This window comes from Callospermophilus lateralis, chromosome 19 (genome assembly GCF_048772815.1).
Source record: "Callospermophilus lateralis isolate mCalLat2 chromosome 19, mCalLat2.hap1, whole genome shotgun sequence".
NCBI classification, from domain to species: Eukaryota; Metazoa; Chordata; class Mammalia; order Rodentia; family Sciuridae; genus Callospermophilus; species Callospermophilus lateralis.
Window position 1 is genome coordinate 28,404,395 of NC_135323.1, and position 564,242 is coordinate 28,968,636.

General features: G+C 54.2%; 10 protein-coding genes and 1 long non-coding RNA gene across 24 annotated transcripts; 6 read left to right on the plus strand and 5 right to left on the minus strand.

Moving 5' to 3' along the window:
- Window positions 1–1,942: 1,942 nt before the first annotated feature.
- Window positions 1,943–5,270, plus strand: Upk3b (uroplakin 3B). The gene is made up of 6 exons (XM_076840687.2): window positions 1,943–2,024; window positions 2,189–2,338; window positions 2,657–2,882; window positions 3,794–3,873; window positions 4,529–4,658; window positions 5,111–5,270. The coding sequence occupies exons 1-6, from the start codon at window positions 1,943–1,945 to the stop codon at window positions 5,268–5,270; spliced, it is 828 nt and encodes a 275-aa protein (XP_076696802.2).
- An 11,382-nt stretch (window positions 5,271–16,652) lies between these two features.
- LOC143384878 (uroplakin-3b-like protein 1) lies at window positions 16,653–19,523 on the plus strand. The gene is made up of 5 exons (XM_076840060.2): window positions 16,653–16,749; window positions 17,962–18,114; window positions 18,293–18,515; window positions 19,095–19,171; window positions 19,402–19,523. The coding sequence occupies exons 1-5, from the start codon at window positions 16,653–16,655 to the stop codon at window positions 19,521–19,523; spliced, it is 672 nt and encodes a 223-aa protein (XP_076696175.2).
- Window positions 19,524–36,148: 16,625 nt separating this feature from the next.
- Window positions 36,149–62,201, plus strand: Rasa4b (RAS p21 protein activator 4B). The gene is made up of 21 exons (XM_076839745.2): window positions 36,149–36,286; window positions 40,613–40,669; window positions 42,290–42,403; window positions 42,751–42,812; window positions 43,909–44,038; window positions 46,167–46,248; window positions 47,175–47,306; window positions 47,566–47,657; window positions 49,012–49,129; window positions 49,328–49,478; window positions 49,670–49,734; window positions 49,997–50,109; window positions 50,288–50,480; window positions 50,652–50,789; window positions 51,280–51,424; window positions 51,699–51,868; window positions 55,262–55,399; window positions 56,410–56,545; window positions 57,668–57,788; window positions 61,565–61,629; window positions 61,705–62,201. Exons 1-21 carry the CDS (start codon window positions 36,222–36,224, stop codon window positions 61,824–61,826), a joined length of 2,409 nt encoding a protein of 802 aa, XP_076695860.2. The 5' UTR covers window positions 36,149–36,221; the 3' UTR covers window positions 61,827–62,201.
- A 3,083-nt stretch (window positions 62,202–65,284) lies between these two features.
- On the plus strand, window positions 65,285–69,246 carry Polr2j (RNA polymerase II subunit J). Of its 2 annotated transcripts, none has more exons than XM_076840272.2 (4): window positions 65,285–65,399; window positions 66,831–66,920; window positions 68,156–68,330; window positions 69,016–69,246. In XM_076840272.2, exons 1-4 carry the CDS (start codon window positions 65,347–65,349, stop codon window positions 69,049–69,051), a joined length of 354 nt encoding a protein of 117 aa, XP_076696387.1. In that variant the 5' UTR covers window positions 65,285–65,346; the 3' UTR covers window positions 69,052–69,246. The 2 variants fall into 2 exon arrangements, with proteins under 2 accessions (XP_076696387.1, XP_076696386.1); XM_076840271.2 differs by lacking the exon at window positions 65,285–65,399 and adding an exon at window positions 65,700–65,822.
- Window positions 69,247–69,475: 229 nt separating this feature from the next.
- On the minus strand, window positions 69,476–76,030 carry Lrwd1 (leucine rich repeats and WD repeat domain containing 1). Its single transcript, XM_076840269.2, has 15 exons — window positions 75,802–76,030; window positions 75,073–75,307; window positions 74,874–74,990; window positions 74,398–74,538; window positions 74,069–74,173; window positions 73,356–73,478; window positions 73,167–73,281; window positions 72,693–72,802; window positions 72,350–72,557; window positions 71,783–71,855; window positions 71,555–71,695; window positions 70,359–70,450; window positions 70,037–70,192; window positions 69,846–69,958; window positions 69,476–69,724 (listed from the first exon to the last, which is right to left on the minus strand). Exons 1-15 carry the CDS (start codon window positions 75,879–75,881, stop codon window positions 69,584–69,586), a joined length of 1,950 nt encoding a protein of 649 aa, XP_076696384.2. The 5' UTR covers window positions 75,882–76,030; the 3' UTR covers window positions 69,476–69,583.
- An 80-nt stretch (window positions 76,031–76,110) lies between these two features.
- On the plus strand, window positions 76,111–82,377 carry Alkbh4 (alkB homolog 4, lysine demethylase). The gene is made up of 3 exons (XM_076839839.2): window positions 76,111–76,232; window positions 79,402–79,599; window positions 80,920–82,377. The coding sequence occupies exons 1-3, from the start codon at window positions 76,116–76,118 to the stop codon at window positions 81,499–81,501; spliced, it is 897 nt and encodes a 298-aa protein (XP_076695954.1). The 5' UTR covers window positions 76,111–76,115; the 3' UTR covers window positions 81,502–82,377.
- A 3,104-nt stretch (window positions 82,378–85,481) lies between these two features.
- Window positions 85,482–92,900, minus strand: Orai2 (ORAI calcium release-activated calcium modulator 2). Its single transcript, XM_076839840.2, has 2 exons — window positions 92,676–92,900; window positions 85,482–87,758 (listed from the first exon to the last, which is right to left on the minus strand). The coding sequence occupies exons 1-2, from the start codon at window positions 92,898–92,900 to the stop codon at window positions 87,219–87,221; spliced, it is 765 nt and encodes a 254-aa protein (XP_076695955.1). The 3' UTR covers window positions 85,482–87,218.
- LOC143384743 (uncharacterized) lies at window positions 89,430–94,999 on the plus strand. The gene is made up of 2 exons (XR_013089421.1): window positions 89,430–89,509; window positions 94,746–94,999. It is a non-coding gene; the product is annotated as an uncharacterized LOC143384743 (long non-coding RNA).
- Window positions 92,840–119,976, minus strand: Prkrip1 (PRKR interacting protein 1). Of its 2 annotated transcripts, none has more exons than XM_076839842.1 (6): window positions 119,824–119,976; window positions 119,062–119,140; window positions 117,709–117,809; window positions 115,068–115,153; window positions 112,896–112,963; window positions 92,840–92,913 (listed from the first exon to the last, which is right to left on the minus strand). In XM_076839842.1, exons 1-6 carry the CDS (start codon window positions 119,947–119,949, stop codon window positions 92,897–92,899), a joined length of 477 nt encoding a protein of 158 aa, XP_076695957.1. In that variant the 5' UTR covers window positions 119,950–119,976; the 3' UTR covers window positions 92,840–92,896. The 2 variants fall into 2 exon arrangements, with proteins under 2 accessions (XP_076695957.1, XP_076695956.1); XM_076839841.2 differs by lacking the exon at window positions 92,840–92,913 and adding an exon at window positions 98,802–103,442.
- Window positions 119,977–146,265: 26,289 nt separating this feature from the next.
- Sh2b2 (SH2B adaptor protein 2) lies at window positions 146,266–167,544 on the minus strand. Of its 2 annotated transcripts, none has more exons than XM_076840222.2 (9): window positions 167,301–167,544; window positions 156,537–157,294; window positions 153,018–153,119; window positions 151,338–151,429; window positions 150,046–150,137; window positions 149,763–149,945; window positions 149,096–149,307; window positions 147,300–147,471; window positions 146,266–146,742 (listed from the first exon to the last, which is right to left on the minus strand). In XM_076840222.2, the coding sequence occupies exons 2-9, from the start codon at window positions 157,263–157,265 to the stop codon at window positions 146,414–146,416; spliced, it is 1,911 nt and encodes a 636-aa protein (XP_076696337.1). In that variant the 5' UTR covers window positions 157,266–157,294; window positions 167,301–167,544; the 3' UTR covers window positions 146,266–146,413. The 2 variants fall into 2 exon arrangements, with proteins under 2 accessions (XP_076696337.1, XP_076696338.1); XM_076840223.2 differs by lacking the exon at window positions 167,301–167,544 and adding an exon at window positions 159,159–159,221.
- Window positions 167,545–170,105: 2,561 nt separating this feature from the next.
- On the minus strand, window positions 170,106–485,638 carry Cux1 (cut like homeobox 1). Of its 11 annotated transcripts, none has more exons than XM_077106055.1 (24): window positions 483,883–484,402; window positions 417,378–417,488; window positions 342,224–342,271; window positions 314,697–314,775; window positions 294,916–295,053; window positions 291,140–291,263; window positions 286,333–286,409; window positions 284,578–284,644; window positions 258,284–258,332; window positions 251,824–251,928; window positions 246,141–246,323; window positions 238,868–238,926; window positions 235,501–235,549; window positions 234,488–234,584; window positions 232,875–233,546; window positions 231,679–231,744; window positions 230,318–230,419; window positions 227,270–228,099; window positions 225,422–225,587; window positions 224,823–224,879; window positions 208,219–208,521; window positions 204,625–204,813; window positions 199,540–199,804; window positions 191,902–194,518 (listed from the first exon to the last, which is right to left on the minus strand). In XM_077106055.1, exons 1-24 carry the CDS (start codon window positions 484,210–484,212, stop codon window positions 193,861–193,863), a joined length of 4,824 nt encoding a protein of 1,607 aa, XP_076962170.1. In that variant the 5' UTR covers window positions 484,213–484,402; the 3' UTR covers window positions 191,902–193,860. The 11 variants fall into 11 exon arrangements, with proteins under 11 accessions (XP_076962179.1, XP_076962178.1, XP_076962177.1 ...); XM_077106053.1 differs by having other exon boundaries at window positions 246,141–246,329; XM_077106054.1 differs by having other exon boundaries at window positions 227,270–228,096; window positions 246,141–246,329; window positions 483,883–484,401.
- Window positions 485,639–564,242: the final 78,604 nt, after the last annotated feature.

A 564,242-nucleotide genomic window follows, 5' to 3' on the forward strand; every position in this document is an offset into this window, starting at 1 on the left:
GAAGGTCACAAATTAGAAGGCAGTCTTGGCAATTCAGTTAGACCCTGACTATAAATGGGCTGAGGGGGGCTGGGGATGTAGCTCAGTTGGGAGAGTGCTTGCCTCACATGCACAAGGCCCTGGGTTCAATCCCCAGCACCACAGAAAAAACTGCTGAGAGGCTGGGGATGTGGCTCAGTGGTAGGGCACTTGCCTAGCATGTGTGAGCACCACATGTGAATAAATAAATAAAGGTTCATCAACAACTAAAAAAACATCAAGGGTGGGGGTGGCAGGGGATGTAACTCAATGGTGTTACATTGAGGCGCTGGGGGCACTTGCTGAATCCCCTGGGTTCCATCCCCCAGAACAGCAAAAGGGGAAAAAAAATCTCTGGATGGTCAGCAAGCCTGTGGAAAGGTGCCCGTCCCCCAGTGGCTGCGTGGAAGAGACACTGGTCAAAACCACTTTAAGACAAAGTAGCAGCGGGTGCTCGCCCAGTGCAGGGGGAATGTAAAACAGCTGCTTTAGGGAACAGGCAGTTCCTCAAAAGGGGGACCATGTGACTGGGCAGTTCCACCCCAGGGATCTACCCAGGCTAGGATTACTAGATCATGGCCACACAAAAACATGTTTGCAAATGTTCTTGGCAACAGTATTTGTAATAGCCCCAAAGTAGCACCCAACGACTGATGGATACTTATGTATCTGTGTGCAATGGACATCAGGGATGCTGAGGGGAGCCAGATACAGCCACATGCTGTGTGATCCCATTGCTGTGGAATGCCCATCACAGGCACGTTCATGGAGACAGCAGGCAGATTAGTGGTGGTGACAGCAGCCTGACAGGAAGTGACTGTTGAATGCATAGTGTACGCTTTTGGGGTGATGGCGTTTTGGAATTAGTGGCGATAGCTGCACAACCCTGTGACGATTAAAAAACATCGAACCAAACATGGTGACGCAAGCTTGTCATCCCGGCAACTTTGGAGGCTGAGGCAGGAGGATCACATGTTCAAGGCCAGCCTGAGCAATTTAGTGAGACCCTGTTTCAAAATAAAGAATAAAAAGGACAGGGGATTCAGCTCAGTGGAAGTGCCCCTGGGTTTGGTCTCCAGTACGAAAAGCAAAAACAAAACCACTGAGCTGTGAATTTCAGAGTATGTGAGTTCTATCTAAAAATATATATCTAAGCCGGGCTTGGTGACGCACACCTGTAATCCCTGTGACCTGGGAGGCTGAGATGGGAGGATTGAAAGCCCCTGGCCACCCTCAGCAACTTAGTAAGACCCTGTCTTTAAGAAAAAGGGGGGATGGTATGCTGGGAATGTGGCTCAGTGGTGAAGCACCCCTGGTTCAATCCCCAGTACTAACATAAAAACAAAGTGAATTAAATAAGTGCAGGGCTTGTCCGTCAGCTGTCCAGGGCTCCACGTCCCTTCCCGGAGTCCAAGTCCTCCTTTGGACAAGGGAAAGAGAGCCTCACAGGTATCAGGGCCCAGAGAAGGCAGCAGGGCCAGGGAGGCTGCCTGGGGGCTGGAGCAGGCAGGCTGGGGCTGCACTGCCCTCTGCCCCCCACTCCTTCCCTGGGTGGGGCTGGGAGGTCAGAGGGAAGCTCCTGGCACTCAGGGTGCAGGAATCTCAGACATGCTGCCCTGCGTCCAGGTTTCCTGAGGCTGGCCCTCCTCCCCAGGGCTGGGAGGCTGGGTGGGGCCCCCTTCCTGACATAGGCTCTGGGCCTGCCTGGTGGTCATCTGGGGGCCCAGAGCCCAGCCAGCCCCCTCCCCTTGATGGGCTGGACTGCTGGGGTGGGTGCTGGGCAGGGAAGCATTCCCATTTACAGGTCTTTCCTGCCCTCCTGGCAGCCTGACTAACCAGCTCCTCCAGGCCCAAGGTGCTGGGGGTGGGGTGCAGCCGGAGCAGCCAGACCAGCCCCTGAGCTCCCCTTGCTCCACTGGCCACCATGGGGCCCCCCAGGAGGCAGCCTTGCCCTTGCCTGCTGCTCCTCTTGGTGCTGAGCTGTTTCCAAACCAGCCTGAACCTGGGTGAGTCGGGGTCCTGGGATGGATGCACCTGGCCAGACCCGAGGTGCTGGGGGCACCTGCTGGGGAGATTGAACCCGGGAGCCCATCCGGTAATCTCAGGGCAGTGGGCCTCCAGGACCCTCATGCCCTTCTCCACTGCTCACCCTTGTCCCCCATGGCTACAGAACGGATCCCCTACAAGCCACAGATAACAGCCTGGAACCTGGAAGGGAAGGTCACGGCCACCACCTTCTCCCTGGAGCAGCCACGCTGTGTGTTTGATGGGCACGCCAGCGCCAGGGACACCATCTGGCTGGTGGTGGCCTTCACCAATGGTGTGTGGTGCAGGTCGGGGGCCTGGGGAGAGGGGTGAGGGCCCAGAGAGAACCCTTCACCAGTACCCCCAGTTGTTGGGTGCAGCTGGCAGCGGTGGGAAGGGTGGATGTGGGGAGGGAGGTGAGGTGGGCTTCAGGGGAGGGGCTGTTAGGAGATGGCAGAGTCTGTTTTGTCTGGACTCACAGGGAGGGGGGCGGCGCAGGTGGTCAGGGCTGAAGGTCGTGGCCAGGTGGCTGAGGGTTGGTGGAGGCAGGACTCCTGGTCAGCAGAAAAGACCTGTCCCTCCCTTCTTGCCCCTGTCACCCTCCATCCTCCAGCCTCCAGGGATTTCCGGAACCCGCAGACCCTGGCTGACATTCCCGTCTCCCCACGGATGCTGACCGATGGCCACTTCATGACGTTGCCCCTGTCCCTGAACCAGCTGCCCTGTGAGGATCCAGTGGGTGTCAGTGGAAGCTCCCCCTTGCTGCGGGTGGGCAATGACTTCGGCTGCCACCAGCAACCCTACTGCAACGTCCCCCTCCCTGGCCCTGGCCCTTACAGGTGGGTGGTCCCCCTCCACCCTGCCTGCCTCCCCCGCCACCCCCACCCCCCCCACCCCCCGCAGTCCACTGCCCTGGGATTGGGCTGCGCCCGGGGAGGAGCTTCTGGGGAGCCAGGGTGCAGAGCCGGCCCCTCCCACCCGCCCTGCCCAGTCCCAACTGCAGGGTGGCACGAGCCCCTCCCCTTTCCTGGTCTCCATTTCCCTCCTCTGGAGGGGTGGGCAATAGTGCCGTGCCATTGGGTACCAGGCAGAAAGAGGCCTTTCCAGAGGCCCCGGAAGGGAGGTGGGGACCAAGGCAACTGGGATCTCAGTCAAGGTGGGAGGGGGCTGCTGTGGCCCCTGGTTCTACCCAGGGGGGCAGTTCAGGCAGAAGAGATGGTTCCCATCCCCTTTTACTGAGGCACAGTCAGGTGGCCTGTTGAGGTCGTGATGGAGTGTCTCCATCCTCCCTGCTCCCTCTGCCCGCTTCGGCCACCCTTGCAGGGCCACCGTCCCCAAGCCACCCCCGCTGGGCTTCTAGCCTTACTCGGTGGGTCCCAAGATGGTCTAGAGTTCCTACCCAGCAAAAACACTGAGTCTGCCCACAGAACCTCTGGATTCTGCACTCTGGGCAGGCCCTGACCAAGACTCCCCGCCTTTGGCCTGGGCGCCTTTGTAAGAGGGTGCTGAGACCTTCCTCCCTGCCCAGAGCCACTGCCCAGGTGGATGGGGTCACATGCCCAGAGAGGTGCAGGTCACATGTCCAGAGAGGCCTCGGCAGGTCCTCCTGGCAGGGCCAGACTACCACTGGTACCCGTGCATGAGAAGGGCCCCACCCAGCACAGGAGGGCCGCTGGGGACTCTGCCGAAGGTGGCACCGTGTCCAGGGCAGTGGAGCCCTCTGAGTCTCACCCCTGCTCCCTGTCTGTAGTGTCAAGTTCCTCCTGATGGATGTCGGTGGCACACCCACAGCTGAGACCGAGTGGTCCGATCCCATCACTCTGCACCAAGGTAGTCCTGGGTGCTGGGACTTCCTCTGTCCTCAGGGAGCTCGCTGCCCTCTCTGGGCCACCTGCTCATCTTCTGCAGGGGCACTGGCTCTGCCAGTCCCCAAGCGTTTGCCAACCCTTGGGTGCCCCACCAGCTCCTGTCACAGGCAGAAATCTTCCTCTTCCTGTGGGACCCAGGCCTGGGCCTCCTTTCCTGGGTGTGGGGGAGAAGGGATTGGGCATGAAGACCGGAGTCAGCATCAGGGCTGGCTGGCTGGGGGTGGAATGGAAGGTTCTAGGGGCTTCTCTGAGCAGGGCCCTGAGGGTGAACACAGGCCACCAAGCACGTAAAAAGACCAGAGTGTCTGGGAAGGGAGTTGCCGGGGAGACGGCTGCTAAGGCAGTTGGGGTGGGGATCTTGTCATCGGAAGACCTTGAATTGCTGGGTTCCAAGGAGCAGGTGATATGGTCCTCCGGAGGTCTGCAGCCACTCTGCCTGCCATGTGCAGGGCAGTATGGGGCAGGGGTAGGGACAAGCCCAGCAGGTGAGCCCAGGGTCGGGCTGGAGTGACAGGTGCCTGCTGAGATGAACAGACGGGTGGGCTTGGGAGGCTGTCTGGGTTCATGAGGTGTGATGGTGGATGGGGAGAGAGGGAGGTGACAGAGCCCTGTTGCAGGGAAGGCCCCAAGCTCCATCGACACGTGGCCGGGGCGGCGGAGTGGCTGTATGATTGTAATCGCCTCCATCCTCTCGTCCCTGGCCGGCCTCCTGCTCCTGGCCTTCCTAGCAGCCTCTACAGTGCGCTTGTGAGTGGCAACACCTCATGGGCCCCTCTCTCACCCACAGCCCTTCCTGGCCCTGGCCCTGGCGCCCAGAAGCCTCCTGTCCACACTGTGGTTGGTTCTCGGCTCCTTGCAGGGAGGGTGCGGGAACTGCACCTGTCCTTCTGTCACCTGGGAGGCCATGAGGATCCAGTAGTTCCCCTGAGGACTGCTTTGTGGGCCTGCCTCCCTCTGGCCCTGTCCTTCACTGGGTCCTCTGCCAAGGCCCCTCTCTCCTGAGCCTTATATTTCTCTGTAAGCTCGTGGGTGTCTTAGCAAACTGGTGCCAGCATAGGCAGTCAGGGTGGTTACCTGGAAGAAGCCAGTTCTAGAAAGGGCGGAGAGGGAGAGCCGAGGCTGTGGAGCGAGGGTGTGGGGAGGGGAAGCAGTCCCCCACCCACAAGGGACACAGTGCCTCTTCCTCCTCCCCTGTCCAGCTCCAGCCTGTGGTGGCCCAAGGAGGCCCCTGAGCATCTGCGGATCGGCTCCTTCATGGGGAAGCGCTACGTGACCCACCACATCCCGCCCAGTGAGGCTGCCACACTGCCTGTGGGCTGTGAGCCTGGCCTGGACCCTCTCCCCAGCCTCAGCCCCTAGCCTGCGGCCTGAGTCTGGGCCTTGTGAATAGGGAACAAATGCAGGGAGCGTGTACCCCACCCCTGTGCCCACAGGCCTCCTGGGGCTCCTGGCCTCTCCCCAGCATGCTCCAGCCTGCCAGGACTCCCCTCCAGCAGCCCCGGGCATCTGGAAGTGACTTTAGGAGGGGCCGTGGTCAGGCTGGGCATCTGGCCCCGCCTCTGTCCCTGTCTCTGTTCTGCCTGACCTATGAGCACGGCTGGAGGCACGTGGACCGGCAGCCCCAACCCAGAGCTTGCAGACCTCAGGAGCAAACCTTGGAGAACCTGGCTCTGCCCTGGGTAGAGCCCAAGTCACCCTCTGTCACAGCCTTTAGCTGCAGCTAGGGTACAGCCTTCAGAGGCATCTCTGCTGGCCCTGGATACTGGCTCTTTCCAAGGGTGGGAGTCACCTGCCAGAAGATCAGACAGTGTTGATGACATCACGACTATCCAGCTACAGATTCCGGTCACCATTTCAAATCCCTTTGCACACACAGATGGCCACACACGCATCCATTCATCCCACATCATTCATTGAGTACCTGCTGAATGCCGTGCACAGTGTTAGACTCGGGGACTCAGGAAGAGCAGGTTCCCATCTCGGGGAACTCCCTGTTCTGAACCTCAGACCACCGCGTGTCCAGAGGTGACTTGTTACTGTTGTGGGGTGTCATGCCCTTCGACTTTCACTGGATCCCCACTCACACATCCTTAGATAATCACCCCAGAGGACTCTCCGAGGCCCTCAAGACCCCTTCATCAGAAAGGTTGCAATGCAGACTCCCAAGCTTCTGTCCGCGAGGCGAGTGGTTCCCGCCATCGCCACACGGGGGCGCCGGCGCGCCGTGGCCAGGTAGCCGAGGGCCCGCGCGCATGTGTGCTCCTGTCCCCCGCACCAGCCCTGCGACCCCAAAGCCATCTGTGGTCGCCGGGGCTTCCACTGGCCAAGCCAGAGAGCGTGCGGGGCAGTCCCGCTGCCGCCTGAGCGCCTACTCTGCAGGTTTCAGCCCACACAGCGGCGGCGATTTCCTCCAGGAGAGCTGAGCCTCTGTGACAGGCGCACGCACTCCGTCCATCTGCTGCACCCCACCCTGTGTTCCCTGGGCGCTGCTCCCGGGCCTGTCTGACCGCGGCTCCCAGCACACAGGCCCTTGCCCGCCTCCTTTGGAGGTGAATAAATGTAGTCTGGCTTCTGCATGACTGGAGTGACGCCCGCTGGCAGTGGGACGAAAGCACGTGGCCCCAGCCCCCCCCCCCCCAGGAGGTCCCTGGATTGCTGTCCCTACTGGTGCTCCATCTCTCAGGCCACAGAGAAACCCATGCATGCGTTTCAGGCAGCAGCAGTCCATGCTGGGTGTGTGATTCCACTCAGCTGCTTTCTCCCCAGTCTCACCCTCCCATGGGAAGTCTTAAGAAGCTCCTGAGTCCCTCATCTCTGAGGTCTGTCCCCCATCCTTCCTGCACCCCACCAGCCACAGACCTGCAGGTCTGAATGGAGGCAGTTTCAGTCCAATGCCCTGGTGGCCTGAGAGACATCTGGCCCTGGAGCCAGCCCCACTGGGTGACAACTTTTGAAACCCGGCCTCTGTGGAGCCTCTTGGGAGGGGTTCAAGGTCTCCTAGACCAGCTAGCCCAGGCAGAGTCCACCTCACACTGCACTAGCCCTGGAAGGTAAGATAGGGAAGAAGATGCCCTGCTAGCGTTTGACATGTGAAAAGATAAGTGACCCCTCCCAGACCCAAAGATCAGCTAGGAGCAAGAATAGCCAGACTCTGCCCACCTGGGGTCCTCCTGAGTTGGGGCTGGCCTCTGTGTGGATTCCAGGTGCAGCCCCAGCGATCCCTCCCCGCGAACAGCCTCCCTGACCAAACAGATGTGGCAACAGCATGGGGTGAGGACTGAGGGGTAGCCCAGGGGAGTTCAGGGGGATACTGACCTCAGCTGAGGGTCAAGGGGGCTTCCTTGGGGTCATTTCCAAGCTGAGTCTGGAAGGGCAAATGGAAGTCAGTGGAGCACAGCAGAGAGAGCTACTCAGAAAGACCAGTTGTCACTCTTGCTGTGGCATGGATGACGCCAGGGGGTGGCAAAAGACTGAAGGTCAGAAAGACACAGGCACGAACCCGCAGGTGAAGGGGCTGGAAAGGAAGGGATGGATTCCAGAAATACTCAGGTGGCCCTAGAGTTGAGGGATGAGCGGGAGGAAGGAGGCCCTGCCGGGGTTTCTGTTAAGGAGAAAGGCGTGAACACAAAACCTAGGCTCATAGGCTCTGAGATGTGGGCACGCCACCCCAGCAGACCCTGAGAAGGGGCTTCTGGGAGTGCCATCCTAACAGCCGGGGGTGGGGGGGGACCCACAGGGCATTAGCAAGTCGCTAACATTTTGCAAAGGTAGAAACCTACCTTAGGACAGTTGGAAGCCACTGTGGGAGGCCACTTGACCTGGGTGTTCTGACCCTGGCTGTGCCCACAATCACACCACGGCATCCCAGAATCCTGGACCAATGCCCAGGCACAGCGGGGCCCTGGGGAGCTGGGCCAGGGCCTCCTGCCCCCGAGTCACATGCCAGAGGGGCATCAGTAGGACCTGAGCCCAGGCTGGCCAGCTTGGGACAGCCTTAGGCAAAACACAGAGAGAGGACCATGACATTCAAAGAGACTTTTAGTTAAGTGGCGTTATAAGTGCTTCCCAGGATTGTATTTGAGGAAGTGCTGTGACATCCATTGGCCCCAGACTTACTGGCTCAATGGTTAAAAACAAGTGCATTATGAAAAAGGAAAACATCCAGAGTGGGAGGGGGGTGGTGACTCGCAGATGACTCATCAGGCCCCAGATCAAAGGAACCAGGACAGGGCAGGCAGGGACAGGCCATCTGGACCGCCTCCCTCACCGGCTGCTGCCACCTCACCTCTGCTCGCTCCACCATCAGTTCTCTCATCCCCACAACCCCCGGCCAGTCAGCCACCCTCTCTCTGGCTACACTCCCCACCCCCACACCCATTAGCCTCCCATCGTCCAGGGAGGCCAGACATGTTATATGGCTGACCACGTTGAGTCTTTGCTTCTAACTTCCAGGGACTTCATGCAGCAAGCACAGAGTCTAGATTGGTCATCTCAGGTTTAAGGGCCCCAGGGCCCCATCCCTTGCCTGACGTACAGACCCTTGTTTGGCTTCTAGTGCCACAGGACCTTTGCACATGTTTCCCTCCCTTTGTAGAACACTCTCCACTCCACTCTACATCCTTGAGTCCATTCCTCAGCTCCACTCCGGCACCTCTTATTCAGGAAGGCCCTTCCTCACCCCTCAGGTCTCCTAGATAGCTGAGCATCTTTCCCTCCGAATTAAATTTTGCATTTTGTAAGTAGATATAAAACCGAGACTTTTGGGGGGTGCTTGGGATTGAACCTTGTGCACAGTCAGTACACCCTCTACCATTGATCTACGCCCCAGCCCTTGAACTGTGAGTTATTGTATTATCAACTCCATCTGGGAGGGCAGAGAACACCGGTGCCATGTTTGCCCACCAGGGCCCTCACAGAGCCGCCCCCTAGTGGATGCATAACTGTTTGCTGACCAAAACACCTTTTAGAAAAGGACAAAGCAGTGGGAGGTGGCCGTTGTCCAGCCAAGCCCCAGAGAGAGGCCCGGTGAGAAACCAGACCTGCTCAAAACTTGACCTTGGACTTCCAGCCTCCAGAACACACATTTCTGTGGCATAAGCCGCCCGGTGTGAGGTCTTTGGCTATGAGACTGATACACCCCACATCATGCTGTCCTGAGGCCTGGACATCAGCAGAGGTGCTATGCCCAGGACGGTGTCAGCGATGGAGATCGTGAAGCGATGGAGACTGTGAGTGACAGGTGCCTTCCAAGCAGAGGGAATTGTGTGTGCAAAGGTTTGGGGCCTGGGGTGACGTGCTGCCCAGGCCAAGGGCCTGGCCCTCACCTGCTGCTGGCCCTGACCCAGCCGTCTGCCCTGCCCCCGGTTGGAGAAGGGGGAAAGCACCTGCAGCCCTGCCTGCCTCCCCCGCGCAGCCCCTGCCTCCTCCTCGAGAGTCGTCCTGGCTTCTGGGAACAGGACCCAGGCAGCAAGACGGGGGCAGAGGCTTCTGTCCTTGGGCCTCATTTGCTGTGTGAGCCCCACCAGGCAGCTGGGCTGATCTCCCCTAGCCTCCAAGTCCCCTCCGTAAAACGAGTGTCCACCCCAGATTTCGAGCTCCTTTTAGATTCGCCCCTTGGTCTCAGCCTCCCTGAAACTCCACTCCCTGTGGGTGACGCAGGCCAGAGGAACCCAGGGGAAAGAATGCGTTGCCCTTGGCAACCATTTTTCTCCCTGGCTTCTCCCCCTGAGGGACTGAGAAGAATGTCCCATGAATCATCCTGGCCTCTCCCTTTTCTTCTCCAGCCCCCTCCTTTTGTCCCCCAGTGGAGGTGGCTCAAGCTCTCCAAGGGGGAGGGGGGTCTCCAGGATCCTCTGGGCTCAGGTGTGTTGTCCCAGCCCCCGTGCCTGGAGTCCTGCCTGAGGCTCAGGCCCCAGCCCTTGGGGCCAGGGCAGTGGCAGAGCTCCCAGGGCAGGGAAATGGGGCTGGGGGCAGGGGCAGGGGCTGAGAGTGGAGTCAGATCACTGGGTGCCTCTTTCTCTGGGGTCTTCTGCAGGCAGAGCTGGGGGCTCTGATCAAACCCAGAAAGTCCAGTGTAGGGGAGTGGGGGGGAGGGTCGATGCGGGCAACACTGGCAGTGGTGGGAGCCCAGGGGAGGCCCCTGGCCCAGCCTGGGGACAGGACACATGGGGGATTTGGTGACATAGAACTAGAGACTTTGCTGAGCTTGGAGTGGAAGAAGGTAGGATCCGGAACCACTGTGGGCTCACTGAGTGACGGCCTGCCCGGATGAGGAGGTGCAGAGCTGGGGTTGGGAGAATAAGGAGGAGACAGGCCTGGGGCAAGGCGTGGAGGGCCCCCCCACGCGGTGGCTGACCAGTGCAAGGAACGCCCTGGTAGGGAGGGCAGGCCAGGACGTGGTGTGAGTCAAGCCTGGGGAGCAGTGTTGCCCCTGGATCCCCCACCCAGATGCTCCTGGGGTTAGGGCTGCTGCTGGGGTGGCTGCTAGGTCTTGTGTTCCACCCTCTTTTCCTGATGGCACCGCAGGAGCCAGTGTCCAGCCACTTCAGTGTCAAGGGCCTCAGAACTTCAAGGAAACCTCCAGCCATGTGGACCTTTTTGCAAGCTCAGACTTCTGCAAAACACTGACATTGAAAATGAATTTAGAAAGTCTTTGCTGCCACCATCCTGTCTCACCCTGACCGCTGCAGCAGCCTTCACCCTGGGCACCCCGGTAGCTATTACCCCTGAATTGGATCGGAGCAGACCCCAGGCCCAATGCAATAGGTGATTCTCCTCCAGAGCCTTGGGAGGGAACATGGCCTCACTGGCACCTTGATCTCAGACTTCTGGCCTCTGAACCTGTTTCCAGCCACCCAGCTTGTAGTCATTTGTTACAGCAATTCTAGGAGACTAGCGTAACCCAGCAATGATCCTTCACTGCGGCAAAAGGGACCCTGTGTGTGTGCACGTGTGTGTGCGTGTGTGAGTGTGTGTGTGTGTAGCACTGGGGATGGAGCCCAGAGCCTTGCACATGCCAGGGAAGTGCTTTCCCACTGGGCTACATCCCTGACCCCTGCTAATTCTTATGGGCCATGGCCTTTCTCTGCTCTGACCCTGCAGTACTTCCTTCTCATGGCCAAAGCCACAGTTCTGACAAAACTTGAATGGCCCCATGCCATCTGTACCATCCTTTGACCTTGCTGACGGTACCTCTAACCATTTCTCATGCTCCCTAACTAACCCTAACTATGCTAACCCTCCCTAACTAACCCTAACTATGCTGACCCCAGCACACCCACCACGACCAAGATGCTCCTTCCTCAGGGGCCACTGTGGCTTATTCCAAGAGTGGGTCCCAGCAAGCATATCCACCCATATCCACGTGCATACGGCACTGCCCTTCAGGAGTGGCCTCCCATGCCTTGCCCCTGGCTTGAACAGTGGCTTGCTCTGGCCATGATGTGCTGCTGCAGGGATGCCTAGTCCATAAAGGCCTCCCGACTTCCAGTTTTTCCCTCTTAAATTCTTGTTGCTATGTAGAGAAGCTTGGGCTGGACCCCTGAGTGATAAGAAATCTCATGAAGAGAAAGAGGGAAAGAAAATTAAAAAACAGAGAAAAGGGGAGAGACCCTGCAGCACTGGGCTGTTCACTCATCCCAAACACCACGTCAGTGAAGCCAAGGTCAAAGCCGAATTTAGCTGCATGAGCTGCCCAGACTGATACCATATGGAGCCGAAGAACCACCCAGCTGAGCCCAGTCCAACCCCACAACAGCTGGAGGTGATCAGATGCCACTCTTTGCAGGCTTAGAGTTTGGGGGGCACTTGGGGAACCAGGGCTTTGCAGTTGCTGAGCCTGTCACTGTCGAATACTCTCCCAGGTGTTCCATGGATGTCCCTTTCCTGGTTCATATGCCACCTTGGCGAGGTCCCAAGAACTCCTTGCCTAAGATGGCCCCTGCCTTCCACCATGCTCACCTCCTAGCCCTGGGTTTTTGTCTCCTTGGCAGCTGACACTCCATCTTTGCCTGAATTTGTTCATGTAATGGTGGTCCCTCCCCTTGGGGGTGTCCACTCCATGAGGGTGGGACTTGGGTTCTGTTCCCTGAGGTACCACTGCGCTGGCACGGAGCAGGGCATCTATGACTCTGTGAAAGTCGTGAATGGATAAGGTCCTGGCCTTTCCCAGCCCCCAAGTTCCCCTCAGAGCTCTCTGCTCACAGCCTGGGCCCACAGAGGTCCTGGCACCTGGTAGACCCTCCATAAGTCATGGGAGATTTATCAAGGAAGCCTTCCCCTACTGGAAGGAAGGGCGTTCTGGTTTAGGATCCCAGGTGCCTCAAAGGTCTTTCCCTGCTGACAGGAGCGCCTGGTGGAGTGGGGAGGGACTGATAGCGCTCCTTCCCCTCCCTGACCAAAGCCCAGGCCCTGCATCCCTCTCCCTGCTCATGTGTGGAGACTCTTGACCCTTGGAAGGCACAGTGTACCCTGGGCACCTCCTCCAAGCATGGGTGTGCTGGTTGCCATGGAGATGGGGCCTTGTTTGGTGACCCCAAAGACTGGGCGGGCCTCTGGGAACCTTTAACTATCTTCCCTGGGTGAGGTGTGGGGAGCCACATCCTACCTCATGAGTCAGTCCCAAGGTGCTCGGCAAGGCAGGTCCTAAAAAAGGCTTGGCACGGACACCCTCTTGGCTCCTCCTGGATGCTTAGAACCCACTCCCTTCACACTGGTACTCACTGGACCTGGGGACATCCAGACCCAGGGGGGAACGTTGACACTGGTCTTCTGTCTGCTTGATGCTGTAAAACAAGATGACATCCACCTGGCCAGACACACAGAGCAGGACGTAGGATACACAGACATAGCATAGGTCAAAAGTAATAATCAGGCACAGCTATGTGCCAGATCTTAAGTCCAGAGCTGAGGATAGGGGTGGGCCTGGGGGGACAAACAGGTCTGACCTCTGGCCTCAGTTTAATGGAGAAAAGAGGCTCTCACCAAATAATGCCATAGCCACCGAGTGACTTGCACCTACTTTTTATTTTTTATGCTTTGGTGCTGGAGATTGAACCCAGGGATGCTTCACTACTGAGCCACACTTCCAGCATTTTTTTTTTTTTTTTATTTTTCATTTTGAGACAGAGTCTTACTAAGTTACTGAGGCTGGCCTCAAACTCACAATCCTCCTGCCTTAGCCTCCTGTGTTGCTGGGATTACAGGCATGTGATACCCTGCCTGGCTCCTTTTTGTTTTATACAGTGATTGGATCACTGCCTGTGAGGTAGAAGAAAACAAAAATAGGTAGGAAGGAGACAAAAGGAGATTATAACTTCATTCTAAAAGGCTCGGGCTAAAATTCCTAACACCGTCATTGCCAGCAGCACCCCTAGCCCTAGTGCTCCCAAATTTCTAGGAAATCTACAAATCTTTAACCACAATTTTAAAGTTAACTGGAAACTCGCCCTTATGAAAATTTGCTCCGTGCCCTGTTAGTCCATGAATACATGTATTTTTAGAATAGATCCAGCAAAAGGCAATTCAGAACTTAGAATTCTGGGCACTTTCCCAGTGTCATCTACTGATCAGATAATGGGAAAGACTCAACCCAAGGGACCTGGAAATCGCCAAACCACTGTATGGTCTTTTGGTCACCAGACTCATCCCTACACACCTTCCCTTGCCCACCCTCAACAAATTTCCTGTAAAAGGAGAGCCTGAGGGCTGGGCATGTGGCTCAAGCGGCAGCCCGCTCGCCTGGCATGCGTGCAGCCGGGGTTCGATCCTCAGCACCACATATAAACAAAAATGTTGTGTCTGCCGAAAACAAAAATAAATATTAAAAAAAAAAAAAAAAAGAAGAGCCCGAGACTCCAAAAGCCCTTCTCACCCTGGAGATGGCCCACATGCTCCCTTGAAAGTGTACTTCTCGCTTTCCTAAATAAACCTCTGTGCCTCGATATCTGGAGGGTCTAGAAATTCTTTTCCATCACGGATATCAAGGACCCTGATATCTGGAGATGAAGTCCCCCTCTCCGGGACCTGGACGGACACCCTTCAGGGAGGACACTACTTGTAGAATTAATTCACACCCCAAACTGGTTCGTTGATCCTCCCTCTGTGGGGCTGGACATCAACCCAGGGTCTTGCTGGGGCCAGGGCCACTGGGCCACCCCTCAGACCACGTTGATCAAATCACCAAGGCTAGAGAACCTCAGGCTGCGGGTGCTCTGTGCTCCTCTGTCCCGTGTTCACTTCCTCCTGTCTCCCAAGGTTCTTGGCAAAGGCCAGTCTTAGGGTTCTATTGGGAAGAAGAGGAAGGAGGAAAACTCTGACCCCCGCTGGACCACAGGGGCGGGGGCCAGAGCAGGGAGCCTCGTTAGAATGGCTCCTACTAACCCCAGTTAGAATGGCTAGATCAAAACACTAAATTAACAAATGCTGACAAGGACGCGGAGAAAAGGATCCCTGTGTGCTGTTGGGAATGTACGTTAGTACAGCCAATGGGGAGAAGGGTATGAAGGACCCTCCAAAAGCTAAACAGGGAACTAGCGAACGACCCAGCCATCCCACTCCTGGGTATATATTCAAAAGAAATGAAATCAGCATACCAGAGAGACACCTGCATGCCCGTGTTTCTTGTGGTACTATTAAAAAACATGTGTGTGTGTGTGTGTGTGTGTGTGTGTGTAGAGGGGTGTAACCTCAGTGGTAGAACACTTGCCTAGCATGCACGAAGCCCTGAGTTCCATCCCTAGTACTGCAAGAAAGAAAAAAAGAGAGAGGGAGAAATATCACACAGAGCCTGGTAAAATCTACAATTACTACATGTTAATCAGAAAATTAAAACAAGGGGAAAAAAAAAGGTTCTTCTCATCTTGGGGCCTTGGCTGAGGCTCACCCCAGGTTAGCACCCTTTCAGCCACCGCTGGGCCTCGGCTGCTCTTCCCTGGAATCTAGTCCTGGATTAGGCCCCTGTACTCGGGGGCGGAGTCCATCCCTGATGAGAGACACCATCTTAAAACCTGGAAAGCCTTCAGCATTCTGCTAGTGTGCCTGAGTGAAGGGTTGGTCACAGAAAACCCACTGGGTAATTATCGGATGTTGACTGGAATATGTTACTTTGGAAGCACGTGGTAAGCAACAGTCAACCCCGTTCAAGTGTTTGTGGATCTTGATCTTCCCAACCACCAGAACTCTGAGAAATAAATCTGTGCTGTATTTAAGCCTCTCTGTCTATGATATTTTGCCACAGGAGCCCGAATGGTCTAGGACAGTGTTAGGATGGCCTTAGGCCTGAGCCTAAGCAACTCCATCTTAAAAAACCTGCAGTCTCTCCAGGCACACCCACAGAGCCCTCCAGTATGGCCACAAACAAGTCACTTCCCCTCACCCTGATCAACAGAGGGAAGCCCTGGCAGGCTGTCTTCGCCTGATAAGAGGGAAAGGCGAGAAGATCAGGTGGAGACCACCAGACCAGATGTTTCTGACCCCAGGGTAAATGATGTCACTGAGAAATCCAGTGGTAACTGGTAAGGATTGAAAGGGGGGTCCAAAGCCCCAAAATTTAGAGCAAATGAGCAGGGATTCAGCCATCTGAAACAAGGATGGACTCAAGCTGGAGAGCCTGATGAGGATATGACATCCCATGACTTGTCATGGTTCCTGAGTCTCTGCGTGATCCTCATCACTCTCAAACTCTACCGCCTCGTCTGGACCTTGGTGAGAGCCGCAACTCCTCCGTATGACCCCCTCCTCAACCAGTCGTCCACTCCATGCCAGGAAAAGCCTGCCTTGGTTCCGGACCTGGTCACCGCGGTCTGAGTCAGTGTGCATCTGTTGGACATAATGCCTAAGGCTGAAGACTCCTGAACTCAGCATGCAGAGGGGATGTCTGTCATGAGCCTGTCCTGATGAAGTGTGCTTGCAGTGCTTAGAATTAATCTAGAATTGTTTGCTGTGGATTGATTATGTCGATTGCAGTGCCTAGCATTATTAAGGATTGTCATTTTCTTGATTAAGAACCTATAGAGTGAAATTGTATTGAGTAATTTGAGTGAATAAAGCGTTGAAAGGGGCAAAAGTGCGTGGACACTCTTTATTTCTCCCCTTGACTGCATAGGTCGCAATTTTGGCCCCTTGCCACAGTTAGCCTCCCTCCTGCCCTCATGCGGGCTCTGCCCAGAGAGGGTGTGCGGCTGGGGGGATTTTGAGGGGAGCTGGAATCTGGACTTGGTTTTGTAGAATGGGTGGGGGATTTCTCCTTGGAGAGGAGGTGCTTCCTGGCTGGGGAAGGGCGCATGCGGGCTCAGATGTCTGAGGAGCCCTGGGTGCCTCAGGAAGGAAGCAGCCGTGGGGTGGGGGAGCCTCTAAGTTCCTGGTGGCCAGGGAAGGTCAACCTCTTCCCACCTCACTGAGCTTGAGGTGCCCGCCCAGGTGGGCGCGGCAGGATGGGCCCCGGGGCAGCCCAGGTGGCCTCCTCCTCTGAGGCCTCTCCCAGGCCAGGCCCTCCTGGAAGTGGGGTGGGGGGGTGTCTGGGCTTGCCTCACCCCAGATACCGATCCTTCTCTTCAGACCCCACCCTGGTGGATCCAAATCCACAGAGGCCTGCAGATTCTGCCCCCAAACCTGTCGGACCAGTTCTATGGGAGGAGGGGGCACCCAGGAGGGGCAGCTGAGATGGAAGGAAGCAGCCTCCCCCGGCCCAGCACAGACAGCTGCAGACACTGCGGACAGAACTCGGCAGGGACAGACCTCAGGATGCTGGGCCTGGCCGTCAGGGCCAGAGGGGTACAGTCCTGGTGGCTGGTCCTACTGTTGCTGCAGCTTATTGGTGTCCCGCGGGGGACAGGCCTGGGTGAGTGAAGCCGGGGACTGAGGCAGGGGTGCCCACAGAGCCTCAGGCTTGGGGGAGGTAAGTCTCCTCCCTGGTCTGGGGACTGGAAGGACCACCTAAAGCAGTCACGGACCAGCACCTGCCCCTCTCCCCAGGACTGGGGAGCAACAATGCTTGCTCTCTTCCTTTGGGGTTCCCACGCCCGAATTCTTAAATGGTTCCCCTCCTCCTCCTTCCTTCGCTATGGAAACCCCTGCAAACCCCAGGAGGCCCTAGAGATACAGTCACCCTCATCTCTGCCGCTCTATTACTCTCCCCTAGTTGTGCAAACATTAAGTGCCTATTGTATGCAAAGTCTCCTGGGCCTCTGAGAGAGTATTGAGGGCCTTGAGAAAGAAGGAATCAAGCACCCTCCCAGGCTAGAAGGTTCTGGAAGGTTCTAGTCCAAACCTGTGCAGTTGATGTAGTGGCAGTGAGACATGTTGAACTGGACTGGAGGGGTGGGTGGCTGAGACCCATATGAGAGCCCGCTTGGTCTTTCTGCTTGCGTCAGTATTTGGGGCTGGGGAGCTGAAGGCACTCAGGGAGGAGGGAGGGGGTCCGAGCCCCCCAGCTGCAAGGCCGGACACAGGCCACATTGCCAATCCTGAGTCCCCTCTGGCATTGGAGGCTGTGAGGGGAGCCCAGAGGGGGTGGAGGTCCCAGAGGAGAAGGTGTCTTGGGGTCTCAGTGGGAGGTGACGGAGTTGGAAGAGAACTGGGTGGAGAAGAGAGGAATGTTCTAGACTCAACCAGCTTCAGGCCCCAGAGCCAATGGTCCCCACAGGAGGGTTATCTCTGGGTCTCAGTGCAGGGGATCTTTGTGCGTCAGCTCCTCACCCTCCCAAGCCATCCATTTCTCCCATCAAGCAGACCAACCTGGACCAGGTAGATAGAGATGGAGGGGCTCCTCAGGTTACCTGGAATGTCAGGAGCAGTGTCTAGCCCAGGGCTCGGTCCCCCAGACGTGAGTCTCACCTGAGCAAGGCCCACACCTGGTTGGGGGGATGCTGTGTGCTTTGGTCTGCTCTTCCTGGATGCTGCCAATCCCACGGAGACCCACAGGTGGGAGGAGGACATGGCCTTCCCTCCCAGCTCCCACAGTGCCCACCCTTAGCAGGCTCCCAAGGGAGGCTGGACTCAGGCCACGGTTGCCCTGTTCAGTCTCCTGCATCCCCCCTTGTGCCCTTCCCAGAGCACATCAGCTACGTGCCCCGGCTCTCCAGCGTCACCCTGGCCGGGAAGCTCACGCAGTCCACCTTCACGCTTGAGCAACCACTGGGCTTGTTCGATGACCTCAATATCTCTAACTCGGACCCCATCTGGCTGGTGGTGGCCCACAGCAACGGTGGGTACGATGGCCACCAGGCCTTGGTTTTCCCCTTTGCAATGGGCGGGCCTGGGGGGGAGCAGCAGGAGTGAGGGAAAGCTGGGGACACAGGAGCGGTGGGGGGTGTGGCCCGGGAGGGTCATCCGCAGGCTTGGTCGCACAGGACTGGAGTCCTGACTGGCCATGCCACCCTCAGCCATCCAGAACTTCACTGTCCCACAGAAGACAAAGGACATTCCTGCCCCGGCTAACTTCTCCCAGAAGGGCTACTACCTCACACTGAGGGCCAACCAGAAGCTCTACCGGCGTGGTGGCCAGGCCAGCAAGCAGCTCCCTGTCCTCCGTGTGGGCAATGATACACACTGCTCCTGGACAAAAGTGGGCTGCAATCACCCACTGCAGGGCTCGGGACCCTACAGGTGAGGGGAGCTGCCAGGTCCCGGCTGAGCTGGGGATGCTCCTGCCTGGGCCAAGCCGGGTCCTGACAACTTCCAATGGGACACTGGGTTCCCTGTTGTACCAGTAGGAGTGTGAGGCAGGGAGAAGGGGCTGGGGACGCCTCCGTGAACCCTCCTAACTTTTTGGAGCAATGGGCCCCAATGTAAGCCCCAGTCCCCACTGGTGGTCTGGGACTCAGGGCTGGATCGATCATTTTCTCCCACACATTCTGCATGTCGAGGGCTTATGCTCCTCAGCCCCGTTTCCCTTCATCAACTGCTTGATTCACTCATGTTCAGGGCTGAGAGTCTAATTCACCCCACACAAATTTCTCAAAGGGCACAGGCCCAGAGAAGGTGAAGGCTGCATCCAAGAACACACAGCCAGATGTGAACTCCTTCTCTTGGGCTCTGAGGCTGTGCTACTTAGCCCAGGCCCCATCTTCCCACCCCAGGATGCTCTTCCTGTGCCTGGGAATTGAGGGGAGAAACTGTCGGGCACCAGGGTCTGAGGGTTTCAGAATGCAAGGTCTCCGTCCCCAATACTGGGTTTGCTGTTAGGGTGAAGTTCCTGGTAATGAGCAAGGAGGGACCCGTGGCTGAGACAGAATGGTCCAAGGAGACCCGCCTACAGCAAGGTAGGGGGCAAGATGAGCAGCTTAAATGGTAGGGGCTGGGGGCTCCTAGAGAGAGTGGGGGCCTGGGGCACTAGGCCAGACCCCATCAATCAGAAGCATGTTGCTTTCTGCCGGCTGCAGGTGCTCCTTCTGCCCAGGTGGAGGGTGGTTGGTCCAGAGGCTGTGTGTGCAAGGGCCCCCTTCGCAGGTCAAATGAAGTCCTCTTCCTATGTGACCCATCATCCTCCCAGCCCAGGTATTGCAAGCTGTTACGGGGCCCCAGAGTGCAGGCACAGTGGTCATCATTGCCATCCTGTCGGTCCTGCTGGCCATCCTCCTGGCTGCTGTCCTCATCACGCTCACACAAGCCTAGTGAGTAGATGCGGCTGGGACCACCTCCCAGGGCCCTCTGCTGGGGTGGTTTTCCTTAAAGGCCAGACAGGGCTAACGATAAATTGCGCACGGGATCCCTGAGGTTCCAGAACCCCTGGGTTCTGAGCTAGTGATCCATCCTTCCTGCTAGGAACGCACCTGAGCGGGATGGGGGTGGGTGTGCATTATCCCTTCCCTCCGGCCGCCCTCTTTGGCCGACACCTACCCACTTTCCGAGCTGGCACTGCTTGCCCCCTGGTGGCAGATTTTGGTATTGCGTGCAGACAAGGCGACACCCTGGGAAGGTAGATTGCTTTCAGCACGTGCTGAGAGTTGCTTCAAGAATTCCTTTGGAGCTCAGAGGCTGGGACTTGGCAGAGAGGGAGCGTCTGTAAGGTTTCCCTGAGAAAAGGAGACACCTTTCCTGGTGGTATTTGGTGTGGCAGGGAGGTGGGGAGGCTTCGGGACAGGAGAGTGGCAGGCAGGTGAGATCAGGGGCTGCGTCTCACAGGCCCCCGGGAGCCAGCAGGGGGTTTGATAAGGGGAAAGTTCTAGAGGGATCCTGTTCGATGGCATGGGGCACCAGGCGACAGTGGGGATTGCAAACAGGCGCTTTATTCGCCATCCTCTCTCCCTCTCTCTCCACCCAAGCTGCGAAAGCTGCAGGAACGTTCCCATTTCGATCCCAGAGGAGCCACTGAGCATGGGAAGATATAGCACCCACCACATGGGCGACCCTTCAGCTGTGGGGGGCTCCTGAGCCACTCCAGGGGCACCTCTCAGCCTCCTGCCTGGACAAGGCTGCATAGCCCCGAAGCTTCTGGAGCCCAGAGAGGTGGCTCTAAATGATGGTGGGGTGTGTGTGTATGTCCTAACCCCAAAGCTTGGACCAGTCCCTGGCAGAAATAAATACCCCAACACCTTCCTGCTCAACTACAGCACCCTGCATCCAGGCAGGCTTCCTGTGCCCACACCCCTCAACCCCCGTCCGGCTCTGTTGGGAAGGCTCTGGGGTCGGGGGCAGGACCAGGGCTGAGGCTTAAGGTCCAAGGCCAGCTGTCACCCAGGCCAGAGCAAATCTCTCCTTGAGCCTCCGTATCTGTAATGTGTGGATAGTGACGATGGTCTCCCTGCCCAGCCACACTCCTCCTACCAAAGGTCCCACACAGCAGGTTCAGGTGTGCTGTCCATCACCCCCACGTCCTCCTGGTGGCCCCTCTCCCCAGCTGCCTCTCCTTCTGGATGGAGGATTGAGAGCCACCCTCTTCCCCTTCTTCCAGTCCCCCAGTAGGTCCAACTTCGAAACTTCGTGCCCACCTTGGTCCATACTTCCAGGTGGGGCAGCGCGGGACGGGGTGGGGGCAGGAAGTGTGTGTGAAACTGTGGTTCCCGAGAGCAGCCTGACTCAGCCCAGAGCAGACCCCACCCCAGTCTAACTCAGGGCACCCACAGCTGCTGGCCATCAGCCATGCCTCGTGCCAGGCACTAAGGGGGCCAGAGGTGGCCCAGGTAATTTTTGTCCTCCAGGTGTCCCCTGCTGTCAGGGGAGGACAGTGACACCCAGGTGTCGGAGAGCCATCCTGGAGGCTCCCTTCCTGGGGGAGGTGTGGCTTTGGTGGAGGAACAGGACACCTGTGCCAGGTGGACACTGGCAGGATGCCCAGACAGGAGCCACATGGCGCTGCCGGAGGGCAGGCTGGGGACAGCGTGAACCGAGGGAGGGTGTCCAGGGAAGGAGGGGAAGCTGGGAGGCACCTGGTGCTACGTGCAGGGCCCTTGCCCTCTGAGACAGAAGATTAGGGAAGGAGGGCTGGCTGGGTTCCCAGGTGCCTTCCTCTGGGACCTGCAAATGTCCCTAAGTGGTTTATTAGCTGGAGCAGACACATCCGGCTCCTGCAGCGGAGGAAATGCTCAAGTGACCGTGGGGCAATCAGGCTGGGAGGGACAGTAGGGGAGGGGACCGTCTCCTCTCCATGGCCTCTCCAGGACAGTTATGAGCCCTGACCTTGGGGCTGGGTGACCCTGGACAGGTCACTTTCCTGGGATGGGCCTCAGTTTCCCCTTAGGTGAAAAGCCAAGGTTGAGCAGCCCGACCTGGAGGGCCTGGTAGCTGATAGACCTTTCCCCACGCCCTGTGTGGGCCCGGCCCTGCAGGAAGCAGATGGCATGTGTCCCAAAGGGCAATTGAGAGCATTTGCAAAGGTGTGGGCAGCCTTAGGGGGAGCAGCAGAGGGGTGATCCAGCCTGTCACCAATGGAGTCACACGCACTCTGGAGCTGAAGGGTCATGGGAGGAAGGGAGTGGCGTTTCCAGAGCCAACAAACAGTAGCCATGGGCCGGAGTCCACTGGGCAGGAGCAGAGGCTATAGGTAGAAGGACAAGGCCACTGGAGGAAGCTGGGTAGTAAGTGCCCGGCACTGTCCTGCCTTAGCCAGAAACAAGGTGGTAGGGGTGCGGGGGTGTGGTCAGACTCCTGGGCACAGAGCAGTACAGAGAGGGGCAAGAGCGGATTTAGAGGGCATGGGACCCCTGGGAGACTCTCCTCTGGAACAGAGTCTTCCCACCTTCCTGTCTCCAGCCGGACACAAGGACAGAAAGATAGTCAGGAGGCTCTGCTCCAGTCAGAGGGCTGCTGAGACAGGGCGGGGCATTCAGGGGGGACTCTGCAGGGACTGACCCTTGAGTTCCAGAGGGCAGGGGTCTTGGCCAGCTGGAGAAGCGGTGGCCCATGACCCATTATCCCCTTCCTGGGAACCAGCCCACAGGCCTCAGGAGTGGGAGGTGGGGCCTGAGTCCGCCCTGCTTTTTGTCCTGTCTAGAGTGACTGTCCCAGGATGGGTGCTTGTGCTCCCTCCACCCCGCCCACCCCTGTCCCTGGTGGCCGCCCATGTCCTGGGCCTGCACCTGGTCCGTGGGAGGTGTGGGTCCCCTCCATTAGCCCCCCTCCCTGCCACTCACGCTTACACTGCCTCAGCCTCTTCCATGGGTGCTAATGACCCCCATCCCTCCTTTTATCTGCCTCATATGTCCTTGGTGCCCTGGCCACCCTGGACAGCCCAGAGGCCCCTCATGCTAACATGCCACTCCATAGCCCAGCCTGGAGCTGCCCAGCCCTGGGCCTTCCCGGGTTCCTGGTTCTCCAGGCTTCAGGCTGGATGCTGGCAGACCCAGGTCACCTGTGTCCCTGACCCCACTCTCTGCTTCCTACCCTAGACACAGCCTGTGTACAAGCCTTAAGCCACCTGCTCAGGACCCGCTGCTGAGCCCAGAGGCGGTCTGGGTGGAGAGCAGGCTCAGCATGCGTGGGATATGGGGGTTCTCCAGCCCGAGGGGAGCTGCTGGCCGCAGATGCTGGTTTCTCTGGGCTCTTCTGGGGCTTGGGAGTCGAGGGAGGGGTCCGAGCCTCAGCGCCCAGTCCTACCAACCCACCGGCCATCCTCCCCATGCAGCCTCAGGTCCAGAGCCAAGTCCCAGGGGGCCATGGGGGAATGAACGCCCCAAGAGGGTGATGTCGGGCCCCAGCCTTGGTGTCCAGCCTCACCCACCTGGGCTTCAGCCTCTTTGCCCCAGGTAGGGGTGGATGAGATGAGCAGGACTCTCTGTCTGCCTCTGGCCCTCAGGCCACTGGGTCCCTCCCACTCACTCATGCCCACAGACAGCAGAGGGTCACTAACCCTGTTGGGCACTGGGCCACATGTTCCCAGCCCTCAAGGCCATCCCCCACCCTCCTCGGTGGCAGCTGGTCATGTGCAGAGATACCACAGGACCCTGCTGGCTAGCCCAAGCCACCTGGGACTGCCAGGAAGAGGGACACTAGTCCTGCCTGGAGCATCAGAGGTGTCCAGGCACGTCTGGGAGGCCCCAAGCCTGGGGACCCTGCAGGGCACCTCCTCAGGTCATCAGGGGCCCATGGACACCAGCTCCCACCTACTGACCACACAGTGCAGCTCTACGGGCCTTCTCAGCCCTCCAACTCACAGGGGGACCCACTTGGGAGCATAGGCTTGGGGACAATGATTTTGAGTGGTGAAGTGACGTCCTGTGAACCAAGTGTCTCCTGACATCATCCTGGTAAATGGACAACTGGGAAGCGCAGGGACCCCGTCTCTCTTCCTGCCTCTTTCTGTCTCTGTTTTCCCATCTCTGTGTGTGGGGTTGTGTGTCCCCTGGGGTTATGTTTCTCGCCGTCCCTTGTCCCTATTTTATTTATTTATTTATTTATTTATTTATTTATTTTTGCACTGGGGATTGACCCAGGTGCTCTCCTGCTGAGCTCCACCCCCAGTCATTTTATTTTGAGGCAAGGTCTTGCTAAGTTGCCAGGTTGGCCTCAAACTTGTCATCCCCCTGCCTCAACCTCTGCAGTAGCTGGGATTGCAGGCGTGTGCCACCAAACCCAGCTTCTTGTCCCTCTTTTTAAGCCTGACCAGCCTCGGAAACACCTTTTGCTTCCAGAAGGGGAGCTGCCTGGGCCAGTCCAGGCGTGGGCCTGACCATTTCCCAGCATACGCAAGCTCCAGGCAGATGGCGGCTTTCCCTTCCCCAGGGAAGGGAAAAGCAGGGGAGAGGAGCAAAACACAGTAGAGACAACAGGGACAGAACAGGTGTCAGGAACAGAAACGTCACAATCCATTGCCCCAAACCAGCAGGTACAGAAGTAAAGAGAGGGTCACCCTGGACCCCCCCTTCCCTGCTGGCCCTGCTTCTAAGCAGTCTGCATGCCCACCCCCAGACTCCCTGCTCTCCCAGTATGGGAGCCGGGTGCAGCTCAACCCCCTGCCCCACCACGGACACTTGCACCTCCTATTTGGCCTGGGAGCTGGCCCACACAGAGGGGTCTGGCGGTCCAGGCAGGGTCGCATGGCCTGGGAAGAGTCAGCTGTCCAGGTGTCTGGGGGCAGGGTACTTTCTGGTCCCGCCCCACCACAGTAATCTTGAATGGGACTGTTCCAACCTCGGGGCACAAGGATGCATGGGGTGCTTTTGGGTATGGGTGTGGGTATGTGTGTGTGCACATGCATGCGCACCAGGGATAGAACCCAGGGGTACTTGACCACTGAGCCACATCCCCAGCACTATTTTATGTTATATTTAGAGACAGGGTCTCACTCAGTGGCTTAGTGCCTCAATTTTGCTGAGGCTGGCTTTGACCTCTCGATCCTCCTGCCTCAGCCTCCCCAGCTGCTGGGATTACAGGTGTAATCTGTGCTCCAGGCAGGGGTGTATTTTCAAAGTGGGGTCTCCCAGGAGCCCAGCCACCCTGCTATGGGACCCCTTCTCTGGGAGGAGAGCCCAGGCCTCGGGTGTGAGCCTTTATTCAAGAGCGAGTATCTGAGCCTGCTGGAGACAGGGTGCATGGAACCAAGGTGGCCGGGGCCAGCCAGGGGAGGTCCCAGGGTCAGGACTGGATCCTGAGGGTCGTGGGAGCCCTTGAGGGGTTTTTAGCAGGACATAGGAACCCACTGGCGGGCAGAGGTGACTGGGAGGGGCAGGGCCCTTTGTGGGAGGCAGGGATGTCGGGCTCTCGCACTCGGGCTGTGCGGGGACTCCCTGGGGACCTGACTGGTGGAAAGCCCCCTCCTAGGACAATTTCCTGCCTGGCCTCTGATCCCAGATCTCTGACCCCAGCAGTCCTGGGCAGTCTCCAGTCCCACCTCCAGCTTCCTCCATGGGAGGATGAGGCTGGGCATTTCCATTCTCTTTCTGGAAGGTTCAGAAGGTTAATGAGGGCAAAGCACGGAACTCCACTCAGGGGAGAAACTTCTGGGAAGAGAGCAACCTGCATCTGGGCTGAGGGCCAAAGGCAGAGTGGGGACCGCACCTCTGGTCATGGACTAACCACCGACTGCCCCAGGGTCGCGACTTGGCCCCTCTGGCCAGCCGCAGGCGAATTTCTGTGAATGTCAGGGACACAGAATGGAGGCTTCTCTGCCTCCACAGTGCAGAGGACCCTCCTCTTCCCATGGTGGGCCTACTCCAGCCTTGCCTGGCCTGGAGGCCGTTTCTCAGGGCCTGGGGAAGGTGTGGCCATGTGGCCCTGGCTATCCCCCACCTTGCCTGCTGGACCAACAGGTTCTGAATGCCACCAGGACCTTGAAATGACACCAGGCCTGTGCTAAGGCTCCAAGAAGTTAAAAGTTGCCCCCAAATCTTTCATTGTAATCCCAGTGATTCGGGAGGCTGAGGCAGGAGGCTCTCAAATTGGAGGCCAACTTTGTGAAGCCCTGTGGCTTTTTTTTTTTTTTTTTTTTTAATGTGGTTCAATCCTCAGCACCACATAAAAATAAATAAATAAAATAACGTATTGTGTCTATATACAACTAAAAAAGAGCGAGAAAGAAAAAGAACACTGACTCCCAAAGCAGAACACAATCCAGACAGGTCAGTTCCTATGGTTGTCCCTCCCCAGGCCCTTCACACCTGCCCCCATCACCTCCCCAGGGGGTCCACCAGGATCTTTCTCTACCTCCCTCCAGCATCCCAGATACAGAAATCCCGGATCCTTTGACCTGTGGTTTGCAGAGCAGAGCAGCCCCTCCTGGTCTCTGGTCTGGCTTCTGTCCACCATGTAGGGTGGACATGTGGGGCCAGGGCCTCCTCTTACAGCTGAAGAGCCTACGACCAACGAGGAGAAAGCCCCTTCCCTCAAAGGGAACGGAACTTTCCTCCTGCAGCCCAGGGCTCCTCTCAGGGACTTCTGGACAGGCTGCGGCATCTGTCCTTCTGAATCCCACTCACCCTCCTCAGTCAGGGCCATGGCTACTCAGTACCTGTACCAATGCCCAGAGCACCCACAGCCTGGGAAGGATGACCCGGGAAGCAGGCACCCACAGAAAGGTGGGGTGGGAGAGAACCGCTTTGAGATGACTGTCCCCACGTCAGCAGCTAAGTCCAGGGATATAGGTCCATGGGCCAGCCTCTCTGTTTGAACTGGGGGCCACACTTATTTATTTAGTTAGTTAGTTGCAGATGGTCACAGGCCTGGATCCAGTGTTCTTGTGCCCTGGGACCCAGCAATTCTTGCTCCTAGGTATTTATTCCCCAAGGGAGATGAATGCTTTTATGTCCCAAAAGACTGGCACATTCGTTGCGGCTTTATGCATAACTGCCCCCCAACGGAAACAAAATCAATGTCCAGGCTGGTTGGGTGGCACACGCCTGTAATCTCAGCAGCCCGGGAGGCTGAGGCAGGAGGATCACAAATTCAAAGCCAGCCTCAGCAACTCAGCGAAGCCCTAAGCAATTTACTGAGACCCTGTCTGGGGATGTGGCTCAGTGGTTAAGCAGCCCTGGGCTCAATTTTTGGTACAAATGAGACTACTCCATGGTGACAAGTTGGGGAAGAGGTTATCCCTGGAGGTGAGGGTTTCAGGATGGGGCTGAGGAAGACTGCCGGGGCTCAAATGACCTAGACCTTGACTTGGGCATGTGTGAAACCTCACCTGTGGATTTCAGGGCACACCTGTGGGGCGTTCTAGACAGCCCTGGGTCTGTCGGAGCCTGGGTGGGTGCCGTGACGTGCGGCTAGATCACTCAGGGTCACTCCAGGTGAATTTGGGTTGGCACGAAATAATCACACACACAGACAGAAAGTACATTTTTCTCGACCTTAGGGGTCCGTGGGAAAGAGAGGGTGAGGCACCTGATTTGTATATGGGGAGACGCACAAAGGGAGGTTCCATGGAAAGTTCTTTCCAAATAAGGCAGAGGGTCAGGTTTCAGGGGGTTGAGTCCAGCTTGGTGATGTCTTGTGGTCAGTAGATTGAGTGACATCTTGGCAAGCCACACCCATCTCAGGTGCTGGGTGGGGTCAAAGGCAGAGGGAGTGAGAAGGACTCACAGGGCACAGCCAGATGGAGCAGCAATGCTCACAGCTCACGCACACAGCCCACCGCTGGCCCGCGACAGGTGGCTCTGGCCTGGGAGGGATGGGGACAGTAATAGAAACTTCAGGTAGAGCCGAGATGCTAGTGGGGGATGGCAGGGTCCTGCTGGGGCCAGATAGGGCAGGGGACCAGTGAGCTGGAGGGCTGGGCTCCCCCCAAGGCGCGGGTCCCAGTTGCCCACGCTGTACCAGGAGCTGGAGAAGCAGAGGATGGGGTGCAGGAGGAAGCAGGCCCAGAGGGGCTCTCGGATGTGGAGCAGGCCCGGCCTCTCTGGGCAAGGGCCAGGCTGAGAACCAGGAGCCACCGCCTCTGGCCTCCATCCCCCACCCAAGGCTCCTGGGTCCCGTCAGCCCAGCCAGGCCCTGTCCTGGCTCAGGGAGACCATGGCGCCAGAATCCCTGACAGGTTTACGTGGCAGCTGCAGACGCACTGGCCTGGTCCCAAGTCCCCTTCACACCCACACATCCGTCTCCCAAAGGAGCCAGGAGAGGCCCAGCCAGGGCCCCGTGAAGACCAGTACTGCACAGGGTCCCAGAAGCCAGGTTCTCCTCAGGATCAAGCTGTCTCCCCCTGCCCTGGGCCACCTCGGCCTCATGCCTGGCCCTTTGTCCTCCTCCCGGCCCTGCCCCTCCTCCTGCCCTCTTCCCCGCCTGACACCACCACTTCCAGGAAGCCCGCTGCCTCCAGTCTTCAGGGAGGAGTGTGCCCTTGGTTGTTTGCTCCCAGAGACTGTGACATTGTTCTGGATCCCAGACTCCGGGTGTCCCTGTAACCCCAGAGACTCAGGAGGCTGAGGCAGGAGGATCATGAGTTCAAAGCCAGCCTCAGTAACTTGGCGAGACCCTGTCTCTAAATAAAATATAAAAAGGGCAGGGGCTGGGGCTCAATGGTGGAATGCTTGCCTCGCGCGGGTGTGAGGCACTGGGTTCGAATCTCAGCACCACATACATAAACAAACAAACAAACAAACAAATAAAATAAAATAAAAGGCCATCTAGGGAAAAAAAAAAAAAAAGAGGGCTGGGGATATGGCTCCGTGGTTAAGTGTCCCTGGGTTCAGTCCCCTGATACACCCCCCAAAAAAGAAAAAAAGAAAACAAGACTCTGGTGTCACCTGCCAGCAGGTGACCCCCAGGACTCCGGGACTTCCATTTCTTTCCACACCTCAGTCTCTGATTTCCGGGAAGGGGCAACAGTTTCACCCTCAGGGCTGAGGCTGAGGGGCTGCAGAGCACAAGATCATCTCCTTCCCCCAGGGCTGAGCTCCTCCTGCAGATGCTGGCCCACCTGGGATCCCCACACCCCCAGGGCATCTGGGGGACATCTGTCACCATCCCCATGCTGCCTCCAGCCACCTTGGCCTCTGCTGAAGGCCATTCTCAGTCACCCCAATGATGCACAGAAGGACCCAAGGTGTCGAGACATAGCTATGTAGAGAGGGGCTAGGTTCACGGTTTGCTCACTCATGGAAATGGGCTGGTGGGAGCAGGCCCTGCTCCTGGGAAGACTAACGAGAGCCTCAGGAAGATACTGTTTATAACCACCATTTCTCCACTTTAGTGATTAGGAAAATAAGGTTCAGAGAGGCTGAGGAACTTACCCACAGTCACACAGTAAGCTATCTTAGTCATTGGACCCAGGATTTGAACTCTGGCTCCAGACGCCACACTGTTTCCTATGGGCCTGTTTTTAAAAAGTGTGGTTTAATGCTGTCTGTCTAAACAAGGTGGGTGGAGTGTCGTGATTGATGGGGCAGAGAGAAGCTGGGGACAGTTCCTTCTGACCTATGGAGGATTCTCGGCCTGTCCCTTCAGGCTCTTTGGGGCTGACAAGTCTTGGCACGCTGCTGTCCCTCAGCCCAGAGCCTGCCAGGCCTCCTGGTACCCCTGGGTGGAGTCTGCACTCCTGTGCTGGCACATCCATAGCTGGGTCCTCTGGCCTTTGTGTCGGGGCTGCTCTTGCCACCTCAGTACCTGCTGCCACCCAGCTTCTGTCCCATCCTCCTAAAGTCAGCCACCTCCCAGATGTCCCCTTCTCCCAGAAGGCTTGGCATCCGCAGGCCAGGGGCAGGAGCCGCTGTGAAGGGGAGGGGGAAGGTGGGGGAAGGTCTTTCCCCGGGAGGGAGGCGCTTTCCAGGAGCCCCCCCACACACAGGAAGCCCCCCGGGGCGTGAAAATTCTTGAGCTCTGCGGGACAAAGGCAGTAGCTTCAAAATATTAAAGCCACAAAATTTAAAAAAAAAAAAATGTTTACTTAAATGTCTTCTAAATGTAACACGAGGTCAGTTTCGTCCATTGTTAAATTTAGTATTCCCAAGTGCGTCACTGCACACGAAAACAATTTGTAGGTCACATTTTCTTACTTTGGGAGAATCCCCAAGATTCCCAAGAATGCATGATGTTAGTGGAGGAATCGAGGCCAGCAGCAAACCAAAAGAGTCCCTTGTACCTAAATAACTTGGAAAGGTGAAATATTTACCATCTCTCTCTTTCTCTCTCTCTCTCTCTCTTTTTTTTTTTTTTTTTTTGCAGTCTGGGGATGGAACCCAGGAGATCATTCAAATTAGGCTAGTGTCCTCTCTATGACTGAACTGCATCCCCAGCCCCAAGTTTGCCATTGTAACCATTATTTTTATTTTTATTTTTGACCCCAGGGATTTACCACTGAGCCCCGTCCCCAGCTCTTTTGATGTTTGATTTAGAGACAGGGTCTCACTGAGTTGCTCAGGGCCTCGATAAGTTTGTTGCTGAGGCTGGCCTTGAATTTGCAATCCTCCTGCCTCAGCCTCCTATGCCACTGGGATTACAGGCGTGTGACACCACACCTGGCCTCATGACCCTTAAGTGTGGACTGATACTAACATTCATGTTGCTGTGTGACAGATCTCTAGATCGTTCTCATTTAACCAAATAGAAACCTCTATGGCCCATAAACAGTCCCCTCCCCCACCTCCCCATAACCGCAATTCTACTTTCCATTTCTATAAATTTTACTATTATAGATACCTCTTGAAAGCGAAATCCTGCGTCTTTGCCTTTTTTTTTTTTCCCCTCTGTGTGGCTTGTTTCAGTTCGCACGTTGCCGGCAAGTTCCATCTATGTTGCAGCACATGTGAGAGCTGAGTGGTTCTCCATGGTAGGTACATGCCACTTGCCACATCTGGTTGGTGCATTGATCCACTCTGGCTGGGTTGGTCCTACCTCTTGCCTATTGTGACTAACGCTGCAACGAACACAGAAGTACAAATGTCCTTTGGAGACCCTGTTCCCCAATTCTTTTGGATATTTCCCCAGAAGTGGTATTGCTGGATCTTACAGTCATTCTATTTTTTTCTATTTTTTAATTTTTTTGGTACCAAGGATTGAACCCAGTGGTGCTCAACCATTGAGCCACATCCCCAGCCCTATTTATTTATTTATTTTTTATTATGAGAAAGAATCCTTCTAAGTTGCAGAGGGACTCCTTAAGTTGCTGATGCTAGCCTTGACCTTGAGATCCTCCTGCCTCAGCATCTAGAGTCACTGGGATCACAGATGGGCACCACTAGACCCAGCTCTATTTTCAACTTTTTTGGAGAAAACTAGTAGTGGCTCATTTTTAAATGTTTATTGGGGTGTAGGGTAGAGCTTGGCTGATGCTGTTCCCAAAATAACCCTGACTGACGGGCAAGGTATGTAGCACACACACACTCGGCTTATTTTCTCAAAGCACAGCTTTATCAAAGCACAGCTTTATCTTTTATTCAATTTTATTGAGATTAAATCCTCATCCCTCATCTCAGTCCATTCACCTTCTAATCCGATCCCCAGGTAGTGCCAAAGCATCAGGGGAGACTGGGCTGGGGCCGCTGGTCCTGGGGGCTCCCCCAGAGCTCTTTTAATACTCAAAGACCAGGATTCTTGCAACCCAAATACTTTTTCTTTTTCTTTCTTTCTTTTTTTTTTTTTTTAAGAGAGAGAGAGGAGAGAGAGAGAGAATGAGAGAGAATTTTTTAATGTTTATTTTTTAGTTTTCGGCGGACACAACATCTTTGTTTGTATGTGGTGCTGAGGATTGAACCCGGGCCGCACGCATGCCAGGCGAGCGCGCTACCGCTTGAGCCACTTCCCCAGCCCCCAAATACTTTTCCTTTTATTGTGATTGACCTGCTGTGCATTTCAAAAGCATGCATTGAAACTCCAGATGTGCCTCCTGTCCTGTGACTGGGTACATAGGACTTCTTAATGGGTCAGGATCAACTGCTTTGGCAGTAAATAAAACAAAGATATTATGTCCAACTACAACTAAAAAATAAATATAAAGAAAAGAAAAACCATGTGCACAGGGATATTCCAGACCTTCGCTCCCGGGGGTGACAGGCACGGGAAGCTGGAGGTGAAGAGGCACACATACTAATGATTCAAAATTGCCCCCCACTTCCAAAACCTGAGACCCCCATGTCACGCCTCATCTCCAGACCCTTCCCCAAGAAACATCCCAGTTCTCCCCAGCAGCCCTGGTCCCCCATTTGTTGGTTCCTGGCTGCTTCTCCAATCACATGCACAAGCCTCCCTGTGTCCCTGGAGGATGTTTCCAGAACAGCCCAGCCTTCATCGTTCCTGCGTGCCTCTTCCTGCTGCCGCCCCATTTGGAGCCCTTCTTCCTGTCTAACCAGCTTTCTGTTGCTATAATTGATACCACAGGCTGGGTAATTTATAAAGAAAAGAGGTTTATTTAGCCCTTGGTTCTGCAAGTCCAAGATCCAGGGGCCGCATCTGATGACAACCATCTGAGGAGTCCCAAGGTGGCTCCAGGCTCACAGAACAAAGCGAAGCATCCCTCCTCTGCAGACCCCATTCATTTCTCTCCATCGCCTTCACCCACCCTTTCACCGTCCTCCTTCCATTCACACCCTGAGGGCAGAGACCGAGGTTGCTTTTCTGGGGGCTCTCCAGTGCCCAGTGCACACAGCAGGTAAATTACCAAATGACCCAGTGAGTCAATGCAGGAGGATCCAATGAGGGAAATGAGCCACGGTCATTTGGGGAAAGGAGCCGCGGTCTTCTAGGCAAAGGTCCCCTCTGCAGCCACCACAGAGGTGGGTATAGACGGAATTGTGCAGCTGGCCGAGCTCCTCTCCGGCCTCACCCTCTGACTCACCCCCTCCTCAGAGACTAGTTTCCAGGAACTGGCTGACAGCTTGGCTCCTCCACCCCCACTGAATCTAGTATGGAACCTGTTCTGCCCCAAGAGTCCCCATATTCCCAGGCTGTGTTCCCAGGCCACTGGGCCACGTGGAGAGAAGGGCCTCACAGGTCAGCAGCGGTGGACACAGGGAGGGCCACTACAATGGCAGGTCCAGAGGCAGAGCCCAAGAACTGCCCAGTAGTCCCCAAGCAGCGAGCCTCACACCCTCCTGATGTGGATGCCAGGTATGTCACAGGAGCCTGGGGAGAGATGGGGACAGCACATCGACTGTCCTGAGAATCAAAGGAGAAGACTATGTGGGAGCCTGGAGTCCAGGTGACATCTAGTCACTTGGAATGCCATTTGGGGTGTGATATGGAGAAACGGGAGATCCTGCAGTGACTATTGTCACTAGGCTGTCCCCTTCCTTTCTAGCAGGCTGCTCTCTGTACCTCCCAGCACAGATGCTGGCTGGTCATTGTCACTGGCTTTCTAGTCCCACAGTGACAAGGGGTGCAGTCCCTGGTCCAGTGTCCTGTGAGATGAGGAGCCTGGCATCATGGCCAGTGGTAGAGGTCTCTGCACCAAGGCACGTCTGGGATGTGATTTGGGGCATTGCTCCTGGTCATGTGTGGCCTTTGGGCCTGGTTCTCTGACCCTCCCAAAGATCCTGAGTCACACTAGATAGGCTTCTCATGAACCCTCTTTTTTGTTTAAATTAGAACTTCTATTGTTTGGAACCAGAAACCACAGAGGTATGGCCCCACAAATCTATAGGATTGCAGGTGGCATTATGGAGGGCCTAGGGTCCAGGAGGGAGGATTTGGGATGCTCAAGTCTGCTTTGTGTAGCCCAGGGTACAGTAGGGGTCCCATCCCTGCTCTGGGAGCTAAGTTCTAGAATGCCTGGTGGTAGAGTGGAGGCTGGGCAGGGAACAATGACCTGGTCATTGTGGGTCTAGAAGTCTCGCAGAGCGAGGGGAGCCTGGCTTGGAGCAGAGGAGGCTGAGGCTCTGCAGGGGGAGGCATATTCCAGCTGGACCATTCTGGGGTCACTCTGGAGGCATATGGGCGGGGGGCCAGGCCCTAGCCTCAACCAGAGTAACCTGAAGATGGACAGGGTTGCTTTAGGAAGAGAGGACCAGTTTCCTAGGACCAGCAGTGAATGAGCAAGGGGTCCTGAAGTGGGTAAAAACAACCCAGGGTAGAAGGTCCCTCCAACCTGGGCTTCCCTGGGCCAGCCTTGGGCTGTGCACCGGCAGGCTAGAAGGGATCAGCCTGCATCCCAACACGGAATGTGGCAGAGACCTCTCAGCCCCCAACCCAGCAGTCAGACCTGAAAAACAGACGAAGGTGGGCTGAGGGTGTAGCTCGGTGACAGAGGGCATGCCTAGCATGCATGAGGTCCTGAGTTCCTCCCTGGCACTGCAAAATTATTTTAGAAAAAAAAGAAATAGCCCAAGGTTGGGGTAATGAGCCAGCCAAGAAGCCAGCCAAGGTGGGTGCAGTGGCACATTCCTGTAATCCCTGCAGCTCAGGAGGCTGAGGAAGGAGGATTGCAAGTTCAAAGCCAGTCTCAGCAATTTAGTGAGGTCCTAAGCAACTTAGAGAGACCCTTTCTCAAAACAAAAAATTAAAAGGTCTGGGGATGTGGGTCAGTGGTGAAGCACCCCGGTTCAATCCCAAGTACAAAAAAAAAAAAAAAAAAAAAAAAATTCTGTAAGAACCATGACAAATCATGATCACACAAAAATCACAAGATTAACAGAGTGAAGGGGTGAGGACAAGGGGGATCTGGGGCTCTCCTGCTTGGGAGTGGACCTGTCCATGGGAATAACCATTGCAGCAAGACAATTGGCAATCCTATGGAAGTCCTGTATGCATGCAGCTTCTGGCTGGGAATTTATCATCAGTTGCTCACATGCAACATGTGACCCAGGCCATTGCCTGGTGACAGCAAATGACTGCAACAGACTGCCAGTCCACTTACCGTGGACCCTGATCTGTGGAGATGATGGTAGGTTCATACAACAACAAAGAGAACAGGATCTTTTCATGGGTAGATCTGCACAGCTCTCCAAGATTGAATAAGTGGATCTGTAAGAGTAAACAGTAAGCTACTATTTGTATACAAAAGAAAACAACATAGTCCACAGCTGAATTATAGGCAGAGAATATCTCCAGAAGGATGTGCAAGAAACAGGGATTCCTTGGGGAAGACGATGTGTGGCTGGGAGAGAAGGGACTTTTCACTGCCAATTTTCAATAACTTCTGAATTTGGTAGAGGGTGTGTGTAATGTATAAATAACAAAACAGGAAAACAGAAAACCGCATACACACACACACACACCATCTCCCGCATGTCTTTGACAGGTGTGGCTGCTCCTGTCATCTCTTTGCAAGTGATGAAAAGGAACCAGTCCATAGAAGCTCAGGAAGCCACCCAGGGCCACCCAGCAAGGAAGTGGCAGAGCTGTTTGGGACTCAGATCTGCAGGTCAGGCTTAGGGCAATGCAGAGGAGGGGTCCCAAGGTGGGGTGTCACAGCTATCCAGGGCCAGGCAACAGCCTTCAGACTGGGGAGGGAACTACAAGATGGGCAATTCCAGAAACTCAGCTCTGGCCCTGGGTGTTTGTGAAGGACCGTGTGTCCCAGTGGAAGCACCTGCAGTCATCGTGTATTGGGAAGACCAAGCCTGGCCCTGCCACGGGCCACCTGTGTGACCTCCCAACCTCCCGCAAGTAATCTTCCCTCCGCAACCAGAGCACCTCACTCGGTCCCCACTGCAGAAGGTACAGCAGTAGTAAATGAAATGTCAAAAGAGAAAACCCCCTTCTTCCAAAGCAGATGCTCAAAGACAAAGCAAATGACTGCAACAGATTAAAAAAAAAAAAAAAAAAAAAACTTTTTGTAGTTATAGATGGACAGAATGCCTTTATTTTATTTATTTTTATGTGGTGCTAAGGGTCAAACCCATTGCCTCCCACGTGCTAGGCAAGCGCTCTGCCACCGAGCCCCAGCCCCAGCCCAGCAATACAGATCTTTAGTCTGGGGGGGGGGGGTCTCAAAGACCTCTGGGCAGCCTGGGCTATCACCCAGGCTGTCACCGCCTCCTGAGTTTCACACACACACACACACACACACACACACACACACACACGCATGACATTATTTGCTAAGTTCGTCCGGTCGCTCATTCATTAGATTCACACCTATGCAGGGCTTCTGTAAGTGCCCCTTCCTCGCCCGTTCCCCGGCCCGCGTGTGCCCTAGCACAGTCAGACTACTTCCCACTGCGCACTTCGGCACTTGCCAAACGGACCCAGCGTCCAGGGACTCGGACCTTTCCGGTGCCTCCTGCCCCACAGCGGAGCCCGCCGGGGGTCGACTTCTCCGTTCAGGCCACACCCTCCCTCCCTGACAGCCAATGAGTGTAGCTGCTTGATCCGGCCCTGCCCCACCAGGGAACCCCGGCCACTGATTGGTCCGCCCGGCGCAGTGTCCCCGCACGTGGGGCGGGGGCGGGGTGAATGAAGTGGAAGCGAATCCCCCGCCCCCGCGCTCCCCTCCCGGCTCGTCGCCCGCCGGCTGCCCCGGACCCTGGCGTCTGGCTTCTACCCGCCAGGCCCCCGCGTCACGGACTCGCGATGGCCAAGCGCAGCTCGCTGTCCATCCGCATCGTGGAGGGGAAGAACCTGCCCGCCAAGGACATGTGAGCGCCGCCAGGGGTGGGCGCCCCAACTTTCCGGGAAGGGGAGCTGTCCCCCTTACGCCTGACCTTTCCGGGGTCCACGCGGCCCGCCCACAAGTGGAAGGGTAGTGAGGGCGTGGCGACTGCTGCCCCCGAGGGGGACCGGCAGAGAAAATGGGGACAGTGAGAAGATTTGTTGCGGGCTTCGGATAGGGGTGGCGACAGGGGGAGAATGCCAGTGAGCACTGGGGGAGTGACGAGGGGGCGGAGATCGCTAAGGGGCTTAGCATAGCCCGGGGGGAGCGGCTCCCGAGGAAGGGGCTGTGGTAGGACAGGATCCAGTACGGAGGTGACATGTAGGGAGAACTACTCAGGGTGTGGCTGGTAGAGGTGGGGTGCCCCCTAGAAACAGGGATCTTCCTCCCTAATTCCGGAGCCCGTAGTACCCCGAAGTGTGTACCTGACGGGCGCTGGGGCCAGGGGCTGTCCCGGGTCTCGAGGCCAGGACTGGTGCAAGATGAGCAGGGTGTGGGCGCCCGGTGGTAATCGTTGCTTGAACCCCCTGCTTTGCCTGAGACATGCATTTAATCCCCCCAGCACTCAGGGCTCACCATTCCATTTTATAGATGAGAAAACCGAGATCAGAAGCATGAAATCCTGGCTCCAGGTAGCAGATCAAGGCTTTGCATCTAGGGCTCTTAAGAGCTGCTGACAGGTCCCTGGCCCGATCTGGGGGGCTTTCGGGGGCCCCTTGCATCTTTCTCATTGTGTCCCAGGGCTGAGCTGTGGGACCCCTGGTTCCCCATCTCAGCTCTGCCCGGGGTTTCCTCTGTGCCGCGGAAGGCAGTTCCTTGCTCGGGAAGCCTCCGTTTCCTCTTCTGTCTCAGGACTCTGCGATCCCCCGGAGGAGAGGTGCAAAGCACAGAGCTGGAGGGGCACTGGCTGCTTGGAAGAAGAGGGAGGGAGGGAAGGGGATCCCAGAGGAGGCCCAGGGTCCAAAGTCTGCTGGGCTGGACCTTTCCTGCCCCTAGGGCTCCTCAGCAGACTCCCGGATGCAGAGAAGTGGCGAGCCTGCAGCGGGGAGCGGGGAGCGGGGAGTGAGGGCATCTCTCTGGCACACACAAACAGTGGCCCGGGTAAGCTTCCCAGCACGCTCAGCGCTGGGAGCGGTTCCAGTTCAAGGCCCCCTGGGCCTGAGGAGGCCGAGCTCAGCAGTTGCCATGGCAATGGGGAGGGAGGGGTGTGGGCGATTTGAGGTGGGTTTCTGTGAATGGGAGGAAGCTGTGGGGGGGGGGGGCTAGGAATGAGGTCTGTTGGGGTGGAAGGCCGACCAGCTTTGAGATGGGTCTCTAGAAGGGTGTCAGCCCCCAGGCCCCACCTTCAAGCACCCCCAACCCTGGCACTGATAACTAGGTCATCTTGGCTGCTTCTGGTTGGTGGTGGCTGGAAGGAGCGGTCCCTCCGTCTGTCGCCTCCCTCCCAACCCAGCAGCTGGCCCTAGTGCCAGGCTCTGGGCTCTCAGCAGTCCAGAGTCATGAAGCCCTTGGGCTGTGCCCACCTGGCAGGCCAAATTTGGTGTTCCCTGTCCTCTGCACAGCTAGGGACTCTGGGCAAAGGATGTCCACATCCTGTTGGTTCTGCCTCCAGAATCTTTCCTCACCCTGTTCCCCGTCCCTGTCCCTCACTTCTCCTGTCACCTCTCACCATCTCTTCCCTGCCTTCCCCAAGGTGGCTGGTGTACACAGCTCTAACCTGCCAACTTACACCCAGGTCTGAGCCATCTCATAAACTCCACCCCACGTCTGTGGGCCCCGCCCTTCGAAGCCCTGCCTCTGATGTTGGGGTTTTCTGCTTTCCTGAGTGGCCTTCTGGTCTTTCCTGTTGGTCTTTCAGGTCTCAAACTCCTCCCCAGGGCTTTCCCTGGTGCCCCAGGCAAGGTTCATGGCCCAGCTTCTTGTCCTCCAGCATTTGGGTCAGCTGGAGGAAGCTCTTGGTGTGGCAGCCACCCCTTCAGGGGCTGCCTGTCCCCTCCAACTATGAGGGCAGACACTGTGACTCATTCCTCCTGGCACTGTGGGTGGCCGGAGGGACCTGGTCAGTGGGAGAGGAGAGTCAGGGACCTTCCCATAGGCCTCCATGAACCCCGTGAGCTACATTTCCAGAATTGGCTGATGAGGAAGCTGAGGTTCAGGTCCCACAGCAGAGAAGTGAGCCACTCTGTCCACTGCTGACTGGCCAAGCACCCTCTCCCAACCAAGGTTGCAGGGGTTTGGGGGCCTGAGCTCAAGATGCCAGGCAGCGCATTGGCTACAGGGCTCCCAGGGGCTTGGAGATCCTGGGAGGCCTCAGCGAGCACTTGAGGCAGCAGGGTGGCCTGCAGTGACTCACCAGCCCTGGGCCTATCTCCTGAGCCTCATCCCGGCCAGCCAGGGTTGCATACCTCTGAGGATGGGGAGCTCACCACTTCCCTGGTGGCCATCTTGGCAACAGCCTGAATGAGAGGGACCCCCTCCTTGCACAGCTGCCCCTTCCTCCTGCCACTGCCGTTCCTGAGTTTCTACCCCGCAGGGCCCAGAACACAGCTGCCTCTACCACCAGCAGCTTTCAGAGCCTGTCTGCTTTGAAAAAGCCATGCTCCTCGCTGGCTCCCATCCCTGGTACCTAGGTCAGTGGGCAGGAGCTGGATCCCACAGTGACCAGTGACCCACTGGTTCCCACACCCAGTGGCCCTGGGGACAGGCCCAGGGCTATTTTGGGGTTTGCCCTCTCTTTCCTCTTCCCCAGCCTAGAAACTGCCAAGGCCCTAAATATAGAGGCCCACAAGGAGCCAGACGGGGCTAGTGGACATGGGCTGGGGCAAGGAGAAGTGGGAAAGGGTCCAGCCCAGGGGTCTCACTCAGGTGGAGGACGTGGGCAGGATTCACCAAAAATTCATCAGGCAATGCAGTTGGGCCCAGGTCTTTACACCTGGCCTCAGCCTACTCTTGACACTGTCCCCTCCCACCCCTCTGGTCCAGTTGTTGAGTCAGCACTGTCCTGTGCATGTTCTGCCCCTGCCCCCAAGCCTGTGCCCACTCCAGCCACCCTGCCTGCCAGCCTCAGCATTCTCCCTGCATCCATTCAGAGTGGGAGCTGAGTGGAGCAAGTGGTCCCCTGCCCTGAGGGGCTTTGAGGTCAGCAGGCAGTAGCAGGACAGAGGGGACACTATCCCATGGGACACAACCCAAAGAGGTCCCCTTAGGCTTCAGCCTGAACTGACCTCCGCCTGCTGCTTCTGAGTGTGGCTCTGGGGCCTGCAGCCCAGCCCAGCCCAGGGGCACGCAGGGCCTGGCTGAGGCCTGGAGCTGCCCAGCTCTGGGCTGGCAAGATGCAAGCTGGGGTCACACACCCAGGAGGGGCTTTTGGGTGACGGCGTGGGGGAGGTCACTGTGCTGGGTTGGCAGCTCATGCTTTACAGAAGCCAAATGAGGCTTGGTGGATGTTTCCTAGGTCATGAGGGCCTTTGGAGCTGCTGCCCTGGGGAGTCCTCTGCCGGAAGAACTCCTTTAGAGAACTGGCGAGTGGCAGCGGGATTTTATATAAATGTACTTCCTTTTTGTGGAGGCCAGGCTGAGGGACAGTTCTAGACAGTGGGCACCTTCCTCCTTTTTGCCCAGTAAGCACCCTGGGCTGGCTGGAGGCCCCTCTCAACCCTACAAACTCCCCACCCATCTGAGACTGGGGGACCCAAATAGGGCTGGGGAACCGTTCCCTTATTCCTTCCCTCCTTCATTCAGTCAGTCAGTCAGTGAACCCCTGGGGAGGCCCTGTCTTGTGCCAAGCCCTGTCCTGGGCCCTGTGACACAGAAGTAGTCCCCATCCTCGGGTAGCTCTGGCATGTGGGGGAGGCCGGGAGGCTCACTCCCAGGACTGGGAGGAGACAGTGGAGGTGATGGCAGGACTCCGGGGGAGCCCTTGCTGTCTCTGAGGCTGAGGAGGGGCCTGGGGACAGTCCCAGCAGCAGGGTCAGTAGCAGCAAAGGCTCAGAGGGGAGAGTAAGGGGCAAGACTTTCGTGTTGAGTGCTGGGATGCTGGCATGTGCGGGCTGTTGCCTGGACACTGTGTGGGGCGAGGTGCAGGTGGGTAGGAAGGAGCCTCCCGGGGCCCTGCCTTTCCCCACCAGCTCTCCCAGGCAAGGGTGGGCACATGTTCTGGCCTGAGGAGCCTTTGGTCTCCAATCCAGGTGCCATGCCTCGGCCTTCACTGGCACTGTCTTCCTCATGGGGTCTCCCAGGGTCGCTGGCAGAGGGAGGGGCTGCCCAGGAGGCCTCGCCCACCAGCTCTGCCCCTTGTCTGTCTTTCCTACAGCAACGGCAGCAGCGACCCCTACTGCATCGTCAAGGTGGACAATGAGCCCATCATCAGGTACAGCCCTGCTTGGATCCTGAGGGCCCCTGAGCTCCCTCTCTAGGCCCCTGCTCCACCCAGAGAGGTCCAGCTCTGGAGTCCCCAACCCGCCTGTGTCCTGGCACATCAGCTGAAAGTGGAGAAGAGCCACCTGTGGGCTGGGGGTGTGGCACATGGTAAAGCGCTTGCTCAGGATGCGTGGAGCCCTGGGTTCCATCCCCAGGGCCACAAAGAAAAGAGAGACACAAAAGAAAATGAAAAAGACAAGACTCAAAGGCTCCCCTGTAGCTGGCCTGGCTGATGCCTGACCCTCGTGCTGGTCTCTGCGGCCCCCTGGGCGCCCCACCCAGGGCCTGCACCGCTTGTTGGTCTTTGCAGTCTTCACAGCCCCCGAGAGAGGGATCACGATGCAGAGTCACAATGCTATCACTTAGAGCGCACTTCTCCCCCTGGCCTGGAGCCAAGCCTTTGCTAGCTCTCAGTGCATCACAGTCATTAGGCCCCACCCAGATAAGGCCACTGAGGCTCAGGCTGGGTGACTCTCCCGAGGTCACACCCCTAAGTACCTGCGTGGCACAGCCCGACAAGGTCTCAAGTCTGGAAGACTGGAGCTGAGCCCTTCCCTCTCCCCTGCCCCATCCTCGCTCTGACTTTGGGGCCTTCCTTCCTGTGATTGTCCCCCGGTGAGGCCTGCCTCCCTCTGGGCCCAGAAGGACTGGGTCTCCTCGATGCCCTGCCTGTCTGCTGGGTCTTTGCCGTCCATCCCCTCCTTCACCCAGGCTCCTGCCTCTAAGTTTGTGGCCGGAGCGCCTTCCCTATTCTGCACACTGGAGTGGCCGCTGCTGACCCCAGCCAAGGCCACCAACTCACAGTTCCTCCCCACCTGCAAGTAGTGGCCCAGCCTTTCTCCAGGCCTTGGATGGAAAGCAGGGACAGGGGCGTGGCAGCTCTGATGGTCTCAGCAGAGACAGGAAAACCAAGGCCCCAGAGTCCACAGGGCTTGAGAAGTGGTCAGCCTGGGAGGGGGTGGCCCCAGCCTCCATCCAGGCCTCTCAGTCATATGCCCTGCTGAGTCCCAGGAGCTGAAGGCGCTGATCTTAGAGGTTTGGCCAGAGCTAGGTGAAGCTGGAGGCTAGGTTTTTAGCCCCCACCACACTTTTTTTTTATTTTGGCACTGAGAATTGAACCCAGGGGCACTTTACTGAGTTACTTCCTAGCCCTCATTGGTTTTTGTTTTGAGACAGGGTCTCACTAAGTTACTTAGAGCCTTGCTAAGTTGCTGAGGCTGGCCTTAAACTTGCAATCCTCCTGCCTCAGCCTCCTGAGTCACTGGGATCATAAGCGTGCACCACAGTGCCTGGCCAGGCTTCCTGCTATGTGACCTGAGGCCGTCTGCTCCCAACTGTGGGACTAGTCCCATACATAAATGTCCTGTGTCCCATCCAGGACAGAGAGGAAGGTCAGGGAGTACAGACTGGTGGTGGACAATGGGAGCCGAGAGGGGGACACGTCCAACACAGCCTGTGTTACCTGGGGTGGGAGAATTTGTGAAGAGGGCGGCCCGACTCACACGGCCCTGCCTTGCCCTTGCCCCGAGCTGGAGGTGGCCTGGGAAGTGCTGAGGGTCCTCTCCTGCAGGACAGCCACTGTGTGGAAGACCCTGTGCCCCTTCTGGGGCGAGGAGTATCAAGTGCACTTGCCGCCCACCTTCCACGCCGTGGCCTTCTACGTCCTGGACGAGGACGCACTCAGGTGGGTGTGTCCGGCTCTGCAGCTGGGCTGGCAGGTGGCCACTGTGGGCCTGAGAGGAGGCAGGGCCTGTGCATGTGCGCGTGTGCAGGTGAGCACAGTGAGCAGTGGGTGTGACGGTGGAACGGGCCTGGGCCACGCGGTAGGCACCTCCGTGGGTGTACTTGGTGGTCCATGTGCAGGGGCATCATGTGCCCGGGAGAATTCCCGGGATCCAGGTCAGGTCCAGCTCCACTGGCCCAAGCTCACTACTCCCCACAGGGCCCTGAAATTGTGGGGTGGGGTTCTGGGCCCCCAGGGAGCGGGTATCAGGGCCCTGCCTGGCTTTGACTCCATATCCCCCCCTGTAGCCGGGACGACGTCATCGGCAAGGTCTGCCTCACAAGGGACACCCTGGCCTCCCTCCCGAAGGGTAAGATCCAGAGAGGGAGTCCCGCTGGCTCCTGCCTCCCCGCCCCCCCGCCTCCACTGGTGTGCCCAGCCCTGGCCCCCTGCCCACTGCGAGGTTTCCCTGGGGGCTCCCACACATCCCCAGCTCAGGGAGAGTCATTGCCATCCTTCTCCGGAGCCTGGGCTTCTGGCCGTCCTTTGCACCCCTGGCTCTATGTCCTGGGCCCCAGGTTGGGACTGAACCTCCCCTAGGGCAAAGAGGGGCCGCCAGTGGTGGGACCGGAGCCCGTGCAGGCAGAGGAAGGGACTCCTGATACTCTGCTGCCGAGGTGAACAGAGCCTTCCTCGGTTGAGCCAGCTTCTCCCGTCATGGGGTCCCCAAGCCTGCAGTCTGCCCCAAGCCTGGGGAGGTTGGCCTTCGGCTGATCCAGGCTGGAGAACCCCTTGGATTATTCCGGGATGTAGATCTTGTTTCCAGGTGTCAGCCCTGCCCTAGCCTTGCTGTGTGACCGTAGGCAGGTCTTGCCTTCTCTGGGCTTATCTGAGGATTCAGACTAGGAGGAGTTCCTGGGTGCCTGAGTCCCTGTGACCCCCTTGCCGGCTTCCCCATACACACCTGCTCCTGTCTGTGAGCCTGGGGCCAGCGGGCCTGTGGGGGTGGCCGGCTCTGCTGACTCATGGAGCCTTGTGACCTGCCAGGCCAGAGGCTGACTCTGCCGCAGCCCCAGCAGCCCCTCTAGGGTCCACGTGCCCAGTGATGCTGTTTTTGGAGTCCCTTGTCACTTATCTGCCTGGGCCTCCGATCCCCCCAGCAGCCCTAGAGGAGCTTCTGCCTCCTATTTTAAGGTGGGGAAAATGAGGACCAAGAGGCAGCCCCTGACCAGTCGGGGCCAGGACCCTCCAGTGCTGATGGCAGCAGAGTGAGTCCGCAGGCCCCAGGTCGCCCACCGAGGTTCCCATCCTAGCTGCTGCTGTTCAGTGTGTGGGCCTCAGTTTCTCCAGCTGTCCTGGGACAGCTGTGTCCCTCACAGGTGTCTGAGAGGTTCCCAGGGGACCCTGGAGGCTGAGGTGAGGGTGGAGGGACGGGACAGACCCCTGGCTGAGCCTCAGCCCCTCAGGTTTCACCGGGTGGGCCCACCTGACCGAGGTCGACCCTGACGAGGAGGTGCAGGGCGAGATCCACCTGCGGCTGGAGGTGGTGCCCGGGACCCCAGCCCGTCGGCTGCGCTGCTCTGTGCTGGAGGCCAGGTGAGGTGTGGGGAAGGGGGACAGGGCCTGGGACACTGGGCCCACTGTGGAGGGCGGGCCGCCTCCCCTGCTTCGTGCCTGGTTCCCAAGGCCGCCTCCCGCCAGAGCTTGCTGTCAAGAGGCTCTGGGGCTGCTTTCCTGACTCAAAGATGTCACCTGGGTGACCTCCACCCCGGGGCGTGGCCCTTCAGGGAAGGGATAGTGTTTGACTGGGAGCTCCGGGCACCCTGGAGCAGGGATGGGGGTGCAGGGGACGATGCTCCAGCGCTGAGGCTGGACTGCCCCTGGCTGACCCCAGCATGAACTTGGCCTGGTCAGTGTGCAGGTGCAGGTCCTGGGTCCTGCAGGACAAGTTGCTGAGGATCTCCACATGGGGTGTATGTGCTGGGGTGGGGACGCTCGTCTCCAGGAGGGACAGTGGCTTGGATGGCTGCGGGCCTGAGTCACCTGTGGCAGGGCCACCCCCACCCCCCCACCCCCGCCCCCACGATATTTTTAGCTGCAGGCCCCACTCCTGTCTGGGGCCGGTGTGAGTCACACACGGTCCTTGAGTAGCGGCTTCCCCTCTGGCTCCAAACCCTCTCCTTGGAGTCCCCCTGTCCCTGGGCCAGTGGGCAGCCTAGCTAGCATCCTGAATGAGGGTCCCCCACCCCAGGAAAATGTCTCTCCTGCAGGGAGGGGGGTTGGGTGATAGACACCTCGGGCATCCAGTGGTTGCCCCTGCATTATTTTTGGCCCCGGGGCTGGGGCAGTGGACATGGCTGGACATGGCAGAGCCGCCCCCATGCTCTCCCATTCCCTCCCCGCCCGCCAGCCCCTGCCCACCCACTTCCTCCGTTCCCAGCCTTGCCTGGCACCTGATTGTCTGGGGCACTGGTGCCCACATGTGTGTGCACGCACACGCTGTGAGCCCTGGAATCCCAGGCTGCTGTCCCTGGCTCCGGTCCCCATCCCTGGGGATGGGAATCACAAAGCCCTTCTCCCCGGCCCACCCTCTCTCCAAAAACCGCCTCTCTCAGCCCTCTCCTCTTGGAGATTGTGGGGGACCCAGTGGCTGGCTCCGTGTCGCTGCTTCCTAGCAAGTCCTGGTAGGGGGAGTGGTGGTCCCAGCCCCTTTTAGAGCCAGGGGCGGGGGACCTGTTCCCTGCTGTCCTCAGTGAGTCTCATGGAGTCCCGAGGCAGCAGCGTGAGAAGGCTGGTTTGCTGATCAGGGAAACAGAACATTTTCTCCTTGCTCTGGGCAGAATCTCAAGGCCAAACCTCGGGGTTCTACTAGAGCTGTGTTTTCCGTTTTTGCAGTTCTGGAGATGGAGCTCGGGGCCTCTAGCAGGCTGGGCAAGCGCTGTACCCTGAGCTGCACGCACCCCAGCCCCTTAGGCTTTTTTTTTTTTTTTTTTTTAAATTTAGAGACAGGGTCTTACTGAGTTGCTCAGGGCCTAAAATCAAACTCGTTAAGTTGCTGAGGTTGACTTTGAACTTGAGATCGATCCTTCTGCTTCAGCCTCCCAAGCCTCTGGGATTACAGGTGTGCACCACCGTCCCCAGCTCCTTAGACAGTTTTAAGAGGCTTCAAACTAAAACATACAGCAGATAGAAGAAGGGTGGCCTGTCCTTCCACTAGGGGCGCCAGGGGCACATCTGGGCTTTGTAAAGATCCGTCTACGGAGAGAGGGTGATTGACGGGGCCTGCACCTCGCCCGCCTCAAGCAGGGGGACCGTCGGCAGGCCTCAGTGGGGCAGGTCTCATCCTCTCCATTTTACTAACGAGGAAACAGGTTCAGAGGGGGCCCCTGCCCCGGACTGCCCAGGGAACAGTGGGTGGGGCCTGACCTGGCTTCACTCCCCCCACCCCACCCCAGAGTCAGTGCAGCAGCTGGCCTGTGGCCGCTCAGTCAGAGGGACCCATGGCTTCCACCATGGGGCATTCTTGGCCATGTGGGGAACAGGGGGTGACCGCTGTGGGAAGAGGAGCTCAGAAAGGGAACAGGTGCTGTCCACAGCCGGCTTGCCAGGGACAGGACGAGCCCAAGCCTTTCCAGCCTGGTGTGTTTACCTTGAGGCAATGACAAGCTGGGGCAGCAGACCCAGGTGACAGGTGGGTGATCCACTGTCCCTATCCCACCACCAGGGACCTAGCCCCAAAGGACCGGAACGGTGCATCTGACCCTTTTGTCCGAGTGCACTACAACGGCCGGACACAGGAGACCTCGGTGAGGAGGCTGGTGGGCTGGGGAGGGCCAGGGAGGCCCAGGGACTCTTCCCCCACCAGCCCTGCCCTCGCCACCCGCACTCTCTCCACCGTCTGAGAAGCCAGGTTGGAACTGGAGTTTCCAGATGAGGCTCAGGGACGTGGGGCATCCCCTCTGAGGCGACGGAACAGGTCCCAGCCCTTCTGTTGCCAGCTCCTTTCATGCCTGGCCATGCTGGAGAGGGCGGGGACTCGGCCAGGATAGCACAGTGAGGGTGCTCTTGGAAGTGCCACAGCTTCCCATCCTCCTTTTGTCACCTCCAGGAGATGGTAGGGTGGTGGGCACAGACCTGGGGGAGGGTGATACAGGTTCTCAGTGCCATTTCTGTTTTGCTGTGTGGCCTTGGACAATTCTGTTTGCTACTCTGGGCCTCTATTTCCCCATCTCTGAAATGGGTGGTCTTGGACAGGAAGATTGTTTTTTGTTTTTAATTTTTTTCGTTAATGGATGGATAATGTTGATGGATCTTTTGCTGATTTATATGCGGTGCTAAGAATTGAACCCAGCGCCTCATGCATGCTAGGCAAGCACTCTACCACTGAGCCACAACCCCAGTCCAGAAGGTTGCTTTTTGTTGTTGTTTCTGTATTGGAATTAACCCCAGGGACACCTTATCACTGAGCCATGTTCCCTATATATATATTTATTTATTTATTTTGAGGTAGGGTTTCACTAAGTTGCTGAGGCTGGTCTCAAACTTGTGATCCTCCTGCCTCAGCCTCCTGCGTCACTGGGATTACAGGTGTGCACCTCTGTGCTCAGCTTTGGACAGGAAGTTTTTACCTCTGCTACTGCAGAGCCAGGGACAGTGTCCAGGGCGACTCTGCCCTTGGCTGGGCCTGGGAAGCCCTGTCAAGGGAGCCCCACCCCTGCCCCTTTCTGAACAGGTTGTGAAGAAATCCTGCTACCCTCGATGGAACGAAACATTTGAATTTGAGCTGGAGGAGGGGGCTGCGGAGGCTCTGTGCATTGAGGCCTGGGACTGGGACCTTGTCAGCCGAAATGACTTCCTGGGCAAGGTAACACCCCTCTATTCCCTGCACAAGCATGTGCACACACACCCCAGACTGCACCGGCGTCCATTCCCACCATCCCACCCTCAGGGACCTGCCTCAGTTTCTCCAGAGAAGAGCACCCAGGAAGCCCAGGACCAGCAGCCCCCCCCCCCACCACTGCCGCTGGTGCTCAGGCGCCCTTGGAAGGTGCCCTTCCCCCAAGAGAACAGTACCTGGGAGGGAGGGGCCTGAGTGTCCCAGCCCCTGTCTGTCCTGCCTCCAGGTGGTGGTCAACGTGCAGAGGCTGTATGCTGCCCAGCAAGAGGAGGGCTGGTTCAGGCTGCAGCCTGACCAGTCTAAGAGCCAGCGGGGCGGGTGAGTGCCCTGGGGCGTCTCTGAGATTTGAGGGCTGGCTGCTGGCCACCAGGCAGGAGAAGGGCAGGGGGCTCAGCCAGGGCTTCCTCCAGTCCTTGCCAGCCAGGCAGGCCCTTCTCACCCAGGCAGGACACACGCCTGTCCTGTCCCACCGTCCTGCACCGAGCTCCGGGTTACACAGCTGTCCTGCCTCTGGCAGTTTCTAGAACAAGCCCTCAGACGCTTTTCCTTTAAGGGCTTCTCGGCAGGCCTCAGACCAGGGTGCAAGTCCTAGAGTCAGTCTCTCAGAGCCATAAGCCTTAAGCCCCTCCCCATGCTTCTCCAGGGACAGGGTGCCAGAGAGAAGACCGCAAACTGAATTCCAGATAATGCAGGAATGACCATGGGGTATTCCAAACTTAACTGTCTTGTGTTGCTATTTTGTTAAATCTGGCGTCCCTGCCCAGGGAGTCCTTTGGTCTACTTGCACCCCTTGGCTGGTTCTGCCTTGTCACCCTGCAAAAAGTCCCCCATGCCCCCCTCCATGCATACCCTTAACAGGAAGGAGCAGGTGGCCGGGTGTGTGTCCAGCCCAAAGCATTTCCATAGAAGTGGCCCAGGGTCTCCTCTGACAGCTTCTGCTGTGTGCGGGGTGTGTGCTGGCCAGCGCGGCCTACTGACCTCCCGGGCTGTGTGTGTGGGGAGGCACGGAGGTTAAGCCTCTGTGGGTGCCCTCACCGGGAGGGTCGGAGCAAAGATGCTTAGAGGTCAGATCTCCTGTGCCAACTTGGTTAAGCTGCCTGAGCCTCAGTTTCCCTGGCAGGTTGCCGTGGGGACTGGGGATTTGCTTCTGGGGTAAGGAGTGTGTGTGTGTGTGTGTGTGTGTGTGTGTGTGTGTGAGAGAGAGAGAGAGAGAGAGAGAGAGAGAAGGTGCTGTTTCTGGGAGTTTCTTGTGATCCTGGGGATGGAACGCAGGGTCTTGGGCATGCTGGGCAAGTGCTGTGCCGTTGAGCTGTCTGCCCCCAGCCCCACCCGGGAGTTTACATATTCGAGGTCGGGGAGGCTGATGTGCCCACTTGAGCCAAGCCTGGGGTCTGCAGGAGTCTGAGGCAGCAGGGTGCTAGCCTTGAGGAAGGATGGAGTCCCTGAGAACTGAGGCAGGAGGGGCTTTGGGGAGAGAAGGGCAGATAGAGCCAGGGGCAGGGCAACTGCAGGGCAGGGCAGAGAGACTGTGAGGTTGGCCTGAAGAGGCAAGTCCCCAGGTGGGGCTGGGGGGGGGGCTGCTGAGGGGGGGGCCTGCTGCGGCGGGGAGTGTGTGCTGCTGCCCAGGGCGGCCTGCCTCCCTGGTGGAGAGGTCACAGGCCACCCATTCCAGGGGCAGCCTGGGCTCCTTGCAGCTGGAGGTGCGGCTGCGGGACGAGGTGGTGCTGCCCTCGCGCTGCTACCAGCCCCTGGTGCAGCTGCTGTGCCGGGAGGTGAAGCTGGGCACCCAGGTGAGGGGGCCCCCGGGGGAAGGTGGGCGGGCCCAGGGACAGTGGACCTGTCCTAAACCCATCCTGCAGAGCAGCGGCATGGGGCTGGCCAGTGTCCAGGGCCCAGCCACCCTTGCCATGATGCTCTGAGGTCCTCCAGTGGAGGGTTTGGGCTCCCTGGGGGTCTCCCAGCCCTTCCTCCCCTGCTGCCTGCTGTAGGGCCCAGGACAGTTGATCACCATCATTGAGGAGACAACGAGCACAGACCGTCGCCAGGAAGTGGCCACCAACCTGCTCAAGCTCTTCCTGGGGCAGGGGCTGGCCAAGGACTTTCTGGACCTGCTCTTCCAGCTGGAGCTGGGGCGAACCAGTGAGGCCGGGGAGGAGCTGATACTGGACAGGGGAGAGGGTCCTTCTTAGCAGGCTGATGGGTCCAGTGGAGAGGGCGAGAGTAGAGGTGGCACAGGGTTGGGAGGTGGCCAGGAGCCCCCAGGTCCCCTGTTCTCCTGCTCCCCCCAAGCCTTGTTCCAGCCCTCTGCCCACTGGGACCTCTGCTTGTAGGTGAGGCCAACACGCTGTTCCGAAGCAACTCTCTAGCCTCAAAGTCCATGGAATCTTTTCTGAAGGTGAGGCTACCTGGTATACCATCCTCATCTTGTAGGTGACATGATACAAAGGTTTAGAAAGGCCAGTTTTATCTCTGTGCCCTCAAAAGCATAAGAGTTCCATTCACTCATTTATGGAGAAGCAGTGTGTTGAGTCACCTGGTTGTGCACCTGGCCCCATCCTGGGTGGATACTGTGGGCAAATGGTGCACGGAGTGGCTGGGGAGATAGTGGGCAGCTGGACCAGGGAGTCTTGACCAGTGCGGCTCATGGTGGCCCCCAGGTGGCAGGGATGCGGTATCTGCACGGCGTCCTGGGCCCCATCATTAACAGAGTGTTTGAAGAGAAGAAGTACGTGGAGCTGGACCCCAGCAAAGTGGAAGTTAAGGATGTAGGGTGAGGCTGCTGGGAATCCCTGGGGGCGCAGCGGTGGGGAATCTGCCTTTCTGCAAGTGTGTGTTTACGGCTCTTTCTGCCTGGGCCTACGGGATGTTGCTCTGCCCATCTGTGTGTTCTCTGTCCGTGTGCGGGCGCTGACCGCGGCGGTCTTGTCCACCCACCCCGGCCCTCGCAGGTGCTCGGGGCTGCACCGCCCGCAGACCGAGGCAGAGGTGCTGGAGCAGAGCGCACAGACGCTGCGCGCCCACCTAGGGGCGCTGCTGAGCGCGCTCTGCCGCTCGGTTCGCGCCTGTCCGGTGGTGATCCGAGCCACCTTCCGTCAGCTCTTCCGGCGCGTGCGCGAGCGCTTTCCCAGCGCCCAGTACGAGGTGTGCCCCCTGCTGGCAGGACTGGGGCGGAGCTGACGGGGTGGGGAAGAAACCGGTGCGGAGGCGGAGCGGGGGTGGGGCCGAGGGCGGGGTGGGGGCGGGGCCTAAGGGAGCGGACTGTCGGGAGCCCGGGCAGGGGGAATCCAGCCCCCACTCTCCAAACCTCTCCAGAACGTGCCATTCATCGCAGTCACCAGCTTCCTGTGCCTGCGCTTCTTCTCTCCCGCCATCATGTCGCCCAAGCTCTTTCACCTGCGGGAGCGGCACGCGGACGCCCGCACCAGCCGCACGCTGCTCCTGCTGGCCAAGGTGCGGGCCTGTGGACAGAGGCGGGATGGCTGGTTGGATACAGCATAGGGGCACTGGCCTGGACCACAGTGTGTCCCCCACTGGCCCTGATACATTAATGGAACTGGGCTTTACAAGGCTTTCTCGTGGTCACCCCCACTGAGCCCCATATCACAGATAAGGGAATGACTTGCTTAGGGACAGAGGAAACCCAAGGTCTGTCAGGTGAATCAGGCCTTTCAACCCGGTCTACTTACCCCCAGGCTGCACCTGTCTGTCCACCAAGTGCAGCAGTCTGATATTAAGCCTGAAGGCCAATAGGTTGGGCTCCATGGCCTTAATTATCAGGTTCCAAACCATGATCCATTCACCCCTGATCCCCTGTAGGGCGTGGGTGGGCACAGGGGCAGGGTTTCTGCTGTTTCTGCCTCTACAGCCTGACCTGGGTGGGGAACAGTGGTCAGGTCCCTGCCCCCGCGAAGCCTGATCCTTCCTGCTGTCACCCCCCCAGGCGGTCCAGAACGTGGGCAACATGGACACGCCAGTTTCCAGGGCCAAAGAAGCTTGGATGGAGCCGCTACAGCCCACCGTGCGCCAGGGTGTGGCGCAGCTGAAGGACTTTATCACCAAGCTTGTGGACATAGAGGAGAAGGAGGGTGAGTCCTGCTCTGCGCGTGGCCTCAGCTCACTGTGCCCCGCCAGAGCCTCCTGGCCAGTGGCTCCACCCACGGTTGCCTGTGCCTCGTGGCCCCACCTACCGCTGCCCCCACCGCCTCCAGTTCACGTTTGCTCCGCCCCGGGTCCAAGGCCCCGCCCATGGTGGCTGTATCTCTCATAGCACCGCCTGCCGCTGTTCTGCCCCCTGCCCCGCCCGAGGCCCCGCCCACAGCCTCGTGTTCATGTTTGCTCCGCCCTACTCCCCGGCTGCAGAGCTGGACCTGCAGCGAACCCTGAGCTTGCAGGCACCGCCTGTGAAGGAGGGGACGCTCTTCATCCACAGGACCAAGGGCAAGGGCCCCCTCACGTCCTCCTCCTTCAAGAAACTCCACTTCTCCCTCACCACCGAAGCCCTCAGCTTCGCCAAGACGCCCAGCTCCAAGGTGGGTAAGGAGGGAGGCTGGCGAGGAATTAGAGGATAAGAGGCACCTGTGCCCGTCCCAGACCCACCCCAGGGACCACCTGCCCTGGAGAAGGAAGCCAGGCTAGCTGGGCATCTGGTGTCTGGGCTTCAGGTAGTCAAGGCGGAGGAGGATGGAGGCTTCTGCCCCTAGGCATGAGGCAGCGGCAGTGGCAGCGGCTGCGGGTTCAGCCCTGGCTGCCGGGTCAGGTGCACTGGGTTGGGTTGGGGGGCTCCAGGGGTGTTTCTGGGAAAGCAGAGAGGAACTAAAGTTTCTGAGAGGAGCTGGGGTAGGCATGGAGTTTTGGCATCCAGCCCTGCTTAGCCTGTGTACATAGGAGAAGTGTCACCTCTCTGATTCTTGGTGTCTCAGCCTGTAAATTTGGGATAATCGTGCCTACTTGCCAGGTTGCTGAGATTTAAGGAGACAGTGTTTCCAAGGGTCCTAACCTCATCCCAAGAAGGGCTGAGAGCATGCTTTTCTGATGGACTTATTGACCCCTTGATGGCCCACCTAACCCCAGCAGGGGTGCCATACCCAGCCCTGAGCAGGTGGGTGTGGCCTGGAGCAGGTGAAGGAACTGATCACCTCCTGCTCTCAAGGAATTGACTGAGGGACCCAGCATCTCTCCTACCAAAGACCCCCAGATTACCATAATGATTCTTGACTTCTAGAATTGAAAGATCCTGCCTCCTAGGCATTATTTCGTTCTGGTCCCCATTTCTGTCAATTACCAGCCTTTGACAGTTAGGTGGCTGGATGAGACATTTGAGGCCACAGGTGTCATTTCTGCCCTGCATAGGGCCTCCCCTTGACTGCCTCCTGGGGAAGCCCACCTCTCCCTGAGGGATCAGCAGTAGTGAGGAGCCCTCACAGCCCTCATGGTGACCACTCTGGGAGGTGCTTGCTGTGGTCAGCCCTGTCATCCCACACCTCCCTAGTCTTCCTCTCCAACCTGGCCAGATTGCCACTGTTACTCCCAGTTACGGAAACCTGGGTTCAGAAGCACAAAGGGACTTGTTTGAAGCCACATGATCAGGTGTGGCACACGTCTGCCTCCCTGCACCCTTGTCCTCCCCACGATGCTGTTGACTGCATGGTCACCAGTGGTGCGGATGCTCTGGAGTTCTGGGGACGTGTTTGAAGCAGGAGCAAGCCAGGTTCCACTCGGTGGCTGGGCTCACAAAGACTGCTAGAGGGGAAGACTGGGACAATCAGGAACAGCTCCCTGGAAGAGGGAGGGGTGTAGAATTGCCACATCTCAGTTCTGGGAGGGATCTCGAAGAGTGTCTCATCCAACCCCATGTGGATCACGGGTCACCCCACTGACATACCCAAAAGACTTTGTGTGCCACCAGAGCTGATGACAGGGAGCTCCCCGTGGTAAACGTAGCCTCTCTGTCTTGGCAGCTGTTGGAAAGTTGCTTACCTTGAACTTAAGTCTGCTTTCTTCTCTGGTCTCGGCTCGACCACTCTGCCTTAATGTAGCAGAGAGCGTAAACCAAAGTGTGGTCTCTGGAATCCCAGCACCCCTGAGCTTTCTACCCATTTTCCATACCTTGCATGCTTCATTGCCAAGTTCCCTCTTGGACTGTGGCATTTGGAACTGTGCACATGGTTGTTATCTGAATACTGAAGAGCAGACTGGATAATCCCCTCCCTGATTCTGGCTCTCATACCTCTACTAGTATTGCTTTGGCTCTTTTGTTACGTCTCACAATAGACTCAAATTCAACCTTCTGAGACTCAGATAATTTTTTTTTTTTTTTTCAGGAAAGAAAAACTGAAGAGCGGGGCTTAATATTTTTTTCTTCATAAGCTTGGTCCTGTTTAATTCTGCCCGTGGCTCTAGCTGGCTCAGGTCCTCTCCATTTCTTCCTCAGGTCACACTGATAAACCCAGTGCTCAAGGTTGAGCCAGGCCAGAACCTCAGGGCCTGTTCCTGAGGGTCCCCAGGTGGTGGGGGCATGCTCCATCACAGTGGCCTCTGCAGTAGCCCACATTCTGTTTCTGTGGCAGCAGGTGTCCGTATTTGCCCGGATCTGGCTCCTCTGCACAACCCCCCCCCCCACTCTAATGGCTTCTTTTTTCCCTATTTGTAAGAGAGAACATGCAGTGTTTTCTTTCCGTACCAGGGTTATTTTACTTAACACAGTGTCTTCCTTGTTGCTGCAAATGACAGAATTCATTTTGGGGGCTGAATAATATTCCACTGTAATGGCATCTCGATGTCTGCACACCTGCCCTCTGACCTGCTGTTCTCTGTGGTCCTCGTCTCACGCTGGGCATCTGCCTGTCTTGTCCCTGCTTGCAGCACTCTTCCAACCCTTCTGTTCTGAGCAGGTCTCCTCTGGTCTCCGGCCTCCCGCTGGCCAGTTTCTTCAGCTCTGTGCAGATGCCATCCCTGGGGTGCTCACTGAAGTGCCCATATCCTCAACAAAACCTGATCCTGTCCTCAAGTCTGGGCCAACTTGTGCTCCTTGGCATAAAGCTCCGCCTTTCTGTGGGCGTGTCCTATGGATCCCTGTGCAGGACTGCTACCCACAGCCTCCCCTCAGGGGGGACACCTCAGCTGGGCATTATTGTGGGGCCCAAGTGAATTCTTTTTTTTTTTAACTTTTTTTAGTTGTCGATGGACCTTTATTTTACTTATTCATATGTGGTGCTGAGAATCCAACCCAGTGCCTCATACATGCTAGGCAAGTGCTCTACCACTGAGCCACAACTTCAGCCCCTCCTCAAGTGAATTTTTATGGGAGGGTACTCAGGAGTCAGGGAGAAACCTGGTGCAATGGTGCACGCTTGTAATCCCAGCTGCTCGGGAGGCTGAGGCAGGAGGATTTCAAGTTTGAGGCCAACAAGTTTGAGGTCAGCCTGGGAAGTATAGTAAGATTCTGTCTCAAACAAATAAAAAACAGAGCTGGGGTGAGAGATTGGGAGTGCAGATTTGGCTTTGGCAGGTTGGGGACCCCTCAGGGATGTGGTTGTCTGGATTTGCAGCTTCTCTCTGTTCCATGCATGTGTCTTCAGGGCGGGGCAGGCAAGGACTGAGAGCCAGGGATAGCAGGTGGGCATGGATCAGTGCAGAGGCACAGCCTGTGTGGGACCTCAGAGCCCTGGCAATGCTGGGTCCAGATGCTGTTCCCGAGCTCCACCCTCCAGGGCCTGCTGGGAACCCCAGGGAATGAGGCAGCTCCCCTCCCAGTGGCTTGGTGCTGTGTCCTGCTGAGGTTGCTCTCCTCACTGGGCCCTAGGAGCAATCGTCACTTGGTCCCCCATGCCAACCCCTGGGATTACAGAAGGGAGGCTGATGTCCAGAGGCAGGAAGTGGAGCAGCCCTGCCCGGCCCTGAGCCCCTTCCCCTGCCTGTCCTAGAAGAGTACCCTTATCAAGCTCGCCAACATCCGGGCAGCCGAGAAGGTGGAGGAGAAGAGCTTCAGCAGCTCACACGTCATGCAGGTCATCTACACGGATGAGGCCGGCCGGCCTCAGACTGCCTACCTGCAGTGCAAGGTGCAGCCCCGGGGCGGGTGCAGGGAGAGGGTGTGCACTTGTTCTGGGGTCTGAGTCCCTGGGCACCCATGGCCCATATCTGGCTTGGGCATCCCGGGTGGGGTCTTGGGTGGCCCTATTAAGTCATTATTCACTTAAGAATATTGATGGAACCGAGCTTGGCTGTGCACCCCTGCTGTCACAGCAACTTGGGAGGCTGTGGCAGGATGATCGCAAGTTTAAGGCCAACCTGGGCAAGTTGGGGAGACCCTGACTCAAAGAAAAGGGTTGGGGTGCAGCTCAGTGATGAACACGTGCTGAGCATGTGTGAGGCTTGGGTTTCATCTCTGGCCCCCCTGCAAAAAAAAAAAAAAAAACCTACAAAATTTATTGAGCATCTCCTAGGTTCTGCACAATTCTGGGTGCAGGGATGCTGTGGCAGACGAAGAGGTTCCTGCTTCTACTCCAGGGGGGAGGTGGACCACTAAATGAATATTTTAAACGTCCATGGCGATGGAGCCTGGAAGGGGGACCGAGGGACTCTGAGGGTGGGGGCGGTTGTGCTGTATGCGGGGTCATCAGGGAGGTGGCATTTGAGCAGGGACATTATGTCTGGGCTGAGGACACAGGAACAAGCAGGAGGTCTGAGGTGAGGGGCCCTGGCTTCTTCCTGGGACAGCAGTCCTGGGCCAACGCAGGGGAGGTCACAGACTCATCCCACAGGCCCTGCCCTCTAGGGTTCCCTTTTGGGTCAGGGTCCAGAGCCACAGGGAAAAAGTGGTGACAGAGCCACTGCGCACAGTTGGCAGGTCCCAGAACACCCAGGAGCACAGCTCCAGAGTGCCTGGCGTGACTGTGACCCCTGTGGGGAAGCCTGGCCTTCCGATTGTCCCCAAGCTGCCCGTGGGCAGATGGGAACCGTGGTGTCCAGGTGGCCCAGGAGCTCCAGGGAGGGCGGGCCTCCTGCGGCGGTCACTCTGGGCCTGTGGTCACTCTGGGCCAGCGGTCACTCTGGGCCTGCATCCCTGCAGTGTGTGAACGAGCTGAACCAGTGGCTGTCTGCGCTGCGGAAGGTGAGTGTCAACAACAGTGGCCTGCTGGGCACCTACCACCCTGGCGTCTTCCGTGGGGACAAGTGGAGCTGCTGCCACCAGAAGGACAAGACAGGTGGGCGGGGCCCGGGCCCTGCTCTGTGTCTGTGGAGGGGATCAACCCAAGGAAAGACAGCTCTCCAGGTGCTCCGTGACCAGGTGGCTTGGGACACCTGATGTGTGTGGCTTACGTGGTGAACAGGTCGAGGCTCCGAGGGACCTCAGAGCTCCAGAACTGCCCCAAGCCGGTTAACCTAGCACTTCCCAGATTCCTGGAACAGGGATCCCTGGGACCTGCCCTTGCAGAGAGGCTGCTTGCACAACAGGAAGAGGAGTCCCCTGCTCCTGATGCCAGAGGGCACCCAAGTGGGCACAGCTCTGATACCAGAGCTGCAGGCCGAGGGACTGGGCCCCGGGCGTCTAGAACCCTGGGTGACTGTGGAAGTGGTGCGTGTCCATGGCACACGGCTGCTGAGCACTGAATGTGTTTAGGGAGGCCAGCGAACGGGGTTTTAAATTTTTTAAAAATTTTATTTAATTTTAGTTAACAGTCTCATGGGGCTAGAGGCTCCGCTGGTGGACAGAGTGGTTCAGGAACGTCAGGGGCCTCCCTACCCACTCCTGCCGTACGGTGGCCTCAGCATTTGGAGACCCCAGGCATAGCACAGGAGAGGCCAGCCACCTGGCCACCTGCGCCAGCTGTGCCCTGGGCTTGCGGTTGAGCAGTGGGTGGGCCGTGGCTCACTAGTAGGGCATTAGTGGCCACCCGACTGGCCTGACCTGTGGCTGTGACCATCGTACAACACTGTCATTGGTGAAGTAGTCCACGAAGCAGGGCCCAGTGTCTCACTTTACAGGGAAGAAGCTGGGACTGTGGGCAGGTAGCAGGGTTGGCTCGTTCAAAGCCCCTGGGGCCCCCTCACTGTGATCTTAGTTCCCTCGGCCCCTGGGCAGGTGGCCTAACAGAAACCACAGCTCCCTGGCTTGGATCCTGCATCCCAGCTCCAGCCACTCAGCCCGTGGTTCAGGAGCCCAGGCCCACGGCAGCCAGAGGGGTGGGGACCTGGAGGGCCTGGGTCCTGCACACCAGGCCCTGCCCACGTCCAGCCCCGTCCCTCCCAGGGCCTTGTTTCCCTGTCTGTACCACCGGGCAGTGGCCGGTGGTTCTCTAGTAACTCTGCCCTCCCCCTGCTGCCAGGTCGGGGCTGTGATAAAACCCGGTCACGGGTGACCCTGCAGGAGTGGAATGACCCTCTCGATCACGACCTGGAGGCCCAGCTCCTTTACCGGCACCTGCTGGGTGTGGAGGCCATGCTGCGGTGAGGAGGCCCTGCTGGGGCGGCAGGTCCCTCGGGGAGCTGGGCGTCCTGGGGGTCCCCAGCTGGGGGCAGCAGGTCCCATGGAGAGCTGGGTATCCTGGGGGTTCCTGGCCGGGGGCAGCAGGTCCCTCGGGGAGCTGGGGCTTCCTGGGGGTCCCCTCCTGGGGCAGCAGGTCCCACAGGGAGCTGGCCGTCCTGGGGGTCCCTGGCCGGGGGCAGCAGGTCCCACACACAGCGGTGCATCCTGGGAATGAGCCGAGCCAGGGCCAAGGCTGGAGTCGGGCCGGGCGCTGCTCTGTGGTGGCTGGTCACCTTTCTTCTACTGGGAACCAGCACCTTCCTCTCTTCCCAGCCGTGTCTGAAGAGGGCCTCTCTGAAACAGGAGGCTGGCTTCTCTTGGGCCCTAAGGGTCAGGGCCATGGCTGCTTCCTGCCCTGGGTGGACATCACAGTGGCCCCAGGACACCGGCCAGCTCTGAGCTCCTGGCTGTCTTGCTGATCCATGGCTCTCAGTCCTGGTTAGAAAGATGCTTAATTTTTGTGTATGTGTGTGTGTGTGGTGTGGGGGCCTGGCACGTTCCAGGCAAGTGCCCCACCGAGCCGCGTCCCAGCCCAGACAGGATGAAGTTGAAACCAGGATGTCTGGGCCCCATTGAGGAGCCTCCCAGGGTGGGGCCTGCTGCAGGTGTTTGAGGATGGGGCCGCCTCACCCACAGTCCTCCGCCCTGACCCCCTGGCCATAGTGGGGCTGGGCCTCCCCATCCTTCTCTAGGGTGCAGCCCCTCCCTCAGAACCCCGAGCTCACCCCGTCTGTCTAGAGGCACTCGCTCCCTGAGGGCTGCTGTCCCTAGCAGTCTTGTCTCTGTGGCCACCTGCTCTCTGACAGTGTGGCCCTGGCCCACCCCACCCCCAGTTTCTGTCCCCATTGAACCTGACCCTGTGCCTGCCTCGCCCTGGGCTGCGATTGAGCCCTGAGTAGGGACTGGTGGCTCTACATGGGCATTGCTGGGCAGAGACCTGACCTGCAACCTGGGGCAGTGACCGTGACAGCAGTGTCTTCCTTACTGATTTCGCCCCCACCCCCGGGAAGTGGCTCTCCAGTCACCCACTGGCCCCCGGCTGCAGCCTGGCCCCTGCCCTCCCGCCTCCCCTTGTAAACTGCAGAACCCTCGGCCGTCCCTGGTCAGCGCCCTACCATCCCCGCTTAACCCAGGAGTGGACCTAAGACCAGCCGCCTGTCCACGGTACCAGGCTGCATTAGTTCCTGGGGACTTCATCAACCGGTCACCTCGGACTTTGCGACTGAAAGGAATAGGTTCCTTCTCTGGGTTCTGGACACCAGAAGTACAGCCCTCTCCCTGGGTGTCCTCGGCGCCGGCGCCTCCTGGTGGCTGGAGGGGGAATCCCTGGCCTCTTTCAGCTTCTAAAAGCCACTTGACCCAGGCCTGTGCCTGTTCCTACCCTTCAGCTGCCTCATCTAGCCCCTGCTTCCTGTCCTCTTCTCTGCCCCTCTTGCCTCCCTCCTCTGAGGACCCTTGTGACCACATACAGGCGCCCCCCCCCCCCCGAGCACCCAGGCTCCTCCCCCCACCTCTCCATCCCTCACTGACCACATCTGCAAAGTTCCTTCTGTCCTGTCTGGTCACGTTCCCAGGGTCCAAGGATTAGGACCTGGTTTCATTGGCAGTCCACTGCTTGCTACCCTGGCCACCCCGTGTGTCCCTGCGTCCCCTCCTTACACTCTCTCTCCAGCCTGTCTGGTCAGGCTCTGCCCCCATCTCTGTCCAGACTGCCCTTGTCTAGGTCACAGGTGACCGCCACATAGCCAGATCAGGCCACGCTCTGTCTTCCTCCTCTCCACCGGCAGCTGCCTGGGCCGCCTCGTCCTCCTCGCCACCTGGGCCTGCCTTCTGCCTGTGGCTGTCAGTCACATCCCTGGCCAGTGGTCCCTGAGCTCCGTGTGGATGTCCAGACACCATCCCGCCTTCACCCCACCGGGCTCTTCCTTCCTTCCTCTCCTCCACCCTCTGGATGTGCATGCTGCAGATCTAGGGCCATCCCTTGCCTCACCGGACTCTGCATCCATCCTCTGAACGTCCTCCTGATTTTCACTGAGCCCAGATCTAACCCCTTTTCTCCCTCTGGCCCGAACCTCTCCACTGTCTCCCTGGCAGCCTCCCAGGATCTTCTCTCCAGAGAACCCATGGCACAGGCCTTGGAGACCTGGAACAAAGGATAGCACTGCCTGCTTACAGCCTCTGCTGCCCACACACTTAAACACCAAAGTCATCAGCATGGCCACGGAGTCCCATGTGCCCTGGCCAGCCTCCCTCTCAGCCTCGTCTTCCACCCCCACCCCAGGCCCTTTGCACTTGCTGTGCCCTTTGCCTGAAGGCACTTCTCAGGCGTTCAGTTGCCCATTCCTATACTCTGATGCCACCATGTCAGAGAGGCCTCCCCTGACCCGTTACCCCAAGGGACTTGTCACCCTTGAACCGAGTGATATGTTTCCTACCCCAAGGGACCCGTCACCCTTGAACGGAGTGATGTTTCCTTGGTCCTTATTCCTTGTTTCTTGACGGTCTCTCTCCTCAATCCCAATAGCAAGAGCAGTGCCGGGGACACGGGGCCTCAGAGGCACGGAGGGGGCAGGGTGGTGCGGATGGCACTAGAGCTGGCCTGTGATGTCTGGCAGAAGGCAGAGCAGAGAAGGGGGTTCCAGGAGGGACGACATGGCATAAAGATGACATGCCTATCCCAGAGGAGCAGGACAGCATGCGGGACCAACCCTGCAGGGCCCAGAGGGCCTCCCGGGGAGCAGCCTTCTAGACCCAGCAGAGGGGGACTGGTCCCTCCCAGAATGGACCAGGGAGGCCTGTGAGGTGCTTCTGGCTGCTCGCCCCTCCCCCAGCTCACAGAGAAGGGGACCCGGAACTGTACTGCAGCTGTCACTGTGTCCCTTAGGAACTCAGGGTGGGCAGTCTTACAGTCCAATTGAGACAGTGTGCATCTGTGAACCCCCAGAGCAAGGCAGGACATGCACTCCCTGGATGACTGGGTCAGCTGACAGACCCTTTCACAAAGCAGGCTTGTAAGGTGGACAGCCACTTTGTATATGCAGAATATTTTATTATCACTCATTAGGTGTCAAAACATGTCAATATTAAGAGCAAGGAACTTGGGGAGCAGATTAAGGGCTGGGGTATAGCTCTGATTGAGGTTTACCCTTAACATGTGGAAAGTTCTGGGTTCCACCCAGCACAAAACAAAAAAACACCATATCATGACCAGTTGACACTAGGGGACTTTCAGGCCCCAGATGGCTGTGTCCTCATAGGCAGGCCCTGCAAGGGCAAAGTGACAAGGTTGAGTTTGGTATGTAAAAAGCCTCTGGTGGGGCTTGCCTGTAATCCCAGCAGCTTGGGAGGCTGAGGGAAGGAGGATCGTGAGTTCAAAGCCAGCCTCAGCAACTCAGTGAGGCCCTGTCTCTGATAAAATACAAAAAAGGGCCGGGATGTGGCTCAGTGGTTAAGTGCCCCTGGGCTCAATCCCTAGTATCAAAAAAAAAAAAAAAAAAAAACCCTTTCTGGTTGACCCACATTTGGGGCAGGGGAGGGATTGGCTGGAAGAGGAAAACTGGAAGGTGACCAGGGCCCAAGACCTGCCCCCCCCCCCCAATAGACTGAGCAACCCCACCCCCCACGTGGGGTCCTTGGGCCTTCCCAGCATGTGGGACATGGAACTGACCCGTACCTGCCCTTCACCCTCCACTCCCAGGGAGAAGCACCGGGAGCTGAGTGGGAACACAGAGGCAGATGCTGTGCCTGGGGGCTCTGGTGAAGGTAGGTCTCTCCATCGGGGACTACCCGTGTCTACCCGAGACCGAGTGCTGCCCTCATAGCTGCGTCTGCTTGCAGCCCCCACAGACCCGCTGGGCCAGCTGCTCCAGGTGCTGCAGGACCTCCGGGAGGCCCACAGCGCCAGCCCGCCCGGGCCACCCCCCTCAGAACCCGGCCGCCTCCTGGAGCTGCAGACGTGAGGCCTGCGTGGAGCCCCCACCTGCCAGGCGCTTGGAAATGACGCTGTGCTCTGGGCTCTGTGCCCAGCCTCCCCCACTGGGGGCCAGCCTGGTCCCCCTCGGTGGGTCTCTGGCCCTTCATGGTCGACCTGAAGTCTGGGGGACTTGGGTGGCTCCTGGGAGGGCCTGGCCACCCCCTATGCCCTCTGCAGTCCAGATTCTCCAGGGACCCTCCTGTCCTGCCTAGGACAGACCCAGCCAGGACAGCCCTGGGGGGTCCAGGCCCAGAAGACCAGGCCGCCTCATGCCCCCCCATGCCCCCTCGCTTATGGCCATGACCCCTGCAGCTCCCCTGTCCCGCACTGCCTGGCCCCTGAGCAGGGCCCAGGTGCCCTACAGCCAACAATAAACTGCTGTGACTGCCGGAGCTCGGGGGTCTTGGAGTGGGCATCAGGGGGAGCCGGGGCTGCCTCAGGTCCTCTGTGCATCTCTCTGCCCACTCTTCCCCCCCACCTGGGTAGGAGCCCCTCTACTCCTGAGTCCCCTCCTCCGCCCCCACAGGTCCCAGCCCTTCCCAGTTGCAGTCTCCCTGAAGCCGACTCCCCAGAAGCCCCTGCCTAGAGCGTCCTGAAGACTGCACAGCAGGGCCACCCCTCTTCCTGCACCCAGGCCACGCCGTAGGACCGCAGGGTTGGCCAAGCTGGGGGGTGCCCACGCTGGGGGCTGCCAGGCTGAGCTCCCAGCCGTGTCCTGGTGACTTGTCTCAAGGTGAGGAGAAGGCCCTGAACCACTGTCCAAGGCCTTCAGCCCACACTGGCAGGTGGCCACTTTCACTTTCAGACACCAGATGCCAAAGGTCACCCATTTCTGGCCCCGCAGGGTTTATCTTACGCCTTCCTTCCCAGAGGCCCAGGCCGTTCCTGCTGTCACAAAGTGTGAATGGGGTCCCGTCCCTGTGTCATAGGAGCAGAGGTTCCTCAGGCAGAGTCCCTGGCATTCTGGGAACTTGTGCCTTTGGTTGGTTCCTCCCTCTCAGGCCCCACCAGTCCCCTCTCCCAGAGGTTGCCCACGAGGACCCCCCATTGCCTCTGCGTGGCAATGACAACTGGCCTCTGGATCACAGCAGCATTGGTCCTGGGGTGCTGGAGTGACAAGGGACCGGGACCCTGTCATCATCTTGCCCCATTGCACATGCCCATGCGCCCTTCCTGTGCTGCCCTGTACCAGGACCACAGGCTGCTGCTGCTGTGGGCAGCCCAGGTGCAGGGTGGGAGGAGCCTTCCTGCCTAAGGGCAGAGAAGTCCCTGAGGCCTCTGGGTAGGACTCAGTGGACATCCCCTCCCCCAAGGCTGCCCCACTGTAGAGCCTCTGCCATCCCAGCACTGGCTGCTGGCTGCAGCTGCCAATACACAGGAGCCTTCGAGTGGGCACCGTTCCAACATTTTACCTGCGCCAATTCAGTTACATATTCCACCTGTCAGCCTGTTAGCAGCTCTGTGTTTTTTAAGCCATCAGGCAAAGGCAGTAATTTGCCCAAGATCACAAAATAAGGACACAAGGAGGGAAGAGTTGGGCATCCAGTTAGAAGTTCAAATGAATGTTTAAAACCACATTCAGAAGTCAGGGGTGGTGGCACATGCCTGTGATCCCAGTGACTCCCAAGGTTGAGGCAGGAAGAACACACGTTGGAGGCCAGTCTCAGCAATCTGATGATTGCGCCTCCTGTTTCATAAAAAGGAGGTGGGTAGCCAGGCACAGTGTCACACGCCTGTCATTCCAGTGGCTCAGGAGACTGAGGCAGAATGATCGCGAGTTCAAAGTCAGCCTCAGCAAAAGCAAGGCACTAAGCAACTCAATGAGACCCTGTCTCTAAATAAAATACAAAATAGGGCTGGGGGCTGAGGCTGTAGCTCAGTGGTAAAGTGCTTGCCTCGCATGTGTGAGGCACTGGGTTCAGTCCTCAGCACCACATAAAAATACAAAAACATACTATGTGTTAATCTACAACTAAATAAATATTTTAAAAAATAGGGCTGGGGATGTGGCTCAGTGGCTGAGTGCCCCTGAGTTCAATCCCCAGTAGCCCCCGAAAAAAAGGGGTGAGTCCCCTGGGTTCAATCTCCAGTAACAAAAACAAAATAACAAAAAAAAGCAAATATAGAATGAACATGCATTAAAGATCTGCTGTAGCTACAGAAAACAAGTGCCCAATGAAGCCGTTCATGGAGCATTTTTGAGAAGTTGTGCATTTTTTAAAAAAATATTTTCTTAGTTATACACATTAGTTAGCCCAATATCTTTATTTTGTTTATTTTTAGTGGTGCTGAGGATCAAACCCAGTGCCTCACATGTGTGAGGTAAGTCCTCTGCCACTGAGCCATGACCTTAGCCCAAGATGTGCATTTTTTAAAATATTTATTTTTTAGTTGTAGTTGAACACAATACCTTTATTTATTTATTTTTATGTGGCACTGAGGATTGAACCCAGGGCCTCGCACCTGCTAGGTGAGCGCTCTGCAGCTGAGCCACAACCCCACCGTCCCCATTTTGAGAGATGAAATGCTCAGCATCTTCAGCCAAACTCTACCATGCGACCCAGAGGGTGGGGGTCACCAGTCAGGGAATCCTTGCCCTCACCGGCTTGACTTCATCACCTTTCAGAAGCCCCACCCAATTGGCCTGGAGAGTTAGGGTCCTGTTCATTGCCTCCTGGATTGGATACCACCCAGGCACAGTGACATTTGGTCACTCCAGGGCTCAAGTGGGAAATGGAAATAGTGGTTCCAGCTCCGGATTCCCGTGCGGGCTTCAGGGCTGCTGCCAAGCTGTTAGGGCTCAGTAGCTCACCTGGGACCACTGTTGCTTCAAACAGCGCAGGTAGGGCCTTTATACTAAACGGAGTCTGCAAAAATATTAACCCATTCAACCAGGGGATGACGCACTTACCCCACCAAGCGCCTGGCATTCTTGCATCAGTGTGCACCTGCCTCCTCCCCCAGTCCTTCCCCGACTGTCCCTGCTAACAAGAAGCCAGTGACAATCCTGCCAAGGGTCTTGCAGCATTCTGCACTGGGAGCTTTGGCAGAGGGCTTCTTTATACACATCCTTCTAGCTAGGATACTTCCTTAGGACCAGCACTCCTCACCCCCCCACAGGCAGCCACAACTGCCCCCTTCCCCATTGGCTCCATTCTGTCACCCTCCAGAACACGTTTCCAAAGAGATGAAGGGGTGTGGAGAGACCAGAGGTGCTCATCTCGGATTCCCGCTTAGCCTGGACCAAGATGTCACGGTAGTACTAGAGCAGTTCCCCCAGCTGTCAGAGCACGCGTGAGCAGTCTAGACGGACGCATGCGCAGAGCTCGCGGCCTCCCTCGGGCGTGCGTACGCCTGCGCGAGGTCCTCCGGTCCGACAGGGGGCAGTGAGCCGGACTTACGCGGGGTGGCAGCGCCGGCGTGACCCGGAAGAGGTTACGTTATAAGGCGCTGGCGGCGGCGGCGGTGGTAGCCGCTTCGAGTGTGGGCCCGGCTGCCGCGCCAGGATGAACGCCCCGCCGGCCTTCGAGTCGTTCTTGCTTTTCGAGGGCGAGAAGAAGTAAGCGGAGAGGGCGGGCGGGGCTCGCGGGCAGTGCCCATTGCCTCGGTTCCTGCGGGTCTGGGGCTTCTCCGGCCCGGCGCGGGGGACGGGAGAAGCTTTTGCAGCAGCTCTTGCTTGCCCCGCTTAAGGCAGCCCTGCGAGGCCGTGGCGAGTGCACCCATTTGCAGAGGAGGGAAGTGAGGCTTAGGGAAGTTGAGTCGCTTGCACCGGGCTTGCAGGAATTGGTGGGGTCTACTATAGTCGAACCCCGCGTCTGGCTCCTATGTCCTTTTCCTTAGGGACCTGGCAGCCGACGCGTCTCCCACCCGCCACCTCCACCTTCCGTGGGGCAGCCACAGCGATGGCTCTAAAGCTGCTGTGTGGCATTGCCGGTGTGGAACCTGCAGTGAGTGCCCGTTGCTGGCAGGTTGGAGGCCAGTGGTAAGCCAGCCAGGGCTTGGCTCCTGGAGCCCCCGGTGTGGCCTGATCTGGCTGGAGGACCAGTTTCATTACCTTGCAAGTGGACTTTCTGCTGTTTTTTGTCACAGAATTTTCTCTTAGGCTTACATGAAGTAATTTGTGCAAATCGCTGAGCCCTGGGCTGGGCACATTGAAGACTGAAGCCTTAGCCCTTCTTGTGCTTGTTTTGGTCCCAGGGGTTTAACCAGGGGTGCTCTACCACTGAGCTGCATCCCCAGCCCTTCATTTTTTTGAAACAGTGTCTTGCTATGTTCCCAGGCCGGCCTCGGACTTACAGTCCTCCTTTGTCGCTGGGGCTACATGTGCATGCCAGCGCCCTGAGCCTTCTCTTTCTTAAGAGCCTGGTGTGTGGGGTCCCATGGTCTAGCCCTTGTCGGCCACTTCAGCCTTCCTTTAGGCAGAGACTCGACTGGGGACCATCTTGTCCCCCTAGGAGAGACTGGCAATGTCTGGAAACATTTCTGGTTGTCACAGGGGTTGCTGCTTACATCTAATGGGTAGAAGCCAGGGATGCCCTTAAGGTCACAGTGTACAAAAGAGCTCCCCACGGGAAACAAAGCTGTCGTTTTGTGGCTGCGGAGTGCTGCCTTAGTGAGACAGGGCAGCTGGGTTTGGGGGTTGGGGGTTGGCAGAGCCCCTCCCTAGCATGTGCGGGCCCTGGCAATCAGTGTTTGGCTGATGTGTGTGTGTGTGTGTGTGTGTGTGTGTGTGCGCGCCGCCCTGAGTCACTGTACTGTCGTGAGTCAGGAGGGATTTTTGTTTTTGTTTCTGTACTGCTGGGGATGGAACCCAGGCCTTGCACATGCTAGGCAAGCGCTCTACATGGGGCCCTGGCTCTCAGAGCAGTTTCTCTGGGGTGAAGAGATGGAGAAAGGCTCTCAGAGGAGGCAGGACTTGGCCTGCCTGGAAGGGCAGGGTTTAGACTTGGGGAGCTCCTGCCCCTCAACTGTTGCTTCTGCCTCTTTCTAGGATCACCATTAACAAGGACACTAAAGTGCCCAATGCCTGTTTGTTCACCATCAATAAAGAAGACCACACGCTAGGAAACATCATCAAATCGTAAGTTCCAGGACAGGGACCTTCAGGGGGTGGTTAACGGGGCTTTTGGGGCCAAGCACAAGTCCCCTGAGATTCCTTTGTCTCTCTGAACTACAGGAAGTCCTCATCTCTTGCCCGAATGCCACCATCCTAGTGCTTTGCTCCCAGGGCGAGCTGACCCAGGTCTTCTCACATAAGGCCTGTTTCTGTATCGATTTATCTGATGAGAGCACGGGCAGCCAGCTGCAGGAAAGCAGGGCTACTCATGCTGATGAGCATTGAGAGGTGACCAGGGTTAGCTCCCCCCCACCCCACCCCTACTGGCGACAGTGACCCCAGTGACAGAGGTCACTGAATAGTCCAAGATGTAGAGGCAGAGACTGACTGCCGTGGAACAAGGGGAAGTGAAGAGGTGTTGTGTGGGTCTCCAGTGCCTGCCGTGGGCACCCCACATTGGCTACACCAGTGAAACTCCAGCTAGGTAGGGGGTCAGCCATGTGACTGTCACTTCTGCCCAGGGACTTGTCGTTTCCCTGTAGAGACTGGGTTCTTCACTGTAGTGCTGAGGTAGGTGGCGAGAGGGGACAGGGGAGCTATGCTTTTCCCAGTCTGGCATGTTGGAGGCTGTGGGCAGCAGTGACCCTGGTCCTGGTGCATAAGGTATGGGGATGCCATCTCCTGATGACCCCTTCCCTAAGCCAAGCCAGCGGGGCACCCAGCTTTTCCAGGTCCTGCTGCTCCCTTGCTGCGAGAGCCCACTGTCCCCCTGCACAGAGGCCTCCCTTGTGCTCAGGCTTGGCCAGGAGCGCTCTGGAGCTCTGTGGTGCCAGTGCAGAGCCCTGTAGCCCCGTGGAGCAGGCCAGTGTGCAGGGCCTGCTTCCTGTCACCAGCAGCTGGGAGCCTGAACTCCTTCCCCTGCTGACTGGTTTGCTGTTCCAGGGCCCTTTTAGGACCAGGTCCAGGGTTTGTGTGTCCTGGCACCTGGCTGGATATTCAGTTTAGGGAGGTCTCTCTGCTGGCAGGGCTGGGTCCCTGTCTTAACAGAAATCTCAGGAATCCAGAGCCCAGCCAGAGTCCTTGAATCCTACTGGACGCAGGATGTGTGTTGGGGATCCCATGTGGCATATATCTTGTCTCTTTTACTGGAAGATTTCTGGGAAAAGAAATGGCGTGGCTAGAAAGCTGGTAAATCCCAGGCTAGGGCCCAAAGGCCACTAGGCTCTGCCTGCCTCATGCCATCTGCTCCTGTTTCTCAGACAGCTGCTGAAGGACCCACAGGTGCTGTTTGCTGGCTACAAAGTGCCCCACCCCTTGGAGCACAAGATCATCATCCGTGTGCAGACCACGCCGGACTACAGCCCCCAGGAGGCCTTCACCAACGCCATCACAGACCTCATCAGCGAGCTCTCCCTGCTGGAAGAGCGGTTTCGGGTGAGGTTGCGGGTGCTGGTGGAGCTGTTCCCTGGCCCACACCCAGGGTGCCCCAGGGCTATTTCCTGGGAGGCTTCTGGTGGGAGGCATCGGGGAGCAGGGATTTCCCCCACCTCCCCAGGTGCTCTGACCAGGGCTGTGGAGCTGAGGGGTGCCGTCTCCCTGGGGGTGGGAACTTTCCTTAGTGCCCAGTCTCCTGCGCTCTTGTGGTCCCCATGGGCCCAGGGGACCTGCTGCTCCTGGAAACTGTTCTTGTGTCTCCTCTGCTGCTGGGCAGCTGGTGCGTAAGGCCTGTCTGCCTCCAGGTGCTGCCAAGGGGCAGTTCATCCCAGGTGGGGCCGTCCCACCACAGTCTAGGACAGTTTAGACAGGGAAAGAGCCGCGGCATGTGATTTCCCCCTTATCTCTGCAGGATGTGTGGCTACTGGGCCCAGCAGTGGCAGCATGTGTGCCACAGAGCAGTAGACAGGGTGGGCTGAGGCCTTGTCCTGCTGCTGGCTGTCCAGCTCCCCAGAGGGTTGGGGGTGCTGCCTCTCCCCCTCCTCCTGTGTGCGGTACAGCCTGGGCTGCGCTGGGGAGAAGGGCCATGGCCCGAGTTCCTTGGTGGACCCCGTGCAGGTTGCTAGACCTGTTTCCCGCAGCCTGGCCAGTCCAGCTGAGGGGCTGCTTTCTTCCTTTCCCCCAGGTGGCCATCAAGGACAAGCAAGAGGGAATTGAATAGGAGGGTCAGAAGACACCTGCTCCTCCTGCAAGCCCAGCTCCCGCCTCCACTGTACCCTCCTCTGTAGGCATTGCAGAGGACCGTGTCCAGGCCCACCTGTGGCTCCTGGCAGCTTCCTCATGACCTCTTCCCTGACACTGAGGTGTCCTGTACATAGATTGTTTTAGCTTCCTAATAAAGTATGACATTCGAGGACCCAGATGTAGTAGAGGTGACTTCACAGCAGGTAGTCTGGCAGACAACCTGTTCTGGACACTCGGGCCACTGCTGAGTGGACTGGCCCAGAGGCCCCGGCTTCTGTCTGGGGGCTGCTGGACGGCACTGAGCAGAAGCGGGCTGGGAAAACGTGTGCACATCTATGAACCTGTCTTGGAAGCCCAGCTGCTGGGTCTGTGTCACTGCAAACAGTGCTCGAGGCGCCATGTGGAAATCGAGAATTTAATAAAGACACTATCAAAACGCCCCCCTCCAGCCCAGAGCTAAATAAGTTAAGCCGCATCCCTGGTGAGCTGCGTCAGGGGAGCCTGCCCGGCTAGCATCTCCTCCAGACAGCTATGATGTTGGAGTCCGTCAGAGCCGTGAGGTAGGTCAAGGCACTATTGGCCACCACAGTGTTCACCATGGTCTTGGTCACCGGCTGTCCCAGTGCTAAGGGCTGAGGCCATTTAAGGATCTGGTGGGACCAGAGAGAGGGCTGGGTTCCTGCTTCCAGACATCAGCCCCACACACTGCCAGCCCAGCCTGGAAGAGGCGGGGCCTGGATGGCACCCATGAGGGCACCCTTGGGACAGTACCTGCACAGGGGCCTGCGGGGCCGCCAGCTGTGGAGGCGGCTGCTTTAGGATGTGCCCCACATCGTAGATCCACACGCTGCCCTCCTCATCTCCGCAGAGCACGACCCCCTTCTCTGCCAGGACAGAGGGGCCTCAGGTGAGAGTCGGGGGGGAGGGCTCCAAGAAGCAGGGGTGGGGGCGGGGGGACTCACCAGGGCAGGCGCTGAGTGAGAAGTAGGCCAGCTCCGTGGATGACCACTGCAGCTGGGCCAGGACCACCACAGCCACTGGGGACTGGCTGCCTCGGCCCGCCCATGTCTGGCTCCAGCTCCACAGGCAGATGGTACCCAGGCCACTCCCCTTGGAGGCTGTGGTGAAGGCCGAATGGAGACCTGTGCCCAGGCTGCCCCTTGCCGCTCTCCCGCTCCCCACGTGGGATGCCTCAGAAGCCCTTGGACCTGAGCCCAGCCCAAGGATAAGTGACCCACCCATATGGGTCCCAGAGGCCAGGCTGTCCTGCTCGGGCTCACTCACCCACGACATCCTCATTCACAAACGCCAGCCCATCCACTCTCCGCCCAGGTGCCTGGGAGCCCGCAGAGAAGACGAACTCCACCTCGCACATCCTGCGGGACGGCAGACGATGCCGGTGGCTGGCCCTGGCATGCAGAGCCGCCTGTCTGCCCTGGTCAGCCAGCCACCTGGGCCCTGGCCTGGGGGAGGCTGGGAGATGCAGCCCCAAACTGCACTCTTGGCCACCGAGAGGCTCAGCGTCACTCTGAAGGGGGCCAGCTTCTGGTGCCCCAGGCCACAGGGAGTGGGTGCCCAGAGGCACAAGGGGTAGGATGGGTGGGCTGTGTGGCTGGGCCTCTGGGCCCAGGTGCCAAGCTGGGCAGGTGTCTCGGGCCATATGCCAGGACCTGGGGTGGGGCTGCTCTGACCCCGAGGACAGGGGAGTGGCTCACATGAGTGGGGTCACTTGTGCCTGCCCAGTCCTGCAGAGGCCAGCCAAAAAGCACCTAACTAGGGACAGGCCTGAGCCACAGCAGAGGGGACAAGAAGGCACCAATACACCTGAGCCTATGGGACAGGCAGACGTGGCACGAGGAAGCGAGAGGTGGCCAGTGCTACTCCAGGTGTGCAGGGGGAGCTGGATGGGAGCAGTGGAGCCCACGGCTACCACTAGCACTTAGCTGGACATGCCACACCCTTTGCCTCGGCCTCCACTGGCCCTCTGCGCACGCTGTCCCTCCAGGCAACCTCCTCTCCCCTGCCTGGCCCTTGTAGGCTGCCTGCCGCTCGTCTCCTTGGCAGAGTGCCCTGGCCGACCCCATGAGGACATCCCCTCCCAATTATTCTTCTATTGGAGCTGACACCACCCTTTGTGGGGGCTGTCACTGGCCACCTCTGTGAGGCCTGTCTCCCTGCAAGGCTGGGTCCCAAAGCAGGAACCTGTGCTGTGTACTGTCCCAGGGGCTTTCCAGTTGACACTGATGCGCCACCTCCCTGCCCTGCACTAGCCCTGGGGTTCAAGTCGTTGTCTCCTTTCTATGGACAAGGACGTTACGCTAATAAGAAGGTCACACTGCTGAGCAGCAGGACCTGGGCTCAAATCAGTTGGTCACAGTATGGTGAGGAGCAGCCCCGACGTCTCTAAGGCTGCCAAGGGCAGGGGCACGCTGGCACCAGTCCCAGGGCCTGGCTTTCCAGGCATCCCTGCCAGGCCTCACCTCCTCTTTTGGGGCTGGTCCAGCCGCACGTCCCAGCAGCAGCAGCCCCCCTCGCAGCCAGCCAGCAGGTAGGCATCCGGGCAGGGGGCGACGGGGCAGAGGCGCAGCGGGATGGAGGTGGAGTCCAGTGTGAGCAGCTGGCTGCCAGCAGGTGAGGGGCAGCATGAGTCCGGGGCCCTGTGTGACCTGCTGGCCACTGCTCCCTCCCCAGGCCACCTGCAGGCTCACCTGGCCTGGAACTCATAGTCACTGTTGGGCACCCCAATGTCCCAGAGAATGATCCGTTTGTCATAGGAGGCCGCTGAGGAGGGAATGGGAAGAGGAGAGCAGCCCTGAGGGGCCCTGTGTCCTCCTGTAGGCTGCGTCCCAGGCTGAGACCAGGGTCCCCAGGTCAGCCCTTCAGAGGAGGGAGTGGGACTGTGACCAGGAAATGGGGCTTGGGCCACGGTCCCACAGTCCTGCTGAGCTCGGTGTGCCCAGCACTGCAGCCGTCTCCTGCCACTCCTTCACCACCTCTGCTGGGTTCACCCTGAGGGCCAGCAGTGCCCACCCAGGTCACTGACAGAGCAGGGGCCCAGGTTTCCAGGAAACTCCAAGGCCACAGAGCAGGTTGGACAAAGATCAGATCCAGAGCCCAGTTAACCATGAAGCCATGTCAGCGCCACAGCTGAACTCAAGGCCCAGGGAACCCAGCAGCCACCAACTCCCTACCATCCCAGGGAGGGGACACAGGAGGCCATCAGGGCAGCAGAACTGGGATGTGGGGAAGCCCTGGGTCAGGGGAGAGGGTCTTACTGAACAGGTGGGTCTCATGGATGGGACTGAAGCAGAGGGTGGCGATGGCCTTCTTGTGGGCCCGGATGACCCCGCAGCAGAAACCCGCCCGCACGTGCAGCAGCCGGACCAGGCCCCGCAGGCCTGCGGCCGCCAGCACACTCCAACGCTTCTTGTGGCCTGCCTGCGTGACCACTGTCAGAGCTGTCCAGGCCACTGAGAAGAACTCCTGGAGGAGGCAGGGAAGCGGTCACTGAGCAGTTACAGTGTGAACATGCCGCAGCGCCAGGCCTGGGGGCCTGCGTGAGGACAAGGTCGGGAGAACTGAGAACCCCACACTTGGCCCAGCAGCCTTGGCACTCACCTCACCAGGCGCCTTGTACTTGTGGAGCACGATGCCCGTCTGGCAGTCTATCACGCAAACCGCCTCTCCGCCACACGTGGCCACCGTCTGGGAGGTGGCCCTGGAGTGCCCTGTTTCAAGGGGTCATCTGAGTGAAAACTTTTGCCGTAAGCTCCTCCCTGCAGCTCCCTCTTCCCAGCCTACTGAACATTTTTTTTGTGTGTGTGGCACTAGGGATTAAACCCAGGGGTACTTTACCACTGAGCTGTATCCCCAGCCCTTTTTATTTGAGACAGGGTCTTCTCAATTACGGAGGCTGGCTTTGAACTTGCGATCCTCCTGCCTTAGCCTCCAGAGAGGTTACAGGTGTGCACCACCGTGCCCTGTCTTTCCTGATTGCTCCCTCTATCCAGGGATGGCCCCCCCATGGCCCTGCTGGGAGTGCGCATGGTGTGGCTCTGCTCCGGTGGCCCTCCTCCCTCTCCCGAGACGCACCCTCTTCCCAGGCTGGCTCAAAGGCACAGGCCCACAGCTGGGTCTTCAGGTCCTGAGGGCTGTTGTTCCTGCTGTGACACTGCAGGAAGTGCAGGGGCTCCAGCTGCAGGGCAGGCTGTGGGGACACAAGGCGTCATGGCTACCCGCTCCTGCTCCCCCAACACGTCACCCCTGGACCTGGCTCCTCACCTGGCTGCTGTCGGGGCCTGAGGGGCCGCCCTCCATCTGGGCTGATGGGGAGTTACAAGCCCGCTTGGTGGAAGGAAGGTTGAGTGGGACATCATCTGGCCGTTTCAAGGACACCAGCCTGGCCTGTGGAGGGGGCCTGGTGACCACAGGTGCACCTGCCTGGGGCTTTCTTCCTCCCGACCACAGGCAGACTGCGTGCTCCTGAGGGCACAGGAGGCAAGGGCTGCTCCAGGTCGTGGAGGAGTCCGCTCAGTGTTATGGTTTGGGTGTTCAATTGGTCACCCACCAGCCCGTCACAGTCACTGCTCGTGACGCCACTGGGACGTGGGGCCCAGTGGAAGGCAGTCGGGTCACTGGTGGCATGCCTCTGAAGGGGACATCAGCCCCCTGGTCCCTTCCTCCCTGCCTTCTGACCATCATGACGTGATCAGGGTTCCTCTACCACATGTGCCAGCCATAATGTACTGTGCTGCCACAGACCCCAAGTGACGAGACCAAGTGACTATGGATTGAAAAAACTGTAAGCCAAAATAAACCTTTTCTCTTTGCAAGCTGATTATCTCAGGCACTTTGTCACAGTGACAGAAAGCTCTCTGACAGCTTGGGCACAGGCAGGGCTCCTGTGAGGGCCCTCTTGATTTCCAGTAGCTTTCCCAGGGACTGAGGGACAAGGCAGGTCCTTGGCCCCAGGAGCCCCATGGAGTCACACTCACCCTGGGCTTGTAGGTAGCTGTAGTTTCCTGGGGCCTCTTTGGGATGTCTGCCTCATGCACCTGGGTCCCACCGGAGGCTACCAATTCCTCAGAGATCATCTGAACCTGGGCAGGGCCAGGCCTTCAGGAAGCTGGGCACAGTCCTGAATGCCCCAAGCCCTTCACCAGACACCAGGTCAAAGGGAGCTGGGCCTCTGGGAAAGGGCCTCTGCAGCTGCTGTCCCTGACCCGCCCCGCTCCCCACAGTCACCATCCACTCAAGGACAGACACCTCCAAGGCAGTGAGAGCCAGGGAAACTGACCCCTGGCACCACGGGGTGAGTACATACTCGCCACTGGGTGAACTCGCGGAGAGAGTCCGGGCCATAGCACACGTCCCTGACGGCGGACTTCACAAAGTCAGCCTGGGCTTTCTTGGTCTCCTTTCCAGGGCCCAGTGCAGCCACGAACTTCTCCCAGTGAGCTGTGACCTGGTAGGGAGGAATCAAATCCAAGCCCAGCCCCTCCCACCATATCACAGGAGTCTTTACCGGGAGCCTCTTAAAGGTACTAGCACAAAGCAAGGAAGACTGGCCCAAACCTGCTTGGCCCAGTTGGCCCCGGCCTCCCTCACTGTGCCCCACCTGCACACCTGCTGGGCAGGACCTCCAAAGACAGAAGCAGAGCTGCAGCCAGGCACAGAGTAACAAGCCAGGCGGTCCAGGCGAGGAGCCCCTAAAACCCAGCTCAGTGTCCTCTTCTGTCACTCCCTCAATGCCCCCCACTGCTCCCAAGCACGCCTAGATAAACTTCTCCCTGCCTTTACCCTGTTGGTCAGTTCCCGGTTCAGATTCTCCATCTGAGCGCAAGTGGAGGACGCATCCTTGCCATTGACCTTGCGTAGCTTGGGCAGGAGAAAGGAGACTTTGAGGTTGTCATTGACCTAAGAGATGAAGGAATAGTGGAGTCTGAACACCATGGAATCCCGACACAGGGACATGGGACTGGTGGGAGACCCCACTTACCGTGAGGAAGGGGTTGCCCTCCAGGCTAAGCTCCTCCAGCTGCGGGAACTGGCTTAAGGCAGTGACATCCCCCAGCTGGTTGTTGGCACAGCGGAGGATGCGCAGGTGCGGCAGGCCCAGGTTGGGCGGCAGGGCCTCCAGCAGGTTGTAGGAGAGGTCAAGTTCCTGCAGCTGCTTCAGGCGGCTCAGGAGCTTCGGGTCCAGGTGCTCAGAGAGCAGGTTCAGCCGTGACAGGCTGCGTGGGGGCAGAGGGAAGGCTGCTCAGGGAACAGCAGGCCTCCTACCCCACACCCAAGTGTCCAGGCCGCCGCGTAAAGGGTTTCACCTGATATTTCTTGTGCATGCACGGAAATTTTAAAAAACCTTATAGCTACTTTAGAACCCGGGGCTGCTGTCGTCCTCGGGACGCTTTTCCTGATCCTCTGGGAGCTCCTCTGTGCTTTTCTCTAAACATCTCAGCGGGTGGCGCAACACTCTCCTTCTGCCCTCGGCAGGGGTAGAGCCACTCGGGCCCACCTGGCACACACGCAGGGCAGCAAAGGTCCCGTGCGCCTCTTAGGACGTTTGGCGCGTGATGAGACTCCGCCAGGGCGAGGGGACGATAACGGAGACAGGCAGCGGGAGGGGAGGGGCCCTGGCCTTTCTTCCCGCCCCGGAGCGACCTGGGCGACCCGGGGGGCTGCGGGACCCCCGCGCACGCGGACACAGTCTCCCCCGCCCGGCTCTTACTCCAGGCTCCGGATCTTCCCCAACCGGTCGCTCTTGGGTCGCCCGCGTTGCATGAGCAGTCGCGCCGTGAGGGGGCCCATGGCGAGCGGGCGCGGCCCGCGCTGGCCCCCTCGGTCTCCTGGAGTCCGGCGGAGCCCGGGATGCCCGCCGTCAGGAGCTCCTGTTCGCCGTTGCCGAGCCCAGGAGGTGGCGCCGCGCAAGTCCCGGGACAGCGACCACCGGAAGGAAGCGGAGCCGGGGCCGTGTGCAGGAGCGGACTACAACTCCCAGCGGGCCCCGCGCCGCGCATGCGCGCTGTTCGTCCAGACGGCGCGATGGCGGCTGCAGAGGCCTCCGAGGTCCTGCAGCAGTGCGGCTGCAAGGGCATCCGGACCTGTCTGATCTGCGAGGGGCAGCGCTGCGGTGACCCGCCTTGGCAGCTGTCCCCGCAGGTAAGGGCTGGGAGAGGGGCCACTCAGATGGATTACGTTCTCCATATGGGGAAACTGAGGCCCAGCTCGGCCCTGATGCGGGCCGGGGTCGGAGCCTGCCAGGGGCCCCGGAGGTAGGGGCGCTGGGGGCCCGAGGTAGGGGCGCTGGGGGCCCGAGGATGGGGGCTTGGAGGAGTGGTCTGGCGAGTGGGAGGCGGCTGCGACGTGGGCGGGTCGGCCCGCAGCCCTCCTCAGGGACTTTGGGGGGATCTGTCAGCGCAGCTCGCCTTGGCCCCTCGGGCTCCACAGCACGAGGGAGACACGCGGAAAGGGCGGTGGGTGCTGAATGCCCGGCCAGCGATGCCCGGAGACCTTGCACGGAAACGGGAGAGGAGGCACTAATTCGAGAACTCGGAGCCTGGCAATGCTGCAGGTGGCTGCCAGGCGCTCCGGCCAGGGGACCTGCTTGGGTAGAGGCCTGGGGTCGTGCGTGCGTGTGCTGGGAACGAGGATGGTGCTGGAGTGAGGGAGAGGAGGCTGGGGAGGTCAAAGGGGCCTGAGCACAGAGGCCCCGTGTCCTCTGAAGCAGGTGGACTTGTTTTGAAGACCCTGGAGAGTTCCTGGAGGGTTTTAAAGGAATTATAAGGTGAAATGTGAATTTTGGAAGGATCCCGGAGTGGAGGGGCCAATGTGATGGTAAAAGTGCCCATGGTCCTGTGGAAGACTGTGTGGTGCGCTTCGCAGATTTAATCTAGAATTACCAAATGATCCAGCAATCCCATTCTGGTGTCTACATCCAACAGAAATGAAAGTGAGACTTTGAGACCTTTGTTCATCATCTGTAGCAGTGTTATTCACAATAACAAAAGGTGGAAGCCACCCAAGTATCCATCAAGAGATGAGTGGAAAAGCAAAATGTGGGCGTTTCATACAATGGACATTATTCAGCCTTATAAAGGAAGGAAAGCCTGACACATGCCGAACTGGGGATGACCTTGAGGACTTTATGCTGAGTGAAATAAGCCAGTCTCAAAAGGCCAGATGTGGGCTGGGGTTGTGGCTCAGTGGTAGAGTGCTTGCCTGGCATGTGTGAGGCCCTGGGTTCAGTCCCCAGCATCAAAAGAACAAAACAACAAGAGGGCACATACTGGGTGCCTGTTCTTATATGTGGAACCCCAAGTAGTCAAAGTCATAGAGACACAAAGTGGAATGAAGGTTACCAGGAGCTGGGGAGGGGAGGATGGGGAGTTAGTGTTTTAACGGATACAGTTTTGCAAAAAGGAGGGGTGCTGGAGATGGACAGTGGTGACAGCTGCCCAACAGTGTGAATTATTTAAGTGCAGAAGGTCTGAAGTGTGCAGTGACCCTGGGTGTGCAGAGACGGCCCTGTGGCCCTGTGGAGGTCACAGTGTCCTGACTTGATGGCGGTGGGACAAGGAGAGCAAGATGGCCAGGAAACTCCCTGGTTTCAGTGTGTCCTATGTGAGGGGCCCAGACCGGGGAGAGGGTGGTCCAAGGCTCAGGAGGTGACTAGCTGGAGTTGGAGGCTGGAGGGGGAGCTTTAAGAGGAGAAGAGACCCCAGGAGTAGAAGAACTGAGGCTGCAGAGGCCAGGACTGAGGCCCACCAGGTGACCCTGGCTAGCTCCTCCACATGTCTGTGCCTGTGTCCCACACAGAGGGATGTTTCTGCTGCCTCCTCCTTAGAGCTGGCCAGGGATTCAGTTAGATTGATCCTTCCAAGATCTTGAGTGCCGTGGAGGCTAATAGCAATTTTATTAACTTTTCATTCACAAAGAGGGTCAGGAGAGAACAGTGTATCCAAGGCCAAGGGAACATTTTGAGGTATTGGCCAGGCGACTGATGACCAAGGTCAACACAGTGGAGAGGGGGTGGGGGCTGGAGGAGAATGGCCTTGGGCAGTGAGGCTGCAGGGATGGGGTGGGGGCGGATAGGAGGAGGAAGAGGAGGAGGGGCTGTGTTTAGGAAGATTCCAGGCCAGGGAGACTGAGAACATTTCTAGCCCCAGGGGTGGCGGCAGGGCAGAGGGATTTGAGGGGCCTAGAGCCAGCCAGGGTGGAGGGGTGTCGAGGTGGGTTGCCCCAAGTGAGGATGAGGAGACTGAGATGAATGCCCAGGTTAGAGCAGGGACAGGGCGAGGCTGGATATCCTGGATGAGGCTTGGGACTCCCAGGATGAGGGACTGACTTGGCCCTGGTGAGGCTGGGGGCAAAGGTCAAGTAGTCAATATAGGTGATGAATGATCGGGGTCCAGAGGATGACCACTGGTTATCAAAGAAAGGCCAATGGGAGGCTGAGGGCTAGCCTCCTGCTCCCCTCCTCCCTACCCTAGACTCCAACATGGAGAAGACAGTAATTAAAAGGGGGGTCCTGATCTATAAGAGATGAGGCCACCCCTCCCACAGACACCCAGCTCTGGCCTCTTCTCTTTGGAGACATGTCTGTCCCTTTCTCAAATCAGCTTGCTTTCTACGCTTGCTGTGGTGTTTCTCGGTGTTTATTCTTAAACATAGGGAACAAAGACCCTTGTTGCGACAGGTGGGCATCATGGGGCAGAGAGGCAGGCAGCCAGCCGCTCATTCCCCTTGAGGATGGCCGGCCAGGCTGGCCCTTTTCTGAAGGAGAGTTCCAGGGAGGACCTCTAGGGCCCAGAGGACAGGAGCTCTGCTGGAGAGGGTGTGTCCCCTGGGCTCCCGAACCGCCTTGAGACAGCCAGGGCTCAGCTTCAGGCTCAGCATGTTCCTCGGAGCCCAGGCCTGGCTTAGGTGCTCTCACTTAGGTCCTGTCCTATCACTCTTGCAAGGCTGGGGGGACAGGTGATGCCACCGGTGACACAGTGCCCGCTCCCTGGCTGTGCACCTTGGGCTAGGTCCTGAACTTTGCTGAGCCTCCTCTGTCAAGTGGAGAGTAGAACAGGGCCAGGGAGGGTGGAGCGGGAGACTGAATCTGCACCTTGGTTTCTGGCTCCTTCTTTCCTCTCCGTCCCTTTTTTCTTGGGCCTTCCCCAGGGGCATCTCTAGACTCCGGCTGCCCTCCCAGGTGGCTTCAAGGGAGGGAGACACCTTTGAAACCCTTCCAAGGTGGCCTCTGGGTGGGGTCTTCCAAGGTGCCAGGGTGAGCGTGTACCCCCTGAGGAAGGCCGCAGCAGTGACAGGACCTGTCTCTTTGCAGAAAACACACCATTTCCTTTACTGCTCGGACTCTGGCTGGGCGGTGGGGGCTGAGGACTCTGACTTTGAGGGCTGGGCCTTCCCATTTCCTGGGGTGACCCTGATTGAGGACTTCGTGACCAAGGAGGAAGAAGCCGAGATGGTGCGTCTGATGGATCGTGACCCCTGGAAGCTTTCTCAGTCGGGGCGGAGGAAGCAGGTACGGTGCCCCAAGCCATGCTGAAGGCTGGCCTAGGCCACGGGACAGTCATGCTGCTGGGGACCCATAGCTCACCTCTTCTGCAGCCACGCCTCCACGGACCCCTGGGTAGGGCATGGGCAGCCAGTGCCACCGAGGAGGGTGCGTCCAGCATCTGGGCCTGCTCAATCTCTCCGCAAGGCTTGCCATGCCCCTCTGCACAGTGGGCTCTGGGGTGGGATATCATAGGTGAGTTCTGGACAGCGATCCTTGCCTTTTGGGGCTGCATGGGCTGCCAGGCACCACCCCTCCCATCATATCCCTTATCTTGCACATTCCGCTGGCACTCCTGACTTGCCCTCAGCAGGGCCAGTGTCCCTCCTCCTTTTCCTCCTGCTGGGCTCGCTTGTTTCCTCCATCTCTGGCCCTCAGGGCCTGCATCCACCCTCCCACCTCCCTCCTTACTTCCCCTCATCCAGCCTCTATACATAGCTAGTTCTGATGGTTGCTTCCCTGGACACCCTCAACTTTCTTCCCCTCACTGGTGACATCCAGCCAGCTGGAGGATGTGCCCTGCTTAGGCTGCTCCCTGAACCGTGCCCACCTGTTCTGGCTCCCAGGATGCCCAGCCACTCACTGCTGCTCCTCACCTGCCTTCGCTGTCCCCCCCGCCTCCGTGGAGAGCATTGTCCCTGAGTGGATGCTGGTACCGAGTCCCCTCTCCCGGGCAGAAGCCCTTGCTCCAGCGTCTGCCCTCCCGGGCCCTTTCCACCGGCACTGCAGCCCCTGCCAGCCTGGTCTCTAGCAGGAGTGTGGCAGGTCCCTCTGTCTTCAGTCCCCACCTCCCATTTCCTCAGGTTTCAGGCCTCTAGGCCTCTTCTGCCTGCAGAGGCGGGCTCTCCGCTCACGGACAGGCTCTTTGTCCACCACTTCGGGTCCCAGCAGCCCTTGGTTCCCCCCCCCCACCCCCAGGCTGATTCCTCCTCCCTGACCTTGAGGCTAGGGGCCCCACCCGGTGGCTTTGCTCTTGGCGAGCCTCATGCCCCTGGCCAGGCTGAGGGGGGGCCCTCAGGTCTGAGCCCTGAGTCTCGCCCAGTGTCCTCACCTCTGAATCCGCCTCCTCCTGCTCAGGCCAAGGCCATCGGCCCTGCGGCTTGTGCTGGCTCCTGGCCATCTTGGTGACTCCCGTCAGCCTTGCCTTTAGAATGCGTCCAGCTTCTGAGCCCACGCTGCCCCTGCCACCATCTCCCCACGCCAGCAGGCTGGCCGGCGCCCTGTCCCTGTTTTCAGCGTGCTCTACGTCAGCCCGCCTGGCTTCTGACCCTTCCGTCCTGCCCTCAGGACTATGGCCCCAGAGTCAACTTTCGGAAACAGAAGCTGAAGATGGCTGGCTTCTGCGGCCTCCCGAGCTTCAGCCGCGAGGTGGTGCAGAGGATGGGGCTGTACCCCGGACTGGAGGGCTTCCAGCCCGTCGAGCAATGCAACCTGGACTACTGCCCCGAACGGGGCTCCGCCATCGACCCCCACCTGGACGACGCCTGGCTGTGGGGGGAGCGACTGGTGAGCCTCAACCTCCTGTCCCCCACCGTGGTGTCCATGCACCGGGAGGCACCTGGCAGCCTGCTACTCTGCGCGGCCCCCTCTGCCGAGGCCCTTGGGGACAGTGTGATCGCCCCCAGCAGGTCCGTCCCGTGCCAGGAGGTGGAGGTGGCCATCCCCGTACCTTGCCGGTCCCTGCTGGTGCTTGCTGGGGCCGCACGCCACCAGTGGACACACGCCATCCACCGCAGGCACATCGAGGCTCGCCGCGTCTGCGCCACCTTCAGGGAGCTGTCGGCCGAGTTCGGCCCCGGGGGCGCGCAGCAGGAACTGGGCCGAGAGCTCCTGCAAATGGCACTCTCCTTCCAAGGCAGGCCTGTGTGAGCTGCATCCCAGGATAGGAGCCTGAGCAGGGCCTGGCCAGAGTCCAGCCCCAGCACTGACCACGGCCCGGGACTGAAGTGGGAGCCTGTGTCGGGGCTCCTTTTCTGTGTGTGTGACACTGGGGACTGAAACCAGGGGTGGTTTACCACGGAGCTACCGCCAGGTCCTTTTTAATTTTTTATTTTGAGACACAGTCTTGCTAAGTTGCCAGGGCTGGCCTTGAACTTGGCAGTCTGCCTGCCTCAGCCTCCAAGTAGCTGGGATTATCGCTGTGTACTATTGCACCCAACTCCCTTCACTAGGGTTTTTTTTTTTTTGAACTGGAGATGGAACAGGGGTGCTTAACCACTGAGCCACCACATCCCCAGCCCTCCCTATTTATTTTTTATTTTGAGACAGGGCCTCACCAAGTTGCTGAGGCTGGCTTTGAACTTGGAATCCTCCTGCCTCGGCCTCCCGAGTCACTGGGATTACAGGTGTGCACCTCCATGCCTGGCCCTCATTAGGTTTTGAGAGAAGCCATCTGACCTGATCCCGTTGTCACGGGCAGCATGTGCCTTAGGCCCTGCCCAGCTGCTAGTTGTTTTCTTTGTAGCACTGGGGATGGAACCCAGGGCCTGGCACGTACTAGGCAAGCACTCTACCATTGAGCCACAGCCTTTTTTAATATTGAGATAACCTCTAAGTTACCCAGTTTGGCCTCGAACATGTGATCCTCCTACCTCAGCCTCTAGCATATGGGGAGCTGCTTTTGATGGGACAGAGCCTGAGGTCTCCCCTTGTGCCTGCACTGTGGCCACCGTTTGGGTTGACTTGTCAACAGTTTGGTGTAAAATGGTTTCTTATCTGTTCCTCTGAATGAATTTTCCAGACACCCTGGCATCTAGCCCTTCTGTTGGGGGCATGTCGGACTGGAGAGTCACTGGTGGTAGATCTGAAGTTCAGAAGGTGGCAGCAACTTCTGAGTTGGGCCCAGCTTGGGTCATGCTGACCCCCTGGGGTGGGAGCTTGGGCAGGGACATCTGAGAGCCTGCCCCCTCCCACATCCTCACATTGGGATTTAAAAGGTAGGGGCCCTCAACCCCCGGGATGCCTCGAGGTTGTGCCCTTGGTGGCGGGCACTGTGTGGGTGCCCACCTGCCTAGGGCAGCTGCCCCATTCGCCCATGACTGAGGGGGTGGTAGTGTTCCTACACCCATATGGCAGCCCCCTCCCTCGTCTTGGCTTATGGCTGTGTGATGGGAGCCACCTTAGAGGAACAGGGACGCATCACCTCCCAGGAAAGGGGACTGGCACTGCTCTCCAGGGTCATCCAGAACAGCTGAGTCGGCAGGTGCTATCTGTGAAGCAGTGTCCAGCTGCTGAGCTGCTGCCAAACCAGGGGAACCCTGCAGCGACCGAGGAGGCTTCCCAGTGCCCAGCACCTGGAGTTGGCTCCTGGCCCCCGTGGCTGCCACCCCTGTCCACTCACGGAGCCAGAAGATGGCAGGCATGTGACTGTCCTCCTGTCAGGGCTCTCTGCAGAGCCTTTGCCTGGGATGGGATGTGGCGGTAACGGGGGGGGGGGGGGGGGGGGGGGGGGGGGGGGGCGCAGTGTGTGTTTGGGAAATGTGACACTGAGACCTCACAGGGAGAGGCACAGAAAGGCTCAAAGCTGAGCAGCCAGGAGACCCGCCCACTGGCTGGCCCAGTGCTTGCCACACACTCCACGTGAGACCCTTCCTGCAGTCCTGCATGAGATGCTTGGGAAAGTCCCATTACGTGACAGTCATGTTGATGACCTCCAGAGTTGAGCCTGTCCCTGGAGCTGCTCCCAAGATGGGCTGTTCCTGTCACCCAGCATGCTGGGGCTGGAGAGCCCAGGCTGTGGGGTGCACCACAACCCAGCTCCCAGCACCACTGCCCTGTGCATTTCTGAAGGGCTGGTCCCCAGCAGCTGCCATCGGGGGTACTGAGGTCCCTTGTCTTTGCACTGGGTGGCCGCCTGGGTCTGCTCCCTCCAACACACTCCCTACAGACCAGGCACATGCCATGCAGACTGGGCTGTCCTAAGGCTCTTGTGGACGGCCTCAGGGGAGGTCAGCAGTGCCCTCCCTGGTGGCTCAGCGGGCACCCTCAGCTTGCTGCTGTGCAGAGACCTGAAGGGAGCTTGGTGCAGCTTATGTGGTGAGACCTGCTGGTCCTGCCTGGGGCTGAACTCTAAGCCTCCTGGGGTCTCCCCGCCTTGGTGTGTGTTGAACTAAGCAGCCTCTAGGGTGGCCCACGGCAGCCCGCGTGTGGAGAGCAGCACAGGCCGGAAAGAGGACTTGGCACATCCTAAATGGACATGGCAGGGGTCTCTGCGCTTAGCCTTCCCTTGATGCCAGAACCCTCATCCTTCCAGAGGCCTCCGAGTCAGGACAGCTGGGGATGTAGCTCGGTGGTGGAGAAGGAGCCCAGTATGCATCCCCACACCAGGAAAAAAACAAACACCAAGTTGGGGACAGAAGACTCTCATTGGGTCTGCTGGGTGTTGGGTGGTCCCACTTCGCAGGCCTCTGAGGTCCCCACAGAAGAGGTCCACAGAGCAGGTGGCAGCTTGCCACACGGGTAGGGAAGGGTCCCATCTTTCTGAACATTTTTCCTTGAAGGAAATGGTGGCCTTTACTGTCAATGCTCACTTGTCCGCTGGAAGGCCCACTTGCTGGCTAGGGCTCAGTGCCGAGCCCTGGGGAGCCACCTGGCTCTCTGGTTGGCAGGACGTGGTGCTGCCAGAGTCTCCGCATGCTGGCACAGGTTTCTGTGCCTGCTTCCAGCAGCTTCCAGGCTGAAGGGCTGGAGCATTAATAAGGGACAGGAATCTCCTGGAAGGGGGCCTCTACCCCAGGGGATAACTGTTCCCAAACAGAATTTCTGGGTGCCTTTCTGTCAGTGCCACTAGGCTAAGTGAACCCAGGACCACAGGGACCCAAGGGACCTGAGCTTCAGTAGTGCATCTCCTGGAGGAATTGGGGACCTTTAGCTGACTGTCCAGAGGGTTCCCTTGGCAGCCAACTACCCAGTTCCTTCCACTGTTTCCAGAAAAAGAGCCCCTTGGGGAAGAAAAGAGCAAAGGCCACCGACCTGCAGGGTCCTTTTGGGGTTCTAACTGGCAGAGGCCTCTGTCCCAGCACCCTGCCTATCTATTATAGGGAATTCGATGCCCCTCGGTGGGGCAGCCTGTCAGGACCCTGGCCAAGGGCCAGCAGAAGGCCAGTGGGCTCCAGGACTCCCAGGCCAGGCTGAGGGTTCCTGGCACAGCAGCCAGGAAGGATCAGGGCGTCCCATCAAGACACAGGGAGATTGGAGCAGCTTTACTGGTTTATTCCATCCAATCCAGGGTGACCGTTAAAAATCCATGCACCAGACAGAGTTAGGCCACCTTGCATGATCTGTGCAAGTGTCACACATATGTAACCAGTGGCACCAACGCTGGCTGCGGTGAGCCTCCACCCACCTGGCTCACGCAGTCTGTCCTCAACAGACCTTCGGAGAACATACTAATGACACCAGCCTCTGCCCTTCTACACCAGAAACACCCTGCAACTTTCACAGGCAAGGGGCGTGCGGCCCTCACTGCACAGGGCCTGGCGTGCCTGTGGGCTCTCGGCTCAGCACCAGGAAGGACGCTTAACAAAACCAGGGCAAGCCTGTGCTGGCTCCGGGATGGCCCCACTGCCTGTCACCAGGCCAAGGCTACACTCTGCAAAATCAGGTTACGCCTCCAGAAATTGAAGTTGTCGCCTGATTGTCCCCCCATCCTCCAGCCTGCCACACTGAGGTTTCTGTGCCACTCCCAATGGCAGGTTATACCCATCTTAGGACAAGCTCAGGGCAGCCCTGAGGTTCCCCTCCCGCAGGGTCATTTCTCTTCCCTCAGAGGCTGTTTGCCCCAAATCTGAACAGGCACCGCGAGGACAGCACAGGCACCTGGTGTCTGAGCTGCCAGGTCAGCGCTACCTGTGGACCAGGGTAGCACCTGCCCCACCAGCACTGGGGCAGGTGGCCCAGCCTGAGGAGCTGGGTGGCTTGGGGATAGGGATACCAGATGGCTCTGGAAAGAGGCATCAGGAGCCTCAAAAGGCTCCAGCCAGAGGAAAAGCCCTCTGGCCCTCCCAGGTCAGGGAGCCGCTCATTCAGAAGGGCCAGCCCGTCTCACCCCTGCCAGGACGTGAGCAGCTGTCTTGCAGTGATGCCCACACCCGTGAGCAGAGCAAACACGAGGGCCTCTTCAGCAGGGCTCCAGGGGAGCAGAGATGCCTGTAGGGGTGGAGGCACTCTCTGCCCAGGGGACACTGTGTGCAGGCTCCCTGGGCAGATTCCCAGTGGCCCCTCAGCATCTCCAAACTGTGTCAAGGATTCCATTCTCAATAGCATGTCTCTTTTCCAGAGACCTCACCAGGCCCTCCAGGACCCACAGCCCGGCCCAGAACCCACAGTAAGCTATTAAGGAAGGTAAACAGAACACAAAGCCAGTGGCCGTTTATGTACAGAACAAGAGACGAGGCACCCCTCTCCAGGCTGCTGCTGGAAAGGGGGTAAACATGGTTTCAGAGCAGCTCAGATGCTGTGCGTGCCACGGGAGCTCATGCAGTAGCACTGACGGGCACGCCAGCAGAATGGGCAGGATCTACCAGATACCTTGGTGACGCCAGCCCTACACTGCACAATGTGTAAACAGGGAGGGAATCTGCGTCCCCAAGACCTGGCGGGCCCAGCAGGGGTGCACTGGGGTCCTTGCCGTCCCTGTGGCTGCACAGTGTCCTAACACGGAGGCCACACTGGGTTGCTACAGGCCCAGCAGGGTCAGTGGCCATGCTGACACCCCAGGCTGTCTCCTCTCAGCACTCGGGGCCACAGGAGGCCAGGATGGCTCCGGTGCCCAGCCTGCTGCTAATGCAGCCCAAAGCAGCGGCTCACTCTGGCTCAGGCCTCTTGTGGTAAAGGGATGGAGCCTCTGGACAAGTGGGGGCCTTTTCCCCTTCTGGTGGCCTCAGTGAATTAGTGTGGCCAGGCTCCAGGCTGCTGGCAAAGACCGTCTGAGCCTGGCACGCCTTGGAGCCCCCAGTGAACTCAGCTTCTTAGCAGGGCATCATGCAGACACTACCTGCCCACAGACACTGACCTGCCCTGGGAATGGGGCCTGGGCCTGGGAAATCGCCTGTAGGCCCTGCAGCCTCACCCCAGCAGCACCCACACCTGCGGGGACGACGTGTGCACCAGGCTCCCACTTCCTGCCCCCGCCAGGCCGCCCCACTCCTTCCAGGGCCAGGAGGGAAGCACCAAGCCAAGCTGAGTCCTGTGCCCGTCAGCGGTCCAGCCCTGTCCAACCTCGGGGAGCCATGCACTGGCAGGTGGTCACGAGGTCCGCCTCTGAACCCACGACCCTGGCCCTGCCGGCCACAGGTTCTGCTCTCAGAGACTCTCCGCTCACTGTGCTGCACAGAGCCCATGAGGGGACACGTGGGCTTCCTCTGCCCACAGCTCTTGGCAACCCAGCCTCCCGCATCACTGCAGTGCCATGTTCTGAGGGGCCGGCCCAGGCTTCCGGGTTATTTTGGCATCGAGACAGGAGTAAGACTTTGGTCGGGGCCTGCCTGGCCGCGTCCAGCAGCCTGGCGAGCATCTGCGTTTCTGGAAGCCCTGCCGTGGCCGTTCTGGTACAGCGGATGGTGCCATCCCAGGCGCCTGCGCGGCCCTCACACCACCTGCAGGCTGCGCTCGTGCCCGTCCAGTTGCACCTTGAGCTTGTGAAGCTCCTCAATCTCCCGGTTGTGGCGCTCTGTCTTGTGGCGCACCAGTGAGCGGTAGAAGTGGATGGTGAAGACCACGAAGATGAGGCCCACGGGCACCATGATGATGGTGGACACCAGCGCAGCCTGCCAGCCTGTGTGGCCCCCGGGGCCTGGCGCGGGGCCAGGCTGGCGCCTGGCATCCACAGGAAGGAACTTGATCCAGCAGAGCAACACCACCTCAGCCAGGAAGAGCAGAATGCCCAGCACGGTGGAGAAGCCCCAGGCCAGCTCGATGTAGGGATGCATGCGCTCGTGGGGTGATTCGCTGATGGAGTTGAGGTTGTGGATGTTGCTCACGGCCTCCACGTTGGGCAGGATGCAGGTGCTGATGAGCAGGGCGAACAGGTGCACAGCCACCAGCACAGTGGTGCAGGCGCTGAAGGCGATGAGCAGCGGCCGTGGGTACTGGTACTGCGTCTCCAGCTGCACCTCCACCATGGCCACCTGTCGAGGCACAGTGTGTGGGGGGGTGGGGCCAGGTGGGCAGAGCTGCACCTCGCCATGGCTTCCTGTGGGCCAGAGGGCTGGGCTGGGTGGGCTGAGGGGGCAGTGCCACAGGTACCCACACTCACCTGCCGTGGGACTCAGCCATACAGAGAGCCCCCAGAGCCCAGAGGGCACCCTCCTCACTGTTCACCTATTTCAAACTTTCCTTTTTTTCAGATTATAACTAAAAGAGCTCTCACGAACCTGAAAAGTACAGACGAGTGAAAATGTAGAGGGGTGGAGGTGGCAGGGAAAGGGCCTCACCTCTCAGGGGCACAGAGTAGGCACCTGGGTGCAGAGCCACAGCTGGCTGAGGCCACGCTGCCCTGAGAGCAGGTTGGCAGCATGTGGCTTTGCTACTGACACCAGAGTCAGGCCGAGGAGCGGCTTAGCCGAAAAGCAATGGCTGTTTAAACACATAAAAACTGACCTCTCAAAAAAGTGAATGTGGAGGCAACTTGGAGCTGCCCACCTGGACACCTCCTACAGAGAGCACAGGTGCGCCTCTCAGCTGAGATCAAAAGTGCAGACGGGCTGGGGCTGTGAACTTGCCTCCGGTGCGTGAGGCCCTGGGTTCAATCCTCAGCACCACATAAAAATAAATAAATAAAGATATTGTGCCCATCTACAACTAAAAAAAAAAAAAGGCTGGGGATGTGGCTCAAGCAGTAGCACGCTGGCCTGGCATGCATGGGGCGCTGGGTTTAATCCTCAACACCATATAAAAATAAAAAAATAAAGATATTGTGTCCACCTGAAATAAAAAAAAAACACACAGAGAGCCGGGTGGGTGGCGCACGCCTGTAATCCCAGCGGCTCAGGAGGCTGAAGCAGGAGGATCAGGAGTTCAAAGCCAGCCTCAGCAAAAAAGCGAGGCCCAGTGGTCGAGTACCCCTGGGTTCCATCCCCGGTACTCCCCCCGCGCCAAAAAAAAAAAAAAAAAAGTGCAGGGAAAAGCAGGTGCTCTAGACCGGGGACAGGGTGGGCAGTGAGGACCAGATGGCTGGGTGGGCAGGGTGTTGGTGTCGCGGGTGCAGGGCCCTGTGTGCAGCATCTGCGGGAGCAGCATGGGGGATGAAAGAGTGAGTGGCGGAACTTGGTGCCAGGCTTTGTTATAAGCTGGGGTTACCCTGTGGTGGTGCTGGGGGTGGAACCCAGGGACTCCTGCGTGCTGGGCATGCGCTCCACCACTGGGCCACGCCCCTCCGCCCTAAGTCTTTCCACAGCACCTGTTTTTTTTTTTGGCGGTACTAGGTATGGAACCCCGGTATGGAACCTCGCGCATGCCAGGCGACTGCTCCTCTCCGAGCTACACCTGCCCCTGCAATACTTAATATTTACTTTTTCATGTACTGGGTGTTGCACCAAGGGGCACTCTAGCACTCGGCTACATCCCCAGCTTTTTTTATTTTTTATTTGAGACAGGGTCTTCCTAATTTTTCCAGGCTGGCCTCAAAATTTCAATCCTCCGGCTTTAGCCTCCCAAAGAGCTGGGATTATAGGTGAGCACCACTGTACCCCGCAATTTTTAAAGTATATCTATGTACCATACTTTTATTTATTTTTGCAGTGCTATGGGTCATATGTAGTATACTTTGCTTAAATAAAAAATTGTTTTATTGTTTTTTTGCAGTGCTGGGAATTAAACCCAGGGCCTCACACATGTTGGCAAGCCCTCTACCACTGAGCTATGCTCTCAACCTTAAAACGTATGTATGTATGTATTTTTATTATTTTAACATTTTTAGGTGTGAATGAAACTTTATTCCTATTTGTTTTTATGTGGTGCTGAGAATCGAGCCCAATGCCTCACACGTGCTAGGCAAGTGCTCTACCACTAAGCCTCAGCCCCACCCCTAAAATTTATTTTTAAATGAAAGACAAAGACCACATTGGGAACCAGAAGCCAGGCTTACTCTGTGCCCCGAGGTCCCTGCCGCCATTCCTGGACCTGCCCTCCACACACCAGAGGGGGAGTTTGCAACAGCCCTTCCACACTTCCCCCAGATCAAGTCCACGCCCAGGGGGTCCTCCTTGGCTCCCCACCTCACCCTGGCCCACGGACCACCCAGTGGAGGATTTAGCCCAGGCCCACTAGGGTCTCTAAGGCTCACCAAGAACTTTTCCCCAGGCACCCAAAAGAAAAACTAGTCAAGAAAGGTGGTAGGGGAGGAGGCAGAAAGGGAGAAGGCCGAGGAAGGCCCTCTATCCATTGTTCTCCCCACTATCTGAGCCATCTCTGTTTTAAAAACCTCTGAGAAAAGCTGGGCACACATCTTTAATTCCAGGGACAGGGAGGCTGACGCAGGAGGATCCCAAGTTCGAGGCCAGACTCAAAAATTTAGTGAGACCTCTCTCAAAATAAAAAATAAGTAAGTAAAAAGGGCTGGGGATGTAGCTCAGTGGTAAATCACCCCTGGATTCAATCCTCAGTACCAAAGAAACAAAAACAAACAAGAAACTTAAAAAAAAAAAAAATCTCTAAGGAAGATTTCACAAGTTCCTTTGGCAACTGCTGTGTCAGAGCGAGAACCTTATCCCTCGTCCCTTCATGTTCCCATTAGTGATGACAAATCACTTGATTGGGAAAAGAAGATGGAGTAGTCCTAGTGGACCACAGCTGAACAGCTGTAGCAATTATGGCTGAGGCCTTGATGAAAGACACAGGCTGAGGAACCGCCTTTCTTCAGTGGCCTTGGGCAGGCTCCTGTTACCACAGAGGATATGGCCCAACGAAAGGCTCTCACAAACCACAGGGCCCAGGGTGGGGAACAAAGATGACTAAAAGGCAGAAGACAGGGCTCACACGAAGCAGCTTGGCTCTGCTGCAAGAGCAGGAAAAGTCAGAGGCCCCTGCACTGTGTGTGTGTGTGTGTGTGTGTGTGTGTTTAGTGTCTTTATTTATTTATTTTTATGTGTGCTCAGGACCAACCCAGTACCTCACCAGTGTGAGGCAAGCTCTACCCTGAGTCACAACCCCAGCCCTGCACTGTGTCTCTGCAGAGATTTTGCACGGAGGCTCGGGGTCACAGGCTCTGTGTTAGGGAAGGGGAAACGTGAAGACGTCAGCTGGGGGTGGGCACTGGTGCTCCCTGGGCCCAGGACCAGCCTCGCAGTTCTAACCAGGGAATACCAACAGGGGCTCACCTGTCCCTGTCCTTGGCCCAACTCAGCCCCTCCCTGATGACCTGCACTGGTCCCTCCCTCAGTTGCTTCCCGCCTTCCCAGAACCAGCCAGTTGGGCTGAGTCTGCAGCATGCCGTAGGCTGTGGCAGCTTCCCCAGGGGGAAACTTCTGGAAGAGGAGACACTGTGTCCACTGAGAAGAAATGAATTTGAACCAGCAAGCGTCAGTGCCGCAGCCGGGCAGAGGACAGACAGCGCCCCTGGGAGGTGCAGGTGACTTGAGCTTCCCCCTCCTGCCTCTCAGTGGCTGCTCACCACCCCGGAGGGTTGAAGTCTGAAAACACCTCCTCTTCTCCAGAATTCACTCATAAAACTTCACTTGCAGGGTTTGTTTTCAAATCTCAAAAGGCTGTGAAGTCTTCAAGTGGGTAAGCATTCAACACTGTGCAGTGACGGGCCACCCCGTAACCCCAGTGGCTTGGGAGGCTGAGACAGGAGGATTGCAAGGCCAAGGCCAGCCTCAGCAACTTATCGAGACTCTGTCTCAAAATTAAAAATAAAAAGGGCTGGGGGTGTAGCACAAGTCGAGTGCCCTGGGTTCAATGGCCAGCACCACCAAAAACCCAAACAACAACTTCTCACAAGCATTCCTTTAAATCAAACTTGAGAAAACACTCTTTTTTAACAAGATTAAAACCACAGGAAGAAAATCAGTAAGAGCCAAAGTTGTGCACCACCTGATTACACACTTCTGTAATCATGTTATAAAAATAAAACACAGGACCTTTAAATAAGTCTTTCTCTCAACCACAGACCTAAACACAAATGTGCTGCCTTCCAATGTGCTGCCTCTCAGCTGGGCAACCTCTGCAGCCCCGTGAGATTCCATGAGATCCCGCCCTCCGGCCCTCCAGCCCTCTCTGTCTAGGAGGAGGGCCCAGGGGACTGAGGAGGCTCCCTCTGCCTCCTGTTTTTTGCTTCTTGCTTTTTGTTTTGTTTCCTATTGGGGGTTGAACCCAGGGGTGCTTACCCGCTGAGCCACACCCCAGCCCTTTTACTGAGGCTGGCCTCAAACTGGTGATCCTCCCGCCTCAGCCTCTGATCTGAGCTGCTGGGATCACAGGCGTGTCCCACCACGCCCCCTCGGCTTTTTATTTTAAATTGCCCTGCCAATTTAACATCTGTGGGTTATAGAAAAACCATTGTTACAAAAAGAAATCAATCATTTCCAGCCCAAATGCACCTCAGCACACAGCAGTGAGGGCTGAGCCCTGCCATCCTCACCCTCTAGGACAATCCAGTGGGACAGGGAGTGGAATCAACAGCAGGCGTGGCTTTGCCAAGACTAACTCCTGTCCTGGGATGACTCAGAGGGAAAGTGGCGGGGAAGCAGGCCAGAACTTCTGCACCACCCGAGGAGGCCACACTTAGCCAGCGTCTACCTCCCCAACCCGCCTAACCCCAACCGATCCTGAGTCCTGCTCAAGTCCCGCAGGTGTCCCAGCTCCTGGGTGGCTCCAAGGAAGGGCTGCAGGGTGCCTTTCCCAGAAGCCCACCCCCCACTATCTTCTCATCACGAAGAGGGGCTTTCTGAGGATTCAGGCTTGGGGCTCCCTAGTCCTAGCAACCCTGCGTGGACAGCACAGTGCTCTGGGAGGAGCGGGTTGGACAGACTCCCCTGGTGCACCCTGGCTGTGGGGAGGAGCAGCATAGTGCTCTCCCAGGTGGGCCCTCGCCTCGCTGTACTCACCATGGCGAAGCCCGAGAGGAGGGCCGAGGTCCTGCTGGAGGCCTTCAGCTTGGCCCTGCTCAGGTAGAGCTTCCTCCAGGACAGGGCCTGCACTGAGTGGTGGTTGGAGGTGACCAGTTCCAGGTAGCTGCGGCGGACCCAGTCGCGGTAATCCATGCCCTTGTGGCCGGGCTCAGGGCAGGCCGGGGTGGAGGGGTCCACGGGGACGTTGAGCTCGGCACTCATGGTGGGGGCCAGGCTGCATGTAAGACAGGGACAATATCAGGTGCCCCAGATAGTTCTGGAGCCTTGAAAAGTCACACTTGTGCTGGGAGAGGTGGCACACGCCTATAATCCCAGCCACTAGGGAGGCTGAGGCAGGAGGATCATAAGTTTAAGATCAGCCTGGGCAACTTAGCAAGACCCTACGCAATGTAGCAAGACCTTGAATCAAAATGAAAAATAAAAAGGGCTGGGGTGTAGCTCGGTGGTAGAGCACCCCCGGGACTCCCCAGTACTGCAAAAAACACACACAGGAAAGAAAAGCCAGATTCCCAAGTCTGTTTAACCCTCCCAGGGCCTGCAGAGCTGTATAGGGCCCAAGGTAGAGTGGATGTGGGGTCCTGGTCTCTGAGGCGGTCCCCACACCACAGTGTGAGAGCCAGCTGCAGAAGAGGAGGGTCGGGGGCTCACCACCCACCACCACCTGCACAGCTAAAAGGCACCGCCCTCTCAGCGCTCAGAGAGGCTCCGACTCAGCGTGGCCCGTGGGTGAGCGGAACTTGAAGGCTGCCACTGAATCCCCTCATGTGTGCCACACGCCAGGAAGAGGCTACTGTGCATTCAGAGAGAGCCAAGGGGGTCGTAGGTGAGCTCAGTGGAGGAGCACTGGCTTGGCATGAGGAGGCCTGGGTTCCAGCCCCAGCAACAACGTGGGAGAAGAAAAAAAGTCTAGGCCCTAAAGAAATAGGGCCTGGCTGGGCATGGTGCCTCACGCCTGTAATTCCAGCAGCCTGGGAGGCTGAGGCAGGAGGATTCCAAGTTCAAAGCCAGCCTCAGCAATGGCAGGGCACTAAACAACTCAAGGAGACCCTGTCTCTAAGTAAAATACAAAATAGGGCTAAAATAGGGTTGGGGGTGTGGCTCAGTGGCCAAGTGCCCCTGAGTTCAATCCCCAGTACCAAAAAAAGAAAAGAAAAGAAACAGGAGTCTGACTCTGCTGCGAGATCCTGAGTGTGACGCCTGACCTGCGAACCTCAAGCCCTCATCTTCAGAACTGGGGACCTCGGGCTGCGTTGCAGCTCAGTAGTAGAGCACTTGCCTGCTGTGGGTGAGGCCCTGAATTCAAAACGAAAACTGGGGGTCCTCCCACCTCCAGGACCCTTGAAGACAATGCCCAAGATTCAAAACTGCATTCCATGACCAAGCGCCACCCACAGAACAAGCGCTTCCAAGGAACCACGGGCTGTTTAGATCCTACTAAATTTTAATCAGCATAGTTCACCCCCAAAGCAAATCCTTAGTTTATATAACTCAAAGAAGCCATCCTGGCTGCAACAGGAACCTGTGGCCAAATGAAAAATCAAAGCCCTCAAATGACATGAGCAACTTTTAAGGAGGAATGGAGACTGGAGACCCTTGCAGTCACCCCTCCTAGACACGGGGCTTGAAATGTGGCCCAAACATCAGAAGGACTGATTTGTTGAGATCTGTGAACTTAACCCAAGTCCCTGCTAATCTAAATAGGGGACTGGAGGGTCTCCAGGGGCTCCGGGGGCAGCCTGAGCAGCCTGGGATCTGGCTCTAATTAATCTCTGGGGCTTGCTTCAAGGACACAGGCACTTTGCTTGGCCTCAGTAACTTCTGCAATCAGATCCACTGTGCCTCCTGGAAAGCCCGCTCAGGCATTGAAAGCACATCGGGGTTCCCAGCTCCAAGGAGGGCACCTGGGAGGGGGTGGGCTGGGGGTGTTGACCAAAGTCAGCAGCAAAGAAACCATCCATCCACGTCTATCTCTAGGAGGGTAACAGGAAGATGTCAGAGGTGGGAAAAGGTCTCCCTTGATCTGCTTTTCTCCTCGTTCCCCACCAGGTCACAAAGTCACAGCTCTTTCTTACTAGCCAACCAACAAGACCCCTGCTCTGTTCTCTATCAGCCAAGGGATCAAGTCACGTACAGGAATGCCAACTTGGGCATCTGGGTTACACCTTGTCCTCATCTGCAGCCAGCAGTACTCATCCAAGCACTTCATCACTTGAAGGTCCCTTCCCTTGGAGAGAATTCAAAGAAATGTTGCTCACTGAACAATCTATGGGTTAGCTCCAAATAAATGAAAAGTGTCAGAATGTGGAAGTGCACATTTCCCTTTCCCCACACAGAACGGAACTGGGCCTGTGGTCCACTGGACAGTTCACAGGGAGCTAACCCTTGCCCTCCCATATCCCATAGATTCTTATGTAGTCTGTTCTTAGTTCTTAGGTTTCCAAGATCAAAGAGGCAGAATCTCATCTTTAAGGAACTTACTGCCAGTGGGGGACGAACTCAAAGGAGTGACTCTCAATGAGCCAACTGCTGCAGAGGACAGGAAGGGAGCAGAGAAGGGCTGGCTACCTAGCACTGAGGCAGGGGAAAGCTCCCCACGAGCAACACCAGAGAGCAAGGTTAGGGGACTCAGACCCAAGTACTAAACTGGCCCTGAGAGGGACCCTCCCTCAAAAGATAAAATGCTGCAGCAGGGAGGGTTCTGAAAGGCAGGAAGACCAGCTTTGGACACATGTCTGGGGACAAGGTGGAAAGGCTGGCTGCCTGGCAGGCAGGGAGAAGACACTTGGAGCAGGGGAGCAGCATGGGGCGGGGCCTGCATGGCCAGCAGTGTAACTGTAGGGTTCTCTCTGGTGGTGCTTGGCCCTGGGGGATGGAGAGACTGATGGGTCTGATGGAGGCCCTGCTGGGTCCATCTGTATTGGAACCACATTCATTCAGTGAAATAGTGGGTGGACTGAAAAGACTGGGAGCCTGGTGCCCCCAGGAAGGGACATTGGGGTACAGCAGAGGGAAGCCTAGGGGCCACCAGTGAATGGCAGCTGGGCTCCAGTCAGAGTGGAGATTACAGCCTCAGAGAAGTGAAGGCTGAGGACAGCCTCTGGGGAGAGGCTGGACTCTGCTGCAGATGTCCCTAGAGTGTGTGTGTTTGTGGGGAGTGGGGGCTGGGCAGGAAGGGCTGCCTGCCGGCCTGGAACTGGGTCCCCAAGGTAGGGAAGCTACTTCCTCCAGAGGTACCAGCCAGGATAGAATTCAAATCCACCCTTCACCCTCCCAGCCAGGACCTACGGGCGACAGTCTGTGCCCCAAGGGGTGGCCCAGAGTCTGGTCCCCAGCTCCAGGCTCAGGGAGGATGTAAGGGGGGCCAAGATGGAGCCGACATTTCTGTCAGACGCACAAGCTCCCAAGGATGCTCTCCTGGCTAAACCTTTTGGGATTTCTTGGTTGTTTTTATCAGGAGCGGTCTGAGAAAAGAGGTCTGGAGAAAGAAGCAGCGATTCTCCTAGGCGGGCTGGTCGGAATGGGTCCCAGGAGCCGGGTTCAGAGTTTGTCTGCCTTGACTTCCTCTGAACATCTGGGGCACGGGAAATGTCGCTGTCACACAAGGGTGCAGGGAGGGGACCCTGTAGCTCCCGCAAGCGTCCACCTGCATCTCCTGTCCCTTCCCCTCGCGAAGCCCCGGATTCGGCCGGTACCCACAATTTCCGAATCCTCTGGGCACCGCACCACGCTCGGAATCCCGCGGGACTGGCCACCTGGCCGCCCCCACCCCCACGGCCATCCTCTTTTCGCTCCGTCCCAAGCCTCCCCAGGGCCAGTCCCTTTTCTGTCCAGTGTCCCCGGTCCGATTCGGCCCCCCAGCGGGGCGGGAAGCACCCCGCGCCCCCCGCCCGGAGGCCGGAGGCCGGGGGAGCAGGGGACGCGCCCGCGCCGACACTCACCGGAGCTCCCCTGCCCGTCGCCCCGGCGCCGCTCCGGGCTCGCGGCAGGCAGCGGTGGCGTGGCCCAGTGGCGTGGCCCCGCCGGGCGCGGAGCGCGGCCCCCTCCCTCCTTCCGCCGCGAGCGCGGGGTCCCCCGGCCCCGCCTCCGCCGGCCGCCCCGCCCCCGCCGGCCGCCGCAGCCGCTGCCAAGGCAACGGCGCCCCGCCGTCACGTGACCGGCCCACGGGGAGCTGGGGCACGTGACCCGCCGGGTGGGGGGACGGGAGCTCCGGGGTCTCCTTCCCCGCCGGGACCACCGTGGGGCTGTGCCCCGGGAAGATCGCGAGCTGGGGTCACCTCTCCCGCCTCCGCCGGTGCAGGATGACTGGCCGGTGGCGAGGCGAGCCAGAGGACGGGGCCCCACTCGGGCCACCTACTCACGAGCTGGACTTTCTCTGGCCCTGGATCAAACGGAAAGTACCGCCAGGGCCACTCCCGCCGGCCCGTGGGGGGAGGGGGACTGAGCACTGACGAGGAGGACTGAGCACTGACGAGGAGCGCCTGGGTTCACAGCCTCCGAGGATGCCCAGCATCGCCCTTGCCCCGGGGAGGGTGGGGTGGAGCAAAGGGTGGAAGGGCCTGGCCGCGCCCGAGTTTGCCCAGGGTGGGTGCGGGCACCACGCGGAGCCCGCACCGAGCCAGTCTGGGTCGCCCGGGTCACACCGCCCACTCCCAGGGAGACCTAACCCGGCACAGCAACCCCGGCCCCCCGGGATCTGCGCGGAGAGCTCACGACCGCACCAAAGGGCTGCCGGGCTACCGCCCGCCCCTTCGGGCGCTCTGCAGCGAACCTCTCACCCTTGGATGAGCGTTGCGGTTTTACGACCGAGATATTCAAACAGGAGCGTTCTTTTCAGGAAGTGCACATGAATAATTCACAGAGAGGCAGGATGGGTTCATATCAACCCGCCGGTGCCAGACGGCCCCAAAGGGTCCTTCCTTCGTGCCTGGTAGGCTGCTGTGTGCCCTACATAGGATTTTTCCATCTGTCACAACAGCATTCGACCGTGACACATTTATCCAAAATGAAAGAAAAATTCCACTCCTGTCACCCAGTCCAGGTTTTCCGACAATTGTGAGAGTATAAACGTTGCAAATGCCAGGCTAAATCCCTTTACACTTCAAGTTGCACTTCAGGGTCCAGGAATGTTACCTCTTTTTATCCAGGACACTTAAAAACAGACTAAACCAGTTTCCTCCCGCTGGTTACTGACTCAACAGGGATGTTAGGCCCTAACAATGACATAAGAAAATCCCAGGGTCTGATTACTGTCCCTGCCCCTTAGCTATAGGAAAGAGGGCATTTGAATTTCAGAGAGCAGAGTCCTCATAAAGCTATCCTGCTGCCTTTCAAACCTCAACCTCAAGTTCTTGATAAATGAACTTGAAAAGAGGAAGAAAACATTCTGTAAACTATAGTAGTTGCATCATAGATGAAAATTCCTCTGCAGCGGCAGCATGAGTGCTCAGTCTTACTCGGGAAGCCTGAAGTGCTGTCCTCTAGAGCTTCCAGTGCCAGGTGGTGCCGCCTCCAACCCCAAGCACAATCCAGCATGTCCAGACAGAAGCAGCACCACAGCTCTCAGGGCCCAGGTCTTAACCAAATGAAAGGTGCTCTTCTCTCCCTTAGAAGATGGAGGGAGGACACGTGAAGATACTACTGAAAGCAGATTTAAGTCAAAACTGCTAGTCAGAGGTGTCCTCAGGCACAAGGGGGTGAGTGGGAGGTTCAGGTGAAGGTTCACAAGTGCTGATGGCTAGGATGTTGGCAAGTTTGTGCCGTTTTCCTACATGGCTGGTCAGGACAAGTCCCATCTCTCCTAGGGCCTTAGCTATCCTGCTTGGAAACAGACCAGTTTTGAGTCCATGCACACTCAGTGGCACTAAGGTCCTTGTTTTCCCTTTAGGATGGACTCAACAGTTGGCACAGCGAATGTTTCCAGATCCCTGGTGCCTTGCTTCTGTCCCCTTGACCATTCACTCTTATGGCCTAGCCCTTGCCATCACCCATGGCAGCTCCTCTGAAAATTTCAAACACTCCACTGTTTTAGTCAGTTTTCTATTACTATAATAAAATACCAGAGGCAGGCTACTTTATAAAGATGAGGTTTATTTTGACTCACAGTTCTGAAGGTATGAGGTCCAAATGCAGTGGCCCAGGCTCTGGGGAAGACTCCCTGGACTGCATCAGATCACAGTGGGCATGTGGGTATCTCTGTGTGGGCTTTCTCCCTCTCAAAGTCAGTGGGATTCAATCACAGGGCCCTCAAATCTAATCTCTTTCCCAAAGCCCCACCTTTAAACTCAGTTGGATTGTTTTTAGCTTCTTAATACTATTATCATAAAACTTTCGGGATTAAGCTCCTGAATGAATTGGGAAGACAAACCATTACACTCACTTGGCTCCCACTGGACACAAAGAGGAGAAAGCCCACTCCAAGTGGCTTATTATTCCCTTCATATCCCACCATGGCTCTTCTCTGACCTTGCTGAGACCCATTCCTTTCCCCCACTGCTCAACCCCTCCAGCCATCTCCCATCTCTTTCTCACCCTCTTTAACATCTCCCCTTTTCTACTGGTCCAGGGACCAGGTGCAACCCGAGACTCCAAGCTATCCTCTTAAGCCTGGGAGACATCTCTGCAGTGCACATCCCAGGGACCCTGGACGTCACCATGCCCACAGCTACATTTTGTCATTTTTCCCTCACACACCTGTCCACCTCCTGGGCCACATGTCCCCAGGGGATATTCCTTCATCCCCCATTGGTGACATGGTCAACCTGGTATCATCCTGGCCTCCTCCTCTCCCTGAATTCTCCTGCTGGAACTTGCCTCTGTTCAGGCCACTGGTGGCTCTGAGGGCTGCATAACTGCCAGTTTCCCACCTGTTCCCTTCCAGTTATTCTCTGCAACACAAAATGACAGGCTGCCTCCCGAAGGCAGGTCAGAGGCCTGCACAGCACTCTGCACTGTTGTGCTCAGGTCCTGTTCCTGATCAAAGTGTGGGACTGCTTGAAGGGAAACTCACCGTCACCATATCCAGTGCCTAGCAATGATCCTGGGATCATTTGGGTTGAGCACTTTGCATTCAGTAAACATTTGCTACATTTCCTGGAACAAGAAACAGCTTCTTTGGACTTGTTCCAGGTTAATTTCTAAGATTGCTCTTTATGGAAATACATGCTAATATATGGTAATTGTAGCTCACTTTCATCAAGTATGCCAAAGAGTAAACAGAAATTAACTTCCAAAGGGGAGAAGGGGGAACATGCCTGTTTCCTCGATCACCAGATATGCAGTTTCTCTGCCTTCTGTGTGGCCTTAGGAGCTGGACTGAGTTTCAAAAGGTCAGTAGAACATCACTTCTTTAACTCAATTTCACATTTTTTCCAAAAGATAAGTGTTAAAAACAGAAAAGTGGATTTAAAGCAGTAATGGTAGCTAAGGTGCTCCAAGCCAGCCTTCCTGGATCTCATACTTAAAATGTATATTTTGGGCCTGAAATGTAATGAATCAGATCTCTGGGGGACATCACCCTGGTATCTGGATTTCTAAGCAGGTCCCTCCCAGGTGCTGCATGCATGGGACAATCCCTTTTAACCAACTACTGACTGGTGTCTAAACATTCTTTCTGCCGTATCTGCAGTTTGTTGGGTTTGAAGAACTCCTCTGCTTCCAGTGCCTGGCTTTGCTCAATCATTTAAAGGTCATTTACTGAGCATCTGTGATGTCCCAAGCACTGTGCTGGCACAAGGGATGCAGCAAAAACCAGAATGAGCAAAGGGCCTTGTCCTTTTGGAGCTGAAGGTGTGGCAGGGCAGGAAGTAATGACAGGTGTTGTGCTGGAGAAACAGCGGTGGTGAGAAAGGCCTCTCCAAGTGATGTGGGCTGAGGCCCCGCTAAGAGGACACAGTAGGGCAAGTGCAGGGCACTCAAGGTTGGCCCAGAGCTGGGGAGATGGCCAGGGATAAGGGGGCGGAGGCAGAGTCTGACGGCAAAGCCTGGCAGCTCCTGTTCATCCCCAGTGAGGGAAGCCAGGGGCCCTAACACAGCGGGGTGGGAAGCTCTGGTGAGTTTTTAAAGAGACTCTGGCTACTGTGTGGAGGATGGATTGGGGGTGGGGAATTAGCAGAAGTGGCCAAAAGATGCTGGTGTTTGTGGAGTATGCGGAATGAGAGAGACCAGAGAGTGTGCAAGTCCAGAACCTTCTGATGGATGATGGTGGGGGGTAAGAAAACAAAGATGACCCTGACCCTCAGATGAGGGGCTCAAGTACTGGTATGGATGGTGGCACAGCTCACCACAGTGGGGAAATGGGGAGATAGGCTGAAATTCACATTCTTCTCATACCAGCTAGAGGCTCTCATTGGACATGAAGGGGAGCCCTTGGCAGGCAGTGGGACCCGAGTACGGGGCTCTGAGGGGAGGAAGCTCACACCCTCACAAGGTTCCAGCAAAGACGGTGTCTAAAGCCAGACAAGACCTCCTGGACAGGACACGGGAGCACCCTGGGTCACCCCAGCACTTCAGGGTGAGCTGAGAGGCAAGCAAAGGCAGGAAGCCAGCCAGCAGGGCCCCGCCAAGAATGCCCACACAGGCCACCAAGGGCTGCCTGGTGAGGGCTGTCTCATCAGTGAGACCATGGAGTGGGATGCAGGAAGCGGTGGAAGCAAACAGAGAATGTGGGGCTGGACTGAGGTGGGGAGGACAGATGGAGACCGGGCTGTGTGCTGGCTCAGGGAGGAGATTCAGGAGACAGGTGAGACCATCTGAGCTGTGGCAGATGACGCTGTGGGCTGGGGGCAGTGTCAGGGTGACCCGAATGCCTCCTTTCTTCCTGCTCTGACAGTTAACATGAGGGATGGGGAGCAGTGGAGGTCTGGGGTGGAAAGGGGCCATTTGAGGGCAGTCAGGGCTGGCCGCGGCTGACACCTGTGGTCCTGTATCCACACAGTGTTATGGCAAGGGCGACAACGTGTAGTTCCCTGCTTCAGGAAACTGTCCCTGTCACTCCAGGTTGCTCACACACAATCCCTGCCTACAAACACATGCGACAATGCTATGTATGCCCTATAGGCACCACAAATGCTATGGAGTGAACCCTGAACCCCTGCTCCTCAGGGAAATACGGAGGCAGGCTCCTGTGGACAATCCCAGTGACTTGTGAGGCTGAGGTAGGAGGCCAACTGGTCAATTTAGCAAGACCCTGTCTCAAATAAAAAAAGGGCTGGGGATCTAGCTCCATGGTAAAGCACCCTTCAGTTCAATCAAAACAAGCAAACAACAAAACAAAAACAAAAACAAAAAACCCCCACAAAACCAACTGGCCAGTCCCCAGCACGAGAAATGCAGGCTTCCAAATGCATAGCCAGGGTATGTGTTAATTAGGACTGACTCTTCATTTCCACTTCTTGGGAAAGAGAAACTCCTGGGACAGAAGTTATCAGTGATGTTCCATGGCTCTCAGTGGGGCCAGGGAATTGTGTGTGAACGATAGTAAAACCTTCTGTTTTCCTTTACTCAAACCACCTTTTCCTTACTGCTACCCAAGTCCATAAAAGGCACACACATGCGCAGGAGCTGGAAATGATCCAAAAACGGAGCAGACTCTCAACACAAACTGTCTCTGTTGCCCTAACTGGCCTCAAGGCACCCAGGTCAAAGGAGGGGTTATCTCCAGAAGACACTGAGATCAGAGCTGTCCTTGATCACCTCCCAAGCTCCCTACTCCAGCACAGCACCCTGCACTGCTTGTCCCTGGGCCGGTGTGCACACAGGGGTTGGACTGTATCCACCTGAGGACATAGCAGGAGTGCTGGCCTCCTCTCTGTCTCTGGCTCCTGTGACCTGGAGGAAAGTTCCAACTAGCTGTCTGGATACTTCAGTTCCCCCTTCTGTTTAGATTCCTGGTGACATCAGGTGGAAATGCAGCTTTGGCCCCTAGCGCAGCTTGGCTCAGACCCCGTACCCAGCCTGGATTCTCCTGCTGCTTATCCTCTGGTTTCCACTGTTCCCAACATCCCCCCGCCAGCAGGGCCTGTTCCTGTGGCCCAGCCCCTGGTGAAGTCCCTCCTACACCTCCCCTGGTTCTGGGAGCTGCTGAGCTGTGGCTCTTGTGCAGCTTGCTCTGCATCCTCAGTGGAGGAACAGGGTCAGGGACCAGTGACTGAGCAGGGCTGCAGGCCAGGCAGGGGTAGGGAGCTGACCAGCAAACAGGACTGCTGGCCCTCCAGGCCCCACCTTCAGTGTCACCTCACAGCCTTTCCACGGCTCTGTGATCAACGTTCCATGTATGTGAACAGCGCCTCGAGGTTTTCTGGGTTTTTTTGTTGTTTGTTTTTTACTAAATAAATATTCCCTTAACAGAAACCAGCCCCAAGCTCACTGCCATTTAAATCCCAGAGAACAGCAGCCAGCGGTCAGCGATGAGGCCTTTCCCTAAAGCAGGAGCATGGAAGGAGGATCGAGGCAGTGCCCTCCAGGACACAATCCCTTGTCCCCCAGGCGGAGTCCTACCAACAGGACTGCAAGCAGCTCCCACGTGCTCCCTACGCAGTGAGTCCTGGGCAGCTGAGCCAAACAGGCTCTCTTTCCTTCTGGTCACAATGAGGATTTAGGGCCCCTGTCACAGAATGACCAGGTGCCCAATGGCTGCTATGCAAGCACCTCATCGCCTCATGATGAAGCTGGGTTCGTCTTCCTCCTCCTCTGTTCCAGATGCCTCCTCAGAGCTACTGGACTGTTGCTCCTGGGACTGACTGGGTCCTGTAACCACATGACATTCAGATTACAGACGTGCAGAGCCACCTGGAGAGTCAGGAGTGTTTTAAAAAAGGAGGGGAACAGAGGGGACATCAGGAACTCTTTGATCCTGGACAGCCAGCCATCATACCCACCAATGCCCCATACCAAAGCAAGGGTCATTGCATAAGTGACCTTAGGGGATGGGGCATCCTCACCAAAAAGTCCAGCAGCACACAAGGAAACCCAACACCCCACAAAACAAGCTTTAGTATAGCTCATTACTACCAGTGCCTATCACCCACAGAAGGGGAATGAACCCAAGCGCCTTAAACATTCAACGCTGGACTCACATCCCTGCAGAGGACTCAAGATCTACTGCAGCCAGCAAAGGGATTTTCAAAACTACAGCAGAAGGCTCTGCCCACAACAAACATGCCAGCTCCCGCCTCTTCCCAAACAAGGGCCCAGAGGCTTCTGCGACGCCCCATGAGTAGTTCCTGAGCTTCCAGTGCTTTCCCTGTCATGGCTGCCAGGAGCACAGTGTGGCTGAGCTGGTTGAAAGCACAGTACAGAGACAACTTGTTTCCAGACCCTCCTCCTCCTCCAAGGAGCTGCTGGGGATCAGACCCAGGGCCTTGTGCACATTAGGCAAGTACTCGCCCAGTGAGCTACATCTCCAGCCCTTTTTATATTTAATTTTTTAAAATATTTTTATTTTTTTGTAGTTGAACACAGTAACTTTTTTATTTTATTCGAACCCAGGGTCTTGCACATGCGGGGCGAGTGCTCTACCACTGAGCCATAACCCCAGCCCTTAAATTTAATTTTTTAAAAGATGCATGTTACGGGGCTGGGGTTGTGGTTCAGTGGTAGAGCGCCCGCCTGGCCCATGTGAGGCCCTCGGTTCCATCCTCAGCACCACATACAAATAAATAAACAAACAAATAAATAAATAAAAGGAATTGTGTCCAGCTACAACCAAATATAAATATTTTTAAAAATGTATGTTACAAATAGCCACAGGACTTTTTTAGTTGTTGATAAGAACGTTATTTTTATTTACATGTGGTGCCAAGAATGGAACCCTATGCCTCACACATGCTAGGTAAGTACTCCACCACTGAGCCACCACCCCAGCCCCTTAAATTTAATTTTGAGAAAGGGTCTTGCTAGGTGGCCCAGGTTGGCCTTGAACTTGGGATCCTCTTGCCTCAGCCTCCTGTGTTGCCCCAGACCTCAATTTCTCATACCATTCCTACAGCAAAAGGAGCCAGAACTTCTAGGAAAGTGGCTGACTCTGAGTGAGGCAGGCCACATGCCTGACAGGTGTGCACTACAGGGTCTGCAAGAAAGGATGGGAGAGGGGGAGAGGAGCGGGGAGAGCCCACAGCAATGGGATCTGTAAAGGGACAGAGGCCAAGTGAAAGCACTCCCAACGGCCAAAGCTGGAACCATTTGTGAATGAGATAAATAATGCAGTGCTGGATCATAACCTGAAGTATAAATCAACACCCACGAGTCCACCCTGATGTAAAGGGAGGAGAAAGGACCCCCCACCTTGTGCAGAAACGGCCTGCAGAGGCCCTGCCATCACGGAGGAGGGCACAGCTGGGCCTCCCCCTCAGCGTGGGCTGCACAGGGCGACTTTCCCTGTTACAGAGGCGCCTGACCTCTGCTCTTCCTCCCAACTACACAGTGTTTCCACAGCCATGAGGAGAACACTGGCAAGTCCTGACTGACATTTTACAGTCCTGACCCAAAAGAAGTCTGAGAAACTATCACAGCCAACGGAGCCTAAGGACATGTAGTGATTAGATGTGGTGTGGAGTCTAGGCTGGATTCTGGAACAGGAAGAGGGCTTCAGGTTAAAAATGAAGGAAATCAGAATAGGGCCTTGGCTATGGCTACTACAATCATCACACTGGTTCAGATGCTGACAAGCATACCCCGTTAATGAGTCGTTAAAACAGTGGGGGAAACTTGGCGTGTGAGAACCCCGGGTAATCCTTGGCATTGTCCTACATTATCCAAAGCAATTCTGAAAGAAAGAAAAAGCAGGACCTGAGACAGCGCTTGGCAGCACTGGGTTTGATCCTCAGCACCATATAAAAATAAATGAAGCGACTGTCCATCCGCAACTAAAAAAAAAAAAAAGAGCGCTGGTGGCTAGTGGACAAGCAAGCTGTGTGCTCAGTGGGTCTGTAACCCAGTGTGTGCCAACCCCGTGGAGGTGGGCAAGGTGGATATCAGAGCCCCACAGCACCCCTGAGGGAGGGGTGCACAGAGAGAAAGGCCAAGGATGAGCACTTCTCCAGACACATGGAAGTCATAGAGTGTGAAAAGGATCATGCCCAGTGGCCACATGAAGCAAGGCTGAAGGACAGAGGAGTAGGCTCGGCAGGGCAGAGGCCTGCGGAAGGCAAAGTAGTGGAGAGACAAGAAGGGGCCTGACCGTGACGGGGCTGCTGAGTTTCAAGCTGGCTTACCTTATGGGCAAGTACGGACACCTGGGATCAATACCTGGCCCAATGCCCATCCCCACTGTAGCTCTGCAGGTGCCACCATTATCACTAGGTGACTGCAAAATTCAGGTAACCACTGAACACCTCACAGGGCTGTGAGGACCAAGCCAGTTAACATGTGCAAAGTACTTAGAACCACAAATATGTAACAAATGTTCAATAAACATTCCATACGCAGAACAAGTGACAGTCCAACCTGTTTTATAGGAGACCTCTGAAGCTGTACAGAGGTGGGGGCGGTGCGGAGAATGGAGACAGCACGGCTTCTATGTATAGATGAGTACGTGTGTACGTATGTGCACACTGCATATTTTTTGCAGTATTGGTAATCAAACCTAGGACCTGGGGCCTGCTAGGCAAGCACTCCACCACTGAGCTATAACCCTCTACCTATATTTTAAAAATAATTTTAACAAATCCTCAATGAGAATTTGATTTCCTCTCATATATATGGCTCTTGTCCACAAAGAGGAAGAAGAGTTTCTAAACGCCAGTCCCAGCAAGGACAGGGTAAAAGCACTCACTGCTGCACATAGTTCATGGCCATAAAAACTGGTACTATTCCTTTGGAAAGTAGCTGGCAATAGATTTCAAATGCCACGAGTTCTTTTTATGCTTTGAGCTAGTAATCACTACTGTTGGGAATTTATGTTAATTTATGCCTCCCAAAAGAAGCAAGGAGACAGGCACATGCTCTTGACTTTAAGTGTCTTCTACAGAAAACAAAAATGAATCAATCTAATGTCTAATAAAAAGAGAAGGGTTGCTACAGCACGTCAACTACCGGATATCATCAGTCACTGAAAAAATTATGAAGGAATAGAAATACAGTATTAAATAAAATAAGCAAATGAAAAAATGTTGCAACTACATATAAACATATACTCTGAGAGAGACTAAAGCAGACCGAGGCCAGGTGTGGTGTGCGGGCCAGCAGTCCCAGCAACCTGGGAGGCTGCGGCAGGAGGACTGCTTGAGCTCAGGAGCCGGAGTCCAGCCTGGGCAACACAGAGACCTCTGTCTCAAAAACCAAACCAGGGCTGGGGTTGCAGCTCAGTGGTAGAGCACCTGCCTAGAATGTGGGAGACACTGGGTTCGATCCTTAGCACCATGTAAAAAGAAATAAATAAATTAAAGATATTGTGTCCATCTACAACTTAAAAAATTAAAAAAACAAAAACACCATCCCTCATGAACAGAACAGAGCACCTCCCAAAGAAGAGTAATCCTGCCCCAGATACCCACAGTGCCGAGGCTGAGAAATGCCCCGAGTGTGCCTACTCAATTCCCTTTAAGGCTACCCTGGATTTCCCTGGCAGACAGGCCTTCGTTAGGATAAGGAACGCTGGTATTACAATGGGCCACTTTGGGAGTTCAAGGCTTCAGAATAATCTAAACCGGCTTAATGTCACCCAGTGGTGTCATTTAGACCTGAGTTTCGCACAGCAGGTGTATTCGCTGAATTACTGGATGAGCACAGAAAACAAGTAGGGAGAGCTTCTCTCCAACAATAGAAGAGAATAGAAGCTTCTCTCCAACAATAGAAGAGATGGTCACTGACCATCACTGCTTTTCAGAGGAGCTCCCTCCAAATCCATCGGGAACCCAGTGGCGCCTCAGTACCATCTTGTGGCACCACTGGGGATTACCCCCTGAATTTCTATTCATTTCAACTGGACAAAATACAGAATGAAATCGAAAAGGCGATATAAAGGGCTTACAAACCATTCTGTGATAGTTACTCCTACAACACTCTGCTCAATTGATACAGCACAGGTACAGCCACGATGTACTAAACATCTTGCTTTGTAAAGTGCTATGGTCCCAATTAAGTATAGAAGTGGGGCCATGCTCCCTACCAATGACTTTTGCCTTTGTTTGACTGAAGCCCAGAGCCCACACAGAAATGGGAAGAATTTCAGAAAACAACATTTACTCAGAGTAATATTTTCCAGTCTATTCATCCATAATTTATAAAAGGTTGTTGCAACCTCCAAAATGATTTCATGCCCCAGTGATAAAAAGAGGTTAGCCTGCCTCAGCTTGAGAACAGGTAGCCCACCATGTGACTCCAGGATGGGACATGTGCATAGACCTCTCTTTTTTCAGGGGGTGGGGCACTGGGGATTGAACTCAGAAGTCCTCTACCACTAAGCCACATCCCCAACTTCTTTTTATTTTTTATTTTGAGACAGGGTCTCACTAAGTTGCCCAGGCTAGCCTCAACTTGTGTTGATCCTCTTGTTTCAGCCTCCACAGCACCTAGGATGACAGGCATGTGTCACCATGCCTGGCACAAACATCTCTTTCTGAGAAAGCCCTGAAGTGTAGGGTAGAGGAGACTCATAGCTGTTGTGGGCTCTAGAGGAAGTCTACCCAAAAGCTGTATGGTCTTGAACATTCTTCACAGTCTTGGACCAAATTAAAGAACAGTGACTGAAAATCACACAGCTGCATGCACCTGATGTCTAAAAGCATCAGGAAAGGGGCTATAAGAAACCATGTTCTTTCCTGGAAATGATGCCAAAGGCATAGGCAACAAAACAAGAAATAAGACAAACTGGACTTCATGAACACTCACAAATTTTATGTATCACAAGTCAGTATTAACAGAGTTAAAGGGAAAGCCACCAAATGGGAGATAATATTTGCAAATATATGTATGTGATAAGGATTAATATCCAGAAAATACAGAATTCCTAAAACGCAATAACAACAAGAAGCCCAATTTAAAAATGGGCTATGTAGCTGGGAGTGGTGGTGCATGCCTAGGAGACTGAGACAGGAGGATCGAGAGTTCAAGCCAGCCTCAGCAACTTAGTGAGGTCCCAAACAACTCAGTGATCAAGTGCCCATGAGTTCAATCCCCAGGGGAAAAAAAATGAGCCAATCAGAGGCTCTAGGTGGAATGGAGGGAACACATTCAGTTCCATCTCTCCCTCTGGGTATGGCTATGGCAGCTGGACAGAATACAGACTCTGAAAAATAAGCAAACTGGGGAAAAAGAGCAACACACAAAGTGCCACTGCAAGCTATGAATCTCCTGCTGTTGCTTTTCTCTGTCCGGTATCCCTCAAGCCTGGACTCAGGGTGACCCAGAACCCAAAATTAGAGATGGGCGCAGACAAAGCTCCAAAGAATCCTGCCAGTCTGGCTGAGGTAAGACAGGGACTCCTGGCCTAGGGATGGGCACACCGTTCCCCTTCTCTCAGACCCTAGTTCCCAGGCAATCCTATAGGCCCCGGGTGGCAGCAGTGGAGAAGGGGTGTGTAAGCACTGGAGCTCTGACAGAGGAGAGCATTTCTTTCTAACCAGAGGAGCCAGGTTTTAAGGGAGTCGCCTGTTGCTTTTCCTCTCTGTCTCTCTCCTGATCGTCAAGTCAATTGCTCTAAGAATTGGACTCAAAGAATCAAACCCAAAGTGGCCAGTGGGTGGCACACGCAAGGCATGTCTGGAGAACACAGCAAACTCCAAAAGCTGATCTGTCAGAGGAACCACAACACACAGAGGGCGGGAAAGAACCCGAGTTCTGGACACACGAGGTTGACTGCCTGCTGGACAAATTCAATGAGACACAGAAGCCTCACTGCACACTATTCAAAACATCCAAGACACAGAGAAAAATACTCAGCTTATGAAGAATCAGCAGAGTCTCAACTTGTAGGGAAAAGGCAACTAACAAACGCCAGTTGGAATTATCAGATTCTCTATAACGCATCTGCTTAAAACACAGGAAGAAAGGCCATGGAAACAAAGCCAGCGACCTGCTCTAATGAACAACTGAAGGAAGACCTTCACACGAAACAGACCAGAGGGACACCTGGAGCATCAGGGACCAGGGAAGAAGAGCACACAGTATGCATTGGTTAGTACCTCTTGAGGTCTTTAAAATATGTTTGAAAGTAAAAATAACATCATCTGGGCTGGAGCTGGAGCTCAGCGGTAGAGTGCTTGCCTAGCTTGTGTGAGGCACTGGGTTCAGTTCTCAGCACCACAAGTAAATAAATAAATAAAGGTCCATCAACAACTAATAAAAATATTGAAAAAAGTAACATCATCTGATTACATTTTCAATGTCTGCAGATGTAACTAAGGGTAAAAGAACATAAGTGATGGAAAGCTCTAAGCAGATCTAAGCAGAACATGACAGTAGTATGTGCTTAACATCCCCTAGAGTCATAACAGCTATAAAAAGGGATAGAATTAAAAACACAACAGGGTCGAGTGTGCTGCTGAGACACAGAGCACTTGCCCAGCAAGGCCTGAGTTCCAGCCTTTCCATCCTTAACACACACCCCCACCATGCACACAGAATGACACTTCAAAAGTAATGGCATAGGTGGGTTAAGATTCAAGAAGATGAGAGCACTTCTAGAATGGCACACTAATGACCTCCAAAAATCAGTTCCTCCAGAAAAGCAACAAGAATACTGGCAAAGATTATTATTATTATTATTTTTAAAAAAATATTTAGTATTTTTAATTTTCGGCAGACACAACATCTTTGTTTGTATGTGGTGCTGAGGATCGAACCCGGGCCGCACACATGCCAGGCGAGCGCGCTACCGCTTGAGCCACATCCCCAGCCCTGCAAAGATTAGTTTTTAAAAATCAACCTTTTGCTTGGTGTGTAGTGCACACCTGTAACCCAAGATACTCAGGAGGCTGAGGCAGGAGGATTATGTTTGGGGCTAGCCTGGGAAACTCAGACCCTGTCTCAAAGTAAAAATAAAAGTAAAAAGGGCTGAGGATATGGCCCAGTGGTAGAGTACCCCTGGGTTCAATTCCCAGTATTTATCAATTAATCAACAAATAAACCAACCAGGTTGAGAGGGTCTCAAAGTTCCAACCTGAGCACTGTCCCTATTTGACCTGTCTAGCAGCTCCCAGGAAACTTCTCGCAAGGCTTGTTTTGAGCTGTCCTGACTTGAGAGTTCACTCAGTGTGAAGAGCTTCTTCCTCTGGGTGTTTGTCAGAAGCAATCAGTGGCAGCCACTTACCACTGCAACTCCCTGAGGCAGAGATAACAGCTGAAGCAAAGACCAAAAAAAAAAAGATGACCAAAAAGCTTAAGAGGAGAAGCTGGGACACTTGAGGGCCACACACATGCACAAGGCTGTGCACAGGCCCAAGAAAGACATACAAAGGCCCTAATTTCTCACTCTGCTGTTCTTGGGGCTATGTGCAAGCAGGAAATGAAGGCAAAGATAATCTGCAAAGCCCTGCCAGGGCGCCGAAGCCATGCTCCAACACACACAGCCCTCAGCAAAGGCTGGAAGACATACTGGTTCAAGGCATTTAAAGAAATATTTATTCTCCGGCTGACCACTGAGTTAACCAAGCAGAAACTTCAGTGATCACACACAACAAAGAACACAGGCTTTACAGAATTAGTTCAGAAAGTCACTAAATATGAAACTCAACAATGACAATAAGCAGCAAAAACAGCACATCCCAGAGGGCGGGGCAAATTATCCTGCATGAAGGAGAGCTATTTCCTAACACAGGGTCAAGCTACAACCCACCAACAGAACACTAAGACCAGCTGGTATGCCCACTCCTTCTCCTTGGAGGGCTGAGAAAATACCTGCTGGTTAATTTGAGGAATTGTGGGAGGGCAGAGCAGTCACACAGTTTAAAAACATCATAACGTGTCACACAGTACAACTCATGAGGAAGCCAGCCCTAAAAGGGGTCAATTGTATTTCACCTGTAAAGGAAAGCCCAACTGTACCCCAAGCTAACACCCTCAGTGGTTTATGCAGGAACCCAGTCACAGACACCAATGTAGAAACATGGCAAATTGGAGTCATTTTTGTCCCTTAGTATCCCTGGCCCTTTCTACCTGAGGCCCATCTCTCCTCCACTCTTAGCCTATGGCTCCCAGGCCTTTGTGATGGGTTCAGAAGCAAGCAGGACTGGAGCACGGTGGATGCTGCCCCAGCACCCACCCCACTCCTCCTTATTAAGAGAACGTCTGGGGCGGGGAAGGGGGGAGGGCAAAGTAACCAGCTCCCAGTGATGATCATGAATAGTTTAAAGGATTTATGACAATTCTATTTTCTATTCACCTTACATGAGGGCAGATAGGGATGGCAAAGTGACCTAGTAAATACATAAGGTGACTTCTGCAGGACACTTCTAAGGACTTTTTTTTTTTTTTTTTTTTTGGTAGTACCAGATTGAATGTAGAGTTTCTGTACATGCCACAAAAAGCACTCTACCACTGAGCTACTTCTCCAGGCCCTTCTGGGGGACTTTTTGCTTTCTAGTTAAAAAAAAAAAAAAAAAGACAGACAAGTACCATCTCTATCCTTCTGCTTTGAACATAGGTATAATGGGCAGGAGCCATGCAGCCATCTCACACACTGAGGACAAAGGCCAAGAGAATTGCAAGAGTGTTGAACCCACCAGACTGATATCTACCACCAGATTTCTTACCATGTAAGAGAAACAAACTACTCTTTGTTAAAGCACTGTTAAGCATTCTTAACTGACTGGAAGTATGACTTAATTGGAGACAAAGAAACACAAGATTTCTGCTAGGAACAGTGGGATGGTCCCTCAACCTTTCTTCTTGGACAATAAAGAGGCAGGATGTACCCTGGAGAGCAGTTGCAGGCACTTCACAATCACAAGGCACAAGCTTGTAGGAGGCCAGGAGGTCAGGACCAAGAGGAAACAACAGTAATGCCACTGAGCTCTTGCCCCAGTCCTACCTGAAGGGAGGTCTGCCCTGGACTGAACAAGAGCCAGGGTCTTTCTTTTCTGCTTAAGCCAGTTTGTTTTCAGATACTTATGATTAAATGAATCCTAACATAAATAAGCTGCCACTTCCTCAGTGGCCAGCCAACCAGCCCCACACCCTATGCTTTTCTGCTTCTGGGAAGCTCAGGCCTGGGATCAACACCAAGAGAAAGGCTACAACCAAGGAGAAGTGGACACCACTCACCTTCTTTTTGTTTTTTTTGCTCAAGTTTCATCTTCTTTGCCAACAGTTTCTTCTCTTTTAACTTCTGGCTACAAACAAAAAACACACATGCTGATTCCTTAACTATCTTGCTGTATACTTTACAAAATAAACACTTATTCATAGCTCCTTCATTTTTAAAAATATTGATGAACCTTTATTTTATTCCTTTATTTATATGTGGTGCTGAGAATCAAACTGAGTGCCTCACACGTGCCAGGCAAGTGCTCTTGCACTGAGCCCCAGCCCCAGCCTCCTTTTATAGCTCTTTAAAAACCTTATAGTTGGAAGCTGGGTGCAGTGTCACATGCTTGAAATCACAAAGACTTGGGAGGCTGAGGCAGGAGGATCAGAGTTCAAGGCCAGTCTCAGCAACTTCGTAAGGCCCCAACCAATTCAGCAAGACCCTGTCTCAAAATAAAACATAAAAAGGGCTGGGGATATGGCTCAGTGGTTAAGTGAATTCCAGTCCCAGTACCAAAAAAATTTAAAAATGAGAAAAACAAAGAAGTTAACATTTGGGCACAGTGGCATGACCCTGTAGTCCCAGTAAGACTCCATCTCAAACACAAAACAAAACAAAAACTACAGGGCTGGGGATGTGGCTCAAGTGGTAGCGCGCTCGCCTGGCATGTGTGCGGCCCGGGTTCGATTCTCAGCACCACGTACAAACAAAGATGTTGTGTCCGCCAATAACTAAAAAATAAAAAATATTAAAAAATTCTCTTTCTCTCTCTCTCTCCTCTCTCACTCTCTCTTTAAAAAAACAGAAACAAAAACAAAAACTACAACAGAAATACTTTAATAACAAAATACAGGAAAAACTCAGCTAGGCGCAATGGCACAGGCCAATAATCCCAGTGACCCAGGAAGCTGAGAATCACAAGTTCAAGGCCAATCTCAGCAAGTTACCGAGGCCCTAAGCAACTTAGTGAGACCCTTCTCAAAATAAAAAATAAAAAGGGCCAGGGACGTGGCTCAGTGGTTAAGTGGCCCTGGGTTCAATTCCGGGTACTAACAATTAAATAAAGAAAGAAAAGGAATAGGGGTTAGGCTTGTGGCTCAGTGGTAGAACACTCGCCTAGCATGTGTGAAGCACTGGGTTTGATCCTCAGCACCACATAAAAATAAATAAAATAAAGGTCTTTAAAAAAAAAAGAAAAGGAATAATCTCTTATGGTTCTGCCATTCCAACATTAAACTATTTTCATCATGAGTCAGGATCAAATCCTAAGGAGTCCTGAGGTGACCAAAGCAATCTCAGAAATACTGGAGATAGGAGCTGGGTTTGTGGCTCAGTGGTAGAGCGCTTACCTAGCATGTGTGAGGCACTGGATTTGATTTTCAGCACCATTTATAAATAAAAAAAAAAATAAAGGTCTATTGACAACTAAACAATATTAAAAAAAAAAAAAAAAGAAAAAGAAAGAAAAGAAAAAGGAATACTGGAGATACATTTTCATGTGAAGTTGTATGTACTGTTTTTAAAATCCTGCTCAGCTCCCTACAAGTTGAAGGACTGTTTATTTAGAACCCTGCAAGCACACAGCTTGTACCACCATGCAGTCATTTGAAGAGGTCAGACTTTCATTTAAGGAACAAGCTGAAGGGGAAGTTTGGTTACAGCATTTTCATAAATTCAGTGTTAAAGGGCAGAATTGAAGGAGACAAAGTAATCTGTGCACTCACAAAAGTCCGGATCTCTAATATTTGGGGAATCTGTACTAAGCAGGGGGGTAGGTAGGAAAAGAAGGCAATCCTCTACCTGGAGGCTCTGCCTTAGGGCATTCACACCCACCACTTTGTAGGTCACAGAGAATAAATTTTTCAATTTCTTTGAGGGATCTGGCTATGCTGCCCAGGCTGGCCTTCAAGTACTGGGCTCAAATGATCCTCCTCCATTTCTTTAGTGGCCTGTGAGCCAGAAGCACACACTACACTTTACTGCCTCTGGGCAGCCCAGCCCTGGGAATCAACACCCAGAGAAAGGCTAGAATCAACAGTGGGTGCTACCTGCCCAGCAGCTGGCACTATAGGCGCACACCACCATGGCTGGCCACACAGGTGAACCTTTGAGTACAAGATTTGCCCATTCATCAGCCTGCCACTTTCTGACACCCCCCGCCCCACCCTCAGATAACATGATGTGCTTACCGCTTTTTCCGACGCTTTGCAGTCTGCTCCTCTGCAGCAATTTTATTCTTTTCCAATCTCTTCTGAAACTCTGCATCCAATTTTTGCTACAAAAACCCCACATTATTTAGATATACTCTGGACTGGGCAGACTCATGCACAACAAAATATGAAAGAGAAAACTGGAGAAGGCGTGTGGAGGACTCCTTGAGGACAGCGGCAGTAAGGACTGTCTCTGGGCCAGCCCCTTGCCCACTGACCAGAGTGCAGCACAACAATGGCTAGAAGGAATTTTCAAGTCCTAACCTTAGCAACAGTTACTAAATGACTCATCCTAGCAGTATCACCTGCTAGTGCGCGCACGTGCGCGCACGCGCGTGCACGCACGCACGCGCACACACACACACACACACACACACACACAGTATACACGTCCACTACTGAATTCTTCTTCCCAGTTTTCTTTCCAAGTTTCAATTTGTTCATCTATAAAAGGAGAGAAACTATAAGTCCTTTCTGCCAGCTCTGTTTGGAAGAATAACGAAATCGGTCACAGAAAAGCACGTGTGAACAATACAAAGTGCCGTCTTTCATTTCTTCTGGTCATTGCCTAAAGGTTGAGGAGGCAAAGTAGGAGCCAGCACAGGAGGAAGAGGTGCCTTCGTTGCTGCTGCTATCTGCGCTGAGGGGGTGTGGATCTGCACAGGAGGTCACTGAAACCAAGCAACAGAAGCTGAAAACGGAATATGCCCCTTCAAGAAGGAAATGAGCCTCAAGGAGAGGACAACTGGAAAGAGAAAGAGTGAAATCCAAAAGCCCTTGAATTTACTAGTGAGTGAACTTCACGGAGCGCTGGTGGCTGACACATCTGAGACCAGCTCTGTTGGGGTGCTGTCCTATCTGTCACTGAAAAAGGTTGCATATTCTCCTGCCTCTTTCATGTTTTTAAACTTTAGAGCTTATGTTTTGATGCCGGAAATAAAAACCTTTGCATCTGTATGGATGTCAAGTTTGTGCAACATTTTCCTGTATTTTCTCTGGATCTTTATATAAAAACTTCAGACTAATTTTTAGTGCCTGGGACAACAACCTGTTCTACTTCCTCCCTCCTAGAATAATTTAAAAATAAAAATGCCTCCCATAATTCCTTTTTTTAATATTAATTTTTAGTTTTAGGTGGACTCAATATTTTTATTTTATTTTTTAAATAAAAGAGAATCGAACCCAGGACCTCAGGCATGCTAGGCAAGGGCTCTACAACTTAAGCCACAATCCCAGCCCCCAGAGCATTATTTCTGACAACAGCTAACCTACTGCAGTGAGCTGGGACAGGTGTGACAAGACAGCCAAAACTTCCCACAAGCATTGAGAACATCACCACCAGAACACAGCAGGCCCTAAGGAGTTGTTTGTTGTTGTTTTAATCAACACCCTTTGGTATATGTATGTGCTAGCATTATGAACATTTGTGCATTTAGACAATTTTCATGTCTTTTTAAAAAAGATACAATGTGGGTCCAGTTTGTCTCAATTTTTCAAAGAATGTGGTTCACTACTTCCTTTTCTGCTGTGGCTCCTCTCTGTTCCTAGCAACTGCACACAAAAAAATGTGCTGCCTATCTTTTCTTGACTAAAAGAATGGCTTCCTTACTTTTGAGAAATTACAAATGTCGAGTGGGAACTGGAGATGTAGTAGAGCACTTGTCTCATATGTGCAACTCTCTGGGTTCTTTGTGGGGTGGGGGGGGGGGGAAACACCAAAATGTTTAGTGGTTCTCCCTTGCACTTTTTTTAAAAAATATTTTTTAGTTGTAGGTGGACACAATATCTTTTTTTTATTTTTATGGTGCTGAGGATCGAACCCAGTGGCTCACGCATGCTAGGTGAGCACTCTACCTCTAAGCCACAACCCCAGCCCATCTTGCATTTTTTTTTATAGTGCTAGGAATGGAACCCAGAGCCTTGTGCATGTTGGGCAAGCACTCTACCACTGAGTTACATCTTCAGCTCTAGTTTAAAGTTTCTCCCTCACGTCCCTGAAATTACGACTAAGTTGCCTAGGTTGGCCTGAAACATTTGGGTTCAGGGATCCTTCTGCTCCATATCAACAAGTAGTGGGATTACAGGTATGCACCACCACACCTGGTTTTTAAATTATAATTTCTTAAAAAATTCTCAAGTCTTAAAAAAAAAAGAAAAAAAAATCATTTGACCTCTGTCATGAAGAAACGCCAGTCTTAAAGCTAGAAAACCCAAAATTTCAATGAAGATGACAAATAGAAAGCACATCACCATTCACACAAAACAGCTAACTGCACACAGGCATCAGCTAAGAAAGAACAAGAGAGAATTGACCACTCTGGAAGATCCTGCTTGCCATTCCTTTTCATGTCAGATGGCCTGGAGGGGAGAGGCCACTCTGCAATGCCCTCCTATACAAATGGAAGACTCTGTGCCTCCCTCCTCTCCTAGGGTGGCCATCTTGCTGCACTGAGTTTGACCTAGGAGTGGCCTGGACTCTGCTTTCCATGCTGACTGGGTAAGGCAGACCCTATGCAAAGTACCACCAGCTGCCTGTGTATACTTCTTTGAACTTTTTCCCCTAAAGGCTGTAAAAGTACATAACCCCATACTAGGGGGCTCCAGCTCCTGGCTCACTCACCTTCTCAGCCATGGCATCCATGTAGTCCTGTCGCTGGTACTCTCTGCGGCGCAGATGCCTGTACACGTGGAACTCTCCACTGCCAGCCCCAGCACTTGAACCTAGAGCCAGAATGATTCAGAGTTCCAGATGAAATCCAGTTACCATCACAGGTCACCCTTAACTAAAAGGGACTGAAGTAAAAACTGGAAGTAATGGAAGGTACCATGCCTGCCTTTTTCCACTTATACCCCAGAGCAAATGCAGGGTTTGGCATGTCACAGGCACCATTAAATTGTTGTGTGAATGTTGACTATGAAATCACTAAACATTCCATTCTAATGTATTATCAAGAGGAGGAACGACTGTGATTTAAAGACCAAAATCTAGAAGAGAATGATGACCTCCCCATGTCCTCCATTATTTCACATTTGGCTGCTAGATTTCTAGCAAGTTGGAAAGGTGGCCACGATATTTTAAGTAAAAAGATGGAGATTACAAAAATAGTATGTGCAGGACACCTGTATTCTTATAAAAGCATTTTTTTCTTAAATCAGTGATGTTGGCTATAAAGAGGTTGGAAGGCTTTATCAAAACGCTTCAAGCAGAATTATGGAATTACAGATGATTCTAAGTTCCTTATATTTTTATGTATTAAATGTATATATTACATAATCTATGTATTAAATATGTATAAATTCTTTATATCTCTAAGTATTACTTGTTTCTATTTACAATTAGCATGTTAGTTTATAATCCAACAAAATAATAAAAATATTTCCATTTAGAAAAAAATACAATGGGGGCTGGGGATGTGGCTCAAGCGGTAGCGCGCTTGCCTGGCATGCCTGCGGCCCGGGGTTCAATCCTCAGCACCACATACAAACAAAGATGTTGTGTCCGCTGAGAACTAAAAAAGTAAATATTAAAAAAAAATTTCTCTCTCTCTCTCTCTCTCACTCTTTCTAAAAAAAAAAGAAAAAAAAGAAAAAATACAATGTGCTATTAATAACACAGAAGAGGGCTGGGGCTCAGTGGCAGAGCACTTGCCTAACAAGGGTGAAGCACTGTGTTTGATCCTCACCAACCACATAAAAATAAACAAAATAAAGGCATTCCGCCCATCTACAACTACAAAAAAAAATTTTAATTAAAAAAATAAAGAACACAGAAGAAAGTTGCTAGTGCCAAACCATAAGCAACTGTACCCCATCATTGTAAGAACAAAATTCTGGACCACTGAACATTTTTTTTTTCTTACCAAAGATCTATTTAACAAATACTTCAGGAGATACACGTGTGTGTGTTGTGTGTGTGTGTGTGTGTATGTATCTACCTTTAAATTTATTTATACACACAGATAAAGGACATTACCCATTACATCTCGGACAAATTCTGGGGGAGGTCGAGGTGCCCATTCACTCATTTTTTCCGGGATTGGAACTGCTTTGTCCTGCAATATTTAAACAGGAAAGCATCTGTTAAGAATAAACCTGCTGACAAACTTCCATCTCTTATAACCAAAGACTAGCGCAGAGGGCCGGCTTTGCTACTCAGACCCGGAGCTGATTTTCTGCCTTGCCTGCCGTAGGCAAGGGCTCCACTTCCCAGGGCAGAACTCAGAAACCTGTCACCGTTAATGGCCAGCAACCTCCAACTTGAGCCCTACTCAAGGAGGAGAACCAAGCTTTTCTAGTCAAAGGTCTAGGAAATGGACCCTCTCATCCGATTGTTTTTAGGATCTGGGGAAGCGAGGCCTGGACGGGTGCGCGAGGGACGAAGGCGCGACCTGCACAGGTGTTCTGGCTGCCCCCTCTCTAACCGTGAGTGCTCTTTGGGAGAAACATGCCCTTTTTTGCTAACTCACAGCTTCCAACTTCTCAGTCTAACGCTTCGGTCCTCGGAAAGTCAAACGAAAAGCGTGAAGCCCTCCGCAGCGCCTTCAGGCAGGTTTCTAAACAAGGACAGACGGAAGCTCGCCATCTCTTCCAGGACAGTTCCTAAGGACTGCTCTGGAATTAGGGTGCCGAGACCTCGAGTCTGGCGGCGGGGGATGGGGGCGCGCGGACCCCCAGAGGCGCCGGAGCGGAGAGGGGTGGGTCTCAGACGCGCCGCGGAGCCCGCGCTTCCTCTCACCGGGTTCTTCATGAGTCGCTCCAGCTTAAGCTTCTGTTCCTCCGCCGCATTCTTGGGGATGACGAGCGCCTGCGGTTCTTTCTTGGGCCTCGGCGGTCGCACAGACGAGGCGGCCGGACTCGCCATAGCAACTCTCCCACTTCCCGGGCGAGCGAAGACCGCGGCGCGCCTTTATGACGTCAGAGCCGGAGACGCACGCGCAGTCTCCGTGCGCGGGAGGCGTGGCCGCGGGCCGGGGCGGAGTCGCAGAACGGAAGTGGCCTGCTGAATATTCATGAGCCCGAGGCAGGTCGGGCTTATTTTGATCCAAGCGGCTTGATTTCATTTCCTGTTTCTGAACAAATCCGTGAGGCCGGACGCCCACGTTTCTGGGGGCTAGGTGGCCCCCTCACGCTCCAGTGGTCCGGGCCGACCTCTGCAGTTCCAGCGGGCACCGTGCTGCAGAGGACTCTCAGCTCCTGCTCCCGCCGCGCTCCCCTCGCCTCTGGGCTTTGTCCTGGCAGGTCCGTGGGTCCCTGAACTCCCATTTGCGACAATCTCCATTTATATAAGACGGCGCAAACATGTCACTGAGCTTCCTGAAAACTGGGAGCCGGATGTCCTCTGTCACCTTGGAATTCCTCAGCCGAGGGCATGAGGCTGTTTTACCAGGAAGAGAAGAGCCGCCCCTCCAGTCTGGGGACCGGCCAGTCGTTTACAGCTAGGCCTGAGGTTCTGTTGAACGTAATTAACTCCACAGAACACCCACATCGCACAGGGCCTTCCTGGGACTGTGATGGAGCGAGACCTAGAGCGCTCCGCAGTCATGTCCGAACTCGCGAAAGCAAGAATATTGCTCCTACCAGAAAGAGACCCACATCTTCTTCCCACTCCAGTAATACTAGTAACTGCGGCTTCTTACCTGCGCCAGCCCTGATTCCTTCCTTTCCTTTTACATATTGTGACCAATTTTTATTTTTATTTATTTTTGTTACTGGGACTTGAGTCCAGGGACACATTACCACTGAGTGACATCCCCAGCCCTTATTTATTTATTTATTTATTTTTGAGACAAGGTCTTACTAAATTGTTGAGGCTGGCCTGGAACTTGTGATCTTCCTGCCTCAGCCTCCCTCCCTGTCGTTTGGATTAGAGGCATGTGCCACCGTGCCTGGCTATCATTAATTTTACATGTCAACTTGACTCGCTCATGGAGTCCCTGAATATTTGGTCAAACATGATTCTGGGTGTGTCTGTGTGTTTCCGGATGAGATTAATATTTATTTATTTATTTATTTATTTTTTTTTATTGGTTGTTCAAAACATTACAAAGCTCTTGACATACCATATTTTATACTTTAGATTCAAGTGGGTTATGAACTCCCATTGAGATTAATATTTAAATTGGTAGACTGAGTATATCCTTCTAATATGTGGCCCTTATCCAATCAGTTAAAACCCTGAATGGAACAAGACATTCCTCCTACAAGGGAGACGGAATTCTTGCTTGATGGTTTCTGAACTGGGATCCAGTATTGGCTTTTGTCCACCAGACTTCAGACTGGGGTCTTGGCCTTCCAACTGGGACTAGAACTACATCATCAAACCTGGTGGCTCTCCAGCTTCCTGACTCAGCCTGCGGATGTAGGACTCGTCAGTCTTCATGATCCCATGAGCCAGTGCCTTATAATAAATACATTCTCTTGGTTGTTTCTCTGGCGAATCTAATATAAATATTTATTAAGATATCTGATCATAGAATTGTCCTCACTTCCTGACAGCATCTAAACCAGAAAAAAAGCATACTTTCACAAGTCACCTTATACAAACCCAAATCTTATTTCAAGTCCTGTCAACAGCCTCTGCCTGAGATAAATATGGCCTTCCTTCCTGTAACAAGCCAGAACCCCAGTTTGTTCAATTACAGATATGTTCCTGTTAGTCTTTACAGCTTCTGTTTTCTTGTTTGCCATTCGAGAGCCCCTGTACAGTAGCTGCCGGCTCTTATTTCTTACTGTATCCCAGTGCCATTTCTTACATATCCCAGTGCCATTCCACAGCAAGGCACTCTAAATAAACATTTACTGGATGAACACAGCATCTTAGGGACAGGAACCTCAATACTACTGCTGTCTGCTCAGCCTAGAATAGCTCTCCCACTGGGTTCCCAGGAGGATGGAAGGTGGACAAGGGAAGGATGCTTCATTAGTTCTCTAAAGGCTGTTCCTGGATGCCCCATAGTGGGTGGTTTTCCAAGGGCGAGGGGAACTCAGGGAAGTCCTTGACTGGCCTTGGTCTGTCATTGGAATCCAGAGAGGACTTGGCCTGGGTAGGTTCATACACACAAATTTGTCCTTTATTGTACACTTTAGCAACCTGGTACCTCACTTGTCTCTAAACATTCTACAAAACAAGGACTTTGCCTGGAATGTCTTCTCTTCCCTGAAGAACTCCCACTCAGGGGGTTCTTACCTTGGCTTAAATGTCACTTGCTAATTGGGCACAGTGGTGCTCATCTGTAAGCCCAGTTAGGGAGGCTGAGGCAGAAGAATCACAAGTTTGAGGCCAGCCTGGGCAATTTAGCCAGACCCTGTTTCAAAATAAAAAATAAATAATGCTGTGGATGTGGCTCAGTGGTTAAATCACTGCTGCTTAAAAAAAAAAAAAAAAAAAAAAAAAAAAGCAAACAGACACTCAATAAATAAGTGGTTACTCAGTGTATGACAACATGAGACATTGTTGCAGCACAGAGTTACAGAGCCAGGAACACTGGGCCAGCATCTGACCTGTTTGCAGCTGTTGCTACAGCACCCCCAGCTCAGGGGCAGGCACAGAGATGGGGCATGGTGGACAGTGAGCAGATGGAAGTTCAGTGAATGGATGATGTGAACGAATGCACGAAGGTGGTAGAGAGCAGGTGGTGTGAGAGCTGGGAATGACCTTGATGTCCAAGTCTATCCATGTCACTGATGTTCTTATGGTCCTGATTATACAGACAAGGATGAGAGGGAAGAGGCCCAGGCTCTCACAAAGTCAAATCTGGGTCTCTGGTGGCCTGAGTGATTAAGGGGCTCACATATGGATAGAAAAAGACCCTGGTGGAGAGTGTTCACCTGGCACCCTCCTACAACAGAAAGCAGATTTGAGATTCTGTTCTTTGGAATGAAAGATTCCTCTCTCTCACCTCTGAATGCCCCACAGGTCTCAGACCCAATTGTGCCATCCCACCCACCACCAGGGGGCAGCAAAGCCCCATCCAGACCAACCATGCCTTCAAGTCCAGCCACTGCCTTGGTGACCTGGAACTGGGCACCTGGGAAGCAAGGTCTCCCATCCAGTGAAGACACCGTGCTTTGACACTGGTGCCAAATTTTGGCTTCGCCTACCCTGAGCTTGCAACTTAAGCTCTCCAACGCGGTTTCCTCACGTGCCAGAAGGGCACCAGCAAACCTACCCTGGAGACAGGTTCATACACAAAGTGATGTATGTGTCCAGCACGGCGCCTGACACCCGAGGGTGACTGCCTGCCCCAGTTTGGTCCCAGAACTGAGGGGCTGGGATGTGGGACTTCTAATGTCAAAACCAGGAGTCTCAGGAAAACTGGGACAGTTGGGCACTCAAAAGGACCACCCTGTCTCAGTCCCTGGAGTCATGGATGACACTGAAAGTGATGAAGCAGTAAAACTGTCTACGAATGTTCTAGAGTTTGAGTTTCTCACAGAATTAGCAAGTTCGTGGTCTTTTAACAAATGTCCTGCGGCTGCTCAGGGTTCTGGAAGTCCTAGGTCAGGGGCTGCATCTGTTCAAAAGAAGAAAACAGATCCATGAACAGAGATAAAAACAAAGAGGGAGGCTGGGGCTGCGGCTCCATGGTAGAACACATGCTTAGCACACATGAGGCCCTGGATTCCATCCCCAGCAACCCTGGAAAGCAAAAAGGAGAAAAAAATTGTAAAACAAAACAAAAACAAAGATAGACTACCTCCACTTCAGAAAGGAGCTTGCCACTTTTCTATGAAGGTAAATGTACACTTAGCAACCCAGCAGCCTCACTCCCAGGTGTTTAGAGAGTGAAAACAGATGTTCCCACTGAATAACCTGTATGTGAAAATGTATAGCAGCTTGACTCCTTATTGCCCCCTACTGGCAACAACCCACCTGCCCTCAAAGTGGGATTTATCCTCACAGTGAAATTCTCCTCAGCACTAAAAGGAAGAACCTGTTGATACTTGCAGCAACATGGATGAATCTCAAAAGCATCGGGCTGTCCAGTGTAGTAGTGTATACCCGGAATACAAGCTACTGGGGCTGAGGCAAGAGGATCACAAGTTCGAGGCCAGCTGCAGCAACTTAGTGAGACCCTGTCTCAAAACAAAAGAGTTGGGAATATGATTTGGTGGTAAGGTGCCCTTGAGTTCAATCCCCAGCACACCCCCCCCAAACACACACACACACACACACACACACACACACACATCTGAAAGTCCACAACCTGAGCAATTCTATTGACTGAGCATTCTGGAAAAGCCAAAATAAAACAGATCAGAAGTTGCCAGAGACCAAGGATAGGTAACAGGAGGAGATGAGGGGCATATGGCCCGAGGGAACTTTTTTGGACTTGAAATGTTCTATATCTGGATCATGGAGATGGTAATCTGACCATACACATCTGTCAAACTCATGGCAGCATAATACTTAAAAAGGGTGATTTAGTTCTATTCAAGTCCCATCTCGATAACATTGACATAATAAACAACAGCTGACTTGCTTTTCATGTCTGGGTGTTTGGGGGAAGTGGTGCCAATATTCAGCCCACAGTGCACCCCACATGCAGCTTGAGCTCTATAAATCTGCCCCACTCAGCAGAAGGCCAATGGTAGGGGCAATAAGTTTTCCAAAGCCCAGAGGCCAATGTGCTGGGCTCCACATGCTCAGAGTCCTGGCTGTCCTGGTGTCAGGGTCCTCTCTTAAGCTGGGCCATGCTAAGCAGTCATAGCAGGTGCCTGGGCCAGCAGCTGGCATGGTCTCCACCCACCAGACTTCCCAGTTTGGGTCACTAAAAGGCCTTCCTGTCCCTGAACTTGAACCCTCAGGTCTGCTGCTTGAAGGGCCCAGCAGAAGTGCTGCTGTGTGCATTGGTTTTCTGTTGCTAATGACTGAATAGCACAGACTGGGTGATTTTTCATGAAAAGGTGATGATTTGGGCTCAGGGTTCTGGAAGTCTTAGGTCAAGGGCTGCATCTGGTGATGACCTTCTTGCTTGAAGAGTCCCAAGGAAGTGCAGGGTATCACCAGGTAAGAGACAGGGAGTGGGCCCTGTGTGCCTCCTGTGGTCTCTCTCCTTCTTCTTGTAAAGCCACCAGGATTCACTCATGGGGACTCTACCACAATGACCTCGTCACCTCCCAAAGCTCGCCTCTGAACACCACAGCTGAATTAAGTTTCCACCTATTCAATATCTTGTCACCATGGGGCCAACCACGTTCTAGCCATCCCAGATGCATCCCCATCTGGGCTGGTCCATGACTGCTCTGTGTCCTTGGCCCCTCTCAGCTCTTGACCCTACTGTTCCCACCTGTGACCCACAAACCCTCCTTGGATGACCTTCCATGAATGTGTGGACCACTCACAAATCCTCTGCTGAGCTCCACATACAGGAAGAAGCCATATTTAAAATGCCCCCAAGACAATGGAAATCAGTCAGTAACCTTCAGAGCGCTTTCCATGTGCCAGGGTCTTGGTCTACTGGGCCCTGGGCATTACCTCATTGAATTCTCACAAGAACCTCATGCAATAGTTTCTATTTTTAACTTTTTTTTTTTTTTCCAGGACTGAGGATTGAACCCAGGGCCTCCCACATGCTAGGTAAGTGCTCTACCAGAGAGCTACACCCCTGGTCCCCTACTCACCTAATTTTAATGGTAATTACTTCCTTACTTTTAGTATTTTAATATTTTTACCAAAACATCAACCCTAAAACTCCATTTTCGTTTCTGGAACTCCACATACCTAGAATCAATCAGAATGTATTTTCTATTCTGTGGCTTTTGGTTTACTCTCTTGCTTGTATCTTTTTGTCCAAAAGCTCTTCATTTGAGTGTAGTCAAACATTTCTATTTTCCCCATTGAGGGATTTTTGTGTTCTATTTTTAAAAAACCCATTTCTTACCCCAAGGTTGTAAAGAAACTCTTTAATATTATTTTTAGATGCTTTATTGTCTTGCCTTTCGCATTTAGATCTACGATTCACTTAAAATTTTTTTGGGGGTTTGGTGCGGAAGCCTAATTTCATTCTTTCCATATTGATGACTAAATTTCCCAGAACCACTTATTGAAGAAACTGCTTTTCCTCACTGTGCTGATGCTTCATTTCAAATCTCAGCACAATTTTATTCTGGCCATTGCAGTTGGCAACCAGCTGAGCGCAGGTGTGTGCTAACTCTCAGGTGCACCAAACAGCTCTCTGTTTGTGCCCAGGGGCCCACTTGGTGCAGATCTGGAATCTGCAGGGGAGTTGTTACTTGTGGCAATACCTAACTAATGGGGACAGGGGTTGGTGGCTAATTGTGTTTCTCTTCCTTCTCCGTCTCAATCTTCCTAGTCTCCTACTTTCCATCCCTTTGAGATCACTGCACCCCAAAATTACTCACACTTCTGGAGGGAACTGAGGTACTGGACCTGGGTACTGGAGGAGGCTCAAGAAAGCAGCTCCCCAGGATAGGATCAGGGAATAGAATTATGCACTGGTCAAACTACAAAGAAAGACCCTCTGCTGGGGTGAGTGGAATGGAATAACCCTGGCCTGGGGCAGCACCATGATGACTAGTGCTCTCTCCTGTTAGATGTAGGTAGAAAGTGAAGCTTTGGTTTAGATACCAATTGCCCGCTCTAGAAAGACCTGGGAGCAATGGCAAGTGTTGGTTGCTTTCTGTTACCTATTTTGAGGGCTTGAAAGGAGAAAATGCAGATTCAGGTTAGCCGACCTTCAACTCAAAGCAGGCTACAAGTCAAAACATCTCCAAGGCAACAGTCACTGCCAAGGGGAGGGCCACCACCAGGTAGACCAGATGGCTGGCCTACGAGGCCCTGAGCCTCTGACCTAAGCCATTCCAGTGATTGTGCAATTGGTCCATGAGCCAGGGAGCCACGTGAAGGGCTGATGGCCATATCTGGGCTTCCTTCCACCATGCTGCTGGATTTATTGCAGCTGCTAAATGCCAGAACATGGTGACCCTTGCTAGAGCACTAGCGTCTGAGGAGCCCAGTCAGCCTCTTGGTGGCAAGTGGCCTTTCATCTTAAAGGCAGCATTGATTTGTCTTCCTGGAACTGATACCACATCAGATACGGGGTTGCCTCATCCTACCTCACCTCTCCCAGCACCATCATTCAAGGGTTTGCAGGATGCATCTGGTTTGCTGTCGGGGACCTCCCACATCATCTCAGGCCAAGAATCATGTCACAGGCAAAAGGGAAGGGGGCTACCTGGTGAGAGGAACAGCTATTACAATCCCTGAAAGCCTCTGATCCCCAGCGCATAGCGTCGACTGTTCAGTTCTCAGATGAGATGATGCTGGGAACGCATCCCGAGCGTTTGGATTGATGGGTTCCAGGTTGAGGAATGTGGATGGAACCTACTGCTGATATATGGCGCTGGATTCCCTGTGGTTGGAATTCATAGGTTCGGGGAACAAAGGGGAAGTGGGGGTGGCTCTTCTCACTATGACCCCCGCAACCCTCTGGGTGAAACTGTACTTCTCATTTCTTTAAACTTAGGCTGCTTTGGGTCAGAAATTTGGATTCCTGGTTTGGGAAAACAACCTGGAGGACCAGAGAGGGATCCGGTGAATTGAACCGACTCATTTTGAGATCTTCACTCCTGCGGAACAGCCACCAAAGAAATGGAATAGAGCACGTGACCTTGATTGTCATGGGGACTTAGGTGACTCCAGCTACATGGAGGAGTAGGTCTGGAAGGTGAAAGATTTATTGGGCACCATTGCTTGGTGATTCCACATCCAGTGGTGACTGGAAATGGATAAATACAGCCACTGTGACCTTATGAAGGTAAAGAAATTCAGAGAGTTAACTTTTTAGGGATGGAAGTTGAGGTCACGCCACCATGTCAAAGTCCTGGCCATGGATGAGGGAAATCTAGAATGCAGGGGGCAGCAGGGACAGGTTGGATATAAATTATGCTCTGGGGTCAGTTAAGGCAGTGAGGACTACAGGTTGTCTCATTAACCCTTGTTTATGGAGTCTTTGGTAGGGACTGTGTCCAGGGACAAATACACAGGAATTTCCTACTTTTTTTTTTTTTTTTTGGTTATTGATTTCTAGGCTATTTGAATTGTGATCAGAGAATACGATCTGATTATTTCAACCCTTAGAAATATATTAAGACTACTTTACAGTCCAGTATACATTTTTTGTAAATGTTTCATGCATCCTTCAAAAATGCTTGCAATTAGTAATTAGATATGGTTTCCCATGTTCAGTGATATGCTTTTTGGGGAATCAGAGGGAATAAACCCCTGATTTTTAGCAGTTGCCCACCATGCTATAAGCACCCGTACCATGGTCAATTTCAAGTTACAATGAGATATCAATCATCTCACAAACATCTTCAAAGTTTAACAACTGGTTCTTGTGACAGGATATAAGCCAGTTCCAATATCTCACTGTACTTATGTCTATAAACTTAAGTGGTTCACCCTGCACAAAAATCAAATCAAAGTGGAACACAAACTTAGGAATTAGACCAGAAACTTTGCCAATGCTAAGAAAACACAGGGTCAACACTCCATATTGGTGCAGGTACTGACTTCCTTCATAGACCTCTAAAGCTCAAGAAATAAAACCAAGAATCAATAAGTGAGATGGCATCAAATTAAAGAGCTTCTCATAGCAAGAGAAACAATTAAGAGTGTGAAAAGAGAGCCTACAGAATGGGAGAAAAATCTTTGTCAGTTCTTCCTGTGACAAGGGATTAATAAAACAAATTGAAAAAAAACTTAATACCAAAAGCAAAACAAAATGAAAAAAAAATAAAAACTACCCACAAATAACCCACTCAATAAATGGGCAAAAGAACTAAACATATACTTCTCAAAAGAGGAAACACAAATGACCAAACAATACATGAAAAAAATATTTGATATCTTTAGCAATTAAGAAAATGCAAATCAAAAGTACATGGAGATTTTTATCTCGCTCCAGTCATAATGTCATCTATCAAGAATACAAATAATAATAAACGCCTCTGAGAATGTGGGGGGAAAGTACACTCATACATTGTTGGTGATACTGCAAATTAGTACAACTGCTCTGGATAGCAGTATGGAGATTTCTCAAAAAACTAGGAATGGGCTGGACTGTGGTGGTCCATACCTGTGAGTCCAGCAACCCAGGAGGCTGAGGTAGGAGGATTACAAGTTGGAGGCCATTCTGGGCAACTTAATAAGAACTTGTCTCAAAATAAAAAATAAAAAGGACTGGGATGTGGCTCAGTGGTTAAGTGCCCCTTGGGTTCGGTCCCTGGTACAACAAAACAAAACAACCTAGGAATCTAACCGATCCCAGATATTCCACTCCTTGGTATTTATCCAAAAGAATTAAAAATCAGCATATTTTAGTGATATAGTCACATCGATGTTTATTGAAGCACAATTCACAACAGCCAAATTATGGAACCAGAGGCCCATCCATAGATGAATGAATTGAGAAAATATGGTATGGAGTTTTACTCAGTCACAAAGAATGAAATTATGGCATTTGCTGGTAAGTGGATGGAACCGGAGAACATCATGCTAAGTGAAATAAGCCAGACTTAGAAAATCAAGGGTCAATTGTTTTCTCTCATATGTGGAAGCTAGAGCAAATTAAGGGGAAAAATTCAGGGGGCTTAGATTTTTTTAATATTTATTTATGTTTTTAGGCATAGATGGACACAACACAATACCTTTTTTATTTTTATGGGGTGCTGAGGATCGAACCCGGGCCCCGCCCGTGCTAGGCGAGTACTCTATCGCTGAGCCACAATCCCAACCCCAGGGCTCAGATTATAAGGATATAGCAAAGATCAGTGGAGTAAAAGAAGGATATTGAGAGGGAGGGAGGAGGGATAGAAAAGGAGAGGAAATGTAGAATGAATTTAACAAAATCATGTTATGTGCATGAATAACTATACCACTGGGAATTCCACCTTTATGTATATATAGAAAGCACCAATCAAAAATAAATAAATCAGTGAGCAAAAGGAAGATCAGTAGAGTAGAGGAAGGAGACTAGGTGGAGGGAGGAGGAGTGGGAAAGCAGAGGAATAGGGACTGAAATGGATTAATCAAACTCCATGCATGTATGGTTTTGTCAAAATGAGCCCAACTACTATGTGTAACTATAATGCTCTAATAAAGAAGTTAAGTTGTGCAAATGATTCTTATCCTTACTGTTTTTCTAACTATTCTATAATTTTTTTTAATTGAAAAGTGTGAAAACCTCACTATTTTTGGATATAGCTATTTCTCTTTGCAGATCTGTCCATTTTTGCCTTATTTTAAGAATATTATTAGGTGCATGCAAATTTAGAGTCTGTTGTTTCTGTTGGATTTCCTACATGATATCTTATCTACTAGTGTGCCTGGTTACTTTTTTTTTTTTTTTTTTGTACCGGAGATTGAAGCCAGGATTTTCACTAAGTTACCCAGGCTGGTCTTGAACTTGCAATCTTTCTGCCTCATCCTCCTAAGTAGTGGAATTACAGGTGAGTGTCACTGTCTGACCTGGTTACTTTTTTCTTTATGGCACTGGGATGGAACCCAGTCCCTTGTGCACACTAGGCAAGTGCTCTACTCCTGAGCTACACCTGGAGTCCTGCCTGATTATTTTTAATAGGTATTTATATTAGCTGCCTCCTGAGAGGATTTAAATTTACTTCTTCCAGGATACACATTGCTAGTGCTTGAGAGTTCTAGCAGACTATGATTGTCTTCATTGAATTTCAGAATCTGAGATGATTAGAAGCTGGACTTCAGTCCATGTGAGGGTTGGTCTATTCTGGTATCCTCTGACTCTTAGGATATAGCTTCTCCCCCCCCCCCCATTTCAAAGCACAGAGACTTTAATCAGGACCCCAATCTTGGCAGGTCTTGTATTCAAATAATAGTCCCCTAGTCCAACAGGCCTGTCAGAAATCTTCTGGGTCTTTTAGACATTCATCCACTTTTTCCAAATTGGCAGATGACTCCAGGAAAAATGTGGTCTTCAATGCTGGGCTCACCTCATGGGATTTCTGTCTTTTCCCAGATCTTAGCCTCATAATTCTTTCCTATCTCCTTAACATTCCACAGCCTTCAAACAGATTAAAAAATATTTTGACTAGCCTTTCTAACTTATGCAGTGAGTGGGTTGCTTGGAGTTACTTAATGTGTCATCTCTAGGAATGAAAGTCTTAGTAGACTTTTATTTTATTATCTCCATTTTTCAGATGATGAAACTAGACTCAGAGAAGTTCAGTAACCTGCCCAAGGTCACGTAGCTTTAAGTGATGGGATTGGGATTCTGACAGAGCATCTGACCCCAAAGTCTATGTGCTTAATTACTATGCTGTAATGTTACTAGGCAACCCAGCTCTTTGGCTGAAGGGCACTTGCTCCTCCTTGCAGAGGGCCTCACCTTTCCCTCCTCTGTTGCCCAGGGGCCCCACACAACCCACTCAGGCCTCTTTGGTACCTCTTTTGGCCCCACCAACTTCATGCAGGTGTCTCCCCAGGGACAGGGCAGAGCAGTGCAGAAAACAGAAGTTCAGATGCAATTAAAGCACAGAGAGATGAGGACAGGGTTGGATGTCACCTCCCCTTACTGGGTCCCTGGGTGGCAGTGAGTTTGCATGATCTTTATTTGGAATTGCTCCACCCCTTGCTGACTCATATGGAGCTTGAGTCAATTCACACTGTCTGGATTCGCACCTTTCCATCCCGAGCTGCTGCAGCGTGTGTGTGTGTGTGTGTGTGTGTGTGTGTGTGTGTGTGTAGGCACATGAGGGACCTGAGAGTTCCCCTACTGAATTGCCTTCTGTGGGGACACCTCTGTCTCCCTGGGTGGCCCAGATCGTCTTGAATAGGGAATGTGACTGGCTCCTCCTCAATTGTCCTTGTCCTTGAGACCCTCCCATCCAACTCCACAGGGAAAAGAGGCCACCAGTCAGAAACACTGCCATCTGCTGCTCCCTCTTCTCCTTCCAAATGGTTCACACTTTCACCTGCCTTCCCTCCTGTCTTAGAGCGGGAGAGGGTGCACAGCCAGGAAGACCACAAGCTTTGGAAATCTTGTGTTTGCCACTTGCCAGGGTTAATTGATCCTGGATGAATCATCAGTTCTTTTTTTTTTGGGGGGGGCGGTTGGGTACCAGGGATTGAATTCAGGGTCACTCGACCACTGAGCCCCATCCCCAGCCCTATTTTGTATTTTTTTTAGAGACAGGGGCTCACTGAGTTGCTTAGCACCTCACTGTTGCTGAGGCTGGCTTTGAACTTGCAATCCTCCTGCCTCAGCCTCCCAAGCCGCTGGGATTACAGGTGTGCACCACTGCATCCAGCTAAATCTTCAATTTTTTAGAGCCTAAATTTCTAATCTCTAAAATGTTAATCACACTGGGCTGGGGCATGGTTCGGTGGTAGAGCACTTACCTGGCACACGTGAGGCACTGGGTTTGATTCTCAGCACCACATAAAAATAAATAAATAAAATAAAGATATTGTGTCCAACTACAACTAAAAAATAATAATAAAAAAGAAAAAAAGAAAAGAAAAGAGATTGATTTTGGCTCATGATTCTGGAGGTGTAAGTCCAGAGGCTTGATCTGGTGACAGTCTTCTTGCCGGCAGAGTCCCAAGGTGCCACAGAGCATCACATAGCAAGAAAAGAGGACTTGAATCTTGTCTTTTTCAAAAGTTCTGTGTCTTCTGTAATCTTTAATTCTGCCTGATTTCTGACCTGATTAGATTTTTTTAAGCTTATCTTCTACGTTTCTTGACTCCAACCCAGGCCTAGTCATTTCTTTAGAGAGCCCTCATTCCTTTTAGAGGAGAATGGTACTTAGAGACCATAGTCAGTCACCAGGGATGCTCTTGTTACTTGCTATTAGAGCTAGAAAACAAATCATCTGGAAATCGGAAAACAAACTATGATCACATATAAACATTTCCCACTTAAATGTAGAATCGTAAGGTTTAGCTTGTTTGATTTAATGTCTATATTTCTTTCCCCTCATCTTGGTTCTTTGCAGTTCTTTGGTTCCTAGGATAGATTCTGTGAGGAATGTGCTAATGAGTTCCTATGCTCATTTGTGTCACTGACTTGACAGGCAGGTAGGGCATTTGTTTTGATGTCCCCTCTTATGAACTGCTTTGTGGGGCTTTCTTCCTGTGCCTTGCCAAAGGGAGGGAAAACAGACTCAAACTGTGAGCCTTTGGCGTCCAACAAGGGAGACATTGTATCTCAGTTTACAAAGGAAAAACTCTCTGGTCAAGGTTCACCAGATTTTCACTATGCCCTCCCTCGAGACCCTAATCTAGAGACAAGTTTCCCTCTGTGGGGGTTTGGGGGGATCAAAGTAGTTGATGACGATCCAGAGGAGAGGTTAGCCCCAGCCTGTGCACAGGTTCAGAAACTATTATGTCAACCCAGTAGCAAGAAAATCTCCCCTGGAGCCTGAGTATGGTCACCAAGTATCGCTCTCCTCTAAGAAAAGCCAGGACTCTCTGTAGACATGGCTGATCCCAGATTTGTGTCAAGACATGCAACAGATGAGCCTAGAAAAAAACCTAATCATGCCAGAAACCAAAGACAGACAAAAAACTACAGGTGGTTTTTTTTAAAGGACACAGGAATCCACTTGAAGGGGCTTCTGCTGGCCCAAAATGCAACAACCTGAGCTTCAGAAAGCATTTAATACCAACAGTGATTTAAAGCACATCAAAAGTGTGCAAGACGACTGCAAAACAGAACAAGAGCAAACCCAAATCACTACGCTTCACAGGAGATAACACTCTCTGAAACGTGTGACATCACCTTCTTACCCCAAGGAGGAAACCTAGTAGATTGGATAATAATGAGTTGGAAGATAAAAACTTCTTGTGGGGTGTGGCTCAGTGGCAGAGCGCCTGCCTTGCCTGTGCGAGGCCCTGGGTTCCATCCCCAGCATTGCAAAAACAACAAAAACCCTGCTCTGATGGGCCATCTCTCCCCTGCCACGGGATGAAAGCGGAGGCAAGTGCCACTGTCCTTCTGCTGGCTCCTGAAGGGTCTTTGGGACATTTAATTCGTGAAACACAGTCCTGACTCAGGACCACTATGACTCAACCTCGAACTCACTCGGGGGTGTCCAGGAGGCCGACAGACTGGTAAAGAAATGACTAGCCCTTTTTAGATTCAGGTGGTTTATTATTTATATAGGCGGCAGAAGCAGGAGGTGTTGGCTTCCTGTTCCACAAGACACTGAAACCAAAGGGGCCTGAGGACAATGTATGTGAGCTCTGGGACATCTCGTTGTGGAGGGGTCGATTCCATGGTTGAACTAACAGATGGACCCTAAGGAGGGACAGGGGGGCTCCTGAGAGCCATCAGGAAGAGCTGAGAAACGCCTCACCTCAGCCCGCCTGCAAGAGAGGAGGCAGGTCCTCGTCATGGTCCCGTGCTCCCTGGACACCACCGGGCACGCTGTCACCGCTTAGGTCTGCGGTGGATAAGCTTCGCCTATGGCCCACAGAGCCACGTGCAGCACACCAGGGCACCGTGGGGAGCCATTACACTCACAAGGTGAAGACTTCTCCTGTGCCCGCTCCAAGGCTGGCAGCAGGGGTCCTGGGAGGCAGTCATGGTCGACTCTGCCCTCTATCAGGGCCCACCCTGCCCACTTACCAGCTGCTCTTTTAATGAACAGGGAGCATATAGAAGTAAGAGGGGGGACAGTCCCCACATGAGCAGATGCCTGCCATTCCCTCAGCCTGGCCAAAGTCTAGATGAACCCCTTCCCCTGTATCCTTCAGGGGACCCCACACTGGGTCCTGAGGCACTTCCTGTGATGTGATCCTCAGGAAATCCTCACATCTGCCTCTCCAAGATAAGAGGTCACAGCCACACTGGTGTCTTCAGACGAGATGGAGGACAGTCTGCTCTCCCTCGCAGGAGTGTGTCCGCCACATCGCAGGGACTCACCTCCTTCTCTCTCTCTCTCTCCCTGCTCTTTCACGGGCTTGAAATAGGTGAGCGGATTCGGGAGACACCAAAGGAGTCTGTGACCATCTCCGTTTGTAAATTATGCATTTGATGACGTGGCTCTAAAATTTCACATCTGTGGCAGTTTTGAGTTTCAGTGGAAAATTTTGACATCACGGTCCTCTCATTCCAACATATTTATTCCTTCTGAGTGTCACAGATCCACACTCTTTTATAAACTTAAGTTATCTCATTGACTGTCACTGTATTTATTTTATAAATATTCTCTATTAAATATATTTACAAATCCAATGTATTTATGTGTTATATTTATACATTATATTTTATATATTTGATACTATATAATATGTTCATGTAATATATTTATGCACTATTAATGCATTGTATTCATGTATTATTAACATTATAGAAACATAATATATGTATATGTTGCTAATATATTGTATAAATATAATATATTCACATATTACTAGTATATGAAATATATTTTTATTTGTTAAATCAGTTGTATTCATTCATTTATTTTTACTCAAAAGGGCTTTGTTTTACTCTTCAGTGACAAATCTCCAAGGGATCTTATGTCTTGCCACCACCAAAATGGGTCCTGACTCCAAATACAAAGGTGACACGTGGGGTGGCCTTGTACATTGGGGCTATTTTTTCCTGAAGACCTACCTTAGGCACAGTTGCCTTCCCAGAGTGAAGGACGTGGACGAGGTGCTTCCTCTAAGTAGTCGGTGGGTCATGAACTTCCTGGTGTGGAGAGTCACTGTGTCTGTCCTGATGGCGTCAGTCCTCAGGCATCCAGGGAGGAAAAGAACTTAATTTTTTGTTGTTGTTCTTTTCCTGCCTTTCTTGGGATTAACGGAATGTTCTCCATTATTCTGCTCATCTCTTTTGCTGGATGACTAGATGTCACTGTTTTTTCTGTTATTTTAGGGGCTTCCTTGGATTTACAATGTCATCTTTAGCTCACCACAGCCAGCCTTCGAGAGGTGCGATGCCCTCGCACACGGTAAGAACTCTATACAGTCGACTTCCAAAACTCAGCTCCCAGCCAAAGTCATGCATTTGCTCCACAAATGTCATAACACATTATTACATTATTTTAAATATATATTTTTAGTTATAGATGGACACAATACCCTTATTTATTTATTTTTGTGGTGCTGAGGATCAAACCCAGTGCCTTGCATGTGCTAGACAAGGGCTCTACCATTGAGCCACAACCCCAGCCCCTACAGTTAAAACAGTTTAAACAGTTATTTCTTCCACATTTTATTGTCCTCCTCTCCCCTCATTTGGGGACTCCAATTGCCTGTATATTTGACTGTTTGATGTTGTCCCATAGTTCACTGATACTCCATTCATTTTGTTAAGAAATAGCTCATTGGGCTGGGGATGTGGCTCAAGTGGTAGCGCGCTCGCCTTGCATGCGTGCGGCCCGGGTTCGATCCTCAGCACCACGCACGAACAAAGATGTTGTGTCCGCCAAGTACTAAAAAATAAATATTAAAAAAATTCTCTCTCTCTCTCTCACTCTTTAAAAAAAAAAAAAAAGAAATAGCTCATTGAACACTGGGGATATAGCTCAATAGTAGAAAACTTGCCTGGCACACCCAAGATCCTGGGTTCAACCACCAGCACTTAAAAAAAAAAAAAAAAAAAAAACATGGGCTGGGGATGTGGCTCAAGCGGTAGCGCGCTCGCCTGGCATGCATGCGGCCCGGGTTCGATCCTCAACACCACATACAAAGATGTTGTGTCCGCCGAAAACTAAAAAATAAAATATTAAAATTTCTCTCTCTCTCTCTCTCTCTAAAAAAAAAAAACACTTATGTAATTTCATTTCATTTTTCCTTATTTTTGGTAAAATCTATGTAATGACATAAAACTTGCCATTGTAATCATTTAAAAGAGTATATTAGCCCCTTCTTAGCCACAATTTCATTTTCCATAGTTTAGAAATACCCCAAATCAACTGAAGTCCCAAAAACCTAATGGCTAATTCCAGAATTAAATAATGCATACATTTTAAATTGCCATTCTGAGAAGCATTATAAAATCTCATATCTTCTTGCTCTGTTCTTTTGTTCACAGTATCCATGCTGTATATGCTACCTGCCCCGTAGCAGCTGAAAGAGAGGGGTGGGGGGGACTACATTCTCATCATTTTTATTGCAATGTATTGTTATGATTTCTTAATTTTGTAACTAGTAATTGTTGTTAGTCTCTTGCTGGGCCTGATTTGTATCTTCAACCTTATCATAGGTATGTATGTGTAAAATATGGTATATGTGGTGCTCAGTACAGTAGGAAGTTTCAGACATCCACTGGAGGTCTTGGACTGAATCCCCCACAGATCCCTGGGGAGCAACTGAACAGTACAGGGACATTAGTTTTATTTGTGGCGTTGTGCAACAATCACCACCACTTATTTCAAAAACTTTTTCATCACTCCAAACAGAAATGCCGAAATCATTAGGCAATAACTGCCCATTCCCTCCCTACTCAGTCTCTGGTGACCTCTAATCTACTTTTCTGTCTAAGTATTTACCCAATACAGATATTTCATCTAAGTGGGACCATATAACATCTGTCTTCTTACATCTGGGGATGGAACCCAGGGCTTTGTGCATGTTAGGCAATTGCTCTATTACTGAACCCCACCCCCAGCTTTAATGGCCCTGTCATTTCTTGGTTAACTTTGGTTGATTGATTTTTCCATTATGGGTTGTATTTTCCTCTTTATTCATATGCCTGGTAAATTTTTTTGTGGGGATACCAGGGATTGAACTCAGGGGCACTCCACCACGGAGCCACATCTCCAGCTCTATTTCGTATTTTATTTAGAGACAGGGTTTCATTGAGTTGCTTAGCACCTCACTTTTTTCTTAGGCTGGCTTTGAACTCATGATCCTCCTGTCTCAGCCTCCCAAGCCACTGGGATTACAGGCATGTGCCACTGTGCCCAACTGCCTGGTAATTTTTAATTCTATTCTAGACTTTGTGACTCTTACTTTATGGGATGCTGGATATTTTTATTTATTTATTTAGAGAGAGAATTTAGATGTTTTATTTTTTAGTTTTCGGCGGACACAACATCTTTGTTTGTATGTGGTGCTAAGTATCGAACCCAGGCTGCACGCATGCCAGGCGAGTGCGCTACCGCTTGAGCCACATCCCCAGCCAATGCTGGATATTTTTATATTCTTACAAAAAAATTTTTTTTTAAGTTCTCTTTTGAGATTCAGTTAGGTTCCTGAAACAGTTTGCTCTTTTCTGCTCTTGCTTTTGGACTTTGTTAAGTAGAACTGGAGTGATTTTGTCTAGGGTTAGTTCATCCTTGGATGTTCCCTGAATCATTGGCCCATGTGGAGTATGGCTGGCCTGTGTGGCTCTGGGCATTGTCCCCTCTAGTCCTTTCAGGTGGCTCTTTCCGGGCTCAGGTGCTCTCTTCACATGCACGCGGTCATTAATACTCAGCTGAGGTCCCCACAGAATCCCCGCGCAGCCAGCCCCTCCTTACTGCTCTTGCCTGTGAGGTCGGCCTTTTTGCCTTCCTGGACCTCCGTCCCTTGACTCAGCTCAGAGAGGCTGCTGGGCTCTCTCTGGGCACCTTTCTTCCTGCTGCAGCCTGGAAACTTTCTCCGGGCAGTAAGTTGGGGCACCTGGAGGGCTCACCTCCTTCGTTCCCTGTCTTTGAGCAGTCTCTGTTCTCCACTGCCAGATGTTCAACGTCCTGAGTACCACTGTTTCAGGGCAGAGGATCATTTGGGCCCCTGTGACCCTCTTGTTGGGAGTGAACATCTACAACCTTAACTCTGTTCTTTCATTTCAAACTTTAGAAGGACAAGTGGGATTTTCTAATATGCAACACTGTGCATGAGTGGGGGTGTGTGTGTGTGTGTGTGTGTGTGTGTGTGTGTGGTGTGTGCTGTCTGTGAGTTTTATTTTCAGCCTAAATACTTTGGATAAAGACTTAGAGCATATAGCTCTAAAGGTTTGTCACTTTGAAAGAAAAAATTCTCATTTTCCCCTAAAGGGAACACCAGGATATCAGAAGATATAAATAGAATCTTTGAGATATTAGGTACTGAAATTAGTAAAGTGACTAAAAACAACAATGAGATGATTTTTACTTCCCATTCACTAGGATGGCCAGAACCCCAAATCAAAAAACCGCACAGTGGTACTGTTTGTAATTCCAGTGACTCAGGAGGCTGAGGCAGGGCTATCACAAGTTCAAAGCCAGCCTCAGCAATTCAGCAAGACCCTGTTTCAAAATTTTAAAAAATTAAGAAAGAAGAACCTGTGTTGCCAGGGCTATGGAGAAACGGCGTTACTTGTGGGAATTCAAACGATACAGCCATTTTGGAAAACAGTTGGGCAGTAGTTCCTCAGAAAGTTACATAGAGAAGACCGGGCACACTGGTGCACGCCTGTAACCCCAGCAGCCCGGAGGCTGAGGCAGGAGGATCACGCGTTCAAAGCCAGCCTCAGCAATTTAGCGAGGCTCTAAGCAACTCAGCAAGATCCTGTTTCTAAATAAAATATGAAAAAGGGCTGAGGATGTGGCTCAGTGGTTAAGTACTTCTGGGTTCAATCCTGGTGCCCTCCACCCCCACCTCTAACTGGAAACAAACTCAACGTTCATCAGTGGATGAACGGATAGATCAAATAAATGCGTCCTATCCACACATCAGAGGCTGATTCAGCCATACAGAGGACGCAGTGCCGAGGTGTGCCCTGACAGGGACGAGCCTTGAGGACACTGCTCAGTGAAAGAGCCAGACACAAAAGCCCACGTATTGTATGATTCCATTTATACAAAATGTCCAGAATAAATCCAGGCCAATCCACAGAGAGGGAAAGTAGATGAGTGGTTGCCAGGGGGTGGGTGGGGGAGAGGGATGGGGGAGGGATTGCTAATGAGCACAGGGAGTCTTTTCTTCTCTTTGCAGGGCTGGGGACTGAACCCAGGACCTTGTGCATGCTAAGCAGACACTCTAGCACTAAGCTACAGCCCCAGCCCCAGTACAAGGATCTGCTGGGGATGATGGAATGTTCTAGAGTTGGTAATGGTGAGGCTGCCCAGCCACAGGAATACATTAAGAACCACTGAGTCATACACGTAAGAAGGGGGACTCCGACGTGTGCTGTGTCCTTCTGTCACTGGCTTAAAGTTTTTGTGTGAAGTGGTATCTCATTGTGGTTTCCATTTGCATTTCTTTAAGATCTAATGATGTTGAGCATCTTTTCAGGGGCTCATTGGCCATTTGTATATCTTCTTTGGAGATGTGTCTATTCAAATACTGTACTCATTTTTTAATTTGAGATTCTTTTGTTGCTGAGTCGTGAGAGTTCTTTATATGTTCAGGATCCTGAACAAATAAGTGATACATGATTTGCAAATGTTTTCTCCCATTCTCTTTTCATTTTTTAACAAATAAAAAAATAAATTAATTAAACAATTAAATGCCCTTTATTTTTAAAATTTGGGAAATATTCCATGCCTATAGGAATATACATAATATAAAAATAAGGCATTCACAATAGCTAAGTTGTGGAACCAAACTAGACACTCACCAACAAATGAATGAATAAAGAAATTGTTATACACACCCCCCCCCACACACACACTGGAATATTACTCAACCATAAAGAAGAATGGCTTCATGACATTTGCCAGTAAATGGATGGATATAGAGACTATCCATCCATGATAAGCCAGTCCCAAAAAAACAAGGTTGAATTTTTTGCTGATACTTGGAAGCTAAGCCATAATAAAAAAGAGGAGGAAGGGAAGAAGAGAAGTTCAGTAGATTAGACAAAGGAGAACAAAAGGAATGGAGGGGTACAGGAATAGGAAAGACAATAGAATAAATCTAATATAATTTTCCTGTGTACACATATGAAGATAGCCAAGTGAATCCACCAATGTGCTTACTCATAAGAATTGGGTCCTAATTAAGAATCAGATTATCCTGTGCTTGTATAATTTTATCAAAATGGGTCCCACTGTCATGTTTAGCTAAGAAGAACCAATAAAAAATAAGGCGTAAAATAAAGCAAAATGAACACCATGTACTCACCATCTACTGCAAAAACCATTTCCCCTTCTTCCCAGTCTCCATCCTCCCTCCTACTCTGTCCCTATCCATTCTCACTCCACTATATTAACTATTAAATTTCGTGTTCGCCAACTTCTCTGTTTCACAGTTTTACTATATGTGCATACACACGTAAACAATACAGTGATTAGTTTTGACTTTTTTGAACTATATAAAATGGAATAACATAATGTGTCCTTTTATAAACTTGCTTTTTTGCTCGCTCTATCTATCTATCTATATTTTTTGTGAGCTTTGTTTGTGGCAATGGGCATGGCTGTAGTTCATGTTCATTGCTGTGAAGTATTCATTATATAAATACATCTTGATGTATTCGCCCTTCCTTCTACCAGTGGATATTTGGATTATTTCCAGGTTTTTGCAGTAGAAAGAGCGAACACTCTTCTGGAAGTCTTCTGAGTATGGTGCGAGTTTTTTTTTTTTTTTTTTTAATATGGGGGATTGAACCAAGAGGTGCTCAACTACTAAGCCATGTTCCCAACACTTTTTTTTTTTTTTTTTTTTTTTAACATTTTATTAGGGACTGGGTCTCACCGAGTTGCTGAGGCTGGCTTTGATCTCAAGAGCCTCCTGCCTCAGCCTCCTGAGCTGCTGGGATTACAGGCATGTGCCACTGCACCTGGCACAAGCACCAAATTTTAATCTTAATTAGTTGATAATACCATGACCAACTTAAAACACTCCAAACCAAAGTTTTACTACATGTGTATACACATTTTAAGTTGTGTCCAACTTATAACACATATGTTTTTATGTGGGCATAAACCCTTCACTTTTTTTTTTCTTTTAATGAGCTCTTTTCACTGAGCTCCAAACAAGGCCATCCAAGTCAGTGAGAAATCAGGCCTCCTCTCACCTCTACGACCTGTGTCCTTCTCCAGTTTGTTTGGCAAGATCAAGAGTCTTGATTGTGTCAAGTAGAATCAGGAGGCTGCAGAGGCTGCCACTGATTGTCAGGTGGGAGGCAGCACGGGGCTCTTCTTTTCTTTCTTGTCTTTTTTATGGTACTAGGGATGGGACCCAAAGTCTCCTGAATGCTAGGCGAGCGCTCCAGCACTGAGCACAGCCCCAGCCACAGCCCAGGGCTTTTCTTTTGATGGTGAATGGCTGAGTCCTCATATCATTGACTCTCTGCCATTTGTTTTTTTTTTTTCTTTTCCTTTTTTTTTTTTTTTTTTGGTACTAGGGATTGAACCCAAGGGCAGTTAACCACTGAGCCACACCCCCAGCTCTTTTTATGCTTTATTTAGAGACAGGGTCTCACTGAGTTGCTCAGGGCCTTGCTAAATTACTGAGGCTGGTTCTGAACTCGCCATCTTCTTGCCTCAGCCTCCCGAGCTGCTGGGATGACAGATGTGCGTCATGACACCCGGCTCTCTGCTATTTCTGAACGTTTTATTTAAAATATTTTCAATTTTTACCCATTGCTTAAAGCAGGGTTGTTTATTTGGGGGCCCTGAGATGGTTCCCAGATATAATTCGGGAAGTCCATGAACTTGACTGGGAATACAATTACCTATTTATTTATTTATTTTTGCAGTACTGGGGATGGAAACCCCAGGGCCTCACACATGCCAGGCAAGCACTCCGTCACCTAGCTACACCCCAGCCTACTTCTTTTAATTAACCTCCAACTGAAAATCACATTTTCTTTCATTTAAGGAGAAACCACATCATTAGTAGCTGCACCTGTCACTTTGCCATCAATAAGGAATCAGAGATATTGTCATACCACATCTTGGTTGTTGCAGAAACTCTGAAGTATTGTTCACATTCCTCGTATTTGAAATTACAAGTCATGAGAACCACTTTTGAGTTAGAGCTTTGCTATTTAAAGCGTTAAAAAAGAAACAGGTATATTATCATATCAAACATTTTAAAAATATTTTGAACCTTTTTGTTTTATTTAATAGTTTGACTGAATTTCATTAGAATTGCTTTCCTCTGCTAGTCCATTTATATTTTATTGCATATTAAACATTATTCTGAGCAGGACTGAATCACAAAAGAGACCAGGAACCCCTAGCCCAGAGCATCTTGGGGGAGAGTTGGACACCACAGGAAACTTTCTACCTGCAGGGTTGCAGTTTTGGCCAGATGCACCTTATTATGCCTTAGAAAACATTTTGGGAGATGGCTCAGGAGGCTAACGCAGGAGGATCACCAGTTCAAAGCCAGTCTCAGCAAAAGCCAGGTGCTAAGCAATTCAGTGAGGCCCTGTCTCTCAATAAAATACAAAATAGGGCTGGGGATGTGACTCAGTGGTCAAGTGCCCCTGAGTTCAATCCCTGGTACTAAAAAAAAAAAAAAAAAAAAAAATTTTTTTTTGGGAGAATGACTGAGATTAATTATTCAAAATCTGCCTTCCCTGTCTCGTATCTATCTACCTATCTATCATCTATTTATTTATTGTGGTACTGCGTTCTACCTCTGACTTACATCTCCACCCCTTTTTTCTTTTATTTGGAGATTACTTTGTATTATATAATACAACATAATAATATATTGCCAAGGATCTCACTGAGTTGCTGAGGCTTGCCTCAAACTCACCATTCTCCTGCCTCTGCCTCTGGAGTAGCTGAGATTACAGGTGTGCCCCACTGGGCCTGGATTCCTGGCAATCTCATTGCTAGGCACATCGGAGCCCCTCTGGGTCCTTGGAAATTTACTTCTCTTCCAAAGGGGCTCCGACTTGCCTGTGTTAGCAGTGCCTACCAGAGGCAACTGTTTATTTCTACCACTGCTGGTATGCCAATTCTATTTCTGTAGGCACCTTCACGCCATAAAATGGTCAACTTTCCATGTTGGTGGCAAGGCACAGGTGTGGACCCTTCTTCTCCCCTGGCACAGGTACCTGGGCTCTCACGGGGAATGATCCACTTGGAGAAGGCAGAGCCTCACAGGGCAGCAGGAAGTAGAGCATTTTCGTACTTCCTGGTCTGAGGGGGGTTGAGGGAGAGAAAACCCGCTCCATGTGGCCAGGCCTGGATGTCCTCCCAGGGAGACCCTGCACTCTTGGGTCACCTTCAGTCAGCTCAGTGGGCCCACAAGTCCTCACTTAGACCTGCCTGTGGCTCCAGGGTCCCTCCCAGGAGAGGATAGAAACTGCAGTGCCTAAGTTTCTTGACCTTGGAGTAGGAGACCAAAAGCCAATGGTGGGTGTGATCTTGGGCTGTCCCCTGGCTCCTGCAGGACAGCCCTCCACCAGGAGGAACTCTCTGCCACCCCCCAGCCACTCTGCTGATGACCTTCCTCCTCTGCTGCTGTGGCCCAGCCCCTCATCTCTCACCCAGACTCCCTGCCCCCGGCCTCCCCGGGGGATCTCAGCTCCCATTCCTAACCTGCGCCAGCTGCCTAGCGCCTTCTCCTCCCTAGCCTGGCATTCAGGGCTCATGCCATCCCTGTGCCTGCAGCCCTCCCCTCTCTCACCAAGTGCTTTTACGGTAGCTGGGGCTCCTGTGGTCCCAGGGCATGGTCCGTCCTCTGTCACTGCCCATCACATAGGCAATGGGCCTGCTTGGCGGCCCTCCTGGCTACCCCACAGTTCTGGCACAGAGCGGGCATCCCGAATGCTGGTTGAGGAGCACATGATGCCACTCCAGAGAGGCTGTTGCCATCTGTGCAGTCGACTGCTGTGATTTCCCCAGAGCCCCATTGAGTCTGGGCTTTCTAGAAGCACAAGATTGAGTGACAGAATCGAGGTCTGTCCCCGCGGCACACTGCAGAGAAGAGAGGCCCTTTCTACTTGCTGTCTGGGTGTTTACCCTCCAGGCGCATCCCTCGGGAGGGCCAGGGTCGCCTTGTCATTTCCTAGAGTTGTGCCCTGAATTCACTTAAGGAGCGCCACAGGAACAGAGCCTGGCTGCCATCCTTAGGGCCTCTAATTGTGCAAAGGTTACATGCCTTTGTGCCCAGATTCCCATTTGGTCACTTACTATGGGACTCTGCCATGGCTGGCTGTATCAGGAGGGCCTGCAGGTCAACATTTCACTTCCGAGGCTTCCTCAGAACACTTCCAAAGGGCCACATCCATTGAGAGTGAGGAGGATGCTTCAGATTTGGGGACCGTGTCTAGCCTGCCAGGAGGGAAGGACGTGCAGGAGGCCCTGGCTGACCGAGGCAGAGGCAGCGGGACAGCTTGCACCTCTCTCCTTGCTCTGCTCAGCCTGAGTGTCACCCAGACCTTCTGCTCCTGCTGGGGTGAGATAGGGGCTTGCACTTGGCCTCATATAGGCCCCAAAACCACCAGGGGACTGGACGGAGCCCCCTGTCACCAAGGGCTGTGTGCCAGGGGTCTAAAGATGCTGGAAGCTGAGGTAGCCCAGACCTTGGCCTCCTTGTAGCCACAGTGGCAGCCGAAGGTGCTGTTCTGGTAGCTGAAGCAGCAAAACCTTGGAGCCAGCCCAAGGTGGCTTCTGTCCACTACTATACACATCATGGCCCAGGTCCTTACAAGGCTCTCCTGGGGTTCCAGGTCACCAGTTGGGATTGGGGGAGGGGATGTGAGCTTTGACTCGGCAAGAATAGGAGTTTTCACAGACGGAACACCACCCAAGGCTGGGGACACACAGTTCCAGCCCTGGCTTTCTTGAGGACAGGCACAGGGTGTGGGTGGGGGCGAGTTTGAGTTTGGGTCAGAGTTGGGAAATTCAGCCTCTCTCATTGTCCAATCGCCCAAGGAGCTAACGAGGAGAAACCCTGGCCCCTGATCCTGTCCACACTTTCAGGCCTCTACTGACCTGTGCAAGGGCACCCTACTCTGCCAACCAGGGTTCAGCTCCTCAACCTGGCATTCAAGGCGCCTGTGACTTGGCCCGGCCCCACGGTTCAGGGCGTCTCTTTTCCTCTAGCACTCCCACATTCTTGTCCCCTCCTCTTTCACAGCTCCACTAAAGCCCCTTCCCCAGTCCTGACCCTCTGAGTCTGCTGCTTATCTCAGTAGGCTCCCTAAGGCAGCAGGGCGAGGCTGGCAGAGTCCAGGCTGCGGTGGGCTCCACCTAGCCTGTGTGGCCTTGCGACAGTCCCTGAACGGAGGGAGCCCCTTTCCAGAGGAAAGGAAGGCCCGCGCAGCGGAAAGGACAACAGGAGAGCCGGTTGCAGTCCCTAAAACAGGCTCTTTAATAACATTATGTCTTCACTGAAGAGCTTCGCTTTTCCCACCAGCGCCAGGCTGGGGCCAGTGGGCGTGGCCGGGCCGCGGGGGGCGTGGCGTCCGCGGGGGGCGTGGCGGCGTGCCGCGGTTCTAATAGAAGGAGTACTGGTTCTCCACGGCGCGCGCGCGGCCCGGCGCCGCGTCCGGGGTCTCATCCGGGGCGCTGGCCGCGGCCTCCAGCAGGCGCTCGGCGCTGTTGCTGCGGCTGCGCGCGCTAAGCGGGACCTCCGCGGGGCGCGGGGGCGCGGGAACCGACGCTGCTGAGGACGACGAGGCGGACGAGGACGAGGCACCAGCCGCATCGGAGGGCGAGGCGGGAGGGCAGGTGGCAGAGACCAGGCTGGAGAAGTAGTGCTGGCCGGCTGACTCGGTCCAGCAGGCGGAGGGCGTGGGCACGGTGCTGGGCGATGGCCCAGGGTCTGCAGTGAGAGGTCGCGTGGGGTCAGCGACCAGCCCGAGGCACCCATGCCCCACCCTCCCCGGCCCAGGCCAATCAGGCAGGTGTGCAGAGTTCCTGGCTGGGCCGTGTGGCCCTGGAATGCACGGGGACCCAGGGCCCTGGTTTAGGTGTCCACCTTTGAACACTGGCCCTGTGCAAGTGGCGATGCACGGACACAGGCAGCGTACCCCTCTTGCGTAAGCGGACACCCCTTACGCCACCTAGCTAGTGCTTCCTCCCAAGAGCTGCGCGCTGAGCCCCAGCCCTTGCAGAGCTCCAGAAAACCCGCCTGTGCTGCCCCTGAGCACCCCCTCCACTTGCCAGGGGTCTGGGACCTATTTATTGTGGGGCTGCCTCCCTATCTTGATTTCTGATGCCCCCACTCCCCCACCCCCGTCCCCCTATAGCTCACAATGCTATGGCCTGGCTGGGGGAGGGAGTGCCTTTGACACTCTGGGTCAGGGACTAGCCATGCTGGGTGGCCACCTGCCTGCTTGTTTTCCTAAGCGATCACACGGCCAGGTGGAGGCATCTTACCAGGTGGGGGGCCCTGGGCCCGCACATAGCTGCGCAGGGTGATGTCGGCGGAGCCCCCTGACTCCAGGGGAATGGGGTGGGTGTGGAAATGGCGGAGCATGTCAAGCACGGACTGGAACCACAGGTGCTGTACATGGCACTGGCCGTGGCCATTCAGGGACAGGCGCAGATGCTGTGAACACAGGCAGGTGGTCAGTGGCAGGGTCCTGGGCTGGTCACCTGCTTGTCTAGTGCCTTTAGGGGTTGTTGGAGGACTAAGTCTCAGTGAGACAGACCGCAGTGCTTCTCACACCTGAGCCCCGGCGGGAGGTGGGGCCACTCCTGTGGTGTAAGTGGGGGAGGGGAGCGACAGAGCTGGGTTGGGACTGAAGGGTTGTCACCAGGCTGAGAGCACCCACTCTATGCCTGAGCCCTTGCCCTTCACATCCCATCTCCCTCCCAAATCCCAGGAGGTAGGGATCATTACCTCCATATTAGAGATGTGGAAATAGGAAGGGGGAAGAGACTTGCCCAGTCACAGAGCACAGAGCTGGGAGCACTTCCTCCAAGCCCAGTGGGTCCCACCTCAGCCTCCTCTCTGGGCAGAGGCCCAGGGCAGAACAGGGCCCCAGAGGCAGGTGGAAGCAAGGCAGATGCTTCTCACTCTTCTTTTGAGTAGTGCTCTTCCTTCTGTGTCAGTGGAGGGTCCTGCTCTACCTGCCACTAAGACCTAGAGTGGTCAGTTTCACTCTGGGGGAATGGCAGCCAGCCAGAGGGGAAAGGCAGATTCAAGGTTGCCTCCTGCCCATCCTGTTTCCCCCTCCACGCTGCTTGGTGGGCCAGGCCCCATCCTAACCCCTGGCTTAGGCATGTGCAGGATCCAGGCCCTCCCTGGAGGAGTGCTGGCCACCAAGTGACCTGTGAGCCTCTGGGGACAGTGTTAAGTGCCTGGCTGTCAGAAGACCTGCTAAGGCAGGCTGCCTTCCAAGGAGGTGTCGGGCAAGGGGCTGCCCAGGAGAGAGGCCTGGAGGTCACTGGAGGGCCAGCTGGGGCCAGCAGACAGACGATGACCACCAGCTGCAGACCTGGAGTCCTAGGGCACCCCCTCCTGCAGCAGGGACTGACGGGAAATCACGTCCTAGAAGAAGCCAGGGCTGCAGCTGCTTCCTTATCAGAAACACGAGTCTGGTGGGGGCGGGGGGGGGGCACGGAGGTTCCTGCCCACTCTCTGACTTTTCTTGCCATATTTTTCTTGGCCTCATAGGTCATGATGGCCCATGGTGCCTTCCTGGGTGGCACACCTCTGCTCACTTTAGGCCCTGTCTGGTCACCTTCCTGTTTCTGCCGCAGCAATTCTCACCCTCTGCACACCTCAGATCAGGGTCCCCTGCTCTGCCCCCTCCTGCCCGGCCTAGCACCTCCCCTCCGGTCTGTGCTTTCCTTTCCCTCACTTGTCTGAGCACAGGCCAGGTCCAGGAGGGATTGGTAAAGTGACCAGAGCAGGGAAGAGGCGCTGTTGAGGCGCGACCATGAGGGCCTCAGCTAGCCCCAGTCCTGCATCCAGGTGGCTCTGGGTGGAGGCCCTTAGGAGCCCCGGTGCTGTGTGATCCCCAGTGCACAGATGCCCAAAGGACTTGCTAAATTGGTTCTCAGAAGGGCCTGGCCTTAGGTGCCCTGTCACCAACAGGTGGCTTCCCTAAGGGCAGGAGTGAGCCTGATTTGTGGGGAGTCATGTCACACCTAAGCCTCATGACCAGGACCACCTTGGCACCCGCCTCAGGGTGGTTGCTCTACCCGTGGCTTCCTATGCCACTTGCCTTGGCTTTGCCCTGGAAGTTGAAGGTCAGCACGTACTCCCCGGGCCGCGTCTCACTTTGGCGGATCACGAAGAGGCCGTGGCTCCGGGGTCCACCTGCCAGCACCAGCTGAGCGGCCTTGACCCGTGACAGCGTCCCATGGAACCAGGGGTAGTCGGAGAGCTCCAGCTCTGGCTCAGCCTCGGGATCCTGCTCAGCGGCTCCTTCCTCCCCTGAGGAGCAACAGTGTGAGGGTGATGGAGAGGGCAGGGCAAGCCAGAGAGGAGAGAGGAAGAGGCAGCCGCTTTGGTTTTGGTAAAATGCTGCTTGGTTAATTTTAGAACTGGGCAGGGAGCTGATCCCCCGTCAGGTATCAGTACAAGGTGAACTGAGAGCAGAGGGCAAGGGCTGGGTCCCTCTGCAAGTCGGCAACCAACCTGGGAACAAATCAACTCCCCTGTCCCCCCACAGTTCCAACCCTCTGCACCCCATTCCGTGAGCATCTTCTATGGAAACCAGGCCCAATGGGAAGGGCCAGGTGCCAACAAAACCCAGAACTGCTGTGGACCAGCAGGAAGAAATGGCACTGCTTCGAGGCTCAGCAAGGGCTCCACAGGGTACCCAGAGGTCCCCATGGCCAGGGCAGGGACCAGGAGGGCAGGGACAGGAGAGCCAGCTGCCACGGTACCTGCATTATTGCCATCACTGCCGCTGCCACCGGGGGACTCCAGGGTCTGCAGAAAGGTTTCCAGTGGGACATGGAGCAGGGACTCTCCGACGGCCTCTCGAGCTCGGCTGTGTGGGGCTGTCACCACGGCGCCCACAGCTGCTGCTGTGTCTTGGGGTCCTTGGGGTCGGGGTGGGTCTGCCGCTGGGAGAATAGCAGGTGAGAAGCGCGTTCCTTTATCTGTCACCCCCAGCCGCCAGCCCTCCCACCCTGTCACCTGTGACTCAGCTCTGCCCCCTCCTACCATCTGTCAAGAGCTCACAGCTGCAGGAGGCCACGCGGCTGGCCAGGCAGGCTCCCCGGGCACAGGACAGCTCGGCGTCTTCCTCACTGTCGCTGTGGAGTTGAGAAAGCACAGCTGTGTCCTGCTGGGACCTGGACCCACCCCAGCTGCCCCTGCAGCGGCTGACAGTCACATGACCAGCCTCACCCTCGGCTGGCTCTGTGGCTACCGTATGAGTGACTAGAGGCCACCAAATGGGTACAGTGCCCCTGAGGCTGCATGCCCCCTGCCCCCCTAATAAGGGTTTGGTGGTGGGCGGGGCCTGGGCAGCTTCCTTGCTCCCCAAGGTCTTTGTCTCCCCATTTGTAAAAGTGAGGTATCTGGGGCCCTCCCAGCTCTACAGTTCTGTGAAGAGAGTCTCGCCCTCACAGGGCCAGGAAGGAGTTTGCAGAGCAGATGGCGGGCAGGGTGGCAGGGGAGGGATTACAACCACTTTGGGGATCAGGGCCTGGGAGGCACTCAGGACTTTAATTGTGCTTCCTTAAATGAAGCTGTTAATTAGAAAGCAGCGGCCCCTCCCCCAGGGCGGCTCACCCCATTAGCCAGAAGAGCGCTGCCAAGTGCGTGGCCCTCGGCTGGCCTGCCCCTCCTGCTCCTGGCCTCGGGATCTCTCCTAGATGGTGGAGTCAGCCTCCCTGCTGCTCTCCCTGGACACGGCTGACCAAAGCTGCTCCCTGCTTATGACCCGCCATGGCTCCCTTCTGTCCTGACCTACTAGCTTCCTGGGCTCCCATGAGAACCTCCTGCACCAGCCATCCTGGAGGTCTTAACAGCCCCTACAAGTCCCAGGCTCTTGGAACACATGGACACCTTTTGCCGGGTTGTTCTTTCTGCTTTTCTTTACCCCGTCTGCGGGCTCAGGCCTGCTCTTCGGCTAAGCAGCTGATTGGGCGAGCACCTTTACCACAGGCCTTCCCTGGCTGGGGCTGGGTTAGGGGCTTCTCCCAGCCCCCTGGGCTCATCACGGCCCATCTCTTGGTATTTGGAGGCTCCCCTGAGGTGAAGACAAGACGTGGGCCAACTTCCTTCCAGGTCCCTAGGCCCTGGCCCTCCAGAGCAGGCCCCACAGAGCCTGCAGGCGGTCAGGATGGGGTCAGGGCATGGGGAGCCCGCCAGCACCCACCTGGAGGGGACTAGGATGAGCGAAGCCCATTTCTGGGGCTTAGCTCCTGCCCTGCCCTAGAGGCTGCTCCCTGTGTGGTCAGGACCAAGGGCCCAGCCTGTCCCCGTCCTGGGGCCACTCCAGCACTCACCCAGGGTCCACGCAGCCCTGGATGTCAGCCACCCAGGAGTGTTTCTGCAGGGAGTCGATGGTCTCCAGGATGTACTCGGCTCCGTTCTCCACCTGGGAAAGAGGCGTCAGGGTCTGGGCCAGCGCCAGCATCCCTCCCCTTGGCAGGGGGCTCCGGACCCAGGATGAAGGTGCATGTGACTCATGGGGGTGAGGAGGCAGAAGGACAGTGGGGCCATCACCAGGCACCAGCCCAAACCCAGGCCAGGGCCCCAGGGGTGCAGCCCAGCTCCACAGACCTGATGTCCTCAGGCCCTGGAGCTGCAGCCTCAAGGAGGCCAGGCTGGCTGGGGAAGGACAGTGGCCTGGACCCCCAGCATGCTGAGTTGAGGGGCTCCCCTGCTTTTGTACCTGGAACTTTACCAATATGGCCACACTCCCCAGAAAAGTCACCTCCAGAGGGCCCTTGTGAGAGCTAGGGCTAGTGTGATCTACCCCACAGCTCATCCGATAAGCTTCCACCAGCTCCATGGCTGGGGGCTGATGTCCTGTCCCCATTTTATTAATTTATTTTATTGCAATAGTGGGGCTTGAGCCCAGGGGCATGCTACCACTGAGCCATTTTCCAGCCCTTTTAATTTTTTATTTTGAGACAGGGTCTCACTAAGTTGCCCAGTCTGGCCTCAAACTTGTAATTCTCCTGTCTTAGCCTCTCAAGTTGCTGGAATTGCTGCTGTGTGCCACCATGCCTGGCTTGTCCCCATTTTATAGATGATGATGACTGAGGTTCAGAGAGGCCAAATAACTTGCTTAAGTCACACAGCAATCAATGATAGTGCTGGGACCTTATGCTCTTGGCTTTTGTCTCTGTAAAAATACAGTATTGGGTTGGGAGGGTCCCCAGAGACCCCTCTTTAAACTCTCTCTGAACATACGGGGAAACCGAGTACCACCATGGAGCTGGCAGGCAAGTCCCTCCGCCTCAGGGCTTGTACAGGGGACACCCCACAGATGGGAATGCCAGGTGGGCAAGGGCTGGGTCCTCGGCCCCCAGCCTGGGGTGACTCAGGGTACAGGGTGGGAAGACGTTTGCCCAATGTATTAGTGAGTTCGTGACTAAACACACAGGGGTGGGTGGGTAAATACACAACCCCCCCCCCCCCCGGGGCCTGGAGAAGAGGGTGGGGGCTTCATGTGGCTTCGGGTGGGTGGGACCGGGCATCCCTGGGGACTCTGCCTCATAAACACTCTCTGATCCTTCCAGGAGGCACAGGGACCACAGCCCTGGCAGCCCAGAGCCGTAGTAGACCAGCAGGCCACCCCAGGGAAGGTGGGGCCTGGGAAAAGGATGGGGTGCCTCCCGCCACCCACAGTGCCTTTGTGCCCTCTGTGGGCCCAGGCCGGTTCCCACACTCCAATGCCCTGCGACAGGAACATTTGCATAACTGCTGCAAGCTGGCCACCAGTTCTGTCTGGGGGGTGCATGTGCCCTGGCTCCAGCAAGGAAGGGAGAGGAGGAAGTGAAACTCACCCAGGCCAGGAGGAAATGGGATGGGGTCCAGATGGCCCCTGGTGCCCGGCCACCTACCTACCCAGAGCCCAGCCCCAGGGGCTTCCTCCCCATGTTGCCCTCAGCTGGCCACCCAGGAGGGAGGTGGTCTTGGGCAGCCAGAGGATCTTCGGGGCCAGGGTGGGGTCTCACCTTGAGCACGAACGTGTTGTCCTTCTCAGGCATCTCCAAGGGCATGGTGGTGCGGACCTCAATGATGGCCGACAGAGGGATGCTGACCTTGGGCCTGGAGGCCTAGGAGGCCAGGGGAAAGGTCAGTCAGGGCTGCCCCAGGGCCTTCCGACACCCTCTCTACCTCTCCTAGCTCTCGGGGATCAGAGCAGTCCCCAGCGTGGACCTCGTCCCCAGTTCACAGATGGGAAAGTTGAGGGAGGCAACAAGGGACGTCCCACTGGGGTCATGCAGCAAGTCAGGGACTGGACTGAGATGGACGTCTGAGTCTCTGAGCTGTAGATCTTGAGGGGTGAGCCCCACCTGGGCTGTCCCCTGCCTCACACCTCCTCCAGACCTGTGGTCTTCCCATTTTTGACCTTGACCCACAGTAAGAAATGCACTTGGTGCTGCGGCCCAGCACGCACCTACCCAGGTAAAAGTATCTGAAACCAGCTTCCCACTGGGCGATATTGCCCTGCGTGTGATGGAATGTGGTGTTTTCTATTCTCTTCTAGTTCATTTAAAAAAAAAAAAGAAGAAGAAGAAGAAGAAAAGCTGGCCTCCTGCTTCAGGTGAGGAGCTGGCTCAGCGCTCCTGCCTCAGAACATGGCTCTGGAGCAGAGCAAGGCCCTGTCCCCAGCTGTGGGCAAAAGAGACTAGTGTTCCCAGTGCCGCCGCAGGGGGACCCAGGGCGCTGGCAGGCTCCCTGGGAGGCTCTCTAGGTGCCTGGCTCTGTGTACTCTGCCCTAAAGCTCCTGGCAGTGGCCTTGGATCTGGGACTGGGATTCCCGGCAGGGTTCAGGCTCTAGGACAGGGACTTTCTAGGAGGAAAGGGAAAGACCACACATTCGGTGGGCAGGCAGCAGGGAATTCCTGGCAGGCCTGGCCACCGTCCAGTGGCTGCAGGGCTGGGCTGGGAGCCGTGACCCAGGGGCTTGGCTGGGCAGGGTATCAGGCCATCAGAGTAGCCAGTAGGGCTGGGGGTCCTGGTGGTCATGGGGTGGGTAGGGCATTGGAGGTTCCTGCTGGCTGGAGGCACTGTGGTCCCTCGGGCTGGCACCTGGGGCCAGCTGTACTGGGGCAGCTGGTCCTGCCAGAACTCCTGTGCTCCTTTCCTGCTTGTCTTTGGCTCCCTCAGCTCACGCCCTGTCCCTGTCCCCCTTTGGGCAGCTCCAGTGTCTCTCCCGGGGCCCCAGGAGCTCACTCTATTAAAGTTTGTATCCAGCCTGCAAATGTGGGTTTCCTGGTGGCCCCCCAATGGCAGAGGCCAGCCCCTCTGCTTCTTGGGTCCGTAAGTCTGGCCTGGAGTAGGGCTGAGGGGACCTGGGGTTAGAGACCCTTCCTGCTGGGATGAGAGGGCAGGACGCCAGAGACTTGGGCTGGGACACCAAGGGCTGTGTGCCAGGGGTCTAAAGACCCCAGGCCCTGCGCCGGCAGACCCCACACTCCCGACTGCTCTGAGGTGCAGCCGGTTCCCAGAGGTGAAGGGAGATGCAGACCTGGGGGGTGGCCCAGAAGTGGGATGTCAGCAGGGGTGCTCCGGGTGCTCCTCCACCCTGTGGCCAGACATTTTGGAAAACCCAACCTGAGCCCTTAGCATGTTCTGGGGTTTGGACATGGTTTGCTCCCCAAGGGGACCTGTGCTGGAGCTGGGTCCCCACTCTGCCGCTATCAGGAGGCAGTGGGACCTTTAAGAATTGGGGTCTGGTGGAAGGTGGTGGGTCACTGGGGGCACTGCCCTGGGAAGAGGTTAATGTAGTCTCCAGGGCCCCTGGAACTGTTCCAGGAGGGAGACTGATTGCTCCATAAACTTGGCCTTCCCGGCATGCAGCCATTTCCCTTTTGTCTTCTCTGCCGTGTTGTGACAGGCCAAGAAGATCCTCAGCAGAGACCGGAAACGTGGAGCTTCCTGCTCTTGGACTTTCAGCCTCCAAAATTGGGATGAAGAAATCTCTTTTCTTTATCTAATATCTAGCTTCAGGTATTTTATTATAGCAACAGAAAATGCCCCCTGGTGTGATCCACCCTTCCCCTGGGAGCACTCCCAAATACCAAGATATGTTCCAATGTTTGTGTGAAGATGAGGAAGACATTATGGGGTAGAAACATGCTGGCCTTCCTCAGAGGTTGTGGAAGGGTCCTGTGACCCTTCAGGAACCTGCCTTCTGACAGTGGTAAAGCTGGCAGGTTCTGCAGAGACCAAGGCAGAGGGCACCAGCTGCTGCGTCCCCTCCCCCAGGGCAGCAGACACAGCTATTTACAGACAGACAGCTGTGACTGCCACTCAGGGGTGGAGGGGGTAAAGCCTTGGGCGTCGGCCCTGCCCTCTGGGTGACCTTGGGTGAGCCCCACCTCTCACGGGGCCTTGGTCTCCCTGTCTGCCAAGGGGTGGAGTTGGGCTTAGTGGCTATGATTTCTCTCAGGGACCTAAGGGGACTGACAAAGAGTCCTTGTGAAGCCTGGGCGTTCTGGGACTTGGGGAGAAGCTCTTCAGAGCGTCTCAGGGAAGTCACCTCTCTAGAGCCCTGGGCTCATGAGCACCTGCCCTCGGGGAGCCCACACACCTGCACTTCTAGGAGGGGTATGCTGAGTTCCCAAGAGACTCAGGCAGGCCATGGGGTGGCCGGGAGCCTGCGTGGGCCCCTGAGGGGTGTTGTCAGTTTCTATACCTACTCAACCTGTGTGCCAGGGACCCCCACCCCCACTCCTTTCAATCCCAAACACCAGGGTGATGGGTATGATTAGCCCATCTCTGCCACCCACTGGGGATAGGCCACACCCCTTTTCTGGGTATAATAAGTTTGTGTTTTCTTCTGTGACCTGGGGACCAGGTGCCCACCTGACTGGAGTACTGGCAGGAGGACATCTTGTATGTGCACATGGCCACCAGCCTGAGGGCCGGGCACATGGTGGGATCTCAGGAAGTGAGTACTAAGGGGACAATCATTCCCACTTTACTAACAAGCAGGCTTGCCACTTGGAGAAGGCCCAAGCTACTGTCAGTGCTCTGATGGCCAGTCCCCAAGAGGGCCAGGGGCCAGTGCACTCAGACAGTGAGCAGAGACGCCCAAGAGGTGGTGACGGCCAGTGAGAAGCCTTGCCTTCCTGTGGCTGGAAAAGGGCCACTTGGGCAGAGCAGGGCTGGAGCCTGGCAGCCCAGAAGCAGGCCTCCTGGGGCCCCTCTCTGAGTGGCTCTGTCACTGCCTGTCCCTCATCTAGCAGGCCTCCTCGCTGACCAGTTCCTTCCCTGGTGCCAGGGTAAGGAGGAAAGGACAGGCGGCCAGCCAGGCTCCTTAGCACCCAGGCGCAGTCCCCTTTCCTGGTTCACAGAGGAAGGGTGGGGTTTACCCAGGAGGCAGAGCTGGGCCAGCATCCCGGGTCCTGGCACCACAGGCTCCACCCTATCCATCTGATGAGGCCACTGGGTCCTCAGCCAGCAGCTGCCGGAGCTGCTGCCCTTCTCCTCCTCCATCCTCCAGGGTACAGGGAGAAGCTCACCTTGGGCGGCACGAAGAACTCCAGGCGGAAGCGTTCCCCAGCCACCGCCCTGCGTAGGAGCAGGCGGCACTTCTGCCACTGCGCGGCGCCCCCAGGGCCTGTGGCTGCATCGTCCGCCACCATAAAGCGCAGCGCACCCTCGCGCTGGATGTCCACCAGCTCCACCTTGGCCGCCAGAGTCCGCGATAGCCGCAGGCGCCGTGTCCACTTGTCACGTGGCTCCGCAGGGGGCTCAGCGGCCCGCGGGGTGGCCCCAGCTTCGGGCTCAGGGGAGGCGCGCCGGTGCCACATGTCCCGCACACCGTCCACCACGCACAGGCTCATGTTGCGCAGGGAGAAGCCCTTGCGGACCCTGGCCTTGGCCGCCACGTGCGCCGACACGTCCTCCGAGCTCCGCGAGTGGCCATAGGCCGTAGTCTTGAGCGCTGAGGTCCCCACGGGCTCAGGCTCCATGGCGTTGGCGCGCTCAGGGGTCCCCCGCGACGCTGGCCCTGCCACCAGCATGCGGCGCACCTCCTCGCTGAAGACGTCCAGGAAGTTGGCGGTGAAGTGGCGGGAAAAGGAGGTCCCGGCGTCGGGCGTGTCGTAGGCTGGGTTGTCCCGCAAGAAGCGGCAAAACTTGTGCGCGAAGTCCACGGCGGCCACTTGCGCATGCAGCTCGCAGAACTGCCGCCAGTCCGGGACAGGGACCGGGGTAGCGGCGGAGGCGCCAGGGTCGGCACCGTTCATGGCTCCCGTCCCATTGTGGTACCCTGCAGCTGTGGGGACAAGAGCAGCAGTGACCTTCTGACCTCGGACCTGCGTGCCCATCTGTCACCTCCTTTGGGCAGCCGGGCTCCCCAAGGCTGTGCATGTGAGTGCTGTAGAGTGCTGCCCTCAGCTGCTAGAGCAGCCGGGAAGTGTGAAGAGGAAGGAAACCGAGGACAACGTGGTGTCCCCGGGGAAGGGAGCCCCCACATTCATATCCTTCCAAACAGCAATCTCAGGGAACCCCGGGTCGTTCCTGTGGTCTGCAGAGGAGGCTGGAGTGACAGATGCCTTCAAGTGGGGCCCCTATAAGCCTTCAGTGACCTCACTTTCCTCAGTAACCTCTTCTAAGGTCCCCAAAGCCTGGTGGGCAAGAAGAAGTCACACACAATCCAATTGGCTCTGCCTCTGAAATGGGCAGAGAGCCCAGCCAGCCCTTGGCCACTCCTCCACAGGCCTCCGAGTCCTTCCCAAGCCTGGCATGGTGGCCTCTAATTCCAGTGAGGACTTGGGAGGGCAAGGCAGGAAGACTGCAAGTTTGAGACCAGCCTCAGCGGCTTAGCAAGACCGTGTCTCAAAATAAAAAATAAAAAGGGCTGGGGATGTGGCTCAGCGGTAGAGCTGCCCAGAGTTCAACCCCAAGTTCAGGGGGAGAAAAAGAAAAATCCTTCCCTTGCCTGCAGCACTTCAGAGTGCCTTCACCTGTCCAGCAAGCCTGACCTCAGTCCCTAGTCTGCTTTCCACCAAGACCCCAGTCACCATTTCTAAAACACAGGACACAGTTGGTCCCTTTGCCCTCAAATCCCACCAAGGCTGGGAGCAGAAGTCAGAACCCTACCCGGCTCCCCAGGCCTGGCAGCAGCTACTGCATTTACCTATGTAGACCCGCCTCCTGCTGCTTGTTCCCGGGTGCCTGCCTACTTGCCATCCTGGAGGTGTGCTGGCTGGGTTCCCACCTCAGGGCCTTTGCTTGTGCCTTCAGTGTCCTCTCCCTCACATCCTTTGGGGTTTTTCTAATATCATTCTGTCCCACTGCCTGGCCTAGACACTCTATTGAGAACAATAAATGTTCCATACTCTCCAGCACAGATGCTCCGTGCCCCCTGCCTGTTTGGAGTCTCCATGGCATGCACCATCACCTGACATAGCGGGTGTTTGCTCATCTGGTTGTGTGTCCTCCTCTGCCCTCTTCCTCCAGAAGGCAGGTTCCACAAGGCAGGGATAGTGACAATGCTGCAAGTCTAAGTGTAGCTGTCCCCAGTACTGGGCACATAGCAGGTGCTCAGTCAACAGTGATGGGACAAAGGAACAAATGGATGTGTTCAGCACACCACGTGGTGTCACAGCTGTCACCACACGAGGCCTGAGGACTTATCAGTGAAAAGACAGGTCTAGGATTCTTATCCAGGTCTTCATGAATCTGGGACTCAGGGGTCACCTCCATATATGGAAAGAGCATGGGCCATTTTTCGTGTGTACGGGTATTGAAGGTCCTACCTCCCCTCACAGAGGCCTGCTCACTGTCCCCTCCAGAACTCCCGGCCAAGGCCAGCCTTCTGGAGGAATCCTCAACCTAGGAATCCCAGCGGCTGCCTCCCCAGCTTCCTTCCTACTGCCCAGCAAGGCCATCCTTCCCCATGTCCAGTCGGTCACTTGTGGGGACTTGCCTCCTGGTCCCCCTAAGTGGCCATTTTCCCCGGGGGCCAGGCCCAGGTGCACACTCCCACCCCCCTCCAGGCCAGGGTGAAAATCACTAAGGGAAAATAAGTGAGGAGCTGAGGCTCTGCCCTGGGGCCCTCCCCCCTGAGGGACCAGCCTGGTGTTGGGATGGAGGGACTGTCCTCCTAAGGGGCTGACAGGGGGCCATGCCCTCACCTGCCTTCCCAGGATCCCTGCAGCTCCCAGCATGCTCCTCTCTCCCAGCTCTGGGGAGCACCATCTCAGGCCTCCCGGGGAGCCGGGCCCTGTAATTAAGTGCCAGGTGAGAACAGCAGCCCTATTTCTGGGGACCACCTGCAGGGCCTCTGCCCTGAGGGCACCCTGGGAATTCCCTCTCCTTGGGTCAGCTTCCACCTGCAGTTGCAAGCCACAGGACCCACCGGGGAGGAAGTACTGAGGACAGGTTTCCAAACTGGCAGGGAGACTCCTGCCCAGTACTGGGGCGAGGGAGGCAGGAGGTTAGGAAGATCTGGGCTTCCCATCTGCAGCCTGAGCAATGGCTGCAGTGGGACTTACCAGGGCTTTAGATTTGGGGGTGGGGGTGCTGAATCCATGAAAATGGGGGTCAGTGCTCAGGCCTGACCTTTTCCCTGCCCTGCTGCTCTTCCTCTCATCTCTGGATAACTCCTACTCACTCTTCTAGAACAAGTCCAGGGGCTGCTTCCTCCAAGAAGCCTTCCTGGCCTCCCCTGCCCAGGCTGGCACCGGTGGCTCCTCTAAGCTCCACAGCCCCCTCCTGTGTGTCTCTCCAGCGAGTTCTAGTTGCAGGCTGCTCCCACTGACTCCCGACCTGGCACAAGCACTCCTTCAGGGCCAAGGCAGGCCTGGGTCATACCCCAGATGGCTGACTCTTGCTCCTTCCCCTGGGGACAGAGGCAGCAGCACACCTGCCAGCAGTCAGCATGGCCTCCAGAGAAGGTGGGGCGGCAGATCCTCAGGGGCACTTCCTGGGGGGTGGGCTGCAGCTAAAACCACAAGGCCCTGTCCCAGGGCCCCAAGCCCATCCATATATCCAGCAGGCCAGGGCCACAGTGGCCATGTCCCCTCCCCCTCACTCCCTGTACTACTGAAACCTCTACAGGGGTCAGAATAGGGAACAGGGCAGCTCAGGAAGGCCAGGTGAAGCAAGTGAGCCCTACATGGGGCGGTGGGGCAGGCAGGGGCCATCCGTTCCCTGTCCCTCCCACTCTTCCTGCTGGCTGGGAAAAATCTCCCCAGGGAGAAGGGATGGAGTCAAGGGACAGGGCCCTGGGCAGGCTGTCACATGTGGGTGCAGCTGGCCCTCATGGGGAGGGGTGGAACTTGAAGAGGACCCTGCCAAGGCTCTTGGCAGGTGTGGTCATGTCTGAAGCAGGAACTGGTGGGAAGGCACTGGGTCGGGGCTGCCCTGACCACTCCTCCTCAACACTGCTGGCTGGTCAGGAGCCCATGGGCCCAGCAGCCCTCTGTGTCCCTGGGGGCTAAGCAAGGGTCAAGTAGCCAGAGGCAAAAGTCCTCAAGCATCAGGGTCAGCAAGGAGCACTGCACCTAGTTACAGATGGAGAAACTGGGGCCCAGTTTCTCCTCCATAGGAGACAGAGGGAAGGCTGCAGACCACAGGGAAGAGGATCTGGCTATGGCTAGAGTAAGGGTATGCTGTCCCTAACTGTCTTTGGGGCCAGAGTTGGGGAGAATGCCAAGCAGCTGACCTGGGTTCAAGGCCTAACCCTCCTGCTCCCTGAGAAATGCTGACCACACCCCCAATCTCAGAGGTTGTTTTCCTCAAGTGCAAATGGGGGGCCCCCTTCCCCAGAAGAGCAGCATGAGAAGTGGACCCTGCAATGTTCTGAGCAAGTGCAGGCTTGGGCAGGCCAGGCTGGTTTCCCCTGACCTCTGGGTGGGGCCAGAGTGTTTCCATCCAACTCAGGGGACCAGCCAGTGTAACATTCAAACAATCACTGTGCAGGGAACTGTGGATCCAGATATGGAGAAAGGAGGGTCCAAGGGGGCGGAGAACCCAGAGGCACCAGAGGCAGGATGGACTGTCACCCTTGTTCCTACTGTCTGGGCTGGCCTTGAAGGTCTGTGAATTGAACTCAGCTGGCCTAGGGCTCCCTGGGCCTGTAGCCTCCCAGTTCTGCCAGTGTTCTGCCCAGGTCACTCCTCCAGCTACCAGAATTCTTCCAGCCTCGGACTGTGCAAAATTCTCTCCTCTTCCAGGGCTGGCCCTGCACTGGCTCTCCCTCCCAAGCTCCATCAACCCTACAGCCCTCAGCCCTCTGGTTTCTGTGGTCAGGTCCCCGCCTTCCTCCTATGGTCCCCAGGGAGCCAGAGAAGGCCTGCTGAACCAGTGCTGGGAGATCCGGCTCTCTGGGACAGACCCAGTGTCTCCCAGGGCCTCAGCTTCCCCTCTGGTAAACAGGGAGCAGCGGTGGCAGGGGATCCTGATTCTGACGCAGCGGCCATGGCCCTTGGATACCGAAGACTGGGGTCCAGCTGTCACTGCACTGCGGCCAGGAACGGGCTGTGGGGTTCCCTCCCACCTTCAGTTTCCTCTCTGAGGGCTGGGACTGGAGACAAAGGAAGTCGCCCTGCTCCAGGGATCGGGTGCTGGCCCCAGGGCGCGTGGGCGGCAGACCACCCTCCCCAGTCTATTGCCCCCAGCTTTTCCTAGGCTTGCCTGGGCTGTCTGGCTTCTCCCTGTATTGGTTCCCATCTTGGTGGGATGGGGCTTCGGAGGGGCGGGGTGGAGGAAACCTGATCCAGTCCCTGCTCTCCGCCTTTCCAAGGCCAGTCCTCATCCCAAGGCCAGAACCCGGCCCACAACCCGGCCCCAAGCTGGGCTGGATTTGCAGCCCCACCGCCCGCCGCGCACACTTGGGCGGGGGAGGGGGCGGCCGGCTTTCCGCAGGTAAAAATAGCACCGAAAACTGGAAAAGGGGGGTGGGGTGGGGGGGTAGCCGGTCTCCAGCCCCCGCCGGCGCGCAATTCCGGACCCCAAGGCCGGGTCATTCCTTAAAATATTGATGAGCCAGCGAGGCGCCCCCGCTAATGGGCCAGCGACCAATCGATCCACCGCGCAGTGGGTGGCGGCCTGGGGGCGGGGAGAGGCAGAAGCCCCGCCCACAGACCGCAGGGGCTTGGGTTTCTGGGCGCATCGGCCTCCGCACCACAGGCTACTGTGTCCGGAGAGGAAGGATGGTCCACCACCCGAGGCAAGGATGGCCGCCCGGCACCCTGCAAGGCTGCCCCACACAGGCGCGCTGCCCGGCAGGACGCAGGCAACACGCTCACCCCAAGATTGGCCTTTCCTTCTGCACCCTCACTCCGCTCCATCCGTGGAGGACCCAGTGAGGGGGAAGGCGGTCAGAACTAAGGCTCCTCTGTTTGAGGCTGGCAGCACCACCCTCCAATAACCACTTACTATAGGGAAACTGAGGCCTCCTCCCAACACACCAAGAGGAGGCAAAGCCCCAGTCTGTCTCCCACCATCTTTTGGTCCTAACCATGCCTCATCGAGTCTTTTCTTAGCGCTGGCCTGGCCTGACCACTGGTCAGCACTTGACACTAAGACTGCTCTTCCTCTAATGCCCCCAGGCCTCTGCAGGACTGTTCCTTTCAGGGGCACCCCAGCTCCCTCTCTGGGTACCCCTGACCATGCAAAACTCAGACCAACTCAGACTTCCACTAGCTGTCGGACACTTGGGGGCTGGTTTTTGAGGCCAACCCATCCCTCACCTTCCCAGAAACTGTCTCCATGGGCAAGCTGTGACCAGGGCTTCCTGCCCGAGGGAGGCTACAACTGGAATTCCCCAGCACATCCCACCCAGAATCGGTGCTCACCCTGTGTCCCTGGCAGAGGGCAGAAGTGGGCATGATTTTTCTTCTTAACACCCCTGAACCTGCTGGGACTTCGGGGCAGAGTGGATGCAGGTGTCAGGGACAGGTGTGGATTAAGAGTCCTTGAGACCCTGCCTCTCTATGGGTGAGTGGCAGGGGGCCCTGGGTGGTCTTGGCTTTCCCAAGCAAGAAAATGGGGGCCAGGACAAGGAGCTGGGGCCTGGGGTCTCAAGAGGGAGGCCCGTTGGATTCCATAGTTGAACTTGACAATTGGGATGGAGCTTCCTGATCCATGATCTGCTTGGAGGAGCATGGCTGAGAGGCAGCTTTTAGAACAGACCGGAACACCACTGGGCTTCTCAAGTAACCCATCCTCTGTCACTGTGTGTGTGTGTGTGTGCCCGCCCCAGGGGAGCTCTTCTGCAGAGCACCCTTGCTTTTACTGACAACCCTTGACAAGCCTGCTGGCTCTGGAGCCTGAAGACCTCAGTCTCAAGGAGGGGGACATGGCTGCATTAGACAGTCACTCCCCATCACAGGCACCCCTACGGCTTGGGCATCTCCCTGCCAATATCTGTTCATTTGACATATTGGGACAGTGGAGTGGTTAAAAGCCCTGAGATCTGGAGCCAGTCCTTTCCAGTTTGAATCCCAGCACACACACAAACCCTGGCCCCCACTTCCTAGCTGGATGGTCCCTTGGCCTCCTGGGGCCTCAGTTTCCCTGTTAAGATGGAGAGTCAGAGCAGCCCCAATGTCACAGGACTGTCATGAGGACTGAGTAGGTAATTTGTTTAAAAGTCAAAGCTCTTCTGCTTCAACTTTTTAAATATCTTGTGTCCACCGCTCTGGGCAGAATCTGCTGGGGCTTCTTCCCAGGCCTCTCCCCACAAATACAGGTTCCACAGTGTAGCCAAGGTCAGCTTTTAGGAATCCACTTCTAAGCTAGGCATAGTGGTGCACGCCTGTAATCCCAGTAACTCAGGAGGCTGAGGCAGGAGGATCACAAATTTGAGGCCAGCCTGGGCATCTAAGTGAGACCCTGTCCCCCCGCCCCCCCCCAAAAAAAGTGCTGGGGTTGTGGCTCAGTGGTAGAGCACCTCTAGGTTCAATCCCCAATACCAAAAAGAAAAAGAATCTAAGGGGACCATGCCCATTTAAAATCTGACTACGCACATCTTCCCTATAAGAAGGATTGTCCCTTTGTGCAGATGAAAAAATGGGGTTCTGGCCAGGGAGGCGACAGCCCCTCATTAACTGGGTTTTTCCTGGGCTCTCACTGTGTGCCAAAAACCATGGAAGAGGCCCAGGGTTGCAGAATGGGCAAGAGGGGCATTTGGAGCCAAGTTCCAGGCCTGTCCCTTCCTGGAGCATACACTACACCCAGCAGGGACTGTTCCCGGAGAACCTGAAGGCACAGTGTCAGGACCCAGTCCCTGCACTGGGGGAAAGGAGGGAGAACTCTGAGGCTGAGGGGCAGGAAAATCCACAGCTGGGACTTGATCAGGGTCAGATGAGTAGAAATGGGGGCCAGGACAAGAAGAGGGGCTGGGACCTGGGGTCTCAAAAGGTAGGCCCATCTTCCTTCAGGAGCACCCAGTGCTGGACAGTTCCTCAACAGGCTCTGAAGGTGGAGAGCAGGCTGGGCTGGCTCCAGCTGCACTGGCCCTACTCTCTCCCACTCCATTCTGCCTTCCTCTGGTTGCAGAGCAGAGAGGCCCCTCTCCAGCTTTAGCTTGAACCTTTCAACTTCTCCCTCTCTCCCAGTGTTACGGACACCACGTGAGCCCCAGCCCAGCCCCCCAGATCTGCAGGATGCTCCCCTCAGTGCTGCCACTCAGGCACCAGTCTGCCTTCTGATCTTTTCAGGACCCACATACCTGTGACTCCTAACTGCGACCTCCATGGCTCCCTCGGTCCTGAGCAGCCTAGAACTCTGGGCACTTCAGGTGCTGATTAAGGGTCCCAGGGCCCTTCTCTGAGCTCCTCAGCTCCCAGCCTGGCTGATCTCAGGGAGCCTCAAACTCAGCACATGGCAGTTCTACACCCCCTCTCCCTCCAACCCTGCCTGTCCTCTGCTTGAGTCTCAGCATCCAGCCCGTGTCACCCTGCCTACTCCCATTGCTCTGCCTTGGTAGCTGGCAGTCTGGAGGCCCAGAACGACCGCCCCTTGATCCTGTTTTCCCCCCACCTTGCTCCTCATGACATCACATGGCTGGTGACCTGTTTCCTCCAACAGACTGTGGCCCCCAAGTGCTGTTACATTTGCCCCTGTGTGGCCCTGTTCTGGAGCCCAACCCGGCTTCAACTGGAGGAACCAGATGACATTGAGTTCCCACACGGGATGCTCTGCCTCTTGCTGCCCAAACAGGTGTGGGCTGTGACCTCATGTTAAGTTCACACCTGTATCCCCCGGGAGAGAGCACAGCCAGAAAAATGACCCAACCAAGGGAGGGGGGAGAAACCTCCCCAGGCCCGGGAGTTCTGGCCACCACCGTGGGCCCATATGGGGGGTGGGGATCATCAGGAGGGAAGGCAGGCCCAAGCCCGGATCAGACCCCTGTGGGGACACAGCCAGCAGGTTCCCAGCTCCCAATCCCTGTGCCCTTGGGGCTGTCAGAGAAAAGTGGCAGGAGGCCTGGTCTGTGGGCTGAGGGTCTGTGGGCAAGTTACACCTCCCTTAAATTTGTCCCCACCTCTGTAAGACAGGAATGAGAACAGTGCCAAATCCACAGGGCTGTTGTGACCATCACCCGAGAAACAGCACTGATGCCCTTATCCTGACACAAGTCAGCTCCAGACCAGAAGCTCAGCCCTGGAGGCCCAGGGTCCATCTGGGTAGACACCCCCATCTGACATCCTCAAGGGAACCAACCCGGAAACGTGAGTTCTAGAGTCCTCGGAGGGCCACACTAAGTAGAAAAGAGGGGTTTGGAAACTGTAGGTGGGTTTTTCACAATGAGGGCAGGAAAACCATGTGCACTAGCCCTCAGGTAACTGGACCCGCTGGATCAGGTGGGAGGCAGCAGCAGCAGCAGCTCTTGCCTGTGATCACTCACACCCCAGGATGATGCTTCTGGGACGTCAGGGGTGAGACCTCTAGGGAAAGAGTAGAAGGAGGGGCTGGGGATATAGCTCAGCTGGTAGAGTGCTTGCCTCTCATGTACGAGGTCCTGGGTTCAATTCCCAGCACCACACACACAAGAAAGAGTAGAAGGAAGCCCCAGTGGGAAAGTCTGCTGAGTTCCCCTCAAGCCGGACCCCAGCTAGACTGAGGGACTGCTGCTCATTCAAAGCCCCCAGACTGAAAGTTCTATGTCACTCCCCCAGCCAGTGGCTTCTGGACCGGGCAGGGAGGCTGAGGGGATGCCATGTGTTCCCTCCCACCTAGCAGGAGGGCTTCGGATCACCCCTGCAGTAGCAGAAGCCGTGCCTTGGGTCCCCTGTCCCCCAGAGGTTCAGGTTGCCCAGTGTTGGAGGGAAGCAACTCCTGCCTGTCACCCCTCAGGAAGCAGGAAGAACCATCCTTATTTTGCAGGGTAGATGATGTTGGCTCAAGAGGCAGAGGAAGAGGTCGGGTTCAACCCAGGTAGAAAGCTCTCCTAGCACCGACCGGGTGTGAACACAGATCCGGGCTTATTCATGTTCACAGTCCCTCCCGAGGCTGTCCAGTTTGCCCTGCGTGGCTCCTCAGAGGCCCGGGTTACTGCGGACTCTCTCCCTGAAGACCCTACTTTGGGGGCTGCTGAGGGCGGGGTTGGTCCCCATCCCTTCCTGGCCTGGCAGCTGCTCTGGCGCGACTCTGATTCGCGCTGCCCGCAGGTTCCTCAATGGCCGAGGCCGAAGGGCCTGAATGGAGGGCACGAACCCGCCCCTTCTTAAAGGCGCCGGACTCCGGGGCACCCTCGGCAATCCATCCCACTAACGGGGGCTGTCCGGGAACTCTAGGGTGGGCGGGTCTGGAATGGTGGCCGTGGGAAAGAGGGCCTGAGCCGAATGGAGGGCGTGCCAGCCTGGAACTGTGGCCTAGATGGGATCTCTCCCCACTCCAGCTCGTGGCCCTCGCGCTCCTTCTAGGTTGACCCACCCCTTCCTCCCTCCCGGGAAAGAGACCTGAGCGTCCCCTCCTCACATCCAAGGACCCCGCCTCCCGGGACCAGCTGCGCTCGCTCCACCGCCCAGCCCGGGTCAGAGGAGGGGGCAAGGGCGCAGCTGCTCCGGAGGCGCTTCGATCCCTCTCGCCACTCCCCGCCCGGCCCCGGATGGGGGTCCGGGAGCCGATCCCAGCGGGGGCGCATCCCTCGCTCGCGCGTCCTCCTCCCTCCCACCCGCGCACACAAAGACGACACGCTCGGACCAGGGCGCGTGCGGCCGCGCTTCCCGGGGCAGCGGTGCGCACACACACGCACGCCCTCAGGGACTGCCGAGGGCCCCGGTGAGGGACCAGGGGACCGGGAATTGAGGACCAGCAGGCCTTACCTACAGGCGTGCAGCTGGGGCCGCGCGGGCCGGGGCGCCGGCGGAGCGCTGCCCCGACTGCGGCCGGGTTCCCGGGGCCCGGCGGCTCATGGTCCGCGGCGGGTTTGGTTCCCTCCGGGCGGGAGCCAGTGGCGGCGGAGGCGGCGGCGGCTCCTCCCTCCCTGGTTCACAGCCTCGAAGGCTCGTGCGCTCCTCGCGGTCCCGGCGCGGCCCCCGCGCAGCTCCCCGGGCTGCCGAGCCCCGCGCGCTCCGAGCTCAGCCCCGCGCGGCGCGCGCCCCGCCCGCTCCCCGTCGTGCCCCCCGCCCCCGCGGCGCGCGCCTCCGGGCCCCGCCCCCGCCTCTCGCCCCGCCCCCTCCCGCCTCGCGCCGCGCAGGCCCCGCCCCTGACGCGCCCCCAGCCCTCAGCCTGGCGGCGGCGGCTTCACCGACCCGGGCTAGGTTCCCCTTAGCTGTGGTGGAGCAGAGGTCGCGCGGCCAGTGGCCAGAGGGGTTGGGAACTGGCCAGGATCCGTCCCATTTGGGGCTGGGGTCGCAGGTCGCGTAGTCGGCTTCAGACCGGGCGCCGGCATCCAGCCCGCCCCGAGGCGTCTCCCGGGGCCCGGGGTGCTGGCTCCCGGAACGCGGCTGTGCGTCCCGAAAGGTGCCCTGTGTGGTGGGGGGACGGGCGTGGACACTTTCCGAGCGCCCCTTGGTGACCGGAGCTAGGCAGGGATGGACGCTGTGTCTGGACCCTGACTGCGGGGACAATGGGGAGCCTCGAGGAGGCCCAGATGTCGCAACCGAGGAAGTTTGTGTCTGGTTCTCATAAATCCCGAGGGCGCGCACCACGCCCCCTCTCCAGCCCTCCCAGAGGGGCCACAGGCCGCGGCCCCGGGGCGGGGAGGACATCCCGAACACGGCCCCACCTCCCAATTTCAGACTGGGGGAGACTGGCGCCACTCCAGGAGACGTTGGTCGTCACATGGGCTCACGGGATGCCACAGTCCTGGCTTCCTCACTCCTACCGGGATTCGGAGCTCGGCCTGAGGAGGTTAGCGCAGAGGAGCCGCGCTGAGAACACTGTCCTGCTGGGGGGCCTTGTGGTCTGATCCCGGAGCTCGACCTCCAGCAGTCTGCTCTGGAGGGGTGCAGGACTCCAGCGGACCCGGAAGAGGTCCGAAGGAAGGGGATATCATGTGAGCAGGGGTGTGGAAGAGGTGCTTCCACAGGAGACCTGGGTGTTCCTGGGGTGGGGCAGTGGTTTCTGGGTACCTCCCCTCCTCACCCTCTTAGCTCCCTGCTCCAGCCCCCAGAGGTGTTGAGTCAGCTGCCGGCCCCATCCTCTAGCAGCTCTGTGGCCTGCCATGGTGACATTGCTGATTGGGAATGCCTCCATCTGTTGGCCTCCCCAATCCACAGTGGCCTCTGACCTTTGTAGAGAGCCCTTTCACCCCTCCAGGCTTTTAATGTGCATCTTGTGGATGGAAAGGGTGGGTCCAGGAGGAGCAGTGCCTGGTGAAGGTGGAGGCTGGCTTGGACCTCCCACCTGCTGCCCTCCACAGGGGCACTAAAGCTAGCCAGGTCTCTGTGGAGGCCTGCTACCTGGCCCCTTCCCTGCCACACTGTACCAACTGCCCTCGCAGCAGGACCCGGCTAGCAAACACTTAATGAAGTAGGCAATAGTCCAGCCATCGATGGAGGTGCCCACAGGCTGGACGCTGGCTGGGAACCAGGACACCTATGCATGAGGCCAGAAATTGGGGGGTAGGGTGGCTGCCAGCAGAACGGGATTGATGGAGGCTCTGCCCCTGCACAGTCTGGCCCACTGTGGACTGACCCAGGTACAAGTTGTGCCTTGAGCTTGCTGCTGGTGGATTGTCAGTGGGCAGAGAGGATCAGGGTGGAACAATAGCTCTGACCCTTTGGGAAGAGGCAGTGAGGAGGAGCCAGAAGCCTAGTAACTCTGAGTAACCTACCTACCAGGAGGAACTGGTGGGAGAAACGAAAGTGGCTGGGAGGGGGAGAAGGGGTGATGAGCCAAGGGACAGGAATGAGGGTCAGAGAGGACAGTCCATCTTGTGTCTTGGAGTACAGGAAGCTCTGGGGCCTTGGAGGAAGTTCTGAGGGAAGAGATGGTGAGGGGTCCTGGTAGTAAGAACTCAAAGGAAGACCCCTGCAGGCACAAGCTCTAGCATTCAGGAAGAAGCTCGAGGCAGATGTGGCATAGGGGACTCTGGTCTGGTGGACTGCAGGGCAGGAGCCAGGTTTGGAGCCAGCCTAGTGGGTAAGGCCAGCTACCACAGACCAAAATGAGATAGTGTATGTGAGTGGAGCTGGCATGGGGATGAGGTGGCACAGTCCAGTGGTTCCAGGGAATCCCCATGCAAGACTGGTGTTCAAAGCTCTGATGAATATGAGTTCTGGCACCTGGGGGACCCAAGGGAAAGGAGCCCTGCTCTAGATCCAGCTCTGGTGCGTACAGAAAGGGAAGCAGGGATTCCCCAGGAAGGGATGTTGACCCACCAAAAACATTAGGCCCCAACCACAGCCTGACAGCTGACTGTGAAGAAAGGAACTGGTTTCCCTTTTTGATGGGGTTGCAAGCCTGCCCAAGAGAGCCCAGATGCTGTGGGTTTGGGTTTCAGCAAAACTCTAAATGCACTCAGAATTCTTGGGGACAGGAAGAGCGGGAGAGACTTCCTGTATGCCAGGGCCCTGCCCCATATGGACAGACCAGCCCTGATCCTGGGGTGGTGCTGCAGGCATCAACTGGCCTCCAGAACCCCAGTGTCCCAGAGCTCAGGAGTCACAGAGCATGGGCAGCAGTGTGGCTGCAACTATGGTTTATTCAAACATGCAAGGCTGAGCGGGAAACGCAAACCTAACTAAGGAGATCTGCCAGTGGCCCCCAGAGGTGGCCATGCTACGGTGGCCCACAGTCAGTTCTGCGTGGCTGAGAGGCACTGGGACCCTTCTTGGGTCTGAGGAGCCTGGGGGCCCTGGGATCTTGTTGGAGGCACTTCCTCATCTAGAAACCAGAATATCTTGCTAAAGAAAAAAGCAGAAATCACTTGTGTCTGGGGGCAGGGAGGGGGTAGCAGAAACTGTTCCATACTCTGGGGATGGGGGTGGGGCATGAGTAAACTAGTTCTTGTCTAACCTTGTCTATGTTCTATTGCAAGGGGGGGGGGGGGTAGACCAGTGACAGAGGCAGACCAGGGAGGTCTGACTCAAAGCCCAGTAGCCTACAGGAAGGACCTGACATCTCATTCAGGGTGTGAGGGAGATCCTAGGGGAGCAAAAGGGGATGTCAAAGCCCAGGCCTAAGGAGTCCAAACTGGTTTAACCAATGCCCAAATCAGCTGAGTGTCACAGCTGGGGTCTCTGCCACCAGTGCTAGAGGCCAGGCTGTGTGCGGAGCCCAGGCCAGGCAGGTGGAGCATTTGGTCAGCCTGGCCAGGCATTAGGGGGCTGTCTGGACCTAGGGAACCCTGATGTGGCTCTGACATTCTTTTAAGGAGCTCAAGGGGACCTGGGACCTCTGGAAGCTATTGGACCAAGGACAATGACAGTTTCCACGTTGGTGGGGGGTGTCAAGGGAAGCCTAACTCATTAGAAGCAACTGATCAAGCAGGGATGGGGACGCAGCCACACTGTTGCAGCGGTATCACTGTATTTGTGGTATCACTGCCACAAATCACCAGCTGCCGCCCTGTTGTCCTTCTCGTGGAACTTGTGCAGGTGATCGGCAAACCTGGGAACAGAAACCACTTCTGAGGCTAAACATGCAAAGGAGAGAAGTGTGTGTGTGTGTGTGGGGGGCACATCCCATGTGACAGATGGCCCTGGGGAAGTGGGCATGGTGGAGGGCTGGGAGAGGACAGGATGGAGCTGTGGTGGACAGCCTGAGGAGCAGGCATCATGAGGGAGGGGCTTGGTGTGGTATTGAGGAGGGAGGTGGGAGTTCGGGGACTAGATTTTGGGTTTTGGGAACAGGGGACATTCTCACTTCTTGGCGCAGGTGGCGGCACAGTCCCTCTCCACACTCTCGCTCCAGGCCAGCTTGTAGAGCACCTGACCAGATGGAGACAGTGTGAGCTGCCCACCCACCTCATGGCCACTCCCACAGCCCACCCATGGCCCCTGTGTCTGCACTCTGGGGACAGAAATGTCCTGTGGCCTCAGCCCCAGGGAAGTGGGCTGCAGAGACACTCCTGAGCTTGCTTGTCTTACAGGAGGTCCGATGGGTCCAGACACAGAGGAATGGCCCTGACACGGGGCATACTTCTGACAGGTCCAGGAGGTGCTGGGCCCTGCAGTCAGAGTGGGAGCCCAGGCTAGCTCTGTAGGGGCCATGGGACAGGCTGGCTGGAGGTGAGTCCCTGAGGCTGGAGTCTCCGTACAACAGGCTGGCCCTCTCCTCTCCACTGTGGCAGACACAGAGGCATCCCCAGGCCACTGACTCCAGTGCCCCTCTGACTTGGGGAGATGTGGTTCTGGATGTCCTTTCTCTGGACAGCCCACCCGGCAGTCACTGGGGGGATTTGTTAGACCTGGTCCCTCTTGCCTCAGGCTCCCACCAAGGCCTTTCTTTCCACCAAGCCCCTCAGGTCTGGGTCAGTGGCTGTGGTCAACCAGGCCTCCTCCCCTGAGTGGCCAGGCTGTGCCCTAGTCAGAGAATCCAATCCAAGTCTGGAGTGCTCTTTATCCCCAGGATGGGGACCCAAGGGAGAGGAGTGGCTCAGAACTGAGGGCGTGGCTTTGAGGAGGCCACAGTAACAGGGTCCTGCTGCCCTGAAGGTCAGCAGAGCATGGTGACACCACTGGCCCATTGTCTGGACACTCACCAAGAAGACCAGGCAATGCAGGAAGAGGGTGTAGAAGAAGCCGATGGTGCGGGCCATCTTGTTGGAGAGGACCAGACGACCCTGGGGGGCAAACAGGGAGTGGGAGGGTGGGAAAGGGTTGCCCCTGGCTCTTGCAAAGGGGCGCTGGGGCTGCAAGGGGAGGGAAGGGCTGGGAGCTGGGGACCCTTCTACAATGTATGGAAGGGGGCGGATGGAGGGGGAAGTCCAGCTACAGGATTTCGAAGAATGGCGCCCCCCTGCAGCCCAGTTCCAGAGCCCACAGTGAATGGTGTTATCAGAGGAGCTGCTGGGGAGAGGGAAGGACCCTGTCCCATTTCCCCAGTCACATGGCCCCCCTTGTTAGGACATGGGAGAGGTCTGTTGGCCCCTGGGGTTTCTCCTGATGGGGCTGGAGGGCAGGTGCCATGGTGCCTAGAGATAGATGTTCCTGTCTGTCCCAGGTAGGCACAAGTGTGGGGACTCACCATGCTTAGTGTGGCCTTGTCCCAGGGGCTCAGGCTCAGGTACTTCCTCTGCCGCTCCTGAAGGAGGAGAGACGATGAAGAAAGGACCCAGAGAGGGCTGCAGAGCCCTAGGTGGCTGCTACGGGCCCCCTGGTGACAGTCCCACTCAGTGCGACATTCTGGGCTCCCCCAGCATCTGTGTGACTCCCCCACTCCCAGGGCCCCTAATGCCTGTGTAAAAAGCTCTTCCTGGAGAGGAAGGCTTAGGCAGGTGGGCAGGGGAGGCCATCACCATTGTGGGGAGTGGGACCCCCTTGCTTGTCTGCCTGCCCCATGGGGGCACTTGGTGAACCTGCTCACTGCCACACGCCCACAGAGAGCCACTGAGGCCTTCCTGGGGGTGTCCTGGGCCTCTATGGCACTGAAGCAGTGTGGAGCTGCTGGTCAGGGAGGGCCTGGGCATGCAGAGCCGGGGAGAACAGATGGGCATAGGGAAGGGAGTGGCCTGGCCAGGTGGGCGGGAACTGCTCAGGCCCCCTGCACTGACCCGCTTGCTGAAGGAGGAGAAGGGGTCCAGACGCTCCTCATATTGGGTCGAGTATCGCAGCTCAGTGTCGTCACTGCTGCCACCCTACACACGGGGAGGAGGAGAAGCCCGTCAGGGGTACGGCCCAGCAGGCAGGCAGTGCTCAGGGAAGGCAGGCCAACAGCCACGGCTTCCGCAAGGCTGGGAGAGGGTGCTGGGTGACAGTGAATGTGACCACTGGCTCTGGCCTGGGGTCAGAGTTCTGTCTCCTCCCCAGGCGTCAGGCTCACCTCTGGTTACCTCTAGGGAACCGAGGCCCAGGTGGGACAGGACAGGGCTGGGCCTGGGTACGAGTTACTGAGGCTGGCCTCTAATTTGTGGGCTCAAGCCATTTTCCTGCCACCATCTTCCTAGTAGCTGGGACCACAGGTGTGGGCCAGGATGCCGGCTTGGTAGGTTTGGAGAGGGTTGCTGGGGGTTGGGGGAGGCAGCCACTTGGAGCAGCACTGGTTCGCGGAGTCTGGGCGCCCTCTGGTGGCAGGAGAGCAGCATAGCAGCGCAGCTCCAGCGGGTGGGGGTGGGGGTGGGGGTGGGGGTGGGGGTGGGGCGCCACGGCGTCTGTCTGAGCTCCCTCCCCTTTACTTCCCGCTCCGTCTTCCCTTGGTCACAGAAAGGGTTTCCTTGCAGGCGGGGACCCCTGAGAGGCCTGGGGGCCGAAGGGCACCAGGGACAGCATTCTCAACTGGAATGGAATTTCTGAATTTTTTTAAATATATATATGTATAAAACATTCCAGTTCCCAGCCTGTCCTGAGTGCTCAGTACTCCTAGGGTTAAGTGCCCAGATCCTGGGGTGCACTAGTGGGTCACCACCATTTCACAGAAGGGTTGCCTGGGATGGTGGGCCCCTGGTCCAGGACCCACCTCCCTGCTGGATTTTTGAGTGAACCCATGGGGTCCACTCTGAGCATAGGGAGGTTGGCTGACGAGAGTCGGGGTGCTGGATGGCCTCGGAGGTCCCCCAGGCCCAGGGTTGCCCCACAGGTCATTCCCCCAACCTTCCCATCTCAAGGCCCTGACCAGCCTCTCCCTCCATCTGGCCCCCTGGGGCTGACCGGGAGGGCGCTCACCCGGCCTGGGTAGCTCTGCAGGAACTTGATCTTCTCGAAGAGCTTGATGTTGTCGGCGCGCAGACTGTCCAGCTCGCCCTGCAGGGCTTGGATGGTGTGCTGGGCCAGGCGGCTCTCCTGTGGGGGGCAGTGGGCAGGCGGGAGGGCCAGGGTCAGAGGGCTCCACACTGGCACAAGTACTGCCCTCTACCAAGCCCCTCTCTGTGCCCATGGCCTTCTCCTTGACCTGCTGGACATTGCTCATGGCTGCCCCTCTTGGAAGTTCCCCTTTTCTTCCTGGTCCCAGCCCAGGTCACCGTCTGGGGTCAGGTGTCTTCATAGTTTATTTGGTTGGGGTGTTACCAGCCTTTTAGATGATCATCACAACTCCTATTATTATTAATGCACTGCTGGGGGTCAAACCCAGGTCCTTGCACTTGGTAGGCCAGGGCTCTACCTCTGAGCCGGGTCCCCAGCCTCTGTAAGCCACGGAGGTCTGATCCAATCCCATAAATGTCACCATCTTTATGTGGACAATGCAGTCCACTCACCATGTCCAACCATCTCCATCATTTAATTTCAGGACATTTTTATCACCCTAGCAAGAATCCCTGCACCTGGCCGTCCCCCTGTCCCCCGCCCCTGGCAGTCACTTCCTGGACATTTCACAGAAATGGAATCGGAGCCGTGTGGGTTTAATGTTGGCTGACCTAAAGGCGAGAGGAAATGGGATCTCGTGTTTCAATTTCCTCAAGTGTGTGAACGGGGGTTTCCTTTCCGCTGTTCAAAATTCAAGCAGTACCAAGAGGTACATGGCAGTGTGGCCATGTTCCTTGAAAAATCGAATGTAGAACTGTCACACGCTCTGGCAAGGCCCCTTCTGGGATCACGTCCAAAATAATAGGAGAGCAGGGTCTGGAAGGAATGTCATCTGTACACCCTCGTGAACACTGCTCTTGACAGCCACAGCCCGGGGGCAGCCCAGAGGTCTCGCAGGGGAGTGGACAAATAAAATGTGGCACATGCAGAAAATGGAGCAGTTCTTAAAAGGAGGGACATTGGGACATATGGTACAACATGGATCAACCTTGAGGACATGACAGTAAGTGAACTAAGCCGGTCACAAAGGAAAATACAGTATGAATCCACTTATGTGAAGTGAGAAAGAAAATTGTGGTTCAGTTCCTAGAGACAGAAGCAGGGTGGCAGCTGCCAGGTGCCAGCCGAGGAAGAGTGGGGACCTGAGTGGGTGGAGGTTCAGACTTGCAGGATGCAGAGCTCAGGAGGTGGCCGGGGTGACGGTGGTACAGTGTGAGTGTACTTATTGGTTGGGATGGTAAGTTTATGTTACGTTAGTTTACTTCACCATGACTTTTAAGAAAGGTTTTGGTACCAGGTCTAAAATTGTTATTATTTTGGGGGGTGCAGGGATTAAATCGAGGGGTGCTCTACCACCGAGCCACACTCCCAGTCCTTTTTATTTTTGAGACAGGGTCTTGCTCAGTTGCTGAGGCCGGCCTTGAACTTGCCATCCTCCTGCCTCAGCCTCCTGAGCTGCACCCCCATGCCCGGCACAAGCATAAGCTGGAACCCTCTAAAGGCTTTTGCTCCCCCACTTCCTGTGTCTCCTGGCCTTCCCACCGGGGCTGTCCCCGGGGCCTGAGGGCCAGGAGGTTCCTAGGTTACACCTGCAGCCCTGGTGGCTCCTTCTGCACAGCCTCTTGCTCCAGAGCTGGGTGGCAGAGGGTCCTTAGGTGTGACCATGCCCGTTGCTGATGGCTCTGGTGGGGCCTGCGGTCTATGAGGAGGTTCTGTGACTTCCCGACCCCTCCCACTGGGAGAGCGTCCGTCCTTAGGGGAGAGTCCCAGGACTGGCTCCAGAGCCCCAAGGCCAGGGCAGTGCCACACCCACATGTTTCCCTGCTCTGTCACCCGGCTCTCTGCCCAGCTGCATTCGGTGTCCGTGCCTCCCTGGGGACACCCAGGCCCTGGCTGGGCGTCGTGTCTGGACACCTGCTCCTGCTCCTCCTGCTCCCTCCCAGGCCCTCCAGGGCTCTCTTCCGTCCTCTTTTGGGACCTCGTCCCTGCAGCACCAGCCACTTGTGGACAACACCCTATGGAGGCCCCTCCTCTGGGGCCCACAGCACCTCTCAAGTCCAGATTGGTCACCCATGCAGGGCAGGCCCTCCCTCATGTGCCCTCCAGGAAGGTCCTGGTGTGGGTCAGCGGCCAGCAGGCTCTTTGGGCTCCTTGGTCTCCTGACCCCTTGAGGTCCCTTCACTGTTCATCTCCACGGGGTTCCCAGCCCCCCTCTCTCCCGCCTGGCCTTGCTGCCCACCCCCACCTCAGGTGGGCGTTTCCTCCTGGACCATCGTAATCACGGCCCGGTCACCTTCTGTCCTGCCCTGGCGCCCGTGTGACCCGCCTTGCTGTCCATCACAGCCGCACTCCGTTGGTTAAATCCCTTGGGGCTGTCCTGGCAGCAGCCTGGTGCCTGCCTGGTGCCCGCCTGTCTTGGGCTTCCTTCCTGCAACCTGGAGCAGGTCCTGTGTGTGCCACCTTGAGCCTGATTCTTAGGACTCAGCATGGCGCGGCCTCCTCCAGGAAGCCCTCCCTGACCGCACAGGACAGGCCCCTTCTCACTGCAGTTTAAGGTCTGTGACAGTTTCCTCCTCTGGGCCCAGGTGTTCTCCCACTGTGTCCTCAGGACCCTGGCATGCAGGGGATAGAAGGATGTGACTCACAGCCTCTAGCTCCTGGTTCCGGGTACGGAAGCGCTCCCTCTGGCTGGAGATGATGGAGAGCAGGGAATCCACCTGGCCCTCAGGGAGGGTGCCGCTGGCTGGTGGGGAGGGTCCTGGGAGAGAGTGGAGACGGTGGCTTGGGGTGGCAGGAGACATGGGTGGCCCAGGCCTTGAGGTGGAAGTCGGACCCCAGGTGTGAGCAGGTGTGTGAAGGGGAGGGGCAGCCAGGGAGCCTGAGAGGGCACCGATCTGCACTGCCATGGGGCCAGGGGCTCCTCCGCCCTGTTACTCTGAATGGATGCAGGGCCACTGCCTCTGTCACACCCGTCCCTTGTCAAGCAAAGAGACACTGAGGGAACTGGGGAGGCGTGGACACACCCCCAAATCCTGGTGCGACAGCCTCAGGTTCTGGCCTCAGTCCTGAGGAGGCTGCCTCCCCTCAGCTGCCTTGTGGCACTAAAGCCACGGCAGGACACAGGGTGGGCGCGGGGGCCGACCTGCTGCTTTTGAGGTCACTGCTGCATTGTTGGGGTGGGGGCTCCTCTGTTGAGGACGGGGAGCGTCCTTGGGGGCTCTGGGCTCTCCGCCTGCACCTGCCCCCAGCCCCGCTCCCTGGGCCCCTCCTCACCATAGAACAGGGCGGTGGCCTCCTTGATGGGCTCTGGGATCTTCTCCAGGCCTTGCTCAGCAGCACCCTGAGGTGGGGGAGAGACGCAGGTGGTCCCACATCCGGGCACTGACCGCCCTCTCTCAGGGTGGCCAAGCCAAGTCGGGTGGAGGAACTGCTGGCCTGCATGGGCTGGGCCCTGGGGTGCTCCTGAGGGAGTTCAGCTGCGTGGCTCTCACCTGGCCACTGGGCCCTGACCGGCACCAGAGCCTGGGCAACCCTGGCCCAGCAGCCGGACGCTGTGGGACCTGGGCAGCCACACCTCCTTGGCTGTGAGGGTGATGCCATGCCCCTGGGGGCCTTCTGTGGTCTGGGGCCTCGGATGCTTCAGCCGAGAGAGGGGTGCAGGAGCCTGGCCTTGCCTCTGCCCACGGGGAGGACAGTGGCTAGCCCGGGGGAGCGGGGAGCCCAGAAGATGTGGGTGCGCCCCCTGGGTTTAGGGCGGGGTGGGCTTACCCAGCTGCAGAGTCATGGGGGGCTGACCTGGGAGGCCCAGGGTTCCTAAGGCTGAAAGGACGGGGGCCTGGGGAAGGGCAGAGGGGAGTGGCGCTCACCTCGGCATCCGGGCGCCGGAGGGACTGGATGGTGCTCAGGTCCTGCTCTAAGCGAGCAATCAGCTCTCTCTGCTCAGTGGCCGTGGCCATGGCCTGGGTGACGTGCATCTGCAGCTCTGCACAGCGCCCTGCAGCCAAAGGAAAATGCAACCCTCAGAGGACCTGACGTGACCCCTGGCTTGCCCCTGCGGCTCACGGTCCATTGGCCATTCCCTCCACACCGCCACTGCCCAAGAGGTGCTGGCTGCAACCACTCTGGGCCTGGGTCCCCAGGGGAGGGGAAGGAACCCGGGCCTGGATTTAGGAGAAATGGGGGCACCCCACTTCTGTCCAAGACCTTCCTGGTGACCCTGGACGGCTCCTTCTCCCCTGTGGGTCTCACTTGCCTCTGTCAAGCAGGGCAAGGAGCCCCAGGCTTCCCCAGTGAGCCCCCAGTTTCTTATGTCCTGGGATCATGACCAGAGAGGGCCCAGGTGGGAGGGGCTGAGAAAAACAGGTGAGGTGTGGGGGGGACAGGGGGGGCCCATCTCTGGAGCTGAGCCCAGACCTGGGTGGTGCCCCCTGCAACAGGCTCCAGATGCAGCAGTGGACAGGGTGGCAGAGGTGAGTGTCGGGTGGCCCCCAGAGTTCTCTGACCCACAGCCCTGTCCCTCTCCCCTATCCAGGAGCTAGCCCCTGCTACCAGCCCCGCGCCTGGTGCTGTGAATCAAACCCCAGGATCATCTTTGCTAGGAGGCAAATCCAAACTAGTTCTGTTTGGAGACCTCTGCCCCTGTAGGAGGGTGGGAGATGGTGGGTAAGTTCTCCAAGCCTGGTCTCCAGGATGCCTTCAGTGGTCACTGGCTAGGACAGCAGAGTCCTGGGAGATGATCACATCCCAGGATGAGGTATGGGTCTGCTTCTGGCTGTGTGACTCCAGGCAGCTGGACCACCCTCTCTGGACCTCTTTTATAAAATGGTGATGACAGACCTTCCTTGGTGAGCTGTGGGGCCCTGTCCTTCTGGGTGGCCTGCATGGCCACCAGGGGGCACTGTGGTCTCAGAAATGCTCAGACTCCAGGCAGTGATCTGTGAACAGGCTCCTCACTGGGCAGCCTGCTGACCAGCTGTCCAACCGGCCCTGGGCCAGGGGACAGCCCCACCTCACCCCACTGCTCCACCTCCTGGTGCCCACCACCTGCCACGCCCTTTCCGCACCCTGTGACAGTCTGATCATTCAGAACAGAGGGTCCCACCTGGGGCGGAACCAGCCGTGCCCGGTCTCCCAGTGCTTCCCCACACCACAGTCCCCACTGCTCAGGCCCCAGATGGACTCCTTCCTCAGACAGGCGGGCCCCTTCCCTATTCCTGGCTGGCAGGCGGTGGTGAGGAAGGGGGGCGGCGGACTGAGGGCGGGCTGCGGGGCAGGGGTGGAGCTTTAGCGGACCCCAGTGGGGAGACCCAGAAAGGACAAACTTGCCACGACCTTGGCCTTGGGCCCAGGCCTGGAGATGGGACTGCCGAGCCTGCGCCTCCGCACCATGCATGCTCAGGAGGGCTATGGATGGAAGTCCAGGACATGGAGGGAGAGGACAGCCAGGAAGCTAGTGGGAACTGGCACTGGGTGGTGACCTACAGAAGGCCAGAGAAGCCAAGCAGTGCCCGCCTGTGATCCCAGCCACTCACTCAGGAGGCTGAGGCCAGAGGATCACAACTTCAAGGCAGACCCTATCTCAAAGTAAGCAAACAGGACTAGGGGTACATCTCAGGGGTAGACCTTTTGCCCAGTATGCATGAGGCCCTGGGTTTAATCCTCAGTATTAAAAAAGAAAGAAAAAAAGAAAGAAATCAAGCTAACAGAAGCTTGGGTAGCATTAATAGAGGTGAAGGGCCTGGACTGAGGGAGGGGATGGGGTTCATTTCCTGGCAAGAGAGGCCACAGGAGCAACTGCAAACAGAAGCCTGTCCACAGCGGTGCAGGGACTTATTCTGCCTGGGTGGGGTAGACAGAGTCCCAGACAAGGTGCAGGTGAAGGGCATTCAGGGATGAGGGCACACAGGTCACAGGTGCGGGGCTGACATGGGGAACTGAGGGCAGGTGACCACTGCCCACCAGAGTGAAACCTCTGAGAAACCTCTCCTCTGGGGGTGTGCGTGGGGCAGGGACCTTGCAGAAGTGGCACAAGGGCTGGCTCAAAGGCCAGTGAGATGGCTCCGGGACCTGCTTGTTTTATCGGCCACCAGCCTGTGCCACCCAAGCATGGCTCGGCTTGGTTTCCAGGGTGGGCGCAACCTGCAGCTTCAAGAGCCACCAGAGGAAATGGGGGAGGCTGGGAGAGCCTGGGCCAGCTGCTGGGGGTGGGCTCATGGTCCCTGCCTGTGCATACAGGTGACATTCTGCACGTGTGTGAGGGTCCTGAGAGCAGACCTCCACCCAGGCTGCCAGCTTAGCCTCCTTGGGGATGGTCAGTGTGTCCTGTGTCTAGCTGCTCTGGACAGCCTTCTGCTGTAGCTACAGGTATGACATTGTGGAGCTCTGGGCCCAGGATGAGGGTCAGGGGACACCATCTCTGAGGACATGGATCTGGGGGACACTGGCTGGTGTCTGTGTGCAGCAGAAATGGAGGATGACGGCTTGTGAGGCCCAGAGGAGAGGCTGGGTAGAGGTCAGAGGGCAGGGAGGCCCTGGGGGAGAGGCTGCAGGGAAGCCCCAGGGCAGGGCGGGCACCTGAGACAGCAAGGACAGGCCAGGCGGACCCCAGCAGTGACAGAGCTGTGCCTGGGACCCGTCCCTCCACGCTAGGGGTGAGGAGGCAGGAGGCGGCCTGCGAGGCACCCTGAGGAGGGTCTCAGCTCCAGTCCTTTCTTGGAGGAGCTGTGGACGCTCCCTGCCCCCTCTGCAGGAGGAGGGGACACACAGACCAACAAGTTGGGGGTCAATTCCTGGGTGGCCACAGGGCATCAGAGGAGCGCCTGGGCGGGACTCCTCCAGAGCTGCACTTTGACCCCTGCCCTTTAGGGCTTTTGTGACCCCAGGCCGGCGGGGTTTGGACCTGGGCAACTCCGCTCTGGGACAAGGTGGAAGAAGTGCTGGTGACAGCCTGGATCCTTTGTGTACAGAACTCAGGGGTTCTGGCCTGGCCCCGGCCCCCTGGGATGGGGACGGAGGGGCGGGTGGCTCTGGAACCACGTAGTACCGTGGGACAACTAAGGGACTGTATGGTGGGGACGTGGACCTGGGCGCCCAGGCAAGGAACCCAGAGGGTGCAGCAGCGACAGTGGCAGAGCTTGTGGTGACATCTCAGGGGAGTGCCACAAAAACCTGGGGAAGAGGTGGCAGGAGTCAGGGGACAGAAAGCCACAGAAAGGCGGAGGCGGGGAGGGCTGTGGACCCACTGGAGAGGATCCAGGGCCGTGAGCCCAGGGCAATGGCGGGTGGGGGAGGGGCGAGTGCTGGGGACAGGTGTCCAGCAGTGACGCAGGTTGTGGGGGACCCTGTGGCGGGGGGTGGCTGTGCAAGAGAGCCCGTGGGAGGGCGTGGGGACAGTCTGCAGCTAGCAGGACGAGCGAGTGCCAGAGAGGTGGGGGCTGGCCTCACCTCTGTCCTCTCCCCTTTTGAAGGTGTAGGGGACCTTGTCCTTTTGGGAAAATCTGGAAGATGTCCTGGAAGGTGCATTTCAGAGGGAAGAAGGAGATCAGAGCAATGTCAAGATCTAAGGAGGCAGAGTCCACCATCCAAGGTCAAGGACAAGGACCACTGAAGGGCAGAGACTTCTCACAGCCGGTGGCAGGTGGCGAGGCCTGTGGGCACTGGAGGCAGGGATCCTGTCTTATTCAATCAGCCACCTGCAGGCTCCCTCACGGGCCCCTCCATGCCTCTGCCCTGGTACAACCCCTCGTGATGGTGGCTGTGCCTGTCCCTGCCAGCATGGGTGCTGGCCACATGCCCCTGTGCAATGGTGTCCCCAGGAAATTGCCCCCTCCTGGCGCATGGACTCCGCTTCTCCCTGGCAGTGGCACAGTGTGGTGGGGGTCCCGCTGCAGCTCCCGGCGCACACGCACCTTCTCTCTACCCGCCTCCCCCCCAGCAAAGCACCTTGGAGAAGTCCATGCCCAAGTGTCCACCACACCCAGGACCCACCAAGGCCTCCGCACGTGGCCACGTCCTCATTCTCTAGTCCTCTCGGGGCCTTCCTGCCCGCCACCCCATTTCCTGGGCCTCCCTCCCACTCAGCATCTCTCTGGCACCTCAACCGCACCTGACGGTGACCCCCGACGGCCAGCCGCAGCCCACAGTGACCCCATATTCACACACACTTCCCCAGCTGGGACTCTCACCCCCAGAGTGCTTCAGACGCCCTGGACTGCAGTCTTTCTCGTCACACGGGGAAGAACACCCACATAGACACCCTCAAGCCTGCCGGTGACCACGTATGGCGGTCAGCGTGGGGACGTGGCCCCCCGCCCGCCATGTTTCTGCTTCACCTGCTGTCCCTCATCTACCTGGCAAGAGCCTCTACCTGCTTCAGCCACTCTACCCTGAGGTCCTCTAGCCCCTCACCAGGTCAGTGCTCAGTGACCAGCCCCCAAACAACAGGACCTGGGTGTCTCTTCCTGCCCCAAACCTCCTCTGGGTTTGTGCCCAGCCTGGAGCATGTCCCTGGTCCAGAGCTGGCCTCAGTCACCTTCTGTTGCATACCCCGGTGGAGGGGTTCTAAAAGAGGTGGCCTCGTGGGGGCGGGGTGGGCCTGGTCACATGTGGGGCCAGGTCATTCTTTGCTGTGGGGGACTGTCCCATGCCTTGTAGGAGAGCTAGCAGGGTCTCCTGGCTTCTGCTCTCAAGATGCCAAGGGTGCCTTCCTATTGTGACTGACAAAAACATCTGATATTGCTAAATGTCCCCAGGGACAGAGTTGCCACAGTGGAGAACTGCTGTCCCACCCAGAGACTCCAGTTTCCTCAAGTGCTTCTGGGTTTGGCTGTGGGAGCTGCCCTGACAGACAGCCACACCAGACAGACTGCAAAGACGTGACCTCCTGCCATGGGAGGCAATGAGGAGAGGGTGCTGGGAGGAGGCCCTTGCTGCCCACATGTGTGCCCACTGGCTTGTCACAGGCCTCATCAGTAGCCAGGAAAGACCCGGCAGCTGCTGGTCTCTAGGTGCCTGAGGAGCACCCGACATGGAGCAGGACTGGGTGAAAAAACCCGCTTAGGGTCGGGCACAGTGGCGCACACCTGCAATCCCAGCGGCTCGGGCAGCTGATGCAGGAGGATCCCAAGCTCCAAGCCAGCCTTAGCAACCTCGACAGGCCCTGGGCAGCTCAATGAGTGACCCTGTCTCCAGGTAAAACATCAAAAGGGCTGGGGCTGGGCTCAGAGGTTGAGGGCCCCGGGGTTCAGGCTCCAGTGCCAGAAATGAAACAGAAACCCAGACCACCACCAATCACCAGAACCCCTGCTCAGGTGCCAGACGACACCTACACTGGGACAACCACAGCTAGGTGCTGGGCCCTGTGGCTTCCAGGTGTCCCAGGTCCCCAGAGTCCTGTGTGCTCAGCATTCTCATCACCCTACTTCTATGAGGAAGTAAGATTCACCTTTCAGAGGTGTCCCCAGTGTCCACTGGCCAGGCCACCAGTTGGTAAGAGGCGGTGCCTGGGAGCCTATGCAGTGCCACACGATGCCTCTCTCAACAGTAGGCGGGGCCCTCAAGCCTCAGTCCCTGCAGTGCCCACCACTGTCCCCTCGGGGCAGCTCTGCTAAGGCTTGTTCTCTAGGGACTCTGCCGGAGTGCTGGGGCGGGGAGACTCCCCACCACATTCTCAGCCTGAGCTGCTGGGACACGGTGGGCCTGCTGAGGCCAGGCAGGGCTGTGGGTCCCGCTCCATTAAGGATAGCTGCTCTGTGCTGGGTGGTTCACTGATGGCCGGGGTCCCAGATTGGCCCGGCACGCCTAGGCCCAGGCCTCTTTGCCTCGCGGGAAGCTATGGCGAGCTCCAGCAGGGACAGCAGGTTGCATACCCGCACGACTGGCGTGCTGGGCCAGGAGAGAGCCACTCTCCAGGCTACCCTTCCCGGGTCCCGTTAAACATAGCAGAGGGCTCGAGGGCCGCATAACTGTCACCATGCAGCGCCATCTGCAATGGCCTTCTCAGAGGACCAGGAGGCTTATGATTTTGTTCAAGCACACTGAGCTACAGGGGAGGCAGGGAGGTCAAGGCCTGGAGGCCGAGCAGCTCGCTGGGCACCGGGCGCCTGCTGCAGTCAGGGGAGGGAGTCCTGCTTCCTCATCCGCCTCAGGAACTGGCAGCCTGCAGAGCTAGAGCCTGCACACCTCCAGCCCCACACTCCCAGCCCGCACACCTCATGCCTGCACACCTCCAGCCCCGCACCCCCAGCCCGCACACCTCCAGCCCACACACCTCCAACCCGCACACCTCCAGCCATGGCTGTTGTGCTTAATTACATTTCACTTTAAGAGCACTTAGGGAGGCTTTCTGGGTGAAAAGACCTTGTGCTGCTGTTTGTCTTACACGTTATAGTTTAATTTTGTTAACAGATCTTTAAAAAGTGGGGGTGGACCCAGGCTAGCTGACAGAAGTTTCTGGAGTTAGACCCGAGATTGTCAAATGCCAAGCCCGCAGGGCAGGGCGCGCAGTCCTGTGCTGAGCTCCCTGTGGCAGGGGAATCGGGCTCCCCCCTGCCCTTGGGGCTCCTGCTACAGGAAATCAAAACGACGTTAATTCAGAGGGAGGGGCCATGATTACAGGCCACACAGGGGAGCTTCATGTTCATCATCTTGGATTAACACGCCACCAAGTAACCACTCCCCGACTGTCACACACCGCACAGATGGCAATTCTGTTCCACCCAGTAGATCCCAAAACAAGAGCACCCGAGTCACCTGGGCGTGAGCAGCCTCTCTGCCAACTCTGCCACCCAGCGCCAGCCAGAAAGAGGCCCCCTCAGGAGTCCCACATTCCACAAACCCACAAGCCACTGCGCCCCCTCCGCTCCCCATGTGCCAGCTGACCCCCCCCACTTGGCCTGTCCTTTACACCAGGAGCCAGGGACAAAGTAAGGACCCCTTAGCTCCCCAGAGCAGCGAGGCTGGGCCTCTGGCCAGGTGCAGGCAGCTCGGGAGAGGGACTTGGCCATGGCCTCGGCCACCCAAGCCCGTGCTGTGCTTGGCACCTTGGGCCACCGTTCCTGGTCCCCACAAGCCTGAGACCAGGAAGTGTCTCCATTCGACGGACAGGGCAGCAGGTACCAGTGAGGTAAGTTCTTGGGTCAAAGGTCGCAGACAGTGGGGGTGACATCAAGCAGTGAGACTGGCCCCAGGAAGCTGTCACTACGTGTAGGATGGAGGACCAAGGGCAGCAGGGGCGCGGTGCCCAGATCCCAGTGCGCCAGGCTTCTGCTCACGAATGACTGGAAGCCACGCGACAGTGGCCCCGACAAGGGCAGTTCTCACGGTGCCCTTGGGACCCGCGGGCAGTGTTTGCTGCTTTCCTCAGGCCAGAGCACTTCAAAGAAAGACGACCCACACACCCTGTGTTTGTATAAAAGATATTTACTTCAATTATCACACCTAGGGTGCTAGTGAATAGTAATAATACATGGTGTGAGTTCAGTGATATTGCTTCTCCATATCATAGAGGGACCGTGTACAGTGCTGAGGACGAACATCGTATGGCTAACCAGACAGCGACACCAGGGACACCGGGGACACCGGGCCGACGGGCGCCTCCCCCCACGCCAGCCGCGTCAACTTGACTCTCGATGTGGAAAACAAATAGCAAGAAACATGTCGTCAGAGATGAGTCACAGCAACACAAGGGGCTTCTCAAAGCTATTTGTACAAAAATGACGCCTTTTTTTGTTGTTTTTTTGTTTTTCTCTTCTTTTTGGTCAATTGGGTCTTTGTGAGGATTAAGGAAAATAAATCTGTGATGTGAGCGTTAACAGACGAGCTCTAGACACCTAAGACTTAGTGCGTTACAGAAAATATAAAATACTGCCAAAACGTAGGACGACACGGGGGGGAGGGCTGGGCCGCCACTGTGAGCGTGTGCCAGTGTCAGGACAGGAGTGTGGCCGGCGCTACCCGCTCTCACCGCAAGTAGTTATTGCACAAAGCAAAGAGCGAGGTCTCATCCACGGGAAGGGACGCGGGAGGACCGTCTTCTTTCTATTCCCCTCCCCACTTTTAGTTTACAATGAGCTATTCTCAAACGCTTTAAGAATTTTGAACGAATTCTCACGTCTCCAAAATGCACAGCATTTTCTGAGGGGCTTCGGGAGTGGAACACAGAAAATGATGGAGGGGAGGGAGAAGGAGGGAGAGGAAGAGAGAGGGAGGGAGGGGGAGGGGGAGAGGCAGAAATGCATAGACTAATTAGAGAAAAATGGAAACCCTCTGGGGGGCGGGGTGATCATTTCATTGGGGGGGCCTGTATTTAAAGACAGAAGAACAAAATCAGGACCCCCAACAATCTCAGAGAAGGGGCAAAGTCATGGCACAGAAGGAAACGCTCTGCCGGGTGGGCCGGGACTGGTCACTTGCCCCCCCCCCCGCGGGCAAGCGGCTGGGGGTCTTGTTGGCTGTGCTTCTACCACCGAGCACTGGCCCTCACCAGGTCCTTCCTGCTCGTTACCACACTGGTGGGGAGAGAGACCCACCAGGCCCTCCTGGGTGGGCCCTCCAGCCGCTGCTGGTGCTAAAGAACCCCTCTGCTTGGCGAGATGGTCTGGATCAACCTTGTGAGCAAGGGCAGCGACGGCAACAGAAAACCAACCAAAACACAGCGACCCGGGCGGCCCCGCAAGAAAGCACTCTTGCTGGAGGTGATGGTCCAGGGCCCCTGTGCCCTCTTTGGCCAAGACTCGCCAAACCTTCATGAAGCCAGAAGTCTTAACAGAGGCTCTAGGAGGCTTTGGGGAACTGAACTTGGCTCTCCTAAGCCCCGCCCCAGCAGCTCCTCCCTGAGCGCCGAGCGCCCTGGCTTGTACTTCCTGCACTGCGGCTGTTGTTCGACTCCTGTTTACACAGTCAAGCCCAGTTTTCGAGTGGCTACTCAGGAGGTGGCTGTGATTCTGCTGGAGAAACCCCCTTGGCTCCCCCAGCACCCCCAGGCTCTTGGGTTCTCTGGGGGCGAGGGGGCAGCGGAGGACAGTAACCACTGGAGTGACAGCAAAAAGCATTCGTAAGGACAACAACAACACAAAACAACAACACACTCCTGATAATTACTCCAATGATTAACCTAATAATAAATAGAAGAGGATAGGTAGGAATACTTTTCTTTTTCTCAAGGAAATATCCTTTTATAGCTATCCTCGTGCACGCTGGCAGGTCAGTAGCAGTCAGGCCATCTCAACAAGACAGGGGTAAGTGCTGGGGCACGGCTGTGGGCTCAGACACTCGGGAAGGTTCTCAGCTGCGGATCCCAGGCGCCCCACCTGCCCCGCCTGGGCGGCGCTGCGTGGGGAGACTGCGGCCTGTTTCCCCTCGGTTCCCCAAGACACAGAACTACAGTGAACATCCTCATCCACACCTGGATCCACCTGTCTAAAGCTTACTTTTGAGTTCATTTGGTGTGCAATATGCTTTTAAAAATGAAGAAACATGATTTCTATTGCACAGAGCTTATACATAGTCATCTATTTAAGTGCTTTCTGTTTAAAGCAAACTACCAAACAACAAAAGAAGAAAAAGGGGGAGCAGGAATCACAAAAGAAAAGCAGCCCGGGCCACTTCAACGCAGTCTTGCTGAAGGGTGTCTTGTTTGCCGGCAGAAGTCCCAGCGCTGACTTCCGCACACTGTGCTTCTGGATTTTTCCATAGGGATAGAGCCGTGACATTGGGATTTAAGGCACCTTTCCTTTCTGATCACAGAAAGCTTGATACATAGCATACAGCAAATCTTGTGGTAGAAATTAAAGCCCAAACACTACAGAAACCACAGTAACACAGACTACAGTGTTAACATCACGGATCAACTAAAACCACCTGTGAGAAGTGACTCAAGGCTCTGGAGGCCGAGCAGCAGGGACGGCGGGCGCACTCGCGGCGCCTGGGGTGTCTCCCACTAGCCTTTCCCAGGATTCTTTGCCTACGATGCCGAACTTTTAAAGTTAGCATTTCGGAGGAGACTAGGCGCCTTGGAAATGTCTCGTTAAAGCTAAATGTCACTTCATCCAAAAATGAGAACTTGAGATGCCACTGACAGTGTGGACATGAGATCTTTGGAGGGGAGGTGGCAGAGGCAGGGCGCTGGGTGGCAGGGTGGGTCCCGGAGGTGGGCGGAGGGAGCCGTCTGTCCTACTTTCCTGGTCAGGGCTTCTGTGGCCGGGGCTCATTCTAAGTCCTCTGCTCACTTCTTCGAACACGACCCCGAAGGGCCCAAAAGTGTTCTGCATCTTTCTGGAACTTGACCTGGGGACTTATTTTCCTGGCAGTTTTCATCTATCAGAAAGGTAAAACTGATGGGAATGAAAGTAAGATGGGACCGGGAATGCCAGGCTGTACCTTGCCCTGGTGGTCACAAGGGCTTTCCCTTCACTGCCAGTGCCCTGGTGACACTGAAGTGGTGGCAGCACTTTTTCCTGGTAAGCCACCAGGCACATGGTAGGGACACAACTCCTGGCTCCCACTTCCATCTGAATATTTTGGCCAACAGAGTAGCCAGAGCGGGTGGACCCACATTTGACCAGGTGCCCTGGAGGCCAGTTTTCTTCTGCCCTGAACAGAGACTGGCATAGTCTTTTGAAAAGACAGGGGAAAAAAAAAAAAAAGGACCAGCCCCACAAGCTGGAGAGAGCCAGGCATCCTCCCTGCCCTGGAGATGTCTGTGTTCGCCAACAAGAGCTCACAGTGAAGCCAGGTCGTGGCCCCAGAGCCAGAGCCAGGACACAGACAGCTGCAGAGTCCTGGGGAAGCTGCTCACGTGGCCATCTGGGCAGCCCAGGGCAAGGGGGACGACTGTGACAGACTTCACAGCAGCAGAAAGCAAAGGCAAACCAAAGTTAAGGTCCTCTGAGGCTGGAATCACCCTGTCTGCAGAGGACACCGCACAGGACAGGTGAGAGTGGCGGGGAAACCCACGCACCCTGCAGAGTCCCCCACCCTGATGTCCTCGCAAAAGTAGAGGCTAAAGGCATGGCCGCCAGGCATGATGCTGACCTCGCAGTCTGAGCAGTGATGCCAAGGGGAGGGCACAGGTTAGTGAGGTAGAAGGGGACAAAGGAGGAGTGTGAAGATGAGGGGCATCCAGCCAGGGACAGAGGCAGCCTGGCGGTGGCAGCCAAGCTCCAGCCTTGAGTGTCGCAGCCTCCTCCTGGCCCCAGGTCACTCTGTTGCCCCTGCACAGCGGGCTTGCAGGCCTCAGGAGGACCGCGGGCAGATGTCTGCTCCTACCAGTGCCTGTCACAGTGCAGTTAAGGCAAAGGCTCCAGGTCTCGCTGGTGACCCCTCCACTTCACTGTGTGCTAAGAAGGAACCTGCATGTCCCCTGGGCTCCCCTGCCACTTTCCAGTGAGATTTGGTTTTGTAAAATGAGAGGAACAAGAAACATTGCATAGAATGTCCAGAGTTCACGGTCACCCCAGAGAAGGATGGGACGGAAGAACAGAGGAGGAGGGCCAACTGCACTGGGGAAGGCACCTGCCAGTGATGGAGCTCGCCTGGTGGCCCTGGCCCATCCCTCTGAGGCCATCGCCTCTGCGTGATCTCAGGGCAGCTGGCCATCACCCAGGATCCCCACCAGCCCCTAAGATACAACCTGCCTCCTGCCTGGTCTGCTGCATGACAGGCCCTGGCCCTGGCCGAGATGGCAGATGGGTAGGAGAGCTGCCCACGTGGGTCTGGGGGTGGTGGTGGCAGCGGCGGGCAGGCTGGGGGGGGGGGACTCTCTTGGCTACCATGAGAGGACAGAGGCTCTGGTAAGCCCTGGGTGTGGATCACCAACCATACCTGACTCCCACATCAGACAGGGGGTCTTCTAAATAGGGAGGAAGGAGAAGCCACTGGGAAGGTTGCTGGGCAGGAGGCCTTTGTGCTTTGGAGGGACAGGAGGTGTCCCAGGGAGGCTGAGCGCCCTTCTCTTTTGCCTGATTACTTTAGGAGTGCTGTGGTCTGCCAGCGCAAACTGTGCCTGGGCACTTCCTGGAGGCTTCTCCCAAGCCTGCATCCCAGGGCACGACCACCAGATGCTATGGGTCACCACGTGCCTCAGACAGGTTGGTGAGGACAATCAAGTCCAGCTCTCTTCCTCAGAGAGGCCTGGAGGACAGAAACCAGACTTCCTGACTGATCCACAAGGCTGGAGTGGTAGTGGTGGGGAGCAGTCTGGGACATGCCTGCCACTTTGGATACAGTAAGGGGACTTGGGTGGGAGGCCAGGTCAAGGGGCCAGAAGCCAGCACTACTTTTAGGTCTGGCCTCTGCTCAGCAGGAAACTGGAGCTCTGAAAGCCACCTCCCATTAACAGAAAGGAGCCATTTAAAATGGCAATAATGGAGCTTGTAATTAAGTGTTAGTGTTTTCTATGAAACCGTTTCCCCCAGGGAGAGGTACAAATCAGCTTTTTAAGCTGATAGAGCATAAAGAGGAGGAGGGTCGGCTGCCTGTGTGAGCCACTGTTTGGATCGCCAGCTGCCAGAAGGTCACCGCACGGAGGGGCGCTGTTCAAGGCACTTGAATATTGCTTATCAAGATGAAAGATGAACCTCAGACTCAACGGAGGGGCTGGCCAGGGGGGGGGGCTGAGCCCCACTCCACAGGTGTCTGTGTTATTGAGCGGCAGCTCCTAAAAGTATCACAGACAGAACTAACTTAACACAAAAGACTAGAGGTTGGAATCTCAATTAAAAAAAATAAATAATAGAGAAAAAATACAAACGTGGAACTGCAAGCAAAATCCAACTAACCAGCTGATTGTATCGAGCACCCAGATGTAAGTCTGGCAGAAAAGACGAGGTGGAAGTCAGCGGGAGCCCAGCGCAACCAAGGAAACAAACCCAAATGACTGAATTGCTCGGAAGAGCTCAAGTGGCTGCTGTAGGCCGTCACATCGGGCCACGAGGATGGTCAGATCTAGACTTTGCAATTCCTCGGCCTCAACACCTGGTGAATAACAGTCACGCCTTTAGAACCGAAGCACTGGCCCAGCAGCTCCCACCTACTCCCTGCTTTTCCTTCTAACGAAAAGTGGATATTCAGAGATTCATCACACATGTGACAACGTTCCCTTGAGGTTCTTGTGGAGGGGACACCACAGTACCATCAGCTGCTCTGCTGCTCCTCACTGTCCTCAAGGTCCCTGGTGTGAACGCACTCTTCTCCGCGCACCTGCATTGAGCCGATGTCAATCATTCCCCTTAAGCTCCTCCATTGTGACTTCTCTTCTCACTGAACCAGATTTAAAGTTCATAAATGACGCAACCATCCAAAGACAAACAAAGGGCCTGCCTCCCAGCCTCCTAGAGCCTTCTGAGAACTTCTTATTCATGAAAAGGCATTGTCTTTAGTGTAGTGACTCTTAAATTTGTGAAAACTTGAACTAAGTGCTGCAGCTGCAGGTTAAAAGACTGTAAATGAAATACATAATCTCTAAAACATCATGCAAGAAATGTGGTTTCACATCTTACAAAGTCCTACACGTTAAGTAATAACAAGCACACTGAGGTGTAATAGCGGGAGCATACCTTTAGAATTAGAACTCCCTCCCACCCCCCCAAATCAAAAAAGTAATATTAATTAAACTTAAGAAATAATGAATGCACCATTAAAATGTCATCCAAAGATGTTGACCTAAGACAAAGGTTTCAATGATACACAATACGGTCAAAAAGTTTTCAATCAGTAATATACAGTATGACAACTACATCTTGTAAATTATACCCAATACTGCCGGCAGTCTATCCCTCTAAAGAATATTTGCCCCTTTCATCCCTTCCTAACAATCAGATAATAAAATACAGCACCTATAAATAAGCAAAAAAAAATATATATATATACCGAAATCATCTATTGTTAGTTTAAAGATATGGCAATAAAGGAGTCTAAATTAGCAAACTTGTAGAAGCCATAACTGATAAACAGCTTATTGAAAAAGGTGGCAGTAATGCACTCTATGTGTGCACAGGTACTTAAGAAAATACACAGACGTATAAAATTGCACACACGCACGCACGCACACTCTCATCCACCTCTATTCTCACGCGTATACACATAGACAACAGGAGGAATCCGAGACAAGTTAGACTTTTGATTTGTACTTAGACTGCCCTAAACTGTGCATAAAAGAACCTTCCAAGAGGCGAAATGGATGAAGGGCCAAAGGTCTGGTCTGGAAGTGAAGAGCATCAGCGTTGTGTGCGAGTGTGGGCTTCTCTACAGGGGTGGGAGCGCAGCCCAGACTGCCACATTCTCTTCTGCAGGGAAGGAAGCTTCCCACGAGTTCCATGGGGTCATCAGTGCTTGTGGTGGGAAGAAGGGGAAAGAGTGTGCATGTGCACCAGCCCGGCCCAGGCCCAGGCCCAGGCCCAGGCCCAGGCCCAGGCCCAGGCCGCCCCTTCCGATGGGAGCCAGGGCGGTGGTGGGAGGTGAGGCGCCCAGTGCGGAGTGCTGCACGCGCAGGCCAGCCTGACCCAGGACTGCCTGCCACCACCATGTCGGCCTACTCTTCCCTTTCTCTTCCCTTTCTCTCAATGCTCGTACATGGGCAGACGCACGAACACAGACAGGACTCCATAAATAAACAAAATGAATGGGTACATGCTACAGTTCTAACTTGTCTCCTAAACCTCCCAGATATGAGGTCTGATCAGCGTGCTCTGCGGTTAGAGGTTAAAAAGCAGATTATAAAATACCTAGATTCGGATCTTTTCTTTTTGTCCTGATTTGGCCTAGAATGGAGTGTATTAAACAAACCCTGGTCGGCAAAAGCCCAGGGTCAGTTAAAGCTATGGATCAATGTGCACTACATGTCAGGATTCTATTCACGTACGAGAAAACACTACGGTCAGCTACCACAAAATCAGATATTTTCCTGATGTGACTTTTCTTTTTTGTTAAAAAATATGTGGAGTAAATGTGTTTTATTTTAAGTCAAAGTTTCAAACGAGAAGATTCTTTTCTTGAAAATATTTAGGAATCCAAACTAGTGTGTTTAGAGTCGGTTTGACTGTGCAATCTCTTAGTGGCAACTGAACAGCTACAAAAACTTTCTTTTTTAATTTTTCTGAAAAATCCCCCCCACCCTTTTCCTGGTTTAAGAAGATAATAGTGTATTATCGCTCTGAAGCCATCAGATGGCAGATAAAAAGCCCCCTTTTAATATGTGGGTTTGATTTTTTTTTTTTTTAAGCCCACACCAAAGAGGAGGGCGCAAGGCAAAGCTGTAAGAGTTATTCCAGAACCTGTGGAAATCACTTAGGGCAATAAAAAAAACACTTCAGGGTACAAAAAAGCTCGACTACACATTTCCGTTTTCTTCCTTGAAAACACGACATAGATTGGGCTTAATGCTCCTTTGTTTTCTATATGCACCTTGGCCTATGGCGATTTTGCCCTGTGGCCCGCAGGGCGATAAGTGCGCAGCGCGGTCCTGCGGCGCGCCGCCCTCGCGGACTGGCCCGGCTGGGCAGGCGCTCCGCGGCCTCGGCCCGGGCGAGGCCGGCGGGCGCCCTCAGAACTCCCATTCGATGGGCTCCTCCCGGCTGGCGGCCTTCTCCAGGCGGTGGATTATGCTGTTCAAGTTGGCGGCCTTCTTCTTGCGCAGGGGGTTGTCCCGCGAGTCCCGGGCGCCCGCCGCCTCGGGCAGGCCGAAGAGGCTCTGCAGCGAGCTGGGCCTGCGCGCGGCCGCGGGCGCGCTGGTGCTTGGCAAGGCGCAACTCCGCTCGGCGCCGTCCCGGGCCGCGCCGGGGCCCTCTGCGGGCGCGGCGGCTGAGGTAGCGGCGTCCTCCCCGGCCGCTGGCGCGGCGGCGGGGTTTGGCACGGGCGCCGGGCCGTCGGGGCCGTCGGGCGGCCGAGGCCGTCCCGCGTCGTCGGCGTCGTCCGGGCCCGGGGTCCCCGGCGGCGGCGGCTCCGCCCTCTCCGCCGGCCGCGGCGCCTCCTCCCGCGGCGCCGGGGCCGAGGCCGCCTCGGCCGGCCCTCCCTGAGACTTGGCGGCGGCCGCGGGGCCGCCCGGCTCCTCAGCGTCGGCGGCCTCCACGCCGTCGCAGCTGTCGCCCTCCGAGCTGGGCGCGGCGCGGCCGCTCCGGGCCGACGGCGAGTCGCTGGCGCCCGCCTGGCCCTGGCTCCCGGCCTGGATCTCCTCGATGAAGAGCTCTCTGCGGATCCGAGACCTACGAGACACAAGCGGCGAGAGCCGTGAGGCGGGGGGACTGCGGGGTCAGAGCCGCCCTCCGCGCCCCATGCCCCGGTGCGGTCCTAGGGTTGGGGCTCCGCAGGGGCTTATCCAAAGGCGCCTTTCCTCTCCCAGCTGCACTGCGAAAGGCCGGGTTCCTTTGATTCAGTTCACCTGGCATGGTGCTTGGCCACCGTGATATGTGCTGGCTTAATTAATAAAGGACACTGTATGGTACCCACTGTCCTCACTAGGACCTCATGGGAGAAAACCAGTTATTGGTCAGCGCCCAAAGTGGGGATCTTCCACTTCAAGCTCTAAGCAGCAGAAGGTCAGGGGCTTCTAGTAAGAGATCACCAAATTGTATATTTTTTATTTTTTTCAATTTATTCTTTTTTTAAATTAAAAAATTTAATTGTAAATGGACACAATATCTTTATTTTTATTTATTTATTTTTATGTGGTGCTGAGGATCGCACCAAGGCCTCATGTGCAAAGCAAGTGCTCTACCGCTGAGCCACGATCGCAGAGCCACAACTGCAGCCCCACTTTGTTCTTTTTTATTGGTGCACTAAAATATACATAATAATGAGATTTATTGTGACATTAATACACACATGTAACATAATTTGGTCACTTTCATTCTCCAGTACCTCCCCATTTCTTCCTCCTCTCCTTCTTTCTCCCTGGTATCCTTCTACTCTGTTGGTCTCCAAATTGTGTTTCGGACCAAATCTCCTCTCTGAATGGAGAAGGTGAGGAAATGGACACTTGACCCAACAGAGAGCACCAAATATGTTCCAACTGTTCAAGCAGTTTTTTTTTTCTTTTTTTCTTTTGCTGTACTGGGTATCGAACCCAAGACCTTGTGCCATGCTGGGCAAGCACTCTGCTGCTGAGCTGCAACCCAGCTTACGCAGGTCTTACACCAGCCTTCTCCACCTACAGTAGAAGACATGCTTGGGTACTGTACTGAACCGTTGCTACCTACTGCAGGTGGTGTGTGTGTGTGTGTGTGTCTTCCCTTTAAGAAAGAACTGGCATTGGAAGCCATGGTCTTCCCTGCTTTGGAACCCTTGGTGGTGCCATGAAAGGGCACCAGTTCTTCTTCCCACCACACTCATAGTATGAGCCTCCACAGGCCTTCTCTCCAGGCATTTCTCCAGAGGGCTGAAAAAGCCTCTGAAAATGTGCACCAAGCCAGCGTCTTGCACCAAGCCCCAGGGTTAGGCATGCTTGGGAGGTTTTCTGCGGTGCTTATGACTCAATAAAGGGGATAGTCTGGAAAGCCTGCGGTCAGCCAGGTCCCGCACCTGGGCCTCGTGGAGCCAGGAAGCGGAGAGCTGCGGTTCTGTCCAGGACATCAGAACTCTGGGGGCATCTGTCAACCTGTTCTGCACCTATTTGCTTTGTGCACATGAGTGAGCTCAGAATCTTGTCCTAAGATTCTTGAGATATGGTTCAAAAGGCAGGGTTCTGAGAAGCCCCCAGCAAGTTCTCTGGGGAAACAAGATTCCCCCCCTTCCCTGGGACAACCAGGGGGGCCTGGGAATGGCAGCTGCCATGATCAGTCCTGGTGCTGTGCTGGGAGGGCGTCCCTGCTCTTGACTGGCTTCCAAGCCCCTTGGCAGTGAGAAGGCCTGGCGAGTGAGCAGCCAGTACCACCCTGCCCTGTTAGGAGGTGACAGGCAGCTATGGTTTGGTTCTTGCCAGGCCCCAAACAGAGTGCAGGCATCTTGGAACCAAGTTTGCAATCTGGCTCTGCATTGGACGTGCAACTTGGACAAGACAGTTTGACCTTTAAGCTTTAGTTTTCTTATCTGAAAAATGAGAGAACAATTTCTTCCTTGCTGAGCAGTTATAAAGATGAAATAAGGTATTAGATGTATAATATTGGACACAAAGTAGATCAGCAGGCACAGTAACTCTTCTTACTGCCCAGCTGCCTCTTACACCAGAGAAGGCACACAGTTAAGCGTGAGGTAGCGGGGCCAGGGCTGGCAAGAAGGCAGGCTGATGCCTGGGGCATGGGCCCTGGCTTTTACACTTGCAGCTTGGTTGACTCCTGGGACCCTTCTCTGTAAAAAGGGCCAGAGGCAGTCCTTCAATGCCGGCTGGAAGACGGCATGAGATGAAACAGCTACTAAACGCATGGCCCAGTGTTTGGCAAATGAGATGTGCTCAACAGATAGGAGAGAGACTCATCCTTCTCTGCTTAAGACTTGTTTCCATGTTCATAAGGAATATTTTCTTGGGCTGGGGGACAGATTAGAGGTAGAAAATTTGCCTAGTGTGCATGAGGCCTGGGTTCAATCCCTAGCACGGTAAAATCAAAAACCTAGAATTAGGAATATTATCTTCCATGTAGAAAGATGGGGTTCTAGGAGTGGTTCTATTTTTGTTTTTTCTTTTTTTTCATTTGGAGACAGGGTCTCACTAAGTTGCTGAGGCTGGCCTTGAACTGTGATCCTCCTGCCTCAGCCTCCCCAGTTGCTTGGATTACAGATGTGTGCCACCATGCCTGGCTATTTTTTTAAAACATAATTTATTAATTTGGGTGCTGGGATTGAACACGAAGTCCACGGAGTTAATCCCCAGCCCTGGTTCTAGTTTTGACAAGTCGCACAGGCTGGCAGATGCCATGGCATTTAAGGATCAGCAGTTTCCACTGGGTGAACCTGTTGTTCCAGAGGAGGCCAGTGTCCTTGGTGTGTTCTGCATTCCTGGGGACAGGGTCAGCTTGAGATATTTCTAATTCTCCCAGGATAAGATAAGGGAAAAGCTGTATTTTTTTTTTTTTTTTTTTTTTGGGATGAGGGCATTAACGGACCCCAAGTGAGGGTCCCAGTGGGACAGAGAAAATCAACTTTCCCTGTTTGACCCCTTGGAAGGCAGGTCAAAACCTACCTTAGGATTGTAACACACTCAGGGCATGGGCCAGCTCTTGCAGTGAGCCTGGTGGCTTACCCAGGGCCAGCTGCTCAGTGCTGAGGATCTCTAGGGAGAGTTACCTGAAGCCAGGGAGAGTACTTGGGGAGAACCTTGGCTTTCAAGTTTGCTCGCTGCAGGCGAGGGACTCGGTTCTCTGAACCTTGGGCCTTTATTTTTTGGTGGGATGTGGAACCCTGGGGCCTAGGCATGCTGGAAGGTGCTCTACCACTGAGCTGCGCCCCCGCCGGTCATCTGAAAGGACCTGGTGCTAGCTTCTAATTCACGGGACTTAATTTATCCAGTTCTCCTACTTGAGTCCTCATGTGCAGCCCCGCCCCTCTTGCCCCTCCTCCAGATCTCGGTGGCTGAACCTGTCGTGGCCCTTGGTCTCCACTTGACTTGGCCCAGCCACTTTGTTGTGCATGATGTGAAGGCTCATCGTCACAGTTCAGAAGTCCTGCCACTTTCCCCCCTCCCTGTTTCTGCCAAGGGTAGGTGGTTGAATTTGCTTTTGCTAAGTGCAAAAGAGAGGATGTCCACAATGACTGGCTGGCCACCATGGGATGGGCATTAGTGTGGCTGTCAGAGGCTGGCAAGCCAAGGGACAGCAGCTGGGGAATCTGAGGAGCACGCTGGCCAGGAGGCCAGTGGGGGGCTCTGGGAGAAGCCACCAGCAGGGCAGGGGAACGGCTCGAGATGGTCTGTGGGCTTGAAGCACCTGCGTCCAGATCCTTAGCCCTCTAGAGCTCCAGGGCTTCCACGTGACACTGAGAGTCAGGCTCCTCATAGGACTGTGACAGACCTGCAGAGGCATTGCCCGACCCTGGCAGGGCCAGCAAACCTGGCCCACATTTCCATTTGCTCTCCTCTGTTTCATGGTTGGGGAGCAACAGGACCCTAACTGCTGGCCTCTGTCTGCCTGTTTTGATCTGACGGGTGAATGTGGGTGAATGTGCTGTTTGTGTAGTGTCCCCGAGGAGACAGCCCAGGGCCAGTGCTGCCTGGCTGGAGCAGTCTGCTTGGCCCAAGGGCTCTGGTGGCAGGCTTTCGGGCCCTCTCATGTCTCAGCCTTCCCTAGTAATCAGGGTGTGGTTTGGTTCCTATTTTAAAATTCCCCTCCTTATGCAGAATCCAGGTGGTTTACTGGCCCTTTAGAGACCCAAGCAGAACTTATGGGTGGGGGAGGCCCAGCCAGACTCCTCCCTCGGGTCCCCAGGGGCCTGTGATCCTCTGCTGCTGCCACTTGTTCTGGTGAGCAGTTGTGAGATCCCCACCTGCCCTGACCACACATGTGCCATGTCATGTGGATCACCCAGAAGTGCCTGCTCCAGTTTTATTGAGTCACAGAGAAAATGACATTCCCATGAAAACCAGCAATAGAGAGGGCACTTATAAGGTACTAATCCAGCAATTTCTAGCAGGTTCTGGGACTCCTAGTTGCTAGCAGCAGGAGTGTGGTTGTAGCTCTGGCTCAGGGTCCTTCAGGTCCTTCAGTGGGTTTCCAGGCTCCTGCCTGCAGAGCCCTGGGCCCTCACCTGCTCAGCCTCCTCGAGCTCTCTGCAGAATGAAGACAGCCCCACACCCATGTGCTTGTGAGGACCAAGGGTGGGACGTTGGTGAGAACACTCACTCAGACCTAGTGGTCACTCAGGAAATCCTGGTCAACTCTTGAACTTTCCCTAGGAAGGTTCTCAGCTATTTCGTTACAAAACTAATCAAGCTGATTTTGAAAACAATACTTTAAAGACCCAGAGAAGACACAAAATTACCATGAAAGAAACGCTCACTACCAGGGGACCTAATAATTGCCTATGCTGTCCCTTGCTGAATGATACCATTGAGAGGTAACATTTTCCTGGTCACAGCAGATGTGGACTGTGACTATGTGACACTGATCCAGAGGAGGCCAGTGTCCTTGGTGTGTTCTGCATTCCTGGGGACAGGGTCAGCTTGAGACAGGAATAGACGCTATCTAGAAGCCAAGGAGCTGGCCCTTCAGCCTTGGAGTTAAAACTGCCCATCAGACAACATGGAACCCCCACCCACCCACGCAGAGGGCTTGGGATTCCAGGGTGCAGCAGGCTGTACCTGTAGTTGTGGAACCAGTTGATGACGGTGCTGGTCTTCAGGTTGAGCTGGGTGGCGAGCTCCTCGATGGTTTTTGGTGACGGGTATGGCTTCTGCTGATAGGCTCGCTTCAGAGCCTCCTTCTCTTCGGGAGCCAGCACCACGCGGGGCTTCTTCAGCTGGTGCTGTGGCTGGGGACTGGCACCCTGGCTGTAGTCAATGCCCACTGCGGGGGGTTCACAGGGCTGGCTGTCGCTGACAGAGCTGTGCCTTCGCTTCATGTAGGCTGTGGGGAGAGACACCAGAGTGAGGCCAAGGTCTCCAGCCAGGCAGCCCGGCGCCCTGGCCCCCTGGCCCCCTGTGTAAGGGTGACAGTGTGTCACCAGCCTGCCGGTGCTGTGTGGAGGGCACCTCCACGTGCCTGTACTAGAACCATGCTGATCCCAGACACACTCACAACAGGGGCCCTGCTCTGACGTCACATGGGGTCCCTGGCTGTCCCTGCACAACCTGACAATTCAATGGGGGCTGCAGAGAAGGATCCAGATGGATGTCCAGAGTAGAGTGGGACAGGGAGGCAGCTGCAGGTGTTGTGGAGGGACACGGAGGGACAGCAATGGGCTGGACTGGGGTGGGCCGAAGGGCTCTGCTTTGCTGGGGAGAGATCTTGAAGGACCAGAAAATGCTGGCCGTGAGACAGAGAGGGCTGTCGGACAGCAGAGCAGCATGGACCAGGATGGCGTGAACTGTGCTAACTGTGGGCATGTGCATGCATGCATGAGCGTGCACACAGTGGGCAGTGGTGGGTGGAAGGAGATGTAGAATAAGAAGCTGAGCGTGGGCAGGGCCAGGGCGGGCCCAGGCTGATCTCTGTGCTGATGGCAATGGGTGAAATGAAAGGATTTTAACCAAGTAGCTTAGGAGGACAGTTTGGGTCACAGAGGGCCTTAGGGGACTGACCACAGGAATAGACGCTATCTAGAAGCCAATGACAAGGAGAAGGTGAGGGGTCAGAAAAGAACCTCGGTGGACACCAGCACACAACAGTGCTCCCAGGGAGAGGCCACGAGGGCCACAGAGGCTGGGAGGACAGCCAGGGCACGGTGGCATCCCAGAGGGGCTGAAGGAGGCATCAGATGCTGCAGGAGGAGTGTGTGGCGAGGACCCAGGTGTCCCTTGGATGCAGTTGATTAGGAGGGGGATGGAGACATGAGGTTGTGGCGGGCAGACCCTGGGAAGCTGGGGTGGCCAGCAGGGGTCACGCCCCAAGAAGCTGAGTCATAAGAGGGGAGAGGCGGGATGGCTTCTCGAGGGCAAGTCCAGGGCTGAGCTGGCAGATGCTGTCCCTGCACTGAGGGGAGGTGACAGAGAGAGCAAGCTGGCTTCTGGGAAGGTGAAGATGGTTTGAGTGAGGTGGAGGAGGGAGGGGGCCAGGTGTGGGCTCCAGGTGGGGCTGACGCATCTTCTGTCCTCAGGGGAAGGCAGGAGGAGAGAATGAAGTTGTGAGGGGAAGTCACGGGCACTGGGCCCCAGGGCCAGGCGGGGCTGGGAAGCATAATGAGGGACTTCAGGAAGCTGGAGATGCCACCTGGGAGCAGAAGCAGCCCAGTATGCAGACTCCATGAGACCCAGCAGCCCAGGGAGGAGGGGGAGATGGGAGAGGAGCATGGTGGCTGGAGGGATGGGGGGTGGCTGTGGACTTGGGGCCTGGGGAAAAAGATACAGGCAGAGGGAGCTGGGTACCAGGGCTTAAGATCCGGGAGCAGAGGAGTTTGGGGCATAGCCAAGGGCTGAGGATGTTAAAGGACTTGAGGCCCAGGTGCTGGACAGGTCTGGTGGGCCTTCTGTGTGGGAAGTAGAGTCCCCTGGCTGAGGCAGGACCGGGGACATGGAGGAAGGCCATGATCCTAAGGCCACGGTCTTTAGAACAAGCGGAGAGTAAGTAGGAGGCTGTGGGTGACCGAGACAGGGAGGCGCACAGCCTGTCTGCTGGACTGGCTGAGGCGGCAGGATGAGGCTACAGCAGGGCCTGGGGCTGGGGGGCTTCGCAGGCTACCTGGAGGGGCCGGGGAAGAGGACCCAGGTGGCCAATGAGCGGAGTCGGGGGGAGGCCTAGTGGTGCCTGCTGTGGGGGGTCGTGCCTGCTGAGGGGGGACGTGCCTGGGTGGATGGCAGGCCCGGGCACTGCTGGTGCTGAGGTTCTAGGCCACACCTTTTCCTCTGCCCTGTGTGCTGGTCACTGCCCACCATGCTTCAACTCTGCTCTGCTCTGGAAAGGAACCCCCTGCACCCATCTTCCCGTGGACACTGGACGGGAGCCTGGAGCTCTTCCCCAGCCCTTGTGAGCGACAGAAGATGTGAAGCCCTGACTGGGACAAGAGGCACCTCTAGCCGCAGCAGCAGCCACTTGCTCCCTCCGCAGTGGACCTTGGGAAGAGCGACCCCCATGTGTTCAGTTTATAGGTGAGGAAACGGAAGCATGGCGGGTTTCAAGACTTCACTGGAGGTCACATGGCAGCTAAGGGACAGGGCTGAGGCCTGCTGTCCGGCTGCGGAAGGGGCAGGCCCTGAACAGAGTCCAGCGGGGGCCACAGCAAGATGGCACTCAGGCCTCAGATGAACGTCAGAGGAGAAGCCTGGATCATGGGGCCACCAATGTGAGGGAGATAAGAGAAGGAAGCTGGGGCAGGGGTTTGAGTGAAACAGACACAGGGGAGGAAGGACACATCAGCTCTCACGGGAGAAGAGATGAAGCTCTGAGGGAAAAGCAGCACAGGGTCCCTGTGGTCATGTGGCCTGCATGATCTGCAGCAGAGGCTGACTTTCTGTTTAAAATTTGTGTGGTCATAGAGACTGAGCCCAGCCCTTCAGCATGCGACGCAAGGCTCGACTGGGCACATTATTTTGAAGGAATACAACTCATTTAATGAGCACTTGTTAAGCCAAGTCCCCACCCCGCAGCCCGTATCATGAATCAAACCCAGGACCTCGTGCATGTTAGGTAAGTGTTCTACCACTGAGCTACACCTCTAGCCCTTGAAATTTTTATTTTGAGACAGGGTCTCACTAAGTTGCCCAGGCTGGCCTTAAACTTGGGGGATCTTCCTGCCTCAGCTTCCTGCATAGCTGGAATTACAGGTGTGAACAGCTGCACTCTTTCTAATAGTCACGGCCTGGAGAAGTTAGCATTTTTACCCTCAGTTTGCAAGGGTAGGAGTTTAGGCAGGGGTGGTGCTTAGCTCACTTGACATTTTATTAGTAGGACCATAGAACAATTGAGAAGGTAAATTTCCTCCACAAAAAAATCAATACAGTCTAGTCAAGGGCCAGACAGAAACAAGCTTAGACTGCCCGGTGCCCAGGGCCCTCCCCTTGCACTGGGAGGGCCCAGGAGTTGGCAGTGACCCGTGGCACTAAGGGAGGACTGGGCTCAGGCACCTGCTGTGTGAGTGACAGGCTTCTCAAGAGAGCAGCCCCAGTGAATGACACCACAATGGGACAGCTCGGGGACCTGGCATGTTGGGAGGCCCAGGCCCTGCTGAGACAGTGACTCTTTGGCAACACAAGATGGCGCCGAGAGCCCATGTGGAAGGAGGTGCACAGCCTGGGGAGCCCCTGCAGATCTGTGGGGACTAAGGTCCTTTCCTACCAGCCCAGGATGGGAAACACAGTGGGGAACAGTGGACTCAGGCCCTCCCCTCTCCTGATATACAGAGGGAAACCTGCTGCTTGGGAGGTGGCTGGGAACTCGCCGGGCGAGAGCAGCCCTGGGCTCCGTGGCTGGCAGAGCACTTGGGGGTGTGGGGTTGTGGGGTTCTGGACACTATTACTCTGCTTCTAGTGGGACTTCCCTAACATGGTGTGGTGCCAGGCCGCTGGGGCTGTAGCGCCATCTGGAGCTGCCCAAGAGGCTGTGGCCTTGGTACACACACCTAGGTCTGAGGGGTCCTCTGATGGCTGGAATGCCACAGCCCAGGCACAGCATTAATGAGCAGCAGCAGTGCCCTGGGACCCCAGGAGTGGCAGCCCTTGGCAGGATGGCAGCACAGGGCCAGTGTGGATCAGGTGGCCCTGTGGGTGAATGCTGCCCCTGCTCCTCTCAGGCCACCCTCTCAGCACCCATGCTCATCTCTCCACATGCGGGTACCTAGGCTGCTCGGGGAGTGTGGGTCAGTGAAGCTCCAGCACAGGACCTGGCCAGGGGAAGCACTGGGAACAGACCTGCTAGCAAAAGACCCAAGTACGGAGGGCTCTGGAGAGGGCACTCAGACGCTGCTCCTTGGAGCCCCAGCCCATTCCCTGGTTGGGGGCGAGCAGGGCTGCTGGGATGGACTCTCCTGGGGAATTAGGAGGCTACCAGCCTGGGCTCCCCACCCACCTCTGGCTCAGGTGCCCTGGGTGTGGGGCCAGGCAGAGCCACATGGGTGCTGGTGATGGCCATACCATGTTAAGTCCCTCTGCATTAGCTGAGAGGAGGGTGGTCATCACTGATATCCTTCTGCACCTGAGGGATTTGGACTCATCACCCCGTGGGCTATGGAAGGTGATGGGAGGGAATGGGGGCCCTGGTAGCGCTCAGGGAGATGGCGCAGATGCAACTCTCCACTGCAGGAGACCAGGCTGGGTTACCTTAGTGGAGGCACCAACCTCTCTGAACTCGAGTTTCCTAATCTACCCGTCTCTCCAATAACACAGGGAAGTCGCTAGCATGTGGTACATGTGCAGCAGACACTGGAACACCCACCCACGAGCAAATAAGCTGTCACCTGTGCTTTGCCCACAGTGCTAAGAGAGTTCACATTCAGGCTGCTGGTCAGAGGCAGCCACGGGTCTTCCCAGTCCTCTCAGGTATTCATCGGCTGATGATTACCCCAAACCCTCTGCCCTGCCCTATAGTGCCTTGGTCAGGGACCCATGGCCTCATTAGCTCTATATGGAGGACTTAAGGAAAGGGCCTGCTGGTGTCGTTCAGTGACAAAGGGCTGGCCTGGCATGCGTAAGGTTCTGGGTGCCATCGGGGTACTGCGATAAAACCAACCAACCAACCAAACCAAACAGCTATCCTGAAGGAGGAACCCCCCCTGGGCGGTGGGGGGTGGGGGTTACCTTTCTTCTCCATCCGCTTCATGTCCATCAGCTTCTCCACGTTGTTGGGGTCATTTAGCCACAGCTGCATCCGGACAAAGGGCTCCCGTCCCTTCAGACTGAGCTTGTGCCAGGGCTTAGGACGGGCAAGGAGGTCAGAGACGGAGCCTTGGGTGAGCCCCAGGATGGTCTCCCCAAACAAGCGCTGACCTACAGGGAAAATGGAAGCAAGAGATGATCACCAAGGGCCAGGGATCTGGGAAGACAAGTAGGGTCAAGTTAAAATCAGTCACGGGTTCAGTGGTCCACAGTCTGGCCAGCTGGGGCCTGGCTCAGAGCCGGTCCTTTGCAGAAACATTTCTTTTCTTTTTGTAGTGCTGGGGATGGACCCAGGGCCTCATGCATGCTAGGAAGTGCTTGGTCACTGAGCACACCCCAGCCCCCAAACACTGGCAAAAGACCCCACTGGTAAGGGAGCTGGCACCACGCCTGTGTTCCGTGTTTACCCAACACGTGATGCTTCTCTTAGAAGAGCCTTCAGGCACCGGATGAACTGAGTCTCGATGCCACCTGGGGCATTTCTCAGAGGCAGTTAAGTCCCCAAGCCCAAGTGCAGGGGTGTAGTAGCACAGGGCGACCCTCCTGGGTACCCGCCCAGCAGTGCCTGTGTCTCTTCATGATTAGCAGCGTTTGGGGTCTTGCTGGGAAGAAAGGGCACTTGACCAGGGTCACAGCTGGAGAAAAGTGGGAGCATCCCAGCTCTGCCTCGGCAGGCAGCCGCTCCTGCAGGCCTGGCCCTAGCTGATCTCATCCCTCCTGGTGCCCTTTCTTCTCCCAGGCGGGGGTCACAGAGCCCTGTGGCTGCAGAGAGTGCAGCAGTGCCCAGTCTGCAGGGCTCGCAGGCCTGGAGGAAGGTCAGCTTCTCCCAGGGCCTGCGGCTGTGGGTGGGGAGAGCCGCCGCTTCCCCTGACCTGAACGGGAGGAGCTCAGTGAATGGGACTCATCAGGTGGAAATGGAGACAGGGCCAGAGAGGCCAGCAGCTGGCTCCACCAAGTGTCCAGAACATGGACTTCTTGGGCAGGGAGCCTTGATTCCCCATGGCAGCAGGGAGACCCTTCAGGGCCAAGTCCACCCTCTGGGAAACAGAAACACTATCCTGAGCTCCCAGGTAAGGTGAGGAAGAAGACCGGGTGGGTGGCTCTGCCTGTGAAATGTGGGTCCTCCAGGTGAAGGTGTATCGTGCAAAGAGCTTCTGATTATAGAAAAAATATTTTCATATCAGTCATTTTATTTATTTATTTACTTTGGGGTAGCAGGGATTGTACTCAGGGCACTGACCTCTGAGCCACATCCCAGCCCTATTTTGTATTTTATTTAGAGACAGGACCTCACTGTTGCTGGGGAAGGCTTTGAACCCATGACCCTCCTGTCTCAGCCTCCTGAGCTGCTGGGAGTCATTTTAATTTTTAAAGGTAAATTTACTGGGGCTGAGGGTGTCACTCAGTGGTGAAGGGCTTGGCTGGCATGTTCGATCCCCAACACCACAAAACCAAAACCTAAAAACCAAACAATGGCTTCTGCACACTCTTCATTGAGCCTGTAAATGCCCAAGTCCTTGCCAGGTGTTTTTTTTTTTTTTTTTTTTTTGTAGTTGATTTAAATAAATTTTACTTAATTCTAATGGGGCCCACTAATCTCTCTTCATTCCGTGGAGCTCGCTATTGCTCTGTCGGGAGAGCGGTACGTACAAAAAGCTCGTTTCTATTTTCTGGGCCTCCCTGGGGGAAAACTATCAAGTGATTATTCTTAGAAAATTATCTGCATCACTTTGAGAGCGTAACTGGCTGTGGGTCTCAATCATTTTTCTGTGTGAGACCCTGAAGGAAGCGATAGACCCTTACCCAGAAGCGCCCACATGCACCGATTTGGCATGTTTCAAGGGACTGACTGTGAACAAGCCAAAACCCCAGGTCAAGCTGGGAGGACACTGGGTCTTGACCAAGGGCTAGCTCTACTGCCGAGTTCAGCCCTAGGTGGCCTTTCTGGGGCCCCAACTCCACCAAGAGCCTCACTGGAAGGGAACTGCTGTTCCTGCATCACTGAGACCAGGAAGAGCAACCCAGGGACTGCCTCTGAAGGCCAAGTCCAGGGACTGCTGTGGGCTTTTCTGGAAGTTCCTGCTCACAGAGGAGGCAGCCCCTGGTCTGGGGAGCAGCCCTTCCTCAGATCACTGGTCTGTGCTTTGCACATTTGGAAGCTCTGCAGCCTGCGGGGTGCTGCTCAGGCTGTGTATGATGAGCACCAACTAAGTCTCCCGCAAGGACGCAGAGGTGGATGGCGGGCCTAGTGGGGTGTCAGGGTTTGTCTGCGTCTCTTAACTCTGCTTTTGCCAGTTGGGGTTTTAAAATGAGAATTTTCTTGAGTGGATTCTGTTTACATGCTTCCTCTCCAGGGCGGGCAGGGGTGTCGTACCAGGTCTGCTTCCTTGGACTTGGGATAAAACTGAAGGAGGGGCCAACTCAAGCCTAGGATTCCTGCACATTTTAATAACCCAGGAACACAGGGACTCGGGCCATGTGTTAAAGCCAACAGCTACATTTTCATTTTTATGTATTAAATTAATTACAGACATTCTCAGTGGGTGCCACTTCTCCTTGCTATCTGGACAAATGTATTACACAAAGCTGGGGTGGGGGCTCTGAGCCCAGGATGTAGGCCACCAGGTCAGCCAACTGACCTCAGCTACCCCTGTCCACTCTCATCTCATGTGAGAAAACAGACACACAGGCGCCTTCTGAAGGTCCCAACCAAATCCCAGCCCCCTGTGGTTATCAGTGGGCCCAGCAATGGGGATGCTGGGTCCCTCCTTGTGTTTCCACCTGGAAAATAAGGGGGGCCTAAGGGCCAGGAGGCTGCTTCCAGTCTCTGCCCACTGATGCTGCAAGGGCACTGTGGTGGGACATGGTGAGACACCTGTCTTCTGAGGGCCCTAGCTGTGGCCCAGGGGTGACACAGCACCCTCAGGGAGCTACCTCAGGCAGTGTCCAGGAGGCTGCAGCACATTGGCCGGGGCCTGACACCAAGGCAAGGTGACAGTCTTAGCTCTCCTGGGCCACCTGGAGATGGTTTCATGAGGTGGCAGGACCATAGCAAGACCCAGGACGGTGGCCAGCAGCCAGGGAGCATACCGGTTTCACCGAGGGGTGCAAGCGCTGATCCCACACCAGATACAAAGCTGGGAGCTGGCTGGCGGTGACCCAGGCGCTCAGCCTTCTCTAGGAAGCCACTGATGCTGAGGGGCTGAGTGATCCTACTTAGATCTGGTGCCCACTGAGGATGGTCTGAGTGGGCCACCTCATCGCTCTGGCCACCAGGTCCTGGGGAGGAGAGGGGTTGGGACTAACCTACAGGGCTCTAGTTCCTGCATGAGCCCCTCAGTGTCTAGGGCGTAGGGCGGTTAAGATGGTTCGTGTTATTTACGTATTTCTTTGCACTGCTGGGCATGCATGCAGGGCCCTGTGTGTGCCAAGCGAGTGCCCTACCCGAGCGCCCCCAGCCACTCCCCCCACTAATCATGGCACCTCAGGGAGGAAACAGCTGGAATGGGCACCTACCAAGGTTGTTGTCCGTCAGCACCTCCTTAACCCTCTTGGTTATGCCGTAGGTGTCCAACTCTGGAGACATGGCTACCAGCTCTTGGATGCTGAGGGCCGAGTGACCGGAGAGAGGCAGAGGGGTTGTAGGCTGGGAGTCTGGAGCCGGCGGGTCCGTGGGTTCTGGTGGTTTGCCATCTTTACTGGTCTCGATGGGGGGACAGGGCTGCTGGACCAGCTCTGTCAGACTCTTCACGGACTCGCTGGAACTCATCGGGGACTCGGGGGCAGGGCTGCAGCTGGCGGAGGTCTTTGGAGTGCTTTCTGCAATTAAACACACGAAGAGCCGCAGCTGAGAAGAGCTGTCTTTCACCACGTACATCTCCTTTCCTTCCCAAGGAAACGCTAATTAAACACCCGTGTCGGAGCCACGCAGTGTGAAAGTCGATGGATCTTTGCACGTTGTTGCACAGTTTTTTGACTGAGAGTAACCTCTAATTTTCTGTATTAAAAGAACAAAAATAACACTAACAAGAAAAAAACCCTAGAGGTTTAAATAAAAGGTTTCTGAAGGCTTAATATCAGGGCATTCTGCTAAGAAATATCTGTCATATTAATCATGTGTTATCACTGTCATGATTTCTTCTAATGAAACCCATAATTCTAATAATTCAGAAGGACTGTGGCTACATTATAACTTGTGTAATTATTTTGTATTTTCCAGAATAAAAAGAATGGATAGATTATTTAAGTGAGGGCTGTCTTGATGTGTGGTCACCACAGTAGAAGACCCTTGAACCCAAGGTCTGGCTGCTGGTCCTGTGGTGGCACGGAGGGATTCAGGTCTTGGGAGCTTGGAGTGGTACACTGTGACTGCCTGAGGGGTCACCAACTCTGGCAGAGATGGGGAGATCCAAGGAATGCCCACTCTGTACCAAGCCCCTGGGGATCCCTGTATCACTGGTTTGGGAACACGAACTTCTTTGTCCTTCCGTGCCGTGACCCTCACTGAGCGTGACTGGCCAGGGCAGGCTGTCAGCTTCCACAGGCTCCTCTGCTTACGAGGGCCTCTGCTGTGCTGGGTGCTGCTGGGGTATGGGGGGATGCTGCCCCGGACTTCTCCCTTCACCTGGGACAGGACACAATAGGCTTCAGTGGAGTTCTGGGGGTTGGACAGACTGGCCACTTCCAAAGACAGAGAAGAACTGTTGGGGAAGAAACGTGAGATGACTCAGCACCAGGGTCCTACCCACAAGGCCAGCCTGCCCTGGCCAGCTTGGTGTCTGGCACAATCTCCACCCCACCGAGCCCCAAACATGGTGAGCCCCTCAGTGCCATGCATGAGGGGCTGGGGCAGGTGTGGTCATGTGGCCCCTGAGCCCTGTGGCTTGGCACAGAGGGCTGGGCCTCAAGGTCTTCTTCCTGCTACTCCCTCAGGCCCCAGCAGGCCCCTTTGGAACATTAGCACGAAGGCAGACACTCCCAAACTGTCCCCTGACTAAAGAGGGAATGTCACAGTGGGAAGAATTTGATTTCATTTCCCATATGGGACTGTATTCCAAGTGCCAGGTGCATTCTATGTGGATACCTGGAAACCCTAAGACTTCAGGTAAGACAGCTAAAATTCAACCTGATAAACCTGCTTATTGTCCTGAACGAGTACAAAGTCCCCCATCACAGAAAGGTGTGTCCCCAGCCTGGAGAATCAGGTTAAAAAACAACCAAACTGGTTTGCGAGAAATGTAAAAGAGACAGACGTGACAGGCGGAGATGGTCTGTATCCATCTTTAAGGCAATATGAATCCTACAAATCGGATTGCTTCTTTCTGCTCACCCCCGGGTCACCAGACAACTGGATATAAAACCCAGCAAATGTTGTTTTTGTATCCGAAGCAGCGAAGGAATCATACTGTAAATTTGCCCTGATTCACCCATGCGAGGGACCAATTTGGCAGATCATCCATCTTGGTCCTGTGCACTGTCAGGGACGGCATGAATCCCCACATGATAAACAGATTTCTCCTCAGGTTTGTGTCCTTTAACCCACAGCAAGGTCAAAAGCATGGCCGCCTGGCTCAGAGACCCCGGATGCTGGCGGCTTCCTTGCCTTCCTGCCTGGTTTGCGCGTTTGCACAGGCAGAGCTCACCAAATATCTCCAGGGCCCCCACAGTTCCCTCTTCTAGGAATTCTCAGCCTGGAAGAGAGAACTGGTGGGGCACACTCAGCACACACGGCTGGCGTCCCCTGGAAAGCCCAACCATGGCTGCAGACAAAGGCTGAGCCCACCCCAGGTACTGTGGGTTCGAAGCCTGGAGCACGCATGGGGCCAGCCCTCCAGAGAGCTTCTGGGAAGTACTGTGGTCCTGGTAGCAGGACTAGCAGGACTAGCATGACCAGGCCAAGCCCAGGGTCCTGTCGGGGACCTGGGCAGGGAGAGGGCAGTGGCCTATGTGGCTCTGGACAGCACAGAGGAAACATGGCTTCCTTCTCCCTCCCACCCCCACCCCAGTAAGGCCCACTCGGAAGGCAAGAGGCTCTGCTCCAGGCTCTGCAGCAATTACACAAGACAAGGGGAGGCGTCTGAAGCTGGGCATGAAGTTCTGGGCAGGGAAGGGCTACTGTCATGGCGGCTCTACTGACAGCAATGATGCTGGACCTTCCTGGCCACCCTGGAGGGGCCCCTGGTCTCCTCACCTGACAGCTATGGACAGGGCTGTCACGAGGAACGGCCTGCCATGAGACTGCCACTAAGTAAATGTGGCATGAATCTGACATTTAAAAAAAAGAGTGGCTATTAAACTGTATTGAGACGTACTTGTTTATATAAAGGCCCACATTTAACATAAGTCTCTTGCGACTTACTGCTATTTTGTCCACAGTTCCTGACACGTGACTGAGACGCTGGCCATGGACTCCAAAGGCCACACCCCACAGGGGCATCTAGATGATGTTCTAGAAAAAGCTAAGGCAGACCAGTGGCCTCTAAGGCAACCACAAAGGAGGCGAGGGGTATCTGGGGGACAATGGAATTGTCAACCGTGACTGTTGAATTCATACGACACTCACAAAAAGATACCATATTTTTAAAACCCCACAAAACCCTTCACAGGACAGCTCTCTGCATGAAGAGTACATTTTCCTGCATGAGTCATACTTTGATAAAAACCTACTTAGGGAATGGAGGCTGGCCGTCCCCTGCTCTGTCCTCCTGTCTGATTGATCAGGCCCCAAGTACGGGACAGGGGTGGCCCTGCCTGGTTGGGAACAGGATGCACCTAAATGACAATGAACATCTCCCTGGGAGGGGGCCCTCAGAGGGACACTTCTGGTGACTCTCATACAGAAGCAAGCATCAGCAGGTAGGCAGAGGGAGAGGGTGGTGAGGAAGGAGGGAGAAAGTTCTAGATGGATGGAGCAGGATGCAGAAAGCCTGGGGGGTGCCCGGCGGGTCTGAAGCACGAATGTAACTTAGCGCAGCAAGAGGCCCAGGGCTGTGCTGTGCAGGATCTGGGAACTCCTCTGTGGAGTGTCTGTGTTTGGGTCCTATGATGGGGATGGGTCTATCTAGAATGGGGCTACTTGCACCCCAGCAGCTGTTCTCTCCCAAAGTCGCTTACTGGGCATAGAGTGTTTATTGAGGCTTCATCCAAAATAGCCTGGGGCTGGAACTAGCACTCACCACCAGGAGTTGAGGGATCTGAGCCTTCACACAGCGGCCTACGAGCTCCCGACAGCAGGGGGGACATAAGACCTGGAGCCACCTGGGTTAAATTTGACATGAAGAGGAGCCCTGAAGGCCGGTGTGGCTTAGCAGCAGCATAGGTCGACCAGGGGCAGAAAGCATGAGCTTGCTGTGTGGCCATTGCTCCCTGGTTCCTGAGTGCTGAGAATGCCAGTCTGGTAGGCTGACTTCCAGGAGGGCAAAGTCAGGCAGGGGCTGCAGTGCCATCTCCCATGTTGTGTTTCTTTTAAACATAATGGTTTAGTTATGACTGAAAACTGAGGTTAAAGCTGGGTGCTGGGAGGGTGCATCCTCACTGCGTTATCTTGCACTTTGTTTGAAACATGATAGACTTAAATATTAAACAGCAGGAAAGCAAGTTCTATTCCCTAGTAGAGAATAAGAACTCTCAAGAACAGCAAGATAGGTGGGAGGTGCTGGGGAGGCCTGCAACATCCAGGTAAGAGCTGGTGAGGCCTGGAAGACTGCCTAGGTGGCACCATGCACAAGCTCAGCCAAGTCACAAAAAGCCAATCCACAATGGCATCAGGGAAGGGGACCAAACCACACTTCCTACCACATATGCAGGGAGAGCGTGCCAAGGGTGCTGTGCCCCATTCTGCCCTCATCTCCTATTAGCCTGGGTGGAACATGCCCCACAGCCTAGGCACTGCCATCTGGTCTATGCCTGGATACAGCAAAGGTGGGGACCAGAAGACCAGTATTCCTAAGCCTTTGTGTTCCTAACCATTTTGTTGTTTGCCAATCACCAGGACAGCCTGCCTGCCTTCTCCCTCCCTCCCTCCCTCCATCCATCCATCCATCTGCCCGCTCCACCCATCCATCCTTCCATCCATCCACCCACTCACCCAATCTGTCCATTCATCCATTCATTTAACCATCCATCCATCCATCCATCCACCTGTCTTTCCAACCAACCATCCATCCATCCACCTACTCACCCACCTGCCCATTTGTCTCTATTCGTCTGTCCGTCCTTCCGTCCGTCCATCCATCCGTCCATCCATCCACTCACCTACCCACCCACCTATCTATCCGTCCATCTGTTCATCCATCCATATACCCACCTACCCATCTGTCTGTCCATCTGTTCATCCATCCACACACCCACCTACCCACCTGTCTGTCCGTCCGTTCATCCATCCATCTGACCAACTATCCATCCATCCATCCATTCACCTGTCTATCCAACAATCCATGCATCTACCTGCTCACCTACCCACTCACCTGCCCATCCATTCGTCTGTTCACCCATCCATCCATCTATCCAACACTCACCTAAACGTCCACCTGCCTATCCATCTGTCCGTCCATCCATCTATCTATCCAACTGTCTGTCCATCCATCCATTCATGCATCCAACCACTCACCCACCTACTCACCTATCCATTATCCATCTATTCACTTGTCTACCCATCCATTCATCCGTCCATCCATTCACGCATCCACCTACTCACCCACCCACCCCAGCCTCCTGTCTATCCATCTGTCTGTCCATCTATCCATCCATCCATCTATCCACCCATCCAACCACTCACCTACTCGTCACACATTTTTAAAGCACCCACTCTGTGCCGTGCACTGTTAGCATCAAAGACAAGAGAAATGAAAGAAAAATGTTGCTTTCAAGGAGCTTGCTGTGTGCAGGTCTGGCACACAAAGGGGAATTTGCACATCTTAAAAGCCCAGCGATGCAGATGCAGCTGATCCACCCAACTCTGACAGTAACAGGAAGTGCTACATTTGAAAGTGATCTGTGTGGGTTAAATTTTCCTGCACAGTGTTGAATCTTGCTTAGGAGGAGCTTGGTTGGGTAGTTCAAAGAGCAGAGACGGTGACTCAAGGCCCTGTGAGGTACACAAGACATTCAAGAACTGTAAAAGGATTATGAAAAATATTATATTCCAAAACCAGCAGGCAAACAACAGCTGCCTTGAGCTTGCAATAGAAGCCAATTTGAAAATGCACACCCGCCACAATTTTCCAAGACAAATCTCTCTGCAGTTTATCCGATCCACTGTTGAAATTTCCATACCCAGCCCTCTATCGCCGTAATAATAACCCAAATTCCATTTAGTGTTCATTTGAGCAGTCAGGATAAAGTCATTTCTTATTATCTCCCCACTGTGTAAAAAACAGCTTGAAGGTAGGAAGTCAGCAAGCATTTTCACCAAAAAGTAATTATTGTAAGTGACATTTTTACTGCTGGCATGCCATAAGGCGAACTGCACATTCAGAAGGACAAGTTGCTGAAACAAAATGACAGGGTACTCCGTGACATTCCGACAAGAACCCAAACATTATTTAACTGGCGGCTGGTCTGATGCACCACTTTTCATTATGTCCAGAGTGTGGGTTCTGAGCCCATGCCAAGCCAGGAGATTCCAAGCGACTGTAAGGACAGACAAGTCAGCCAAGGGAGGAGAGGAGGTGGTGATGGCTTGGCACATGGGAATGTGTGTGAGGGAGGGACCAAAGGGAAGGGGAGCCTAGAGCCCGAGGAGGCCAAGAGCCTTGGGCTGTGGGCAGCAGGTTCTGGGGAGCCCAGTGCAGGCAGCTCCAGTCCAGCAGGCACCCTGGCAGCCCCAGAGGGCGCTGAGGGCTTTCCCAGCCCACAACTTTGACAGCTCCAGAAACCATAGAGGGTGGCCAGCACCCTGGAGCACTTCCCAGCCATAGTTCCAATGGGCAGGCGGCCTGGAGGCACCTCAGAGAGCCCCCACCTGGGAGCTGACAGCCGGGCAGTCCCTTCAGACAGACTGAGCCTTGGCACCAAATGTGAGCAGTAACCTCACGTGACCTTTGGTTCCCACAGGGGCAAGGCCTATAGCACACGGTGACATGAGCTCCTCTTTCACCCAGGGCTCTGGAACTAAGCACAGCAGGTCAGTGCCGCTGGGCTGAGGGTGCTGAGCCCCGCCTCTGCACTAGTGGCAGTCTCCTCACCCCCAGGCATCCCCCCACCTCCCTACAGTCAAGAGTCTCTGTTAAGACACAGCCAATGTAAAAACGTGGACTTTTCTGCTTTTGGGTGTGAGTGGTATTTTGACTGATTTGCAGGAGCCCAAACACAGCTCCTTTGACAGACATCACAGAGGCCTTCCAAAGCCTGTCACGCCCACCCCTCTTTCTGGGCCACTGGGCATTTGTCCATCAAAAAAGAAACAAAAGAAAGAAACGTGCAACTGTACTGAGGCACAGAGAGAAGCACTGCAGTGACCGACCACAGAACGGCCTTCCATCCACACTGTGGGGCTCCCTGTCCAGTGCCAACAGGGCAGGGGCCTTGCAGCTGTAGGACTCCCCCTACAGCCTCAGCAGCCTTTCTCTGCTTGGAAGGTCCGTGCAACATGCAGCAGCCTCAGTAATCAGAGCAGGTGTCTTCCTGTCCTCCAAGGCCAGCCCTGGCTGCCTTAAGTCATTGGAAGTCTCAGCAAACCACCAAGCCATATTTCCCCCTTCCCCCAAGGGGAGCAAGCCGAAAAGGCTGGGGGCGTGACCTCGGGGTGCATCTTCTATGAAACCGGAAGACCATGCTCTTCCACTTACACATGTCCCTCCGATGGGGCTAAAGTCGCGGGACACTGCAGCGCGGGCCTGAGTGTGCGCATGCGCACAGTACGACGCACTCAGCCTGCAGAGGCACCCTCCTGGCGTGGAGCTGAGACGCACTTGTTTCATAAAAGCAAGGTGGTTTAACCTCCCCGGACATGATTTCCCCTCCGAGCCACTTGACGAAGGGACTCCGATCGTGCCCTTCTGAGTGTGAACGTGGTAGCGCTGTACGCGCAGGACCTGGGGCAAAGGATGAAGAATGAAGAAGAATGAAGGCAGGAAGGCCACTCTGGAAGGGCAGGTCTAGCCTCAACTGGAGCAGCCAGAGGTTGTCCTGGGCTTGAGATGACCCAAGGCCGGGCTGGGGCGCCTGGTTCGGGCCACACAGGGAGGGGTGTTGCTCGCCCTGGGGCAGCTCTGGAGAGACAGAGCCCAGGTCAGAGCTGACAGCAGGGTCTGGAGCCAGGACAGGGGTCAGCTCTCCAAATATCCTTACTGGCTGCCTAGTTACATTAGGAAGTACCAGGATGGCTGCTGTCCCCCTCACTGCTCAGTAGTCAGCCCAATGTTTACAGGCCCTGGGCTCCTGCAGTCAGCAGCTCTCCCCCTGCATTGGGAAGTCCACTGGGGTCCTGGGCTGACCTGAGGAGCATGAGGGGCCTGGCAGGGGCCTGGCGGAGGAGCTCACTGGGGGCATCGGTGAGCAAGTGGCACTGGAGGGGTCGGGGATGTCAGCTGCTGTCCCTCAGGGCTCATTTTTCCTGCGTGTCTTCTGTAAGTTCTTAAGGAAACATGCACATCAAAGCAGAGTTTGGGAATATTAAAAATTAAAAAGCCTGCTGAAATTACAATTCAAGTTTGGAAAGAAAATCACAGGCTGGCATGATTGCTGATGTGACAGTGGGTGGCACAGCTGGCTGTGCTTCAGGGGCACAGGCTAGCCTTGTTTTGGTCTTTCTAGCGATCCATACCAACCTAGAAATAATGCTTTCAAATTACCTTCAATAACCTTATTACCAAGCCAGCTGTGTGTGTATGAACACTTATCAATGCGTCCCTATGCATTAAGAGAAAATGTATGTCACACAAACAGTCTAAATATATATTACTGAGATGGGAAAAAACAAACCCTCCAGTGAAATTGCTTTGCTGTAATCAAAGATTAATCACTGTGTGAGCAAGCGTCTCTCTCTCTCTCCCCTCTTCTCTCCAGGGTTCATTTCTGGCTTTAGGCGAACCTGCCCAAGTCACCAAGTCACAGTCTGGCATGCAGTCACACTGCCATTCTGACGGTGGAATTGATTCCCCCGGGGTTTCTGACAGCCAGAGGAGCTAAGTGGTGGTCTTAAATATTATTTCCTTCCTGAGCCTTCTAGGCCTGTAGCTTAGAGACTCTCCTTCCCCCCAGCACGTGGTGGGCAGTGGGCTTCAAAGTGTCCATCTGTGCAGGCTGTGTCTGCCCCAGAGCATCCTGTCCCCTTGCAACGGTGCTGCTAGTCAGCCAATGTGTGGGTAATGAGGTTTGGGCTGCAAAGGAATGTCCCTTAGAGAGTCCGTGGCCAGCCGCCGCCAGTGGCACATACTATGTGGCTGCTGCTTCCTGTCTTTTGTGCAGTGCACAGGTGAGTGAACTGGTCTGGCCCTACAAGGAACCAGGTGACATCTTCGTTATATGTGACAGTATTAGAAAAGCTATTAAGGTACATTATTTTACACATCCCCTAATCTCTCCATACTGCTTTACTTAATTTGTGGTGAAATTGTTGGGAAAGGGGACTTAATGTAGGACAGTCGGTAGAAGTAATTCATCATCTCCCCGCTTCAGTGCCCCTGTTATCAGCGAGCTCATTTTCTGCATTCATCATGCAATCAGCCTATTATTTGCATATTAATCAGGCAGTGGACCATGAAAGAACTGCGTCCTGGCCAAGTGCTGCAGTATCTCAGGAGAAACACTCAGTAATTATCATACATCAGTGTTATGATGTGGTAATTGATTATAACATCTTTCTGCTGCCCCTGGGGAGTCCCTTAGCTAACCCAGCTCCAGGCACTCTGGGCAGATTTTTCTTTTCCTGCAAAAATTCAAGTCACCGTTGCTGTGTCCTCTGACTGCTGCTTCTGGGGATCGATTTTCTTTTCCGATTTTGCGAGGTATTTTCAACCGTGTGAAATAGCACTGACTTTAACTCAGGAGAGAGAAAGTCTAGCTGTGAGAATGGGGGTCCCTCTGGACCTCTGAGTCCTCACCCTCAGCCTTTGGGCTTCAGAGCTGCAGCCATGGCTGCCACACGAGTTTCCTTATCAAATAAAGTGCTGCAACTTGGGTCTCTCCTAATTGCAAAGTTGGTACAAAGGCAGTTTGCCTGCTTTATTTAGGTGCCAAGTGACAGACTAATTTTGGCCCTTATGTAAAGGACAAACCCAACATCTGCCAATTCAGACTTGGGCTATATTTAGGAACTCCGTTCCAAAGTGCAGAACAAACATAAAATCAAGATGAAGTGGGAGATGGACACTGCCTGGCTGCATCTTGACCTACTGGGACTGTGCCATGGGGACTTCCCTCTTCACTTGTGGGGACCACAGCATGGTCCACGGACCAATCAGATGAGGCTAGGCTCCACAAACGGGGATGGCTCTGGTGCTGGAGGGAGAGTGTGATGGCTGAAGGCCTGGGCTGTGCCTAGCGATCCACTGTGTCTGCTCTCATTGAATTTAGACAAGAAGGGGTTCCACAGAAGCCCGGCCCCTCCCTCACAGGCCAGATACCATCTAAGTCCCCCATTTCCAAGACTAATATATGGGGGTCTGGTGTGCCACTGCCTTGCTGTGGGTCCCTTCCCTCCCTCCACCTGGCTCCCTGGCGGCAGCACATGGCGACCATCCGGGGGGACACACCTCTTGACACATCTGCTTTCCTTGTTTGTCATGGACCTGCTTTTAACTTTGTCCAGTTATGATCTAAACACAGTTTGTTCCTTGTTTTGAAGCCTGGCTTTATATCTCTCTGAGTATGGCTCAAAAGGCCAATCCTTGACCTTCTTGGGCAGCCAGGCCATCAGGGTCCCAGGGCTCACCCCTGCAGACCTGTGTGGCAGCAAGGCCACTGACCTTGGGACCACACAGCCTCCCTCTGGGCCTGGCTTTTTGGTCTGTAAGGTGGGGCTTTCCCACTTGCTGATTAAAGATTCAGGACGTCAGTACAGCATGCAGCACGTAAGAGATGTCCTGCACCCTCACTTCCACCCCCTTTCTTAAGTTACCTGACGAGTTTTAAAAGCATTTTGGCTCTTCATCCTTCCCTAGAACAGAACCACTGAAAACCGAAGTCCTCATTTCTCCTATGACCTACTTCTGCCTCTGGTACTGAACGCCCAGTGTAGCGTAAATTTTCTTTCCCAAAGAAAGCCTGCGGGGAGGGAGAGATGTGTCCAGAGGCCGGGCCTGGGCCCACTGGGCTTCTGTAAACACTGACCTGGGTAGTGCTGGTACTGGGGTCCAGACAGGAGGCTGGGCCACCACTCACCCTCGCCAAGCTGCCCAGTCTAGAGTGGTTTGCCCCACCTGGCCTTAGTGATGACCCAAAGTCTTACTCTTGAAGCTCAAGATTTTGGGTCCATTTAAGGAACGGTGGATGAATAGGCAATTTCCAGAGATGGAATGGCAATTCTTGGAGACCAAGAATCCAGACAGCTGCACACAGGTCACCTATCAGTCAAGTAGACCATGGCGCCACTACTTAGTGACAACCACACCTGATGAGCTCTATTGGAGGGGCCAGCAGAGACTGGATTTCCTACTGTGTGGACTTATTCTAATCTAGGGCTACTATGGCACCACCAAGCGACCCACAGCAGTCGAGTTTGCAGAGGTGCAGCAGAACAGCCTTCATTGGCTTGCTATTTCTTTGATGATGCCGGGGATGGAACCCAGGGCCTCACACAAGTGAGGCAAGGGCTCTACCAGCAAGGTGCACTTCCAGGCCCCAAAGCCAACATTTAGACGGCACTTCCTCTGTATAGTCCTCATGGCTCTGAAAGCTCTCATACACGAACCTATTCAAACCTTCCCAGTCCAGGAGGCAGGGACTCGAATCTCCCACTTTATAGAAGAAGAAACCAGGGCATGGGGAGGCTAAGCCACTTGCCCAAGGCCACATGATCACTAAGTGGCAGAGGACCAGCCCTAGGCGCCAGCTCTGAGCCTGCTGCGCGTCTGCTACTCTCATGGGGACATCAGGAGGGTCCATACTTAAGAACCAACCTAAGGAGGGAGGAAGGGAGCAAAAGGGGAGGGAACAGAATCCAACATAATTTGAGGGAATTGTGCCATCATATTATGACCATGTGCAAATATGTGATAACGAACCCCACCATCATGCATGAATATGATGCACCATTTAAGAGGGGAAAGAGAGTCAACCCAGTCATCTCTCAGGAGCTATGCTGTGTGGGAGGCCCTGGACTCTACCCCCGGCATGCAATGCCAAACGAAACACGGAAACCTTCAGCGGTAATATGTTGGATAAGACGTGCAGCCAGATGAGGATCCCCTGTAGCTGTGAACAGAGGAGGGAAGTCCCCATGACGTGATGCTGCATGAGAAGAGCAAGGCACAGCACGGAGCCCTGCATGCTCCATCTAGGTGCGACAAACAGCCAACGTGTGACTGTCCAGCAGGACGTGAGACAAAGGGACAGGGAAGGCTCTGGGGAGGGCAACAGGGGGCTGAGGGTGGAAGCTGACTGATTTCTTCAAAAGGACGAAAGCCTTTAAAGCTGCTTCCACCCGAGCCTCGTGACTCCGCTTCTTCCCGACGCCCGCTGGCCGTGGTACCCTCATCCCAGCTTCTGTACCCTGGAGCCCCCAGGCACCTTCTCTCCGGGGTCTGGCCTGTCCTGTCCTCGGGGCTCCCGCAGCACTGCTCCTGTGCCCAGGAACAGCCACCAGGAACGCAGCTTGTGCCCGTATCCAGGAACCTGTCCCTGCTGGCCTTGGCCTGAAGTCCTTTAATGTGCCATCCTTGATAGGAAACACATCCCAGTGTGGGCTGCCACCAAGAAGGAAAGAAAGAGGGGCCACTTCACTCCTGTCAGCAGGTGGTGCCCCAGTGATACCCTAGGCCCTGTGATCAGGGGCCATCTGTTTGGGGGAGGGGTGCTTCCCAGGCCACACGCAGTTTTCCAGGCTTCCCTAGTTGATCTGAGGAGCGGTCTAGGCTCGTGTGACTGGCCACAGGCGATGTGCTCTCCTCCCACCAGGCGCAGCACTCGGCAGCTCTCCCGTGGGTTCATTCCCGTCAAAGGGAAAAGGAAGACAGATCCAGGCTGAGGTGCCCAAGGGAGAGGTCTGCCAGCTCCAACCAGAGCCATGAAATCTTCTGGGGCTGCCACCAGCCCCTCTGTTCCCATGGACACGCCACCCGAATGACCTTCAGTCACGAAGCCTGGGATGAACAGCCTAGACCAACAGAGCCCTAATGCAGAGTTCCTGTACCCAGACCCTGGACACAGCCTTGTACCAGCTGGTGGGCACTAATCAAGGCACCTAGGCCTGTCTCTGTGGGTCCCCCAAAGCCCCATGGAGGTCACACAGGGAGGGGAGCACCTCGGGCCACCCATGGCAGAGTTGGCCTGCAGCAGCTGTCTTCCAGGAGACAGCTGCTGATGGACAATGGTGGCGGGTGTGACATTCTCCACGGCAGACAAGACTTGGCGCCCGCAGCTCTGCCACTGCACTGGGAAGAAACCCAGGGGTTGGGATTTGTGCAGCGGCAAGGACACATGGGAGGCTGATTGTCCCTAACTGGGACTCTCGTCTTTCCCCTTTTCCTCCCTCTTTACACCTGGCTTTCTTCTCCTCCCTTCTGGGGGCAAAGAGATCCATCACCCGCTTTAAGGAATGAAGAGGAATAAAGACCAGGCAACCAGCAGATCCAGGGGCCTCTCCACGCCGGTCTGTCGCTGTACCCCTCCCTGCCTGCCACTGCGGACTTGCTTCCCTTTAAAAGAAATTCCCAACAGACACAGTGGCCACACTCTGAGAAAAACTAGCGTCCTCTTCTCCACCTCCCAAGGCCGCCTCCTCTGCCCCAGCGCTGCGACTGGAATGGAAGACACACAGAAGGAGCCGTGTCCAAGTGACACCTGCAACCACGTCTATAAGTCATAGCTTCCAGAGTAGACCCAAGACCTCCTGTAGGAACTACCTGGGCCCTACCCCAGCTCTGGGGACACTGAGAGATTATACAACACGTAGGAAATTAAGATTTCCAGGAACCACATGAACTGGCAGCCGACCTGAAGATTTGTCCTTTGGCCCCCTCCCCTCCTCTGAAGGCCTGCGTGGAGCCTGCTGCCCACCTGACGCTTCAGTGAGGCCTCAGCAGCCTCCAGGGAATAGCACTAATCGTCACTAATGATGCCAGCCATTGAAAATGGCACTGAATTCCCTTAAGGACTTCACACCCCATGTTCAGATTACCAGGGACCCATCCTGAAATGATCAGGGCCTCCGAGAGGAAAACGAAGACCTGGTTTCTCTTGCCTTATCCTAACCCTAGTCAGTGAGGATGACACAAGAGTCACTAAGGAACAGGGACGCTGAGGCAGTGGACCTGGGCAGAAAGCGAGGAGGACGTTCCCAAGGCAGAGGTGTGCCCTGGGGGAGTGAGGCCACCCCCAGCATGCCTCATCACCATGGCAACAGCAAGGCCCACCTCTGCCCTGAAGGTGCGACTGGCCACAGGTGGGAGGCAGGTCCTCCAAGTTTCTCATCCAGGAGTGCGCTTACCACTGTCCAGGGACAAACCAGGCCAGGCTGGGACCACCCTCCTGCAGCCCCCTGGGTCCACCATGCTGCTCAACTCCAGGCAGACAGGACGGAGCTGCCACTGGGGACACAGCATCTTTCTGAGCTGAGAGGCCCCTGGGGTAGTTCCGGGGTAGCCACGGTGAGGGGCGATTGGAATCCCACGGAGGCTCCCTCCTCTGCCTTCGGGGCAATCGTGTCGACGGGTGCGAAGGAAGAGCCTAGAGTCCTTCAGCCCAGGGATTCATCCAGGGATTCATCAACTGCTCGGAAACAGGCGGTCCCAGGTTTGAATCTAAGTTCCGTATACTGTGAGCAGAGGTAATTTAATTTCCAGAAACTCTCTTGAAAAGACAAAATGGATGAAGACATTTCAGACAAGGGAGACCAGCACCTCCCAGCTCCGATCCCGACACAGCGGGCCTGCGTCTTCATCCTGACAAGCCCCTCCTTGGCTCCCTGGCCAAGATAGGCTTCTGTGGTTACCCCATGATGTAAAAGCTTCATCTCCGGCAGTGGGAGAAGTCTTTCCCGTTTTTCTCCGTGGTGGCTGTTAACTGCTATTTTTCCTGGTGGCCTCCCTGGGAATGCTGGGGCCTGTGGTCTCTCTCCTCTTGTCCGGTGGCACTGGGAGGGGCCGGGCCCTTGTGTAAGAGCCAGGGGTGATTTTGCCACATGGTTCTCTGCAGGTTCCTGCCTCCCTCCCTTCTCCAATCTGCAGATGCCCCAAGAGTGTTAAATGACTTTATTCTATAAAGTAACTCGGTATTTTATAAATGTCACTTGCATTCCTCGGGAGCGCAGTGTGAGGAACATAGCTGTCCTGCGAAGGTCCCCACGAGGCAGCGTTCTGCTGCAGCAGGGCAAGCTCTTCGTAGGACGTGTTCAGACAGGAAGAAGGTTCTGCATGGATCCTAAGAGACCCGGGTCATGGAGACCTCATGTTTTATTTAGGAAAACGAGGTTTTGATCTAGAAAGTGATGTCCCCACCTGCCACATCCAGCCCTGCTCTGACAGGGCAGCAAAGGCTCTCGGGAGTTGAAGGGGAAGCCAACTTCCCATGGAAGTGGGAGGCAAGGCTGATTTTCCCATAAACGTCCACAAAGCCGAGGCGCGTCACTGCCTCTCCAATCCCGAATGCAAGATGGCAGGGCAGGGGTCCTCAGCAGTGGCTAACAAACTGGCCGACGTAAAGCGTTCACACCTGATCCTTCTGCAGGAGGACGTCGTGGGTGGGGCGTGGCCTCTGTCCCTCACTGTGGACAAGCCAGATCAGGACATCTACAATCCACATGAAGCTCCAGTGGGAACCCGATGCTGCCGCCCGGCTCTGGCTGCATCTGTGCGTGGGCAGGGATTGCACGGCAGCCACTGTGGAGGCGACCAGCTGTTCCCCTCGCTGCACATGTGTCCCCTCGTAAACCTCCCGGCAAGCTGGCGGCTTCGCACTCCTCACTTAGCTTTGTTTGTGTTTTCAATGAATCAATGGGATATGGAGACTAATCAGCATATTTAGAAAAATAAAGAAAGAAAAAAGAACTGCTCCCGATGCCGGCTGTTCCCTGAAGCTGGGTGAGAAGAACTCAGCTATGCCGTGGGCCTGGCGCAGGAGAGCTGCTGGGGGACCAGAGGGAGCCTGGAGCAGAGGTCAGGCAGGGCAGTGGCGGACACGAGTCCTCAGGGTGGAGGCTCTCCTGAGCCAAGAGGAGGCCTGTGCTCCTCAGCCTGCTCCTCCCCTGCCACCTCCCTGCTCTTCCCCTGCCCTCCCTCCTTGCAGGCCCCTCCGCTGCTCCACCAAGTCGCAGCATGAGCTGTTCCCAGGGCCTTCTCTTCCCAGTCGTCCCACTCCTTGTGCCCTGGTGTCTCTCACAGGCTGCCCAGAGGCCTCCTGAGAACGAGATGGGATGTCCCCTGCCTCAGCCCTGCTGGAACATGATGCCTGTACCCTGTCTCCTCCTATTAGACGGGAAGCACTGCGCGTGGAATCTGTCCCTGACTCTGTCCCCATCCCCAGTCATGGGGCTCCGGGTCTGGACGGCTGATGGACTATGGTGAAACGCAGGGAGTGGCGGATGGCTCGGCGACCCCCCACCCAGCCGATCCCCTCCTAGAGTTCCTTTCTCTCTTTTTACCATCCATAACAACTTGGCTTATAATAGTCAAAATCCAGAAATAACCAAAATGCCCTATAAGCGACAGCAACAGGAACTGGCACAACCGCACGGCAGTACTCAGGACCGACAGGGAACTCTCATTGCTGCCTGCAGCGGGCTGAGGGATCTCGACGCCTTCTAGTGGGAAAGTGGATCCCAGGGGTCATTTCCTGTATGATTCCCCTGATGGGATTCTCTCTAGAAGACAGCACCGGGGAGACAGAGGACAGAAGGTGGTGGCCAGGGGAGTGTACTTCCGACTCACGGGGCAGGCCATGGACCTGCCGGGCCCAGATGGGAAGAGGGAGACCAGGGGAAGCAGGGGAACATTTTGCAGGGACCGAGAGAAGCGGGCTGTTACCTGAGCTCACGCAGCCCTGCTGGAGCGGGTCCTGTAGCGACGTCCCCGAGTGGAGGGCTGGAGAAGAAGGGAAAGGGGCGTTAGGGGAGGGCGACCGGCAGAGCCTCCTAGCTGAGTGGGCTGAGGCAGGGGAGCAGTGGAGGCCCGGCCTGGAGGATGCTGGCTTCCCGCAGCTCATGCCCGGGCCCGGCTGGGACAGGACAGAGTCGTTCAGGTCTGGAGAATGCTGCCCACCAGAGCCAGGTCCTGGGCTGGGAGCAGGAGGAGTCGGCGCCTGGGGCACTTGCTGCTGTGCCCGTGGCTGCTTTTCTTTCCGATCCCTGATTTAGCCACTTGACTTTACCTGTATTTATGCATCAACAGCACTTTCTTAATTGGCAACTCATTTTCTGCTACTTATAAAATTAGCCAGGCACCATCTTTTCGCTCCTAAAAACCCGCTCAGTCCTGTGGCAACGGGTTTGGAGGAGGAGTGTGTTCTCCATCTCGGGGGCAGCCAACAGCTGACAGGGAGCTGGTCCCTTCCTGGCCCTCACAAGGGGGCTGGCCGCCTCCCCTGCAGACCCTGCCTTCCAGTCTGCTCCAGCAAGCCGCCTCACCTGGCCCTTGCTGCTGGCCCTGCACGGGCAGCACACCCTGGCCCAGCTCGCCATTCAGCCACAGCTGCATCCGGATGAAGGGTTCCCGGCCCTTCTGGGTCAGCTTGCTCCAAGGCTTCGGCCGGGACAGCATGTCACTCACACTGCCCTGGGACAGGCCCAGCACCTGTAGTGGAACCAGAAAGACATGGTGGTGGGTGCTCGGGCAGTAGTGTGATACACACACGGTGGGGTGGTGGGGTGAGGACAAGTAGGCAGCGTGTCTGGGGCTGGCTTTTGAGCACAGTGCCGTGGCCTGGTGGACGGTGACGCCAGGGGAACAAGCTCTGTAAGATCCCTGGGGGGCTAATGAGCTGGCATGGGGTGGGGCTCTGGACAGGTCATCTCCAGTCAGCTCCCAGGAACAGGTGGTTGGGATGGGAGGCTTGTCCCCCAACACAGGAGGAAGCACTGGAAAGCATCAGGCTCTCTGTCTGGGGGCCACAGGAAAAGCAGGGTACTGGGCAGAGGGCCTGAGAGGCAGGAGTGGGGGTGCCAGAGGGACAGGGAAGACAGGATGCTTTGTTAATGCCGAGCCAGGATGGCACTTAGAAAGGGCCTGTCTCCCTCGTCACACCCTGCTCACAGGTCGGGGCAGAGGTGAGTCGGTGGGGCCGGGGAGCCGGTGTGGGAGGGACACTCGTGGCAGACGACGGATGAGCCAGCACACACCGAGTCTTCTGTTCCCATATGGCCATACATATGCATGGGCACCACACCCCCCCAGGACACAGATGCAGCCCAGGGATATTCAGGGGCTGCATCCCATCATTCTTTCAAAAAGTTCTCAAGTTCCAGAATAAACTGCACTCATGGGCCAAACAAGCCCCACACCATTAAGTCTCTGCTAAATTTAAGGCTTGAGCACAAATGTCTATTTAAATGTTCTTGAACGATATTTTTACAACACTGAACTAGAAATCTCAAGGGACTTTGGATTCCCATCCCCATTTCTATGTGTCCCCATCACCTTTGCAAAATCAGGGTGAAGAGTTCACTCTCAGCTGTTGTAGGGACAGACAGTGTGATACCCTGCAACCCCTGGGCTGAAGGCAAGGTGGGGTGGGCGGGGTGGCCAGCTATGGCCAGCACTCCATCACTACCTGATCTAAGCTACTGCTACAGATGGTGGTAAATCCCCACCATCCAGAATCTGTCACCAGGGTGGTGCCAAGAACAGAAAGGTCTAGAAGCCCACTCACAGATGATCCCATTTCCACAAACCAGGGAGGAACAATGTGGAAATAAGGGCAGGCCCGGGCAGTTTGCTGGTGTCCCCACAGGGGTGTATTCTTGGGCAAGTTGTCCCTGGCAGGACGGTACTCAAGTGCCTTTCAAGCTGCAGCAGAAAGGAGACCTACGTTTCATGCAGGTTTCTCTATTAAGTCTGCGGAGGCTCTCTGCAGGCTGTTGGCCCTCTGTGTGATCTGCCCAGATCAGACCTTGTTTAGGTCAAAATGGCATGCAGAGGTGCCACCTGGCTCCACCCGGCAGTGGACTGGATCTAGATTGTCTCCTGCCAGCTTGGGGAGGTGCTACCTTCCGCGAGCCTTAGCTCCGTACTTCCACCCACCCCCGGAGTAGTGAGAGGCCCAGAGGAGGGTACAGTGAGGCCGAGCCCAGACCCGGTCACGACAGGGCTTGGCACGTGGAACCCAGGCGGGGAACAGCTGCTAGCTGGCTTCTGTGGTTGGAGTGGGAAGCACATGGTGAGTGGTCAGTTAAGATGGTGGTGGCCATCCTCTAGGGTGGGCACTAGTCCTGAGCCACAAGAAGGAATGGGAACCTGGCCCCAGTGGAATTCCTTACCTTCTCCCCGAAGATCCTTTGGCAGATGCCATTCTTGGCCAGCTTCTCCTTGACCTGCCGGGTGAGCTCGATGGTGTCTACCTCCTGGTACATGTAGACCTCGTACTGCTCAGGGGTCAGCGGAGGGACTGAGGGCTTTGCGGGCTTTGCCATGGGCACGATCGGGGAGGAAGGCAGGGGGCTGTTCTGGGGTGTTTCGCTGCGGCTGGCTCCGGCGACACTCAGCTCTGAGCTCTGGGAGTACGGGGACTCGGCACTTGGCCACTCTTTCCAGCACTCTGATGATGACGAAGGTCCTGGGAGCTGGCTGCGCTCGGTCCTGGGCTGGCCGCTGACCCTTTCTCTCCCGCCCCCAGCTTCTTCGGCCTTCGGCTCCTCGGAGGAAGGGGGATTTCTCCTCTCAGGCTGCACCGGGCTCCACCAGTGGTCCTTCCACCCGCTGCTGCGGCCCAGCTCGCTCTTAACGTGCCTCAGGACCCCTTGTGCAGCGTCAGCTGCTCCCTGAGGGTCCAGCCCGGGCACATCCTGGGCCTCCTTTTTGAGGGCCGGGGCACTGGGCAGGGCCGGGGCACTGGCCTCGGGGGCGGTGGGTGTCTTCTTCAGGGAGATGGTGAGAGGAGAGTAACCGGGCACGGTGGGCATGGGCGCGGCCGACAGGAGCTTGGGGGTCAGGAGGGCGAGGTCAGGCTGGGACAGCGGCGCTGGTTTTAAGGCAGGGTCTAGGGCGGCCTGCTGGGCCTCCATTTCCCGGCGGGCTTGCTGCAGGATGGAGCGGATGGCATCGTCAGAGTTCCCGCTGCTGGATGCGGAAGACGGCTGGGCTGGCTCTGCTGGGCGAGGCAAGCACAGGGGTGAAGTTGTGGTGGCCCGCCCCGGCTCTGCTGTCACTCCTCCTGACCCCCACCCAGCGCCCACACAGTGGGACCACACGGCCACGTTCCCCACACCCTTGGGTTAGTGTGACGTCTGTGCATCTCATTCAAGACCGGCACTCTGGCTCCACCGCCTGCTGGCCTCTGCCACACACAGCTGGAGTTCCTACCACAGTGTGACCAAGGGGGAGGCCTGAGACACTTGGGGACATGCCTTTCTGGGCTCCTTCTCCCGGGGAATCTTAAACTCGATATAAACTCTCTGGAGCTGTCCCACGGGTCTTGGGGTCTGTCCAACTCCAGACGCACGGCTGTTGCGACTGTAGCCAGGACCAGGGTCTCCCAGAGGTCAGTGGCCACAGCCATGAACATCACCAAGGGGCAGTGGGCGGGGGTGGCAGTGCATTTCAGGGGAAGTTGCTGGCCCAGAAACCTGGAGAAGTCCTAAGGCATCGGTGGGCCTCAACGTGTGTGTGGAATGGTCGATGGGCTCCCTAAAATGTGTGTGCCTGGGCTGCTCCTGGTGTCTGGTGGGAGCAGGTGTGGGGCCGGCCCAGTGTCTGCAGACCACTGGCTCCCGGGGACTGTGGGTGGCAGTGCTGGCTGAGAGCCATTGGACAGGGTGCTCTTCAGGAGGTCCCTGGCTCTGTCCCATGTTCCCTGAATCGTGCACCTTCACGTCTAGGAGAAGAATCCTAATAGCTTTTGAAGGGGCTAATCCTTTCTGCTTTAAAGGAGGCCTAAGAATGTCAAAGTAACTGTAACGATATCTTTTTTTGGTCCTGAGCATTACACCCCGGGACTTGCGCATGCTGGGCACACACCCTGTCACTGAACTACAACAGTGCCTCCTTTAAAAATTTTTCAGACAGGGTCTTGTGATGTTGCCCAGGCTGACCTCAAACTTGTGATCCTCCTGCCTCAGCCTTCCAAATAGCTGGGATTACAGGTGGGCACTACTGCGCCTGGCCAGCGACAACTCCTGACCTGTGAGACGGCCCTTCTCCAGCTCAGGAGGGCCATATGGCACCACAGATGAAGGGACTGTGGGGTGGGGAGGAATGGGTGATGAAGGGTGCCCACTGTGCCCCGGGCCTTCTTTCCTCTTGGCCCTGTGATGTTGCCCTGCTGAAGACCCTGGCCCTCTAGCTACTGTAGTGACACAGGCTCCCGGCTCCACTCTGGCCAGAGCAAGGTCTATGCTGGACTGAAAGTTTCATCTACTGCCAGGATGGTGTCCTCTCTTTCTGGGGCCTTTAGCAGAAGGCAGATGGCATTGGAGTTGAGAAACCAGAGTTTCCATCAAATTGTCCTCTGATGAACTTGGGCAAACCATTTTAACTGAGGCTGAGCTTAATCAGGAACAATGGGATGACAACATTTGTCCTCGAGGTTCTGAGGACTCTGCTTGAGCAGAAGGCAGGGGACATGCCCAGCCCGGGCCTTAGGAGGGAGCACTGAGCTGAATGAGCTGTGGAGAGGAAGGCTGAGTGAGCTGGCCAGGAGCCAGCAGGGGAGCCCATGCTCAGCTGTCATAGCTCAGCCGGGCGGGACCCTGAGGCGGGTTGTGGGGGCGGTGCTCTGCAGAGCGGGGTTCTTAGGTCAGAACAGGTGGCATGGGAAGGGGACTCCCTCCTCTCCTGTGCTGCAGCATGGAGCTCCTCCCTGACACTCAAGGCTCAGCCAGAGAAAAGCTGGAGCAGGCTTGGTCCATCAGAGGACACGCTCCACGGGCTCCTAGTCTGGAGGCAGGTGGCAGAGTGGACCCCACCCCAGGGGCGGTGGCTCCTAACTGTCAGTCACTCAAGGTCTGCAGCTGGGAGGGCTTCTTGTTGTCCACTCTGCTTCAGTTGCACTGGCTCCAGCGTGACGGAGGGCCCAGTGACCAAGGCCCACCCTGCACTGCGGAGAGGGAGTCTGACACAGCCTGCCTGCCGGTTTAAGTTGAGCAGATTCTAGGCCAGAGGGACTTCTTGAGTCATTCTTGAGAATGACATTAAAAGAAGTGGGGTAATCTGGCGCCTGATGGATCGCTGACCGGCTCCTCTCTGGACACACCAAATGCGTGAAGACATGCCAGCTACTGTTTAGAGAGTGAATTACTGCTGACCATGACGCTCAAGACGGGTCTTTTAATTAAGCTGGGAAGACGGGGGCTGAGGAAGCGGGACCATACCAGTTTTCTGTACTTGAAGCTCCCTCTTGGCTTGTTCCAGGATGGACTTGATTGCTTCATCGGAACCAGTGTCAGAGGCTCGGATGCGGGTGGTGATGTTACCTGTGGGGAGAAGCCACAGCAATGACATCAGATCCAGACTCTGTGTGCAAGATCAGAGCTGCAAGAAGACATCATTCTGATAACGGGCCCGAGCTGAGGCTGGTGACGTGAGGAGGCAGGCGTGGCCTCCCGCAGCCTGCACTGGCAGGAGCGCGACCTCACAGCTGTACCCAGCCGCTGGGCAGGAGGCTTCCTGCAGAACCTGCCTCCTGGGCTCCTACATCACCTGAGCTGGATGTCGCCCGGGGGGTGGGGGAGCTGGGGGTGGTACCAGGGGAGAACAGACCATTTAAAGCACTACAAAAAAAGACGATATATTCTAAGGCAATATTTTCATGAGTCATTTAAAAGCATCTCCAACAACTGCTTTGGCTTGGGACTATATTTGGTCTCTGTATTATTTTTCCCAAACAGGGAAGGAGGGAAAAGGATGGAGGCTGAGCCTCCATCAATCATTCAGATGCACCAGGTGAAGAGCCACAAGGCTGAACTTGAACTTTTTTCGGATCTATGACCACACACTGTCTTTTTTGGAAATTTACAGACAAGGAGAGAAGGCTGCAGGTTCCTAAAGGACAAGACCATGTTGTCGTTGTCACAGACACAGGGTGGTGCTCACAGAGCAGCCACACACGCAGATGCCCTGGGCGGCTGAGGCCCGGGGCTGGCCCCAGGTCCCCTGGAAGCTGCCCAGGCATTTTACTTGTTCACCACCTGACTCTACATGAAGCGCCACATTATACCATTGAAAAGCAAGAACATCACAGGATGAAGCCCCATTAACTATTCGACTCCCAGGAGCCAGGAGGGGGGTTGGCTTGCCCAGGCCCACAGGACAACCAACTGCATTCGGAACCTGTCCACCACATGGGACCTTTGACATATTTGAGTTAAAAGTTGTGGGAAGCAGCAGTACTGGCTTGATGTGATCACCTGATTTTTCTCAGAGCAGTAACTGTTACTCTTCCTCCTGCTTCTGAGAAAACAGGCACAGTGGAATTGGAATCAAGGGGGGCTGGTGCTTGGGGACTAACCTTGGGGACACCCCTTCTCACGTGGTCTGGCTCAGTAGAGCGCAGGCAGCTCAGGAGAAGGGGGCTGGGCATCTGAACCCGTGCTTTGTTTTATACTTACTAGCTGTTTTTCCATCAGGTTCCAGGCCAGAATGACACTGCACAGTTTTAACCCAAATGCACAGCTAAGGACATGCTGCTTCCTAGGTTACTGACTGCAAAGAGAAACACCTGCCTGCGACATACCTTCAGACCCATTTCTTCGTTTCGGTACTTCCTGAAATAGTCTGTTCAGGCTCTGGCCTGGATTCTCTGTTGAAAAACAAGTGCGGTAAGAACAAAACAATCAGGGGAATGGTGGCGTCGACGACATGGCTGCGTGACATGAAATCTGAGCCGCCTGTTGCTAAAGAGAGGGCTCTGGGCTTCCTGTGCAACTTGGGAGCTATGAGAAACTTCTAACAGGCCCTTCCCTGGCTGACTGGCCCGTAGAGGCTACTGCTCACCTGCAAGAGGAGGCTGACAGACCTAAGTAGTGGCAAGATATTGCCACCCAGAGGGCCTAAGGGAGGGAGAGCTGCCTCCAAGCACATCACCCGCCAGCCCAGGACCGAGCCTTGCAGCCACCGTCCAGAGACACTTGGTTAACATCACTAGGGTGCTTGGCATTCGTGGGGCACATGAATGTTGCTTGGACTATCTCCCTTCTGGTTGAGTCTACATGTCAGGGTGTTTCAAATGAGGCTGATAAAGTCCTCACCTTGTATCACTGTTGAATTGGCACAGGGACTTCCTGTCCCTAAAGAGGGAAAGAACTCCTCTTATTAGAATGAGACTGGCTTTTTAATCTTTGTATGAAGGGCAGGGTAGGAAAGGTGTTTGAGTAAAACTGCTGAGCTGCTAAGTATGTTGCTCATGGTAGGCGTGTTTTGGTCATGGTGCTAGAAAAATGACTAACGGGACGTAAAGTGACCACAGGACAGATCCTCCCTGATGGGCACGGAGAGGAGAGAGGCAGCTTCCATAGGCTGGACTCACAGCCAGTGCTGCAAGGACAGGACCTGGTTGCTGCTGCTGCTATGGGGCTGTTTGTTATGGGGCTCGACGGCCCCAGGGGCTGCTCCCAGTGGAAGCCCAGCGCCCAAGGCCAACTGGACCAGGCCATTAAGCTGCCGGATGTTGTAACATAATTCCCTCCAGGTCAGTGCGTAGCAGCGGAACACTGAATTCACTAAGAAGGTGCTGAGCGGTTTCCAAGGCCAGCTCTCCCCAGTCTAATGGCTTAGCTCATGCCGGTCCTCCCTTGAGCTCTGGAAATGGTACCTCTGCAAAGAGTTTTACCTGATGTGATGCACAGATGTTTGTCACACACACAGACACACGCACACACACAGCCTCGTGACGGGCTCGCTCGCAGGCGCCAACCCCAGGGCGGCTCTCACCTCTTTGTCTGCCTTGGATGCTGCGAAGAGCCAAGATGTTCTGCTCGTCTGAGAGGAACTGCTTCATCTTGTGGAACGGCTCCTTGCCGCGGACGGTCAGCTTATTCCATGGCTTCGGCCGGGCCAGGATCTCACTCACGGACCCTTGAGACAGTCCCAAGACATAATGTCCGAAAATGCGCTGTCCGATATTGTGCTTGATCAGCTGCTCTTTGACCTGTCGGGCGATTTCTGCAGTGTCTATCTCCTCGCCCTCGGAGACGCTCCCAGCACTTTCTGACTGGCTGGGGGATGGGGCCATGCCATTTACGTCTGGGCTTTGTTGTAATGGACTTTGGGAAGATATGGAGTTTGTGCTGTATGGACCTGTTGAAAAAATCATGCTTGTGCTTCCTGCTTCCTGCATGGCCTTGGAGTAGAAGGACTGCATGAGCTGCCGCTGGAGGAGAGAGTTTAGTGCAAATTTTCCTGTAGAAGCCAGGGGCAGGCTGGGGCTTGCCAGGGATGAGCTGAAAAAGTCTTGACTTAACCCCGCTGGTGAGAACTGGTGTGTACCATTAGTATTGGAAGCCTGCTCCCCCGTGTTGCGGGACAACTGAGGAGGAGGGGAGGCCGGCAAGGGTCCAGGGCGCCGACTCTCAGGCTGGTCTTTCCCTTTTCTCCTGGCTGACCCTACAAGGAAGGGCAAACAGAATGCATTATGGGGGATTCAAAAGGGAAAAAAAACCAAGACCAGAATGCAAAGTTTGCCCCACAAAAGGGAAAAAAAAGTGCAGATTTTACAAGGGCCAATGAGGTGTGTTGGTTTGTTTTCGATTGAATTTGTAATCAGCCAAACACGGCCCCCCAACACAAGCCACATGCATTCATGTTTGCGCCTTTCTTGTACGTTGCAGCCTGGAGAATCCCCTCGACAACAGTTCAAACTGCTAGAGTGACAAGGAGCCGGTAACACACAGGGAAGTCGACAGGTCGCACTCACGCTACCCCGAGGGCCCTGCCTGAGGAGCAGCAAACACTGACACTCGGGGACAGTGGGGTCGCGCCCACCGCGCTCTGAGGCGAATGCACCACACTGAGTCCACTCGATCGAAGGCACGCACATGTAAGAACGCAATAGCATCGGAGCCCAGAACCTTTACACGGTTTACCAGCTGCCAAACCAGAAGCACAGTCAGTGACGCCACCACTTTGGGACCAGCAAAGAAAGGCTAAGGATGGGGGACACGTCCCCAAGGAAAACCTGACAAAGGAAGAAAAGCGCCACTGAGCCTAGGAGGGCGGGTGGCCCTTTGAGCAGCCCCTGGAGACCCCCGAGAGAGGTCGCGCTCGATTCTGCCCTGGCCGGATCGCAGCACCACAAGGAAAAGACCGGAAAGCAGCGTCCTCGGTCGCCCTCCAGGATCTCGCAACCCTACCCCAGCTGCCCTCCGCAGCTCGCCGTGCGCGCGCATCGTGTCGCAGGGTGGGGATGCCCAACACTGGGGCTCAGGCGGGGCTCTCCTCAGCCGGCTGCGCCCCCACCATGCACCAGCCCCGACTCACGGTCACCCTCGGCTTCCTCGACCCCTGGAAGCGAACCAAGCACCGCACGTGAGGCCCCGCGCACCTACCGCTCAGGTCGCTGTTGGAGACGCGCAGCGCCGTGTTCTCTGACTGCAGGGAGCGGCTCTTCTCCAGCAGCAGCACCTCCAAGGGCTTGGCTGCGTCCTGGACAGGGCAGAGCAGGGCTCACCATGGGGCCAGTCTCCCGTGGCCCCGGACCCGCCCCCTGCTCCCCACGGACCCCCGCCTCTCAAGGTGTTCAAAGGGCGCTGAACACCTTCACGCCCCCTTGAAGAAAGAGTGAATTTCTGGTGAGGCAGTTTTTCTTCCTAGGCTCATCTCGCTTCTAGACAATTAGTCATTCTCTATTCTGACCCAAACTCCAGCAGTCTAAGTCAGGGCCTCAATCAGCAGCAGGACTGGGGCACAACCGCTGTCAAAAAGCAATCGTAAACTTTCTCGCGTCAACTATGATGACGTGTGCTGTCTTCTGGGAATTAGGAGCAAGATTCCACTTATGTTATAATTTAAAAAAATGAATTTTTAGGGTCTCCCTGTGTTGCTTAGGCTGAACCTCAATGCCTTGGCTCAGACCCTCCTTCCTCAGCCTCCTGAGCAGCTGGATTAAGGCATGAGCAGAGGTACCCAGCTTCACAATGTGAATTGTAGGCGGCTACAATGACAGGCTGCTGCTGTTACCCAGCCCCCACACCTTCTGGGACTGCACCTGAGCCCACCTACTGGAGGTTGATCTTCAGCTCGACCTGAAGTGGTTTTACTTGTGGATTTACGGGTGCTGGGAAGGGATCTCAGGCCTCAGGTTGCTCAGTGCTCCACTACTGAACCGCAGGGCCGCCCAGGGGGCTTCTTGTCCCTGTCCTCAGGGCCCACCCAGGTGAGACCACACCTCACTGGCACCAGTCAGCTGTCTGCAAAGTGCTAACTTGCTCCTTTTAATTAAGGATTATCTGCTTTCAGTGGCCTGAAGTTTCTTGAAGAACGACTCCTGGGGGTAAGTGAGAGGCCTCACATGGGGGGCAGTGCAGTGTCATGGGCCCTGAGCAGGAATGGAGAGGCGTACCTGCGTCCCAGCTCCCTCAGCCGGCGCGAACTCCATGGACTTCAGGATACTGAAAGAGCAAGACAAGACATTGTTTTCTACTTGGACCTTTGATCCGCCACGCTGGAGAGCATCAGCACCACCATCTCCTGCTCTCCAGGAATAAGGAACTGACAGCTTGAACAGTGTCCCTGGCAGGAATTTAATCTGATAATGTCTCTAGAGTAACTAGTATTCAACTAGCAGTTGGCTAGCTAAACTTTTTTGCCCAGCATGTAAATCATTCCATATGGAGTCACACCAGGTCTGTGCCGAGCAGGATTTTAAAGTTTAATACAGACATCATGTTGCTACTGCGAGTGGAATGTATTTGTAAAGCTTAAAGAGAAAGAAAGTTCTCCCAAGGAAGCCAGAGAGGGGAACTCACTACCCACTGGCTACTGCCCATGTCCTTGCTAGGCAGACATCACGTTGCTGCTGCGAGTGGAATGTATTTGTAAAGCTTAAAGAGAAAGAAAGTTCTCCCAAGGAAGCCAGAGAGGGGAACTCACTACCCACTGGCTACTGCCCATGTCCTTGCTATGTAGCCACTGGAGACCCGGGGAAACAGACCAAGATGGCTCAAAGGCCAGGTGAGCACCTCCTCTGCAGCCCCAGGTCTGGGAAGGAGCCCAGAGGTAAAGGTGTGGTGATGGGAGACTTGCCACTCCCCTGTCCTGGGCAGCTCTGACCCTACGGTCACTTGGGCTCCTGACTCTGCACAAGCTGGGGCTGAGTGAGGTCTGGCCCTCAGAACTGTTTCTCCCATTCCTTTCTTTTTGCCAGGACCAGGAAGGAAAGGTGAAGCGAGTCTGTGGGGCCCACGGGAACTGCCAAGTGCTCGGCCGGGGTGGGCCGTCTACTGGGGAGGTCACTACTTGCAGGGTTACAGCGAGTCCACAGGCCCCTCCAGCATCCTGCAGCCATGAGCCCAGCTTCTGCCCATCTGAAGCCCCACGAGACTGTCATCCAGACACCAGAACGTGGGAGGATGCTGCCATCAGGGCACAGGGCCGGGAGCCTGGAGGCCACCCTTGGCCATGGCCATGGGTCAGTTAAGAGTCAGCCCCTAGTTCATCTGTACCTCTGCAGGGATCCTCGCCATGTAACTAACAAACACAGGGATGAGGAACAGCTGGTAACTTTATCCTGAGTTACTGAAAATAATAAAAGAATTCTGGACCCCTCGGGTCACACAGCACAGGTCACGAGTGGCCAGGACACACTCCTCTGTCCTCAGAGGGCTTGTCACAGTCACACATCTGCCCCTTGTTTGACATCTTCTAGGATCGTGTGATGAAAGGCTAAGCCAGTCCGTAAGTTCATACAGGCTGAGCATCCCAAGTCGGAAAACCAGAACCCTTTGAGTGCCCCAAGTGACAAATTCCATGCTGTGGAACTTAATTTCATGCACAAAATTATTAAAAATATTGCATAGAATTACCTTTTGGGCTACATAAAGAAGGTGCATATGAAACAAATGAATTTCACATTTAGACTTGGGTCTCCTGCCCAAGGTATTTCAGTATGTATATACAAATATTTCAGAATTCAAAATCCAGAATACTTCTGGTTTCAAGCATTCGAATAAAGGATACCCAACCTGTACTGAAAACACAAACATCTCTACATTTATATTCAACAAATATTTCTCAATCACCTGTTGTGTGCCTGGCACTGTGGAAAGTCAGAATTTTCTGAGTCCTGACCTACACCCCAGGAAATGTGCAGGTAAGAAACAGGGTGGACTTGGCAGGAGAAGGGCCTTGGAGGAGCAGGAGGTTTTACAGGCCACTCCAGTGGGTGGACCCGGGAGAGAAGGCACAGCCTGTGGAGGCAGTGGGAGGTGGGGCTGGGACAGGGAGGGGAAGGGGACTTGGGCCTGTGTCCGAGGGCACCTGGTTTATCAGGAAGAGGGAGGTCAAGAGCACATTTCAGCAGAAAAGTTCCCCAAGAGGAGCTTTCAGATCCGGATACGGTGGTGGGGGCCATGGTCAGATGCAACAGAGGGCTGCTAAGAATGGACAGGCAGACCAGGAGCCTCGGTACCAGAGGAGGGGCAGAGGACCAAGTCCCAGGGTGAGAGGACAGGGACTGGCCAAGGCTGTCACAACACACTGGCTCAAAGCTAGAAGGGCCAATTTATTTTCTTCTTCTTCTTAAAAAAAAAAAAAAAAAAAAAAAAAGTCAACCATGTCAAATGTGTCCCTGAGCTAAAATGGGGGGGGGGGGCAGTGAGTACTGCTGGGGCTAGAACCACAGAGGGTCAAAAGGTCCATCCAGAGGTGCCAGTAGAGGTTTTCTGCAGCCTGAAAAGGGTCACCTGTGCTGGTACAGGAGCCCAGGGGAACAGCAGAGTCCTGGAGGACGGTGTGACCAAGAGAAGGTCAAAGAGGCCTGAGGGAATGGAACGGATAGAAAACAGGGGACATAGGGGGATAGCCACTTAAAGGAGAAACTGAAAATGTCTGCAAGGCAGAGTGGCTGACAGAACCAAGAAGCAGGCAGGAGGGGGGAAGGAGGGGACCGAGGCCCAGGTGGAAGGGTCACTTGGAGAGATGGGAGGTGGAGCCCAAGGAGAGGAGGAGAGATTCTGGCACGTGATGGCATAGTCCATGAGGCAGAGGATTAGGGCACCTGTGCAGAGGCCCATCAGGGAGCAGCTGGGGCAGAGCAGAGGAGGCCAAGGAGCCCCGGAGCAGCCGAGGTTGGCCACACACCACGGTGAGACCCACGCATCTCTGCAGGCCGCTGGGAACACCGTGGCAACTTCCCTGCAGCGCTGCATGAGAGAGAATGGTGGAAACCAAGGGAAAGGCCAAGGGAACTGTGGGCACCAAGGGTTGTAGGCTGGGGTAGGCCAGGACCTGGGAGCTCCAGGGTCCGGGAAGGAGCTGGCCCGAGCAGGGAACTGAGCTTGAGGGTGGGTATCAGCACTGGGGGATGACCAGATCCCAGCTGAGGCCTCACAGAGGGGGATGGGGTCTAGGAGAAGGAGGCCCTGGTGGCAGGAGGTCACATGTACTTTCTAGTGGAAAATGTCCCCCTCCTCACCTGCCTGCTCAGGGGATTTACACCTGTGAGACAAACTCCAGGGCGATCATTTCTATGAAGGTGGTATTTCCCTGAATGTGAGCCCACTGAATACTTTACGTGCACCAAGCCTTACAAAAAGGCCACAGAATTCCTGGAGTGGCCCCAGTGCAAACATCCACAGTGCTAGGCCCAGGACACTGCAGAGGCAGAGCCCTGGTCTGTGTGCGGGCAGCTGCCTGACGCTGCATGACCTGTTAGCAAAGGGTCCCAGCGAGCCCCATGTGCGAAGGCCCACGGGCATTTCCATACTCACTTCAGTTCTTTCTTCACCTCCTCATAGTCGGATTGGCCTTTGAGTTTTTCTTCCAGTTGCTGAAAACAGAGAGGAATTTGATTAGTGGTCCCGTCTGCAAGTAGGTAGACGATGTCAACGAGCACACTCCTGTGGAACACACCCCTGAGTGGGGAGGCGACCCCGCACACGTGGAGGCCGACAGCCTGGGTGCCATCGTTCTGACATAAAACTGAAGGTGAAAGGGAAAAGCTCTCCTGAGGTGGAAAACAGAACGAGGAGACTTTTATTCTGGACCAAATACCAGGAAATAGCAAACCGAGGCACAGATGTGAGCCCAGCATTCAGAGAGCAGCGTGTTTTCAGCAAGTGTGCTCTGCTGGCTGGTGTGCACAGCGGCTGGGGACACCTTGGCTGGGACCCCTGCTAACAAGAGAGACAAGCTCTTTGCTGCTGAGCGTTGACATCACGCAGGCACTAGGAATAGAGCATTTGTGCTTCTGGAGCCCCGGATGTTGGGATTTGGGGAGTGGATGCTTGTTTTCTGGGTGGTCAGGGGTTTCCCTGAGAGGAGATCTGAGCCCTGCAGGGAGGCCTGCCAGGGACCCCACAGTCCCAGTGGTCCTGCGGGGGGGTGGAAACGACAGCACATTGTCAAGGCGTAGTGGTGCCCACAGCCCTGCCAGGCTTTCTTGCTGGGAAGAGCTGTTGGCATAGGGTGGATCAGTTGAGGGCGCTTCCATTTATGAAGTGCTTTTGGCCTCCCCCAAAGGGAGCCTGCCAGGGCAGCTCAGCAAATGCTGCAGAACCCAGGGCAGGACCCTGCCAGTCCATGCATTTCCAAGTCCATGCATTTCCGGGGCATGAACTTCACTTCCTGAGGTGCCAGTGCCTTCCTGTCTGCAGAGTTTCTAGGTGTTCTTTTAGGCTGTCCTTAATTCAGACCATTCTGGAATTTGGGACGCCCTTCTGGAATACACAGTGAGCGGCTGTCCTGAGGATGCAGGCGCTCTGCAGCCATGCCCAGTGCGCCGTCTCCTGCTGCCTCACCAACAATCTCTTGCGCATTTGTTTTCTGTTGCATAAGATTGCTCTCCTAGTTCCTTTTAAGATTTCTCGCCAACTTTATGTATTATGATGGTTTTCTCAGTCACAATCCAATGGGGGGTAGTAGGCACTCATTTTCCCACAAAAGACTCTCAGAAGGTGCTCCCAAAGAAGTGATTATTCCATTCTCTTGCCTGTAGTCAAGTGGCAGGAGGCACTGACGTGACAGCCCTCCCTCGCAGAGATCATCCAGTGTGGCTGAGAAGCAAAACACGTGGCAGAGCGTGGAGCTCACCAAGGCCAGATGTGGACACTGGCCACTGGTCAGAGCCACAGAGTGGAAGGGACAGGGAGGAAGGGAGGCGAAGGGGCACTGACTCTGCAGCCCCCACCCATCATGCATAAGCTGGGTGTCTCTGGGCAACTTAACAAGCCTCTCACAAAAATATAGGAACAACACAAGGACCTCAGAGGCCTCCCCAGGCTGAGAACAGGGCAAGTGTGGAGCTCTGGTCCTCATGCTGGGGCTGTTACTGCCGGCACACAGATCACAGGAGGTGTGGCCGCAAGTCTCCTCTAAAGACCTGTGACTGGTTCTGATCAAAAGGTTAGGACTGGAATGTGCACATTTTAGACAGTTCTGTCAAGAGCTGAAGAGTATCCACTGACATCTCTGCTGCCTGCCTGGGGCAGCTGATGAAGAAGGCCCCAGCACCTCTCTTGCCACCCTCTGATGGCATTTCTTATCTTGGGCAAACAAGCCTGGGAGGATGCCTGGCCTACAGAGCACCTACAACCTGACCACCTGGCAGTCTCCTTAGAGAAGACCTTGCTTGGGCACCAAAACTCAAGACCACCCTGGAGGAGCGGGTGGGCCGCAGACTTGGGGTTATGGCAGACCAGGCAGGAGGAGCACATGGTCCCGCAGCAGCTCTAGCCACTAAGCGCAGACAGGCAATGGAGGCAGCCCACGGCCAAGGTCACCAAAGGAGAACCTGGGGACTGCGGTATCTTCCCAGAAGAAAGCACAAACAGCCCTTCTTTAAACTAGTGGGCTTCGCTGTTTCGAGAGCAGTGGTATCGGGTAGAACTGCTTGTTTTGAACTTGGCTCTCTTCCTAGGTGAGCGACTTGTAGTAGGATACCTTCTTGTGATGTGACGCGGGGCAGTGGCAGTGAGCCGCAGCTCCCAGTTAGTGCTGCCATCTCGAGGGGCAACGCCCACAGCCCCCAGTGTACCGCAGCGATGAGCTGTGATGTCTGCCGGGGTACCAGGAGAACTGGGCGTGGCCGTGGACACAGGGGGCTCAGGAGCCAGACTCTGGGCTGCATGTGAGCTTGGGTGACTCAACCTGGGGAGAGGCAGAACTGACAGGGGCTTCTGAAGGACAGTGATGAGGACTCAAAGGACCTGCGGCTCCCCACGACCCCGTCCACACTGTGGCTGAGTCCATCCACGATTCCAGGAACACAGAGGAGCTCAACAGCCCCCTCAGCTGCTAGGACTGTCTATCCTAAAATCCCAGCTAAGACGAAGGTCATAAGCAACTTGATTTAAAGTGCCAAGTACTTGGGCATGCAGCAAGTGAGGCATGCAATTCTAAAAGACTTGTATCTCACTCAAGTCAGAAAACATGATCCTGGGTGCTTTGAGACTACTGGCAAAGACCTGTGGTATATCAGACCCCTGTAAGAAGGGCACAGAGGCCACATCCCTGGGGCCACTGTGGGTGGGATGGTGTCTGCAACACAGGAGCAGAGCTCGGCTCTCTGTAGGCCTTGCCTGTACCCCTGCTTTGGGGACACTGCCTCTCTGTACCTCCTTTCCAGCTGAAGGGAGGCCCTCTCCTTAGGAAAACCCACCCCCATGATTGCTGGGGAGAGGCAGCAGTTACATACAACAGGGTTCTGTCTACGCTGGCCCCAGGTGAGAAGCCCAGGGTCAGCCTGGTGCCTGGATAGTGAGTCCTTGTCTTTCTGGAACCTTCTGAACACCACAGCAGATGCTGTGCGTGCAGTGGAGGGTGCTCAGAACACAAGAGGAGGGGAGAGCCACCCTGCCACAGCCAGATGGTGGGGATAGTGAGGGTGACATTGGAGGGCTTGCTCTGACCCTTGGAGGCTCAGGTTAGAGTGGACAGAGAAGCAGGGCCAAGGAAGTGTGGAGGAAGGGCCTCTGCAGAGCAGACAGGTCACCTCTGTCTTTCAGTGGCCATGATCCAGGTCTGACCTGGGCCCTGGGCAGACAGGACCCAACTGCTTGCAGAGCAGGAGGGACCTGGCTCAACATCAGGCCACCTCAATAGTGCTCATCACAGTTGGGGAAGTGGCTACTAAGCTGAGCGTGTGTGGGCTGCAAGGGTCACTTCACTTGGGGAGCAGGGCCGGGGTGCTGAAGCCCACCACAGACTTCCGCCCCTGATGGGCTCCCCCAGGCACTGCAGAGATGCTCACAGGATTTTACAGGAATCTGCTGATGTATTGTTCTAGCTGGCCAGAGGCCACCTTGGTTCTGAGATGGCACTCTGGGATTGCCTCCGGGGTGGTCCCCTGGGGCCTCGCCTCCTGCAGGCAGGCAGCCCCTGCCTCTGCATCAGGGCTCCACACAACTCCCTCCTCACTCCTTCCTTCCTCAGACCTGCTCTGTGCCTTCAAGACCCAGCAAGGACAGTGCCAGTGGAGTCATGTGCTCTGGATGCCATCTCAGCGACCCTCAGTGATGTTTGATGTCAGAACTAGCATGTGCCACTCTGAGGGTGAGGCTTCTCTTCTCAGTCACCCGCTGGCTGATGGTGGCTAAAGGGTGCAGTGTCAGACTAAGTCCCCCTCCACAGCCACAGGATGGACACTGGGCCTGGCCTCCCTGAGCAATGACCATCTTCCTGCCCGTTTGCAGGACTAGTGTCCAAAGGGGCTTGGTCATAGACCTTTTTAAAAAGAGGGGTCTGTATCCACAGATAGAACCTCGAAGAGGGAAGCCTGGGCGGAGAACAGCTGGAGCATCAGGCGTCAGGCCCACACCACTGGGTGACGAGGCCATGTGCCCCAAGGGGCAGCCTCCACAGGCAGGTGCAGTGAGTCCAGGAAGGGCCACCATCTGTCTTCTACCCCAGTGCCTGAGGGACACAGCAGACTCCCACAGTGGCTCCATAGGACCCATCAGAGCCTGAGGAGGTGGGGGTGTGTGGGTGGGAGCATGTGCAGTTGGGAAAGACCCCCAGGTGATGCCAACACACCTGCCCACCGGCACAGTGGGAAGAAGTGACCTTTAGAGCATCTTTAGAGAATGCGACTTCTCCTAGCGGGGAAGTGGCACTCTTTAGCTAGCCTTCCTCATAAATACCAACTTTAAATTGCAGCTATTGGTGGCATTATTTTCTCTGCCGCATCGAGCCTAATGCAGGTGACTGTCTAATTATACTGCCTCTGTATGAGAATGTTCCGACAGAAAACCACCAAACAGAGAGTTATCAAAAATAGCAGCCTTATCACAGCGGTGGGGTTATTTCATTAATTACCAACACAGAATCATCCTCTCCAAAAGGCGCTGTGCTTGAGCACTTGTCAGATTGGGCAAGAAGAAACACCTCCCACTTCAGAGCCTGCTGCCATGTCTACTTAAGGGTCAGAGGCTGCACCAGGAGATGTGGAGATGCGCTCGGAACAATGCTGGGTCATGCAGAGCCCCGGCGGGGATGGTGGTCAACGAGCAACCTCCAGAACCACCGCTCACCTGTTCAGGTGGAAGGAAGGAATCTTGGTGGGAAAAAGATGGGCAGGTTCAGCGTGCGAGAGCACTCGACTACGGGTGGTCCCGCAGGCTGTGTGGGTGGAAAGTACCCAGTAATCCTGCCCACGGAGCCCTTGCCTGTGGAAGGCTCCCTCTCCCCAGGTGACTGCCACAAGCACGTGGGCATTCATCTCAAAGATCCAGGACCCTCAGCCAGACGCTCACGGCAAGGCCACCTGCCACTCTAGAGAGCCCAGAGTTGCGTCAGAAGGCGCAGCACCCTTTGACAAATAGCACCCCAGTTGTAAGCCCCCACTGTATGTCCTGGAGCCCCAACACTGGCAAATAGCCAAAGGAGGAGAGAACGGAGAGGACAGAGGGCCGTGGGAGAGGGAGAAGCAGCCAGGAAACACTGGTTAGGAGAGTCCCGGCTCGCTCTTGCTGGTTGCCGGTCACCGCCTCTGCGGGGTCAGAGCTCCTCAGGACAAGAGCATAGGGTTGCCAAGGTGACATTTTCCTAATAATTGTCTCTCTGCCTAGCTCAGGCTGCAGATTCTAAGTTACACACATTAGAAAGCATCCAGAGTCCCGAGAAGCCAGCCCATTCAATTACCCTCACCCCTTGGGGTGAGGGGGGTAGGTGTCCTCCTCTGAGAAAGGGGGAGGCCCGGTGTCGGGTTTGTTCTCTGAGAAATCTTTACTCCTGGTGACAAGGGGTTAAGATAATTAAAATCAGAGCAGTCTCGTTATTAGAGGATATGTTTTGATTATCAGATCAGACGAAGAGGAGGGAGCGATGGTTTTTGGAAGAAGTATTGCCGAATTGTTTCATTAACTGCACAGTATTAAAGAATTCCCCCAAGATACGGATAAAGAACATTCATTTGTGAAACTGCGTTTCATTTTTTGTGAAGGCGAACATTAAAACCTTAACTGATTTAGAAGAAATTGCTCCATAATGAAAAATGGAAGGTCTAGAGTCTCCGTGTCAGACGCCGTGTGCGGGAGGTGTCTGAGTGGTGCCTTGGAACCGTAACGAAGGGGAAGAAGGCAAATTATCTAATAACAATGCCACCAGGAGGGTCAGAAATGGCCTTAACATGAGAAAATTAGATTTAAATCTAGAAATAAAAAAGCGAGTCCTAGTCCTCATCGGGCAAGCTGGTGAGAGGAAGGAGCACTGGAGAAATAATGGCCACATTAATGAAGGATGGGACTAGCTTCCGACGGTCTCCCCAGGTCCGCAGGGCCTCCTCAGAGGGAGCTGAGCACCTGGCAGTTTCTCAGAAAGTGGATGAAATCTTCCCCAAAGAGGCAAAGAAGAACCAGCAAGGGGGAGCTGCAGGTGGCCCTGGTCAGCGATAGACTTGTGCAAATTTGGTTCTGGGTCAAACCTGGTCATGTGTCAAGAAGCAATCTCCATTAAAAAAAAAAAAAAAAAAAAAAAAGGGCCTAATTCCATTCTATAATCACTTTATGTAAGGAAAACTCTTCTTCACCTCCTTCACTTCTTTTGTAAAATTTTGAGACAAGGTCTCACCACGTAGCCTTGGCTGACCCCTCACGCTCCCGGGCTCCTGCGCTCCTCCTGCCCCAGCCCTGGGTGGCTGGGACTTAGGGGTGCACTACTACCCCGGCTTTATGGAAGTTTTACAACTGACTTTAATCCAACTCATTTAGTAGACAGTGAACAGAAACCAGTCAGTCAGTCATGCACTCAGTGAGGGAAAATCCAAGGCAGGCAGAACAGACTGGAGGGGTCCCCGCAGCAGAGCACAAGACTTCCAGCCTGCAGCTGGGCCCCAGCTCTTGTCATTCCTGCCTACCTGATTGCCAAGGAAGATGCCACTCACCCTGGCTATGATCCCTAGCAATCTAGGGCCCCAGAGCTGTCTGCAGCGCACACCTGACTTCGCAGACTGTGGATACTTTGAAGTAGCATTACTATTATTTAAAGCATAAAAACGGTTCTGGGTTCTGCACTTGGGATAGAGATTTAAGAGAAGGCCCTGGGAGCTAGCTTCTGCTAGGTTGCCCAGTGAGTTCACCTGGGAGGAAAGAGACAACCTACAGCTCTCTGAGCTGAGCCACTGGGCTGACCACAGGCCTAAGTGGCAAAGGAGTGTCCCCCAGATCAGGGTCAGACAGGGCCTCTGTGGACCACTGTGCTTCCATTTTTGATCCAAGCACAGGAAGAACCAGAGCTTTAGTGGGCGGGGTCCTCTCATCAGGAGAAGCCTGCAGGCCAGCAGAGCTGGACCATGGCACGTCTACACAGATGGCCTCTGACTGTGACAACGCTGTGAGCTCCAAGAGGGCACACATTAGCAGGTGGCGTTTCTACCAAGTACCAGGACAGTGGCTCCACATATTAGGAGTGACCCACTGAGAGGGACACGTGGTCCACGCAGAGCCTGCAGTGGGGTTTAGGGCGCCATGCTTGCTGTCGGTGCCAGGCAGGTGAGGGTGCACCGTTGGGCCCCTGGGCCCTCTGCCCCAGCCCCCGCAGGCCCTGTACCTTGAGCGTGCTGTTCTTGGCGCTCAGCTGCTGCTCCAGCTGGGAGATCTGGCTGGCCGAGTTCTCCCGCAGCTTGGTGAGGCTGCCCTGGAGTCTCTGCACGTCCTCCACCAGCTGGGCGATCTCCCTCTCCTTGGCGGCCAACTCAACTTCTAGGCTGGAGCGAGTCAGCACCTCTATGGCCTGCTCCTGCGGAGAAGAAGAGAAATGACAAAACTGCGCTGGCCTTGGGCAGGAGCTGGGGGTACCTGTGTGGGCAGTGGAGGTAGTGACCACACAGACCTCGGGTGTGCACAGTGAGCTCAGGGTAAGACACTGCTTCCTGCCTTGGCTTGCAAGTGACCTCCTGACCTTCCCCTGCCACCACCCCATCTACATCCCTGGATTCCTTCATTGGACATTTTCTAAGCACACACCAAGTACCAGGTGTGCGGCAATAAACCACAGGACCAAAGTCCTGGGTGGTGACATGAGCAAGGGCAGCCAGCGCTGGGAGAAGCCAGAGGCTTTACCAAATGGTCAGGGAAAGTCTACTGAGCTGGGGACTGGGAGCCAGGATCTAGGGAGGTCTTAGGGGCAGAGTGCTCCTGCCCGGGGAGCGGGAAGCAGGGCGGCTTGGATGGGGGCCAGGATGTTGCTCCAGAACTTGCGTCTTCTACCTCACACTGCGATTTACTCTCCTTTGGATTCATTATTGAGTATCCACAAGCTGAGATCTCGGTTTGACAAATTTGACCCTTAGCGTTCACATTCCCCAAGAGTTAAAAGAAGGGAGCACACTTGGGGTTCCTTTGCTTAGAAACAATTGAGTTGTTTTCTTTCTTTCTTCCTTTTTTTTTTTTTCCCAAAGAAACTTATTCTTTCCTTTCTCTCCAAAATGGTCAGCATGGTAAAATACCCAGAAGAGAAGGTATTCTAAATAAAGTCATGTGTGATTCTGCTTCCCGACGACTTGAGCAGGACTTGTTAAGTTTTAAAAGTAACCTCAGCTTCTGAATAATCTTGGGCTTTTCACAGGCAGATGCGCTTCTGGGCATGGCCAACAGGGACAGGGGATAGGGCTCCAGGCACCTTGAGAGCAGCTCAGGGTACAGCATGGAATGCCACCACCCTGGTCCTTCCCCACTCCTGAAGCTCATGGCTTCGAGCCTGGATTTTGCCTGTGCTGGGTGGAGAAGGGAGGTGAAGGTGGCAGCTGTGGCCCTGGATGCCAGGAACAGCTGTGCTACGCACGACATGCGTATCCCAGGGTTTCCATGTCTGGGACCGGCCAGTCTCCAAGGAAGTACCTCTTCATACCTCCCTGGGCAGTTCAGACCTCCAGCGTGCAGTGCCCAGGAGTGGCTCCTCTGTCTCTTTGCCTTGCTGGATGCTGTCCATCATGTAGCTTACCACCCTGACCTCTGGCAGAGGGTCACATGGTCCCAGGGTCCCGAGCATCTCTAGCCTGTCCCAACCATTCCATGTGGCCCATGTCCATGGGCCGCTGCCAAGTCACCAATGAGCCGAGCACAGCAAGTCCAGTTCAGAAGTGGGGAGTCAGTGTTGGAAACTGAGGAGCCAACTGACATTTTGGTGACGTTTTTACTGTCTTTTATCAAACTATCAGTGTGTAACAGAATGGAATTTAAAAAACAAAAGTGTCCTTTATCCCAGGGCTTGGAAAGCACCATCTGGGTGCCACTGGGCAGTCCTGCCCCTGAGGGGCTCTGGAGCAGGGAGGAACATGGTGGCAGGGACACAGGCCCGACAGCAGGTGAAGACAGAACCACTCCATTTATGATCCTCCCACTGGGGAGTGCCTACCACCAATGCTGCCTCCTCTGTAGTCTATGGAACCAGCCGGAAGGGGTCTAGGCTTCACAACAGGCAAGTTCAAGTTGTTGAATCAGAGACAGTGGTTCAAGTAACTGTCTAAAACTCAGCAGTTCCTGGTGCTGGCCCTGGGCCCAGCCAGGGACCTGGGACTAGGCAGTCCTGAGGGCCATCTGCTGAATTTCTGGGGGCCCACCTGGCCTGGCCACAGGGCTGGGCACATCAGTTGATTCTCGGAACTCAAGTCACAAATTCCCTTGAAAAAGCAAAAAAGCCCAGCTGCTCCCTCTAGGCTGGAGGCTCTGAGATGGCCAACCTCAGGGCAGTAAGACCTGGAGATGTGGCAGAGAAGAGCACCCCACTCTGTGGCCCAGCCCACGGCTCCCGACTCCCAGCTGTGGGGGTGCTCCTGATGGTCCCATTGTGAGGACAGAGGGAGGAGGAACAAAGAAACAGAGAGGGGTCCAGGGGTGACCAGGGGCTGCAGTCAGGGAGAGTGTGGGCCTGGTGATGAGGCCGAGGCTGGGGAGGACACTGGCATAGCTCTGGACGGAAATCCAGGCGGCAGAGTGAACAAAGAGGTCAGGGGCCCAGTGGCAGGCGGTTATGCCACCCAGCTCACAACCCAAGACATAACCCTCTGTGATCAAGGAGGGCCAGGGCCACCAGCGCCTTCACCTCTGAGGCTCCACCCGGCTGCAAGGAAATCAGGAAATGCAAGTGTCAGGCTCACCTGGAGCCGGGAACTCAGCGCCCGGGACCAGGCCCAGGCTCCCCTTGTGATCCCGATGGGACTCAGGGTGAGACCCTGGCTCAGGCAGGGGGCAGGAAATCCCTGGGTTCTTGGCTTCCAGGATCCCCAGGGCATGCTACTTGCCCCATGGGGCTCTGGTGGCTCAGGTCCCGGGAGGACACGCAAGGGTGCTTAGCTTGGTCTGAGGGCACTGGCCCCGGAAGGGCTTCAGTGACGAGCACGCTCAGAGGGGAAAGTGAACACTGGAACAGGTCCCTGGTGTGGGTGTCCTTGGTGTGTCCCTTTGAACCTATCCCCGTCCCTGGGTCCTAAGCAAGTGCTGAGACCGGAATGCTGGGCCTAACCCAGTGGGCGGTCACCTCGTGTCCAGCAGCCACTTTCGTGGTGATGAGTGAGATGCCTGGGTAGGTTCTGGGTGAGGAGAGCTGGATGGGGAGGAGACGGTGGCCCGGCTCTGAGAGGGAAGTGCTGTCTGGAGCTGGGCTGCCCTTTCAGTCTTGTCCCCTCACGGGGAGGGGAGGCAGCAGGAGTTGGCTTGGCTTCTCCTCATGCCACCTGGTCCTGCCTCCACCTCGAGAGCCGGCTGGAGTAGGTGTGGGATGGAGGTGGCCCTCTTAACAGGACAGCTTGCTTAGTCTCCAAAAAAGGGGGCTGTGTGCGGTGTCCAGAGCACTGCACCCTCACCCTCGTTTGTCTGCAAATCCTCCACTAAGGCCTCTGTGGACCTGCCTTGCTTGCAGCCCATGATGGGATGGGAGGGGGGTCAGGAGAGTGGCCTCGAGCAGGAAGGACTGGGTCCACACTCCAGCTTATTCTTTTTGCCTTTTTTTTAGCAGTGCTGGGGATGGAACCTAGGCCCTCATGCATGCTAGGCAAGCGCTCTGCCACTTAGCTATGTCCCCAACCTTTTTAAAATTATTTTGAGATGGGACCTTGCCCAGTTGCTGAGGTTGGCTTCAAACTCATGATCCTCCTGCTTCAGCCTCCCACGTAGCTGGGATTACAGGCGTGTGCCACTGTGCCAGACCAGCTTGGTTGTTTCCTAGTGTGTGATGTTAGAAAAGGTAAGCTCCTCTGAACCCCAGTTTCTTTACCTGTAAAATGACAATACACAACTTCCCTCTCCTGACTGTGATGTCACAAGGCAGAAATGAAACATGGAGGCAAGGCTCTGCTCACTGAGTGATTGCGCACCTTCTAGGACCGTGGTTCTGCTGAGACGCCCTTCATGTCGATTTTGGCCTCCGCTAGATCTGTAGACTCTACTGTTCAGCGGCTGAGTTCTGCCGGCCAAGCCCAATAGACCATTTTCCGCTGGCCTGGTTTCTGTGTTGGCTGGAGCCGCAGCTTGCAGCCTACAGAGAATGTGGAGCCAGGGACCCGCTCCTGGAAGGCTGAGTCAGTGCCAGGTAAACACTGCGCGAGCCAGTGATGAAGTGTGTACGCGCCCCGGACCCGCGACGCACTCTACCTGCGAGAACATTCATTTCCTTTTGAAATGTTTTGGTCGCTGCAGTCTAGGACAGTGCCAGAATTCTTTTCAATCAAAACATTTAGCTCAGGAGCCGTGAGACATGTTAGGATGGATGGCTTCCTCCACAGCCCCGAGGATGGCCACAGAGACTGAGGGAGCTGCCAGCCCCAGCACCTCCTCCCGCCTCAGCCCTGATGGTATACCCAGTGCATCTGAGCTTGGGTGAGGGACAGAACAGCCTCTTGGACATCTAAGTTCAAGGTATCAAGACCATGAATTACGAAGGTGCGTTGGTGCCTTGAACGGGAACTTTTCTCTGTGTCCTAAAATGCTCCAGTCTCACGCTGCATCTGATGTCAATGTAAAGAAAGAAAACTAAAATCAATTCTTATTCTTTTTTTTTTGTCTTTGCAGTGCTGGGGATTGAGTCCAGGGCCTCGTGTGTACTGGGCGCATTCCACCTGAAAACCCCAGCCACAAGCCATTCTTAAAAGAAGGAGTCCTGGCACCGGCCGTTTGCTCTAGGTCCAGTCCTGGTGATCACTAAAAAGCTCCAGTCTCAGGTGTCTGAGGAGCCAACCGAGTCCTGGCTCAGCCACTGACCGTGCTCTGGGGCCAGCTGTTGACACTCACTGGGCTTCGTCTCCTCCTCTGGGTAAGGAAACAGCAACACCCAGATTCACAGGTTGGTGAAGTACTGGCTGTCACGAGGGACTTTCCACAGCAGAGAGTTTTCCCGAGACTGTGCTCTCTGTGGAGGACCCGGTCCTGTTCCTCCTTGCTACCCCAGTGCCCCTCACGCCGGGCAGAAGCAAAGGCTCCACGAGTCTTTGTTAAATCGAAGGACACTTATGACTGCCAGGGACTCACTGTGGTCATCAGAGCGAAGGGACCTTAGTTGGGATCACTTAATCCAGTGGTAGAGTTCAGTGTCGTAGCCTTGGCACCAGCCAAGGAAGGGTGCCCGCTGAGGTTCACTGAGGTCTGTGAGCATGGCAGACATAACTTCCTGATCTCGGGAGACCACTCTTCATGGGCGGACAAACAGACTCAGGGAAGCTAAGCCGGTGTCCCCAGCTGATGGACACAGAGCAGGGAGGTGACTCCGGGCTCCAACGCTTGGGGCTCAGCCACCACACTGCACCAAGCTGAAGGAGTCTGGGAACCTGATGCTCTAAATCTCCTTGACCATGCTGGGGAAGCTGTGGCTATTTGTTACCTTTAGAAAAGTCGGGCAAAAGGATGAGACTCATGCCTTGCTCCCCCTGGCTACATGAGGCTGGCAAACTCAGGGTGGACGGCTATTTGACGACCTCCTTGGGCTTCTGGACCACTGTGGACTCTCCCCAAGGAAGGAGGACAGACTCTCGACCGCCCTGTGGAATTCTGGGGAGGCTCCCCTATGCACTCCGCAGCCCCCAGCAATGACCCAGGCTGGGCTGGGGAGGAGCCCTCAGCACTGGGGAGGCATCAGGCTGGGCCAGGACCAGGTTCTCCCCTCAAGTTGTTAAAAGTGTTCCCACCAAATGAGCAGCACTGGCTCAATGTTATCCCAAAAGAGGCATCAAAACCCCCAGGAAGAAAGGCCCCAAGGCAAGGGCGCAGATGCCCGGGCGGAGCCCTGCAGGCGAGCTACCCACCACATCCGGCGCCTTCTGGATCTGGGAGGCCAGCTGGAGAGAGTGGTTGGCCGAGGAGAGCTGCTCCCGTAAGGTCTCCGCCTCTCGCTGAGCCACCTCTGCCCTCTGAAGGAAATGAAAAGGGGCGAAGAGAGAAAGTACACCCGGTTTAACAACTGACAATTATTACAAGAACATTCATCAATTCATGCCTGACTGACTATAATTGATTTTCCTAAACACTCAACCTAATAAATGCTCGGAAAAAAACATAGAATGTGATGGATTTTTATTTTAAACAGTACAAGGAAGAAATAATTGAGCGATTATGACAGTAATTTAACGCTAGGAGCAAGGAATCCCCTGCTGATACTAATGCTCCGGCCCACTGAATTTCCCAGACTGAATAAATACCAGTGGAAATAGAGTCTTCTGATTCAATTTCTTTCTATTCTCATAGACCGAGAAGATTTTATTGCAGGATTCCTCCTGGGAGTAATTCTCACGGGTAAACAGTGAATTAAAGACACTTTGGCCATTCTCGCCTTAAAACCAGGCGGTGCGGTGGCTCTTTACCCCAGCAGGCCTGGCCATCCCCAAGCCGGGTAGAAAGGCCACTTCTTTTATGAGGGCCGGACTTTCTTCAAGCATTTTTAACCCTTCACCAGGCATCGTTTTTGAAAATCAATGCTGGGTTTTCAGCCGGCCAGGACAGCCTGGGAATAGTGGAGGGTGGGTAGCCAGAGCCAGCACAGGTGGTAGCAGGAGAAACGTGTGGACCTCCATCATCTGCTATGACCCAGGACAAGGAAACCACCTCTGCTGCAAAGCCACCTTCCCATTGCATGGAGAGGACAGCTATATCACGAGAGGGCTCTGGAGATGGGCCCCTCTAAGCCTCCACCGTCTGTGCGATGGGAACACGTGCCTTCTCCGAGGCCTGGTGAGGTCCTGCCATGGACACTCAGCACGCGGGGCATGTGCGGAGGCAGCCTCTCAGGCGGCTTGCCCCGGCTTCACAGTTAGGTTCAAGACAAAGCCCCAAGGAGGGAGACAGCAGATGACGACATGGGGCACATGGACTGCACTTCCTCAGTCTTCTTTTTTTTTAGTTGCAGATGGACCTAGACCTTTATTTTATTTATTTATTTTAATGTGGTGCTGAGAATTGAACCCAGTCTCACATGTGCTAGGCACATGCTCTGCCACTGAGCCATAACCCCAGCCCTTCTTCAAACATTTTGCAAGTGAAGTGACATTCTACCAACAGAAGAGATCCAGGAGGAAAGCCCAGGCAAGCAGGGCTATTTTGTGGCTTTTCTTATCTTGAGCTGTGACAGTATGTATCTATTATTTGCAAAGCAAGAACACAGAGAAGCAAGCAGCTCTCCTGCCCTGGTCCTCACAGGCCCGTCTACCTAGATGAGGAAGGATTTGGCAGTCTCAGTGACTGAGCAGTGGAAGCCTTACACCTAACACTTCCCATACAGACAAACGAGGACTCCCTGAGCGCAGACGCGGAGGGCAGGCGGCCGCCTGCCCTACTGTATAGCAAACTCTTGGAAACCTCCTGAACCTAGTTCATGAGGTGCCTAGCCACGTGTCGGTGCCCAACATGTCCTTCCAGAGTCTCTGCACCAAACACAACCCGGGCCCGGCCACTGGGAAAGGTGGCCACGTGCCTGGTGTGGTGAGGACAGTTGAGGGCCATCTCGGTCCTCGGCGTCAGGGCTGTGGAGGATTTCCTCTTTAATGTCAAACATTTCCCTCAGTTTATTTTCAAGTTTCTCTGATCACTGTGACACACGCCTCGAAGTGTCGTCTTCCCTTGCCAGTCAGCTAAGCCCTCAGGCACAGCATCCCGCGACTCTCCAGGATGGAGGTGTGCTTTGACACCCCGAGTCCCTCTTCCTACGCCTGCAGGAGGCTGTTCTGCACCCAGCCAGGTGGAGCCACTGGCCTGATTGTGGCGCTGGTTTTCGGGTGGGGCTGGAAGGCCTGGGGGCGGGTTCAGGAGGCATCCCCAGGAGAGAGGGATGGCCTCTGTGAAGGCCACGGCTCACAGAGCAAGAGACCTGACCAGCCGCTGACCACCCTCCAGACTGTCCTACGTCCAGTCCCCAGGTTCATGTATGATGGCTCCGGCCTGTTTCTTCCTGTCACGGCCGCTCTGGCTTGACCTGGTTACTTCAGTGTGGCTTTCTGGTTACTCCTTCATTTGGCATTTGGTTGATGTGGCTCATGTGGCTACACAGGCACAAGCCAGAAGAATCACAAGCATCGCAGGTGGAGGAGGGAGCGGGGGACAGGGAGAGAAGGCTGATGTGCAGCCGGGACAACCCAGTGTCTGCGGTGATGGCTGCATTAGCCCGCATGGGCAGCTGAGGCACAAAGTGGTCCCCCTCCAGGGTGATGCCACCCGTTCAAGGTCTTCCTGAAGAAGTCACATGGGTGATTTCCAATCTGACCCCAGATTTGCTGAACCAGGTGGGTGGGAAATGCTGGTGTCTGCCCCAGAGCCAGGCACTCGCCCATAGGAACGTGAAACTGGCCCCAGAACGCAGGACCTGTGAGTTCCTTGTGCTCTGCGCCGCTCTGCCCGGCTCCTTCTCCTCACTGAGGCTCCACTGAGGTTTCCAGCCCCAACCTCAGCCTGAAGGGTCTTCCCTGAGAGCAGTCTTGAGCCATGAAAACCAGACAGGTCAACAGGACAGGGACAGTTTGCTTAGATGGCTTCCTCCTCCCACTGCCCAGGCTGCCCACGAATTGAACCAAGGCTGCTGCAAGGAGGGGCATGGCAGCCATGATCCAGTGCAGGGCAGACCAGCGGTTACACCTCTGCTCCTCTTTACCAGAAGCCTCGGATTTCTACACCTTTATGGTCACACTTAACATGGGAATATTAGTGCAAGGGCCTCGACGTCGGGCCAACAGGGGTCAAGGAGACCCTCCCAACGGACAGCTGCTGCCTGGATTTCCATGATGGAAACCAGCACCTCTGCAAGCAAACAGAGTTTCAGGTCTCAGAGAACGTCTTGCTATAAACCTGGCGTGAAATAATGTTCTGTGCCAATGAACTAGTAAATCGCTCCTCCTGGGGGTGCCAGCAGGGAGGTGGCTGGCGCGTGGCTCTGTGCAGCTCTGCTCTGGGCCAGCCCTCATGTGTGAGGACTGCCTCCCCTTGGGCCCTGAGGCTTTCTGTGCCCTGTCACCATAGCTACTTAGGGCGCTCCTGGCTTCCAGTCTTCCCACTCCCATCCACTCTGCATGGCCATAGAGCCTCCAGAGCACATACCCGTATCCTAACTCTAGCTGCTCCTCGCAGGAGGAAGCCCCCCCCCCCCCCGCCTACCTGCCCAGAGCCCACTGTCCAGTCCTCACCTTCTGGGCCCCTGCCCTTCTAAACTGCCAGGGGTGCCGTCCTCCTCATGTCTGCCAGCCCGGGAGCTCTCCTCGAAGGTTAAGGTCCAGGTCAGCTTCCACTTGCTTTCCCCAGGGGTCACCCCATCAACATTCCAGGGCTTGCAACCTGGCTACTTACTTGGGTACCTTCTTATGAGTGGGCTTACCTATATTCTCTTAGAATCCTAAACTCTAACAGAGACCCATCAGGTCAGTCACCCTGTTCCTCCCTCTTGTGCCCTCTGTGCTTGAACCCCCATCTCCCACTGGTGGTGAGGACTGACCTGTGCCTCCCTGCACAGCTCTGAGGACAGGAGCATATGCCCGTTAATGCGCCACCCTGCAGAGCTCTGCCAGGAGGTGCGTCTTCTTACCACCAGCCTCTACGCTTGGCCATAGTCCTCTGGGTATTATGGAAAAATCCTGCCCCTGTGCCCTGGCTGGCTGTGAGAGCTGCAGGGTCAGACCACAGGGCCCATCCAATAGCCCCTTGCTCATATTTTAGCACCCCAGGTTCCCGAAGGTATTCCTTGAGTTCTTTTCAGTTGTAGGTGGACACAATACCTTTATTTTACTTATTTTTATGAGGTGCTAAGAATCAGACCCAGGGCCTCACACGTGCTAAGCAAGCGCTCTGCCACTGAGCTCCAGCCCCAGCCTTGTGAGCCTTCTTTCCATGATTTCCAAAGACCAGGAATGTCCCTGAGCCTCTAGTTTCTGTGGTGTTAGGGTCCCCCCTGGCTGTGGAGTGGAGCCAGACTGTGGAGCCGCTTTCTTTACTGTGGCTTCTAGTCCAAAATGGGCTTTCCCGGGCATGGACTAATGGCCCCTGAGCTGACCACCCTCTGTGTTCTAGAAACTCTGTAGCAATGGGGGAGCCTTGAGGCTATTAACTCAGGCTGGGCCGTCAGTGCCAGAGTTGTACCTCACCGGGCAGTCCCCTTCGGGGTTCCCTGCCAGGCCTGTCCCCTCCCCCGCACCGCACTCCCCCTCCTCTGAAGAGTCTCACAAGGCGAGTAGAGTTCCAGCTGCCATGGCCCTCTGTCCTCTCAGAGCGTTTAAAGCTTTTGGCTGTGTAGGGTACAGCGTGGGTCCACCATTGCTACACCGGTGCGTATAGTTCAGTAGTGTCAGCTACAGTCACCTTGGTGTGTAGCCAATTCCAGAACCTTCTCATCCTGCAAGACAGCACCTCCGCCTACCCAACATCCCATGTCCCCACTCCTGTCCCTGGCCTATGTACTGTACTGGGTGACTCCATGACTTTGTCTCCTCTAGACACCCTGTCCATGGGGTCACATAGTAGATGTTGTTTTGTGGATGGCTTATTTTCTTAAAAAAATGTCCTCAAGGTTCATCTTTTCTTTTCTTTCTCTTTTTCTTTTTTAAGATTAAGACATTCATGAGGCTAAGAAACCTGTTGGAGCCACACAACCAGGAAGTCCAAGTTAGAGCTGCACCAAGTGTCACTGTGGAGTGGCACCTGTCTCTACGGTCCTGCCTGATGCACCTGAAGACACTCTGAGAAGGGCACCAATCGCCAAATGGCTCTGTTATCTGAGGACTGCCTCTACCCCGCCTGAGGTCAGTTCCGACAGAGCACCTGACGCTCGCAGACTCAGGCTGTCGGCAGAGAGACCGGGGCTTACCCAAAGGTGCCAGTCCAAGGGGGCCATGCCCATGGCAGGCCTCGGGGGAGCCTGGGAGGAAATCTGAGAAGTACAAACACAACCAGGTGACAAAGATGATGCACTCCTTTCAGCAGCTACTTCTAACTCGGGCTCTGCTGCATGCGGCCATGCGGACTGAGCCAGGGAGGGGCTGGCACAGCAGGGCAGACATTGGCAATGGCACAGTCTACAAGGGGCTTGTGGCAGGTGCTCTATGACCTGTTTCTGGGTGTTTCCAGGTGGCCAAGAGAACAGCCTCCAAAGTTAGACTTCGGGGGTCCGGGTCCTGGCTCTGCACCTGACCAGCCACTAACCTGCTTCTCCACATGTTCGATGGGAATCCTGACAGCACTGACCTCAGTGGACGGTCGTGTGGCTGCGTGGACTGGGCCTAGGCAGAGGCCAGGGCTCCAGAGCTCTGACTAGAACCAGGCCACTCACCCCACACGACTCCACACCCACCCACCTGCCCCATCAGCCCCAGATCCAGGGTGGGTGTAAGGCCCAACATCACACCCGTGAAGTCCTGAAGGGCCGGTCCCGCTGGAGCTGACTTTGCCGCTCCAACCTGTGGGGGAGGGGACGTGTAGGGGAGGGACGTTGAGGCCCTTCCCCAGTGCTGGCCCTGGCCTGAGCGAGCAGTGCCCACAAAGACGGGAGCCTGGGGGCCTCTGCAGGGGGGCAGAGTTCAGGGAGCCTGGAAAGTGCTCTGCTCCAGGGGGTGAGGCGAGCACTCCCTGGACGACCCGGGGCCACACAGCTGAAAAACTGAGTGGGGAGAAGCCGCAGCTCGTGAGGCCCACCACCGCGTGGCTGCTTCTCCCACAGTGAGGAGCACACGTGGGGGACTCCTGCCCCTCCAAGCGGCGGCAGCACCGTCTGCTGAAGCGAGGTGCTCTGTGACCTGCAGAAGGCAGGGGTGGGGTGGCTGGACTGTCCGGGCAGCTGATGTTTGGAACCACCGGACCCTGGGCACATGTTCTGTGCTGGGCATTTCCCAAAAAGCATGTCTGACCACTGGGCACCAGGCAAGAGGGGCTGCACCCAGCTGCCCCTCCAAATCAAGAGACTGCACCCCCTGGAAGGTGGCTGTGAAGACGGCTCTACCATGTGACTCTACCACGTAACATGTGCCGCAGGGACAGAGGGTCTTGAAAAAGAAAAAGTAGCCCCTCTGGAGTGGACATCCCCGTGGGATGACCAAGATGCTCCGGTCATAGCAAACCTTTGCCAGGGAAACGAGGCTGCAAGTCGCATGTGTTTTCCAATGTCACACAACATCACCATGAGACCGATGCGACACTGTTAGGTCAAAACACCAGAACAACCAGCCTCCGGATGAGCGCGAGGCGGCAAGGTCAGCAGGACGGGCGCCATGCAGTTCTGCCCAAGGCTTGCGGACAGCCTACCTGGTTTGCTCTTTCCAGGTCGGTCATGATCATTTCGATCTCGTCGGCCCTAGGAAGGTGAGAGGAGAGAGTGGGTTAGCTGGCGACAAGGCAGGCCCAGGAGTGACACAGGACAGGCTTTCCGGCTCTGCGCTAGGCAGGACACCACATTCACTGGGCAAGGTGGGGTCCCGGCACGGGGGAGGGGTCCCAGCAGCCATAGGGAGGAGGTGGGCTCCTGCTGGGGGTGGCCCACCTGTGGCTTCGTTCTTCTGATGACCTGGTGTCTGAGGAGCAGGGGGAGCAGGGACCCCCCTGTCCTGGAGGGGCTCCTAACCTTCTGGGAGATCAGAGCCAGAAAAGGTAAAATACACTGTGTCCTGCTAAGCAGAGCTCTGGACAGAGCGCTCCGGGGAGACAGGGGGACGATTTCTCCTAGGAGAGGAAGTCTGGGAGGCCTCAGGGGTGAAGGGGCCAGAGGAGGCGTTGGGAAGGGCCAGGTTAGGAAAAGGCCTTTGGCAAAGAAGGCTTTGCCAGGACGGAAGGGACCGGAGCAGGCAGTCGGATGGTGGGAGGAGGGCCAGGGTGGAGAGGCCGTGGGGGCGCTGTGGGGGCAGGGACACGGCCAGCTTGCCCCTAGCAGCGCAGTCTCCAGAGTCTTGCTTTTGTGTTTGAAAGTCCTTCCTTGGGCAGCGTGAGGCCAGCACGCGGTCCTGACACACACCACCGTGAGCGGGGAGAGCAGTCCCACAGGGAGGGCTGCCAATGCCCAAGGCCTGCGGCGGCTGGAAGAGGACACAGGGCAACCCACCACCCCCTTGAGACAGGTCCTGCTGACCGCCTGATGTCTGGGGTCACAGCCACACAGGATGAGTGGCTGTGACCCCAGAGAGGTGCCAGCATGTCCTCGGGGACATGAGGGTCTTGACGGCTACCAGCCCTGGCTAGGGCTCTGGGCCCTGTTCTGTGTCCCCGTGTACCTGAGCGCCCTCTGTTGTTGCCCACTTCTGCTGTGCCACAGCTTTCCTACACCCAGGCTCCCGCCCTCCACCCAGCCTTGCCCAGGGCTCATTCCTGTGGCCCTGTGTCCCCACAACTTCCACCTTGAGCAGGAGCCGACTCTGCTCAGGCCCCGCTACTCCCAGCCCTCCCCAGTCCTTCCGGGTTCTGTCTGAGGTTGTGGCACACGCCCTCTCCCTCACTGGAGCCTCCAAACATGGTGAACTCTCTGAAGGCCAGGCTGAGTGTCTCCTTGGTACCTGGTCCCCGAACTTGGCCCTGTATCTGGAATGGGCCAGAGGCCTGCATGTGCCATCTGCCAGGCCCAGGCAGGTCTACTCCCTGGGACAGCCCAGGGCACCCAGGCAGGCCTGAGACCCACCTCCAGGTTAGGAGGAGGCTTATGCTGCACAGGGGACCCGCCCTCTCCTCACACTGAGCAGGCGCACGTCTTCAGGTCCCTGGACTGCCCAGTGGTCCAGGCCGGGGTTTCTCCAGCCCACCTCTGCAAGCGGGGATCTGAGGCAATCTTATCAACTCCCAGTGGCCTGGCGGGTGACGGACACCTTGGGATCAGGTTCAGTGCATTGTATCTGAAATAGTAGCTGCTTTCAGACTGGCCCGAGTAAAGTCTGGAACAGCCGTGGAATGGCCTAGTTAAATGGAGCTATTTTTAGGACGGTTTCATGGGGAAGGCAGTGTCTCTGTGAGATAAAAACCCAACTGGGCCCCTGCTGTGAGGTGCTGGGCGAGAGCAGACGGGGGCAGTGGGCTAATACACGGAACAGTCTATGGGGCCATCCCATGCCCAAACTCCACGCCCTGGGGAAAAGCTGCTGTGCAGAGACGTTCTAATAACCACGGAGGATTAAAACCATCATTAATGAGCCAAGGGTCCTAAACATGAGAAGAGGAAGATTAGAGTCCAGGCGGAAAGCCACCTCCTGTCCCCACTGCCTGAGGATGAAGGACACAGAGCTGCACCCCAGCGGGCACAAAAGGAAACAAAGCTATGACTCCTCAGGTGAATTGCAAGTTTCACACACAGTTCTGAACTTTAATCAAGCAGTTCTTCATCGCAGTGAAGGAAGCCCAGGCCACATGGCGGATGCCCCAGACATCCTGGACGCCCCCCATCCGCTCACTGGTTCACGGGTTCCTTGAGTATCTGACACCTCACGCCTTATGGCGCCAGGAGGCAGGCAGAGACCCAGATGCGGTTCACGTATTTCGCCAGTGCCGCAGACTTAGGAGAACCGACGCCACGCGTGGCTGCCGAGCACCCCAAGACAGACCTGCAGGGAGAAGGCAGAGCCGCCTCTCCCTCCCTCAGGGGCACCTGCAGAGCCGGCTGCAGAACCTGGGAGGCGAGCGGTGCCCGCCTGGCCTGGGTGAGCAGAGGCCCGAGTGCATGTCCAGGCAGGGACTTCTGTGAATTGCTCCCGTTGGTCCTTTGTGGGCTGTTCCCGAGTCGCAGCTAACCTCCCTGGGTCGACAATGCTTCCTTTGCTCTGTTTGAGACTCATCGTTCGGAAGTGAGCTGCTTCTGTCCTTGGCGTCACTCAAACTTTGTCTTCTATTTTGCTCTTTTCCTGCAGCCTTCTGGGGGCTTCCTGAATAGGGCCTGAGTGCTTGTGGGCTGTGCCGCCACTCAGGGCTGTGCCCCCCTTCCTGCTTTGCTCCTCTGGGTCCTCTCCAAACCTGTTGTTTCCACCTGGTTCATTTTCCCACAGAGCCTACCTTTTGCTTTACCTGTTTTTTTGAGTCCATTTCTCAGCCTGATTTGTTCTTGTGGCCCATCTGTCCCCTCAGGTCACACGCACCAAGGGGTGTGGGGTCTTCCAGAGGACAGCCATTTTACCTCTGGGCTCTGATACCCTGGGGAGAGCTGGTGAGCCCTTGGGGCAGTGGGTAGGTCAGGGAGGTCAGAGAAGCAAGCCCTGTTGTGAGTGCCAAGATGAACGGAAGAGAAAGACACACAGCAGGGGTCCGGCAGGTTTTGCTGAAGAAGGAAGGGAGAGCCTCTGGCCCCCAACTGCTCACTGATGAGTCCCCTCAGCTGCCCCTCCACCAGGAAACTGTCCAGCCAGAGCTGGGCCTCCCCTTCCCTGCCAGGGGCAGCAGTGCCAGGAGGAGGCCTCCTGGGTGTAATCCCCATCCTGGACATCTGGAGCAAAGGGTTGGCTCCCCACCCCTTGTCTGGGAGAGCACCAGGAAGAGGGGTTCCGAGAGGCTGGCCTCACAGAGGCATCAGGGCTGGGTGGGGTGCTGAGGGCTGGGAGTGGTGCCCCCATAGTCTTGGGTCAGGGGGCCCAGGTGGGCTTGGGAGCTCCCTGCAGATGTGGAGACTCTGGCCTTGGCTGTTCATTAGGATTTTCTAGGAAACTATGCCTCATATTTCTGAAATATTTCAAGTCAATAAAAAGTTAGTCACATTTAAACAGGAAGGTGCCTTTTCAGCTGTCTGCAGCAATCCCTGGAAATGAATTTCAAGTTTTCCATCTACAGGTCAGTTTAACTTGGGTTCCTAAGCAACTGCCGAACTGACCAAAATACTGGCCACGCTAACGACCTCTGCCCTAGCCTTTCATGGGGACAGCAGCTCCTGTCCTTCCCCAGCTTTCAGAGGACGATGACCACCCTGAGCTTTGCCTCGTGGGGCAGGTCATTCAAACCAGGTACGGTGCTGACAGCTGGGCCCAGGGGGCTGCAGCTCCTGACCCCGAAAGGAGACAGTGTGGAGAGCGGGGATCCCGCAGGAGAGGCCGAGTTCAGGTCATCTGCAGGATCCCTACTCATTTTTTAGAAGGGCATTTTTTTTTTTAAAGGTCAAAGAGAACACAGCTCGCTCCAGCCAGGTGGGAGCTGAAGTGTAACGGGCTGCGGGAGGCGTGTGGTGCGGCCCCGGCACCTGCGAGGCTGGACCAAGAACAGTCTCTGTCTTTAGAACACACTTGCACACCAAGCAGCCACCTGCGCCTCCCAACATCCACCCTGCCAGACCCACACCCTGAATCAGCAGGACGAGCGCACCCCCAGGTGAGTATCAGCAGGACGAGGGCACCCTCAGGTGAGTATCAGCCACCAGGAGGGGTCCTCAGGCGGGGATGACACACCGTGGCCTCCCCCGCCCAGCCTCCAGATGCACTTCTTTTCATTCTGCAGGCTCCACGGCCGCCCACCATCTGGAGCCTGACATTAGTCTAAAATCATTTATTTTCCAAAGTCCGCAAGAACCGCACATATTGTTTGCTCAGCAGAACGATTTATTATAAAAATCTAGTTCCCTCACCTTTTTACGAGCTGACAAAACAGCTTCCCCTGATCTATTAACCTGGGCTGCATTATGCTCTGCTCCGACTCCAGCGGCAGATAATTTCAGTTTGGCCTGGAATATATAGTTCATTCATCCGCTCCCTGCACATCATTCCAGGGTATTCTCTGGGCGAACACACAATTTTATGAGGAACTTGAAAGGACGTGGTCAAGGTTGATGGAAAGGAAATTATACCCACGCTAGACACAGTGTATTTCCTTTCACATGCGCCTCCTGAGTGCTGGCGTCTGGCACCAGGGCAAGGCTGTGTGTACTTCAGTACCCAAACAATCACAGTACCACCAGGAACTGCTACAACAGAGAACACCCTGCCCTCCGTATCTGCACATTCCACATCCGCGGGTTCCACCAATCGTGGATCAAAATATTCTGAAAAACTTGTATCTATTCTGAACACGTACAGACTCTCCCCTAGACGCCATCCCCCAGTGACACAGCACAACTATTTACACAGCGACTGCACAGGGCCGGGTACTGAAAGTCACCTAGAGACAAAGCGCTATCCCAGTGTAGATTCTGGTACACCTGGGGTCCCAGAATCCATCTTCTTGGGTATAAAGTGACAGAATGACACCTGTGTGTCTATGGGGCAGCCGAGGGAAGGAACAGGATGGTCTTCAAAGAGCAGTCAAGTCAAAAGCCAAAGAGGCTTGGTATCAGATTGTGCAGTTCTTTGGCGTCAAACAGAGAAATATCTAAAGATGGAATCTCCCTGCTTTAGAGAAGATCCCCCCCTAATATGTCCAGGACACACACTCTCCTCGGCACACCTCTGTACCAGGGGTGAGTCTGTGGCTAAGGTGGGTCCTTCTCCTGACAACCTGTGGGCCAGGCTGGTGCAGCCAAGGGGGGCTTAGCCGGGTGGGTTTGCTGGACCCAGCTCAGGTGGGGGGGGCAAGGGATGGGCCAGGGGGTTCCTTGGTGGTGGGGCTGGAATCCCCTCCATGGGGAGATTCCCTGGCCACGTGGGAGCAGCTGGGAAGGGTAGGGACAAGCTGATGGCAAGCTGATGGGGGCACAGAAGCTGGATGTCACTGGAAGGAAGGGCTGGCCCAGAATATATCTATCCCTCCCTGATGGGGTGGGGCAACAACTTGGGAGGCCAGTCGTGCCTGCTGAGCACCTTCTGGGTGCCACAGGAGGGGACAGATGGCCCAGGGGGCCACCTGCTTTCTGGCTAATGCAGGAAGGGACACCCTCAGCAGATGTGCACTGCCCTCCTACTCCTGTCACCTTGCTGGAGGGCATGGGGTGGCAGGTACAGAGACACTGTGATTCAGTACAGCGTCGCTCCAGGAAGAGGGACAGGGCTCTGCAGACACAAGCAGGGACTGTCTCGCAGAGGACAGGACATTCTGGTCCCTGAGGATGAAGACGAGTTTGCTGGGCAGAGAGCAGTGGGGCCGAGGGAAGTGCTGTCACTAGAGAGGAGAACTGACCACACGGCGGGGCCTGCTGGGCTCCATGCCAGCTCTGCCGTCGCTCCACGGGTTTTCACGTACCCAGGTCCTCACCTGCACCCAGGTCAGCGCCTCTCACTTCTCGTGAAAGATGGCACTGTCTCAATTCCAGGACCACCACAGACACGAGGGGGATGGTGCCCGGCCAGCGCCCAGCGCACCCTCCATGGCTGGCTCTGGGTTCTGTATGTTTTCATTTTGCTAAAGGAACATCCAGCCTTTCCTATTTTATTATGACTTTTTAATAAAAGATGGTATTGATTTCATTAAGTACCTCTTCAGCATTTATGGAGCTAATGAAGTGGATTTTCTCCTGACCTGTAAAACAGTGAACTGCACCTGCCCTCTGCCCCCACCTGGTTGTGGTGTCCTGTGCGCTTAATGAGCTCCTGAGTTCTATTTGCTAATATTTTATTTAGTTTTTTTTTCATAAATATTTATATATGAGATTGGCCTTTGGTCTCTTTTGTCTTGTCTTGGGTGAAGCCACAAAAAACATCTGAAAGCGTCTCTTTCTCTGCAGACAGGAGGAGGAAGCCATCAGGGCTCGGATGCATCTGCCTAGGCACACAGTGCCTGTGCCCACCTGCTGGTCCCCGTGCAGGGCTGCAGGCCTGGTTCCCTGGCGGCACCACCCCCCCCGCCCCCCGCCCCGCCACCTTTGCTCCAGGAGGCAGGTCCCCACCACGTTTTCCTGGGGGTTCCCTGAGAAGCGTCTCCTCAGGGCGACATTTTCAGTCCCAGCCCCCAGGCACAGCCTGGCACGGTGCGACTGGGGCTGTGAGCTCCTTTTCGTTTCTTCCTCTGAGAGAGACCCATCTTCCAGGCCAGGTCCCTTCAACCCTGGGGTCAAGACACTGCAGGGAGAAGACAGTGAGCGGAAGACTCCAGAACCACCTCCCACGAGCACCTGAGTTGCTCTCCCAAGGTTATTTTCCACTTTTCAAACAACATCTTGTCTTCCAAACAAAGGCGCCTGAGTGTGGGGTGCGTCCTCATCAGGGCCATTGTGCCGCAGGTTCTTTGTTTCTTGGAGGCAGTTTTTTTAAAAAAAATCTTTTAGTAACATCCATTTCATGTAAATTTCTTCTGTGGCTCAATCAACTGTCAGCCTCTCAGATTCCTTCACTCTATTCTGTTCCTTGAAACTGCCATTCCTGTCCTCACCTTCCAGCTCTGTGGCCTGGGCTGCCGAAATCTCCATAGGTGGCCTGTCCTCTCACCAAGGGACCTCAGCTTTAGTGGACTTCTGGAAGGCCTCCCACAGCCCACTTCCCACCGTCCACTCGGATGGCCTTCAATGTACTTCTTCCTGTCTGGAAGTGTCTGCTCAGGATCGGCTACTGCCTCACTCACTGCTGTCATCCCAGAGACTACAGGAAGTGCTTTCCAAATACCAGGTGATGGAATATGCAAATTAAAATGCAATTTATCAACTATATATGCAGAGTGCTCCGTGCCACCTAAAGCCCAGGCTCTCCAGGTGAGCACCAGCTCACTGGTGAGTGCCTTGAAGGGCGGAAGGCAACAGGACTATCTGCCAAGCTGCAAACCTGACTTAAGGTCTACGGCCATCTCTGCACAGGGGAGCAGGGCACTCGGCAGTCTTTGAAAGACAAGGTGAAGACAGCTGTGGCTCCAGAGTCCATTGGACTGCAGGTCCCCATGGGGGCTGGCCTGGGAGATGGGAGAGGAGAGGCTTTTCTGATGGCTCTGGCTTGTAGGATTGGCCGGGTCCTCCACTGACCATCCCAGGTTGAACGGGCTCTGGCAGCTGTGGAGGGGAAGGTGACCTTGCCTGGCATCCTCTAAACCCCTGCCTGGCTGCAGGTGTCATTTCAGAGCGACCACATGGTTTCCCGAAAAGGGCCTGGGTGGGAGATGGCTGCAGAGCTCGATGCGAGGGGCAGCCTTCTGGAAATGGTGGTTTTCATTTTTGTTGGCAAGGAAACTGTGTTGAGGGATAGTTAAGCGGTGGGAATATCACCTCTGTCTGCTCAGACATGAACCACAATTTGTTCTTTTCAGGGCCATTATGTCAAACTTAAACGATATCACAGCAACAATTAAAAACAAGTTTAGTCAGGCCTCATCTTTTCAAACCCAAATGGGAAGGAAACCGCCCTTCATGCCCCCACCTTTAGGGGACCCGCTGATTCAGTGGTTTAAATGAACTCTGCTGCTAGCTGCGTCTGAGTCTAGCCGGGGGCCGAGGGAGCCCCAAGGCCCACATGGCATAACTGCCCATCAGTGCCACAAAGGACCCCTCAGATAGGCTGGCTGCTGCCCAGGGAATGACCCTCAGTGTGGTCAGGAGCCATCTGTGACGGTCACTCAGGCTTCAGTTGTCCATAGGCAGGGGCACAGGACAGCTGTGGCCCTGAGAACTGGTTCACAACATGCATAGCTCCTGCTGGTCACGCTCCCAAGGCCATCGGGGGCCTCTGGGGATAAGTATTGGATCCATCTTTGGACACTTCTTGCCACTGCCCGGAGCTCTAAGGGAGGCAGCACACAGGAAAGAAAGGAATATCTTCTTTCCTTCATTCAAGTGCCATGGAGTCACAGGATGATGGGGTCACGAAAAGCAAAATCAGAAAACCTGGTCTGAATGGTAGAGAGCCTGAGGCTGACGGGGAAACACTGAATTCTCCCTTCAGTTCTCTGGCCTGGGGCAGGTCTCTGAGCGGATGGGACCTACAGGAGAGGCCTTTGAGCACCAAGCACACAAATACAAGAGTCCTAGCTGCTGTGGGGTACGGGAGTCTCCTGCCTCTGGTTACAGCTGGCTTCCAGTGCCAGAGGCCACGAGGAGAGAATCACAGCCACCCAGGAAGTGACGCCTGGCCCCAAAGTTCCATCCTGAATCTGATCAAGCCTCTACGTTCAGCCACAAATTTACAGGACAGAAGACAGAGGAGCACCCTGAGTACACCTGGGGATGCGATTAGCAAGACCCAGATAGGGGGAGCCAATCTGGTGCGAACGACCTCATTTCACTCAGACCTGAGGCACAGAACAAGGGAGGGTGGGAGGTTGGGGACACGTCTACAAAATGAACAGGACTCTAGGGCATTGGTATTCCAACCAATTCCAAGATGTGGCTCTTACCTGAATTCTGATTCAAACAACTTCAGAAACAAAACAATTCCATGATGTTTAGGGCAACTAGAAACTTCAAGGTTGACCCGATGTATCTAGTAATACCAACAGGTTTTTAGTACTGTGGCTACAGTGACAAGAGGCGTCTTTGTGGGCGTGTACTTGTTAAACTGCTTAGAAATGACCTGGAAAGAGCTTCACAAGTCAACAGGAGCCAGGCAGGTGAGACGGACTGGCAGGTGGTGGGCTGTGTAGTGGGTACCCGGGGGCCAATGGCACAAGTGTGCCCGCTCTAGTAAGCTGGAAATTAACATACAAAAAATAAACAAAGGCCCTCCAGGACAGGTTCTACCGAGTTTGGTATCCCTCCATTGCTGCTTGTTGACTATAAAGTCTGTCCTGGTGTTGACTGCTGGCAGAAATGAAGTAGTGAGACACGAAGACATTTGGGCACCAGATGGAAGCATCTAGAAGGATGTCGCTGCACTGCCCTGGGAAAGAACACGGACAGGAGGCATGGTCCAGTGTGGGAAGCCCAGCTCTGCCCAGCCCACCCTGATGCTCATATTCTGGGCCTCTCCCTCACTAGTCTCAGGGGGGAAACGTACACGGCAAGCACACCTCTGAGGGAAGGTGATTTAAAAACCATATATAACTATTTTTCTTTGACACAGAAAAATGACTGTTAGCTGAGAACAGAGAATGGGAAGAAAATGAACCCTGAAGAAACACCAGGTCCCAGGCCACAGGGCCCAATGGTTCACTTCCCGCCCCTGGTGGTCTGCGCCTACCTCCACGGAGCCCTGGGTGATGGGCCCGTCCACACTGCAGGACTCATGGCACACAGCAGCACCAGCAGGACAAGAGGCCAGGCTGCTACCACCTTAGCTCAGACTGCAAAGAAGTGCCCTGCAAGGGCTGATTTCCTGTCACACGTCACATCATCATTATTTTGTTAACAGCCTCCTTCACATATTTAGTGCTGGACTCCTGTTTTGCCAACTTTGCCAGCAGCTGGGGGGGGTGCCTGTGGGGTTTGGCTCCCCTGTCCGGTCTCCGTACCCCGGGGGAACATGCCTCTGGCCAAGAGGCACCAGCCAAGCTTCTGTTGCCCGAGAAAACCCACAGGACTGCAGTCCTGGTCCTCCTTCCCCCCTCCCCTGCCTTCTGAGGACTGGGGCAGGACGGTGACAAACGGCCCACGGGGAGCAGCTGGCCTATGGCAAACCTTGCTTTTCCTCCAAAGTGAGGGTCTCTAATTACCTCCTCTCTCCCCTAAGCACTCCTTGGTGGGAGCTGCCAAGCAGGGGGCTGGTGGCAGGAAAAGACCGCCACCTGCATGTTCCTTGTCACTCTCAGCTTCCAGGCTCGTCCTCAAGTCCCAGCCAGGCTGACTGCCTCGGCACATTGGCTGGTCCCCTCCAGCCTTCCCACTACACCTGTGGCCTCAGAGTCACTGAGTGTCCTCCCCTGCCCTGCACTTCAGGCAGTGCGGTCCCCTTCACCTCACAGGGCTGGCCGCGCGGTGGGGCAGGCGACCACGGAGGCAGCGTTGTGTCTGAGGACAGCAGCCTTCCTCCCCGCCCGCGGCAGCCTAAGTGCCTTTTTTAGGGTAACTTGAAGATGAATAATTCAGCGGCTCCTATGCCACTTGCGAAGTGTTAGACAAACAACTCAGACGGGCCAGACTTGCTGGCCCCACAAAGACCGTCCCTTCCCTTCATTCTGACCTCATCGCTTTGGCCACACGTTTCTGAGAACGCCCTCCATCCTGTGCACTCACTAAGACACCGCAGAGGAAGCACACGATGCTCAGATGCAGGAGGAAATGGAAAGGTTAATTGCAAGCAAGTCTCCCTGTGGCCAAGACAGCGCGCTGGGGACCCCGCAATGCCCGCCGCTCAAAACCCCGGGAAGGAAACGTCTCGGCCGTGTCGGGCTATGGAGTAATTGAGATTTTTATTCACATTCAAGCCTTAAGAGTTGTCTTCCCACTGAGGTCCGCCGTTCACCCCCTACTCCACTCTAAGCCTACGGATTCCACGCCTTGTCTTAAAGCCACTTCAAACACTTCATAGTAGGTACGATAAGAATTCTAAGTAAAGAGGACAAAAATCAAATGACCTTCCTGGTTTCCCTCTAGAATTTGTTTTGGAAGGACTTGCACTGGACAGGCCACACCCCTGTCCCATGTTCATGGCTAGATGAACACGGGTAAGAGCCTCTCCCCACCAGGAAGACACAAATGTCAAGTAACTGGCTTGAAGCCCCGGCTCGGTGTTGTCACTCTGGACAGGAAATGGATTTGATCAGTTTTCAAATGACAGGGCTCCCCAGGGTTCCCCTGCAGAAGGACCCCAGATACCAGTTGATAAATTTCTGAGTTTAGTAAAAATGAAAAAGGCAGCTAGATCCTTTAAACAGGCGATGAGAAGAGTGTTCCTGTCTATGTAGGTCACCTCCTGGATCTATCTGGCACAACTCAAGTTTGTGAAAAATATTTACCATATGCTCGGGATGAAGGATTCTTATCACCACTCGATAATCCTGCCAACCCCACATGCTTTCTGAAGGCAGCAGAAACTCTCTGGAAAATCCAAGTATCTTTAAAGATACTTGGCAGGAATCTGTAGATTCAGAGTGTTGTAGAAGAGCCTGGGCCTCACCAAGGAAGGAGGGTCCAGGTAACGGAGGGTCATTTGTTGCTTTGATGGACGTGGGGTGTGGCAAGAAAATTGGCACAGAGAATTCAAGAGGGTTTCAGGAGGGCTGGGTACTTTTCCACCTGAAGATGGTGTTCAGTAATAAAGGGGAGACGCACTGCAGGTCTGAGGAGAAGACTCCAGATAATGAATTCAGTGCATCTTTGTGAATAGGCCAGAAAGTTTAAGACAGGGACACTGTAAATCTGAAAGCGAGAATCAACAATTAGAGAAAATGTAAGTTAAGAGAAGAGTTGTATCACCCCTAAAAATAAAATATGTATTTGAAGAAAATGCAAACTCTAACAACAGGTAGCAGGAAAGTCCTTTGAGCGAGAAGGCACAGACTTGACTAGATTTTTAAAAAGGACTAATGACATTCAGATTCCAAGCCACGCTCCCCAGCATCCATGCAGTCAGGAGAGGTGGGTGATGCTGCGGGTCAGCAACAGGCACACTGCCTGAGCCCCTGCTAAGTGACAAGGTGAGGAAGTCCACAAAACACGGAAAACAAAAATGGAATACAATGCAGTATACACAGGTGTAATTCTGTTGTTAACACGTGGGACAGAAAGACCACGTCTTGGTCAAATTTAGGGCGTGGGGTTGTTGCTGGAGCTCGTGGTGAATGGCAGAAAGGACAGGGATTTGAAACCAAGAGCCTCCATTTACTGTTGTCCTAAAAGGGTCTGAAGTCACCACCTGCAGTGATGTGATCACACGCTCACAGAACCCAAAGACCCCCGGCAGCACCTGGGCAGAGGTGGTCGGGGCCACAAGCAGGGCCCATGTTTTTTGGCAAAGACAAGAAAATAATCAACTTTCACACACCAGTCATTATTAATATCTGGAAAATGAAATCAACGATCTCTCTCATCTACAACAGGGATATAAATATTAAACATGTGGGAATTAAAATAACATGGCATAAATTCCACCTATAGAAAATCGAATTATAAAATGCTACTGGCAAAGAAAGCTAATGATGACATTTCTTATTTGCGGTTGCATTAAATATAAATAAGGGTAAATTTATCTCTGAAGTTAATTTATAAAACTTGGTAAAATGACAAGATGTGTATGGAAATATTAGGTGGGCTTTTAAAAAAAACCAGCAAAACAACAGTAAACTAGTTGTATATGACATGAAAATAGAAAACAGATATCTTACCAAAATCGTGTGGAATTTATTAGAATGGAAAATTAGACCACTAGAATGAAACTGCAGACAGAAATCAGACGTGTAATTATTTATGTCTGATTGTCGGATGTGAAGTGCTGGTGGAAGAAATCACAGGACCACTGGGCGAACTGAGGGTACCTTGAAGAATAAACAGACAGTGAACTGCCCCTCATGCTATCAGACATAAAAAACCCCAAGAAAGTAGATTAGAAAGGAAGGACCATTTCCTATTATTGAGACTATATTAGAAATGATGATTAAACTGATGAGTCCTATCTTATTCATAGATAAAGTGGTCCCTTGGTATCCACAAGGCATTTGTTCTAAGAAACCTGCAGAGGCTCAAGTCCCTTTTAAAAATTAGGCAGTGTTTGTATAAAACCCAGGTACCTCTTCCTGTCGACTTTAAAGCATCTCGGGATGACCTACAATTCCTGATACAATGCAGAGACTCTATAAATAATTGCCCCACTGTGTTGTTTAGGGAATAATGATAAGAATAAAGTCTTGCATCTTTGGTACAGATACAATTCTTTCTTTCTGAATATTTTCGATCCGTGGTTGGTTGAATCTGTGGACAGAACTTGAGGACATAAGGGTTGGCTGCACATGATTCTCCTGGATAACTAAAGTCACCGAAACTCAAGCAAAAAGAAAAGCAAGCGATGGGAAAAGGTGATAAGTGGCTCCAACTCAGAGCACAAGCAGAACTGCTGGGCAGCTCCAAGGCTCCAGGGAGACACACGGCCATGAGCAGAGGGAAACGCCAAGCCTGGTGCCTGCGAACCCTCGGAGCTGGGCACACGAGGCCGCACTTAGCACAACAGGGAAGACCCTGTGGTGTGCACGTGTCCTTGTCCTCTGCATCTGGCCCTGAAGTTCCCGAGGTCTGAAGGAAGCTGTGCTTGCTAGAACCCAGTGCTTTCTGGAAAACGCAGACAAGGGCAGCCTCAGGTCATGCAGTGTGGGGTGGGGCAGGAGGGGACCCCAGTCTCTCTGTTGCTGTGGAAGGGTTCCTTCCTCCCCTGGGGGACAAAATGGCATCTCTGTTCCCCTAAGAAATTTCTCATTCTGAAAAAGGTATTTTCAGGAGTTATTTTTCTAAAATTTGTTACAAAACCCCAGAAATCACCAAGATGCCTGTAAACCGAGCATGGTGACCTCAGCTTTAATTCTTCAAGAGAAGAAAATAAAGTTTCATCATGAAGACTGCGGGCTAGTGGATGAGAGATGTAAAATGGGGTGAAATGATGTCAAGTCATGCCTGAAGGACCATGAGTGGCCTCTCCTCTGCAAGCTACTTTATGCTGGGCACAACAAACTGACACCTGTGTGCCCAGATGTGCCCTCCGAAATATGCATAAACCTGTGTGTTCTAAACCATCTATGCAGTGACCAAACTCATAGCTCAGACTCCCTTTATTGCTGTCAGACGGCTGGGCCATAGGCAGACCTCAGTTCTAGGAGCCCACGCATAGCTCTGGGAACTGACAGCTTCCATGCAGATCCAGACCAGGTGTCTGAGGCATGGCTGACCCAAGCCCTGGCATAGCAGCCTGGTGCAGGAGACCCATTAACCCTGAGGAGTTCATGCCACAGGGAGATAGATGCTGCTGCAGACAGCACTCTGTGGCCAGGGGAGGCAGCGCGGCTGCCCAAGGCTCTCTCCGAGGCAAGTACAATTGGAGGCGAAATCTGGTCTCTGCACAGCACACACTCTCTGTGCTGCATCTTAAAGTGTATTTAACTAACAATTTCCACACAGACTTTGGTTGAAAGATGCACACATTGGAGAAGACGTTCAAGGGGATATTTTAAGCTTGGTGACTTGGCACTTCAGAGAAGAGGAACTACAATGTGAACCAGTGGCTCTGCGGGCACCAGTGTCCTGTGGGAGGCACTGACCCCCAGGGCCCTCCATACGAGGTCCATCTAATACAAGGTCAGCAAAGGAAGTCAGTTTGCTGAGATTTCTCCATGAGCACCAGGTTAAGAGGCCGGTTCCCGTTACAGAGGGTCAAGCAGGCACAAGAGGGTGCAGCGGGGAGGTGGCAGGCTGTGCCTGTGGGGGAAGGGACCCGGCTGGGAGCTGGGGGATGGCCTGGAATCCGAGTGTGGGGCACTGGCTTCAGTGCACCGCAGGGCCACGCAGGTGGAGCTGCACACCAGGCTGGGACTTTTCTTCGGAGGCAGAAGAACAAGGCACAGAAAGTTCTTTTGCAGGGCAGATTTAAATGGGATCAGGTCTACATTTCAGAAAAAAAATAGTTTTAGCTTATCCTTGGAGGAGGACAGATGCATCCAGGGAGAACCTGGCAGCAGAGAGACGTGAGATACTGATGACCGTAAGGCCAAGAGTTGAAAACGAGCCAGGATCGTGGCTGTGAGGGGAGACAGAGACGTGAGGAGTGCAGGACAGACACCTTGTGGAGGGAGAATGGACCTGAAGATACAGAGCTTTCTTGGCTGGAATATTGAACTATTTCTTATTGATTTCTAAGGGTTCTTTATATATGTAGTAGCCCTCTCTGCCACAGGCATTGCAAATATTTTTGCCCATCCATCTTTCTTTCCCTCCCTCTCCAAAGAGCTTTGATTTCCCTTTGTGATTTCTACATTTGGCATCATGCTTAAAAAGACCTCCTCCGTCCCTATGATATAAATACCCACCTAAAAATTTCTCCTAAGTGATTTTATGGTATTTTTAATCGAAATATTTAAAACATCTAGGCTTTAATTTGCATAGGGTTCAGCTCTGCTCTATTATTTTCTACACAGTTAGCCGTTTATTCTCCTGTGTGTTGAAGACTTCGTTCTTCTCTAACTTTATTTAAACTCAAGTGATTTTTATATACAACTTTTTCTTCTTAATTTTGAAACCTTCAAAAAATACAGAAAGCTTCCTGAAGAAAATAACAATCAACCATATGCCCACGAACAGAATTATCCACTTAACACAACTGGTCTCTTTCCCATTGTCAACTGCAAGTTCTGGACTTCTAATTACACTTGGGCTTTCCATGGAAACTGGAAAGCACCCAGGAATCTATATATTCTGTAAGTCTTACAAATTGTAAAGCTTTTTTTAAGGGTGGAAAGATCACTGAAATGCATCAAAGTAAAAATAGTCACACTTAAAAAGAAATAAGAGGAAAGGTAAAAATACATTCTAGCCAATAAGATTTCAAGAGTATGTTCTACTTCTGTGCTCCAGGCTATTTTGAGAACATTGCAAACAGCACGTAATTTTGAATTTTTCTCCCAACTCCTGAGGGTTACCTTTTGGGAAATGAGAGGGCACAGGCGCGGAGGCTTGGGGGTTAATTCTTCCTAATGTCGAATGCCCCTGATCCATGCTCTGCTCATCAGAGCATTAAATCTTAGGCTCAGGAGAGCACTGCCATAAAGCTCTGCATTAAAAATTCATACCGCAGGCTGCCTTGAGCGCGCTCTGGCTGGAAGGAGGGCGGCGGGGAGATATAAGACACCCCACTGTCTTTCTGGCAATTGGAGACATTCCTCAACAAACAGCACCTCAGGAAGAGAGCGCCAGGCAAACAAGCTGGGAAGGAAATCAATGGCTTCAATTACCAGTCTCGCCCTCGCTTCCGAAAGGAAGCTCCATTCTTCAGGCTGGTTCCACAAAGTTCTTAAAACTGCGCCACAGGTACTAGGACGAGGCCAGACATCCTTGTGGGCGCGTGGATGTTCGGCACCCCTCCACCTGTCCACCAGCCCTGAGAGCCCGGGGTTCCAGCCAGGTGGGCCCAGAGCTCTCCTAGGATGCGAGGGGACACATTTGTCCTCATGTTTGTATGTTACCCGAGTCCCACAGGAAGGTGACAGGGTCAGGGCAGCACACCCCAATCCCTGCTGTGATGAGCCAACCAGAGACCCTGTGACCAACAACCATCCACAAGACCAACGAGTCCTCGGAGTGAGAGAGACCTGGGGTGGGGACACAACAGGGGCCCTGTGGATCTCAGCAGGTAGCAACGCAGCCACTACTGACTGAGGACGTGCTCACAGACCCTCCGTGTGACACCAGCTCTCCTAAGTGGAGACTAAGGCCTGGGTGAGGAGCCCGAGTAGCCTGCCCAAGGTCACTCAACTCATGCAGCCAGGAATCAGGGCCGTGTGAGCCCAGGACTGGGGCTCTTCCCAGCGAGGTTCACTGTCCCCCTGGGCCCTGGGAAGGCCTCCCTGCAGGCCATTTCATAAACGGAGGCTGTAGCTGGGGCTCTGGGAAGCACCTGGGAGATGACGCACTGGAGGCTGGGAGAGGGCTGGCCCTTTGATCTTGCTAGCCACCAGTTCCATCTTCTCATTTCTCTAACAGGGACAGTGCTGCTGCCCAGGGAGGAAAGTATTAGGCCGCCCCGGGGACAATGCTGAGACCAGAACCAGGGTCTCCCAAGGCCAGGCCAGGCACCACCAATGTCCACTGACTTTCCCCAGCAGTGGTCTGGTCACGTGCCCTTGCAGAGTTCTAGGCCTCCACGCCCACTCATCTGAGGACGGCCCAGAGAAGTCCCCTTGAGATGTCACAGCCACTGACCCAATAAAGACATAAAAAGAGTGAGGACAAAGCTTCCTGGTGTCATCCCACAGACTCCCGCACAACAGGGAATGCAGGGCACGAGCCGGGGGCACCCCTACCTTGCAGAGGCCAGGCAGGTGCATGATGCTTTTGAAGACCATCTAAAGACATGCAGGAAAGAGGTGCCACATGTCAAGCAAAGAGACCGACATCAAAACTGCCTGCCTGTGATGCCATCGGTAAAAGAAAATTAAAGACAAAGTCAAACACAGAGGAAGCTGGAAGGAGACATGCCAACGTGTAACAGTGGTCCCTCTGCCGTGGGGTCACAGGGACCCTGCTGTCTTCTTTGAAAAATCTTTTTGAGGTTTTTAAATTCTGTATGAGAGACACGACTGGATTTTGTAAATAAAAATAATGGATGTTATGTAACAGGCACTGACCTCACTGGCTGGGGCACCAACACGCCACGGGGAGGACGTTCCTCACTTCTGCCAGCCTTCCCTCGTCCCTTCATGGGACCTGGACAGTATGAGGCAGGTCACTTTCTCCTTTGCTACTTCTGAAGCAAAGATGTACTGAGTCACAATGACCGGTGAGGCCAGGGCCCTGCAGTGACAGCCAGGGATTCCCCTCCTTCGGTCAGAACCACTGGCCTCGGGGAACCGGACTGGGGCAGAAGGTGGTGAGAATGCTCCGGGGCTCTGGCCTCCTTCTTGGACATCGAGAGCTCACCTCTCCAGAGTGTAGGTGTCCTTGCAGGGCAGGCTGCGGGTGAGCACTGGACCTGCTCGGCTGTGCTGGGCCCTGAGCTGTGCGCTGTCACCATAAAGGTTTGTGCTGACCCGCTCATTGTGCAGGCATCTCTGCTGGCGATGATCAGCAGCCGGGGAGGGACACGAGGAAGGCCACTTGCTGGCCGCTTCCATGTGCATCGCAGGCTGCTCCAGCCCCAGCCTCTGAGCCACAGGAAGGCAGGACCCTCACCGCCCAGCTATGGGTCACCCAAGGCCACCTTCACTAACAAGGTGACATCGCCCCTCCACAGTCTTTATGCTCCTTTCAAGTCCCCCAAGATTTACCTTGATGATAAATCAGAAAAACTTTAAGGATCTCTAAAAAAGGTAAAGTATTGTAAAAGCAAGGTAGGTAGGTAGGTCCCAGCTACCAGGTAGGCTGAGGCAGGAGGATGGCTTGAGCTAGGAATTTGGAACCTGGGCCACATAGTGAGACACTGTCTCAAGTAAAGAAAAGAAAAAAAAAAAAAAGAAAGCCAAACTCAGGTGACCATCTGTGAGTGGTGGCTTCCTCTACTGTACTCTCCCAAAGGACGCTGGGCGAGAAGACCACTTTATTATACTCACGAACTGTGTGAGCTGTGTTTATGAATATGTCATAGCTGTGGCCTGTCCCTGCTCAGGGGTCCTAGGGCCTGACCCATGCCTGCCAATTCTCCCTGAGGCTTCCTGATGTCCAGACCCCTCGGGAGTCCAGAGGAGGTGAAGGGGTCCTTGGCACTCAGAAGACTTTCTGTCTGAATTTGGACCTGTGAAGCCACTTCCTTCCTGGCCTGGAGAGGTGACCAGAGCAGGGCTGAGCTGTCAGAGGTGGTTGCTCACCAGGCACGGATTGTAGGTGTGAAGCAAAATACTTGTACAGGGACGGAAAATCCCAGGAATTCCACCAAATGCAAACTCTTGGAGATAAAATGGGGAAAAAAGGCATCACATTTTCCCCTCCTAGTCTGATTTCGTGGCTCTCAGGGACAGTGGGTTCTTTATTCAAGTCCGTATCCTTGAGATCGTAAAAGTAACTGCTTCTCTATTTTTAGGGAAATTAATCTGACCAGGATAATTACAGCAACTCATACTGGAAATTGATGACTCATCAAAAAGACAGGAAATAGAAAACATTATGTTCTTAAAGGTACAGGAGGGACTGCATTTCAGGACACTTAAGTTGGTCCTTTCAAATTCAATGGGGGCAAGCGCTGCCATTTGTCTCCTGTGATTCTCAGGCTTAGTCAGCTGGGCTCCACCTAGCCCTCATTTCCAGAGCCTTTCCCATAAAGAAACCATAAAGAAAATAAAGAAAAGACCCATCTGCATGAGAGCTCTTCGGGTGGGGAAGGGGCAGAACCCTTTGGACCAGCCATTGCCTACTCAACCCTCCCACAGGTGAGGCAGCCTCAGGACACTCTTGGTGTCTTTCTGCAGTGCTGGGATGGGACCAGGGCCTCTGTGTGCTAGGCACGCCTCTCCACTGAGCCACACTCGGCCCCAGAGGGGCTGTGAAGACCACCATGGTCATGCACAAAGAGCACCGGACATTGTGCCCAAGCGAGGCAGCAAAGGCCTGGGTTCCTGAGGGGCTCCTCACCACACTGCACAGCAGGAGCTCACTGGACGGCACCAGCAGCTGACACTGACACCCAAGGACCTGCTGCACCAGCCACCTGGGTGTCCTTGCGCAGGCGCACGGGCTGCCCTCCTCGAGTCTTCCTGGGCCCCTTTCCTCATCTTAAATCCTGTCTTCTGGAGGTCCCTATCCCTGTGTTGCAGGGTCTGGCTCCCCTGAACAATTTCGATAAAGCCCTCTGCTGGGCTGGCTGTGGGATGGTCTTGTCTTGCCCAGGGCTGGCTGCCTTTTGTGATAAACCTGAGCCACAAACGACACAAAGCAACACTCCAAAGTTGGCCCATGTGCGGCTCCTCCCATGGATGTCTCTCTTATAACGCGCTATAAACTAGCAATATACAAGGCTGTTCTTTGAAAAAAGCATAGAAGCGAGGAACACAACCAAGTAACTTTAACAAGTATGAAGCTTTGCTGGCAGGAAAGGTCTGGGAGGTGCAAATTCTCCTAAGACTAGCACTAGCTCTAAAAAATGTAGCATTTTGGTGCAATTCAATATTTCCTTTCATCAGGGCTCAGAGCCGCCCCCCCCCCCCAACGTTTGGAGGAATGTAAGAGGCTGACTGTGTGTGCTCTGCTGAAGCTCCCTGACACCCAGGTCTGGGGGCAGAGGAAACAGGAGGCCATGGACTGCAGTGAAGTGGGAAGTCCTGCTTGTGTGTGGCCAGGAGGCTCCTGGCATGGGCAGAAGCGACCTGAACCCAAGGGCAAGGGACAGCTGTGTGGCACAGGACCAGGGAGGAGGGCAGCGCGCGGCCCAGGCCTCTCCCAGGGCACCCATTTGTAAAGGCCCAAATCCACACCCCTAGGCGCTGTGACTCTCCAGGCTAAAGTCTGCTGGGGTGTTATTTCCATCTGCTAAGAGACACGGGGAGAACTGGACAGGGTGACCATCTGAGGAGGTGCATTTTCATAGGAAAAAAGCAAGCAGAAATAATTCATTTATTTAACCCAGAAATGGCTCTAATCTGAAGCGCTGCAATCCGCTTACACAACAACTGTTTTGGCAAGCCCCTCCACGTTCCAACAAATATTAAACTGTGCCTGCCATTTGTCTAAGGAATCTTGCATTAATAAACATGAAGAAGAGCACTTTACCTCCCACTCTCAATGACAGGACAAAACAAAGACCAGCTGTGTTCATCAATGGGGCCTTGTTCTGCGCATAAAGGCTAATTACATTTTGCTTCAAGCCTACACATGGAAAACTTTACTGCTGCTGTCCCCGTCACAGTCAGCCTGCGCTGTCCCAGCTGACGCATGGCGATGACTGCCCTGCACCAAGGGGGGTCTCAGGATGGGGTGGTGTCTTCCACCTGCAACTTCATGCCAAGATGGCAGAGGTGAGAGGGGACAGTGACCCTGTGGAGGAAAGGCAATGTGTATCCTTCGATTTCCTGGTCCACCCCCTACAAGGCCACTGCCTCTAGAGCCGCACTGGGCCCTGGAGCAGCCACCACGGACCTCCCCTGGCTTTCGCTGTGCCCGTGCTGTGCATGCGCACCTTGCTGCTCCCTGTGGCCACTCGGTGACTGCACCTTTGCCAGGCCCCAGTGCAGGTGGGAGAAGCCAGGCGCGGAGGCAGGGCAGCCTGTCTGCAGAGCCCAGCTTTGTCCTGCCTCCTGATTCCCGCCTGCGATCTGCTAAAACAGAGTCCCTCCCTCACCTCCCACTCCCCACCCAGAGGAGCACTGTTTTAAGACCATGTGTACAAAGATGTGTACTGCAGGGACTTCCGTTTCATATACACGAATAAAAGCACGCTGAGCTAACAGCATATGTAGGTTGGACCCCAAGCAGGGCGACACGATGAACCTTTCCCAGGACACCAGGGACAGGAAGGCAGAGGTGTGCCTTGTGTGGGACCCCGAATACTGAGACAGTTGCTTCCAAAGGTAAGAGAGCAGCGCCGGCTCCTCCACCTCAGGCCCTCCTCTGAACTTTCTGTGGCTAACTACTTTGGGAACCATTCACGGTGGGCGTCTGGCCCAGTGCTGCCTTTTGTTGGCATCTGACCTGGGAAATGCCCAGCTGAGCCTATGCCTAAGCCCAGCCCCACGTCCCTGCAGACCCACCAGCTGGTCCTTGGGAAACTCAGATAGGCCTGGCCCCCCCACAGAGGTCCTCATCTTCAGCCTCAAGTCCCAGCCAGTCCCGGCTGCTCAGGAGGCTGAGGCAAGAGGATGTGTGAGCCCAGGAAACCCAGGCCAGCCTGGGCAACACGGGACCCCAGACGAAGACGAAGAGAAAGAGAAAACCAAAGTCAAGGCTGAGCCCTCCGGGAAGGGGTGCAGGGTAGTTCCCTCGGCCCCCTGGTGTCAGAGATCTCCTCCTCCCTCAGCCCCCTCTCTAGGTGTGGCCTGGGGTGGGGTAGGAAGGAGGTTTCTGTGCTTCACTAGTCAGAGGTACTGCTCCTCCCTAGGTCCCCGCCTTCTGATCTGCTCAAGGCCAGGCCTGGGCACTGCCTGCCAGCACTGTCCGCCAGACTCTGCACCACCCTCACTGCCCCACCTGGGGAACAGGCTCGACTCTGCCTGTCCCCACATGAGTGCTCTGCCTCCGTCCTGCACGGACCCTGCCGGATGCCTAGCCAGTCCTGTCCCTTCAATCCCAGATGTGGCCATGCTGGACTGCAGTGGTGTCTTCCCACGGAACCACAAAAGCTCAGGATCTGCCCCCGGCAGAGGGTGCAGCCCAAAGGAGGCAGCTGTCTGCTGAAGTCAGGATGGACCCACCGCCTGGGAGCCTCACCCACCTCTGCCCACGTTGCTCGCTGCAGCTGTGCTTGCTCACGCCAGACCCGCTCCCACTGGGCTAGACGGAGTCTCTCACTGTGAGCTCCAGCAGGGCCATGGCCACCTCACCATGTCCTGGAGGTATCCTCAGAACAGAATCACCAACCTCCACGCTCTTGTGCTTGTGGTGCTGGGGACGTGGGCCAGGCAATCGCCTGCCATGGAGCCACAGTCCCAGCCCTGATCCTCGGGATTTTTGGCTTCATTTCCCATAGTTTAGTGAAACTCAGTGAGTAATATGCTAATTTGTATTTGGGTTTTTTGGGGAAGAATCTTTGGGCCTCACCATGCATCAGTGTGATGGAAGGGGCTAGAACTGTTTGTTGCTGGGTCCACACCAGCTCCCACGGCTTCCTGGCTGATGCCAGGGTTCTACAGTGGTCCAGGGGGTGGGAGAACCAGCCTCTGAGAGCCCCTGGGTGACTTGCTCCATCAGGTAGGTGACTTTCCCAACATTCAACACTCTTACTGTCAACATGGCAGAGGCGGTTGCTGCAGAGTGGCCCTGGGGCCAGTTCCTCTATGAACAGTAACTGCCAACCCTCCCGGCCTCTCCCTGCGCCCTCTCAGCTGGGAGCTGGCTCTTCATTCCCTTGCTAGCTAGTGCTCTGGCTGAGAAAAGACATGTCAGCCTGGTCAGTAGCAAGACCCGAGAGGGTGGGAACAGGAGACAGCCTGCCCTTGCTCCCTGGCTCTGCCCCTGCTCACTCCCTCAGTGGCCACATTCCCTTCTCCTAGAGACGAAAACCTGAATGGAGGAAACTGAAGCCCTTCTCTGTTCTGGCTCCTCCTCCAGGAACTCCATTCTCAGTTGCTTCTTTGACCTTGACTCCTAAAACAAACCCGCTAAATAAAAGCAAATTTTCCATGTGGCTTTTAGCCCAAGAAGAAAACAAGACACTGTGGCTCCAAACAACGGAGCAACCAGCTGTTGTGTGGCAAGTGGTGTGTGTGGCGGTCACTCCTGAGCACTTCATGCTACCAGGCAGTTTCTTTCCCCAAGTGGGTGGACATCACGGCTAACCAAACTTTGCCAGTGACAGTAAGAGCTGTGGTTCCTGAGGGGGAGGACTCCTAGACTGTGGGTTCTAGAGACACGGGCTTCTGGAGAGTGAGCTCTTGTGATCCTTGGAGCAGCAGCTTTTAAATGAGGTCCCGATGTGTGGACAGAAGCACCTTTCCCATCGTGACCCAAGAACTAGGTTTCTATTTTTTAGATCTAGATACCTAATTTTGAAGTGTCACCAAAAGATACTTTACATGAACCATGTGCCAGGACGCTTTCTATTCTGTTGGTTTGTTTTCTATTCTGTTCTATTACCTGACTTGCTGGTCCTCACTCACTGAACTGATTCATATTAGAACACAGCAGGCAGCTTAAAAATCACTCGAGTGGCCTGGTGAGGGTGACACACAAATTTTTTTTTTTAAAGTAAAATATTTGGAATGAACGAATCATACCTGCCCACACATTTATGTGGTATAACACCATGTTTCATAAAAGATGAGGAATCATTTAATCTATCAAAATATCCTCTCTGTAACCTCACTTATTTATTTACTTTCTCTTTTTGGTGCTGGGGACTGAACCCAGAGGGTGCTTTACCACCAAGCCACGTCCCAAACCCTTTATATTTCCTGAGACAGGGTCTCACTAAGTTGCTTTGGGCCTCACTGAGTTGTTGAGGCTGGCCCTGAATTTTGCTGGGACCTTAACTATCGTTTTCTATGAGGAAACATAGAAATTTCCTGTAAGTGATCTTAAAGCACAGTAAGCACCTTGATGGACGACCACCCCCGCTGCACGATGTTGCACAACTCGGCTGAAACCTTGAACCCGGGGCCAGCGCTTCTCACTCCCTGTCACTGGCAGCCCATCCAGCTCCGCCAAGCTCAGCTCTCCCAGATCTCACTCTCAGGGAGGTCGTGTGGCCTTGTCCCCGTGCCACCTGCTTCACCCAGCACCTCCTCCAGGCTCCACTGTGCTGTCCTGGGCCACAGGACTGCCCTCGCCCAGGGCTGGCGGGTAATCCACTGTGTGTTCCCGGCTTGCTTCAGCCATTTATGGATGCAGTGACGTCCATTTCTTGGCCTTGTGCCTGATGCTGCGATGGACATGTCCCCAGAGTTGGGGTCTCTGGATCAGATGGCAGTTCTGTCCTGTTTTGAGGGACCCTTGGCACTGCAGTGCTCCACTGCCAACATGAGAGGCGCCCTGCTCCCCGCATCCTCACCACCACCAAGACACGTTTTTTTAAAAAGTGCATAATGAAGTACACTCTGGCTGCTCACAGATCCTCCGAGATGTCCCGATAAGAGCAACGAGAACCTGTGGTGCCATCAGACCACAGCCACGCAACAGGCGACGGGAGAAGAGGGAGAGAAGCACGATGTCTTGCGCACACCATCCACCTCAGACCGTTTAGAGAGAAACCTCGGAGACGACCGAGATCCCAGACAAATGCTGAACGCCTCAGATGGAAAGAATATAAGTTCTACAAATCAGACTTACTGAAGAAAACGACCTACTTAGAAACCTGAAATCCAAGCAGGAGTAACAGGAGAGAAGGGTGACAGGCTGGTGGAAAGGTGACAGGGACCCGAGGCACAGGACGGGCCGCGTCCTGTGCGGGCAGTGCTGTGGTTCCTGAGGGGGAGGACTCCTAGACTGTGGGTTCTAGAGGAGAGGGCTCATGGCACAGAGGTCCCTCCAGCCCCCGAAGCCGTGTCCCAGGCTGTGGCTACCCCCAGGACAGCAGAAGTACCACCAAGGCCGAGGGGCTGTGCTGTGAAATGCTGACCACTGCCCCCTCAGTCCCCGCTCATCCCACTTACACAAAGCCCTGTCCCCATACCACGAGGGCAAACAACCTGGTGGCTCCCGTGGTTCAGATCAGCCAAGACGTCTGCCAGGGCGCAGGCTGACGTTTGGTCTTCACGTGGCAGTTTCAACCCACCAGGGCTGCGGAGCTGGGCTTTCTGAACAATCCAGAGCTAAGGGTCAAGACCCATTCCCCACAGTGTTCCAAGGACAGTGGACGCAACAGAAACCTCCAAGCCCCAGGGCAAGTGTATTGGGCTGAGCGACACCAAGCACCTGCAAGCACACCCGAGGAGGAGAGCCCCCACCAGGCTGCTGGAGATCTGTGGGACCATAGCAGTGGGCTGCCGCTGGGCACAGGGGTTCTGCGGGAGCCTTCCAGATCAGGGAAGACTGGCGCTACACCTAGACTTAGCAGAGGTGGCCACGGCAAAGAGAGTCTCTGTTGCTGTCATCCCAGGATTTACAGCAATCTTATTTCCGGCATCCCAGTGACCAGCATAGGGGGATCTGGGACAGGGTACATGCAAGTGTTCCCTCTGATGTTCCCCCACAAGAGCCAGGTAGGCTGTGAGCCTCGCGTGACTGCTCACCAATGTGTTCCCACATATGTGCACCTGCAGGGCTCTGTCGGGTATGACAAGAGCATGGGGAGTGGCGATTCCTCCTACAGGGCTTGGGGGAGGGCTTGGCCCAGGTCAGGGGACTCCCTCTGCCTGGCCAAGCTCCTGAGGAAACACCCACCTTTCCAAGCTGAGTCCTCCCCAAACCTTCTTAGAAAAAGGTGAAGCGCTGAGCAGCCTCCTCCACAAGGAAGAGAAGTAGCTGCAGTGGCGGCGGCCAGGGAGCACATGAGCCTGGGGTCACACGGGAATGGCGCCGTGTCTCTGCCCGGGACGCAGGTCACGCTCCCAACCCGCAAAGCCAACCTCTTGGGACGGGGTGCGACGCGGGGACTTACTTTGCAGTAGTTTCTTCATCGTATTTGGTTTTCAGGTCAAATAATTCTGTTCGAGTTTTTTCCAGGGCTGAAAAGACAAGGGCAGAAAACATGAGGTAAGATACTAACTGCTTAAGTCAAATGAAATCAAAGAACATACATAAGTAAAACGTCCCCATTTCAAAACAGACAAGAGGACAAAGGCAGGAAAAATGGGACAGAACATCGCCACAGCTCCACCTGGCCCAGTCTAAGCGCCTCCTAGGAAACTGATAGTTACTATGTAGATTTCCTGTTTTAAAATGTCTTTGTTTCAAAAATATTTCCATATGTAACTGCATACAGCCATGCCCCACGGTGACCTTTCAGCTGTATGAAAACGTACTATATACCATCATGCCCAGTAGGTGACCCGTGATCACAGTGTGTGGCTGGTTGTGTGTTTAGTATGTTCTACTTTTATCCTTATTCTCCTTGTTTAAGGAAGTCAGCTGTAAGGACAGTACATAGGTGAACTGGCTGCGGCCTGCAACTGTCAAGGGACGGACCTGTGCTGGGAGGTCTGTGTGAGGACATTCCCGTCCTCACATCTCAACAAAATCACCTGATGGCACCTTTCTCAGGACACCTCTCCACTGCTGCGTAGCCACTGCTATATACATACACAGGGACATGCTTCCCTGCCTCCCATTCTATGGGAGGATCGGAACGTTTTCTGAGATCACCCCTTGCCTTGGCCGAGTGACATGGAAAGCTCTCATGTCAGGACACTGGCGACCACAGTAAAACCCAGCTCCACCTTCAGGCGCCCGAGAGGCATAGCTACTGGAGGAGAGCTCAGCGCTGAACCTTCCACCACCCGACCCTGCTGGCCTCCCAACAGGCAGCTCCCATGCCTACTTGAGTGTGACCTTTCTCCTAAGCCCTCACTAACACTGGGTTTTACCAATTAAGAAAAAAGCTGCCCACAGTCAGACAGGCAGACCACCTTCCAGGGGTTTCACTGACGGTCTCTCCCTGATGTCCACACAGTTAGCAGTTTGTCTCATGTGTGTGAACCATTTACATGGTTTCTGTGAAATGTGTGTTCCTATCCCTGCTCATTATTCAGCTGGACTGTTTCTCTGGTGCAGGGGAGGGGACGCAGCCTGGCACACACAAGGCCAGTGCTCCACTGCTGACGTGGTCCCCAGGCCTGCTTGATGTTGTCCGTGACTGTTAAATTGCTTGTGATTATTTTCTCCCTGTCATTTGTGTTTTAACCTGGATTACGATGGCTTCCACTGCTCCTTCCCACATGTAAATTGAAGATACATTGCTGCTTCCCTTTCAAAAAAGACACGAAAAGGGAAGAAAGAAAGAAGTTTAAAGAAACTGCCAACTTTAGCATAACCTTTTTTGGTATCTGTTAAATTTTAAAGGTTCTGCTATTACTGTTCTCCTTAACTTAGGGTAGAAATAAGTTTTTTTTCCCCCTATTATTGTTCTAAATGAAATGTCAGTCCTTGACAGTTTGGTGATTTAGATGTGTTTGTTGGAAAAAAGAGCAGGAAGAAAGGATGGTGGTGGAAGGGATGGAAACGGCAGATCCTCCCACTCCACGCTGACAGCTCAACGTGTGACTAATGGAGTCAGGGGAAGGCAGCCCGGGCTAGAGGTGCCATGCACGGGCTCCGAGGCCCTGCAGGCTCCACAGGGGCGACAGGTAGGGGCCGGGAGGCGTCTAGTCTCTTCAGCCTGCCCTGCACCCACTGACCGGGGAGGAGGGGAGCAAACCTGTTTGCAGAGTCTGAAGTTTGTGTTCCGCTTCCTCCAGCTTCGAGGTGGTCGACATCTGAGTCTCTTGCAGCTGTCTGAAAAGCAAGAGAGCGGAGCCAGATTGGTCACCTTGCTCACCAACTGGACGCTTGGTGTGTCCTGGAGCTGCCCCCATCAGCTTGCTCCTTTGGAGGCACAGCTGGAGGCAGGCGCCCCGTCAGCTGTCTCTCTCAATGCCCTGGGTGCTGTGGGGCCCCCTCGCCACCCTCCCAGCCCCCACTTTGCAATTGCACATTACGTAACGTGAAGGGCGCACCGGGGACTTGACGTGCGGTAATTGGTGTGGAAGGTCGTCCTAAATGCAACTTGTTCTTGAGATGCCAGATATTAAAAAGGAAGAAATGCCATCATCATGCACTCATTGTTTCCCGAAGTTAGCCCAGGAAGAGTGATACATTTACATTCTGCTGACACAAAGAAGGAATTTGTTGGGATAAAGGATGTACTAAAGAGATGTGACAGCTGTCCCATCTCGGTTATAATGGAATGCAAATGCGACTGTGGTGCCAAATGGGAAGATTGTGAATGTCTCAAGCTGCATCCCACATAGTGATGTTTCCCATGATCTCCACACGGATTCCCTGGTCAGCGCCGGCATTCCTTCCTCCTAATCTGCCCAAAGCTCTAAAAATAAGCTTATTATTTTTACATCATATGAATATAACATATGTTCTCAACATAATAAACCTGGGAATACAGAAAAGGAGAAATGATACAGCTAAAAAAAAAAAAATCACTCAAATTTCCGTCACTTGAAGGAAAGCATTGCTAGTATCTCCATGAATTTCAATTATAAATCTAAGATAGGCTCAGAGTTTTTTAAAACATCAAATTTTACATGAGTGTGGAAATGTCCTCTCTTCTTTGGCTCCATTTATACTCCTTGGATAGTTTGTATTTTTCTAAAATATTTCTCCATGTATAGAAATTCAGTGTAATAAGTAACACACTATAGAGTATAATATAAGCCAACATGCAAGAGAGTATAAGAAAATATCAACTAATATCTTATATACTACAATGAAATATAAACGAATATGTAACATAATACAATGAACTCCCAGAACAGAAACTCATGTGACAGAGTACAGCAGAACGAAAACTAACCCCTAAGCCACCACAGGTGACAGAGCCCAGGAAACGTGCTACAGTGCAATCATGCCAATGACATGTGACATGCTACATGAACTATGGACTTCCTACTCCTCCGTCCTTTCTGGGGCTGGGGGAACTGAGCCCGGGGTGCTCCACCCTGAGCCACATCCCTAGCCTTTTCAAGTTTTTGAGACAGGGTCTCACTAGGTTGCTGTGACCCTCCTGCCTCAGACCTCAGTTCTAGTACACAAGGGACCACAAGACCATCCTGTGCAGCTTACTGCTCCGCTTGCTCCCATGTTCTGGAAACCTCTGCTCTGCATCCATGGCCATTCTTCACTCCCCTATGGAAACTCGGACCCTTCAGAGTTTCTTTCTGTTAAGACGTTTCCTTGAGGATCTTTAAGTAGATACTGTTGCATAATTTCAAGAGTGAATTTGCTGGATAAAATTCTGACAGACGATTTATAATGGTCAAATACTGCAATTTGGTTTTTTGTTTTGATAGATATTGAAAGACTTTCCCACAAAACAAAACAGAAACAAAAATACCTCATCAGTTTAAACTCCTACCAACAATATGTGAGAGGGTTTCATGTGCCCAGGTGGCACTGGGTAAAATCAAGCTTAACATTTTACTGCTGAGTAGTGTTGAACATTTTTCACTGTATGAAGTGCCTGCTTATTTTCTCTGCCCGCTTTTGTTAGGGTTGATTTTTTTCTTATTAATTTGTAAGAACTCTTTACTTATATAGAAAATTAGCCCTTGTCGTATTCGATGCACATATTTGTTCCCAGTTTTTTGATGTCTAAAACTTAATTGTCATTTGTTTTTTAAAAATGTATTTTAAATTTTAGTCACATTTCTATAACTTTTCTTGTATTCTGAGAAATATTTCTGAATTTCAAAATTATTCAAAACAGAACATGCATCCAAGTTTTCTTCCAGGATGTATGTGATTTCATTATTGATATTTAAATCCTGGGTTCAATTTGATATTTTTGGCATAAAGAATGAGGAAATAGGGGCTGGGGATGTGGCTCAAGCGGTAGCGCGCTCGCCTGGCATGCGTGCGGCCCGGGTTCGATCCTCAGCACCACATACAAAGATGTTGTGTCCGCCAAATACTAAAAAAATAAATATTAAAATTCTCTCTCTCCCTTCTTTCTCACTCTCTCTCACTCTTTAAAAAAAAAAAAAAAAAAAAAAAAGAATGAGGAAATAAACATCTAGTCTGATGGCCTAACAGTCAGTCATTCTCATCTTTCAATATAATGAATCCTTTTACCCAACTTGAGAAGCCAGCTCAGTGGTGCTGAGGTTGGGGTGAGCCAGTTCCTGGCTTGGGTGGGCACGGCTGGCCGTGGGCAGACATGCGGTAGGGCTGCGGGAGCTGTGCACACCCTGAGAGTCTCCCACTTGATGCCACGTTGGGCACTTCTCTTAAGTTATTCCCAACTCTATGAACCATGATTTTTATGGCCATCAAACATTCCAGGTAGCCCTGGCCTGCCTTTGGCTCCTCTGTTCCCATAGGCAGGCATGTTGTCAACGACATGGGGGAAATCTCTCTGGGCACCAATTGTGTTCTTGAGGGGAATTTACCTTGGAGCAGAGCCACACCAACTGTCAAGAGCCCTGTTGTTACTTTTTTTTTTTGAGGGGCTACATGTTGCCTTCAAGGCTGTGTGGCCCCCAAGGATTGGCCTAGGTCTGTCCTCGAGGACTGCGAGAGGCTGTGTCTGTGCAGACAGGGAGGCCAGGCCACGGTGGAGAGTGGGCGCCTCTGGAGTCTCTGTCTTGCCTCCAACCCTGGTTAGCAGGGTCGACACTTCAAGCATGGCCAACCTGTGATTCGTTTCTCTCTGCAAAATGAGATTGCTGGGGCTGGGGCTCAGTGGTGGAGCGCCTGCCTAGCCTGTGTGAGGCCCTGGGTTCGATCCTCAGCACCACATAAAGATAAATAAATACAATAAAGGTGTTGTATCCATGTACAACTAAAAAAAAAAAGAAAAGAAAAAAGAACACAAGGTGGCGTGTGGCACAGTCCCATCTTGGTCACTCTGTGAAAACATGTACTGCAAATAGCTGGCAAAGTTGTGAGGCAGAGTGGGCATGGGACTAGTGGACACTGACATTTTTCTTCTTTTTGAAGTGACCTCAGTTTAACAGTCCTTTGTGGCGGCTCCTGTGAGATAGAGAGTTTGTCCCCCCTTTCCTTTCCTTTTCTGGATGCCAGTGGTGGTCCACCACTGGGCCACATCCCAGCCCTTTTTATTTTGTATTTTACTTTGAGACAGGGTCTTGCTAAGTTGCCAAGGTCAGGGTTGAACTGGCAATCCTTCTGCCTCAGCCTCCAGAGTTGCTGGGATCACAGGTGTGTGTCACGTCCTTGTGCCGAGTGGCACTGGGTACTGAACCTGGAGCACTATGCACTCTGAGCATATGCTTTATTGAGCTACATACCCAGCCCAGACATCTACGATCTTATGGAGCCTGTCCTGTAGGGTGTGTGCGGTGGTGCACAAAACCAGCAGGAAACACCCCACCCAACAGGACCACCTGCCATCAGGGACCCAGCCTGACTCCAACTTGCAACTGTAAGCTTAGAACCTCCATTTAATGGATATATATATTTCTTTATGCTGGGGCTAAAATTCAATAACTTAACCAAAAAATTCTTAAAAACATGACTTACACAGGGGGAACTACCAGCTTAACAGTGCTTACAGCTTTAAAAACACTCTACCTTTCATTAAGTCATCACAACAAGAAACCTGGGCACGAAAAGCCACTGGAAATCTAGAACTCACACGGCTAGAGGATATGGCCACATATTTTACCAGCAGAGACTGAGGAGCTCTTTTCAGAAATGCCTGGGCCCACGACTGGTTCAGACTTTGGAGCTTTGGGGATTTGGGGATATGTGCAGAGACTTTACTGGATGCACATTCCTAATTCAAAACTCTGAGCTGGATCAAACCCCAGGACCTTACACAGGGTAAACATGTGTCCTGCCACTGCGCTACACCCTGGCCCCCCAGTCCCCGCACTTCTTCAGTTCTTAAAGAGTTCTGAATTTTGGAACATTTCAGATTTTTGGATCAGGAAAGCTCTGTCCATGTTAAGTCCTTGATTTACGAAGCACCGAGGTCATGAAACAGGCCAAACAGGACGCCCACAACCACAAGTCCAAGGCAGTGTGTGGTGTGCGTGTGTGTGCGTGCGTGTGTGTGTGACAGAGAGAGAGAGAGAGAGAGGGAGAGAGAGAGAGAGAGAGAGAGAGGGAGAGACATGGGGGGGGAGGGTGTGAAGTGCCCACCTCTTTGAGGAGGGCAGGAGGAGTTCACGTGCGCCCAGGGCCTTCCCCACGGAGGACAGTCATGGCGAGGACCTAGCTCAGGTACGGCTACCAGGTGCCACCTTGTCAGCTACACATGCCTCATGCTCATTCTCTGGCCCCATCTCCTGGTGCCACCCACCACTAGGGGTAGCACTCAAGGTCACCCACAAAGTCAGGACCCGACTGCTTTCTTTTTTTAAGCAAAATTTTGAGCCATTGGGATCCTGTTTATCCCCTGGGCTGATGTCACAGGTGCATTTTTTAAACTGTCTCATGTCACAGTCAAGGGTAAAGGTGGCTGCCGTGCGAGTCGGGTCCACGCTCACCTCTCCTTCTCAGCAAAATCATTCTGCAGCTTGTGTTCCTTCTCGAGCGCGATCGCCTCGGCCTGGCTCTTCAGCGTCTGCTCGTATTCTCGGATTTTCTCTTTAAGTGCTTTTATCGTAACCTCTGCAGATAGAAAGGAAAAGAGAGAAACTCCAACAAGAGAAGCGGGCTCCGCGGTGAGAACCAGCAGGACGGGCGCGCTCCAGACTTCAGCTCGTCCCCCGACACAAAATCAATGCCCAGAGTCCCTTCGGAGACCTTTCACTCCCTAACGTGGGCTGAACTCGCAGTGTTCGGGATGAGCAGGATCAATGGATTTTGCTGGGAAGGAGTGCTCTGGTTTCTCTAGCGCATTTTAAGAAAAGAGGGGAAATCAATGGTAAAATATGATATCGCCCTATTGACGAGTCTTAAATTAGTCCTCCACGGAGGGAAGATTAATAAAGTTTTAGTGTGGGTTTAAGGACTTTCTTACAAAGAAAGCAGTTCATCATGGTGGCTCTGTGGAAAGGAGGTCAGTCAGCAGGGAGCTCCAGGCGGCCAGGGGTACCGTGTGGTCTCCTCAGCTGGGGGACCTGCCCTGGGGTTGGGTGCTGGGGCACCTGCCACCCAAGTGGATGTGGATGCGTGTGCAGAGCAGATGATGCAGGGCCTGGGTAAGACACTCAGGCTGCTGTGGTGGCCTGGAAGTACCCTGGAGCACAGCAGGAGAGCCAGGGCCTTGGGCAGCCACATGGGGGCCTGAAGGAGCCAGAACTCCAGGGCAGATGGTCCCTTAGGTGGCAGGGCCACCTGGGGAAGCTGAGCCCAACACAGCTCTTGATAGTCCCTTTAACTACCCAAACAGGAAACCAAAGCAAGTGTGACAAGTAGAGTAGGGTCCTAACTCAGACCTACGGGTGTCCTTCTACAGGTGTCCCTCCCCACCTCGATTTGCCAGCACTGTGGTTGCAGTCCCAAGGGAGTAGGGCTCTTGGGGACCGTTGCCTGCTTTTCCAGATCCATCTCCGCAGGGCGGAGTGTGTGCGCCCAGCACTCTGCAGGGTCGGGTGCTCAGCCTGGGTGCTGCACACGTGTTTCCAGCCCAGCGCTACAGGCACAAGGGCCATGTGTCCACATGGTCACACAGACCGTGGGCTTGAAAGGACACAGTAGGCATTTTCAGAGTGGACCTCTCTGGTGTCCGCTCTGGAAGCGACCCGTTCTCGCCTGACCTTGGCCTGGCAGTGTGGCTCGAGAATGATGTGTCACAGTATTGTCCTCTCACAGCTATTCTTCCAGGCCCCAGACGACCCACCAAGGGGGTGCCCTGTTTCTGCCCTCAAATGTCTGATGGGGCCATTGGTTTTCCTTTCTTCCTCTAAGGAAGGCCTGCGGGGTCTACATGATGAGAAGGGCCAATTTCCTCTCTTCACAGAGAGCCCTCAGCTTTAGTCACAAGGGGGTGGCTTTCCACAGCTGGCTGACGTGGTCCCACCTGCACCCACAGGCATCCATGGGAATGCGTGGGCTGAGCACCCAGGAGGCAGCACTGGTGTGGGGGCTGGTGCCTGCTGCCGCCAGCCCTGGTGACACAACTATTCTCCTTCTGAGGAGTCTGCGGTCTCACGGAGCTGCTGGGGCTGCTCACCCACCAGCAGAGCCCAGGTCAGGGGCATCTCATCCTGTGGCCTCTGGCCCTCCACTGCTTCCTGGCATTCCCTGGTGTCTCCCCAGGCTCCCTAGCAGTGGGTAGAGGATGCTGGCAGAAGGACCCTCTTTGGCTGTGCCCATGCCCCAAATCTTGTGACAGACAAGGGCCTACCACTGAGCCACATCCCAGCCCTTTTTACTTTATTTTGAGACAGGGCCTCACTAAGTTGTCCAGGATGGCCTTGGACTCGTGACCCTCCTGCATCAGGGACGGCAGACCTGTGCCATGCACCCGGGTCTGCTCTAATTTGATCAGCATACTAAAGCTCTGACAGGGAGCAAGTCAGGTGCACCCCCGCCCTTCCAGATTATGATCAGTCAGGCTGGGAAGAGAAGAAGGAAGTGACCCCCCCCCCGCCCTCCTCCAGATTAGGGACATCCCTTATCAATAACGAAGAAGGGGGAACTTCTGGCAAAGCAAGTTCTAGAAGAAGCTGATGCTGGCTGAGGATCCAGCTGCCCTCAGGTACTCCTCCAACACCCTAAGTGGGGAGGACGAGAGCTGCCCCTGAGAAGGCAGGGCCACTTCCCAGGGCCACAGGGTTAGGCAGTGACAACCAAGAGACCCGACCAGGTCTCTGCCTCTGAAGCGTCCATTCTTGGGGCTTGGATGTTGTATTTCATTTTATGAAGCCCTCAAAGGGGCTGCGGGGAGAGAGCATTCCATGCTCTCGGGGCTGGTGGCAGGCTATCCTGTGACACCTGGCAGTGGGTGACCACCACACAGGGCAAGGGGCAGGGCAAGCCATGGGGCCTGGGTGCCTATGGCACCACCCATCAGCACACAAGAGAGGCTCCACGAGAATCCAGAGTGGTCTGTTGGAATTAGACGCCAGAGGCCACTGAGGGAACAAGTAAAAAGGCTGCCCCTGCTTGGGACATTGCCTCCTGGCAGACCAGAAGGACCAGGTTATCCTGCATGTTGGGACCAGGGTAATTCTGACAAGAAATGTCTCCTACTCAGGGAAGGGAGCACCTTCTCTCAGAAGGATCCAGCTTAATAAGTCCATGCTTGCTTTCAAGCAGGACAGAATTGTCCCTTTGTGTCCCCAAGGCCCACCTGAGCCAGACTGGGGTGGGGTCTGAGCTGGCCTGGTTCCCCCAACCACCCCAGCTGTTCCTTGGCCCCAGCAAGGAGGCCCTGGTGGCCCGAGGGCCTGAGCACACCAAGGCCCGTGGGACATGCAGAGACCCGGATGGTAGCCGCTGCCCTCACGACCCAGGCCTGTCTGTCCATGTGCTCCCCCCACACCTCCCAGTCTCTCCTGAGACCTCCAGTGCAGCTCCCCAGGGCTGTCCCTGGCGCTCACCACTTAGCCCTCCGTCAGCCCTAACCCTATTAAGCAGGAGGCCGAGAAGGGCCGCTGGGGGCTGCCTCTCCTACCCGACTCCTCACCCCGTCCCCAGGCAGAAACAGGCTGAGCTGTGACTTGGAGCTGGTGGAAAACTTGCAAGTGCTGCCAGAGGGGACACGGAAGTCAGGAGGCTCCGGGACTCTGTACACATCTGGGTTTTAGGCACAGGGAAGATTTCTTTGTTCCTCCTTGACAGGAAAAGCCAGGCCACCTCTGCCCCCTCTGCCGTGCTGACGCTGGGCAACCACACCAAGGAGCTGTTTTCTTTCATTAGATTCGTAATGAATAGGTGAGGCCCACAAGGAAGGCCGTGCGTAAGCGGCAGCCTGCGCGGATGCGTCTCGTCTGGAGCCGTAATGGATCGGCGGCAATTACTAAATGACTTGCTGTGTGTGACCCTTTGATCATGAGCTGGCTCTCTGACAGGTGGCGCCCGGAGGCAACATATCAGTCTTTTAAAAGGCAGATTCTATCACATGATGTACAAGAGGAATTTTCAAAGAATTCTGATCAGCCCAGGCTGAGGGCAATAAAATCATACATAGTTATTGGGCAGAGAGAAGTTTAGCTTCTAAATAGCTAAGCAGCATCATTATCCCTCTTTAACGATTCTGCTCTTGCCCCACCCTGGCCTCCTGACGTGGATAACAATCACAGGCGTCTTAACAGCACGGGAGGCAACAGAGAAAACAGAAGGAGGCCAAGCAATGAACCCGTCTCCCACCAACCTTGGTTTTTCACTTCGGCGAATTCCTTGTTGTATTCTTCGAGAGTCTCCCTAAGTTTCTGGTTCTCTGTTTCGATGTCGTGCAGGCGTTGCACTTTGAGCTGCAGCTGTTGCCCGAGGTCCAGAGCTGGCACGGGATCTGCACAGGACGAGAGCACACATGAGCCTGGTCTCTCAGCAGAGACTTGGAGCAGGCCTCCAGGGCGCCCAGCAGGACCCCACTGCAGGATCCCCTGGGGACATTTCTCTTCCAGCCTGAGATAGGGTGGGGGGCTTCTCAGTGCTTGACACAAGGGAAGAACCACCCCAGGACAGTCAACGTATGAAGACAGGTGGGCAAAGCTGTGGGATTCACTGGTGTCTGCCAACCCTCTGGCCTGGTGTGACCCTGGAATAACTTCACTCTGATCTGACAGGAAGGGAAATGCGGGCAGTGAAGGAAGGAGTTCCAGGAAAACCCACCACACATGGCTGAACCCAGAGTACTGTCGTGGAGATGGAAGTCACACCTAGTACTCCAAGAGTGGCACGTGGATTGCAGAACAATGTAATGGACACTTTCTCATCTAAGCCTCCCCACATTGGGAAAGAGACGAAGGACATAAGCAAAATCTAAAGGTCTAGGATGCAGAGGGATGGGCCCAGAGTTGCCTGGCTAGCTGATGGGCACAGGGCACAGGCCAGGTGACTGAGAGACGAGAGAAACCCCAGGCTGTGTGGGAGGCCACCCTATTTCAGCACAGGATCCCTCTTCCTGGCTGTCCTGCTTTGTTAATGAAGGATGCCAGGAAGAGCCAGGGGGAGCAGCTGCTGATCCCAAGACCGAGATCTTACAGAAGCACCGAAGGTGACCCAGTACCACCCTGTTATAGGCTAATGTCCAGAAGCCGGGAGGCTACCAAGCTCATGACAGAGCAGAACAGCATCCAGGCCAGGCCTGCAAGGTCTTGTGGCCAACTGAACATGCTATCCGCTATGAATTCCCTTAACACTGGACTTTAATCCAAAATTGGAGATTGCAGACGTGCAATTTACAGGGCTGACTCTTGCCCTTCGGCTTTACCACTGATACGGCCCGAGACGGACAGACGTGAGATGTGGTTCTGTCAGTTTGAGAATCATGGTTCCTTCTGCAGCCTACAGAGCAATTATTATCCACCTGTTGGGCACCAGAGAGGCACTTCCTTTAGGATTCTCAGGCTCCGTGAGAGCAGAATACCCAAATCCACAGGGCCTGGAAAGACTATTGAACTTATTTCTGGCTTGGGCGCCAGTGTCACTTGTGAGCTGGCTGCGGAGATTTAGTCTCCCGTGGAGGAATGCTAAACACGGGGCTCGGCGGATCAACAAGGGTGTATATTCAAGGCCTCGCTTAATTTTCAAATGCCAGAGTCATTAATTTTTTAGACCACCCTTGGTTCCTGGAAACCAGGGCTGGGTGTCCTGCCACAGTGAGCACATCCAGCAGGGCCAGCAGCTTTCGGCGGTGCCGCTGTCCCTATGGAGCTTACAGGAGCAGGCCTGGCCAGCAGAGCCGCGTGCGGGCTCCCCCCGTGCTGCCCGTCACGCACAGCCCTACCCGCTCGCTGGGCACTCCTCCTGCGCATGCGCAAGTCTACGGCTTTCTCATTTATGACTTTTCATGATTATTTTAATCAGCATTAAAATATTTATGTTAAATTAGAACTCAAAAGCTATTTCGGGGACAAGGTTCTACTAGGCAGGAGTAGTAATAACAAGACAAATGGCATTCTCGGAACCTGCCAGGTGGGATGTTTTTCTTTGTTTTTTAAAATTTCAGCTCCTCTCTGGTCAACCTTGCGCCCCTCCCCTACTTCCACAGCCCTGAGCTGGGCAAATGACCGGAAGGACTGGGCCTCTTCCACCTGGACCTAGGGTGTGCACTGGTCCCCAGTCAGGGAAGGACAGCAGAGCCAGCCTGGGAAGGTGGCTCAGGCCCCTCAGGCAGCTTTCCCCCACGACAGCTAGGACCAATGGTATTTAAAAAAATTAAGCCCCCACACTGCAGGCCCTTCCCCAAGGTTCCTGTCAACATTTCCCGCCGGTTCTTTTCAAGTAGACAGGACCCACTGTGTTGGCTCCAAAAGGAAAATATAGCTTCTGTGCAATTTAGCCAGGAATTGGGGACATATGAAAATAAGTCATGTGTTATCAAGTGAATGGCAACTAGACCTTGAGACAAATTTTCAGAGTGTTGTACTGTAAATGAAATTTCTGGCAATCTCCTAATTACTCACTGTGGCATCTACATTTGACTTAACCTATTAGAGGTCAATGCCTGAGTAGCAATGCCAGTCACAGAACAGGGAACAAACTGAATGTTCAAACACCTCCATGTGTTCAGCTCCAAACTTCACTGCAGTTGAAGATTAAATGCTGACAGCATTTGAATACTGTTTTGGGATATGTAAAAGGCGTTGCTAAAGTAGCTCTTAGGCTTAATTTTTATTACTTGTATTAAAGAACAGCTAATTCACCACGTGACAATATAATGACTCTAGCATGTTTGGGCTGGAGACCAAAACAATGAATTTCAGCCAAACCCCAACCTGCATGTTAATCTGGGGAAATCATAGCTTTTTGTCTCGTTAGTGATTTCCAATGCCATTTAACCCATTCAAAAGTATTGTTAGGTCTTCTACTGCATGTCACAAGCCTCCGATCTCAGTAGCATGGTTAGGAATCATCTGGAGCAGGTAAGAACACATCCATTGTAAAGAGGACTGTGCAGACCCCCGAGGCCCTATCCCCCAGCCTCCTCCAACTCCACAAAGTTTGCTACCAGCTCCATCTGCCTGATGTGACTAACTTGCAAAGTGTTTTACAGTCACCTGAAGATCAATTCCTGAAATGCTCTGTGGCCCACTGTGTAGCACAGGTCTCAACATAATCATAACCACCACCGATGTCGTCACCTGTACTCATTCAGCACCTTTGCTAAGGACACATACCATGATTTCATTGATTCTGCCATCTTGGGCAGAAGCTGGGGGAGGGCCCTGCAATGTCAGGTGCTGGCATCTCCCCCAGGGATAGGGGAGGAACGAAGCCAGCCAGGCAAACAGGTACGCAAAGCTCTAATTAGGAATTCTGCTTCCCGAGCCAGCAGCCAGCTCAATCACACTGCCTCTCCAAGTACTAATTTAACAAGCATTTCTGAAGCGACTCTGCTCTGGGCAAGGCCTGAGTTAGGCTCTGGGACAGACACTTGGCCAAGTCAGCAGGAACCAGCCCACAGCAGGTAGATCAGGTGTAGAAATAACGAAGGCAAGGCAAGAGCACCCCACTGAAGGCAGGGGAACCCAGCAGCAGTCCCAATAAGGTTCCTTCTAGGAAGAGGTGACACCTGGGCACCCCTTGCCCTCGTAGGCACACAGAACTTGGGCCCACGGGGGCTGCGGGCTCAGATGCAGCAGGCAGGGGAGCAGGGAGTGTGAAGTGTCAGGCTTAATGACTGATGGCTGATGTGCATTCTATGATGTCAGCACCGTCCTGGCCACCAAGGGGACATGGTGGTGAGCAGCTCTGTCCTGGGGGCTGGGGATGCATCTCAGTGGTAGAGCATGTACCTAGCTCATGTGAGATTCTGGGAGGGGAAGCTTGACATTCTGGTGAAGTGAGAGAGACAGGAAGCAAAACCAACAAGACAAAAGACCTCCATGTACTACCAGGTGTGCAGGAAGGAAGTGGAGAACTGGGAGGGGCGGGGTTCTTGACTGCGGGCTGGAAGGCTCCAGGCTCCAAGGAGATGTGCCGGGAAGGAGAGCTGGTGCTGAGGAGGAGCTTTTTGAAGAAGATTCACACTAAGCAGAGACAGTGGCCAGTGCAAAGGCCCTGTGGTTAGTGTGAGTGTGGTACATTCAAGGCACAGAGGGAGCCAGGGTGGCTGCTGTGGAGGGAGTGATACAGGAAAAGTGGTCAGAGGGAGGAGGCCTGTAGACGAGGATATAAAGAAAAATATGATCACAATGAGAAGAGAACTAGAAGATGTGAAGCAGTGCCAGAATGAACCCTGGGGCCGAAAACGCAAGGTCGGAGGAGGCAGAGGACCCAGCAGGGAAGTCATGGCAGGAGTGGGTGACTCTCAGGGTGAGGCGCCAGGTGGCATGACAAGACAGCGCGGGACTCTAGACCAAGAAGGGCTGGTTGGCTTTCCACTGGCAAAGTAGTTAGGAGTTTTAAGTTTAAAGATGAGTGCCATAATTTTCTTTAACAAAAGCCACGTGTTCCAAATTAGCTACCCTGTTCTCAGATGGCAAATGGCTGTCACATCAGTGACATGCTGCCTGACAATGATGAAAAACCAACACGACGTCTCCAAAGTAAAAACGATGCTTTAATCCTCAATGGGAAAACGTCGCTTCTTGGAGGAAACTCAAGCTATAGTGACGACAGATCAAGAGCAGATTTTGGAAACGCCCCATCATCGTGTCCCCATATATGAAAAGGCGACGTCATCCTCTATTAACTGTCCCATGCCCCATGCTGCACCTGGGAGAGGGCAGCACAGTGGTTCAGTGTGGGCTGGACGTCCCGGGTGCGCCCCGACAAGCCACTCACTTCAGGGTGGCCTAATAACTGCCGAGATGGTGAGACTGTGGTGGGGACTCACAGGGACAGCTGGCCAGCACGGGAAGCACTCAGCACTCAGTAAGTGCTACCTGTTGTCTTCCAACTCAAACCTGACTAGACATTTGCCAAAGAGGCTTCAAACCATTTGTCACTAATATAAAACCGCAGCAGCTTAGCAATAAAAAGTGACTATTGGGAAAATGAAAATGTAAGAGTTTCAACAAGTAACTTTTCCTAACTATACACAAGTTTTGAAAATATGAATCAAGTTGTAACCAAAGCCAATAATGAACTTCTTTGGGTCGGATCTACTTGTCTTTGGGAGTTATCTTTTCAGGACTTTATAACAAAATCCACAAAACTTGGAGACTCCATTTCTAGTCACAACCGATTCCTGGCCCTGGACTTGCCCTCTGGCCACCAACAACCAGAAAGCCGGACAAAACCCAGGAAAGAACGCGTGACCGGCAGAGCCGGACTGTGGCCTGAGTGAAGTGACCGAGAGCCTCAGCCACCAGCTGTCGGCCAGGAAGTGCTTTCTGAACAGCTGCTACCCGAGGGGACCAGGACAACCCAGCAGCTCTCCCTGGACAAGAGGCAGAGCAGGTTAGAAGGCTGCAACATGGGAATGTGCGGGGCATAGCACCAAGAGGGAGGGACGCGTCCACAGGAGGTGATCCCGAGCTACAACTGAGGCGCACACACCTGGGGGGATCCTAGGCTGAGCAAAGAACCACGAGGAAAGTCTAAGCTGAAAACTTCCAGAACTTGAGGCCTGGGAGACTGCAGAGTTCAACAGAGCCAGGGGGAGGGACTTTCGATGGCACAGGGTGCTCAGTAAGGACACCAGAGGGCCCCCTAGAATGGGGGCCTCCGAACCTCAAAGGGTGGCCCAGAATCACCACAGACGGCCAAAACCAAGCCTCAGGACCATCAAGCTGACCTGCACTACCCAAACCTAAGCACTGTCACTAAGAGACAATGAAATCCAGACAGTCAACATAGCAGTGCCTAGCATCCCACTGAAAATGACCAGACGTGCAGAACAACAGGCAGTAACGGGGAAACAGGCTAGTGGAACAGAACCCGAGGCGACCAGACAGAGGGGAACAGACAAACGCTTGCCCAAAGAAGTTCCAAATCATTTAAATAACAAATTAAAATAAGATAAGCAATAGCTCTGAACAGTTAGAAGGAAAAATTGAATATCAGAGAAAATGAAAATTTATTGGTTGAGTTTCAACAAATACCTTTTCCTAATTCATATACAAGTTGCAAAAATACAAATCCAATCACCCTAAAGTAACCACTAAAATTAAATCCAGAGTGATAGCTTATAACCTAATTGGGGAGACAAAATTTGAAAAGCACTCAATCTAGACTTTGGAGACAAAGACTAGCACAGTTGTTATAAGCATGCTAAGGATGGAAATAAAAATATGAATTTGTATTTAAGTGGAATTTAAATAAAAATCATTTAAAAATTTAAATAAAATTAAGTTTAAATAAAAATCTTATTTAAATGGAATTCTAAACTTGAAATACAAAAATCTTAATAAAAAATTGATTAAATTGACTAATAATAGATTAGGAATGTAGGTGGGGAAAAAAACCAGTGAATTCAGACAGTTATACAAGCTGTTTGAATAGAAATACAAAAAGGTTAAATACCAATAAGCACACGGAGTTGCTGAAAACAAGAATAAAAACCTACAATCTTGTCAAGCAGAGAAAACATGATTAATTATGTTCAGGAAAAAGAAAAAAAAAATAGCTGGAGATCTATTTTATACCCAACAAACGTGTCCATTCAGATGAGGGCAAGGTAGAGATCGCTCTTTCCCAGCTGAACAGAAGCGGACGAATCCCCTGGTAGGGCACCTGCAGCACCTGGCTCACGTTAAAGGTCGTTAAAGGACTCCACGGACTGAAAGGGAAGGAGGCCAGGTGGGGCCTGGGTCTCTACAGAGGCTCGGACAACACAGGAAAGAGCAAATACAGAGGTAAAGATAAAGCACTATTTTCTCGCTTGAATTTCCTTAAAAGATAGTTGACTAAAGTAAAAGTATTAAAGCACTGCAGGGTTGTGAGATATGTAAAAGTTAAATGAGTCACAACAGGTAAGGACAGAGATGGAGCAAATGAAGGTCTGCTGCAAAATTCATCTAATTCAGGATGGGTCGGTAAGGCAGGGTGCGACTGTTTACAAGAGATGTGACGGAAATGTCAAGACACGGGTTAATACTAAAGGGTCAGAGACAGATGCAACACGAAACACACATCAAAAGAAAGCTGGCATGCCTGAGATAAAATCCGACCCAGAAACTTCAGGACAAGGAACACTAGGTGATATGAAGATCGCCACATCAACCCAGAAGAATCAAGTCAGCGAGCAGACATGATGACCCTAAAGGTCAAAACAAGGCTTCAAAATCCATGAATCTAAGGCAGACAGAACTGACAGGGGAAAAAGAAAAGCCCACAATAGTGGTCAAAGACTTCAGAACTTCTTTCCCATCAATAAATAACACAGTTGGATACAAAATCATCATGGATACAAAAGACTCAAAGAAAACCATCCAGCGACTCTGCCTGACAACGCCACAGAACATGCTTCCTTCAAGCGCACACAGAGTACCAATACAGAACAATTACGAAACAAGTTTTGATAAATTTCAAAGAGCAAAACTCCTATAAAGCATATTCTCTGATCACAATGGAATAAAGAATGCCCCCAAGTCTCCATTTTAACATAAAAATAGAAAAGCTGGGCATAGCAGCAATTGCCTGTAATCTTGGCAACATGGGAGGCTGAGGCAGGAGGATCTCCAAATCAAGGACAGGCGTAGCAAGTTAGCAAGACACTGTTGCAAATAAAATTAAAAAGGCTGGGGATGTGGCTTAGTGGTAGACCTCTGCCTAACATGTGTGTGGCCCTGGGTTCCTCCCGGAGCTGTGGGTGGGGGTAGGGAAGAACAAATTAAATCCAAAGTAAGCAGAAATGAGCAGATGTGAACAGAACACAGTAGGACTGAAAATAAGGGAAAGAGAAATCAGAGCACACAGTAGCAGGATTTGACTTCTTTTTTTAAATTGGTGCATTGTAACCATACATAACAATAGGATTCACTACGCCATATTCCTGTGTGCACATCACAATTTGAATCTGTGCCGTGACTGAACCCAGAAACATTCTAACTCTGAGCCACATGGCCAGGCAGTTTTCAAAAAAAAGAAAAATTTAAAGACAGGGTCTTGGTATATTGGCCCTGGCTGTCCTCAAACTTGTGATCCTCCTGTCTCAGCCTCCTGAATAGCTGAGATTACAAGCATGTGCCACCGCGGCTGGCAAGAGCTTCGAGCCAGGCCAAGGAAGGGAAAAAATAAGGAGGTGTCACAGATCCCAAGACCAGGAAATGAAAGAAGGGACATCACCACACATTCCATAGATAAAGATGACAAAATTTGATAATATGATGCCAATACATTTGCTAATTCAGAGAAAACTTTTAAAAAATTTCCTACTTACCAAAACTGATTCAAGAAGAAATAAAAACAGTCTATGTGTCAATAGTCTTATATATGATAGTGACAGTCCTATAAATGTTAATGAAGGTAAATTTGAAATTAAAAATATTGCAACAAAATCCAAGGCCTACATAGCTTAAAAGCTGAACTAGAGAAGTTTCCAAAGAGACAGCAGCCGTCCCACACAATCTTTCCAGCAACTGGACGAGGGGAGCACGTCCCAACGCATTTTACGAGTCCAGTACTTCCTGGTCAATAAAGGCAATAAAAGGGGAAAAAAACCTGTAAAACTACAGTTTTACATTGCTCATGGATTTAAAGGCAAAAATCCTTAGTAAAGTATTAGCAAACGAATTCCAGCAAAATTTACAAAGCCTAATATCATCATAACCAGGTCACCATTGAAGAAAATAAAGGGGAAAAATTACATGATCTCACAGACATGGGAAAAATATGACAAGATTCAATATGACACCCATTCATGAGAAAAGACACTCAGCAAGGGAGGAATGGAGGGGAGTTCCCTCGACCTACAGAGGGCGTCCAGAAGGAAATCTACAGCTCAGTGGATGCTTCCCTGCGAGGCCTCAGCCCCCCTCTCCTCACCGGGAGCGTATGGCCCCCCCTGCTGCACTCAGGTGGCCAGCACAAAAGAGCAAGAAAAGAGAATAACGCACGGCCCCAGAGACTGGGAGTCCCCCCAGGAAGACAGACACCAAAGCCCAGAACACTGTTGGCCAGCAGGACCTGAGGCAGACAAGACTCTCCACCCAATAACCATAGGAGGCACGTGCTCTTCAAGGGCAGATGGAATATTCTAGAAAGAACGTCTTAGGGAAAAATATAAAAATCCCATAAACGTCTAGAACTAATAAGGAGTATAAAATGGTGAGAGATACAAAATTAAGCAAAAATTTATTACATGTCCATATAAAGCAACAAACAATTGAAAAATAAATATAAAGAAAATGGCATTTACTATCTATTGATCAAGACCATGCCCTACCAAGGGACAGGGTGCACACTGTGCACCAGGTGTTAATTCACCTGTAACAGTGTGTTAAACGGTGAATCAACGCAGAGAGAAATGGATGGCGACCTAAACACATGCACCACATTTGGGTGGGAAAAATTCATGGTTCTCAATTTTCCTCCAGCTGAGCTACAAATATGGTAGATTCCTGATCAAAATCAAGGAAGGTGTGTCTGCAAACACTGACAGGCCAGATCAAAAACTCGAAACTCAGGGAGCCAGAACAAAATTGAAAAAGACAATCAAAGATGAAGGACTTACATTATCAGATTGAGTGCTGAGTGGAAAGCCACTGCCATCAGCACAGTGTGACGCTGCAGAAGGACAGACGCACAGACCAGTGACACAAGGCAGGGTCCACACCTGACCTCACACTACACACGGAGTTAACTCAGAAAACACCAGAGCCCTGAAGGTGAAGACAACTACACAATGATCTAAAACACACAGGAAGGAGGGAAAATAACCGTGACCTCGGGCAACCTATCCTCCAAACGTAAAGAAAACAAGAAACAACAACAAAAACAATGTATTAAAAAAAACTTCAAATAACTGAGAGAGAATATATGCAATAAATATATGTAACAGCAGATTTCTATGTAGACTATATATTAAAAATTTATAACTGAATAAGACAATAACCCTTTAAAAATGGGCAAAGAGGGCTGGGTTGTGGCTCAGTGGTAATGTGCTCGCCTGGTATGTGTGAGGCACTGGGCTTGATCCTCAGCACCACACAAAAATAAAATAAAGGTATTGTGTGTCCACCTACAACTAAAAAATAAATATTTTTAAAAAATGGGCAAAACTGAAAACGTTCTAAATGAAGATCTATGAATGACCAAAAGCATACGAAAAACCACTAAGCATCATTAGTTGATGGGAAATATGAATTAAAACCATAATATAATACTCTCACCAACATAAGCTAATACATCAGGAAGGAGAAGACATGCCGCAGCTGGACTCGCCTGTTCCTTGTGGAGGGACACCAAGTCACAACCACTCTGGGTAACAGTGTGGCGTCTCTTCCCTTCCCCTTTCTCCTGGTGGTACTGGGATTGAACCAGGTGCTCTACCACTGAACCCACCCCCAGCGCTTTCTAAAATTCTATTTTGAGGCAGGGTCTTGCTAAGTCACTGAGGCCAGCTTTGAATTTGTGATCCTCCTGCCTTGGCCTCCCCAGTAGCTGAGATTAGGAGTGGCTGGCGCCCAGCACAGCGCAGCATCTCTCACAAGCTCAGGGGCAGTTACCCTGTGTGGGAGCAGTCCTGAGGTATTGGCCTGGAAGCAATGAAGGATGTCCACGTGACAGCGCAGACTGGCTAGCTGTGCTGATCTGTAATAACCATAAACCTGGAACAAGATGCGTGGATGAGCCACCGCCGCACCTGCGGATAGAGACCAGTTGGCGGCAGCAGGGGGAAAGGCCAAGGCCACCGTGCCAGGCGAGGCCCGCGTCGAGCCCAGGCTGCAGCGCACCCGTCGGGCTCCACTCACCCTGGTGCAGCAGGACCAGCAGCAGGACACCCGCCAGCTGCAGGAGGGACCCTAGGTTGGGTGCTGTGGCCAGCCCGTGTGGCGTTCAGCAGGCCAGGGGTGCTGTTCTCGTGCTTTCAGCCTGTGGTGGGGCGGGGGGTCCCCCCATCGTGAGTGGGGAGCATCAGTGTACAGGTTCCATTTAGATGAGGCTGCAGGAAGGACAAAGCCACCCACACTCACAGAACAAGACCATGGCTGCTAGGGCTCGGAGTTATAAGGGCACTTGAAAGACGACAGAGTGTCCTTTGCCTTGATTGTCAGAGCCCCATGGTGTCATACTACACACTATGGGAAATGGGCGTGTCGTGTCACATGTGAACTCTCTCATCAAGTTGACCTGCACTTTTCAGGGCTGGGCTGTAGCTCATGGAGCGAACCTTCTCAGCACGCCCAAGGCCTGGGCTTGACCCCAGCACCACTGAATGAACCAAAATACACACACGCGAGGTAATTTTCACAGAGCTAGAAAGCCTTTTGCATTGCTCATAAGATAATTCTAATTCCCTTTCCCTGTCACACAGCCTTTTACTCTAGGCTGGTCTGCACCGTGTCTGACACCGCTGTAGCTACAAGCCTGGGGCTGTGAAACCAGCACTTCTACTCCTGCAGCACATGAGCAAAAGCAATTTGGAGATCAGACTGGTCTGGCTGCCCGGCCAATGGACAGGAGGCAGAGGGCAGTTGGGCCAGGCAGACGAGGGACAAGGGCAGTGGCGGCTGAAGTGATGGGAAGGGTGTGCTTGGGGACACTCCTGGAAGCTGTGTCACTGGGACTTACCTACAAGCTGCCTGTCAGGTGAGTGGAGAAAAAAGAACCCAGGCTACAGCCTGCAGGTATGGCCAAAGCCACTGCCCAAATGAGGCGCTGCTGCCCATCCCAGGCAGGCCTGGCCCTGGCCGGGCAGGCGGGGGCTGTGGGAGGAGAGGGGCTGTGAGGGGCTTGGCCTCGTGTGGCGAGGACTGAAAAGCCCTTCCCGGCTGCACAGAGAGCCCGGGGGCGTCAGGGCTGCCCCTGCCGTCAGCCCCGGTGAACGTGGCCCTCTGGGCCATCGGGTGATGACATCACAGTGCGGCAGACGCTCCTTCTCGCCAGGGCACTCTAGGCTAATGTAATCATACGATTACATAATTAACCCAGCTGTCTCATTAAGAAAATCAACTGGAATTCAGGGCATAATTAGTCATACAGCAATTAGCATGCTGATGAGGGCTGATGAAAGCTGTCTCGATACCGTGGCCAGGACCACCGGCCACGGCCCGGGGGACGCAGCTCCGCATCTCGGCACGGGCACCCAGGAAGGAGTCCCGGGCCCCACGCAGGGCACTCCTGTGCTCTGCCCTGGTGAGGCCAGGGTTGGCAGGAGGGGGCAGCGGGAGGACCCTGGGGAGGACCCTGGAAAGGGCAGCATGCGGAGCTGTGGCAGGAACAGGACTCACCCTGCCGCTTCCACTCCGTCACCCATGCCTGCGGCCAACTGGTGGCCCCGGGTGAGCGTGCTGACCCCAAGAGGGTGGCCAGGCTCCTCCATCCGGTTTCCATTCCCCCCAGGTGCTAGGGCAAAGCATGACTGTCCTTGTCCCCTGAGGCTGCTGCAGGCCCAGGCCAGGACCCCCAGGTAAGGCAGGTGGCAGCCCAATGTCTACTACAACCCCAAGCCTTGCTCCCCGCCCACAGCCCACGTCCTCCTCCTGTCCAGTTGTACAGGCGTCTGCAAGGATTCTCTCTCTCTCTCTCTTTTTAAAACAGATACAACATTTTTTATACCTCCATTTATTTGTTTTTATGTGGTGCTGAGAATCGAACCCAGGGCCTCGCACATTTGAGGCAAACGCTCCACCGCTGAGCCATAGCCCGGGCCTGTGGCAGATTCTTAATGAAGTGAGTGGAGACACCTTGTGAAGGCAAAGTGGACATTTCCTGCGGGGATCCTGCCCATCTCAGGCCCCTGGCATCAGAGCACTCCTGAAGGGGCTGTGGGCACCCACCCTGGTTTGCCAACACTAGGGGACCTGGAATACATGGACTGGAGTGCCCTCTGGAATCAGGATGGGAGAGTCCTATTTCTTCAGCCTTTTGAGAAGGTCTCCAGGGCACCCTGATTGTAATCTGGGTACGGAATCCCAGGGGTGCTCCTACCTCAGCCGCAGGATTTCATCACCCTTCCCAGTAGCTGTGCTATGGGACCTGGGCAAGGGCAGACAGGAAAGAAAGAAGAATGAAAGGGATGGGTTTCTAATTTTAACCTGTAAAGTGTCCTCGCTGAGAGTAACACCCTCAAAGGACCATCTTGCTATTTTGTTCTTGTAGAAAAGCATCAAAAAGCAGTTCTCAGCAGGGACACCATTCCATGCTACCTCTGGATCCTCAAATGCTGGGCCAGGAGGGATCCTCCCAGGGAGAAGAGCCTTTCTCAATGCACCCAGGAACATGGACCTCGGAGCAGGTTCTGAGAACACTGTGGCCTACAAATGGAATCCTCTTAGCCAGTTCTCTTTTAATAAAAAAGGGTTTCCCAGGCTGGAGGTGTGACTCAGTGGCAGAGCACTCGCCCAGCACACACAAGGCCCAGAGTTCCATCCCCAGCACCACCAAAAAGGTGGGGCGGGGGGAGTAAAAAATCTGAGGACTTCTGAAAACCTGAGACTGTCCATCTCCATCTCCTAAGCACAGGCCAGAATCCTCTGGATAATCAAGGAAGACCAGTCAGTGGTGACACCCTGGGTTCAAGCAGTGTCTCATGAGTTGATGAATATTTTGTGTCACTGGTAAAGTGCTTCCTAATTCTTGAATCTTAGAATAAACCCTTGCAGGCGCTGCCTTTGCGTGCAAAGGGTTTGTGTCTGGAGGAACGAAGTGATGTTTTCGAGGGGCCACAGGGAGGCCAGGAGGCACACACGCTGCAGATTCTCCCAGCAAGCTTCGCAACCCGGCGCAGCAGGTGCAATCTGCAGCACCAACATGCAGTGGCGGCTCCGCCAACTTTGTGTCTTTCTCTCCTGCCTAGGAACTCTAAAAAATACACCACTGAGATGTTTCTGAGACAGAAATGTCACTCATGTCTTATACAAATTTATAAGTATCCTACAAAAAATCAGCTGGCCACAAGCTAATCTATAATACATAACAAGAGTTATTCAGAAACTTGGAATGCAAGTTGATTATTTTCTAATTGTGCTGCTCCCTCCCAACTCTAGGAATAAATACAGACCCATGGTAAAAAATATCTGAAGACATCAGGAGCCAGGGCAAGTTGCCTGTGTGGGGCTAATGGCCAGTGAGTGGAGTGTGCCTGCCACCATGATCCTGCTTAGAACCCAGTAAAATTCCATCCACGCCAGAACCTTTAAAAGGAGGTCATTCCAGAATATTTTCAGCTATCCGAGAGGGTCACGCTTTAAGAGTAGAGACATTTGTTTCTTGTATCATGCCAGTAAGGCTATTTTTACCTAAAAATTCAACTGCGGAATATTGTCTCAAAGGCACAGAATACTATGCTCCCACCTGCATGTGGCACTCCAGGGAGACCCGAGCCAAGTCTCATCTGCAGCTGTATCTTGTTGGGTGTGCGGTCCAGGGGCTGGTGCTTGGTGAGAGTTAAGTGTGACTTCAGGCCTTTCCTTGCATGCAGGGGATCATGTGGTCTGACACGGAGGGTGCTGGCCTCCTGATCAGGGAGCCAGCTGCAGGGGATGCCCCACATAGGGGCACCGCCTCACCCTGGGAGCCTACTGGTCATGATGTTGTCAGACAGCTATGAGGCTCTTCCACAATAGCAAGTTCACAAACATAAATCTCAATTAGGGCATATTAAAATAAAAAAGTAAGCGTATGCAAGCTCTCAGTAACCTGCACACGCTGATGGCAGGCATGATATATGGGCTGCTAGCGAAGAGATAGACAGACGAGCCTTCTAAAGTCGGGAAGTAAAATCAGAACCCTCCTTGTGAATCTAAACATGACACTGCCCTCTCACAGTGGGGCTGTGGCACTGACAGCAAAGGCCAAGTTCAAGTGAGCGATGAGAAGAGAATTGGCAACAGGAGATGTGTTCTCCACATTTTTTGCTGGTCTTCATTTTAATTTTGTAAACCAGGTAGAACCTGGCCAACAAGTACAGTTTTTTTTGACGAGGTAACAGCACTGCCTTAGCTGTGTCCTGAGACAGCTATCCTGACCGATTTCCCTAACTTCCGGTCCGGGCAGTCAGTACATCCCTCTACCTACGTACAGCCCCACATATATCAAAGATCTGTCCCCTTCTCTCCAATTTTACCTCCACCACTGAAACCAAGCACCCCGCCCTCCCTCTGCTGGTCTCCCATGTCACTTTTCGCTCCTTTCTAATCTCTTATCCAAACTGGTGTGGGATGATCCAGTCAAGGCACAGCTCGGATCAAACCATGTCCTGCTTTAAACCTGGCACTGGCATCTGGTGGGAGGTGTCCAGTGCCTTCGATGACCTATCCCCTGCAGCCAGGCGATCCTCCACCTGCTCAGACTATCTGCACAGCAGGGGATCAAGAGTGTCCCCCATCCTGCTGTGGCAAGTGTGATGCTGCAGCCTGTGTTCTCCCCATATGCCAGGTCCTCCTGTGCCGGCTCCGCACGCTGTAGCTCTCTCTGGGCCCTGTTTGGTGCCCACTCCACAGTGGCTGCTCCTGGCTCCACCCTCCTTATTCAGCCCTCTCTCCTGGGTTGCCTTTGCCAGCTATGCCTTCTCACACCTAAATTTCAGTAATTGTGTAATTACATTGTTTTTTCCAGTACTGGGAATTGAACCCAGAGGCACTTTATCACTGAGCCACATCCCTTATCCTCTTTATTTGTCCAGACAGGGTCTGACTAAGTTGCCCAGGCTGGCCTCAAACTAGTGATCCCCTGCTTCAGCCTCTCAGGTAACTGAACTTCAGGTGTGTGCCACCGTGCGGAGGTGTAATTACTTACTGATGCTCACACTCCTGCCAGACTCTAAGGTCCCTGAGGGCAGGAGCCTAGCTGGCTGCTGCTGTATCTCTTCGGCGCAGCCCCAGTGACACCAGGGAGACGAGGGTCATGGCACTTTGGAAGAAGAATGTGGTGTGGCTAAAGGAGGATATTTCCAAAAAATGTCTGTCAAAATATTCTCAAAATTGATTAAGAAATGAGGAGTGATCTGGTGGCAAATGACAAAGACCAGAAATACCAATCTCAACCATCTTGACTGTCAGGACAAGGACTGTCCAACGCTAATATGTATCTAAACGTTACCCGGAACACGAAGGAGGTCACAGAAACCCTGGATGGGGAAGGCACAGAGAGAGGAGCCAAGTCACGCGTCACGTCAGCTCAGCTTTCTCCCTGTGACCAGCCAAGCAGGCCATGGAAGGGGAGTGGCAGGAGGGCAGTGGGCAGGCGGAGGGAGATCCCATGCTCAGGCTTAGGAGGTGGGACGCTAGTAGGATGGCTGTTCACTGAATGCTGATGCTGGACACTGAGCACTGGCCACAGAACCAAAGGCCTCGGAGGGCACGTGCTGGCTGGACGAGCCCGAGTGCCAAGGGCCATGTAAACATCCACGTGGGCACGTCATCCTTACAGAGCGACTCCAAGCTGCACAGGGCTCAGAGCTATCAGCTGCTACAGCAATGGAGGGTGCATCTGGCTCCCTCACAACTGGTATTGCCTAGTGCTCCTCAGGGCTAGGCGGGCCCTCAGGGGACTGCCCACCTCCAGAACTCGGCTCGGTGTAGACAGGTGAAGCCGCGCCAAGCGATTCCAGAGCGTGGTGGAAGGAATGCTGTGGCCACTAACTTATGCATTCGCTTGACAAATACTGGACAGATAAGAGGGACATGATGAGGGACAGGACCATGCTGCCTCAGCACTGTCGGGTGGTCATGGGGGGGTGCATTCTGAGAAATGTGTCCTTAGAGTCTGGACACAAGACAGAGCATGAACACAAACGAAGACAGCCAGGACGTCACCCGCCGATTGATTCTTACAGGGCCACCGTTAGGTATGTGGCCCATCGCTGACCAAAATGTCACTTATGCAGCCTGTGAATGTAGTTGCAATAGTGGTGAATACAGGGTCTTGGGCTCAGAGTGTGTGTGTGTGTGTGTGTGTGTGAGAGAGAGAGAGAGAGAGAGAGAGAGAGAGAGAAACACACACACACACACACACACACACACGTATTGGGGTGGATTAGGCTAGACCTGGGGGGTCAGGGCACACTGTGTCAGGGAGCACAGTCATGTGGAGATGTAAGGCGGGACAGGTGGGTGATGGGAGAAGGGCAGAGCGACTCAAGTCCTGGCCTGACTGCAGAGTGCAGGGAGGAGCTGGGATGGGAGCAGAAACGGGAACGAGACACATTCTTAGTGGAATGGCCAAGACTTGGTGACCGAATGCCCTGGCATGAACAGCTGAGGGCAGGAGGTGCTGCTCAATAGAAAAGGATGCTGGAAGGGGACGGCTTCCGTGGGCCACGCGGGGTAGGTGCAGGTGCCTGCTATTGTGCCAGTTTAGCTCAGGAGGCAGCTGAACCTACAGGCCGACGCTCAGGAGTGAGAGCTAGATCAGAGGTAAAGCTGCAGTCACTAGGGTGACCCTGTGAACCTGATGCTGAGGACTCTGGCAGGAGGGAGGCTTTCAGCCTGCTGACAGGTTCGCTGTTCACCTTGTCGCACCTGCTGTGCCCCAGATGCTGGGCAAGAGCAATAAAGCAAAGCCCTAGCCTCCAGGAAGAGTCCCTCTAGTGGGGTCAGCAGAGGAGAAACAAGAAACAACAAATAAGATTTGGGAAAGGAGGCAAGTGGCGGCTGACTGGTCAGGTCTCTGCCAATCCCTGGCTGCATGGGTCTGGAGCTCCGCCCCTTCCTGGGGCAGCTGCCCACTCTGCCTGGGTTGCTGGAGCCCAGCCACGTGGCACATAGCTGAAATACCTGTCAGCTTCCTCCAGTTTCCTGAGATAACGTGAGTTGCTGCCTCTTGTAACCTGGAGAGCTTAACACACCCACAGCGCTTCTGGGTTCCATGGGGCCGACAGTCAAAGCACAAGATGGTCAGACACCTTGACCCCGCCTAGCCATGTGGCCGTCAGTAAATGCAAGGCTATTGACCAGGCCCTTCCTGTAAGCCTCAGCCACAAATGACTTCATCTGAGCAAAAAGCCGACTTCAGAACAGGTAGAGCGCTCTGGGCACCCTTCCTGCTCTTTAAGTGCTTTGTCAGATGGGTCAGACCACAGCATCTGTGGGAAGTACCTAGGAGGTGGAGGCAGAAATGACCTACGTGGAATGCAGATATATTTTGATTGACTTTATTATTATAGGAAAACTTCAATCTTATTTAGTCCTACCATCTAAAATTTAAAATGTGAACTTTAATTCTCCAGCCCCAAATGATAATTAGGAAGATCACTGATGTAGGAAAAATGCTTATGGTATGATATTAAATGAAAAGAGCAGAATGTACATCTAGAGCCACACTGTGATCAAAATTCTATGAAGTTCGTATACAGAAACGAGCAGGGCCTGATTGGGCAAAGCACATGGGGTAAGGAAAACTGTCTCTTTGTATTCTATGGGGAATTAAGGCACAAAGTAACTGCAGACAAAGAAATCTAACATGCTCCATTAGGAAAGTTTATGAGGGAAACTCAGTACAAAGGAGAATAGGTTTTTTAGAAAACAACAGTTTTTGGCAAAGGCGAATTGAGTCAGCCTCCTTGCACTAAGTCCCCAAGATGACAGATACCGAGTTCTTGGCAGGAACACAAACTTGAGAGACCCTGCTGTGAGGACAGGAGCTGGTGAGAATGGGATGGAACAGAACCCACGCATGTGGGCAGGAGGAGCCAACAGAACACTCAAAGAAGCAAGTCTGAAAACAGAAAGTCGAACTGATCAAAGTCCAGGCTGCAGTTTTCAGGTAAATTCTTGAGTCAGTGTGGAAATGACATTCTCGGATGTCACCTTACACCCAAGAAAACAAAAGTGGTGCCCACTCATCTGCTGACACCCGAGGAACAGAGCACCCTGGGTACTGAAGAGCCCATCTACAGTGAAGGGGGCACCTTGTAAGCTCTGGTCAGTCTTCAGGAAACCCCTAGTCAGATACAAACTTTGGCAGAAAATCCTAAGGCCAGAATTTACAACTAAGAGTGCAATGAGTTCCTCAGATGACAAAAGGTGAGAACAGAGAAAAGCATTCCTGGCTGTCCCCCTAACCTGCTCCACTCTACAGACAAGAAAACAAGAGATCCAAGCAGGAAAAGGAGTACCATCAAGACCTAACAAGAACATGGTGGGAGACTTGGTCTCCTCTCTCCCTGTCCAAAATGCTTTCACCTGTCCCTTGTTTGTTGTGGCTTCTATTAACCTAATAAGCTCAAGGGAAGACAGCAGACATCATGGTGGACATAAAGTGGGACATGTACAGGTGCCAATGGCATTCAGAGAGTTACTGGTAAGAGCAAACATGCAGCTTCCACCAAGGGGAAGGTGGCGGTAACTGGTTTCCTTGTCACACATATGTGGTTCCTAATTTCCTGATTAAAGTGTCTCCAGGAGTGAGGTGGGACCCACATGATCATGTCCACCACCCCTTAAGTAGGTCTAAGGCACCTGGGAGCCGAGAAATCACAAACAGAACCGCAGGCTCAAGGCACTCTGAAATCTGCCTCACTTTTCTAAAATAAGGACTTGGGAGCCTTCACCTCTCAGAATAACTAACAAGTATTATTTATATTTTAACCTTTAGCTCCTTTAAAAGAGTTATAGCTAAGGGGACTGTCAGCTTTGACCCTCCAATGGAGACTGGCCAGGGGTCACTGATCCTGGATAACCCAGGAGGGAGGGGCCACTCCTCAGGTCCCTCAGGCAGCACCAGCACACACAGGGAGGTGGCATGTCTGCTGTCCGCTAGGTGCAGCCTTCTGCACCCAGAATTCGCAGCTGCATCCAGTGGTCACGCGCAGGGATTCATGTGTGTGGAAAATCCGGCTCCTAGGACTCCCTGGTTTTCCTGAGGAACTGGCGCTGCCCGAGACCTGCAATTCCCCAGATTCCATGTCCTGCCAGTGGGCTGCAGGGCCAGGCTTACCTGGAACGTCGATCAGTCTCTTGTAGACATTCAAGAAGGCCGCCTCAGCCTCTTTGCTTCTTTTACTCAGTGCATCAATCTGAAAGGGAAGGAAGGAAAAGACAAAGAGCTCAAAATTTGTCAAGAGGAAATTTAAAAGTCATTCTGTACCTTGTGAGTCCCCACGGCAGATGGAAGTGAGATTCTCCCTGCAGACGCTTTTCCACCAGCCTCAGCCTCTTCGAGAAGTACCCGCAGCCTCCTGGGAGGAGGCAGTCCCAGGGGCCAGGACCTGAGGGTAATGGGCAGGGCTGAGGCTCTGGGTGGGGCTTCCCACTCGGGCTCTCAGGTCTCTGTCCTCCGTGTCCAAGCACAGACACAGCTGTGACTGGGGCAGGGCAACAACGGCCCAGGAGCTCAGGGGCTGGAGAGGGAAACAGGCAGGCCAACAAGCTAACCTCTGCCAGGGTAGAGCCGTGGGGACACAGAGAAGGGGACACTAAGGGAAGTCGGGGACTTCTGACCAGAGTCCTCAGGAACAAGTCACCAGGGCGGACAGGGGGAACCATGCGTCAAAGGGCAAGAACACAAACAGGGCACTTCTCAAACTGGGGATTCAGAGATCCCCCTTGAGAATTTTATGACAGCCAAGGACATCCTCCTAGTGCACGTGCGCATGTGGAGTTATGCATTCTCTTAGGACCCTCTCGTGTCCGACTGTGTTCCAACCACAGGACCAGTTAAGAACCCACAGACAGGGCTGTGATGTGCCATGGAACATGGGGGATCAGTCTGTATTTGATGGGGGAACACTGACACAGCTTAGGCCATGGGCGAGGTTCTGACGGTGGCCAGGGCCAATCTGTCCCTGGAACAGACCCAGATGCACTCATTTTCCCCAGTGCAGGCTTCTATTGGTCAAAGAAAGTGAGGTAGGAAACCCCAAAGTGCATGGGACAGACACCCAGAGTCCCCAACCCCTGGGTCACCTCGTTTAGTGCTTAGCTCATGTACAATCACTGGAACAGCAGATCATTTTTTATACCTGAAGCATGCAAGACTTTACATGCACAAAGTTCACAATGACTCGGGAAAAGGACACCAAATCACATCCTCCTCCTGTCCCCCTGTAGAACTACGCTCTCTGCCTCAGATGTTAAAGAGGCAGGGCCTGTGGCTTAATTACAGAGCCTTTCACCTGAACCAACCCACAGTCTGTTAGGGGTGGCGAGGCCACCTGATTAAGGAGGGTGAGCAGCTGAGGGGCAGGAGGTGCCTGCACCCGGGGTCTGGGGAAATCTCACAGCAGAGGCAGCAGCAGAAGCCCTGCCAGCGCCCCCCATGCCCTGCCCCGAACGCCAATCCAGATCAGGTGCTTAGAACTCAGACCCCTGTTTTTCTCCCATGAAACAAGATTGTGATTCAGGTGTCTGGTGAGGTGGGGTTCATGTAAGGACTTTTAATACAAGACAGGTCTCCCTGTATTTTGAACAAAAATCTGTCCCCTTTGACTAATAGCATTCACACTTATGGTATAATTGGAAAAATATTTAAAAATTTGAGAAGGAAATTATACTTATTTCTTTCACTGGTATGTTTTCAATGTTTTTCCTAATAAAAATCAAGTTGCATGAAACTCAAGCACCTAGGAAGACTCTAGAGAGAATGGGGATCAGTGGTCGGCTAGGCTTGGGGGCAGGACGAGGGGGGCAGTTGGAAGATGTGGGCTAAGGGGCGTGGGTTCTTTTGGGGTGGTGAACGTGCCCTATGATGGCCCACAGTGATGGTCACCATGTGTGAATCCACAGAAAGTCAACGAGCTAGACTAAGCGGTGAATTCTATCTCCATAAAGCTGTTTGAAACATGTGTGCACTTGAACTCAAACCATACGCAAACTTCTGCGCAGCGTTTTCTTTCACTGACGCATCACACATCTTCCTCAGAGCTACTACACACAGCGCGAGTCTCTAACACCATTGCAACTGCCCAGCCCCACACGCCAGGTCTGCTGGAGAAGTGGACCTGGAGCCGCCTCTTGGGCACCTGCACTGCCCCCACCTGCCTGGCTGCTCTCACAGTGCCACACCGAACCCCCTTCACTCAGTCAGGCCAGGCCCAGTGGGCCCCTTGCTTCCCAGGGACCCCACAGTGGATCCACAGGTGACCATCCCCTCAGTAGGCAAAGGATGGGATGTGGAGACCTCCTGAACTTCCATCTGGTTGTTCGTGGGCATGTGGGTGGCACACTGGGGACGATGATGGGCTGAACTGTAAACACATCTCCCAAGATGCTGGAGCCTTAGCCCCCGTAGCCGTGAAGGCAACCTTATTTAGAGACAGACTTCACAGGTGACCAAGCTGAGGTCATTATCATAGGCCTCATCCAGTGTGGCATTATAAAAAGTGGAAACGTGGACACAGGGAGAATGTCACGGGACAAGGAGGCAAGATGGTGATGGCCAAGGACTGCCAAGGACAGCTGGCAACCACCAGAGGCTGGGAGAGGGCCCAGGCTGTCCTCAGGACCCACAGAGGGAACCAGCCTGCCTGCACCCCTGACCTTGCCCTTCAGTCTCCCTCACTGGGACCCTGAGCCTTCCCTTCCCTTTTTCCACGATGGCAAGCAAGTTCAAAGCCATTCCCGCAAGGAAAAGGGCAGGCCAAATGGGCTTCATTAACCAGTGGACTAAGCAGTGCCTTAAGAGATGCTGACGGTTCATTCCACGTGCAGCTGAGTTTCTGCCTGGTGAGACCCTCCCACCCCTCCTGAGCCGCAGAACTGTCTGGAAGCATCTGTCCACTCGGGGAATGCTGACACTCCCTCTGAGGCTTCATACTCCTGGTTCTTCCCAGGGCCACTGCCCTGGGCCACAGAGAGGCCCAAGTCTGGGCTCGGGTCTGCCTCCCTCCCAGTTCAGCTTTCCTGTGGGGATTTTCACAGACCCGTTGCTGTGGCCCATCATTTCCCATGTCAGCCTCCTGCTTGCTTGGCATCTCTGTGCACAGAGGACTCACCTGTGCTTTGAGACCCAGTGCGAGCTCCACTTCCCCCTGCTAACACTGCCAGCGTCCCTCTGGCTGGCGGTGACCCCAGTGTGGGGGGAGGGTGTGCCCAGACACTGGAGCCTAGCTGGCTGTGCATTCCAGCTGCCAGCGCCGGGCTGTCAAAGAAGCTAACACAGGGGGAGTGCCTGGTGCCATCCACAGGATGAGCCATGGGACACTGGCTTTGCCCCATGGGAGAGCGTTTCTTCCTCCAGGTGTCCATGCAGTTCCAACCCAGGGAGTGGGGACTCTTGCCTGTGACCCTTATCATTCAGAGAGGGAGGCGAAAAAGAGATGGTGGCACTCATCTTCCTGCCCTGCAGTCACTGCCTGCCTGCCTGCACAGTGCTCAGGGCCAGGGCTGCGATCCTGGGAGGCGGGAGTCACCCAGGGCAACTGGATACTCAAGGGGAGAGGGGTGACCAGAGAGACCAGGGCTAAGGTATGAAGGCGTGATCCGCAGAGTCAGGACCCCAAGTCGACACGCAGCTTCCTCATGTGCATGCCCGAGGGAGGGTTCTTAAGCTACTGTGCCCACCCCCATAGCCATCTGGGACAGGTGGCGAGGACAGAGGTGCCACTGCTATGCAGAACTCGGGCAGATCCAGGCCACTCAGACGCTGGCCTTGGCAGAACCTGTCCTGCTTCAAGAGGGCCCCGCCTGCTCAGCACTCCAGCCACACCCGGTCACTCCCTGTTCCCTGAATACCCGAGTAATTTCCACTCAGCCTGGAAGGCGCCTCCTTGGAATGTCCCCTGATCTGCAGGGTCAGTGCAGATCTATCTCCCAGCGACCATCCCATCCCCTGAGTGCCAGGACCACAGAGAAGGCTCCTCCCCCAGGAGATCCCAAATTCCTTGAAAGCCCAAACCAGACTGCATTCCCAATGACCTACCCTCCCAGGAGCTGCGCACAGTAGGGGTCTGACACATTTCTATCCTGTGAATGAAAATCCACTTCCACGGGCCAGAAGTGAACAAATGGGTTTAAATCTTCATGGAAATGCTCCAGATGTAAAGAGCCCTCTGTCCTGAGCACTTGCTTACTATGTGGTAGCCTGATGGCCTGTAGGAAGCATCTTTCCTATGCACCGCCACCCCCCTCCGCCCCACAGTGAGTCGAAGGGCCTCAGGCCAGCAAGTGCCCAGCAGCTTGTACTGCACAATTCTTGGACAGTGTTGAGTGTGGCTTTTTGTGTAATTTAAATACAAGTGTCTACATGGAGGTATTTTGTTCACCTCTCATACAATCCATGTTTGCTGACGGTCCTCTAAACTACCCGGAGTCCAGGTTGGCAAAGCTCTGAGCTTTAAAGGGATAGGACAGTGCCTGAGTGTCTTGGTGGCAGCAGAGCTGAGCTGTGGGGTTTCAGGAGTCACGCAGAATAGGTGTCGCTGCTCCCTGTCACGGCCTGCCTGCCCTCTGAGGGGCTTTACACATCTCTGTCCACATGGGAGCTTCTGTGCCCCTCTGAGGTCAGGCGTGGTCACGTGAGATGCTCTGGAGGAGGGCAAGAATGCCTACACCAGACCTGAGCTCGGATTCAAGAGCCACTCCCTGGTTCCGCCTTGGTGCTCATCTCCATTGCTGTGAGACCAGGAGTGGCTTCTTCCACTGGGACTTGTGACAGTAGACAACGCAGGTCCCAGGCAGAATCACATCACCTTGCAGCCAATGTGACCAGAGACAGTCTTTAATTGCCACTGGCTTTGGAGATGTGGGGTTGTTTGTTACTGCAGCAGATTCCAGTGAAGGCTGCACTGCAGGTCCCCATCTGCCACGGGCCATCTCTAGAGACGGCGGTAAGAAGTGAAAACAAGGGACAGAAACCAATGAGGCCCAGGACTTTGGCTTATTGTTTACTCTGCAGCTTGCCTGCTTACTCCTGTCAGGGCAGGGAGCGGGAAGGTAGTATCCTAAGGCAGAAAGGCACGGGCTTGGGACGCAGGGCACTGGCTTTTGCTCCAACAGCACCTGGAATTCTGGGCCAGCCACAGCCTCTGCCTCTTTGAATCTTATCTTCCACATCTAGGAAAAGGGGACTGGCGAGGACACTGGTCCTGGAGGAGGCTGGGGTGGGGCAGACGGGACGACAGTGCAGAGCAAGCCTGGGCTGGCTGGAGACTGTGGTGGACTCCTGGTATCCTGGGAAGGAGAGCTATGCGCAGCCACCTAAGCTGTCCACGTGAGAGAGATACCACGAGGAACATTCACAGGCTTGGAGCACCAGCCTCTGTGAAGAGCCACTGCCCGAGGTGGCCTCCGCTGGCACTGGCAACGTTTGATGCACACAGGCCCTCTCTGCCTCCAGCTTCCCGTCAGGCCCTCCTCGGGTCTGCTTATGCCTTAAAATGACACCCTACGAAGCCCCTGCCCCACACTGCAATGGAGACTGATGTCAGGACTGTGCAGAGTGTCCCCTGCTTCTCCTCCAGTGCTTCAGCCTCCAGTGAAGCCCCTGCCCCCGTGACTTCCAGGTGGACACTGCAGACCAGCACAGACCAGCACCCATAGCCAGCCCTCACTGTTGCCTCTCCTTGCCACCAAACATGATGCGTCCTCCACAACGGCCCTGGATCCCCTTTCCAGACTCCAGGAAGAGCCACGTGGCCACCCTGCCTTAATGGTGTCTCCTCACCAAGGCCTGGGCTGGGGCTCGCGCCCTGCATGACTCGGCCTTGCCAGACTCCCTCGGCTGGGTGTGCAGGCTAGCCTCTCCCACGCCTTCCACCTCCCCGTGGATTCCTTTACCAGGAACACAGCACCCTGCCCTGGCCACCAGAGAAATCCACCCTCCCTTGGAGAGCTGGTCTGGGGGGCGCTTCTTTCTTGAGTCCCGACTCCACCAGGCACAGCTGCTCTCTTGGTCCTTCTGCCCTGAGCATCTGTAACCTCTACCCATTTCCTACCCTGTGCCTCCCTCACCCCCCGCCCCCTGGTCTGCTGCAGCCAGGGCAGCAGTGCCTTCTCTGTCCCCTGCCCCGTGAGGGCCCCCAGGGCAGCTCAGGAGCCTGCCTGCTGGGCAGAGGCTGTTCAGGCCAAGGGCTCCTCAAACCTGATCTCCTGACACCCATGGCTTGGGGATCACAGTGGGGAGTTCCCTGTGATTAAAGGCTCAGAGGAAGCTTTTCCTGCCCCCAGCCAGTCTACCAGAGGGAAGCCCCAAGGGACACGAGGGACACGGCCAGGCTGTCTGTAGCTTGGGGAGAGCAAGCCGTGCGTGGCAGAGCAGGACGGCCTTGGCGAGGCCGAGGGGTGGCAGAGGGAGAAGAGGGCGAACTCCAGGGTGGAGGGGGTCAAACAGCTGGGTGGCGTGGCCTCCAACATAGAGAATGCTGGGTGGCGTCACGGCTGACGGGGAGGAAACTACTCTAGACCTTTTAGTGGGCAGAGGAAGGAATGTTGACAAAATGCCTGAAACTGAGCCTGGTGCTGGGCGGAGGCTGCGGACGTGCTATGCACTGGGGCATAGTGGTGACCCCAGAACCTCGCCTGGGGGTCCTAGTCAGCAGCAGCAGCACCCCCAGCTCACATTGAAGGAGGCGCTGGTTTGCACGCTGCTCCACAAGCTTCAAGGGACTGTGGGGAGCTCCCCGTGCCCTTGACAGCTGCCCAGACCAACTAGCCATGAGGCACACACAGAGGCCACACACCAGGGCCCGGGCTCCCCCAGAACACAGGACACAGCAAGGCTGGTCTGTCTGTGGGCGGGTGCCTTGCAGGCTCCGTGCCGTGGGTGCAAGGCACGCTCTTTGGGGCCTCCCCGGGCACAGGGCCAACCTGAGCCATGGAGCCAAGCTGCTCGTCTGCACAGTGGGGCGTCCTGGCTGTTTAAGATCAAGGTCACCATGGCACCTGATAGACAGGGAAGGAGCAGCCACGCACGGGGCTCCATTTCTCAGACGCAGGAGCCAACCATGTCATGCAGCCATCTCTAAGGACATGATGACCCCCCGCCACTGGGCACTGAGCAGCCTGGGCCACACTGGTTGGAAGAGCACGTGCTCTGAAGCAAAGAAACTGGGTGTCTGTGCTGGCTCTGGCACACCCCAGGGGGATGAGCCAGAGGCAGGGACCTGAAGCTGGCTCTGCCCTGGTCCCTCCATCTATGGGGTCAAGGGACTGACCCTCCTGCCCAAGTTGCCCTGACAACGAACCAGGATACCCTCCCGCGGTGACCACCGGGCAGCCCAGCCCACCCTCAGCACTCTCCTTCCACCATCAGCAGGCCTCCCCTCCACTGGCCAAGCAGGCAGAGGGCCAAGGGGCTTCGAGCTGGGGCCTGGACGCTAACAGCTGAGGGCGGCAAGAGTGCTAAGAAACCCCGCTGGCCTGGTCCCTGGGAGTTAGGAGCCGGTGACTTAGAAACAAGCAGACTATTACAAGACCTTCCGGATCCATGTCTCTGCAGGACCTCAGGCCACAGAGGTCAGCAGGAGCAGCAGCTCATGACACTGACTTCTCCCAGTCTCTGTCTGGCTGCAGGGCTTCTTCAAGGGCAGGGCCCGGTCCTCAGAGCCAAAGACAGTACCAGACATCAGCTGAGAGTGTCCAGTTCTGCCCAGACGGGTGCTGACAGGCCATGGCCGCACCTGTCTGGACACGGGTCCCTGGCAGGAGACAGGCATAGCCAGAACCGGGTGCTCCCTCTGGAGTCCGCTCACGTTGCCTGACGAGGGCTCAGCCTGCTACTGGCATGAGCTCCATGGGGAGATGAGGGGCCTGGAAGTGGGAGCCTCCACTGCATGCTGGCCACCCATGGGGCGAGGTGGAGAGGAGGAAAGCTGGAGACCAGTGTGAGAGCCCGCTGCCACCCTGCTCGGTTTCTCAGCGTCATGTTCCTTCCTGGTCTTCAACAACTGGCACCGTGCTGGGGGGGCGGGGGCGGTCCCACCTGTGCGACCTCAGCGCAGAACACGTAGCAGCGACTTCCTCTGGCTCAGTGTGGGGGCAAGCTCTGGAGGGCCAGGGTCTTGGAGACAAGGCCTGGAGACCCAGGAGATGAGGCACTGTCACAGGGAGAGGCTGGAGTCTTCTCGGTCACGGCCCGTGCCTGCCAGGCCTCCTGAGATGACAGCAGAGGCCCAGGAGAGGACGTACCTTGGAGACCCAGGGAACCCGGGGATGGGGGTGTGAGGCTGCAGGGAAGAGGGTGGCCCAAGAGGGGCAAAGAAACAGGAACCTCAACAAACACCTCCAGCCCACGCAGCTCAAGGCCCTTCACCACAGCAGGCATTCTGGCTGTCAACACGCATTTGACGCACTGTCATGGGGAAGGATTAGCTGTCCCCTTTCTCCCCTGAGGTAAAAGCTACAGGAGGGCAGATCACAGCTCACACAGCAGGGAACCCGCAGCTCCTCAAGGCTCTGCAGAGGTGGAGTCAGGCTGCCTGAGTCACTCCAGCCCATTCCTTCCTTCACCCCACATCAATCCAGGAGTGGCTACAGCAGTGCAAGGACCCTGCCTGTCCCTTCCTAGGGAGCCACAGCTCCTACTCCTACTGCCAAGGGAATAGGATGACGCAGTGGCCTTTCCCCCTCCCCACACCTTCTACCTGCAGCTAAATCACAGCAGGGGTGTGCTGAAGCCCCCAGAGGACAGACGCCTGAAATTTTAAAGCACAATTTTTATAACTAGATAAACGTGTGCAGAGTAAAAAAATTTCAAGTTATGGAAACATCTATAGCGTTCAGTAAGGTTGCAAGATCAAGGTACAGACACCTATCTTTCTATCCACCAATAATAAACAATCTCACAGTGAAATTGAGAAAAACAATCCCAGGTATAAGAGCATTGACCAAGGAAAAAATACTTAGGCATAAATTCAGCAAAACAAATGTTAAGCTTGCAACTGAAAACCACAAAACACCACTGAAAGAAGTACATTAAGTGGACATCTTTCCCCCATTAAGGACTCAATGATCGCGATGGCGATGGTCACCAGGCTGCCATGCAGACTGAGTGCGAAGCCTATCAAGACCCCAGCAGGTTGCATGGTGGAAACCAACAGAATGATCCTAGGATTCACATGGAAAGACAAGGGGTCCCAGACAGACGAAAACAACCCGGAAAAGAAAAGCAAAGCTGGAGGACTCCCACTTATTACAATCTATGTTAACCCAGACTATGGAGCTGTCGTAACGATCAACATAGAGACCAACGGAAGAGAAATGAGAACCAAGAAGACCTCACACCATGATCAACTGAGTCTGGACAAGAGTGGCAGGACCGTTTAATGGGGAAGAACAGCCTTCCAATAAGCAGGGCTGGGACAACTGGGTATCTACAAGCCAAAGAGCCAAGCCGATCCCCACCTCTTTACCCACCTGAGTTAATTAAAAAAAAAAAAAAAAAAAAAATCAACCCCAAATGAACCCAAGGCCCAAATGTAAAAACTGACACTATAAAATGCAAAGAAAACACGGGTATAAATTTTGACCTTGGTTTCGGCGATGATTTCTTAGATAGGACACCAAATGTATAAAGAACAAGAGAAAGAAAAATCGGACTTTGTAAAATTAAAAAAAAAGAAAAAAACTTCTGTGCTCCAAAGGACACTATCAAGAAAAGTTAAAGGACAACCCACAGAATGGGAGAAAGGTTTTGCAAATTGCATATGTGGTAGGAGATTTGTATCCAGGATATATAAAAGTCTCCCAGGACTCAACTCTAAAGATAATGAACTGGATTTAAAAATGGGTGAAGACCTGAGGAGTCAGCTCCCTACAGAACATGCCAAATGGCCAGCAAGCACGTGAAGGGGAGTGACATCAAGAGTTGTCAGGGAAGTGCAAATCAAACCACAGTGAGCCACGGTGTCATCCCACGGGGACAGCTGAGATAAGACAGATGGGACCTGTTGGAAAGGTTGGCTGGTGGTGTGGCCAAGCTGGGAGACATCTGGCAGCTCATCAAAATGTAACCACAGTTCCCACATCACCTGGCACCTGGTGACTCCACCCCTAGGCACACATGCAAGAAAGCACGAACAGAGACCCACATAGAAACTTGCATGTGCAGGCTCCCAGCAGCATATTCACCAGGGCCAAACAGGGGAAGACCAAATGGCTATCACTGATGGACAGATGAATAGAACACGGCCCACCCACACAGGGACGAAAAAGGACGGAAGTAGGGAGCCTTGCTGCCACACAGATGCTGCTCAAAGCCACTCCAAGTCAAAGAAGCCAGCGAGAAGGGCTCTTCCATTGTGTGACTTCATCTGCAGGAAGCGAGTGGAGGCCCAGCTCTGCAGCACAAGCAGGGCGGTGGCTGCCTGGGGTTGGGAGGTCACAGGGCCTGCCTGCTAAGGGCAAGAGGGTTCTTCTGAGCTAAGGAACTTGTGGGAGTGGACAGAGTGATGGTGTTCAACTCCATGGATACACTCACCATCACTGAATTGTACAAAGAGAAGAAAACCCCAATCAAAGAACACAGTGAACCGAGGGGCTCCTTCCCGTCCGCGCCTGGACGAGAGGTGCAGATTCCCCGGGCATCCTCCCGGAAACCTTTTGGAAGTGACGGCATCCACGCACACTGCCCTCCTCTTATTCCCAACACAGTGGGACAGGCACTCGGGACGCTGTTCGGCTGTACCTCTTTTGCATTCTGAAGGTGAGCTTGAAAGAAGGGGAGGGGGAGTTTCTCCTGTGCTGGGGGTGCTGCTGAGACATGCGAAAATGGAACGTTCTGTCCAGAGAAGAATTGGGATCTCAAGGTCCTTGCAGCAGAGGAGGGGATGCTGGGAAGTCCTGGGCACCCTGAGGATATCCATCGGGGGTGACGAGAAGGGGTCACTCTTTTTGTGACTGCAGTTCACAGGAGGCACTAGCCTGGGAAAGCGATGGAGCGGGCCAAGTTGGGAGGGCAGGTGGCAATCCCAGAGAGGTCAGGCAACAGAGGCACAGGGTCTGAGGGGGCATGGGCTCCCCACAGAGCTCTGGCCACAGTGGCTGAGGGCTGGTTACCTCCCTTGAGAGAGGGAGCAGAGGTGATGGTGGGTGGTGACACAGGCTGACTATTCCCTATCTGCCACACATGGTACCAGACACACTTCAGTTTTTCAAATCGGGGAATATTTGCATAGATTGTACTTGTTGAGCACCTCTGATCCAAAAAATGGAAATCGGAAATGCCCCCAAATCTAAAACTTCCTAAGAGTCATGTTGGTGGCTGAAAATGTTTGGATTTCAGGGCATTTCAAGTCTTAGGCTTCTGAATTAGGGACGAGCAAGCCTTGGCAGTGCTTGTGGGAGGGGGAAGTTCAGGTTTGGGAGGTGCCCTGAGGGGGTCCCATGAGGCCTGCTGGGAAGAGAGGCGCCAGCCCCAGGAACTCCAGGGACGCAGGAAAGGCAGTAGGAGCCCAAGTCACGGACCTGAGCGGTCGAAGGGATCTGGAGGACTGTGCGCCCAGCATGCTCTCCTGCCTGGATCTTTAGGTGTCTCCCTGCAATGCTGCCACAAGGGACTTTCCCTTACCCAGATGGCAGGGTGAGGGGTTTGAAAAGTTCTAGTCAAGGTCAAGCTGATCAATGATGATGTCGGGATTCAAATTCAGGTCTGTCTGACTCCCATTGGTGACCTGTCCATCTGGTCTTCTCCACCTCTTCCCACAGGGCCCTAGGAGGCCAGGAGTGTGGCGAGGACAGCAGTCTACATAGGGTGTCTACTCCCCATCAAGGATGCTAGGGAGGCCCCAGCCAGACCGGAGAACCCCCAGCTCCCCCCATCAAATGCCTCAGTTGGGGAGAATGCTCGGAGGCAGTGACACGTGTTTTCTGATTTTCGAGGAACTTGTGCTCAGACACTGGTCCCGGAAAGCAGCTGGCCACAGTCTATGGGTCAGATTTACCTCAAGTCCCCAGATAGCAGTGGTCTCGGCCTAGCAGGGACTCTTGCCCCAACAGCCCCAGGAAGAGAATCTCCCTGTCCTGCCCTGCCGACGCACTGACCTCTTTCTCTCTTCTTGGTTCATGGGAGCAATCCTGAGGCGCTTCTTTGAACTTACAGAATAAGCATGGGCTCTGGCCTTCCAGCTGCAGCTCCCAGGCTGACTGAGCAAGGCACCTGACCTCCCAGCCTGTCTGCGCCTCTCTGTAAAAGCGATCACACAGCCCCAGAGGGCCGGGCTGCTGGCAGAGGGAGAGGGACGACCCGAGTAGGGCACTGGCACATGCGGAGCTGGGCGGGCCCTCTGCTCACTGCCCGAGCGCCAGGCCAGAGCCACGGGCTCCAGGGGACTCACAGCCAGGCTGGTCTCCACATCCCACTGGTCATGGCCCATCTCCTGCCCCAGGCCTGTCTCTCCGGGCCAGAGAACAGGACAAGGAGTAATGGACAGCTACAGCCCAGGAGGGCACAGGGGCTGCTGGTGCATCTGGCTGGAAACAACACTTCGGAGCATCGTCTCCAGAGGCACGGAGGCCACACTCAGAACCCGCAGTTTAAGGTCCAGTGAACAGGGGTCCTGCCACTCCCGTGGGGACGAGTGGATGAGAACCAACAGGTCCGCGTGCTCGGGTTCACTCTGCTTCCCTCCCGCCAAGTTCCCCGCTCAGTCCACTTTCCATCTTTCAGGGCTGCTGTGGGCTTGTCTGGGCAGGGGCTGGACAAGCCTGTGACTCCCAGAGTCCCTATGGGAGGGAGGGCTCCTTCACTGGCTGGGGAGGTGAGCATGTTGTGACAGGGGTGGCCTCTGACCGGGCATAGGGAAGCTCAGGGGAGCACAGACGTCAGGGCTAGGCCAGGCCGTGAGGTGGGGAGCACAGTGTGCCTGGCGGGCCACTGCCCACACTTGCAGATGCCCATGATGCCCTGTGGCTCTCCTGCTCTCGTGCTGGGCACCCTGGCTGGGGTGCTGTGCAGTTGTACAGGGCTCTGCCAGCCACGGTTAGCAAGGGAGTGGGACAGAATCGGGCACACTGGTGGCTGTGAGGGATGTGGGTGCTCCAAGTTCCAACAGTGGAACTGCTGGGGCCTTGGTGGTGACCAAACGCCCTCCTCGGGCTCCTCCTCACTTAAGGAGTTACTGCACCGCATCGAGGGGACATCAGTACCAACGAATCCCCACCCAGTCTCAGTGTTTCCCTAGTAATTCACATTCCAAGATGCTCAAGCAAACGCCACGACTGGGCATTACAAGGTGGGCCACTTTAGTTGGGGGCAAATCTTGAGAGTCAGAATTCTAGTCTTCAGCCCAGTCTCCTCCATGGTCCCTCAATGTCCGCCTCGTGGGGACAGAGGCCTGAGGTCAGCTGAGTTGGCAAAGGTCAAGGCCAGGACAAGTTAGGCCTCGAACCTCAGAGCTCTAGGTTCAGTGCTCGGAGCTTCTTGCCCGAGTGTGGGCTTGGGAATGGAAGCAGGCAGAACCCCACCCACCTGTGCTCTGTGCAGCCCGCCCACCACAGCACCCTCCACCTGTCACCCACCCGACCACCCGTCACCCTCCCCTTTCCACAAACCCCCATCTACCACTGGGCAATCGTCACCCACCCCACCCTCCACCCACGCCCTCCTCTGTCAGGTCTCCCTCCGTCACCTACTACGCGTCAAGCACTGTGTGCGGGGGATGCAGATCGTGCCAAGCCTGAGGATGGCAGCGCTATGTTCCTTTGCCCTCCACACATGCCCACCCAACTTGGGACCCTGGGGCACACAGGTGTGTGGCAGATGGGCACTGATGAGAGGACAAAGGGCGGACCCGGTGCTGGAGGAGCTCAGGGTCTAGAAGAGGAGCCTGGCACCAGCGAGGCCACCCGGCCTGGCAGAGCTTCAGCACCCTCACCCCACCAGCAACACGGTCACTTCAGTGGTGACAAAGAAACAGTTTCTTGAGCTGCTGAGGAAGGGAAGTGGAAAGGGCAAGTCCTGGGGCAGCCTAAGGTGCCAGGTGTGCCCCGGCTCCCTGTTCTGGGCTCAGTCCCTGTCTCTCGAGGCCCCCATCTCCTTACTGTGACTACCTGGGCTCGCAGCTGCAGGGTCAGAGTGACGTGCCCAACATATCAGCTCCCTCTGTCATCCCAGGGATTTCTGGGTGTCCTTGTGTCCATGCCAACCAGTTCAGGTCAATTCTAGACACTCCCCAGGTACCGACCCTGTGCTGGGCACTGGGAGATACCGGCCACCCTCCCCCAGGAGCAGATCAGCCTTGAGCTGCCACTGAATCACAGTCATCGGGAGCCACCCAGGCAGCTGGCCCCCCGTGGGGCAGGTCCCAGGGTCGCCAGGCCAAACGACAGCTGCGAAGACCACCCCACCCAGGTTCCTGTTGTGAACATCCAAGAAATCTACTGCCGGCCACGAGAGGATGTTAAAAATAATTACCACTGAAAATATTAGATTTGCTCTGGATTGTTCATTACATGCGATGGTTTAATAGGGCTTTTATTGAATAGCTGCAGAGCGCTGGGCCGAGATCAATTTGCTATACACGCGGAATCCTGATGTCTGCTGTTGACTCCCCAACACAGAGCAATTTGTAACAGCGTCGGCTCGCTGTTGTTTCCAAAGCTCCTGCTACATCACAAGCATTTATTTCTGACCACAAAATTACATTTATTCAACAGAAAGCAGCTCCGGGTCTTTAAGAGGTTAACTGTGGAGTGCTTGGCTGTTCTCCAGCCTCGCGAGGAGCGCGCGGGCACAGTGGCCCCCGGCTCGCAGGCGGCAGCGCTGAGCGGTTGGCCGTGATTAATAGACTGCTGAGCGCGCGCCTTTCCACACGCGCTGCTCCTGCCCGGCTCCATAGATCACGGGCTCGGCCTCAACATATCTGACTGAAATTGAATTTGGCTTCTCTCTCAACCGTTCATTTCCTATGTTATGCAAGGTTATATCCTTTTCTGCATGAGCAGAACCAAACCAGCTGCAGCTTTGGAGGAGAAAACGTGCTTTCAATTACCAGGCTGGCCTGCTCCTGCGCCCGTCCTGCTGCCACTGACGGAGCCATCCCATAGCGACCTGCACAAGATGCTGCGCTCCTGAGGCCCAGGGACGCTGCACCCAGGTAATTAAACACACCCTCCCTATCGCCACCGTGACCACAGTGGCCACTGCCACTACACAGAAAACCACAGAACTCAGGGTGGCTGTGCTGGCTGAGACGCCAGTGCCCACTGAGGGCTCAGGACGGCAGCCTCCCGACATCCTGAAGCCAGAGCCAGGCAGCATGTCCTTGAGGTGCCCAGGGTACTTGGTACTGGCTGCCAGGGACACAGGGCCCTGAAATTTGCAGATGTCTGTGACATCCGTGGGCAGAGAACCAGCATTCAAAAGTACCTAGTGATGGAGAAAAGGTCTGCCCTGGCCCAGCCTCAGCAAGGCAAAGAGGAGACGCGGAGGCTAGGACAGGAAGTCTCCTGGCAGGTAAGGACCTCGAGGGAAAGCCGGAACTCGGCAACAGGAAGATAATCTGATTTGAAAATGGGCAGAGACCTGAGCACACATCTCCAGACAGAAGGCACGGGAAAGGCCAACAGGTCCATGAACAAAAATGGTCCAACATCGCTGATCCTCAAGGAGAGGCAAATCCAAAGGGTGAGCTCTCAGCTCAGGCCTGTGAGGACGGCTATGGTCAAAGGGTAACAAGAGCTGGGATCTGGTGACACTGGTGCTGGGGTGTAAACTGGCCCAGCCACCTGGGAAAACGGTATGGAAGGGTCACCTGATGCCGCAATCCACTACTGGGGACATCTCCAAAGCACCAGAAGCCACGATCCTGAAGCAGGTGCTACACCTCTGTGCTCCCTGCAGCACCTGGCCCACAGCCAAGGCACAGAGCCATCTAAATGTCCCAGCCCAGATGAACAGCACATCTGTAAAAGGAATACGACTCAGCATTAAAAAGTAAACTCTGTCATCACAACAGCATAAATGAACTCAGAGGTCCCTAAGCTCGGTGGAACCAGCCAGCCATGGGGACTGCGGCAGGCTGTCACTGTGTGAGGAATCGGGAACAGCCAAACTCACAGAAGCAGAGTGTGGCTGTGGGCGCAAGGGGCCGGGTCGGATGGGGAGCGAGTCGCTGGTCAAGGGCATAAAGTGTGAGTTCCAAAAGACCAGGGAGTTTTGGGGACCAAGTAGAGTGGTGACTGCAGGTGGTAAGACCCTACTGGGTGGATGAATTCAGCCGAGAGGGAGGCCAGATGTGCTCACGCGCACACACAGGGCCACCTCAAGAGGGATGGGCCTGCCAGTCAGCCCAATAGCAGGACTCCTTCCCAATGTCATGCTGTAAACAGCAAACACACAACTTGCATTTTGCCCGTACCTCAATGTAGCTGGGGTGGGGTGGGAGGTGACAGCAGTGACCCCTACGGGTGAGGCAGATGGAAGACTCCAGCACAGAGGAAAGGACAGAGGCGGGGACCAGAAGGGGCTCGGGAGACACAAGGCGAGCAGCTACCTGGTGCAGAACCCGGGGTTCGAGGGCTGGAAACACCCCTTAAAGCCAAGCCGTGGGGCACCTCCTGTGCCAATCTCAGCATCTGAGTGGGCACCATGTCGCTGAACCTACCTCGCAGGAGGGGCCTTTGGGAGACCTAGCCTGTTGGCCCTGGCAGCAGCCATGCGTGAGAACCAGAGGCAGATGGTCGGTTTGGTGTCCTACCCCAGGCCTGCTGTAATTTGGGGGTGCTGGGTGCTCCATTTTTGGAACCTGGAAGGTGATCCTCACGCAGCTCGTGTGGTGCTGGTCAGAGGCCCACTTTTAGGAACCTTGGATCTGGCCCATCCTTTTTCAGTGTCCATCTGACTTAATGCAGTACTTCCTAACTAAGAGCATGCCCGAGACAGAAACGTGCACACACGTGTGTGAACGTATGTACACACACGGGTGTTACTCTCTAGATTTCAGAAACTTGAGGCTTAGTTTAGGGCAAGTTAAATGCTACCACAAGAGTCATCTGTTAGGTTCAAAATCAAAAGACAGCCACGAGGCCCTGCAGAGCCCAGCAGGGAAGAGACTGCTGTGGCCAGGGCTCTGCAGCACCTTACAGGTGCTGGCACTTGGTTGGGCCTTGAGGAAGAATGGGTGAGAAGTAAGGTGCATGCCTGGCTGGTGGTCCTTGGGTCCTTGTTGGCACCCTCTTGGTGACAGGTCCCAGGCCCTTCAGTGCAGCTCTTCTGATACTTGAGCAGATCCAAGCTGCTGGGAATGAGCTCCTCTGCTCTGCAGGTGACAGCCAGCCTGCGCTGTCCACCACATCACCCTGGATGTCAGAGCTCAGGGGCTCTGGGCAGACACTCGCTGGGCCGCTCACTCACAGCTGTGCAAAGCAGGCAAGAGGCGGCCTCAGGAGGTGTGCAAGGTCACGGAGATAGTGAACAGCTGCGCCTGGACTGGGTCCCAGGTCGTCTGACTCCCTGTGAAGTGCTCTTTGGAATAAGCCACCCAGATGCCCTGGCTTTATTTAGAAACGGCCTTTAGATCTGAACATTGAACGTGGCACAGCTCGACAAACTTGGGCTGGGGACACACTGGAAACTCTTAGTCACTTTTAACTCGTTCATTGAGCATCTGCACAACTTTCTTCATTTCATCTATTACTTGATGAACATCTGTCAAGCAGCCTTGCTGACGTGTAGGCCTCTGCTCGCCATGCCACGGACCTCTCTGGGTCAGACCCCGTCAACACCGTGGCGCGGGGCTGGCCTGCTCTCTGTTCCAGCCTTGCCTGCTCCCCGTGAGCACTGGTCCCAGCTCTGAGCATAGCTCCTCACTGGCCTTCCCTCGGGGTCCCCCAGAGGCCTTCCTGTCGGCATCTGAAGCTGCCCTCTCCTTGCTGTGCAGGGTGGCCTGCTCGTGTCCCCACAGGACCTGTCACCAGCCGACGGCTTTTGTGAATGCCCATTCCCTTGGTCAGAACAGCAGGGACCTTGACCATATGCACTGCTACGTTCTTAGCTACTATTTGGCCCAGAGCTGAAAGCACGGCTCACAAAAGGCTTCACTGAGGGAGGAAGTGACCCACCAGCAGCAAACCAGCTCGGAGACCACGGCCGGTGCAGCAGTGAGGCCCAGGAGTGCTGAGTGCGAGGGCAGCACAGTCTTCAGTGCACAGGGAATTCCCACACTGCTCCTCAGTCCCTCCTGGGCAGTGCTGGCAGGTGATTCTGTCGTGATCCCACAGCAACCTGCCATCAACCCAGCCTCAGCTCCTCCCACAGCACACATCTGGGTTGCAGAGAAGCAAGGGACACAGTGTGGACATTTAAATACTCACAGGACAAAGTGCTGAGCTCCAGAATTTACGAGGGGACCAGTCTGACGGGCAGGGCGCCTAGAGCAGCCTGCAGAGCTCTTTTCCCAAGATGCACATCAAAGACGGGGCTGTGTGAGGTCAGTCACGGCGAGGCTTCACCTCCCTGCCCAAGTGGCCCCAGGGTGGGCCAGCGTCCAGGAACACGGGCTGGGGTTCCAGGGCCAGGCTGTCATCACTATCTGGTGACTTCGGGTAACGTTCCCTCTCTTGGGCTTGGTTGTGAAATGTGGTCAATGCGTCCATCCACCCATCCCAGCGCTGAGCTGCGCAGCGGGCACACCCAGGAGGCTGAGGGAGGGGACATACTCATGCAGAGACATGGAGGAAGGATCAGGAGCAAGGACAGGAGGACTTCACTGAGGCACACAGTTGGAGAAGGACCCAGACCCAAAGGATGTGCAGCACGGGCTTGGGCTGGGGGACACATGCCCAAAGCTGGTTGGAGACCTGGCGCAGGGGCGGTGCAGGGAGAGTGCTGGGAGGGGGCGGCGGGCAGCGGTTAGTGGTTAGGCCAGGGCAGGTGTAGGCCTGGGTCTTGGCTGTGTCTGCCTTTGGGCCACTGGAGAGCCCCTGCCAGGGGGTAAGCAAGAAGTGACCTAACCCTGGGTTCTGTATGAAGACTGGGGAGTGGGGGTGCTATAGCCAAGAACCCAGTTAGGAACCCACTGCAAGGGTCTGGGGATGACGAGGCTCAGACCAGCCTGCAAGTGGCAGGGATGGAGAGGACTGGAGGCCCCCAGAAGCACTGTGGGGGCAGGACAGCGGGGAAACTGCACCTATGGGAGCTAGAGGTGCCAAGTCTTCCAGACTTGGTAACTAGGTGACCGGAAGTCAGTTCCCAAGGAGAAGAGGGATGGGGAGGCAGGGACCCAGCAGGGGTGGGGGATGTGGCTGTGGGTAAAGCACTTTCCCCTGGAATGTGCAAGAGGTGACATCAACGGACAGTCTCATATGACTTGGCACTCAGAAGAGAAGGCCAGTGGGTGACAGGCATCTGCGTGTCACGTGGATGCACACATAAGCTCATAGAACAGAGATGCCATCTCCTCCAGGTCTGACTGCGGAGGAGGAATTGTCCACAGAACCCAGGACCACAGCCAGAGAGGCAGAGGGAAAGGCAGGGCGTGGCTATGGGAGGGCGGCTGGGTGCTGAGGAAGAGGCCCAACCCCGCATGTCCTCAAGGACGTCAGGCAGGAGGGACAGGTGGTTTTTGGGTGTGGGCACTCTTTGGAGAAGCCCAAGCTGGTGGGCAAAGGCAGCTTCCCGTCTCTCCCAAGGGGCTTGTGGGAATGTTAAGGAGAACACTCCTGGCACTGGCCAAGGCCAAACACACAGGAGAAGATACGCAAAACGGACACACCTGGGGACAGGTAGAGCAGCGAGGAGTGGGTCGTCTGTGCCTCAGCTGCACCTGGCAGGTAGCTCAAACTTAAGTGTCTGCTGGGTTTGCAACATGCTACCCAGCAAGGCACCTCGGATCATTGCCCACAGCACAGGGAAGGTTCCTCCCACCGCCCCTCCCTTCTCTCCTGAAGACCTTCATGTGGCAGGTGTCCTGCCCTGTACCCAAGAATCTGACATTTAGGCCCTGCCCAGGGCCGTGGACTTAATCAGCAGACACCACGTCCTCGGCCCTCCTCACTCCTGCGTGGAAACAGGTCCCCTCCTTCCTGCAGGCTCCATTTATGGGGAAAACTTTTATGAAATAAACTGTAGGCTTCCCTCTCGTCCACCTGCCCTTGACCATGGGCGCCTCGGCCGTGAACCTAACAGGGGCAGGAAACGTGGGACTCTCTCCCCTGAAAGGCCCACAGTGGCACTTCTTTGGTGTCACCTGAACATCACCAGCATGCTTCCCAGCTCCTGCCTGAGCGCAGGTACACCCGCACACCTGGGCCTGGGAGACGGGTGCTCATTGTGAGTGCCGGCAGAGCGGAAGGGACAGACGTTTGGTTTCAGATGTGCAGGAAAGAACCTTGAAGATTGCCTTGCAAGAACAGTGACAAAGCACAGACAGCAAGGTGAGCACTCCTGGGTGCCTGCGGAGACCCGGCTGCTCTGGTTGGCTGGTGGCTGTGCTGCGGGAGGACCTCGGCCAGGGCAGCCTGGAATTCCCCTCGCTTTCTCGGCTGCGCAGCATTTTGCCACCACGTGGTGACACCGGGTCTTTATTCCCGAAGGCTCCCGGGGCACTTGAATTAATTAAACCCGTGCGTTTTTCTCTGGTGAGTCTTCTGTCACAGAGGTCATGACAAAATGCCACAGTGTTCTTTCTGCCATCTATGGCATCGCAGTTTTGGCCACTTATTCTTTTTGACACTCGTGAGTTGTTCTCTGGGACGCACAGGGTGGAGTTTCTCAGGAGGGATCCTAGGGAGTGGGATGACTGTGTCAAGGTACATGGGCTCTTCCGGGTACCCCGTGACAGGTGGCTCACTCTCCTACCTTCCTCAGTTCTGGGCAACCTGAGGGAGTGACCTAACTCATGTTTCCTTGATCATTTCTGAGCTTGTGCCTTTTCACATGTTCACTAACCACTCTGATTTTTTTTTTCTGAGAGTGATGTTCACGACTGTGGTATTTCTTTTTTTTTTTTTTTTTTTTTTTTTGGTGGTGGTGGGGGTATCGGGTGTTGAACTCAGCCACCGAGCCACGTCCCCAGCCCTGTTTCATATTTGATTAGAGACAGGGTCTGAGTTGCTTAGCACCTCGCTTTTGCTGAGGCTGGTTTGAACTCGCAATCCTCCTGTCTCTGCCCCGGAGCTGCTGGGATTACGGGTATGGGCCACCGAGCTCAGCATGTGCATCTTCTGATTGTGTTTGTCTTTTCTTGATACAGAGCTTTAAGGTTCTGTGAGTTTTCAGCTTTTGGAACTGCTGGTGAGACCTGGCTGGGACTCCCCCACACAGGACTGGGCACCGCACGGCCCTGGGAGATGCCATCTGTACCTCTGTCACCACAAACACGAGGGGGAGTCTTGAGTGCTTCCCTCAGATGACGTGTGATGTCCTGGGAAAGGGGACCTCTCTCTAGGTCACACATGAATCCAGTGGTGACCTGGGTGTGTCTTTGCCCGTTCTTTAGGGCATCTTCCCATGACAAGAAGCTCTTACTTTAAAACTCCAATGTGGAGGATGGCAACCATCTCTTTCTTTATGAAATCCTTTCCAGGTAAGAAAGCCTCCCAACCCAGGGTCCCATGCTGTGCATTCTCTTGGAGCAGGAGTAACGTGCTGCCTTGCCTTAATTTGTGACTGCATGCGATGTGAGGGGTCCAATTCATGAACTCCACAGAGAGGGACCGCTGTCAGGGATGGACGGTGCATGAAAGAGTCCCCTTTCCTCAGTGCTCGGGGAAGCCACCTCTGCAGTGTGTCTGTAAAGAGCAGCTGGTCTGCTGCTGTGTTTTTATTATGTTCCATTGGTCTGCATCTCTGTACTCTAGTAATCTGTTAGGGCAACCCTCCATTTCTTTTTTATTCAATATTATATTTATTATTACTGACTATTTGCTCTTGAATATAAAGAAATTCTAGAATCAGCTTTTTACTTTAATTAAGAAAATCCTGTGGGTTTATTATTTTTCTTCTCTCTTTGGTGTGGTACTGGGGATTGAACCCAGGAGTGCTTCACCACTGAGCTACACTGCCCTCTCCCCCTGCCCTTTATATTTTTTGAGACAGGGCCTTTCTAAGTTGCTGAGGCTGGTCTCAAACTTGCCATCTTCCTGCCTCAGCATCCAGAGTAAGTGGGACTACAAACACCTGACTCCTGTTGGGATTTTGATCAAAACAGCAATAACTATTATTATCAAATGAGACTAATCAGTCTTTTTCATAACAGTGAGAATTTCTATCTATGAATACCTAATTCTTCCCATTTAAATCTTCACTGTCTATCAACATAAAGGTTTTGTTTTTCTCCTGAAAGAGCTCTGACATACATTTATTTCTAGTCACCTTTCTGCGATGCTTGCTCTCTCCAGGGGTATCCTTTTTAAAAACCACTTGTGATTTGCTGCTGCTGTGGAGTATGTGATCACTTCCACACATTGATGTGCATCTAGAAACTTGTTTAAAAATTGAGCCTCACTTGAAAATGGGCACTTTTATTTCTTGTGTTGTAATACTTAAACTTTTATTTCTTCTTGTTTTTCCACACTAGCTAAGACTTTTCATTAAATGGAAGTAGCAACCACAGGCGTTCTTGTCTTGATCCTGGTGGCAAAGAAAATGTTTTCAACACCACGGGGTCTGGTGACTGATAGATGTGTTTCACCAATACCTTTTACCAGGTTAAAGAAGTTTTCCTCTATTCCTGGTTTGCTGGTGATTTTTATCAGGAATGGATTTTATCAAGTTCTTTTCCTGTAACTATTGAAATGACAATTTTTCTCTTTTAACCTATTAATGACATTAATTGACACGGCTACATTTTTTGAATGTTGAACCAAATAGCATCCTGTGATGGACGGAGCTTGGTGGACTCAATGGCCTTTCTAAGGCCCCACGTGTGCACTCATAAATAAGGCTGAATTTTATTTTTCTTGCACTGTTCTCATCTGGTTTTGGCACTGAAGTCACATAAGCTTATAAGATACTTCCTAAAGGAGCAGGCAAAGGATCAGAACTGTGTGCTCCCTGAAGACCATGAGAACTCTCCCAGGGAGCCATCTGACTGTGGGATGCTTCTGGAGGAGCTGTGAGGCCATCCAGCTCCCACTGCCTCTCCAGTCATTGAAATAAAGCTGCTTCTAGCATTCTCTTGTCACCTCTCCCACCCTGCCCAGCTGCGACTTTGTCCCTACTTTTACATGGAAGGCAGGTCCCAGTGGTACGGTGGGGTGGGGTGGAGGCTGCCAGAGTGCCCGGATGTGCACGTTCTCTTGGGCCCTTTCTATTTCATGCATTTCAGTTCTTATATCTATTACTATTAATATCTATGTATTTACTTAATATTGTTCATTATAATTAATGGGATTTAATTATTATTGATATGTAATCCTTATTATTAATATCATTAGTTTTAATTAATGATATTGTCATTTCCTTGTTCCTGTTGGAATTACTCTGCGGCACTTTTCTCAACTTGCTGTGGGGGGAGGACTTCCCAGTCTCTCACTCCCTCTGACGTAAGCACTTGGGTTACTGCCCAGGAGGGTTTTCATCTCTCAGGACAGCTGGCCCAAGCACCCAGGTCCCCTGCTAGGGCTGCCACAGCCAGCTCCCCACCCCAACTGTCCAAACCAGGACCCTCCCCAGGGAGAGGAGAAGGGGGACAGTTCAAAAGACCCCGCATTTTCTTAGAGGGTATATTTACCGGAGGGCTGGTTTAAGCTGTCCTTAGGCTTGGACATGCTTTCAACTGGATTCAACATGTAGGTTAAAACCTGCCCCCCATCAGTAGGCTGGGATCAAAAAGCAGAAAATTAGGTATGGCAATCAATCAATCAATCTAATTTCAGTGTGAGTTAGCTTTGATGACTTTGCTATAATAATTATATATAATTGTTATGATTAGAAAATCTCAAACTTTTCAATCAAGGACAACAGCTATTTACAGGATTCTTGCGAGGCATTCCCGGGCACACGGCACCTTTCACCTCATCAACAGCGCCACCATCCATGTGGCAGAGGGAGCCCACCATGGCTGGGGGTGAGAAGAAGGGATGCGGGTCCCAGGTGAGGCAGAGCAGGGGAGCAGGGAGGAGTCTAGCAGGTAAGTGGCTGCCGCAGCCACCAGGGCAGGTCATCCCCACACGTGGACGGCCCCCTCGAAACTCAGTGCCATGGACCCTGGAGTCAAGGTGCCTGGCTGTCTGCAAACCTCCTCTGTGGCTCCTGCTGGCTCTGTGTTCTCTTTCAGGGGGCCTCGGGGAGGAGGCAACCTATACAAATTCTGGAGCAGGGCCAGGGCATGCTCAGGGCAGAGCGCGGGCTCAGCAGCCCAGGCCCTGGCTCCATCTCTGCTTGACAGAATCAAAACCAAACAGCAACAAAGCAAATTCTGGGCAAAGAACATTTTCTACACTAGTCTGTAGTTTTTGCACGAGCTGAAGTGCCCTGGGACGAGCTCAAAGAAAAAGGCGGGAACCAAAGCCACGTTTGGCAGAAACCAAGGAAGGCGTTGAGAGGGAGCCTCCAATGAGAGGCTCGATGAGAGGCTCGCTGGGCCCCACAGGCTGCCCCAGCCTCCGGCAGAGGGAGACCACCTGTACCACTCCCAGGGCCTCCTGCAGAGTCCCCTGCATGAACCCACAGTGAACCTACCTTCCTCAGCAAGAGCAACACTCCTGCGCCTGAAGTAACTATGAGAAAGTCACTAAGTAACTAGACATTTCTATTAGCTCACCTAACATCCACAGAGCACACAGGAGGAAGAGGAGATGGGGAGGTGAGGACAGGGCGCAGAGCCACAGGTACTGGGATGAGCAGGTGTACAGAGCTGGCTGCAAGGGTGAGGTGGGGCGTGGTGGGGTGGTAGGGACTGGTAGTCGGACCGTGTCACAGATTTCTGCTGAATGTGATTTTAGTTGCTCTTGCTGCAAATAAAGGAATAGCTCTGAGCCATGGTGGGTATGTTAATTTGCTTCATCACAGTGACCACTTTAAGATCTGTACGTATCCCGTGACATCATGTTGTATGCCTTAAATATACACAATAACACTTATTTTAAAACACATAGTAATTACCAGAGGTTTGATAAATATTAACGGTGCTAAAAAATTTCCTTTTTAAAGTGCCTTTTAAAAGTGGGCGAGTGGCAAGCCATCCGCTCTCAGGCATTGCCTTCCTCCTGTGGGGCCTGGAGGGTGCTGAGGAGCGAACCCAGGGCCTCACACATGCAGGCAGGTGCTCTGCCCGGCCCAAGGCATTTCCAATCTGACAGGACCAAAGCCAAGCCCCTAGCCCACGGAGAATGCAGGGCAATCTGTACAAAAACTGGCCTTGATTCTCCCCACTTAAAAAAATCAATTTAATAGATAAAAAAGGTGATGGGGGGCGGAGAATAGACGTGTGCGTGCTGCCAAACCCAAATGCAGCTGCCAAACCCAAATGCAGCTGCCAAACCCGACTGCGCCCAAGGGGGAAGGGGCAGGGAAATTCCAAGAGCAGTTTGAGAAAGTACGGAAATGAGATTCTGGACAAGGGCTGGATAACCTGGAGTCACTGCTCTGTCCCCAGGTGTGGGTGGTGATCACTGTGGCAATGCTGGGCAATCTTCCTGCTTCCTTAGTTTAGGGGACACACACAGGTTTGAGGGTACAGTGTCATGGTTGGAAGCAAAAATAACCAAAATGGTCTTGGCATCATGGTGAAAGCACAAACAGCCGGACAGGGTCAGACTTCATGGATCAGCTGAGCCTTTTTTCAGCAGTGAGGCCCAGCATCACTTTCTGGATAGATAATGGCACCTGGTCACAGGAGGAATCTGTGCTTATATAGGCTTCACTGCAAAGTGGCTTAACCATTCAAGACTAACAGAACATATCAGGGCCCTCAGGAGACAGGCTGTGAGAATCTAAAATTTGTTTTTACTGGGCAAATGTGTTTTTCTGGGCAAGGACGGAGGATCTAGAGTTCGGCACTTATCCCCACACCCCCAGGGTCTATTGTATATCTCTGGGAAAGGACATATTGGGAGAGGATCAATGCTTGCTTTTCCAGGGATTGTCCTGTCACTGGGTGATGACTGCTTCACTCCCAGGGACTGTCCTGTCACTGGGAAAAGATCGATGTTATCAGTGTGCTGCTTTCTTCCTCCCTCCCTCTTCCCAGGCCACTCTGTTTTGGGGCTATCATTTCCAACCCTCAACGCTACCCACGACTTATTCCCACATGTTTAGAGAAGGCTGGGTGGAGAGCAGACGTGGCAGATGCCAACAGGTGGGCAGCTGGGTGGAGGTGCACAGGTGTCAGTTGCACTGAGTCTTCTATCCTTAAGCGGCTTCAAAAATTTTCAAAACAAAAGAAAAACAAGCAGACACAGAATCCTGCTGGGCTCTTTGCAGGCAGAGAAACCCTAAGCCAGGGGCCTCCCAAAAGCTTCGGAACAGAGAGCAGATAAGATCAAGTGCAGGAACACGTCAGGTAAGTGTCACTCATCAGGTGAGGATCTGAAGACAGACACCAAGGACAAGACTATCCAAGGCCATCAGAGGCCTGGGATCCGGGCAGCCTGCTGGGCCTCAACTAGCCAAGGATATGGGCACTCCACGAGGATGGGTACATAAAAAAGAGGGGCACTGATCCACCTGGGGAACTCTTCACTGGCACTGCGGCCGTTCTTCTCCATGGACCTGGGGCATCCTGGCATCTCCCCTTTGACCTCCTGCCTGCTCAACACACCTCCTCCCCTCCCCTCTGCTGTCACCTGCCTACTGAGGGTTTGCCAAACAGGAGCCTAGCTACTAATGCTGGAGCTCTGGGCCAGGATTCCAGCCTTCCCAAGCGGTGTCAGCGAAAGGCACCAGTGTCCAGGCTGACCCACAGGGGAACCAGGGACCGCAGGATGACAGCACTCCTCGGCCCCCCAACACGGCCCTCCCTTCGGGCCCTCCCCTCCTGGGCCTGTAGGTCACCACGTGCATCTTCCTGGAACCTGTTGTCGGCCTGTGCCAAGCGCCACCCTCCTCCACCCTCGGTGCTCTCCGTGGGCGCCGTTCCTGCTCTCAGGCAGCAGACATCACAGGATGTCTCGGGTGACACGCTGCAGTTGTCTGCCAGACAGCTCAGCCATTCTTTGGAAGGAACCACTAGAACACACTCCCTCACACTGGCAGGCTTCCTCCTGTGATTCCTGCCTGGCCTCTGGGGTTCAGATCCAGTGAAATTCCTCCCCTTCAACCCTCAGAAAACACCAGAATGTTCTGTCTGTTCCCATCTATTCCCTGCAGGAGGCCTGGGGCAGCAGCAGCCCAGACTAGCTCATAGCACAGGGCGACCCCTTGAGGTGTCCGTGGGCTCCTAAGGCCATGGAAGTGCAACCCTGCAGGGCATCTGTCCCCTGAACCCACCACACCTTTCCACATCAACATGCAGCTTCCCTTTCCAGAAGGACTCGTACTGAGGACCTGGAGGGGAAAATCCCATTACGAGTGCAAAGTCTGCACCATGAGGGGTCAGTGCAGCTGACGAGGCTCTGCCTGTGCAGATGTCCTGTCAATGGCATCGACTCAGTGAGACTGAGATGGCAGGCACAGGGTGGCTGGGGCATGGACTGAAGGCGAAGGCTTACCTCCCCCTGGAAGCTCTTCAGCAGCGGTGCTACCTGCTTGCGCAAATCCTGGGGCAGCAGCAGTGGGGCAGCAGCAGCGTGGGGAAGGAAAGAGAAGGGAACACTGGTTAGCGCTTCAAGACAGAGTTCCAGAGTTCTGAGCTGATGCCCGCTACATAAAGCCTTCCCGCCCCTCTCCCAACCTGCGTGCCCACTTGGGAACTGACGCTCCCTTACGTGAGAGCACAGCGGGTCTCACTTCCACTAAGTCCCGGTTAGAACGTGCCATGGGCTGCAGTCCCCATGTCGGTCTAAGTGGGGTCACTGAAGCTGCTTCTCTCGGGAAGGCCTGGGCCGCTGTCGTGTTTCAGCAGCTATCTTGTGCTCTGCTAACGGGAGGGCCAGCCTGTTCTGAAGCCCTGCCTGGCAGTCACTGGGAACTCCACCCTGAGCCAACAGTCCTGTGCCCATGCTGTAGGAGGGGACAGCCTGTCCACATACCCCTACGATCTTGAGGATTTACTTTTAGGCGTGTAAACACCTGTCTGAGGAAGACCCACACGCCAGATCGGATTCACTATGTCTGGGACAAGAACATCCACAACTTTTTTCAGTTCCAGGCTGACCCAGATGTATGTGCCCATCTGAAACCGGCCAGGGCTAGTAAGGACAGACACCAGTCCGACCAAGGCACAGGAAGAAGATAAAGTATTCTTTTAGAAAAATAAACTTAACGCTATGAGAAAATACAGGAGGAAAGAAAAAGTCAAATTATGGTGGTGAGGAAGTACTTCATTCACAGGGATAGCGGGCGAGCTGGGGAGAGGGGCAGGACTTTTGCAGCTGATAGCAGAGGGCCAGGGCTGGGCTCTCAGGGCGCCTGCGCCTGCGCCTGGGCTCTGTGGACCCGGGGTGACGGCAGGCAGGAGCGGGGGCTGGGGTAGAGTTTCAAGGGGTTCAGAACAGGGAGGGGGATGGCAGATCTGGGCAGCGCTGATTCCAACTTCTGGCTCAGCCACTCTCTAACTGTGGAACAGGGAAGTCACTTTGTGAGCCTCAGCCACCACCTCTAAGTGCCTAAGGGCGGCCTCGTCTTCCTGAAGGAGGCAGCGGCAGGTGGGGCTGGGGCAGGCTGCTTGGCTCCTGGCACTCCGCCCTTTCCAACTGGAGCCCAGTGAGCCTGGCACCTGGACCGTCAGCCTCACACGGAGATGGATGAGGGGAGCCCTGCCACCCTGGGGCGGTGGGGAGCCCAGTCCTCTCCCACTCTGGGATGCTGTAGTTCTAGAACTCGCCGGAGGTGTGCCAGCTTTGGTAACTGCCTGTTCAACAGCATTTTGGGTTCCATTAACCAAGCTCCTAAATCAAAGGGCCCTCCATGCTTAGCTCTTGCAGATGGACTCCCCCAGACATAAAACTACCCATCATCTCCTCAGGGCCGCCCATGGCCTACCCAGGGAGCCTGGTTAGGAAATCTCGCTCCAGGAGGTGCCGTCCAACGCGGGGGCCGATGGCCACGTGTGGCTATTTATGTCTAACTGTAACTTAATTAAAGCTAAATAAGGTTGGAGAATTCAGCTCCTCAGCCACTCTGGCCACGTGAGGCCGGCAGACCCAGAACGTCCCCAGCACTGCAGGGCCCACGAGCGAGGCGGCTCCGTGAGCTTCTGTGAAGGAGCCACCCCACGTGACTCGGCCCCTCACTGCACAGACAATTCATCCCCCCTCTCAGGGACACGCTTTTCTGAAAGATGCACTCCTAAACATGTTCCCTATTCCTAGAGAAGACCACGTTTCAACTCCTCCACTGGATGGTTTTCTGGATTCCTTTTTTTTTTTTTTTTTAATATTTACTTATTTTTATGTGGTGCTGAGGATCGACCCCTCAGCACTCTGCCAACTGAGCCACAACCCCAGTGGTTTTCTGGATTTCTAAACCAAGTTCAATGACAAAAAATAATCACACTCTTTCTCAGTTTCTTCTGAACTCAGGCTGTCCTAATCGTGGCAGGCACAATGATGGGTCCCTAGAGATGCCCACATCTCGATCCCTGGAGCACATGGGAACGCTGGATCTCATGGTGATGGGGACTTTGGAGATGTGAACAAATTAGGGACCATAAGTAGGGAGAAGACCAGATTATCCAGGTGGCCGGTGTCCTGGCAGTGTCCGTATAAGAGGAAGGCAGGAGTGCTGGGGTGAGGGAAGGGGACTTGAGGACAGACGCAGGGTCGGAATGCTATCGGGGTACAGGCCAGGGACTGAGGGAGCTGGGGAGCTGAAGGAGACCAGGACAGACCCATCGCTGGGGCTGCTGAAGGGAACATACTCGGGCCACATCTTTGCGATGGCCTGGTAATCCCGTTGGGATTCGTGGGCTCTGGCGTTGTCAGATAACAGATCCCTGTTGTTCTGGCCTCTAAGACCAGGTGAGCGGCTGCAGCAGTGGTGGGAAGGAAAAGCAGGCGGGTTCTTACCCTCGGCACTCCTCAGAAGGCAGAGGGCAAAACGTAACACTGCGAGGGGATGAGGGACAAGGGCCACCAGGGTCAATGCCACATTCCAAACACCATGAATCAGCCACAGTGCTTTGCAGGAGGCCTGGTCTCCCTGCGCAGTGATGCAGGAGGGTAAGTGCAGGTGGGAGGTGTGTATGCCTTGCTGGTGGTGACCTGGTGCCCTGCCGGGAGTGTAGACCCTGGTGGAGCAAGGGAGGGCGCAGGTAGACTCCCCTGGAGAGAGGGGGTTCTCCCCCTCCCCAGGCAAGGACAACAGGAGGATGGCCACGTGGCACGACTGTGGTCACAGACTGCAAACCCAGGACAATGGATGGAGTTAGCGTCCGTTTCCGCAGAGGCTGAATGTGCATGAAGGTGGCCTGGTCAGGGGCGTGGCTGCCTTGGCCAGTGTGGGCTAAGAGAGATGCCACTCACCCCGCCCGGGACTCACAGTCCATGGCATCCAGGGCACCAGAATCGCCTCTAACACACTACACGAGCGACCCTCCTCTCACACAGGGAGGCACAGACACATGCGCATCTTATTTTTAACAACGAAAGACATGAAAAAATCAAGGAAAATAAGCCAATGAGAGGCTTGCCTTCCAACTGTCAGATGCCAAGGAGCTGGACTGGAAGCTGGCTGCTCGCCCCTAGGGGACTATGTTCATGGGGTGGCCCTCGGGCCCTGCCCTGCAATATCTGACAGCCAGTAGCCCTTGCTGACCCCTTGGGCTCTGAGCAGTCCCCTGGAGACAGCCAGGGTGGCCCAGCGCAGGCTACATGTCCCGGCATTCCTCCCTCTGAGCTCCAGACAGGGACTTGGTGACAGGAGTGCAGCCTCTGCTTTCCGGCTGGGGCTGCTGCGGGTGGCGTGGGTTCTGCCTGCCCCTCTTCCTGCAGCTTCCAACGCAGAGCTGGGTGGCATTTTGCTGAGGACACCCAGGCATGGGTGAGTTGAAGACTCTAGAAAGTTGGAAGTGAGTCCCCCCATACCAGACCCCATGTCTGCTTCCCCAGAGGACTAACGGGCCCTTTCCTGCAGTGTGGCCCGGGCCTGGAACACAGGTGCTCTGCAGTCTGGGAACTGGCAGTGGGTCGGGTCGGCAGAAGACCAAATCTGGACCTGCTGCCCTGGGTGTTAGCTTGACCTTGGGCTACACCTCAGGCCAGTGCTGGTCTCCTCCAAGCTACTAAGGACCTGGCACACCAGAGGGACTCAGCCCTGAGTGGAGCGGACATGAGAGCAAATGAAAGAACAAGTGGAGAACAGACGACCCTCCAGGGGGTGCCGAGACCCAGCAAGCGGGAGGTCGCAGCCTACAGAAGAGCCCTCGGGCCTGGGTTCCCGCCTAGGGTGGCTCAGTCCATGCAGGCCAAGCCAGCCACACACAGCTTCCTGTTCTCTAGCGCCACCCTGACGACGCAGCTGGAATACGTGAAGTTGGCTTTGGCTTCATTTCTACCAGCGTGTCCCAAATGCGATCCTTTCACAAGAAATTGATGTAAAAATTAACAAGGTATTTTTACGTATATTTCCATTTTATTTTGTTCACTGACTTTCATTTATGCTTTGAGGTTCTGCTGTCTGCTGTGCACTGCATGCTCAGCTCACCGTCTCAGTTTGGACTGGCCAAGGTCAAGTGCCTGTAGCCTCACGGCTGGCAACCACTACCCTGGGCTGCTTGGGCTAAGAGACATCCAGTTGGGGCTCTCCTGGGAGCGGGTGGTGGCAGGGGCAGGGGGAAAGCAGGGAGAGCGCGGGGCCAAGTGAGGAGGGAACTCAAGAGGAAAAAGGCAGTCACTGTGCCAATGCTGCCCCGAGATGAGGACTAGGAAGGGACTGCTCACGGGATGTCGCAGCTTGAGCTGAGCCGGGGACAGAACCAGCTCAGCAAGTGCAGGAACATCCTGAGAAACCCGGAGTCCAGGGGAAGGAGGCAAGAGAGACGCACAAGGTCTGAAGTGCCAACTCAGTGTCTGCCACGAGCTGAGCACTGGAGCCAAGGGCTCCTCACAGTGACCCCACCAACATGAGGTACATGTCTGCTGTCCAGACAAGACCCTGAGGCTCAGAAAGGGAGGGCAATTTGTTCAAGATTACAGAGCTGGAAGGGTTATAGAGTTTGAACCCAGATCTCCCTCTAAAGTCCACACCACAGTGAGGTTTTTTAAAGGATGTAATCACGGTGGCCCCATATGGGCACAGGTACAGCATACAGAGGCCACCCAGATAGCAGGCCACATGGTGGTGGGATGGGGCGCAGGGTATGTACAGGCCCATCTCTCCAAGGCTTATCAAGGCCCAAATTCAGAGAGAAAGAGTGAAGCCGGATGGGGCCTTGGAAGGAGAAGGGCAGGGGAGCCGAGACGCGGGTCACAGCAGGTGCCCCCCAGCCCTGCCCACCTGGCACAGGGCTGCCTCCTGAGAACACCAGCTCAGGAGGTGAGAAAATGATTTCAACGTCTATGGTAGAATCCCAGCTGGGCCGAAGAGCCTCACTCGCCCCGTGTCCTTACATAAAGCAAACTCCTCTTTAGCAACATGCTGTTCTTTAAAAAAAAAAACATTTATTTGAGCATTTGCAAGTCTTGCGGCGACCCCCTGAAACAAGCTTTGGTATTAAAGCTGGACGTGTTTGTACACGCATGCGCACATGCATGTTTAGAGTCAGTTGAGAGGAAAAAACCGCTATATGTTCACACATCACACGCAAACTGACACCGCCGCGCTCCAAGTCACCAGCTAAAAACCACTCGTTCTAATTTTATTTTTGGCAGCTTGAGACATTCTTTATCCAACTCTGCTGCCTGCAAAGATTCTCCAGCTCTGCACCTAACTGAGGAAGAGACCCGAGGATGCTCGATTCTAGCCCGCGGGCTCCCTAGTCAGCCAGGCCATGGCTCCCTCTGTTCCCCTCTCAGAGTGCAGCGCCCGGGCCATCTGAGCGCTGCGGACACTGCGGTTCTGGGCCACCCACACGCCCTCTGCTACCATCGCAGCTGAAGCTAGTGGGCTCCGGCCAGTCACAACCACACTAGATGGGGCGGGAAGGAGCTAGCGGCACACACAGCTCCAGCGAGGACCTGCAGCTGCACACGTAGTTCAGCCACAGGCTGCCCCTGACCCTGGCTTCTTTCCAACCAGTTCCACCCACAGAGCGAGAGGCAGCGAGCACCTCCACGTGGCGCAGAGCAATGTCCTGGACAGCGCTGCGATCAGGTGTCTGCTGGCAACAGCCACAGCTGCTCGTTTCAACCCTCCCTCGAGTGCACAGCAAAGAATGAGCCAGGTCTGTAGAGACGCGGCCACGCGAGAGGGATTGCATTGTTCTCAAAACCGCTGATTCACATCACAGGTTTTAGACCAGAAAACTGAACAGGAAAGTGCCATTAAGGCCTTTTCCAGATGACAGAGGAGCTGGTGAGATGAGTTCTCATTTAAAAGCAAGAAAGACAAAGCGGCCAGGCGCCCTGAGGCCGCACCTGGAAAGCAGGAGCCCTGCAAACCGGGCTGCCCAGGCCTTCACAGTGCAGACCTCGGCCTTCTGCCATTCGGGGGGTCGGGGTGGTCTCTGCAAGGCTCTGTTCCTCTGGGCCCTACTCTCCTGCTTCCCAATGGCACGCAAGACCAGGGCAGGGCGGTGGCCTGCGCACCAGCCATGTGCCGGACTCAGGGCTGGCGGCTCCCTGAGCTGCTGTGCTGGGCCCAGCTCAGTCCCTGGGAGGATGGCTCGGGGTCTACTAGGAAGGACAAGAAATTGCTGGGCCAGCATAGATACTGTGCGCAAGGGAAAGGTGGGTCACAGACGCACCTTCAGGCTCACAGAGCAACCTCCACAAATATTTGATAGTCTGAGATTTTCTGGATATTCTACTAAGTTGCACAACCTCTTTTTTGGGGGGAAGAGGTACCAGGGATTGAACCCAGGGGCACTCGACCACCAAGCCACATCCCCAGCCTTGTTTTCTAGACTCAGGGTCTCATGAGTTGCTTGCGCCTTGCTTTTGCTGAGGCTGGCTTTGAACTCGCGATCCTCCTGCCCCTGAGCCGCTGGGATGATAGGTGTGCGCCCCCGCACCGGGCCACAAAGTCCTTTTCACTCCACAGCGACTAAGGCACTTCTCTACAGGACAGTTCTACTATATCCAAAACCTGCTGCGGTCTTAGTGTGCTGTCCTCGCTGGTGGCAGCCCTGCAGTGGGGTCCTGCCTTCTCTGGTGACAATGTGGACTTTCCAAGTACTCCGGGCAGGGTGGGAGTGGTGGGGTAGCTGAACTGAGTCACCCAATTCTGCGCCTGTTGGAGGGTTGCCTGTGGCCCTGCAGCAGGATCAGGAGCAGCCTGGCCTCCCTCACCTGCCCACAACCACCTCCTGTTCCAGACCCACCTCTTTCCCTGGCCTCAGGTCACATTTTCTTCCTGTGTTGGGGAGGTGAAGCATTTGTTACAGCTGCCTGGTGACGAGGCACACCCCTCCCCCGCCAGGGCTGGAGAATGTCATCCCCACGTGAGTTCCCTGGCCCCTGGTTTTCCCATTAGGCCTCACAGCAACCAAAGTCCAACTGGAAAATGTGTTAAGGGTATGTCAAAGACGACCATCCACGGCTCATTTCAGCAAATGAACACGGCAAGTGTAACCTGTGCCATTGCTCCATGCTATGCTCAGAAAACACACTGCTTGCTTAATTCAGATGTCACTTATTTTCATACTCTGATTTTGAAAATGGTGAAACATAACAGTGCAAGAATTATAGCTGATAAAACACAGTGCACCACAAAATGAATTCAAATTAAAATAATAGGTCCTAGGTTTTACTTTTTAAATCTATAGTAGTCCACATTTTAAGTATTTTTTCAAAAGTCTCCTTTGCTTCTAAAACACATACTAACGTATTTTGCGAATTATGATTTTTGCTTCAAACTGATTTGTGGGAGAGGATGGGGTGGACAGGGTGAGATGAGGGTGGTGATGGCCATTACATGACGGTGAGACCTGGGGGCTGGGACCATTCACCTGACCTGCGTGCATCTGAAACAGCAGACACTTCCCCACACTTTCCCTGCGGGGTGCACAAGGCCTTCAGCTGGGCACTCACAGCATCACAGAGCAGGCCAAGAGCCAGGGGAGCACAACCAGGGCACCTCTCAGATCACAACCGACAATTCGTCAACCTGCCACTTTGGCAGGTTCACCTGGAAATGCCAGGTCCCTCTGGTCTCGTCTCTTGCCACAGTGTCCTGGCTGACCTGCCCATCCTGGGATGGGCTTGTCTAACTGGGGCTTGTCATGGGGTGGGAGTCTCCCTGGCACAGGGAGATGCTGCTATTTTGAGGAAGCTGTCCTGTACCACAGTCACTAGCAAAGTTCGTGAATAATCACTAGGGCCTGGGGGAGGCAGAGTAGGTGCAAGGTGACCCCTGCTCCTGTCCCTCTCATATGCTATATGATATGTGGCTCCCTCAGTGGGGTGGGTACAACAGCTCCCCGTATCCATGGCTCTACACAGGAGAACAGCTGGCCTGAAAATGGGGAAGTGGGGAGTGGCTGTGGTTCAGGCTTCTGGGGGAATGCCTTCCAATCCAAGGGCACTTGGGCTGGACCAGGCTCCCGGTGAGGGCCAGCACATAGCTGGCTGCTGTTCTAAGCTCCTGCAAGCATCTCTAAAGCCATCAACCCAACTCCCGCCCGGGAAGCAGTCACCTAGAAAGCCCCTACCCTGGAGAAAGAGGGCTCTGGGAAAGCAGGGGATAGGGTTCTGAAACAGCCGCTGGCAGTGTCCACCACCTACACAGCCTATATTGAGGAAAGAATGCTGAAGACCTTTAAAGTGCAATGCGCAGACAGCCAGGTTCTAGATCACTTGGATGCGAGCAAGCGGCAATCTGAATGGAATAATCTCTGAAATCCAGACATTTTTATGTAGCATTTTTAAAGGGAAAAATATGCTAAGAAGTTTAATTTCAGAAGTTGAGCTCACCATTTATAAGAAACTAGAGTGGATGCAACATCACACAGTAGAGCAGCTTAACAATCCAGGGTCTTTCTAGAAAGTGACTTCTTCCCACCAAAACATTTCCCTTAACAAATAAGGTGAGGCCCCCTGTTCTAGACCTGAGAGCCAGACCCTAAAGCGTGTGCCAGGGGGCCTCTGGCCACTGAGGCTTCGCTCCGAGGTATGCAGCCCCCTGATGTGTGCCGAGGACAGCTGTGCTCACGGTCATCAAGATGACCTACACTAGGAGCAGCGTCCTAGGCCAGGCTCACTGCCTGCAGGATGTGTCTGCTTTCTTAAGAAGCCACATCTTCTGATAGGAACTTCTGGGAATGTGTGTCCTAGGTATGAAGGTCTGGACAGTGCCGAGGGGAGGACAGTCCCTCTTTGTGTTTGCGTCCCTGGATTTCACTTGTGGCAGCTGCGATTCTCCTTGTCGAGCATGCCAGAGCCCGGGTGTGGGGCCAGGTGTGGGGTTTCCAAACTAGACAACACGCTGTGTGTTTCCCGATGGTAGCTGAGCGGAGAGTGAAGTTTCCCTTTGTTCCAGGATCCTGGGACCTTCACTTCCCATCTCATCACTGAAGATGAACCACACAGTATTGACGGGCACCCTGCCTTCCAATGCTGTCACAGACAAGCACGTGCTCCTTCCAGCCTCGGCGGTAGAAAGGGTAATTTTAAATGGCATTTAAACTGGAGTGTTAAATAAAAAATATCTTTCCATACAACAGCAGACAGTATGTCCTGGCAATTTCTCAAAGATTTTAGTTCACAGATTTGAGAAAATTCCATTAGCTTTAATTATTTATCAGCAGTCAATTTAGATTACTGTTCTTGACCTATTTTCACGGCGTATGGGCCACCCAGCAATGGAATAAATGAATAGTCTTTTGCTGCAATGGTTGATTTTCTGAAATAATAGAAATCTAGTTTAAAGAAGGAATGAAACCCCAAACATGTAATTACCACAACACAGACCCTGCCATCCTGCTTTGTAGCTGGATAAAATGCACATCTTTGTGAGTTTTTTGGTTATTAAATAAGATTATCTTGAAAGGGATAAACTGGCTCATGCTATAATTTCTTCCCATTTAAATTTCTTTGCTCCATTTAAAACATGTTCTGTGTCCCGGTGGAAAGTCCCCTTATGCTGACGGATGAGCCTTCAGCACTATCCTAAAAAAGCTGTGTGCCGGAGGACGGGCTAGGGCGCCTGGTGGTGAGCGGTGAGGGCCAGCAAGGGGCACTGGGGGCAGCGGTGCCCAAGTTCCTGAATAAGAATGAACCTGCAAGACTTGCCAGCTGACGCACAGTGGCCCAGGTGCCGCATTGTGGACTCCAGATGTAGGCAGAGGATGGAAAGATGGGGTGCAGAGGATGGTAGAATGGGGGTGCAGAGGCCAGGGGGGTGCAGAAGCAGGGGGGTGCAGAGGCAGGGGGGAGAGCAGACTGGAGATGTGCGTAGGCCGGGCAGGAAGGAGGAACTGGAGGCGTGTGGCAGCAGCTGAGCACTGTGGCAGACCCTAAATGTCACAAGGCCATGATCCTCAGGGAAGGGTTGGGGAACTCCTGGCTCCACAGACCCTGCCAAGGGTCCAGGAGGTCAAAGCTATTTGTCATCTGCTGTCCCCATGTTTTCCCACAAATGAAGAGCTTTCTAGAAGGTCTGCGACCTGTGAAGACACCCTCCTACTGACACTGCACAAAGCTGCGTTCACACCTTTCACGTGGCCAGTGCCGACAGACAGAGGCACACTCAAGCCGAGCTCCCAGTTTTAAGAGACCAGAGAATTGCTAGAGAAAGGCTTCACAAGGATTCTCGTCTGGGAGCCAAAGCTGGTGACGGCCAGCATGTCAAGCTGCGTGTCCACTCTGGGGACAGTCCTCCTGTGGGCCTGGACTGGTGTGTCCGTGCTGGCTCTCACCATGTGTGCTTTGTTGCCCCTGCCTATCTCCTATGGCCACCTGTCCCGGGGCAGCAGCCTCCTGCAGGACACTGGATGGTCAGAGGGTCGATCCTCTCATTTCAAACTATTCTTCTGGGCTGCTTTCTGAACTGCACACATGCAAAACTCTAGTTTTTATTTGAGAACTTTGAAACGCTGCTCTGAGTTGTCAAAGACCAGAACCCACATTACACGGGTCTTTCATTCATTCAGAGCCCACATGAGCATTTAACAGGTGCACTGAGTAAGAGGGCAGGGCACCGTCCTCGAGGGGCTGGTGGCCTGGTGAGGGTGGTCAAGGGCCTCCATCTCGGCAGCCTGTTTGCTGTGGTGCTGAAAACCTGTGGCCGAGGGAACCCACAGGTCGCTCCTCCCAGGCTGGCTGTGAAGCTGACCCTCATGGACAGTGCTGCACAGGGGCCCTGTGTGCCAGGCTGGGGGCATTTCCTGGGGCACATTATACCCAGGACTCTCTGACACCAACAGGAAGGGTCACCCTGCTTCCCTCAGACAAGGCCACTGCTTCACTTACTCCAGACCCTGACCCTGCTGACATGCAGATGAATGGCCATTTACAACTGGAATGTGGAGCGAACCCTCGCTTAAGGCTTTCACCATCCAGACTGTTAGAACCACCACAGACGAAGACGTCGGAGACGGAGGCATGATCCATGCCCAGGAGCCCAGTGCATGCAGGATGGAAAAAAGGAGGAGCACCGTGGATCCCAAGTAGGGAGACATCCTGAGGGAGTTTTCAGTAAGGCGACCCAAGGCGGCCTGATAGGGAGCTGGTAAGAGTACCTCTCCACCAAGAGCGAATGCTGAACATGCACATGGCTTCCATCCTTCACCAGACACTGGCTGGGGGAGGACTGGGGTCTCCTGACACCACCACAGGGGCCTTCAATTGTGAGCAAGACCACCTGGTTCCCAGGCCACCCACGTGGCTTCCATCCACAGGGGCCTCGTGAGTTGAGTCGCCACTGTACAGGGAACAGACCACTACGCTGAACCACCCAGCAAAGCTCACACGCGGGCTGTGTTTCAGAGGCAGGTCCAGGAAGGCTTCGTGGGCAGGGGGCACCCGGGTCAGGTGGGGTGGGGTGGGGAATGACGGGGAGCCACACACCACAAAGTACATTGTCAGTGGAACCCTAAAGGTGCAAACACGAACAAACACACACGCAGGGGAACGTCCCCAGTCCACAGTACTTTGAATTCTAAAGCTTTTTGAGCATGGACACAGTTGGGATCTCAGAATTTGGACTAGACATGCTCAACGGTTAATGTTTACACCAATACCCCCAAATCTGAAAAATTGAGAAACTGTAACTGTTTACAGTCTGCTGCGAACACTGTGCTGGGGAATCTGAACCTGCACGGGCACCTGTAAGACCTGGAAGGGCACTAGCGTTGAGCGGCCAGCGGACCCATGGGTATGGGACACAGCTCCCGCTTCATTCCTCTGCAGGTCAAGTACGTCCTTTTAAACATAAAAACGTTCTTTTGAAAACTGAATATGGCTCACAGAATGACTGGATTATGTACGCGATGGTCACTCAACGTCAGTAGCACTAGGCAAGCTACACCCCTGGGCACGTGGTCAGGCCTGTGCAACCCACAGACAGCAAACACCAGGGCTGTCACTGCCCAGCGAGACCACAGTCACGTCCCCAGGGCAGGATACCTCCTGGTCCATCTCAGACTCACACCTGCTGCATTTAAATAAAACACTAAGACTGGCCACATAGCCATGCTACAGAATGGTGTGCACAACATCCTAATGGTTCTGAGATATCTACTGTCTCAACATAGAAAGATGAGAAGGCTCTAAGGCCACTGCCTAACACCCATGTCCAGAGGGTAGGGGATTCAGCACCTTCTTCTCCATGCTACATGCTTCATGTGATATGCAGATTTCAGTAATGAGCATTCATGCTTTTCATCCAGAGGACCAGGTCTCAGGCCTCAAGGAATCTTGGAGACTTAAAACATCATCTCAAACTGACACCTAAGGGGCAGGAGGGCCCCCAGCCAGTCCCAGCGTGAGCAGGGTCTCTTCAGCTCCTCGTCGGGAGACATCTGTATTCAGCAGGCAAACCATGAGCAAGAGCAAGCAGACCAGGCCCAGGCCACGGAGCAGCTCTGCCACACGCCCTCTCAGTGCTGCCTCAGGGTCCTCGGCTCCCCACTCCAGGGCCTCTGCAAGCTCATCCGCCAACTGTGTGCAGCTAGCTCACCTAAAGTTCCACAGCCTGCAAAAGGCCAGGAAACAGGCGGGACCCAAGGGTACCCCATGGCCACTGGGCTTCCTTGAGTCCTGCCTGTTTCCACAAGTTGGGGTGAGAGCCTTTGCGGCATGTGCTGGCAGCGCGTAGATTTTCCCAGCATATATTATTGATCTCTCCTCTGCGCAGCCACTGTAAACAGTGTGTGCTGATGATCAGGCTAGGATAAAGGGAAGCCTCTGCAGGCTGTGGGCTTCCTGGTGGAAATCCCGCAGACCTGGGCCAATTTGCTCACCCACCTATGCGAGTATTTCTGACCCACCACGAATCACAGCTGGTTGAATCCACAGATGCGGAACTTGCGGATGTGGAGGACGGCTGTAAGGGCCTCACGAAGCACTACAGAAAAATATAATACCCAACAGAGAGAGCTCTGCCTTTCAACTCCCCTCTGGAGGATCCCACCACGGCCACCCCAAACCCAGGCTCTCACTGTCCTCTGGGACCAGCCTCTTCCTGCAGTCAGCTGCCCTTCTGGTGTGTCCCTCCCCCTTGGCACACATTTGCCAGGGACCCAGGCAGCAGAGCCAGACACAGCTTGGAAGCTGCTGCACTTGAAGGAAGCACACAGCTGGGTGCTCATCTGTCACCCTGTCCCTGAAAACACAGCCACGAATTACATCTGATCTCAATGGCAGACAGGACGTGAAGAGTCTGTCTAGGAGCAGATCAACCAGCAGAGCACAGACCACTCTGCTTCTGGCAAGGGAGGGACAGTGACGATCACACTACACACATGAACCCGGGCCTAGGGAAAATCGCTAAGGTTTAGAGAGTTCCGTGTGCATTGCTAAATACACAGCTTTATAATACTGTGGCATGAAAAAGAAATAATAACAATAAAGGGGTCACAAAGACAAGGTGTAGAGACAGGAAAGCGGCAGAGTCCTCCTGCAGTCGTTCTCAGGGCTGATACCAGGAGTCACTCCACACGGCCCTGGGACTTTCTTTTGAATATACACGATGGCTTCTTTGTAGCAAAACAGCTTAGGAGAGAAATGGGTGAAGACACCCGCTCTTGGCTGGAGCTGCTGGCCAACCAGATGAATCACAGAGAAGTCCATAAACGTCGAGAGCAGCTGCCCGGACTTTTCTTTTATTACCATATATGGCAAATATAGATCTATTTATCTCCAACCATCTCAACTTCAGCTTTAGCAATTTTCATACCTTATTGTCTTTCCTAAAAGTTTATCTTGATCTACGACACAGACTGTGTGCCCAAGGATAGCACTAAACCTGTAACCCAAGGCTGGGCGTTCGGGGGAGGACCGCAGAATGTCCACAGAGCTGCAAATCCGAGGCAGGCCCTTGTCTCCAGCTGTCCACATTCCAGCCACATCCAGCTGAGCAGCACAGGGCAGAGGACTCCCCGAGAAGGCCACCTGAACAGGCCTCTCCTGGGTGCTGTGTGCTTCTTATCACATGCTCAGGCACTGGCAGAAAAACAACGACTGGCACTGATGGTCTTTGAAATATTCTTTTTTTAAAAAAAATTCTTTATTTGTTTATTTTTATGTGGTGCTGAGGATTGAGCCCAGTGCCTCGTGCATGCTAGGCAAGTGCTCTGCCCCTGAGCCCCAATCCCAGCCCCTGATATAGTCTTTAAAGAGATAAATAGCAAATATATTTTCAGGCTTCTAAAAGCTAACTGCTGGGAAAGTCCAGGGTGGCTGTTTTAGAAGTTCTCAGGGAACTTTTATCCATTCATTCAATAAATTAATACTGAGGGTCAACGCTGTAAAGGTAAGCAGCCTCAGCCCTGTCCCCAACCTGCACCGAAGACAAATGCACGGGTCTGCACACACTGGAGGTGGTCAGGGCCGTCCCCTCCCAGGCCTAGGCTGTACCTCATGGGAGCCCACCAGAGGGGACGCTGGGAAAGCGCAGTTGTCAGCCTATCCGCAGCTGCTCTCCTGCGCCCCCACGTGGCACAATCTTCAGCTAGAACATCTGCCACCATGGGCCCACAGAAGCCACAGGAAGAAAACTGGCTGTGCAGAAAAGACATGGTCCAATCTCCCAGCCGTCCACCCGGTGGTGTCATGCTGAGCACTGAGCACCCACCTGACCTGAGACTCCATCAGGCCTCCCTGGCACCACAGAGCAAGGAACTGCCAGCACTGCTGATGTGTTTGATGGCTGCGAGAAAGTCTATCCTAAACCAAATGACACCAAGTCAACAATCCATGTTAAAAAAAAACTTGGTGAAATTATTTTAGAACACCCTTTAGAAAGTCCTTCCTATAGCCCCAGTTCATCTGGGGACCTGCCTGTGTGCCCAAAAAATAAGAACCCCTCGGCTCCCCGACAAGGGAGGTGAACCTTAGTGTCCTGCCTGCTGCAGGGGGAGGCACTTCCTGGTGGTCTTGGGAAAGGGGCTTTAGGGTAGGGGGTGACAGGATGGGAACGCGCCCTTCTCCAAAGGTCCCCTGCTTGACTAGGATTGGTTACAGTGTCTTACGGTTCCTTCTCTGGGACACGAGGTTCTCAACATCCAGTTGCACCAGTCTGGCAGGTATGCTGGGGGTGGACAGCTCAGACAGGCCACACAAGGGTACACTCAGAGAGGGCTCTTCCAAACACAGAGGCCTTCTGGGGGCCCACAGGAATAAAGTTTCATACATTAAAATGGAGCCTACGTTTTGGGCTGAGCTATGCCTGTCACATCAGCAAGCCACCAATGGGTGCTGGGACAACCCTCCTCCTCAGAGCTCCCCCAGGAGCACACAGGCCCATGTGTGAGCTACACGTCAACAGGCATAAGGACACAAGCCGACCCCACCACAGGCTGAGCCTACCACATGCCAACAGGCACACAGCCGCGAAGAAGCCTCTCCCTCCTCCCTCCTCCTACAGGTGGACATGCGTGCCAAGTCAGTTACAGATGTGTGCAACACTGAATGTGGCCTGACACGAAACACTACATGACACAGGCTTGATCTAAAAGACACTCTGCACCCCTCAGTCACCCTGCGATATCCTGTTCTTGAGAAAACATACATGAAGCTCACGTTTACAAAAATTCAAATGGACCGGATTTTGAAACCCTGGCTCTGCTACTCAGTAGCTGCATGAAGTTTGCTTGATCAATTTTCACCTTCCTGAGCCTCAGTTTCCCTCCTGTGAAGACTGTCGCTCCTGGCCTTGTAAGGCTTTCTCTGATTTGAATCCTGTTCAGCGCATTGCGGGCATCGAGAGATTCCTTCTGAATGAATGCAAACCCAGAAGGTGCTCCAAGTAGCTGCTGCGTGACCACCATGGTGACAACACCCCCTTCTCACATCTGCCTTCTTAAGAGTTCCTTAACCCCCACAGCCTACGACCTCTCGGGCCTGCACAGCATTACGAAAGCCATTTTGGCAGTTAGACTGCCTGCAGTTCCTCTGGACTGGGACAGGGCTGTTAGTCCTTCCCAGGCACCCTGGCCCTGGCCAGGTGTTCTCCAGATGCTGCTGGGCAGCCAGCGCAGGCTGCACTAACTCTGTTCTCTCCAGCTCGGCCCCACTCCATGCCTTCAAGCTGCCAATCACAGCACAGAGGGCTTTTCCCAGACAGAATTTCCAGAGGTGACCTCCACGTGCTAGCTTATGGCCAAGAGAGATGTATTCACGTGCCACCGGTTTCCTCCAGCATCCACCCCGCTCAGACACCTGCCTTCTTCCCCAGTAAGTTCAGGCTGACCTCATCCGGGTGCCCCGGGCTGGAGAAGCTTCCTAGAAGAGTCTGCAGAGGCAGCACGGGCAGCTTGCCTCCTTTCTGCTCTCTGAGGAGTCTCCCGCTCAGGCTGCAGCAGCGACCTGCCGTTCCCCAACACACACTGTCTTCCTATGTTGTTACATGTACCACAGAGAGACGAAGCTAAGTGAGGCACGCTGTCCACTACGGCGCCCTGAAACCATGCCTGCTGATCTTTTAAATGACAAGAACATTATGCAACACAAAAGGAATTTTAGTAATTCTAAAGCTTCTACCCAACTGAGAAAATTTAAATTTATAGAAACACACACTGGAGATAAAGAAGTCCCAGATGGTCGGCTGTCACAACCACAACCCCTGGTGTAAAAGCAGAAAGTCCCCTGGGAAGGGGCGGAGAAAGGGGTGCAGGGCAGGAGTCAGGATTCCAGACCTGGCCTGGGTCCTGCTTCACTGCATCCCTGCACTTGCAGGAGGCTCCGCAGCTCCCTGGCCTGCCTGGGGCCATTTCTCAGCCTTCTCAGGCTGAGCCATTCACTGTCCCGAGGAGCCTTTCTCTAGCATGCCCAGCCAGGTGACAGGTGAGGGCTGGCTACTCCCTGCAAGAATCTGAGAGCACCTCTTCTGTGGCCCGCAAGATACACTCCTCCCACAGCCCTGCGGGAGTGTGACTTATTGTCACTGCGTACTTGGGCATCTGGGGCTCTGGGAGGTTGTGCCTTTTGCCTGAGGCCATTTGGTCATGATGCAAACTCAGGGCCTGCTGGCGCCAATGCCGCCACGCCACGCTGTCTTCTAAGCTCTCTCCCACCTGGAAGCCCATGTGGCAGGGCAGGACAAGCCTCTGAATGCTTCAATTCCGGCTAATCGCTAGGACCTGCCAGAGCACGTGTGTCACAAGTTCCCTGGGCCTCGGTTCTCCCCAGCTGCCTGGCCCCCTGGATTTGCTCGTGGTTAGATTGGACTGCATGAGGGGCGAGAAGGCAGGAGCCCTCTGGAGGCTCTAATCCCCTGCCCCCGCCTCCCAGGAGAAACACGAGTCCTGAGGCAGGGCTGAACCTCCGTCTCCCCTCTCAGAGATGTTTTGCTTGTTTTATGCAAATTGATGATGGCTAAACATTAAGTCCCTATGCATGCCTTGCCCTTCCCAGGGTAAACAATGTCTCTGAGCATGGATGTCCACAGCACAGCAGGACACGGTGGGAATGTCCTTCCAGTGAGGTGTAGCCTGTGAACAGTAACTGGACCACTGGAACCAAAGGCACCACACAAAGCAGACCCACGCCCGAGTGGGTCACCTCCTGCCGCAGGTCTTTTTCCTTCATTTCCAGGTGGGCGGGATGAGGGTGCTGACGCCCATCCCCCCTTACTTCCTCCCTGAGTCTAGACCCCCAGCCTGATCTTCCCTTGCTCACCTTCTAGGACCTCAAACCAACCAAGTCCCTGGCTACCCACCTGCACGCCTGCCCACCCACCTGCACACCTGCCCAGTCTCTGTGGCTTTTCTCTTTGACACCCTAGGTTCTGGCAAAAGCACAGGATCCTAGGCCCTGCTCGGGGCCTCTGGAGCTGCCCGTCATTCAGCAGAGGCCAACAGCCGCTGGGCCTCCAGAAGCAGGTTCCAGAGAGGACGTGCTCCCTCCAGAAGGCTGAGCAAAGGCCGCATCTCCCCGTCTGGGCTGTCAGCTTTCTCCCTGAGAGTTCCTGGCCTCTCAGACAGGGACCCGCAAGAAGTGGTGGCCGGTGGACAAACTGGCCGTGAAAGAGGGCTGTAGTCCAGACCCTGGGCCTCCCTTGAACTCCTGCTCTAGGCACAGAAGGCCACAGAGCAAGGTTAGTGTTCCAGAGCAGCCTGGGGCCGCCATGGCTTCCTTCTCTAAGCCTGATCAATGCACAGCTCTGAGCTAGACAAAGAGCCAAGAACTGGGAAGCGGGGACAGGAGGGCACTGCAATGTTCTCACATCTGCTTTGTCCAGAAGGAACATGCAAACTGGATAGAGGATGGGGGGCCTGGGGCCTTGGGGCCAGCCAGCATGGGCCACATACACGTATGAGCAGAGCAGTTGGGCTTGGTAGGGGAGAGCGGTGACACTGTCTGTTCAAAAGGATTGATGGAGATTTTTCAAATGCATTTTGGGAGTGTCCCAGAATTCCTTGCTGAGTCTCCTGGAAATGAAGCTGTCCGTGACAGACGCCACTCCACTGATTCCTAGATACCTCTGGCTAGAAGCTTCCAGTGGAGGAATAAAAGAGGGGGCCAGAACCTGCTGAGTCCTGCCCATGGGTAGCTGCAGCTGACCCACCTGGGGGTCAGCAAGCTCTGGCTAGCTAGCCAAACCCAACCAGCTGCTGGGATTTTTATGGCCTATGAGCTAAGAATGTTTTTTTATACTTGTAAGTGGTTACATTTAAAATGGTTATGTAAGTCCTGCATAATATCCTGATTTTCCCTCTTGCCTGGTCAGGCCTAATTTAGTGTCAGGCTCTTTAAGAGAAAGTATGTGGACCCCTGAACTTGTCCCCCATTTCCTCCCCTTTCTAACTCCCTGACACTCACGTGTGAGAGGTTTTACCGCAGAAAGAATCCACATCTGAGGACAAGGCCCTGTGGAAGACCCTGGACTTGACCCTGTACGGCCCAGGCAGGCATGACCCCCAACCTGCTTCTCCCTGGTGTGATTCTGACCAGCAGATTGCTGTCAACAGCACGTGAGATGCAGGACACAGAAGTGTTTGTGAAAACTCACAACACTTTCAGAATAAAACTTTACTGCTATTTGTGGCAGCTTATGAGCTGATTTATCACCACAGTCTCTGCCCCTTCCTTGTAAACATCAGGCAGCCTCTCCTGGTCCACACGACACAGTTGGTGGGGTGGGGTGGGGTGGGGATTTGCTTGACTGCCAAAGACATGGTCTGAGCCGTCTACTCAGCGCTCCCGTGACCAGTTCCACCATGGGGTCGGGGTCACCTCCATGTTCTAGGTCAGCTCCTGCCAGGCCCACGGAGCCCATCTGTGCTGGAGGAGGGTACTACCCCAGCCGGCCCTGAAGACACTCCAGGCCACACTGCCACGGGAAGAGCCTTCTGACAGCACCCAGATGTGTACCAAGGGAGCAGGCTGCGCTTGCTTTTTAGGAAACCCAGAGTAAATGAACAACTTTTAACACAAAGTGAGCCAAGGGCCCGGAGCAAGGAGGAACGGGTGACGCTGGTGCCACAGTCCTCAGACAGGGCTGTGGGCTGAGCCCACTGAAGTCAGCCTGTCACCTCACAGCCTCTGAGTCCATCTCGCCCGCTCGGCCTACAGGGCAGGCAAACAGGGCCACTCTGAGGACAGGAGGACCCCGACTGAGGAAGCCCAGGGTCTCCTGATGAAGGGGCAGGGCTGGCACCAGAACAGGTGCCTGACGCTGGCACCAGAACAGGTGCCTGACGCTGGGAGGGCCCGGGTCTGCCCCTGCCCCACAGCCCTCCCTCAGCAGCTTGCTGCACCTGTCAGCTTGTCAGTGAGGGGAGCCACGCTGAGGCCTGCCAGGCTGCCCACAGGCAGCTTCCTGCAGTTCCCTGAACTGCGATGCTACTTACAGCAGGAACAAAAGGGACCTCAGCCTCCCTCCCCGTCACTGGGACCTAGGTGGGCCTGGAGCAGCTGGGGATGCGTGACAGCTTGGGGTCTGGGGCTTCTGTACCAGAAACAGGCCGTGTGGGCTGGGCTGAGCCAGGAAAGAAAGCCCCCAGCAGGATCAAGGCCCCTCTCTGTAGAGGGGACAGCAACTAGGTCCCCCTTCCAAGAAGTGAAAGGCTTCTAGAGGGGCAGGGCCAGCCACCCCCTCAGACACCCGCCTGTGGTGGGGGATGGGATGGCCTGGCGCTGCCCGGGGCCTGCGGAGAGCTCCCTCCAGGCTGCAATGCTTAGACAAAAGGGGGAGCCCCCACCATCACCACAAGAGACCCATGTAGGACTCCAAGCCTGGCCGCAGGCTGCATGAGCAGGGAAGCTGGGCTCACAGAGGTCGATGACCACAGCAATGCCCTGGGGTGACACTGCCCACTGCAGGGGCAGTGGGGAATCACTTCCTGGGCTCTACTTTGTGACAGTTAAGAGCCAGGGAGACCTGAAGCCCCGCCTCTCCAGACAGCCCGGGACAGCACTGTGTCGGGGGACGGGGCGGAAAAGCCCCAACGGCCACTGTGTGGAGGGAAGAACCAAGTGCCATGCCTCACCCTGCCCAGGCCTCCAGGTCACAGGCACCACTGCTAAAGCTTGGCCCTGTCTCAGAAGGGCTCTCCAAACGCCTGCTGGGTGAACTGCTGTAAACCTACCACACTTCTGGTGACATAACTGAGGAATGAACAGAGATGTCCCCAACTCTGGGTCCTTTAGCTAAAGTGGCTGATGGGCACAGAAGCAATTCTGAGCAGGGCATAGGCTCGGTGCTTCTGACAAACCTGTCACAAATCTTGCCTGAGCAGGAAGGGTTTCTGCTCAGTACACACGCACTGGGCGTCTTGCATGTGGCCAGGAGATGGCCTGGCCTCCTATGGGGGGCATTCTGCAAGGAGGATGAGTGCGCAGCAACGTGAGCAATTTCATATCTGGAGAGCGACGCACCTTTATATCCAGACGGGAGCACGTGCAGGGTGCACGGAGGAGGGCGGCTTCACCCTCTCCTGTGCCTTGCCCTGCTGGGGGCCCACCAGGCCCCACCACTGCCGGTTCTGCCGTGCACCCCTCTGCTCCAGCACAAAGGCCACCGTCGTTCCGTTCACACGGCAGAGCCCTCTGAGGTCCACGGGGCAGGGCTGTGCCTTCCCAGGCTACACCCCAGTTCAGCACAGGCGACGAGAACATACATGACACGAATGTTTGCAAAATGGACTTGAAGGTGGAGAAGAATCATTTCTATTCCCCACCTATGCCCCCCAGTGACAGCTAAATAAACAAGCGGCTCTCGGTTAAAAGACAAGGAACACAAACATTAAACACAATTGTGTTCAAGAGAGAGAGTGCGGCTAGCCAGCCAGCTGGGGTGAGCAGGAGCTACTGCAAAGACCCCCGCTGAACGACATGGCAGGCCCCCGCTATCTGGACCTGCAGGACAGGAGGGTGGGCTTGGTCATTTGTAGAAGACCATGAGCTAATATCTGGCAAATCCCCCAAGTGAAGGGATGCAGGACACTGGGCAAAAGCAAATCATGTTTAAAAATATCTTCCCCTAAATACAAACACTCACTAGCCTGCCAGCATTACAAGGACGGGAACATACCCAACCAGAGTTTGCCAAAGAAGCCACAGACCTGTGAAGGAGAAAATCAAGTGCATGCAGAGAGATGTGCGGTGTTGGCGTAGCCCCCTGTGCCCCGTCTCATGCTTCTGAAAGCTCCCAATACAGGACTGGGGCACTGACTGTACAAGAAGGTTCTCAAATTTCAGTGGATATAAAAGATGCTTTGCTCTCCAGATAGGAAACTGTTTAAAAGTGTTTAGGATGAAAGCGCTGTCTTCCACCCAGGACAGATCAGAAAGCAGCCTGGGTCAAAGGCACGGGACTGGGAAGACATTTGGAAGTGCTTTGGTTGACAAGTTGCCCAGGAGAGACGCTGTTGACAGGGCGCGGTTTCTATTTTAGTGCTAACGTCGGGGAACAGGCTTAAGATGCATGTGTCTCAATTCAGGGCAGCTGCTTCCCAAACAGCTCAAAATAGGGACACTCTCAAACACACGTGCCCTCACACACGCACACGTGTGCGCCTCCAACCGTTGAGACCAGCAGGTCCTGGTTTGGGACAAAGGATTTCATCTTCTTACCAAGCCGGAAAACCCCAGAAGCTACATGCTCTCTAGCTAGACCCAAGTCACATGCCGTGATCCTGGGCCAGGCAGTCCGGCCATCCTTCACAGGGCAGCATGGGCTACCTGGGGAAAGTGCACTTTCAAGAGTGACTGGGCTACAGAGTCTCTGTTGCAGACAAGCCTGTCATACACCGTCTGGGGGTCTTCGCAGGCAATTTGTCACCAATCTCAGCACAGCAGAAACCAACCGCACTCCAGCACTCTGATTGTGGGGTGCTCTCAAGGAGCAGTGGCATCCTGCTTTCCAGATGTGGCCGACTCAAATCAAAGAGAAGCCGACCCACGAGTCAGTGTATTTGCCAGAGAACTGCGATTTCAAAGTCACGTTCTGGCGCGCACTGTCGATGAAGTTCAAAGGTCCAGGCTTCAGTGAGGCTAGCAGGAAAGACAGAGGTCCTGCCAGGGGAAGCACAGCCAGGGAATGACGGTCTCTAGGAGCTGCCCCTTCCCGTGTCCCCAGAGAGCCTGCCTTGTGCTGGCGCAGGACCAGCAGATGCTCCGGGATGCCGGGCAAGGCCAGATCCGGTGGCCCCAGGTCTTTCCTGGCAGGCAGGAGGCACCCTACAGTGGAGTGGCCCAGGGCCCCAGAGGAAGTGCACTTCAAAGCTCAACCATAAACCTGGAAGGTCAGGGCCTTTCTCTCTGGTGCCCTTAACAGGACGCTCTCCTCGGCTTAAGAAAGGGAGGAAGGGAGCTGCAGGCCCAGGCTGAGCTGGAGGGAGCGGCTTCCTGCCCTGCACCAAGGCGTGCTGGGAAGCAGCACAGGAGGCTCAGGCCGCTTTCCTGGTTCCAAAAAGTCCATGTCTTCCCCTGCACCAAGTTCCCTTCAGGAGGCCTAAAGGGGGGAAGGCCAAGCCCCCTTCCCCTTCCAGAAGCCCATCAGCATGAGAGGGGAACGCAAAACCATCTCTCCCCAAGCAGGTGGCCTGGGGAGACGAAAATGGCAGACACCCTTCAGGCAGTCCTGGTCCTGGCCAGCCTTGGCCTGTCCTGCACCAGGAGACTCCCAGCCTCTAGGTGCCACCCCTCTGTCAGGATGGTGCAGGAACAACAGGCTGCTGGACTCAGTCCCAGGCATGGCTCTGTAGGCTGCAATGGGCAGAGAGGTCTTCACTGAGCATATTTTGGCTGGGTACCCAGCTCCGTGCTAGGCCTCAGGTTGGGGCCAGCGGGACACAGACCCCAGATGGACTCCTGCTCCAGGCGTTTGAGACAGTGACTGAGCTAAGTGAATACCACCCAGGGGCTCGTGGAGTCAGGGAGGGACAGTGGGCTCAAGCTGATGAAGCCTGACAGAGCAGCCTCCTGCCGGCCCCTTGCATAGTCCCTGTCTGGGCAGAGGACAGTGGCACGGCAGGTGTCTACTGTCACATCACCCTCACTCCTCACAGGCTTAGCCCCGGGGTTCCCCTGTGGGTGGCAAGCTGTGTCCACAGGAAGGGCAGCGGGCAGACCACCGAGTGTGGTAGGGGAGGCCTGCGAAGTGCTTAGGTCAACACAACGGGCCCTGCAGGACTCCCTGCAGACCACCAGGCTGCCAGGTCCCTGCGAGCAGCACGCTGCCTTCGCCAGGGGTCATGTAGCCTGGCCTGTGGGACTTAGGCCAGTCCAGCCAGTACTCCCAATGGCAGCGAGTGCTCTGGACAGGTCTGACCTTTGACAGTCACCATCCCATGATGTGTAGGGCATGGAGGGGTGGCACTTGTTTTTTATTTTTAACCAAAATTATTTCCCAAAGTAAACTGTTCACTGAAGTTGTGACAATGTTTATCAGAGATGACTCTCACATCAGAGACACTGACTCAGGTCATTTAACTGAATGGAGTAGAGCAGAACGCAGCAACCTGGGCAAAGTGGCTGGAGCTGAGGCAGGTTGAGCCCCCGGGCCCCAACAGGCCCAATAACCATCCAGCCAGGCTCCAAAGCCACCACAATGTGCTGTCAAATGCCCTCCCCATATGACACCAAGGCTTTAGTGACATTCCTGAAAAGAGGCTCTGAGGGAAGCAACAGAGGCCCAGGCCAACCCGTACCTGGGGAAAGAAGCCCAACTCCCTTGCTGCCCAGAGAGACCACTGTCCACATGACACCAGCAGAGATGGGGTGAACAAGGCAGGGGAAGGAGAAGAGAAGAAGAGATGGCCAATGACACAGAGCCCTCTGAGGCTGGCATGTGTTAAGGAGGGGGCTGGGGGAAGTGGGTGTAGAGCCCCTTCTCAGGCCCTGACCCAGAAAGCTCAGTGGACAAACAGGCGTCCCCAGGAGGTAGGAGCCTGGCAAGCAGAGAGGACGGGCGGCTTTGGGCGGCACCACAGCTGATTGCAGCCAAGGCAGAGCTGGGTCAGGGTCAGGGTCAGGGCTCAGGAGGAGGCCCTTCTTCTAAAGGCAAAAGCTGAAACCAGAGAAGTTAAACCTGCTTCCCAGGCCACCCGGCCCGTCACCCCAGAGCCGGCCCCGGCTCCCAGATCTGAAGACCAGGCGTGGTCACGTCCTTAGTGTGCTCTACTGCCAACAACACAGGTGGCAGGTGCCCCTTAGGGCTGGAGAGGGATGACCACACAGCACTGCACAAGACCTGCTCGCAGCCTCCCCAGACTTGAAATCACCTCTGAGTGGCACATACCACCTAAGAGCCTACACACCACTGCTCCAGGGGACTTAGGGGGTACTCAGCATGAACGACATTCAAGTTTCGCTTTCTGGGATGTTCAGAAATGTTTTTCCCTAAATATTTTGATCCACAGTGGATCGTGGATGCAGAACCTGTGGATATAGAACCCATAGGTCAGAAGACCAAGTGTATCCTATTTTCTAGTAACCAAAAACCAAAAGTCCTCCATTTAAAACACAAATAAAAACAACAACAACAGTTAAAAAAAAAAAAAATCAAAGCCCTGGCAGCTCCAACTCCCACCTCATGCCCCGCTGATTTTCTGGTGCATCGTCTTCCAGAAACCACTACATCGGCCAGACTCGGCTCACTCGCGCCCAGTGCATCTCTGTGACCGCGCAGAGGCAGGGTCTGAGTGAGAGTCCTCCTCGGGGCAACCTGGCCAAGCAGAAACAGCTGTTTCCTTCACCCCGCAAACACACAGAGCCCCCTTGCTGGGCCCTAAGCACCCAGATGGGTGCAGCCTGGCCCTGGGGATCCAGCAGCTCCAGCAGGTGCTGCTGTGAGGTGACGGGGGACCCAACCTGCCCAGGTCATACACCAGGGTGGGTGAGGGCAGTGATTTTCACAAATTTTCAGTACTTCTGTTGTAAGACTGTTTCCAAATGACACCTCACGTGATGCGCAGCACTACGGAGCAGGCAGGCGCAGGGTCACTGGGGCTGAAGGCGATAGGGGTGGGTTGAGGCCCACACCCCTTCTGCTTCCCAGGAGTCCAAGGAAACTATCAAGAAAGCTGTGGCTGCAGGCACTGGCCCTAGGCCTCCTGCCACCCAGCCCTCCCTGACACGGACACACAGACCAACTTCAAGAACTGACCTTCCACTTGGCCCATGTAACAACAGGGATTAGCTGGATAATTATTTTAAAAATAAGCAGAAGTAACTGAAATTGTGTGTTTGTGTGTGTGTGTGTGTATGTGTAATGGCCCAGGTAGCTGTGAATCCTAGCGAAACAACAAGGAAACAGAAATTGGGCCTTGGATTCTACAGACACACACCTGCTCCGCCCTGGCCTCTCCAGGGTGCAGCGGGGAGTGACCCACACGGCCCCGCTTCAAATGCTGCTTCCTCCAGAGGGCTACTTGTGCCCAAGTACCTGCCTGGTACCAGTGTAGGACCCTGTTGGGAGGAGCCCTGGAGGCCACATCTGGGTGTGATGCCTCATTCCAAATGCTGGAAAGCCACAAAGGGTGCTAGAGCTTGGATATGAGATGTCCCCCAAAAGTAATGAAGTAATGAAGGAATGCACCGAGGTGAAATGATTAGATAATGAAAGCTGACACCTAATTGGTGGATTAATCCACTGGATGGATTAATAATCTGAATGGATTACTGTAGGCAGGTGGGGCGTGGCTGGAGGAAGTAGGTCACTGGGGGTGTGCCCTTGGGAATTATATTTTGTCCCTGGCTCCCCCGCCCTGCTTCCCAGCTGCCATGAGCTGATAGCTTTGCCTGGCCTGCCCTTCCGCCTCACCTCAGGCCTAGAGTAGCAGATTAGCTTGACTGTGGACTGGATCTCTGAGCCCCAAATTAGCTTTTCCTCCCTACGTTGTTCCTGTGTGGTGACAGGGGTGAGAAGCTGAGTGATGCTGAAGCTCTTCTGCAGTGTTCAGAGGCACCTGGTGTGGACAGCACATGGAAAGCTTGGAGCTCCTCCTGGCAGCGTGGCACATGGGTTCAGTCTGGGTTCAGCCTCCCACCCCAGCCCCCAATTGGGCAGGAAGAGCTCTGAGCAATTAGCTGGGAACAGAAGCAGACAGGGGGCTGATGTCCAGGGGCAGCTTCCTAGGCCAACACTGCTGCCTTCTCGACCTCGGCCTCTCCCGTTAGCGGTTCACACTTACTGGGTGAAATACAGCGGGCGTCTGTTTTTAGTCTGTGTGAAGAATAACATGGAGCCAGACCAGTTCCAATAACTGCCTACTTACTGTCACACTGGCACTCCCGTGCCCCTTGTGGAGTCATCTGATCAATGGGGCCCTTAGGAGTGTCCCTGGTGCCAGGACACTGACGTGACCCAGAAAGGCACTGCTTCTGGGGAGGACGATAGACGTGGAACAGGCCAGGCCACGAAGCCGGCGGCTTTCCAAGAGGTCTCCACTGTCACCTGGGGAAGCCAGGATGAAACCCCAGCAGTCCACTGGCTAAGAAACTTTGAAACACGCCTCTACTCTGCCATAGACTTCAAAAGAAGCAGTGCCCTGGATACCCCACACCTCCCTCTGGAGGGTAAGGAATCCATCAGGAACGGCTGCCAGCCACAGCGGCTCGGGAGCTCGGGGCCCCGCTGAGCAGTGCCCCACACAGCCCTGCGCACCTCAGCACTTCCAAGTAAGGACAGAGGCGCCCCTCTCGGCCACCGCACGGCCTCCAGCAGCCTTGCGCACACGCACCCGTCCCTCACTTGTGTGCCACTGTGTGCTGGGCCCTGTCTCAGGATACAGGTGGACGCCTGATCACACCTGCCCAACCTCCCACGGGGAGGGAGTGTCACAGTGGCGGGCGGGGGGGGGGGGGGGGGGACGGGACACGGGTAGAGCAGGACCCCAGGGGTTTGCCCTGGCATTCCACAGAGGTGGGTGGGGCAGGCCACAGTGACAGCCATATCATAGGCCCCCGGGAGGGAGCTGGCTATCCTGGAGGCCACAGAGAGACACCAAAGCAGAGTCCCGACAGGGTCTCCGCAGGGCCAGAGACGGACTGCTCGTCCAGCAGCCTTACAGCTAACAGGAGTGGCTCCCATCTCGGCTCTGCTGGGATCCAGAGTCAGCCCGTGTGGCCCTTCCTGTCAGCATCCTCCTAACCCAGCAGCCACTGGTTACCAGAGTCAAGCTGAAGGCAGCTCCTGCAATGCGGCCCAAGGTTGCGGCCACCCAGCCTTGACCAGCTCCAGCGGAGGCTCCGGACTGGGCAGGGCTCCTGACCCTCACCCTCTGGAGGGGCTGGGGTGGGACTAAAAGGCACAGCCAGCCCCCAGGGGGCAGGAGAAGCTTTCACGTGGATTTCTAGGTGTCTGGACAATCAGCCTGGTCACAACGGGAAGACAGAAAAGCATGAGGTTCAACACCCTCGGAAGAGACAGAATTGCTCATCTCAAACAACAAAATGTTCCAAAAATATTAGGACCTAACTGCTTCACATGGCCCCACTGCACCTCCGTGCGCCAGCCAGGCCACCACCACCACCTGGGCACTCAACAGCCTCCTGCAGGCTTCCAGGCTGGTCCCACGATGCTGCTGTGGTCCCCAGCTTAGCCTACACCAGCTCAGAGATGCTTCGAAAGGGCCCTGCTGCAGAAAGCCCTGCTCCTTTAAAAGGTTCTGCAGAGCAGATCTTGCAGCCCTAGGGCCTGGGTTTAAAGGGCCCCGTGGGAATCACTCAAAACAAGGAGGCCTTTGTGCGCTAGGAGTCACACCACATCAATCTGCAGCACGATTTGATTCGGTGGACCTCCAGAGCGCTACCTGCATCAGGGGCTGGCCACTGGCTGGTCACAGCGCCCGGCAGGTGCTGTTGCAGGAACCACCTCACTCAACCCTCATAACAGGGCAGCGGGTTCAGCTCCTCCATAGACGAGGAGGCCAGGAAACTGCTGTAGGCTTGCAGTTACCGGGCCCAGAGCCCCAGCTCCTCAGCTCTCTGCTGCAGGACACCAGCAACACACAGGAGCTTCCCACCTGTGAGGAGGATGCAAAGCCTGCAGTGTCACATGGTATCAAGCACACAGAGTAAGGCCACAGGCTGCTCACACCTGCCACCTTGACCTTGAACACACACTCCTTTGGGCTAGGCTCACCAGGTACTGGCTGAAGCAGAAGCACAGCCTCCTGGCCCCACTCTTGACCTTAACTCTAACCACAAGAGGACCCCTGGGGTCTGGCTGCATCCCGCCCCCTCCACAGGAAGCCCCTTCCCAGAGAGGCTGTGACTCCCCCTGGTCTGGCAGCAGCAGGTCAGCTCAGAACTGAAGGTGAACGTATCTGAGAGCCAAGACTATAGACTGTATACACACAGCAATTTGTTACTGTGAAAAACCATCTGTTTCTCGGTATTACAATCCTCAGAGGGCAAATTATAGCTAGCGTTCAACATAAAACATCAATTTAAACCATCAACTATTCATAATTTCAATTCTTTATTGGAAACCAAGGACATAAATGTCAGGGAATAAAGCAATATTTCTTTTATTAACTGTTCCATTCATCTGGCTATTAAATAAAACCAGGGCCCCAATAAATGGCAGGAGTCTTTGCCTGACAGCCACACCAAATAGCTCTATAATTCTCAGACGCTTTAAAACAACGAAAACGGCATTATTTGAAAAGTTAGAAACTTTAATATATAATAAAATTAAGATTAATGTGCTCTTAATACCTTGTGAGCCTGCCTGCCGTGTCCTCATATTCAAATGGGTTTCTTTTTGCACATTTTGTTTTTAACAGTGCTCCCTCTGTGCGGGAACACAGTGGCTTTATGAGCAGGCTTGTGGCCGCCAGCCACCTCCACCATTTTTCACCGACATCTAGCTTTCCCAGGCTCAAGCCTCCTCCCCACTACTTGCCTGGGCCTGTGTCACCAGGGATGCTATTTCGGAAGTGCAACTGCGGGGGCACGTGGCCTTCGAGGCTAGGCCCGTGGGGCGCTTGGAGCTCAGGGGGGCAAAAGCAGCTGGTGAGGTGGGGCAGGTTGTCGCGGCAAGCAGTGGACCGGGGACTCCCCCCTTTTTCTTTTTTTCCAGACAACAATATGATCAACTGAAAATGAAACCCACAAAGTGTGGCGAAGAGTGTCTGCGGTGCCCTGAGCACCAACCAGGCCCGCGGCTGGGATTTTTACAGCGTCTTCTCCCAGCAATCCTGCAGGGCGGGCTCCTTTTACAGGCTTGGAAAGGTGAGCCGCCACTCGTCCACACAGGTGAGGTGCATCCCACATATCACTCAGCAAGGCAGCGGAAAACAGCGAGACAGGAGCCCGTGTCCAACGCCCCCGCCTAATGGCCGTGACAGGCGCTTAAGCAATCTCACTGCAGCCACTGGGCGGGAACACCGCGCGCAGGACTCGCCCGCCCCACCTGGGGAGGCTGCGCCTGCGCAGAGTGCTGGGCACGCATGCGCTGCTGCAGTCTGGATCCTGAACATCCCCCAAAGGCCTGGGGGTTGACACCCAGGTCCCCAGCTTGGCACTGCTGGGAATGGGGGACTTTGAAGGGGTGGAGCCCAGTGGAAATCTTCAGGTCACTGCAGACATGCCCTCCAAGGGGACGGCGGGGCCTGGCCTGGCCCCTCGCCCCCCTCTCACTTCCTGTCCATGAGGTGGGGGGTTCTGCTGTGCCTTGTGCTCACCGCACGGGACATGCTGCCTCAGCGCAGGTCCCAAGTAGCGACGCCACCTGATCATGGACTGGAACCTCTAAACCAGGAGCCAAAATAAACCAGCTGATGAACCCGGGTATTTTCTATAGTGATGAAAAGCTGACTAACACATTTGCTTTTTTCCCTTTAGTTTTGAAAGTTTAATTTCTAGGAGAAAGGTTGTTACCCTGAGAATAATTATTTAAAGGACAGCAAACACAGCAGCATTAAAACACGGGTTTCTATATTCAAAACACCTCCTGCCATTCCACACCCTCAGCAGAGCTGTTTTCTTTCGGCCACCCGTCCTTGACCTCCTGCCAACAACAGGCACATCTCAACATCCTGAGCAGTACTTGTGACTTCAGTCATCAGTGGCTGCGTGAGGCTCCTTCCCGTAGAGGAAGGCTGAAGGAACGCACTGACGGACAAGCGCTTTATTTAGGGGCATCACACTGCCACCCACAGAGTCCAGGGCCTCACCTCCATGGGTACTGTGCCACCCTGGGCAGGGGACTAGGGCTGACTTTGCCTGGTAGATGAGGAAGCTCAAGAGGCCATGGGGCCTTCTAGGGTTGCTGACCTCCAGCTCCCAGCCTCTCCCACTGGCCAACAGCCCCTTGGTGAGAAAAGAGGCAGCCGGGCACAGCTGGCCTCTCCCACTTACTATGGACGCTGTGGACTTCGCAGCTACATAGGAAAAGCGCGCCAAGGGTCAGAGACTTTTGTATTAGTGTATGATTGGTCAGAGTTGAGTCTTACCTTTTAGCCTCAAATGCAGGTAGACAGGAACTCCATCAATCAGCAGTCACAAAAACACCCGCCAAGGTGCACACATGCCCCCCAGGGCCTGCTTTCCCTTCTGCCTTTGCCACTTTCTTATTTAATGCTGACTTCTGGTGAATACAGGAAACAATAGCTACTGTTCCCTCCTACTTCTGTGACCAAGCAAAGCTTGTTTCATTGGAGTCTAAACTTGGAACCTTTGAAGCCTCTGATACCCAATTTCAATACCACCCAGACCCTTCAGGTGTAATTATAGTAAACACCCAGGAAGCATGACGGGGGCCCTCCTAGGAGTGGCATCGGCACTAATCAGCAACTGCATGTGGCATGGCCTCTCTCCATGCTCAGAACTGATCTTCATTACTTGTTCATAAATACTTGGCTCCTGCTATGTGCCAGTCACTATTATATCTCACCCAAGATGCGCCTGGTTTTTGTACTTATGCAAACTGTATCCTAATGGGGAAGCACAGGTGCGGGGGTGGAGGGGGCAGCAGCCAGGTAAAGACGGTGAGTGTGTTCTGGGAACACAGCACTCAGGGCTTGTGGAAGAAAAAAGGGGGGGGCCCTCCATGCCACGTACCTACATGTTCAGCTACTCTGCTAGGGAAAGGGGTTTAGACAACCCCCTAGAGCAAGCCCAATGACCAACACACTAATTTTCCACTTATTTTCCAACCTCCAAAGTCATAGCAGATACTCTGCTAACTAAATAAGCCAGGTCTCTAAAGTAAAGTTTCTAGGACCCCGAAGGTCCGGGGTAGAAGGGCGGAAGGCAGGTGTGGCATCTTGGGAAACAACCTGCAGGCAAGGGAACTGAGGATTCCAGGAAGATGCATGGGGCCAGCAGCCACCTCCTGGGACCTCACAGAGCTGGGGGAGCACAGGGAGCCGGGGACTGTCTGTGCAAGGTGCTCATGCAGCCAGGGGCCGTGGTGTGGGGTCTGCACAGAACCTGCGCAATCCGCCCGCATGCCCTGAACCATCCCTAGGTGACTTACGACACCTAATGCAAAGCCAGCACTGCATGAAGAGCCGTCACACCGCGTTGCTTAAGGAATGATGACAAGGGAAAAGCCCTGCCGTGCTCAGTGCAGACGGTATGCTTTTAAAATACCTTTAATTTGGGGACCTGCAGGCGCCCGGGCCTGCTCTTGTATTTTCCTACCAAGAGCCAGGCAGAAAACTGGTCGGGTTTGTTGACGTAAAGGTTCTATTCCCAAGACCCGAAGAGGCATCATTGTGCCCTTGGGCCACACGCGCCAGGTGGGGGCCCTGCTGCCCTCTGCTCCCTGGCCCTGGCCTCATGAGAGCCCTTCCACGCAACAGCTCCTACATCCCAGCACTGACCACGGCCTGCCAGCCACAGAGCACAGAGCAGTTTCCCAACAGACCAACGAAGGGAGGAAGGAAGGGGGGAAAGCTGGCCCAGGGAGGGGGTTCTGCCCAAGCCGCAGGCTGATGAGGGGTGGCCGGGGGTCCATCCCATCGAATCTTCCTTTGGGTTGCTTTTTGAGTATCTGTGAGGAAGACCCAAGGAGGGATCCCCTCTATTCAAAGTTTGATTTATAATATTATGCTGATAATTAATTATATGGTTTATCCAACTGTGACAGCAATTTAAAATCTATTAACATCAATTTTCCATGATACTTCATTAACTTGGGCTTTTGCCAAAAATTCGAACTTTTAAGTAGTGCCAAATTCAAATGTGGCACCTCCGTGTGAGAGAGAGAGAGGCGACCTGCTGTAGGTGAAGTCCCAGGGGCCTCCCTGCTGACCTCAGGGAACCTGCTGGTCCAGCCTCATGGGCTGGGCACATCAGGCTCCTTTTAGTTCCTTCCTGATTAGCAGAACCTCCCGAGAGCTTACTCTGTCAGCTCATCCAGGAGTCTGTGCCTCACCCAGGTGGCTCTGTGGCACAGGGAGAGCAGGAGGTAACGCCAGGCAGCCCCTTGGTGGCTCGGGACACTTCATTATCCCCCTCACACAGTGGCCGGCCGGCCAGTACACAGAGACTTACTGAGCTCCTGCCAGAGCCCAGGCTCTGAGCCAGGGGCAGAAGGGACGCTGTGAGATGAGCGTAAAAGACCCTGCTCTCGTGGGCCTGGCGACCAGGAAGGACGGCAAGCGGGCAGTAAGCCGGACCTCGTGCATAGGCGCAGGCCGGGTCACAGGAAGCCCGAGGAGACAGCAGGCCAGGCGAGCCCAGGGAATGGTGGGCAGGTGGGGCAGCTGGGGCTCGAGTGAGGGCAGCACCGGGACACCTGAGCAGCAAGGCTGGATGGGAGGGCTTCAGGAGGCCCGGGAGGATGGCTGTGGGACCCAGGCTGCACCAGCTAATACCCAGCAGGTGGGCAAGGAGATGGCGACTAAGAGGGAGCCCAGGTGCAGCTGGCCACGAGGACACAGGCCACAGCGGCAGCACTGCAGCTGGGAGGAGAGGTCTCAGGGGTACCAGGAACGGGGGGTTCACATCCAAGCTGCAGCCCAAGTGGCTTGTGGGTGCTGGCATCGTTTCCCGGGTGAAAGAGGCAGGGGGAAGAGTGCTAGCGTCACTCCCCTCTTTTCCCCCAGTACAGGGTGGGGTCCAGTGGCATTGTACTAACTCCTTATTTTTTATTTAGAGACAGGGTCTCACTAAGTTGCTTAGGGGTTTGCTGAGTGGCTGAGGCCTTGAACTTGCCGTCCTCCTGCCTCAGCCTCCCATGCGGCTCTCAGCAGTATTTCTCTTTTTAAAACTGTGTCAAGCCTGAGGTGTCTTCAGGAACAAATGCTAGGCAGAGGAGGCAGCTGAACATTTGGGTTCACATCAGAACAGAAGTCAACCTCCTCTGGATGGCATTTAAAGCTGAGAGTGGCCGGGGTCCTCTGGGAACCAAGTAGAGACACTGAAGAGCAGGACCCCAAGGCTCACGGGCACTGCGACAGCAGAGGCTGGCAGGGGCAGGGAGGGGCGGGGCATCCACGGTCAGGAGGAGGGGGACTGGCCAGCTGCAGGGAGCGAAGCAAGTTGCTTCCTCAGGACTTTGCCCGTCTGCCCAGTGCGTGGTCACACTGAAAGGCAAGATTTCAACTTGAAACTCTTAGTTCTTGGCTCCTGAAGGAGAAATTTTTTGTCTTTATTTTTAAATAATGGTATTTCTTCAAAGGACAGCTTTAGCTCAAACCAAACCATTTTTACAGACTAAAGAGAGAGCAGGAGGACAGACCCTTCTGGAATGCCTGGGGTTGGGAAGATGGAGATGCTTTGGGAAGGGCACGAAGTGGATCCTTGGAGGCCGTATTGTCGGGAGCAGGGGGAGAGAAGGAGAAATGAGAAGCTGAAAGGGGAAGGGACCCAAATTCTCTTGTTATCAACTAAACAAAATGAGTAAAATCCAGGTAACGCCCTGCTGGCCGCAGCTCCTGCTGCTCTCCTTGAACCGGTGAGCAGGACAGCAGCACAAAGGGCACGGGGCCTCTGCGCCTCCAGGCCACAGAGGCCAGGAGACCAGCCATGCAGCTCAGAGTTTCAACACGAACGGCTGTGTCCCCATCTCTAACGCCAAAGTGCCACCACCTCACACCAGTCACAGGATCCTTAGTGGCTGCTCAAAAAAGCAGGGGAAGGAGAGGACGGCCCAGCAGGCACCCTCCATGATAGCTTGCTGGAGAGCCCTGGGCCGCCGCGTCCAGGAGCTTGGCTTTTAGGGGAAATTCTCTTCAAACTCCTGCTCCCTGTCTGGGCTGGGGATGTGGCTCAAGCGGTAGCGCACTCGCCTGGAATGCGTGCGGCCCAGGTTCGATCCTCAGCACCACATACAAACAAAGATGTTGTGTCCGCCGAAAACTAAAAAATAAATATTAAAAAAAAAATTCTCTCTCTCTCTAAAAATAAAAATAAAAAATAAATAAAAGATTGCTTATGCATATTTTTGGTTCACATTCCCCCATCTCTCCAAAACAGATTTTTAATTCTCTTTTATTCAGGGTATTTAAAAGAATTTTGCACTGGAAAAATGAGCTCTCTGCTTGCGGGAAGAAAACAGATCCCTGCGCCTCACGCCACACACACAAACTGCTGTCAGATTCAAAAGCCAAGTGAAAACCAGAGATCCATGATCAACATTAGAGGGCTTAGAAAGGTGAGTTTCTGTTTATAAGGCAAATGGAAGGTTTGGGGGAAAGTCTGCGATACGTAATAGAGTATGCCACGCGCCATGCTCTCCAAAAACAAGTAAGAACCCACGAGACAGGCAGCCCACCACAAACAGGCCAGGATGTCACATGCAACTCACACAGGGGACCTGGGGCTGTGGTGCTCCCAGGTGACCAGCCTCCCCAACCAGTGAAGAATGTGAATTAAACCAGTCATTCGCATGACTGGCAACACAGAGTCCTGTGGTGGTGCCTTTGTGAGCAGTGGTGACTGGGGCAGCCTCCTGCAGAACTCACACTGTCCCAACCAATGCCTCTCCAGCTCCCTGGGGACCCTGCGAGGCATCCCTCCCGCCCTTTCAATCCGCAGCCACACACCCCAAGGCCAAGGCACCACATCAGGAAGCGGAGAGAATAAAGGTAGCGCAGGCCTGGGGCCGCTGCTGCCCGCCGCCGCTGTCCTCCTATGGCACAAAAGGCACCCAAGTGCGCGATGCCCTGTCCGAGGAAGCCCACCGGCAGCTTGCTGGCATCGCTGGGCTCCTGCGGCCAGTCTCAGGCCCTGGCTTCCTGGCGGCTTCTAGCTGCTCGCCATTCCACACACGTCAAGTTTCATAAGAAGTTCAGGAAACATGGGGCCCATTTCCTAGTGATCCGTGAGGCAGGGAGAGGAGGCACCCCTGGGTGTGGTGTGCACCCGCGTGTGCGGCCTGGGGCTCTGGGCTCCCGCTTCCAGCTGCTGACAGGCATGGGGGGCAAGTGGAGCAGCGGCAAGGTGCTCACTCCTCTCCATCAAGGTCTCCAGCTCAGCTGGCGGGGTGACCTGGGTGTCACTGACGTGGCTCTGTGCACCCAGAACCCTGCGCCCTTCCACGCATGCACCAAACCAGGACTGAAGTGTGCAGCGTAAGAAGAGAAGCTCTTCTCCCCTGGCCCCCGGTTCTCCTCTGGGCAGGCTGCGCCTGCACGCGTGGAGGGACGTTGGGGGGAGCCTCTCATGGGAGGCAGGTGCCTCCTGGGGGCTGTGCTGTGATGGATGTGGGTGGAGGAGTCCAGTGGGTCACGGGCCATGGATGAGGGTCAATGTCACCCAGGAGGCCATGGTCCTAGAGCTGAGAGCTGGCAGGCAAGCTCAGGCCACAGGGAGACCCCAACCCTGAGAGAACCAGACGTCCTTCCATGCACATACAAGGCTCCCCCACTTGGACAGGGACTCACTGGAGGGACGTGGCTCTCCTCTCTTGAGATACAGTAGAAGGTGCAGGCGCTGGTCCCAGCTGCCTGGAAAGCAATCCTCCAAACCGGGGGCGGGTGGGGGACGCTTTAGGACCAGAGGAGGAAGGCCGGCGGGGCAGCACCAGCGCTCTCGCCTTCGAGGGGAGAGTCACTTGCTGTGCAGGGCAGTGGTGTCAGGCATGGGCTGCATCCCTGAGTCCAGGGAAAGCCCCGAATCCCCTGTGGCCATCCACAGCTGACTGACCCAAGGGAGGCCTGGGACCTGCAGGGGCCAGAGCCCTTCCTGAGGCCCTGGGAGCAGCAGCACAGGGTGAGGAACGCGCAGCCCTCCCCCTCCCCCCCTCCCCCCCAGTGGCTAAGCCGAGCCCAGGGAAGCCAGGAGATAGCCACACTCTGCCACAGGAACCGCAGCAGCAGCCCTGGACAGCCAGAAGCTGGAGGGCAGTCAGAGAGCAGACGCCACAGAGGACTCTTCAAGGCCACCTGGGGCCTGGGCTCCATGAGATGTCGCCTCCCTCCTGCAGGTCACCTCAACCCAGCCAGCCAGGAACACTCTTAGAGACCTTCGTGTCCCAGAACATGGGAACCATGCAGATTTAAGAGGGAGACAGAACAGAGGCCCCCTGGTTCTAAAGGCCAGGCTTCATGTGCCTCCTTTGCCTTCTACCACGTGCTGCCCACACCCACGTCTCCCCTTTCAGATGCAATGCCACCTCTGCTGGCCCCCCAGACACCAGGCTCTGGCATGCGGCTGCTGGAAATGCCTGCCCAGCAGCACGACTTACAGAGTCACCTTTGAGCATCTTGGGGAGAAATCTCCACCAGTAGCAGAGGAGCTGCTTCTCCCCTCCAGTGCCCTGTCTTTAGCTCATGGACGGCTGAGTCTGTGGCTCCTCTGCAAAAAAGGGCAAGCATGCCCTTTTTGCACAGGTTGCTGGGAAGCTCAGAATCCAGACTGTGTGTCACACTGTGGACGGCTGCCCACTTTTCCGCCTCCTATGTTTCTCTGCCTCATTTCCTCCTCCTTCCACCAGCACCAGCCTCGTGCCTTTCTTGTCACCTGTGCTGTGTCTTAGCAAGCCACTGTAAATTTTTTCTGGAAGTTGGAAGAACACAGCTAGCTCAAAGGCAGCAATAGCACAGTGGCAAGAGAATGGTGTGGTGGCACCAGTGCCAGCGGCCAGGGGCCACTGAACTTTGTCCACTGAGATGCAGAGGGGGGGCCTTCCCTGGGTGGCTGTGGCCATGCTCAGCTGGGTGCCTTGCACAGAGTAGGTGCTCGGGCTGCCACTCAGTTCCCGTTCCCATCACTGCAGACGAAACCGACAGAAACCCCCACCCCAGTCCCCGGGCAGCCCCCGCACCTCCACCCCAAGGAGCTTGTCTGGCCAGGGTGCCAAGGTCCAGGGTGCTCCACAGGCCTGCGGAGTTCAAGTCCACTGCCGACACCCCAGGCTGGGTCCAGGCAACCCACAGGACGCCCGGCAGTGAGCTCTGGCTCCCCAGCACCGCACGGAAGCACCACAAGTCCAGCTCGACAACTTCTCTGGGCTGGTCTGCTGCCAGCTGCCCACCCCAGGCTGCCCACCCCGTCACTCAGCCAGATCCTGGGCCACGTTCAGCAGCTGTCACTCAACGCTGGCAGAAAGAGCGGAGCCTCGTTTGAATTTTAACCAGCACAGCAATTAGAAAGGCCAATCTGCCGCACACAGCATCCCACAACACATTTGAAACCCAAATACAAATATTTCTGACTGTGCCCTGGGTGGGAATATCCATTTTAAGTTTTGACATGTAAACTACAAGCTCTGCCTCATGTCTTTCCATCTTGGGCTTCAAAAATATAACCTCTTTTGTACCACAACCAACTCCAGCAAGAGACAGGAGGGCTTCAGAGGGAAGAGGGAGGAGGCCCCCAGACACCATGGGACCCAGGGTCAGAGGCAGAGTCACTTAATCATTACCGAGGGCCAAAGGCCTCATTTCTCAAGGTAAATGCTAATTTCTGTGGGTACATATTTAAGCAGGTTCCAGAAGCACACACTGCACACATTTTCAACTAAAGATAGAAACTATGCTTAAAAAGCTAATTTGGTATTTTTAGAAGTTTGGGTTTCTTTGATCTGGCCAAAAGAGGCTTGAAATTCAGTTTCAAACTATTTTAGGCCATGCTACACAACACTGAAGTGACTGTACAGCTGAAGTTCCTTTCAGCCACTGAAAGCGTGTGATTCTATAAACCCGCACCCTGGGAAAGCTGGGAATGCAGAGCTGAACTTTGGACTTCTCTTTATTAGGAGGATTCTAGTCCTTGAAAAAGGAGGTGAACTTCAAAAAGTGTGACTTGCTCACTCGTGTTTGCAACAGGCTCAGACCCTTCACTCGGGGTTTCTCTTTTAAAGGCCCAGGAAGGTCTCGGTGTCCGTGTGCTCAGCTCTCAAGTCGTGGGTCAGCCACGGGCAGCAAGACTCCAGTCAGCAGGGCCAGTCGTAATGGGCCTTAGCCCCTGGATGCATGAGGAAGCCTGCTGGGAGCGGAGCGCCCAGCCCAAGGCCACAGGGCTGCCAGCTGCAGGGCCAGCCGACCCTCCAAATCTGCTTCCCCCAGCACATTGGCCCTCCCCAAGTGCTCCTCTGCCTCCCATTCAGGCAGCAGGACATCCTGGGAAAGGCCAAAGAATTCTAGAATGCTCCTGGGACTCTTCACACATTCAAACAAGACTCTCAAGTACTTTAGAAGCAACAGAAAGTCTGAATGGGTTGACCAGGAAGCCCACCTGAGCCTCAGCCTTGGTCACTTTTATTCTCATTTTTTCTTGTGATAGAGTCTAAGTTGCAGAGGCCAGCCTCAAGCTTGCAATCCTCCTGCCTCAGCCTCTGCACCCAGTTGGCCGTGGCCTCTTAATGCCCACATTTGATTATGCACTTGATATAGGAAGACCCTGTCACTTCTTTTTTTTTTTTTTTTCTGTTAAAGACAGATCAAATGACAATGGACAAAGCCCTTGAGGCATTTCCATTACTCCAAATCGCTGACCACCTGCAGATGAGGAAACGGGCTGGTAGGAGGAGACCTGTGCAGGGCATGTCCTGACGCTCCTGGGGTCCTCGCAGGCCTCTGTGTGTGCAGCGGGGCACTGCCCTTATGCAGTGCAGGTCACTGCAAGGATGTGGTTCAGTTAGGCGACTTGGCTCCTAGGAGGTGCGCTGTGGTTTTCACCATTGATGGATACTCGCCCAGGCCAAGCACAGTGAGTTTACTTCTTTAAAACAGTCGCAGACCCTAATTTGCATTAGAATTTGTATCCAGTGAACATCACACAAACAGAAAGCTTTTAAACACTTCTAAAACCTGCAGTTCTGAATCTTTCCCAGTGGGGACGAATCCAAATCGTCAGCCACTGTGGGTCTAGCACGGTGCTGCAGAAGCTGTTAGGGCTTGATTAGTCATCGAAACAGACACTTAGCTAAGTCACAAACACGTAAAATAGGAAGAGTCCAAATAATTCTCTCCCGAAGGCAGCTCGGACTGCAGGGTGGGGTGGAAGTGCTGGGAGGGGGCCATCGACTCCAGCTTGATAGGGACACCTGGCACCAGCCAGCTTGGGGTGAGGTCCCTCCACTTGGCCCACGCAGCCTCAGCTCCAATATCATCCTGGCAGGTACGTGTGGCCGGGGTCACTGCTCCACAGGTGGGGTGCCCTTCAGGGCCTTGGCCCTGTATCTTGCTGTCCTTCCCTCCATCTGCCCATACACAAGTCTACACCCGAAAGTTCCAGCCACAGGAAGGACCAGCAACCCCAGACCTTCTGAGTCTCCCACAGCCAGAAAGTTCTTGTGTGCAACACAAAATGAAATTTTAGAAACACACCAGGGCAAGCGAATAATGCCATCAGTCCACACTGCCCATCACCGTGTCCAGGAGTGACTCATCAGCCTATGGCACCTGCCCCCACTCCACTACTGCGGTGGACCTCAGCTGTCCATCACGCTGGCTAGCTTTTCGGTGTGAAGCTCTAAAGGCAAGCACCCTTAAAGAAAAGCAACCCCACACCATGGTCACTTCTACAGATAATGACAATAATTCCAATACCGTCAAATACCCAGAAACCCAGCGCTCACGCCCGTTGTCTCAGAGACATGTTCCCCGGGGGCTGTCCGTGCCTGCCACACGTGTCCCCCTCTGCAGTCTCCTCAGACCTATACTTCTCGTCCCTAAATGTTGGCAACTCATTCCATTTTTCTGGCCCGGTGTGGTAGCAGGAGGCCTGTGGGACATGGCCAGGGCAGGCCACAGCCTCCGATGGCCCCGGACTTCCGTGCTGCCACACCAAACTGGGACACTGAAGAGCCACTTCCTGGCAGCTTTTCCAGCTGGTGTCCCTGCAGGGCCTGAGACCTGGTCTGGGAAGGTGAACTGGCGCCACTACCAGCCCAGTGGGGCACCTCTGGGAGGAGTACAGCCTCCCCGTGGGGTCCACCCTCAGGAGGGATACAAGGCACCTCGCACAGGACCCGGCGGCCTCGGTGGGGGCTGCCCTGTCTGGTGAGAGCACCTGGGCGGGAGTATGGACACTTCCCCGTCCCACTGGGCAAGTCGGGCCCAGGGAACCAGACAGGACAGGCCACAAATGAAACAGGCTGAGGCTGTCGCCAGAGGACTAGGGCAGAGGCCTTCAGCAGCCAGCGCTGGACAGGCAGGGGAAGCAGGGAGGGGTACCCCCAGGAGCAGGCCCAGCCCTGCAGAACCAGGCCGCCATGGTCACACGATCACACATGCCCTTCTTTCTCAAGTATGCCTCAGGGGGAATGGGAAGCACAGGGGCTGGGGCAGACCCCCCAGGCCCAGGACCTCCCTCTAGTGGGAAAGGCCCATGTCAAAGATGTCTTCCCGAGGGTGCCATCCATCTGTGCCCACAGCTCCTGGTGTCCAGCAGAGGTGACCGCAGCTGTCTACAGAAACAAAGTGGTCTGCATGGGCCCCCAGCCCTGGAGGAATGGTGGGTCAAGTTAGCCAGACCTGCAGGTCACCAGCCAAGTGACATCAGGCAAGTCCTGGCCGTCTCCACACAGCGAAGACCCACAGGGACTTTTTGGAATACATGTGACCAGGCCACCACCATGCATGAGAGAGACATATACACAAGGACCCAACCCCGAGGCCCTTGAGACTCAGAGCCTGTCTGGTCGGGGCGTGCGGAGGCAGGCCGGCAGAGCTCAGACCCTCCCAGACACGCAAGGACACAGAGGTCGCAGTGCTGGCTCTCAGGCACAGCTGCCACAAACCCGGGTGTGGGCTGCCCTCCCCTTTCCAGCCTCCTCTCATGCCAGCTTCTTCCACGGAGCCAGCCTCTGCCTGACAGCAGGAGCCACCTGGGCAGAGGCTCTGGCACAGGGGAGAGGGTGGGGCTCACCCGACCGCTTGATCATCCCATGAAAACCTGCCCTCCTGCCCGCGGCTCGCCCCCCATGAGTAACGCGAGGTCTCAACACGCACAGCTTCACGTGTCCCTGTCCCAGAGCTCCAACAGCATGGGACACCCACCTACCCCTGAGGATCTTCAGAGTTCCCCACCAAAATGACACCAGCGGGTGGCATGAGGGAACAGAGCAGGACAGCCCCACATCATGGCAGGTGAACTTACCACAGCCAAGGGGATCGTGCTCGGCCACCACCTAGGAATGGGTGGCTGAGAAGTCTCATGAGCTTAGATGCCAGCCATGGTGAACCGGGCAGCACCTCAGGGAAGGACAGAATCAAGTGGGCCACACGGGGCTCCAGGAGTAAGTGCCGGCTCCAGGCTGCAGAGGGGTGCGGGGTGGGGGGATCCTGCCTCCATCCCTGCTCCTCACCTCCCAGTCACTCAGTCCCTTGGACCCTCCTCCACGCTCGTCCCTGGCTCACCATGTGCCTGCTGTCCTGAGCAGAGGCCAGCACAGAGGCAGTCAAGGGACAATGGGCAGAAGGAGGCTCCCTGAGTCTGCAGGGGCCAGGTCCACTCCTGAGACCAGCAGACTCCGAGATTTGGTGGAACCAGATAAGAAGCCTGTTGCACAAGCCTATCTGTGCCACCAGTGGGTTCAAAGGAGGGGGACACCGTCCCCTGCTCTGGTCCAAAGGACACCATCTTCTGGGTGAGGCCTGCGAGGGGTGAGACTCCCACGCGGAGTGCTCTGAGGTGCTAGGGTTTGTTTGCCGCACTCTGAATCTGCAACCTCTGTGGCTTAAATCAGGACTCCCAAAGGGTGACAGAGGACCTGTGGGAATAGTGGGGGCAGTTCTTTTTTTTTTTTTTATTGTAGTTGGACACAATGCCTATCTATCTATCTATCTATCTATCTATCTATCTATCTATCTATTTATTTATTTGCTGTGTGGAGGACCGAACTCTGGGCCTTGCCCTTGCTAGGCGGGCGCTCTACCCTGTGAGAGCAGTTCTTTACAGCTAAAAGGCAGAGACACAAAGGGTAGGTGGCTCGCTGAGGTCACACAGTAAGTGAGATCAGAACCCATCCTTGGAGGTCTGGCTCCCTCACGGGGCATGGGAACCCTGGCTGTGCGCTGCCTCCCGAGCATCTGGGAAACTGTGCTGGATGCAGGTACCACTAGGGACTCAGGGCAGCTGGCCAGGGTGAATAGATGACTAGGTCCTTTCCTGGGGATACCTCTGCATCCTACACCCTTTGGAATACCCTCTGCAAAAAGGATGGTTCCGGCTAACTGGCTGGGATTTCAAACAAGCCTGGGGCCCTGGTGACAAAACCAGGGTGCAAATGCCCGCAGCCATTTCTTGAGCTTTATTTTCTTTATAATTGCCGACAAGACCAAGCCCCATGGCCGGGCGTGAGGGGCCCTGTTCAGAGGCCTGCCCTGTCAACAGGGAATCCGGGACCAGCAGCCTTGCCATGTCATTATTCCATTTTCAGATGGGGCAGTGGCCAGCTGGTGGCTGAATCAGGACCAGGACTCTGGTGTGACCCTCTCTCCTCTGACCTGTGGTTTCTGCCTTCTTCCAGGAGCCTCCCTCCTGGGCAGCCTCTGCCTTCCACCTGCTGAGCACCACCCGTGGCCACTTCATGAGCAGAAAGGTGAAGACCCCAGGTGCAGGGAGGAGCTGCTGGGCCAGGACCGGGCTGGGAGCCGTGTGCCCCCTGCTCAAGTCCCCCGTGTGGACCTGGCCGTGGATGTTCACTGAAGAAATGCACGGGAGCAAACCTGGGGTGCTGGGTGGGCAGCTCACCACCGGGACCCCTCCCCACCCATCAGCAGCAAAGCGTCAGTGAGGAGGAGGACAGGCGTCCAAGTGCACGTCCTGGTGCTAGGCTCAGCAGAAGGGATGGAGATTACCAGTAGAATTTTCTGGAGGTGAGAGAAAGGGACAGTTTTAGAGAAAGATGGCAGGTTGCACCAGAGAGGGACCGGCAGGGACAGCCAGAGGATGCAGGGGCACCAATGAGAGCAGGGGCAGGAGACTTAGGGGAGGAAAAGGCAGCAATGAAAGCAGGAAAGAGGTACAAGCTGGTGCCACAGCAAGAAGAAAGCCCCCCAGACAGACCAGGACCTGGTACCACGGAACCACAGGTGGCCGGCCGGCCACTCCTCACCACCAAGGGAGGAGTCGAGGAAGGCGGGGACCAGGAACACCCTCTTCTCCCAGGAAGGACTGCTCTCACAGCCCCACATCCTTGCGCACACCGCTAGTGACACAGGAGCACATCCGTTCACACTCACCACAGAGCCAAATCCATGGCACGTGTGGGCAAAATCAAAGATAAATAGCAATTCCCCACCTCCAGTCTCCAGGGCTGCTGAAAACACCCGAGAAATGTTAAATTAATACACAATAGCTTTTGTGGAAATCAAGATCAAGTTTCATTATCAAAAATTTTAAATAGGAGATCCATAAGGGCAGAACAATCTGAGACTCTGCACGGGGACATTTTGGTTTCGTTCACAGTTTCTGTGCAGTTGGAGTCACGTTACAGCTGCCAGATGGAAAACGGTGTTGGAGGCGAGGGGAGTCACAGGGAAATATTAGAACGATTAAGTCAATGTGTGTGTCTTTTCAGTTCTTCAGTTTCTAATTCTCACCTGTACTTGGAAGGGGGTATGTCCTGCTGTTATTGTTAATTCATTATTTTTTTTCTGATGACTGAAGTTACTTCAACAGCAGAGTATATCTCAAGCAAGGATGAGCATAAACAGAAAAATTACTAAGTCCTACCTTCTAAGGTACCCACTTAAGATCCTGGCATGGTTCCTTCCAGAGTTCTCCTACATTTTTCTTTTGTAATTGTAATAATACTCTATATTTCCTAAGTTGCTTTTTCTACTTAAATCTGCCGCATGCACTACAAACTCTCACCGCAAACAATTTTTAATGGTTGTGTAACCCTTCAAAGCATGGCCGCTGCCGACTGCTTTTGAAAATGCACTGCTTTGATTGTTCTAATACCAATCAATACTGTGACTAAGGAACAATCGGATAATAACGTACCCTGCAAACCTGCATGTGGGGCTGCAGAGTGCCATGCCTCCCAGAGGCTGTGGCAGGTTACACCCTAACTCAAGTGCGGTGACAACAATGAGAACTAATATTTACAGCTGGCTTGGGGTTTACAAAGCACTTTCACGTGCATCCAGCTCTTGTGACCTCACACCCCAGGATGGCAGATCTTCAGGTGTCTGCAGACAGGAAACTGAGGACTGGAGCGCAAACACTTTTTCCATGGTCGTGCTTTCAGAGTGACAAGGGACATACGGATAGGCCCTGTCTCCAAGTCCACAGCACCCAAATCTGCTCCCAGATCAACACCACTCTCCTGAGGGTCAGCCTGTCCCTTGGGCAGCTCTGCCTGGAGGTCTCACTAGTGTCTCAAATTCTCCAAATGCCAAGCTAATCCCTGGTGACTTTCATCACGGGCGCATCCTCCATCTCCTGCTCCCTCATCCCTGGACCACTGCATCCAGACACCCGGAGGTCACACCTTGCTGCACCCAGAGGCCCAGTCAAGCCTGCCATCTAGCCTGGGCATGGTCATTGTCAAGAGGGACTTTTAGTGGACATCTATGGTGGGGTTCTTTTTTTGTCTTTTTTTGGAGCTGGGGGTCGAACCCAGGGCTTTGCGAATGCAAGGCAGAAGCTTTGCCACTGAGCTACATCCCAGCCCTTTTTTAAAAAAATCTTATTTTTTTTGGTGGGGTTCTGACATCTATGGGAAAGGGCGAAGAGGGAGCCTCCAGACTCTACCACCCGAGTGGCAGCAGCCAGCCTGACCATAGGACTTACAGCAGGGACAAATGCACAGGAAACCCAGCCTCTGCACCGCATTCCCTGCACATGACCAGGCTCAGGGAAGGTCACCGCTGGAGACATGCATTAAGGGCTCTTTGCAGGTTCACCCAAAGCTACCGCTTCTCCATCGCTCCTTGGTAAGAATCTCACAGTCAGTCATCTGAAAATCTTTCAATTCTCCTTTACATGGAAGTCCCATGAGTGAAACCGGGAACAGAGCTCAGTGAGCACGGTGAAGCTGGCTGGAAGCTGAGCAGATTTCCGAGAAATTTCAGAATGACAAAACTGAAAAGAACAGGGGGAAACGTGGTCATGACTTCAGTCGGGGTGGAAGCAGCGTGTGACGGGCCATCCTGGACAACAGCACAGCCACAAGCCTTCTCCCGACTGCGTTTCAAGGGACCTTGCTATCATGAGGCAACTGTGCCAAGTTACGGCGTCTCAGTGGCATTAAAGACTTATTAAAACAGCAAACCCATTCTTTTAAAAATAACAATGGTATTCTGAAGAGCCTTGCAAAACTCACTGAGTTATTGCCCTATAAAGAGGCAAGCACAGGACTTGTTTAAAAGGGTCCACAGGCTGCACCATGTTCAAACAGGACATGTCCGTGGAGGAATCCTCAGGAGAACACATCCCTATTAATTAGGCAATGACAACAGCAGCCTCCCAGACCAGGAGCGCGCAGGAGAGAAGAGAACGTGCTGGGGAGAAGGGGCACAGCAGAGAAGAGGCAGCGCTCCAGCCTGGGCATCGAGGCCTCCAAAGAAGGAGGGTGAGGTGCCACTTGGGCTTCCCGCCTCTCCGGAGCACTGGCAAAGCCCGAAGGGCTCCAAGTCAGCACCAAAGTCCCCCATCCCCACTCCCTGGAGGCCTCTCTCTGATCAGCTACATAATGGCCAGAAAAACAAACCATTTGAGAATAAAATGCTCCCAGAATGGCATGATCAGCAATGCCACACCACCAGAGACGGTGCGTCAAGGACAGACAGACAGACCCGCAAATCAGAAGGTTGGCATGAGTGTCCTTCCAAGTGCTGCCCGGGGACAGACAGACAGACAGACAGACACAGACACACAGACACACACACCCCTCAGGGGAGGCAAGTGCTCGAGAAATCAGCTTTCCTTAGATAAAGGGGGGCCATCTCGTGCCATGATAACGGACAGACACAACCTCGGTGCCACCCACAGCCCTTCTTGGCCATGCTGCCCGCTGAACCAAGTGCTCCAGATTCTTGTCTCCTGAACAGAACAGACTTCTAAGACCCTGGAGCTACTGACCCTGTGTCAGCACACGCGCGGCTCCTGGTGACACGCATCCTCCGCCCCTCAGCCCCCTTTGGTTCTGCCCTTGCCGGTGCCCATCGCCTCCAGTGCCCTGCTCTTCACCAGCCTGTCCCTGCCCTCCAGCTGGAACCCTGCAGCAATGCTGTCTTCACCCTCCAACACACCTCGTGCCTCCCAGGATCCGCGAGAGGACATGGGACAGCGCGGCGGCCACTGCGCTCAAGTGTCCCAGGTTAGGGCTACATCACTCTGTTCCATCCCTTTGCCTCCTGCCACTCCATGGGAGGTTTCAATGGTGCATCCACCTCAGGGAAGTGACCCTGGAGCAGTTGGACTCTCTGGGTGCGGGCTCCGAGGCTCCTGCGATGGGCCCGGTCCCCACAAGAGAACATGGGGAGCACCGAATCATTAAGGGGCTCTTTAAAAAGTCTTTTCTATTTTGTAAAGTTGGTGGGACATTTTCTTGGTTACTGTTTTCAGATTAACAAGTGACATTCTCACCAGAGAAGACTTGGAAAATACAGAAAAGCACGACAAAGAAATTTTTTAAAAATCAGTCTCACACCATCCAGAAATAAGCCCCGCTAAGGCTGTGAGTGCGTCCCCTACGGGCTCCTCCCCAGGCCGCGTGCTCACAGCCCTGTGCGCAGGTGACATGCTGCATGTGCGGGTGTGTGCGCCGTCTTTATATCTCATTTTTCTTTTCTAAAACTAGGGTGATACTTTACTTTAGGTTATATTATAATTTTCCACAGTCTTAATAAGTAGTCTTAGAAAAGAATATGGGTTACATCATAATTTCGGTGAATGGGTTTAACATAATCTAACCACTCCCCACTTTAGACACCAGGCTGCTCCCAGCCTTAAAGCATGACAAATAACACGGTCGTGAATGTTCTTATTCATAAAGCTCGGGACGCATGTCTCACTTCTGTTCCTTAGGGTGGCTTCTCAGAAGTGGGGCTGCTGGGCTGAGGGAACCAGGGGTCTGCACTGGCCCTCCTATCTCGCCCCCCACCCCAGAAGCTGAGAGAAACATATCCCATAGTTCCACTGATTTTTTTTTTTTTTTAAACAAACTGACCCGCTTTACCCACTCACAAACTAAATATCCTTTCGTGACTCAGCTCACAATCCTGCGTATCTGGTGTCGGATGCTAATAAGCTATGGTGGTAAATATAACTGGCCTATCTCTGCAAAGCCTGATCCTGACACAGAAATGGAAATGACCTCAGTGGCACCGTGGAGGCCACAGGCTGACCGAGGCAGTGACTTTGCTGTTTCTGTGGGGCTCTGCCTCTGTCCTAACACAGGGGAGACACTTCTATCCTCCACGGCGGCTGTCTTTCCTTTTTCCATTTTCTTTTTTTGGAACTAAAGACTGAGCCCAGGGGTGCTTTGCCACTGAGCTGCAGCCCTGGCCTTTTTAAAATTTTATTTTGAGACAGGGTCTTGCTGAGTTGCCAAAGCTGGCCTTGACTTGCGACCCTCCTGCCTCCGCCCCCCAAGTCACTGGGATCACGGACCTCTCTGCTCTTTGACCTTAGACACAGTTTAAAAAGGCAGGATTCCTATAGCTCTGTCCATCTCCCCAAGTGAGACAGACCCCCCCAGGCCCAAGACTTCCCCTGAGTGGGAAAGGTCCATGTCAAAGATCTCCTCCCAAGGGTGCCATCCACAAGCCAGAGAGGCCTGGGGACAGGGCCAGTGGTTAGGACGCAGTCTCAGACCTCTCAACTGGCCCAGGAAGGCCCCAAGCCAGGACAGGAGCCCGCTGAGGGTTCCCTAGACCATGCCGAGCTGTGGAGGTAGGGGTGCAGGGTTGCATGTGCCTGCTGCTGAGCTACCAGCCCAATCTGTGGCGCTCCGTCTCTGTCACTCACCAGCTGAGAGGCCAGTTTCCTCCAGTCTATGAAACAGGCTTAATATCACAACTCCCGCAAGGTTATGGTAAAGACTGAAGGGGGAATAACTAAGGTGCTCAGCACAGTGGAAACGGGCAGCAGGTGTCCACTACTGCTGCCTCTGAGAAGCGGAGGGGGGCCCCCACCCTGGGGGTCAGGTCCCTACTTCACAGCAGGGAGATGGCCCTTGGCCTTCCTTGAGCCTGCATTTCAACAGCTTTCAACTGGAAGGACACCCTTGACCACGTGATCCAGTCCTCAGCACCAGGGCAAGCAGAGAGGTGCACAGCTCATCACAGGGCAGTGAGTGCGGGGGACCCAGGTGTGCATCACCTGCAAGCAGCTGTGTAGCCAGAAGCAAGTGATTCTTCTGGGAAGCACACAACAGCTTCCTCTCTCCACAACAGGGACAGAAAGAAACCTACGTGGTGAGGCCATCGAAGTCAGTAATGACATCAGGGCACCTAAAGACGCGAGACATGGTGCCTGGCACCCAGAGAAGACAGCAATAATAACATAACTGCCACGGCCAGCATTCCCTGGCCCCTGGCTGTGCACTACAATCACAGAGACCTTGGTTTCATTGGTGAGTTTTCCACAACCAAACCATAAAACATTTAGGACATGCTGGACATGGAGGGAATAAGCTGTGTCCACCATTATGGTGACAGGAGAACCGATGCCCCTCTCTGGGTCTCCCCAGAGGAGGCCCTTAAAAGCCATGGCTGGGCATCCACTGCAACCTCGTGTCGTGAGGCAAAGCAGGCGCCTGGATGTGTCCATCACCCATGTAAGCCTAGGCCTGGAGGCCAGCTGACCGGGCCTTATCTACACTGGTACGTGATGCAGACCTAGAACATGTTATTCTCTCACGTTTAATAAGCCAGCTTAAGATATCATTACTCACCACCCAGGGAATTCATTTTGAAACTCTGAGGTAGTGAGGCCCCTCCTGGCACTTCTCACTAAAGGAGAAGTGGACACACTCTATTCCTGCAGAGGAGCCTCCGCTCCGCCGGTATCTTCCAAAAGAGGGAGTGCAGATCCACACGCCCACTTGTTCACATAAACAAGAGAGGTGCACACAAACACACGGGAGGCTTGCTTCTAATAAAGATCTGCAAGAAGCCACCAATCACAAACACCAGAAATGTATTTAAAGGCGTCTCGCTGCACCAAGTGGAGTGTCAGCTGCCTTTATTTATTACTTATTTGAAAGGGAGGGAGAAGGGGGAGAAGAAAATTTCCTGTTCTTCTCTAACAAAATGAGTCACAATTTCCAAACATCAATCAATCAGTGAGTCAGAGTGGGGGGGAAGAGGAAATGACTGGCGGCCTCCCACCATGAGTGCTTCCCAGAACCACAGAAAACCAGGAACCCCCGGGTGCTGACTCGACTTCCCCAGTCTGCCTCAGGCACGTCACCAAACCAGCGTCTGTGGCCTGCGCCAGTTCCTCTGCTCATTCCCCTCGCTGTTCTGCCTGCCTCTGGGTGCCAGAGTACAGAGGCAGGTAAATGCCCTGCCTGAGGAGCCCCTGTCCAAACAGGAAGGCCACCAGTCGCAGCAGGACACACGAGAGGTGCCCTGCTCAGACAGGCACAGTGCAGACAAGGGAGGGCACACGTGAGCAGCAAGGCGGTGGCGGCAGGAGCAAGGCGTCATTCCACGAGCACACTGTGCAGACACGTAGGGAAGGGGATGGCACATTCCAGAACCCCAAGGCAGTCCAGTCTCAGTACAGAGCTACCGATGCAGGGGGACACTGGTCAGAGACCAGGTAGCACAGGGCTGTCCCTCTGGTGCTAGCCTTCGTCCTCGCTGGTACCCCAGCACATACCTGGGTTCTATACAGGGATTCTGGCACCTGGCTGCTGAGGCTGGTGAAAAGCATAGGCTGCCAGCCCCACCCTGGGGGGGAGGTTTGGCTCAGTGGGTCTGGAATGGACCCAAAAATGTGCTTTTCCAAAGAATTCCTGGGGGCTAAGACCTGCTACCAATCCAGGTCCATGATTCTAGGGAGGTCAGTGACCCACAGCCATGAGCCAAATCTGACCTGTGGCCTTTTAAATTTTAAATTTATTTTTTGGTACTGGGAATTGAGCCAAGGATATTTTACTACTAAGTTACATCCCCAGACCTTTTTATTTTTTGAGACAGAGTCTTACTAAATTTGCAATCCTCCTGTCTCAGCCTCCCAAATCACTGGGATTGCAGCCAGCTCCTCTCCCAACACCCCCATAAAGGTTACCAGAACACAGCCCCCCATCATCTCTGTACTGTCTATACAGAGTCTACGAGCTGCAAAGGAGACCGTGTGGGTGGTAAAGCTTGTGGCATTTGACAAATGTGACCCTTTACAATAAAGATTTGTGAACCCCTGTGGTCGAATGTGGAGAGGTGATAAGACGCCGGTGGTCCCGTGACTTTCGGAAGGCGCTGGTTCATCAATATTTGGCAGGTTTCTTCTCTGTGGACTTTTCAGAGCCTTCAAAAGCTAGTGTTATTATTCTGGGCCTGGGGGTGCCAGGGACAAGGCAGGGGATACCACATTCATCTATGAGATGCCACAGAAGTAAGCAATCAGAGTGTGGCTCAGGGACAGCTCTGGGGACAGAGGCCAAAAGGGAATGAGACTGGAGGCGGTGAGACAGCTAGATGGAGACTGCACCAAGGCAGGGGTCAGCCAGTTTTTTCCTGGAAAGGGCCAGATAGTAAATTCTGGCGGCTCTGCAGGTCACACAGCATCTGCTGCAACCACTCAGCTCTGTGCTAGAGCACACAGCAACGGCAGAAAACAGGGAAGCCAAGGAGCAAGGCCGCATCCCAATAAAACTTTATTAGCAGAGCCTCAGTGTGGAATGAAACAGTCCTGGAGATGGACAGTGGTGACAGTCCTACAACACTGGCCATGCCCTTAATGCCACTTAAATGTGACTGATATGCAAACTTTAGAAATGCATTCTAGATATACTCTAACAATAAAAAACAAACTTTGGTAATGCACCAGCAAAAAAAAAAAAAAAAAAAAATGTGAAAGAAAAAAAACCCTTGGGCACTGAAACTTGAATTTCATATAATTTTTAGATATCATAAAATAGCATTCTGTTGCTTACTTTAAAACATAAATGTCACTCTTAGTTCTCTCATATAAACACAGCCAAGCAATGGCTATAGATTATAGTTCTTTGATTTTTGTTGTTCTTTGTATCAGGGATGGAACCCAAGGGCACTTAACCACTGAGCCCCATCCCCAACCCTTTTTAATATTTTATTTAGAGACAGGGTCTCGCTGAGTTGCTTAGAGCCTTGCTAAGTTGCTAAGGGTGGCTCTGAACTCACGATCCTCCTGCCTCAGCCTCCTGAGCTGCAGGGATCACAGACCTGTGCCACGGCACCCACCTGGACTACAGTTCACTGACACCTGCTCTAGGGTGGCAGGAATAGCGGGGGGTGGGGGGGCGCACGACAAGAGGGCTGGTCAGAACCTGGGCTGCTGTTCTCGTCCAGCTCAGTATATTCGAGAGAACACAGGACCACAGGCCGGAGTGTGGGGTGCAGAGGTACGGGAGGTGGGTGGAAGGAAAGGTCTGGGGCCCCAGAGAGAACCCCAGCGGAACTGTCACATCTGCTGGGTTGTGGTCAGCCCACCGGCTGCTCACACTCAGGACATGCCAGAACCCCCCCACACAAACCAGGCCTAAGCTCTGCAAGGCCAGCCACCTAGTGAGTCGGGCTTCTGCCTCAGGGACACCCAGGAAAGGCCTGCGTGTTTTCCCAAGGCAGACCACTGCCCAGAAGGAAGAGCCAGCCCCTGGCCTATGCCAAACACACTGTTATTAGGAACCCGATCAGAGAGTAGGAGATCATTGACGTGTAATGGCCAACACTCCCAGATCCTCTGGGGGAAGAGGGCACTACAGACTTTTCCATTTTCAATCTGCTGTGGACTGAGATTTTTATAAAATATGGGGAAAAAAATGCTGCTTGGAAGTCTCCTGAAGGTCAGGTCACCAGGAAGGTTTCTGAACACTCCTCTGAGTTTCTGTGCTTATCTCACTGAACCCAGTCTACTGCCCAAGGATGACACTGTGACACTCTGTGAGTGGTGCAGTGGCCTGCATTGGGCCTCCTGAAGTTTCTCTGCTAAAAAGGGAACAAAACATACAAGCTCACCAGGCCAGCGAGCCCACATCCAGGGACTCGGACAGGGCGCAAACGGGGGTCAGCAGTCATCACAGACCCATGACCCAGTTTGGGGCCACTGATCAGAAGCCCTGGAGGGGTGGGGACTGGCTATTTACAGTGCCCTAGGGCTGGAGGCCCAGCCAACCACCCCAAGGCCTGGTCCGAGGGAACAGAGAGATAGCAGCAGGGACATTCTCCATTCTTGGGATGAAACCAAATGACATGAGCACTCAGAGGCTGCACGGCAGGCAGCCCTCCAAGACCACCCTATTTTAAAGGCTCACCTTGCTGTGAGACCCCAGGCAGAGGTCTCCTGTGGAAAGCGGCCTCCTACTGTGTGCCTGGCCCCAGCAACAAGCTCCCACGCCATCAGAACAGATCCGAGCTTCCAGTTAAGAGATGTGATTGCAAATCATTTTAGAAAATGCTCAACAACTAATTGTCATTATAATACCAAGTTTACATAGCCCGAATAATGGACAAATATCACCACGTAATAGAATAGCACAAAAATGGTAATTTCACTATGGAAAGTTGGAACTTGCCATTTCAAATTAGCAGAAGCTGTGAAGTGGGCCTTACTGACGATGTGAATATAGTAATTGGGGCTGATTTCTTGGCGCCTGGCCGAATCTGGCTGCCTGGCGTCCTGCGAGTTAATTATAGCTCTGTTCAGAGAGCGGGAACAGGGAACACTCCACAGTGACGCAGAGATAAAACCCGGCTCAGGTCTCTGCAGAGGCGAATGGGAGGGCGCTGGCAAGAGGTAGGGTTCAACAAAACCGATTCCCGGGGCTCCTTGGGCAACAGCCAGAGGAAACACAGGCCTTGCCACCAGGCACCACTAGGCCATAGGCCAGGCCTTCTGCAGGCGTCCCCACTAGCCTTCCACGTCACGGTGGGGTGGCCGGGACATCATGTGTGTCTGTGTCCAAAGAGAGCTCGCTGACCGCCTATCAGTTCCCTTTAAAAAAAGGTCCACAATTCAAAAAATATGATTCGATCCAAATTAGCTCTCTCTGCAGATTCAGACAATTATTTCACTGAGGGCTTTTTGAGACTAAATCTTTCTTTTCGTTATTTCGAATGATGTGAGGGGGCCCTTGAAGACCTGGGGCTGCACTCCTGCCTCTGCTGGCTGAGGCATCCCCCGGTTCGTGCCCCACCGTCCTTTCTCCTGAACCTCTGAAAACGTACACAGAGTCGCTTGGGACTAGACGGGGACACGGCAGAGCTCGGGTCATGGGGGGCAGAGTATTTTGGAGTCCAGCTGGTCAAGTTTTAAATCGGGCATCAGGACATTTTAGGCACAGGCAGCCGCCTGCCACGCTGTCTACGTTGAGCCCTGCTGCAGCATGGCTTTCTGGGGCACCCCGCACTCTGCGTCCTCCTTTCACCACCAAGCGATCCCAGACCCAGGGGGGCTACGTGATCCCACTGAGCAGCGGACCAAGCCTGTCCCTATTATGCTATCCCGTGACGTCACCAAAGACCTCCCAGACAGCTCAGGACAGGTGGGAGCCGCAGCCGCACCCTGGGCTCCTGGCCTCCCCACACACCCAGGACCCTGCCCTCCCTGCTACCCCCAGGCCTCTTTCTGGCTGGAGCCATGGGAGGGGAATGTCCTCTCTGTGGGGCCAGGGCCCCTCCCTGACCTCCGGTGAGTCAGAGGCCTGCTCTCCAGCCCAGGTTGCTCCCACCTGAGGTGGCTCAGCCCTGCTGACTGAGGAAACACCCACTCCTCTCCAGAGTCACAGACTGTCATGTCGGCAGGACCTGTCCGAGGCTCCAGCTGCCTCACAGCCTCATCAGGACGGTTCAGTTCCAACAAGCAGTGGCCTGAACGTGCACCGATGGGGACTGGTGAACACAGCATAAGGACCCAGCCACACCTGAATGCCTGGTGGCCACCAGTAACACAAACTGGGTGGACACGGACTGCGGGAAGATGTCCCCAACACGCAAGCTTACCAAAGAACACGGCCCTGTCACACGACAGGGGCCTCACAATATTACTGAGTAGGATGGAGTCCACGTGTGTACTTAAGCACAGGGGCATCTTGCAAAACGCCAACAGTGGCTATCTTCAGATGGCAGGATTTTGGGGGACATCTTCATAAATTGGATTTCCTAACGAGGAGAAACACCTCCCGGCTTTTGAAAAAGCACAGGGTGCTCTATACAGACAGATTTCACACACTTTGCAGGACACCACGCGATTATCACCTAAGTGCAGCAGAGATGCACCAACAGAGGGCTGCCATTGGGCTGTCTGTGAACGCGAGGCAGCCACGATCATATTTTCATACATTATTAATTCACTTATTTCACAATATTTATTGAAAGCCCGCATGTCAGGTATTTTACTGTGTATGTGACAGCAATGAAAATTACATTCCGAAACTCCAAAAGCAAAAGGTTTGGCTAACAAACCTAATGTACATTGGTTCTTAACCAAAACCTCATACCCTGAAGGGACACTGCCCACCCGACTTCTGACGAACAACAAGTCCTTTAACCTTAAGTGCTCTGAGCCTGGTCCCCACTCTGCACCCTGCATAGGTCACATGATGCTGAGAGCCCATTTGGAACAGCACATGTGGCTGGCCTGAAAGAGGCCCCAAGATGGGCTAGGGCCAGCTATGTGGGCACAGGAGTGGATGCCTGGGGGCTCAGAATGGGACGGGCCGCTCGGGGTTCTTACATGCAGCCGTGAGCCCTGACCAGAACAGGGAAGAGTGATCCTGCACCAGGGGCCTGTGTGTGAGCACAAGCCACACCAGGCAGATGCAGCTTTGGTCATTCACGTGGCCATTCAGGTTGAATGGTGGGCAGAGAAGTCATGATCTGCTTGCAGCCAATGGAGGCAAGCCCTGAACCCAGCCCGAGTCGCCCTGAAGCCCACACGGCTCCCTCCAAACCAGACATCAAGAAGGGCTGGAGGGCACAGCTAGAAGCAGGGGGTGCCCTCGCAACATGAAAAGCCACGCTCTACTCTGGGCAGCCAGGGGGCAGCCACACTGGCCCTGCTCTTTGAGGGCTGGGGTTGTCACCGGCTGCTGAGGGCCCAAGGAGAAACACCAGTGTGGAGAGGAAGCCTGGGTGAGTGGGTCCCACGGGAGACACACTGCTCACCTCCTGCTTGAGGCCAGCGGCCGGCAGGCTGGGCGATGGAGGTCTCCCTTTTGCAGCCTCTAGCTGGAGTGCAAAAGGCACTGCCTGAAATGAACACTCTCTGAAATAACACGGAATGCAGGTGAGATCGGGAGACACGCCTGCAGAAACTGGACCTCTTGGAATAGGAGTTCCAAAAAGACTTTTGTTCCATCTCACTTATTCTATGAAAGCAAATCTATGACCCAACGTGTCTGCATTACAGACAGGCGGCCTCCCTGCTGGGAATTTTCCTGTCCTGGCCGTGACACTCCACCCTGTTAGCTTTGGGAGTAGTCTTCTTTCTCCCTGAGTCATACTTTTCTGGAAGCCCTCCAGCCCTCGAGCTAAACCTGCAATACCCTAAAAAGGTAGGTGAGTGGTGCTTCTAGGATTTAAGTGTCTTTCTCCACCTACTGGCACAGAAGTTGGGTATGTTTCTACCCAAACTAACGCAAAAGCAGACCTGGGAGGCAATGTGTGCCGGCATGTTTAGTAACTCTGCAGTTACACCCCAATTTAAAAACGGGGAGCCAGAGAGGAGAGAAAACTCTTTCCCTTGTCCACAGTTTAACAAGTTGTACTTAGCATTTTCTGCTCTTTTAAGGTTTGCAACTGACTCCTGAACTAAGCAATGCAAAATGCTCCTTAGACCCCCTATATATGTTCAGAGATTTAAGCGGGGTAATTAAAAATGCAGAATTCCTCAAAGAATGCCTCTGTCAACTGGTTAATATAATAAAGGCTTCATTACTGTGCTGTGATTATAGCATGAAATGAAGCAGACCAAGTTCAAGTTCAGGAATGCCAAGACATTAAAACTACCAGACAAGAGAGGAGACAAAAATCTGCTCTCACAATCAGGTTATCAAACTGGAACTGCCGAACTGAATCTAGCAGCTTGAGGAAACGGATTTTAAGGAACTGAGTCCATTGACATATTTAGTTTTTCAAAGAATTTGCTCGTAGCGCAAAATGAAGATACGGGATGTCTCTTTAAGATTCTGCAGGAACAGGGAGGGCAGTCATACACTCGACAGAGACCCTCTCCACCTGAGCAGGAAGCCCCAAGGAGTGTCCCCAGCACAGATGAAGGCACCCTGTGCAAATTCTGGGGCACGTGCAGGCTGGCACTTTCTGTCACACCAACCTCCGACAGCTAAGAGTAAGGAAAAGGGAGACGTGCAGGGTTCTGGGTCCCCCCCCCCCCCGACTCGGCAAGCCAGGGAGTTGGCCAGCTCCTGCGGCCTGTCAGGGGCTGAGGCTCCACCAGGGCTCAGGTTGATAGGAACAAGCTGCCGGGCTGGCTGCTCCCATGGAAACAGGGTCAGGCTGGCAACAACAAGCATGGCTTTAAAAGAGCCACCTGCCTCCAGGAAGCCCGGCACGCGGCCTTTCCCTTCTGACGTTTTCAAGTTTACAGAATTAAAATGAAACATACCTGCTGCTGACCACGGCGGGGAGAAGACCCTCCCCATAGGTCCTGGCCCTGCTAACGAACTGCTGTGTGACTCCCAGCAAGTGACTGCTCCCCAAGATGGGACAGGGTAGCCTACCGACTGCTAAGGTATCTGGGACAGCATTGCCACTCTGGGGCTTCCCTGGGCCAGGCAGGATCTGGGGGCATCAGGGAGCGTCTACGTGGTGGCATTAACCAACCAAGCCACATGTTCTGCCTGAGCAGTGATATGCCATCGAGCCTAAGAGGACTGAGGTACTGTTGCCACCTTCCGGGCTGGTAGGCTATCGAGAGAGCACGGTCACCAGGGGCACTAAAGGACAGAGGAGCCAGTGATGATATAAGGAGATATGAGAGGAGCGTCCACTGCAGTTCTAAGAGCCCACAGGCAGGACACCTGGCTCCACGGCAGAGCTCTCCTCCAGGACCCGCAGCCCGGCCTTCCAAGCCTGCCCCTGCCCCCCCAGAACTGGGCCTGGGTCTTCTCCCCTCCTGACACCAACCAGAAACCCATTAGCTTCACAAACGCTGCTGCCACCTGCTGCAGGAGGCTGCTCACGCTCAGGGTGAGCGCGCAGCCCCCGCGGGCACCAAAGGCTTGGCCTCCACAAACCCAGCAGCGCCTCAGGCAGGGTCAGGGTAAGGCTGTGCACAGCTGTGAACTGGGGGTGGCAGGGCCTGAGATAGGTGCATCCTGGCTGGCCCTAAAAACCTCTCCCCTTGCCCACACACGGGAGCCTTGGGCACCAGCGACCACCACGCCAGCTGAGGGACAGCCACGTGCAGTGGCCTAGCTGGTTTCAAAGGCAGGGAAGGGAGGAAGGGAGGGAGGGAGGGAGGAAAGGAGGGAGGGAGAGAGGGAGAGAGGGAGACAGGGAGGGAGGGAGGAAGGCGGCCCACAGAGGGACCCTCAATGGTCCTTTGCAGACACCAAAGGTCTGCGGAACCCTGTGCTGCGCCAGGTTCTCTGCACCACGTTTCTTTTCTTTAGGGTCAGGGGTCAAACCCAGAGGCTCCACAACTAGGCCACACCCTCAGCCTCTTTATCTTTCATTTTGAGACAGGGTCTTGCTGAGTTGCTGGGGTTGGCCTAGAACCTGCGATCTTCCTGCTGCAGCCTCCGGAGTAGCTGGGATTACCGGCGTGCGCCAGCATACAGCCCATATTATCATTTCAGAAATAATGCCCCACATACTCAATGAATAAAGAGGTAGGATTAATACAGCCTTTTCCTTTTCCTCCAGTGCTGGGGTCTAACACATGTGAGGCAAGCACGCTACCACCGCGCACATCCCCAGCCCTTGTATGTAACCCACAGCACCAGGAAACCAAAACTTTGAGTTGCGGGTTGTATTGACACTATACTGCAGTGGTCTGGATGCGACGCTGTGGCATCTCCGTGGGGTGCCTGCACTGGAGTCTTGTGTAACATTCTGGCAAATGCAAAACTACAGGTACCAAAAAGAGTCAAGGCTCCCACAGGCTGGACTGGGGCTGGGGACAAAGCACAGCAAAGAATGTGGAGGAGGACCGCCTACTCTGAACTGAGGCAGAGGCCACGACACACAGGGGCCGTGGGAATTCATGCAGTCTAAAGGGAGTGGATCTTACCGGGTGTAAACCTGGCTTTAAAAAAATCTCTCCCCGAATGAAGAACTCGTTTTACACCTCCATCTCCATACCGGTTCCAGAAAGGACATCAGTGCAGCCAAGACATGATCCAAACACAACTGTCCCAACCAACTCTCCGTATTGTCATCACTGGAGGAGCTATGGGGATGGTCCCCTCTAGTCCCACTCCTGCTTCGCTTTCCTATGAGGCGGCACGGGAGGCTCACGTGGGCAGAGATGAGCGACCACACTCTTTCCAACTGAAGACTGTCTCCTGTCACCTGCAGAGACCTGCAGAGACCTTCAGAGCCGCTGAACTCACACCTACCAGGATGAGTTGAGAAGCCTGGCTGGCTGGGGGGAGAGGCAGGCGGGCCAGCCTGGTGGGGGCCTACTCTGCGCTGCCCAGCCCTGACCTCAGGCCAGCCCAGCCTCTACCTCCTGCTGTGAAAGCTGGGGGGGAGGGGCGACAGCCCCAAGGCTGTTTCGAACACACGTGCAGGATGTGGCACAATGCCTTCGCACCGTGAATGCTGCATCCATGAGTATCACTGTAGTCACAGGCTCTGCTTGTAAAACTGCTTCAATTCACACGAAGAACACTCACCGCACCACTTCACACCGGACACACGCGGCCCTGCTGCTACCACACTCCACTGGGGGCAGGGTTTCGCAGCCGTTTCTGCCCCTTCTCCATGCTCTGGAGGCAGCTGGGCCACCTCCGTCCACAACACGCCCATGGGCCGTAAGGTGGCAGGTGTGGAGTAGGAGGGCTGCCGGGCCCCCCAGGAACCCCCATGGCCAGGGCTCAGACCTCAACAACCCTTCACCCCAAATAACCCTACAGTCGCCCAGCACTATCTGCCTGGGGTGGCCTCTGGCAAGTCACGGGCCCAGGTTCCTCTGGTATGGAAGAGGAGACTGGACTGGTAACCCGGAGGGCGCCTTAGGGTCTGCACGCCGACCTCCTCATTCCACTCGGTTTCCTGGGCCCAGGGATGGGTCCCCGCTAACCTCCAGGGATGACAGCACCAATATGGTTCATGGAGGCTTCTCTCTGATGCTCCCCTGCCCTGGCCACGACAGCTGGAGGACAGTGCCACCCACATCTCAGGGGCCGTGTGGCACACACTCCTGAAGATGCCCCATGGGGGACAGCAATGACAACTCTCGCACTGTGCCTGCAGGAGAAGGCATCCCATCTGCCTGGGGCCCAAGGGGCAGGGCGGTTCAGGACACCGAGGGGCCACCACTGAGCCTGCTACCCCAAACTGGCCCCCGAGCAAGAACTGGAGGTGCTGGTTCTACATGCAGCTGACCAGGCCCTTCCTGGTACTGGTCTCAGGTGGGCCTGGGCCAGCACTTCACACGCAGCCCACCCAGGGACTTTATAATTCATGAGGCCAGGGGACTGGTGCCGGGGTGGCGCCACAGACAAGAAGTCAAGGTTCCTCTTTCTCTTCCTTCATGTTGTGTTACTGGGGACTTAGCTCAGGGTGCTCAATCATTCTTTTTGTTTTTTTTTTAAATTTGAGACAAGGTCTTGCTAAGATTCCAAGGCTGGGCCAGAGCTTGCGATCCTCCTGCCTCAGCCTCCCAAGTCCTGGGATTGCAGGTGTGCATCCCCACACCTGGCCTGAAAGTACCTTCCTAACCAGTGCAACTCTGAGGACCATGAATCTGGACTTCGCAGCCTCTGAGTAGCGGGTCCAGGCCGGGGTAAGCAGGTGGAATGACAGGAAGCCCTCCAGGGGCAAAGCAGACAAACCCCAGAGGGAGGAGGCCCCAGCCTGTACAACCTCAAGGGAACGGGCCTTCCACAGGCAGGCCAGCCTTGAGGGGCTCTCCTCTGCCTAGTTACCCCACACGGGGTCCCCGCCCGCTCACCAGGAAACATGGCTTTTCCTCCTGCTCCTCCAAGAAAACTCAGAGCACCCCTGGAAGCCCACGTCCTGGTATCTGCTCACTCTGGTGGCCAGCCAGAACTCAATCCCATTTCTTCCCAAACTCTGGAACTTTGATCTTGTCCCAGAATTCCTCCCCTGCTTCTCTGTAGATTCTGCCTTTCACCCCATCTAGGAACAAACTCAGGGCTTCCCCAGCAGCCAGGGGAACCTGCCCCCACCAAGGGGTGCTTCTCTGGCTATGGCTCTTCCAAGGTCACTCGCCCTACCCCCAGTTCCATTGCTGAGCCAGCCTTCCCACCACGGCCCTGGCTTTCTCATTCAAGAGTGTCCCTGCTGTCCCAGTGCCTCCTATTTCCCTGTACTGCGCATGAGCAGCGATGGTTCCAGGTACAGAACAGCCATGCCACCACAACAGGCACCGACACTCGCTGAGCCTCAGCAAGGCCGGGGCCATCAGCCTCGGGGTCACTGCCATCGTCCCTGGGAAGGGTGCACACCTGGTGGCGGCCCTGGGTTCCTGCATGCCTCCACTGGGCACTGCCCTCCTGATTTTTTTCACTGACTACTTGATAATGAAAGCCAATCACCACACCAGTCCCTGGCGGGCTGGGAGGGCCCAGAGGCAGGCTGGCACCAGCAGATGTGCCAACGTACTGCTCAGGGTGGTGGAAGGCTGACGGAGCACCGCAGGCTCCAGCCATCCGCAGCTCTGTTCAGGTATCTTCTGTGGCTGCACTCGGTCAACAGTGACACCCCCAAACCCCGGGCTCCCCCTGCTCCTCACAGGGAGGTGCTGTTCGCGCCTCTGCTTCTGGAGAACACCGCTCACCCGCTGTACTTTGGCCAGAATGACTTGAAGCGAACCCGAGGGTTTGCTTTGGAAAGGAGCTCAGAGGAGGGCTGGACGGCGGCCTTGGACGATAAACACCCCCCACCCCCACCCCCGCCTCTGGCACGGCACCCTTTCTGGGACAACCTAAGTTTCATTACCCTGGGGCCAGTGGGCTGAACGAGGAAGAGAGGGACAAGGTCCACAGGGCAGGCGAAGGGAACTTCACAGAGCGTCACAGAGTGCTCCTCGTCCTCTGCAGGCTGCACAAACCCTCACACACAGAGGGCTCAGGCTGGGAGCTCAGGTTCGTGAAGTCCTCGCACCCGAGAAGCCTCTAGAAACGTGAAACAGAAGAGGCTCGTTTCAAATCCTAACAGTTTTGGTGTTAAGCGTGATGGTTAGCAGGGCTCTGATCAAACACCTCTGATCAGGCAATAGTCAAGAAAATAAGGCACTCATCAAAACTCTGACATGTGCAAGGCCCTGGGTTACATCCCTGGCACTGGATTGAAATAAAAAGTCAAATAAGCTACCTTTAAAATAAGAATTAAAGAAACCGGCTGTAACTTTCAATGCTTAACCTGGGGGGAGTCTGAGAGGGTTTTCAAAGTTGCCTCGCACAGCTGGACCCGAGCAGCTGGACACCCTCTGACACAAGCCTGGAGGCCACAGCCTCCCTGCCAGCCGGGGGTGGCTGCTCCAGCCAGAGCAGCTCCTCTGGCCACAGGCCATGAGGGCTGAGATAGACTTGACATTGAGAGCCTTACTAGCCAGCTGTTAGGGTGGGGCGGAGGAGAGGGGAAGGGCCAAATAAAGCAAGCTTCCTCTGTCAGCAGTACATGGCCTCCTGGCCTTCAGCCACCCTGAAGTCACTTTTTCAAACTGCTACAGTAGAAGACAGAAGTGACTTTTTAAAAGTCATTTCAAAGTAATAATGCTCTATAAAGTTTTTCTAACTTAGGGTTGGAAGACATGGTGGTTATTTTCAAATGTCTGGTTAAAAATTAGAAAGTCTCAGAGGGAAGCCACAAATATGTGAAGGACCCTCAGCATTTCTATTTCGGTTCAAGAACCGAAGAGCAGAGAGAATGAATGAACATCTTCAGCTTTACTTTGTAGGTACAACAGTCGGTGGCAGGTCAGAAATTTGAAAGTTGCTAAAACAAATTCTTATTTTTCTATGCAATGTGAAACCTACTGATGATAGTACAGAAATTAGTACAACCTTTTAACATCAGAATTATTTTCTTCTGCTAGTTTCGATGCTTTAAAGGAAGGACAAACCATAAAGTACATTAAGAAATCCAGGACACAGCTGGGGCTGGGCTCAGTGGCAGAGCGCTTGCCTAGCACGCCCGAGGTACTGGATTTGATCCTCAGCACCACATTAAAAAAAAAAAAAAAAAAAGAAAGAAAAAAAGAAAAAGAAATCCATAACAACTCATAACATGAGACTACAGACTTAATATTGTTTGCCTAAAAAAAGTGAACAGCTAGCCCCAAATTCCTTTTTAAAAATCCAATACATTATTAAAAAAAAAAAACTAAACTAAAATGTCCACGTAAGCATAAATACTAACAAAGGCTCTGTATTTTTTAAAGCTCCTCAGAATCCCTGGAATAATGCCTGCCAACTAAAACACCTACTATGAATTTAGTAATGGGCTATGTGCACATAAATTACAAGGCCAGACATTTTAAAAGGAAAAAAAGGTGATTTATTGACACACTGGAGACACGGCGGGAGAGAAGCACTATTTCAATTTTCCATATATTCCTCGGCGCTGCAGATGTGCTAATGCAAAAAGAATCCCAGAGTGAAGATGGCTGAGCTCTGGTTCCATGGATCCGCTCCTCGGCTCCTCGGAGGAAGGGCCTCCACGCCCACTGCCGATGCCCACTGCCCACACTGGCAATCAAGACAATGGGTACGGTACGCAGCCGGCATTTATCTGGTTTCAAGTACCATGCACCCCGGTCAAGCAAAGTGTGTCTCAAAATCTTATTTCAATAAAAATTAAAATCTAAACACCACGTTCCCTTATCTCACTGCGGTGGGCCCTGACCCACGTCCCACGCTGCTCCTGCCCGCCGCTGGCCCTGTGCATGGCTGGTGTGCACACCCACTGACCTCACTTCCTGTTAGAAGCAACATTTTTCCTGCATTGTGGCAACCATTTAAAATACAGGTGAAAAACTTTTCATTTTTTTTTTTTTTATGTGTAAACTAAATAAATACATCCTTGTTCTTGGTTTTAAATTCAAGGAGCCAGAAGCCAAGGCCATTCTCTGAGTAGGCCGTGGGGACTGGACGCAGCACCCCCCAGGAAAGGGACCTCAGCTTCTCCTCCCTCCCAGCTGTTGTCTCCCAGGGCGGGAGCAGCGGAGGCTGGGGGAGCAGTGGAGGCTGGGGCTCCAAACAGGCTGGGAGCCCACCCATCAAGCACAAGCTTCAGGACCACAGGTGCGAGAGCAGCCTCTGGGTGGCACTGAGCATCCCGGGGGACCCAGCTCGTCACACATGCGCAAGCGCAAACGGAGGGGTGAGGGGGGTTCCTGGCACTTTTGATTATGTGAACACACCTGACCCCGGGGAAACAGGCTGAGACCAGCCCCATATTTCAGACAAACCAAATAGCCAACAGACAGTAATGGCCTGACGCTACTGATGGCCCCGGCCAGAGGCGAAGTAGCGCTTAATCTTCTGAAGGAAACTGTCAATGCAGGGAGCCCGGAGCCGACCTTTCTGCCGGTCTTAATCACAGCCACCTATGATAACAGAGTGGGGTTTATTTTTATGCCTGGCTCCAGACTAAAATGATCAATCCTTCAATTTTGACTACTTTGTACCCACAGGATGAACTGGAGTGAGCAAGGCCCACGTGGTTTTCATGGCTCCCTCGGGTCCCACGTGGAGCCAAATTCGCCAAAGAACAATATCTAAAATAACTCCATCAAAACCCTGAACACTTCATCAAGGCTAAATCTACAAATTCAATGAAATGCCAATAAAAATCCATTTCAAAATTCCTCTTAAGAAATAAGACTTTTCAGCTGGGCGAGGTGGCGCACGCATGCAATCCCAGCAGCTTGAGAACCTGATGCAGGAGGATCACAAGTTCAAGGCCAACATGGGCAACTTAGTGAGGCTCTGTCCCAAAATAAAAGGTGGGGGGACAGGGGATGTGGCTCAGTGAATAAGTGCCCCTGGGTTCAATCCCAGGTACCCCACTACCACCAAAAAACCAAGTAAGAATTTCTAAAACGGAACTCAATAAACAATTCTGAAAGTCTCACGGGAGATAAGGAGCCACACAGGGTCTAGCTAACACAGAAGAGCAAGGAGCAGGGGACTTCCCATCAAAGACTACCACTGACGTGGGGACAGCAGGGGATATCAGCAGAGCAGTGCGCAACTGCCACAGGCCTGGGCAGCCGGAAGCAGAGTGTTGTGGCTGCCAGAGCACAGAGGGGAGCTGGGGTGATTCCCTGAGGAATGCTGGGCGGGGTGGAAGAGGGCTCTGGGAAGGACCGGAGACTCAGTGGAAAGGATGACACCAGGCACCCAACGCCATCCAGAGTGCAGCCCAGCGCCAGCCCCGCGTGGAAAACAAAACCAAAGTGCCACACCAGTGAAAGGGAGCAGAGGAGGCTGTCCTGGGACATCAGCACAGCGGGTGGCATCATCTGCATTCCAAATGACAACTGGCACCATGAGCATGAAGACAAGACAAGCCCGGCCTGGGAGGAGCCGTCTGCAAGGCAGAACCTTACAGTGTTCAGATCTGGCAAGGTGGGCTCCCTGCCAGTCAGTGAGAAGCCAACAAGTGTCCACCAGGAGAGCAGGGAGGGACAGAGCAGGGGAGGTGTGGAGGGACACTGCACAGAGGCCAGCTGTGCGGAAAGGTGCGCCCCTGCAGAGAGATGAGGAAGTCAGCCACCCAGCAGCAGGAGCAGATAGGGTGGGGCAGGGGACGGATTCAGGTGACCCCTGGGGATGTGCACACCCTGTGACCAGCGTCAGCTGGGAGATCCTAACGCCACTCCAATAAGTATGGAGAGGTGCACAACAACCTAGATCCCAACAGCCGTCCCAATAGCACAGGGGTTTGGGCACAGTGGACACAGTGCCACCGGCCGCACCAGTAACCCAAGGCACAGGCCCCTGTGACTCGTCCCTGGACGATAACCCTGGGTAAAAGGTGAAGTCTAAGTGGGTATGTGTGTATACAGAAGGTACCATTCATGTGACACCATCTCGTGAAGAGTGACCTCCTGTGTATCCACTACTAGGAATGAGCGGACCCCGCTGTGAGCACGCGAAGCCTGCAAAGTGAGACGTGGCTCTCAGGATGGCACCCATCTGAGGAGGAAGGGGCAGGAGGGCTTGAGTGGGGGAGTGACCTTGTGTGTTGACTTGGGGGACGGGGACAGACATCAGAAGCAAACAGGCCAAAAGTCTCCTGAGTCTTCACAAAGGGTATGGAACACCTACTGCTTTTCCACTCTGATCTGCAGGCTGGAAACGCCTTGGAGCAGAGCTGAAGCCCGAGTGGAGATTCCATGAACGTGAGCACCTCTGCACACACCAGGTCTCTCAAAGATCATGTTCCAAGGAGAGAATCCGGCAGGGATACCTTCACCCTGCGAACTGCTAATGCACCTGAGGGACATGCCAACCTCAACTGTGCGGAGATGGAGGGCTTATGCGCTGCACCATGTGGGCCTGCCCACACTTCGGGAGGTCTGTCACTCCTTGACATCAGCACTCGGGTCTGGCCTTGAAGCCCACTGTGAGCAGGACTCTCCTTTCACAGGAGCTGGCTTGGGAGCGAGTACAGCCAGCCAGCACCCACCCAGCTGCGCGGACCGCCAAGCTCCCCTGGAAACTCTGCCGTGGAGCATCGTCACTCCCATTTTCTGGATGAGGAAACAGAGACTCAGAGGTGGTGTGGCCCAGCAACGTCTCCACCAAAATCCACCCCACGTGGATCTGTGTACAGGCCTCTCCTCTAGGGCTATTAAACTCTCGGGTCATCTGTGCTGCTCAAAATATCCCTTGAAAAACCACAGGATGCACGCAGAAAGCGGCCCATGGCTCAGGAAGGACAGGCCAAGCCGGCCCTGAGGGCAGCTGGATGGAGGCTGCAGAGCCGGCACATAGGGCTCACGGGAGGAGAGCACCCGTGGGTCTCCAGTACCCCACAGCCCAGGTCAAGACCTATATGCAGATCTGACTGTTGCTGGTGATACACAGCAGAGGCCAGGGTCACCTGCTTATTGGTTACCTGAGAGGCTCCCCCTCACTCAGCATCCAGGACTTGAGCTTTCCAAGGTCCACTTTCAAGGGCGTCACTGGGCTCAGATTGAAGAGAGACGGAATGCAATGTCTCCAAATAATGACATGCCAAGAGCCAACCAAGGTGACTGGGCCTTCAGAAATTCTGGGGCCCCCACTGTTAAACAAGAGGCCCAGATTCATTAATGATGGTTTTAAAATCTCCACGGAAGGCTTTGTACATGTGTGTGTATGTTTGTGTTCATGTATGAGCGTGCATGGGTATGTGCGTGCATGAGCGAGTGCACGTGTCTGCACCCCCAGCACGCATGTGGATGTTGGAGGGCAGGAAGAATATGGAGGAGTGGGTTCCATTCTTAGGTGCCCAATACCTTTGTGGAGCCTGAAGTCCCTTCGCTGCCCCCCTGACGACCACCCACTGCCCTCTGTCCTGTTTCAGCTCTCAGCCACCTGCAGTCAGCAGGCGGGACACAGGTTTCCGTAGCCACCGCCATCTGCCCCACTAGGGTAAGAGCTCTAAGGGGTGGAACCTCTCCGCCCCCACTGTGTCGCAGCACCTCACCTTGCCCCTGCCATCAGGAAGGGCTTCACACTACTTTCAGAAGAAAGGGAGAGAAGAAGGAAGAAAAGCATTTATTAAGCACTTACTACATATTCCATGCACATGAATTCAATTCACCCTTCTACCACCTGGGCTACTGAGGTCAAGCATCCTTAATCTGAAAATCTAAAATCCCAAATGCCCCAAATACTCCCGAAATGCTAAAAAACTTTCAGATTTTAGAGCATTTTCGATTAAAGATGCTCAATTGGTGAAGTTTAGAGAAACATTCCCAAATTAAATTTAAAAATAAAAACTCCAAAATCTGAAACTGTTCTGGTCTCAGGTGAGGACACTGGACTTGTGTCAATGCTTTCTGCTCACAGGAGGTCCCAGTCTCAGAACTGTCAGTGACCTCGCTCAGGACCCTGATCTTACAGGACCCTGATGCAGACAGAACTCTCCCTGTAGGTGAAGACCTGAGGCTGAGCTTCTGCCCAGTGCTGCTGAGGTCACAGTGCTAGGGAGCAGCACAGGACCCGACTGAGGCTGGAGGTGCACAAGCCAGCCAACCCCCTGCCTCGGCCTCTACAACCCCTCCTAAACCTGGCGCAGGGTCTTTCTGGAGTGTGGGGGAATAATGCAGCTGCCAGTGCCCCCTGACCGGGCCACCCTCAGGGCCTAGTTCATACCTTATTGCACCATGCTCAGGACAGCTTCTCCCCCAGGGACTCAGAGGAACCGAGGACATCACCACTGAGGCTGACAAACTGGCTTAATGAGTTTAATTGGTAACAGTTAAAAGTTCACTTTTAATTTTTAAACCTTTCCTGGTTAAAGTCTTATTATAACATAACGGTGGGTGATTCTGGAATGATTAAACACCCGGGTCAATTATTTGGGCTTCATGATTTTGCCCAATACTGGAGTGGCCTCCTGTCAACTAAGTTGGCACCACAAAAATAAAAACTCACGAGGCGCTTTCACATGTGGAGCTATCACAAAGGAGAAGAGAGAAAATCAACTAAAAAGCTGTTCCAGGGCTCTCACACCCCGAGAGAGGAATTTTTAAAAACAGCTTTACTAAAGTACAACTTAGACGCCATTAAATTCTCCCTCTCAGAGTGCACGACTCAGTGCTCTGGAGCACGCTCACAATTTGTGCAACTATTACACAGCACATCTTTATCACCCACATAAGAAACCACACACCCACTACCAGGCAGCTTCGGGATCCTCCCTGCACGCCCTGGCGGCCACTGATGTCTTCCTGTCTCCACGGACACGACCATCCAGCACTTAACACAGTATTTTCAAGGTTCACCCACAGTGTGGCACGTGGCAGTTCCCTTCATGCGGACGAAGCCCATTCCGCTCGCTGGCTCACCTGCTCATGGACAGCAGGATGGCTTCTACTTTTTGGCCACTCTGTTCACGCTGCTATGGACACCCGTGTGCACACTTCTGTAAGTGTTTTCAGTTCTGTGGGGAACACGACTGGCAGTGGACTTGCTGGGCCACGGAGGAACTAGCTTTTTGAGGAAATGTCAATAAAAGACACTTCTTGAGTTCTTTTTTAAATTCTGCACAAAGAAATTAAGTAAAACCAGATAAAATTTTTATTTATCTTCTGCCGGCTTGAGAAATGAATCTTGCAAAGTGACGTATATAATGTTTTTTTTTTAATTCTATTTTGGAAAGAAAAGATGGCAACATGAGTGCCAATAATATGCCAGGACCCTGGTGCTCCAGCCACTAGGTGACCGTGGAGCTGAAAGTACAGGCCACAGCTCCGGCCCACTGCCCAGGCCGCCAAAGGTGGGAGGGGATGGCAATCAGGCTGGGGCTGTGAACCCAGCGCAGGGGCTACAGCCAGGCCCTAAGTTCCAGTGTGTGACCACCCCACGTCCCTGGCCATCCAGCCTGGGGCCCCCTCATTGCCCACTGCCCTTCTGAGACCCGAGTCTGTCGGGACGTGACTGGACTCCCTCCCACCTAAAAGCCACGGCAGCGGTGCAGGGCAGGGTCTTCAAGTCAGCAACTCAACGTGCCCCAGGAGATACAGGAAAATGACGCTGGCTGGTCACCAGATGGTGGGAAGCAGTTCGGGACTCTAACAAGGACCAAAACATGAATGGCAAACTCCAGTCACACGGGCTGCATGGTCTGGCAGCTTGCTAAAGACAAGAAAAGCGCTGGGAGCCCGGCGGACCGCGTACACACGCACACGCACGCAGCGGGGAGCCACCACCCAAGAGCACTGGGGCCACAGGGGGCCTCGACAGACTCCTCAGCCATCACCCTTGTCCCAGTGCCCGCCTCGCCCAGGACTCCTGCAGGCCAGGACGCCCGGGCTCTAGCCAGCTGCCAGCAGCTGCACGACTGTCCACTGGAGTGGCTTTGTATTGCAGGGCGCCCCTTCCAGAAAGTCACTCCTGCGGTGCCTACAGAAGGCCACGGCTACGTGTTGCTGTCCTGCACTCCCACACCTTCCTCCACACTGTGCCAGCACAGGGACCACAACGCAGCCCAAGTCCACAGCATCTCCCAGTCCTCGTCCCCCTCACCTTTGTACAAAGCTGGCACAGGGGGACACTGTGGCCCTTGCTTTCCACCTGACTTCAGGAGCACTTCCTCCTGGTCCATAAAGAGCAGAGGCCCAGGCCCCAAGCCCACTTCACAGAGGTGCAAGGCTTCACCCGAGTCCACCTGCAGACATAGCCCAAGCAGGGAGGAAACAGAGGGTTGTGGGCCTGAGGCGAAGGGCCAGCCAGGACTTGGGTGTCAGGAAACAAGCCAACACATGAGTGCAGGGACGCCCCGTCACACCAGCACCAGAGTCGGGGACAGGAGCCCGGCCAGGCCACTGCCCTGGGCCAGACAACAAGGGAAGAAGATGGGCTGGCCTGGGTCTGACAACCAGGGACCTGGGTCCCCAATGATCAGGACCAGAGCCGAGCTCTGCTGCTGGCGACAGGAGCATGATGTCACACGCTCCTGACAGGACAGATGTAGATGGCACAGACACAAAGCAACCAGCATGATGAACCAGGTGTCCTGAGGGTCCATGCGCCAGCCAGCAGGCAACGTGGAGGCAAGGGAACGGGAACGGCATGCGAGGAGCAGCCCGGAGGCCGCGTGGCCACGATGCGGGGCGAGATGGGAGCGGAGCAAGCCAGACACCCAGAAATGGGCAGGGCAGAGTGGACGCTGACCTGACACCGGTGTCCAGGACACAGGTGAGGAACACCGCGGCACCAGGAGTCGGCTCTCCTCCCGCTCCCTCCCACAGAGGCTGGCCTCCCCGAAAAGCCAAGGAGCAGGGGGAGGCTGGGCCGTGGCCCAGCGATGAGCATGTGCCTCCCGCAAGGCCCAGGTCCACCCAGCACCATGACAAGAAAAGCAAAACAACTCCACAGAGCAAAGAGCACACCTGGGTCTCCCCAGAAGCAATCAGACACTGAGACCACCTTCCTGCAGTCACACGTCACAGTCCTAGGTGGCAGGAGGCTGTTAGTCGCTGCGTTCCTGGAAGGACACCACCCTGGGCAACTTGGTCCTCACTGGACTAGTCCCTCTCCGCCACATTACTCCTTGTGGCAGGTCTCCACTGTCGTGCCAGTCAGATAGTGTGTTCCCCAAAGCCCCTGAGACTCTGCCCCAAGAGCCTCCAATGCATCTGTGTGCTGAGATGCTTGTCTCATCAGGAAGCCACCAAGAGCATGGGCTCCACAGCCGGCTATGTGGACAGGCCCAACTGGGCACAAAGCAGCTGTGGGAGCAAATGCAGAAGTGAACTGAAGGAGCTGGATGTGGTGAGCCTCGCTACTGGAGAGGCTGAGGCAGGAGGATCACAAATCCAAGGCCAGTCTCAACTACTTGTCAAGACCCTGTCTCAAAATAAAAAGGGCTGGGATGTGGCTTGGTGGTGGAGCGCCCCTGGCTTCAATCCCCAGGACCATGAAACCACAAGCAGCAAACAACAAAGTAACAGAATGGAAAAGCAGGAAGAGGCGATTCCTAGGTAGAAGAATGGGACTCTAGAGCCACCCCTCGCGACCCCTGAAGAGAAGCAGCAGGTTTTTCTGGTGCCACAGCCTCATCTATTCCCTGGAACCACACCTGGGAAACCCAGGGCCCGCCACACCTCTGACACGACCACAGAGAGGCTGAGGAGACGCCGGGCAGCGAGGCCCACACCCACCCACTTCCATCCCCCCAGCCGCCTGCCCTGGGCAGGAACAAAGCTGCTTCCCGCAGCAGAGGCGCCTGCACCGCGGCCAGCCTACAGAGCCCCGTCACACCACGGTTGTCTCTGCCCTGCACCCATCTCCTGTGCCACAGCACCCAGCCCCAGCCAGGGCATAGCTGTTTCTGCCAGAGTCAGGCCTTGGTGCCCCTCATCATTCCCTGAGCTCTGGGGCCTGGGCTCCTTCCCCCCTTAGCATCTACTCTCTGGGTGCAAGGCGGAGGAGGGTGGTGGAGACCCAGATGTTCCTCCTGGCCTGGCAGTGGACACAGGCAGCAGGCACCTAGGGGACCGCCTTCTCAAGCAGGGGCTCAGGTGCTGCACGCTCATCGATGTTAACGGTCAAGACCAGGGCTCACGGCTGGGGCATGGCTCAGAGTGGGGCACTTGCCTGGCAGGCTCAAGGCCCCAGGTTCAAGTCTAGGAGCTACAAAACAAACGAACAGAAAGCCCCCAAACAGAAGTGTTCCGGGGCTGATCTCATCAGAAGATGCGGCCGAGCCACCCAGCACTGAGCTCGCCCATGCCCGCCCTGCTGCCTGGTGAGAAAGACAAGGAACTCAAGACAGGGACAGTGTCTTCCCCCAGGCTGAGCCCAGGGCTCGTGGAAGGTGTTCCATAAGTACCTGTGAAGTGACCGACTGTCCTACAGAGCGGCGCTGGGAAGACCGTGAGCTGACTACCCAGCTTCGTTTGGGGTCTTTCTATGACGTTCCCCGAGCTGGCCCCATGGGCCAGAAATCTTTGTGCCTAATGCATCACGCAGTGGGCGTTTCAATGCCAACCACGAACACTCTGCAGGCCAGGAACCAGGCCTGCACAGAGCCCTCCACACACACCACACCGCAGCCCCGCGAGTCGGCCTGGCGGGAGAGCCCGCTGGTTTGGTATGAAAACAATGAAAGCTGGAGAGGTGAAGTGATTTCCCAAAGCCATGCAGCCAGCAAGTCGCCCGCGACAACGAACATAAACAGCCACATGCCACGGAAATCCTGCTGCTGTGCTCCAAGAGTGATCATCAGTCCAGCCAGGGATGGATGTTCATTCAGAAAATTTAAACACATTTTTTATTCTTTTTGATTCAAAGAAAATGTGTAAAACTTTATCTAGAGTAACTGCAGTGTCCTTCAAGTTAACTGCGATATTTGGATTAAAAAGATGCAAGTGAGAACACCAAGTGGTGAAACTTAAAACAATCCACTCTAAACCAAAGCTCTCAGGCTCCAGCCATCCCAGCGCCCTGCTGTTCCTGCAGCACCACCCTATCCAGCCTTCTCCTCCTGGCCCCGAGCCTCTCCAGTCACCCTGAAGGGCCTCCTAGGCCGACACCCACTCCCTGGTGAGAGCTTGGGCAGCCCCTGATGTCAGATGCTCAGAACTTCAGGGGACATGGGTGGAAATGCTCCACTCTCACAGAACAGAGGGAGGGGGCATGCACATGGAGACTCAGCACTGTGGCCTGCACCAGTAGGCCCCACTGGCCAGGAGTTGGGACCTTGAGCACCATGGTGGTGTCCTCCAGACAGGGGCTGCTTTCCCTGATGACAAACCAAATATTTTAGCCACCGCCACGTGAAGTTCTAAGCACCCTACATTTCACATGTTCGGTGTCCAGGCATGTTGACTCCACAGTGAACGGTGACCTGCTTGTCTGGTAGCACAGCAGAGGCAGTGCCCAGTGCTGAGAAGAAGCCATGGGTCCCTGGGACCCAGACCCCAAACAGAATGATAATGCAATGTCCCTTCTGGGACCCGGGCTGGCACACCCTGAGGTTCTGCATGTGCCGTCAGACCCCAGCGTGCCATCTGAGCCCACGACCCCTCTGTGCCTCTGTGACCCTGGCGGCCCCTGTCACTGCAGGAGGCCTGGCTAGAGGAGGGAGGGCCAGAGGGCTAGGTGTCTCCACGGGACAGCCACACTGAGCGCAGCTTGGCGGGGGGTGGGCAGCAGGTGGCAGACCTGAGACTTCAGCAGGTCGCTGAGCCCCGCTGCTCCTCCTGTGCCACCACGCTTCCACCCAAAATATTGATTCTAAAATAGAGGTTAATTATTCAATTTCCAGAATGCCCCGTGAGGACAGCCCTGGAGAACGAGTTCTGCTGAGACATTTAAAATGGGTCCCCTTGTAAAGCCTCTGCTCCCATGTCACTTCCCAGGAGTGGTAGATTAGAAAGGTGCCCTCCCCCAAAGTGGCTTTTCTTCCAGGCCTGTTCCTCTGTCCTCCCTGGAAAGCCAAGAGCCACAGGGAGACTGCTGAGGTCTGTGGCAGTTGCAGCCTACTCGCCCCAGAGAGCCAGGCGGGCTACCCTGCAGGTGCCCCAAGGGCCACCCGGCTGTCCATCTGTCTGGAGGACTCTGGCTTCTTTGTATTTCTTACTAAGCCTGAATCGGGCACAAAGGGACCTGAGAGACAGACGAAGAGTGCACTGCCCGCCACTCTGGGCACTGTCCTCCCAGTGAAACTCAAAAGAGACAGGAGCGTGTGAAGAGCAATTCCCAGAGCCCTTTACAGCACACTTCAGCAAGGCATTTCAAAGGCCGTAGCAGGTGAAATGCCAGCTCTAAAAGAAACATCGGGCGATGGGCCTCACACACGCAGCCTCAGACTCTCCGCTGCAGACCCACGGCCGCCCCACATGTTCTTAAGGACTCTGGTGGCCTCTACCCACCGTGGGGCACAGGCCAGAACAGGCCACACGTCTGCACCTGCACTTGCATGGTGCCCACCCAGCTTGCTCCACACCTGCACCTAGAGTCAGCCAGTGCCATGATGTTCCTGGACAAGCTACCCACTGCCGCGTCCCCAGAGCCCACGCAGGGCACGCATGACGTTCTGCTGGGGCTATGGACAATGCAAAAGAGGCAGGCGGCTGGCCACACATTGTCTGATGAACCACAAAACGCCCAAGACGCGTGTCCCAGGAGTGTGCGAGAGCCACAGCCCCTCCGGGAGGTCTCCAGGGAACCCCTCACCTCTGGAGTGTTCTTCTTGAACTCGCGGCTCTGCTCGATGAGCCGCTTCCTGGACTGTTCGCTTTCATCCTGACGGTTCGCCAACACTGTCGCGGTGGCATCGAGTTCTCTCTGTGGAGGGACACAAGAAGGAAAACAAGGATTGTGATCATACTTTCTACCAGAAGGGTTCACATGTCCACCTGACCAGGACACTCAACAGAGACCCCTGGAGCTCTGAGACACCCACTCGTGGGCAGAGGAGGGACTGGGGCAGTAAGCACCATCCCCCTGCCCCACAGACCCTGGCTGGAGAAACCCAAGCTTGCTCAGCCTGCCACGCTCGCCACGCTGTTCCCCACGCACACTGCCCAGTGGCCATGCCTAGAACAGCACGCACAGAAACAGCGTCTCCACCACAACCAAAGTCGGCAATGCCTCCCTTCAAAGCAGCTCAGGATGCTCTGAGCAGGCTTCTCGGGCCACTCTCCTGAGTCCCAGTCCCCTGATGAGCACAGCGCTTCCCACCAGGGCTTCTGTCTTGCTGTCCTTCCGCGGTGCGGGCCTGGGATCTTACAGTCACATCTGATTTGCTTTCATTCAACAAATATATACAGGGAGCTTAACTCTGGGTCAGGCACCACACTCAGGACCCTTAACCTGTTATTAGTTTTCAAGAGGGACCTTTAAAAGGCAAATTCTAATATAATTATTTCCAAAATCTTGTAAACTTCCCAGAAGCAAGGCCCCTGAGAGGGGCAGTGACTCTCAAGCAATCTTACTTGCCCTGGACAGACTTGGGGACCACTGCAGGGGGTCTCCAGAAAAAGACCTGCCCGAATGGAGGGTGCTGGGCTCTGCTCTACTCCACAACCTGACGCTGGTGTCAGGAACTTGTGCCCTGGCCTCAGGGATTCTGGGGGGAGCTGCCAGGAGTGATATAAAGCAGGCTGCGGCACATGGGCCCAGAAGTGGGGCTCCAGGCACGTGGCAGGAGCACAAGCCACGTGGCTGTCACCAGTCAAAGGCCCACCGTCTCATGAGTTGGTTCAGTTACTGAAGCTGCAATGGCAGCTCATTCTACGTTGGATTCAGATGGTTGCTCCAAGTGGCCTCTCGAGGCAAGGACCGGCACGCCCTGCAGTCTAGCAGAGCCAGGATCTTGCTGAAGGCTCAGAAAGGCCACAAGAACCCACCACTGACCCCACAGGATGCCACAGTTAAGGGTTTCTCTCCGCCCACCTCCTCAGGTTTCCGTGAGTTTCCTTTTTGGTGAGAATAACCCAGTGGGCCCCAAAGCCCTCCTGGTACCACTATGGGGTGGCCCACAACCAGACAAGATGACAGAGAGCGGGACAACCACCCAGCAGGCTGTCAGCTCAGGAATCGTGGACAGTGGTGGGGGGGGGGCACAGGGGCTGGGAGGGGAGGTGCCGCCATGTCACACTCCCCCTTTAGCATTTCTGGCATTAAAGCAAAACTTGGGCAAACAAGTCCAAGAGAATATCGTGGGCTAGCGTTCGAGAACAGATGTCAAAGCTATTGCAGAAAAGAGGGAAACACTGAGCATTTTGATAGACCACATTTGAAACGCATCCCAGTCGAGGGAAGGCAGGGAAAAAGAGCAACCGCCACGCATGTGGGAGAGCGGGCTGGGACGAGAAGAGGAGCCACAGATACGCAGGAGGCGCTCGGAAATATAAACAATCTGGCGAGGAGGAGGACGCAGACGTCTATATTTAAGCAGCAGAAGAAGAAGTTATAAAAGGAGGCTTCGAAGAGGGGATGAAAGCCAATATTGAAATATGACAAAAACGAAGGGTTGATGTTTGTTCCAGGCACACACACAGAGGACCAAGAGAACGACACAGAGCCCCGGCGCCTGCGCCACCAGGAAGTCCACCCTGGTCAGCCACCCAGTCAGGGCATCTGCTGGCTTCTTCAAGACACTGAGGTGCCGGACTTGGGGGGCACAGGGGGACTTGTGGGGTCCCAGCCTTCCTTCCTAGTGGGGAGTGTGGGTAAATGACTGAGGAGTCCCCATAGTCAGGGGTCTGCAGGCCCCTCTGTCCCTGGGCTCCCCGTGTGGCCTCTGGCTCGGGGTTCCTCCCTGGGCAGGCTGGCTGGTCGGGAAGCCTGAGTTGAACAGGTGACAGCGGGCAGACCCACCTTGACCCCGGCATCGCAGAGCCAATGCACTGGAGGCCACCTGCTGCGGCAGTGGGGCCTCTGCAGGGGCCCCCACGCGCCCTCCCCATGCCTGCAGACACGTGCAGGCCGACAAAAGGGGTCTCCAAATTCAACAGCACACTGCGACCTGCCACCACAGAAACAGATCAGCAAAGGACAGGAGGGAGCCTCAACCGCCTGGAGGGAGCTGGCGGGATTTAAGGCTCACAATCTGACCAAGGCCCCTGGCAGGGGGCGGGGGGCGGACCACCGAGTCCTTCTGAAGGAAGCCAAGGTGCTGGTTCCCAGGCTGTGGGCACAATGCAGAGGGAGGAGGCACCTATTAAACACAAACTGGACATGTCCCCCTGCCCACCAAGCCTGCCTAGACTCCAAGTGCCCAACACGACAACACTTAACAAGGGAGCCTCGTGTGTTGAGGGAGGTGGGTGGGGGCCCAAAACAGACCCCTTAGCCCAGGAGTCACAGTCACGGTAAACGGGAGCAGAGTGCCCACATTGGAACGGCCTCAAGTCACACAGAGCCGCAACACCGGGACAGCCACAACGCCCCCCATCAGCAAATCTGGCCTGGCCACTCAGACTGCAGGACAATGGTCTGAAAAATACGTGCTGTGTAGGAAGGGACGGTCAACAGGACATACTTAAGTCAAAAGAGCAAAGTGTCCAAATGTCAGCACTACTTAAAAGGTCAGGAGTGCCGATGCGTCCACCAGGACAGGCTCCAAGGGAGGAGTCCAGAGAAACGCAGAAGGAAACTTGCACTCCCGGCTCTCAGGAGGGACGACCAGTCACCTGCCCTGCAGTGTGTGCCTTCTGACTGCTTTGCCATGTGGCATATTATCTAACAGGGAAGAAGGACAAAATACATTAACTTTTAAACCCTGTCGCCCCAGGCGCTCAGGAGGCTGAGGTGGGGGATCGTGTGAGCCCCATAGCTAGAAACCAGTCTAGGCAATAGGGGCTCAAGATTCTGTCCTTAAAAAAAAAAAAAAAAAAACTATCAGTGTGAACACACACACTCACACACACTGACAGAAATACACATAATGGCTTGGGCACAGTCTCATGGTACACAGCCACAGAGAGTGGCAGCCTGGGAGGGATGATCTCTTGATTTTGGTGATTCAAAATGGGAGGTGTGGGCTGGGGGTGCAATTTGGTGGTGAGCGTGTTCCCAGCTGGAGGAGACTCTGGGCTCAACCCCTGGCATTGCAAAAACAAACAAACCAAAAACCCTGAGGCGGGCACATCTTTTATCACAACAGCTATTCCTCATTCCATGTGCTGCCCCGGGGCCAGTCAGGGGTAGGGGAGACAGTTACAGAAAGCACTCTTACAGGACAGGGCAGGAGGGCCCTGGGGCCCAGGACCTTAGTCCCCAGTAATGACAAGCTGGCAGGGTTGCCAGCAGCCCATGAACTAGGAACCAAGCATTTCCAAAGGGACCACGTGTGGCCAGGATGGGCACCTGATGCAGGTGTTTTGCAGTTCAGAGCAGTCACTGGACGGCTGAGGTAGGATGGTGACAAGATCCAGGGCGAGACTGTGGCTTTTGGAACCATGTGGCCCCAAGCAGCTGTGTGACCAGGCCACTGGTCAGGAGTTGCGGGTGTCAAGCCCAAGGCGGACTCTCTAGAGTGGCTCTCTTCACCCCTCAAGGTGTCCCCGCCAACCAGAGCTGGTGGCCCTGCTCATCCCCAGAAGAGCTTCAGAGGCCAAGGCCCAGGCTCAGCACCATCCCCTGGGGAACAGATGGGCCCAAGCTCATCTGGAAGCCAAGGGCCACATGCACAGAGGCCCTGGTTCTGTGCAGGTGTGTGGGCCCCGCCCAGGAGCCGTGCTGGCCACAGTTCTATGTGCCTTGCTGAGACAACTATCAGAAGCTTTCCCTCCAAGGACATACAGCTCCTACATCCTAAATCTCTGCAGGACTCCAGTCTCTCAGCCAAATCACGTTAGAACAAGACCAAAGAAAACTACCTGTAACTAAGCTATTTAAAAGAAATTTCAGAAAATGTTTTAAACACATTTTTCATGATGTTACTGGTCAGTCTGGAATTGCTCACCTTCAAGGTACATAAGTCCCACAGGTCCTGTCGTCTCTCCCCTCCTTCTGCTGAGCCTCTTCCTCAGGCCCCAGGCCAGGACAGCCTCCCATGGGGGACCTTCCCAGGCCGGCAGAGGGGCCTCCTCCCAGCCCCCGGGGGCCACACACCAGCCACACAAGCAAGGTGTCCTCTACCTTGAATCCAGAGTTAGCTCAACAGCTGTTCTTTTGGGGACTGTCAAACTCATCCACCAGCATAGAACAGAGAGAAACTGCAAATGACTCTATTAGTGAAAACTAAGACGGCTCATGCACACAAGGAAAGTCCCAGGGTGTCTGATGGGCAGGCTTCAGGGCATCTTTGTTTTGTGCCCATTAACAGCCTTTTGGATGAACAGAAGGAGCTCTGGCTAGAAAGGGGTGAGAGCCTCCAGCCTCTTCCCAAGACCTCTCCCAGCTCCCACTCAGAGTTCTGGGGCTGGGGGTGTGGCTCAATGGTGGAGTACGTGCCCACCATGACCCCTGGTCATCAAAACCTGTGAAGCCCTTCATATAATAGGTGCCAGAAAACCCCGAATGTAGACCCAGGCTCCACCCCATGGCTGCCTGTGGCTGTGGCCAGATGACCTGCCTTCCCAAGTTGTGGCGTGGTGAATGCTGTGTCCAGGCTAATTTTCATTACCACCAGAGTCTCACACCTGGCCTCAGCCCTGAACTCATCCTGCCACCAGCATCCTCGAGCAGGGTGGGAGCTCCAAGGGGCTCCAGTGAATCAGACAACACTGCCTACAGGGGCCCGGGGCATAGCAGTGACAAGGCAGAAAGGCCAGGCCAGGGGGACAAAACCCAGAGGAAGAGGGTAGAGAAGACAGACAATCCTTCTAGCAAGAAAGCTCTCCAGGTTTCTATGAAGGGTGCCCATCTTTGCTCAGTCCCCACGATCCCCTTCCTCACCATGGCCAGGGCTTGCTGGGCTCTATGCAACTGAGCAAGGGCTCAGAGGAACCAGGAGCCTCATCCCAGTCCCCAGGAAGACACAGGGGACACAGCAAAGCACCCCACAGCAGTGGAGGCCAGCAGGAGGGTTAAAGAGATGCTGAGAGGTGGGAAGGCAGTGGGGGGTCAGTTGTGCTCAATTAAAACTGTAAAAACCACCTCCCTAAACATGTCCATCACCACGACCAAGCCGCCCAAGCTGCCCACGGCAAACAGGCAGATGCAGGTACAAAGGAGGCTCCGTGGTCTTGCAGTCCGCCCTAGGGCAGGGCTGGAGGGTGGCACGTGGGGTGGGGTCCTTCCCCTCCCCGCTTCTGCACCTGGTCATTCTGAGCACGTGAACACAACGCCTACTCCCCAAAATGAGCATTTCTCTTTTAAAAGCCTTACCCAACAGAGAGGCCTGACACACAGCAGCTCCAGGAGAGGGCACGGGCCACACCAAGCTCCAGCAGTGCTCACCAGGGCTGCAGGAAGCCATGGTGGCAGCCCAGAGACCTCGGGTCCGACCACCCCAGCCCATGCCTGCCCTGGCACACCGATTCCCCCAAGCTCCTAGGCATCACTAAATAAAAGAAGAAGCTGTAACATAGTCCAGGAAAGGGGCAGAAAGGTCCAGAGGAGCAGTGACCACCTCTGCTTGGGGGGAAACCAGAAAGAGATTGGTGGAGACATAGCGTCCAAGCAGGTCCTGAGGAAGACCTGGGGCAGGCCGGTACCCCTGGGCAGAACAACGTGGAAGGAGACGGGACACATTCAGGGACTGGAGCAGCGTCCAGGAGGGCAGAGATTCCGCTGTGCTGGGCTATCGGACAAATGCAGCCTCGCACAGGGGCCATGGATGCAAGATGGTCTAGAACAATCCAGGAGGCGTGAGGGCGAGGAGAAAGGGGCAGGCGGGGACCACGGCTTCCTCACAGGCCTCGAAGTGGGGCAGAGGGCTGAGGAAGGTTAGGGGGCAAAGGGCACCTACTCTAGCTAGCCTTGGAGGATGCTGGCACCATCATGGCTCCAACACAGGAAGGGACACAGGACACGCGCATTTGGAAAGCCAACTCCAGCAAGGCATGGAACACTGCCCAGCTGCGGAGCTCCAGGTCCCCACGACCCCAAGGGGAAGCCTGGTGGGGAGAATGGCGGGCAGCCACCACCCTTCCCAGGGCAGGGCACGAGCCCTGAGCACAGCAGGCTAGGGAGCTGCCTGGGCCGGTCCCTCTGCCATCTCCAACTCAGGGAACAAGAAGCCGGCAAAAATGGGCATGTCAAGAGCAAGCGCTGGCCTGGGGGTAACTTGCAGTGACCAGTGACAGACTGACAAGAAGCACTGTGGCCTTGACCCTGCTGAGGATCTCTACCCAGGGCCTCTTTCCCCCACCAGGGGTCAGGGCCAGGCACACAGATCAGAACCCTGGCCCGACCTCAGGGGGCAGTGGCTTGTTCTCCCTGGGGCACATGTGGGAGGAGGGATGGAGGAGGGATGGGACTTCCGCTCCAAGGACAGTCTGAATACTGCCCAGCACCATCGGGCGAGCGCCTGTGATGACACTGCATCTGCAGAAGGTGCAATGCCACCTGCCCTCCTAAGAACTAGCAGGAGGTACACGGGACTCCAGTGGGTATTGTGTGGCCATGGCTCCTGTGCCCTCAGCCCCAGAGACACCTGCAAGGGAGCTGTGCTCCCAAGTTGGGCAGAGTGGGCACACTTGGAAAATGCTTCTAAGGACAAACCCCTAAAACCTCTTCCCCCAGAACAGAGGCAGGAAGAGACCCGAGGGGTTCCTAGTGACAACAGTGCTAGGGAACATGTGGCTTTCACTCTACTGAGAACTATGGAGAGGGGTTCTGAGCCCCTGATCCAGGGACTCGGCCTTGGGTGGGTCTCTGGGACCTGGGCGAGCTCCTTAACATAAAATGAAGACACGCTGATGCTCAGTGTGATTCCAGGCTGGCACAGCAGGTCCTTGTCCTGTTGCTACTCCACCTGGACCCACTCCAGAAGGCCACTTTCCTGAGCAACTTCTATCCTTGAAAGGTTCTGCAGCCAGTGTGAACTCAATGCCTCCTGACCCCGGAGATGACCTGCCGTGGACGCCCAACCTGGAGATTCACCCACTAAGCTGGGGCACCTGTTAGCACCGTGAGGTGGGGGGAGAATGGGGCAGGGAAAGACAGGGACAAGGTTTCTCAGCACGTGCACGTGTGCGTATGCACACACATGTATGCACAATTATGATTTTGGACCATGTGAATATATTACCTATTCAGAAATAAAACCAAATAAAACTAAATAGATTGGCCTAACAAAAGCCATGGGGTATGAAGTTTTCATACAAGCTTTTCCGACAATTTCTTGGGATTGGGAAATTTTGAGAGAACCAAAATTTTGTTTTTTGTTTTTCACCCCGTCAAAAACCCACCATGCAAAGACAAGAATGCCAGATGTACCCAACAAGCCTGCGCTACATATAACACTCGCTAGACTCTCATTTAAACAGGGAGACGTGAGAGACGGTGTCTCGGGGATGCATAATGAACTCTAAGACGATCAGACGGCTTGGAGCAGGCGCCGCAGCACTGGGGTGGGGAGTGAAGGACACCTTCCAGCCCTGCCCTGGCAGGCTCTCCTTTACAGTCAACTAGACCATATGAAATTCCTGATAGGGGACCATATTTGAGCTACAAAAACACCCATTTCAAAAGCAGTGTTCTTTACTGCTGCCTCTTGGCTGTATCTCAAAACCACACAGAAGCTGCCAGTCGACCTGGATGGCAGGAGTTCACCCTGCTCCAATCTTGACCTCTCCAAAGAGCCCTCAAGACCCTTCCCCCTCACTCTCCGTTGTGCCATCTGGGGCTGGCTCTTGATGACCTGCCGGAGTTCTCTATGCTTTCTGCCTAGGCTCATCCTGTTCCTGTGCCTCCCCTACAGGGCCTGGGGAACAGGGAGGGGCTGCTGAGGTCCAGCCCGTTGTCGACACTGCCCCTCCACGGGCCTCGGACGAGCTGGGGAGGAGCAACCAGAGATCTGCTGCTCTGGTGCCGCAAGGAGGCACCTGAGGCCCCACCCGCTATGGGCTGCTTGGCTTCAGGGTTTCGTCACTGTTCCACACTCAGGAGTACTGATGTGGGGCACACTTCTTGCATGCCACTTTAGTGTACATCAGAAGTCCAATGGGAACTTGTTACAATTAACAAATGTCCATGAAGGCAGATTTGGGGGGGGGGGGGGCTTTGGGTCAAGGAGGCCTTTCTCCTGCCCTGCTGCGCTGGCTATAGGGGACAGAGCTGGGTGTCCAAGGATGGATGCGCCCAGACCCTGCAGCTGCGGCCACAGCAGAGGCAGGCCGACTCAAGAGATCTCCAGTGGCTGACCCAACAGCCAGTCACTGGGTGAGGAATCGAGGGGCTGAACAGGAGCTTCATCATCCAAAACGAGAGTCCCTCATCCCACAGGGATACGGCAATGTGTACTAAATAAGAAACCTGGCCTCTAAGTTACAGGAGTCCAGCATCAAGAGTCAGTGGTCACGTGTGGCCAGTGGCTAATGCAGAGATTGTCCCATGAGCACAGAAGGTTCTCAGGGAGAGGGGAGAGTGCTGGACTCAGGTGATCCTCCAGCCCAGAGGGTAGCCAACGGTGCCACACAGGCGCTGCACTGCTGTCCCATTTTGCAGACAGGAAACTGAGGATTAGCAGGGCCACTGGCTTCACCCTGATCACACTGGGAGGTGGCAGGGCTGAGGTCAGAATCCAGGTCTGGGTGACTCCAAAGCCAGGCTCCCTGCAGGAAATACTGCCGCCGCCTCTTCCCCAGCTCCAGCCCAATGCACCTTCCTTTCTCCAGGAAATAGGGGGCCAGGTCATCAGCGAAAAAAGAGGCAGGGACAGGGAAGCCATTGTGTTTTAATCTCAAAATAATTATGTCATTGCCAAAAGGGATAACCCTGATCTCATCTACACTGGTAAAAATGTTTTCCTCCTAAAGTATTTGTTTCAGAAATAAGCCTTTAATTTGAACACTTTAGGAGCCAGAATTTCTGTCTGTTGAAAATATTTATCTCCATTGTTTGGCAGGAATCAATTTGTCAGGGCACCAGCCACTCTGGCAAAGGCTCCTTCCACTTCTCTGGGAAAACGCTGGCGGCAAAGCCACCCTGCAGCTCACTCTCGCTGTTTGGGATCCCCAGCCACAACAGCTGCCAGCACAGGCCCAGGCTGCTTACCAAAGCCACCAGTCAGTGCAGCTGCACCGTGGGGTCCTCAGGAACACAGGGGGCGTGGAGGGCAACTGGCCACTCCCGCCTCCAGAATGAGCACAGACTTAACTACTCTGCAAGCGGCAGAGCCTTGAACTCAGCAGATTTTTCTTGAAGTCCTGTTTCTTGGGGCGCTAAGCCCGCCCCTCCAGGGCATCAGCAAAGTCCAGGAAGCAGCCAGGGTGTCTCCGGCTCGGTAAGCCCAGCTCCATCCTGGATTTGGTTCCTTCCCCTGGGGGAATCTGGGCAAGCTGCGCAGACGCCTAGGCCTCAGTTTTCTCATCTGCAAAATACACCACCTACCTTACTCCCAAGGTCCTGGAAAACTACATGGTGAAGAAGAGGAGGAACTCCTATCAGGTGAAGGCACTGCTGGGAACGGAAATGCCCGTCCCAACCCACACTCGGCCCTTCCTCCTGCACTGAGGGTGCCAGTGCCTGAGACAGATCCTGGAAGCTGACAGTGTCACAGCTGGAGGTGAGGTGCTAACAGCCCCATTCTGAAACTGTCACAGCCGTGGCTTGCACGGAGCCCTAACTGTGGCCGCACTCCCTTCTCACATTTTAATTAGCAAATAAAAACTCCAAAAAGCTCTCAAAATGATTTTGCCTGAAATTTATAAGTAAAGGTTAAAAGATGCCAAGTGGCTCTTGGGGAAAACCAAACTAGCTACAGACGTCTCTCAACAGGCAGAGCAGGCTCATCTGAAGAGCTCGGCCCAGCCGAGAAAAACCACCTCTCACCAGCTCCAATTGATTCTTGCAGTTAATTTTGAGATTTTTCAGGGCATGTTCAGCGAGCAAGGCTTACAACATCCTAACCACTGGCTGAGACCAGGTGGCCCAGCAGCATAGGGCCACGAGCCATGAGTCATTCCTGTACTCTCTGCTGGCACTGCTGGCTTCTGTAGGGCACCTGGGGGCTAGATACCACCAGGTTCCACCACCCAACAGCTGGGGTGTCAAGAACAGAATGCGGCTTAAACAGGGCCACGGACCAGAGATCCTCAGGGCACCATGTCTAGCTATGCTGGACATAAGGGACCCCAGGAGGCAAACGCTACTCAAGGGACTGCTCTGGAAGTGCTACTGCCCATCTGCCCACTCTGGTCTCCAGAACAGTGATCTATCCTGTCCAGAGCTTTCTAAAAGGTAGACAGAGGGGCTCTTTAGCTCTGTCAAGCTGATAATGAGTTTGGCTAACTAGCTCGGGAGCAGGACACATATCAACAAGCCACTACCCCCTCAGGCCCCGCACAAGCCAGTGCAGGTCCCAGCCATGGGCCCCTTCACCTGGTGTCACTTCTAGGCTCCCAGGAGACGACTCCTCGAGGCAGGGAACTGTGCCAACTGGGAGATGCTCCCAAGCTCCTGTGACTGCTCCAAATTCAATGTTTGACACCTGTTTTTCCCTAGCCCTTGCCGTAAGTTCTTAACCACACTGACATCCAGGAGGGTTTTCTCTATCCAGCTCAACAAAAGGACACCGCTGCCTTGGCCCAGAAGCGACCTCTCTCCATACCTTTTGTTACTGCTGCTGGGCAAAAGGGGGAGGATCCTCATCTAGCCCAGGAGAGGAAAGGCAGCTCCTAGGAGAGTGGGATTTAGAGACAGGACCCCCCACACACACCTCAGTACCACCTCAGGATGACCGCCCAGAGCTGGCCACCGGACACTTGCAGCATTAGCAAGCTGTGCGGGCCCAGAGGCCCAAGCCACCCCTCTAAATGTGCCGTTTGATCAACTAGAAGCCACAGGCAGCTCACGTCCAGGGACCCTGCACCTACAGTGAGAGCTGCAGGCCTGTGGCAATGCCAACAGGGGAACACACAGTGGGTCCAAAATGACGGCCAAGACCTCAGCTGTCACCACCACCATCACTCACATTCAGGACACCCTTTGGGATCACACGCCGAGAGAGCACCTCTATCGAGATTTTCAGCAAAAGCTGAAACAAATCATGTCCTGGATTGCTGCCCTGTTCCCTGTGAGCTGAGACAGGCCCCAGGCTTCCTTCCCCGTGGCTGCAGATCGAGGTCTCAGTCTACGCAGGGACCATGTGCCCCGAGGAGGTTCAGACGGGCAGGAGGCCCAGACGGAGTGCCCATCTGAACCTCAGACTCGCAGAAGGAGATGCCAATGGGGAAGCAGTGGGATGGAGGTGGAGACCCGCCCACTGCAAAGGGGACCCCTGAGCCCAGAGCCTGCCCCAGGGTACCCCACAGCCCACCCCCCAAGGGCCCAACTGGCTGGCTGTCGACTGACCTAACTTGTCCCTGAGCACCTATAGGGCTCACTCTGGGAGTCAGAGGAACAGGGGAAACGGCACCCACTGTCCCAGGCCCAGACCTCCGGCACAGTGGTGGCTGGGCAACTTCGAGGGAGAAGGCCACAGAAGGTGCCCTGACCCTCTCAAGCGGAGAGAGACACCGTCCTCTGGAGGCCAGGGAAGACCTCGTAGAAGTAGCAGGCAGCAGATGTCAGATGTGGGAAGGAAGAGGAAGACGATTCCAGAAGGCACAGAATGGGCAGAGGTAATAAAAATAGTTACAGTGACAGCTTATTGACTCATCCTTTATATCCCCATGGCTTGTGATCCCCGTGACAATCCGACAAGATGCAACTATGCCCACTCCACCAACAAGGGTTCTGGTGTTCACAGGTACAGCGAGATGGCCAACGTCATGCAGTGCCACCTAAAGGGCACCTGCACTGCTCCTTCCACTAAGCCAGCCCCTCTCGGAAGCACTTCCTGGCCTGGGGTTGAGGCCTTGGGGCACTGGGGAGGGCTGGAGGGTCCTGGGGACTCTGGATTGCGGAGCTATTCTTTCCTGGGAAGCAATGGAGTCCGACTCAGTCCCCCTCTTCTCTCCACTACCCCCAGCAGGAGTAGCTGCTGGGGTTGAAAAGCCGGTCAGCTTTTAAACAAGGCAAGGTGCTGGAGTATCCGGCACCACGGTTACTCTGTGGCTGTTGGGTCGCAGTCACTGAGACAGGCAGGAAGGTGGCCAGGCACACCTCACCGGAGCTGGCAGCATGGACCTGCGGCCCCAGCGGGGACTGTGCAGCTGGCCGTTGCTACTGTGCTTTGCAAAGATGGTTCTAGCAGCAGAGGGAAGAGTGGATTAGAGGGAGGACAAGCTGAGAGGGGTCACTGCCACTCACAAAGGCCACAGGACGGAGGACAAGGTCATGAAGGGAACGGGAAGTCCAGCTTTCACTCCCGATCAGCAGGCAGTCACCAAGTAACAGTTGCAATGACATCAAGACTCATGAAAGAACTGAGAACTATCTCTGAAGAATCCTAAACCAGCTTCAGGGAATAAAATAAATGCAGGAAGCAGCCCTGAGACAAGAAAATAGACCACACTAAAGTGGAAGGGCGAGCCTCCCTGGTCCCCAGGGCTGCCCTCGCTCAAGCTCATCCCCTGCCTTAAATGCTCCCAGAGATCCAGAGCCAGTCAGCAGCTGACCTGTCAAATCTGACTTCTGGAATAAAAATGGAAAGGCCGAGTGGCAGCCGTAACATGGAATTTCCTTGTTTTTATTAGTTTAAGGCTCTTAAAGAGTAACTTTTACATTGGGGAAAACTTCTCAAATATGTACTACTTGAAACTGAGATCCGGTTACCTCTCACATGTTTTCAATCACTCCGCTTGCCAATTTCACTAGTTATCAAAAGGCATTTGTGGTTTAAAGCAAGGGACCAGCTCCCCCTCCAAGTGCATCTGCCCTTCCCACAGTGACCTCATCCCCTGGATCCCTGACCCCTCGAGGCTGCCAGGAAGGCCTGATGGGTGGACTGGGCTGTGCTACCGATCCTCGCAGAAACGCTGGATGGAGGTGGGAGGGCAGCATATTTTATTCCAAGCAGTGACATGGGGGTAAGCACTTGGAGGTTTTGTTTTGTTTCTTTTAAATAAAAAGTAGCAGTAGGGCTGAGCTACAGCTCAGGGGCGGAGCTCGCCTCCATGCTCTGTGGATGGATCCACAGCACCGCAAAAACAAACAAGCAAACAAACAAAAAAAAAAACCCACTATGGACAAAATCTGACTCTATCACTTATATCTAGTCCAGGAACACAAGTTCCTCTTGAAACACACACAATCCCAGTACCTCTACTCTGGAGGTAAATCTGGTCATTCAACTTTGAATGCCTACAGACAACCCTGTGGAGATCTGGGGATGGCACGCTCAGTCCCAGGGTCTACTTAACGTGGATGCTGGGCACGGAAGGAGGAAAGCAGTACCAGGACCCCTGGGGTGCAGCATCCACCAGCAACAGCAGGCCAGCCCGCCTTCCTGACCGTTGGAAACCAGCCTGAGCAGTGCAGCAGCTCCAAGCTCATCACCGAGAGCCCTCTTCTCTCCGCCTGCACCTGTCACACCCAGGAGTGGCCAAGCCTTCAAGGGTGTCCAGCCACATGATAGCTAATACCAAGTGACGTAAAACTTTGTGCCATTGCCCAGAGGACCAGGACAGGCAGAGGTGGTTTGGAGCCTTATTAAAGCAACATGAAATACTTCCAGCTTCACACATCTCCTAAGCAGTTTGATAAAATTCAGAGGAGGTACTAACAGGACAGGGTGCTGGCTCAAAGGACGCTCCCTGGGGACGGTCATGGTGTCTGCCCCTATTGCTACAGGAGCACCTCAGGGGCTGCTGGGGAGCAGGTGTTCAGAGCTGGGTGTGCACCTTATTCTTCACTGGACCTATGTCCCTTCTGCTGGCTTTAGGCAAAGGGGACAATGCTGACTGCTCCCAGGACGGGCAGAACATCTGTAAGTGGCTGGGCACGAGTTTGCACTTTCCCTGCAAACACAAAGAGGCACACAGGTCCTCTCTAAACAAAAACTTTGTCCTGAGTTAGGGAAAGACAGGCTCTAAATTTCCAGCAGAACATTTATTTTTAATCAAGTTAATTTTTTTCATTTAAAACCTGTTAATTCCATGACTGAGAATTCATCAAGTTTCAGACTGGAATTAATTTTAGCAACTGCTTTATACCAAAAATATTAGTAGATGTGGCTGTGTAACGGGCCTTACTTCACACACTGTCACAGTGCGTCCTTCCAACAGCACAGATAGGTTGACAGAGCCATGCGGGAGCTCAGGGTCCTCCCCAGGGGCAGGGGCAGGGCCAGAGCTGTCAGACCAATGGCAGCAACCTGCTCCTGTTCCCTTCAAACAGGGCTGGCTGCAGCCCTCCTCTGCAGACCCTCTCCCTTGTCCCCCCAAACGCCAGCTAACGGCACCCCCATGCGCGGTCACTGTCCCCTACACTGGCATGTCTTCACCCACACCTGCTCTCTGCTCCTGGAGCCAATGGTGAGGACACTGAGACCTGGGCTTGGCTTCCCTGGTCATATGGCATCACCACACCTGTGCCCCCTCTGCCCTGCAGGCTGGGACCTCAGCATCTGTGGTGGGTCCTGGAGGTCAGGGCTGCACCAGCAGGTCACTGCAGGCAGCCACTTGAGTTTCACCTGGGGGCTCAGAGTTGCAGGAGCCCTGGGTGTCTCTCTCCCTGGAGCCCCTGAAGCATGCTGGGAGCCCTCCCGGGATGGCCGCTGGGCAAAGCTCAATGATGGCTCACCCCAGGACGAAAGCCCTCCACCACCCAGGTGGGACAACCCTCCACAGTGACGTCTAAGCCTCACCCAGGAGACTTCATTCCCATACTGTGCAATCCAGGCAGCCAACCAAAGTCCCTCCTTCCTGACGCTCTAGTCCTGAAGAGCCAGTAGCCTGGCCAGGCCTGCCAATCGACCTGGAGGCCTCATTGACTAGTTCCACCTTTCCAAGGATAGACAAACCTCCAGGAAAAAGTACTTTCCAGGTATTTCTGAGATGTCCAGCACCTAAGAACTCTGGGAATCTGCCCAGCACTCAGGGCGTGAGGCTCAGCAAGGCACGGCCCAGGACCCAACGGCCAGCCATTCCCTGGGTATGGATGGCATCCAAGGCCAGCCCAGGGAGGCCAGCCAGCCCTAGGGCAGTAGAAACAACAGCTCAACAGTCAAACCAGGCTCATACCTCCAGGGCTGTCAGGTCCAGAAACATCTTTCAGGAGTCCCCAAATGCCTAAATTCGTTCTCCTCTTGGTGGGGCAGCAACCCTGCCCTAGGAGTTACTCCATGAGAGGTGTATTTAAGACTGGCACTAAAGCATGCCATTATGGACCCGAGGGGCTGCAAAAGTCTAAATACTGCTTTGCATTTGATGGTGTATTGCCAAAGCTCTTCCTGTCTTTAAACCCTGGCCACAATTCACATCATTCCACAGATCTGAATGTGATTCGGTCAAACCTTGCACTCCCTTCTGAGGAATCTTAACAGTGCTGGGCCCGTGAGCCAGTTTAAATGTTTGTTTAAAACCAACGCAGTCCCACTCAGACAATCCCTACCTGAAAGCCTCCGCGGAGCCAGGCACTGGTCCTGGCGCAACCTTCCAGGTGCACGAGGCAGGGACGCGGGTCCTTCGGTGGTGCGGGTCCTTCGGTGGCACGGGCCCTGGAGCAGAGCCTGCCACTTATTTACAATGTCTCCAAAGCCTTTCTGATTCCAACTTGAATATATATTTCACACAGTACCAAAACTTTTAAATATCCACAAGAAGATTTCACTTTTATAGGCAATAAACATTAAATCTAAAGGACTGGAACATAAAAAGTGCTTTAATACCATATAAATCACCTTTCCCGAGACAGACTAAATCTCCGAAGGTTTTAAGGACTGCGATATAAATTTTTATGGCAAATTATCTACATAGAAATTATCTGCATGAGATGCACTTTCACTTCCCCTCCTCATTTGCATATTGCTGACAATCTTTTCAATCACAGCAGCCAATCCAATTTGGGAACCCAAATGCAGAGAACACGGGAGCTGAGCCGCAGGGAGACTGCTGCCTTCTCTTCTGCTCTGCCCACCGCTGACCAACCAGCTCTGCCCGGCTTCCCACCTGTGTCTGTGGCAAACTCTTCACCCAATGGGGCAGGCTGGCTGCTCGGAGGACGACAAGGATAGTCACGTGGTGGGAGGGGTGGTGACAGGCCAAGCCCCAAACACGCACGTTGCCAAGCAAGCTCTTCTGGGCAGATGGTCAGCCAACCTGATTCGACAGCCCTGGACCTGATGTTTCCAGAACTTTCCATCAGCAAGACAACTATTTCACACGTGGTTTTCTAGATTAAAATTTGAAGAAGGAATACCAAGGAAAGTAGAACTCAGGGTTGTTTTTTCAGAAAGCACAATGTGATGTTCCATCCACAAACATTTTATGATATTAGTGAGCTGTAAAATTTACAACCTGTCTCCAAAATACAAGGAGACTGAGCGGTTCTGTTCCCTCTTGGAGGTATTTTTTACTGACAGAACAAGGAGAACCAGCAAACATGCCTCCTTTCAGGTCTGCAATTAATCTCAGCCAGATGTCTGAGAAGGAAAAAGAGAAAGGGTTTCTGGAAATGTTCTCCCTACTGGTTCTGTTCATATAATAAATATTAAAGTTAATTTTTTGTGTCTTTCATCTAGGATAGTTTTAGGCCCTTTAATGGTCTAAAAATTTAAAAACAGCTCTCCCTCATTTTCTTGCAGGGCCTAATTAAACAAAAATAGATTTAGCATCACAAAATTCTGCACAGAAATGAAAAGACATATTTTGGCAAAGGGGCACCGATTTTAACTGACTCTAGCTTGGATACATAAGCATTAACAACAGACCGATGGGAAGGAAAAGCACATTTTAACAACATTTTTCAATTAAACAGCCCCATTCTTTTGAAATAAAAATCCACACGAAGTCTGAGACTGTGTGGAGCAGCATTTCCTCCGGTTCATTGCAAAATGATCTTGTTGAAGTGGCAATTCCTGTCCTGGACGTCTAAACGAGAGTAATTAGAGGCCCACAGCAAGTTCTGAAAAACAGAACAACCCGAAGATGCTGGGACGTGGTGCCAGAAACACTCTGCTTTGCAAATGAAGGAGGTATAACATTTTCTCTACAGATTAAAAGACACTTGATGCCAACTAACAGCAGCTTGTGTAATCTTATTTAAAATGTGCTAAAGCATTACACCACTTCACCAAACGGGAGGAAAAGGAGCGGTACCAAACCTAGAATTAAAAGAGCCGGACCAGCAGACGGCTTCTACATGCGGCTCTGCTAACAAGCCCGAGCGCCTGGGCTGCCCAGGGCCAGGAGGGGCAGGGGCGGGAAGGGGCACAGACTCTCCACCTGAACTCCAAGGGGTGCTCCAGGATCTGGCCACCCAACAAGCAGTGAGAGGGCTTGCGCTGCTGTGGCAGGCTAGGGAGACAAATCTAAAACAGGCCACCTTGGCTGTCTGAGGCTTCCCATCTAATTTGCCACAATTGGACAGCAGCTCAGATGAACAGAATGACTGGCGGTGACAATGGGCCCCACAATGATGCTGCCTGCCATTCACCAATGCCATGCATGGAGAGAAGGATGAAGGCCGCAGCTCCACCCCACACAACCCCAACCCCGCACCAACTGGCTTCTCAAAGCAACCATTTCAGCCAGGTGCAGTGGTGATGCACACCTGCAATCCCAGCTACTCGGAGGCTGAGTCAGGAGGATCTCGAGTTCAAGGCCATCCTCAGCAATGATGAAGACCCTGCCTCAAAATGAAAAGGGTTGGGGCATAGCAGTGGTTAGTGCACCTGGGTTCAATCCCCAGTATGGCGGGGTTGGGAGGGGCAAGAGTACCTATTTCTTTGAATTTAGGGTAGGAAATAAAAATAACCATTGTCTACAAGTTTACATTTGAACTCTACAACCCCAGATTTGGAATTCAAATGCCACCATCTCCATGAAAGCTTCCCTGTTCTGCCTGCTGGGCTGCAGTCTCTGGGGCACCTCTCACATCTGAGGTGGCTTTGGATCACCCAGGCAGGCGGCTCTGAGAGACAGGGGCCGGCTGTGTGTGTGCGCTGTTGGGGACTGAACCCAGGGCACTCCACCACTAAGCCATATCCCCAGTCAACTTGGATTTTTTATTTTGAGACAGGACCTCTCTAATTGCTAAAACTGACCTTGAACTTGCAATCCTCCTGCCTCGGCCTCCCTAGTCTCTAGGATTGCAGCATTAGCCGTGGCGGTCGGTTAGAAGCTGCTGTATCTTTGGATTCCCCACCACAGCTGGCACAGTTAGAAAGACGTTCCTACTCCCCGAGTGAGTTGGATCCAATCCCAGGCCCCCAAAAGCCCACTTTCTTCAAGTGGCATGCCAACTGAAATGAAAAGGCAGCAGTTTTGATGTCTACATCTAATAATTAAATGTCTTTGAGCACAGAATTATAGAATCCATAAAAATCTAAAAGAAACCACCACAGTAAAGTATTCAAACTTAGTACAAAATCATATTTTTTTTAAATCTGCAAAATGATCTAACACTAAATAAGAATCAAGACATCTTACTTAAGTGACAAAAGTAAAGTTAAAAATAAGAAGCCAGCAACAGCTAAACGATGTCGAACCACACTTCAGAAATAAAAAGACCTCCTGTTCCCATGCAAAGGGAGCAGCCAAGCCAGCACCAGCGCGCCTTGGAAGGGCTCAAGGTCAACCTGCCCAACTCCAAAGCAAATGAAGACAAAGTGGAAGAAGAAGCATGACTCGGAATCAGGCAGCTCGGGCCAGTGGCGAGTGAAGACACGTGAATCAGAAACAAGCTGCTATTTTACCTCCTTTATAAAATGAAGCCCCATTTTGTCCCATGCTAACCCCCAAAGCAGCAGGGACACCTGCCAGGCTTGTTCCCCAGCACTGTGGGTGGCAGTGAGAACCTGCACCTCGCCAGGTCCATGCCAAGAGAACAGCAGCACAAACCCTGGCATCCCTCCAAGGGGGCGCCCTGAGGGTCACGGGACCAACAGCAGCCCCGAGAATATCCACCCACCTCCAGGAGAGCCAGAGAAACACGGCACTTGCCAAGTGTCCTCCCTTGGAGCACGGGGTCGGGCCAGGCCACAGGGGCTGGAATTCCTGACTGCCACCTGCTCGTGGAGGCTGGTCACAGGGCCACCCTGACCCTGGGTTTCCTCCCTGCAGGTGATAATGACGACAGCATCCGCCCCCTGAGCTCAGGAGGAGCCACGAGTCAGCGCCAATGACACGCTCCCAACTGTCCCTGGCACTGAGGAAACGCTCCAGGGGCGCACGCCGGGGTTAGGGACCCTATAAGCCAACAGCCCCACTAGGAGAAGCCGGGAAACAACTTCGCAGAGCAGCTCATGGGCACAAAGAAGAAATCACTAAGGCTGCGCCTGTGGCGAGACTGGGAGCTGAGCCGGGGCGCCTAGGCATAAGCCAGGCCTCCAGAACAAGGGGACCCGCGGCCTGCAGTGTCCTGGGTCTGCTCCTCCATCGCAGGCTGCCTCTCTCCTCCTCCCTCCCTGTCTGACCCTGGGGAGAGACCTGCGTCTCCAAGGCCAAAGGCTCCTGGCCTGTGGGATGGCACCACGGACAAGCCACCCTCACCTGGGCATGAACACGGTAGAGAGGACACGGGCACTGTCCTCATCGCCCCTCCTGGCTGGAAACCCCTCCGGCCCCGAGTTACCAAAGCTCCTCAGTGAGCCAAAGATTCCCCTAGCTCCAGCCAGAGGAAACTGGCCTAGTGTGCAGGCACACGGAAGGCGGTGTGACAAGAATTCCGTGCAACACAGACCTCCCTACACACAAATCCCAGGAACAGGCGCTGCCTGGGACACACAGGGAGAAGGGCAGAGGTGCCCGTCACCCAGCTGGGAAGGGTGAGGGCACCCAGGGGCAGGCCCACCAGCACCCGGCACCACCAAAACCAGGCAGAACTGGAGCCCAGGATTCCAGGAGGCCAGGGAAGCGGCTTCGAATCACTGAGGAGCTCATTAAAGCAATCTCCTGTTTACCCAACATCTGTGGTGTCACTGTGTAAATATCCATTAAGGTGCCAAATCAAGTATTAAGCACTGTCTATGCTGAGGTCGATGTTCTATAATGCACAGGACTTTGCAGAAAGGGAAAAAAGAAAAGGACATTAAAGAGAATTATCCGTAATCCATGAAATTGACAATCACGTGCGTTTACCCCAGAGCAGCACCTACTGCCTATTAGCTCTTCTACTCTGGGGAGAGGCTGGCTTTCTCAGGCCCAGAGTGGGGGAAGACACCGAGTTTAATACTCACCTACCCTGCAAGGGGTTTAAACAGTACCAGGTCTTTGGGATGGGGTCCCCACAGGGTACAAGCCCTACCTGTCCCACCTAAAAATCAATACAGCAGTCCCCACTTACCCACTGTTTCACTTTCCATAATTTTGATTACTCATGGTCAACCAAAGCCTTAAAATACTCAATAGAGAAATCCAGAAATAAGTCATAAAAGTCTTAAATTGCACACCATTCCAGGAGCACAATGAAACCTCACACCATCCTACTCTGTCATCCCAGGACAGGAACCATCTCTTGGTCCACTGTATCCACGCTGTATATGCTACCTACCCATTAGTTACTTAGTAGCCATCTCTGTTAACAGATCAATGGTCATGGTATCCCAGTGCTTCTATTTTATTATTATCTATTGTTAATCACTTACTTTGTCTAATTTATAAATTAAACTTTACCATAAGTACACATGTACATTAAAAAACAGAATCTACCAGGTTCTGCACTATCCTTGGTTTCAATGCATCTATTGGGGGTCTTGGAAAGAAAACCCCACAGATAATGGGGATCTAACACACACTGCAGCAATTAGTGGAGAGAAAAGCACATATGTAATAATAAGAAAGAGCAAGAGTTCTAGAAACAGGTATTTCTGGGACTCTGAATAACTACAGAGATTGCAAAACTCATGGCCAGGGACTTGGCCCTGCCCTCACGTGTCTTACTAGTCCCTGGCCCGCTATGGGGGCTCCACCGCATTAGCTATACAAGCGTGACATAAAGGCTGTTTCGCGACCAAGAGCCTGCTCTTGCTGTTCCTCCCACGATCTTAAGCAAGCTGACGAGTCGCATCTTATGCTGGTTTCACCCCAATATCATTTCAATAGCTACTGGCAGGATCCTGATGGCAAGGGCGACCACACTCCACATCCAGACTGTGTGACAGACGCGCCCTACGATAGAAATAGCTTGATTTAAAAAAAAAATAAAAATAACCGTCATGGTAATGAGCACTACTCCTACACATGAAAACACTGGGGAGACGTGAGGACCGAATGAACACTGCTCTCCCCAGGCCAGAATGGCAAGGTGGGGCCAGCCACGTCAGGCCTCAAACTGGTCCCAGAGCTGGACACTGCAGACCTCTCTAGTGACTCGAGCTTCACACATCTCACAGAGGACTGCTCCTGAGGACACACAGAGCGGTGGGAAAGGTTAATCCCAGGACACCTGAGGCGGACCAAGGTGACAAGGTCACTGGCCAGTGGGAGAGTCCAGCCCCCTGGGGACCCTGGAGGTCAACAAGAAGGGGAGATTCTAGCCCCAACCCACAGAGGGGCCCGGCTCAAAGCAGGAAAGCTTGCCAGTCCTCCCGGGACACACACCCTAACAGCATCAGTCCGGGCACCTCACTGCTGGCACCACACAGGCCCTGGGCATCAAGGTCAAGAGGACGAGAGAAGCCACAAAACCCAGAGCGCCTCGTGGGGCGCAGGACGAGCACTCTGCTGTGGGTGTCTTCATGAATGAGTGCCGTTAGGATGCTGCTTGTTTGTTTCTACAGCTGAGTACCGAAGATCACTATAAACTCTCATCTTAATTCAGGAAAGCAGGTCTCTGAAGGAGACACTGTGGCCCCTGGGGCTAAACCAAGCTCCCTGGGCACAGCGGCACCCTGGCAGCAGGGAACACAAGGTGACTGGTCTCCGCCACCAGTTCCCAAGCTGGATTGCTCAGAGGCGTGGGCCTGTTCACTGCCAGCCTTATCTCTTTCTGCTAGAAGATAAGTTGCTTTAAAAAAAAAGAAAGAAAAATCCTCCTTGGGGCGACTCACTGTCCTAGGCAACCTGACCCTAAGCACTGTGCCAAGCATCAATCTGGTGACACCTCATTGGAATCTTGCAGCGGCCACATGTGCTCACTGCCCCCTCTCAGGTCAGGGAGCCAGATCAGAGATGCTGAGCACGGTGCCCCCGGCCCCCAGCCAACAGGCGCCAGGGTGGTAACCACAGCCCAGTTCTGCCGGCTTCAGGGCCTACCATTCCCTTTCCAGCCACCTGCCCCTCTGGAGGGCAGGGAGGGACAGGGCTGTCATGGGAGACAGTGGTCTGGGCTTGGAGGACTCCTCTACCCCTGCCAGGTGAAGGCAGGCACCACATTCACCTCCCTCCTGGTGGTGGGCAGGTCACCCTCCCCCACCAGAACCGAGTACCAACACAGAGATGTAGACCGATGGGAATGTCATTAAAGCCGAGGTGCACTGCCTGGGGCATCAAGGTACGGAGGCCCCTGGCCTTGGAAATGAATTTTGACATTAGATTCAGGACTATGAATCTGTTCTAATGACACAAAACAGTTCAGCTGCTCTGTGAAAGTGCAGGGATCAAACAGCACTGCTATCCGCTCTGTCCCAAAGTCGCCACCATGAAGCCTGGGGAGACCTAAGTACAAAGAGTGGCTGGTCCCCTTCTCTCTGCAGGGGAAACACCCAGCCACAGGATGCTGTGGCCAACAGGTTCCATCAAATCCTTCAAAAGGCAGGAGAAACTCTTGACAAATCTGCGGCGTCAGGAAATCAATTCCCAGATGCCATGTAATTCGCTGACAAGCCCACGGGGACATCTGTACTGAAGGGGAACGGATTTTTTGCCTTAAAAAGGACCAAGATAAGAGCAAGAAGCATATTTATATTTTGTCTGCAGACCTGGGCTCCTGGGCCGGGCCGGGCGGGCAGAAGTGGGGAAGCGAGCGCGCAGCCAGCCGGGCCTGGCAGCCGGGAGCGGTGGGAAGGTGGCTGCGCCGCGCTGGACGAGCTCCAGCAAAAACTGGTCTGTACATGGGAACACGGTGTCAGACTGCGAGGGAATCGGCTTGTCTGACTTGTGGTTTTCTTGACAACATTCATCTTCTCTTGGCCTGATACAGGGCAATTAGTGCCTGTCAGCTGAATCATGTGTTATTAAGATCATTCAGGCATTTTTTAATTACGGTGAGCGAGACAGACAGTAATGAGATCCCAGCAACTTAACTTTCCACTTCCTTTTGAGATGAATCTTAGCTGCCTTTTCTTCCTCCTTCTTCTTCTCTTCTACTAATGTTTCCAAAGAGCTGCTTGCTGCTGCAGGCAGGCACTTCAACTCAGCCCCTGGGTCCCCAGCTCCACCACCGGCCAGGGGGTGGGAGGTGGGGTTCCCTCTAAACCAATCAAAGACACCTTTCTGCAGGATCTGCTCACTCTAGGTGGGCACGGGGCGGGCACCCTCTGCTTTAAAAACGGCTCCAAGGAGAGAGTCCTACTCCAGCCTCCCAGAAAGGCCGTGGCCTACGCTCAGCACACAAGCCCGTTCTTCCAAAACCTGCTCTTCTCCCCACTAACTCTTCCTGTCACGTGCCACCAAGACCAGAAAGCACAAAAGTGATTTAATCTGCTTTTATAGTCTGTATTTCACTCTATTTGCTTTTGAATTAACAATTCTCAAAAAGGGTAAAGAACAGCACAATTTCTGTCTTTTTAATGCTCCCCTGCGTCAGTATTTCACTGAGAGGAGAATCTTCCTTCCTGGGAGATTTCGGATTCTCATGGCCCCAGTCCCTCCTCCTTGCCTTGTCAGGAGCCCTGGCACGCCACCTGTCTCCCCACAACGCCAATACACAGGGTCTGAGGAAAGCAACCAGGGCCCATCCTGCTGGGGACACACTCCCCCAGGTGGCTGCGTGCTGCCATCTTCCCAAGACTATGGAGGCTGGACACTGGCAATGGCCGGTCAGATGGAGATTCCAAAGGCAAGTTCCCTTATGCCTATGACCCTCTCCTAGTCTTTGGGGGAAAGTGACTTTAAAATGCCCTTTCTCGAAGACTGTTCAAGAGGGAATCACAGCAATGCATCCAGAGTGTGGCTTTGGTCATTTCAAAAGCCAGCCCCTGCCCGTGAATTTCACGCCACTCCACACTGGGATCCAAACATGCTCCCACCCCCAGCAGTCACCCTTCGCTTCCACAGACCACCCACCACTGAGTTATGGGGCAGGAGACAGATCAAAGCGTGCCCCACGGTCCCCCACGCACCCCAACGCGGAAGCAGGCTGTCCTTTGCTCGACACCACCAGCTGGATGGCTCCGCAGAGCCGCCTGCCACTTCTGGCAGGAACTGGAGCTACAGGTGAATCCCTCCTACACCTGGAACTCCACCAAGGACCCCGCGGCAGCACACAGAACACCCAGCACCCCACTCTACCTCCCAGGGAGGCTGGGCCAGAGCGCAAGATGAAGCAGACAGGCCCTGCACATGCCAGGTGAGCCTACCAAGAGGGCTGTGCTACCCAGAAGACCCCTGTTGCCTGGGCCCCAGAATCAGGCCTCTGAGGGGCCAGCCAGTCCAAGAACACTGGAGATCAGCCTCCCCCACAGAAAGGGGCTCACAGCCCCCAGGATGAGAGTGGGAGGTCAGCGGCTGGGGGCAGTTATTTATAAAAACAAAGCAAAAGGTCACATCACCTTACCAAGCTAAAGCAGAAGAGAGGGGAAGGCTCTGCAGTTCTGCACCCTGGGCACAGCCCCAGGGACTCTGGGGGCAGGCAGCCTTAGGGGACACTACTCCCAAGACCAGCTTGAAAAGGCCTTGAAGTGAGCAGCTCCAGACCCTCCGCCTGCAGCCTGCATCACCAGGAAGAACAGAGGGGCCGGCTGGGCACAGGGCAGCACAGCCCAACAGAGCCCTTGACAAGACGGCTCCCCCTATGCAGGGAGTGGTGAGCCCCGGCTTCATCCCAGCTCTCCAGCCACTCAGACCTGACCGTCTCTGAGGGTCTAGACAGACAGAGATGACTCTCCCACCGGCTGCCTCCACGTGGTCAGTCCTGGTTCCCACTCTTCGCTCTGGGCCCAGGACTTCACAGACCATGTGGCTGAAGTCGCACCCCCTGCCTGTGTGAGGTCTCCATTTCTCCCCTCACATAGTCACTTGCCTGTATGATCCACTAAATGTGGTTACTGCAGATAAATAAGGAGGAGAGGTAGGGAGGGTGGCCACAGATGGCCCACAGGGAGGGCCACGTCCCACTGCAGGCTCCACGCCTTCCCACACTGGCCTCCCTGCGGGTCTACCAGACAGGCGTCCTGGAACCTTAGCCTGCGGCACGGGGCAACTATCTCGCACAGCTAGAGGGTGCTGAGAGGACCCCGGCCACAGGCACGAGGCTCTCTCCAGCGGTGCGAGGGGTGGCCGGCAGTGTGATCACATCCACGCAGGCACACGACCTGGGCCCTGCAGACACACCAGCTCAGCGTCCACTGACGTACACACTAAGTTCTTCAAGGTGGCACTGACTGCAGAAGCAAGTTCAGGAAGCAACCCAACATCTACACACACACACACACACACACACACACACCCCAGGGCAGGCGGGGCAGGGGGGTGACTTTATACTTTCGTGTACTGATGTGGAAGATCTAAGAAACAATTTTTTAAAAATACAAAAACATGGTGCAGAGGAACTTAGATGGCATGCTGTGTGCAGACAAGAGGGACAGCACTCAAACTTGCTTTTGTGTCGTCAAAACAGCTCTGGAAGGGTCACCAGGACACTGCGATGGTGGGTGAGGACAGGGACAGAGGGAGCCTTCTCTCTAGGTCTTGTCCTGAACTATGAGATCATGCTCCCTGCTCAAAGTGAGCATCACGAAGGTGCAGCACCCACGTTTCTGGAAAGTGATACAGAGACAGGCACCCAGGTCTTCACATGGCGCTGCACTGACTTCCACGCAGCTCCTAGAAACAGCCGACATCAGAGCAGTCGTGGACAAGATGCCAGGTGTCCTAGGATGCTCACCTCGAGGGGCAGACAGGGCTGAGAAGCAGCAGCAAGAGTGGAAGCAAATCGGAAGCACGTGGCCCACAGACACGTGTTCGTGTGCACCTGCCTTTTTTTTTCTCTATTATTGGAAAATATTTTTAAGGGCCCAGCAAACTCCAGGCTGGGGGGCAAAACTGCTAGAAGAGGTGGCCGCTGCTCCACTCCAGGCCGAGGTTACAGTGGGCAGGACAGATGTCTGCAAGGTCCTGAACCAGAGGTCCAGGCTCATTTTATTTCCTTTGCTGCACTTTTTTGTAGCTTAATTTTTACTAGCACTTCTTACTTTTTACAATCAGAGAGAAAGTCATTTCTATTTTGGGAAAGAAAAAAAAATAGAATACGAAGTAAATAGCTGTCTTTCCTCTATCAGGAACACGCAAAGCCCGGACAGAAGAGAAGGACAGACTGTGTGACCAGAGAGCAGTGCCCCTGGAGTGCAGGCCTGGACGGGCAGCCGCCCCACCGACCAGGTGCCCCCATCAAGGCAGACATGTCGGACACCAGACCCAAAAGAGCAAAGTGAACACCGAGGCGAAGGGGGTGGGGGAGCAGGACGGCTCGACCCTCCCCTCCCTCCTGTGTTTGGCACAAACAGTTCTTGGCTTATTATAGGGCAGTGTGACAAAAATACATCCTAACAGCAATTAAACACCACGTCTAACAGCCAAGTGTTTCTGGTTAATAAAGAGCTCTGCTTATGATAAGAGAAGTCATTGTCTAACTCAAAGCAGCTGAAACCTGAGCCTGGCCCCACTGCTGGGAGGGACAGAGATGTTTTTCAAATACCACCGAACACGGCCGCCAAAGGCATGAAGACTTGACTCTAACCAAAGGGGTCTGGGTTTGGGCCCTTGCTCCCTGACCCTGGACACGGTGACCTTGCCAGTCTCACTGTCCTCTCCTAAAGCAGCCTTGCATAAGTGCACAAAGCCCCGTGTGTGACAACTGGCCCTGACCTGCTGCCTTCCCTCTCAACTCTTCCCCACCATCAGCCCGGCACACCGTGGGCCCAGGGCAGCAGGACGAAGTCTATCAATAAACGACGTCACGAACGGGGGCATTTGTCCTTGAGGCTCCGGGGCCAGCAGCCCTGCCAGAAAGTGTGAATTCAAGGGCTTCTGAAACTGGGTTCAACACCGTCCAACTGTGTCACTTAGGTGCAACTGTTTCCAACGGTATCAGCCACATGATATCACCACAACCGACTCTACCATCTTGCTTCAAAGCCTCTGTTCTGCCAGCTGCAGCCACAGACCCAGCCCTCAAGTCTCCCGGCACCAGGCTGGAGCCATGCCTGGAAGAGGCAGGGGCCTCAGAGTGCCCGCCCTGCCCTGACCGCTGGGCTAGTGACATCTCCCTGAAAACCCAGGACACCACCCCAGAGCTGTTCCAAGAACTCCCAGATCCCCACCCTCGGAGTTCCCACCAGGACCCCGCACCCAGGGAACCCGCCATAAATATTTCCTTCCTCCTTGCCCGCGCCTGGCCCCTCATCTGCCTGGGGGTCTGAGAGGAGTCCCAGGGCCCCGGAGCCAGGCATTACTGTCTTTTAAGTAAAATGGAGCTAAGCCTCTGGGCCTTCCTGTCCCACAAGGATGCTGTGGGGATTAAGTGAAAGGGCAGATAAAGCTCTCACTTCCTCGGAGAGACGCCCAGCAAGCACAGCCCCAGTCTGCCACTGCAGCCTCCAGGAGCACCCCCAGCACTGGCACGAGAGGAATGCACCCTGCCTCCCACCCTGACCGCAACAATCGGAATTCAATTAAGCCAGCAGCCTCACCAGGGCACCTCTTCCTGCAGGGAGGCTCCAGCCCAGGAGGAGCCCACTTCTTTCAAGGCACCCAAGAGTCTGCAGACCCCGAGGGAGGGCAGGGGAGCCTGCAGGGCCTCTTCACTGCAGCCCCATCCTGGGTCTCCCAGGGAAGCTCATTCTTGCTGTGGGGAACCAGACCAGGCCAGCTTCCCCTCAGAAGGTGCCACCCTAAGAAGACACAGAAGCTGTCTTCTTAAAACACCACGGATCCTGAACTGCTTCACCCACCTTTCGATATTTAAAACAAGATAATGCAGATGTTCTTCCAGAAAGACAATAGAGCCACTGTGACTTTAGCATTTTACAAGGGAGCCGAAAAAAGAGGTACACGCGTCCTTCGTGAAACACTGAAGCTAGAAGAGCAGAGCAGGCCTGCACCTCTCCTCACACACGCGGGCACACATGCACACACGGGCACACACTCGCCCAGTGCTTGCTTGATGCTCCACTGCTTCCTGATGACGGTGTCAGCCACAGCGAACCATCAACCCCACCGTCCACACCCGCTGATCATCCGCACCCAGCTTGATCGTCTGCCCCCACCCACCTTGATCGAGGTTGACTTTTTGCATGTTGCTACTTTTAAAGGGATGAAACCTGACAGTCAAGTGCCCTCGGCCCCTCCCTGTCCTTTTTTCCCCTCCTCTCTACAAAATCAGCATTTACTCCCTCCTAAAAAAACAGCTTCCTGAATTCACTGATCTTTATGGTTCCGTTAGGAACACATGAAGCTGACTGAATGACGGACAGGGGCATGCTGAACACGCCCTCCAGCTGCCCTCTGCTGCTGTGTCGCTGAGGCTCGCAGATGGTGGTGTGCCCCAGAGCCCCTCCTCCTGCAAGAGCTCCACCAGGTGACACCCGCCCTCCCCAAGGGCACCCATGTGCCCCCAGCTGTGTACTTCCGCAACATGAGGCCACGAATGTTTCTGTGCATGTGCCCAAGAGCACCCCCAAGACGCACCCCCATCTAGAGGGAGAGCGCTCCTTACCCAAGTGCCTCCAACAACCCGTGCTCGGTGGCCCTTGCGGCTACTTCCTGCCAAGGCACAGAGCTGTGGCTGTCCGGCCCTCTCCAATCCTGCCACTCTGGAGAGCCTCTAAAAAGGCTTTTGCTCAAAGCAATGGAGGGAGAGAGACTATCCCCTCAGTCCTGCCCCTGGGTTCAAACTCAATACAGACCTGTATCCCCTGCAGAGCCAGCCAGTCAGGACACCAGGGCTGCGGCCACGAGATGCCCTGAGCCTGGAGGAGGACACGCAGGCCCTCTGCCACTGGGCTCCCCATCCTCCCAGTCAACAGGCCAGAGGCTGGTGATACCGGGAAACGCAGTCTGTGCTGGACTCTTGCAGGCCTCTGTCCTCACCGCTGCCACCCAAACACCTCGGCGTGACTATTCACTCGGTGCTTAGCCAGGTACCATGAGCTATCTAAAGACAATCCTGCCCCATTTTACACGAGAGACGTGAGCATCTTGGATTTGGGTGCCCACGAGGATCCTGCAATCAGTCCCCAACAGATACCCAGGATGACTGAAATGCATTAAAAAGAAGTGCACGGAGCCGGGTAGGGGGCACCCCTGTAACCCCAGCGACTCGGGAGACAGAGGTAGGAGGATTGCCAGCTCAAGGACAGCCCAGGCAGCTTAGCAAGATCCTGCCTCAAATTTTTTAAAAAAGGGCCAGGGGTGCGGGGGAGGGTGGCTCAGTGGCAGAGCACTTGCCCAGCCTGCATGAGACCCGGGTTCAACCGCCACCATGAAGGAGAAAAAAAAAAAAAGAGGGGTGCAGAGAGCAAGCTGAACAATGCCGTGCTGCAGGTTGTGAAGACAAAACAGGGGTGTCCCTCCTGCCTCTGCCCCACCCCGTAGCCCTGACTACCCAGCCCCACCAGGCACAGCAGCAAGTTCAGCTTCAGGAAACACTTATGAAGCTGACAGGCACAGGGCCCGGCGCAGGGCTTTTACGTTCGTATTGATTCATTCTTCATAAACACCTATCCTAAAATCATCCCTCAACAACAGGAACAAGCAGAAATCAGGCAGGTGCGGGGGAGGCCTGCATATCGCGAGGCCTGGGCTCCATCCCCAGCACCATAAAGAAAACACACTCAAGCAGGACTTACACTGTTCCCACAGCTTCAGCTGAAACCTTAAAAGGGGGAAAATGAAGACTCTCCCAGAGTGTGGGGAACCCGTGCAGCCAGCCCTGCCACTCCAGGCTGGATCCCGCCTGCAGTCAGCACAGAGAGGGCCGCTGCACCCCCCTAGGGTCATGTTCCTTGAGGCCTGCTCAGGACTCCCCCAACTCCCCCACCAACCCCCCCACCAGACAAAAGTTCTGCGGAAGGCGGGAAAGAAACAGTGATGCCCACTGGTCCCACTAGGAGGACGGGCTCTGGGCTGGGAGCTGAGAGGATGCTGCAACCCCATCCCTAAAACTAGCCAGTAGAGCTCAGCGCTTGCCCTGAGCTGCTCAGCCCCAGGACCCACCCACGAGGAGCCAAGGGACAGGCCATGGGAGCAAAGTACTACCAAGTTCTCAAGACAGTGCAGGAGACAAGGTCCCAGTCAGCAGCAGACCCAGGACAGGCAGCAGGGAACCATGTGAGGGAGCAGGAAGGGGCCAGGGTCCCGCTTCCCAAGCAGTGGTGTGCATGGGCCTGGGGGAACGCGGGGTGGACAGACCAGCTGCTGCCCATGAAGCAGCGCCTAAAGTGGGAAGGAGGCCCTGGGGTGAGCATGGGGTCTCAGCTGGAGTGTATGGGTTTGACAGAGGAGGGTGAGGCTCATGCTCCAGGAAAAGCAAAGCCCCCCTGCCCGGCCACAGTGCTGCTCCCACCCCGTTGGACCAGCTCTCAGGCACGGCTCACCACCTTCTCCACAGGAGGACACCAGGCTCCCTGTGCCAGAATCCAAGGTGTCCAGCGTGTGCACACTGACCACGGCCGCCTGACCTTGGGCCACGCTGCATTCCTTCCCAACCCTGACCATTGCCTTCCTCCAGGCACCCTAACTGCAGGGCCCTTTCCTTTCCATCCTCCTCCCCGGGGTGCTCATTCATGTTGACCAGCACTGCCCGCAGCAAGAAGACCTGAGGTCGGCTCTGTCTTGGTGCCCAACTTCACTTCACGCTTTCGGTCTATGCATTGATTTAGCAGCTGCCACACACCGGGCCCTGACCACAACCTCACTCTCCCCTGCCGCACTCTCATGCAGCACAAGCTCACCCTGACCTCCTGCCAACCCGGCCACACACCAGGGTCCAGGGTGAAGCCACCCTCGCTCCTCACCTTCTCCACAGTCCAGGCTGCAGGCCCTGCCCTCAGGGCCCAGGAGAGGTGTCACCTCCGGGCACGACACCCACAGCACCCTGCCTGCGCCTGAGCCTTTCTTCACCCCTGCTCCCCTACAGACCTAGCCACGGCATCCTCAAAAGTGCCAAGTGCACAGGCCCTGTCCCCTGTCAGGGTTCCCAGCCCACGAGTGGCCTGTCCTTCAACCCTACTTTGGAGGCCGCCTGCTCCTTGGGACCCTTCTCAACCACTCTGCACAGTGACCTCCCCCTGCCAACCTGGAGCACATGAGAGTCTGCTCCAAGCTCTGTGCTCTACCCTCACCTGGACCAACTCTTAGGCCAAGAACTTTCCTACAAGTGTCCATCATGACCTTCAGGGTTCCCCAGGGGTGGGAGCAGGTGTACAGCAAACACATGGCCCCAGGGTGCATCTGCAGTGCAGAGAGGGACCCAAGGATGTCCCACACAGACAGTTCCTGGCCCTGGGAGAGCCACAGGCCCAGAGATGAGAGTGAGATTGGAGACAAGGGCAAATGCAAGACTCGGCCCTGAGAACCCAGCAGAATGTAGCAGCTAACAGCCCTGCCCCGAGACACCCCCCCGAGACAGGACCAGGGGCCCAAAGTAGGGGCAGGCAGAGGACAAAAGCCACCTCCACCTCCGACTGGGACAGCCCTGCAAAGGGACTAGGAAGGGTCACGCAAGATTGGATTTAATGCTAATAAAGGAAACTTGGGCCTTCGAATGACCTTTCCTGCAGGACTGGCCTTTAGTCTTCTAGACCTGGAGGTGACAGTGGGATCTGAACCAGTGTGTTGACAGAGTTGCTGGCCTGAGAAAAGAAAACACTGAAGCCTGAGCCTCAGGAAAGGCCCCGCAAGCCGGGAGAGGACACAGGGGTGCTGCTCAGAGCCCACCTGCATCCTGCACGTCTGTCCTCACCCCGCACCTTCCTTTCTCCCCAAGACAGCTCATGATGACCACAAGCAGCGCACAGGGGACCCAGCACATAGTGTGACTGACTGTAGCCAAGCAGCTGCGGGCACGGGAGGGCAGGACCCTGTGGCTTGGGCCGTGTGTCTCACCACTCGGTGGTCAGGGCCACTGAGGGTGCGTGTGGAGAGCACCTCTGCAGCCCCAGCCGCTGCTGCCCCATGTGTCCAGGAAGGTACCTGGAGGAAGAAACGACTGACACTTTTCCTCTTTGTAAATGAAGCATTCAGGAGTCAACTGCAGCTCCGAGCAGAGCAGGTGATCGTTGTCATGGAAATCCAAGTCACCCATCAAGGCAGAAACCTTGGTGGAACTTTCTGGACCTCCTGATTCATATTACATGGCCATCTACCCAAAGCCTCCAGCGCCTCCCAGGTCAGCTCTAAAGTCCATCAAATGCCTCAGGGCAAAACAGAATCCCCTCCTCCGACTCCTCCTCCTTCAGACTGCCCTCAGGGTTTTGAAATTCCTGATTTCTTTTGTTACCAACAATTTAGCAAGCTGTTCATTCCACCAACCACGAATGACCAGCCAACAGGAGCCCTGCTCGTGAACAGGCTCCAGTTCAGTCTGAGTCCTTGAAATAAATGCTGGAGTCTCCAATAAAGGGCTGGGCAAGACTCCTGCCTGGAGACTGCAAAACAAGCAGGCCAAATATCTCCTCCCTGGTAGCGGTCAAGGTCGCCTGCCTAGTAGGACTGCTCCAAAAGCAAGCACTGCCTGCCCTTGAGTCTCCTAGAACGCAAGTCCCATGAGGGCAGGTGCGTCATCATCGTCAGCGCTTAGCCCCAGGACCATGGCTATGCTTGGCTCTTGCTAAAAAACAGAAAAGATCAGCTTAATGAATGCCTAAGGGCCCTCCCATCCAGGCCACCACAGGACGCATCTCTGTCAGGGACACGCACACACTTCAGCATTTGAGAACATCCTGTGTTTAGAGGCCACATGCACATGTATGCACGATGCGGGCTGCCACACAGGCACCCGCTGCCTGTCTGCCCACGGCCAAGGGCTCTTCTGTCATCTGAAGATAATATATGAAGTTACACAAAATCACCAATAAACATGAGAAACACAGTAACGCCACAGTGAAATTCTTAAAGGAACAGCCAGGCCATTTTGGCCAAAAGAATAAAGAATTAACTTAGCTAATCTGCATGAACATCAGTGCCTCCACTGCAGCCAGAAATATGTTCTCAAAAGGTCATGTGCATAAACATCCACTGTAAAGAATAAAAACAGTTGTTCTGGGTTCCTTGGCAAATAAGAATAACCACTCTATAACAAGAGCAACTGCCGGTGGGCATCTGCAGCCAAACAGAAGGGGCTTTGTGCACCTGGCGTCCCCACCAATGGACCACAGGGGCCTCGAGCTGGTGTGGGGGAAGATCAGGCACCCAGCACAGGAGCGGGCCCTGCCACCTCCTCTTGCCTCTCACAGGCCCTGGGCAAAGCCTCATTCCCTCTTGGTTTTGCTTTCTTCTTAATAAACTCCAATTCTGGCAGTTCCCCCACAAAATTCAAAAACTTACAAACACTGTAAGTACGGTGTAAAAAACAGTATTTCCCCATTTTTAAAAAAGAAATAACTAGGTGGTTCACTAAATATAAACCCCCCATCTTGAAGCAACTCTAGTTGAAACATGAAGTTTTAGCAAGTACTAAAACTGACCATCGTCTACCAGGGAAATGCAAATCCAAACTGCCATGAGTAGGAGACCGCTTCCCACCATCCAGGTATCTACTGTCCACTGCGGGCAGGGTAAGGAATGCTGGTGAGTGTGTGGAGAAACCGGAATCCCTGTGCACCACTGGTGGAGAGCTTGAAAAGCTAAAAATAGAATTACCATGTGACCCTGCAATTCGTCTTCTGGGTATACAGTATATTCCAACGAATTGAAAGCCGGGTTCCAAAGATGCCTGCTCACCTGTGCTCACAGCGGCCCTGTTCACAGCAGCTAAGGGGGGAAGCAACCGGGTGTGCACTGAAGGCAGGAGCAGAACATGAGCACACAGGTAATGCAAGTTTGTTCCACTTTAAAGGAAAAGGACATTCTTTCTTCAAGATGGAGCCCGGCTATGTTGCCCAGACTGCCCTCCAACTGCTGGGCCCAGGCAGTCCTCCTGCCTTGGCCTCCCAAGTGGCCAGACTGCAGGTGCATACCCATCCCTGGCTAGGAAGGGCACTCTGACACATCAGGAATGCATCTTTGAGGACACTATGTTAAGTGAAATAAGTCACTTATAAAAAGACAGACACTGTGTGATTCCACCTATCTAAGCGCCTAGAATAATCAAATTCACAGGCAGAAAGAATGATGGTGGGGGGAGGGGGGGTGTTAACCAGTGAAGAGCTTGTTTTGCAAGATGAAAGCATTATGTGGCTGACAGTAGTCAGGGTCCACAACAGGACCACACTTGATACCACCAAACTGTGAACCAAGAGGTCAGTACAAGAGCAAATTTCATGTGCACTTTACCACAATAAAAAAATCAGAAAAAGACAAAACCAAAACCAAACGCCATCACACATCATCATACTCCTGAGCTACTGGGCGGAATGCGAGCCATTGCCTAGGAAGGGATGTGGCCAACAAAGACCTCTGATGACCTTAGGAGAGATGGGCAGGGTGTCTAAATGGGACCTACGAACCAGTCACAGGAGGAGGACCTCACTGGGATTGACTCAAAACGATTTTTTTAGTTATAACAATTACAGGAAAATGGAAATTTAAATAGCAAGTGGATAGCTGTTACTAACAAATTTTGGGGGAAAGATGATAATGATATTGTGGCTATATATTTTAAGGCCTTCTCTTTTGTAGAGGCATACTGAAGTGGGCACGGAAGAAATCAGATATGATGTCTGGGATTTATTTAAAAATTAAGTGGGGGTGAGGATGAGAGTCCAGATAAAACGAGGCTGACCAGACACCAAAGTTCCAGAGAGCACAAAGGAGCCATTATGTTCTGTGGGGGGATGGGGAAGATATCTGAAATTGTTCATAATGAAAAATAAAAATAAAATTACTGTTGTAGAAAAACTGTATCTAGAGCTAAAATTTTCCAGATAAACTTAACAAGAGGATTCTGCGCTCTAAACTTCAGGTGTGACATTTCCAAACACAGGATGAGGACACCGACACACCTGCCCCTACTGCAACCCTGAGGACCAACCAGGGCAGCTGGGGTTGCACGTCACCAGGGTTAGGTCTGCCCCTCAAGACAAATCAGGTCACTGTAACTACCAGAGCAGAGAGAGCCCCACCCTTTCACAGTTGAGTGGAGAGGAAGGGGAAGTTCTGAGGCCTGGCTTCTCCCAGCACCCCTGGCCTGCCTTGGGCCCAGGCGAATCGCATCACACAGGCCAGCTGCTCTTGGTCAAGCTGAAGGGCAGTTGGCGGCCGGAAGGACAGGAGGAGGAGCCTCGACAGCCTGGTGTCGTGTGCAAAATGAACCAAGCCTTCTAGGGTGTCATTTACCACTTCAACCTACCAGAAAGAAAGCCGCCTGAGGACAAGGGCTAGCTTGTCCTCCCTCCACATGGCCAGAACCCAGAACCACGGTGGCACTGGGCCAGGCACTCGATGAACACCTCAAGAGTTACTGAGGAGGGCTGGGGTGGTGGCCGAGTGGAGCGCTTGCCTACCATGTGTGAGGCACTGGGTTCGATTCTCAGCACCGCATATGAACAATTCAAATAAAGATTCATCAACAGCTAAAAAAAAAATACTTCAAAAATTAAAAGAAGAGTTACTGACAATATGAATAGATACCATAAATGCAGTCAGAGAAAAAAATCCCAAGGAAATGAATCACAGTGTTAATGGTGATTATCATTCTGGTAGTGGGATTATGGGTGGCTGCCACAGGCTCCCAGCCAGCGCAGGCATGTGAAAAATCTCACGCATGCTTCAAGGCCCAGCAGGGCCATCACACAGATGAGGACTGTCCAGACTTGTTCTGCACCCTGCCCATCCCTACTCCATGGCCCCCAGCCCCGCTGAGTCGAAGCCTGGGCGCTGCCCTTCCCCACAGGATGGGGCCCTGGGTGCGTGGCTGGCACCAGAACTGGTGCATGCTGGGCAGTTTGTTCAATTCAAATGGCTGTAGCACTCAGCTCCAAAAGACGGGGTAAAACGGGCAGCAAAGCCGACACCTGTCACTGACTCTTAACAGCTAGCTGCTAAATGCGGAAACACGCTTTCCCCTTAGTAGATTCTGTTCTTCAGAGAATCAGCCATTACACAGCATTAAAGATGATCAGTGTGAGCCACACAGACTGCAGGCATGTGACTTCACCCGCTGGGACAAATGGACCAAGGTGGACTCGGCCAAAGAACACCCACCTCCCTCTCCAGCGGCCAGCAGGGATGGGTGCCCCCCACCTCCTCACTGCTGACCGGGCTCAGCCAGACACCCCGGCTCAGGAGAGCCCCTCAACTCCTAGGCTCCCGGGGAAGACACAGGCGTGGCAGGGCAGAGGCAGGGCAGAGGCGGCACTGGCCAGACTCGCCCTCAGGGCTTCAGAGACTCCTATGTTCAGGGTGTGACAATTGCATCGTGGGTGTTTAAAAGAGAAATATACCTTTTCGAGACACATATTCGAAGATTTATGGACAGAATAATGTGATGTCCTTTTTACAACCCCAGAAGCAGGTGGGGAAGAACAGCAAGGCTGGCCACAAGCTCCTCGCTCATCAGCACGGGGACGAGGCATGGTGGCCCATCCATCACCCTCGTCCTGTGTAGGTTTGAAATTTTCCATAAAGGAAACCTTTCTTGAATAACTTGCAAAACACAAACAGTAGCGACACTGTCACTGTCCTCGTAAAGGAGAGTCCTTGTTCACAGTCTAGGCCTTCCAAAAAACAGAGGAGGAAGGGGAGGGAGGCGGGCAGGGAGAGGATGGAAGGGGGAAGGATAGCCCACTGCCATCTTAACACTGCCCACAGCACCTTAGGAGGGAGAGCGAGGGAGCGAGCTGCTGCGAGGGTACAAAGGAGCGAACTCAACAAGTTATCAAGTCTGCACAGAAAACAGGCCGTGTCAGTATTAGATCATTAAATCAGCATCCTGGCAAAAAACTGAATTTCCAAACGTCCTGATGACAGCCAGATCAAACCCGCCAATACTTGACAGTAATAAATACAGTTATTTGGGAAGAAAAATAGGGAGTGACCTTACAGTTCCACTCAAATATGCCAAATAAGGAGAGCTTGAAGCAGTAGGAAATGGAAAAGAACAGCTAATATTTGGCAAGCTTCCTTTATGATCAACAAATTAAAATGTTAAGGAAGCAATTTGTTGAGAAAAGATATTTTTAAAAGGAGCTGAATCACTCACGCAGGTTCAGCCTCGGGTACGGTCAACTGGTAATTTTAAATCATTTTTTAAAAGTTAATGTTTTCAGCCTCCAGAAATGGCATTTAAGACATCACTGAGTTAATCATGAAGCCGCCTCCCTCCCGCGCAGGTGGGGGCGCCTGCTGTCTCCTGTCCCCAGCTCCCAGGGGGGCTGTGGCAGGCGCTTTCATGACAAGGGTGCAAACAAAACCATAGCCTCCAGTCCAGCTCCAGCAGGGGCCACTGGCTGCTGGTGCTTTCCAATCACAGCCACCTGACCTCCCCCTGAGGAGCCCCCCACACACACACACTGACTTCTGCCCCACGGAGTCCGAGTGCTGGCCTTCAGCATGCATAAACGGGAAGCCGTTCTCAGGGCCAGAGTGCACTCTTGCCGGCCCACAACCCGCTACTCACTAAGAACCTGCTGTCACCTGTGCTGAGAACAAAGTCCCCATCTGCAGGGCTCATGTGTTCAGTAGAGGGCAGGGGAGGAAGGAGCAGGTTGTGTAAACAGTGGGTCACCTGACAGTAAGTCATCTAAGAACAAATCAGGGAAGCAGAGAGAGGGAGCAGGAGGAGGTGCTACCTCATCCAGGTGGCCAGGGGCCATTTGAGTGGAGACCTGAAGGAAGACCAACCAAGACAAACCACGGTCCGGCTCTGGCAATGGAGTCCTCCCAAAGCCAGGCCCGCGAAGCCTGTGGCTAGGTTGGGTCCACCTGCTTGATTACTGGTGGCTGGCTTTGCTATAACCTCGATGAATCTCGACACCACATTTATTTTTCATCAGGTTCCCTGGTGATGGGCCCTGCTCCTCAGGACAACTGAAATACAGTTGTTCAGTTGCAAAACACTCTTTGTTTCAATATTAAAACTTCACCAAGGGGGCTGGGGTTGTGGCTCAGCAGTAGAGCACTTGTCTAGCAGTGCAAGGCACTAGGTTCGATCGAAGCACCATAAATAGATAGATACATAGATAGGTAGCACGATAGATAAAGGCATTATGTCCACCTACAATTAAAAAAATATTTTAAAAAAAATATATATAGGGGCTGGGGTTATGGCTCAGTGGTAGAGCACTGCAAGGCCCTGGGTTCCATCCTCAGGACGACATATAAATAAATAAATTAAATAAAGGTATTCTGTCCAACTACAAAAAAATAAATATAATATATATATATACATATATGTGTGTGTGTGTGTGTGTATATAAAAAAAAATAAATGTGCTCAGTGGTAGAGGGCCTGCCTGCCGCGTGAGGCCCAGTGCTCCATCCCCAGCACCACACACACACACAAACACGCACGCACGCACGCGGGCGTGCGCGCACACACATACACAGGCCCTGAGTCAAGTGCCTCGTTCCATGTGTTCTCAGCTTTACGCTGGCATGTCACACTGGGACCCTGGACATGGGATGCAACTCAAGATTGCACCACAGTACTGATGGCCCTCAGTGGCCATACAGGACCTGGGCAGCTCTAAGACAGTGTTTAGCTCCTGCAAGAAGGGCCAGCATAAAGTGACCACCTGCCTGTGGAGGAAAAGGGTCCGCAGGGGTTGTCTTTTCCAAAGCTGGGAAGAGAAAACAGGTAGCAGCCCAGAGTGTGGCTCCACGGGGCCCCGCCCCCACTACAAGTCAGCCATGGCCAAAGGCAGCTCCTTGCTGCGCCCAGCCAGAATGGAGGGGTCGCTCCCCTGTTGGGACCAGGAAAGTTACTATTGCCACCTGCAGAGTCAGACTCAGGACCCCCATGGACCCATAGACACAGATGTCCCCTTAGCGTGTCTCATGGGGCCTAGGTGGATTCATATCTTGGGAACTTGCGCTCATCTGTCTAGCTGACAGTGCTGCCCCTGTGTCCAGTGGGCAGCTGAATGCAGAACCCCCAACCAGGCACACTGGGAGCGAGGGGCCATACTCAACCCATCCACAGACGTCCAGCAACACAGGCGAACCCCACCTTGCTGACAGACCAGGCGCCCCCTGGCCCGTGCCTTTGGGATGATGAAGCTGATCTCCACAAACCACCAGGAAGAACCGAGGGGGACTTGCAAAACACTCTCTCGCAATTATGTGACCCACTTGTGGGGCCAAGTCATTTGGAGCTCTTGACCTAGTGGGGCTGATGACCTCGACCCTGCCCAATAAGCTCTGCACCCTGTGCCCCTATATTTATGAAAAGACAGTGCCCAAGTCTCAAGAGCCTGGCTTGCCGGCCCTCGGCTGGCTAGATCCATCCTCTCACTCACCTGACTCAGATCTCGAGCTCTTTATTTAATTTAAAACAACTGATTTCAGAGTAAGCCATCCTCACATTTCATGATTGGTCCCATCATCCCAAAAGCTACACGAGAGCGGTGACAGCCCTTTCTGTGTTGACAACATCTTCTCTGCGTTGACAGTGGATGAGAACTGTGCATGCTGACCCCTGGGGAAAGAGTGTTTCCTTTTATTTCTACAAATATTCCACAAATGTGGTATTTGTCAAATGCAATGTCTGTGACATGCACGGCCCTGTGGGAGGTGCTGGGTTCCAGAGTCAAGCAGAGGCCCTGCCCAGAGAAGTGGGCCACCCGGAGAGGAGGACAGCCAGGACCCAGATGGCGTGACTTGAGGAGTAAGGGCAGGGACACAGGCAAGCCCACCATGACTGGGAGCTCAAAGTGGGCTGAGTTCACCTGCTGGGGGACCCAAAGGGCTTCATTCCCACAGAAGTAGGCCTGGGGATGGCGGGAGGGTGCCTCAGGGAGCAGGAAGGTGGGGGCCCACCCAGCTGGGCAGCAGAGGTGCACATGGGAGAGCCAGGAGCTGGCAACAAGCAGCAGAGCAGGCAGACGTGAGGCCGAGGAGGACACAGCCACGAAGGGACCAGGAGTCACTGGCTCAGAAGGCAGTTCTGTCTAAGGAACTTGAATGACAAGGGACACCTGCCACCCCTGGGGAGCTGGCGGGAAGTCTACACATGGCCAGCCACAGTGGTATGGCAGCACAGTGGCCACCAGGCAGCCGTGGCCATCGGAACTGGCCTAGTGTGGCAGCTCTCAAACACACTAACCCTGGAGGAAGCAGCCCTCCAGGCTGCAGGAAGCAGATTGCACTGCTGTCCATCCCGGCGGGCGCCACCCCCATGGTCTCCCAGCTACAGGGAGAGGAATTAGTCCACTCGTCATCATCCCACAAAGGCCACCTCACTACCCACACCCTCCAGACTGCGCGGCCCAGGCCAGGAGCAAGACACCGCCTCAGAGGCGACTCAGCACACCACAGTGGGGAGCCCCCTCCAGTGCCATGCGGGCCCTGCACACGCCGGCAGACCTGGGCCACCTACAACACACAGGGGACGGGAGGACAGTCCAGGCTGAATGCTGCGACCTCAGTAACGAAACACCCACAAACCCGGGAGGACTCTGCCCAGGGCTGCCTGTGCACCAGTGAGAGCCACTGTCCTCACCTGACCAGGCTCTAGGCCCCAGCACTACGGAGACACACACTTAAGGCAGGGTCCTCATCTCAGGAATCCCTGGCAGGTCACACCACCAGGCCTGTGTGGAACTCAGTGACCCATGGCGGACAGGAGGGCCCGAGGGTCTGGAAGCCCTGCCGCAGGAAGGCAGAGGGTCTGGCTGGGAGCAGGGCGGGAGCCTGAGGCCCGAGATCCACCCAGCACACCGAGAAGAGCGCTCCCCGACAGCAGGCCCCACTCTGGCAGGAAGCCAGAGGGCACGTGGTGGGCAAGGATTACAAGCAGAGGGAAGGGGACGAGCAGCAGGGAGAGGCACAGGCAACAGCAGCGGGGCACACGGGAGCAGGGTCCGTGTTCCGTCCTCGGGCACACATGCACACTCGTGAGCAGAGACAGTGGGGGGCAGGTGGGGCTCGCCAACACGGCAGGCCTGGGTCTTGTCCCCAACACTAGCAGGGGAGGCCACTGCAGAGAGGGGAGGTGGCAAGAACACGAGGGGCGTGACATCCTGGTCCAGCAGGCAAGGACGCAGCGTCGACAGCTCGTGCTCGCAGCGCAGTGCGCAGTGTGCCTCCTGCAGGACGCGGGGCTCAGGGCTCAGGAGGGAGCCAGCCCCACTGCACCAAGGAGGCAGGATCTGCAACCAGGCCTTGGCCACCAAAGCCCATGCTACTGCCACCACCAAAGGGGCCTTGGGAAGGTGGATGAAGACCATCCGCCACCACATGATCCTCAAGGTCAGTCTCATCAGATGGCTGCCAGGAGCCCCCAAAGACTCACTTTGAAAGACAAAACCAATGTATTTCCAATAAAACTGGAGCCACTGTAACAGCCTTGTGGTGACTTCCGGGTTTTATGGGAGGTAGACACGCTCGATTTATCTTTGCTCCCTCCAAAAAGGACAGTGCGAGCTCACGGACAGAGCAGCAAGGGCAGCCAGGCAGAAAGCCGGGGTCTCAGCCAGAAGCTGTGGAAAGTGCCGGCAGCCCTGCTGCAGAGGCCACCCGCTCTGCCCAGAGACGGCCGAGCAGAACCACCGGACAGACCCTGACTCTGGAAGGGTGGCAGGTGGGTGAAACGCCAGGGCAGGCAGAAGACAAGGAGTCTCCAGGCCACACAGAGCCCAGCTCCCACAGATGAGTGGTAACCGACAGGCCCCAGCACCCACACGGCAGGAGAACCCGGGCTCCAGGCTTCAGAAAACACGAACAACAGAAGACTGCCACAGGCCCTGTCGCTTGGGAGACCTCCCCAACGAGACACCAGGGTGACCACTTAGAGTGAGGTCACAGAACCACCTCAGTCCAACACACACGGGGCTCCCACACCAGCACGAGGTGTCTCGTCCTGGAGTGGGAATAGACGACGAAATGTCACCAGGCTCATGAGGAAGCCTGTGCCTGGGCCAGATCAAGGGGAGCTGAGCACCATGGAAAAGGGCCAGACCCTTCCCACGCCAGGAGACACCATCAGAAGTCGCGGCCGCTCACAGGGAATCGGAGACAGCCTGGGTGGAAAGCGGCTCCCCGGGTGGCACGTGGGAAGGGCATCCGCAGAGCTCACGACCAAGCGACTGAAGGGATGTGGGCATCTATGGCAGAACTGCAGTGCTCCAGGCCCATGGCATGACAAACAGAAAACTAGGAACCGTGGTCGCCTGTCCTGGACAGGGGAGCGTGAGGGTGGACAGCAGTGCTGGTTCTGGGGACAGGGTGGGGTTTGTGGGTTCACTGTCACCACCCGCTGCACCCAAGGTGGGGTGTGCGGCACTCTTGAATAATGTGTTCTGCAGAGATTTTACAAAGAAAAAATAAATAGGGAAAAAAATGAACGCAGGGAACAGGAGAAAACTGAGAACAAGTGGGAGCGGCAGAGCCAGCGAGGGGAGAGGTGCTGCCTCCACCGCAGGGCCCCCAGACGGGCCCCCAGACGGGCCCTGGGGAGAGAGAGACACAGGTGCTAGGGCTGCAGGCGCAGGAGCGCTGGAAGGCAGAAGGAGCAGGAGCAGCTTCACTAGGATGGCGCCCACCCTCACGCATTTCTACATTTTAAGAGATTCACTCACGCTGCTGAGGTGGTCAGGGGTACGTTATGTAAAAATACACAGAAAAAGCCAGACATGGTGGTGCGGGCTTGTGATCCCAGCATCCAGGGAGGCTGAGGCAGGAGGATCCCAAGATCAAGGCCAGCCTCATCAACTTAGCAAGCTCCTGTCTCAAAATAAAAAAGGGGGCTGAGATTGTGGCTCAGCAGTAGAGCGCTTGCCTGGCATGGGCGGCACCTGCGTTCAATCCTCAGCACCACATAAAAAATTAAAAAAAAAAAAAAAAAAAAAATCAAGGCATTGTGTTGTGTCCATCTACACCTAAAAAATATAATAAACATTTTTTAAAATAAATAAATAAATAAGGGCTGGGGATGTAGCTCAATGGTTCGACACCCCTAAGTTGAATCCCCAGAAAAAGACAGTATGTAAAAAAAGTACTGTTAATATTATTTTTAAACACTGGAGGTCTGAAAAATCTACTGGGCAACAAGAAACTGAGGAGAAGGGGGGGCCTGAGCCCTAAATCCTCATTCGTGTCCCCCACCACAGAGAGAAGTGAACCCCTGGCCCTGAACAGCCAAGGAAGTGGCACAGACCAACTGCTCTGGGCAGTTCCTAAGGACAGAGAAACGGCCCAGGGCTGGCTCTTTTTTAACAATCTTATAACATTTTGATAAAAAAATGAAAAGATGTTTTAAAAGAAAGAAGGCATGTGAGAACAATGGCTACCTTTAGATAATTTTTATTTTAAAATGAAATACATTCTGAGCTGGGGCCGTAGCTCAGAGGCAGAGTGCATGCCTAGCCTGTGGGAGGCACAGGGTTCGATCCTCAGCACCGCATGAAAAACTAAACGAAGGCACGCTGTCCATCTACAACTATAAAAAAATTTTTTTAAATGAAACACATTCACAAAAGATAGAATGCAGAACATTTCTTCCCTCCCCCTCCCCCTCTTTTCCCCTTGAACAATAAGGACTAATGGAAAACCATTAATTCTGCCTCGTTTTCGCTGTCTCGCTCATCAGGACCTACTTCCTACCGGATGAACCTGGACCTGGTGAAGTTTCAGGTGGAGAAGGCTGCCTGGGGCAGCGGGACTAAAAACACAGCCAGGAGGCCCAGCATACCTGGCCAGCTGTGCCCTCTCCCTCCTATAGTCCCAGACGCACCTGGGCGCACCTGCGCTGCAGGGAGCCACCACACTCTTACTGGAAAGTGAGTTCTGTTTTCCTTGAAATCAAAGATTTTTCACCAATGAACTTTCTCACTTTGCTTCTGAAATCCTCTCTGACCTTCCTTCTTCTATACAAGGATTTTTACCATTTCCTCCAAATTCATGTTTGTCTTAAAGTCAGTTCAACATGTTTTTATAAATTTTCTGTTTGCAATTCAGGCGAAAGGGCTATTCCACATAAAATCATATGACACAGGAGGGGCAAACTAATATTAGCCACTCTGTCCCTTCTCCAGACCCCAATTCAACCCCTTGAGAAGCACAGGCTGAGGACAGAACAGCCCAGACCTGCTACCAAACAAGAAACACCTACTTGGAAATCCTCTTCAGGATCTGGGCAAGGAAACAAAACTCAATGCCCAACATAAGAGTCACAGGTCCCATGGGCTGTCCAGCAACCCTGAGAGCATAAGCCCCGCCTCATCAGAGAAGGGCCTGGTGGGCATGCAGGTGGGCTGAACATTCTTGGTCTTGTACCTACTGTTTATGGGCGAGGCGCCTAGAAACTGCCCTTATCTTCATAGTTATGCACACCCCATAAACTCGGCCTCCCTCTGCACAGAAGAGGTAAACTCTGAGCTAAATACAGCCCCAGAGGTGCCTGAGAGGAGGAGAAATACACACGATTGCTGTTCCCAAAGATTGCTATTCCCAGTCAACGTTATGAGTCAAGGTCCTTCGTCTCAAGAATGCTTTCACCGTCTGGATCTGAGAGGACTTCCACTTTGAAAGTCCTCTTTTGTGTAGGAAGTGTGTCTCCCAATATTAAAAGCCATCAGATGCCAATGTTACGTGACTCACTGTTTCATCTGCCCACTGACCACTGGCGGAGGACGCCACTCACACCCAGGAAGCTTGGACATTAAAAACTCATTCTAAGCCGGGCGTGGTGGTGCACACCTATAATCCCAACAGCTTGGGAGGCTGAGGCAGGAGGATTGTAAGCTCAAGGCCAGCCTCAGCAACTAACTGAGGCCCTAAGCAAATTAGCAAGAGCGGGGAAAAAAAAAAATTAAAAGGGCTGGGGATGTGGCTCAGTGGTGCAGTGGTGTAGTGCCCCCAGCCAGGTCCAATCCCCAGTACCAAACCCCATTCTACAAATGGAGTTGGCTCACACGAAGGCAGATTTTGTAAATCATATAAGGGAAAAAAATAAATACCTGGGGAAAAGCACAAAAGAAATAACAATACTGAGCAGCAGCACATCAGTGGGCACCCGGTGACCCAGCATTGACGTGGGCTGACATCTCCGACCGGGTTGTGGCCGCTGCTGTCTTTTATCATGAGGCAGTCTCTGCTGGGGAGCCACCAAGGCCACAGTACTTGACTTTTTCATTTTGAGACTAAAACGAAACAAAACCCTGAGGACGGTCTATCAGACACAGCCCTGAGCTGAGTCTCGCTGATTCCTCCATGAAGCATGAATCACTCTGAGGGGTGATTTGGGCACATCACCCCTCAGAGCAGGTGGTGATGTGCCCAAAGACACACAGCTAACAAATGGGGGAGAGGGAAGATCCAAACACCAGCAACCCTACCAGGTGGGGGGAGGGGGTCCTGAGGGGACCCGGGCATGCCCACAGGCAGGCCACCTGGAAGGCCAGCCTTTCAGGCCCTGGGAACCACCATCTCTGGGTAACAGTGTCTCAAAGACCCACACAATAATGGGAGCAGAGGGTCCCCACAGTTAGTTACCCAACAGTCACCTGTGATCTTGGCCTCGACACTGCTACCGTCTGCACCAGAACTCACAAGCTGCAGAGCCCAGCACCCCGCCCGCCCTCCTCAACCCGTGCTGGAGAAACCCCCTCCACCAGACGAGCCTGGCCCACCCCTCTGCAGTGCTTCTAGCCCCTCCTGCTGCCAAGCTGGTGACTGGTCCTAATGGCTGCTGCCCCTGGGCCTGCTTCCAGTCTGCTGTTTAATGTGCCAGCAGATAATCGATACTATGAGAACTGTGTGTAAAAAGGAGCTGGATTAAAGCAAGCTGGGCAGAGGGCAGGGAACCTCCCTGTAGGGCACAGGCTGGGTACAGGGCCCTCCCCAACGTTGGGGTTTGGGAAGCTCAGCCTGGAAGAACAGGGAGGAGTCCTCCACTGGAGTAGGAGGTCAACAGAGTCAACCAGGCCTTTCAAAACACCTAGACCAGGGCTTATCAAACTTCAGCGTGACTATGAGTCACCTGCCCATCTCATAAAAATGTGGATTCTCACTCAGTAAGTCTGGGGCAGGCTCTGAGAGTCTGCATTCCTAATAAGTTCCCAGTGATGCCTATGTTGCTGGTTAATGGATCCTTTTGAGTAGCAGGGTCTAGATCAGAGCAGTGTGTCCAGGAGAACTGCCACACATGCCCCACAAGACATCTTAAATGTTCTGGCAGCCAGTCCTGGGCCCATCCAACCAGCTCCCGTACTCACCACACTTGACCCCCACACCACAGAGGAGAACCATCAGACCTCAGCCAGGAAGTCAAGCAGAATTGTGGCTGGACCCAGTATTTTGGGTGAATACAAACAGCACAGTGAACCCCTAATTACACATCTCCCAGTCCCACAGATTAGCATCCCACTGTGTTCAGGAACAAAGCTAAAGTTAAAACAGAGCACAGAGCCAAGAGGGCCAACACCTGTGCAGCGAGAGTCCTAAAAAGAAGGGAGCGGAAGAAAAGGGAGAAAATATTTGGAGAGATAAAAGTAAGAGAATTCTCTAGGGAAAAATAAGACATCAGAATGAAAGGATCCACAGAGCACCAGTAAGATGGGTAAGGGAGGAAAATCCACAGTTGGATACATCAACATGACATTTAAGTACAAAAGGACACAAAGGAAAATGAAGCCACCTACCAGAACCAAGCAAGAGTCCCACTGTCAACTGGGTCTCAACTACACCCCTCTCAGCAAAAGGAAAATAAGGATAACTTCAGGGTTTCTTGCCTGGTGTTTTATACCCAGCTGAACTGTCTTTGAAATGTGCAAGTGGAACAAGTATATTGTCAGACTTTGAAGTCTCAGGCAACTTTTATCAGAGAAAAATTTCTTTAAGTGTAGTATTATTACAAATACTCTAGCAAGGAAGAGAAAAATCATACTAAAGGTTCAAAATTACACATAGGAAGAGTGAGAAATACCTTGGGAAAGTCTGACATTGTTTTAGTAAGCCCAAAGAGAAAACACTAAGATCAAATATACAGACAATACATTTTAAAAATTCTAATTTTTAATAATACATTTTAAACTTTCTAACCCAGTGGTTCTGGTGAGCTGCCGTGCAGTCACCTCCTGCAGAAGAAGCAAACACAGATCACTGGGTCCATCCCCACCAGTGGTGGGGGGGTTCGGATTTAATACCAGGAAAAGCTGATTCTGCTTACCATGGAACACCTCTCTCAAAGGTGCCACCGTCAGAAATCTATGTTACCCCAAGGAGGTAGGGATGGGGGTACTCAATACTTAAGTTGGTAGAAGGAGAGATGTTTTAAGCTTTAGAAACACTGTAGCCCCTACACCAGGTAACTGAAATAAATGACTTAGAAATCAACACTATTCTAAGGCGCACAGCAGGGGATGCAGGCTGGGGGGTGGCTCAGTGGTGGAGTATGGAAGGCTGAATCCCAAGGGGAGCAGAGAACAAAAGAAACCAATTTACAGGGAAAACCAAACACATGAATGAGCGTGAATAACATCCAGAGTAATCCAGATTCTGAATTCCAAAAGAATAAAGTTCACTCAACAATTTTAAATTCAGCAAAGGAAAACTCAATTCAAAAAAGCATTACAAGAAAAGATTAAAAAATGGTAGGGGCGGGGGTTGTGGCTCAGTGGTAGAGCACTTGCCTAGCACGTGGGAGGCACTGGGTTCAAGCCTCAGCACCACATAAAAATAAATAAATAAAATAAAGGTATTGGGTCCATATACAACTAAAAATATATTTTTAAATGGTCAAAACAAAATAAAATGGTGAAAGTCCTAATATAAATCACAATTACCATAAATGTGCAGCAGTTAAAATTCACTCATCAGACACTCAGGCTAGGTTTAAAAAACAAGCTCTTACCTCCTCTGTCTGCAACAGACACACTCATAGCAAAAGGACATGGAGAGATTGGAAACAGAGCAAGAGAAAAATGTCGTATTAGACAAACAGAAACCAAAAGCAAAAGGAAAAAAAACAGGATCGTTTTAGCATCAAAACCCAGAGAATTTAAGGTGAAAACACCCTGTGGATTAAAGAAGGGGTCCATATTACACAAGAAAAACAAACGATAAATCAGGAAGATGAAAGATTATGGTCATACATGCAAGCTTAGCTTAATATAATGTATCAACTGCCAACAGTGCAGGGAAAAAAATATCAGAGGCATGGAAGAACTAAGGAACAGGAATATACTGTGTCTGCTAAATGAACTATACGTATCCTAAGAACGTATTACATAAGTATACTACAGATATAAGCATTCTCCACACAATCTAAAAACGAATCCTACTTGAGCACATGGAAATAGGTTCATAAAAATCTACCATGTACAATGCACCAAAAGGGTTTCACATATTCCGAAGAACCAAGGTCACAAGGACTATGTTCTCTGACCATATGTAACAAAATCAGGTCAATAACCTAAGAGAAGCCATTAAAGAAACATGTCAAGAAGCCAAAAAAATATGTACTATTAAACAATCTTAGGTCAAAGGGAAAATTACAGAATGAAAATAAAATTACAAATCGAAGAAAAATGAAAGCATTACACAAAATTTATGGAACACAGCTCAAGTAATACTTAGAGGAAACTTTAGGGCTTTGAATACATTTATCAGAAAACAAGAAAGAATTCAAACTGAAAAGGCTGAGCATTCAAAAAAAAAGAGGTAATATCCTGTAATCCCATTACACCTGTAATCCCAGGGGCTAGGGAGGCTGGAGCAAGAGGACCGTGAGTTCAAAGCCAGCCTCAGCAACTTAGCAAGGCCCTAAGCAACTGAGTGAGAGCCTGTTTCTAAATAAAATATAAAAAAGGGCTGGGGATATGGCTCAGTGATAAAGCCCATGGGTTCAATCCCAGCACAAAAACAAAAAGAAGTGTTAGGGAAAGAGAATAAATTGAGACAAGTGAGATAAAGGTTAAGAAATCAGCCACATTTTTTTTTTAAAAAAAGAACTAGATAAAACTGTTTTTTAATGACTAGTACTATGAACAAAACCGCATACACAAACCAAAAGAAAAAGAAAAATTGACACAAATTCTGAAACAGAATATGGGGAGAAATAGAGCTACAACAGATTTACCAAAATAAACATTATAAAAATGTTATGAACCACACAATCAATTTTAAAACCTAGATGAAACTGATACAATTCTAGAGAATTACAAAATATCAAAATTGGTATAATAGAGAACTTGAACAGAACAAAGCAAAGCAAAATGTCAACGCAACCCTAGGGTTTCACAAATGAACAGGATCAGATTTAAGAAGAAGTGATTCCTTGCAGAAGAGAGCAGGGCGGCCCATTCCATGAGAGCAGCAGAACCCAATTCCAACTGGACAGAAAGGAAGACAGAGTTCAGTTCCACTTAATAACACATCTGAAAACCGTAAATCAAATCCAACCATACCTTAAACACATGCGAGGAGGAGCTGTTTACCCCAGAAAGCAACAGACGCCTCAACCCAGATCATCACTGCCTTCACTACACGCGTGGACTAGGGTAAAAATCACAGGGGTGTGAGCAGATTGCACAAAAATTATTTACTAAAGGTCAAAATTCTATTTACGATGAAAACTCTCCAAAAACTGGGGGAAAGGTGAGAAGGTAGTTCCTTCACTGGGTTGAAACTTTTACCAAAAATGACACATTCCTTTTAAGAGCAGGGAAGAGAAGGGTGACGGGTATCACCATGGCCCCGCGACCCAGCACAAGACCCTGGCCCACAAGCCTGCCTTTCTAGGCTATGGTCTCCAGAGAAGAGGCAGCAGAACCAAGTCAGCCAATAAAAATGTCAGCAGCCATTTGCCAGTGTCAAAAATCAATAACACAAAAACAATCGTTTTCTTTTTATCACAATAATTGATTAAAAATTAAGAAACAGTAAGACCCTGTCCACAACACTACAAGAACTGTGAAGAACCAGGAGTTAATCTAATAAAGAATGTACACAACCTTAATGGAGAAAGAAGCCCTAAAAAATAGAAAAATATCTTTGTTCACAGATGGAACAACTTAGTTATTAATTTTCCCCAAATTAAACTGTATATTTATTGTAATGTAGGAATTCCTGCAGAACTCAGACAGCCCAGCAGAAATGTGTGCGAAAGAATAAGGAACAGTGCTGGACTGGACACTGAGAGAAAGAAGAGCAAAGAGGAAATTCACCACTCAGAAACCCCGACAGGGTAAAGTCAAAACAAACCAGGGTGGGAGAGCAGGAGGAGGACCCCAGGAGTACACTGTGCTGGTTCGGGGGAGCCCCTCCCTAGGGCTGTGTGCTGGAAGCCTGGTTCCCCAGTGTGGCGGGGGGCGGGGGGACCTCTAAGAGGAACCTAGCAGGAGCTCCTTAGGTTTGCTGGGGTCCCTGCCCCAGGAGAGGGCTAAGTACTTCTCTGGGACCCTAATTAACTCCATGAGAGAAAGCACAGGCTCCGCTCCCCGCCCTCTTCGTATCTCACCACGTGATCTCTCCCTCTCACAGGATCCCACCTTGATATCATCCACAACAGGTGACATAGCCAAAGAGGGCCCTTGCCAGAACCAGCTGTTTGGATTCTACGTTATCAAAACTGTGAGTAAGTAAACCTCTTCTGATAAATTACCTGGTCTCACATATTTTATTTTATTAACAGAAAATGGACTAACACATATACCCACATACATGAGGACTTGGAGTAGAGGCAGCCTTCCAGATCAGGCAGAAGACAGGGAGAAATCAACGCCAACACAGATTAAAGATTTAAACGCGAAAGACAAATCTATGTGGCTATGAAATACGAATCCTTTGCACTCAAGTGGGAAAATATTTTTCAAACAAAACGGAAATAACCCAAAAGCATGAGGGTAAAAAAATCTGTAGATCTGACTTCATCAAAATTAAGTTTCCCTATTTACTGAAGGGCCGGGAGGTGGAAAGCCAGTGGCACAGCGTGCAGAGGCTGGAGGACACCTCCAAATCCACAAAGGCAACAGTGCTTTAAGAAGAAGCAGGAAGGTGGAGGGCCAGGCAGCCTACAAATGGGAAATCTGAAAAGCTTCCAAGTATAAGCCTTCCCAGGGTTGAGCGGGAAGAGAGCCTAGACCCTGAAGTGCCACTTTAAAACCATCAGGCTGGGGAAGCCTCTACCCAGCGCTGGGGAAAACTGAGAGAGCTCAGGCGCTGCAAGCGTGGAGCCACCACGGGGCAGCAAACTGGTGGCCTTGGTGAAACAAGCACCCTAGCCCTGGTCCGCTCCCGGCTGGCGGTCCAGACGCAAAAGCCGAGTGTAAGGAGGTCCACCCCAGCTCTGCAAGGAACTGGGGGTCAGCACCACCACGGGGCCAAGCCCAAAGAAATGGACATGTAAACTAGTGCCACCACTGAAATGGGCCCCTCCCCAAATTCCCCTTCGGAAGCCCCAGTTTCCAGGGCGAGGGCACTTGGAAGTGGAGCCTTTGGAAGGGGACCAGGGTCATAGGAGGTTGTGACAGTGGGGTTCCCACAATGGGACCAGTGTCCTTATGAGAAGACACACCAGAGAGCTGGCATGCGCTCTCTGCCAGCATATAAGGACACAGGGAAAGGGGGTCCACCTGCAAGACAGGAAAAAGGCCCTCGCCAGGAACCAAACTGGCCAGCACCTCAACTTTGGACTTCTAGCCACCAGGCAGTGGCATTGTGGTATGGTCCCCAGATGGACTAACACAGGTGGATTCTTGAGATGGAGTCCAATGCAGCCATCATGAGTAGCAAAGGAAATCCACAGGGATCTCAGACAGATGTGAAAAAATAAGTTGCAGCTGGGTGTGGGGGTGCACACCTGTGATCCCAAAGGTTGGTAGGCTGAGGCAGGAGGATCACAAGTTCAAGGCCAGGTTCAGTAACTCAGCAAGGCTCTCAGCAATTCAGCAAGACCCTTTCTCAAAATTTAAAAATCAATAAATAAAAAGGGCTGAGGCTCTGACTCAGTGGTTAAGACATCTGGGTTCAATCCCTGGTGCAAAAAAATAGATAAAATAAAATGAACAAAAAAGAAAAATATTTATATCACAAAAACCATACCTAAGAATCAAAACTACCAGGCTGGCATTGTGGCTCAGTGGTAGAGCACTTTGCCTAGCAGATGTGAGGCACTGGGTTCGATGCTCAGCACCACATAAAAACAAATAAAGGTACTAAGTCCATCTACAACCAAAAGAACTAAAAACAACAAAAAAAAAAATCAAAACCTATCCAAACAGGCCGCAAACACATCACAGGGAGGCACCCCCATTAAACTATTAGAATGGGGGGTACTGGTACTGGGGATGGAACATACGGAAGAAAAAATTTAAAACTTAATCACAGTGTGCTGTGAACTGAGGTGCAGTCACCACAGCTCAAGCAGGGTGAGCCGCCTGTGTAGGCACACAACACGCACACGACAGGCACACGCCGCACACCTAGGCAGGAGTCCAGGGCCTGGTTTTCCTGCCCGTGTGGAGAAATGGCCACGGCAGACCCTCCCACGTACCACCTCGGCATCTCTCCATAATAAAACAACTAAACCTTCAAAATCAGAGCAAACTGAGTGGATCACAGCCCCTTTTCTACTTTGTCCACAAAGGAGGTGAGACAACGCGTCCGCTGGAACTGGCAGCCGTGGAGACACACAGACACCACGAGCGGATCTGGTGTTCTGCTGTGACTTATGGAACCTGCCAATTTCATTCACAATTGACACCAGCTTCTAATTATACTAAACTGAAATATTAACCATTCTAATTGCTTAATGTTTTATTGGCTGGAGCGAAAGCACTGAGGGACATCTGGCTTGGCAAGTGGAATCTGCTTGCCATTGGAAAAGCGCTGAGGGAACGCGCCTCCTCCTCACAGCGACATCAGCGCACCAGGCACACTCGCGCGGTCACCCCACACCAAAGACAGTAGGCGCAGCATTCCAGGGTCAGCTTCCTTTTTTTAAATGGGTTCCCACTTTGTTGCCAAGGCCGACCTTGACCTCCTGGGCATAAGCGGCCCTCCTAGGACATGGCCTATGCTGCACTACAGGTTCAGGGGCCTTTCCAGCCTCAGTGGCAGAGGGCCCACAAGGAGGCTCCCAGCCTCTCTAGTGCTGCGCCTGTGACTGCCACTTAGGCTCAGGGCCCCTGTGGTGCTGAGGCCATGGTGGCAGGCTAGGACGGCCTCTCCTCACACAGGCCCACCCATGCATGGGCGTGGGACAGTGCCACCTCCTGAGCCAGCCTGGCAGGGGAAGGCTCATCCAGGGCTGCCTAAGACAAACCTGGAGGCGCAGCCCCTCTGGGGGAGGGTCCCTGGGCAGTGAGCAAGAAGGGAGGGCAGCGTCTGCCCGCATCCCAGCCTGCTCCGCAGAGGTTTCCACAAGGTCCCCCTGCAGGGCAATGGCTCCAGGAAGAGGGCGGAGGACATACGACACAGAGGGGCTGAAGGGCCGCACCTGAACAACAGCGTCCAGAGGAACAGGCTCAGAGCGTGAAGCTCAGAGTCACCAGAGATGCCTCAGGGACTGCACCCTCAAGTACACGCCACAGAAGAAAGAAGTCACAACGCCACCCAAGAACCGTCCCAGCAGCTGAGAATCGGAAACCACCACCCATCAGTAAAAACCAATCAATGAAAAGATAAAGCAAGATGGGCATGTCCATTCCTCAGGACATCGCCCCACCACAAAGAGAAGGGAGCTGACAGGTGAGTCAAACTCAGGAACCCCGTGGACGGGCCAGGAGATGCCTGCCCTGCAGGAGAATCCCCAGAATAGGCAGATCCAGGGACAAAGCTGATTGACAGCCGGGTGAGTGGTGGGAGGGGAGGTGAAGAGGGACCAGAACAGACTGGGGCCTATTCTGAACAGGGAGTGGAGATGGCCGTGGAGCAGTGTGAACTGAGTGAACACTGGTAACTGTAAACTCCAAAAAGATGAATTTTATGTTATGCAAATCTCAACTTAAAAAAGGAACAGATCAGAGGGACGATGACAGAGGAACCACTGTCCTTACCAGGTCAACAAGCACCACATTCAAAACAGAAAATTTTCCCCCAGGGTTCTCTGTAACACCTCCCCCAACAGGTAGCTTTTGAAAGTAGTTGTGCACTGGAATGTGTCCAATGCCACTCTCCCTTCCCAAACAGAATTGTGAGACACTCAGGCATACAGATGGACCTACGCCACTCAGGCCCCCGGGTGGGGGCTTGGACAGGCTCCTTCCCAGTGGGGCCTTGGCACCCGGGGCAGGCACACACCAGCATGGCCATCGGCACTGAGAACACCTGTCCAGCATGCGGCGTGGAAGAACCGGCTTTCTGAGAAGATGCCCGAGTCTCAGATCACCAACAGGCATCTCACAGAACACTGGGCACTGAATGTCACTCCAGGCTCTGCTGTGTGGCACCCACTCCACAATCCCTCCCTGGAAGAAGGGCTACCAGCATGTGCCATCTGGGGAACAGGAAAGCAGGAGGCTGGACAGGGACAGGCACCTGGCCACTCCACCCTCCACAAGCACAGCACAGCCCACTGCACTTGGGGACAGCTCTGCACCTCCCAGCAGAGGGGCACACAAAGGGCCCAGCGTAGGGGACAGTCCATTGTGGGGAACATTTCTTAGCAAAATAAAACAGCCACTATAGGCAAAGAGGGCTTTCTGGGAAGTCTGCAAACTCAGAGCTCCGCTGGGGTCCGATGGCTCCATCAGTGGGTCTGAGACCTGCACTGTGGCCTGGAATGGTGACTGCACAGGGACAGTGAAGACCTGACTTCCCTCTCCCCTACCCCAAGGGACGCCCAGCACTGCCTCCCTTCCCCCCAGGGGCCTTTCCCATCTTGAACTCTCACGTCCCCTGGCTCCCACCGTCCCTCACTCCCCAGAACAGGACACCTCAACTGCCCCCCCACCCAACCTACTTCCCACCAGGAATCCTGTCAACCCCATCCTGAGACAGCCCTTCCCTTCCAGGGAGTTGTCCCAGGAGGTGGGGACCAGAAGGCACCTGACTGGCCACAGACACCAGGCTGCTACCCTCCCCACCGCTGACCCAAGTGGCCACTTAGATGTCCAACAGCAAATGGCTGTCTTAATACCCAGCAGGCATGGACCCCCCACCAGTACGTACCTGACTTGCCACCAGGTATCACTATGATTAGTCATTATAATTGAAGCCCGATGCAATTAATTACATAATTTTGAAGTGTTAAAGTTTAATTCCATTAGAATTACATCATGAAACCGGGGAATTACAAAGGATTACGACCAAAAGCAAACAGGGATGAATAAAGGAACCCAGGCTGACTCCCCCGTGCAGAGCTCGTGCCCACCGTCCACCTGTTTTAAGTAAGTCTTTGGGGTCCAGCTGGGTGTGTGTCTGGACCAGCCACCTCTGGCAGCACCCACACCCTGCACCCAGGTGCTGGGAACACTGACTGGCTGAATGCTGTCAACAGGACACTGAAGGTCACTCCTGTGGATGGTCCCTGTCTATTCCATGGCTGCTGTTCCCAGCCTCAGCTCCTCCGGCCCCAGTGGAGGCCTGTTCAAGCTCTAGTCTCCTAGCCCCTTCTCTGACATGGCCTCCCTCTCCCTCCCAGAGCCCTCCCTGTAAATGCCAGAGGAAACCAAAAAATCATAAACTCTAGAGTCACCTAAAATCTCTTTTCCCACGATAATTCTGAGAAAAATAAGCTGATACCTACATTGGGACCAGGCTGCTTTTCTCAGGACAGATTCTCTCATAAGCTGGTCTGTCACTGAATGCATACCCCACACCACCTCTCCGGGGAGTGAGGACACAGCCACGCAGGGTGCTGTCCTGCCAAGGTCGGGGGCCGCAGGACTCTGAGTCCAATATTAGAGCAAGGGCTATTCAACTCAACTCCCAGGGCCCGGAGAGCAGGGCTCTGGTCTCGGCCATCACGGGGTTAAATGCAAATATCAGCACTGAAAGTCCTGGATAGAAGACCAGTCCAGTGAGTGCAGGCCTCTCCAGGGCCCTGGGGTCATGCCATCAGGCCTCTCTCCTGCTTGACAGTTCCCTTTTCAAAATTCTTTCAACAGATTTGCTTTATAAGGAGATGGGGCACCCAAGAACAGCAGGCCAGCTGGGTAGGGGCTCCTTTCAGCCCAGCACATCACAGCACCCCAACATCAGATGGAGCTCACTGGCAGGAGCCCTCACTGGCTGGGGAATGTGGCAGCAGCGACTGTCCTCAGAGGATCTCTGACTTTGGGGCTGGGGCCGAGATGACTCTTGGGCCAAGGGAGGAAGCCAGGCTCCACCACAAGGTGCTCTCCCCTGGTCCACCCACCCGCTCTACCTCCAACTGTTGGAGTCCAGACACATGCTGAGCCCATCTGAGTCCCCTGGAGCCTCCCCACAAGGACCCCACAGCTTCAGCCCAGTCCACCTCTCCTCCACAGCAGGGATGGCATAATGCTGCCTGCGGCTGAAGGATATGGAAATGACAGCCCCCAAAACAGAGTGGCCTGGGAAGAGGGAGGGAGGAAGGAGGCAGAACATTGATAACATTGATCCTTTCCCAATACATCCTTTCCCAGTGACAATCCCTGGGAAGGAAGCAGACATCATCCAGTGACAGGACAATCCCTGGAAAAGGGCAAGCATTGATCCTTTCCCAATATGTCCTTTCCCAGTGACAGTACAATGGACCCTCCATTCTTACCCTGTAAAAATTCTGCCAGGAAAAAACAAATTTCAAACTTGTCTCCTGTCTCCCATCTGCTAGGTGCCCAGACTGATAAGTTCTGTTGAAGTCGGCAATGGTTAAGTTACTTCCCAGTGTGACCTGTACAAGCACAGATTCCTACTGTAAGGGGGGGGCATTTTCTAACCAGAAAGTGACGCCTGACACTGCTGCTGAGTAAAGGCTTTGCTGAGTTCGTGAGGTCTGCACCCACATCGGTCATTCTGTCCTTACAGAGGCTACCCCAGAGCGAAGCAAGGGCCCAAACCAGTGCCCGCCCACCTCTACTGCCAGGAAGCAGGAGCTCATGGTGAATGAGAAAATTGAAATAGAAATGAAAAGCTCAGGTCCTGTCACCAACAGGCACAAACTGCAGACCCAGGCTGTGAGCAGCAGGACCTCCCTCCTGCCCTTTACCCAACATCACAGCACCCGAGCTCGGGAGCTGGCACATGAGGACAGGGTGAGGTCCCGAGTTAAGACTAAATCTCCCCCCCAACTCCACCTCAGCAATGCAGAGTTCTCAGGCACCGACCAAAACTCCCACTGAATCCTCCACAGGCTCCAGCTCCAGTTGCCGTCCTCAGAGCCTCAGGGCCAACCTCTCCATCAAACTTAACCTTCTCTTGGCCCAAGGGCTGTACCCCAGGAATTCCTTCCCCAAAATCTCACAAATCCCAAAAGGAGCACAGCCTCTTCTCCCTCCATCAGGTCCCTATAGAGGCAGGTCCCTTTCCCCAGGGACATCCTGGTGCCCTGGGCCCCTACAGCAGCCCTCACTTCCTCAAGTCCATGCAAATACTCCTGCAGCCAGACAATGACATCACCCCACGAAAATACTGGGGGTACTTTCTTGGACTAAATGAAGAAGCAGGAGAGCATGCAGGCTCTGAAGGCCACTGCTCTGACACTGGGCTGGCCCCCTGCCAGGCCACAGCAGAGCTTCTGGGGGACAGGCAGACGTGAGCCAAGCCGTTCCTTTCCTCCAACACCTCCAACTTGATGTCCAAACCTGAGCTCTGAGCACTTCCTGCTGCTGGCTGCCTCTGACATGTGCTGGGCTCTGGTGACTATAGTAAGCACTTTCCCAGGTCCTATGGGGATCTTTCCTTCCATTTAGGCCACAGCGGACTCAAAGAATAAGTCTCCATCAAAGAACTGTTCTGCCCAACTCTATTTTCAAAAGTACGAATTTTTGTTTTACTTATGTGTCACAAATATAATTATGCATGTTTTAACCAACATAAACAAAGAAAAAATCTAATAAACAGGAATTTTTAGAAAATGAAACACATATATTATCGATAGTCTCTCAAACAGCCATCTTAATATAAGTGACCCACCTTCCACAACATTAAGAAGAATCAAGTTTGGGCTGGGGGGTGCAGCTCGGTAGTAGAGAGCTTGTCTAGAGCATGCTGGGCCCCAGTTCAATGCACAGCACCATTAAAAAAAAAAAATCAAGTTTACGCTCTGAAGCTCACTAGTTGAGACAGTCTCACATCAGAACACAAAGGACCCATCCCTTGACAGAGGCCTTGCTCTCCTTCGGAGTTACTAAGCATGGAGGGCCCTGGAGCAAGACAACAGGTGCATATCGATAGAGGGTGGAGGGCAGGCACCTGCATGGTCAAGCCAGCAGGTGCTGCAGTGGTGACAAGTGGACAATCTGAGGCACAAAGGAAGAACCTGGAGCTCTCAGGAGCCTCCAGAGACCCCAGCCACCCTACAACTCTTCTGCTAGAAAACCTTCCCCCACACTGAACCAGGTGCGCAGAACTGGGCTCCAGCTCTGTCTCTCTAGCGGGGCTCTTCCCTGCCCAGTCCCCACCACCTCATTTCCATGCCCTTCCTGCAGCCCCCCAGGGCCTCTGCACACAGCTCCATTAAAGCCTCACCCTGGCCATCCTACCCACTTGTGCCCACAGAAGGCTGTCCACTCCTGCAGGCAGGAAGCAGAGAGCGAAGGAAGGAGGAATGCACGGAATCAGGCTGGATGCTCAGGTGCACAGAGCGGGGAAGGAGGCTTCCCAAAGTGAGGGAGATTCTGAGGTCATTCTTGTTGGAAGGAAGGTCTAGGTCAGGTGGAGGCGCCTATCAGGAACTGCCTGCATGCCTGTGAACATGGGCTCCACTAGGTACCAACATGAGCACTGTGGCATTTAAGGAGAAGCATGACAGGAGGCAATCAATGGCTTGGGAAGACTCATCTGGCAACCACATCCATACATCCATAATGAATTGTGACCTGCTTCAAATGGACAAATCTGAAACAAGACTACGTACTCAGGTCCTGTGCGTTAGAAAAGACCTAGATCACACATGCAATAAGCAGCCCCCAGAACTAACTGCACACATGCAAAAAAGATTTCATTAAAGTATCAGCATGCTATAAGACGACAGCATAATTACACACCAACGCAGAGCCATGTAAAACAATCACAAACCACTTCTAATTCCTCTGGCAGTGACCTTCAACCATAACTGGCAATGCTTTTCCTTTCCCACTCCCACGTCAAAAGCTGACAAACTGGTACCAGGGCTGAGGAACGGGTGGAGAAGAGAGATGACCCAGCTTTCCCCCTAGGACAGCCAGCTACCAGGTGACAGTTTTATGACTGCATGGCACAGCTCACCAAAGCATCTGGCCACCTCAGCCCACCTGCGCCCTCAAGGTCTGTGGCCTACAGCCACCTGCTAGGGGCGCCCTGCAGCACCTAGGCCTCCGCCTGGCTCTGCACCCACACAGGCCCACAGAGCAGAACATGACTCCCAGTGTGAACTTGTCTCTCACTTGACCCAACAATGCCAGGCTATGCATTATGGCAAAAGCCAGGAATCGAGGTACCTCTGAAATGAGCAAGGCCACTACAGAAACGACGTTTCTACACTGTGTCAACAAGCACTCCCGCGCTTCCAACCTGGCTTCAGAGCTGTGCGCCTGGACATCTCTGCTGTGGGAACAGCGAGGTGAAATCCGACTTGCAGCTCTACTCACAATTTTACTGCAGTTTCTGGGTACTGGGGACCTTTGAAAGGTCTGTGTTCCATGGACCACTAGGGCAGAGAAGAATGACCTAACATCAGACAGCACGGGTTCAAGTTCCAGATCAACTACCATGGCGAAAAACAAAATGAAAATCACGTTTTCTGCCACACCTTTTGGGGTGATGAAAAAATGGTGACAGAAGCAACAGAATGTTCTTCTTTCCAACGGGAGAACCAAAGTCTTTTCCAACCCTCATTTAAGAAATTAGAAGTACAATTCCCTCCAGCAAGAATTTTATTTTTAATTTTCATTTACATTGCATCTTTCTTCCAAGAATCTCAAAATAATGGAGCACCACAAATACTTATTCTAAAAAGAAGGAGGGAAAAAAAATAAAACAGTTGTCACACACAGGAGAGGACAGGCTTGGCAGAGCAGGATGAGCAAGAAATGACAGGTAGAGGTGACAGCAAGAGCTCGGGGCTCCCATTGCGCAGGCCGAGGGCGGCTCCTTAGCGGCCCTGCCTCAACCCACAGCCCCGGGCCTGCTGATGTTTGCAGCTGCAGGCTCCTGAAGACTGCATTTACCTTCCAAGTCATTTACTAACTTTTATCAAATCCTCCTCATTTAAATAATTATTTCTCCCCTAAAAATAGGAGGGAAGTCTTAATAAACCAAAGGACTCACAAGTCCAAAAGAACCACTGAACAAAGGTGCCTCAGAAGAGATCATATCCTTTTTGGTCTTAAAAAGGTAAAACTATGGGGCTGGGGTTGTGACTCAGTGGTAGAGCGCTCGCCTAGCGCGCACTAGGCCCTAGGTTCGACCTTCAGCACCACATAGAAAAAATAAATTTAAACAAATCATAAAGGTATTGTGTCCAACTACACCTAAAAAATAAGTATTAAAAAAAAAAAGGTAAAACTATGTTACAAAACTAAACAATCACAATCTACTAGGGGGAAAGACCTAGTGTAAGAAAGACGATCTTGCTTGTAGGGGGAAAATGGAAAGAAGCTCTGAGCAGAGTTTGGTTTGTTTCATTTTTTCATGTGCCGGATGGACAGGATCTGAGCGTCTCACATTTAGCAAAAAACTGTCAACACCCAAATAAACTTTTAATGACAGTAAGAATGGCATTCTACTACTCACAATTTCACAATATTCGCTTAAGAAAGAGCTAATGTGTCCAAGTGTTTTTCCCTCAACCAAACTGGGAACACCTGACAACCACAGGTAACTTGTTAAAAAATGTTAACCACATTTACTTATTGAACACGTTCAGCCAGAGAGAGAAACATGTCTGTGACGCAGGCACAAAGCAACGCCAGGAACAAGCTGGCATCTCAGAGTTTCAATGCTGGTAGTCCCCCCACCCCTGCCCCCCAGATTAATTGTACAAATTGCAAATGGTCAAAAGCATCCAGGATTTCAAGTGTCAGCTGATGGAAGCAGCCTCATGCGAGACCCAGGGGGTCCAGTGGCTCCCAAGGATTCTCCCGCTCACAGAAGAGTGCCCGCCGCCTTGGCATGCCCTGCTCGGCTTCACACACACTGTTCTGGAAGGAAGCAAGACCATCAGTTCCACTGGATGTGAATCTCCCACCTACAATGCTAGTAAATCTCTGCAGGCAGACCCCATCCGATTTCCTCACGGTCTCCTGTCTGACTGTGCAGGAGGACCCCGTGGGTGGGATCCCTACCAATTCCACTTGGGGGATCTGGCAACCCCATGGTCCAGGACTCTTACTAAACACAAGAATTCTACCAAGGCCCGCGCAGACTACTGCTGTAAGGAAAAGCCTTCAGACTAAAATGAAGAAATTGACAGCCTTTAATTTGTGCATTAACATCATCCTATAGGAATTAATTACAGCCAGAAGGAGAATTATTTTTTATCAGAGAGTTGTTTGCTCTCTAAAGCAAAGGCTCTTGGTGGGGTTTGCAACAATTCAGACATCTTTCAAAGACAGTGTGCGACCTCATTACATGTTTAAACTGTGCCACACTGTGTGAATAGGCACAAGCACTTTTTAAAAATCTTTAAGCCACAACCCAGGTGCGTCCAAGCGGCTTCTGGAGTGGTGTCAATGAGAACATCAGCACAGGGTCTCCCTCCATTCCCAGTGAAACCCCCTCCCTTGCAAGGACACACCTCTGCTCCACCAACCTTCCCAGAGAGGGGCTGGGAACAGAAGTGATGCCAGCTGGCAAGTGCAGCAGAACCAGTGGCCAGAGGCAGACCTCGACTCCTCCTCTGAAAGCCAGCACCTACACCTAGACCAAACTCACTTTGGAAACATAGAGCAAAGCAGGGCCATCACCAGTGTTCAGGAGCGCACGTAGACAATTCCCAGGGTCCCATTATTAGGGCTCCACACCAAGTTCACATTTTTTGGTTGCAACCGAAATTTAAATCTCTAAATATAGAACTTTTAGGGGAAATAAGTTCTAAATGCTAAATCATATTTAGGGAACAATAAAATGTACCTACACACTCGGGTCAATAAATGTTTATTAAATCAGAGGTTGCAAAGAACTCAGAACTTCTTTGCTATAAAAGTTACATAACAGCAGATAATAAGTCGCTTCTCTCCCGAGGCCAGCAGCACTCCTTTTTCTCTCCACCATCACACACACACAATTCTCTCAGTGCCCAGGTATCCACAGGCATCGGGTCCCTAAAACGCCCAGCATGACTGGAACGTCCAGGTACACTGTAGTGGAGAAAGAGAGAGGCCGTGAGGCCACTCTTCAAACAGCACTAGTGAGATGAATAGCCACAAGTAAAAAGTGTCCCTGTGCTGGGTTACAGGAAGGCTCAAATACAGGATTCCAAGAATTCCACCTGTTTCCAATTAGATACCAGAATTGCTGGAGTGTTTAAACTACATTCACTTGCTACTTATACAAAACAATTCTTCCGGGTTTTTTGAACATTTTAAATACGTTAAAATAAGATTAAGGATCTGGTTTAAACAATCAGAGGCAAGGAAATTTCAGCTGAAACCAAAACTATCTCTCAACTGCGATAATGCAGAGCTTCAGACAAAACAAAAGGGCTAGGCAGACACGTTTCTGTCTGTGAAATTACCAATAAAAATCAGACTTTGGGTGGGGAGAGCACTTATATTTTTAAAGTTGCATGTTAAATAATTCTAAGTAGGCTTTAAATAATTCCTGCAGTGACTTATGATCCTGTACAGTAGAATCACTTTCATAGTAACTTTACATGTCATTTGTGTCACAGCCCAGCAGACACACCTGTCTTAAACATGCAAGATTTACATGAGCCACCAAGGGGACACTTGGCAGAAAGTGAGTCCAGCTCTGTAGAGTTCTTCACAAGATGAATTTCTCCTAAAAAATTGACAAGTTTTTTCCTAACAAATGGGTCCTTGCTTCATGTCACTGTAGTGCTGAAACAAACGTTCCCCCATTGAGACCCAGACTGCAGCGGAGCCCGAGGAGAGTAGGGCTGCTTAGCGGGATCCTGGAGCCCCAACCCCAGGGCCTGCCGGCTCCCACACTGGGCCCTGGTGGGGTTTCTTAACTGAACAGCCACAGAGAAAAGGCATTTTAAATAGCCATTAAAGGTCCCAGGCTCAAAGGGGTCACCAGACAGCATTCTTGGAGTTAGCTCAGTGGATTAGGAGAGAATCATTCCTGAGAGGACCAGGCTGTTGGTCCCCTTTCCAGCTCTCCTGTGCTGACTCCTGACAGAACACACATGAAGTTGGGAACTGGGGCAAAGCGTCTCTGCACCGCCTATCAAGAGCTGCCGGGTGAACTACTCCTGCACTAGCCTGCACCTTCGGGAAAAAATAATAATGGTTTCACCCAAGAGAAGCCTTGAATCAGCTGATAAGGACCCCACATGCCCGATCTCTAAGACACCTACAGTAAAAAAAATACAAGAAAACAAAAACAGGGGCAGTGGCAGTGAAGTTTGTTTATCCACTATTCCATCAAAGGCACTGAATGAGATATTTTAATTAAAATAATAGACCTCTTCTGCGGTACTGTCTGGGACAGCTGGCAACACGCGCTTCTGTAAAAGGAGAAACAACCAGAAAATGAACTTGCAGTAAAACTGAAATAGTCCTCTGATTGTGAAAAAGAAGACAAGTTTTAGGGTTCACTTTTGCAGAGGATCCTTAAAGGGGAATGCAAGCCATGACCAAGCAGAGAGAATACCCCCAAGAGAAGCCAGCCACTGGCAGGCCCCACCCCAAAAGTTCAAGCTCCATTAACGCATAACAGAGTTACATGAGCTGGTTTTAGAAAGTGCACTTTTTTCAAACGTGTGTTTAAAAGATAAATTTATACAATGGTATTTTTCTTATTAAAAAAAAAAAGTCTGGTTTTTACAAGTCTGGGATAGAATGAAAACTTGTCCAACGAGTCTTAGCAACGACGGAGCTCTGAAACATCCATACTGCAAGCCTCTGGGACTAAAAAGGAAGCAAAATAGAGAACAGTCTTCAGAAACTCTTCCTGGGCTTTCACCACAAGACCAAAGGTGGCTTCAGGACCCAGGAAGCCCCAAGCTCCACAGGACCCTGGAGAGGCACGGAACCGTCTGAATTCACTCCAATCCGCTGCAGTCTCTAACATGGATCTGCCTGGCCGAGACCAAGTCTCTCTACCTTCAGATGGTGAAGTCACAACCCTCGCTGGGCTCTGCAGGCAAGCAGATCTCAGTACCAGGGGTCTGCAAAGCCGAGAGAGTTCAAACTAATGACTTCTCTCTCAAATCGCAGTCTCACTGGCCCATTCACCATCTTCGAGAATTAAAAGACCTCCCTGGGCCCACAGAAAGGACCAGTCTGGCCAGGGAACTTTGGCATTCCATGTTCAACTGACATTTTCAAATGTGCGATGCAGCAGCCCTATAGGAAACCATCTAAGGCCAAATCCCTACCACCAAGAGGCAAGGGATGCTCAGTACAAGAATAATGTTCGGAGAAAGGATCTATTTGGTGGTTGCTGTTCTTCAAGATCAACATAAAGTTCATTTGAGTAAACTACCAGAAATCTTTGAATCAAATCCTGAAGCCACACTGTTAAATGTCGCTGTGATCCCCTGAACAAGCACCTAATCTATTGGGGTGGAGGGGAACTATTTATACCAAGTTCATAAAATCTAATAACTCTCTAGAAACCAAATCCATTTCCCAGGCAGTTCTGCCAGGATGCTTAAAAAAGAAACTTCATTGATATTAAGCTAGGATGTCACATTTAAGAAGACAAGAGGGAGAAAAAATTAAGGTTTGTCCCTTAAAACTCCACAACGGGTTTTACAGTAAGCACAGGAATTAAATTATGGTAAAAGGGAGCTATTTTTACTAAAACAGGGTAGACCAATTTATCAAAAATGCCATTCGGCTGTGTTCATTACATTCAGGAATCTAATTTACACAATAGACACTTTAGAGTAATCTATTTTGGTCAATAAATACTCAAACTCCTTTAAGTTTTAATCTTATCGGAAATACATATTTCACATAGTCTTCTTCCTAGTTAAGAGAGAAATTTGAGGAAATTTCATAACGACTATGAGTCTGCTTTATCGTTCTTCCGTCGGCGAGGGCAGAAAACAAGCACATACAATTAAAGTTGTCAGGCTCCACTCACATCCGCTTTAATCCAATCTGCCTGGATTCTTACAAGCCTCAGTGTGGAGTTCATTTTCTCCTAAAGGTGCTGTCGGTCACTATCCCCCAGCCCACCGGGTTAGTAAAGTTGGACCAAGTTCACCTTCACGCACACCTCAGAGCTGGGAGCAGCAGCGGTCCCCAGGGACGCCGCAGGAACCCCCTCCCCACCTCCCAGCACCAGACTGCCCTGGGCCCTTCCCAGCCGCAGAGCCGTCCCCACTCCCGCGCCCCTGCGCTCGCGGAGCTTGGGGCCTCTCACCTTCAACTTGTCTCCGGCTACGCACAACATCCACCTGGCAGAGTCCGGGGGCTGTCTCGGCGTCGCGGGCGCCGAGCTGGCCCTTGCGGGGCGCAGCCCTCCGGCGCTCAGCTCCTCCGTGTCGGGGGTGGCAGGCAGGAACGCAGCCCCGGAGCACGGCGGCAGCTCGGGTGCCGGATGGGGAGCCCTGGCAGCAGCCCCTCGCAGCGCCTGGGGGTCGGCGCGGGGACCGTGGTCCCGCACGCCACAGTCCAGCGGGGTCCCCGGGGCTCTGCTTTCGAAAACCTGGCCCGCAAAGCGGCCCCGGGGCGGACCTGCCGCGCGCTCCATAGCGCCGGCGGACCCCGCAGGGAGGACAGGCTCCCCAAGCAGAGGGCCAGAGAGGAGCCGGCGGCGGGTCACTGTGGGCCGCGGGAGTCCCCGGGCGCGCGGCAAGGGCCGCCCGGAGCGGCGGCGGAGAGGAAGCGTCCCCAGCCCGGGAGCCGGCGCGCCGCGCAGGGCCTGCGCTCAGGGAAAGTTGCAGCCCGCCTCCCTCTGCCGCGCCCGCGCCCGCGCCCGCGCCCACCCGGAGGTCCGGGGCGCCGCGACCCACCAGCACCGCGCGCCGGGCGCCCCCGCCGCCCCGCGCCAAGTTTCCCCGAAGCGCCCCCGCGGGGGACCCCGGGTGCGAAGCGGCAGGTCCGCGTCACTCGCGCCGGCACACAAAAGAGCGGGGCGGCTGCGGGGCTCGCGGGTGGCCCCGGGGCGCTCCCCGGACGTAAACAAACCAGGGGTCCGCGCCCGCAGCCCCGCCGGGAGCAGGAGCGGCGGCGCGCCGCGGCCCGCTGACAGCCGGGGGCGGCGGCCGGGGCCGGGCCGGCCGGGGCAGGGAGCGCGGGCGCCCGCCCGGCCACCCGCCCGCCTGGCCGGAGCCGGGCCGCGCCGCCGCCGCCGCCGGTGGCCGCTCTGACCCTCCCCCGAGCCGGCGGCACCACAGCGCCACCAGCCCCAGCTCCGCCGCGCCGGCGGCAGTGGCGGCGGCGGCTCCTCCTGGAGAGGCAGGCGCTTCACCCCCCACAGCAACTCCCCACAAACTTTCCCCGGGAATACGGCGGGCCGGGGGCGCGGGCGCGCGGGCGGCCGCCGCCGCCGGGCCGCAGCCCCCTCCGGCCGACCGGCCGCCGCCGCCCGCCGCCCGCGCCCCCTCGCGCGCGCGCCCCGCGGGCCGCCCGGCCGCCCCCTCCCCGGTCCCGCGGCGGCGGCGCTGGCGGCTGCGGCGGCGGCGCAGGGCCGGGGGGGCGCCCGGGGTGGGGGCAGACACCGGGGGCAGCGGTGGCGGCGGCGGCTCCCGGCGCCATCTTGGGCTGATCGATGAATTGAACAAAGAGGATCAATTTCCGATCAAGCGAGTTATCAATGGGGGCCGGGGAGCGAGAGGGACTTGTCCCCGACTCGGCCCCGCTCTCCCCGGCACCCCCTCCTCCCCGCCGCCGCGGCCCCCCGGCGGCCCGGCAGCCCGGGGCCCCGGGGGAGGCCGTGACCGCCCGCAGCCCCCACCCCCGGGCGCGAGGCCGAGCGCGGAGAAGCCTGACCTGCAGCTGCTGTAAATCAAAGCGCTTCCAATATTGAAACATCGATCCCACATTGGCCGCCATCTTGAGACATATTGAGACGGAGTGAGAGGCTGATAGAGAGGGGGCTGGAGTTCAGGAGCCGCCAGGAGGCAGCAGGCGGGCGGCGCCAAAACCCGGCCTGGAGCGGGCCGCCGCCGCCGCCACGGCGGACGCGGACTCCTCCTCACGGCGGCGCCGCCGCAGCCATGGCGAGCCCGAGCCGGAGCCGGACTCGGAGCCCGGGGGCGCGGCAGCCGCCGGCCGCCTGACGCACGCGGCCCTGCCTCCTCGTCCCGCGGCGGGCGCCCAGCCCGCGACCCCCGCCCCTCCCGCGCCCCCAGCCCCAGCCGCGGCGGCCGCGCGCCCGGCCCCGAGGGGGCGCTGCGGGGCGCGAGAGGGGCACCGGGCCCCGCGGGAGGCCCGGGGCCCCGCTCACCTGGGGCGCAGGCTGGACCCCCGGGGGTCTTGGGCGGACTAGCGCAGCCCCTCCAGGCTGCCCGCGTGGGGCCGTGCGCAGCGCGAGGCGGACGCCGGCGCTGTGTTCGCCCCTCTGCTCGCACGCTGAACCGCCGCGACCACCTGCCCAGGTCCGGACCCCGCGCGGCCCAGGCCCACGCAGCCGCGCGTGTGCGCGACGCGCTGACCGTTGACCGTGGCGCTCCGGCCCCTCTACGTCCGAGCGGGGACTCGGACACCGCGGCGACCAGGAACTGCGTTTCACATTTGGGAGAGTGGAGTTGGGGGGAAACAGCTCTGACCCTTAGGTCGCTGCACAAGTTCATCCCCCACCACGCCGGGGCCGCACGGTTCCCGCTGTCGCACCAGTATGCACTGCGAAACGGCGGTGGCTCGGGGGTCCCCGCGGTCCCCCTTCGCCCAGGTCGCTCCAGGTTAGGCCATAACAGGAAAAAGTCTTGGAGCACAGGGCAGTACCCCCACACACACAGCGGACACTGCTTCTCCAGAAGGACCCCAGAAACTCCCCGTGGTTCAGACACCTCGGTTTCTACTGCTTAGGGTGCCCAAGGTTAGGAAATGTTCATTCCAAACAGAAAAAGTGGCCCCATGCATAGAAATGCTAAAATGCGAACTACAAAACAAATTCTCAGTTGATTTCCTTCTTCGCAGAAACCTGGCCCAAGCACCCATTTTTCGATCATCATCTTTGATTGATCACACAGCGCGAGTTTGAGTTTCCAGTAGGGAAACTACTTCTACTCTCCCGCACTTCATTTAACGTGTGATTAGTTACAACAAATCCCCAAATTCCTTAATCTTGAAAATTATATGTAAATAAAAATCTGTATGGGATACAAAATAAAACATGTAAGTGGAAAATAATTGCTTTTCAACTGAGTTCGAGGGTTTAGCGCTTATCAGAAAAGTGGACTCAGCGTTTTCGAAGGGAGTGAGAATGAAAGTCCCCCGAATTTAGAGAGCACATGTGTCCCCAGGTCTTGCGTTGGGGCCAGAGGCCTTTTCATCGAGGGCAGGCTCCCGAGGTCTGGAAGGGGGTTCGCTCTGCTTCCCCAGCGCAGCTTGGACTCGCTGGAGAGGCAGGAAGCAGGTGGGTGGGAGCGAGCGGGCGTCGGAAGGCGCGTCGCGACCTCCGGCCCAGAGGTTGTGACGCGTCGTCGGGCAGGCACTGCGGACGTCGGGTGGCCGCGGGCTGCCTCCGTGTGGGGCTCCCGAGCTGGCGCGCGCCGTCGGCCGGCGGCCGCGCTGCAGCTCCGACCGCGACGCCCGGTAGAGGGCAGCTGCGCCCCGACACTCGGGTCCTCGGGTCCGGGCGCACGTGCCCACCCGCGCGCACGAGCCTCTGTGTCTGGCCACGCCCTGTCCCGGAGCTAGGTTCCTGGCGGGAAGGGGCATTGCCACCATAAGCCATTCCCATACTGAACAGTGCCACTTGCAACTATTCTCCTCTTTTCCCAAACTTGGGGACAATCTGCCCTCCCCTTGTGTGTGTGCGGTGGCAGACAGGGAGACCCAGGAATTGCCCTTAAAGTGGCTAGACAAATAAAATGTGCAGGGGCTTTAAAAAAAAAAAAAAATTCCTCCCGTGGGGAAGGATCGGGGAAATGGTTTGGATTTGGTACAGATGTTCTCAATCTAATTATCGTGTCTATCCCCTGAGTTTGAACCAAAAAAAAAAAAAAAAAGTGAAATATATATGACCTGTGTAATAATCCAAAAGTACATCTGGTTGGAATTCAGGGTTCTGAATCCACGGTAATATTTTAGAAATAAAGTTGATGAGTATTAAATACTCTTGTTACATTCCTGGTTATATTTATATTATTTACATGTTAACCTGACTTAGTAGAGAAACACTACATTGGTGACCCAGAGGTTAAGCTCTGTTTAAATAAATTTTAAACTTCTACCAGAGTTTGGGGTTACACAAGCCTTATTGCTCTCTCCAGGGGGGGAAAGAAGTTAAGGATGACTTTGCTCATAACACAAAATGTTACCAATTTGAAAGGAAAATCATTCAAGATAAACCACTTACCTAAAATTATTTTGGTTGAGTGAGCTAATCCTAAAAGACCTTTAAAAATTGTGGGGGTGGAGGGCTGGTATTGTGGCTCCGAGGTAGAGTGCTTGCCTAGCACGTGTGAGGCACTGGGTTTAATTCTCAGCACCACATATAAATAAATGAATAAAATAAAGGTCCATCAACATCTAAAATTTTTTTTTAACTTTTTAAAGTACATTTTATTTTTTGAGCAAGTATAGACATAGTGTAAGAGTAAATTAAATCTATTTGTAAAGACTATCCCCCCCCACACACACACACACACTACTGTAAAAGCTCAGGAGGACCTACTGGGATCCTAAGAGAAGGATCTTAGTAGGATCCTTCCTAAGAGAAGGATCTACAAAGCTGTGTATTGTGTAAACTATTAAGAAAAGAGGAAGGTTTTAGGACCTAGGTATCCTCTGTCACCCACAAAGATAACAACACAATAATGGCTGTGACCTCCCAGAACACAGTGTGAGAAAGAGATAGATCAGCAAGAGAACTGGCCCAGAACCAAAAAGCACCTTGACATGTAATTGATATTACTTAGCACTAAGCACAAGAAAAACAATCCAGAGGCATTTGGTCACTTTTTAATGTCTGGCTCTCCCTTTAGGGGAAGAAAGCTCACAGTTCCCAAGTACATGACTAATTCCCCAGCCCGAGCTTTCAAGATTAAGCCCCCAGTAATCAGATGGGAGGATTCACCCAAATGACGTTCGTTCCTGACACCTTCAAATGAAATATAGCTTAGCATCAAATAAGGTAACTAAATGACTAATGCATGGGCTCAGACCTCCTAAATTTCTTTTGAGACCCATTTTATTTTGCCTTAAAAAGAAAACTGAGTGACCATGTTGAAGAGATGATACTACTAATATAACGTGCAGAAAACTGTTCTGGTTCACTGTTCCCTAACCTCATTGCATTTGGTGGGTTCTCCTCCTTCCTGATATCTACATACAGTTTATTAAATCCATTTAGGTGAAAATGAGCAAATTCTCCAAAATGACCACAAGGGTTGATTATCACTAAACTCATCCAGCTTCAGTAGCCCCAAGAAATAAAGATACATTGAGTTGTTTTTTTTTTTTTTTTTTTCCCAAAGACTCAAACTTAGTAATTGTTCGGATATTCTTGACCTAATTACTTGAAGGAATTAACCACCAAGAAATTATTCCAAACTGAAGAATGTCTTACACTGTAGGGTAATATTAAAAAAAAAAAAAAAGCCATACTCTTTATCCCTCACACACACAAAAGAAGTCTTTATGTTCTGATATCTTATTTATTATGACCCATAAAAGTTACACTTTCCCTAGAAACCTTATCCCCAGGAAAAGTTGGGGGAAAATCTAGAGTTTTTACCAAACTCCCCAAAAAAGTGAAAATAATTCAGGAAATCATCTATCCTATGTGATATGCTTCAAAGGAAATATCAAGCAATCCATCCTAAAACCTTCATTCATAGTCTGAATAGTTTTTGCATCCAAATGAGACTTGGTTTCAAATAGTTTTCAACAAGAAATAGTGCAGATAACCAGCAACAATACATAGTGCCAAAAGCGACCTCATAAAATTTATTCACAAATAATCATAAATCATAATGACATAACTATTCAGGACAGAAAGGAATCATAGGTAGTCCTAATAAATTGTATGGAGAATCTCAGTTTTACAAAACAGAAGTTCAAAACCATATGGAGATACTCATCTGAGAGCTGGGTTTGTAACTCAGTGGTAGAGCGCTTGCCTAGCATGTGTGAGGCACTGGGTTCTATCCTCAGCACCACATAAAGATAAATAAATAAAATAAAGGTATGGTACCCATCTACAACTAAAAAATTTTTAAAAATAAAAATAAAGATACTCCCTCGAGGTTCCTGAGTTTGTAAATGTTTTCCATTCCGGAATATCTAAAGCCGGATAGAAGTTTCGAGACACTTTAAATGTGAGAAGGCCTTTTCCTTAAATCAAAAGATTATGCCCAACAGAGGGAAATTGCTCTCCTTTTTGTCTTTGGCGACTACTTTCAGAATGGTTTGGCATCAACTACTGGAATAAATAAAAGGAAGATTCCAGATTCTTTTATTTTTTTGGAGCCCAAGAAAACCAAACTACTTTTAATTGTTTTGTTTTTTAAATAATACTTTATGTTAATTATTTCTAAGTACACTATTCACCATGCTATGTAAATACCCACCAAATAAAAGTACCCATTTGGCTACATGTAATTACACGCATAGTACATAATTCATCTCTATCCGCCAAATGTACGTGTAGTTATATAATTGTACCAAGAACCTGCCAAACTTGTAAGCGGCGACTGTAATGATTTCTAAATAGCAGACTCTCATATTCACCACCTTCTCCGCCTGTCTCTGGTGGGAGCCTTTCTCAGTCTCCAAGAACCTTTATGAAATCTTCAAAGACTTCTTTCCTACCCCCCCTCCCATTTTAACCCTATCTTTCCCTTCTAGACAGTATACATCGAAGACACCCTCTCTGGGTGTCTTTCTGCACTTCTAATGATTACATTCTGTTCTCCGCTGGCCTTCAAAAAAACCCTACATCTTCATCTTTCAGATGGAGGTGGTTTCCACTTGGAATATCCATCCTGTGGCTTTGGGACCTCTAAGTTCTTAGAGGGGACCTCTTTCTCGTTACCATGCGAGCTTCCAAACCCCCATCTCGCCAGCCACTAATTCCCTGGCTCCAATCTCTTTTTATCAAACTTCTATACGTTTTCTTGGTATTGACAGTTTATTAGGAAAAATTCCATCTCCGTTTCCTCTTTTTACCCCCTTTTCATGAGATGGCCACAAATATGTCATATTTGATATTTCCTGTCTGCTTTTGAAATGAAGGCCATCCTCTATGACTCCCGCTGATGTCATCGCTAAATCACTAGAAATTAATAGTGTGCCTAGTAGCTTGAAAGGGCTTGAAATACGTAAAACACTGTATAAATATTATTATTATCTTGCTTAATGTAAAGTTCAAGCTCTGGGCTAAGACCTTATATTAACTCCTTTTCTTTCCTCCTGGGAGACCAGGGCCTTGTGCTTTCTATTTATACGGAGCTTTCGTTATTAATATTACTCTGACAATATCAGTTTGCCATTCAATATTTTGAACGTACAATGATGTCCCTGGTGCCGGGACATATACAGCGCAGACCCGAGGTGGTTTTTTTTTTAGTTGTATCAGCAGTACAAAGGACAGCATTGTTCCATTTCTTCCACAAGGTTCTGGATGACACATCTCTGAATTTATACAGTTGGAGTTGAATGAAGATTTGTTTTCATGAAATGTAATTAGATTTTCTTTTGTCATAAGCACTGTCAGATTGTATATTATTTTTTTTTTCCTGGGTAAGTGCGGATGGTAAGATTTTCAAAAGCTTGTTCCAGTGGAAAATAGGAAAGCTGATATTTCTCACAGTGAATAGAAAACTTTTTTTCGTTCCCTCAAGCTCTGTTCACATTAAATATTTGATCTAGTGTTAGGTTTTTTTTTTCGAGAGTCTGTATTATAATGTCTTTAGAGGTTTAAGTAGCTATCTTGAACCTGGGCAGAATCTCAGAGGATGTCAACATTTGGGTTTTCTGGGGGAGAGATGTGGATGGTAAAAGAAGGAAGCCAGGAAAGTGGGGGCCTCTAATTTAGCAACCAGATTTTTTCTTATGAAAACAGGCACATGCACACACACATGCCCTGAAAAAAGCATAAATGATCTGAAAAGCATCAATGTTAAAAAATAAAATAAAATGCAAATCTTCCCATCGTAAATATATTCCTGGTCCCCAAAACAGACTAACTAAAGAGCAACTGAATTGAATGACCTAAGTGGGTCACAATATGGGAACCATTAAATAAATGACGATATATTTGGTGGGCATTAAACATGCTTGGTACAACATGCAGTGACTTGGGGAAATGTTTACTGTATGGTAAGAAGGAAGCAGGATCATTGCATGAGTCCAACTACAAAGACCTTTCTATACACTTTCTATATGTATCTAGAATGCCGAAAGAAAACAGGCTAACGTTGCCTGCAGTGGGTATCTATCTGAAGGCCATGAATTCAGAATGAAGCTTATCCTATTTTCTATATTTTATGTATTTATTTTTTGGGGGTGCTCAACCACTAAGCCACATTCCCAGCCTTTTAAAAATATTTTATTTAGAGACAGGGTCTCCATGAGTTCTTTGGGCCTCCGGAAGTTGCTGCGCCTGGATTTGAACTCACGATCCTCCCGCCTCAGCCTCCCAAGCCGCTGGGATTACAGGCCTGGGCCACTGTGCCCGGCTACTGTGTATATTTTCTAAATAAGGACATCCTAGTTTTCTACGGCAGGAAAATAGCAAATATTCTTTAAAATAAGGATACAATAGAGCTTGACATGTCATTTCTTTAAACAGTAATTTAACGCTGATGGAGAGCATGACCAGGCGATTATGGGCAGACAATTGAAAACAGAGAGGGAAAATCATGTCGTAATTTTGCCACTGAGTCACTGTTTGACTTTGCCTCAGGTTTGCTGCCTGTAAAATGGGAATAATTAATACTTTCTTGTAAAATGCTCTTGAGCTGTCCAACGAAAGACCCAATAAAGGTGCAAAGTGTTGTTCTATTAGCACTAATTGAAGCGAGTATAAAATACAAAGGCATTTGAGAGAAATCGAAGTCATTACGGTGGAAGGCAGGAAGGCACAGCAGACACGAGCCAAATGCCAAGCCGTGGCTGTGCAGGGTCCTCGTGTTCTCTGAAAAGGTTTCTTTTTGGGGAGTGGGAGGATCACAGATAAGAATGTCACCGATGTTGCTGGAGAGTCCAACATCCAATTACCAAATGTCCTTTGTCAAGAAACCCAGAAACAGCACACAAGCTCTCAGCCCTCAGAAGCTTCTAATTTAGTGGGAGGTGGGAACAGGGCAAAAGCGCGGGGGAATCAAAAGCATAATTCTATGATTATAATTCTAAGAGCAAGGCGGTCGCAATCCGGGAGAGGAACTGGTGCAAGGCTGGTGTGGCGCAGCATCTGAGCTGATCCCAGCAGTGGACCAGGACTGACCGTCGGTTTGGATGAGCAAAAGGTTTCAGAAATGCTGAGCTCCTGGACAGGGCAGGGTTGGAAAGCAGGACAGGGAAAGGCAGAGGATATCAGAAATCAGAAGAGTGCACACAGCATGGCACAGCCTGGACCTCTCCAGAGAGGGGACACTGAGCTGCCTGTAGGCTGGGCGCCCAGTGACTGCAGCCCAGGCTGCCATCTTAAAGCCCAGCTGCGTGGGAAGATGCCGGTGGCCTCTCTGAAAAGGCCAGGTGAGCCTGTCATTTGGGATAATGTACCCGGTGCCGCAAGCCACACACGATTCCTGAGACTGAGCCTGAGACATTCCCGTGGAGGATCTGTTCCCGGGCATCTACATAGCTGAGCTCAGGAGAGACCGCTAACTACTAACACAGTTTGCACACTACCACCAGGTCCAAATCCAGCGATGCGCTATTTGACCTTAAGCATATCTAACTGCCCCCAGCCTCTGGGGAGCAGGTGTGCCCAGCTCCTGGGGAGCAGCGAGGTCCAGATGAGAAGATCCACCCCAAATGCTCAGAGCCTCCCGCATACAGTAAGCACCAGCAAGAGCCAATGATTACTATTTAACCTCACGTCACTGTGTCACCCTCGAATTTCACTGTTTCTTGCCCCCGCCACACACACACACTGCTGGTATTTTAGCACCACTCTAATAGACAGGTAGACTGAGGTCCACAGCAAAAGGGGGGAAAAAAGAGAGAGAGACAGAGAGAGAGAGAGAGATTGGGTTTCTCAGTTGGACTTCCCGGGACCTACTCAATACTCTGATCTCTGCTGGTCTCACCCAAGGCATCAAACCTTCTCAAGCAACTGTTGTGTTATTTCATTTTATTTTATTTCATTTATTTATTTTTGTGGTATTGGACCCGGTGTGTTCTACCACTGAGCTATGTCCCTGCCCTTTTCACTTTTATTTTCAATTTTGACATAGGGTCTTCATAAGTTGCCAAGGCTGGCCTTGAACTTGTGATCCTCCTGCCTCAGGCTCCCAGATGGCTATGATTATAGGGATGCACCACTGAGGTTATTGATTTATTTTTTTCAATCACTCTTCATCTAGGGCCCACTGTGAGCCAGTCTGCAGCCTGAGCAAGGTTCAGTTCTACGCCCTTCTCTGTGGAGGGCTTAACACTATGGAGAAAACTCCCAGGGCAGAGAGGACCCCCGTACACACATCTCCTCTCTGCAGCATGTCCTTGCTGGCTATTAAGTGCCCTCAGCTGTAACCCTTCAGCTTTCTTTGTTTTGGGCAACATAACCACTTATTGACAGGATGCACGGTGTCTTGGCTTGGTCTGACCTTGGCAAGGGCTAGTCTAATATATAGCATCCAGGACCTTGTTTAACTGAGATCTTTTATATCTGAAATTGGGGCTGAGAACACGACCCCATACAGAGAAATGAAGTTTCCTGCTTCCTCACATGTGATGTGAAACAAACTCCACCCAGATTCACCACTGCTCCCGCACGCTGCCTCGGGCTGCTAGCAGGTGGTGGTGTGGCATGTGTGTGCATTTGTGCTGGGGCCGGGAGGAAGGTGGGGTGGTAGGGAGGCCCACAAGGCAGCTTGCTCCTTGGAGGGAGCCTAAAATCTAGCTCTAGATGTGAGAAGCATGTTCAAGGTTATTTGATGAACACAAGAAAATGATATCTGATGGGAGGCAAAGGCCTCCAAAAGCCCGGCTCCTTGAAAGTATGTGGCTATGACTAGACAGGACATTCAGGGGCTGAGACATCCAGCCCCATTCCGAGTTGGCCATACGTTTCTCTTTTCCCCTTGGGGGACTTCTGAGGTCAGGCCTCCCCCAAATAAAATGTTTATGGGAACTCTTGGCAGGAGATTGAGGGGAGAGCCTCGTGGGACATCATTATTACCTACTGACCTCCTGAGGTTGGAAAGGTCAGATGGGAAGTCAAGAGTCATCTGAGCCTATAAAATCAGCGAGGCACCATCAGGCTTCCACAAACTTGTCTCTAGTGCTCCCAGAAGGTTTGCTAGGCAGGGATTAGTTATGCCCCTTTTACGTAGGAGAAAACTGAGGCTCAGGAGGTAAAGGCATTCCTCAAAGGGACTCAGTCACTGCTCAGCCAAAGACTGGGCTCTCTGTGCCACCCGGACCTTTTGGATCTGGGCCTCCCCCTGGTCAGAACCTACCTGGGAGCCGCCCTCTCCCCTTCAGGCAATCCTGGGTATTGTCCGCAAGTCTCCCTGGCTTACCTGGCAGCAGCCTGCTTGCCAACAGTCCTTGGCAGGGGAGCGTTTGTCTCCGGACATCTCTCTGTGGCAGTAGAGGCTCCAGACACCCTGGTCCAGGGCATCTATAATAAAGATTGATAACTTGACCTTGGCCTTGAATGAGACATCGATTGCAAACGAGAGACAATGGGGAGAGTCAAAAGTCCCCGTTAAGCACAGCAAGACTGGCGGTTTTCCTAGTCATCATCGGGAATCTACTTGCTAATTGCCGAGGATTCTTCACTTTAGGGGAGTCGGTTCAATGGACCGTCTGGGGAAGTGTCTGATTGACAGTCCCGCTCTGGCTTCCACCGTGGGAAGGGAGGGGTCACGGATACGGAATCCAAGGCGGGCAGTTTTGGTAAAGCAATTGCAACTAATTTCAAGTCAGTATCTTCCCCCCTCTCTCTCATTCCTAAATTTAATACTGACTTGTGAGTGGGAGTTGGGATTAGTTTACACAAGCTCCGTTTATCCGATAGCATTTTATTACCAACCGAGTCAGACCAGGCGGGCGGAGGGGTTGGTCTTGTTTTCTTTTTGAACTGCTTTGCCCTTTGCAGTCGAACTGGTTATCTTCTGTCCCCACCTTTGAATGCTGTTTTCCTTCAAATGCGGGCTCTCTCCGTGGCGTGGGAGGGGGGGACAGAAAAGAAGGAGGAGGAGGAAGAGGAGGAGGAGGGGAAGGAGGAAAAATAATGACCCTCTGGTCGCCCTGCATGTAATCCGTAGCTGCATCTATTTAAGACCCATCCTCTTCAAACAAACCCTGCCCCAGTTTCTCCCAGGCCACCTCTTCCTCTGGTGTCCCCAGCCTTGCACATTTGACACCAGCTCAAGAACCTGGTAGCTTCTCGCCTTTCCACTCCCAGCGGAATTTGTTATTCAGCACTTCAAAGTAGGGACTGTGAGCGCCTCTTGTTTAAAACAATGGACCAATCCCTGTCCCTGCTGCTTCTCTTCAAACTGCCTCCCTCTGCTCCCCCAGAGCAATCTCACCCATCCTGCTGCTCAGAGGAGACAGCCCCCCACCCAGAAGAAGGTCACCAGGTGTGGACATCAGACAGAGAGACCTGGGTGCAGTCGCTGGACTCTGCAGGCAACTTTTTAGCTGGGCAACTTTAAGCTGGTTACTGAACCTCTCTGAGTCACTGGGTCCTCCCCTGGAATAACTGAACCATAACTAACCCATCCCGTAGGGGCTGTAGTGAAAATGAGGTCAAATGCTGAGGGTTAAGAGCCCAGATCCTGGAGCTGGGCTGCTTGGATTTAAAACCCAGCTCCAGCATGTTTCTTTCTCTGGGCCCTGGGCTGTTTGTACTTGTGCTTTCTGATCTGCCACATGGGATAATTCTAGAACCTACCTGGTGGCATCTTTGTTCAGATTAAATGAATAAATATAAGATGCTGAAAGCCTTAGGCCCCAAAGGCCATCGCTCAGGGCCAGTTTATTTCCCTTCTTCCTTATTCTTCACTTCAGAAGGGATCTTGATCCCCTTTCTCCTTCAGTAGCTCTGTTCACTCTCTCTCTTTTTATGACACGTTGGTCACTGGTCCAGATCCGTGTCCTATCATAGTCATATAATAGTATTATTATGAACATTATTCATATATTATCATTCATATCATGTTATTATTATTGATATTACTTTTAGACAGTAAGACTCGCTGAGTTGCCCAGGCTGGCCTCAAACCTTCGATCCTCCTGCCTCGACCTCCTCGAGCGACTGGGGTCACAGTCACACACCACCACGCCCGGCTCCTACGCAGCCTGGTGAAAGCTTAATATTTGTTCTTGCTTTCTTTCCCCTGGACGACCATTTTCTGCTTTCATAATGATCAACAGGCCCAGGGAACAGATCCATAACATAGTGACTTCAGGGTGGGGACACCATTCTGGATGACACTGTCACAGTGTCACAGGATGTAAGTGACGTGACACATTTGTCCAAACTCATGGAACTGTACAACAGCAAGATGCAGTCGCCCCGCAGACTCTGGGCGTCAGTAGCCATGGACATCGTCCGGATTCGTCATGGTAATATCCGTGCACGGGGAGACTCTGTGCAGGGGGCGGGGGGATGGGGATCCTCTGCGCATCTCAGTGTTTCTGTAAATCTAAAACTACTTTTAGGGGCTGGGGATGTGGCTCAAGTGGTAGCGTGCTCGCCTGGCATTCGTGCGGCCCGGGTTCGATCCTCAGCACCACATACAAAGAAAGATGTTGTGTCTGCCGAGAACTAAAAAATAAATATTAAAAAAATTCTCTCTGTCTCTCTCTCTCACCTCTCTCTTAAAAAAAAACAAACAAACAAACTACTTTTAAAAAATAAAGCTGGGGGCTGGGGATGTGGCTTAAGTGGTAGCGCAATCACCTGGCATACGCGGGGTGCTGGGTTCGATCCTCAGCACCACAGAAAAATAAAATAAAGATGTTGTGTCCACCGAAAACTAAAAAAATAAATAAATATTTTTTAAAAATTCTCTCTCTCTTTAAAAAAAAACAAATAAAGAATAAAAATAAATAAAATAAAAAATAAAGTTGGGGCTGCGGTTATGGCTTCAGGGCAGAGCTCTTGCCTCCGGGGTAAAGCAGGGACCCTTGCACGTGCCCACCTCTCTCAACCAAATAATGACCAGCAACTAGGAACAAGGACCAGCAGCCAGGAACAGGCCAAACACAACCTTCTGGCTAAAGCCAACAACCAACGGCCACCTATCCGTAGGCGGTGGGCTGATGACGCCCAGCCGGCCAGCTTCCTCAGGTCAGACGTAACTTTTGGTCTGGCCAGGGATCTGTGGATCAAGGGGGCAAATAGTGCTGGGGGCAGATGGGCATTCCCTGGACACTATTCCCTCTCTATGGGTTTGTGACTGTCATACCTCAGTGTTAAACACACCCAACCTGGGGGACCTGGGCTGGGCTGTAACACGGCGACAGACTGGCCTTTCCCAGACCCTGGGCTTCTGCCCCTGAGTCACCACCCCATCATCCTCACCTGCTAGAAATGATGCTCAAGTGATTCACCAAAGAACCTCCCTGAGCCCAAAGGCCCGAAGCCCAATAAAACAGCCTTCCCACCCGCCCGAAATCCCACTGAGCAACCCGGGTTTTGCTGTTTGGTGTCCCAAGGCCAAGGTTGCACTAGCCCTGGAGTACAGGGGAGGCAGAAACTTCAGAAAACTACTTTAAACAGGGACAGAAACTTCCCCGGCTCACCCTGTTCAGCTGTCTAGTCTCAAACTCTCCCTCTGAGCAGCTGAACTTCCCTGGAGTGTCACTGAATAATGAAACCATCAATTTAGCCAGGCACTGTGGCCCACACCTGTAATCCCAGCAGCTCGGGAGGCTGAGGCAGGAGGATCGTGAGGTCAAAGCCAGCCTCAGCAACAGTGAGGCCCCAAGCAGCTCAGCGAGACCCTGATTCTAAATAAAATAGAAAAAGGGCTGGGGATGCGGCTCAGCAGTTAAGCACTCCTGGGTTCAATCCCTGGTACCAAAACAGAAAAATAAAAACAAAAAACTTCCAATTTCGATAGTCTCCTAAGGTGAGGCACAGATAAGACAGGCCCTGTTGCTGATAATGAGAATCAAGGTTGCCAACAATCCAACCAGAGTCAGATCATCGTGGGATCTGGTGCAAATGGCAATGCTGGGAATTCTTCCTGATGGTTATTGCAAGTTGCCTTAGTGTCATGATTTAGCAGGAAAAAACCTCAAATGGGTAAAGTCAGACATGTGGCTTCAGACAGGCCCAGCGGCTTCCCGTCGAGGGGAGTTTGTGAATCCTTTCTTTTCCCATCTGTCAAACGGGGCAGTGATACTTGCCCCACAGATTTGTAAAGAGTCCTTAAGAAAAAACACGTGTCCAGTCTGCAGAGTACCTAGCACGTGGAAGGACTGGATTCCTTCCGTCCATTGTGGTGGGAAATCTTTGCACGTTTCTTCGCGCCTGAGCCGGAGACGACATCGCATGTGAAACAAAAACAGAAAATGACAATTCACAGTGTTCAACACGAGTTAGCAGCAGGTATTTGAGGGACAGAAGAAAATCCATTAGAAATGAGAGAGGGTCTTCATAATGAGGGACTGTTGGGTGGGGGGAGGAATTGAGAATCCAGACGAGCATCTTTTACACAGTTACTAATCTGGTTGGACAGGACTTTTAAAAATGACACGGCACCACTGCAATATGAGTGATATTTTATGCAACTTAAATGCACGTTTAGGAACTTAATTTGAAGCACTGCCTACTCTACTATTTTACCCCCATAATTGCGCAGGTTTGGAAATACGTTTCCCTCTCTGTGTTGCGTTATCTGCCGACATCCCGAGCCTCTTGCTTTATTTATGGGAACGTTATTTCTTCTGTTTTTAAGGAAATGGAGACGAGAGCTGTAAATGACAAATTCTAAACTAGCGTCAAAAGTTTCTGACTAATCGCTAATGAAATATCCATAATAGATGAGGGAGACGGCCCGGGCGGCGGCTGCTCGTAACTTCATTTCATAAACATCGCAGGTTTGCTTGACAGCTTCTGAAATTTTCTTTGTCATTTCAAAAATCAATACAAAATACAGCTAAACACCAGACGTAGCTGCTCCGCCTGAGATAAAATAAAAGATTGAAGGGCCCCGGTATCACCGGCTGTCGAGTGCAGAAGATCATATTGCTTAATGCAATCATTGGGTTTTTTTTCCCTTTTCCATCCCAACATTCCTCAGCCTCCATGATCTCTCCCCGAGACCCAGATGCACGCGCATTATGCCTGACAATTCATGGCACAAAGGGATGGGACAGCTGGCTGTTATTGGTTTGGTTGATCGATATAGACAGGATGGTAATGAGCTCCTGCTGTCGCTGCCCCCTCCCTCTGCCTCCTTCCACACCCTCCTGCTCCCATTCTGAGAGCCCAGGGCCACCTAAGCAGCACGGAGTCCTTACTCAACTGGTAGAGTGCTTGCCTCGCATGCATAAGACCCTGGGTTCAAATCCTGACACCACCTAAAACATTAAAAAGAACACTGGTTCACTAGCCCTCCTGTTTCTTCCATGCCAAGACTTTTCCTTCAACTTTTTCAACCTTTTTTGGTGACAGTCAACCCCATTAGCCCTCAGGTGGGCACCTCTGTCTATTTTCTGCAAAGCCCCTTTCTGTACCCGGGCCACAGTTCATGATCACTGTCGTTGGCAAGTGACACCCACCCTCAGACCCGCTCTCTCCCCTTCAGCACTCCTTGTGCCCCAAGGAGATCACAGTGCCTGTTGGGGTCCCTGTGCCCTGGCTTCCTGTTGGATTCGGCTCATAGGCATCCTTGCTGGAGATGGGAGCAGGGAAGGAGGAGAGCCTGGGACTCGGCTTCCGGGCTCCTTCCCTGCTCTGCCTCTGGAGTCTCCGTGGCTGTGTCCTCCCACAGCTGTGGCTCTGCAGAGTTCGGACCTGAACTGTCTTCCACAGCCCACCTGTTAAAGACCTGTTCCCCCAGTGGAGGTCATCGGGAGGTCATGGAGCCTTTAAGAGGCGGAGCCTAGCGGGAGGTCTTCAGGTCGTTGGGAAGCATGACTGGAAGGGGTTAGCAGGGCCCCAGCCCCTGCCTCTTACTCATTTTGGGGGTAGTGAGCGGTTGTGCTGTATCTCCACAGGCCTGAGAAGGACAGTGCCAACCAGCACAGTCAGCAACCTGGACAACTGTGAGCCCAGGTAAACCTTCTCTCTTCATCAGCTGATGGATCTCAGGTATGTGTTACAGCGACCAGGCTGTCCCCTTCTGTGGCTCCCCCTGTCACCAGACCCCAGAAGCACTGTCCTCTCCCTCATTGCCCCAGGCCTGGGAACACTAACGGCTTCCTGCTGTGGGCTAGTCTAGGGCCTCAATGCCCCTCAAGGGCTCCCTGAAGTCTGCCTGCACCTTACACCTGTTCTCTACATAACTCCTGGGCACTGTTTCCAGGTGATTCAGTGTCCTGCGGGTCCCTGTCCAATACTGCAGGAGTTAAAGTGAGTGGAAGTGAATCAAGGAAGCATGTGGCCCCTTAGCAAGGGGACCCAGCCAGCCGGTGGCAGGTCCTTTCCCTGTTGAAGGTGGGCCTCGGGCCACCCAGGGAACGTCTCTGCTTTGGCTTCTCTCTCCTTCCTGGCCAGCCCCTAAGCAAGGCAGGAGGGACCAGGTCTATCTTGTTCTTCCCCAGCATCTTCTCTTTGTCCTGAACGATGCGGGTCCTATTCAGCAGCATCTCTTGCCCATCAGCCAGGGCAGCATCCTGAGGACGAGGTGACAGGCCACTAAGGCAATCATCTCCAAGGGCATCGACCTGTGGCCGGCGGCAGGGAGCGGGGAAGGACAGTTGAAGATGGTATAGTCTCCCGCAAGTGGCTCCCGGGTTACCCTGGGATGGCTCGCAAGGGGAGATGGCGGTTTGTGGCCTGCGTGACAACTGGGAAAGATTCTCTTGCCAAGTGAGACCGTAGCTGAGGACGACAGAGGCCCAGGGATGAAGAGCGTGGCTCCCCCACTGTTGGGTATCGTGACAGGAGGAGAACCCAGGGCCAGCCGGGTGATCTTCGACTTTGCCCTTGAGTGACGACACTTCGCCTTGAAGTGTCAATCTGAGAAGGAGGCAGGTGGCCGGTCCGGGGAAGGAACACGGCCAAGCCGAACTTTTACAGCCCCCCCTTGGAGAGAAATGAAAAGGCAGCAGCTCCGAGCTCCAGTGGGGTTTATGCACCTTAAATATGGAACATTGAGATGGCCTGAGCAGGGTCATCAAGGTCAGGGACAGGGGGTGGAGCCGGCGTGGGCAGCAGGGCCAAGCTGCTCCACCATCATCCAGCTGGGTGACCTTGGGCAGGTCACTTACTCCCAGGGTGTCAATTTCCTCATCTCTAAAGTGGCCACGGTTCCGTGGCCCCTTGGCACCAGCACGCTTAACCTTTGTAACTTCCAGGCCTGAGACCCACCTCCAGGCGGGATCTGTGCTGACTTGCAGTGTTGCTAGATACATTTGCAGGTAAAATTGGGCAATTTTGCCTAAAATGTTGCAACTGATTGGGCTCCACTCATCAGCTTGCTCACTTAGAGGGGTTGGACCTCCGCCAGGGCACATTGGGTGGCTTCATGATTTGGAGGAGGGACTCACTTAAACCTCGGGGAACAGGAGTTAGGAAATACAGTGAGGGAACTGGCACATAGTAGGTGCTCAGTTCTTGGGAGCTAGGTCTTATCATTGTGGTTCCATTTTGATGTCATCAATCCTGAGGCCACCTTAAGTCCTTCGGCTAGACTCAGGACACCAGTCTCCGGGACTGGCCCTTGGGAAAAGCAGCCTCCCTCCCCCCACACCAGGCACAAAGGGTGTAAAGGGCGCTCCTCTTCACCCTGGGCTGGGCTGGGAAAAACGGAGACCAGGGAGGGGTACGGGAATCAGATCCACTTGGTCTCATTCCTGCCTTGGGTGGCCTCTGGGTCAGGACGGTGGTGACGTGGTGGAAATGGACCTCAAGGCCCTTGGGTGTGCACCAGAAAGAGACAAAGATTGGGGACAATGACCCACACCGTCCCCTGGGGTTCCTCCATCTCGACTCTGTACTCTCCAGTTGCACTGGACATAGGGACCCTGCACAGGGTCGGCGGATGAGCATCCTGGTAGCCAGCCCTCTCCTGGCTGGCCTCTAGCTAATCTCCCAGAGGCTCTGCATTTTCCAGAGTTCAGCTCCCAGCTTCCTCCTGCAATCTCTGCCCTGCCTTGCCCTGTCCTCGGTCAGGGCTCTAGCTCAGCCCCACACTCCTCCCTGCTCCCCAAACACATCATACGCTCCCTTAGGGATCCGCGGTTCTTGAATGGCCAGCGTCCACTCTGATTGCTCAGGGCCCGTCTCTTCTGATTGGTTGGTTGTCAGAGAGTTTTCTGATACCGCAGCCTGAACATACCTGGCCTTGCATTGGTCCCTGACCTCTTTCTTGATTTGAGGGGACAGAACCAGGGCCTGGTAATAAGCAAGGGCTCTATTACTGAGCTGCACTCCAGCTCCACTGACTCCTTTCCTTGGTCAGAGTTTAACGCCCTGTTCTGGTTTGGATGTGATTTTTCTCCCAAGGGTTCATTGTTAGAACCTCTGTCCACCCTATAGCAGTGTCAGAGATGGTAGGTCCTTTAAGAGGCAGGGCCTGGGGGGACAGTTTGGTCAGTGGAAGGAATGAATGCAGACTTGGTTCTCATGAGAGCGAGTTGATATAAAAGAATAAGACTGGCCCTTCCCTGCTTTCTGGTTCCCTGTCTTGCCACACAATCTCTCTCACATGTGCTTCCTCCACCGTGTCATCCACCATGACATGATGCAGCCAGGGAGGCCCTCACCAGAGCCAAGGTGATGCTACCACCATGCCCTTGAATCTCCAGAACTGTGAGGTAAATAAATCTCTTTTCTTTATAAAGTTCTCAATCTCAGGCATTTCATTACAGTATCGGAAGACAGACTGATACACAAATCGCGCAAGGGTTAGGCATGTCTTCTGTCTCCTTTTGAGAGGTTACTCTGACTCTCCAGACCAAGGCCAACTTCTGACTCTCAACACATGTCACAAGGATTCCATCTTAGAATCCAATCTGATAGTCTCAACGTCCTTCCTTCATTTACCAGTTTCTTCCAGTGAACTCAATTCTTCCAGATTGAAGTGATGCAGTCCCATCTCCAGTGGGCCTGGCCCAGAGCAGGTGTTTAATAAATGTCTGATGGATATGGGGAGGAAGCAAAGACTCACATTTCTCAGCAGAGTCAAATCTCAAGATCCAAGCAAATTCTTCTGTGCTGTTCCTGGACTGGGTCTCTCTTTCTTGGTTTTTAAGGATAGGAGAGTCAAACCAGCCACCTCCCATTGTGATAGTGGGTGACCAGCCCCCGTCCTGCTTTCCCACAATTTCCTGAAGGCGTCCCAAACATCTGGCGCAAGAATGAAAAGGGCCGGGTGAGGCTTGGAGCCAGTATGAGGCCATCAGTGAGCTGTGAACCTGATAAAATGCTAGCAGTCCCCAAGCCAAGCTGGACCCGGGCGTGAGATCATCGAATGCCTGAGATACTTGAATCAACTTGTTCACAGCTTTCCCAGGTCATGTTTTTCATAATTCATGATTCACATGAGATTTTTAACAACAAAAACATTCAGATTAAATTTTTATATGAGGTGTTTTCACTCCTTTTACCAGCGTTATCAACCATTTTGATCACAAAAAAAACTCTGCACTCCTCCCTAATTATTTAAGGATTTTTTTTTTTTACTTGTTTTTCTACTTGACTTGATTCAGAGATAGGAACTCTGGGTATTGGAAGGTGGCATTAAACTGTAGCTTATCAGGTGAATCAGCCAATTTGATGATCCAATTTGCTTTCTTTGGTGCAACAGAACATCATGTCTTATTTTTTTTTTTTTTTTAAGTTGCTGCAATCTCTACCATCAGTTCCCTTGCTTTTCTGCTGGAAGAATATTCAAAGGAAAAATCTCTCTCCTTTTATTTTGCATTCAAGGTTCTCAGTGGCTTCTGCGTGTAACCAGTAAGGGACGTGTGTCATAACTCTGCGGAGAATCCCATCTCTTTGAATAAAGGGAGACTTCTCCAGTTCCCCCACAAGTACCCAGACGGTACGCTGTTTTCGTGATTCTCGCCATTTAAAAACTCCCCGTGGATCTTTATTTCTCTAATCACTACTGCTTCAAGGGTGACCCTTGGGCCCCAAGGCCTTCAAACAATAGAAGGCGAGCAGAGGACAAAGATGTGACAGCAAAGAGGGACGGGTTTTATGTTGTGGGGATTTTTTATCCCAATGTTTAAAATTTTTTGTAAAGAAGAAAAAAAAAAAAAAAACAACTCAGATTGGGTTCCTCCTGCTTGTGCCCTAAGTGTCCCCAAACGCAGCTATTTTCAATAATATCTCTGGCGGGGCTGGAGATATGGCTGAGTTGGTAGAGTGCTTGCCTCGCGTGTTCAAAACCCTGGGTTCACTCCCCGACATCACCAAATAATAATAATAATAATAAAATAGTAATAATAATATCCCTGGGGCTAGTGGTGTGGCTCAGTGGTGGAGCATTTGGGTAGCCTGCCCGCGGCTCTGGGTTCTACCCCAAAAGAAAGAAAGAGAGAGGGTGTGGGGAGAGAGAGAAAAAAAGAAAGAGAAAGAGAAATAAAGAAAGAAAAAGAAAAGAAAGAAAGAGGGAGGGAGGAGGGAGAGAGGGAAGGTAAAGAGAATAGTCTACTTACGAATGGTCTTTTCAAACAGCTTGGCCCCTGGGCATGGTGTTGCACACCTGTAGTCCCAGAGACTTGGGAGGCTGAGGATAGAGGATCACAAGTTCAAAGCCAGCCTCTGCAACTCAGCCAGACTCTAAGCAACTTAGCGAGATCTCAAAATACAAAATAAAAAAGGCTGAGGATGTGGCTGGGTGGCTAAGTGCCACCCAAGTTCAATCCCCAGGACCAAAACAAAAAACAAAACAACCAAAAATACCCAGGGCCTAGGGCCCAGTTCCGCTCCTCAGAGATGAGGCTTCTCTCTCTAACCAGGTGAAGAGTGGATCCAGCCAGCCTTTTAGAGGACTGGCATGGTGACAGATGGGGACATTGCCCATTATCCGCCCCCCACCCCCGCCCTGCCCCAGGACTGATACTCTTGTTCCTTTTCCAGGAATGCCTTCTGCAGGGACAGCCACCTTCCTCAAGGTCACACCCTTACCTACCCCATGGCTGGTTGACCTGGGGAGAGCCCAGCCCCTCCTCTAGGGGAAGCCAACTCTGATGGACACCCCAGTTCCAGAGAGGCTGCGGGGCTGGCCCAGGCCTCCTCTGTGGCTGCCTCTCGGCTCCCCACCTCCCCTCCGCCTCCCTCACTTCCTCAAAGTATTGATCCTGCCGTATCGATCCAGGCCTGATTAACGGCCTGCACTTGACCCTCTGTCTCAGAGTCTGCTTCCTGGAGAACCTGACCCGATGCCCGCAGGGAGGTGGACGGGGCTGACTGGAAGGGCTTCCCGGGGGGCCAGGGCTGCCGGTCCAGGGCAAAGATGTTTTGTTTATTGTTATTTTTTAGAGACAGGGTCTCACTGAGTTCCTTGGGGCCTCCCTAAGCTTTGAATGCACCATCGTCCTGCCTCAGTGTATATATACCAGTGTCCCCCTAGCCCCCGGGATTATAGGTGTGCGTCACTGTGCCTGGGTTGGGTTCAAATTTCTCCAGGAAAACTTATTTTGTTTCCTCTGGGCTTTTAGCAGGAGTGGAGTTGTGGGGTCACAGGGAGCTTCAATGATGTGCCTTTTGAGGACCCACAGGCTGTTTTCCAAAGTGGCTGCTCCCTATGATGTCACCACCTACCATATGACTCTCCTCCCTCGGAAATGGGCTTTCCTGTGGGTTTCTCTGGGGTGCGCATCCTTCACCCCCTCCCCTCCTTCCCGTGAGCTGTGGTCATACCGTAAGCCCCTCTGCACTCTCAGCTCCCCTGGGACCTCTCTGACCACCCCCTCCAAGGAGGTCTTTCTCCTCGGATTCCTGAGTGCTTCGTTTTTGTGGTGCAACACAGTCCTTGTGCTTGGCCACCTTCTGGGTCCCCAGCACCTGTTCTGGTGGCTGGCAAGAGCAGGAGAGCCTGGGAAGTACGTTTGCCTGACCTGTGATGGAGCTGGCGTTGGGGGTGGGCAGGGTCAGCCAGGCTTGCGCAGAGACTGCCTCAGGTAACAGAGGACCCCTGGCCAGGCACTGGGTCTTGGTCACAAACTGGGGCCAGTGGGCACAATGACATCCCCATAACTTGCTCTCTTTTGTTCACCTTGGCCGTGGACAGGCCTTCATCGGAGTTCTCTGAAGCCTACTAATACACCAGCCCCGGCTGGGTAGAAGCTTCTGTCTGGGGCCAAGATTTCCAGAGCTGTGTGGCTCCAAGATTTCCTGGGTGGCTTTAGAGAGGAGGGTCACAGGCAGCTGGGCTCCCTGTGTTCATCACAAAACAGAAAACCACTGCCCTGGGCAGTGAGGCCTCCTGCCACCTATTTGTGCCCTCCCTTGCCCAAGCCAACCAGGACGCCAAGTGAAACAGACTCCATGGCCACCTAAGCATGGGGTCACGGGAGTGTAGGGACCTGGGGCTGGGAGAGATGTCCCTGTCAGCTCGTCCTGCTAAGTGTGGTCTGGGGGCCAGCAGCATGGGCATGGGCGTGGCCTTAGAGCTGGCTAGAGATGTACCATCCGGACCTGCTGAGCCCAAATCTGCACGTAGCAAGGTCCCAGGTGGCTTCTGTGCCCACGGAAGCATCAGGAGACCTTCCCTGCAGCACCCCAAGCAGCTGGACCGCAGGCCTCTGCCCTCAACCCTCCGAGGGAGCCTCTCCTGGACACTTCCAGAAAATTCATCCTTCTAAGGAGCTGGAATTGGATTCACATAGCGTCCACTCATGAATCTGGCTCCACACCTGGGCTCCCTTTACAACGAAGGGATCTCAGAGCCTCAAAGCCCCCCCTGACACCATATGACACCCCTCAAGCAGAGGCGGCTGGTCTTCAGTCGGTTTAGAGGTAACCTAGAAAGCCTGTTTCTTCATAGCAACATGGTGTCCATATGGTGTCTGGGGGCTGCCGGGAGGGAGATCGCCGGGAGGAGAGGATGTGGAAAGGTCACCCCCGACCACAGGCTGGTGGCTTACCAACGTGGCTGGCATCCCTCATGGGTGAGTTTTGGCCCCCTGCGGAGAATGTGGAAGAAAAACTGTAAATACAGTCAGCCTCTCCATCCAGGGATGCGGGAAAGCAGAACCCAGGTGCATAACTAGTCTGCGCACTAGTGCATCATCATATGCCCACTTTGTAGTTCAGTGAAGAGCAATGCAGAGAGACCAGCGTGCCGCTCGGAGGTGAATGGAGCTCCAATGAGAACCCGGAGCGTGGCTCGGGCCAGTAGGAATAAGAGCAAAGCCACTTGTCATCCGCGAGCCAAGAACTGGTTCTGAAAGTGAGCAGCTCCCATCCATGCCAAGCTGCACACGGGATGGAAATAGAGACGGAGCGGGAGCATGTACCACACTTTGCCCACAAGAAATGCAACACATTTTCATAGTTGAAATTTACATAGTTCTTTATTCATGAAATTATGAACAGCTGCTATTTTGCTGCATTGCCGGGGAGAGTTGAAAAGGCAGCAGGGAAGAGAGCAGACACGTTAGGCAAACTCCATCTGCCCCTCGTGTCTAACACTTTCCTCCCCGCAGATAGGAGGCGATGGGGTGGCCAGATGTCATCGCCCGCTCGGAGCACCCCGAAATCCACGTGACCGTCAGCCAGGCTGCACGGATGACCACCTCTCTTGTCCTCTGAATATTATAAATATGCTCCTGCCTGTCCATCCCCCCGCCCCCCGTCCCGCTGTCCCGAGACTGAGGCTCTTTCCCACTGGAATGCGGATGGTGGTGGATTCACAGAGGAACTTTGGGAATGTCACTCCAGTCTAGACCCAACTGCGCGTGCCCTGGCTGACTCCTGACTCGTGGAGGGGGCTTGATAGTGTGCAAGACTTGTGAGTGGCCGTCGTGGCACAGGGGCCTTGCAGGGATGCTGTGGGGGGGTGTGGGGGTGGGTGGGGGTGTGGGGGTGTGCGTGGGGGGGTGTGATCGGGTCTCATGGAGCAGGAGGCTTTAAGGTCTCTCTGGCCTCTGCAGTACCACTTCCTACCTGGGTACGTCAGCTAGCACCCATGGGTCAAGACACAGCAGCAGAACCCACTCCCTGGCTTTATTATACAGGAGTCAGGATTTCTTAACTGGGTTCCTGCACCCCACACGCTACCTCTGCCTCACTCTGTTCTCTTGGCAAACTAACAATGGTCACCTGCTTCCCCAAAGGTCATCTAAGTTCCCCTTGGGAGTCAGGAGGCGCCTCTTTCTACCTTCGCAGGGGCGCTGAAGGCCACAGACGCAGCACTCTCCGTCCCCACCCCATGATCGTCTTCCCTTTCCGTGTGCACTTCTCTCTGAACTTTTATTCCCAGGTCATGAACGTGATTTCCCAAGGCAGCTCTAGGTAGAACATTCTGGAAAACCACCCAGACCCACCTTTTCCAGCGGGAAGAAGCTGGGACAAATCTACTTGAGAAGGTCGCTGGACTACCCAGGGACCCTGGCAGGTGTGAGAAGGTCCAGGGTCATGGGTGCGCAGGGTGACAGGAGGGCCGCAGCCACCTGCCCCTCTGCACCTGGAGGCTGAAATTAGAGCAGGGAGGGGTCCGTTCTGCAGGAATGTCGCAAGGTGGATCAATCACCCCGATTTCACTGCCAACACAAGCACGGCTGTCATCTCTGGATGTCAGAATTTCAGGACGGTGACAAAGGGATATCACCTTATCTTCCTGCAGTTTGCGTGCGCTCCACGCCCCTGCTCTGGTTGGGAAACGCTGTCTACCTTTTCCCCAGTCAGAGATCTCCCAGGGCTGGGGGGAAAAAATCCAGGATGCTACTGCAGGGGGCGGTTGGCCATCTGTGACTTTATCTTTGGGATTTGACTGTTATCAAAGCAAGAAAGGAAAGTGAGGTGTGATTTTGTTTCCATGTCAGGTTCTGACAGTTGTATGGGATGCAGACAATTAGGTGGTTAGGAGGGGCCACTTTCTGATAGCAGTTAGCAGGCACCCACGCCACACCCACCAGGCAAGAAGGGGGTGGGCCTCTGGGTCAGGGCTTTTAGCATGATTTAGACAAGATTTCACGATGGGGGTCTTCTGGGGAGAGAGGGACCCATGGGCCAGGGGTCCACGTGCACCCCTGGTCCCTTTGCAATTCTGAGCCCTGCCTCTGTCACTACTAGTCACGCACGGCTGTAGGCCAGAGGTATCAATGCTCCAACTTTCAGTTTCTTCCCGTGGAAGAAGGTGACAGTCAGGACCACCCCCCTCCTACTGCGGTGGCTCATCTCGACGTGACCATGGATCTGAAGACACTTTGCAGACTGTGTGTCTGGGTGCAGCGGAAGCCCCCTCATGAGGAGAAGGCTGTGGGTTAATTGCTTCCTTTCCCCATGAGGCTAGGATTCCATGTCTTTCTTCGATCAGCACCGTGGGGGTCTGGCCGGCCGTCTGCAGTTTATCCCCCACCATCAATTAACAAACGGGATCCGGGGACAGAGCCAGGCATCAGAGTGGACCTGGGGAGCTGCCATTGGGCAGAATCAATGGAAGCTCCCGGTTCCAGACCGGTTTGATTACCCCTCGCTGCCTGCCTCGGCTGCGATCCTGTTGCCTGAGAGAGAAACAGACTTTGGAGCCCTGGACGAGAGAAAGCAAAGGCCCAAAGACCACTACACTGAAGGGACCTCCTTTCTTGGTGGAGGACAGGGACGGAGGACCAGCCCAGGCCTGAACCTGAAGGGGTTGAGGCTTCCTCCCTCCCTCCTCCCCCCTCCCCTCCCTCCTTCCTCTCTTTCTTTCCTTGCTGCTGGATATTAAACCCAGGGCAAATGCTTGACCGCCAAGCTACACCCAGGGGTCAAGTGCTTCCACTGTAGATGTTCATGTCATTTGATGAGTGAATCTGTCCCTTCTCCCTCACCCCACAGACTTTACATTATCTTTTGGAACAGTCTCTCCTTAGGGCTGTCCAAAGCCCACCTGGCCTCTTCTCAAAGACACATCATTATCAAAGTAAATCAAGACACACTTTAAAAATATATATTTATTTATGTTTAATTGTAGGTGGACACAATACCTTTGTTTTATTTACTTATTTTTATGTGGTCCTGAGGATTGAACCCAGGGCCTCTCGCGCTCGCTAGGTGAGTGCTTTGCTGCTGAGCCCCAGCCCCAGTCCCAGATACACTTTTTTATTGTCTCATCTGAACTGTCACTCACCCCGGGCCAGTGGCTGTTGACAAGGCTGGTTTATTTTCCCAAAGCCACCTGGAGTGACTAGCACACTCCTCCATGCCCTGTGCTGAGCCAGGGCATCCGACTGGAGCCCACTGGCAGGCCAGGTGGGTCCCCCGCTGCCGAGCTTAGGCTGCAGCTGGAGTTGGAGATGCTCAGGGACTGACAGACCAGCAGAGGCTCTGTGACATTCTTACCTGGATCTGATGCCACACCTGGAAATAGGGCCCAGCTGGAGGAGTTGGCCTCAGTGAGCTGGACCCCATGTGCCTTAGAGCTATGCGTAATGCCTTAAGTGTTCCAAACTGGCCTTCCACCTGGACAGCCACCGGGGACACTGGGTTCCAGAAGGTGATGAGAGCCCGTCAATCATGGGCTGTCGAGGCTCAATGAATGACTTCACTCTCCTGCTGGGACCTGAGAGGAGGAAAGAACTTATCCTTGTCCTGTCCCCAGCTCCTGAGACCAACCTGCTCCTGTGAGGTAGGATGAGACAAGGAGGAGGAGGAGGAGGAGGAGGAGGAGGACGAGGAGGACGAGGGAGCTGCAGGGGCTTCTGGGTGAGCCACACAGCTACCTGTGCACCTGGGTCCTTTCCCTGGGGTTCGCCTCCCAGCCTCGCCGGTCCCTGTCCTCAGCCTTGGGCTCATTCTGCTCTGATCCAACGCTTCCATTCAAACCCTGGTGGCACAGATGCCGGTACAGCAGTCCAACCCCGAAAAGACGCAGAGAGTGAAATTTCTGCCATATGTTAATACACATGTTCGAGTTTCCATAAATGCTCCAAGTGGTTTTATGGTACTCGGAACGGTGGTGTTTATACCGTTTTGAGGGGCTTTGAATTCAAATGTGCAAATGATTTTTTACAAGATGTGATTCAAGGACGAGCCACAGTTGGGGTTGCCTGCCAACCAGATGGAAGAGGCTCTCGGCGGCTCTGCGCCTCCACTTGTGACTCTGAGCAAACCCCTCCGGCTCCTGCGTCCACTCCCTCTTCCTGCCCCTGGCGCTGAGTGCCCAGGGCCGAGCCTGGTGGGGCATGGCAGTCAGGGTGCGCATCGCCCAAGAGACCACCATGCAGGCCCCGTGTGGGGAGGGGAGGTCCCTGGGGAGGAGTCCAGGGCTGGTCAGCAGGCAGAGGAAGGAAGAAAGGCCAGGGGAGAAGTGGGGAAGCCAGGGACTGTGGTCCTTGGAGCAGGTTTGTAGGAGGGAAGCAGGAGGTGGGCTGGGTCCTGGACCCCTCGCCTCGCACTCTCCCAGCGTGCCTGGGTGGGAGGCGCCCCTCCTGCTCACGGTCCTTCTCCCATCTGCCCACCTGGAAAACCCCCTCTGAGGCCTCCAACCCCAGCTCTGTCCTCTCTGACCAGGGCCTCCCTGCTCCTGGGGTCCCGCTCCTGAGTCCCAGCCAGGAGTTCTGGAATCCCCTGGGCCCCAGGTCAGGCTCCTGAGCCCTGCACTTCCCAAGGACCCGACCCAAGGACGGGCTTGTCCTTCTGGTCCTCTGTGCCAGGCCCCAGCAGATCAGCAGGAAACCCACAGAAGGGCAAAGGGGTGGAGGGGCTGGCTGCCTGCGGTGCCTGGGGGGAGCTGGGGACTCAGGCTGCAGGAGCTTGTCCCCTGTCCTCCTCCCCAGCCCAGCTTGCTCACTCAGGCAGAGGGCGTCCCCAAGGAGAAGCTGAGCTCAGTGTGACTCTCAGTGACTCTCACCTGCCTGCTGTCACCCAAGGGGCTGGGGGTTGGGTGGCCCATCTTGGCCAGGCCTGGCCCTCTGGGCCATTAGGCAGGATGATGAGGATAGGGGTGGGGTGCTGGATCACTGCTGTTCCCCAAGAATTGTCCCTATGGAGTGAAGACACCCATGTCTGTGAGGGTGTCCTTTAAAGTCTAAGGGGGACTTCTGGGCCCCCCAAGTGTCCTCAGCTCTGCAAGGTAGACTGTGGCTGAAGCCTCCCCTCCTCCGCCCTGGGTGGCTCCCAGAGTCAGGGCACCCCCAAGACTCTGCCCTCACTTGTCCAGATTGGTCCCTGCCAGCACCTTGGGATTTGTGCACATCATGGGGTGAGCAGATTCATTCTGGGGGAGCCCCGGGGGTGTGTCTGCAGGAGGGTGGGAGGGGGCGTCTGTTGTCTTAGGCAAAGCGTCTGTGATATTTGGAAACCCGCAACCTCCCCGCTCGCCATGAGCTTTTTTCCCAAGGGACCGAGGGTCGAGGGAACGTAATCTGGGCGCTTCAATCTCCTTCAGGGGGATTCGCATATATGGTGCCTGTAATTATAGGTCGATAATGATATAATTTATAGGATGCATATCATCGTTTGTGAGTGACTGGACAAGTTGGCAGGCGAGAAGGGTACAGCCATGTCAGGAGCTTGTAAAAAGGTAATTATGTTTCTTTCTGATCTAGCTTTCGCCTACCCAGTCAGATTGGGGTATTGGGAAATGAGTGAACGGGGATCAGAGCCAGGATTGTTGGAGGTTCCATGAAGGAGGGGAGGCCTGCCCAGTGAGGCTCAGCAGCCTCCTTTTTGCGGGGGGGAGCATTCTGCAAGCAGAATCTAAGTGGGGTGAGTGGGGAAGGGACCCCATAGGCTTCATATAAAGAAGGCACCCCCCCAAAACAGAGCTTGGCCTGCTGGTGCTGGCTTGGACTGGCCTGTGGATGGAGCCAGAGTGGCCCCTGATCCCTGAAGCCCCCCAGAACCGCCGCTCTCGGGAGGAGGCCAGAAGCCAGTGTTTCTCATCGTCTCGATGCCCCTGGGGGAATTTGGGGGCTGGAGACGCTTGTCATGTCTCCCAAGCTTGATGGAATCTCCTGGAGCGGGGCTCCGCTTGGAAGCTGGGTTGGAGTTGTGAGCGATGGTTGGGGGAGATTGGGTTTATCTGCCTCCCATCGCCCATTCTCAGTAATAAGCCAAGCTGCAGAAAGCCCTTGGCCCGCGCCGTAATGGTGTAATGTAATTACAGTAAATGATACTTTGTAGTTGTGCAGAGCCTTTCATCTGCGGAGCCCCGAGTCCTTTATAAACATTAATTAATTCTCATAACTCCGCGATGAGGTAGGTAAGTATCATCATCCCCATTTTACGGATCAGAACGCCAAGACACAAAGAGGGGCAGCCGTCAGCCCCCAGTCCCCAGGAAAGTGACCGCTCCAGCCAGCGTCCACCGCTGCTGTTGTCCAGGCTTGCCCATTGGGACCCTGCTGCACAGGGAGGGCTGCAAGTGCCCGGGTGTCACTCGCAGGACCCAGGGATTTGTGTGTAGCCCCCCCACTCCCCCTCTGTGCGCCCACTCCTGAGCCTGGTGCTCCAGGGAGGTCTCCGAAGCCCGGGGGACCTGCAGGGGCTCTCGGCAGCTCCTCAGAGAAGAGATTCTTGGGTAGTGAATGAGCTCATTGTGAACTAGAGGAGTGAAACTGGGCCCGGCCTCTTCTTACCGTTGTCCCTCTGTAATAGGGGACCTGGGTCCTTTTGATACTCACCACGTCCTTCCTGATCAAACTCACACTTGGTCCCAAACCCTGTCATTCCTTAATGCCACCAATCTCAGTCAAAACAACACACTAAACTAAACCCACATTTAATTTTTGAACACCTATTGGGACACCTATCTGGATTGCCCCGTCAGAGGGCCTTGAGAAGCTGAAAGACGTTGGGCATCAATTAAAAAAAAATCTAGTCTGGGTTCTGTTCCTTCCTTGATAGCTGTATGATCTCAGACAAGCCATTTTCCCTCTCTGGGCCCCAATTTTTTCACCTGTGTGACATCCTATATCTCACGTTCTACTAGATCACCAGGCGGCCTCCCCGGGTTGTCTCCCTTTCTCCTGTACCCACCCCTTCAGTCTATCCATAAATCTTCACGGGCCATATGTCACTTCATTAACAAACTTTTAATCATTTCATCCCTTGAAACTGTCACAAAGGCTTTGCACTATCTGTCTCAACTCCCTTGTCTGACCCAGGACTCCCAGCGTGAACCCTGGGTTCCTCAAGACCCGACTTTCCCTCTAAATAGGCTATGAACCCTCCTCACTGTGCAGCTTTGGCCACACCACCATCTCCCTTCGGTTCTCTCTTCCCTGGCAGTTTTCTGTGAGAGGCCAACTGCACACTGAGCATTGCGCTGGATACTGTGTTAACTTCCTGTCATTCTTCAGACTTCAAATGATCCCTTTCACGTTCTAGGAAACGGTCACAAACTTCGGCTGCATTATAAGAGGTCTAGTGTCCATAAGAGGGAAGTCGACGGTTTTGTTCTTCGGAATATTTCGTTGTTCCCGGAGAGTAGGAAGTTGACTGAGCCCTGAAAGGTGCTCAGTGTCTAGGAGACCAGAGATCATTCCACTGGGAGGACTCAACAGGGTGGGAGACCTTCCATCTGGTAAAGAGAGATTGTTTTCTGAAGCCACAAAGGAGCCACAAACACACTGTCCAGGAAGGAGGATTTGGGCTCAATTAAAAAAAAAAAAAATTCTTTCCCATCAAGGCCTGAGAAACGCAGCGGTGATGTCTGTAAGTCTGAGGCCGAGGACAGGCTGCGTTGGGCAGTGTGAAGGTCCTCTCTGAACATCGGGACCCAGGGCTTGGGTGGATCATGGAACCCCACATGGGTGCAGGCCAGCATGGGCGAGAGGGGCTGCGGGGGCAGGGCGTGCCCCTGCTTGGGCTGCCCAGTGACCCACCTGCCTCCTTCTGCCCTTGACCTTGGGAATCGCCTACAGAAACCAAAGGCAGCCGTGGCAGTGTGACATGCCCTCCCTGCCTCCCGCCAGTGCTGCAGGTCCAGCTCCTGGTGGGTGTTCTAAAGGAAGGGACAGAAGACAGAGCGTTGCCCGACTCGTTGGACGGCATTCCAGGAGAACAGACTCCAGGAGCGGAGCCCTGGCTGGGATTACGGGCCCTCCCCGAGCGCCAACGACTGGCTAGGCACTTTCAGGTGATTCACTGTTGATCTTTCCTCCTCAACGCTGGACACCCAGGGCTGGCACAGATGTGGGCTCCAGGCAGAACTCCCAATTAGAAGTTGGAGTCTCTGCTCTGCTCCTTTGCTAGCTGTGTGGCCTCAGGGAAGTTCCTTAACCTTTCTGAGCCTGGGATTCTGCGGATAATTGTGTCTACCTTGGTGGGTGGCTGGCGGTGAGAGAGTGCAGGAAGGGAAATAGAATTGCAAACTGAGGTCTCAGCCACCTTAGAAGTTGGGAGAGACTGTTCTAAGATGAACCACGAGAAGGAGCTGGAAAAAATGGTGGGGGCTGGTGGTCAGGGGTTCATGGGGAAAGGAAAGACCAGCTCTCCAAGGGCAAGGGGAAGAGGAGGCCCATCTCTCCCCTGCAACTCCTGGGAACTCAAAAGAGTGAGAGGCAGAAACTGCGAACCGCAGAGGAGACAGGCCGAGGAAGACAGTTGTGACCCCAGGTGGCAGCGGAGGGGGCACCCCCTCACACACTCAGATTCTGGGAGCCTGGGTGGACTCATTCATTTGACAAATATTTAAGTGAGCGCTCCCTCCCCCCACCCCCCGCCATATTTTTCTTAGCAGTGCTGGGGATGGAACCCAGGGCCTCGCACGTGCTGGGTAAGCACTCAGCCACCAAGCTACACCCAGCCCTCAGCGAGCGGCTCTGAGATGTCAATCATTGTTCCGGGCACTGAAGATGCGACAGTAAATGAGTGAAGCCAAGTTGCAGCTGCCCTGGTTCCCCGCTCAGGCCAGGGAAGGCAGAGTCAACGAAATAACCCCCAGCCCACAGTGTCAGGAAGAAGAGGGCGAGGGGGCTGTTTTGTAAAGATGGCTCAAGAAGGTCAGCTCTCAGAAGCTGGTCAGAAAGCAGAGATTTGCATGAGCTGAGAAAATAAGGCCTCAAGACATGGAGAGGGAAGGCCTTCCCGACAGAGGGAACAGCCGGTGCAGGGGCTCTGGGGTGGGTACTTGGGGCAAAGTTATGCCCAGGTTGGGACACACAGCGGGAGCACAGATTGGAGCCCCCCAAAAGGGAAAGTGTGTGTACCAGTTTGCTTCCACAGCTGCCTGCTGTGTGACAAAGGCAAATTTTTTCCCCTCTCTGGTCCACCTCTCTCTCTCTCTCTCTCTCTCTCTCTCTGCACAATGAAGAATTGGCTTGAGCTTGGGTGTGTGTGTGGGGGGGTGGCGTTCACCTGTACACACTTGAAACCTGGAGGCCAGCAATGTGCCTGTGGTGTAGGGTTAGTAGAGAGGCAGGATCAGCCCCCGCTCATGCTGGAAATGGACTTGGTGGCCACAGTCCCTGTAGGTGGTGGCCCCTCCTCTCCCGGGTCCCAGTGACTCAGGGACAGCCCTTGAGTGGTCACTGGTGGCTAATGCAAAGCTTTCCCGGGCCCCCCTGACCTGTGCACCTTGCTGGCTCAGCTTCATACCTGGAAGGCTCCGGGCTGCGTGGGCGTCGCGGGAGCTACTCTGGTATTCCTGGAAACCGGGCCAGCGGGAGACAGGCACGGGCCAGCCAGGACTCATCCAGGCAGGCCCCCAGCCACCAGCCCCCTCCTCCACGACACACTTCCTGTGGCTAATGAAGACCACTAAGCCCACCCCCTCAGCAGGCCAACTGCTGAGGCCTTTTGGGGCAGGGACAAGGTCACCTGACCTATAAAATGGAGAAAAGGCCTGACTGGACTCGTATGGGAAAAGAACTGTGGAGAACCCTTGTCGAGTCTCACGGTGCTATGGCCAGGCTGGGTTTCCCTGGGAAAATGACCAGGATCCAGATGGGGCCCTGGATGCCTTATTCTGCCCTCTCCGTGATCTTTGGTCTTCCCAGGTGTGTGCATCTCATTCCCGGGAGCCATTTCTGGTCATTGGAATCCTTGTCACTCAAATTTCAAGATGCATGGGAACCCCCAGGAAATTCCCCTCCCCCTCCCCCGTACTAGGGAATGAGCCCAGGGGTCCTCTACCAATGAGCTACGTCCAGGCCCTTTTCATCTTTTATTTTTGACACGGGATCTCACTAAGTTGCCCAGGCTGGCCTCCAACTTGCAATCCTCCTGCCCCAGCCTCCTGAGTGGCTGGGATAACAGGACTGCATCTCTGTGTCCAGCCCCCTGGGGATCAGATGCATATGCACCCACTATTTCAGAAGGTCTGCGAGGGGACCTGCATTTCTAACAAGCTCCTGGTATTAAAGAAAATAGTAGCACCTTCAATAAAGGGGCACTGATGCAGCAAGTACCGGGGCTGCTGCAATGGTGTCTGCTGGCGGGAGAGACTGGGTTTAACTTCAAGCACAGAGTCGGGTCCGGGGTGTCTAGCCAAAGAGCAGGGCTAGGGTCATCGGATCTGAAATGACTCAGAGGAGTTATCATGGGTGAGGGGGCTTCTGGCCCAGTGGCTGGTGGGATTCCCAGGGAGGCAGGCGGGGGGATCAGGCCTCACCTGGGGAATGGTGGAGGGCGAGGAACCTGACCAGACTTGGAAGGTGAAGGCCGTCATGGATGGTGGACCTGGGTTAAATTGATCCAGGAGGCTGAGGGCAGTGGTGCACACCTTAATCCCAGCGGCTCAGGAGGCTGAAGCAGGAGGATCAGGAGTTCAAAGTTAGTTTCAGCAACTTAGCAAGGCCTTGTCTCTAAATAAAATATAAAAGAAGATTTGGCTCAGTGGTTAAGTGCCCCTGGATTCAATCCCCAGTATCAAGAGAGAGAAAGAAAAAAAGAGAGAGAGAGAGAAAGGGAGGGAGGGAGGGAGGGAGAGAAGGGGGGATCCATCCAGGAGGTTTCTTGTTAAAATTGAATGAGGCAGAGAGGACTACAGAAGTCCAAAAATCAGAAACTAGCTGAAAAGAGTGCAGGGGAGGCCAGAGATGGTGTGGCAAAGGGTCACCAGGCGTGGTCACCAGGTCACTGCAGGTGCTGGGACAGCACTGGGAGCAGAAGACCACGAGCGCTTACAGTTCACTGTGTTTGACGCCAAGTCCAGCATCCTCCCCCGCACACCTCGGCCTGCCCCGGCCCACACTCCCCACCGCCTGCTCAGTGCTGCTCCCAAGGACCTTGAAAAACGACTCCGTGGAGAAGTAATTTCATGCAATCAATGTACCCATTTTAACTGCATTTTGACTATTGAATATATTGTCCCTGCTCATGTTCCAGAACATTCTTTGAGAACATTCTATGCCTCCAGTGCCGTTGTGCCAACTCCTTCTTCTTCTTCTTCTTATTATTATCATTATTACTATTATTATTATTAGACACTGGGGATTGAACCACTCAACCACTCAGTGTTCAACCACTGAGCCACATCCCCCACCCTTTTTATTTTTTATTTGGGGACAGGGTCTCACTAAGATGCTTAGGGCCTTGCTAGGTTGCTGAGGCTGGCCTTGAACTTTCAATCCTCCTGCCTCAGCCTCCGGAGCTGCTGGGATGACAGGTGGGCACCCCTGCGCCCTGCACCTGTCCCTTCTTGCTGTTGAGTCCCCGGGGGACTTTCTCAAGGACTTTGCTCCCACCTTCCTCAGCCCCTCCCCCACCCGCCTCCTTGGCAGCGGGTCCGTCCCCTGGCGCACCAGCCTGAGGCTCCCACCCTCGACCCCACAACTGTCCTGCAGGAGCAAGCTGGGCTGGACTTGCCCGCCCACCCCGGGAGGCAGGAGTGGGGTCTTGTCTCTCGTTACCCCCCTCACGGTCCAGAGGCACTTGTGGAAGGAATGGGGTGCGCGCTGGGCACCCTGCCTTCCTGCTGATTGTGCATTGTTCAGAGGAGAGGTGATTATTTTGAGTGTGATGATCCAGTTGTTTCCATAGATACCTGATCATAATGACTAATTAAACAAAAAAGGTTTTCTATTTTATTATCTCTTTGATAAAAAAAAAAAAAAGTCCAACCTTGTATTCAGTTCAGATGTTCTTCCTTTTTGGAGATGTTCATTGTCTTTTGTGGCTCCAAGATTTCAGACAGAGAAATGGGGTTTCTTTTTCATCATGTGGTTTTCAATGTTTATGTCAGGGGTGACAATAGGCGAACTTCTCCTACTCCCACCATTTCTGAAAGTTTACTTATCCAGCCATCAATGGCTCTGTGGGCCTTAGAGAAGGTGGAGAGGACAGTCTAGTTGGAAAGGAGAGGGGCAAATAGACTCAGGGCTCCGTGTGACCCTGCCGGGAGGGAGGTGAAGTAAGCCCAGGACAGAGAAGGAATGCAGAGGAGCCCGCAGACCCCCACAGCTGGACTTTGGTTTTGTTTTGAAGGACGAATAGGAGCTCACAAGTGAGAAGAGTGGAGGGGCCGGGCGTGGTGGTCCATGCCCGTCATCCCAGTGACTCAGGAGGCTGAGGCAGGAGGATTGAAAGTTTGAGGCCAGCCTGGCAACTTAGTGAGACCCTGTCTCAAAATAAAAATAAAAAGGGCTGGGGATGTGGTTCAAGGACAGGGTGCTTGCCTAGTCCTGGGGTTGATGCCCAGTATTAAGGAAAAGAAGAAGGAGGAGGAGGAGGAAGAGTGGACACCATGAGAATAGAGAAGCATTAACAGCAGACACACTAAGAGCAAATACATGTTAGCCACCTACTGTGCGCTAGGCACGCTTCCAAGAGCTTTACGTACGATAAACTTTTTAGCTTTTGCTATGGTCCCACAAGGGACGTATTTTTTATCCTTCTTCCTTTTACAATTGAAGCAACCGAGGCCCCATGGATAGGCTACTGGCTCCAACTCATGTGACCTGACACTTGTAACCGGCATTGCCGGGATGTGGACCTGAGCGGCCTGGCTGCAGAGCTGAGATCCCCGAGCCCCTGCATCATGCAGAGCCATGCGCCAACACGCCGCGATGAAAGGGCAGGGCAGTGGGCAGGCAGGGCACTGAGGGGTTATTTGAAGGCAGGGAAAGAGAATCTTTCAGAATCCAGAGCCATCTCTCGCGGACGGGAGCCTGGACACTTGCCCATAGAGGAGCCGGTTAAGGATGTGGACGGAGCAGAGATGAGATGGCTTTGCTCCTCTGGGCATTGCCCGGGCACAGGATGGCATGGAGCTTGGAGAGGCAGAGATTGGAGGCAGAGGGGGGATCTGAAGCTGTCCTCGGAGGAGAGGATGAGCCAGTGGGGGTGGTCTCCTGGGGCGGGGCAGGGGCCAGCTGTGAGGACAGTGAGTGGATAAATAAGCGGGTGAGGGTCCCAAGTGCCCAGCCTCGGCAGAATTCATGTGTTGTGTTTGGCTTTCTGCCCCTGGTAGACTGGCTTGTGTGGTCAGGCTGGCCTGCGGGGGGACATTCCTCCTGCTGAGGCCATGGGACAGAGCCCCAGGTCACAAGTAGAGAGGCAGCTCCTTTCCAGGCAGCCCCCCAGGGGGATGCCCAGGGAATGCCACCGGCCTTTTCAAAACCAAAGGTTCCCCAGCCTTCCCTAAAGGACAGGTGATCTGGCCATTGCCCGGATCCCATGCCCAGAGAGTCTGCTGCCACGTATCTGAGTGGGGACCCAGGCAATGGTTTGTCCCTGTCACAGGCAGAAGAAGCCATCCTTTGAGGGCTGGGGGAGAAGAGTCCTCTGGGACGTGAAGGGTAGATCAGCTAATAGCAGCAACCTCCCGCGGCCAGCAGAGGAGGCTGCCCAGAGCTCTCCGAAGGTAGACAGGGCCCCAGAAAACCCGACCTCCATTTCTATCTGGGGGAGATTTGAAGATCGGAATCAGGTTGAGCAGAGAGACCAGGAACTTGTCGTGACACTGAATTTTCAATCCCTTTTCACTTGGGGGCCGGCATGGGGGGACCGCTGGGAGTTCTGGGTGGCCATGGGTCACCTCCTCTCCCTGTCCACTTGTGCAGTGAAAAATTCTCTCATTCTTTCTCCCCCCCCCCCACAGCCAAGAAAGAAATGGTCCACAGTCCCCTGCAGTTACCTCACTGTGACTTTGTGACACAGTCAGAAATCTGTATGTGCTACATTGCTGGTGGGACTACAAATGGGTGCAACCACTCTGGAAAGCACTGTGGAGATTCCTCAGAAAACATGGGATGGAACCACCAATTGACCCAGTTATCCCTCTCCTCAGTTTATACCCAAAGGACTTAGAATCAACATACTATAGTGACACAGCCACATCAATCTTTATGGCAGCTCCATTCACAAGAGCCAAGCTGTGGAAGCCACCAAGGTTGCCCTTCAACAGATGAACAGATAAGGAAAAGGTGGTACATATACACAGTGGAATATCACTCAGCCACAAAAAAGAATGAAATTATGGCCTTTGCAGGTAAATGGATGAAACTGGAGACTTATCATGCTAAGTGAAATAAGTCAATCTCCCCCAGACAAAGGCTGAATGTTCTCTCTGATATGTGGAAGCTAGTATACAATAAGGCGGGAGAGGGAAGAATAGAAATTCAGCGGAATAGACAAAGGGGATGAAGGGAAGGGAGGGGGCCGGGAGTAGGAAAGACAGTGGGATGAGCCGGCCCTCACTTTCCTATTTCATATATGAAGACACAACAGGGTAACTCCACATGACGTACAACCCCAAGAACGGGAAGCTAGACTCCGTGTACGTATGATATGTCAAAATGCACTCTACAGCCACATATAACTAAAAAGGACAAAAAAAAAAAAAAAAAAGTTTAAAGGAAAAAACAAGAAATCTGTAGGTGCTGTGTGTCCCTGGTTCTGGCAGAGAGCTCTCAGGGCCCTTGGAATTTCCCAGGGGACAGGAGCATCTTATGTTTTTCGTAACAGACTCCTTCTCACCATATCTGAGTTGACACTGATGAGGTGACTTGCTGGTCCCCTAGGCAGCTTCAGGATGGCCAGAGGGACCAGCCACATCATGAAAGGTGGGAAATTACAGCTCCATCCCTGACTCCTGGGGAGAGGAAAGGGGCTGTAGGGGGAATTAATGACCAATGTCGGATAGTTGAACCAACCTCGCCTACACAGGACTCTCCACAAAACCCCCGGATGACTGGGTGCAGAGAGCTTCGGGTTGGGGAGCACTTCCAGGTGCTAGGAGAGGCGGCTCATCTGTCTGGAGCTGGTGTGGAAGCTGCTCTCACCCCTCCTCGCGCCCCCCTCCCCCCGTGCCTCTTCCTCTGGCTGTTTTACAACCTCCTTTATAATAAACCAGTAAAGTAGAAAGCAAAGTGTTCCCTGGAGTCCCAGGAGCCATTCTAGCAAGTTACTGAATGCAAGAAGCGGGTCGTGGGAGCCTCCAACTTTGTTGCCAACTTGGATAGAAATGTGGGTGCCCTGGGCACCTGTGATTGGCATCTAAAGCGGGGGAACCTGGGCTGGGGCAGAACTCAGTGGTGGAGGGCTTACCTAAGATGCATGAGGTTCCATCCCCAGCCTGAAAGAAGGAAGGAAGGAAGGAAGGGAGGGAGGGAAGCAAGAAAAGCAAGCTATGATGTGGGGCTCTCCTCCCAGACAGAGTCCTCAGCCTGCGGCTTCTGCTTAACCCCTGGTCATTGTCAGAATCTAATTGACTGGTGGGGCACCCAGTTGGTATCTGGAAAATCAGAGAACTGGTTGGTGCAGGGGAGAAAGCCTCAGACTTCATCGGTGTCAGAAGCGTGGCAAGGATGAAGCTTAGAACCATGACCCGCATCTTGCCGTCTGAGTTAGGAGCTTCCCGGGGACACAGTGAAATGGACCATTTATCTGTATGCCCCGGGCCCCGGCACGGACCAAAGCTCAAGGAGAATAAATGGAGCACTTCAGGATCTGCTCCAACCCCCAAAGACACAGAAAAGACAAAACAGTGTTGACTGTTAAAAATGTCCCTGAGAAAAGTCAAGAGAACATGAGCCAGGTGTGGTGGCACATGCCTGGAGTCCAGCAACTCGGGAGGCTGAGACAGGAGGATTCCTTGAGCTCAGGAGGGTGAGATCAGCCTGGGCAAAGTAGCCAGATCTGTCTCAAATAAATAATTAAATAAATTAAAAATAAATAAATAAATAAATAAAATACACGACACAAAATTCACGTTTCTCTTGATGCCATAGTAAGAAATGAGAGCTAACGCCACATGTGCAGTAGCAGAATCCGTCAGTGTGGTGTCCTCAGTTGACAAATACTCTGCCCACTCATCCAACTAAGTCCTCCTGCTCACGGTGACAAGTGTGTACCTTTCTGTTGCCAGAAGATGAATGTCTTAACTCACCTTCAATTATTGGATGTATTGGTCACGGTCAGCTACGGTTTTTTCCTCGGTAAGTGTGATTATTAGGAAAAGATGTGAAAATCAAAGTCTACAAGCTTGGTTCAGGCTATCTAAAAATCATGCATACAGTGGGCACAATGTGTGCGTATTTTAAGTACAGAAGAGTCAAGCTTAGGGGACACTGAGCACGTTTCTTATCTTCTAATGATAGAGTCCAAATAGAGGGCTCTCAAGTATCAAGTATTCCTTATCACAAACAATGAGGAGATGATATGGTTTTGAGCCAGAATATCACACATAGTTTGAAATTTGTGATAGATAAACTAAAATTTAATTAATTATTAAAGGTACTGGAGATCTAGCCCAGAGCCTCACACATGCTAGGCAAGCACACTGAGCTACATCCCCAGTCCAAAAAGTTATGATGTTTTTATTTTTGTACTGGGAATTGAATCCAGGGGCACTTACATCCCCAGCCCTTTTTATATTTTATTAGAGACAGGGTCTCACTGAATTGCTTAGGGCCTGGCTAAGTTGCTGAGGCTGGCTTTGAACTTGTGATCCTCCTACCTCAGCCTCCAGAGGCACTGGGATTACAGGTGTGCCCACCCACACCAGCTCTAAAATTTGTATTAATGTCTGAGTAGCTTAAGGGACATCTGAAAATGTTGAGTTCTCTCTGTTAGATTTGTAGGGGTTGGAAAAAGCGTGAAAAGTAATGCTCTTGTTCTTATTGGAGCCACTGTTTTGCAGAGAAGAATCATCAATGCAGCACAAGGAGTTTCTGTTTTAGGAAAAAAAAAATCTCTGCAAAAATTCTGAAAGCACAAAAGAGGTAAAATACATCCGAAATCTTTGCAACTGGGGAGGGGGAATATTGATTTCCTAGTGAAACTGTCACTATCAAATTATTATCTGCTCACTCAAAACAGCTTGAGGAAATGAGAACATACCTGAAATTCAAAGTTAAACATATTTTATTTCTTGGAAAACAGTGTTTATCCTGAGGAAGTCATGACAAGTATATTTCTTCTGCGAATAAAGGCAATTTGGAGGGTGTTACCGGTAGACATAAAGGAGAACTGATTCTGACTTATGAATCTATTGATGCCTATAGAGGTTAGCAAATTCAGAAATGAAATTACCGGAAAAATAAAACCTGAAATGTTGTCGGGCCTTGGAGATGAAATCAATGTTGCCTAATTCAATAACGGGGGACAAGGCCAAAGCCAGGCATTTGAAAGTAGTTTAGGTATGAAAAGTCTCAATTGCTATCTCAATTATGGGAGTCCCTTAGATTTTGCTGGTATTGCAAACAAATGACAAAGATCACCTAATGCGTGGTCATAAATAGTTCACGGCAGCAAATCAAAGTGAGATTCAACTCCGGGGGGACCAGATCTGTAAATGAAGTCTTGGCAAATGGGTGGAAGATTTTGTAGGGGGTGAGGAGAGAGATCCGAAGCCGTCCAGGAGGACGGACTCATCGGTGGTACTTTGTGATGCTGAGTCTTTTGCATAAAAATGAAAAATCTGTGCAATGCTTTAGTGGTGTTCAATGCTTTGTTCTGAGCTACTCATTCATCTGGGAAGAGATTGGCGGATTCCCAAAACACACGTAACTGGAGTGGCGAAGAAACACGCAGGACGCCCGGGCAGTTGCTCGGATCCCATTGGGCTGTACATCATCGGGTTCTTTTCCTGCTATGACTGAGCATCTTCCAGTCACTGTTGAAACTTGGGAAGCAGCATTAAGAGATCACCCGTCACGCAGGTGGCCCATGAATCGCGCATTCCTTTACACGTGCTAAATGTTATAGGAAGCTTTTTCTTTTTATTTTTTTTCCTCCAATGTGCTTCAAAGTGAAACCATAGACAGATCTTCGTTGCTTTCAAAAGTACAAGCAGATTTTCACTGTTCATCATCTCGGAGAAATGATGACTGTTTCAAAACCATTTGATAGAAAGCAAAGGAAGCGTGCCAGAAACTAATCGTGGGGGTTCAAAGTAAAAATGACAAGAAGAAGACGAAAAAAAAAAACTTCCCTTCAGAGAAGAAAAATTCTGGCATGAGTCAGGGTGTGTGAGTGTGTGTGTGTGTGTGTGTGTGTGTGAGTGTGTGTGTTGGGAAGATGGTGGAAATTCAGACGGTGAAATTTCCTCTATTTTTTCAGATCAGCAATCAACAGTATCCAACCTATAAATATTAATAAATTTACATGCTCACATTTCTGAGGATGATTTTAGCAAAAAAAAAAAAAAAAAGTACAGTAGCCACCCCCGCCCCAGCCCCTTATTCATGAGGGATACATTCTGAGGTTGTCCATAGATACACGAATCCTATACACATAGTTTTTTCTTATGCATCTGTCCCTGTGATAAAGTTTAATTTATAAATTGGGCACAGTGAAACAAATAAAAAAAAGTGAATGAAAAAAAATAAATAAATTGGGCACAGTGAGAGATTAGCAATGACTAATAATCCTATAGAATCATATGGACATACTCTTTAATAAAAGTTAAAATTTAGGAGTCATTTACTTCTGGAATTTTCCATGTAATATATTCAGACCATGACTGACACGGGTAACTGAAACCAGGGAAGGTGATCATGCAGATGGCTAGAAATCACTGGTTAGGTCCGGGGGTTTAACTCAGGGGTAGAGTGCTTGCCTCACACCATAAAAACTTATAAAAGAAAAAAAAAAAAAAAGATCAGCAAAAAAGAAAAAGTCAGTGTTTAAAGGAAGCGAACCAGGAGAACATGAAGCCATGGCCAGGTGCGCAGGATGGACCGCAGACCATGCAGGAGAGACGTAGGTCTTGATGGCCGTCGGAGCTGCCGAGAGCGCAGGCTCTGCTCTGACCGTGAGTCCTGACTGGTGGCTCTCATCATCTCCCAGCCGGCGTCTGCCTCCGGCTCTGCACAGGGCCTTGGTGTGGCTGAACCCTGTGGCAGGTGAAGAGCTTCATTTCCCAGAGGCGTTAGGGTGCTGTCTGGGAGGTGGGTCGCTTCAGGAATTCTGTCTCACCTCGAGAGGTGACCCCCCGGGTGGACCCCGATTCCATACCTTCAGATTTCAACTCCCAGGCCCCGAGGCTGGCTGGCCCATTGCAGTTGAAGGAGGTGTGATCATGGGTAGGACGTGACAAAAAGCAACCCGCTCTTTTGTGAAAGTGTTCCTGGGTTATTTAAAAATAAGCTTTTGGGGAGACGGTTAACTGGAAACTCATTACTGACCTGTCTTTTAGGTCTTCTGGTGGACAGGGTGGTCACCCTGGTTGTAAATGGATGTTTGGCTTCCCCAGGCCAAACACATCAAATTCTGATGAATGAATAAATGGGCGAGTAAATAAATGAACAGGAGAATGGATGAACTGGGGGTGAATGAATGAACAGGGAATGAATGGATGGGTGAATGGTAATTGCCAAGAGGCTGCAAGCAGGCAGGATGGGTCAACTGGAGATCAAAGTGCCCCAAATCTTTGCCAGCCTCTTTTGCAAAGGTTTAACCTTTGGGGTCTGCCTCCGTGGAGCATGCTCTGTCCCACAGCACACCTGAAACAGGGCCAGCAGACATGAGGACCTGTAGTGAAGCTTAGAAGGTAAACATGGAGCCTGGGCTCCCTGCCCCTGCTGGCTTCTCAAGGTGACATGGAATCTGTAAAGCCCAAGCCCACCTGCCTCTCAGGAATATAGTTGTCAGAATGAGCCAATAAAAGTACAGGATGTCTAGTTAAGTTTGAATTTTGAATAAGCAACTTTTATTTTTTTAGTGTTTCATGCAATATTTGGGGCACACTTTTACTAAAACAAAACAAAAGTTCATCTGTATTTATTTATTTATTTATTTAGGTACCAGGGATTGAACTCAGGGGCACTCCACCACTGAGCCACATCCCCAGCCCTATTTTGTATTTTATTTAGAGACAGGGTCTCACTGAGTTGCTAAGCACCTTGCCATTGCTGAGGCTGGCTTTGAACTTGCGATCCTCCTGCCTTAGCCTCCTGAGCCGCTGGGAATAATCCTATAAAGGTGTGAGCCACTGAGCCGGACTCATCTGATTTTTATCTGGCAACTCTATATAAAAGGTCAAAATAAGCCCCAGGAAGAAGAATGAGTTGTCAGGTGGACCCAGGTGGGCAGTTTTGATGACACAGTGTCATATTTGTGCTGTATATTGAGGCCCGTGAGTTGTCCTTTAGTCCGTCATTTCACCTGAGATTCCTGGTGGCCCTCCAGAAGGGGACAGTCATGGGGCACAGAAGGATGTTCCAATCAAAGACGGATAGGACAACACTCCCTCAAACACTGAAGCTAAATGTCCCTGTCACCTAGCAATGCCCTAGTTACGGTGACACGGGAGTGAGATGTATTGTGTGTTTGCGGGGATGCGGGTGTCAACGAACCTACCGCAGGTCGCTTCCATGAAAGCATAGCATGTATGATTATGTGCCGTGCATAATGCTCGGTAATGATAATAAATGATTGTCACTGGTTTAGGTGTTCACTAGACTCTTTATTGTTGTTTGAGAGTGTTCTACTTATACATGCGTTTATAACAGTGGGCCATTGGCGAGCACCTCGCGTGTGACTATGCCCTTCCATGTCACACAACAACGATGAAATGACCTCAGGACACAGCTCTCAAAACATGTCCCTGGGTGTTACTTTATTCCCATTTCAGAATTGAAGACACTGCGGCTCGGAGGCGGGGAGGGTGCCTGCTGGACAAGGGGCGGAGTCAGGACTCAGCCTGGGAGTCTGGCCTCCACTTCTTCCCCAGGTAGAGTCTCTCTTGGAGACCTCAGCAGACCCCCCAAACCATAGCTCCAGAGCTTAGGGTCCCTGATCTCCCTCAGGGGGTCACCCAGAGGTTGATTTGCCTGGAATTATCCCTGCTTCAGATAGAAAGAAGCCACAGAACTCCAGGGACTAATTAGGTCGTCCAGAGAGGAAGGCGGGAAGGTGGGTCTCACCCCGGCTCCGCCCCAGCCCCTCCAGACCAGCCTGCAGCCAGGGGGCAGAGCGCCAGGGCTGTTGTCTCAGGGCGAAGGCCAGTCTCTATCCTCTAGGTAACTACTAAAAATGTTTTTTCCTGACATAAATGTCAAAATATGTAGGACAGGGTATGTCCTGTTGTGTACGATTTACTTTAAGATGATTAAAAATATCAGATGGGTCTATGTCTGGATAGGTGACCAGGAATGGGGTGAGGAACCTCTTGGTGGGAGGATCTGGGTAGAGGTGCTGGGCCGTCACAGCGTTATCTCAACTCAGCCTGATGTTTGGAACTTTTCATAATAAAATATTAGAAAAGAATTTCCCCTCATTAAAAAAACATATGCACTCATAGAAGCAAGGGACCATATACACCAGAGAGCTTGCAGATCTCCCCTAACTCATCCCACAGCAGTGTTTTGTTGTATCAGCCTTGATTTGCATTAATTTGTTAATTACAAATCTAACAACATTCCACATATATATATATATATATATATATATATATATTTTTTTTTTTCTTTTCTCTTTCTTTCTGCTTTTGTCACATACCAACCCCAGTTACCAGGAGCTGTGATAAGTCCCTTACCTCATTCGACCCCCATGCCATCCTGACAGCATATCCCCCGTGTTGATGACAGAAATCCACAAATATTATATCGTGGCTGCGTGACGCTCATCACATGGAATTATTCAGCTATTATTGGAAATGTAGGTTGTTTCCTGTTCTCACTTTTATAAACAAAGACCCTGGGACACCCTGGGCCACAAGTTCTGTCTCATCTCTCTCCCTCATTCCTTGGGACAGCTTCCCAACTAGAGTATTTCTCTTGTTCTCTTGCCCATTTAACGATTGCCACCTGGCCTGCAGGAACAGGGGTGGGGGGTACTGTGGGTTGAACCCAGGGGTGCTTAACCACTGAGCCACATCCCCCTAGCCCTTTTAAAAATATTTTTATTTAGGGTCTCCCTAAATTGCTTAGGGCCTTGTTAAATTGCTGAGTCTGGCCTTGAACCTGGGATCCTCCTGCCTCAGCCTCCTGAGCCTCTGGGATGACAGGCGTGTGCTACTGTGCCCAGCCTGCAGGTATTTTAAGGTCATTCCTGGGTTACCTCTTGGGGCCTCAGAGAAGCTTCCTTGGTCCACCTGGGAGTCCCTTCCTGACTCCCCCCACCACTCACTATGTCCCTCTCTGCTTTTCCAGCAGGAAGGGACAGGGACTGCACCCAGGTGGCGCACAGCAGGGGACTATGGCGTCAGCCATTCTCTGTCCACTGGAGAGGGGGCTTGTTGTGAGTGGTGGGGGGAGTCAGATAAGGGCAGAGATTAGGGAGAATGATTTTTAATTTTTCCCTCCCTCCCTTCTTTCTTCCCTCCCTCCCTCCCTCTCTCTCCTTCTCTCGTTCTCTCTCTGGGGATGGAACCCAGGGCCTCTTCGTGCTAGGCAAGCACTCTATCACTCAGTGACACCCTCAACCCCCACATGTATTTTTGTCCTTGAACGGTACCATCCAAATTCCACTTCTGGTCACCGAGCTCTCCACTTGTCAGTATTTAGGAGAAATTTCTGATTGGTTTCTTCATCTCTGTTTTAAACTGGAGTTTCCAATCGGACGGCAGCCTTGGTCTCAGGTGCTAATGGGCCCTGCCTGTATTGACGCCCAGGATCCCGGCCACGCCACACCTGCTTGCTCTGCCTTTCCAGAGCAGGGGTGAATCCCCGGAGAGCCAGCACCTGGGCTGGAACCCCAACTCTGCCAGGCACCCTGGGATGCCTTGGGCGCACCAGTTCTGCTCTGAGCCATTTCCCATGAGCCAGGCAAAGGCGTGGGTTGGCGTGGCAGAGAGAGGAAGCCCACTGAGGCCCGTGGCCAGGGCCCATCACGCAGTAGATTCTTCACGTGGAGAGAGGGATTGGCCACCCCGGCCCCCAGCCTCCAGGGGTAGGTCGCCTGGACTCGCAGACTTGGCCCTGCTCCATCTCCCCGGAGCCTGGTGGAATGTTTTCTCTTCCCTCCTCCTTCTCCTCCTCTTCCTGTGACTGTCTGTGGGACTCCTCCAGCGTCCTGGGCTCCCCCCGGGGCAGCTCGAGCCCTCTCCCCGCCCAGCCCTTGCCCCCCGCCCACCAGGCTGTTTCCAATTTGGACGCCCGCATCTTGCCCCTCAGATCACAGCCGCCTCTTTGATGGAACTAATGATGATCTAGGGCCCTGGAGCCCCGGACCTCCCCAGACTGAGATAAATCCTGCCTCTGCACAGACAAGGGGCCTCTGGCCCGGCTTCAGATCCCCTCCTCCAGGCCGGCTGGCGGGAGGTGCCTGTGGGAGCCCCCTCCTGGCAGGCGGCAAGGGCCAACCCTGGGTCCAGGGAGACAAGAAGCGGTTTCTCCAAGGCCCTGAAGAGGGTCCCACATCCTGGTGGGGGAGGGTGGCGGGCTTGTGAAAGGGCCATTTATGAGGATGCCTTATCCCCTTAAGACAGGGCACAAGCTGGAGCAGGAAGCAACTCCCACAGGCCAGCTGATCATCAGCCTCAGTACCATGATAGTCCCAGGCTTCTCCTTGCAAGGCTGGGGACCCAGGAAGAAGGAGACCCGAGAGGCTCACAGCAAGGGAGGCAGCTTGGTGAACTGTCAGAAGGCCGGGGGCTGTGGGAGCTGGGCAGTCCTTCCGAGAGAGTCAAAATTTCAAAAAAACAACGACAAAACTATTAAACCCTAAGCCATAAAACTTGTCCATGTGCCAAAATTAAAAACAGCTCCTTTCTAGATGGGAATATTTTGGATCGTTTCATCAATGAAGCATCTTTCCTTCTCTCTATTCTGATGGTGCCATGTGCCCTGCTTGGGTAAGTTGCCCAGTACTAAGTGGGAACTCTGGAGGGTAAAGGGGAGTGGGTGTGCGCACCATCCACAGGGCCTGAGGGAGTGCAGGGACTGCTGGAGCTGGCCACGTGGCCTTCCAGGTACCTAGAAGTGGCCGGCCGTGGAGGTGTGCCAGCGCAGGTGATAACTATCTATTGGAAAATGCAGTTGTCCCTGGATATGGGTGGCCCCCAGAGCAGGGACTGCACCTCCAGAAGGTGTTCAAAGCAGATATTAGTTAAGGCCCATCCAGGGACAGAAGGAAGAGGGCCCAGGAAACCACATGCAGAGATCTGGTAAAGCCCAAGGAGCTACCACCAAGTAGCAAGTGGACCCTGCTCAGCCCCTCTAGGAAAACTTCTCTGTCCCCCGGGGCTGCAGCAACATGCCTCCTTCCTGTTCCTCGCCACCCCCCACCCCCACCATTTACCTGGACTGACATGTTATGTCCCTGCGCCAGGTGGGGGTGATGCTTCCAGAGGCTGGGGAGAGCTATGGGAGGGGTAGACTAAGGAGGCCACTCTCTGGAGAGGGCAAGCCCCAAGCCAGTGTCCCTTCCTCCCAGCTTGCCTGCCCTGCCCCCAGGTTTCCTTAAATCTTTCTCTTTCTTCTTCATCCCTCCCCCCACACCGCCCAAATTCCACCTCCCATTTATTTAAAATCTTAATTAATTCAGGCATAACCAAGGAACATTCTGGGATGTCTGGGGTGTGATTGAGCTGGGTCTGGGCTCTTCTCAAATCTTCTGAGTATCCAGCAACAGCCAGTGGGGAGAGAGGAGCTCATCCAGGCTGGTCTCTGGCTGCTTTTCCTTTCAGGAGGGACTCCAAATAGGATTTAGTGAGTGACAGGGGACTTGCCACTCAGCCACCTGCTTGGGTGGCTTCGGAGAACCTAGAGGCCTGAACAGGGGCTCTAACCATCCCCACTCGTGTGACCCAATTTTCTGAACCCTGTTGCTTCTTAGAAGAAGTGCTGAGAGACTCCAGCTAGCTGGCCATGTCCCTTCCAAGAGACCAGGGGAAGGGGCCCAGCTCCTGAGCCTCGCTGGGAGCCAAGCCCTCCTTCTGAGTCTAGCCCCTTCACTTGGAGCGTTTCTCTCCTGGGTTCCCTGTCCTGGAACCACCCCCCACCCCCTCAGGTTTCCAGGTAAGAGCTGGTGGCTCCAGTCTCCTGTGCACCGGGAGCCCTGGAGGGCAGAGGCTGTTCTGGATTATTTTTGAAGCCAGCTCTTTGCTCAGGGCCTGGGAATACAGTAGGTGCCTAATAAATGCTTGCACCGACCAGCTCTGTGCCCAGTGTCTTCTCTCAGTTCGGACAGGCATGACCCTGGAGTGGGTTTTGGGGGAGGTGTCCTGACCCTGGGAGGGGGTATGCCGGGGCTTCTTGGGGGGCCCCCCCGGGGCTCATCCAGAGGCGCTCCACCTTGGCTTCGCAGGAGGCACCTCCGCAGCGGCTCCTCGCCCTGGAGTCCGGCCGCGCGCCCGGAGGAGGAGGCGTCTACCGTCTGCGCCCGTCACCTGAGCTGCACCGGGCGGGGAGGATAACAATTATTGGGAGAGGTTAAAAAAAAAAAAATCATTATCAAATAACTACAGCTTGAAAAAGTTGGCGGGCCGGACGGAAAACGCGGGCTGGATCGCGCCGGAACGCGCTGCCGCTCTGGCCGCCCGCCGCGGTAGCCCCACCGCGCAGGAAGCACATCTGCAACGCATTTGTGCGAGCTTCACCTTGGAGACCGCGCCGCTGGATGGAGGCGCTGAGTTCGCGCGAAAGGAAAAGCGCTTTAAGAGGCTTTTCTTGGGGGACCCTGCCCGGCGCGGGCGGCCGCGGCCCGGGCGGCGGGGAAGGGCGCCCCCTGGCTGGCGCGCGCGGAGCCGGGACGCCCGAGTGTTTCCCAGTTTGCACAACCGAGTGGCTGGACTTGAAGGTTCCTTCCAGGAGGGATGTTCTGAGTTCCCTCTTGGCTCTTGTGATTCTAGACCTGGTCCTGATGGGGAAGAAAAGGACCAGCCAGCCCGTGCGTGGAGATGAGACGGGAGTCCTCCAGGTGTCCGGCAGGTCGCCAGACCCCTGTCCTTGCATTTCCAGCTTCCTCTGATCTTAACTCTGCGCAGTGCAAATACCTGCGACACGCTCCGAAAACACTTGTTGCAGAAGTGAAGGGAAAAGGAAGGACGTCTCCTGGCCATTCCCTAAAGCCTTTGTATCCCCCTCTTACCCACCGTCCTGGGCATATGTGTCCCTGTGTGTCTTTGCTGTGCTGGTTTATAGGCTGTCTCTCTTTTTCCCGGTAGCACCCCATGGCAGTGCTGCCCAGCCTGGGTGCACCAGGGTCAGCTCGCCAGGGGCTCCCACTTTCAAAGCCCTGGGTCTGGTGGATTCTAGTGGGGCCACTGGATCCTATTCCTGAGTGTTTGGGTGGTAGCCCACTAAAGTCAGGGATCCATGAGACCCACTCTCTGAGCCCCAGCGGGCTGTAGGAATCCTGCTTCTGGGTGACAAGGGCAGAGAACTCTATCCTCCTCTCTGCTCAGAGTTTGGACTTGGCTCCATTGCTACTTGCTGGGGAATAATTTCCCTCACCGGAATCCAAGAAAAGCCGTCCCCACACCTGTTACTTACAGACATTGTCCCTGTTGGGAGGATTTGGACAGAGGTTCCGAATTGGTCCAATCTGGGTCAGGCTTGAACCTGGACCCTAGACAGGCTAGAGGGAAGGACAGGGGAGCTGGCTGGCCTACACATAATTGATGATCAAGAGTCCGGACTCTAGTGGGTGGTCAGGAAGTGAGTGTCCCTCAGGTGGACGGGCATCTGGGGGCAGGAAGAGAAGGGAGGAGGGAGGAGCAGCCTGGCAGCACCAAGTAGAGTTTGAGATGGGGCTCTGGTCTCTGCAAGGAGTGGGGATGCCTGGTGCAGACAAGGCCCCAGGTTACCAGGGTTCTGGGCAGATTGGCAAAGGCTCTAGGTGCCAGGAGGATACAGGGTACTTCTTAGAAGTAGCTACAGGGTCAGCCAGAGCTCATACCTAAGGGCATCAAAGGGTCTTTCCCAAGGAGCACGGGGAGGGGTCAGTTTCTGCTGCATTAGTGGGGAGCAACCCAGAGCTCCTCGTTCAGGACCCAAGCAAGCCCCTTAGCCCTGCTGACCCAGCTGTCTCTGGGCTATCTGGGGGTTATTTATAGGTCCCTGCCTGTTGCGGGGAGCCCCGTGCAAGCTGATTCACTTTCATCTGCCTAAATGGTCCCCATTTGGAAGCTCAAGCCGGGCAGCGGCAGGACAGCTGGATGTGACTTTGGACATTGACTGCTCAGGGCCTGCTTGTCCCGTCTAGTTTGGACGCTGGTGGCTGTGTGAACGCACAGAGTCCACCTGGTCTTGCTTTTCTTCTTCATTTGCCCAAGAGGCTGGCTCTGGCACCAACTGTCACCAAATGGTAAATAGCCCAACACAAAAGCCCCTAGGAGAGATAAGAGACACCCCTGTGGGGGGAAGGAAGAAAAAACCCAACAGGAAGCCGAGCGGGTAAACCGTTAGTCGCGGTGCTGGCAGGGTTGCGTCTCTCTCTTCTGGGCATCAGAGACTGTTTCGGCTTCCTGGGGCCAGCCCAGGTCACAGAGAGGAGATCTCTGTAGGCCATGTGGTGACGGGCCCAGGAGACCAGTGACCAAGTCTGGTCTCTGTGAGAGAGATTTCTGTCTGTGATCTTCTGGCTCCTGGCTAGCAGTCTCGCTATGGGGCCACTCTGAAGAGCTCACAAGGGAGGACAGAGTGACCAGGAACAGAAACCCTGAGGTCAGACAGGCCCGTCTTGGCTTCTTGGGAAACCACTTGACCTTTTGAATCTACTTTCTAAACCATGAAATGGGGGATAATCTGTCCTAGGGTTATCGAGAGGATTGGCTGAGATATGCAGATGAGAGCGTGTTCAGTACCTGTCGCAGCGAGGGCCCTATGAATGGCACTTGTTATTGTTTTCAGCCATGCTGAGCAAGGCATTAGGCTAGAGATGGGCTGGTTGGTGCATTTTGCAGACCTGGAGCTAGAGTGGTCTCCCAGGAAGCCACCCCACCTCCAGCAGCCTGAGTGTCATCATATCACAGGGGACTGATCAAGGCTCAGAGGGAAGAGAGAGGGAGAGACACTTACGTCCTCATACCTTGAGAAATGTGACTTGAGCACCTTTTAATTCAACCCACTAAGCACTGGTTGGGCACCCCGTGTGTGCGGGATCGGGGATTGACTAGCTGGCACAGCAACCAGGATACCATCTGAGTCCTGTTCACTACCCTGTGGTTGGGGGGACAGGAACTGGAACTGGTGGCTCTGGTCCAGGCTGAGATGAGGGAATGGGAAGTAGAAGAGAGGAGGGACCCAGAGCGAGGCTTAGGGAGGTGGCTGAGAGAGGCCTCGGGGCACAGGAAGGGCCTGGGTGCTCACAGAGACATAACCAGGGGACAGGGGAGAAGGGGGACGGGGGAAGGTCCCCCAGGGCTTGGACTTCATCCCAACTCCATATCTTAGAGGCAAGGGAGCAGCCAACCACAGCCAGTGACATTCCCCTCTGCCCAGCATGACCTGGCAGCCAGCAGTTGAGGAAGGGGCTTCTCCCTGGGGTCTGCCCTGGGCCGCCTCTGTCCCCTTCCTTCCCACCAGTGCCTCTTCTGTCCCTGGAGTCTGCAAGAATGTGCTCCACTAGTGTAGGTCTGAGGCACCTGGGGAAGGTTCCAGGTTTTTCTAGACCTGGGAGAGGGGTGTGGGAGGAAGGGCCAGGCCATCCAGGTCTCTCCAGCCAGAGAGGCTGGCCTCGCAGTTCCTCTGAAGAGCTGTGTCCCTGGACAGCAGGCCCACACCTGGGCTCTAGCAAAGGGGCCTGCTCACCTGTCTGTCCCTCCCTTCAGTCTACTGGTCATTCACAGGTCCCCTGCTCCCAGGTCTCCTCCCCAAGGGCCAGACCCAGGTACCCTGCTTCTCATATCCTGCCCCCTGCTTGTGCATGACCTAAGTCCCCATGTCCCAAAGTCACCTGGGACGCTTTCTCATCTCAGGAAACATCACCACATCTCCCCAGGCCAGAGATGGGGGGAAATGCCATTTATTTATTTATTTATTTATTTATTTATTTATTTTGGGTGCTGGGAATTGAACCCAGGAACCCAGGGGCACTTAACCACTGAGCCATATCCCCAGCCCTTTTAAAATATGTTTTATTTAGAGACAGGGTCTCGCTGAGTTGCTTAGAACCTTGCTACATTCATTGCTGAGGCTGGCTTTGAACTTGAAATCCTCCCACCTCGGCCTCCGGAGCTGCTGGGATTACAGGTGTGCGCCCTGTGCCTGGTGGGAAAGTGTCTTTGACAACCCCCCCATTCCGCTTCCTTGCACCTTCTCTGTGGCTACCACCGCGTCTCAGTTACCACTGTCACGGCCGGATACACAGGGTCCCATGTTCTGACTCCACCTTTCACCCTCTGCCCACCCAGCTGCCAGAGCTACTGAAACAAATGTCCACCAGATCACATTTCTTCCTGCTTAGAAATTTTTAATGGCTTCCCGTTGGACTTAAGATAAAATGATTCTCCAAGCCACAGCCCACAAAGGCTATAGATGTTGGTGTTTCTTAATGTTCTGTCTCACTAGCCTTCAAGAGGGTGGGGACAGTGTCCAGTTCATAATGAATGCACAGGTACATCTAAACAACACAGGCCAATGAAGAAACCCTCTTCCTCTCCCAAGTTCAGAACTTGATTGACAGAGGGTTGCACAGGAACTGGGTCCACTGAGATGGGAAGTAGCCCTCGCTGTGGGCAGCTGATTGGAATGGAGCATGCCCAGAAGGGACCAAGACAGGCATGGTCACTTCCTTCTCCCAAATCCACCAATCAGATGAATCTGTCCAGTTCCCTGGGGAGGGGAAGGGGACATGGAAGCAGGAGGTAGAGCCTTCAAGGGTGAGGAAGAAATGTCTCCCCACTATAGACAGAGAGTCCAGTTCTCCATAAGCAGTAGCCATTATGATTCTGTTTCCAGTGTCCCTGAGTTTCCACCTGGTGGTTGACATTATTGCTGAAGTCCTTCTGTCACGCAGGGCTCTGCGATTCTCAACCGGACAAGAGGCTCCTTGCCTCTCTCTGCACCAATTTGTGCTGAGTCAGGTGCTAGAAGATGCCATTTCGATCTTAATGAAATTGCTTAAAACCTTTGAAATCCACTTTCCCTTTTCTCCCTTTCATCTCAGCAGGAAGTAAGTCCCAGTTGAGTTTCTTTTCAGGGTGGGGACAGCGCAGGCCTGACGGCTGCGGAAGGGGCTAGGTTGGGGCGGCCGCAGTCTCCACTTAGCAGGGGAGGAAGCTCTCAAGGTCTCAGTTTCTCAGCCAGAAAATGGGGCGACGGCATGGATACTCTCGTCCTCCTTTTCAGAGCTGATAGAAGAAGCAAATAAAATAATACCCACGTGTAGCGGACAATCCTAGTTACTCTCTGCCGGCACCGTTTTCTCGATGCTTCTGGCCACAGTGATTGGTCCCATGGGCGTGGTCTCAGGACACAGCCTGGGTCCATCACAACTCTCCCCTGGGAATTTACAACCTGGAGCAGGGAGGGCAAAACCCCTTTTCTGTGCTGGTTACGGAGCTCTGAAGAGGTGATTCTGCAGCTTCCAATCCTCATGTCCCCTGCCTCATGGAGAGGGGGTCTGCAGTGGTGGCTACCAAGACCGGCCCACAGAGAGAGGCAGGCAGGGCCCCCGCCCCCATGTCCCTGAAGGCCAGCATCTTCCTGCCTGACCTATATTTGGGCCACGTGAGTCACTGTATTCTCCAGTTTTGCCTAATCTCCTGTCACTTGCATCTGAAGAGTCCCAACAGCTGCCCCCTTGGGAAGTCGTGCCAGTATAGAAACGCCGCCCGCCCGTGAGGACAGGGGCTTTGCTTTGCCCCCTGCTGTCCTTTCAGAGTCCCTACAGTGCTGAGCACATGTGAGGTGCTTCTAAACACTTGTCCAATGAACGTCCTCCGTTGTTGCTGTGGCTCTGTCAGAGCCAGATCCCAAGTGAGGCCACCGTCCGGGTTTCAGGATTAAGATTCTGTTTCCAGTGTCCGTCTGCAGCTTGGGCCTGGCCAGCGGTTCCGCCTGCAGAAACCACGCTTGGACCCACGCCTTGGATTCGGGGTGGGCCAGCATGGTGGGATTCTCACGTGCGCCAGAGAAATCAGGTTGTGAGGGGCAGGCTCCAAGCGCCAGGGCTCAGAGAGGATGTCGGTTCAAAGTCAGTTTCTGGATGAAGTGAACTTCTGCCCTGGGACTGGATTAGTCCCTGCCTGGTGGACTAAAGAGGGCCCTGCAGGGAGAGGGATAGGGCTTGGTCAACTGGTCTCAGGAGGGAACCTCATGGGATGCCCATCTTTCTCCTCAGAGGATCCTCAAGCTGGACTGTTCTTCCAGAAGGACTGATGGCCAGTCAAGACTGGGTCCCTAGCCCTGGCTGTGAAGCCGGCCTTCCTGAGACCATTGTTGATTCTCTCTTCCTAAGAGAGCTCAGAAAGCTGGGGCTACCGGGGAGGGGCCAGTGGCCGGGGCAGTACTGTCCTGGCCCTCACTCCCGGGGCTCCGCTCAGTTCTGGTTTGGTCATTCTCGCCCTGGCCGCCTTTGATTTATTAGCTGTGGGACTGTCAGATGGTGAAACGAGGCTCCGGAGTGGCCAGGAGGTTGTAGGAATTCATTTCACACTTGACTATTTTTTCTCACACCTACTAATGTCCTCCACGTTGGGCCTAAAGTTCCCGGCCTCTCCCTTCCTACAAAAAACGCTCGGGGATGCTCTTACAAAAGTGGGGCGAGTGTGGGTGGGAACCCTTCCAGCAGTAGGGAGCCTATGAGGGGCTTAGGGTGGGGAGAGGGGAGAGGGGAGGTCAGACCTGGGGTCTCTGGGCTGGAAGGCAGAGAGTGTGGCTTCTTTCCACCCTCATGACTGTCCCCTGAGACGGCTCCACCACCTGTAAAATAGACACGGTCAGCCACCCCCTCGGGGTTGTGGGGAGGACAGAATGAATCATGGTGTGGGTGCTAATGCCCGGGACAGTGGCGTGTCCCTAACAAGGCCTGGATGTGAGCGGCCGAATCTGTCTTTAATCCCCCTGCGGAAACTGGACCAGAAAGTGGTTTTCCGGGCCAAGGTCTCTCTGCCCACTTGGCCAGCGCTCCCTTTCCCTTGAGTTTCTGTTGAAATTTTACAGCTTGTGAGGATTTCCACCGCCCGACTCCTCACGAAGCCGGACCTTGCTGGGTCCTTTCCTGACACCAGGCCTGACGCTCTCTCCTCTCTCTCCTGTCAGTCACTCCTCTCTGTTGCTGGGGACAAAGGCGGGAGGACTCCAGGGGGTCTCCAGGGTGTTCAGAGACCCCCTGGAGTCTGCCCAGTAGCTTCCACGGGTCATGGCCTGCGTCCAGTTCACACATCCCCCAAATACAGAGACCTTGATCACCCTGAGAGAGAGGAGGCAGGTGACGGCTGGGACGAGGAGGACACTCGGCAGGAGGAACAACCTGGGGAGACTGTCAGGGGCCCTCCCTGTTTTGGTCTTGCCCTCTATGACCAGCAAGTCCCTTGGTCCCCAGCAGTCCAGCCCAGCCTCGTTGGGCTGTGAGGGAGGGCCCCAGGGGCCTGCTGACTTCCAGAAATGTCACCGAAGGGTATGTGAGTGCCATCGCCCTTCCATGCCCCGGTTTAGAAAGCCTGAGATGTGACCCTGCTGGCCCTGTGACCAAGTGGTGGAGCCTCCACCCCCATCCCTGGCAGGAAGTGACTGCCCTCACTATGTGTGTGACATGAAAGCCATGCTAGTGTTTGCCTCATCCTAGATGGGTGACCTGCGAGGTGACGGTGGGGTCACGTCTTCCCTCTCCCTGTACCCGATCGTCAGACACGTGAAGGACAGACATCATGCCTCAGAGCAGTCACGTGGCTGGGGCTGCTCAGGTGGCAGCTGCTTGTCCTCTGTGCAGGTGGCTAGGGGCGCACCCGAACAGCTGGTTGGTAACAAGAATATAGTCGCTCAAGCCGGCCACCCTTCCCTCGCGCTGGCCATGCTGAGCGATGTCAGCCATGAACCAGGCTCGGCCTCTCGCTGGGTCCTGGGGGTGGAGCAGTGGGCAGCAGGCAGCTCACGGTCAATGTGGGATCCGTTTCTGATTGATGAGGCCCTCCACCAGGGCAGATGGAAATGAACTTGGAGCGGTCAAGGGTCAAGCAGTCCAAGCGTCTGTCCATCAGGGACAAAGCCCTTCTGCTTGGAACCCTCCACGGGCTTCTTCCCACAGTGCTTAGAGGATCAGGGCAGGGACCAGGCCCTGCGGGGCTTTGTAGACGGGGGCAGAGAGTTTGGCTTCAATTATAATCACAGAGGGAATCTCCCTCTCGGACGGTTATCGCGGAGAAGGGCCAGGACCTGATTTATATTTGGGGAAGATGCAGAATCCAAGAAGCAGAGAGCAGGGAGGGGCTCTACCGAGACTCGGGGACAGCGTTCTGACATTGTGTCCACAAGGGCTTTTGGGATGCCCTCCATGGGCCAGGCCCTGGGCTGGCTGCAGGGGATGTCAGTATAGGAGACGCAGTTAGGCCCCTGCCCTCGGGCACCGCTGCGCCTGAAGAAGGGGATGGACATTCACTGATGCACCGACCGGAGCCGGCAGAGAGACCCAGAGTCCTGGGTCACAAGAGTTCAGTGGGGGCGACCGTTCCTTCAAGAACGGGTTTCAGGAAATGAATGAGCTAATGAATGCGTTGCTAGGAAAGTAGGAGGAGAAGGTTCCAGAAGCTCAGAGGTGAGTGAGCAGGGTCAGGGGACCTTCAAGGACCTGAAATGAGACCAGTAGGTCATCAGTGGGGGAAACCATGTGGCCATGAGCTGCTGAGGCCTTCAGTGGGGTCAGGCCCCTGGGGTCACACCCAGCCAGGTCCTTATGTCCAGAAGGCACTCCCGGGCTTCAGGGGGCCCTGATTGAAACTGTTTTAAAGAACAACGTAAACGGAAAAAAGCTCGGGCCTGGCGAAACCCTGGGGAGCCCCAGATGGGAAAGTGGGGGCTCAGACTCCCGGGCTCCCAGCCGCATAGCCACAAGGGCCGTGGGAAGGGACGGCCCAGGGCGGCCAGAGGGAAGTCCCACGGTTCTTCCTGCAGGACCCACCAGCTCAGCCCCAGTGGGCACCAGGGCGCGGCCCGGCTGTGGCACGAAGGCGCCAAGAGCTCTGAGCTGTCTCTTCCACACACAGTGACCGCAGCCTTTGGTCTTGATAAGTAGATGACGTTGACTCATGGCTTTGGACTTCGAGTCACAGAACCACAGTCTGGCTCGGGGTGTTTCGCCGGGGAGTGGAGAGATAGCTGCTTGAAAGGCAGTGGGGAGGCCCCCCAGCCTGGATCACCGGAGATGCTGGCAAGTCGGTGCCCTGTTTGCCTGGCCTGGGAGAGCGTGGCTCCTCTGCTTGCACCCAGCAGCTGGAGGACTGGGAGGGACTGTGGAGCCTTCCTACAGCCACGGAGCTCAGAGAGCAGTGTTCGTTGGTTTGTTTTTTGAGGTGTTGGGGGTGTAACCCAGGGCCTCGAGCATGCCAGGCAAGCTCTGTACCCCTGAGCCACATCCCTAGCCCTGTTTTTCTACTTTTAAATACCAGCTTTGTTGCAGGAGCATTTGCTCAGCATTTAATTCATCTATTTCAAGCGTCCCGTTGGAGGGCTTTTGGTGTACTCAGAATTATAGCTCTATCCCCACCATCGATTTTAGGACATTTTTGTGACCCCCAAAGAAGGCTCAGTTCCTTTGTTGGTCTCTCCCCATTCTCTCCCCTCTCCCCAGCCCCTGACAACCACTGATTTACTGTCTCTATGGATCCGTCTGTTCTAGGTGATTCATATGAACGGAATCGTGCAATAAGTGGTCCCTGGGGACTGGCTCATCACTAACATGAGGTTTTCAAGGTTCCCTCCGGTGGAAGTCCGGATCAGCGCTTTCTTTCTTCTCATTGCCAAGTGGCCTTCTATGGCGTGGGTGCGCCACGTCCCATTTATCTGTTGATCACTTGATGGGCCCTGGGTTGTTTCCACCTGCACAGTTGCTGTGATGGTTCATGCACAAGTTCTCACGTGGGCCTGTTTTCACGCCTCTTGAGTGTGCAACTAGGAGTGGGATTACTGGGTCGTACAATCATCCTGGGGTTCACCTTTGCAGGAAAGGCTAGACCGTCTTCCCAAGTGGCTGCACCATTTGGACACTCTTGCTGGCAGCTCACGAAGGTTCTAGGTTCTGGCCTTTACCACCACTGCAAATGGAAGTTCTGTGACTCTATGCTAGAGAAGTGCTCTATCACGGAAATACACCCCAGCCTCAGCCCTCCTGAGAGATATCTTACTCAGAATCTTTGCCTATTTTTTAAAAGGCATGTTTGTCTTATTATTATTGAATTGTAAGAGCTCTTTATATATTCTTGATACAAGTCCCTTCTCAGGGATGTGATTTGGACATGTTGGGTGGAGCTTTTTGGTCCCTGGAGATCCTCTGGTTGGGTGGATTCCTTGCCTTTTCTTACAGTGTTAATTCATCACTGTGCTGAAGATAGAAAGCATGATGAATTTGCCAAATGCCACAGTGATCTTTGTTCGAGGTTAAGTGTCATGAATATATGTGAAATATATGGGTTAAGTGTCAATAGTAGATGTTAACCATCAATAATAAGTTGTTTAACATCAATAACAGATGGACAAAAAGTTCTTACAATTCAATAATAATAAGACAAATGTGGGCAAAGAATATATATGAAATAGGATGTTTACATAGTATCAAATTATTTCCCCCACAGGATACTTTTTAACAAAAGGGAAAATAGTAATTTTATGCTGGAGAAAGATGGCAAAGATTTTTTTTTTCCAGCATTGAGGGATGGAGCCCAGGGCCTTGGGCACACTTGGCAAATGCTTTACCACTGAGCTACATCCCCATCCCTGCAGTGAGCATCTTAATCCAATAGTCACAATTGACCTCCTGTACCCCTTAATGGGAGGCGCTAGAGAAAGACACAATTTGGCTTTTGTGGTCCTCTCACCAAAAATGAAGAATTGGAATTTAGAGGTGTGGAAACATTAGACAAAGGTACATGGGTGATCATTCCAGAAAATAACTGGCTGGTTCTGTTCACAAATGTCAAGATCAGAGACGGAGGACCTGCTTCAGATTAAAGGAGATTAAGGACCCTTAACAACTAAAAGACAAGTGATTCTAGACTGCATCCTGGGTCCGAAGAAGAACACAGTGGGACCCCTGGAGAAATTCAAATGAGGTCTGTAGATTAAATTATGGTATCTCTTGCTTTTGAATTGTTGCCCTGCAAAGATGCTAATATTTGGAGAATCTGCCTAAAGGGTCTACTTTGTACTAATTTTAAATTTTTCAGAAAGTCCAAACTTATGAAATTTCTAAAAATGAAATGTCAACACCATTTCCACCACCAACAGGAACAAAATCTTGCTTTCCCATTGTCCAAGGGAAGAGACCCAAACTCTTTTTTTTGTGTGTGTGTGTGTGTGTGTGTGTGTGTGTGTGTGTTGCTGGGGATTGAACCCATGCCCTTGTGCATGCCAGGCAGGAGCTCTACCAACTGAGCTAGATCCCCAGCTGGAGACCCAGACTCTTTAGCCAGCTGGTCACCAACCTCACCGACAGGTCTACAGCCCCAGAGCTCACAGGCAAAGCTGCCTCTTGTCCTGAAGCAGTGGGGGTTACGTGGACAGGTTTCAGCTGGAAGGGGCCGCGGTCAAGTCCACTGAGTGTTGGGAGGTGGGTCTGACTGCATATAGAGAAGCCGGTTGGAAAGTAACTGCAGGGGTGTAAGGCAGAGGTAATGAAGGCAAGGATCTGGACAAAGGCGGGAAGAATTCACTCCAGAAATGTCTGGAAGGGGAAATCAGTAGGACCTGGTGATGGAATGCGGGTGAAGAACAGATGGGGGTTTCCAAGGGTGACTTTAATGTGACTGCCACTGGGTCCATGGGACGGAGAGAGTGGATGTCATCTGAATGGTTGCCCAGCGTGCAGGGGGTTCACACTTGTCCCTCTAGGCGTGTTCTCCACACTCCTCCACCGGCTCTGTGCCTGGAAGGCTGACCTCTGTGGATGGCCTCTCCCAGTTACATCCAGCCTGGGGAGGTCAGCAGGAGGTTAGGGGACAGGCTGACAGGGCGGTTGGAGTAGGTCTCAGTCCATTTTCTCCTGCTATAATAAAGTGCCTGAGATTGAGTAACTTATAAGGAAAAGAAGGTGATTTAGTTCTCAGTTCTGGAAATCCAGGTTGGGTGGCCATATCTGGTGAGGAGGCCATAACTCCACCCCAACACGGTGGACAAGCAGCAGGCCAAGTGGGTGCATGAAGGAGAGGGGAAAACCTCAAAGGTGAACCCACTTTATAACAATCTGCTCTCTCCCAAGAAAATTCATCCAGTCCTGCAAGAAAGGCATCGGCCCCTCTAAATAACCTAATCACTTCCTAAGACCCACCTCCCCACCTGGCCACAATGGTGATCAAGTTCCACATAAGTTTTGAAGGGGACAAACTGTGCTGAGACCCTTCCGAGTATCAATTCCCCCAACGCCTACTCTTCCAAATTGGGCTGTGACGGTGTCCATCTGAGGCCTTTCTTCGTTGAGCAGTCCCATGCCCTTCATACCTGGGGCGTGGGGGGCCACGGTCAACCTTCACCTTCCTTTGTTGGTTCTCTTAGCTCTCACCTTTGTAAACAGTTCCCTTAAGTTTACTTGATCGTCCTGTAAGTGCCGCGTCTGTTTCTTACTGGTCTTCACTCATATGCCTGGCTGGTAACAATAATGCCCTCTCTCTTTCTTGCTCTTCCTCCAACTCTACAAACAGTTGGTTAAGCTTTGGAGGAAGAGAGATTGTTGAGATCTGGCTTTACTATCATCTTCTTTTTAATATTATTATTTTTGCCGGAGGGGTTGAACTCAGGAACGCTTTATCACTGAGCCACCTCCCCAGTTCTTTTTCATTTATTTATTTTATTTTTTGAATTTTGAGACAGGGCCTGGCTAAGGTGCCCAAGCTGGCCTCAAACTTGCCACCCTCCTGCCTCAGACTTCTGAGTCGCTGGGATTACAGTGTGTGCTGCTGAGCCCAGGTTTTTACTGCTATTTAAAAAGGAACACAACTCCTGTGCTACCTGATCCCACACCTGACCACGGCGAATCACTGTCCAGTGAACCCTTGACCAGGCCAATCACAGTCCTTCCCTAGGCTATTTCAGCAAGAATAGATGGGATTCTTGGTGGTATCAGTGAGCCTCGGAGCCAAGTGCCCCTTGTACCCACCTGTACCCTGAAGCCAAGTGCCCCTTGTACCCACCTGTACGGAAGATACCTCAGATCCTCCCACTGCCCAAGATGGCTGCCCATCACTGACTGCCTACAGCTCTGTGCTGTAGGCACCTGTCCCTGTCCCTCTGATTAGATTTGAAGCCTAAACCCTTTCTAGGCTGGACATTGAGCTTTGGGAATCATCGGCTGCAGTGAGGAGCTGGAAACCCTGCAGTGGGTGAGACCTGAAGTGGGAGGGAACTTCGCACCAAGGCACACGATTCGTGGGAACTTGATCTCAGCCTCCACTCTATGGTAGAGCCTTCTAGGAAGTCTGTTTATTTATTCATTTATTTTTGGTACCCAGGATTGAACCCAGGGGTGCTTAACCATTGAGCCACATCCCCAGCCCTATTTTAGATTTTATTTAGACACAGGGTCTCACTGAGTTGCTTAGGGCCTGGCTTAGTTGCTGAGGCTGGCTTTGAACTCGTGATCCTCCTGCCTCAGCCTCCCCAGTAGCTGGGATTGCAGGTGTGCCCCACCACCACGCTGGGCTGGGACGTTTGTTAAAAGCCTGATGCCCGGGCTCCTGCTCATTCAATTAAACCAGCATCCTTGGAATGAGGCCTCAGTGCTTGATTAAACCTTCCAGGTGACTCTAAGGTGTAGTCCATGAGAGCGGGAATCAGCTGCCCGCTGCCCTGTTGGATGGGGCTCTGAGCACCTGGTACCCGGCTAGGCGCTGCCGGGAGGGGATGGCACTGAGAAGAGGCAGCCATGCCATTGTCTGCCGCAGGACCTGCTGCAGGTGAGCAGTCTCACGATCCTGAACGGTAATTAGAGCACCGTGAAGGCAGCACGTCATTAATTGGTACACTGCAGGCTGCTCGCTCTCGCTGATCGGCAAGTCCTGGGAAGTGGAGGGGACAGAACACCCCCCGACACACACCCCCGGCTGGTAATAACCCACGTGGTGCACAGCGCCTGGAACTGCCTGGGCTTTGCAGCCCCCCTGTTCCACCGCCCTATGGGGCCCCGGGTGGAGGTGGGAACTACACTTGGCTCTGAGTGCGGGGTGGGGGGTGGGCGTCCCCCTGGGTGAGCTCCTGGTCCTCATCAGGGCCTAGGGCTTGCCACAGGATCCTTGGTGAGTCTCACAAGCTTGGTCTGAAAGTCCTCTCGCAGGACCCCCGCCCAGGCCTGCCCACCTCCAGTGTGAGTCCCTCCCTTCCACTGGCCGTGATGTCTGGGGCTCCAGACTCTTCACCTCTGTCTCTACCGCAGTGTGACATAGGGTCCCCTGGCTTCCAGGCTCTTGGGGGCCCCGTGGCTGCTGCGGCTCCTGCCCTCCTCCTCCTTCTCCTGGGGCTTGAGAATGACTGAACTTGACCCCACTCTTCGCCTCCCGGAGCTCCCAGTCGGCTGGCAGAGAGAGGCAGATCCTAAAGCTGACCACCATGGCGCGGCCCGAGTGGCGCCTCACGGATGACTGGCCCTGTCCCACCTCCCGTCTCCCCTCTCAAGACCCCTTCAAGGTGGCTTTCCCTTCACCTCCTTGGCCCACCCCTTTCTGGCTCCTCCAGGCGGAGGGAGCTGCCCTCATCTGTCGGGTCCAGCGCTGACCTATGCCCCTCTCGTCCCTGTCTGGCCCTGGTCTTCTTACCAGACCCGCCAACAACTCTCTGAGGCCCCACTCAGTTCCGGATCCTTGGGGTGCAAGAGGCACCAAGACCTGAGCTGAGAGGGTGATCCTGCTGTTTTCAGAACCGGCACCAGGGTCGGCTCAGAAGCAAGCCCTCCGTGTTTGGGAAGATGGATGAGGGAGGGAGGGAGGCCTCAGGGGCAGGATTGGAGGGGCAGGAGGAGAACTAGGGGGAGCACCCAGGCAGAGATGGCGGAGGCATCCAGGGAGAGGGAGGCTGGTCCGTCCCTGCGATTGCAAAGCACATCCTTCTGTCTCAGCATCGGCGAGACTCCTTCCCACGCAAATGCCTGGTGCGAGTGGGCTTGGGGATGGGACAGGAGGGAAAGAGTTTCCACATCTGGCGGCCGTGCTGGAGGACCAAGGCACCCCCAGGAAAAGCCGAGACTGTCCCTAAACTGAAATTTGGTGAAAGCAGAGCTCCAGGTCGCGGGCCTCTGTGCGACGTGGCCATTTAAAGCCCCATAACAGGAGGTCACAGACCTCTTGGGTAGGGAGCGCACGGTCTTCCACCATCCACGGTCTGGGCTGGAGGGTCAGCAAGACCCTGCGGCCCTGGCCTGCAGCACCAGGAGGTGGGTCTTGGGCAGTTGTGGCCCAAAGGGGCAGAAGCCGTTTGTTCTTGGCCTCTTTGCTGACCACAGCAGCTGGGTTGGTGGGACGAAGCTGCCACATTCCTTCCCAGGGGCTCCTTGGAGACCTCCCTCCGCCTGTCCCTGTGACACCAGATTCCAAACAGACAGGCTTGACTTTTTCTCCAAATTTCTCAGAAAACAGCTACTGCAACCTCCCTCCTCAACACGCACAGGACAAATGGCAGGAGAGGCCCAAGACTCCTAGACACAAGTCAACAGAGGGATGGGGGGCGGCAGGGGGGCAGCTCTGGATTTACTTCCTGGGAAATGTGTTCCCCCTGCACGGGCTAACAACCCCCCAGCGGAGCAGCGGTCACGTGGGACTTTGCTACCCCATTAGCTGAGCAGGTTCCCAGGGGCCTGGGTGATTCGAGCGGGAACAGTTGCTTCCCACGGAGCCACAGGGCCACGGGCGTCTGCTTTCTCTCCCTGAGTTGAGGCCACTGGCTTCTTCCATGGAGGAGCATCTTTCCTTCAGTCACTCAGCATCAACCTTCGGGGACACTGCTTCCCACTCCCAACCTGGCAGGTCCACTGCTGGACGGCTGGAGCTGTTCATGTGAATGGGCACTAGCTGCAGGGGGTTCTGGGAGGGTGGATGTCGTGTACCAGGAGGGGATGTCCCCAGACACCGGGCAGGCTTCTGAGGCATTAGAGAAGGCGGAAGGAAGGAGCCCTGTCCCATCGGGTGGGTGACCAGGAGGCAGGGCTGAAATTCTAAGGCCCGAGCCAGTCGCAATACAGGGGTGACTTGGTGTTGGCCTCAAATTCAGGCTGAGGAATCAGGGTCTGCGCCATCGCGGGACCTTGGTGGGCCAGCAGTGGGGTCTGGTCTGGTTGCAGAAGGACCTCCGGCTCTCTGTGGGGGACCAGGGGCAGGGCCTTGAAGGAGGTGTCCCCAATGGCATGGAGGGGAGGATGGATGTACCCATGGAGGCGTGGCTCTGTGAACCTTGGTGCCCAGCACCCCCGGCCTTGGGTTTCCATCCTGGGTGGAAACATGGGAGGAAGCGGGGACTGGCCATCAGCTGGTGACACACCATCCAGGGAGCCGGGGAAGGCCAAGCTGCCCACTTGACAAATAGCTACAGAGGAATCACGGTGGGGAGAGTATCAGGGACAGGAGACCCTGGGACCACGTGGCGAGCGTTGCAGGAGACACCCACCCATGGCCCTGGGGCTGACTCTGTGACAGTGACAGTGTCGTCTCCCTTCCCTCCAAGGCCCCCACTGGGAAGCCCTGTCCCTCCCTTCCTGGGACCCTGAGGGGAGTGTGAGCATGGGGCTTCCTCTCGTGCCGGCCCTGGTCCCCCCTGACTCCAGGGAAACGGGGCCAAACTGACAAAAGGCAGCTGCTTTGGTGCCAGGGCTCCTGCGTCCCCGTGAGCAGACATTTGTCTGCCCGAGGAGTGAGGCCACCTGGTGTCCCTCCATGAGGACCCGTGCGTTTCCCTTGGGGTTCTTCATGTGCCATGACAAGGCGGAACAAGAGGACCCCCCAAGAGACCTGGAGGCCAGCACTGTGTCCTAGGATCAGCGTGGACAGCCTTCTTCTAGAACAGGTGGCCCCAGGCCCCCGTCACTACTCTATCTTAGGGACCCCGAGGACACCAGATGCTGCCGGATGTGACTCCCCAAAGAGTGTCTGGGGAAGCCTGTCCCAGGCCGGTGGGTCTGGCCTCCTGTTTGTGACTTTCCATCTCTTTGGTAATCACATCCTCATTGCCGTCCCCAGCACAGGGGCCCCCGAGTGGCCCTGTCCCTCTTCCATCTGCGGTCCCCCTCTTGGAGCTGGGGAGTCGGGGCTGCTCCAGCAGGGGTCCCTCCTCTCCCAGGCTTCCTCTCTTCTCCTTCGTTGTCATGGCGACAGCTGTGACCCGCACGGTGGTCCAGGTAACGCAGGTGCGCCAGAAATGGCAGGCTCTGTGGAGGGGGAGAGCAGGGAGGGCCGGGTGGGAAGGCTCCGTAGCCACCTCGGTGCCAGGCGCCCGGCACCTGTTCCCTCACCTGGGGATGCAGATGCCCCGGGGCCTCTTGCTTTTCCTCAGGGGGATAATGGGACTCGCTGGGGGCTTCTCATCTGGAAAATGGCAGCTTCCTTCTGCAGAGGCGTCTGCGCCGTTCAACCCGATCCCTCCTGCTCTGGCTGCCTCCAGGGACTAGATTAAGTGTACCCTGTGGCTTTCAGCAGGAAGGACCCTACCCGTGGCTGCCACCCCACTCCCTCTCCGTGAGATGGATCTGCTCCGTCTCAGGGTGGCCCAGGGAGGGGACCAGGCACCTCTGCGGCTGTGTGACTCGGGACACCTCGTCTCGCATCTGGGAAGTGGGCGAGAGAGCACTGCTCACCTGGCGGGCTGCGGGGGAGCGCAGGGCCTGGGGATGAGCCGGGGCAGGTGGGGGTTGCCCGCATCAGGAGGGTCCCCTGCTTCTGCCTCTGGGGGAGGCGTCACCTGCGTGTCTCAGGATTAGGCTCACACTTGGGTCCTTTCCCTGGAGCCTTTGTGGGGAGGAACAGTGCAGCATCTGGGGTCCCCTGACCCCTGCACTGGTGAGAGCCCTGGGCACCTTCGCCCGTGGGTGGAGACGGCTCCCTGGCTCCTCTCAGTTCCCCAAGAGAGCAGCAGCCAGTCCGCCTGTGAGTCGGGAGAAGACGTGGAACCAAAATAGCTCTTTTCCATAAACAAAGCTGCTTTTCGTTGGGGGAATGTAAACAGGCAGATGCGTTAGGAGACGGTGCCATCCGGCTGCACTGTGGGGGAGGCGACAACGGGAGGCCCTGGGCCTGGACTGCGCATCTGGGCTGTCCTCTGGGCTGCCCCTGGCCGAGCAGGAGGCCAGGCGGGGAGGCCGTGCGGAGCAGGGGAGGCAGGGTCACCTGGATGTCCTCCAGGAGTTTGGGCTATGGGCCTGTTCCCAGGGCCTTGAGGGCTCTCCTCCTGTGACATCCAGCCCCCAGGAGCTGAGAGCAGCTCTCGAGGTGAGGGGACCTCTGGTCCCTGGGGCCCAGAGTGTGGCCTGGCATCCGAGGGAACACTGCCCGTCCTGTGGGCCGCACTGTGCGGCCATCTCCCGCTGCCTGCTGCCCACCCTGAGTCCCTGGCGCACTCTCCTCGCTGTGCCTGAGGCAGCCCCAAGGGCGAAGAAGGACCCTGGGGTTGGCATTCACGGGGCAGAGGTGGCAGGAGGGGATGCGCAGGTGAGTGAGCAAGAGATCAGCAGACTGTGCAGGCCAGCAAGGCCCAGGTGCAGGCCATGCTGGTGGCTTGTGGTGTCCCGGAGGGTCACCGTCCAGCCTCAGGCTGCCAAGCCCCACGGAGACCCCTCCCCTGGCCTCTGGCAGCTGTCCGGGGGCTTCTGGGGAAGGGGCTCACTTGTGAGTTCACAGGTTGGCTTTGTTGAGCCCACAGACCTGTTTTGGGGGAGGGATGGGTGGTCTGGCCTCACGGTGCTGAGACGTCAGGGGACTATAGATGGTTCCAGAACAAGGTGGAAACGGCACGCAGCATCCCCACTGCCCCCACTTGTCCGTGGGCACCTGAGGCCGGGGAAAGGAGGGTGTCACTCACGCTGGCCGCCCTTGACCAGAGAAGCTGGGAGCCCAGCCTCCCTCAGTGGACGAGGTGATGTGACGAGGTCCTCGTGATGGCAGAGCGGGTGGGGCTGGGGCCGGGACTGTGTCCACCTCCAAGGGGCTTCACTGTGGGCCCCGAATACGGCCAAGGGTACTTCCAGGCAGTGGAGAGGAGGCAGGTGACGGGAAGGCACACTGGAGCGGGTGCAGCGGGGGTGCTGCCTGCCCACCAGCTTGCTCAGGGGCTGCCTGGCCTGGGTGCAAGAGGACCCTTCCTGGACCCAGGCGGGAGTGAGGCAGCGGGCACAGCTGGCCGGGGTTCCCGTAGGAGAGAGCGTCATCTCCTCACCTGGGCCGGTGGAACCCGAGGGCGACCGGCTGGAGTCGGAACCGTCTGCCTGCCCAGTCTCTGGGCCTCCGAGGGCAGCCGGCCAGACCTCCTCCTGTAGGGAGGTGGTGACGGGCTCCTATTAAGGTGGCACATGCAAAACAGCCTCCGGCAGAAGGGATGTGACAGTCCTGCAGACAGATGGGCACTTCCTGCGGTGAGCAGGGTGGGGCCTGTGCTATGGGCCTGCAGGGAGGGGACGTGGCTGCGCCCTTGGTGGCCTGGAATTGGGGGGACAAGCCCCAGGAAGGACAAGAGAGGGGGCCAGCAGAGGGGGCCAGGAGGGCTGGGAGGACTGTCCCATGACCCTGAGGGGACGACAGGAGCCAGAGGAGACCCAGCAGGAGGTGGGCACAGACGAGGGGAGCTGCTGGGGACAGGCCTGGAGGAGGAAGCCAGACCTGCTGCTGGATGGCCTGTCCCCTGGGGCAGGCCTCGGTGGCTCTGAATGGTCTGCTGGAAGCCGAGGACCACTGTCCCTGTGGCTGTGGGCATGAAGACCAGCTGAGGCCTGTGGGGTCAATTTCCATGAAGACCTTCAAGTCCCAGGTGAACCCCTCCTGTGTGTCCTCCTTCCTGTCTCTGTGGGTCCCTTCTTGTCCCCATTCTTGGTATGCAATGGTGGGAGTCTGTTCTGAGTGTCCTCAGGCCCCTCCCGTCCACCTTCTCACTCTGGGCACCCTCCGGAGCCTCGTGGTCATGTCTCTGCCTCCCCCCCCCCCCACCCAGAGAATTCCTCACGTGTTGCTTCTGCAGCCTGAGCTGGAGCCGGCTGTCAGCTGCTGGTCTACTCTCCTGGGATCCGAGACCTCCCATGGCTCCCAGTACCTGCTCCGGGGACCCTCGCTCTTGGGTGCCTGCGCTGGCTGGTGTCTGAGCGTTGCCCCTCGGCCTGCAGCCTTCTCCCTGCTCTTGCCCCTCACTGGACACCCCACCAGGATGTCCCTTCCTCTCCAGGGGTGGGAGTTCTCTGCTCCCTGGGAGCTCACCGTCCACTTGGCTCTGAGGGTCTCTGATCCCTCAGGCCTTCCCCAGGACTCTCTGTGGGAGGCCGGGAGGCCCGGAGGCTGTGTGGCTGTACCGTGCCCGTCTCTGCAGTCAGTGGGGCTGCCTGGGCCTGACTCCCTGCTCCTCCCAGCGCTGTCCACCTCCGGCCTTGCCCTGTGGGCACAGCGATGCCCAGTTGTTCCATGACAGCAAGTGTCAGGGGACATCAGCAAGTCCCCAGTGGACTCTGTCCTGGCCTCCTCTGGGCCTCGCTTCTGCTGCGCTTCTGCTGCGGGAAGCGTCCTGTACCTCCACTCGGCCTCTTAAAGGGGTGTTTGGGGTTCAGAGCAAACCTTGGGCCACCGCTGAGCTGAGTCAAGGATCCCAAGTCCACGTCCCAGTTTGCTGTGGGGAGGCTGCCGGTTCCTGACCCTCCTCTGGGGGGCTGCCCCGTGGGGGACCCTCCTGCCTGCTGCCCCCAGGGGAGAAGGAACCTGGTCTGGCCATGAGTCACAGTGTCTGCTTCCATGAGGTCACTTGTGGCCTCCTCCCGCGGGGGGCTGGCTAGGTGGCCTGCCAGCGGCTGGGACAGCCCAGCCCTGCCCTCCCGTCTCTGGCGGCAGGAGGCGGGCTATCTGCGCCATCATCTAATTACCCCCGAGGTAATCGCTCTGGGTTTTCTCCGACACCTTGAGGTCTCCCTGGGCCCTTCCTCGGTGGAGCCAGAGGAAGCCTGGGGAGGCTTCAGCGAGACAGCGACAGCTCCACCCGGCAACTCCCCGACGTGCCCGGGCTCCGAGACAGACAGGGAGTTTATGGCGGGCCCATTATGTCTCTTGCACAAACGCGAGTGTCGAAACACCGACCATGATGACAGTGTTGAAACAACCTGTCGTCTCAGATGTCCCAGCCCTCGGCAGCCCTGGCACCTCCGTTGGGGGAGGGCCCTGGAGAGGGCGGGCGGGGGCTTGGGGGCCCCCCCCCAGGAGAACCAGCGGGGGGTGGGGGGTGCCTGAAGGTGGATGAACATGACAAGGCACAGGGGGACATCCCTTGTCCCTCTGCCCTCACATCCCATGATCACCTGCGAGGGGCCTGGGTGGGGGGCAGAGAGCCCCCCCCCGCCCCCGTCTCTGGATGTGGGGACCGTCCTCCGGGGAACCTCATCAGGGCCGGCAGCTGGCTCTACTTGAGTCAGAGCTGCAGAGTGGCTTCCTGAGGTCCCCTGGCTTCATCCGAAGTCTGGCCTGTGCCCCTCGCCATGCTGCTGCCCCCCTTCTTCTTCTTTGGGCCTGAGACTGGGGTCCAGGCTGGGGATGCAGGGGCTCCAGGGCCTGGGAGGGAGGGAAGCGGTTGTGGTGTCGGGGGAAGACCCCTCCTGGGATGCGGGACAGTGGGCTGGCGGCGGCCTTCAGGGGACCTTGCCCTAACCAAAGGGGGTGCTTCCGGCAGGGCCAGCAGGGCCAGCAGGCCAGGGCCCTCGGATCACCTGCCAGAGGCCTCAGGAACATGGCCGCAGCCTGGGTTTACGGCCAGCTGCTCTCCTGGGTGACCGGGGTCAGCAGCTCCGCCTCCTGGGGACTCAGTTTCCCCGACTGTGAAAGGGGCGCCCGCCGCTCTTCCTGCCTCGTCCCCTACCCACCACGTTGCCCAGCGGCACCCAGGGCCTTCCGAGTCGTCTGGAAGCCACGGGCTCCCTCGATAAACACCAAACCTTGTCGCAGGAGGCGTCCGTGGAGGGGACTCCGGCGTTAGGTGGGGCTTGGACCAGAGGCGAGTTCTTACATCTGTTGCTGATTTGGGGAATTAAGTGGAGACGTTTTCAGCTAATAAATGAGCCCCGAGGGGCTCCTGCTGCCAAGAGGGTGGAGCTGGGAGGGGGCTACATTTTCTTTTTAGTGCCTTCTACTCTGTGGCTTCTGGAGGCCGGTATCCCGGAGCTCTGGCTCCCCTTCAGGAAAGGCCCAGCTATCAGTCATTCACACCTTAGTGAGAACGGCTTTCCTGGGAAACCGGCCTAGGCTGTCAAGGAACGTGGGGCCCACCAGGGCAATGAAGCCACACCTGTGAGCTGAGCCCCCAGGCATGCTGGAGGTGACAGTGTCCCGTCTCCAGGTTGCACAGGCCCAGCGTGGCGTGGCTGTCATGTACCCATTTGCCCAGACTGCAAGGGGCACTTTTTTGCCAACACTGCCCCTCACCCTCCTGGCTCAGAAGACAAGCTGGGTCCCCACTGGGGGCCAGCCTGGGGCAGTGGGACCGTCTGTCCTGGATTCTGCTTACTGTGTGACATTGGATGAGTCTTCTTCAATCTGAGCTTCAATTTCCCCATCAGTACTGGGGACTTCAAGAGCAAGACTTTGGGGTTCATCCGGTCCCTCTGCAGAAGGGGACCTGTGGCCATGTTTGTGCTGGGCTGGGGCACCGGCACACAGTAGGTGCCAACAAGTAGGTGAATCTGAAAGGGTGGCTGGGCTCTGCTGCCCAGAAAAGGTGCTGGTCAGGAGAGCTGGGTTGCTGGGGGCCACTCTCCCCAAACGGTACCTGGCACAGAGGCCAGCTTCAGGGCTCAGCGTCGCGCCTCCTTGGCTGCTGCCTCCCTGGTCCAGACCACATCCTGGATCTAGGGATCCGTCTCCACCAGGCAACCAGAGTGACTGTTTTCCTTTCTAGATAATCTGTTAAAATCCTAAATCACCTCAGAGAACGTTCCCACCCACTCTACACCTCTTAACAAATTACTGAAATCTTTCCCTTGCCCCTGATTAAAATCCAGACTCCTCCCCTGTGGCTCCCACCCTGCTGGGCTCCAGGGTAGCCCCAGGACCTTGGGGCTCGCTGTTCTTCTTATATCAAGTGCACCCTTACCCCCCCCCCCAGCTCTTGGGATGCCCATCATTTCTCCTCATAGATGAAATGTCAGATGAAATGTCACCTCCATCAAAACACTCCTCCCTGGAGTTACTCATTATGTCCATTTATAGCCTCTAAAGGTGCTACCATGCGCATGCATAACAATCCCACTTCCTTAGCTGTGACTCGTCCACTGGAACACAAGGACCTTGTCTTTTGTGCCAACTGCTGCACATGGCACATGCTAGGTGCTCAGTTATAATTGTCGAATGCATGAAGGTATCCATTGCTAAACCAATCCATTGACTGAAGACCTACAAGGGGCCAAGTAATTCACCCACAGGCCACCCTCCAACCAGGGCCGCCATCAGCAGGGGGGAGGGGGACTAACTATTCCACCTGGTCCTGACCTGGGACAGGGCTCTCCAGGGGTGGCCGGGGTGGGGGGCTGGGGTACAGAGCACCTGCCTGGCATCCTAGGGCCCTGGGCTCCACCCCAGCTCTGCAAAACCAACTCCAAATGTCCTTGGTGATCGGTGTGTCTCCAAAGTTAAGAACAACTATCAGGGTTTTGAAAAAAAAACCTTTTAATTTCAAGACAATTTGAGACTTAGTGAAAACCTGCCAAAAGAGGGGGTTCCTGTCTGCGCCACCCCCAGCTTCCCCTCGAGTTAACCTCAGTGCAATCGTCCGAAGCAGCGGAGTCCAGGGGCAGCACCCTAGGAAGCAAACCGCGAACCCCACTTGAATAGGGCTCCTTTTCCCCCTGAGGCCCCTTTTCTGTCCCAGGACCCTATCCAGGACCCCAAGGTGCATGGATCTGTCCCCGGGTCCCCCTCAGACTCCTCCCGTTGGGACCAGCTCCTCTGCCTTTGTTCATCGTTAGCAACTTGATGCTTGGAGAGAGCCCTGGCCCGGCCTCCGGTCCACTGTCCCTCGCTGCGGGCCTGTACACCGTGTGCTGGTGACTGGAGGCCGTCTCACCTTGGGGTGGGAATTCAAAGATACAGAGGGGTGCCCTTCTTGGTGCATCCGGGCTCTGTCACATTTGGTGACAATGACACCTGCCAGGTCTACTCCTGGGAAGTGAGCGTCTTCTCCACCTCCCAGTTAATAAATATCTTGGTTGGTTTGAGGAGGGCACATCTATATCTTCCTGAACTTTCTTCCATTAATTTTCCTCCCTTTCTTCCCTCCCTCTCCCTTTCTTTAACTTTTCTCTTCTTTCTGACGGGGACTCCCTGTTTTGCCCCAGCCTGGTCTCAGACTCCTGTCTCCAACGATCCTCCCTACTCAGCCTCCCCGGTTTCTGGGACCACGGGAGTCCACCACCGTGCCCAGCGTGTCCACTGACGTTAGCATCCGTCGATGTTAATATCCTTTGCGGTATTTATTACCAGTGTTTGTCCAGTGGCGAAGTTTCTACTTCCTTCTTCCCTTCTGGGTGATGTTTTACTGCAGGAAGAACTGTCCTTCCTCTTCTGTTTATTATTTATCTAATTATTTTTTTCCCGTGTGGCTCGGCCCCTCTGGAATCCCTAGTAAATCTTGCAACCTGGGATCCAGACGTCACAGAGTAGGAAGGAGGACAGGCAGCGGGGAGCAGTGACTCACGGGCTTGGGTCTCCAAACTGGGAAGCGGAGGAGGAGGAGGGACGCTAGGATCCTGGGTTCAAGTTCCACCCGCCCTTTGGACCTGGGCCCCTGCAGCAGCCTCTAACCGTTTCCCTGCCTCTGCCCTGGGCCTCCCATTTCCCCAGAGCTCCAGCGCATGCTAGATCCTCCCAGATGCTCCTTGTGCCCCTGGATCAAGCTCTCGACCCTGTGCAAAGCCCTCTTTAGGGTTTGGCCGCCGGGCTGGTCTGTCCTGCCTCTGCCCGCTACAGCCCTCCGGTTCTGCCTCAGCTCTGGCCTCTGACTGCAGGCCTGGTTCTTCTGCCAGGGACAGCAGCTCTCCTTCCCCTTCCCAGGGCCTGGAGTTGGGGAAGCTTCATCCACGGGCCTCTCTGGGGCCTGCTGGGGAGGGCACACCCCTGGGACTTCTCCTGGTACTTGTCACTTGGGACCTGTCACTGCCCTGGGTCTCCTTCCTGGGTCAGTGCTGTGAGCCCCTTGGGGACAGGAAGCGGGTCTCTGAGTCCCCCACACCTAGTAGGTTAATATGTATGGTGAAAGGAAAGTGACCACAACACTCGGAGCAACCAAAAGATCTTTATTGCAGCAGTGCAACAGAGGAGAAAAGAAAGAAGGAAAGAGAGAGAGAGAGAGAGAGAGAGAGAGAGAGAAGAGATGAACAGGGAGAGAGCAAGAGCAAGAGAGAGAGAGCGCGCACAAGAAAGATAAAGAGCAAGAGAGGGGGGGGGCCTGGCAGGAGGGAGTTTTTATAGTCCAAATCTAATGGGGCCTCTGGGTCTGCAAGCTGCCTTGTTGGCCCAAAAGGGGTTGAGTGCTCAGCCTTGAGCGGGACTTGACACAAACAGGTGATAAAGGACCAGGTAGAGGGGGTCTGAGTGCCTGGGCTATCTTGCAGCCAACATCTGTTCAGCCTGCCCTGCATCCAACATATGGGACCGCCAAAAAGTGAGCTCCAAAGTCCACAGTGTCTGCTGCCCTACTGTGTGAATGGCCGCCAGCCAGGGATGAGAGGAGAGGAGGAGGGGCGGGAGGGAGGACTCGGTGCCCACTGTTTATGAAGCAGCAGGTGCTCCCCATGCTGGAGCCTGCACTGACCACTGCCCCACCCGGCCTCCCCCCACTCTCCAGGAGCCGGATCCTGTCCAGACTCAGCTTCCTCTGGACACAGACGGGGTGGCTTTGCGTGACTTTTTCCCTATGTCATTAATTGTCCTCAGACCCAGCCTCCCTGGGTGTTTCTGTTCCAGCTAAAAGAGCAATAAAAGATGGCATAATTGGAGGACCAAGGCGCTGCCGGGCCAGCCCGCCCCGAGGAGCGGGTGCCGGTAACTTGGGTGTGATCCACGGTGAGTCACGCGCCAAATTACAGCCTTCCGCCTGCAGGTGCGGGCCTGCCGCGGCCGGGGCCAACCAACGCGCGTGTGATGCGGGCAGCCAAAGCCAGGCCTGCGGTGGGCAGCGCAGGCAGCCGCGGGCCCCGACGGCGCGCACCCCTCCTGCCGCTGCGTCCCTGAGCCCGAGGCCCGCTCCCGCCCAACTGGGAGACCCCGGGCTTGGCGCTCCAGACGGGGCCACCGACGGTGGGGATGGTGGGGACGCAGGGTGCTGGGTGGCCAGATCCAGGGACAAGCAGAGGACTGAGCCCTGGGAGAAGGTGGCAGGGCAGCTGCAGCCCAGGAGGCGGCCTGGAGGGGTGTCCCGCCATCCTGATGGCCCCGGGGAGGCTTCCTGGAGGAGGCAGGTGTCCGGAGTGACCCTATGGACCCCACCTGTCCCTGGTCTAGAGGGACACTCACTTGGTCCCCACTGAGCACCATGGGACCTCTCAGCCATCTGCTGAGGTGTCCGTGGAGGGACCTGGAGCCAGGACTTGGGAACCCGCTGTGGGCTCAGCGGAGCCCTCTGGGCAGCCCCCGCCCCCAGCGGGGTCCTTAGGCAGGAGGCAGGAGCCATGGGAGCTGCCACTCTGTAGCTCGGACATTGGACCCAGAAGGTTTGGGGCTTGGGTCCCCAAAGAGGTCCCACCCTGATCCAGAGCTGTCCCCTTGCCCTGCTGATGTCTGGGGGCTTCCTTGGCTTTGCTGAGTCCTTCCTCAGATCCCAGGCCGGGGCCGGCTCCCACCACCCAGGCCTGGTGTGTAGGGTAAGCAAGCCGTGGGGCAGGCTCAGAGACAGTGGGGACTCATTGACACGGTTTGAATCCAAACTGTTGCAAAGGCATCCAGAAGTTCCATCTCTGGTCCCAGCTGTCCCATCCCCCGCCTCCCCAGAGAGACACCTAATTAGCGTCTCCTGTAGCCTCCTAGGCTTTGGTTATGCAAATGCATAAAGCAGGGTGTATTTGCATAGTCTGTGGCCTCTGGCTCCTGAACCTGGAGATCTTCCCCCTCTCAGTGTCTCTCCTCCTGCTCCCCTCCCCCTCCAGGCCCTCTCTCTCCCCTCTCCTAGCTGCATAGTATTCCACTCTGTGTTTGGACCCTGATTTCTTTCACTGGTTCTTCTACACAGACACTTGTAAAAAAAACTGGGCTGTTGCCAGGATTTTTTGCCATTACACGCAGCCACGATGAATAAGCGTGTATGTACATCATTTCTCACATGCCTGAGATGTATCTGTTGAGCAAATTCCCAGCAGCGGGGGTTGCGAGGTCACAGGGCAAACCCATCTGTAACTTTGATAAGAGTCACTCAGTCGCTTTTCATCAGGCTTGTTGTATCACTTTGTATCCCCACCAGCGACAGCGGGGTGTCCACTTCCCCACATGACAGCCCTCCTGACAGGTGGGGAGTCATGCTTTTGGATTTTTGCCTATCTGATAGGTCTCCTGGTGTAGGGGTTTTTTTTTTTTTTTTTTTTTTTTTTTTTTTTTGGTACTGGGAATTGAACCTGGGGCGCTTAACCACCGAGCCACATCCCCAGCCTGTTTTTTGTTTTTTTTTTTTTTTTTTTTTTTTTTTTTTTTTTTTTAATTTTGAGACAAGGTCTCTCTAAGTTGCTGAGGCTGGCTTTAAACTTGCGATCCTCCACTCTCAGCCCGAGTTGCTGGGTCACAGGCGTGTGCCACCATGCCTGGCCCTGGTGTAGTTTTAATATGAATGAGGTTGAACATTTTCATATGTTTAAGGTCTACTTGCATTTACTTGCCTTCAAATGCTCTGGTTAAAGATTTTGTGTCCCCCTCCCTTATTTTAGGTACTGAGGATTGAACCCAGGGGCACTCAACCACTGAGCCACCTCCCTGGCCCTATTTAGAGACAGGGTCTCACTGAGTTGCTTAGTGCCTTCCCGTTGCTGAAGCTGACTTTGAATCCGCCATCCTCCTGCCTCAGCCTCCCTAGCCGCTGGGGTTATAGTCATGTGCTACCATGCCTGGCTTTAAAAAATAAATAAATAAATAACCAAAAAAACTGGAGAGCTCATCTTTTTCTCCTTTTCTAACAACGTTTTACCTGTTGAGGAGATCAGCCCTGGGTTATGAGATGAGTCGAGAACATCTTTTGTACTGTTAACCTAACTGCTCATCTTTTCTGGCTTTCGAATCTGGGGTTCCTGTTGGAAGACTCCCCACCCCCCAGGGCGGTGGAGGGCTTCCCGCACACTTCCCCCTGGGTGTCTCTGGTTTTCATGTTGACACCTGAATCTTGGATCCACTGGGGATCTGTCCTGGTGTTCTGGAGAGAAATGGACCCAGCCTTGCTCGCTTCCAGATGGTTCCCTGGTAAAGCCCCTTCGGCCTCGCCCAGGAGGCTGCCTCTGCCGCACAGGGAATTCCTTTTTGCTCCAAGCACCTGTCTGCACTTGTGTGGGGGAAGCCATTAGGAAACATCCTCTTCTATGAAAACGCAGGTAATGCCATGGGTCAGATCAGTGCCACCCGTTGGCCAAAGTGGCATGAGTTTTCCAAAGCTTCTGAGAGGCTCTGAGCTTGCCCCCAACGTCCCCTCCCTCCACGGTCTGGCTCCACGGGATGCCCTCAGCCTGTGACCCGCTCTGCCATCGGGGGCCATGTGGCTGAGGGCCCCTGATGGTCATTAGCTGGGCCGTCCCCTCTTCTAGGTTTCCGGGACCTGTCCCTGCCCCCGGGCGGAGCCCGTCACTGGCACGGGCAGCACCCTCAAGCGCCTCTCCCAGGGCCCATTCGTGACTGGGCGAGGTCGTCATCTCCTGTTGACGCATCCTGGGCGCCGTCCCTGCTGGTCCTGAATCAGCCGAGAGGCTCCTCACTCCTTTATAGGGCAGTAACCTGGCCACAGCGGCAGGGACACGTGCAGAGCGCTGGGTTCTTGTGAAGTGTCAATCAATCCAGGGACGTTTTCCCGGCTCCCTCTGGGGCGTGGCTCCGGATGGCTCCTCTCTCTCTGATGCCCCCCGCCCTTGGCCTGGGGCCCCTCCCACGGGCTCCACGCACCCCCCACCCTCAGGAGAGGGCCTGACTTCCGGGGCTCTGGGGTCTGAGTCCTGGACTGCTGCGGGGCTGCCTTTGGGCTCTGCTGGACCCTGGCCGTGTGGCCTACCCGGGGTCCCATGGGCACAGGGACACACGACATCCCCAGGCCCTGCAGCTTTAAGGGCAACAAATTGCAAAGCCATCGCTCTGGCTGCCGTGACGTGGAGAGGGCAGGTGCCCTCACGGGCCTCCTGGTGGGCAGGCACACAGAGGTCTCGGCGTCGTCACCCCTCCCTGGGGTCTTTGTCAACCTTGATTTCCCAGCTGGGCCCCAGACCGCCGAAGGGTATGTCCAGGGCGTCCACATGATCAGAACCAAACCCCTACCTGGAGCTGCACTGAGTAGGTGACCTGTAGCTGGGGAGGATGAGGGGGACAGGCCGCCTGGGCAGAGGACACCGGCCTTAGCCTCCACCCTCTCAAGAGGCCCAGATGTCCTCATCTGCAAAATAGGGACAGGTCTGCCCTCCCATCTCACAGGACTGGGTGTTGAGGGGGCAGGGACAGGCGGCGCTCTGGCAGCGGTGAAACTAGCTCTGTTGTCTGCGGGGGGCTGCTTTGCTCAACACTCACATCTCTGGATCTCCATGAAGATCTGAAGAGGGTAACAGGGAGGCCAAAGCCCTGGGGTGCTGATTCCAGGTGACCTCCTGGTGCAGGAGACCAACTGAACATATTGGTCTATTTGGTGTTGCTATAACAAAGTGCTTGAGGCCAGACAACTTTATAAAATAAGAGGTTTATTTAGCTCATAGTTCTGGAGGGTCAAGGGCAGGGCAGAAGTATCAGCTTGGCTCTGGTGAGGGGCTCATGGTGGCTGGCATCACCGTGACAGGAACATGTGCAGAAGCGAATGATTACATGTCAAGACAGGAAGCCAAAGAGGTTAGGGAAGGCTTGTTATTTATAAGGACCCTCACGAGAAAACCAGTTTGGGGTCCGAGGGAAATGATTTCATCCTTTTGAGGGTGGTGGTCCCCTGTGACCTGCCCCTAGGCTCCACTTCTTCAGGTCCCTCTACCCAGTACAGGAACCCTTGGGAACATACTCAAGCCACACCCACCCGGTACCGCTGGGGCTCCTCACACACGGAGCTGGGTGTTCCAGTCCCAGCCCTGTCCCCTCTCCTGCCTGGGCTGCCAACGGTTCCCTAACAAGTCACCCAGAGGGAAAACGCGCTCTGCCAAAACCGCCCCTTAGTCTCTAGAAAGCATCTGTGAGAGAGAGAAGAAAGACCATTTCCCCGCAGACGTGACTTCCACGCTGATCCCTGGCAAGTGGGTCCCTCCGTGCAGGCGAAAACGTCCCGTGTGGTCCACCAAGAGCTGGAACCAGAGCGGGGGATGACAAGCTCGAGGTCCCCGCAGGTGTCTGACCTGGCAGTATAATGTGCCTGTTAACGGTGCAGGCTCCGGAGCCCTGGGGACCT

What these genes read in the sequence shown, in the direction of transcription:
- Upk3b (XM_076840687.2), top strand. Translation starts at nt 1,943, where the DNA reads ATGGGGCCCCCCAGGAGGCAGCCTTGCCCTTGCCTGCTGCTCCTCTTG. An exon ending in CCAAACCAGCCTGAACCTGG is followed by an intron (nt 2,025 to 2,188) that starts GTGAGTCGGGGT and finishes CCATGGCTACAG; the next exon opens with AACGGATCCCCTACAAGCCA. An exon ending in GCAGCCTCTACAGTGCGCTT is followed by an intron (nt 4,659 to 5,110) that starts GTGAGTGGCAAC and finishes TCCCCTGTCCAG; the next exon opens with CTCCAGCCTGTGGTGGCCCA.
- LOC143384878 (XM_076840060.2), top strand. Translation starts at nt 16,653, where the DNA reads ATGCTGGGCCTGGCCGTCAGGGCCAGAGGGGTACAGTCCTGGTGGCTG. An exon ending in CCCGCGGGGGACAGGCCTGG is followed by an intron (nt 16,750 to 17,961) that starts GTGAGTGAAGCC and finishes TGCCCTTCCCAG; the next exon opens with AGCACATCAGCTACGTGCCC. An exon ending in GGAGACCCGCCTACAGCAAG is followed by an intron (nt 19,172 to 19,401) that starts GTAGGGGGCAAG and finishes TCATCCTCCCAG; the next exon opens with CCCAGGTATTGCAAGCTGTT.
- Rasa4b (XM_076839745.2), top strand. Translation starts at nt 36,222, where the DNA reads ATGGCCAAGCGCAGCTCGCTGTCCATCCGCATCGTGGAGGGGAAGAAC. An exon ending in CGCTGCTCCTGCTGGCCAAG is followed by an intron (nt 50,790 to 51,279) that starts GTGCGGGCCTGT and finishes TCACCCCCCCAG; the next exon opens with GCGGTCCAGAACGTGGGCAA. An exon ending in GCCTGGGGGCTCTGGTGAAG is followed by an intron (nt 61,630 to 61,704) that starts GTAGGTCTCTCC and finishes GTCTGCTTGCAG; the next exon opens with CCCCCACAGACCCGCTGGGC.
- Polr2j (XM_076840271.2), top strand. Translation starts at nt 65,743, where the DNA reads ATGGCTCTAAAGCTGCTGTGTGGCATTGCCGGTGTGGAACCTGCAGTG. An exon ending in CTAGGAAACATCATCAAATC is followed by an intron (nt 66,921 to 68,155) that starts GTAAGTTCCAGG and finishes CCTGTTTCTCAG; the next exon opens with ACAGCTGCTGAAGGACCCAC. An exon ending in TGCTGGAAGAGCGGTTTCGG is followed by an intron (nt 68,331 to 69,015) that starts GTGAGGTTGCGG and finishes CCTTTCCCCCAG; the next exon opens with GTGGCCATCAAGGACAAGCA.
- Lrwd1 (XM_076840269.2), bottom strand. Translation starts at nt 75,881, where the DNA reads ATGGGCCCCCTCACGGCGCGACTGCTCATGCAACGCGGGCGACCCAAG. An exon ending in GACTATGAGTTCCAGGCCAG is followed by an intron (nt 71,696 to 71,782) that starts GTGAGCCTGCAG and finishes ACCTGCTGGCAG; the next exon opens with CCAGCTGCTCACACTGGACT. An exon ending in TGTGAATGAGGATGTCGTGG is followed by an intron (nt 70,193 to 70,358) that starts GTGAGTGAGCCC and finishes CCTTCACCACAG; the next exon opens with CCTCCAAGGGGAGTGGCCTG.
- Alkbh4 (XM_076839839.2), top strand. Translation starts at nt 76,116, where the DNA reads ATGGCGGCTGCAGAGGCCTCCGAGGTCCTGCAGCAGTGCGGCTGCAAG. An exon ending in CTTGGCAGCTGTCCCCGCAG is followed by an intron (nt 76,233 to 79,401) that starts GTAAGGGCTGGG and finishes GTCTCTTTGCAG; the next exon opens with AAAACACACCATTTCCTTTA. An exon ending in AGTCGGGGCGGAGGAAGCAG is followed by an intron (nt 79,600 to 80,919) that starts GTACGGTGCCCC and finishes TCCTGCCCTCAG; the next exon opens with GACTATGGCCCCAGAGTCAA.
- Orai2 (XM_076839840.2), bottom strand. Translation starts at nt 92,900, where the DNA reads ATGAGTGCCGAGCTCAACGTCCCCGTGGACCCCTCCACCCCGGCCTGC. An exon ending in TCCTCTCGGGCTTCGCCATG is followed by an intron (nt 87,759 to 92,675) that starts GTGAGTACAGCG and finishes GTGCCTCGACAG; the next exon opens with GTGGCCATGGTGGAGGTGCA.
- Prkrip1 (XM_076839841.2), bottom strand. Translation starts at nt 119,949, where the DNA reads ATGGCGAGTCCGGCCGCCTCGTCTGTGCGACCGCCGAGGCCCAAGAAA. An exon ending in TGGATGCCATGGCTGAGAAG is followed by an intron (nt 115,154 to 117,708) that starts GTGAGTGAGCCA and finishes GGGTTTTTGTAG; the next exon opens with CAAAAATTGGATGCAGAGTT. An exon ending in GCAAAAAAAACAAAAAGAAG is followed by an intron (nt 103,443 to 112,895) that starts GTGAGTGGTGTC and finishes ATGTGGTTACAG; the next exon opens with GACCCAGTCAGTCCCAGGAG.
- Sh2b2 (XM_076840222.2), bottom strand. Translation starts at nt 157,265, where the DNA reads ATGAACGGTGCCGACCCTGGCGCCTCCGCCGCTACCCCGGTCCCTGTC. An exon ending in AGTTCTTCGTGCCGCCCAAG is followed by an intron (nt 153,120 to 156,536) that starts GTGAGCTTCTCC and finishes CTGGCCTCCTAG; the next exon opens with GCCTCCAGGCCCAAGGTCAG. An exon ending in CAGTGATGGCAATAATGCAG is followed by an intron (nt 149,308 to 149,762) that starts GTACCGTGGCAG and finishes GTTGCTCCTCAG; the next exon opens with GGGAGGAAGGAGCCGCTGAG.
- Cux1 (XM_077106053.1), bottom strand. Translation starts at nt 484,212, where the DNA reads ATGGAGCGCGCGGCAGGTCCGCCCCGGGGCCGCTTTGCGGGCCAGGTT. An exon ending in GCTTCAAGTACAGAAAACTG is followed by an intron (nt 228,100 to 230,317) that starts GTATGGTCCCGC and finishes TGCCTCGCCCAG; the next exon opens with CAGAGCCAGCCCAGCCGTCT. An exon ending in AACTGGTTCCACAACTACAG is followed by an intron (nt 194,519 to 199,539) that starts GTACAGCCTGCT and finishes TGTGTCTCGTAG; the next exon opens with GTCTCGGATCCGCAGAGAGC.